The following is a 548,546-nucleotide window of genomic DNA, read 5'->3' as shown; positions in this document are numbered from 1 at the left end:
TAAAAGAGAGCAGCTTTCAACTTTAAAGGAACTTGCTGGTCCCTCCAGATCCAATGCCTCCGTCTCAGCCTTAGTTCTGCTCCAGAACACCCACGACAACCTTCCCTGGCCCCCATTTCCTGTGGATTTCATAGATCTTCCCCTTCTAACCTTCCTTCCCCAACATGTTGCTTTGCCCCTGACACCAACCCCAGCAGCCACCCCTGCTAACCCAAGGGCCACTCCTGCTCCTTCCAGGGCAACAAGTAGGCTGAAGATGGACCCACCTCTTTCCTCTTGCTCCAGAGATCCAATCCCTGCCAGGCTCATCCCCACCTCAGTAGCAGGAATCCTGCTGTGGTCTCCCTTTCCTCTCTGACCCCATGCCCAGTAGAGTACAAACACCCCTCCCCCGACTTCCTTCCCCTAGACCATCCCATTATCCCAGCCTCCAAACCAGCAGGCATTCACTGGGAACATACCAGCTAAACAGAACAGGCAAGCAGGCAACACACACTAGACACTCCTAAAATCCAGACAAGAAACAGAAACTAAGGAACAAAACATGCACTCACAGAGACAAGTCCAGAAATCAGCACCTAAACATTTAATCATCTCACACCCAGATGCCAAGAAACCAGTGCAAACACACAATCAACAACAGCCAGGGCAATGTGTCTCCACTAGAGCCCAGCTCCACAACAGGCCCTAAATATTCCAACATAGCTGGAACACAAGAAAAAGACCTTAAAACCAACTATATGGAGATGATGGAGATCCTCAAAGAGGAAATAATTAAATATTTTATAGAAATCCAGGAAAAGATAAACAAAAAATTGGAGGAAATTGATAAATCCCTTAAAGAAATCCAAGAAAACACAAGTAGTTGAAAGAGATGAATGAAATTGGTCAAGATCTAAAAATGAAAATAGAATCAACAACAACAAAACAGAAATTGATAGAATTCTGTAAATGAAAAATTTAAGAACTCAAACAGGAACCACAGAGGAAAGCTTTACCAACAGAATACAAGAGATGTAAGAAAGAATCCTGTGCATTAAAGATATAATAGAAGAAATGAATGCATTAGTTAAAGAAGATGTTAAATCTAAAAAAAACTCCTGACACAAAACATCCATGAAATATAGGACACTACAAAAAGTGTCAAACCTAAGTATTATTGGAGAAATTATTTTGGCCACTCCACGTAGTTAAAAGGATATTTATTTAATGGCGAAACTCACAAATTAAGTAATGGGTAGGTCGCAGGGTCTGGGGAAGGTGTAATGCAGTCCAACGGTGTTCTCCGGAGCTCTACACAGTCAATCTGCACTGGTCAGCGTCCCGGCACGAGAGAGCGCCCAGCGCGAGCGCTGGCCCATCCAGCTCTCGGGTCCCCAGGCGCCTCCCCTCGCCCCGCCTCGTAGGCGTGACAGTTGCCAGAGTCTCAATGGGGGTTGGAACTTCCAGAACCAAGTTGGAATGGCTACCCACTACATCTCCCCCTTTTTGTCTAAATAAGAAGGTTCTAAAGTAATACAAGACTACATACAAAGGAATGGTTATCAAATATTGTCCAGAAATAATGAGAGATAATGACCTAGATAAGATGTAACTACAACCAATGCAAACAATATCAAGCAAGAAACACATACTAAAATCCAGAGAAGTATAGAGCATAGGTAAACAGCATATTATAAAGATCATTCAAAGGTGTCCTATCCTAAAGAACCTGAACCTAATACTTAATAAGTTCTATCTATGATATTATATATACTAAGTTGTAACTATAACTGCTAGTCTTCAATCCCATCAAAGACCTGAGAAGGAATATAACGGTACCTGAGAAATGGAAGACGGATGCAAGCAACTTTCGGGAATCTTGCAAGAGTAGACCAAGACAGCTGGCAGCCTGGACAGTCACCTAATGTTTCTCAGCATTCCAATGTATCTAACTTTTTATCAGCTAATAGGATATCATCCATATAGTGATAAATTATGGATTGTGGAAACTTTACACGAATTATCTCTAATGGTTTCTGCACAAAGTATTGACACAAAGTAGGACTGTTTAACATTCCCTGTGGGAGGACCTTCCATTGATATCTCTTGACTGGCTGAGAATTATTATAATTAGGTACTGTGAAGGCAAATTTTTCTCTATCATTTTCCTGTAAGGGTATGGTAAAGAAACAGTCTTTTAAGTCAATAACTATTATAGGCCATTCTTTTGGTAGCATAGAGGGCAAGGGCATCCCAGTCTGTAGGGAGCCCATTGGCTGAATTACTTTATTAATAGCTCTCAGATCTGTCAGCATTCTCCAATTACCAGATTTTTTTTTTTATAACAAATACAGGAGAATTCCAAGGACTGGTAGATTCTTCAATGTGTTGAGCATTTAACTGCTCTTGAACCAGCTGTTCTAAAGCTTGTAGCTTCTCTTTTGTCAAAGGCCATTGTCCAACCCAGACAGGTTTATTAGTTAGCCATTTTAAAGGTAAGGCAGTTGGTACTTCTGAGAGTTCAACAACAGTCGTGCTCTGTTTGTGAACAGCCTGAATGGTTGGTGACTGATTTTTATAGCATGTTATGATATTATTCCTAGAAACATGCATTGGTCTGTATTCCTTTTCTGAAAGTGTAGGAATTTTAATCTGGGTATTCCACTGTTGTAACAGATCTCGGCCCCAAAGATTTACTGCTACATTTGCTACATAAGGCTTCAGCCTTCCCCTCTGTCCTTCTGGCCCTATGCATTCAACCCATCTCGAACTCTGTTTTATCTGAGATAGGGTGCCAATCCCTAACAGTTGGACATCTACCTCTTGAAGAGGCCAATTTGGATGCCATGATTTTGGTGTAATTATAGTCACATCTGCACCTGTGTCCACCAGGCCCTCCAGAACCAGGCCATTAATTCGAATTCTAAGCTTTGGTCTTTGTTCATTTATGGAAGTCTGCCAAAATATTTGTTTTATAGTGTTCTTTGTAAACTGTGATCCAGCTATCAAAGCTGTTTTATCATCCATTGCAGTATCAGTTTTTACATTAGGCATTGGTTTATTCAGTTGTCCTGGAGAGGAATTTCTTCCACAGTGGCAGGGAATGTTCGTACTACGTTTGGTTTGGGGGCCTGCAAGAGGCCCCCTGAGGAGTTTCCCGCCAGTAAAGGGTTGCCTTGTATATCTATTTTTGATCTGCACTCACTGGTCCAATGTCGGCCTTTGCCACATCTTCTACATAATCCAGGAGGTGGTTGGGGTCTCCTGTTTAGGCTATTCCTAGAAGGAGTATTGCTTCTAGGAGTACCCCATGTACAGTTTTTACTTATATGACCTGGTGTACCACACTTAAAACATTTGGTAACACGGGGCCTTCTTTCACCTCTGGGATTTGTCTCTCCTATCCAAGCCTCATTACTGTAGTTAAGAGACTGAACACCATTAGTATATTGAATCCATTCTTCCAAAGGAGCTGATCTGATCTTTAATGGTGTAAGTATTCTTCTGCATTCTGCATTAGCATTGTCGAATGCCAAGGACTCAGTTAATACTTTTCTTAATTCTTTGTCTGACACAGCTCTTGTTATAGCTCTGTTCAGTCTTTGTAAAAAATCAGTGAAGGGTTCCTGCGGTTCCTGAAATATCTTTGTGTATACCTCAGTTGGTTTTCCAGGTTCTGGAATTTTTTCCCAAGCATTTAGAGCTGCTGTACGGCATAGGGATATTGTATGCTCATCATAAGTGGCTTGTACATTCCTGTCAGCGAAACATCCCTCACCAAGTATTTGATCTTGGGAGATCACAAAACCTCTGATTTTACCTTGTTGTTCTAAATTTTTTGCCTCTTCTCTCAACCAGCTTTTCCACTGTAACTGCTGACTATATTCTAGAACAGCTGAAATTAACTGATGCCAGTCATCTGGAATGATTCTATGTGAGGTAGACCACGAATTTAACATCTGTTTTACATATGTGGATTGTATCCCATACGTAACTACTGCTTCCTTTATATTTTTAAAGTCCCTTGTTGAAATTGGTTGTAATGTATATGTCATATATGGCTCGGGGTGTGTGTCATCTGCTGGCTTCTCATGGACAATAACAGGATAAGCCATTGTATGAGAGCCATTTGGAGATGTTACAACCTCTATGGTCTTGACCTTCTGCTTATTAGTTCCCTTGTCATGTTTACTGAGAGTTTCTTCTAGGGCTTGCAAACGAGCACCTAGGGTCTGTTCTAGGGAGTGAACCTCCTCTCTTGTAAGGGACTCCATATTTCTCATGGAATCATAGAAGTTTTTATGTTCCTCAGAAACACATGATTCCATGGACCTTATCCTATCAATTAACGATAATCTTTCTTCCTTATATACTGTCTGAGTAGCCACAACTTCACTCTGGAGAGTTAGTGTTCTATCCATTAAATATTCATATTTATTATCAATAAAATCAATTTTGGGTACAAGTCTGTTTTGTACATCCTGATTAGCAGATTCTAGAGAAAGAATCTTTTTCTCTAAGCCTTCATTGCTATCTTTGAAAGCAGATTCCAGAGAGAGAATCTTTTTCTCTAAGCCTTCATTGCTATCTTTGAAAGCAGATTCCAGAGAGAGAATCTTTTTCTCTAAGCCTTCATTGCTATCTTTGAAAGCAGATTCCAGAGAGAGAATCTTTTTCTCTAAGCCTTCATTGCTATCTTTTAAAGCCTGTATCAGTCCCAATAATGACTCATCTTTGTTCTTAAACCAGTGTTTGAACACTGTGTGAATTATTATGATGAATGCCAAAATGGTATAGCCCAGATATGCCTTAGGAATGTCGTATATTTCCAGGAAGATGTCATTCATCATACAGGCAAAAAGGTTTTTAAATTCTTGTGAGGTAATGTTGTCGGCCATATTACACGAATTACTCAAAATTTGTTAGTCAATTTTAAGGTGTAAAATTATCAAGTACCTTTACTTGAAACAATATGCTTACCTTTCATGTAGTAGCCCTTTTCAGCCAGCAGGTGGCGTTGGTACAGCTCCGAAACAGGGCCTGCTGGCGATCTTGGCTGGGGTCGGAGGGAGATGGCGGAATGGCGGAGATGGCGGAAATCGGAGCTAGCACTCTCCTGCCTCTTTCGCTGGTCTGGGGCTAAGCTAGGGAATTGAGATAGGACTAGCTGCTCCCTTTTTCGGGAATGGAACCGTGTAGGTGTTCCCTGGTTATATGGAACTTTGCAGGCGGGTTTAGGTACCCGCCAGCTAGGGAGGAGACGGCTGGAGCCGCCCAGGCCTTTGGAGTTTGCCCCACGTGAGCGCCAGATATTGGAGAAATTATTTTGGCCACTCCACGTAGTTAAAAGGATATTTATTTAATGGCGAAACTCACAAATTAAGTAATGGGTAGGTCGCAGGGTCTGGGGAAGGTGTAATGCAGTCCAACGGTGTTCTCCGGAGCTCTACACAGTCAATCTGCACTGGTCAGCGTCCCGGCACGAGAGAGCGCCCAGCGCGAGCGCTGGCCCATCCAGCTCTCGGGTCCCCAGGCGCCTCCCCTCGCCCCGCCTCGTAGGCGTGACAGTTGCCAGAGTCTCAATGGGGGTTGGAACTTCCAGAACCAAGTTGGAATGGCTACCCACTACAAAGTATTGTCAGGATTAACAAGGCAATTCCATGTAGTTAAAAAGGAGGTTTATTTTGGGGTAACTTACAGCTAGTAAAGGGGTTGGTTATAGGATCCAAGGGAGATGAGGTACAGTCCAGCGGGATTCTCTGGAGAACTCTGCTTGGTCTACCATCCAGCATCCAGGATTTTGAGGAACCAAGAGGGCAAGCACATCCGCATCTTGGGTCTTAAGGGCTCCTATCTCAGCCCCACCCAGGGGCAGGTCATAGGGGTAGTACTTCCAGGTCAAAGCTGGAACAGCTATCCACTACACCTACAAATAATAGGAATAGATGAAGGAGAAGAATCTCAGCTCAAAGGCCCAGAAAATATTTTCAACAAAATCATAGAAGAAAAATTTCCTAACATAAAGAAGGAGATGCCTATCAAGGTACAAGAAGCATACAGAACACCAAATAGACAGGACCAAAAAAGAAAGTCCCCTTACCACATAACAATCCAAACACTAAACATACAGTGCAAAAAAAGAACATTTAAATCACAACAGAAAAAGACAAAGTGACATATAAAGGCAAACCTAATTGAATTACACCTGTCTTCTTAATGGAGATTCTAAAAGCCAGAAAGGCCTGGAGAGATGTGCTGTGCTACAGACTCTAAGAGACCACAAATGCTAGCTCAGACTACTATACTCAGCAAAACTTTCAATCACCATAAATGGAGAAAATAATATATTACATGATAAAGTCAAATTTAAACAATATCTGTCTATAAATACATCCCTACAGAAAGTGTTAAAAGGAAAATTCCAACCTAAGGAGGTTAACTACACCCATAAAAACACAAGAAAATAAACAATCTCATGCCAGCATAATCAGAAGAAGGGAAACACAGACACACACATACCCCATCATCACTACCACCACCATCATCACCAAAATAACTAGAATCAATAATCCTTTGTCATTGATAGCTCTCAATATCAATAGTCTCAATTCCCTAGTAGAAAAAGACACAGACTAACAGAATAGATCCAAAAATAGGATCCATTCTTCTACTGCATCCAAGAAACACACTCAACATCAGGGACAGACATGATCTCAGGGTAAAGGGTTGGAAAAGATATCCCAAGCAAATGGACCTAAGAAGCAAGCTGATGTAGCCACTGTAATATGTAACAAAAATAAACTTGAAACCAAAATTAATCAAAAGAGATAGGGAAGGACACTACATACTCATCAAAGGAAAAATCCACCAAGATGACATCTCAATTCTTAACATCTATGTCCCAAACACAAAGACACCCAAGTTAGTAAAAGAAACACTACTATAGTTTAACTCATATATTGACACTCACACATCAATAGTGGTGAACTTCAGTATACCCTCTCTCACCAATGGACAGGTCATCCAGAAAAAAACTGAACTGAGAAATACCTGAGCTAACAGACATTATAAGTCAAACAGAACTAACAGATATATACAGAACATTTAACCCAAACAAAAAAGAATACACCTTATTGTCTGCACCTCATGGACCTTTCTCCTAAACTGACCACATACTTGGACACAAATCAAGTCTCAACAGATACAAGACAATTGATATGACTCCCTGCCTCCTATCAGACCACTACAGAAACAAGAGAAAGCTTACAGATTCCTGGAAACTGAACAACACCTTACTGAATGAAAAATGGGTCAAGAAAGAATAAAAGAAAGAAGGTAAAGACTTTTTGAAATTCAATGAAAATGAATACACAGCATACACAAACTTATGAACCAGTACTAAGAGGAAAATTCATAGCACTAAGTTATGCCTATATTAAAAAATTGTAGAGATCTCATACATAGTAGTAACTTAACAGCACACCTGAAAGTTCTAGAACAAGAAGAAACAATCACACCTAACAGGAGTAGATGGTAAGACATAATCAAACTGAGGTTGAAATCAGTAAAATAGAAGCAAAGAGAACAATACAAAAAATCAGTGAAACAAAGTTCTAGAACAAGAAGAAACAATCACACCTAACAGAAGTAGATGGTAAGACATAATCGAACTGAGGCTGAAATCAGTAAAATAGAAACAAAGAGAACAATACAAAAAATCAGTGAAACAAAGAGTTAGTTCTTTGAGAAAAATCAATAAAATAGACAAACTTTTATCCAAGCTAACTAAAAGGCAGAGACAGAATATTTAGATTAACAAAATCAGAAATAAAAAGGTATACATAAGGACAGACACCAAGGAAATCTAGAGAATCGTGAGTACATACTTTAAAAACCCATGCCCCACCAAATTGGAAAACCTAAAAGAAATGGATAGATTTCTTGATATATACCACTTACCAAAGTTAAATCAAGATCAGATGAACAATTTAAATAGACCTACAATCCCTGCTGAAATAGAAGCAGTCATTAAAAGTCTCTCAACCACTGGTCCTGCAGAACGATAACCACAGTATCTCCATGACTGGGGATGCAGGGCAGGGAGGGGGATGGATGCCCAAGAGGAGTTTGGGTAAGGGTCTATGATGATGGTGTGCCAGCCACCTTGAACCAGAGCAGTGGCTCATTGCAATGAACATTTTGTAGGTGTGGCTGAACAGAAAAAGTTATGACACACCGTAGCACCCAATGCCTAGGATGAATACTAGGTGTTGGAAATATGTAGAAGCAAGGGGGTGTAGCAGGTCTTTCTTTAGACCACTGGCTCCTGAATAATTACCCAAAGACTTTTTATTAATTATGAAAGCTTGGTCTTAGCTTAGGCTTGCTCCCAGTTAGCTCTTAAAGCTAAATTTAACCCATTTATAATCATCTATGTTCTGCCATGTGGCTAGTTACCTCTCCTCAGCACTGTACATCTGACTTCCTCCATGTCTAGCTGGTGAGTCTCCCACCTCAGATTCTTTCCCAGAGTTCCTGTCTCTGCCTGGAAGTTCCACCTATCCTCTCCTGACTAGCTATTGGCTGTTCTGCTCCTTATTAAATCAATCAGAAACTATCTTGGGCAAGTGAGGTAAAACAGAGACCTGTTTTTACACAGTACACAAAAATTTATCCCAACAAGGTAGTTTTTTTATTGTTTTGTTTTTAATTGAAATTGGGTTTTTTGTAGGAAGGATGCTGCAGGGGTGAGAGGAGGATATGGAGGGACTGGGAGGTGAGCAGGATTGGGTATATAATGTGAAATTCCCAAAGAATTGATAAAGAATTATGTGATATAATATATATATATATATATATATATACATATATATATATATAATTATGTATATAGTCTCCCAACCAAAATAAGCCCAAGGTCAGATCTAGTTTTAGTGCAGAATTCCTCCAGACTTTCAAAGAAGAGTTTACACAAATACTTCTCAAATAATTCCACAAATAGAAACAGAAGAAATATTGCCCAATTTATTTTATGATGCCACAGTTGCCCTGATACCACATGAAGATTCAACAAAGAGTATTACAGACAAATTTCCCTTATGAACATAGGTGAAAAATACTCAATAAAATACTTGCAAACTGAATCCAAGAACTCATAAAAAAAAAAAAAAGATCATCCACCATGATCAAGTAGACTTCATCCTAGAGATGAAGGGATGGTTCTATATATGAAAATCAGTAAATGTAATCCACCATATAAACAAACTGAAAGAAAAAACCCACACGATCATCTCATTAGATGCAGAAAAGACCTTTGACAAAATCCATAACTCCTTTGTGATAAAATTCTGGAAAGAGTAGGGATACAAGGGACATAACCTAAACATAATGAAGGCAATCTACAGAAAGCTTATAGCCAACATCAATTACATTCCTGCATTGTTAGTGGGAGTGCAAACTTGTATAGCCACTATGGAAATCAATATGATGTTTCCTCAGAAAGTTAGGAATTGATTTACTTCAGGATCCGGTTATACCACTTGATCATATATCCAAATGTGGTAGGACTCCATTCTGCCACAAGGACACTTGCTCAGCCATGTTCAATGAGGCTTTATTCATGATAGCCAGAAACTAGAAAGAACCTAGATGTTCCTTAACATGAGAATGGATAAAGAAAATGTGCCACATTTACACAATGAATTATTACTCGGCTGTTAAAAAAAATGACATCATGAAATTTTCAGGCAAATGGACAGACTAAAAAAAAAATCATCCTGAATGAGGTAACCCAGACTCAGAAAGACGAACGTGGTTTGCACTCCCCTGTAAGTGGATATTAGTCATTAAGTAAATGATAACCAAGTTACAATCCATAGATCCCGAGACTTGGTAAAGAGGAGGGCTCAAGGGGGGATATGTGGATCTCCCTGGAAGGGAAAATAGAGTAGATTTTTGTGGGTGGACTTGGGGTGGGTGGGAATGGGAGTTGGGAGCTCAGAGGGTGGGGAGGCAGGGTGGAAGGAGAGAGTATGGGGAGACTTCTGGAATTTGCGGCCTTTTGGGGAGTGGTGTAGAAACCTAGTGCATTGTGAATTTCCTGGAATCTATGAAGGTGATCCTAAAGAGGACTCCTAGTAATGGAGAATATGGGATCTCAACAGGCCATCTCTTGTCACCAGACAAGGCTTCTAGTGGCAGGAATGGGTTGCATTCAATTGAGTAGTTGACCAAGGGTGCCCCATGGAAATCCCCACACAACCCAGGTTGTTGCTACAACAAAGAGTTGTTCTTCACAAATCAGTGGTGGGGCCCTATTTGGAGGGCAACACCCCCACAACTCATTGAACATAGAGAAGTCAAGCTGGTGTCTACATGGATTTGTCACCCCACGTCTCTTTGGTGAGGGAAGGTACTCTCTACAGGATAGTGAAAGAGAAACATGGGAACCACCCTAGCCACAAAAGCCTTTGACCTACAATTTACCTGCCTGCAAAATATGCTAGGGCAATGGTGGCCCAAAACTTATGGGACTGGCCAACCAATGTCTGATTTTAACTTAAGGTCCACTCCATGAGAAGGAACCTATACCCAACACTGCTTAGGTAATCAAGAACCAGAGACTAGATTAGCCCAAAGGCCTAAGGTAAAACCAAACATGACTGACTGGTCTAAAAGAAAATCTGTCATGTTCTGCTCTACTCCTAGATCAATGCCTTATCCAGTCATCATCAGAGAGGCTTCCTCCAGCTGCATATGAGAACAGATGCAGAGACCTACAGCCAGACATTACGGAGAGAGAAAGAGAGAGAGAGAGAGAGAGAGAGAGAGAGAGAGAGAGAGAGAGAGAGAGAGAGAGAGAGAGAGAGAGAGATGGGAGGTCTCCATCAAACCCCTTCCCTCTGAGCTCAGGGAATCCTGCAGAAGAGGGGGTAGAAAGACTGTAAGAACCAGAGGGTGTAGAAGACACCAGGAGAACATGCCCTCTGAATCAACTAAACAAGGTGCATATGAGTTCACAGAGCCTGAAGAGCAAGCACAAGGCCTGCAGAGGTCTGCATCAGGTCATACACACACACACACACACACACACACACACACACTACATCTAATAGCTTAGTATTTTTATTGGACTCTTGACTGTGAGAACGAGTGGGTTTCTGACGTTTGTGCCTGCTCTTGGGACTCATTTCCTCCTGTTGGGCTGCTATGTTCAAATTTGATATGATAGTTTTTGCTTCATCTTCTATTTTATTCTGTTATGTTTGGTTTTTGTCTCTCAGAAACCTGTTCTTATCTAATGAGAGACAGAAAGGGAGTGGGTCCTTCCTGATGGGGGAGGGGAGGTGAAAAGGAACCAGGAGGCATAGAGGGAAGGGAAACTATAACCAGGATATATTGTATGAGAAAGAATCTATTTCCAGTAAAAGGGGGAAAAGTTCTAAAAGAAAAAGAAAAGAAAAAAACTGCTGAGCAGGTCCCAAGGTAGGAGGATGTCAGCAGAGAAGCAGCAGGAACCAGTTTACGTCCTAGCAAGCCAGGTGCATGACCACCAAGAACACAGTGTCCCATGTCAGCAGCTGGAATACTAGGGCCTGTGACATCAAGCCAGCCCACAGGCTATTTTTTAATCCCCTGTGAATGAAAAGGATTTTTGTACTTTTCAAATATTATAAAGCAATAACTGGAAGATAAGTGTGCAGCCCAAACTATATGACTGCAAAACCTAAAACATTTACTCCCGCTCCCTTTACAGACCTTGTCTGTACAGTCAAGCCTTCTATTCTTCTGACATTCATAATCATGTACAGAAAAGGCCACACTAGGATGAAGATGCTCTTATGACAGGGTGATAGTTAACTTGGGCCTCTCCATGTTAAGGATCAAAAAAAGTAGACTTCATTGTCCTGGTTCTGAGATGGTGTTTGTAGAGAGTCTCTGCATCGCAGTGGGAGAAAAATGTAGTGTAAGGACTCAGAGGATCTGATTGCCTGGGGACAGTATCAGAATTGGCTGAGGATCTCAGGCTGTTTCCATGGACCCAGTGCATCCTAACGTCCTAATCTGCAGAGCAAGGCTAATACCTTCCTGTCCTTCATGGTTGTTGTGAGGATCTGGTGGGATGACTTCAGAGTCGAAAGTGAGATACAAATAGAGCTGTTATTATAGATGATGACATCATCAGTCCTTAATTACGGCTGCTTTGGGGGAAGATGAAAGACACGGATAAATTAAGTCATTAGTTATTAGTGGGGCTTCCTATGCATTTAAAAATATCTTTCCTTATTAAATCTTTAATGGTACTGTCAAGTGTCCAGATAGCCACAAGTCAAGGTTTTTAATCTCTTAATTCCATAAATTTACGTATTTGTTGATTATACAGTTTGTGCTTAGTCCCTTTGGGAGGGAGCGATCAGCAATGAGGTCAGGAGGAGCAGAGGCCAAGCTTGGAATCTTTACATGTGGACACGAAGCAAACCAAACTATCAACGCCACTAGGAAAACTTACTTCTCATTAAAAGTTTTCTTCATTTGTCTTTTTCATTTTATTTTTTTCAATTTTGACACAAGTTCTCACTGTTGACCGGGTTGAATTAGAATTCACTGGGCAGCCCAAGCAAGCCCTGAATTTCCTTCCAATCCGCCTGCTTCAGCTGCTGGACTTGAAGAGATCACAGACCTGTACCATCAGGCCTGCAAACCCGACTTCAGCTTTTCATTAGGACCGAAATTAAGAATGACCTCACTGGCTGTGCCGCAAACTCAAGCCCAGTCTGCACATTCTTTTCTAGGCAGAAACAATACCGTTTTGTTTTGTTGTGTTGGTACCTTGCGTCACAGCACAAAGAAAGACTACATTCCCCATCATCCTTGACCATTAGGTTGAAACACATGACATCATCCTGACGAATGAATTTAAGCAAACGTGCCTTGAGTCACTTCTGCACCCAAAGGGTAAGAACACAGAGGAAGTTTCCAGCCTCCTGTGCTGCACTTATGGAGGCTTCATGCCAAGATGGTAGAGTTAGAACCAGCAAGAGCAGGGAGCTCTGGGCTGTGTTGGAAAGGAGGTGCCTGGAGAAATACAGTGTCTCCGTTGTACGAAGAAGAATTTGTGCTGTTTTATTTTCTTTTCATGTCCAGCCACTGAGGTTTTCAGTTTATTTGGTAAGACAGCTTCTTCCCCATAGCTAAGTGATGGTTCTTCCAAGGTGGGCATCACAATCGGTATTATTCTCAGTTATTATGAGCAGAGTTATTCCTCCATACTTGTGTTCTTTCTACTTTGTTCCTCTGTCTCCACTGGAACCTTCAAACTAATGAATCACAGGTATTTGTGGCTCGTGCAGTGTTTACTGATCACATCTATGTTTCACATACCTTAGATCCTTAGTTTTCTTCTGCTAAATGCTCTTCCTCCCTATAGCTCTACATGGCTATCTTTCTTATCTTCTTGAACTCTGCTTAATCCTCATCATTTCAATGAGGACTACTCTGATTATCCTAGACACTGTAACCTACACCTAGACATACACTTCAAATCTCTCCTACCTGACTCTGTTTTTATGTTGCTTTTCTTGTAGCAAATTCTACCCTCTAATAAACTGCATAATAATTAAAAATCTGTTTCTGTTTAATATATTATACGGGTAGAAATGATCTCTGAGTACACAATATTACTGATTTTTAGAGCTGATTTGTCATGGAAAAGGTTTGGTCCCTAGCAGCAGGGGCTGTAAATGTAGAAACAATTGCTCAAAGATACCCAGAGGATGTCACTTTTGTGTCTCTAATTTCTCCAAGGCTGGTAAACCCCAGGAAGAAGCTTCAGTTTTAGAAGTACCTTGTCAGTTAGGGAAATTCAGTCTAATCTGGATGTCTTCAATGGCACCCACCCCTCCAGACTCTGCTGGATAAATTAAAAGATGCTGGCAACTGAGGCTAATGGCTGTGGATGAGTCGGTACAAGTGTTGGAGTATCTGCTGTGCTCTCTGTACTGGCTGGCACTGTTTTGGGCTGGCTCCTGGATGCCAGATGTAATTCACTGATGAATCCTCAGAAGAGAAACTCAGTGTCTACACCCTTGACTGGGGTCAAAGTCCCTTACTCATGTAGTTCCCACCTCAGCCCTAAATGACTGCTCACACTTCTGTGACTCTTACCTACAGTCCCCAAACAGCTGCTAATTGGTCTGACAACAATTTACTCTTGCCCCAGAGAAACAAAGTTGGGTTCCTCCTTACCAAGAAAGTCCAAAACATATGGAGTGTGAGTTCTAGAAGGTTCCTTGTTGATGTGGATGTAGCTGATCCAGTAATAATGCTTGAGGTAGGGAACTATAAAAAAATTGAGTATCCCAGGAGCATCACAGCCACATGCACTGAGGAGTGCATGGCACCTGGTATCAGCATGTATTCTTCCTCTGGTATGGCAATGCCAAACTCATCCTGGCCCAGGTTAGAAGGTGCTAATATTTCAGAAGAAGATAGGAGTTAGGTGTGACAATGAAGAGAAAAAGCCTTCATCTCTATAATATTTTTTATTTAACAAAATCATCATTTTGCAATCATTTGCTTTAGTAATCATTACTTTTCTGTTATCTTATTTCTGGTTAATTAAATGTCATCAGTTATAGTAGGCCATATTATGGTTGTGTTATGTGAGAATCAGAGTTTATTTTTGTATTTTTTGCCTTTGTGCCTGGACTCACTCCGAATTCTGAGCTACGGGGTGGTTGGTGGTTGAGACAAAACTGGACAGTATTTTCTGTGCTTCTGTAAGTTAACAATTCCTACAATGTCAAAAGACATCAGGGCAGTCTCATACCCTGCACAATTATCCCTTTCTACCTTTCCCAAGTGGGTGCTCATGAACTGTGTTCTAGCAGTAGATAGATATTCAGAGCTTCCTTTTTCTGCCCACATCTGATAAAATCTCATCTTTACTCTTTGGTCAGTTTTTGTTTTCACCACATGATTGTCAGGCAAATGGCTTAACAACTAGGATGGTTTTAACATTGACCAAGCAGAACAAATGCCTATCCAGTTGAAAATGTTTATGCAATTCCCTGACTGCTTTTGTATCAGTTTAAAGAGACTTTTGCTATGACACAAACCATGGCTCACAACATTATTAATCTGTAGTCTCAGTTTCTTCATTTTATATTTGAAAAAAGTCACTTAAAATACAAAATTTCCCTGTTCTAAAGTCTTCTCTTCTCAAGAATGAATCTTCTTTACCTTTGTTCTCATTCTTAGAGGGAACCGTGGCTATGGAGAGTGCTCTGTAAGCCTGCTGTGCAGGGGACCTCTGGTTAACAGTAGTAGGGGTGAAGTGAAGACTTCCTTTGAGGGGATCAGTGATACTATCTGGTCAGATAGTCAAGGCATACATCTCAAACACAAATCACTTTTTATATGGTATGAACTCTCATAATGCTAAATTTTAATGTAAAACATTGGTAGAGAGAACGGACAGTCAGCCAGCTTGCTCTAGCAAGGCTGTATAATTGCTTAGATTTGAGCACACTTTATTTTTTCTGTTTTTCATCAGTACAGGGGATGGAATCTAGGATCTCACTCATGCTAGCCATGTGCTCTGAGGCTGAGTATCCTTTTCAACTTGATAGGCATTTGTTCTGATTCATCAACATTAAAACCATCTCAGCCGTTAAACTATTTGGATATAATCCCTCTATTTTCATCAATATTTTGACAGAAGTCTAATGTTAGTTCTTTCAGAATAGTTCTTATAAGAGCAATTAAGAGTCTTTCATAAAGCACACCCATAACATAATTAATTTCTAGTCTCAATTTCGTATTTGAAAACTAATACTTATAAAATAAGGAATACAGAATTTCACATTTTTAAAGTTTCTTGTTCTCAATCTTTTAGAATAGTTCACCTAAACTCATCTAATTGCAGATTTTATATTCTACAATAATGAATCTGGATAAGCATTCAATCCAGTTTTCACAACAACAACTTTATTTTCACTCATTTATACCTTATGGGTTTATAAAGTAATGAATTAAGTTAAACTGTTATCAGGACCCAGTGGACACCTCCAGAGGCAGTTCTTTTATTCCTGTACAAAGTAGTTAGAGATACGTGATTAGTAACAAACAAAATAATTCATTAAGAAAGGCCATACTTCCACACTTCTAAGGGAGAAAGTGGGCTGTAGCAAAGAGAGAGTTTAGTAGTTCAAATATCCTCTCTGTAAAAAGAGTTGAGATTTGGAAGTCACATAACAAAGGCTTTGGGGGTTATTTGCATAGGACATATTTCTCACATGTGTGTTCTGTTATATGCAGTTCTGCATACAACTTTGTACTTCACCCACCACAATAGCCTCTTAAATCTCTATTCATATCGGGGACTATGGGGGTCCAGCCCCCCGATAGTCCCCTCCCAGGGTCCGAGAAGAATCTACAACCAGCTGATAATTAATCTTTGATGAAAAGAAATGAATCTATGTACACAAAACTCCTTAGTCCATATACTTTATTATTCTGTGACAGTTATAAGCTTATATTCTGCTCTCATATTTAGGTCATCTTTAGCCTGATTTCTCTCTACACTTGTCTGCGATCCCCTCTAAGTTCTATCTTAATTCCTTCATCTAGTTCTGCCCCTTCTAGGTTCTCATCCATCTTGTTCCTTCCCGTATCATCTCCTCTCCCGTCTCCTTCTCTCTCATCTGGCTCTTCCTCATCTTCCATCTCGTTCCTCTAGTACTCTGCTGTAGCCCTTCAATCTACTTCTTCCCCATCTCAGTTTGTTCCTCTCAAGTTCTTACCCATCTAGTTCTTCCATTCTCTTCTCTCTTCTCTCCCCTTTCCTGCCCTGGGAGTTCTGGTATATATACACTTACAAGCAGTATTTCCTTAGCAGTGTAAAGCCAGGCTTCCAGGGTCAAATGGAGGGGTGATAAGAATAGGCTTAATTGACACATCTGCCAGGCCTTCTCAAACAGGTAACCTGGATGCTTAAGTCTGTTCTTAGAGAGTACAGAGGTATCTCTGATAAGGTACTTTCCTCCATCCGGTGATGAACCTGGCCGGATGTTACCAATAATGATAATTACAGGGAGGCTTGAACTGGGAGTTTTGGCTGAGCATAGCTGTTAGCACAGAAGGTTACCTAAATATTCCTAGAAGTGGTTAGGTAAGTAGTTAGCGGTCTATAAAGTTGGTAAGGCTGTAAGAAAGGAGGGTCCAAGCTCATTTGTGTAAAGCTATTACTTAACGTCCACCTGACCTAGGTGGTGTCTCCTTGTGGAATTTATCTTAAATCAGGAGACTTGCATGTGGACTGTTATTACTGCTAGTCCTTGAAAGTGGCCAAGGGAGATATCTGATTCCAGGGAAAGCCTTTCCTGAGGCTGTTCTCCAAATACCTGGAATGTGTATGTCCAGAGAGTGATCAGTCCACACTGTTAGCCCTTCTCAGGGAAAAATCGATTGGGAAAACTATGAAGGCACACATGATTTTCATAACAGAAGACAGCTGATATATAACAAGCCAAGTAACACAAAAAACTCCTTGGGATTTGGCTTCCTCTGGAGGAATTCCCTGATTCCTCCAGGTAGTGACTTTGCCATAACCAGCTGAGTTCTTATGATATTCCTGCGGCCCGCAGCATATTCAGGGATGTGCCTTTTAATATTATAATGAGCATAAGTCACCTTCAGACACTGGAGTGCCTCTGTACCTGCCAGTGACCAGATTTAGTTGTATTAGAGAAGGGGCCAGCAGCCTTCCTCTTTGCCAACTGCTTTCTTCCACATGCCCACTTTGCAGGTTGCTCAAGCCTTTCCCTGGCCTCACAGCTTCTGCCTTGCTCTCCTGTCTCAATGTGATGATGAGGACCAGCTCAGCTACCATAAAACGTTTGCAAACAAAACAGCTCACCATGATGAACATGCTGCAGGTGATGGGGAGAGGTTTGCAGTTGTCCAAGCTCAATTGATTATTAGCCCCATGGATTTAATCTGTGAGGGACAGTGGTATAAAATTGAAATGTGAAAATATTGGCATGCAATGATTTTTTTGACCCACAACATCAGCAACTAAATATGGCTCTACAAGTATATTTCATAGAAATGAGAAGTTGATCTGGTAGTCAAGTATAGATCAGCTTTACTGGTTGAGGGTTTTGTTTTAGTTTTGTCAACTTAACATAAGATAGAGTGATCTGAGTAAATAAACCTCTATGGAGAGTAGTCTATGGAGAGACTACTACCCAGATCATCAAACAAGACTACAGGGCATTGTCCTGCTTAACAGTTGATGTAAGAGTGCCCAGCTCACTGTGGTTGGTGTTACCCCTGAGTAGATGGTCCTGGTATATAAGACCGAGGGTATACAAGCCAAGGGACCAAGCCAGTAAGCAAAGTTCCTCCAGGCTTCTGCTTTGGTCCTTGTGTCCAGGTTCTTGCCTTGAGTTCTTGCCCTAACTTCCTTGGGTGAGGGACTGTGATATGGAAGTATAAGTCAAATAAACTTGTTCTCCAAGTTGCTTTTGGTCATGGTGTTTTATTACAGCAGTAGAAACCCTAAGACATTAGCTAAGGCAGTTTCTACTATAATAGCCCCCAAATGGAAGCACTTTTCCAGCACTGTACTTTCTCTTTATGGTTTATGATCTGCATTTAGTAATATCACTATTTTTATGCTAAGCATTTCATATTTCTTGACTTGGCAGTGGTGGTACACACCTTGAATCCCAGCACTGGGGAGGAAGAGGCAGATGGATCTCTGTGAGTTTGAGGCCAGCCTGGACTACAGACTTCTAGGACAGCCAGTGTTGTTACATAAAGAAACTCTGTCTCGAAAAAGAAAAAAAAAAATGTTTTTCTTCTCATTCCAAAAGCAGGTCTAGCCCCTCCAAATGCTATGTGAGTAATTCGGAAAACACCATACATCATACCAATCAGGGGACTCACAATATTCATTAGCATATTAAAGGCTCTGAGAAGTCCCTTAGCAAAAGCCTTTGTTTAGCCTTGTTTACCTTCAGGTTTCATAAATTTATTTGACAAAAGTAACATCTAATCCCAAAGAGCTAATGTTTAACGAAACGAGAAGACCTTGGCAAACACTCCCCAACCAGCATTAAGGAAGGTCCATTCTGTCTTCTCAGTAGATTAAACAAACACTATTTTAATATCTGGTAGAAAGAGCACAATTTGTGCAGGTGTCCCAGAACACTATACAAATTTCATCTAGTGGTGAAATAACAAATAGGGAAGCCATAGTACAAAGAAGCATTCTGTTGCTTGCCAGAATACACACAAGCCTGAGACACACTGGAACCAAAGCCCACAAGTCCTGACAATGATTTCTAAGCTGTGTTTACAAACAGAACTGAACTGCAAATAGTTGTCAGGGGCCATTTCTAAGTGGAGCATCTGTTTCAGAACTAAGGGGAAAGGTATCCTCCTTGAACCAGAAATAAAGGACCAGGGTTTGGAGCTCATGGAGAAAGTAACATTGTGTGACATGGCAGGTTATTGCCATCAATAATTGAGAAGAACAACACTCTGAAAATCTCCACCAATGGCATCCATGCAAAGACCTGCAGTCTGTGCTCAAAATCTCATGAAAAGGAAGTAGCCATGCATGTACAGCATTGTGTGTGTGAGATTCTGACCTGAAACAATGACTCTCAGTGGTGTCTAAGGTTAAATAGATTTATGTATTCTGAAGCTCAGTAGGGTAATGGGTGTTTCCCAGCATTTTGGAGTTGCATTCTACATGACATACTAAGAACTTCAAGAGAATACCTGTGTACCCTCTGCCAGGGATGAGAGGCAGAAAGCGGTGATGTGAGCCTCAAGAATCAGATTTATGGACTTCCTTGCTCCATCAGCATTATCTTTGAATATGCCCCCCCCCCCCCCGCAGGGCCTTGATGCTTCTGTCACAAACAATATGTTATTTCAGAACACTGCAAAGCTCCCCTCAAGGCCAAGTGAGAGTTGTCAAATAAAGATGAAGAGCCTTTGGCAAAAAAAGTGCTCTTAAAATGTTTACCTTCTCATACCTAATGGTTTTAGATCATATCTTATTAGCCTAGGAGACCATTACATAAAGTACAATTAAGATCTCCTTGACATTTCTAGGCATTCCAATTCAGCTTCGCTAATGGCTATAACTTTATTGCTTTTTTTCTTTACTTTTCTTTATTTTTTTTCTTTTAAATTTAATGCCACACAATGTTGGAAATGCAGTTTACAATAATGGGGACTACCCAGGGTGCACTTCAGTAATTACACAGAATGTCAACTGGCTCTCAAGCTGAGTCCTGTGTTGATTGCTTTTTGGTGACACTCTCCTTTGGGCAGCGTGTGGGAATGACACCTCTCCCCGCAGGCTTTTGCTTGTCTCCAAGGCTGTCCCAAAAGTATCCTTTCAGTTTCTGATTTGATCTCTTCAACGGGTCTAATAGCTTCCACTACCGAAAGGAATTAAAGCTAAGTGCAAGGATAGGGTCACAGTTCCACGCACTCCACTGTACTGCCAACAATTTCTGGTTAAGAAATATCTACTATCTATTCATCTCTGTTCTAGGGAATAAAGATGCAAAGCTGAGCATGTCTGTTTGCTGTCTCTTTTATATGCTGAAATAGAATTAGGACATCTTTCTATCCAAAGGAGAATTTCTACACAGAAAAGAACTGAACCATAAGCATCTATCCCATACCCTGTTCCCTTTTAATTTTTCTTCTGTTCTCTGCTTTCCAGACTGCTCATCAATAGTCTTTATGTGGTTCACAATTTGATAAATGATTATTACCTAATATTTATACAATGTTGACTCTCTGTCAAGCTGTGTAATAGCCAACAATAATAATAATAGCTCTATAATAGTATATCCACATCAACTCACTGAATCCTCACAGTGAAACTACAAAGTAGATATTCTCACCTCCATGATTTATGTGAAGAAATGGAGGCATAGCAAGACTGACTCATTGTTAACAAGCTAAGATTATGAAGTTTGAACCTTAGTTACTTACAGTCATGAGCCTAATATTGCTCTGCCCTTGGAGGAGAAGTCTTCATAAAGGATGATGGTAAATGAAACAAAACACTATAGAACACAAAACAAAACAGGGAGGAAAAGAACATGGAAAAAATGGACATTTCTCTTAACCATTTTATCCAAGAAGCATATGGGTTAAAACAAGAATATCCTACATTTGACCTGTAATTGGCTTTAAAACATACAAGTCTCATGCTTTGGTTACCTGGCTATAGTGTACCTGGGTTGATGTCACAGGAGATGAACAGTCAGTTTAAATAACCAATTTTGTTCTGTCTCTAGGGACTTTCATTTATTATTAAACATTGAACAGGTAAGTTGCACTCATTGTCACCAGGGCCCTGGTGCAGGAAGTGAGCAGACTAGGAACCCATACTTGTCACCACATCTGGTTGAAACAGGCTCCTCCGTTTAGTACACATGATATATTATTTTGATAATTATCAGAAGTAGGAAGCTGAGAAAGAGCCTGCATTACATTATACCCTTGGCAGATTGAAGAAAGGACATACCATGGAAGCATCTGCCAGCAGTTTGCTAGGTACCCCATAGGGGATCTGGAAAGAAGCAGGTAGCAAGCAAGCAAGTTAACTGTTCTTGGTCACACTGGATCTCAGTAGGTTCAAACTAAACACTTGGGAGTGTTTAAATCATCACCCAGAGAGTGGCTTTCCTGTTGTCCAAGAAGCACAGCCATTCTCAAAGCAACACTACTGAGAATGGATTTCCTTTGTAGAGCACTGCCCAGGCTTTTTATTTGCTTGGGTGGTTAAAGGACAAGTTTGGTGCTGTCCCTGGATTTCTTCAGGGTTAAAACATGAAAGACTAGAAAAATGTTAGTGTTTATTTGAATGCATTCCGGTTCCATTCTCATTGTCTCTGAATAAAAGGAATTGCATGTCATTTATGTTCTTCTCAAATTATTTATTCCCCACCCCCCTTTTCTGAATTCAAATCCATCCGAGATTCACAAAACAATCTCCAAGGTCTTTCCTTCCTTCCTTCCTTCCTTCCTTCCTTCCTTCCTTCCTTCCTTCCTTCCTTTTCCTTTCTTTCTTTCTTTCTTTCTTTCTTTCTTTCTTTCTTTCTTTCTTTCTTTCTTTCTTTCCTTCTGTCTGTCTATCATCTATCTTGAAGCAGGGTTTCACTATTTATAGACAATGCTGGTCTGAAACTGGAGATCCTCCTGCTTCAATCTCTCATAGGCTGTTATTACAAGTGGTTCTCTTGGACCAGAAGTTAAGACCTTTTTGGGTCTCATTTAAACATTGTTGGGCTGCAAGTTATTGGATATACAAATTTCATACATTTCTGCAGTTTTGTTGGCTCAAAAAAGAGAATGTTCTATCACTGTCTTGGAAAGACTTACTAAAAACAGAGAGAGGACTTTGACAAAACCCAACACCTCTTCATGATAAAAGTTTTGGAGAGATCAGAGATACAAAGAACATATCTAAATACAATAAAAAGCAATATACAGCAAGCTGACAGCCAACATCAAATTAACTGGAGAGAAACTCAAAGCAATTTCACTAAAATTAGGAACAAGATTTAACACAACCCCCATCAAGATTCCAACACAATTCTTTACTGAACTTGAAAGAACAATACTCAACTTGATATGGAAAAATGAAAAACCCAGGATAGCTAGAACAATCCTGTATAATAAAAGAGGTGCTGTAGGTGTCACTGTTCTTGACATCAAACTCTACTACAGAGCTATAGTAATAAAAACAGCATGGTATTGGCATAAAAACAGACACACTGATCAATGGAATTGAATCAAAGACCCACGCATAAACCCACACACCTATGGACACTTGATTTTTGAAAAAGAAGCCAAAACTATAGAATGGAGAAAACAATGCATTTTCAAAAAATGGTGCTACCATAACTGGATGTCAGTATGTAGAAGAATGCATATAAATTCATATTTGCACAAAACTCAAGTCCAAGTGGATCAAAGACCTCAGTTACACTGAACCTGATAGAGGAGAAAGTGGGGAATAGCCTTGAACACATTGGCACAAGAGACCACTTCCTGAATAGAGCACCAGCAGCACAGACACTAAGATCAACAATTAATAAATGGGACCTCATGAAACTAAAAAGCTTCTGTAGGGCATAGGATACTTTCAATTGTACAAAATGGCAGCCAACAGAATGGGAAAAGATCTTTACCCAACACTACATCCTATAGAGGGCTTATCTCTAAAATATATGAAGAATTAAAAAACTAGACATCAAAACCCCAAATAATCCAATTAAAAATGGGGTGCAGATCTAAACAGAGAATTCTCAACAGAATAATCTCAAATGACAGAGAAACACTTAAAGTAATATTCACCATCCTTAGCCATCAGGGAAATGCAAATCAAAATGACTCTGAAATTCCATCTTATACTTGTCAGGATGGCTAAAATCAAAAACACAAATGACAGCTTATTCTGGAGAGGATGTGGGACAGGGGGAACACTTCTCAATTGCTGGTGGGGGTGTAAACTTGTCCAGCCACTTTGGACATCAGTGTGGCAGCTCCTCAGAAAACTGGGAACCAATCTACCTGAAGACCCAGCAATAGCACTCAGGTATATACCCAAAGGATACTCAATCATACCACAAGAACATTTGCTCAACTATGCTCGTAACAGCTTTATTTGTAGTAGGCAGATCCTGGAAACAACCTAGCTGCCCTTCAACTGAAGAATGAACAAAGAAAATGTGTTACACTTACACAATAGAGTATTACTTAGCCGTTAAAAACAATGACATCAGGAAATTTGAAGGCAAATGGATGGAACTAGAAAAAAATAATCATGCGGAGTGAGGTAACCCAGACCCAGAAAGACAAACACAGTAGGTATCACTCAGAGGTAGACATTAACTATAAAGTAAAGGATAGCCATGCTACGATCTACAGACCCAGAGAGGCTAGGTAACAAGGAGGGCCCAAGGGAGGATGCATGGATCTCCTTGGGAACTGAAAATAGAGGAGACCTCTCGGGTGGACTGGGGGCAGGTGGGCATGGAAACTTGAGGTATTAGGCTGGGGGATTGGCAGAGGGGGGCGAGTGCTGAGAGAGATGACTGGAAATGGGGAGTGCTTACAGGGTCAGGTAGAAGCCTGATGCAAGGGAAACTCCCACAAGTCTACAAGGATGGCCCCAGCTAAGACTCTGGCAGCAGTAGATGCATAGCCTGAACTGGCTGTCCCCTGTGATTAGTTTAGTGATTAACCCTGTTGTCATTGATAACCTTCATCCAGTGACTGATGGAAGCCAATTCAGAGATCCAGGGCCAAACACTGGGTGAGCTAGTGGAGCCCTGCTGAAGAGGGGGAAGAGGGATTGTAGGAGTCAGAGAGGTCAGAGACATTGCAGGAAAAACCACAGAAATGGCTAGCCTGGCTCATTGGAACTCACAAAGTCTGAATCAGTAACTAGGGAGCCTGCATGGGACTCACCTAGGCCCTCTGCATATATGTGACAGTTGTTTAGTTTAGTCTATTTGTGAGGCTCCTAACAAAGGAAACAAGGGCTGTCCCTGGTGCTTTGGCTGGCTCTTGGGAACTTATTCCTTATGCTGGATTGTGTAGGCGGCTTTTTCTGTCCCACCAACTAGCTCCCAAATAACCACATGGAGACTTCTTATTTATTATGAAAGTTGGTCTGTAGCTTAGGCTTGTTTATAACTCATTCTTATAACTTAAATTAAGCCATCTCTTCTAATCTACATTCTTTTATGTGACTCGATTACCTTTACTTTGTAAATCCCATGCTGCTTGCTCTGTATCCCTGACATTTCCTCATGACTCTGCCCTTTTTCTTCCCAGAATTCTCTTTGCCCCCCCCCCCAAATCTTGCCTAGCTATTGGGCATTCAGCTTTTTATTTAACCAATCCGAGTAACAAATTTTCACATTGTACAAAAAGGTTATTCCACAACAGGACTGCCTTGCCCAGCCTGAATACAGGGGAGGTGCTTGGTCTTGTGGCAGCGTCGTATGCCATGCTTTGCTGATGCCCATGGGAGACTTGTTCTTTTCTGAGAGAATACTGAGGAGGAGGGGTGGGTAAGGGACAAAGAGGGGGAAGGGAGTGCGAGGATAGGAGGGAGGGGAGGCTGCTGTGGGGATGTAAAACAAGTGAATAAAACCGAGAGAAGAAGCACACTTGAGAAGTTCATGTGGGGATGTATTTTTCAAAGGATAGGCCTGTGTCTGTTTCACTGTGCTTAGCAATGCCTGCCTGTAGAAGCTCAGACCTGTGCTGAGCACCTAGCTTAAAGAGTTTCAATGGAGCCTTTCAGGCCTTTTCTAACTTAGAAGAATGTGGACATATTTGTGGTATGCAGAAAAATGAGACTGTGAGATGAATAAAATCATCAAATGCTGCATTCTGGTATCCATTTAAGTCAGATGGGCAAACAGGCTAAGAAGTTCATTCTTACTTGACACAGAGTAGCAAAGAAACATCAGTAGCTAAAAAACAACCATGACACCCCTGAGATCAAACAATCTAAATTTTGTGATAGGCACCAAGCCCGTCTGTTCCTACTGTGCAGAATTCCTCTTGATCCTTTTAGACAATCCCAAAGAAATCATCTCTGTCATTCCACAGACAGCTCCAGAAGTATTGAATCTGAAGTGCAAATATCAGAATATATTTTTACAAGGTTAGCTAGTTATTTCTATTAGGGAAGTCAGTAATATTCCAAGTAATCTTGTTTCCTGTGTGTTTGGACAGTAACAGCAGCTAATGTTAAATTATGCCCTACTACATGCTAGACACTGTCTCAAGTACATAGCAGACATCATCTAATTCAACTCTCCATAGGCTTCGGTCAGAGTTTCCTTTGATGTTTCCCACCCAGGAACACACACTGAGTACCTAAGCTGGGTTATACACTCCAGCTGCTGGGTTCCAACACTTGCTATGTAACACAGCCTCTTTCCCACCATTAGAAAGATGGGCATCATTATGGCTGTCTGTGAAGTCTACAGGAGGATTGCTTACATTATTTACTTTTCATATAGCTTTAAGTTGACATCACTGTGCCTAAGTTCATTCTATTCTGGGCTCAGTTCAACCGGTTTCACATCCTCAACTTACCTTCTTCTACAGAACAAAATCTTGTCAGAGGAAAAAAATTTCATTAATGGGATGTAATGAGGCATGCCTGTTATCCTAGGATTGGGGAGGTAAAGGCAGAAGGACCTAAAGTTCAAGGCTAAGCATGGCTACAAAGTGAACTCGAAGCCAGCCTGGGCTACGTGAGACCATTTTTAAGAGAGAAAGAAAGAATAAGAGGGGGGAGGGGTAGGAGGATGAAGAGGAGAAGGAGGGAATGTTATGTACCAGGGAGTGGGTCCATGGACGAAGAAAGACTGACCCATGGGAAGGTAGGATGAAAAGGCACCAAACAAAAGTATCATAAGGCAACATCCACAGTAAAACTACGATGCCATCTTTCCGGGTTTTTATATCCACTGTCATGAAATATGCTGCTGGAAATGCTTTTGTAGCTAAAAGGAAATTGCCTTTTTTTTCCCTTTAAAAAAATCAGCCAAAATTTGAGTAACATTATTTTTTATGGTATTGGTATAAACTCCAGGCTAATCAGAAATAGCCCTGTGGGGGAAACTCCAAATTGTGGACTCAGAGTGGTCTGCTGCCTCCTCATCCGGAAGCAGAAGGGCAAGAGAAACCACACTTTCAGGTCCAAAAAGCTGGCTTTTTTTTGGGGGGGGGGTGCTCCCTGTGTGTTGATCATTCATCTCTAGGATTTCTTAAGAACTATTTATGCCCAAAATGGAGAGGTGGAAGTCAGCCTGTACTGCTGGGTAATGACTGCATCCCTGGTAACTTTCCCACACGGGTAAATCTGATCAATGGTACTGTTGTTGAACTCACACCAGTGACCAAACATAAAGTGGAATTTCCCCCCAGGCCCCTCCCTCTTCTTTTTATACACTTTGTAACCCGAGAGACATTCCCACAAGGAACCAAGCCTTTACTTGTAAGTTACAGAGTGATGTATGGAGAAGCTCAAACACAGAAGTGCCTTTAGAGCAGTGATTCTCAACCTGTGGGCTGTGACCCCTTTGCATATCAGACATTTACATTACGATCCATAACAGTAGCAAAATTAGAGTAATGAAGTAGCAACGAAATAATTTTATAGTAGGGGGGTGGTCACCGCAACATGAGGGAATTAATTGTATTTGAGAGGTGCAGCATTAGGAAGGTTGAGAATCACTTCTTTAGAAGTTAAGAAAGAGTAAAACTTGAGTCTGCCCTGGTACAGAGGAGGAAGCATGGCCCTGCTCAGCACCACTGTGAACTAAGCGGGACAAGGAGACTCACATACATGCCCAGGGTGCTCCTCCCCAGGCAACGAGGAGGAAATATGGCTTGCTACAATGGTAAGCAAATATATGTATGGAATGACGTTGGGGGGGGGGTGACAGACAGACAGACAGAGACTCTTTTCTGTTCAGTGAACAGAGGCATATATGAAGAGTAAAAGCAGTGAGGAGGTGGCTTGATTGCCACCCAGGACCATGGTGATGTCTGGGCCTGGGCTGCTGCTAGGGCTCATGTCTAGGTTCATGGCCCTGTTACAGTCAAGGTCTGTGTTGATGTCCCTGGTTCCTGATACCACTGAAAGCTGAGAGGATAGGGCTGCACAGAGTTGGCCCTGCCCCTCATTGGCTGCAAAACTAGGGAGAACTGGTCCTGCCCATCACTGACTGAAGCACTAGAGAGAACAAGCCCTACATCTCTCGTGGGAAGCGCAATAGAGCTGATCCTGTTTGCAGGGGCATGGGCGAGCTGGCACGCGGGGCATGAGAATGGGAGAGCGCGTCCCGCCTCCCTTGTCTGCCGTGAGGCTGTGTGGGTGAGGAAAAGATGCCCCTCTCACCCTCAACCCTTGATGCCTGCAGCAGGTGGGGGAGCAGACCCAACCCCTCACAAGCTACAGAATCAGGGAGAATGGGCCCTACACCTTGCTTGGACAGCACAGTAGAGCTGACCCTGCTGACAGGGCTGTAGGAGAGCAGACCCCGAGAACATTAGGGAGATACGGCCCTGTCCTTCATCTGGCATAGGGTGGCTTGGGTGGGGGAGAGACACCCTACCCCTGCCCTTTGCCGCCTGTGGTGGATGGGAAAGTAGGTCCTGCCCCTTACCGGCTACAGCACTCAGAAGAGCAGGCCCTGTACCTCTCACCTGGGCAGCACAGTAGAGCTGACCATGTTGATAGGGGCAAAGGTGAGCTGGATCTGAAGGTGTGAGCATGAGGGAGCTGGCTCCACTGCTTGTCTGTCACGTGGCTGTATGGACAAGGGAAAAAAGCCCCCTCCCTTGCCCCTCACTCCTCCCTGCCTGCAGCCGACAAGGGAGCTGGCCCTACCCCTTACCAGCTGCAGCACTCAGGAAAGTGAGCCTTGCACCTCACATGTGGTCAGCACAGTAAAGCTGACTCTGTTGTGGGGGGTGCAGGTGAGTTGGCCCTGAGGCCATGAGAGTGGGACAGCTGGCCATGCCCCCCTTGCCTGTCATGAAGTGGTAAGTACAAGGGAAAGATGCTCTCGCCTCCTTTCCCCTATCACCTGCTTCAGGCAAAGGAGCTGGCCCTCCCCCTTATTAGCTGCAGACTTGGGAAAACTGGCCCTGCACCTTGCCTAAAAAGCACAGTAGAGCTGACCCGCTTGACAGGGGTGTGGGTGAACTGCCTAAGAACAAGAGCTTGAAGATCTGGCCCCACCCTCATCTACCATATGGTGGTGTGAGCTAGGAAGAGATGTACCCTCCCCCCCAGCTGCAGCACTCCAAAGAGTGGCCCCTGAATCTTGTCTGGGCAATACAGTAGAGCTGGCTCTGATGATGTAGGTGTGGGTAAGCCAACCTGAGGGCATGAAAACAGGAAAAGCAGTCCTGAACCTTGCTCATTGCTGCATAGGGTGAACTAGCAGGGGCAATACTGGAGAGCTCACCCTGGTGGTGAGGACAGGGGAGAGCTGGCAGGCTGACAACCCTTCAATTCTCAGGTCCAGAACAAGGGTTATGAGTTGGTCCACCTCAAAACCCTCCCCACCTATGATCTGCTGGAGCACATGAAGGGGCCAGTCCTGCAGATCCAAAGCTGCAGAACCTCCACAATACAGGACAATAACACAATATCCAAGAGGAATCCCAGTGAGGGCCCAGTATTGATGGTGTAGCAGAAACCAGAGGCCTCGATCTGGATCAATGACTCTTTGCAATGAACACTTGCAAGTAAAGATATATGGATAAAAGGTTTACTGTGTGACTCACTGTATCACACTGCAACTTCCATGATGAGATTTTCTTATTTTTCTTCCCTTAATTTTTTTTTTCATTTTATTTTTTGGAGGGGAGGTTGCAAGGGCAGAGGGTAGATTTGAAGGGATGGGGAGATGAATGGGATAGATATGCATGATGTAAATGACACAAGGAATAAATAAATAAGTGAATGAAAGAAAGAATAAAACTCTTGCCTTCAAGGTTTACTCATGTGGTAGTTGCCTAATTGAGGGTTGCAGGGGCCAGAAAGGAGCAGAGGTGTTGGAGGTTCTTCTCCTGGCATGAGCATCTTACAAGATGCTCCACCCACTGCTCTGACATCCTCAGATAGAACCCCCAATAGTACATGGCTCCTGAGAGAGGTTCATCTTGCATCAGTGATGCTCTTGAATGGTTATGTGGATAGCAGAGTCCCCTGCACTTAGAGACTAACTTCCTGCTCAATTAGTGCCTACCAAAATAAGAGCTTTCCTTACCCTCAGGAAACAAAACGGAGAAACCGTACTGGTTATCTAATAGTTCTGGTTAATATTTCCATTTTGAAGCAAAGAGTCAATAAGCTCTCCAAACTTATTTCCCGATGGGGATTTTTTCAAAGTCTTCGACCTGCACTTGAAGTTATACCTGAGAGGATGAAAGCCCTGAGAACCTCTTTCCCCTGCTTCATCTTCATTCAAAATGGCTCGCATTTTTTTCCATTTCAATTTTATTATGGAAATCAGCGTAATCATGTGAATGTTGTGAGCACACGTCTCAGTTTGCACTTTGAGACACTTGGCAAGTGATGTTTACATTCATTCATTTTCTAGGGAAGCGGTCTGAAACCTAAGATGTGATTGTGATGGTCTAGTTTAGGGGACAGGTACTTAGATTCCCAGAGGGTATTGAATTCTATTTTCTCTTCATTTCTGTAGGCAATTGATTTCAAATTGAGGAAGAACCTCCATGTAAGCATAATCTACTTTTATAGAAATGAGGAAAGCCTCTATATCCTCCATATCATTACAACTGGGCATTTTTCTCCTTTGTGTATAAGACAAATTTGCATAAAGGGTATTTGGGTTTGATGAGGTGGGATATTGACTCTCTTGGTTATCTTGAACAAATATTCAAATGCCTGGGTTCAGTCCCTGATGTGAGAAAACAAAGGTCAGACATATGAATGAGTAATAAATAAAGTCATCTAGTGCAATAATCACTAAGTTAGTCTGTTAGATTTAGCCTGTTTTGTTTTTTTTCCATCATGGAGAGCTGTGTTAAGTGGTGTTTATTGTTTCCATTGGGATCTAACAATTCTAACAATTCTATGCCAATGCCAGGTTAGGACAGTACTAGCTATAGTGGGGGCCTCTCTAACATGTCAGCCAAGGGCTGTGTACCTTCCACACTCACCCTTCCCATGGATCTAACCATCACACAATGCTTTATGCTCCTTAGGGAACTAATTAGTCTTTATAGATGAGGGATTTTCAATATAAGGAGGCACTCATGTTCTATGTGCATGGTGAGTTTGGCCTGTGGAGAAGATTGAGCAGAGTGGAAACAGAACAAAGAAATATGCACTGAGATCTTGGCATGGACAGATCCTGGCTTGGTAGATTACTCACAATTTTCAAAACCAACAGAAGACTAAAAAAGAAATTATCATGTGAACATGGAGATAAAGCAATCAAGTCATTTCCCCAACTAGAGAAAGAGAGGGATAGGAGAGAGTCTAGGGTTTACTTAGGCTACCCCTTTACCACACATGAGGGGTCGAAACAACAGCCTGTGCCCAATGTCCTGTAATGGGTGTAGGGACCCAAGAGAGTTGTTCCTTATTTCCACAGAGACAGATGGTACAAATGATAATTTTCTCATCTGTTTGGAACCATGTTACTTTAAAGGGAACTTGTAGTTATTTAAATTATCTGTAATGAAGTAATGCAGGATAGCTCAAACAACTGCTACTTATGGCCTCACAAGTCTGGAGTCTGAAAGTCCAAACAGGAGCTGCCAAGGGTCAGTCCTGAGAGCTTTGAGGGACAGTCTCATATAGTCCCTCTCTTGGCCTGTACATGGCCGTCTTGATACTATTTCTTCATATTAGTTTCCTTTTAAGCATGTCTGCTTTTATGTCCATGTTTCCCCTTTGTATAAGGACACATTAGAATTTATCCTAACACCATCATTTTACCTCAGTTATTCCTTTGAGAACCCCAGCTCTAATGACATCTCATTCCGGGGTATTCACTTAGAATTCTAGTATTCCTCTTTTGGAGAAGGTACACTTTTGGAAATGGCTATATATTTGGTTGCAGGTGGATCCAAATTTCTGGATGTGTATGTAGCATCTTGCCTGCCATTTAACCACAATGTACAGGCTCTGTTGGTGTCCAAACACTACAAAAATGAACAAATATAACAGAAATTAAACACAGAGCACCTAACTTGTGATACCTAAGCTCTCTCCTTGCTGGGAGGCATGCTGCGATTTTCTTGTATGTCTTCCAGGGTCTTCACCTCCTGAGATTCTAGGCCCATTGATGCAGTGGTCAGTATCCTTCCACTCTGCATCAGTGCCAAGAGGGCGTCTGTTGCTGTTAGAGGAACACTAGACTGCTGCTTAAGCAGGGGGATTTGAATTAGACAGATGCCCAGGGTAACAAGTGCGTATCATAATATGCTTGGGCTTATCTTCGGAACAATGATAAGATAAGCTGTGGACTGCCTTTCATAGAATGCTTTCCCTTCATATTTCACCTCAATGGCTGGTGAAAGAAATAATTTTTATTACTATTTTGACCTATTAGGTAGAGGGAAAGAGACGGAATCTCAGAGGTACTTTTAGTGGAGAGATATTCAGGTACTGTTTTTCCTGGAATCATTTCCAATGGTCAAGGACACAGATTTTGTTTAATAAGACTCAAATACTTACAAGAAAAGAGATAAGAAAGATCTCTGAGGCCAAGCTGGTGGTTAACGTTGCTTCCTTATCTGTGCTGATAAAACTCCTGGTACTTATTGCTGAATTAGGCTACAATTCAAGGAGAAAAGCAGAGAGATAAAATAGATGGAGGACTGCTTTTTATTCACATACCATATACCTATGGGTACATGTAAAGAGGAGAGGGAGAAAGACAGAGGGGAGATAGATAGATAGATAGATAGATAGATAGATAGATAGATAGATAGAATCTGTTTAATTGAAAATAACCTGGTGCATGTATAAAGAGAACAACCAGGAAAGAGAGGAAAAAGAAACTCATAATGGACAACCGTATGAGTCAACAAAAATCTCTTAGAAATCTGTAACCTATCGGGACCTGTTTGGTTTTACTCTAAAATCTGAGGGACCATAATTATGAAGGGTAGAGGATTTCCCAATAGTGAGATCTCAGGCACAGACGCCCAAATCCTCCAAGTTCTCACCTCTTACTTGACATCCACTTGTATCGAGTGTCTAAACACCCTTCACTTCCTTGAGATGGACAGGAAGAGTAATATTTCTGCTCAGACTATATTCCTTTCTGATGTGGTGGTAAGACTTTTCCCTTGGGGAGGTTTTTCCCAAATCACAGCAGAACCCCACACTAGTGACCTCTATATTCCTAAGATCTATTTTGCATGTGCTTTAGCAGCCATGGCCTACAGCCCCTTCACTATGCCAGTGTTCTTTCCTACCCAACCATCATGTTGTTGCTGAAATGGGTCATGTTCATTTACTCCAAATATCTTGGGGAATAAGGCCTGCTAGCTACCATAAGAGGTAGAGAAAATGACTAAGATTTGGATGGTGTTCTTGTTTGATTTTTCTCTTCTTGGCTTAAAACACTGACCAAAAGCAACTTGGGGAGGAAGCAGTCTATTTTATCTTAAAGCTCCCTGGACACAAGTCATCAGTGAGAGAAGGCAGGTCAGGAACTCAAGGAAGGAAGGAACACGAAGGCAAGAACTGCACCAGAAGCCATGGAGGAGTCTTTGTTGCTTGCCGACTTGTTCCCCATGGTTTGCTCATTTTGCTCTCTGATGAGACTTAGGACCACCTTCCCAGGAGTGACAATGGCCCCAGTGGCCAGAGTCCTCCCACATCAATCATTAACAAGAAAAAAAAATGCCTACAGAGTTGCCTACATGGCAGCCTGATGGAGACAACTGAGGTTCTCTCTTCCCAGAAGAGTCCAGCTTGTGTGGAGTTGACACAAATGAACAAACACGAACGGGAATGTTGAAGACCCAGGCACTGGTGACCACAGGATTCAATAGACCAGGTGCAAATGTCTATATTACTTTTATTATCCATCTCCTAACTATTTGTAACTTGTCAAAAACGTTGAAAGGACACAATCCAGAGCACTCTTAATTGCTAAGAACCAGCCTCAACCTTTTTTTCTTACCAGGCATGCCCACTATTAAAGAAACACATTTGAATATGGTATCTTTATTTCAAAACTGCAGAAGTCCTAGATGCAGGTTTTATTCCATTAGTCTTTTTATTTAATTAAATATTAAATATTTCTGTTTCAGGTGATACATATCCAAATGTTTTCCTCTTCCAAAAATGAATGATTAACTCATATTCCTTTTTAAAAATATTTGAAATGTTCATGGAATACTACTTGAGAAAGAGATACATCATCCCAAATTTCTCACTGGCAGGGTAAAAGTATTTTTGCTGTCTAACTAATACTTTGGATGTCAATGATGTTTTCGGGTTTTGTTTGTTTTTTTTTTTTCTTGGTGAAATTTAAATTTCCACAGACTTGGTGATAAGATGGGAGACTATGAGAAAGCCATTAGGTCTGTCTCTATACATATGGTATAATCCACGAGACACAGTGAGGAACAGCTAACAGCAGGCTAGTCCATGCTTCATGGGGGTTAATAGAGTATTTCTCTGGTGTGGTGTGTTTTCCTAGCCCTCCTCCTTACCTGAATTCTGCACAGGGCTAGAACCGCACTTAGTCATGCATTAGGGAAGTGGCCACAATGGTGTCAAAAGAATGCACATGTATCTTCCTATGCGTATTTTATCTAATAGGGAAGAGCTTAATATTGAAAAGGCTAATATTATTCATAAAGAGATTGTATATTAGATTCCCCAAAGGAGTATTTTTGATAACAAATTGCACTCTAGATCTGGGCCCACAGCCTTGAAGATGGATCAAAGAAAGTAAGTCTGGCCATGAGCTTTGATGAATTATACATATTGGATAGGAGTAAAATTTCCAAGAATTCACTTTTCAACAACATGCAAAACACAGGAAAACTTCCTAACAGAAAAATGTGAGGGCTTACCAAAATAGTTAATGCCATTCTTTTAATGTCATTGGAACCAAAAATTTCTGTTTAGGTAGAATATAGACACTCTTTTCCTTACACAGTAAAGGCAGCGTTTTTTGGAAGATTTTTAAATTTACTTGAAATAGGGCCTCCCTGTATAGCCAAGACTGGCCCAGAAATCACTATGTAGATCAAGTTGGCCTTCAACTTGGAACAGTTCTCAAGGGTTGAGATCACAGCTGTACATGTACACCATCATGCCTTTCTGGCTATGGCTCCTTTTTAATTATTTATTTTTAAGATTTATATATTTATATTTTATGCATGTGAGTGTCTGGCCTGCATGTATGTGCATCTGCTCACCACATGCAATGCAGTGCCTGCAAAGACCAGAAGAGGGCATCAGGTCCCCTAGCGTTGGAGTTGTAGAAGGTTGTGAGCCACCATGTGGGTGCTGGGAATTGAACTTAGGTCTGATGCAAAAGCAGCAAGTACTCTTAATGGTTGAGTCTTATTTTTAGTCATTTGTTTATTTGCTTGTGTGCATATGTGCATATTTATGTTGGTATGGTCGTGTGTGTGTGTGTGTGTGTGTGTGTGTGTGTGTGTGTACACGCACTCGTGTGTGCACAGACACCAAAGAGGGCATTGGGCATCTGCCTCTTTCACTCTCCAGTTTCCCTTTTCTGAGGCAGCATCTTTCTGTGAGGCTGGAAGTCAGCAAGCCCCAGAAAGCTCTGAGGCCCTCAGAGCTGGAATTGCAGGTGTGTGTTGCATGCCCAGCTTGTTACACGAGTGTCAAGATCTGAACTCCCGTCCTCACGATTGCCCAGCAAATGCTCTTGACCACTGAGCCGTGTTTCCAGCCTCAGAAAAATTTTAATTTACAGATTTTCTTGTATTCACATCAAGTAATGCCCACATATTATATAACAAATGCCACTGCATCTTGTCCCTCAAGGGACCAGCACAAAAATTTGAAGAAGTCATAACAACTTTTTAAAAATATAAGTTTTCCCTCTACAAACTTTCCCCTTTTCCTCTGCACATTATTTCTAAACCATGTGGTCTCTGGGAACCATCATAACATGTCCCCAGGGAACCATCATAACAGAGGACTTAGAACTCAGAGTGATGCTGTGGGGACTGAGAACATTAGGAAGAGAAAGGCCCCAGTGAGAGGGTCTTTGGTCACTGGTTGCAGGAGAGGACTTACATATGACTCCTCAGCAGTGCAGGACAACCCTTGAAGATTGTCCTGGAACCAAGCCTAGTGTGTCCTTGCTTCTCTCCATTCCTGTTTGATCTATGACTCTTTGTTCCCACACACTCTCACAATGACAAGCCAGCGTCCCCCAACCTTCACCAGGAGCCAAATCACAGAGGCACTACTAATCTTTTGACATGCTGAACTCCACAAATTGCAAGCTCAAAAAAATTTTCTCTGTGTAAGTTAGCAGCCTCAGGCATTTCATTAAAGCAACGTGAAGGTAACTATTGAGCCAGCTTACAATAAAAGTGAAGTGTTTCTTTAAGTCACTCATGGCAAGCCTGACATCCCTAGCTTTTCAGTGCTCTTCTCAGAGGCATGTAACAACAAAACATCTCCATAGAACAAGAACCTTGAAGAAGAATCTTCTAAGCTAAGAAAAGAAAGAAAGAAAGTGATGGAGAATTATTGTCCCAGATAAGCCCATTTTTTCTCTTAGAACATAATTTAAAATACTGATTTTAAGCTCTGCTTAATCCATGGAGCTGTAGAGCATGTAAGACTTTCTAGGTCCCAGGAGCACCTCTGGAAACTCTAGTGCAGAGACGATACTCCCTGAACTTGAGCAGATCCTCACTGGGAGACCCAGTGCTGCCTAGAGCTGGGCTCTCTCTTGGAATGAAAAGAGACTCCATTCCTAAGCATGTACCATAAGGGTAAGGCAGAAACATGTTACAGGACAAAAGAAGTGGGCTTGTTTTTAGACTTTTGAGTTTCAAAAACTGACTTGTTTATTGGGTTCAAAGCATCCACTGGAGACTGGTGGGTCATTAGTGGGTGTACAACAGAAGAAAATGGTCCCTTTCTCCATAAGTCCATCAGCAGCAAATAGTTCAACAGTGAGGGGCTGGTGCCTTGAAGCCCTCCTCCACCCAGGCCTGGCTGTTAGCAGTCACTTCTTATGCAGTTACAACACAAGTGTCTATAGCTTTCCTGGGGGAGAAAGTCACCGGACTGTTATACACGGGTGTGAAATGATAAAATGATAAGATGAATCAATACCAGAACAAGAAGAAAGGACCTGACACAGGCATGGTAGTGCATTTCTGGAATCCCAGCACTTGGAAGGTAGAGACAGGCAGTTCAGGCTCATCCTCAGTTACACAGCAAGTGTGACACTCAGACAAGACTACCTGTGAAACTATCTCAAAAACAAGCTAAAACAAAAAAACCAACAACAACAACAACAAAACAAACAAACAGAAACCAGACATTCGGTAACAAATTAACTATGCTGAGTATTTTAATTCTCCTGGGAGCTATTTTAAATTAATTCCCACCGGAACATCCACAAGCCTTTCAAAGTTCTGTGGATGGCATTCAGTTGACAAGCCACAGTGGATCCCAAGAAGAGTAAAGATTAGAAAGAAAACACTTGTTTCTCAGGGGTGTTGTGTGCAGGGAGAGAAGCTACATTGTAGCAGGAATCTTAAAAGGTTCTTATTAATAAAATCAAACCTGAAGCCAAGTATTGGGGTGAATGCTGGAGGATCAGAGAAGCAGAACAAGCCACAGCTATCTCACCTCACCAGATCCTCAGCTGATCCTGTTTCCTCAGACTGGAGGCCTCTTGAGTCCTCTTCCAGAATGAATCTCAGCTGAACTGCTGCTGGAAAGCCTGAAAACTTAACCAGCCAAATGCTTAACCTGCCAAAATGCTTCTAGTTTCTGGTCCTCACGCCTTATATACCTTTCTGCTTTCTACCATCACTCCCTGGGATTAAAGGCTTGCTTTCTGGGATTAAAGGCATGAGTCACCATGCTTGGCTGTATCCTTGAACACATGGATTTCTGCCTCTGGAATGCTAAGATTAAAGGTGTGTGCTACCACTGCTGATCCTCTATATTTAATATTGTAGCTGTTCTGTACTCTGACCCCAGATAAGTTTATTAGGGTTCACAATATTTTGGGGAACACAATACCTTACCACCACACTATGTCTCATTGAGCAGAACTGCAGTAAAATGCTCTGTCCACTTTGAAACTCCCTCAGTGCGGAAACAGGTAGAACTTAGAAAAAGGCATAGGCAAACTGGGCAAATTGGTGCATGCCTGTAATCCCAGTACATTAGAGGCAGAGGCAGGAGAATGAGGTCTGAAGTCAGCCTGAGCTACACGGCGAAACCTTACCTCAGTCAAACGAAACAAATAAAATACATCCACAGTCAATTGACTTAAAAAAACAAAAGTCCCAGCAGACAGAAACTGACTTTGTAATTGTTGGGCAGTACTGAGTGTGGGACCTCCTGCATGGCAGGTAAGGGCTGTAACATTCACTTACATTCTTAGCCCTCCTCTTGATTTCTCAGAGACAGGGTCTTCCTAAACTCCCCAGCCAGGCCTTGAAATCACTATCCTCCAACCTCAGCCTCCCAAGTCACTGAGATTACAAGTCTGTCTCCCACCCCACCCCCTCCCCAGGTTCAGCTTCCTTTTGCTCATTCTCTATTCAGTGATGTGGAAGATAACTAACTCCGGGAAATTTGAATTGTAATGAGAAGAACCAAGAAATCCCACACAGCATGACTTTGGTAGCCACAAAACTTAAAGCATTGATTCAAGGAGCCGTGTTCTTCAGAGGCTTTTTAAAAACTATCTACTCAGCTGGTTTTGTGAACGTTCTTCGTACACTTATGATTTAAAGACGAGGTTAGACAGGACGACCCCTTGAATTATTACCAACCCTATATGACAAGGAAGGCAACCACAGTTAAGATTTAGAGCCCAAATACTGAAGAAGATAGGAACATAGGCAAATGTTCAGCTGGCCCTGGGAACACTCATTAGTATGTTAAGGTAAAACAAAATCCTGCTTTAATATTGCTGATTTATTCTAATAGGACCACTCACAGAAGATATATTACCAGGGAAGGGTAAAATGGCTCACTTTGTCTGTGCAATTTAATCATCTAGGGATACTCAGAACATCTCAGCTGATGTAGATGTTGATATTATCATTTGGATGGGTGTGCGGCAAATGCAGATTTAAAATCAAAAAGGACTGCCAAAAGAAATCAGTGGACAACTGAACACGTTATATATGAAAATTGAGAAGATGTTTGAGTGCAGTGTTTTTTTTTCAGAGGGCCTACCTCTTCTGGCTGGATCTTATCACTCCTATTCAGTCAACAAGAATTTATTGACATTTACTGTGTACGCTAAACTGTTGGCAGTGCTGGAGATTCAACGCTGAACCCATCCGACAAACACAAACAAACAAAAACCCCATTTTAGATTTGTATCTTAATTAGAAACCGTGCTAGTTTGCTTTCTGTTGCTATGATAAGCACCATGACAACACCACAAGCAATTTACGGACGGACGGGATTACCCAGTTTACATTTCAGGTCACAACCCATCATGGAAGGAAGTCCGGACAAGAGCGCAAGTAAATAACTGCAGGCAGGACGGAAGCCTGGAGGAACGCTGCTCATTGGCTTCCTACCAGTCTCACGCTTAGTTCCTGTTCTATTTTGTTTTGTTTTTCGAGACAGGGTTTCTCTGTGTAGCTTTGCGCCTTTCCTGGATCTCGCTCTGTAGCCCAGGCTGGCCTCGAACTCACAAAGATCCGCCTGCCTCTGCCTCCGGAGTGCTGGAATTAAAGGCGTGCACCACCACCGCCCAGCAGTTCCTGTTCTTATACAGCGCTGGCCCATCTGCCTAGGGATGGTACTGCCCTCTGTGGTCTGGATCCTCCGATATCAGTTAGCAGTCAAGAAAATTCCCCACAGATAAAGCCCTGAACCAATCTAATCCAGGCAGTTCTTCAGATGAGGCTCTCTTTTCTTATCACTCTAGGCTTGTGTACCATTGATAGCTAAAGCTATGACAGGGACATTATTTCATAGTCTCATAGCATTAATGAAGAAAATAAGTAAGAGATTTAATGGAGAGCATTTGGGTGGGGCTGAGGAGGTAGAGTCAGAAAGTTTCTAAACAATGTGATCATGGATGGTTGGAACCAAAAATTAAGAAGGCAAAACTCTTACTGAACTTCTGCCAGCAGCCAGCTGATTGTGCTTAGGCAACGCGGCCTGTGGGGACAGAAGATTTTTTTTTACTGTACATCAAGAAGGAATATTGTTCTAAATATGTCTATCCCTAATTCTTGAAGCCTGCCAGTATATGGCATCACATACCTCAAAGAACTTTCTAGTTGTGATATTGTGGGTAAGTAATACTATTTTGAAAGGATCAATCTAATGATATTGTGAGTCCTCTAAACACAGGAGGCCAAAGAGAGACATAGAAGAGAGATGAGGCAGAGAAGTACAGAAGAGAGATGAGGCAGAGCGCTCCAGAAGAAAGGCAAGGTCTGGCATGAAGGAATATAGTCCTCCAGTGCGGAAAAGGCCCATATGGAAAGAATGTAAAGGAGTGTGTGCTACTACCCCTGAGACCAAACCTCACCCTTAGTTAACACATAGGAACATACAAGACAGGGAGGAATTTCTCAGTTTGAATGAACTCATGAGCAAATTCATTCTCAGATTCTCCCCAAAGGGATGGAGCTCTGCCCACACTTGAGCTCAGCTTCCTAAGACTCTGATCAGGGAGTGCGGCTGAGAAGATTGGGAGGAATAGATTGGTGTGGTTTTAGGCTGCTCAGAGCATGGTAATTTCCTATGACAGCGGAAGACTAATGCATCGCCACTGACCCAAGCATGGGAAGCATCTGCTGGCCTTCCCTGTCTTCTGTCTCACACAGCCTCCCACTCTCACCACCAAACAATAGACAATCACTATCATTTTCCCCTCGAGAACATGTGTTACACTATTTTCTGGCTCTATAGAATTCAGCTTCATCTCTGGTCAAAGTGTTCCAAACCTCATTCCTCTACCCCTGTCTTATTCAGTCTCCTGGCCTTCCGGCTGTCTTCCAAAGAACAACTGACAATGTACTTTTTCTAGGAAAACTTCATGACATCTCTTCATTTAACACATTTCCAGGATTCCAAGTACCCAACAGATGAAAATCCAGCCCTTTTTAAAAATTGACCCAAGTTAAGAAAAATGTGGCATTGGCTCCTGCCCAGATCTCCAACATTATGTCCCACCCCCTCTGCCTCTTTGATAATTGTTGACATGATGGAGAAGTAGAATTTGCCTCCAGCACCGTTCCTCTGTCCAGGCATCTGAGATGCCCCCAACTCGGATCTTTAGAGAGGTTGCAGCTACTGCTTCTTGGTCTTTATCATAGAGGACGAGTCATGCAGGTAAGCAGGATTCTAAGCAGAATAACTTACTAAGCATCCAGGTTTTGTCTCCATGCTTCATGCTGCAGATGCCTGGCATCCCAGTCTCCTTGGGAAATGGCCCAAAGCCCTTTCAACATTCGCCTTGGTCACTTCCCTGAGTTTATGCTTTGTAGGATCAGCAATACCTCTGGGCAGGACTGAGGTGTATGGGCCAAAGGACAAATATTAACAGCGTTTCCACAGATGTGGTTGGGCTGTGGAGCCAGGTTTAGGAAAAGAGATGGTGGGTGTATTCTTTTGTTTGAGGTGCTATAGCAAATACCACAGACCACGTGACTTAAACCACAGGCATTTATTGCTCACAGTTCCGAAGGCTGGGGAGTCCAGATCAAGATGCTGGTAGATCTGTCTATAAGGACAGCAGTCAGTAGTTCCATTGCTGGAGCTCCACCCTCTGTCTGAAAGGCTCCATCTCTGAAGAGCATCACAGAGGGATCAAAGTTACAAACTACGAATGTTAGAGGGACACAAATAGTCAGCTCAGCAGTGGGTGGCGGCCTAACAGCTAGCTTACCCACCCCAGACCCTCACTGCATTTTGAGCCTGGAATTCCAGAAAGTTCTAGCATTCTAAATTATAGCCCAGCCTGCCAGAATACTATGAAGATGTATTTGTGTAGGCAGGAGGACAAGCCATATTTTATGGAACGGTTCATGAACTTGGTTCACAACTTGTATTTAGGTTCAAGTCCACAGTCACCGTTCCTCTTCTTTCTCGGATGTCTGCAAATGTTAGCGTGCTTCCCTCCCAACACATCATGGCTTCATGCTGCTTCTGTCTGTCCTCCAGGTCCTTCCTACCTTCTAGAAAGGCCTTATCACTATCCCTCACTTGGTTCGGGGTGCATTTCAGTGTTTCCACACACCAAGAAGCCTTCAGTGACTAGTCTCCCATGTGCCCCCCCAGTTCAACATGTGCAAATGTGAAAGTGTTAACTGGGTCTCCTCGACACTGTCAGGGGAAGAAAACAGAACACATTTCATTCTTTCTGCTGTCTTACTCCTGCGGTGGTGTCTGGTACATGTTATGGGTTTCATTAAAGTTTATAGAACTGAAAACAGCCGGCAAATGGTGAGAGCTTCATTGAGAACACATTCCGAATGATTTGAGGACCAACAGCAGAAAGGGAAGCAAAAGATGACCTGTGGATGGGAGAGGGATGACAGGTCCTTATTACAGGCCAAACAACAGTGATAGTTGGCGCCTCTCCATCAGAAGCTATTTGCCAGAAACCGCAATAATAATAGTAGATGTGTGACATTTACTTCTCCTGATTTTATAAGACAAGCACTATCATCTCCATGTCGTTATAAATGAGGAGAGTAGGGTATACAGAGGTTGAACAGTTTGCCTGAAGACCCAGAGCCAGTAGGTAACGGACACTAGAGAAGCCCAGAGCCTCCATGCCACTGCCCAACGTCCCCCACAGACAGCAGAGGAGCTGGACCCACAGTCCTTTGTTGAAAAAAGAGAAGCTACATTGGTTAGAAGCCTTAGTTAGTAGAAAGCGAATTACATGCACTCGGGAATAAATATAGAGACATCCAAAATGTGTAAACAATAAGACTGAAAACTGGGAAGAGCAATTTGGATTAAAATAAGAAAATGAGAATGTACTCAGTTGACAGCAGGGGCGTGTCCCAAAGGAAGCTGGGAGGTCTTCTCTGGAGGCCCCCACTGCAGCAAGAGTTTCTGGAAATTTCCTAGCACAGGATGTGAGAAGGGAATGTATGGGGGCTGATTTGGTATTCAAATCCAAAACACAATACCAACACAAGTTTTACATTAAAATATTTTAAGATATAAATTGTTCCTCACAACAGTTTTTCATTTGAAAGAGGAGTTACCATGTTTCCTAAAATGTTATTTAAAGCCATTTTACATGTCAACTAATTGGAGCACATTATTATTTTTTGAGTTGAATTTAGAAAAAAAGTGACTATTTTTCTATTTGGGGAAAAATATATCCATGCCAAATAAACAGTAATTTGTGTGCAGTAGGCAAAAAGAAAGTCTTTATACATGCTTGTACAGGGAATTTCTTTATTCTGACTGCACTTCGTATTTATTTTCATCCCCCATGTAACCAAATCTTGAAAACTGGATTTCAGCTCACACAGTGCATTCTCCCACTTTCATTCCTCGTGATTGGCTTTACATTTGGGGCACTTACACGGCACTGAGGCCTGGACCAGGAGGTCCGGAGGGAGGGATGACGTTCACAGGTCCCTCTGCATCTGCTGCCGCAGGCCTCTCATTGGCGTCATTGCTGTTTTGTTAGGCACATCCTCCGTGCGTGCATAGGATGAGGCTTTATTTTTCTGAGCAGGGGAGTGGGCTGGCGAACTCTGGGGCCTCTCTAGCCCAGCACGCTCCTTGCCATGCGGTCTGAGAATGATGGAGATTGCAAGGGCCAGGGACTCAGGTCCACTTTGATGTTGGGCCCTCCGACTGTGTCCTGGGTTCCGTGGCTCACACTTCCCCACGCATTGGCTTCAGAGAAGTATGTCACAGGCCCCCTTCCCGGAAGCCACAATGTCTAAATGCTGCTTCTGGTTTTTGGAAATTGTCCCTCCTAATCCCAGGTAATCTTTTGCCTAGGGCAGGAATTATTTTTTAAACAATTTTTAATTAAAATAGTTACATCATTCTCCCCACGAGCAATCGCTCTAGTCTTCTGTCTCATTCCATGATCTAGGCTTATAAAAGAGAAATGCCAGGAACAGAATTTTTTGACTTTGCAATTTCTCCTCTTTCTTAATACTATGTAAAAGAAAGTTTCCTGGACCAAAGTACTGTCTCTGAATAAAAAGGAGGCAATATAATAAAACATTGGAAACACCAAGTTCCACGCGTAGTTCAGAGACAAGCAGGAGAGCTGAATGCAGTTTTTCACGGTGGGAATCTCAATGCTTAGGAGGCTGAGACAGGAGGATTGCTTAAACCCAGAAGTTCAAAGAGAGCATAAACTGAGTCTGAAATAAAAAGTACTTAATAAGATTCTATACTTGGATAAATATGCACATTCTAATTAGTCATAATAATAATTCTTATTTATTTTTGAAGAATATTTTAGTTGCTTTGTTATTAAAACTTGATTTTCTTTTCTGTGATTTTCTTTTGGCATAGATTTTATAGATCTCTGGCTTTAAGAGTCATGACAAAGCCCAGGGTCATTTGTCTCTGACATTTGTGTTGCTGGTATACTTTATCCAGCTGCAAATGCTACTTCCTAACCTGTATAAGCAAGTTGAGAAAGCTGACCAGACTTCATTCTGGGATGGAAGAAGTTTCCCTTCCCTGGAAACTGGGCACATGGTACATAACAGGAAAGTCAATTTATCTTGAAGAATTGTCTCTGGACCCGTCCTCATACAAGAGTGAAATTGTTGACTGTTGTCTACATAAACCTCACTTAGTGCCACAATCTGTGATTATTTTCAGCTTGGCAGACTTCATACTAATCGGTTGTTTCTGGAAATATTTACACAACAGTATCCAGTGTTCCTTAAGATTTATTTTTTCCCTCAGAAGTGCCTTGTATCTGAAAATTCATTAGTTGAGGCTAAATAAAACAAAACAAAAACAACTCAACTCTGGTTTCAAATAAGAAAGGGAAGTTGATAGAATTTAGAGAATAAGTCCTGTAACAGAAAGAATACAGAGGTCTCCACGGCACCCCATAATTTCTCTATCAAACAGACTTATTTCTTTCAAAGATTTTTTTTTTCTATCATTATGAGTGTGTCACATCCACAGATGTTTGTGCACCATGACTGAGCAGTACTTGGTACACACAGAGGCCAGAAGAGGGTGTCAGGTTCCCTGGAACTGGAGTTACAGAAGATTGTTGCTGTAGATATCGCTCTATATAAATAAAACACTGATGGCCAGTGACCAGACAGGAAGTATAGGTGGGACAAGGAGAGAGGAGAATTGGGTAAACAGGAAGAAGGAGGGAGAGACACTGCAGCCACCGCCAGGACAAGCAGCATGTAAAGATGCCGGTAAGTCACCAGCCACATGGCAAGGTATAGATTTATAGAAATGGGACTTCCATTCCGTGCCCATTCATCCCCTCTGCTTGGATGAAGTCAGGGGGTTCCAGAAGCAGCACTTAATGTGGCTCTCAGGGTCATCAGAAATTACATGACCTTAAGGGCCTATCCACAGCAATGCAGGACTAGAGGAACATGTGATTTCCCTGGGGACGTAACCTTTGGCAACCAGTCAATGCTCTGTTTATTCCCTTTGCTCTTGGGCCGTCAGCACTGACCCTAACTGGCCAGTCCTTCATCTTGAAGCTCTCTTCACTCAATTTGTAGTCCTGCCACCTGCATCTCCTCCTATTTCCTTGGCTCAGTCTCGTCTCCATTCCCTGTCCTATCCACATATCTACAATTGTTCCTTCTATGCACTCTCCCATTCATGTGGCTCAGATGAAACAGTAACTCTTGAGATACCCTGTTTCCTTACACTCGGAGCTACTTTCTCCTGTGGTCCTTATTACCACTTAACAGCATGGATATATGTCTTTACATAGATGGAAATGCAAATATACCTGTGTGTTTCTGTGAAAGCACAGACTTTACCTTCATGAGTATATCCTGGAACCTGAAGCAGTGCCTGTCACATGACCAGTAATCAACACACATGTATTGAATGAGTAAATAAAGGAATGATGTCAGAATCCAAAGCCCTCTACCTCCACAGTTGCCCAAAAATGATGGTCTTTCATAGAATACAGAGTTTCCCACTATTCTTCATGAAGATTAATTTCTGTTAGAATGAAAACAAAGTCATTTGGAAAGTTTGAGAATATGGACTTACAATTACAAAGAAAAAGAACTTCATCTGAGGAGCATACAGTACTGAGTTGTTCCTAAATTTCCCTTGTTACTCCCAACAGGTGTAGCCTCCAAAGACATTTCATTTGAATTGTAAGCTAGTTCCAAGACAGAACTGGATAGGGCAGTAGACAGTCTATAGAAACACGCCCATTTATTGAGGAAGATAGGTAATTAAAAAGCTATGAGTTTCAGAAAACTTGCCACAACCCTTGAGGCTACATTCTTATGGTAGTATAATAATTAAAATACCAGATAAGAATAAAGACATAATATAGACATTCTGAAAAGTAAAGATGGGATAATTTTAAGAATTACAAACAAACTATAATGGCTCTTAACGATAATTTTCACAAGACAGAGAATTCATTCATGAAATGACTTTATGAAGGTAAATGATATAAAAAAATTAGGAATAAGATCAAATAAAATTTTTTATTTCTGTCTATAAGCCTATTAATGCTATTTACTTATTGATTTGTGAATCTGAACCAACCTTGAATCTTTGGATGAAACCAACTTGATGATAATGTATGGTCATCAATGTGATCATGGATTAAGTTTTCAAGTTTTTTATTTAATTTTATTTTTTTGTGTGTGTCTACATTCATCAGGGAGATTGGTCAGCTGGGCTTTTTATTTGGGCTTGTTGTATCATTATCCAGGTAAGTGTCAGGGTTTTACTGGGTGGGAAAACTTTTAATTACTGATTTGATCTTCTTGCTTGTTGTGGAACTGTTCATATTGTTTATATCTTCTGGTTTTGTTTTGGTAGATCATTTATGCTTAAATATTTATCCATATCTTCTGCGTTTCTCCAATGTTTGGAATATAAGTTTTCTAAGTATTCCTAGAGCACTGTTTATTCTCTCTTATTTCGGTGTTGCCTTTGGAGGAATTACCTTTTTTTTTAGTTTTTCCAAGACAGGGTTTCTCTGTGTAGCTTTGTGCCTTTTCTGGGACTCACTTGGTAGCCCAGGCTGGCCTTGAACTCACAGAGCTCCGCCTGGCTCTGCCTCCCGAGTGCTGGGATTAAAGGTGTGTGCCACCACCGCCCGGGTTGGAGGAATTATCTTGATTACTTGACTGATGTAGGAAGATGTATCTCAATGTAGGGCAGAACCATTCCCTGGGTAGAACATTCAGAAGTGTGTAAAATGGAGAGAGCAAGCTGAATATTAGCATACATTCATTCTGTCACACCATGTGACAGCTCTTCAAGTTCCTGCCATCATGGCATCTGTATCACAGTGGGGATGGACCGTATGCCCCCTGGAACTGTAAGCCAAAACAAGCCCTTTGGCCCTTAAGATGACTTGTCAAGGCATCTTTATCACAACAACAGAGAGGTAAGCAGGAGCACTTTCCCAGATCTCCTCTGTGGCTGTGGAAGAAATACTAGTTGTTAAGTAAGTCTGTCACAAGTACATCAGTAGGCAAAGTTCCAGAAATTGGAAACAAATTGTTATTTAAAGGCAAATTAGCATGGGTTCTAGATTAAGACTGTCATAATGCTGTTTTCAGTCATTTGCTTTATTAGTCAGGGTGAAAATGGGTGGACTTGGGAAGTGAACTGGAAACCTTCATTGGAGAGTACCACAAACCACATTCATCATGGGCCAAAATAGCTGAGAATTTTGACAGATTGTTTTCTCTATCATTTCTACTGCTCAGGAAGTCCATAGGATTATGGACGTGATCATTTCAAGTTGTTTGCTTTAAACAGGAACTTTCATGTTGAGATTGGCTCCACATACTCAGCAAATTCTAGACCACATAGAAAGTTCACATTTTGCTTCCAAGTCAAGAAGCCACACCAGCACTCAGTCAGTCTATCACTTTCCTTTTATCAAAATCCTTCAAAACCAGGATCTCAAAATAGAAAGGTTAGAGCTGGGCATGTAGCTCGGTGGTGTGCGGCCCTGGGCTCTCCATAGCCGGCACCACTGCCATTGCTACCACCACCTGAACAACCCAACTGTCAGCTCACAGGACAGAGGCTTGGCTGCAGGTTAACCAGGTCCTCTGCTCAGTCGGCACAGAGCCCGGTGTCCGCAGTGCACGCATCTCATCTCACTGTTCCCATCCGAGATGCTTGGCCTCCTCTCCTAAGCCTCACAGTTGCTGGCAGAGTTCAGCTCCTGGGAGCCCAGGTGAAAGCATTACAATGTGGCACTTGACCTCTTTAAGGCCACTAGGAATCTCTCTGAATTCTTTCACCATCCTCGCTAGGGTAATCTCTTTAACTTAAAGTGAAGCAAATAGGAACTCAATCATGTCTGAAAAGTTTCTTCAAAAAAGTAGCTAGGTTATTATTTGAATGAGTAACTTGGGTGACTCACACCTTATTCAGGCAGAGAATCATATCAGGGTAGAGAGTATTGGGATCATCTTAAAATTGCACTATCCATATTTTGGATGGAGGTACATCCATAAGTTCATATGCTACATTGTGTTGCTGCTGATCTTGAGAAGCCAAGAATTCCTTTTACGGTCTTAATTTGTTGGGGGGGAAATCATCTTCACGTAGCTGGTGCCAAGAGCAGCTACAATTCTTGTTGGCCACTTGGATGCACTTCAAATTGTAGGAAGTTGTTTTCTGCAGCAGGCTTTCTATCATAATCAAACTGTGGGAAGTTGTGTGGGAAAATACAACTGGTTAGTTGAAAGAAACAGAGATCAGGAAAGAGACTCCACAAGAAGAGGTCAAGGTACCACTAATTAAGAAAAGATTTTGTGGAATAGCCAGTCACCTGGATTAAATTAAGTCCATTTCCTTGGCTACAATGAGCCTAGTCTCCGACAACCAGTCTCTTCTAGAATCCCTCTGTGCCTTTTCAGTAACCCACAGAAAATTTGGTATTCAATACTTTGAGTCCATAAATCCATTATAAAAATAAGAACACACATCACTCTCTGGGAGGTCTGTTTGTTCTAATGAGCAAAGAACAAAACAATTATCTCACACAATGCTGCAGGTGTAGCATGTGAGCCCTTCTGCAACTGTATGTGCAGCTGATAATGGGCCTCCAGTGAGAGGATATTTTCAGATCTCCCATTTCACATAGTCCTTTTTTTTCTTATAAAGTGGCTGATGCCAAAATTAGCTCAGTTGCTCTTTTGAGCCCTTCACACACTGCAGTCACATTATTGAATCTTTTATTTAATGTATACTATTGTTTAATGTACACATATGCAGCTGGCCAGCCTATTCAAAGAGTTGAAACCTTTGTCTCCCCTTGGAATAAGACACATGGCCTCAGTTTGAAGTCAGTAAAAGTGGCTTCTTAACCCTCCTGCCTCTGACTCAAGATTCATCTGCACTGGTTCCGTTTTTTTAAAAAAAAAGTGCCAATGTGGTTCAAAGTGTCAGTATGTTCTCCAAACACATCTACTTTTGTTCACTGGTGATTGTAAAGTCTCTGTGTTAGGTGCTATGAAAGCTTGTGGAGTGGCATCATTCTAAGTCACATCTGTGTGTCACATGCTAGGGCATGTACAGAAAAGGATTCCTTTGCCAATGCTTGTTCTGTTCACAGTTTACAAAATGCTGGTTCCTGAATAAAATGCAATGGACAACAAACTTGACTCCGAGCTTGAAAGAAAATTTAAAAAGAATGCTAATTTTTAAGACTGGACGTGCTTTTTATCAAATTACCCGATGACTAAATTGGAAAACAATAAAATTAATTAAACATACTCTTGAGTTTTAGAAAAGCTGTTGCAAACTGCTTACCTCCTCTTTCCCATCCTTCATCAGATTGAACTCGATTCACTGGAAGACAGACTGCTCTGAGTAAAGGTCTCCTGGATGCACCTCCCAGACTTTTGCTGCAGACTCACCTGCGGGTGCCACAGAAACACTTGGGGGAAGGAGGGGCAGATGAACGACTGTGGATTTCTATCAATGGTTGCTTTGCTCTTTTCAAGTAGAAGACATGCTCCTCTTGAGTATGGAAAACTTCTGGAGACTGAGTCTTTTACCTGTGGTGGAGCCTCATGCTGCAGAACATGCTCCCACCACCTGGGCCTGGCTCCAACCATCAATCATACACTTACATCCCTCTGACATGATTCCATTTTCTATCATCAGGCAAGCATGCTTCAGCTATCTTTCTTTTCCTTTCTATGTGCATTAATTTCTGTGCACACATACATCATATATATGTACGTAAAAGACATTCCTATGTTGATAACTACCTGGTTTGCCTGCTTTTGTAAGAAAGCTTCTATCTTTTCTATCCCAAAAGATCATATGCCAAGCAATTAAAAAAGAGTGCCTAGGGCTACTTCTTTCTTTGGTTTCAAAAATTTATTTTATGTGCATGGGTATTTTGCCTGCATGTATGTCTGTGCACCATGTGAGCGTAGTACCTGCAGAGACCAGAGAGTGCATCAGATCCCCACAAGACTGGAGTTACAGATGTTTGCTGGCTGCCATGTGGGCGCTGAGAATGGAGCTCCCGACAGGTGGAAGAGCAGCAAATGCTCTTAACCACTGAGCCACCTCTCCAGCCATAGAGTATCATCTCTTAAGAGCCCCAGAGGTAATCCTAATGAGCCACTTAACTGACAACTATGGCTCTTGTAGGGCATGGGGGTATATGGGATATGTGCACCCCTGACCTTCAAACTATGCACCTTGATTTTCCACCTTATCTGCACCTATTGTCTATTCTATCAGTATAGAGAGAGAAATTCTGCTACTTGTTGACTTGATTGATAACTGTCAGACTTCTCACTTTCCCTCGTGCAGGTCCAAAAGTGTATTCCACATCATTTTGATTCTGATTTATTCCAATTACCAATGAGGGGAAGGATAATTTTATACGTTCTACTTTTTTCTTCTCCATACATCTTCTGTTCTGGTCATTCACATTCTGTTCATACGTCTTGCTTATTTTTCTATTATTTTTGTTATTGTTGGTGTTGTTGCTATTTGGTTTTATTTGTTTGGGGTTTTTTTGAGACCAAAACAAACCTCAAGCTCAAGGTCCTTCCTAGTACTAAAATACACAGGCATATTTGTCTTTTAAAACACTGACTTATAAGTCATATAGCTACATTATAGTCTATGTAATGATCTTTTTTTCTGGTGTGTAGAAAAGTATCTTACCCAATATATTGTCAGTCATTTTGTATTCATTATACTACTTAATATATGACTTAGTTATAAATTTGGTTATAAAAATTTAATAACAGCTTACAAAATGATGACAAATAATCACCCTCCAATTAAAGTTTTAAAAATTATTTTACATTGTTATGGACCTGTTCTGCTATCAGAACCATTATCAATAGCGCCAATTTGTGATGGAACATTAAATTATTTTTATTTGTTTTTCATTGTGTATTTTTCACACATGTATATATGTGTATGTGCACCATGTGCATGCGTGTGCATGCTGAAGCCAGAAGAAGATGTTGAATCCACTGGAACTGGAGATAGAGATGGTTGTGAATGGATCTGTGGTGAGAGAAACTGAACCTGGATCCCTGAAAAGGCAGCAACTGTTCTCACCACTGAACCACCTTCCCAGACCCATGAAAGTATTTTTCAATATACAAATCAGTTGTTAGTCTTTTAAATGTGTAGGCTTTTCAATGAAAAAGCCTGAGCTCAATCCCTGCAAAGACTTATAATGAGAGTTTCCTTCCTAGAGCTAGAAATGGATGTTTGTTAACATTTTGTTTTGTTTTGTTTCCTCTTCAAGATTTCAGCAGTGATTTGTGACGTCTGATGAAAACACCATGTTAGGATTCTAGTTTATAATTATATCAAACTTGTACACTAATTGACATCTTAGAGCTCCCAGTATCTTCTTTTTGAAAATGAGGTGCTGCCCCATTTATGTAGTTCTTCTTTTGTATTTTTTATAATGTTTTTCAAAATGTTTTCTAATGATCTAACTTCACAACATTTCAGTATAATCTTAAAATGTATTCCTTGATATCTATTTGAAGACTTTATTGTTATTGTAAATTGGATCTTTTCGTGACTTTATTTGGTTATTACTGCTGTTGGAGATGGCTGATGCTTTTTTTATGTTGCTACTTATCAAGTCATCTTGTAAACACTTATTGCCTCAGATGTCATGTGCTTCTATATATAATATGTTACTAACTATAAGCAACAGTTGTGCTTTTTAGTGACTTAATCCTTTTATCTCATGGCCATTTTTTGTTTGTATAACTGCTGGAGCTATTCAATATCAGCATTGTGGGAAATCCTCTCTGTTGCTCAGGTCCCCTGTAAGGATGAACTAGCTGCCCGGGCTGCTAGGACTGCCTTTCAAAGATTGCTTATGCTGCAAAATCACCAACATCAGGCCTTTCTCAGAGTGGCACACATTCATTGGTTCTAGATCTTGCCCCACCTTTCAGACAGCTCCAAGAACACTCCCATCTCTATAGTTGTCTTGGATTGACTGAGGCTCTTGTTGCCCCTACTTAAACATTCAACATCTCCTTTGTCAAATTCATCTTCCTCTGATCAGTATTGGCTAAAGGATGCTTCTTGATCAACATCCCATAGGCTATAAACTCCATCCTGCTGTTGCTTCTGTGTGTACTAGCTACGATGTGATAATTGTGGACACCCTTAAATTTTGCAGGAGAAATCTCACTCTGGCAATCAGAGCAGTGGTTACAAGTAGGAGAGGTTGTCTCTTGGTTGTTTGAGTAATTGTAAGCTCCATCAATGTTCAGTGTTCACAATCTGTTTAATCCATTAATATATTACATTCCTACATAAAGAAAAGATATTGAAGGCATTTAAGGTAGGTTGGAAATGAAGGGGGAAGACAGAGATAAAGACTTGGGAGGACAGAAAAAGAGAAACAGCAACAAGAAGATCTGGAAAACAAGCAAATCCAAATCTCTAAAGGGGACATTGCTGTGTCCGTGCGCATCCTCCTTGCCCCACTGCCTTGAAAACCATTGCTCCTCTGCTTAGAAGCCAAGGTTCTCCTCTTTTATTTGGCCTTATTTCTTTAAAATTAAAGTCTAGGAATCAGTCTTGGTTCCCCATCCTTGCTGCTAGAGGCTCATGTGTTTGGGCTTTGAAAGGAGGGAGGGGGTTCATCCCTCACTAGGACTTTTTTTTTTTTTTTTTGGTTTTTCGAGACAGGGTTTCTCTGTGTAGCTTTGCGCCTTTCCTGGGACTCACTTGGTAGCCCAGGCTGGCCTCGAACTCACAGAGATCCGCCTGGCTCTGCCTCCCGAGTGCTGGGATTAAAGGCGTGCGCCACCACCGCCCGGCTCTCACTAGGACTTTTGAAGACAGGCTCTTTCTGAGCATCGAGAAGAATTCAAGTGCTAGGCTGCCCAAACCATGAAAAATATCCAGTGTAGCTTCAAAATTTGTACATATAGATGGCAATGTGCTGATAAACAATGCTGGCACATTGGGGAAAGGAACAATGGTTTGTAGCTTTGGCCAGTTATGGACTGCTCCTGTGGCAGCCTGTTTTTAGTGTTAAGATGCTTGTCCCGGAGTGGGAAGGGATGGAGCTGAATCTTCTCTGAAGAGCTGGACTGAGGTCCTGGATACAACTGCAGCAATGTGAAGACCATTGTAAGCCAGCTATCTCCTTCACAAAAGTGACAGAGAAGTCTATATTTCCCTTTCAGACTAGCCTTCCCTCATTATGGAACGATTGTTTCTACTTGCTACTGCCCCGCCTTCCAATCACGCATTCCTCACTTCTCCTCAGACTCTATCCACCTGGGTACACGATATCTCTTTAGGACACAATAGATATATCCCCTGAACTTGTTCCTTCAATTATTGTGCCCCATGGCATTTTCAATGATGTTCTGTGTCCATCGTAAAACTCTCCTGTCAGAATCGGCAACATCTTGTTCTACTTTAAACTATAGATTCTCTTCTTGATCATCTCAACCTCTTCTATTTTTAATATTATTTATCTGTTTTTATTAATGTGTAGCATATTCATGTGTACATGATTGCTCATGTGTGTGTGGGGGGCACTGTATTTCTGCACACAAAATGCTCTCTCCCTCTGTTCACAACACACACACACACACACACACACACACACACAGACTTAAAATTAAAAATGAAATCCTAAAGACAAGCTCCATAAGATGACCTGAAAGAATAAAGGACAGAGGGCTGCTAGTGAATGACTGACCCCTGAACAACAAATAACTGATCCAAACTGAAAGTTCATTTGCAAGAGGAAAAGGATCACCCTTGCTCTTGGGGTTGACTTGTGTCTCACAGCTATAAAATCCGGGCCTTTGTGTGCCGAATTTTGAACCAGGACACATTAAGACAAGAAACGTTTATTTATGGGCATCAATAAAATGAAACCCTAAGCTTTAAGATCAGACTGGGCCGGTCAGGGGCAGCTAATTCCTGCAAATACCTTGTTACTCATTGAATGTAAATGATCTACTTCTTCATTTTATCATGTTTGCACAGTGATATTTTGTGGTGGCTGCGTCCAGGTTTATGTGGATTTTTAATCTGGGAAAGTCCAGAGTTTTGCGCTCATATGTTAAAAGGTCATCGGTAAAACCAGGAACCAACCTATATTCAAGTTTGATCAAGTGTGAGGTAACTGATTTCAGTAGTTTTTTTAGACATATATTGTCTTTAGACCAGAAAAGGCTTCTCGAATTGCAACTAAAACAACACGAGACATTGGTGAAGGAATCAGCAGCGACAACAGCAGACAGCGTCCTCTGCTTTCCTCAGAGCTGCCAAGGGAACACTTGGTAGACAGACAGGATAGAAATGAAAGAAATCAGCAGAATCCCAAACCCATGCACGGCATTTCCCTTGAATGTCCTGTCATCCATGGAAGAAGCCTCCAAGCGTTTCTCTTACTTTACAGATAAGAACGTGAAGACCAGGAGATCTGACCTATTTACCTGACACCAACTAAGCCAGAGAGCTACATGGTGGGTCTGTGGCCTGGCTTATCCTTGGCCTGGTAGAATACAGAACTTCCTTTCCACAGTATAAACTCATTTGTTTATTGATTCTACAAAAGCAAGTTTGGCTTCTACTTTTTTTGGGGGTGATGTTATATATATATATGTATATATAGATATGTACGTGTATATATAAAATCTTACAACTTAACACCTGTAATTGATGAGTTCATTTGCCTACATGGGTTAAAACATGAGCTTGAGTAGTAGGACTACATGCTAATCACATGATCTCCAAAAAACTTGCTAAACATGTGACATCATCCTTCTCACAGATGGAATGGGATGATAGTAGTATGATTGGTATTTTAAAGGTTTTATTTTATTCTATTTATGTGTATATGTGTGTCTCTCTGTGTGGGTGTATGCAGGCTTGTTTAGGTATCCATGAGGCCAGAAGGAAGTGTTCAATACCCTGGAGCTAGTTTACAGGTGGTTGTGAGCAAATAGATGCAGGTGCTGGGAACTGAACTTGGATTCTCCACCAGAACAGTGTGAGCTCTTAATTGCAGAAGCATCTTTCCAGCCCCAGTGGTGTGACGGTTAAGGAGATAAGCCCGACCACAGTGTGAAACAGAATTGCCATTCTAAGTAGGTGATAGATACCCAAAAACTCTTCTGCTAGCAAGTGCATGCTGTGGTTCCAGACTTAAAGGAAGGTGCTTCTAAAAGATAAAAATGGAAATGAATAGGTCTCCTGGAGGAAACTGGCCAAAAACTAGAGGAAATTTTCCTTTAGGTAAATGTTTTGTTTAATACAGGGAAAAGACATTTGGCAGAACTAGATTTTGTATGCCAAGAAAATGTATGCTTTGCATACCTGAAAAAAATATCATTATCATGCCTGGAATTTCTCCACCATAGAGAGTCATCCATCGGAATTCGAACACACTGGCATTACAGCTAGAGTCTAACTGAAGATCAGGAAGAAAAACATGTTCCCTCAAAGGACAGAACTACAAAAGACACCAGATGGCTTGTTCAGCTATATGAAGCCTACTTCATCACACAGAACACTCCATACGGATAGCCCAGCTAGGTGATAGTAATATTTTTTAAGTTTTTGTTTGTATATCTGTCAGCTTGATTGGTGCCTCACCAGCATCCCAGGGGCAATTTATATTCTCCTAGAGCAAAGAACAGAATTTCACAGAAAAATCAAATACACTACATTCTCCAACTCATGCCTCTGCATTTCCAGTCTTTTCTGTTTTTTAATTAAATGTTCACATTTGGTAGTGTTTTGCAGCCTAGCAGCAGACTTGCGTAGTCAAAATGAAGGAGGACTGAGGAACTCAGGAACCTCAAGTAAGATGGGGTACTTGAACAGCACACCTTAGAGCTAATTGATAAGCATGTTCCATCTGGCTAATAGACTGGTGCACTCTTGGGCACGAGAGTAAATTTCCTTACTGACTAGAGTACAGGTGTCCCTGGAAGCAAAGCCGTAAATGAGGCAAAGGTTGCTCCCCCTACCCTTATCTCCCCTTCAGGCCCTTTGCAAGTTCCCCTTTCTCTATCTTGACACTTCTATCACTGCCAAAGACCACAACCAGGGCAGAGCAGTCACAGAAGCCAATGTGTCAGCTGTCTACGTGCTTCCTTTGCATCCAAAGCTGCTTTCTACACCACGCTTCCAGACACATTCCTAGTAACCCATGACCTTTGCCCTTCACAGCTTCTGCTGGTAAGCGATAAGGAAGCTTAGGCAAGTAAATAAAATCGAACGTGGGATTTCAAACTCCAGGCGAACAAATAGAGAATATAGTTGCCAGGGCAGGGGTTCAAAACAAAACATCAACAACAAACATTTGTAGCTGTCACTCTATGTAGATTAAAGCCAGGTACCATCTCAGACTTAAAGAGACAAGATATTCTTCGTCCCCAAATCTTAAAGCCCATACACCAAGCAAAATGACGCCCTTTCCTTTCTAGGAGAGAAGAGGAGATGGCTTGGAGGCCTATGTAGGGTGACGGGGGTGAAGGAAGGGCCTTTGCCATGGATCTGACTGAAAACTGATATGCCTGTGCACGGGGTACACTAGGAGGATTGAGCAAGTACACATCCCTTTTCTACTGAGGTAAGCAGAAAAGTGCCTCGCACTCTGCTGAGAGCACTCCCAGGGTGGTGAGGGCAAAAGCCACTTTTCTGAACTCGCCCTCCTGTGGAGGGAAGTTCTCTGTCTCTAGGAACTTGAGGAAGGCTGACCTCATGTTCAGCACTTAGTGGGTATCCTTCGCCCACCTCCCACGTAGGGAGCATTATTACCTTCAGGGTTAGACACATCTCCTCAGGCAAGGGAGATTCTGGGATGGCTCTGTTGGCAAACCCAGTAACCAACCGATGACTTCCATTTGGTCTGTTTTTTTTTCCCCCAGATTTATTTCACTTTATGTGTATGGGTATTTTGCCTGCCATAAGTGTGCCTGGTGCCCATGGAGGTTGGAAGAAGGCATCAGATCCCCTGGAACTGGAGTTATGGATGGTTGCGAATGGTCATGTGGTGGTAGGTATCGAACCCTGGACCTCTGCAAGAACAAGTGCTCCTAACTGTGGAGTCATTTCTCCACCCTCTTCATTTGGTCTCAGGGTGAATGTTAACTTTAAATAGTAACTTTCTGCAGGCACAGTTACAACATCCTGCCTAGTGTTTCCGGCATCATGGGGAAGGATCAATTTCCAAGTGCAGGTATCCTTTTATCCTCCCTTAATAAGAAATTAAAAATGTTCCAATCACACTATCATCACCCAAGTGAGTCCACAGTTGATCTTCTTTACATTCGTTTTGAAAACACCATGTTGGTGAACCAATACCAACAGGACAGTGGCATTTTCTTGACTCTAAGGCCAAGGAAGCACTCAACAAACAATACATTCTAAACGAGTGGGGATATGCTAGCAGAGCCCCCTGACTGAATTGATAAGGAAGCTAAGAGAGGCAAAACCCGGGTACGTGGATAGGGCTTTATGGCCCAGTTAACCTTGAGACTCACCTGTGTGTACAGATAAAGCAGCAGCCCTGAACAGCATATTTATAGAGCTTTACAAATCCTTGGCTTTTTTTTTTTTTTCTCCATGTGTGCTTTTATCTCTTTCTGAACTTTATGCCCAGTTTCTGTCTGCTGATAGTTTTCTCGGGCACAGACTGCCACAAGATTAAATGGGGAGAAGTCTAAAGGTTTCCTTTGTCACCGCTGATGTCTGAAAGTCTTTAACAGAAGTGCACAGTTCCCACCCATCAGAGAGCTGCAGAAAGTGCCACCCTCCCTCCTGCAGGAGTGACGAACGCTTTACGAATCACAGTCTCCAGATAAGGGACAAGAAACTGTCAAAGGTTATGGTGGAAAATTACCAGCTCACGGTTAGATGTTCATTGCAGACTCAGAAAATCTCTCCACTTCATGTGATGCAGCCTGCAAAGTGGTGGCTGTATCTGAATAGTTACACGTCATAAAACACTATTGTTACAGCTTTAGACAGAAGCCGAAGAAGAAAACACAGGAAATGCAAACCTATTTTAGTCTCCATCTGGGCCGAGGGATTTTAATGCCACAGAATGCTTCACAAAAGGCAGGAAATGACGAAGCTACGGGTAAAATACATTCATATTGAAAGAAGAAAGCAAACAATACAGTCATAAGAGATGGCTTGCTCCCACTTGCCCTAGCTGTGAGGACGCACTTTGTGGACTCTGGTCTCTGCTCCTGGGGGTTCGGTGGCACAGGGGCCAGCTACCTCGGATTCTGGGTCTTAGAGAAGGCGTTTCTGGTTGGAACATTTACAGTCTTAGCTACTCAGCTGTGTCAGCCTAGGTTTATAATTTGTACTTGAAGCCTGTTTTCTGACTCCAGTCAATTCTGTATGCTAGCTGTGATCCTAGCTCTTACAGCTTTTTCATGTGATCAAATATGATCAGGTGAAAGCCATTTCTACACACTTCGTGTGGTATGGTGTCAATGTAGACCTTTTCAAATGTGAATTGCCGTAAAGACGCTTTTTAAAGAAAGATGTCAAAGTGTTAAAAATCAAAGAAATGAAAACAAATAGAGATTCTTGATTAGCACAATACTACGTTGAACTAGGAATGGGAAAGTAACTTGATGTTAACTAGAGCAGTAGTCACTTGTAGAAAAAGCAAACTTCCATATAAAATGGTACATTGGATTTCTGGGTGTTTGAAATTTTCATATAGAGTACTTTTCTATCTTGATAAAAAGCCTAGGTTCTAATATTTGATAAGGGAATTTTGAAGTTTATCATAAATTATATAGAGAAATTCCAGTGAGTAATTATGGGATGAATTTTAATCACCTTCTTCCTTTGATAGTAATTCAGTATTAATATTAGTAATTAGTATTAGTGTTAGTATCATTACTGAAGATCCAACCTATAACTTCTCATGCTAAACTCATGCTGTGGCCACTAGCTACATCCCCAGCTCTGAATAAATTTATAATGATCATTGTTTTATATACTCTTCTTTAAGAAAAGATTCTATTGGTTAAGTGTGGACATGCATTTAAAATTCAATCTGGCTTTTAAATTGCTAAAACTTTCTTTTTTAGCAATAACATCTTATTACTCTCCTCATTACCTAGATAACAAAGTCCAAACGCTGTGATCTGCTTCAGAAGTATGTTTGCAACTTTTCTTTTTCTCTCTTCCCTATTAAAATCCTATCTCTAAATTGGATCATTTGCATAGCTATCAACTTTCATAGGAAATGGATTCTCACCACGCATCAGGCTCTGTGGAATGAGAAATGAAGAAGGAGACAATCTTTGCTCTCAAACAGCTCACAATCTAGCAAAGGAGACAATAATGTAATGGCTCCTTAGCATCTTCCAGGTGTCAAGAGTTGAGGTGTGTTTTCAGCCTAAGAGCAGATAAGGCTCACCTCCTTGCAGGATGGGTAAACAGTTCAGGGCAGAACTCACGGGGGAGAGAGCAAACAAACTATAATTCTCCAAGCCAAAGACACACCAGACCAGGGAGCAGTATGTTCTTAGGCATGAAAACTCAAGAAAGAAATGTGGGTGTATCAGTCAAGGTTCTCTAGAAGAACAGAACTGCCAAAGTGAATACACACCAAAAAGGAATGCCTTTGATTGGGATACACAATATATGTCCGGCAGTCGAAAAGTGATTGTCCGCATTCTACAAAAAAGCACCCAGTAGCAGCCCAGCCCATGAGGCTGGACGTCTTAGCAGTTCTAACCTGTCCTGCTGCTGAAGGCAAGGAGGACTCTTGGAGAGCCATTAGTCTTGAGTCCATGCTGGAAGGCTAAGCTGGGTTCCTAAGTCAGTGAAGAACAGCAGTAGCAGAAGAAGGAGGAGGAGGAGGAGGCAGGGGGTGGGGGGACAAGAAGAGAAAGGGGAAGGAGGAGGAGGAGAAAAAGAAGAGGAGGAGGAAGAAGAAGAGGAAGAGGAAAAGAGATGTACTCACCAGAAAAGGGTAAAAGTGGAAGTGGGCAGGCAAAAAGCAACAGCTTTTCTCGTGAAGTTCTTTACATGTGAGCCACCACTGGGAGGTGTCACCCACACTGGGGGTGGGGATTCTCCTCTGATTTAGTCCTTCCAGGAAATACTCTTATAGACCACCCAGAGGCATATCTCTTAGTCGACTCTATATCCAGTAAAGTTGGCAACCATGATTAACCATCAGAGTGTGTCTGCTCAAACACAGATGTCTGACCACAGTTAGAAGAATGTACAATATTTGCCGTCTTCCAAATGTTCATCTATTACTTCCTTTGATCATGATTTATTTGGCCATTTCTGAAGCCCTGAGTAGTGGTTAGTGCTTGACTGTTGATGAGGCTTGATTGGGGACTTTCCTCAGCACTGTAGGAAATTTAATTACAGCATAGAATTCTATCTACTGGACTTCCCCCAAGTAACATCTTACTTATGAGAGAGAAAAAAACGAACTTCTTTCATTCTCAGCTATCCCATGGGAGAGAAAAGTAACTCAAGGTCAAAACCAGTGTCATAGGAATGTGTGGCCACCACCACTTTAACACTGACAAGGACTAGGACTCTACCAGGTCGGAAGGATCTTAAAGAAAACTTCCACTATATCCAAAAGCCTACGGAGATGGGGATCCAGTTTCATGTATTAACCAAATGAATACAAATCCAATCAAATGGAACTGCACTATGTGTACATAGAAGTAGAAATTCCCCCAAGGATGGGAGAACATTAGGTAAACAAATAACAATGGCAACAAGGGCAGCAATAGCATCCTCAAATCCAAAGGCAACAAAACAGTTTGTCTCAGGGTCCAGATAAATCATCTCTGTTGCTGGGTTGTACAGTTCCTGTTCTTCGTTCTAAACTGGGGCTTCTTGTTTCCAGCTTTTTGAGTTTCCCATCTGTTTTGCAAATGGTATATTAAGGTCTCACTTGAGAACTCCCGTCTTATACAACTGCAGCCATCTGTGAAGGTAAACTGCAACTTATATGAGATTTCATAATTACTTCCTTTGGATCCCAAGACCACTTTTAACTGAGTATAGATAGGAATATTTGAAAATCAAAACTGCAGGATTAGGATTTGAACATAAGAAATTAGCACGTATTTGGTACCTTATTAACTTGTAATAACTAGGGGAAGTTGGCCTGTGAGATGCTAATCTTGTGACTTAAATATGTATTTTCAGCAATTATGTGAGAACTGAAAACTGAGATTAAATCTTATGGTTCACATAAAAACTTGAGACACTCAGGAGGATTTAGGAATCTAGAGATTGACTTTGTTGTTAAAGAGAAAGGAGCTGGGAAAGGAAGTACCTACCACAAATACGTCACCTAGTTGAAGCTGCCTTTATAGTCACATGTCATGTCCTCCATGAAGCGGACCTTCTCTGATCCAAACTGGGACAAGAATTTTCATGATGAAGGAGATCTCTGTGCTGGGGAAACTATCTTGATTGGTCACGTAGGAAAGAATGTAAGACTCTGGGGTGAGGAAGACGGATAAGAGCTTGAGAAACTTAATATATGGGTGTGGTTAGAGTTTTCCAGGAGAGCAAAAGCAACAAAGTTAAATATAGAGACACTTATTTTAAATAATTGGTTTATAGGGCTAAGGAGATGGTTTAGTTAATAAAGTCCTGCTTTACATGAGAACCCGAGTTCGCTCCCTAGAACCTATGGAACAGAAGCTTTGTGTGGGGGCACATGCTTGTAATCCCCATGGTGGGGAGACAGGGACAAGAGGATTTCTAGGACTCACTGGCTAGTAAGAATCTGTCTCCAAGTAGGTGGGATAGTTTCTGTGAGGGTGGCACTTGAGTTTGCTCTCTAGTGCCGTGTATTTATCTGTCACTCCAATAGACTGTAGCCTACTTAGAAGTTCAAGAATTCTGAGTTTGTTGCCCTATTACAAAACTCCAAATCAGTCACTAAAGGTGGAGTTGGATCTGTAGACTACTTCAATGATAGACAGTACAGGCCATACTAGTGTGAGATTTCAGAGCTCCAAGAATGAGCAGTAATAGTTAACCTCTATGGCATCCACTGCTTGGCCTGGTCTATGCCCAAATCTAAAGGAACAGTCTAAGAGGGTAGTCAGGCTCCCGTGCAGATGCTGTGGTGACTTGTAACTTAGCAACAGACTGGGAGAGCTGAGACCTGCACAGCCGCTCATGGCACAGACTTTTTGTATCTTTCCATTCTTTATAGGACAATGGATGACAGTTTTATATATAAACCATAACTATGGTAAAACAAAGGAACAGTCATATCTATTTAAGAAGCTGTGGACCTTTCTTGAGTCAATCTGTTGTCAGTGTGCTTGTCTGATTTTGTTGATGTCATCATGGCTTTGTAGAACACACACACTTCCTCTCAAACACACATGCACAGACACATATACACACAAACACATATCACAGTGAAACTACAAAGAAGAAAAGGTCATGTAGAAGATGCCCATGTATAAGGAAAATGCAATTTTATTTCAGAAGTGCACAATCACTCAAGTGTATGTTGTGTAGGCGTTCGTTGGGGGAATTGAGACTAAACAAGAAGTGATGTAAATTATACTTACTACACTTCTGGGAGAGAAATATATTAAACCCAGACAGCACAGGGACAAAGCACAAATAATCCATTGTGTCGGAGAAAACCATGTCACTTTGGTGGGAAGACAAAGAACTATGCATTATTAAACCCCTCAGTAGCCATTGGAGACTCAAATACTTTTTCAGGGATATACATCTATATTCAGTACTGGGAAATATATAATATTCATATATATATGAATTGTATAATATCAAAATGTATATATTCAGTATGTGTACCATACATTACTATGTACACTTACGTGTGTGTGTATTAAAGCCCCAAGGCATTCTAATTTTTAGCACATTCTCTACATTTAATCATTCCATGCTGCTGTTTCCTAGACATCCAACCCAAAATGAACAATGAAGCCATCAACATTTAGATTAAAAATCACAGGTATGTCCAGATACCCTGACCCAGCTGAGACCAGAGGAAGTTACAGAATTTTCCACCTCCCATTTAGTCTCTCAGTCATTGAAATGTCCAGGAATTGCCTGCCTGAAGAAGTCTCAACACATAGATTACCTGGAGAGAAATATCTCCTGATGTGTTGTGGGAGACTTGTCTCGGTAGCCTACTGGATAATGCAGTGTCCAGTAGGGGGATTGAAGCACAAATAAAAACAAAGCTAGAGAGATGGTTTAGCTGCTGGTATAGCCTAAAGAGAATTTTCTCTGGTGAAAATTAAGCCAACGATATATAAATCTAATATTCAACTTCCTATTTTATTAACAGAGTGTATGAAGTAACTAGATGGATTAGGATCAGCCTTGCAAGCACTTCCATTCTACACAAAGAGCCCAAAAGATGGGTATGTTCATTACTGGTCTCTTAAGAGGGTCATTTATAAAATAACTACCACTAAAGGTATTGCCAAAACATTTAGCAAAATTGGATTGTTTGGATGGCTGGAAAGATGGCTCAGTGGTTAAGAGAACTGGCTCATCTTGCAGAAGACCCACACTTATGTTCCTGTATCCACATGGGAGCTCACAACCATCTGTAACTCCAGTTCCAGGAGATCTGATGCTCTCTTTTGACCTTGTTGGCATGCAGGTGGTACACATACATAAATGAAGACAAAATATTCATATACACAAAATAAAATAAATAATACTTTAAAAAAAGTCAGACTATTGGGACCCTCGTGATGGCTCAGCAGGTAAAAGAGATTGAAGCACATGCCTGGCAATAGAAGTTCAAATCACCGGAAGTCACATCAAGGTAGATGGGAAGAAGTGATGTCATACAGTTGTCCTCTTACCTTCATGTGGCCCCCCACAATACACATACACACACACACTCACACACACACACACACACACACACACACACACACACACACACTTACTTTTAAAAGGCAACTGGTTTACTGCATCGGATTTTTTTTTTCTTTGAGACAGAGTTTCTCTGTGTAGCTTTGGAGCCTTTCCTGGATCTTGCTCTGTAGCCCAGGCTGGCCTCGAACTCACAAAGATCCACCTGGCTCTGCCTCCCGAGTGCTGGGATTAAAGGCGTGTGCGGCTGCGCGCGGCCCCCCCCCCCCCCCCCCCCCGCCTCCGCGGCCTGGCTCTGCATCAGATTTTAAGAACCACATACTGTTAGTTGTCAGACTGGTGTGTAATTCCCAGAAAAGCACCTTAGAAGGCTTTTAGTGGTAGAGAAAGAGACTTTTCCAGGACCCCTCAGTAATGTTTCAATAGGGTGGACTTGAGGAAGTCAGGGGAGTGGTGACCCAGCTTCTGCACAGGGTGAAGGGGCTGGGCTTTGATGCTGAAGGACAGTGAGGTACAGCTTGCAGGCTCTGTCCCGTTCTCTGGTGTGTAACAGAACGATGACGCAGAACTCATTATCTTTTCAAAAAGGGACTCGAGGCGGCGGTAGAGTGATCCAAAATCTCTTCAGAGCTCTGATCTTCCTTTGCCAAGTATAAAGGATATTTTGATTGGCTTATGTGTTTTTGTAGGTGAATAATCAAAGGTATCTACTGAATGTTTCCTGATCACCGTGATTCCTAATTAGCTCATATCTTACTCCCTACCTCCCATTTTACCTTTCATGATGGCTAAGGAAACTGGTCCTACAACCAGACTGACTGGAAATGTCGCCTAAACTGAGTACCTCACCTTACCATTTCCATTTCCTATCCATTAGAATATAGCTAGCTAGATTACAATCCAAGATTTTTGGAATGAACACAAAAGATTGAGGATGCTGCTAGGTATAATTTATAGCCACTTCCTTTATAGAATATATTTTTCTAGATCTTCAGGGGAAGCACCTTAGGTAATAAGAACCAGATTTTTCACGAGTTTATTTTAGCAATTATTTAAAGATATTTTACTTATTAATGTTCTTATTTTCAAACCCCTCAATAATCCAGTTTTCTTAAAAAACATAAAGAGATAAGCTACCCTTGGCATGTTCCATGGATCATTTTATGACACACAAAGCCTGAAGAAACTGTAGCTCAAGGGATTCAATTTTGATCTCTGAGAGATGCATCTTTCATATCACACTGTATTTCTGGACCATCTTTGAGTTCGCTAATCATTAAAATATTAGGAATTTCTTTTTAGGTGATCATTGTTGCAAAATAAAAAATCTCATTCTTTTTAAAACACAGATTCTGTCTTATCTCGGGTTTCAATTTACTATATGTAAGCAGTAAAACTTTTCCCAACAAAGGCTTAATTAAAATGGTTAATAGCTGTGATTTTCAAAGTGCCTGAGTCAGCCTTAGTAATAATTAGGGAGTCTTGTTCCATACAAAATGCTTTATTTAACCTTCATGCCTTCATTCAGATAATTATACAAATGCATACAGATAAAGGTTTAAACTCTATTTCAGTTCACAGCTCAATTCATAGGAAAGTTGAATACAGAAAAGCAATGCACCAACAGAATATGTCTGAGACACCATTGAAAACGATAACACTTGTTCATTTAAATCTCTGAGAATAGACTGGAATACTCTTCTGAGAGAGCCTCATTAGGAGAGTCTCCCTTTTCATTATCATAGGGCAAAAAAAAAATCACCATTTTACAGTAAAAGAAAAAGCTCTGAGTATATTTACAATACATACACTATACATAAATACAGAACAACACTTACATAATATTAATAAACTTATGACAGGAGCTGTCTAGACACTACAGAGTATATAAATGCAGAGGAAACTATTAGGAAATTAGATCTTTAATCTGAAGAAATAAATTTATTTGCAATTAAAACTCAGAAAAGAAAAAGCAAACAAAGATCTAAGAACTCAACACATTTGCTTGCCAGCATCATTGGGGTTTTTCATCCTTTAATGCAGGTTCTCCTCTGGGCACTCTTAGCTCTCTGGGTCATAAGCCCAAGAGTCTTTTTGTCAGATTAGATCCATAAAAGGAATCAGAAGCAGCCCATCTATTCACTTTGCTGTGTAGAGGCTTCTAGCCTAGAATAACCACTTTGCGAACTAAAGGACATTTTCATATTTGTACACAGAAAGATCTTGTGATCCAATGACCATGTGTGATGAGCTAAGTGTTGAGGAAAAGCAAAGAGATGCCTGCTTGATTTGGCCAAAGATGATATTTTTCTTTATTCCCATGTTTTTCAGATAGGACTAGGAGATTTACTCAAAGGAATATGACGTCTGCACTGACCCTCCCCTACACCAAGAGCAATGTCTAGACTACTACTAATTATAACTAAGTCATTTTAAGTGGCAGGTGGGTATCTTAAAGGTGGTCTGTTCTCATCATTTCACAACACAGACAATTCCTAGTACATCCTTCTATGGACAAACATAAATTTGCTGGTTTCTCTTTGTAAAAAGTGATCATGATACATGTAATTGCATTATGAGGCAGGATGACATAATACATAAGACAATGTTTTCAAGCTGGTTTTGTTAAGTAGTTATCTCACATCCATCCATAGTTGGTTTTCCATGTGATGCAATGTGTCCCACATAGACATGAACAAAACAATACAACCGCCACACCATCCCATGAAGGGGAGACAGTGGTTTTCAAAAATGAACCTTCAAACACAACAAACTGTACACAGACAAGTTGATAGGAAAGAGCCTTGTATATAGGCACCAGTGCCCAGTTCAATAATACCCAATGAATGAATAATTCGAGGAATAAAATATATTGTATGATCTGGATACAACACAAAATTCTGTCATGGGAAAGCTAGAAATGTGAGTGAGGGGAAATAATTTTCTATAACATTTTATGTTTTATTTTTAGATAACAAAATGAGCGTAAAAGGAAGATGTCAAAATATCCCTATAGTTTTTGATTGAGTGGACATTTTAACTTGTAGAACTGGAGCTGAATTCTCGCCTATAAAACCTCATTTCTCAACAAAAAATTAATCTCTGTCAAGGACTCGGCTAACTTGCTTTTGAAAAAGAATAATTCACAACAGGAATCTGTTGAAACACTTCACATTTCTAGAGATGAAATGCAGAAAAAAAAAATGTTACTGATGTGCCTATTCCCACTATTCATTTCTTGTCAGTCCTCTTAGAGTGGTGGCATTGTCATTTGAGAAATAATTGGTGGTGAAACTCAATTAAGTGACAGCAGTCTAAGCCTACAGGAGGTTGAAGACATAGACACTTGCTTTCAGCATGGAAGAGAAGCGGTTTATACAGCTTTTATCTCATCCCCCAGCTAACTAACAGGGAGAAAGACCATAATTCAGAAGATTCATTTTCAGAAACTGAAACACTCTGAGAAATGGCATTCTTAATGTTTTCAAAGTCCATTAGAGCTTCCATGAATCAATACTGTCAGAGACTTTCTTCTATGCAGAAGGGGAAGGATTTCATTTCTCTGATGTTAGACAGCTCCTCACATAAAACTCAAACTAACAATACTATAAGCAAATTATTTATGAGACTATTTAAAACATTCCAAGACAGTGCTGTTAAGTGGGAGCCCTGGAAAGGAACTGTGTACTGATCATCTAAATGCTGACGTCACTACCCCATAAACACCTGTTATGAAGTACTTTGACAGAGGTGAGGGTTTCAGATGCTCTTTCACACACAGGTCATAGCATGTCTGTGTTAGGGGAAAAGTAATTACTATACAAAAAATATGTAAATTGAGAAAAACTAACTGAAGTATCATAGTAAGTAAGAAGGGGTTTTTAAGATCTTGCGGGCTCTGGGCAAACATTTGGAAGAAATTGACAAGTGTAGGGAGTGCTCTGGTTCAATGTGTTTCTAGAAATACCACTCATCAGTGAGTTTCCAGGAAGCGGCTGATTTCAAAGTCTCTGCACCATTGTCACATCATGTGCTAGACCATGTTCTGGTATTTTACCCCTACAGGGTGCTCATAACCAAACCAAGTTAGAGACTGGGAACATGGCAGCCAGAAGCAGACAATGGGGTGTGCACTATAGCACATAGAACACAGGCTGCAGAGCCAGGAAACGTTGTATTCCCACTCTACCTACTCGACTTATTCTGTGCCCATGGACATCTCGGCCATTCTCCTTGTGCCTCAGTTTCCCATCTACAAAGGGGAAAGTGGTTGTACAGACCGGAGGGACCATGTTCGAATTCTTAGTGAAGGCCTCAGCATGAGCTTTGGACCGTGCAGAAACTTCCGCACACGGGAAGAAGAAAGTCAGAAGGTTTGATATCGGTCAGACCAGGGAACATGGGAGCTGTGCTTTAAAACGATGCCTATTTGCTTTTATCCCTCTACCTACTGATGCATGTGTTTTCACCCTTCTCTTCTGAAACAGAGTAGGGTAAATAGTGGATGGTCTACTAGACCTGAGGTTGGGGTTATGCTGCAGAATGCTGTCCATTGCAGTACCACACTGTCTAAAGCCCGATGGCTTACTCACAGCCATACATTAAGAGCCATTCTTACTGAGTGTTTGCCTCTAGTAGAGCTTAGCTGGGAGCCCCAACAGCTTTTCGGGGTGAAGTCATGCTCTGAGACAAGAAGGCTGGAAAATACTCTGGGTTCCTGTCTATACACAGTGTCATCATTTATTTCTACCCATGACTCCACTTGTAGCCATAAAATGACTTTAGAAAACAAACAAACAAACACAAACTTGTGAACTTCTGAATGTACATCATGAGGTAACTGTCAGAATTAACTAAGTAACTGTCTGAAGGCCTTCACAAGTATCACAAGATTTTTTTTGGGGGGGAAAGGAAGGGGAATAATTTGTCAATGTTCACCTCCAAATGCTACCAGGATGTACTAGGCGAAAAGAGACACATGAAGACAGACTTGTGCACTGATCTAAGAGAGCAAAATTAAGCAGACAAGAGTCCCTCACAGTGTGGCTCTAAGTGCGTCAGTGTTTGTAACTGAGTAAGCCTTTCTGAGCTATACACATGCTCTGTTCTAAGTCTGAGGTACACTTTATCTGAACGCCATAACGGTTCTACACTGTCATGTACACTGAGGAGAACTTTAATTCCCATATTCACCCGACTGTATTCAAGTAAGACAAATAAAATTAAGAGACACTCATTGCAAATCAGGTTAGTTATACTTCAAAGTGATGAAAGCCCTTTTCTGTGGGTTCGTGGGAAGAAATTTAATCTACTATGTGCATATATTTACTCTGTGTGTGTGTGTGTGTGTGTGTGTGTGTGTGTGTGTGTGTATGTGTGTGTGCTCACACTGTGTAGGAAAAACCCAGTATGATGAAGAATTATTGCTCTGTGAAAGTATAGGATTATCTCATTGGTCATATTCATTGACAGGCACTTTCAGCATTTAATTTATTTCTGAAAAAAGGGGCATTAACTTTTTCCTATTGCTACTCCAGATTCTTTTAATATGTGGCCATATCCATACACTTAACCTCATCAACCTGTACCTACCCCAGAAAGCAACCCCTCTGGAAAGTAAACAGGAATAAATACCTGATTTTCTGTTTTGCAATTGAGAACCACTTTGTTGAGGAGGATAACTGAGAACAGAGAATGACTGCTAGATGATTTTTCTAGAACCAGCACGTCCCCATGTTTCCCTTTTGAAGAAGAGACATGACAAGTTTGAGAAAATGACTGCAGTTGACTTTTAAACCTAAGCTATGACAAGTGGCCACTCTGTTCGGACCAAGCACCAAGAAGATCAACAAGAGGGACCATTTCCCACGGCAACATCACCAATTGTGTGTACCATCCATACACAAGGCATATCTCAACAAGTGTTTTTTTTTTTTTTTATTGTGATGAAAACTAGAAGCTTTTCCCCAACATATGTCATCAAACTATTTACAACCTCTGTAAAATTTGCGTGTTTGAAAATACTTTTCCCACGGTCACATGTTACGAATACAGTAAAATAGCTTCGCTCTATTTTTAAAGATGCAGTATCCTTCCACTTTATTTTCTTATGAAAAAATCTGAATTTCTATTGCAATTGCTTAGTATTTAGATATTTAAAATACCAATGGGCATGGTTTGCTAAACAGACATTACTCTATAATGAAATTGTGAAAATATAGCATTTTAAATTTTTATATACATTTCTTAGCTATAAAATGCAGGCAAAGTTACATAGTATTATAAGCTGATTCTCTAGTCAGGTAATAACTTACATTTCTACATAGTATGGGTTATTACAAATTATTTCTTTTAAAAAAGTTCTTTGTTGATATTTACTTGCCTGTTGGCTGCCGCATATGCAGGTGTGTACACACAGGTGCATGTGTTGGGGTGTCTGTCCAGGTAAGTGAAAGGCAGTGTGGGAATAAGTAGAAATGTAAAATGGAAGACATGACTGGTCAAATCTCTTCCCTAAACTAAACCAAATCAAATTACTTCTGTGGGATACACAACCTTAGAAAAAGTCAAGGAAGAGATTTGGCCGATGGCATACATTTATGGGATAAACTTAATGAGAGTGGATTATGAACTATGATTATTAAGGCTTCCTGGGCCTATGGTGGTTCATCCACATTAGTTCACATTCGATCCTTTCTATGCAGACTGCGTGGGTGCTGGTATTGACGCTGCTTCAGTTCTGTGAATTCTCAATTCAAAAGTGATAAGACAGCCTGGTAACAACCTCTCAGCTACATTTCTAGGCAGTCAGAATAACAAAACAAAGGCATAGTAATACAACTGAAGGCCTCACCTCACCAGATTTATTCAATTGCAGCTTTGGTACATATAATAATCAAAGCACAGACTAAGGAATACTGCATCTTTATCCATATACATGTTATCATTCTAATGAGCTGATCTCAAAGTGCAGACTTACATTTCCATTTCAGACACCAATGGCAATTCGAAGTTAAACAAGTTGTATAAAAACGAACACACTCTTTGCACGAGCTATTCCAAATTTCACCCATGATGAACAGAGCTTTTCTAATCACCTAGAGCTTTCATTTGTAAACAGTGAAGCATCTTGAAAGCCCCCTTCCCTAACTTCTCTCCTTTCCCATTTAAACTTTAAAGTGATATTTAAAAGTGCTCATTTAGCTGACTCATGTAACTGACACTCAACTCGTTGAAAACAAAAACCGTATGTGATTTGTAAAGGCAGTAGTATAATCCATGGTTAAGCCATCAGGAACCTCTTTCCAAATGCCATAAAGGAACATAAAAATCAAGCAGTGTCCAAAGCAATCGACAGCAGGAGGCTGGAGCTGAATGCAAAATTTCTCTCCAAACAACTTAAGATTGGAATATAAGGGACTCTCTGAAACCCCTCCAATAGCCCAACTCCCTTGTCATCTGTCTTCACTGTGCAAGGAGACAACCAGCTCTCCCTGCTGTGTGTGCCAAGCTTGGCCTAGCTGCAAGCTGAACCACTTCAAATCTGAAACTCAAACGTGCTTTGCTTGGGAAATATCAAGAAATCCTTTAGGATCCCCCCCCCCTTTTTTTTGGAGAGTTTATCATATACTGTGCTTTTCAAGAAGCTAGATACGCACATGAAATGGGCGGAGGCCTTTTTTGTGCCTAAGGATATCCCATTTCCTTCAATCCTGAACTCCTTGCTTTTATACAGGAAACACATCTAGGAAATTCACCAAGGAGAACTGGTTACAGCCTCCCCCACCCCCATGAGTTCCAAATACATTTCAGTTCTTGGGCCAGATCAGGGACATGTTCACTTGTGCTTAGATCCTCTCTAAAAATATCGCTAAGTCAAAAGGAACGGAATGCTGTAACGATGGCAGATTTGATCAGTTCTCTCACCATCTCAGTATGCTTCCCACTTACAGGGAGTGAGGGGGGAAGCTCACTTCCCCCAAGTCTTCCCTAAGCTATTAGGTGCAACTCACTTAGTTCTGTGCTAAATTTAAATCAAGATGTCACTCAGGAAGCTTCCACTGCCTGTCAAGTCAATGAATTTTACCTGCAACACTTGCAAGATGTCTCTCAGTGGGAAAAGAAATGGCTCTGAGGAGAGCAGACAGAACCAAGTCAAATCTATACTTCACTTGAGTGACTCCCCTACTACCTGCCAATCAGACTCTTGGGCCAGCCCTTGGGGATCACGGTTGTTCGCTACTATCTGTGTTCTTCACACTGGCCAGTTACCAATGCTGGCACACATCAGGAAACCTGTTTTTATTCTGAGTGATAACAGGCAATGAGAAGTAGGAAGTGCATACAGTACAGATTAAAAAAAAAATGTTCCACTAGGTTAAAAAAAAAATTCCACTGGCTGGTGGGTACCAGCCTGTGTAGCTGAAGCTACTTATCAATAGAACTGCAGCCCTTGTTGGAGGGAAATTGCCTGATGAATTTTTCAGACCTGGCAGAAAATATAGAGCACATATTTTTGAAGCCGGGACTTGATCTGTAGATCATGATACTTTTGCCTGAACGTTTATTAAAATTCCTTTAAAAGCTCTCCAACACAAGCGGGTCTTCTTGTAGTGTTTATAGTTCTTGCTTTGTCAGAATACAATTACCCAAATTAGAAGCTGATACTATAAAGGATAACTCTGTCACCAGAAATCCTTTCAGAATCTGCAGACACTTAAAAATGAGCTAGGAATACTATGAGGTTAATTTGTGCAATTTCCCAAATCAAGCATCTGTCATTGAAATATATTGCAAAGGTCTTTGCTGGAGACCTTTTATAGTTAAGCTATAAAATCTTAACAACAAAAATCTCATCAAGCCTGACTGCCACACAAAGCTGGGAAAACAGCAGCTTTTAGTGGGGACAAAAACATGATCCCATATTGGAATGAGTACTTGTTGGGGTATATTGCTTTTCCTGTATGTTTTGCTAGATACAAAAAGGCTCTTCATTTGAGAGAGACAAAGGAACCTGACTTTCTTATCCTTCTCCCAGGATAAGCAGGTTGTCTGTCCCTGTGAATGCCAATGTGGGAGCACGGGGATTCTGGGACAGTTTAAAAAGTGAAATGTGTAGAGAAGAATCCATGGGAGAGTCAAACTCTTGGCCCTCCGAATTGAAGATGCAGCACCATGGTGGGCTTTCCATGGGACACTCTTTCCACGGACTCATGCCCAAGCAGAACAGCCCCACTGGCTGAAGAGTTAATCTTCAGCTCTGCCTATCTAGTCGCCAAATAACTGTTTTCAAACGAGAAAGAGGGAGCATCATCTTTAATTGTGGTACTCGAGCAAGTAGGACAACAAACAGCAGAAGGATTACCTCAGTGCTGTGGATGTAACTAAGACATTTGAAATGCTGGGGTGTTTTTTACAATTCCTTTAGTAAGTATGAAAATTGGTAACGTGAGTCCTCAGTGGAGTTATTGTAGGAAAGTCCTTCTATTCATTATTGCTTTTCTCCTCAAGAGGAGCATTATATCCATCTCTGTTTTGTCTCATTTTCATGTCCACTGACTTTGCATGGGCGGCCCCACCTCTTACCTTGGTGCCAGTGTGTCTAAGAAAGTCCCCCTCCCCCGGGCTCCTTGTAATCAAACACTCAGGGCAGGAAGAGAGGATGCCTAGGTGACAGAACACTGCAATTGCAAGTGGGGCAGTAGTTATTATTATTGTTGTTGCTATTATTTTTAGACAGGCTCTTCCTATTCAACCACAGAACACCTCTGCCAGTCCATGCCAGGGCAGAGCAGGACTAGCCTTGGAGAAACTGCTCTGCCCCTCTGCTGGAACAGATGAACAAAACAAAATCGAAACAGAACAAAAAACAAGCACCGACAAACAGATGAAAAGACTCAATGTTGGTTCTCTTCGGGGGATGGCGTGAGGACAAGATGTGAGTGCTATCTAGAGGGCCATGGCTGGCACAGAGGGCTCTTTCTGTGTACCTTTCTTTTCGGGCCATGGAGCATCTCCAACAGCCCCTTCCTTTCTGGTTCATGCTGCTTGCTGGTAACAGACTGGATGTGTGTTCTGGCTTACTGAGACAGGAACTGAAATTTTGGTCTAAAGGGTCTGGGGAGGGGGAGGTGCCACGGAAGAATCATCCAAACAGAGGTCTTCTCTAACCATCAATTGGCGGTAGATGACCTTTAAGGGATTGATAGCAGAGTGTCGGCCAGCTCGGAAAATGGACAAGCTACAAACCTCTTTTCAATGGCAGAGGACACAGCATGAAAAACAATGCCTGTCTCTTCCAGACCTGAGGCGCTCAACTCCCAGGCCAGCGTGCTCGCAGGCAGACGGCTCTCCCGCGGGCGCGTGGTCATGGTGGGGGGTTACCTTCAGGCTGCAAGGAGAAGGCTTCCTTCTTGTTCCTGCTCTGGTTTCAGGCACCGTGGGGATGGCGGTGACTTTGACGTTAACACTGTAGAGGGGGCTCAACCCTGCTGAGTTAGTCGCTCCTGAAGAGACCCAGCTCTTATGCGCAGCTGGACGGGAGCCTTCCTCACACCAGCATGTGCCTCCTGCGGTGCAGCGCCAGGTGGTCTGACCTGGAGAAGCTGCGGTCACAGTCTGCGCACTTGAATGGCTTCACTCCCGTGTGTTTGCGGTAATGCCTGGTCAGTTCATCCGAACGGGCAAACTTCCAGGTGCAGCCTTCCCACGTGCATTTGTAGGGCTTCTCTCCTGGAAGAAACAAAGACACACAAGCTTTGGGGCGCCATCCTTTTTTTCTGTAACAACCCCAGCCAGCAGCGCTGGCTGCTGGGAAAGTGTTGTCAATGGGTGTTCCTTTGGGAAGGTCTCTGTGAGTAAACCTTAGCATCCCACCAGGGGCTTTGGGGACTGAGAGAGGTGAGTTTCAGTTTCCTGCTGTGACGTCAGGGAAGTCAGTTAACATTCAAATGTGTAGCTGAGGAATGATGCCATAGGCACAAATGGAAAGGAGTGATTTGCTTGTCACACGGGTGGGCTAAAGGGAAGTACTAACACCCCACGGAGTCTGACTTGGCTCTGTGGCTCTAAGAACAGTAAATGGTACTTAGTTGCATTTTAATAGGGCCCCCTTCCTTCTGAATATGCATCACTTCAATGCTGTCGGGCTGTATAGGACATAATGTCCATTTAGCCATCATTTAAGGTATCCACATCACTTCATTACAAGGTAAAACAACCCAGATCTTAGACATATGTTATTCACAAACATCTACATTTTGTTTGTCCCTGGGGACGAAGTCTTAGCGTAGCAGTGCCCAAATCAGTATTGGATAAATCAAGACTGGAGAACCAAATTGAGCCCAAGGAATCCTAAAGTTGGACTGAATGCTGAAAAGTCCTTGTAAAAAGTCAGACGAAGTGTGTAACTTGACCAGGCTTTTCAGCCTACTTGTAAGGACAGTAAACTACCCAAAGCCGGAGCTGGGAAAAGATAGCCTATCCATTGTCCAAATGGGCTCCCTGGGGAGCAGGATGATAGCTGACCCAGGTGCACTGTTTTCCTTGCTCCCTTCCAAATGGAAGCCCTGTCCCCATGCAACCCCACGGAACTGATCTCCTCTGTCCCATCTTTCCAATGGACTACAATGGAGGGGACTCCAATGACGACAGGCGAGGCAGCTCACACTAATCCTGTGTATGGAGCTGCAAAGCATCCCCCATTTCACAGGAGAGATACTGTTGCTGCTCAATGTAGCACAGTAAACTACTCAAGGCTCCAAGGAAGAAGATGTTCTTGGCCTTGAGTCCAGCACCTTTCACTATGCTTGATTCGGAGGAACGGATAATCCTCAGTCTAACTAAACTTTAGTGCATCCTCAGACCCCGTTAGTTCTCCTTTGTTTAGTATATTCAACCAATAAATCCTATTTCAATTAAGTTACTAACACAGTACACCACAAAGATCTTACCTTGATGCCCGTCTCCCCTACACCAGAGCCTAGATTAGGTCCTAAGTAAATTCCTGGACAAATTAACAGAACTGTAAAGCATGTGTATATAACACACACATACACCCTCTTCCCCTCTCTCTTTCACACGCACAGACACACATACTCAAAGCACATGTATGTAACACACACACACACACACACACACACACACACACACACACACACACACACCATACCACCACCACCACCAGCAAACACACAGGAAACTTCTAGCTCCATTAAGTGAAATGCCTACACGGGAAAACTTGACTAAACTAGAATGGACATTTTTTTTTTTTTTAAATTCAACTGTTAAGTTAGTGTTGGGTCTTAGGATCAAGTGGCCCTTTCAGAAGAGAGTGAATAATTGGTTCAGACCAAGGGAATCTAGAAATGCTGAGGCACTAATGGTAGCCACAGGAAGCACCATGCTAGTCTGAAAGGACCCATTCAAGTAAAAGCATGCTGATTGTAATGACCCAAAACCTCAACTTCGAATTCATTCCAGTAGTTTCAAGGAGACAAAGTATGTCTTTGCATGTGCTCACTTATCAGAGTTCTAGAGACATGAGGCAAATACAAACCAGGTAAGTGTCTAACTTACAGTGACTGACAATCTTTCATAGGATGTATTCCCGACAATGAATAGTATGTATTGAATATTGCTGATTTTTTTTTATATCTTTGTGGTCTGTATGAGTTCTGACACTTAGCACAATATAAACAAATTTATTTTCCTCAATGTTCTTCTGCCTTTGCTACCATGAGTTGATTGGCTGTTACCAAGAGATATCTCCTAGCAGTGGTTTGTGTTCTGAAGAAATCAGCAGGACAGAAAATGTTACCGCTGAGGAAGGAAGGAGAAACGATCTTCTTTCCCTCCACTTTTACTGAAAATATGTTGAGTTTCCAACATAATATATCAGAATTATGGCTTCTTCTCCCTGTACTCCTTCCAATTCTTTCCCACCGCCCCTCCCATCCAGATCCACTTCTTATTAGAGAAAGAACAGGCTTCTATGGAATAGTAAAATAAATTAAGATAAAACAAAAACTAACATACTGGAATAGGACAAAACAAACAAACAGCAGGAAAGAGCCCAAGAAAAGACACACGGAACACAGAGACCCACAGCGACCCACTCATTACACTGCAGAATCCTAGATAAACACTAAAATGGAAGTCATAATATATACGCAAAGGGTTAACCCTATAGGGTTAAAAAAATGTAAATAAATTTAAAAATAAGATAAAATTTTTAAAAAAGAAAGAAAAGAAAGGAAAAAACTCTGACATGACATTATGAAACAAGGAACCTCCAAAGATGTTGTTGAGTTCACTCTCTGTTGGCCATCTACTGCTGGGCATTCCGATTCCCCCCCCCCCAGACTGCCTTGGAGAAAACCACTTACAAATGGAAACTCGGTTATCAACTGGAGCTAGCTTCTGTGTCAGGGGGCATTTGTCCATTTCTCCTTTCAGCTCTAGGACCCCATCTGGGACGGACCCTTTCTGGCCCTGTGCATTTTGCCTCAGTCTCTGTGACTTCATATGCATGCTGGTACTGCTGTGTACTTCTAAGACCTTGTTCCCTTGGTGTCCTCCACCCTCTCTGGCTTTCTACTCTTTCTGCCTCTTCTTCAGCAGGGTTCCCTGAGAACGGAGGAGAGAAGGGCTTTTTAGATGGAGACATCCCGTTCAGGGCTGAGTGTTCCAAGGTCTCTCTTTCTCTCCCTCTCCCTGTCTCTGTCTCTGGGCAATGTCTGGCTGTGGGTCTCTATATTTGTTCCCGTCTGCTGCAGGAGGAAGCTTCTCTGATGATGGCTGAGCAAAGCACTGATGTATGAGTAGAGCAGAATGTCATTCTGGTACTACCTGTTTTTTTTTTGTTTGTTTGTTTTTGTTTTTTTTTTTTGTTTTGTTTTAGAACATTGGTATTTGGTTTTGGGTTATCTAGTCTCAGGTTCTTGGTCACCCAAGCAGCATCAGGTATGGGGTCTATCTGGTGGAGCGTGCAGTCAAATCAAATATTGCCTGTTTACTATCATAAGGTTTGTGCCACCATTACAGTAGCATATTTTTCAGACAGTACACCATTGTCAATCAAAACATTTGATTTTCAATTTGGGTTGTTTTGTTGATATCCAGTTTTGTGAGTCCTTCACATATTGTTTGGGTATTAGGCCTCTATTGGATGGATAGTTGGTAAAAATCTTTTTTCATTCTGTAGGCTGTTGCTTTGTCCCAATGACTGGATCCTTTGCCATGCAGAGGCTTCTCACTTTCACGAGGTCCTGCTTAGTAATTGATGATTTTAGTGCCTGTGCTATCAGTGTTCTATTCTGAAAGTCAGTGAAAGGCTCTTCATAGTTGGAGAAAGTCATTGCTCAGCAGTGCAGTAAGATGATGTGTGCCTCTGTCTTGGTAAGGAAGTGGTAGATGAGATTAGAATGAGGCTGTGGACCCTGTCCTCATTGCAGGTGGAAAAAGGATGTGTAGCTGTAAAGCTCATGGTATAAGGTTAACAAGGGGCAAGAGGCTCCAGGCTCCCCTCACAGGCACTGGGAGAAGCTGGTGTGACCCAAAGTACAGACAGGTTTCATGCCAGGCATGTGCTGTGGATATCACTCTATATGAATAAAACACTGATGGCCAGTGACCAGGCAGGAAGTATAGGCGGGACAAAGAGAGAGGAGAATTGGGGAAACAGGAAGGAAGGAGAGACACTGCAGCTACCGCCAGGACAAGCAGCATGTAAAGACGCCGGTAAGCCACCAGCCATGTGGCAAGGTATAGATTTATAAAAATGGGTTAATTTAAGATATAAGAACAGTTAGCAAGAAGCCTGCCATGGCCATACAGTTTGTATGCAATATAAGTCTCTGTGTTTACTTGGTTGGGTCTGAGTGGCTGTGGGACTGGCGGGTGACAAAGATTTGTCCTGACTGTGGCCAAGGCAGGAAAACTCTAGCTACAGGCATGGGCTATATTTGCATGTCTAATTTAGATACATACAGTTTCCAATTTACTTCCCATAATGATTTTGTCAGTTTCACAATGGTGCTTATGTCTTTTCCACTTGATAAATACATAGGAGGCATTAGCCATCTATGGCTTCCCACTGTTGCATTTTTAAAGGTTGAAGGAAAGATGGAAAGCAGGATAATGTAGACTTGCAAACATCGAATGACAGTGAAACATTAGTGTCTGCAAATAAGTTTTTATTGGCACATGTGTACAGTGACTTGTTTATATATTGTTCTGGCTCTTTTCCAGTGAAGGCAATGTTGATCAGTTACAACACAAAACACATGGCCTTCTGTGTACTAAAACATGTACCATCTGGTCTTCTATAGAGAGCCCACTGAACCCAGATCTAAGAGATGGATACTTCTACTTAAGGCTGGCTTCTTGAATATATGCTAACTTATTCAACTGGAGTATATTACACATTGCTTATTTGTGGTGTAGGGAGGTTGGTGGAATACTTTAGTTATGGTATCCAAATTCTCAAATTAAGAGTCTCAACTCAAACACTAACTCTCAGTCGTGTATACATATGGTATTTCTGTTTTCTTTTATCACTCTCCAACATAACTATTATTTGCAAATATGTTCTCTTTTTTTCCTATATGCCACCAGGTTGTGTTATAATACATTATTTTAGTAATTATATTTTTCAATATAATTTTAAGATTATCTTATTCTATATAATGTATATAATCTCATTGTGTATATATGATGTGTATACATGTGTGCATCTGCCATGGAACTAATACATGAGTGGCAGTGATGACAACTTTGTGGAGTCGGTTGTATCCTTCCATCATTATGTGAAGTCTGTGAACTGAACGCAGACCTCTAAGCTTAAATGGCAAGGTACTTTTTCCACTATGCCATTTCATTTGAAATATACTCAATAATTTTTTGCATTTATTTACTTGTTTTCTGTGACTCTGGGTGTGTTGGGAGGTCCTGATGGTCAGAGGCAAACCATGGCATAGCAGCTTTCTCCAAGCTTGGCAACATAAAAGACTCCCTCCTCAGCAAGACTTCCTTCTCTCTAGGTCTGGATGCCTGATTTATCTCAAGATGACCCCTGATGTAATTCCCTGCAAACACGCTTCCCCTGCTGACCACATGACAATTAAGTAACACGTTCTAGTTATTTTCATAGGGTTGTGCTGCCATGAACCCTGCAAAGTAGGGCTTGTTCCCAGGCTTCCCAATATTGTATATTTCCCATACCCAAGAATAAAGTTGAGTTGTCTCGCTGAAGTCATCTCCTGGAGGCCTATCTCCATCGCATCCACAGCTGTATGAACCCTGTCCCCTGCCTTGATCCCTTCGCCCTCATTGACTAGTGGCCAGTGATCCCAAGGAAGAAGGAGACCCATGTGGGTGTATGTGGAGTGTGCATATGCGCGTTTGCACACATGTGGATGTTAAAGGCCAACTTGCCATATTTGGTTTTCTTCTTCCATGATAGGGGTTTCAGGGATCAATCTCAGGTTGTACAGCTTGGTAGCAAGCTCCTTTACCCAGTGAGCTGTCCCATTGGCCAAAAATATCATCCCAATCAATAACCATAAGTCATCAGTCTACATTGTACAGCACGTGATATTTATATGTGTGTATATACAGTGTAGTGTTTAGATCAGGCTAAATACATCTAACTACTCACTTATCATGAATTCAAAGGGAAACTCTTCAGAATTCTTTCTTCTGAGTATTTGAAATATCATTACTTCTAATAACTCAACTGTGCATTAGCACACTAGAACTTTCCATGCTCATCTAACTGTAACTTAGCCCCGTTTGATCATTGGTCTCTTCCTCTTCTGTTCCCACTCTGCTCATTTTCTGCTAGCCACTCCTGCTCTCATCTTTCACGGGGTCAACCTCTTTGTGTTCCATACACTAGCATGATCATACAGTCAGTGTTGTTTAGTGTCTGGACACATGCTACTTCATCACAAATAATTTAAGTTGATAGTTCTGCACAAGAGGAGATGAAGGCCTATCTTATAGGACTCACTCAACTTCATCAGACTTTGAAAGACATCTTTAAGATCACTTTTGATCATTAGGAAAGTATTGTTACCTCACTTCGGAAGGTCAGGAGCAGAATGGTGTATGGGTGGGGGATACCTCTCTGAATGTTAGCTGGTTACTAGAGCTAATGGTTCTGCACCAAGATGGGAGTCCTGTTTTATCTGTAGTTCCTTTACACACTGTGAAAAGTAGCCACTGTGAACAATGAAGAGTGGCTACTCTACTGAGTTTAGGAAGGGGTGACACAGGAAAGATCAGAGACTGAGAGTTTTGATGTCAAAAAGCTGGTTCAGGTTAGACTTTTTTCTTAAGGGAAGATGTCTTAGAAAGTGACAGCTGTCAGTAGTTGTCTGATCCCATCCATGTGGGAGAAACAAACAGCACATGGCTGAAAAGCAGTCTGTGAGGCACAGGAAGCAGTCATGAAAGATGAGGGAACGGGTGTCAGAAGTACTGGAGCAAACGCTCCCTAGTTCCTACTAAAAGCCAAATGAAGTGCCATAGAAGCACCGGTGACTGGGACTATACTTCGGGGAATTCAAAGCTGTTCCGGCAGGGGAAGGAAAGAAGAGCAAGAAAGAGTAGGTATAATTCACCGAGTGGCACATGGCCTGCCCTGGACATTTTTCTTAAGAAGGAATTGGTTTTTTTTTATTACACAAAAAACAAATAATCATACATGTAATATTCATCAACCCCTGTCCCATTGCCTCATTAGCCATTCTTTCCATCGTTTTTTTTTTTTTTTTTTTTTTTTTTTTTTGGTTTTTCAAGACAGGGTTTCTCTGTGTAGCTTTGCGCCTTTCCTGGGACTCACTTGGTAGCCCAGGCTGGCCTCGAACTCACAGAGATCCGCCTGGCTCTGCCTCTCGAGTGCTGGGATTAAAGGTGTCCACCACCAACCCCCAGCCCATTTTCCATCCATTTTTTAAAACTAGAAAAAAAAAAAAAAGCCAAGATCTCCAATCACTCTCTGAACTTAAAGGCTCAGCTCTTACACGTCGGGGAGAAATGGCACTCTGGCTGGGCAGGCTGCTCATTTCTGTCTTCAGACAATATTAAAATGAAAAAAGTGTAAGTCTGCTATGCCAAAATGGCTGTTCACTGTTTTGTGTTGCTTGACGAAGTAATGTTGCAAAGCAACATGCTCAAAAGTCTAACATAACGAGAAGTGGGCTAAGGTCATGTCTAGTTTTCAAAAGAAAAAAATCCAGGTCCTAGACACTTTCTCAGTGTATTAGATCCACAAAACATGTCGTTACTACAGGTCACTACTTTGAGTTTCCATTTGTTTTTTTTTTTTAACCACTTTTATTGTTCAAAGGGAGTATTAAATGAATCAATAAGAAAATGTAAAAGAGATTTAAAGATCTTTAAAAAGTTGAGATGCTAAAAATGTACATCTTCGTCAATAGGTCCATGCTATTAACATATTATTTATAATTTAAAAATCGTAATACTGGATCATCTGATATGCACTATGTTCCAGAACTTTAAAAACCCCATAAAACCGTCAATATTGAATCATGTTAATATTAGCCTTGTTTGCAATTGGGAGAGCTCCTAATGCTTTTGTAACTAGTTTGTTAATATAAAACGGGGATATATTTTTATTTATGCACATAATTCAAATGAGCATTTGGCTTTGAGAGACACTGAGCGGCAGGAACGGAATGATAAATGAATTTTACACGAAATTGTTTCTATGGAAGATTTGGCTAAGAGCTGGGCCTGGTGGTTCAAACCTGGAATGTTATCACTTGGGAGGCTGCGCCAAGAGGACTTGTCCCAAATTTGAGGCTATTATGGGACACAGAGAGAGTTCCAGGACAGCCCCTGCTACAGAGTAAGACTCTGTCTTAAAAAAAACCAAAAAACCAAACATGGGCTTGCACAATAAAAACAGACAACACCAACGGCTCTCTGCTTCATTCCTCACGCTCTGTTCCTCTTCAAGACGGACTCGGCTGACAGTCGGGGATTTCTCTTCACCTCTTTAGGGACTGCAGGCTCTCCTTGAAGCTTAGTTCATTTGCGTCAGCATTCCACACAAATGTCATCTCAAACTGTTTTCCTGGGAAGTACGCTATATATATATATCTCGTGCCTACCTTATTTCTTAAAAAGTTATTCACGTTTTGACTCTTTGTTTGTCCACCACATGTATGCCTGGTGCCAATGGAGACCAGAAGACGATGTTGGATTCCATATGACTGGAGCTACATATGATTGTGAGCCACCATGTGGGTGCTGGGGGTCAAACATGAGTCCTCTGGAAGAGCAGTCAGGGCTCGTAACCACTGAGCCACGTCTCCAGGCCCCATGCCTACCGTCTTCATTCCTTTTATATATAAATATAACCCTCTGCAGGCAACATCTTTAGAAGTATTTGTCATTTCACAAAATACCTGGAAGTTGTGATTTCAATATCAGACCTTTATTGATTCTGATTTCTTATGTTAATTCTATGAAAGAATGAAATTATTGGCCAAAGTTTAGAACAGTACTGTAGCAGGAAGTCTTGGCATGGGATGTTGCTTTTGCAACATAAAGTTAAAATGTAGAAGAGAAACAAAGAATATAAGGCGAGTGATGGGTGGCTAGCTGGGCGACATTATGTCACTCCTATGGACTATAGTTTAACTTCCTCTTAAGCCATTTCTTTATTATTATAGTTCTTATTTTAATAAAACACTTTCAGCATAATCTTTAGAAAGTAAACACACTAGAATGGTGTGAGGACATCGGCAGGCTGGTGAGATGGCTCAGTGGTTACCTCACTGTTACCCAGGCAAACGTGCAGAGAGAATCAACTCTGCAGGGTGTCCTCTTACCTCCTCATGGCATAAGCACCATCACCCCCACCCCTACCGCCACCTACACCCCATCATCAATAATAATAATAATTTTTAAAAAGTATCTTTTTGTTGTCGTTCTCAAAATTTCTTCACAGTACACTTGTAGTTCATGTTGGATACAACTTCCTGTGCATAGACAGCCAGCGTGAATGTGTACTCTCGGGTATTATTAATGAACTGTCTTGGGAAATTAAGGACTCATATTAGAATTTTTTTTTCTGGCTTGAAACAGTCAACACAAACTGATTTATTATGAATTGCTTGTCTTTTTCCATTCTGGTTAAAGAAAAGGATTAAGACCAGCTCAGTGCATTTCCATGGCATTTACCCAGCACAAGGCACAATAAAGTCTAAAGAAAACATCAGGCATTGAATGGATTCCCAAAACCTACCTAACAAAAATCACTTTTCAGGGCCTCCCATTTCACCACCTGAAATGCTGAAAGGTAAATGCGGACTGAGACAAAGGGCAGGTGCTTTTTCATATGAAAATGACGTGTGAGCAATCCACTTAGAGGAATGTGCAGTTTCAAAAGGCCTGTGTTAAACAAAACACCCGTGTTCTCAGCGGCTCCTCGGTTATTTTCTCAAGCAACTGAAAAGGAACACCTTTAGCAACAGGAAGTGCAGGCATTTTCTAGGTTCAGAAGTGCATTTTTGAAATATGTCCCTGTTTAACTTTTACAAAGTTACAGGGCCCAGACACTGACAAATGAGCGTCATTACATTCAGGGCTCAGCATATTTGCTGTGACAATCTGTTTCACTTGAGGAATGGTATTTGCATATGAGGAGAGAGAGGGGGAAAAAAGAGAATCAAGATTCCTATCTTGTCTTCTGGTTTCTGTTACATTGGTTCATGAAAGTTCACAGATTTCTAGATCTGGAAGGAAATTAGGTACTTTCAAGATGAGGAAATAGAAACCTGGTGACCAGGAAAGAGCTGGCACTACCAGCTGCTCTGAGTCACCCAAGGATGGACAAGGCCACATTCCCTCTTGGGGGCAAAAGCAGCCCACACTACCTGGAGGTCTAAAATCAGGCAAAATGGCCAAACCTGGGCTCTGTTATCAACCTGCAACAGTTCTAGGCAGCTTCTGGAAATAGTTTCCCCATCTCTAAAATTCTGGGTTGTCATCTAGTCTTACAAGCTATGAAACTCCAACCAGGACATTACAGAATATTTAATTTTATAGCTACGAAATTCAAGGTATTCCTGTTTATTGTGAAGAAAAAGAAATAAAATAATAAAGTTCAAAATACATATTTTTATTGTCGTGTGGAAGGTGAAGACATGTGTGTATATGTATGTGTTACATATATATTTTTCCACGTGTGCAGTTGTGTTCATCCACACAAGCACATGTACACACGCAGATCCCAGAGGCTGACATCAGGATGTCTTCATCAATTGATTCCCCACCTTGCTTTTTGAGATATGATCTCTCCTTAGATCTATAGCTCACTGATTTGACTAGACTGGCTCACCACTGAATTCCCAGGATCCTCCTGCTTCTGCTCTGTTCCAGTGCTGGGATCATGGAAGTGTGTCTTTGCGATTGGCTTTTTTTTTTAACATAGAGACTAGAGGATCCGAACTCAGGTCCCTCTGGACCATCTCTCCAATCCTCTTTGTTATTTTAAAGGAACAAATTAAAGTTTTCAGCTAACTGGATGTCAATCCTGAGTTTAGCTTTTAGAAACATTTACGTACAAAGCAGCCCGAGCCAAGCAGACCAGCCTATTGTAGAGCATGTGTAATCCATTTATTTGGTCTTGGTAATTCAATCAATTAGTCAGTGTGTTACTCTTCACTCCCCCGAACTGTCTGGACTCACTTCTTCATTGTGTGTGAATAGAACTAAGTGAGCCTGTGAGAATGAGGGGGGGGGGGGCGATGTGTACATGAGAAGAAAAAATCAATTTCTTGGCACTTCTTCCTATTCACTTCTTCATTGTGTGTGAATAGGACTAAGTGGGCCCCTTGTGTCTTCCCCATGCCATTCTGGAAAGGCATTCCTTGATAACAATAGTATTTGCTAGAACAGATGAACACATGCCACTTTCCACACACCATGGCTTTTTCCAGGCACTTTCACGATTTGAACACATTTGACCTTGACGGCTTTCTAACCCAGCAGTTGTAGCAGCTAACCCCGCTTCACTTGGGCATCCAGTTGCTCCTACCCACTTTTTAAGCTGCCACTCCAAACTTCAAGTTACCGCTTTAATAAACCAGGCTATCTAGTCAGAACCGGACTGGCAGACAAGGGCCTGGGTTACGACTCACTGGATATACAGTATTGTTCACACAAAGTCTAGCCTTCTCACCCAGAAAGCAAACATTAATGAACGAAAATATTCTCTAATAAAATGTACTTTACAGAAAGTAAAAAGTTCAAGGTCAAAGGACGTTGTTTTATTTGGCTGTTCTGAGCTTATATTTCGATGGGGTGACAACACTTATTTGCTATGTGTCTGGTTCCCTTTTCTTAAGTTTCTTTCGCAGGGAACTCTTCTTAACCTGTCACATAAATGTGTGCCAAGACCTTGAGTTTTTCTTCTCATTTATACACCTCCCCCCCCCCATTCTCACAGTCCCTGCTGTAACCTACCAGGGAAACCCTAAGTGTCTCCTTCCTAGTCTCACTTCTAAGTACCAGGGATGGTATAGGACGATTTCAACCGTGGGCCTCAAAGCTGTCTCAGATGACCGAAGCCTTATTCAGTACCTACCACTTCAATAACACGCCCCTCCTCCTGCATTGCTTCAGGAAAGGGGTAAGCTTATCTACACCCATCCCAAGTCCCAAATGTCTTTGGTAGAGAGATTTTGTTGAGACTTTTCTATGGAGAAGTGTGTGTGTTGGGGGGGTATTCTCTACCTGCCCCTCCACCATCATGACAGGTACCAGTTCTGTCTTCCAAATGCCTGTCCAGCAGTCCTCTCCATCCAGCCCCACAGGGGTGGTCTGTCTCTCCTTAGCTTTTGTCACCTTTTACCAGGATCGGTTTCAGTGGGTCCATGACTGTGCACTATGTCCCATCTCTTCTGTTTACTGTCTGCTCTGTATTGAACCATTATTCACAGCAGCCTCTGGCAACATGAAAGCTAGCCAGTAGAGGTAAAGTCTATAGGTAGGTACCAGCGTGATCTCTTCACGTTCTCTGACTCAAGCATGAGGCGTCTGCAGCCATAGGGCCTTAGCACCAAGTTTTGGAAGGTAACATAAACAATGACAGTAGCCTGTGATGTTTGAGGCAGAAGCCCTAGGAACCCACAGAACAACAATTCTAAAAGAGGCAGCCCATACATGGCACTGGGATTTTTATTTGGCAGCCTAAGGTGTCCCCTCCAGTTCAAACTCCTATGGTTTATGCATATGCACACATTTTAGGAAGCATCTGCAGTAGGTTTCCGCATTTGAAAGTAGGTGCTTTCAAAGATCTCCAAGATTGGCAGTTCCTCCCTGTTCTACCTCCTCCATCAGGTCCTCTTAGCCTTCACTCCATTTAACCGTTCCTGTTTCATTATTCTCCTCTCATCCTTCCCACCACCTGTATCTATCTCCACTCCCTTGAAATCTCCCATATGGTCCCTTATTATTTTCATGCTTTCTATGGGTACTCAAATTTAAACACACATATTAAAGATTCAGTCACATATGACAGAGAATATGTGGCATTCATCTTTATGGGTCTGGCTTGCCTAATTCAGTATAATGTGTTCCAGCTCCATTCATTAACCTAAGAATTCCATTTGTCTTTACAGCTGAATAATGTCATATTGTATACATGTACCTACCATATTTTCATCATTCATTCATCAGTTGCTGGACATCTAGGCTGTTTCCACTTCCTAGCTAGTATGAATAGAGGAGCAATAAATAAAGATGAGAAAGTATGTGTAACAGAATATAGTCTTTTGGGAATATGCCCAGGAGTGGTATAGGTGGATCATATTGCAGGTCTACTTCTAGCTCTTAGAGGAACAACCACACTAATTTACATAGTGGCTATACCAATGTGCACCCCCACCAACAGTGAATAAATGTTCCCCTCTACCTACACAGATGTCAGCATTTGCTGCCAGTTGCCTTTTTCAGTTGCCTTTTTGATCTTAGCCATTCTGACCTGTAAGGTGAAATCTTATGGTTAAGATGAAATTTCAAAGTCATTTTAACCAGCATTGTCTTGATGGCTAAGGATGTTGAACATTTAAAAAAAATATTTCTCAGCCATTTTTGTTTATTCTTTTGAGAATTCTCTGTTTGTTTGTTTTTTCACACCCTAGAGGTTAAATGGGTTGGTTGTTTTCTTGGCCCTTAGTTTTTTTGAGTTCTTTATATATTCTAGATACTAACTCTCTGTCAGATGTAAATATTTTTTCTTATTCTGTAGACTAACTTATTACTCAAATGATGGTGTCCTTTGCTGTGCAGAACTTTATAGTTTCATGAGATCCTACTTTTTAATTGTTTTCTTAATGCCTGCATTACCAGGTCCTGTTAAGAACATCCTTTTCCGTGCCTATAAATTGAAGTGTATTCCCTTCCTTTATGAGATTCAGGATACTAGGGCTTATGCTGAGGTCTGTATTAGTCAGGGTTCTCAAGAGTAACAAAACTTATAGAATGAATTTACACACACACACACACACACACACACACACACACACACACACACACACACACACACGGATTTATTAGAATGGCTTACAGGCTGCGATCCAACTAGTTCAGCAATGGCTGTCTACCAATGCAAGATCCAAGAATCCAGTAGTTGTTCAGTTCATGAGACTGGGTATCTCAGATGGTCTTTAGTATATACTAGAATCCCAAAGTAGACTCTAATGCTGGTAAAGGAATGTACTTACCAGCAAGATCAAGCAAAGAGCAAAAGCTTGTCTTTTGTGTCCTTTACAGAGGCTGTAACCGGAAGGTATGGCTTGAATTAAAGGGGGATCTTCCCACTTCAAAAGATCTGGATGAAAAGTGTGTCTTTTCAGCCCAAAAGATCTGGATGAAAAGTGGGTCTTTTCAGCCCAAAAGTGGGACATCTTACTTCGAATAATTTAATTAAGAAAAAAATCCCTCAAAGGCATACTGCTTCAATGGATTTTAGTTAATTCTGATGTAGTCAAGATGGCAGCCAAGAATAGCCATCACAAATTCACCCCTTGTCAACTTTAGGTCATAATTATGCCTAAAATGATATAACTATCTCACATACAATCACCAATGCCTTATACATTTAACCAGGTCATAATTATGCCTAACATGATATAACCATCCCTTGTACAACTGAAAAGACATTATAATTTTTAGAATTGGAGGCAATGTCCTCTAAGGTATCTCCAAACTTATATATGACAACTACTGATGTCATATATAAGTTATTTTAATTGATGTTACACTTCATGATAAGGAAATTGAGGAAAGAAAACACAAACATCCATCCATCCATATCCTTAGAAAATGTCAATTGTAATCCTTGATTCTGCACTGGTCACATCGCCTTAGCTGGTATTTATAACTGCCTTCCTCTACTACCCATTTGGCATTTCTTCTACCCTCGGCAAGTACCTCAGGAGGTCTTGGTTCTTTGTCCAGAGGAGTGACCTACACTTACATTCCTGAAGGGTCTGTGCCCTTTGTCACCTTGCCTGGATTAGGTTGTAGTTTCCCATTGACTTTAATCACAGAATATGGGTAGCCCCAAGAGACTCTCCAAAGGATCTCCTACACTTCAGATAATCTTTCGGAGAAGCAACCCTATTTCCCCATGGTAATCTGGATCAATCACCCCCCACCCCAACATTCTTATTCATGTCTTAGCCTCTTGGCCTAAGGGCATCAGAAGCCCAAAGTGACCAGGGGGAAATCCGAGCTTCCAGTTCAATGGAATGTTTGTTGTGCCTCCTGGTAGGAGTGCCCCCTCTCTGGAACCAAAACTTCTAGAACAGCAGAACTTAAGGTCACGGGAACAGGAAGCAAAATTTTTTTCTAGTGGGTCACTAGGAGTGATAGTGAGAGAACTATTCCCTTTCCATCCCTTGATTCCTGGACACATGGATCCTGGCTGTGGACACACACACACACACACACACACACACACACACACACACACACACACACACACTAATTCAAAGCATATACTACCTTCTGGAGAAGCTGACCCCAGCCCTCCAGGCTATGGCCACCCAATTAGTGCTGTAGCTGTTTCTTCAAAAGACCTTTCTATCCTTTCTATCTTTCTCTCAGGCCAGCGGGGAACATGGTAAGACCAGGGCATCCCATGACTGCGAACCCAATGTTGCACTGCTCTGGATGGGAAGTGAGTTCCTTGGTCAGAGGCAAGACTATGTGGAACGCCATGATGGTGAATAAGGCGTTCTGTAAATCCACAGATGGTGGTTATAGCAGATGCATCACATGCAGGAAAGGTGAATCCATTACCAGGATAACTATCTCTTCCAGTATGGTCCAATGTAGTCAACCTGCCACTATGTCACTGCATGGTCACCCCAGGGTATGGTACCATATTTGGGGTTTAGCGTTGGTCTCTCCTGCTGGAAGATCTGACACTCAGCAGCATCTGTAGCCAGGTCAGCCTTGGTGAGTGGTGGTGTGGGTTGGTTCATGGGTTCATTGGGCAATGGCAGGGATGGCTGGGGAGTGAGGCTGTCTGTCCACAAACTGGGTCATCCCATCCTATTTGTTTGATTATTGAACTCCTCAGGTGAAGTGACCTTTTGATGGTCAGTTCCATGGGACACAAGAATCTTCACCTTCTTCACTCATTTGGTGAGGTCTACCCACATACTACTTCCCCAGATGTCTTTGTCAGCCAGTCTCCAATCATGCTCTTTCCAAGTTCCTGACCAATCCGTTGGCTACAGTCCGTGAACCAGTGAACAATCACAGGTCTGGCTAGTTCTCCTCCCAAATAAAACATATGACCCCGTGTACTGCCTGAAGTTTTGCTCACTGTGAAGATTTCCCTTTGCTGGTGTCTTTCAGGGTTGTCTCAGAAAGGGGTTGTAATACTGTGGCTGTCCACTTTTGGGAGGTGCCTGCCTAATGTGCAGAACCATCAGTAAAACAGGCCCTCGTCTTCTCTTCCTCAGTCATCTGATCATAGGGCACACCCCATGGTCCTATAGGTGAATCCTTGGCAGAAGATGGCATTGTAACAGGAGTAGAACCCATTGACATATGGGCAGTTTCTTCCTATAACCTGCTTGTGCTTTCAGTACCTGATTGGGTCCTATCACATACATACCACTTCCATTTCGTAACAGATTGCTTCTGTAAACATCCTACTTTGTGGCTTGGTAGGTCAGATAATACTCAGCTCAGGATGAGCAGCTTAGGTTGGCCCATTGCAAAACCTTCTGTTTCCACTAAGGCATAAGAGTAGGCTAAGCGGAGTCTCTCAAAGGGAGAAGAGTTGTCTGCAGATGATTGCAGAGCCTTGCTCCAATATCCCAAAGGTCTCTTCTGTGATTCACCTATAGGGGCTGCCAAAGACCCCAAACAGCATCCCCATCTGCCACTGACACCTCAAGTTCAGTCAGGTCTGCTGGATCATATGTTCCAAGTTGTACAACAGCCTGCACAGCAGCCTGGACCTACGGATGAGCCTTTTCCTGTTCCATGTCTCATTCAAGGCTGGCAACTTTCTGAGTCACTTGGTATATGGGGCAGAGTAATACGCCCAAGTGAGAGATGTGCTATGTCCAGAATCCAAATAGACCCACTAACCATGTACTTCTTTCTTGGTGGTGGGAGGGGCCAGGTGCATTAACTCACCCTTCACCTTAGAAGGATTATCTCTGCATGTGCCACACCACAGGACTCCCAAGAATTTCACTGAGGCAGAAGATCCTTGAATTTTGGTTGGATTTATTTACCATGTGGACCTACAAGTTCAAGGCAGTAGCTACCACCTGCTCATTTGGTCCAATCAGCACAATGTCATCAACATAGTGGACTGATGTAATATTTTGTGGAAGAGACAGATGGTCAAGATCCTTTTAAACTATGTTATGACACAGGGCTGGAAAATGAATATATCCTTGAAGCAAAACTGTAAAGGAATACTGTTGGCCTTCCCAAACTTCCCAAACTGCTTTCAGTGGTTCTCATGGACAGGTACTGGAAATGAGGCATTTGCTAGATTACTAGCTACATGCTACGTACCAGGAGATGTGTTCATCTGCTCAAGTCAGTGCACCATATCTGGTACGGCAGTTGCAGTTGGGGTCAGTACTTGATGGAACTTTCAGTAGTAAAGGGTACCAGGTTTTATGCTGAGGTCCTTTACCATTGGAGGTAGGCTTTGTGCAGGGTGAGAGATAAGGATCTGGAATTACTTTTCTGTGTGTACCTATCCAGTTAATCAACACCACACTACTTGTTGAAGATGCTGTCTTCTCTCCAAGGTGTATTGGTGGTCTCTTTGTCGAAAACCAGGTAGCTGTAGGAACGTGGACTTATATCTGGGTTCTCAATTTTACTTTCTTGGTCAATGCATTTGTTTCTATGCCATCATGCTGTTTTATTACAGTGTTCTGCAGTATAACTTGAAGTCAGGATGGTGATGCCTCCAGAAATGTTTTTGTTATTCAGGATCATTTTTGGCTATCCCAGGTCTTCTGTATTTCCACATTAAGATTATTTTTTTCATTATTTTTATTTTTGAGTTAGAATCTTGCTGTGTAACCCAGGCTGACTTTGACCTGGTATTCCTCTTGCCTCCCACTCTTGGAGTGCTCATTATATGTATGCACTACAATGCTAGGATCCTTGAATGGAGTCTTTCTGAAAGATCATCACATCTTGGCACACCTTGATTATATTTTCTTCAGTTTCTGTTGCAGAAGCCTCCTTTTCATTTACCTGCCCCATCAATATTTCACAAGATTTTTGATGCTTTTATCTTCTCATCTGCACAGTTCCTCCCGCCCCTCAATATGTGAAGCACCCCTGCATTAAGACTTTCCTCACCCTGCACCATGATGGAAGGTTATCTCATCTGCCCATTGAACTCACTGTGATTCTGAACATGGTTTTGGAATCTCATCTCCACTGTATCCCCTGGGCCTAATAATTAACTGAATAATACAAATACAAAATAACAATACAAATATAAATTCTAGGACATGTAAGAGTTAACAAAAAACAATCTATATTGGTGTGTGATATGTTGCTTGAAGTATTTTCCTCAATTGTTCTCCACCTTTCTTTTAAGAATATGTTTATTTGTTATGCTTATATGTGTTTGTGTGTGCCTATGCGAGCTTATATGCACCACATGAACACAGGAGCATGCAGAGGCCAGAAGAAGGCATCAGACCCCAGGAACTGGAGTCAAGGGCAGTTGTGAGCTGCCTTGTGGGTGCTGAGAACTGAACCCAGCTCCTCTGCAAGAGCAGTAAGCACTCTTAACCACCAAGCCACCTCTCTCTTCAGCCTCTTCTCTACCTTAGTGTTCGAGACAGTCTCTCCTTGAACTTGGAGCTCACAGATTTAGCTAGACCAGCTGAGCAGGAGGCCACAGGGACCCTCCAGTTTCTGTCTGTCTAGCGCTGGATAACAGGCATGTGCCACTGCACTTGACTTTTACATGGCTTCTGAGGACAAAACTTGGGACCTCACGCATCAACGAGGACTTTATGGACCAAGCTATCATCCTAGCTGCTCATTCTTTTTTTCTTTTCTTTTTTAAACTTTTTTTTTCTTTTCTTTTTTTTTTTTTTGGTTTTTCGAGACGGGGTTTCTCTGTGTAGCTTTGCACCTTTCCTGGAACTCACTTTGGAGACCAGGCTGGCCTCAAACTCACAGAGATTTGCCTGCCTCTGCCTCCCGAGTGCTGGGATTAAAGGCGTGCGCCACCACCATCCGGCCAACTAAGATTCTTTTTTTTTTTTTTTTTTTTGTTTTTTTTGTTTTTTTTTGTTTTTCGAGACAGGGTTTCTCTGTGTTGCTTTGCGCCTTTCCTGGAACTCCCTCTGTAGACCAGGCTGGCCTCAAACTCACAGAGATCCGCCTGCCTCTGCCTCCTGAATGCTGGGATTAAAGGCGTGCGCCACCACCTTCTGGCCTAGCTGCTCATTCTTACTCAGATGAACGGTATTATAACCTTTATGGTAATGAGCTTATTCTTAACTATAAAGACTTAATTGAAATGAGTATCACAAATAAACTCTTTGCATATTCTTTCATGGTGAATATATATTCTTCCAAGCTACAGTTCTATATTACCTTTGTAATAAGTACTGTGTTTAACAATTCTATTAAAAACCACAAAAAAATCTATTTTAGTAACAAGTACTCCTACCATTCAGGATAAGGTGATTAATAATCAAAATGTTTGATTCTCAGGCAGAACATGAGAAAGTACAAAGGCTGGAGATGAGGCATTACCCCACATTCTTCTCTTCCCATGACTTTGATAAATGTAAAGATAAAACAGAGCTCCAAGTGAAAGGAGGGTCCATAAATATCTCAGCAATTTTAACTGATGATGTATGTGCTCACATAAATAAAATTCAGAAGCAAAATTCACTTTGTAGTAGTGTATTATTAAACAGAGACACTCATTGGCAGGTGGTTTTACAAGTCTTTTAAGTGTATGTAAAAGATCAACTTTAAAAACAGCAATTCAGTAAAATATGGATTTTAGAATAAAATTCAATCAAATATGTACAATACAGGTATGGGCATTTGGATCACTATGGATCTCAGGCACAGTTTGTTTCTAGACAGTAGTTTTCCGATGGGTCAAGAAAACTCCCTTCCCTTTGGTGAAAACGGTATAATATTTGTAGCAGTAGCACTTTCAAAGCATAATGAGATAAATCTCGATTGAAAATAGATGTAGAGGTGTCCTGCTTTGAGGTGGCAATGGGAAGTGCTTGTTTGCAAAGGCAGGTGCCCATCATGATGACCCCGGATCCTGCCTCTGCGCCACCAGGGCATCTTGCACAGACAAGGCCCTTCTCCCTCTGCTCTGCTCTTCCCCGTGGAAGGTATGTGTCGATGTGGCGGTCTCACTCGTCGGATTTAGAAGCTCTTGTCTTCGTTTTTATATCTCACTCATTAGTATGCAAAGAGTTGTGTGCTCAGCAAGCACTCCAGAGCAGCTTGTCTGGCTGTATTTAGTGGTTCATGCTCCCGGTCCATGTCTTCTCCCTGGTTTTCTAACAAGCACAATATTCATAGACCGGGGAGAAAGGCCAGTCATCAGTGAAAAGCCTCCAAGACACACCACCAGTCACCTCTCTGGCCATCTTGTCACTCCAAGGCACCCTAGTAGCTCATGTGAAGTAAGTAGGTACGTGCTGCCATACAGGCGAGCAAGGGATGGGGACTCCAGTGCAGAGACGGGCCTGGCAGGTTTGTGAACTTGTCCGAGACTGGGTGGAATGATAGTAACAGGGACCCAGGAGCAGCCAGGGCCTCACTGCACTGCGTTCTCAGCTTGACCCTGGGCTGGTGTTCTCACGTGACTCCGTTCCTGGGACTTACACAGCTGATGAAGAGTGTAACCCTTGCATAGCTTGTGCTTGATTTTTGGGGGGACAGAGAAATGTTGGTACCCTCCATGTGGCATCTCTCTGTGTACAAATAGCCTAAGCACACACAAACTGGATATCCTCAGCCTTCCTCTCCTTTATCCTCACATCTGGTCAGGCGTCATGAATGTTGTTCCGTTTGCCTCAGTTTTTCCCATAAGCCTTTCTACCCCCACATCTTAATATCAGGCAACACGTACTGGAGCTTGCTGGGGGATGGGGTAGGGGACAAAGAGCTTTATTGGCCTGGTGACACTGAGGCATTTGGGGAAATGAATGGAAGCTATTGACTGGAGAACTAGGAAGAAAAGAGTTAGGTAGGTAGATATTTCAGGCTGGAGGATAATATCAGAATGAGCTGCATATATCCAGGCTCATCGGGAGACCTAGGCAGTGCTCCAGCTAGGACCAGGAGCTGGGGCATGCTTGCTCTTTCGTGGCTACTTCATGAGCTATCTACTCTGCTTACGAGCAAACTCATCAGATAAGGTCCATGACTCTTTCTGCCCTTCTGAAAGTCAATCTATAGAGATGCAGGAAATGTTCAACCATGGGTTCAATCTATGAACATGGCCTTTCAAATAGAAAACTGAACTGTTTTAGTGAGGATGTAAAGTTTATCCCTTAAACAATTGTTTATTCACCATAGCAGCAACACACTAAGTTTACAAAATGATGATTAGCTTTACTCCCAAACAACTACAATCTATACATATTAAATCTATTAGAGTCCCAAGTAAAGGTATGTAATGATAGCCATATGCTCACAATGACATGTATCTATAGTTGATCCACCTCAGCACATGACTACTAAATGCCTATGATGTGTTATCATTGTATTTGCTTGGGTTATAAAACTGATGTCCTGAGTCATACATATGTAATGAGACTTACTACATCTGTGTATGAAGCTAAAAAAGAAAATCTGAGATTCCCACACCTTAGGGAGCTGCTCCAAGCTTACCAGTTATGGGCTAAAGATAGATGCAAACTTTGGTTTCTTGACTTCCCATTTCCTGTTTTGTTTTATTTTTTAATTTCCCAGCACACTTTGCTGTAGTTTGGGTATGATTTGCACCCCGACCTCCTCTGCAACAACCAAAAGACCCAAACACATTCTGTAGTTTAATTCTCACTATGAGACTTTAAGGGGCAGGAAGACTTAAGACCGTCAACAAGTGTAGTCTACACGTGGGAATCTGTCAACTGAGGAAGGTACCTAAAGCGGCTCTGCTATAAAAGCCAGTGTGGCCAAATCTCTCTTGCATATATTTCCATCTCCTGCCCTGTGCCAGCCACCTGAGGACTCTGACACCAAGAAGACCACCATCTGATGTAGCCCTTCAACCTTGGACCAGACCTATAATCATGATCAACCTCATTTCTTTAAAACTTGCCCAATCTATGATATTGTACTATCAGCAGCAGAAAACAGACTAAGACAATTATACAGCTCATACTCAGGAACTCTTTGATCAGGACTTACAAGCTACTTACTAAGAGAAGATCTACCCTGAAAAGAATCAGTTAGGATTTAGATGATACCTTAGCAATATCACTAGGTCCTGTGCTTTGACTAATAGTCAATAGATATGGGGGGGGGGCGCGGGTTCCTAAAAAATGGAGTTCGATGTACTATAAGATATGCTTCAATGACACAAATACTGGAACAGCAGCATCATACATATCTGAAGGGAGACCCAAAGGCCACAAGGACATACGGCTGTCACAGAATCTCCCCAAGCCACTTTAGAATCTCATTCAGTAAAAAACAGTTGTCAATTCAGAAGAAAAAAAAAATACACGAATAGCAGTCAGAACTGATGAGTCAAAGGAAAAGTGAGAATCCGTGGAATGTGCAGCCACTTAGGACCACTGTGTGTGGGAATGAGTGTGGAGGCGGAAGTGAATCTTCAGTGCATCACCACATGTAATTTATAAATAACAGATGATGCACTTACAGCACATGCTCCTTTCATCAAGGGGGGTGTTATTAATTAGTGTACAGTTTCTCCTTAAAGGTAAAGAAGAACAGATATTAGAGACTGTGAAATCAGTATTGATTAATAGTTTCAAGCATCTATAAGTAAACTTCGGATGAAGTCAGATAAATGAGAAACGTATCCACCCCAAGTTCAGCAACTTCCTTTTCATATAAATTTTAATGAATGTTAAACAAGATTGGCCTAGGTATCCCAGATTGATGACAATTTATAGTACGAAATATTTCAACTCGTTTGAAAGAGAAAAAAAAATTCTATGTTGAAGTTACTTTTAAAAACTCAGTTTGAAGTTTAACTCTGTCTTTCACTCATCACTAAATCTAAATGGTCTGTAGCACACGGATAGTCATGTTTGATTTTAGTGTGTCACAGACAAGTTTCCCACCTAGCCTGGCTGCAACATCTGAGTCTAGTGCCCCATCTAGTGGCTGTAAGAATTCCTGACACCTGTGTGTTAAAGACCAGCACTTCACTGTAGAAATCACTAGAGCTCGTAAGCTTTCAGTGGTTCTCAACTTTCCTAATGCCGCGGCCCTTTAACACAGTTCTCCAGGCTGTGGTGACCCCCCAACCATAAAATTATTTTTGTGGCTACGTCACATGTGCAATTTTGCTAGTGTTTTGAATCATAATGCAAATGTCTGTTTTCCTATGGTATTAGGCAACCTCTGTGAAAGGTTAATTCTACTTGCAAAGGGGTCTCGAGCCACAGGTTGAGAACCACTGCATTAGACAATGGTGAACATTCCGAACAATACCCATATCTTCTTTTAAAATACATACTTAGATAATTTAGTATAGCATGCACGATCATTAAGTGAAGAAAACCAACAGTAGTTATTCATAGCACAGATAGGACCCCATGAACTTAAATCTGCGTTTTCATCGAAACACACTGCACACCTCATTGGGTGGAAGATATAAATACAGAGGAGAAGATATGGACCACAGGGCTGCTGATGAATGTGTGATGTGGCTCGAGCTGCATGTTCTCCTCTGTAATGTTCCTTTAACAATGCAGCCTCCACAGGTGTGGCTTCAATGACAGCATTTGGAAATAACTGCTAACATATCCGTGTTTTCACCTACCCGGCACAATAACAAAATATAGTTGATTATTTTTGAATTGTAATGTCCACCTCCAAATACTTCTTTAACTGTGTGTTTATTGCTAATTATCTTGAAAGGGTTTTTTTTTTCTTCTGTATCCCTACAAGTGTTTACATCTTTAAGTCCTGAGGAAATTCACAACTGATCAGGCACTAATAAAGTGCAGAAAGTTTAAGTATTAACAGGAAAATTACTGTGACATTCTTCAAGTTTCTCATTGCAGCTTGCTCACTCCCTCCCATAGCGTGCTTGGATTTCATAAGTCATCTGTTATAATCCCAAACTCCACATTAAGTATTATTGGTCACACATAAGGATCTTACTCAACATGCCTGAAGCAAAGGTAAGGCTAAGAAGATGTTTATGAAAAGCATGCAAGCCAGCCTGAATTTCTATAGAACCAGTGTTGATGACATTTTACTCACCGAGTTATGAAATCCTGTGTATAATTATAAATTATAAGCTAGCCTAGGATCACTTGACACCAGTTCCAACAAGTCAACCAAATTTTCTTCTTTCTCTCTATTTGACAATTAAGACTATGACTGCAGACTAAAGTGGTCCCTTAGTACCAGGGAACTGGCTCGTGCCCCAGCCCCAGCCCCCTTAGATAACAAAACTCAAGATCAAGGTGTAAGATAGAAACCAGTGAAACATTTGCATTTCACCTCCACACATCTGCCTGTACACCTCTGATAAGATCTAACTCTTTATGATACCTGATACAATGCAAATACTTCCCACAGCTGCTATACATTCTTCCGAGAGAGTGCTGACAAGAGACAGCCCACAGAGGTTGAGGACAACCCAAGGCTAGCCGATTGTACAGAAGCAGACCTTTCCGATGCAGAGGGCTGGCTATCACCAGTTTTCTACTAAGTGGGTGAACGGATTTGATATGTTTTGGGCTTTAAGTGGGAATCGAGTAGAGATACTTTGATGCAGACTGGGAGCAGCATAGCTAGCTAATGAAAAGAGGTAACAGCCTGCCCTAGGGAGGGCTCTAGGATTACAGCTCAGGGCATTTGTCATGATCAGTCTACCTATCAATTCACTGGCAAAGATGGAGAAACTGAAGGAGAGATGGTTGGGGCGAGAGACCATTCAGACCCTTCCTGTAGTGGGTAGCCATTCCAGATTTGATCTGGAAATTCCAACCCCCATTGAGGCTTCTGGCAACTGTCACGCCTACAAGGCGGGGCTAAGGGAGGCGACGAGAGACCCGAGATCTGGATGGGCCAGCACACACTCTCTGTTCCTGGACCCTAGAGAGTGGAGGTTGACGGAGCAGAGCTCCAGAGAACACCGCTGGACTGTGATACACCTTCCCCAGACCCCAGGACCTACCCTTTCCCTTTTTCGTAAGTTACCCACTAAATAAATCTTAATAATTTCACCAATACCTTCCAGCTTATTGAGTTCAACACATAAAAATCAAGTCACTACAGTGGGCTTATAATACTTAGTTTCTAGATTGGAAAAAGTATATAGAAACTCCTCGACTAGCAAGTTTGTCCTTTGTCTCCAGATGTTGCCTCAACACCACTCCCAAGGCAGCCATTTCAGGGACAGCTCCAGCATTACAAGCCTAGCAGAAAGAAATCAGTGTCTACTACAATGGATGCACTAGGTCTAGCTGGCAGCATTTCTTGATTGAGATGGCCCTACAGAGTTAACTCCCAGAAGACTTAAATGTATATTGTACACGTTAAGAAAAGTTCATAAAGATCTTTTTCCTCAACATATAAGGACCACAAACCTTACGTCAGTGTGACAAGGCATGACTGACAAAATGGGAAGTGTCTGATTTGAGGATCAGAAGATGCTGTGGCTCATGGTGGAGTCGAGAAGACCATTAGAACCAGTCAGTGTCAGCAAATGTATGATCATTCGAGGGATTCCCATTCATCTGGATGCCCCAAACTGTACCACAAGGGACAGATGCAAGCTGCCAGAGAACAGGAGTCTGTCTTCAAACTGCACCCAATGTCTAGGTGACAAACAAGCTGTGACTGCACGTTTATAAGGAGAGGTGGGAGATGTGTTGGGGCAGCAGTGCTCACATGAAAAAGATCTCAACAGCTGCAGCTCCCAGGTCGCTATGCAGACCGAACAGGACAAAAGGTGTGCAAGTGTGCAGAGACCAGCAGAGCAGTGGCTTGCTCCTGTGAGAGGTGACAGGCAAGGGCTCCCTCTAATTAGAAAACATACTCTGTGCTGTTACGGCTAAGGCCACTGTGACCTTCCAAGTCTATGAGGTCATCTTTTTAAGAAGTCAAGCTCATTAATCCAGCTTCAGCATTCAAGGTTTATGCTGCTTTGAATTGTAGTGAATAAATGACAGCTCCTCTACTCGCTTAGTGTATGTTACAACCTGTAAGATGAAATCCAACAGTGCTGGGGAAGTAAGTCCTTTAATCATATGTGATTAAAAATCCTCCCCTCTTTCACTGCGTTCCGTTGAATAAGTAGTCTGTGTGAAAATGAGGCTAATATATATTCCAGAAAGCTCAAGGAGAATGGGAACAGCTCAACAGATGTGCTGATTCACTGAAGACAATTTATGTATGTGCATGTAGAAATTGCCTCATAACAATCAGTGATATGGCCCAATGATACTTTCTGCTATTATTTGTGTTTATTATCTGCTAATAGAAGATACTGGTGGACTTTCATGTCTTTATGCTCATTTCCTTGGCTTAATGATGAACCAGGTGATTTAAAAATTGTCCAGCGGGCTGAGGGTGGAACTCAGTGGTCCATCTCTCAGTAGCATGTGCAATGCCGTGGGTTCAATTCCCAGGACTGCAGGAACTAAATAAACAAACCACAAAACTAGAAGTAGTGCCTGAGAAACAGGTGAAAGCTTCTCACGAGGAAGTTCACAACCAAAGGACAGGGAAGAGCAGAGTTAAGAAGGAAGGGGGCAAGGGATTGGGAGCAGGGGGAAACACGGAAAGAGGCAACCAGAAACCAAAAACTAAGGGACCAGGCAATGGGTATTGGTCAGAAGCATCCAAAAGACCCATAAAGCAGGACAGGCAATTGCCATTTCCCTTAGTTGCCTCCTGTTTAATTGAACTTGCCTTCCACATGAGATGCTACTTCTCCCTGAAGTCACAGGCTGCCAAATATAGAGTCCAGTGCCAGGTATGGGAGGGATATTTCTCGAGTTGATCATGGGTGTCCCAGAGGCCACCAAAACAATACAAGGTTTTGCCATTGTTTTTGGTTGATAGTAAGACCCCATTGCCAAAGTCATCACATACTTTGGTCACACGGTATGGAGCAAACAAGTTGGTACTGACCAGGAAACTTACTTCCTGTTGGCTAGCTGTCACAGTACTGGAAGGTGCTATGCAGGGTGGGTCATCAACAGTTTTACTCATCTGTAAACTCAGTGAGCCTCAGTAACAACCAGCATGACAAGATGTGCTCATGGGCATAATACTGGGGTGACTCTGATTAAACTCATGAACTTAGAGCATGTTGCACCCATTTTCAGCCCCTGCCGATAGCAGGCCTGATTAGTGCTCCTGGTCCACGTCTTTGCAAACTGATGTAGTAACATGGGCTAAAGAAAAAGCAAAGAAGGACAGTTTAAATGATTTTATTACATAGTCTGGGGAGTGACTGCCTTGCGTGGTTATTTTGATAGGATGGAGAGTACTTTTACAAAGGCACACAGGAATCTATTATATTTGAAGTTTCCCATGAGAGAACGATGCTGGAGTCTGGTCTGTGTCAACGGTAGGCACTGGACAGGACTGGTTTGTTCGTGGCCTGTGTCAACAGCGAAGCCCATGGCTGTCTCCCTGGTTCATCTGCTTCTTTGTGTGTCAATGATTCTAGTCAGCAGTCACTTGTCTGGGGAAGGCAGAGTGATAGTGGCTGCTTCTCCTGTCCTCCATTCCTTGCCAATAGCTCCCATTAAGGGGATTCAGAAGGAACCCAAAAGATGCCAGCTAACCATTACACAGCACAGAAAAAGACACTGGACAGTGGCTAATAATGACAAGCAGGGCTTTCTAAATGGGTGGAGCAGAGGGGAACAGAAGGATGGATAGTTGAATTGTTGCAAACTTGTGAATTAACTTGTATCAATTTCTTTTCTCTACTATTGAAAATTCCCTCCTTATGCAACAACCACTAGGGAGAATCAAACTGGATCTTACGGAACTGGTTTTAAAAACCTTTCAGTGCTTTGTGCATACAAATTTTGAGTTTTAAGTTTATTTCTCTGATGCTTACGAGGAACAGTATTGAAAACAGAACACAGGGGACCTAACGATGGTGGTAGGTTAGGTGTTTACTTGAAGGAAGGGAAGAATTTTGTTCAGCTTACTGTTGGAGGTGCCCTGTGAATATTTTTAAACTCAATAAATTACATAATTATTAGGTAGCTAAGTTGATTACCAGAAAGATGATTAGCTCATTCTGTTCACAGCATTTAAAACATGTACGCAAGACAGAAGGAATGAACTAAATTCTAAACATGCCAGTCATAGACTAATGGCTGGGTGAGCTGCCATTGTTTCTCACTCCCCCTGACCCCCACTGAGAAGCCCATGGGAGCTGTACCTGTGTGTGTTCTCCGGTGTGCCTTCAGGTGGGAACTTTTTGTGTATACTTTGTTGCATCCTTCGAAGTCACATCTGTGGATGCGCCGCTTCCTGGAGTCCGGGGATTCTGATCGTCTCTGGCGTCTTGTGCTCTCAATACTAAATGGTGAGATTGAACTGAAAAAAAAAAGAGAGCCGTTACACGGTGAGAAGCACAGCCCTTCTTCAGCTGGGCCCTTAGCGGGCTGAGAACGTGGTCTTGGACTCTGCAGCCTCATGGTCTCCATGACCATACACCCTGCTCTCAGCTCCTGGATGTGTCTCAATAGCTAAAGAAAGCAGCAGGGCTCTTCTTGGGTAAAGAGCTCCAGGGAGAGAAAGGCAATGCTCACAGCAGCACACAAGGCACAGCGATGCAGGCGTGTGACCTCAGCATGTGAGAGGCTGAGGCAGGAGGTGTCAGAGCCGGAGGTCAGCCTCGGCCACGGAATAAAACCAGTTTCTGAAAATGAAAACCCACCAAGTCAATCAAATGCAACAAACCCAAACAAGGACGCAAGTCTCCCTTACGTTAACAGTGCAGCTTTGAATGTCTAGTCTTTCCTGAGAATGTTTTAGGAAGCTCTGCTCTAGACAACATCAATAGGAACATATTTAATAAGAGGGGCATCTGAACCGCATGCGGCGTTATACAACCCTGCAAAACCACAGTGCGCATTTCAAAACAACTGAGGTCAAGGGGGAAAAAAATAGCATCGGTGCATCAACATGGTGACTCACGACAAGCAGTTTCTGTGCAGAGAAAGGCACTTGATATTTAACTTTCGTATTACCTGGTGGTTTTTTTCTGAGGTGAGGAATAAAGCACATTGTCTTTAAAGATTAGCTGTACTACTATTATGAGAAAAAAAGACTTTAACTACGAAGTTTGGCCCAGACTTGCATGTTGTTTCGTTTTAATGCCCAGTAGAAAAACAGGATTAGTTTGTAATGTCAGGTAATTCATTTACATGTACCTTTTTCAAACCTTAATCTCTTTTGATTGAGACAGAAAGAACATGACTCATCTTTTTATTAGCAACCCATGAAGTTCTCTGAAATTATAATGAAATAGGGCTGAAGAAACAATCGTCTGTTTTTACAAGACACATTTACCATTACTGACATTCTGTCTCCCCGTCCCCCCCACCTTTCAGGTTTTCCTATTTTCATGTTTTTGTTTTGAGTTGCCTTAATGTGTTTATGACTAGTTATTCTACATGGATTTAAAACTCAAAATTAGAATTAGTTTTGGAGAGAAATGAAGGCAGTGAGGCGGCTTGGCCGGCAAAAGCGTTTCCTATCAGGCCTGAGAGCCCCAGTTAGAACCTTGGAATCCACACGGTGAAAGGAGAGAAACTGATCATGTATGTTTTCCCTCTGGCTTCATGATCATGCCATGGCGCAGGCATGCACACCCACACACAGACGTCACCCTCACAGAAGATAAACGCAAAAAAAGTTTTCATCAGCAAATCAGCTCTTTTAGGAGCTGAGCACTACAGATACACAGGGCCCCTTTGCTTGTATCATCGCCTTCATCCTTTGTCCTCTTCTCAGAGAAAAGCCACCGTCCGTTTTCCTTAGATCTTTCTGATTAAAACTTTTTGCTGTTTTGTATTCATCGTCCATGGCACTGGGCTACATTGGTCCCCTTGCACACAGCTATACACTGTGTGATGAGTTCGTCTCTCCTGTACCCACCTTCTCCGTTGTGTCTAAACCTCCTCCTGCCTCTAAGTCCCCTCTGTTCCCCTTCACAATTTCATACCTACTTTCATGTCAGATATACTTAAATACTTCACTGTCCGTATATATCTGCAACCATAGAAATTATGATATATGACTGTGGGCTTTTAAGACCTCATAAGTCAGGCCAATGATGACATTTTTCAAACTCTTCTATCTCTACCCTCAACCCCCCACCTTTTAAACATAAGCATCTGAGCCTAATCCATGTGGACACATGTACTGTTGATCGTTTAAGTGAGATGTTATCTACCATAGCTTTTCAATTCTCATATGCATTTTTCCACATTTGAAACTTCTAAACTGAAGCTGCTTCTTGAAACTGGTGGATAGTTATAGGTTAGCTGGCATTGTTTTCTTTATTAGAGGCACATAAAGTAATTGCAGTTTTTGTGATGCCTATTTCAATTTTGAGGAAGGATTGGTCGGCTTTTTCTGCAAAGGATTAGGTAGTAACTACTTTATTTCAAAGTTAAGGACCATAAAATCTTACGCTGTAATTAATAAACTCTAAAATTCTATCATGAAAGCAGCTAGAGACCATATGGTAACAAAGGAGCACAGTTTCAATAAAGTTTTCTTTATAAAAAATAGTGTAATTGCCCACATGTCATAGTCTGCTGACTTCTCAATTATGGATTATAGTAGTGGTTCAATAAGCATGCATCCCTGCATTTTAAAACCCCATCTCTTAAGTGACAAACAAGGACTGGATCTGATACCACAATATTCCATTACTCCAGACAACTGGTTTCCAACATTTCCTTCTAGTGTATTCCTGTTAATTTTTTTCAAAGTATCTTTTCTAGTCTACAAACAGTAGAGCAGGCAGCCGAAGGTTCAGAGTAGTTAAGATCAAATATAAGTGCTGTTTGTTGAGCCTCGACCAGTTTAATTTGAGATCTGCACGAGAGTTAAGGAACACAGGCTATGCTTGGGTAAGCCACATTTTAAAGCCTTCATTATCAATCAACGTGGATTTGTGGTTTTCCACGTCATTGATTCAGTTGCTGGGACAGAAGTCTATTGTGAAAAGAGTCAAAACAACATGAAAGAATAGCTTTAGTCAGTCCTCAGAGTGATTCCAGCACAGAGTATGATTCCTGTGCACAAGAAAGACTGTGTGTGCCCGGAGATGATAAACACAATTCATTTCTTGGATATGTAGCCATGAAAATAAATACAGATTTTGGCACTAGGAGCCTTATAAAAGAAAGTCTTTTACTGTGTTGTGTGATGTTTAACATCTTTCACAAATTGAGACAATGATAGTATTTGTTTCCATTAAGTTAAAATTTAAGGTCTATAACGAGTATACTGATTTGTACAGTATTTCCTACACATTAACATATAGAACATATAGAATATTAATGTCACCTCACACAAACTCAACCACACAGCTTTTGCCTGTGGTTGACTTTAGCCAGTTACCTTGCTAGGAATTTGTGTATACCACGAGAAATAAAAATAAAGCTGAAACCAAACCAGCTACCGAATGGTGAAATACTGTTGTGATCCAATCCATCTGCCAGGTAACTGTGTGGCAGGCACAGAACACAAGCAGAGACTGAGGAGGGGGAGCAAACGCCTTCACGGCGAGGAAGTAAGGGGACGGCCTCCACGCTCAGTGCTTAGTGTTTGGTTTTCCTCTTTCTGAAGTACAATTATTTTTTAAATGTTATGAAGAAGAGCCATGTCAAGGAATCGGTACAACAACAATAAACTGTGAAATGCTTTTTAAAGGTGCGTGAATGAGGCGTGCAATGCAGTCAAGCTGGTTCTGAGGGCACTCAGTGACCTCTCTTTGTCCCCACTTCCCTGTTTTCAAGAGCACAGGCTCTGTCAGCCGATTGAGACCAAGCGCCCTTTACGCTGACCTTTCGGGTGTTACTTGGTCTCTTTGCAGGAAGCTGGCAGGGCTGTGGTCAGAGAGGACCCAGCACGCAGAAGACCTTTAAGAATGCCGAAGGAGGCTAGGGCATCCCAGGGCTATGCAGGACTGCAGCTGTCTGGAAGCCAGGGTGTAATCCCCAGTTAGCAGGTACTGCAGGTGCACTACCATGTGGACAGGGTTTGGCTGAGTCAGTCCATGACCAAGTTCAGTACTGTGTTATCAAGGTACTGGTACTGAGTAATTTTACATTAATACAGCCTAGGATCTCGCGGACATTTAAGAAATGAATCACGCCGGGCGTTGGTGGCGCACGCCTTTAATCCCAGCACTCGGGAGGCAGAGCCAGGCGGATCTCTGGGAGTTCGAGGCCAGCCTGGGCTACCAAGTGAGCTCCAGGAAAGGCGCAAAGCTACACAGAGAAACCCTGTCTCGAAAAACAAAAAAACAAAAAAACAAAAAAAAAAAAAAAGAAATGAATCATAAGGAAGGTGTTCCTGCTTCATTTCACATATAATTTTGGGTTGACTAATTCATCCTCACTTGATTGTGTGATTGTTGTGTCTTCAGATAACAGGCACCCAGTCCTCACTCCTCTGCCTCCTTCCTGAAGCTTCATATTTTAAGTGGGACTGGATATCGGAGATTCAGGGATAACCATTGACAAACACATGTATAGAGACATCATTGTTCTCGCAGCAGTTCGGGAGCACGACATCCTAACTCACCACACGTTCACTGTGATATGTGTGTTGGAGGCTGCTGATGAAAAACAGATCCTCTCCTGCAGGCATCCAGGTAAATAGGAAGGGGTACAAGGGCGACCCTGATCCCATAACGCTGCCCCACAAGATCTCACTCTGGGGCTTCCCACCAACATGGGTGTCTGTAGCAGAAGGGCTCTCAGGAGCCTCTCAGTAGTTTCTGCTCTACCCTTCATGTCCCATGCTTTCGGAGCAATGCCCCCCCCCCCCTAGTTAGACGGCACTGAGGGGCCAAGCCGACTTGGTGCTTCAAGGTGCGCTTGTTCTAAGGAATGTAAATGTGCAAGCTATGACTGCATTGCAGATATAGGATTATTTCAATTATATCTAGTAATCCTCTTTGTATGTTCAAAATGGCTGAGACAAGGCTGTTGGGACTATATTTGCAAATTCAGTACTAAATACATCAAGAGCAGTGACTGCAGCTGGCCAGATGGCTCAGTGGGTAGGGACAGTTGTTGAGCAATCCTAGAGATCTGAGTTAAATACCTGAAGCACACTTAAAAATGGAGAGACAATTCCAAAAAGTGGTCCTCTGACCTCCCGTGTATGGTATGGCATATGCACACTCCTCCCTCATCATATACTTGTGCACATGCATATGCGTGTGCGTGCGCACACACACACACACATGCACACACACAACCTCCACTATCAACAACAACAATAAATAATTGTGTGTGTGTGTGTGTGTGTTCAAAAGCAGTAATTGCATTCCCCCTCCATTTCCCAAGGCTAGCCCACTTAGAGCAGTTGATGCAGGCCTGAGGGGACTTCCAAGTGCATTGTGGTAATTTTGGATCCTGAGAGAACAAATGAGCCTGTCATGGCTTCAGCAGCAGCACAATGCTGCTTGGAGTGGCAAGTTAAATTAGAATTAAATCCAGGGAGGCCGGGAAAGTCACATTCAGAAACAGCTCCATTTAAACCGAAAGTACTGCATGGCTGCCATGAAAAAAAAAAATCAGAGTTAACTGTAATCAGCAGGTAATAAAAGGCCATTTGTCATGAGTGACCTCAGTGTGATGAGATGCCCTCCACTGAAACTGGAGTTCCTAAAGGAGAAAAAAAGAAGAAAGGAAGGAAGGAAGGAAGGAAGGAAGGAAGGAAGGAAGGGAAGGAAGGGAAGGAAGAAAGAAAGAGAGGAAGGAAGGAAGGAAAAGAAAAGAAAAGAAAAGAAAAGAAAAGAAAGAAAGGTAGAGAGAAAGAGAAAAGGAATAAAAGGCCAGGACATCCTTTCCGGGCTAGAAGGAAGACACACACATTAAAATATAAAAAGTAGGAGGAGAAAACACTGTAACTGACAGTATTTCTGCAAACACACACACACACACACACACACACACACACACACACGCATGCATGCACATATGCGCACACACACTCAGTAGCATTGCTGAGAACACCGATAACAGTGTCTATTTATAGAAGGCTTAGTGTGTGTCAGGCTCTGCTCCGTAAGTCTCAGAGCCATGGGAAGTTCACACCAGTAGTATCCAATCTTTCACAGGAAGAAGCTGAGGCATCCAGAAGTGAAGCCAAACAAAGTCAGAGCGCATGTCAGCATGTGGACCTCAGAGGCTGGCTCTAGGGCTCCATGCTGGCTATTACTTTACACTTCAGGGAGGATGCAGTGGACGTCACAAACTAGCATGATAGATCACTAAAGCAACAGAATAATATTAACCACATTAATGTCTACTCAGATCCAGTTATGTGAAGCAACAGCACATAGAAGCATTTCTGAATGCTGCTTGCTCCAAAAGAATACACCGTTCAGTTGAGAATTAGAAGGCAGACTATTTTGTAAGCACTACTAGAGAGGTATATGGTTAAGTTGCTATTATTCTACCTAATTAAATATTTTTTTTATTGGTTGACTGTATATGGGGGTGCATCCTATGTCATACTTGTGGAGATCAGAGGACAATTTGAGGGAGGTGATTCTTTCCTTCCACTATGTGGGTTCTAGGAATCAAACGCAGGTCATTGGGCAGGGCAGCAAGAGCCTTTACCCACAGAGCCATTTCACTGACCCCAGAAAATCCTTTTTAAAAGTAGCTGTGAAGTGTCCATTCATTCCCAGGGACATGTTTTCTAAAGGCAGAGGTCCACAGTGGCATGAATCAAGAAGGACCGGTGATGAGCCAAGTCCCCCCCATGACTGCTCTTCATTTACAACGATAGCCAAAGGAAAGCTGAGTTGGACGGAAGCAAACAATAAAGGTGCCTTAAGGAAACTGGACATGTGTTTTCAAAAGTACATTTTCCCCCCAACTATATTGAATAAGACGTGGGGTACCACAGAAAGTCAAAATTACAGTACATAAGAGAACAAATTCCAAGTCAGTGAATTAAACCACCAACTTGGTAAAGCATTACTAAAGTCATAGCTGAACAAGACAAGGCTCTAAGTTAATCTAAGTTAACCAGAATTTACACAGTAGACAATACACACACACACACACACACACACACACACACACACACACACACACACACACACCTGGATCCCTGGCTTTCTCTTAGCCAGCAGGCCGCTACAGATGTTTCTTTCCTGGGCTGCTAACCAGGAGAAGGTGTGATTTAGCTCCAGCCCCTGCCCCCAGTACATCACATCCAGCAGCACAAAGCACCCTTCTTGCCATGTGTAGTTCCCTAACAGATCCAAACTTTCAGATTCCAAGTTGTCACTATTTCTAGTAGCTATGACTCAGCAATTACCCCACCTCATGTTAGAATCTGAATTCAATATTCTCCCAGGATGTATACATCGAGAATACTGCCTGGTTTAAATCATCAGAAAGCCCGGTCTCATGAATGCAAACTAAACTTGGCACTTTTTCAGATGAACAGAATATGCTTTAAATGTATTTCTAATTATCGTTTTAATTCAATAAACAGAGTCTCTTACAAAGCTGACAAGAAGATAACGGCTTTAGAAGTGAGTCCCTTGAGAGGCCGAGGAACTGGGAGAATATTCACAGGGTACCATTATTGACTTCCCTGTAACAGCTGCCACGAAGGGCTTTCCCACACTGTATTTCTAGACCATTCAGATACTAAAAGCTACCATAGGCTGAGCTCTCTGCTTTAGACACTTCTTGTTTTTGCAAAGTAAGATGGAGCTGTATTAAGAAACAAGGTGTAAAGATAACAAAAATGTTTTTAAAAACTGAATCAATGGTACCAGATATGGTTATTATATTTGTTCCTATTACCAAAGCTTTATGATACAATTAGACTAGCCATTGAAAGGATTGTTTCTGAACAACAAAAGGAAGGAAGGATCTATTCAACTATCAACTTCTGTGAAAACACTTCATGCATTGCAAAGCCTCTACCCACCAAATCACTTCATAATACTGGGTGAAACATCTGCTCTCTACTAATATGAACTTCTGAAGCATGCAGGACACACCCACAGCGTGGGAGACACATAATCTGCTTAAATATCCAGAACTTTCCTACAGAGATTCTTCAGAAAGCATAGAAGTTTTATGCCAGGAGTTGTAACTTGGTGGATCATGAGAACTTACAAGAAAAGAAAAGAAATGAAACAAAACAAACCTTCTAGGTCAAGGTAGGATTACAGGTAATTATTTTAATCCAAATACCTTTAAGGCAAGCCCTACCCTACTCACGGTGGCCTACATCCTACGGTCCCTGCTACCTTATTTATTCACTCTTATTTATTGTTGGGATTCACTCCAGGGCCTCGTGGGTACTAGACAAGGGTTCTACACCTAAGGTACAGACCAACAGAAGAGCAGGCCCTTACAGCTTTCTTATCCACATGGGTTTTGAACATACCTGGCTTTGAGATCCTCTAAAATCATGATGGTTTAGAGAATTAATTCTCTTGAGTTTATGGTGATGGTTCAGGGATTAAGAATGCGCATACTTGCTGAGGACTGGACTTTAGTTCCCAGCACCTACATCGGGCAGTTCCGAAACATCTGTTAACTCTAGCTATTTGATGCTTTCTTCTGGTCTCTGAGGGCACATGTCCTTATTCCCACCCCATCATTAAAAAATTAAATCAAAGAGAGAGAGAGAGAGAGAGAGAGAGAGAGAGAGAGAGAGAGAGAGAGAGAGAGAGTTATTTGACTAAAGATAACAGCTTAGTTTTAAGCTGTTCAAGCATGAAGATGTAATCTCATGCATATCTCTCTATTATCAACAGATATTTGAAAGATTGAAGAGGAAAAGGAGGCAGGAAGGAGGTCTGGGCTTCACCCTGAGACCTGTGACATCATCAGAACACTGCTTGCTCTCAGACAGAATTGTATGGTGAATGGCTCATATTTCCACATGAGAAGGGTTTTCTTAGAAGGCAGTTTCACTAGTAACGCAGGTCTGTGTATGTATCCCAGGCAAAGACAGGATAGAATGAGATTTCATGCTTTAAATAATGAAACAGACATAGGATCTTTCCAATAGGCAGTTCCAATGAGATACTTTAACACAATAATCAAATAAAACTTTTGACATGCCCACTAAAACAAGCTTCCATCTATTTTGTGCTGGTCGTTAACGGGGCCTGTGTCTCGCTGGAGATTTATTCTATTAACGAGCATTGACCCTGTGGCAGCAGCTAGCTAACTCCCTCATCTTTAGCTTACATATATTATTGAAAAGCTTCTATTGCCCATGTGGGGCTACATAAATAACAAGCTCAGGTAGGACTCCTCGGTACTTTTCCACAGCAGTTTTTTGTCACCGGGATAACGGTAGTGTGACACACGTACCTGTCTTTCCTACCCCAAAATTGTCAAATATTTGAATTTTGGAGAAAAACAAAACTTTTCAAATCAGACCCGGAAGGATTTTTTCCTGCTCTTTTTTTCCTTTCATGAAAACTTTGACCTTCAAATAATATGTCAAATTAATGGTGCTACTCTAGGATGATATAGTGTTATGACCCAATTTCATACTTGGAAGACATTTCGAAGATAAAAAAACTGAGGCTTTTCAAGATTGATCACTATTCCCAGGACATACTGCTAACTGGTGGCAGACTTGAAGTCAGAGACCCACCTTCTGGATCCATGCATAACTAAGACCCTACTTACTATCAAGAAAAAGCTGTTTGGTAACACTTTTATTCTTTTCTCATCAGATACAACTTTGAGTCTCACAATCTGCATTTTTTTTTCCTTTGGTTGCTGGAAAACTCAGGCAAAACAGACCAGGGATTTTGTTTATTTTTCATTCTGATTACCCTATTTTGAGGTTTTAATTCCTTATAGTTAGTTTCTATTAAGGATTTAGTTTATGTTTCGTGGTGTGTGTGTGTGTGTGTGTGTGTGTGTGTGTGTGTGTGTGCGCGCGCGCGCGCTTACATGCATGTGGCTGGGCATAGAGGCCAGAAGAAGGAAGTAGATTCTCTGGATCTAGAGTTGTGGCTGTTGTGAGTCTACTGATGGGGCTGGTGGGAATTGAACTCGGGTCATCTGCAAACTGGCTGAGCGATGTCGCCAGCCTTTTAGGTAACAATTTTTAACTGTTTACCTCATGAAATCCTACTCCAAATAGTTGATTTATTAACAGATAAGAAAGTAAAAAACAAAACAAAAAGGTTTTACTGTTTAAAATCGAGGGGAAAAAACATGTAGTGATGTGAAAAAAACCATGGGGATTCTGAAGTTTAACTTGTGGACCTCTAATATTTTATGACCAACAAGCTGCTTTTATTACCTTGAAAGAAAATAAGAATTTTTTGTGAAAGAAACTGCACAGGACATGTAGTCTGAACACAAAGGTATGACACAAGGCTCATAATGTATTAGCTATGCTGTCTTTAATACTTCATCTCTTGGGTTCAGGTCCCCACATTTCAAATTTGTATTCAATAGTGACTATTGCATAGGTCTTAATGAAGATTAACTAAGAGCAATGTAGCATTAACCCAATGTCCAGTATGTGATCTGAATTTCTAAAACTTGTGCTCTCCTCCCTGTTTTTATTAGGGGAACATTGAGAAGACAAAATTTACTAGCCATAAAAGGCCCTCTGAAGTATCACTAAGTACATTCACAACACTGTACTATCAATTTGGTTCCAACACATTGCCATCACCTCCAAGGAAAACCCCACACTCATTGGGGTCCTTATCCAGCAAACTCATTTTCTGTCTCTGGGTTTGTCTCTTCTTGACATTGAACACAAACAGAGTAACATTACATGGCCTTTTATGTTTCTTTCCTTTGGCATGGTTTTCTGAGTTCATCTGTATTTTAGTTTTCAGTGCGGGGGGATTTAACACAGAGCCTTGTATATACTAGGACAATAGAGAATTGCTCTACCACAGAGCCCCATCTCTAGTCCAGCTTCAGCAAGGACCAAAACTCCCTTTCTTTTGAAAGTCAGTATGTACACACACACACACACACACACACACACACACACACACACACACGCCTTAGCTGATGGGTGCTTCTGCTGTTTGACATGTGTGAACACTGTACATGTTTTTATATCAAAATGTTTTCAGATCTCTTGGTTGCATTCCTGTGAGCGGGACTTCTATGCCATCTGCTAAGGCTCCACTTAATATATAAGAAGTGACGCCTGTGTTTCCCAGGGGCTGCAGTGTGACATCTCCAGTGTTGTAAGAAAGTCCAACCCATTATTTCTGCAGTGGTGTATGTGTTGGGCATGGTATTTAAGATGGCTCTGACTAGCCCAGCATCTGAAAGATTCCTTCATGCTTTCTCTGAAAAGCCTTGCAGCTTCAGTTCTTGCATTTAAATATGTAATCCATTTTGAGTTTATAAATGACATAAGAAAGAAAGGAATCCAGGCTGGGGAGATAGCTCAGCTGTTAAAGGCTAGTCTCACAATCAAAGTGACAGGAAAGAAATCCACTACATTCTGTTGCATGTAGATATCCTGTCCCAGCTCTTCTGTGGACAATATTACTCTTTCCTCATTGATTGGACTCTTGTGGAAATCAACTGACCATAAATGCTAAGGTTTACTCTTATAATTTTCATGTATTACACTGATACCGTATATGTGTAACTATCCCCGTATCAAACTGTTTTAATTTTATAGTTTTGAGATAAATTTTGAAAGATGAGATATCAACTTCCTAAATTTATTCCCCTTTTCCATATAAAACATAGGAGTTTACTAATTTCTACAGAAGAGAAAATAGCTGCAATCTGGATGGTAAATGCCTTAAATCTGCAAACCAATCTGTTTTGTTACTTACTTTCTGTGTAAGGATGTTTTGTTTGTATGGATGTCTGTAAGTGACTAGTGTCCACAGAGGCCAGAAGAGGGCAACAGAGCCCCTGAAACCGGAGTTAGTGATGGTAGTGAGCCACCATGTGGGAGCTGGTGAGTGAACAAGAACCTTAAGCCTCTTCCCAGCAGCCAGTTCCCTTAGGCCTGGAGCCATCTCTCCCGCCCTGCCGACCAATTTCTAGAGTATTGCCATCTCACATTAAAATTTTCATTCATGCACATGGGGCTCTCTTTCTACAAGCTCATTTTTACATTTATTTGTTTGTTTGTGTGGGTATATACCTGTCATGGTAAGAGTAGAGGCCAGAGACCTGTTTCTCTTCTTCCACCATGTGGACTTCCGGCATCTAATGCAGGTTGTCAGGCTCATAACCAAGCATCCTTGCCAGCTGATCCATCCTCACCCCCACCCTCCATTAAAATAGACATTGTAAGTGATGTTTCGTGTTCTTAATGTTCAACTTACACTTGATTTGTTAAATTTACTGCTAGGTGCTTTCTTCTATTCCATGCTATTGTAGATGGAGCTATTTCCTTAATTTCATTTTCAGAGTGCCCATTTTTAGGGGATACATGATCTGGTGCATGATCTGGTGTGTTCTTCTACTTTATTGAACCTACTCATTAGCCCTAATAGTTTTCTGGAAAACCTTTAGGATTTTCTATGTATAATATCTCATGTCAGTTGTGAACAGAGGTAATCTGGATTTATTATTTATTTTTTAATTGCCCTTGGCTAGACTGTTGTGTGAAAGCTGTGAAAGGGACATCTTTGTCTTGATCTCTGAAGTTTTTCATCTATGTGATCTTTTATCCTGTCATTCTGGCTGTTAGATGTGAGTCTTTCATACCTGGTCCTCATGGGGATGGTGACATTCCCTCGGATTCTCACTGTGACAAGTGTTTTTTATCATGAAAGGATGTTAGATTTTATCAAATGCCTTCCTGCATACACAGATATAATCATGGGCTTTTGTTGTTCTTTCTACTAATGCGTGTCGTGCTGGTTTTCATCTTAAGAGAGCCTCACTTCTGGCTCTCACTTAATCCCACTCATTATGGTATACAATTCTCTACATGCTGTTGGATCAGTTTACTCAGGTTTTGTTGCAGGTTTTTGAGTTTGTAGCCATAACATATATTGGCATGGTTTATTGTGATGTCTTTCATTTTGGTACTGAGGCAATGTTGTCCTCATAGGATAAGTTGGGAAGTATTCTGGTCTTCTTTGAGCATGATTTCTACATTTTATTCATATCTTGACCCATTTCTTACTAGGTTGGTTGCATTCATTTGTGAATATTTATCTGTTGTTTTTAAATACATCTTGTAACTACCCATTTCTACAGAGTTGTTATTTCTGACATGTCTCTCCTCACCCAGAACATCTTTTATTCAAGTTTTGGTGTCATGCTGCCTACCAAACGCAGAGACCTGGCTACTCAGCTAAGAAGAAGGCAATGTAATCATTTTTTAAGTTTCAAATGACGTCTCTATTATTACCTTTCTTAATTTCATTCTCCCCCATTATTGCCCAAAGACCATCCATAGTTGTCAGGCTTAAAGTATTGCTAGATACTGTTTAACTTTTAACATGCACTCAGCTCCTTACACTGCACTCAGTGTACACTGTGAAACACTCGGGCAATGTAATAATGGCTTATATACATATACACTTAGAAGTCTATCATAAAAATTGTGTAAAGATTGGCAGGTTAGATAACTCTTATTGGCAGTCTCATAACTGAGAAATCAGTAGAATGAAATGCTTGGAATTGCTAAGTGCTTGGGCAATGAGTCTATTAGCTCTAGCCCACATCTCTTTTCCTACATCACATCTTTCCCACAGAAAGGATGCAAAATCTTCTCTATAGTAAGATGAAAACAATAAGTACCATGTTCACCAATTATTAATGTTTTATGCCCTGTTAATTTTTTAACTTGACCTTTTCATGCTAAGATAAGCAGTACGAGTGGAGTAAAATACTAGTTACTTATAAGTATTTTCCAGTTTAATGCCACTGACTCAATAAAACAGTTATTTCCTGTGAGTCCACCACAGGAAAGCAGGTGTCTATATCAAGCATCATCAGAGAGTTTGTAATCCAATGAGGTGTGACATTTGGTCATTCGTCTACGTTAAATATGTGAAATATGACTCAGATTTCTGTTGATATACGGCAGTCAGGCAGCGTGTACCTTTCTAAGAGGTTTATTTTCTCAGGCCTATCTCTGTAGCATTAATTCTGATGTTAAAACCATCACCTTCTTCAACTGGCATCTCCCAGACAATCATACAACAGACGTGTGAGTGGTTAGTGACCTCTTTTTCCCCATGAGGCACAGAACCTTGTGTGGCCTCCTCCTCTCTGCCTTGGGGCTCCCTCTATTTATGAAATGTTTTTTTGGCTCCTCTGTGCTTCTGATGGTCCAACCCAGCCTCTGGCTCTCTTCAGTTTCTTGAGTGCCTTGCTTTTCATCACTTCTCTGGTTTCTCCCGAATCCCATGCCAAGTATAAGCAAGAGGAAAACAACAAACTCCTTCCCTTGGCACAGACAGCAGCTTTCCCTACCCATAGCCTTGGAAGAAAGGTCTCATTCAAGGGATGCATAGCTTCTGCTCACAGTCCACTTTTAGGCATGTCAGAGACACACTTTCCACATCAAGAGTTTTCCTGTGGAAGAATCTGGTGCCAGCTGTGAAGATAATGCCATCTTCTCCGATTTATTGGGCATGCAAATCATAATTACAGAAGCCATAAAAATGATATGTGACAAAGAGAGGTGCAATCAAGTGCAATGGGTGTTGAGGGAAGGAAGGTCTAGTTCTGCATGGGAAGAGCAGGGCAAGCTTAATGGAGGACACCAAAGAATGAGTCTTGACTCTTGGTGAGAGGCTGTGTTTGTGGGAAGCAGTGGGCAGAAAAGAAGAGAGAAGTGATCATCATGAAGGAAAAATGACTTATTTATTTAACCTTGACCAAAACTGTCTCCTTTGCAGGGTTCATATGGGATGAATGGGTTGGGGAGGACCCAGCACATCTAGGATGATCAAGCCCAGCTAAAATGGACTCTGAATGGTTCCCTAATGAGCCCTCATTTTCCAGGCTCTGACAAAATGTCATGATTTTGTTTTTATCTTTACTTGATGAGGTTTGGGAGGGAACTTCTGGCTTGTAAAAGCAGGATTTGCTGGTGAAGGAGTGGTTTAAGTTAAGGTTTCCATCAGTGAGAGAGCTATCTACTGTTACCATGAAAGGAAAGGACTGAAGTCATGTCCTTAAATCTGAACCAGAGGGGACAGTTTCCCAGGCACTCCATAAGCCGGCTGTCAGTTGTTGGTGATTGACTGGATAATGGGGAATGAAAAGTGACTCAGGTAGGTTATCCTGGGTGACCAGGATAAAAGTAACGTCATTAACCTGAGCCACAGGGAATCAGACACCACAGGAGAAGCTAATGAGAAAAATTACCCTGTATGTAAACAGTAGATTTATGTCTCCAAGACAATAGGGCAGCACTTTCTTTTCATCTGCCAGACAAGTAATAATTTAAGAGAGTCATATAAACTAGGTAATAAAGAAGTATTTTCAGGGATAGCTTGAATGGGTTTTATCAAAGAAAGCTCATAAAATAAACCTAATGGTAATGGAATTTCATTAAACACTATCCAATGTATAATTCTAAAGGCCAGGTACTTTGTAAAGAAGATTAGAGTAAAAATGCATAGTTTTTGTTTATTTAGTCAATTAACGTTCATTAAATTCTTTCGGGGATATTGCTGAGTTTATGGTTGGCAGTTTACATACTTGATGAACTAGGTGATTGCTTTTCTGATTGGTTTTAATTATAGAAGTTTGTTTTTCGGCACCTCAGAGAGATGCGCTTATGTGTAGGGAAGAACATGGGGATGAAAAAAAGGCTCTAAAAGCCGATCATGGCCTGCGGCAGGTGGCTGAGGGTTCTCTATGCCACTCCACTTGAACTAGTGGACAGTCAGGACCATGGAAGCTAGGAACTACAAAACCAGGAATTCTGCTGACAAGTTCTCAGTCATGTCTTAAGAGACCATTAGCCCTTCTGTGCTTTGGTTTCTTTTCTTGTAGGACAACAATACCTAGGCTTTGCAGGCTCCTAGAAAGACTTAGTGATGGTTTAGGTGGGTGTGTGGGAAATGACTGATGTTCCTGTACCATTTCGTGCTAATTAGGTAACTCACTTAGACAAGGTCTGTAAGAACTGGAGCCAATCAAGCAACAAGCCCAAGCGTGCAGATATAAAGAGGTGGGTGCCGTCTTTCCAATATTTGTTTGCCCAAGCACCTAGACCAGTGGCTCACAGTTATCTGCTGATATCTTAGGAGATGCAGTCCATGTTGATGTCGCAGCCCCTCTCCTGACTTCTGTAGGCTGGTCAGTCCCCCAGCTCAGTCCTCAGGTAACTTTTCTTCTGTGTTTCATCTTCCTCCCTGAATGACCTTGTTCATCACTCCTCTGTCCCATACAGTAGGTGTCATAGTCCGTCTTTTCAAAACCACACTAGTGAATCTCAAGACCTTTCTCTCCCACATGAACGATGCAGTGTTTGATCTGCCATTTGTGTGTTAAGGAGGCAATTCTAATAGAAAATGCCCAGGGCCAGATGTGGTGGCACATGTCTACAGTCCCAGGACATAGGAGACTGAGGCAGGTAAATCTTAACTTTGAAGTCAGCCTGGGTTAATTATTAAGACCCATCTAAAATAAAACAGAAGTCCAATTCTGCTTCTTTGGTTTTCTCCATCTCAGGAAATAACTCTTGTTTTTCTGGTATAGTTTGAAACAAAACCAGGAATCCTCTGTGATTGGTATTCTTTCCTACCACTTCCAATCTGTCAAGAGTTGCTATCTGTTCAACTCTCAAAATGTATCTAAAATATGAGTACTTCTGATACATTCATTGTTTGTCTAGCTTCCTTTCACATTAACTAGAATCCAAGTTTCCACATGATGCTGGTCTTGGAGGCTTTTTTGGTGTGTTACTGTAAGATGTACATAGCATAAAATTAAATGTGTAACCACTCTTAAGGGTACAGTCCAGTAATACTGAGGATATTTATGTTGCTGCCTAACCATCACCAATGTGTCTGTCTAAGACATTTTATCCTCTCCCATAGACTTCCCTCTGGTGTACTATCCTTTGCCTTTACCTCTGGGGATTTCTACTGCCCTCCCCATCTCAAACCCCTCCGTTATCTCTTTGCCTTCCCCTTTCCTCTCTCCTTCAATCCTTCTTGCCATCTCTTTTCTCTTTTTGATGGTCTCCCTTGTAGCCAGGCTGGCCCCAGTCTCTCAGGTACTAGCCACCGTGCCCACCACTCTGCTGTACTTTCTGTCTCTATGAATTTACCTGCTCCAGGCCCTTCATTCATAGAATTGAATGCGATGTAGAATTGTGCAATATTTGTCATTTTGTTTATCGATTCATATGGTAGCACAAATCAGAATTTCACTTCTTTTCAAAGTCAATTAATGCCCCTATTGCATTTCAGTTTTACTTACATATCACATTTTACCCACCTGTTCACCCACTGATGGGCATGTGGATTGCATCCACTATTTAACTACTGTGAAAAACTCTGTCATTATCACTGAGTCCCTGATTCTAAATCTGTTGGGTAGCTACCCAACTTGCTTATAAGATGGCAACTGTCTAGCTTTGGGAGGAATCATCAGGATTTCCCACAGAAGCTGCAGAGTTTTACATTCCTGTAAGCAAAGCACAAGGTGTTCACTGCTTCGATATTCCATTTAATGTCTGTTATTGACCATTTTAAAAGGTCATTCTGATAGCTATGATATAGTTCCCTATGGAGCCCTCAAGGAGACAAGCAATGTCTATCAAAACAGTAGTGCTTTCCAACTCTACTTAGAAAGATCTCAGGCTTTACTATGATCTAAAAGACTGGAAGGAACCCAAGATGCCATCATGAGTCCTTCCGTTCCCTCTGCCCAGCGCCTTCACTCCTGTTCCGCTGTCTCCATCATCATATGGCTTCTGTGTCACTGAACGTCACCGTCTTTCTGACCAAACATCACTTCTTCAAGGGGAGCATCCTCAGGTCCCAACCTGAAGACGTTATCCTGACACCTTTTCATCATCATTGCTCCAGTTTCCCTCCTATCCTGTATCACTTCCAAGATGGTACAGGCATTTACTTATTGATCACCAGTCTCTCCCAGTAGGGGGAGGGGCTTATATTCACTCATTGTAATGCTATTGTTAAGAAAGCATGGTTTATATGGTTACAAATGCTTAATCATAGGGTCCTGTCTTACAAAAGACTTCATTATTTTTGTAATTTTCCACAATAGAAGTTTCATTGATGGCCAAATATAAAGTAACTCATTACCTTCCTTTGGGAGAAGGTAGAGTTTGCTATCATTCTTGACAGGTTAAGCAGAGCTCTGATGACAGGCTGAATAATAACAACAGTATCATGAAGGCTTCACATGAGCCCAGGAATGTGGTAGAAACTTAAAGCTTATTATAGCTACTTTTCACAAAATTCAAAATTTGCTTTTTTGTTTGTATTTGTATTATTATTATTTTTTTTTTTGGTGGTTGAAAAAGTCAGTTTCGGGACTCTTATTGCTTCTGTGGTGTGAGGCTTGGGAGCTCTGGATGGGGCGGGTCCATTTCTGCTCTAGCACCAAAGGCTTCTGGGTTTTCAGAATGGCAGTGGCCCTGCAGATGGCGGCCGCGCACAGATGAGAACGGTACTGGTTCTCTCTGGTGTGTTCACATTTTTAAGAGAAAAGAAAATCCAAGAACCCAGAAGAGCAAACTGGCTAAGATCACACAGCAAACGGTGAGATGCCCATCCTAACGGGGCCGTTCTGCAGCCATAGGTTTCCACTCAGTGCCCAGGCCACTCGACAGAGAAGTCACACTATTCCAGAGAGAAGTCATACTGAGTAATTTAGAGGCCACCGACAATAACTACCCCATAACCTCAACCTTAAAAATTATATTCTTTAATTAGTAGTATGACAAGGCACATTCCCACATGTGTCATTAAAAAGACATTAGTGAACATGAGGTATAAGAAGAGCTGGCATAACCCTGGCTGTTCAAGGTCATCAGAGAAATGCAGGAGGAGGAGCTACCTTTGGAAGTTTAAGGGGGACAGAAAGTCACCTGGAGGAGGCGAGAGGAGTGAGTCCTGACTACAGAGGAGAAGTTATATAAAGGGGGTGTTAGAGAAAGAGGTGTCATCCTGGACTATATGAGCCACTGGGGCAATGGTCTAAGGACCAATGGGGCTGAAAGGCACTTGATCACTACAGTAGAGCAGGACACTTGAAACTGACTGCATCGCTGGAGGAACGCATGGGCAGCATCAGTAGCTGATTTAGTGACTACGTGGCACATGAGGCCGAGCCCTGCATTATCTGCTTTATAAGGACCATCCCCTTAAATTGCAGAACAGCTCTCTGAGATATGAACTTTCCTCCACTGTTTATTTTTGTGGTATTGGGTGGAGACCGAGTGCTTTGCATGCTAGGCAAGAGCTCAACCACTGTGTATCCCCAGGCCTCATTTTGCTTTTTATTTCCAGACAGATTCTCACTAAGTTGCCCAGGCTGAACTCTATCTGTAGCCCAAGTGTACCATGAACTTGACATCTTCCTGCCTAAGCTGAGATTGAAGGCCTGTTCTAACAGGTCCAACTAAAGCTGAGGGAGATGGAGAGATGCATAGTGACAGATACCTTGGCTGACTGGGTAAAGATTTTGACTGCTGTGACAAATGCTTGTTTTTGTTCTGAACATACTTTTTTTTTTTTCCAACTGACTTGGAGTGTCACTGTATCTTTTTGTTATTGTTAGTTGAGACAGGATCTTTTTGTCATTGTTAGTTGAGACAGGATCAATCTATGTAGACCTGGCTGTTTTAGAACTTACTATGTAGCCCAGGCTAGCCTCAAACTCACAAAATCCACCTGCTTTTGTCTCCCGAGTGAGTGTTGTATTACTGTATCTTAATGAGAGTTGGTATCTCCCAGCTCAAGAAGGCATCCAACTTTACATTCTCTAATCTCATGCACATTACAGTGAGTCTACTGGCCATTAAACACTGCTCATAAGATTGCTATTGTTACATTTCTATTGACCTAAATGCCCAAGGTGTATCTCCTCACTCTTCCAGTGAAGGACTTACCTTCTAGCCATTAAAACTCCTACACTTTAACTCAAAGGGAAATTTGTGAAGGTTGAGAGCTTTCCGTAGACCAGTGACGTTAATTAAGGAGCCTGGAGCGTCTATAAATTACCCTCTCCCAACTCAGAGCTAATTATCAACATAATAAATACTTGATTCTTACAGATGCTACCATGAACTACAACACTTATGAGTATCAGACCCTGAGATGATCCATGTCCTAAGAATCTCATCGATTTAAAATACTCCCACCATTTTTCAAGTTTATATAGTATCAGATAGATATGCTAAAAGTCATATTTTTACGCATGAAACTTTTTATGTGAATAATTAATTTTCTGGGCTTATGCAAAAGGGAATGTACAAATTTTATAATGCATACAGCTCTCAGATATTATCGCAGGCACTGGCTGTCAGGTAGGTTGCTGTCAGGAAGGATTTTGGAGTATATTGTGGTTAAGTGTCTAAACACGTTTAACATCATTAATGTAAGGTCAGGTCTATTCACAGACTAGGTAAGAAGAGAAAATGAAGTATAAATGCTTATTGTGAAACAGTGACTAATAAAACAGTATTGCCAGTAGAAAATTACATACTAATAAATATACTCCGATATATAACAGAAACTTCCCAGATTTCACCATTTTTTTCTTTTAGTTTAGAGCTACAAATAAAACATTTCCTTGTTTGATTTGCAGATCTCTTCATTATATACTAACTAACAATTTATCAATGTTTGAACTAAAAAGAAAGGCTATGTGTTTGAGGATCCGTGACAATCCTTCCTTGTTTTTTTTCTGACCAACACAATGTATTTTTTTCTTCTGTCTTCTCTCCAGGGTACCTGGGGGAAACTTCTGTGGAGCTTCAAAAGCTGTGTGCTCATAAATCTACCAAGTCACAGGGTGATCAATGTAGTCCATGTATTATTGGCAACGTGAGGAATCCTACTAAGTTTCTGTCCTTGCATTCCTCTGGCCATTCCTCCCTTCCTCTCAGTCACATACTGAAGGGCATTTCACCCAGAGCCATATTTATTTCTTCTTCAAACTGACTTCATGAGCTACTGTGACAGCCTCTTTATAACGTTCTTTAAGAGTCCTTATCCATGAGTGTCAGCAACTGGGGTGGGGTGGTATTCTTATCCAACCTTGGAGAAAGCACATCAAGATTCTAGTTTCTTCAAGGGTAAAGTAAGAGAGTGAAATGAACTCGTCCTTCTTCCTTTCAAATCCTGTGTGTCTACAATGCTTTAGACTATCATCAGATGACGAAGAATGAATCACCTTGAGCTGACTGTGAAACACGTACAGCATTCAGACTAATTCCCAGTGTAAGATTCCTTGTTCATTGTACAATGAAAACACATTTTAATGGAGAAGAACAAGACTGGGATGCTTTCAAATTCAGTATAGGAATACTATTTTCATATATAAAGATATGAAAACATCTCATTTAGCTATATCTTAGGATGTTACAGATTTTTTTCCCATCTAGAAGATCAAAGAACATGGACGCTATCAAGAAAAGATCCTGTCAGAGCCCCTCAGAAGAGAATCACGCTGACCAAACACACCTTGGTGTTGATTCCCTTTTTGTTTTTTTTTTTTTTTTTTTTTTTTTGAGACAGGATTTCTCTATGTATCCCAGGCTGTTATGTAACTTACTCTGTAGACCAGGCTGGCTTTGAACTCAGAGATCTGCCTGCCTTTGTCTTCCTAATGGTGGGCATGTGCCTCCACTGGCCACCACTGTGATGTAGAAATGGGACTGTATCCCAGTGACACAGATAACTACAGATGCAAGGAGACTCCCATAAGTAAAATCAGGATTATTTAACTCTCCTAAATTGATGCTAACAATACATATTTGAGTTAAATTCTGTAGCTGTATTTTTTGTTGTTTTTGTTGAAAAGAGAGAAGTAAAACCCACAGTGTCTGATCTGTAGAATTTCAAATCAGTCTCAGGAGAACGTGACTTGTATGCAAAGCAGGATCAATAACAAAAGTAATACAGAAACCAAATGTAATGATCAGATATAGTCTGATCATGGGGAAGGGGGTAGATGAGGCCAGAGTGGTCAGTGATCCTAAAAAGGCTCTGTGATTGACACATTCTGATCATGGGAGTCCACATTAAACTCAGCCATGGCAACTTTCTATCACCTTCCACTCATGACTGTTTTACTTGTGACCTGTGGTCTGCTTGCCAGGAGGGAGGAAGTTTGTGGTCAAGTGTCTGGTGCAGCAGCCAGATAGCCTAGACCTACATATCTTGTCTCACTTTGGATAGATGATAACTATGGCCCTGATGCATCTGATAGCCTTCTATGAAATGGAATAAATAGATGGACTTACCTGAAAGGACTGTGGTAAGGATTAAGCTAGTTAATATGTGCAAAGCATTAACGGCCAGTGTGTGAAGTGCTTGGGAGGGGAAAATACATCAGGGCACTGTTCACCTCATGAGAAATTGCAACAAGTGCTCAAATACAATTTAGTTTTAAGAACCAACATCACATAGTCCATGTGGGATGTATTAACTGCAGCTACAAACTCAAGAATCTAAAGAGCTTTGTGTCTCTAAGAAGGTTGGAAATCACTGATATGGGAGAAAAGTTAGAGAAAGAAAACACTGCTTTGTCCCTGGTCTCATTCATAGCACTGAGGTCAACATCTGAGGGCATCAAAGGTCCATTACATAGATATAGTTTTCTGGTTTTTTTTTGTTGTTGTTGTTGTTTTTGTTTTTTGTTTTTTTTTGATGATCACACCACTGGAAACTACTAATTTGCCTTAAAAAACAATTTATTTAATGTGCATTGGTGTGAACTCCTGGAACTGGAGGTACAGATAGTTGTGAACTGCCATATGGGTGCTGGGACTTGAACCCAGGTCCTCTGGAAGAACAGCCAGTGTTCTTCACCACTAAGCCATCTCACCAGCCCCCTAAGTTGCTTTTCAAGATATAAGTGGATAAGCTTACTGCAGTGCTTTCATAAACTGGAATATTATTCAGCAATAAAAAAATGAAGTAAGCGTCAGGTGGCGGTGGCGCACACCTTAAATCCCAGCACTTGGGGGGCAGAGGCAGGCTGATCTCAGTGAGTTTGAGGGCAGCCTGGTCTACAGAGTGAATTCCAGGACAGCCAGGACTGTTATACAGAGAAACTTCATCTTGAGAAACCCTGTCTGGAAAAATAATAAACAAAAAACACACAAACAAACAAAAAGTAACTCCCCTCCCCTCGGCTCCCCTCTCCTCCCCACCAGGCCCCTGTTCCTTTGTCTCTCTCTTTCTAGGACAATCACACTATGTGGTCCAGATAGGCTATGAACTGGTACTCCTCCTGTCTTTGCCTCACAGATGCTGGGGTTACTGATGCAACCACATGTGGCCACACATGGCCGTCACATTTCTCCTTTTCCACTTTACTGTTAACCTGAAACTCCCTGGAGACATTTGCAACATCTCAGACTATTAATAGCTCCTGAATCATTCTGGCATTCACCCAGAGATGATGATAAATAGTCAGAGAGATAGTTTTGCTGGTGTCAAAAGCATAAATTTATCTGAGGTTAGCACATTCTTGGATAATTTTATTTTTTCCACAAATTGCCTTACTTCCAAGTCTAGGTTATAATTTTAGTAGACATGTGTTATGCTCTGAGGTGTATTACTTTAAAACTGGAGATGTGCACAAGGACACTGTCACCTGTCCCTCTAGAGCGGACCTGGTAGGTTCCACCAACACAGCAACTGGTGAAGTGCTGAGTTTGGTGGACTCTGACCAAGAGTGTGCAACCTATTCTTATGGTTTTAAAGGGCAACACAACCCTTTCAGTTACTAGACCACCCTGAGAATTGTGGGGTGCTATGGGGTGATGTCTGTGCACTCCAAATTCATAGGTAGATATCCCAGTGCTCAAGGTCAAAGACTATTGGTTGGATGTGTGGCGTTTGCAGGTGATTAAACCATGGGACCATATGAGTGACACCTGTGCCCATGTAAAAAGCTGCAGCGAGCTTCTTTGTCCTTAAACTGTGTGAGGACACCAACAGACGGTGAGGTCCAGAACTCCACAGCAAACCTTCCACTGAACCTTCCTGCTCTGTGATCTTGGACTTTCCACCCTGAAGAATATTGAGAAATGTCTAGGCTTTATAAGCCACAGATCTAGGATACTTTAGCAGACTGGACAGACCAAGCCACTGCTTACACATTGTCACAGAGGATGATTTAGGACTAGTCACACACACCATACAAACTTTACTTTTAGTAAATGAGCTCACAGTTTTACTTGTGGCTTCAAACACTGAACTTCCCCTGCTAAATGCTCCTTCATGTCAAGAAACAGGGATGGGGAAAGCATTGTAGAGATGCCCTCTGCGAATCCTTGAGAATGTGCCTGTGAGCTAACAAATGTCTGCATGTCCAAGTTTCAGCACACAGAGGACTCTCAGTGATAACAGCAGGGCAGCCCAAGTCACAGAATGGAACACACATGCATGAAATTCCTACCCAGTGAGGAAAAGAGGAAAAACAGGACTTACAGTCTAGGAACAACTATAAAATATAAGGCATAAAATGGGATGGGCATCTTCTCTAAGTTCCAAGGACATCTTAACATACTCATTTGCTGAAATTTATACTAATTTCTATGACATCTGTCCTCTGAAGAGTTAAATGTCTTCCAAAGACTTTTTATTCATTTTAAAATTCTAATTTACACTGCCAGTATTTCCAAGAGCAGAAGGCAAGTTGCCTGCTTCTTATAGGAAAAAAAACCCAAGGCCCGGAGAGTGGACAGGGGCTCACACTAGCTTGGCTGTGGCACCTCACAATGTGATCCAATGTACAGGGTACCTGTCTGTCAGGGTTGCTCCATGATCAAGAATGTCCCCAGACCTACAAAAGCTGCATTGATGAAATTCAGCCGTGATTCCTGTCTTACTGGGTAATCCACAGGATGGAAACCGTGCTTTGAGATTCATAAAAATTTTCAAAGACTTCTGCAATCCACAGGATCCACCTTTTTTCATGATCTTTAGGCTAACACACTCTTTCTTATGTACCTATGAACAGATTTTAGACTATATGCCATGGGATCCCCAAATCATCAAAGTCACAATTTTGAAGTACTTTACATGTAAGGATAGTACACAAAAATTCAACTGTCATTGGTCTCCTCCCAGTATACATCAGAACCTCCTCCCAGTGTGTATCAGAACCTCCGTGACTCTTTAACTCTTACTTTAAACAAACTAGACACTGCTCCTAAAAATATTCCAATGAAGACTAAAATAAAGCTTTCACTTCTCTCAAATCTTGTGATTGGTCATTCTTACAAGAACTCACAGACATTTATTGAACACTTATTGTGTACTGAGCACAGCCCCCAACTCCGGGGCTACAGTAGTGGGTAGGAATGCAGAAACCATCCCTGTTCCCATCAGCCATGAATCTCACACAAACCACTGAGTGAGAAAAATCGTCCCATTCTCGGAGTCCACGCCACTGTAACCAAGCCCGTTGATATGGTGAGTTTCAGTCTATGGCCCCATCTCATCTGACACAGTGAGTTTCCAGTTCAATCTGCTTCGAGTTGAGTTCTACTGTGCTGTTGTTGTGTAGCAGAGTCATCAAGCCAATTTAATAAAATGCGGAGCATCTTTTATTTCATTCATTATTTTTTCAACGCATGTTCATGCAAGTTTGCATGTGTGTGGGCAACACAGGTGGGGGGGATGCACATGCGTGTGGGTACACACGCACAGCACATGGAGGTCCAATGTTGATGATGTTGGGATTACCCTAGACCACTCTTCCACCTTAGTCAATAACGCAAGTCTTTCAAATGCAGAGCTGTTGTTTACAGCTAGCCTTACTAGCCTGCTTGCTTTGGGGATTCCCTGGCTCCACCCTCTGAGGCTGGAATAACAGGCAGGCTGCCACGCCCAGTGAGCATCTGCATAGATTCTGAGGATATAAATACTGGCTCTCACTTTTGCCCATCAAATTTTACCACTGAGCCATCTCCCCATCCCCCCCCCCCATTAAGGATATTTCAAAATCTAAGCAAAGACAGGAAAGAACCAAGGGGTAGGGAGAGGTAGGGCCTGCCTATACTTTACATCCACACATTAGATTTGGGGGGTTTCCTGGATATTTAAGGTACTGTTTGGAATATACGATTTTTTTTTTTTCTTGGAGGAGCAGAAAATGCTAAGAACAGAATTTCTTGCCAGCTTTACTTCGGTCAAACCTGAATGCAAAGATAAATACACTGGATTTCATTCTCGATTTAGAGCTTTATAAATGCTGTGCTTCTTTCATTTGAATGTTTTGGTATTCAAGTCATATGCGCTAACAAGGGCTAACGGTTACACACCAATTTAACATTTGCCAGCCACTATGTTAAATGTTCTACATGCTTCATTTTATTAGTCTCCCAATACTAAGAGGATGACATTATTATCTCTCTTTTACAGATGAGAGAAATAAAGCTTAGGCAGATTAAGTACCTTAAAGAGAATGAGGTCAGGCAGCAGATATTAGCAACATCAACCCTTACTGTGGGGAGAATATGAAATGAGAGAGCAGCTACTTTCAAATGAGATATAATTTTAAGAAAACACTGCAGTGGGGCCTGGTATAAGTCAGTGGCTCAGCGCTCGTCTTGCCCACACGCCTGGCGCTTGCTTTGAGTCCTAGTGCCAGGGCAGAAAAGAAGATATTCCAGCCAGAAGACATATTAATAAACTACCCGGGGAGAACTTGAATCAGGCTCCCACAGGCCCTTAGCTTTTTCCTAAGAGCAAAGTTGGGGGAAAACCATGACTTCTTGTTCTCCAAGGGGGTAAACACAGGCTATCGCCCATTCTTCTGGTTCTCTCAAAAAAAAAAAAAAAAAAAAAAAAAAAAAAAAAAAAAAAAAAAAAAAAAAAAAAATCCTGGATCTCCTGGGCCCAAGCGAGGAAATATAGGCTATCAGCCCATTCTTCTGGTACTCTTAAGAAAATTCTGGATCTTTCCAACAGCTTCTCAACTTTAGGGAACGTTGCGAGGGAGGAGGGAGGAAGCAGCCTCAGCCTGGGGACGTGGTTTCCGCACACCGAGTCTTTGCTCAGCTCTGGACTGGACTGGATTCCACAAATCTAAACAAAATGTCAAGGAACTGGGAGTGAAGAAGGGATTGGCAGACTCCTCTGTGAAGGCCAAGAGCTATGTGTTGTTCACCCCAAACATGACAGAACATTGTTTCAGGACAGACTATTTTGTTTTTAAAATTTATTTTTATGCGCGCACGTGTGTGTGTGTGTGTGTGTGTGTGTGTGTGTGTGTGTGTGTGTGTGTGTAGGTTATATGTGAATGTGCAGTGTGGGTGAGTGTGGAGGTCACAGGTTTGATACTGAAATGTTTTCTCCAATTGCTTCTCTACCTTGTTTTTTGAGACAGAGTCTCTCAGTGAACCCCCAAATTATTGTTTTTACTAAACCTGTTCACCAGCGAGAGGTTGGGATCCATCTATCCCCACATCCTGCAGCCTAGAGCAACAGATGTGTGTCATCAGGCCTGGCCTCTCTGTGGGTGTTGGGGATCAGGACCTAGGCCCTCATCCTTGTGTTAGCATTAGCCCTTTGAGCGATCTCAAGTTCAGTAGAGTCTTAAATTCTGCTGTTGGATCAGTGTAGTCTTATAGAAAACAGACTAAATTGTAAGATTCTGAAATCACAACAGATTGTAACTTTGCCTTATGGCTTATGTAATTATCCAGCAAATTGGGTGTATCTAGAAATTGGGTGTATCAGAGGGCCAGCACTAGAAAGAAGATTCTCTTATTCAGTTATAATGACACTCTAACTTCTTTCCCAATGGTTTCTACAAAGCTGGCCAGATTTCATGGGATTTATATTACACTACATTCCCAGCTCACAAGCTGTGATATTATTAAGTAGATCTGGTAAAAGCTGATACAAGAAGCAGATTTTAAAACTCTGTTTCGGTACCAGCATGGTTCAGGGTCACTCATAACTACATAATAATCATTTTGTTTTTAAAAGCCTTCCTATGTTAATGAGGAAAAGGACCAGGCTTTAAGAGAGCTATGGCTTTCAATGAAGGGAAAAAAATCTCAAGAGCAGAAGTACATTGAGGGCCTTTATAACTCACTAGTTCCCTGAGGCAGGGGTGCATTTTAAGCATTCTATGTAGAAGACATTAATTTGCAGCTTTAAGGTGGGTTTGAAATGACCTTTCAAGAACCTTAGTAATTTTTCACATTAGTCTGGAAACTTCTTTATGTATGTCAAGCCCTCCATATATATTTTTCTATACTTCACAGAAACCCAAATGCTGAAACCTGTTACATCATTGAACAGAAATAAAACAGCTGGTTTTGATTTTAAATTTCCCAGATACAGATAAGAATTTCACCATGACTTTGGGCAGCTTGGGTGGGGCTATGAGATCTAGTACTGCTCTTGACAGTGACGGACTGTCCAGGGCCTTTATGATAGACCTCAGATTATTACTGTATTTTGGACCTTCCCATCTATCACTGACAACATATGGGTCAATGATACCTAATGGGAATGCTCCCAAAATTCGCTCTGGAGTACTCATGAGAGAATGTTAGACTCCAGGTCTAGGGATGAGGGGCAGGAACATTCTGAAGCTTGGTCAGCTCTATGGGTCTCATGTGCTGTGGGGATGACAAGGCCTGCAGTTAGCAGAGCCAGATGGAAGGACACGAAGAATTGCCTGAGGTCCCAGGACAATGGGAGTGTGTAGGGAGGAACTAATGCATGCAAGGTAAGGACTTCAGTAATGCCCAGGTATGGAATATTCTGGTTTCAGTCAACTACATCTCTCAGACTAAGTCCAGCTGGATTGATCAGTAACTGTTGAGCATCTGAAATTATAGACATATTTCCGTGAATACTTAATAATTAGGAAAATTTTTGGTTAGTTCATTGGCATTTATTTATAGGACATCTTACTGCCATAAATGATTACAGCATGTGTTTGTGTGTGTGTGTGTGTTGTTTGTGTGTGCATGTGCATTCATGCTCTTTGACTTTTGGGGACATAAGAGGATGAATGCCACACACTGATATTCAGTAGAAACGTGTGTCTTAGGTAAGAAAAAAATGATACTTTTTACCCAGACCTGACTAAAACCATGAAAGACCTGGTAGCTAGGAGAGCACTCCGGATAAAGGATCTGTGTCTGTCACACTGACGCCACCTCTGGTTTCTCCCTATGCAAAAACTATATAACATTTAAGCAACTGGGCTAAAGGACATGCTCTAACATGTAAAACGGTAATTACATATTTATAGAAAGGTGTCATTATTATCATCTCTAATAAAAATTATGTTCTGCCCAGGTCACGACAGGGACAGGCTGCATTTTCTGTGAAAGTGTCGTGTACAAGATTTACTGTGTTTCGCCTGTCAGGCCAAAGTCCTTAATGCAAAAAGAGCAAAGGAAACGATTCTTTGTCTCCACCCAGGTGATCAAAACCAAGCTTCCAAAGGACCGCCAGGCTCAAGAGTTCTCATCAAAGCAACAATTCTGATTTCACCTAACACTGTTTCCTCTCATGAGTCCTTTGAATCTTTGGTCTTTATATTTATTCATCCCAAGTCAGTTTGAAAGCTTGACAGTCAAAGGCATGCACCTATACAACTGAATCAATAGTTGTGGAAGACATCAGTTAGGGGTTACATGGCATGACAAATGATGTATCTTGTTTACATTTCAAGGATGCTAATGTCCTGATAAGGAGGTAGTACAGGCTGTATGCTTACAGCACAGACTGTAAGTGATATGACGTCAGATATCTTCAACATGGACCTCTAGACCTATACAGACATCTGATTCAAAGGACACTTCATAGTTGAGTAGCATTGGTTAGAGACACACGGAAGAAAGCAACAAATGGAAATACGACGTCATCACAATTGAGAGTGTGTATACTAGGGCAAGCAATCATGGGACTATTAGTTCCTCCCCTATCTTGCTGTCATGCACGGTTAAGGTACACTGGGAGCAAAAATGAAGGGCAGAGGCGACTGACACAGACCAGCTCCTTAAAGCATAAATGAAATTTAAAAAATGTAGATGACGTTGGCCCCAACTCCATCATATTGAACAAGGCCAGCTCCCACAGCCACATGGAATGAATTGTTTGAAGACATCAAATATGTGTGGAACATAGAAAGCTCTGTCTCTGACAACAGGTGACATTTTCTCTCGGAATGTCAACACACAGATGTGTAAGTCTCTTGATTTACTCTTGAGAGTTTGGATTCTTCCCCTGACCGAAGACAGGAACTCCTGGAGGATTCTTTAGCATTCAAAGCACTAGCACACTGCCCATACACACTCGTAGCTCAAGACATGCTGAACTTTGAAATACCTAATTGTTTCAGCTGGGCAAATTTGGAAAGTCTTAAAACATTATGTTTTCTTTGCAATTGCCTTTCTAAAGTAAAGAGCAATTTAGTCATGGAGTTGCAAATTGGTTAAAGCCTTCTATTTTCAAGAAATGGGTTGTATGTTCTGTGTCCTTCAAGTATGTATGACTCACTGTGTGGCAGGTTTTCTGCTAAGTGCCGCAAACTGGACTGTTCAGGAAGAGTTCTCATCCACATCCATTTCTGTGCACACACTACAGAAAGATGTGGTGGGACTCGGAGGAAGTAATGACTCCAGGTTGTCTTCAGCAATGGGCTGTGTATTTTAGGTATGGAAAAGGGTTTTATGAGGGGAGATTATGCAAATGACCTATAACTCTGGCAAGTATGAATATTTAAATGGAGGAGGAGTGAATGAGAAAGAAGTTCAAAGCAATGTCAAGGCCACTTAGTTACATGAGGACTATATTAGCTATGTGTTGGTTACAGCATTGTAGTAAATAGTTTCGCATCTGTTTATAATAATCATGAAAATCAACTGTACTAAACACTGTCCCTGGAGCTTATACATAATACACACATTTAGTTTTCGTAAGAACCAGGAGACAGATACTAGGGAGCCCATTTTATACATTAGGAAGCTGAGGTACAGAGGCATTAAATAACTTGCCTGAGGTTATAATTAGGATGGAAAAACTGAAATACAGAAGTGAGCAGACTTATCCCATACTCTTTATTCTGCCTCTTTTCATTTTAAAGATTAAGGGAATGCCATGTTTCAGGCTATCTCTAGGGATGCATGTGAGCAGAAATGAAACTGAAAATTAAACAAACGTGAAAATATTGAAAAGTGGGCCTAACACTATCCGTTTCTGGTGAAACCGGATGTCATGGCTTCCGTTTGGTGAGACGTAGTGGAGATGAGGGGTGAGGACCTCGGGACTCACTTCCCCCTCCAGAGGATGGGTCACCCAGCAATGTAACCAGGCACACCTGGGGTGAATGATCAATCCGGAACCCTGCATTGGATTCTTTCGTCACAGAGAACGCAAAGTCAGGCACAAGTGACATTTTAAAACTTGTTTTTTAGCAAACTGATCATCAAGAATTGACATTTTATTAATAAGCAGAATGACGAACATGCATGATCCTGATCTGTTCACATCTTTAACCTGAATTCAAATGATTATGGGCTAAAATTCTGATTCTCTCTAGACACACAGAGAGAAGTCCTCTCCCTTAATGTGATGGTGTTTGATGATGGGACCTTCACGGGACTGATTTAGATGAGGTCATGATGGATGGATTAGCATCTTTACGAGTAAAGGAAGAAAGACTGGAGCTCCTCTGCCAGCCAGGAAGGGAACCCGTCAGTCATTGCCTCGATGTTGGAGTCCCCAGTCTCCAGACCTGGGAGATGCAAGGTCCTATGGCTGTAGGTGCCCGGTCTATAGAATTCAGCTCTAGCTAATGACAAACACTCATAAATTTTGATCTGCTCTTCTCTGGCAAACGGACATTTTTGTTATATTTTCCTGCAGTGAGGATGGTTTTAAAGAGGCTGAAGGTTTGCTTCAGGTCCACAGCAGATGGATCTGAACTAGCCAAGCTTGACTTCAAAGCCTGCTCTTCAACCGCTCAGTTGCTCAGTCTCCTGTTCTTTGTATGTATTCAAACCCAGGGCAGTTTTAAAGGTGTTCAAATAATTACTGGAGAATAAAAATCTTCCTCTACTACTTTCAGAAGTCATATCTCCCACAGTGGCCAATTATAACACTAGATTTTCTTGGATGGCCACTTCCTGTAGACTGTTCTCCATGCCTGGGCATTGCACAGGTCTCTTCAGTGTGCTCCACGTTCATGAGCACTAGGCTTGCTGGGATCTTGGGCCCTAGCTATTGGAAATATAAATGATTTAACTCTTCACATCAACATAGATCGATACTTACCTCAGTGCGGCTTAAAATTCAGCACCTGCTGAATAAGCTGATAGACTAAAGAATGAAGATATTTAGTCTTTATTCAAGTGGGAATGACATGTGCATTAATCCTGTTAAACCCTGGACCCAGCATTGAAATAATGTTCCAAATCCTATTTTCAGAGGTGCGATATCTGAGGGATTTGTGCTTTGGAAGCCATGACAATAAAAACTACAAGTTCAATGTTCAAATCCATTGATATACACCACAAACAAACCCATTAAATTAATAAACTCAAAGAACACAGAATTTTTTTTTAAGCCACACAGCACCCATCCAGTAGGAGAACTTTCTTTATCAGACTAATTACAAGGAGATAAAAAAAAGCAAGCTTTTATTAATCGAGCTTGTTTGATTCAGCCATGAAGAACTGCTGGGCAGAGAAAAAGCGAAGAGACAGAATTCTCATGCTAGCCCATTAATGAAACCCAGGGTCCAGAGGAGAAATGGCAGCCTCCAAATGTCAGGTGTTGTTAAGGAGTGAAGTCTGAATCTCTTGGAATTGTAGCTGGTTTGAAGAAACAAGGAAAGAAAAGAAACTTAAAGTTTGGCTTTATTAAAGCCTCCAAAAAGAAGGTTACGCTTAAGAGAACAGTGAAAAGAGACAAACCACACCCTAGAGGAATGCTGTACCATCCTGCCTTCAATGGCCTATAATGTACTTGGCTACATAGTCCCCATTATTTGCCCTCAGATTATTCCTATAAAATAAATAGGTAAGGGCAGTCACGATGATTCAATGTTGACCCACATCTCATAACTAGGGAGTAACGGAGCAGGTGTCACACCTGGGCTTCAGAGCCATACGTGTCTATTTCCCATCACAAACATTTTGTCAAGTGCAGTATTTACACACAGGGATGGGATGGAGATGACGCAATTGATGCTGAAAGGCTGTTAGCACAGGGGACCCCTCGCTGCTTTCTGAATTTGAGCCATACTCTTCCTGAAGTACTTCTTAGGAGATGGGAAATGGTCAGGGAAAAGTGGAAAGAAAAACCACCAAAGTTAGGAGACAGAAGCGCTAATCCTTATCTTGATTTGCTGTGCGAACTTGGACAAATCTTCTCAAGCTTTCTGGGCTTCAGTCTCCTTTTAACATGGCAAAGACATGGAAAGGAATGCATTGGCATCAGTTATCAATGGGACCTGAGCCCACTGTGGAATCGAGGAAGGACTCTTGGAATTCCACTTTGCTGGAATCGAGGAAGGACTCTCCTCATATGGGAGGGACTTAGTATTGGGGGGAAGGTGGGAAGAATGTCTCACTCAGACTCACAAATGCTATTCCCTGTGATAGGCATGGTGACATGGCTCATATAGTGGTGTAGAATCAGAAGAGGGAGAAACAGGGATGAATGGATTTCTGGGGAAGGCTTTCAGAGAAGCAAAAGTTAAGCTGATTTGTTCCAGTGTGAGTTTCATTGATGGTGAAGACTGCGGAACAATGATAAGAAGTTGAATGTGGCTGGAACTCAGGGTCCAGGAAGATGGGAAATTTTACAGGAAGAAAGATGGGCAAGGACAGAGTTGTGTGATGCCTAGGGCTTCACATTTCTGAGAAGGGACTCATATGTTGTGTTAAGGGCACTGGACTTCCAAATTATTGCAAACCACAACTAAGCTGGGAAGCAAAGAGTGGTTCCATTGGCCTTTGGCAGTGGTCACTTTGGGCCTGGTGAAAACCATTCTAGCGGAGAAGAAAGAAACTCAGTTGATGCCAGAGAGGAGCTTAAAGGAATACTTCCAGCTGGAGATGGTGAGGGCACACAGGGTGTAGAGGAGCCAAGAGAAACCGCCAAGAAACATGTAGCAGGATTGTTAGATTCAGGGTCAAATCCATGCAGGCTCTGATAGAATTGGTGTTTGAGGTTTCTAGTGTGGGAGATTTTCTAGACGTTAAGTAGGAATGCAGCTGAGCTTGAGGGATATAACAAACTTGTTCACCAGCTCTTTCAGGACTAAACTCTTCTCAGGTAATAAAGGGGGCAGGAGGCTTGGGTAGAGGCTCTCATGAATTAAGGGTCATTTTTAGTTGATGTTCGGGATCTGACCAAAGAGTCCAGGGCTGACCACATACTGCAGGCAGAGAGCATCATTAAGGTGGGTTGTGGACAGTTTGTTGAGGGACAAAGACACAGAAAGAAATTTCCCAGCCTTGGTTATCAAGCACGCACGCACGCACGCACGCACGCACGCACGCACGCACGCACGCAGGTTACCTCTGGTATACCACAGCAGCGTCAGTGAGATTTACCTGCGGGTGTTTGTGACTTGGTCTCTACATTTTTCCATCCATCAGTTGATTTAAGAAATGTCTCCATCCCTCATCCTCAAATTCAGACACTTAGATACACATACCTCAGAAAATGCCATTTCTATGCCAAGGGTGGTGGCATTTCTGCCCATAGCCTCTTGCCCTCCTCTAAAGCTTCTGACCACCACAGCAAGGTGCTCGCATAAAATACAAACCGGACGTCAGCCTCGGTTCTGCCTCTTCTCCTTAATTCTTGGCAGCGACAGTTACTGCCTTCCACACAAATCCTAACGTCACCCACTGCTCTTTCCACGGATCCTCCTGAGGACTTGGCAGGAACGACTCCCCCCTTTAGCCAGCCACAACCAAAGCCTTTCCGCTCATCTCTCTGTTTCCACTCCGTATTGTCCCTGTAACAGCTAAGCATGAACACAGCGATGCAGTCACCTCGTACGTGTTCAGAACCGACCCATGCCCCCACTACTTACACCCAGCCTCTCCAACTCTGTCCTGCTTGTTTTTGTGACTTGAAACCTCCAAGTGTGTGCCAGCTCCTCGGCCTCGTCTGGGGGAGATATTTCTAGCCCCTGGAGTCATGTCCCCAGACCCAAGTGCACCTGTCCCCTTTATGCCTCCAGCTACTGGGCACATCCACACTACATCCTTCAAGAAGCCTGTTTTAATTGACTCCACTGGGCTGTTTCCATGTCTCTAGTCACACCATTGTCACATTTTCATCACGATATTTATCCTCACCAGGCCTGCCAAACTATCGCTTACATGGTGAGCTCCTTAAGAACATGCGCCTGTCTGCTATTTCCTGGCAAATACAGTGCCATCAGAATACAGAAAAGCAAATGGCTCAGGCACACACCTTTTGATGAAGGGAAGAGTGAATGAATGGAAGTCGGCTGGAAATTGATGATGGGACTGAGTCAAACAACCACAGTGAAGCAAAGCAGAGCAAGGACTTTAAGGAGGTTTCCAAAGCGACCGGGTTTGTTAAGAGACTTAGAATCAAAGCTTAAATTGTAGGTTAGAATTAAACACAGGCAGGTGAAAATAAGAGAGGTCATCCAGTTAGAGCTTCCATGAAGCCACCAGGCAGAGAAGAGAGTCCATGAAGGCCCTCTGCAAAACAGAAGGGTCTAACAGAAACCCAGAACGAACAGTAGGGTTGCTATCCTCATTTGCTACAGGATATTGAGGGTGTCTTCTGGTCCTTTGGTACAGCTCTGTGTTCTGGAAACCATCACCGTGATCATTAACAATGTTCAGTCAAGTCTCTTGTTCAGGAGTGGAGAGAGATGTGTAAACTCACACATATTTTCTCGTCAGCATTTTTTTTTCTCTCACTCACTTTTCCATGCCAATGTGTTTGGCTGTAGTACTCAGGCAGGCACCTTCCCATGAACATGGTGAGAACTTGAGCATGGTGAGAAATGTGTCCCCTGGGGGTGAGCAATATGGCAGTCTCATAAAGAAGAGGACAACATGCACAATGTGGCAGCACAAAGGGTCTGGCCGACTGGGCGTCACCATCTAAAACATTTTCTATTTCAAATGTCCCAACATTTTTTTTTTTAATTGGAACCCGAATGACAATGGCCTAAATTGTGCTGCTTTAGAGAGTGGCACTGTATTTGATTGTAGGGCTCTTTGTCTGCATGGTGCGCTGCTGCATTTCTTTTTCTTTTTAGCTTTTGAGACAGCGTCTGGTATAGCACAGGCTGGCCTCAAACACCTGGATGCTCCTGCCTCTTCCTCCTCAATGCTAGGACTGTGGGCCAGCATCACCACATGCAGCTACTTTTTAGGTTTTTCACACATCTCAGGGGAGGTTCAGGGTCCCCTCCTCTGGCACGTGTTCCCAGGTGCTCTTACCACACAGGTGGACCCCGCCTCCTGCCTGTTTTGAGAGGAAGTCGACATGCATGAGCCACACAGTTTGATGAGAACTGAGAGCATCACTAGTGAAAATCCTGGGATAATATTTTAAAACGAGAGCTTAGCGTGTGGAAAAGACATCTTCCATTAGCTTCCAAATAGCTCAGTATGTACTGCGGAGGACGAATACTTTCAGCGACTTAGAACTGCATCAACAGAAACCAGGCTGCAGAGAGAAAAAACGGACAGAACAAAAACAAAATCCCAGCGCCAGTAGAATCTTATGAGGACTACTGGCCCAATTTTAATGGAGGCTAGAAGTGAAAATGAGTCCAGCCCTGTTTAGAGCTGGACACAAGTCCCTAGACTGCATTTCAGTTTTAAGGGTGTATGACATCAACGTCTTTATAGCACTCTCAGCAATACCCATTTGCACCTCTAGGTGGCAGCAACTCTCTTCCGTTCTTAACACGGCTGCCGGCAGCCTTTGTTTCCTCTCTCAAAGGTAATTCCAGACTTCCTTGTCTTTCACAAGTAAATACTATGCAGTTTGGGGAAGATTACTGTAAATCACTTTCATTGAAGGACACCAGTCCATTCTTTAGTCAAGCTACAGGGTTCTACAAACAACACAAAATAATTCAGGTCTAAAGTGACAAATAACAGTAGTGTGTTTTCTTTTCTCTCTCCCTTTCCAACAAAAAGTAGTATTTCTCTTTTTTAACAGACTTTTGAGGAATGATTAGAGGAGTGGGAAAATGGATGGAATTGAAAAGATTTCTATTTTGCAAAGTCATTGATGTTTTATAGGATGTAAGTTGACATGCCCATTTATAAATGCTCCCCATATTTTATAGCTCAGCAAATTAGCTCTAATGTTCACACAATGATGGGGACCCAGAGGGCTGCCATTCTTGGTAAACCGAAGTAAGCACTGTATTACTGCCTACAAGCTCACTTTCTGCTTAAATGTGACACATACCCTTGCCGAACACATATTTAATGACTGTATTGAACCATACTCGGTCCTCAACACACCTAAAGGTTCAGGATTCTAAAATGTTTGAGTTAAGAAAGGCCCAAGAGAACTGAAGTAAATTACAGCCCCATTGGGGCTGTAATAAATGCTAGGCATGTCAATGAATCAGCGGGGCGGTGGGTAGGGAAGAGATTGCTTTTGTATGAAGCTGAGAAGTGATGTGGCTAAAGATTCGAGTTTAGGAAGCACTTTCCTCCAAGGTGCTCCAGTGAAAAGCATGATCTCTTCAGCACACTGCTAAGACAGTATTGTAATAGTTTGCGCCAGACATTCATTGATTGGCATAAGGGAAAGACTGAAGGGTGGGAGCTTAAAGGCCAAGGTATATCAGAACCCACGCTTGTGGACACGTGCTTTATGCATCTCCCAGGAGGCTCTACTGTTGTCTGTCTATTTTACCATCAGCACAATGTGTGTTTTCCATTAAGAGAGAGCGTTTTTGAACAGGCGATTCAAAGTCAGATGGTAGTGAGGATTACGGTGACGAGGATGACACACGCTGAGCTCAGGGAGAAAGGTCTGCAGGTATTTGGACTGAGTATCCTTGTGTTCTGGCTATTGAATAACTGAGAGGAACACTTGAGAAAGCAATTTACTTTAGCTATTGATGATAGACTATCCCTGGTATCATCGGAAAGATGAGAAATTGCAGCCTCCAAGGGAAAGCATTCAAATTAAAATTCCTAACTCTGGGGGCTTCTCTTCATGGTCCCTTCTCGTTTTGAATAGAAGGAAAAACTGAAAGTGCTAGCCTGTGGTAGTCTTCTCTATGGCTTTCTGCTAAGGCCCTCTTTTCCTCCAGGAAACAACTCTTTCCCTTCCCTCTCTCTCCTCCTGGAGTAGTCTTAGCCCTGTGAACTCCCAGGCCCTTCCTGCCTAGGCCAAGGGTGGGACACAACCTAGTGTGAGATCCATCATCCATGCTCTGGCTTGCAGTCTGCTGAGTTTCAGGGCCAATGTGAAGGAGGTGCAGCTGAGGCCCTCTGGGTCCGAGTCGCCCTAGTGAGTCCTGTTACACCTGAACTGCGGCTCAGATTCCTGTGTTCCCGATCTGCTTTCCTTTTCACTCTGTTCTCTTCTTGTGCCCCGCCGCCCCCCAAATTCCCCTTTGCTTATGGCAGCCAGATTCACTTAGTTGTCTTTGCTTCTAACAGGAGATTCCCACCTGATAAGACAGGCTACAGACATGACAACTTAGAAAGAGATAATGGCTTCCCCAGAATGGGCAGTGGATTCCAGAAGAATGGGCAGTGGATTCCAGCAGAGTGGAGGGTAAATTCTGGCAGAATGGGCAGCTTATCAGCTGTGAATTTATATAACTGGAACCAATGATACTGAGTTGCTGTAAATATTTTGATAAACACATCATCTATTATCATTTTAAGATATTAAAAGATACATATTATTAGGATGCCAAAGATATGTAGTAATTAGTTTTAAGGAAATAATCAAGAAACGTTGTAAAGAAACTAGTGGTCAGATAAATCCACCATAATAATGTGAAAATGTTTTATTTTGAAATGATGGATAACTTTGTTGTCCTTGTGCCCACAAAGACTCCTCTGTATATAAAAAGATGGCATTACAAAAAGGTTTGGTAGATGCAGATCAAGACAGAATGTCTAGCATGCAGAACTCCCTTACTGGTAAGCCTATTGGAGTTATTATTGCAAGCACTGTTCTCAGCATATTCACAGACACATTAAGAGTTCTGATTGGCTACCCATTTTAATTGTTTTCTCTCAAATACTTACACAGAGAATAGCTCTAGTTTGTTAGAAATGGCCAATGTTTTGAGCAAATATATCTGTTGACTATTATGATGAAGAAATAAATTTCTCAGTGCGGTTTCATGGTGCACACCTATAATCCCTGGACTTTACAGGAGGAAGATCTCAATTTCAAGGCAGCTTTAGCCATATGAGATCTAGGTTAGCCTGGGCTACATGAGACCCTGCCTCACATCCCCACCCAAAATGTAGTAAATGTTGCTATTATTTAGAATACATACACATACATATTTTCATGTTGGAACACATTATTTTCTGCATTGCATATATTAATAACTCCACTTGTTCTGATTTTATTGTCCAGATACTCTTTACTGTAAGGTTTAACATCTGAGCAAGATTAAAAGGGAAAGGATTCTCACGGAGGACAACAATGTGATGTCATTTCAAATTCAGTACGCAGCAGCAGCAGCAGCAGGTAGCTTTTCCGGAGTGAGTTATGGTTATGTGAGGATTAAACACTCATTGCTATAAAAGACGTACCTCCCAAAGTAACAATTATATGAAAAGAGTCCACAAATATGAGAACTAAACAAGTTGCTTTAGAGCACACAAATTAATGCTTTTCAGCTGTGCTCTAGCTAGTGTGAGAGAGATGTATAATCTTGACAGTCTTGCACCCAGTCATCCTATACCTGGATAGTCCTATACCTGGTGGTGCTATACCCTGATAGTCCAATACTTACCCTGGCTACAGTGCTGACCAAATGACATGAATCAATAAGGATTGTGAGCAAACCCTGACGTGCCCTACACGTCCATACAGCAGGTCTACAGTGTAACGTTTATAATGGTTCTGAGCTGGAGGCTGATGAAAGCAAAACACACACTTGTTACAGAAAAAAAAAAAAAAAATCCCTCAGAATCGGTGACCTTCATGGCTCAGCATGATCTTAGAGCCCCAACTCTCATATAATTAAGGAAATAACTATAGAAAACAAGCTAGCTAATTTCTTTCCCGCATCGTCTTTACTATGGCTAAGGAGATATTAGAGACCAAATCAGCTGACACCAACAGGAATGAGAACCAATTTGCTACTTTTATCATCAAGGTCTCTTGCTGAAATTCTAGGTGATAAAGAATATAAGGAAATTAGACCAAAGTTGTTATTGTTGTTGTAATTTTCATTTTTAAAATAAAGTCAGTTCTGAAGATGAAACACAGAATTTAGTGACGTGTAATGGCCACCAAGCTCAATTTGAAGAGGTTGCCAAAGTTACCAAAGAATTAACTAAGCCTTGGTGCATGCCAGTAACTCCCCGAACTAGGAAAGCTGATGCAGGAGGATTGGTGGTTCAAGGCCAGAGAGTTTGAGGTCAGCTTGTGGTCAAAATAATTAAATAAGCATAAATAAATAGACAAATAGAGATATATGAGTCTGTATTGAAACTTTTTTTTTTTAAGAGGGCTGCATTTGGAAGGGTTTGAGATGTAGTTTTCCCTAAAGGCATTCCTTTTCTTGGAAATCGGCTTGCCAGTTACACCACTATGGCCCATTTACAGGAGAAAGCTTTCATCCAAGCCAACTTCAAGGCCACGGCCTGTGACTTATTTACCAACAACCTGTGGGTTGAATCACAAATGGCCAGGCATTTATGGGACTGGAATTGTCACATGGTGGCCTCTATACATAATATCCTTGCTTTTGTTCTGTAAGCCAAGAAATAACTAAAAGAACACAATCAATATTGCCTATAGGTATGGAATATGAAAAAGTCCCCAAGATGATGAGCCAGAGCTTTGGCAGGAGTATTTGCTACTTGTCTGTTGTGAGTAGCTATGGCTTTGTTGTCGGCCCTAGTTCTGCTAGCCGGACATTACACCAGCGGGAATTTCCTAGGCAAAGCCTTCTGTTTAGTTAGTAACGAGTGGATGTTACGTAACGCTGAGGATTTCTCTCACTTTCAGATTGGTAGGCAAATGACACATGGTAGAAAGACTCCAGGACAGGTGAGTGAGGACTAGGATCTCTGCCCAGGTTTGCAACATTCTTCTCCATGTTGGGGTCTCCCATTTCTTCACGTGCAATGTGACAGGGTTTTCCTGAGCTGCTGATGTGGACAATTCAGAAACCGCAATTTGCAAATAGCCTGCCTCTTCTTAAGTGGCTGGTTCTACTTCAGATTTCTGAGTGGTTTCTCATAGCAACAGCCTCAGTGCCTTCCTCTATTATGGGAAAATGTTTAAACAAGAAAGACTCATCTTATTTTTATGGTATAAAAGCACTGGAGTTTCATCCCTCTCGGAGAATCCATGAAGACAGTAGTAACATTTGCAACTGCATGTATATAAATATTTAAGCTTACTGTAGCACATCTCCAGCAGTAAGACATTCAAGTGAGAACAGGAACTTCTTGCCCTCTACAAAAACTTGTAACATACACTTGTAGACATTCAAATGTTAACCATGATTCAATGCAGAATGCATAATCTGGCTGGAGACTGTTAAAACTGGGACTTTCCCATGTCTTCACAATCTCAGGCATACTAGTAAGAGAGAGATCATAGTTGAGATGGTAACAGCGACGTCAATAGAGAAAATTACTTCTGCTTTACTGAGGACAATTTCCACTAATGGGGAGAAATGCTTTACTTTCTATGTCAGCCTAAAAATAACCATACAGTCTCGATTATGAGGCACCAAGTACCAATGCATGCGATGACTCTTGGCATGTGTTCCAGAGACACTGTCCAACCATTACCACTCCCAAATAATGACAAATGTCCAGGTCCTTTAAACCCTGAAGGGCAGGGCAGGGTGGAGGGGAAAGAGAGGGAGAGGAATGTGTGAAAAGCGAAGAACGAGCGTATATGGAGATGGTCATGTAGTTGAGCACTCACCTAATCCTAGAAGTATCTGCAGCTATAAACCAACTTTGGTGTCTATTTGACACAAATCCCCACAGAAACACCGCCCCCCCCCCGGTTCTGTCCTACCATACACATGCACCCAAACACACAGATTTCAGATTGGTATTGTACCTTTGAAAACATAATGATGGAAGCCAAACGTGGAAATGGCCACTCTCCTGTGAATTTTATAGGAGAACAGCTTCCAGCAAAAAAAAAAAAAAAAAAAAAAAAAAAAAAAAAAAAAAAAAAAAATCTACAGTGAGTTAAAAATCTAACTTCACATTCAGTGTTTTAATGCGGAAATACCCCACTTGCCTGAAAGATCACAAACTTTTTTTTTCTTGTATTACCATGTCCAAGAAAGGGAAGTAAATGTTCTAAAAGAAGATTTACACAGTGAAACGGAGCAGAACAGCATACCCTAAAATACAGCAGTTTGGCATGAGAATCTATGTGATACAAGGCAGATGAAAAAAAGCAGACGCATGAGAATCCACGTGACCCAAGGGAAATGAAAAGAAGCATCAGCAGGCTGGAGAGTCTGCTAGGTATGTTAAGAGCATTTGCTGTTCTTCCAGAAGACCTGAGTTTGGCTCCCAGTACCAATGCAAAGTAGCTCACAGTAGCCTGTAACTCCAGCTCCAAGGATCAGATGGTGTCTTCTATTCTCTACACACACACACACACACACACACACACACACACACACACACACACACACACATACCAAAGTAAATCTTAAAGAGCAGGTATGAAGACTGCACTCCCCATCTGCCCAGAAGGACAGGGTCATTTCTATCAGGAGAGACAACTTTTATTAATCCAGGTATGACACCAGTGGAAGCCACCTAAGCAGCTCTTCCCCTTGGGCTAGTGTCCCCTGCATACCTACCGTCCCATAACTTGCCGTCCCTAGAAGTCCAAAGTCTTCTCTCTTTGTCTCATCATCTCTCCAAAAATAAAATGCAAATAAACCAGCCAACCCTCTGGTAAGATGCAATAGATGCTACAGAAACCCAAGTTCCAACTTCCCCTCATTCTGAGCTCCTTGCGTGGGCACATTCCCCTATGAATGTGCAGTGAACGTGTTCATGAACCTGCCTTCACTTTTCCCATAGTAGCCTCTCTGCTGTCGGGCAAGATGACAGAGTCTCAGCTAATGAACCCCAGGGGTAGTACAAGGAAAATGGTTTACTCCCTTACCCCCTAACAGTTATGGACACCTCCTTGCAGGGGCAATAGTGAAACACAGAGGAGCAGTCCAATGCATGACACCAAGAAATTTATACTCCTGCAGCCCAAAGGGTTAACAATCCCCAAATCAGCAACCACCCCACAGTGTGGTGGCTCTGAGGGGGATGGAGCTTGTATCTGGACTGGCCCACTTTCCTCAACTGGTTTTTTATGAAGTGAATCTTTTAATAATCCAGTCTTCTTTATTGTTATGCTTCCATCCTTGTAAGAAGGTCTTCCTGCCATTCCTGAATCCCTGAGCGTTAACACATAGCTCAAACCTGGCTGCATCCTAGCATCTATCATGGACCCAGAGACCCTGGTGCTCCAGTTCTCTCTCTGGATGTGTTCACAGTGTTAATGCATTTTCTTTGGGCTTTGGCTGATGCTGTTTGCTTTGAAAAGACATCCTTGCCCACATATTTCTTCACCTCCAGAACACAGACAGCTACCATGAAAGTGGCCAGTGGTTGCGTCCTTGTGTCAACCTTATGAAGAGGAAAATGCTACTTTAAATGTTTTAAAGTCACCTTACTCAATAATAGACATTGGTTTAGAAGCTGTCAGCCACAACCATTGCCTTCCAGAACCTACTGAGTGAGCTATATCTCACTCCACAGAGGAAGTTCAAGCCTTTTCATTATTTATGGATTTTAATTGCTTATTTGAGGAACAGCTTTAACTGATTGGAGCATTTGCTAACCCAACTGTACGAATTCACAGTTCTTAACTCTTATGCATACTATTTGAGGCTCTAGCGGAAGCCAGAGCCAAGCTAGTGATGAACTTGACATAGAATTCTACAAATTATCCCCAACTTCTATTTTGAGGAGAGCAAATATCTCCTGCCTGTTCTCACCACTGCTAGATGAGTAGTTAAACTTCCTGACTTTTTCATAGTCAATATTTCACAACCAAGTATCAACCATTTATCACTTCACTAGGAATAGATGCTGGATGATTCATTGCTTCTTCCTTGCAGGTGATTTATCCACACACCAGAGTCACAGTATTTACCTAAGGAAGATTCAAGGCAGTATAGATCATAGACATTTTAGCTAGTGCCTGACCAAACAAGTTTATACAGTAGATCTATCACTATTCCTGTTAGAATCAATTTAGAAATGTCTTCATCTTCTTCTGGGTCTGATTTCATCTTTAAAGGACACAATAGCTCATCTCGCTATTTTCCCTACTAACAATATGTCCTTACTCCAGTGATTTCTTCTCTGGGATGGATTCTCTTCTTTTGTTTTTGCAGTACTAAGGATCAAATCCAGAACTTGTGAGCACGCTAGGCATGAGCTCTAGTCTTGGGTTTTAGAATTGATTTTTAGGTCTCTTCCTTCCTACATATTTACCCCTCAGAACTACACCTCTCCAGGTGGTCTTAAATAAAGGTGGTAAGTGACCCCTATGAACACATGTCCACAGAGTATCATCTACATTGCGTTAGAGAACCTAAGCTTATCATACATGTATGTGAGCATGCATGTGGTTCCCAGCATAGAGGCCGAGGAAGCAGTAGGAAGAGCATCAGGACTTAAGGGCGTTCACTCTCTCCCTGTGCCACAAAAACACACACACCCCTCCCCTAGAAGCCACTTAGCCTTCTGAGGATAGAAACCATGCTTTATTTATCTTTCTAATCTAGTGCTTGTAACAGTGCCTGGAACATAAATAAATGTAGTTAAATAAACATGAGCTGAATTTTCTCAGGGCTAGTAGTAAAATCCCTTTGGGTTATTTTCATGGATTACTAATTTAGAGATAAAAGTAGTTTAATCTTACCAACCAACTGACAGGCTACAAACTCTGGAGGAACAGGTTATCTTTACCTCTTGTATAGAATGAAAAGGGAGAGAAAGAAAATGTATTATCTACTCAGTGTTTCCCATTCAGCCCTTTAGAGCAAAGGGGCAGATGCCAGACCTCAGTGCTACCAGTGGTCCCTGGCATTTTTGGCTCATGTTGCTCACTTGAATATCTCATGTTCTCTCTGCACAGAGTAGTTTCTTTGGTATAATGTGCCTTCACCTAAGAAGGAATACAAGTTCTATGGAGTCCAAACTGGACCTGGCTTCTCCCTTACTTTCATTCTGTCTCCTGGCTTTGCCATTCTCTCATCATTCCAGGTCTGACAAGGGACAGCAGGCCTTAATGACAGAATGACCATCAATGATGCCCAGCCTTTGGGAAGCCAAAGAAAAGGCTTCATCCTCTGTGCTATGTCTCCCTCTCTGTGAAAAAGCAAAGCAAAATATTTCACAAGAGCACCAGGCTATTGTGAAGGCTAATTAGATTCAATGGGGGAATGGAGGGGGGCAAATTGATCAGGTACTATTCATAGTGCCATTTGTATCCCTAAAAAATATCCTGGTTTAGGAATTAAATTAATTTCGAAGTGGAATCTTTGGCACTCATCTTCCCACATTAAGAAAACATTGCTTTCTGATCAAAATCTTGTTCTAAGCATAATCTAAAACAGTAAGACAGAGATCTATGAATTCCTACCCATTTTTGAAGTAACACAGTGCATGTCTCAATTCTTTCATTTTTCTTTCTTTTATCTTCCTTTCCATGATACATTATGAAGGCTAATACATTGGAAGGCTAATTTTGTGCAGTAATATAAAGAAGCAGATTTTTGAACCAATATTAATCTATTTTCTTGGTTTCACATAAAACATTTTTGAAGTCCTTTAAGTTGGCTCTTCAAAGAATCATATATCAAACGTGGTTGAAATAACTTCATATCATTTCTGGGGAGGTCTACTTAGAGTTGTGTTCAAGAAGTTGTCAGTTAAAGAAAGACCTTGCAAGGCCGAAGGGAAGAGAGGTCATCTAAAGATTAATAATTTTATTTATGGATTTACTAATTTTATAATAACTGCAATTTATTAATAAGGTAATAAATAGATTAATTAACTAGATTTTTTTCACTAGAAGCTGAAGGTGACACCTAAGAAAAGTCTGGGCTAAATAAGTCACATTTTAAAAAGGAACCACTGTTTTCAAAGGTGAGTTGGGTGATCCTGGGAAGTTAGAGTACATGTTAGGGAAAAAATGCTACCTATAAAGTTTTTGGTGAATGAAGAGTTTTAACTAAAAGTAACTCTGCCGATGTTTGTTTGTTTCTTTGTTTATTCCAGGCTAGTCTGGGATCTATGAGACACTGCTTCAATAAAGAAAAGAAAACATCCACAGCAATACGAGACTAACAAATATTTATAACTTCACTTGTATACTCACCAAGCAAACTTCTGGTTATTCATTCGGTTTCCCCGAACCCTGGATACTGGGGATGGATGTACCCTGTCAACAGATAAAAGTCAGTCAGTGACTGAGAAAACATCATATTGACCACAGATGGGAAGGCAGAAAGTCTGCTTTATCAACGAACTCTTAGGTTTACTTGATTAGTTCTCTCCTGTGAACTTGACCATCTATTAGTAAACAGATGCAATTAAATTCCAGTGTCTGCAAACTTGCAGGCTTCTTCCTTTATCTCTCCCAAGGCAACAAGGTGTCCCATGTTAATTGTGAAGGTCCCAAATGCAGCACCACTGGTTTCAATGAACAGATGTACTCCTCTAGCAGAAGACACAGTAACTGAAGATGTAATCCTTGCCTGGGGGTAAGAGTGCATAAAGGAACACAGAGGCCATGATACCTGCCCTCACTGAGCCCTTATGTCTGTTCCCATAGAAACTGCACAAAGAGACAGAGAAGTGACCACACTTTCAGTCTGTTTCTAAATGTAAAAGCCAAGGAAACAGCAGGACTTCATCTAAGTGTCCAGGAATGGAGTGTGTGAGAACAGGGCAGGACAGAAGGGTGGACAGTTATTTCCAGGAGACAGGCTTTCTGGAATTTATGCTCCGTATCTGAGATGAGGAAGGAGCGAATTCAAAACTTTAGCCAGGTAGTAGAAAGAAATACATAGTTTCCCAAATTTCTTAGGTTAGAGTCACACGGGGTTGGAGTTTAAAGTTTCCCGGAGCTGCTGGTATCTTCCAACACGGGCGAGTGGCTGGATGTCCTCCTTGTGAGTTACCAACTGCCAAGGAAGCAGTATGGCTACTTCCAGCTTCCTAGTGGCTCACTTCTTGCTTTGGACTGCTTGCCCAGGAGTCCTGAGATCTAGCCATTCTTCTAGCTTGAGTCATCTCCCATCTTCACACTCCATACATTGTTTTTATTCACAGGGTGGCGGGGAAGGAAAAAGGGAAGGACTAAGGAAAGACACAAAATTATCTCAATTGGTTCTAAGGCCCTGTTAAACCAGCAGCCCGAGGTCCATCTGCACCCCAGCCCCTCCCTGCTACTCAGTGAAAATCATATCAAAACAGATATGGCCAGCCTTTCGGTGGTGGGGGGGAGGTGCCATCTTTCCCAAACCGGAGCTGGATTGCACTCTGTACTGGATGCTGATTTCCTCCAGCACCCCTTATTAACATTCTTTTTCTCACAGGCTTCTCAGTGGGGGCTGCAGCTGAGCTGCTCAGCACAGATTTTCTGCTCTGCATGGGGGAGGGGGGCGATAATTATGCAGAAAGATGGAGGGAGCCCAGAGAGCCCCTCTGCTGAACTGCCTCATTCAAGCTCGCTCCCTTCCTGCTGCTCTGCAGCTACAAGGGATCACCTGTTGGTCTTGGCGTCTGTCCAGACCGGGGCCTGGCGGAAATGACAGCGTCAGCTAGAAATGAAAGCCAGTTCATACTCCAGCACCTCAAGACACAGACTTACCTCTCTCATATATGCATGTACATATGAGAGAGAGAGAGAGACATGAGACGTACATAAAAGTAACAGAACTCATTTTCCCTGCCTTATTGAAATAGAATCCTCAAGATGAACATCCGAGTTAAAAAAATTCCTCCCTAGATAACACCAGATAAGACGGCCGACCAAAGGAAAGCTGTAGGAGACCGCCAGGAACTCCTCCCAGCCCCTCGCTGTGGCGCTGGTTCTTAAGTACATTTCCAGAAGTCATCTGCTCCAAGGACTCACTCCACGCTAAGTCCTTTAAACACTTAACCCCTTCACTGCGCCCTCCTTTAGCCTACATGTACATAGGAACTATGTCTTCCACATGGTCAGCTACATCAGCTACTGCAGCAGCTGAAGTTGAATGACCACAGTGTCTTGTCACCACCCATTTTACACCCCATGTCTACACAGGGAAGGCGGACTGGGCTTCATTATTCCATAATTACAAAGCATTTTAGACATTGGTGTCTTTGAGGAAAAAAAAAAATTCAGGAACCCTAGATGAAATACTCTAAATGCGTAACTCCCATCATGGTTTAGCAATCTTAGGGGAAAAAAAAACAAACAAACCAAAACCCCCAAAACTTTCTGATTATTTGTATGACCAAATAACTGTAACATTTCTTGAACTCAAAATAGGAATTGAGAAGTATTTTCTTCCTCTGAGGGTGCTTATTTCGTCTAAAAATGCGACAACTGTTACATGTCAGCTATCATTTAAAATTTCATTTCTTCAAAAGGACACGCCGAGTTCTGGGGGGTTCCATCTTGAAATTATAGCGCCTCGGCTATCAGCCTCTTTCCACACATAGCAGCCAGGCAGGTAGCAGACTCAAAAACCCAGTAGCATAAACTACCATCTAATCTGCATTTCATGCATTATTCATGAACGCCTGATTTCTGCACCTGCATCTAGGCAGGAAGCTTGCTGGGCACGTTCATTATTCTTCTCGGAGCCTCACACAGGCTCCATTACTCCTGAGCCACTTTGTCCTGTAACTGAGGGTTTCAGGGCTTAGTACTAACTGCTGGAGATGAAAAGAAAAGGACGCACGAGATTGAAGCAAAGGATGATCTTGGTGTTGTGTAACACCGTAGATCTGACAGCGTACTCCACAGAGACTGATTGCTATGTGGGACATTACTGCTCACACGGGGTGATTTACACCACACAGAAGTGGCACCACTGAGGCCCTGGACACCGATTTTTTCTATTTATACATACTGACTCATCTGGGACTGTTTAGCATGTTTATAATTTCGCTCAATTCTGAGCTTTTTTTTTTTTTTTAACTTTCTTCCTGTGTTGGAAACTTTTCGATACCTTAACAATAAAATGACTCCTCCTTCTTTGGGTACAGGTACTGACCTGCTTCCCAGATTGTGTCTCACAATGACTGTTGGAGTAAGGAGAATACAGTAGCTCTGCTTTTCATTGTCTCAAGGAAGCTACACAAATGGCCAGCGGGAAGAGGTGGGATGTGAAGTCTGGGTCCTTGACACAAATTGTGAACTGCTAATGAGTTTCTGGAGTGGGACACTGTTCCACCCACATGCTAGGCACTGAAGGAAAGCTGTGGCAACTTACGGCATCAAGCAGAACTGATACAAAGCAATGTGGGGTACAAACTGTATAACCAGCTCTCGTGGGGTTAAACCACAGTGCTGCCAGCTAACGACAGTTACCATCCTAGGCAAGTTACTGTATTGATCCATATCTCAGTATCCTCATCTATACAAGAGACATGGTACAGATTTGGAAACCACACGCAGGACCACAGTCTGGATAGTCTGTGAGGGGGCTGAAATAGTTCTACTGTCTGTCTAGTCACATCACAGCCACCATAATGTCACATGGCCCGATGACACTGGTGTAAGCACACATACTATGCTGCCAGTGGCATCAACATTTATCACATACAACCACGTACAGTGCATAATATCTGATAGCGATGCTCACTGACGATGTCACTGGGTTATGTAGTAATTATCCTGCTACAGTTACTTTAAAGTATACTACTCCTACTTGTGTTTTAAAACAAACAAAAAATTAGCACGTTCTTGTCAGTACTGGGGATTGAATCCAGGACCTTGTGCATGCTAGTCAAATACTCTACCACTAAGATAGAGACCCAGCTCCACTATGGAATATATCACCATGCATCTGACATCTCGTTTACCAACTCCTCTGGCCACATCCTGGCCACAGACATCCATACCATTCCTGTTTTCAAATCTGGTGGTTGATTTTCAATCTCCCAATCCTCCAGTGTCATCATTTGTCAGTCTGCACTGGGCAGCTTTCTTAACTCAGCAGTGCGAACCCTCTTCTTAGCTTTTCTCTTTCTCCTCTGCTCAGACTGTCAACCTTAACTACTGTCTGGGGCCTCTTTCCTATGTCCTTCTCTCTCCCCTGTTGATGCTTGTTCTGTTATTAGCTGAAAATGTTTCCAACATGGCTACCCTCACCACCTTACCCCTACAAAATAATCAGATCAGGTAGGCCTTGCAGGGTCACCCTCCATCAATTTGTTACTCTTTGGTCATTCCATTCTGCCCAAACACATTTCCAAAGAGGTGTCCATATGGCATGAAACCTAGGCATACAAGTGGGCAATTACCCTAGAGCCTATAAGCCCAGCTTTCTGAAGTCTCCCCTGGCATAGGAGTCTTAGATAAAATCAGTATGCCATGCTTTTTTCCTGCTAACTTATCTTTTGTTATATGAATCCCATCCAGTCCACAATTCCTCTTGATGGGTAAGTAAAGGGATACCTACCCCAACCACCCAGCCACCTTCAGGCCTCGATCAGACAGGGTTTCTCAGTCCTACTCTTTCCCTGGGGGGACAGAAGGAAGGAGTCATCTCAAGAAATGGCAGCATGATTGACAAAGCTGCCCTATGTAAGAGAACCTGCTTCCTACTGACAAAACAGGATAATGCTACACAGCAAGAAAATCTGAAAACAAAACAAAATAAAACAAAACCCCCCAACCAACCAAACAAACAAATAAACAAACAACCACACAAACAACCAAGCAAGCCCACTGGTTCTCTGGCTCTCAGGCCCTGTGTCAGAGATACTGCTTCCTATCGAGAATGTCACAATAAACTACTTCACAGACCAAGACAATTTTCTGATAGGGCACCACTCTTCCAGTGTGATTAGATATTTGATAACGCTTAGAAATTATTACACAATATGCTTGCTATTCCATTGATTTTTCTGTTATGTATCAACCCGTCATTTCATCTACAAACTATGCAAGTGGTACAAGAGTCCTTTTAATAATTCATTTTACTCCTTTTTGAGGACTCAGAAATAATTCCACAGTTATTATTAAATATCAGCAGGTTCTTATGCAAAACATATGAAAGAATGTAGAAATGATCATTGGTTTTGCTTTATTCTTACATTCACAGCATTGAAAACAAGTTCTCATGAGTATTCAGGCTAGTCCAGATCTTATTCTAATGGATATACTACGCCTGGGCAAATAAAAAGGATGCAATCATCAAATGAAGCAGGCCCTTTTTATTCTTAGTTTTTGAAAATTATATCTGTGGTTGGATGACAATTAGAAATACTGTACACTAAAGGGTATGAGTGATCTCAGAGGAAGAGCTTTCATGAGGAGGAATGAGCCCCTGGTTTATATTGTTACACCACTAAACAAAACCAAAAATTTTACACACACACACACACACACACACACACACACACACACAACACACAATGTTTTTCTAGTTACTATACAGAACAGTTTATTTCACTATGACACAGTCATCCATATATATGTTGTCATTGTACCAACATATATTTTTTAACATTCCTTTTAGGACCTTCCTTTATATCCTCTCCCACGCAAGCACACTGGCATTTTTAGAGGTGTGGGGTGGACTTAATCAGCATATGGAATTCATGTGGTCGTTGTTTTCCATGCTTACTTATTCAGATGCTACAGACACTTAGAAAGACTATGGTAAACTGTGTTAAAAAAGTATAGCCTTGGCTGGAGAGATGGCTAAGTCACTAACGGACCTGACACAAGAGCATGGGGGCCTGAATTCATATCCCTTGGACCCCAGTGTAACTTGGGTGTGGCAGCATGCTCATGGGACCTCAGTACTGAAGGGCAGAGAGGGATGGATCTCAGCCACGGCTAAGTCCATGGTCTTCAGGTTCAGTGAGAGAGTTTGTCTTAAGAATAAGGTGAAGAATGATAGAGGAACACATCTGATATCGAACTGTGACCTCTACATACACACTCAAACATGTGGTATGTGATACCACAAACATACAACATACCATACACACATAACACAACCAAAAGAATTACAGCATATTGAAAGGAAGGATGGCATTCATTTCTGCTGCCCATTTACAGAGGTTGCAAACATCACAAGAGAAGATTTGGTGTATCACTTCAAGGCATCAATTTCATCCTAACCCCATCCCTCACTACCTCTCTGGTCCTCACCAAGGCAGTTACACTGTATGTTCCTCTTCACATCTCCTTTGCTGTATGTAGATGATGCTGGCTTCTTAGAGGCTACCCACAACATGCTCCTAGTTCTCACACCATGGGGTATCCTGCATGAATGATGAATGGTTCTGCATGATGCTGAATGAAGGGTACAACTGGATTCACACTTAATTCATATTGTCTGTCTCTCTGACTCCACACTAATGCTTCAAGAAGGAATTTCTCTCTCTGTTCACAATCATCTCCACTACCTGGCACCAAGTAGACACCCAACAACAAGCCACTGTATGGAGAACCCTGCTTTCCTACTGAACTCTAACTTCTAGAATGAAATAACAAAGCCACCACTGCACCCTTGGGGACTTAGCACATGCCTTGTCCAAGCACACACTAACAAACGACGACACAGAGCTTTCAATTTTAAGTGTGATGTATTTCACAGACTTCCCGAACATCTATCTTCATATCTAGAACATCAGGCAAGAAGTGATGCGTTCTGTCCAGCAGACATTGCTTAATGGCTGCCATGAGAAGGTGCTGGCACTACAGAGCAGCAGCTGAGAATCTAGCTGCTTGTTAGACCAACAGGTGGCTACCACAGGAACAAAGGTACAGGAATTAGGAGGAGTTCCAAGTTCACAGGAGTAAGGTGAGAATTAATTCCAAGTGTAAACTGCCAAGGTTGCCTAGAGAAAAGGACACAATGGATGGAAAGGACAATTTCCAGAGACAGAATGGTACAGTGGTAGGAATACACTGAGAAGAGGTGCTAAGGGAGTTACCTCACCAACAAAGTGAACTGAAGTCCTGAGGTGAATAATCTGGTCTTCTCAAAGTGGGGGCTTAGAAACATTTGAGGGAGAAGAACCAGAAGGTGAAGATGGCATTAGAGTATAGATGCCCCAGTAAATGCCTAAAGAGTTAATGGCTAGGACAGGGAGCTGTGGGACAATATTAACATTTCCTCTACTGCTCAGAACTAGGCATGGATCCTTTACCTCTTTCATTGAGCCAACATGTGCTGGATGCCTCTTATTTATACTTAAATGCAAATGTTAACTGAGCATTTCCTGCACCGGGCAATGTCTTAGGCCTCTGAATGTGCTGTAGATGCCTACCTGCTGTGACCACGTGTAGGTGTAGGAGGTGCTTTTGATTTTGACAAGAATCCTGGCTTCAGGCTTCCCATCCTACAAAGTGAGTGCACAGAGACAAAGGCCCACACAATGCTCCATGCTGAGCAGCCACAGGGACAGTTAAAACACTATGGGGACATGTGAATAAAGCTATGGAGTAGACATAGAAATTTCCTGTTTTGACAGATGAGAGAAATTTTAAAGGACACATTTTGCAGCTAAGGCAAAGGAAAAAGGAATTTCTTCTAGACTCATGGAAATGCACTGAAGGTTGGAAACACAGACAAACAAAACTGTGAACTGGTGGAGAGAGCTAGGGTGAGGGGGCTGGCAGGCCCAGAGGGGCAGGAGATTAAGGGTCTCATGTAGAATGCTAACTACTGGACTTAAAAGAATTAAAGGACAGCCACCGAAGGATTTTGTGATTAGACACAGTACAATCAGGTTTATAAACTAGAAAAATCATCTTGGCAGTGGTGCAGAAGACGGCCTAGGGGAATGTGTGACTCACGAAGACCATTTGGAAGCTGTAGTAATAATGTCTCGATGGCACCGGGGAATGGTGGTGGGCAGAAGGAAGGGGGAGGAGGATGGGTCTGTAATAAATTAGAATTAGCACCAGGTGTGCTGGATCAGACCTGTGAACACAGTTCACGGCAGTGAAGGCTGAAGGATTGCAAGCTGGAGGTTAGGCTGGGCTACATAGTGAGTTGACGAATAACCTGAACTATGTAGGGAGATGTGTCTTGAACATGCAAAACATTGAGATGTGGTTGGCTAGCATATGCAAGACTCTGGGTTGGAGCCTCAACACAATACACATACACACTAAAAAAACAAGCAATTAAACATAACACACAAACACACACACACATACACCCTCACTCATAACCAACAAAACAAATGAAGAAACCCAGCTAACTAACTATGGGGTATATCCACAATAACTTGTGGGACAGGCTACTACGGTGTGATGCAGTTTAATCATAGAGTATGGCGTCAAGAATTGGGATTTGTGGTGCTTGTAAAACTTTGAGGCTAGAGGGCTAATGCAAAGCTAGTAGGTAGCTTGTGTAGACTGGCTGTAAGGAGCTCCTGCATGATTTCATAAGTATGATATAATCTAAAAGGAGATCCTGTCTTCCTCTCCCAGCAGAGAACTGGAAGGATTCAGTCAGATATTCCTGCTGTGCCCCAGCATCCCCTACAGCATCATATCCTCTCCTGGGCAGCTCCAGCTAGAGTTAGATGTTACTCCATAAAGGTATCCAATAAAACTTTGTGCAAATACACACACAGACACACTCAGCATTCTCTAAGATTTGGTGTAAGTACAAGTGACATGTGGTAAGGTATGGTGCAGTAAGAAAATTAAGGTAACAATATATAGTAATATCTAAGAATCTGAGGTAAGTGATGAAAGAAGCTGACACATACAATAAAGGAGAATTCCAGATTTAAAGATATTTTCCCAATGATGCCACAGAACACTTGCTGTGCCCACATGAAGAGCTAGGTTAGGATCCCCATTACCCATCTAGACCAACAACATTACGTGTTTCCGTCATTCCAGTACTTCTACTGAGAGGTGGAGGCAGAGAAAGGAGAATCCCCAGACGATCACTGCCAGCTAGCCTGGTGTATGCAGCAGCCATCAACTAAGAGAGACCCTGCCTCAAAGAGGCAGAATGTGAGGGGTGGAACTCAAGATTACCTTCCGACCTTCATATGCGTACTGTGCATGAGTGCGCATGCTCATGTGCCAGTGCACATGCACACACACTCACACACATTTTTAAGTAAAGAAATATTAATAACAAGTTTCTGTCAGAGACACATACAGGACAGGCTTAAGCAGAGAATGCTGAGAAAAAGAGTTGGAGATGTGAACCTTCTCGCCATATAAATGTGTCACACATTTCAGGAAGGTCCAATTAGGACAAAGGAACAATACAGCAGGCCCAGTGTGGTGGTTTGAATAAAAATGCCCCCTGCAGACTTATAGGGAGTGGCATTACTGCAAATGTGGCCTTGTTGGAGTAGGTGTGGCCTTGTTGGAGGAAGTGTATCACATGGGGTGGGCTTTGAGGTTTTATAAGCTGAAGCCAGGCCCAGTGGCTCACTCTTTCTTCCTGCTGCCTATGGATCCAGATATAGAACTCTCAGATACTCTCCAGCACCATGTCTGCCTGCATGCTACCATGCTTCCTGCCATACTGATAATGGACTAAACCTCTGAACTATAAGTCAGTCCCAATTAAATGCTTTCCTTTATAACAACTGCTGTGGTCATGGTGTCTTTTCAGAGCAATAAAAACCCTAAGACACTCAGTATCTCTGGATATGTGACATCCTAGAACACATGAGACTCTCACAAGGAGAAGTTGATGTTTCAGTATTCAACTTTGTCTTCTCATAGGATTTCAGGTCCAGTTCTAAGAGCAGTAAAAGATGATGGTCTTTTTTAGGTGCCATTCAAATCAAACCAAGAAAAAAAATGAAGCACTGAACTAATATTGATTCTGTCAATAAATCCAGAAACCCAGGAGAGGTCACAGAGGGAACACCTCTTACTATTCCCAGTCACCAGCAGGTGTATACGTCTCTGGTGCATCCTATGTTCTACTAACCCCCCCCCCTTCCATGGTTAACTCACTATTTTAACCCATCCTACTAGCAACACTTCCCACAAAATCACCGGGGCAATCCATTTCCTGAACTATGAGCACAGTGACTTAGAAAATATAAATATTTTGAGATTATAAATATTGCTTTCTTGCAAACTCGTGGTCTCTTTTAAAATTAATTGCTGTTATATACATATACAGCAGACATAAATTCTCAAATATATAAATACAATCTGCTCAGCATGTATAATGCCAATTGTATGCATATGTTTTCAGGGCTGACCATTTGGTGTTAGATAACCACTTGGTGTGTTCTTGCCTAGGCAAGAGCATAACTACTGCTTCCAGTATTCCTCGTTAGTCCTGTAGGGTTGAGGTCTTGTGGGCTTTTCTCCTTCCACGTTAACATATCTACTGACACCGTCCTTGTTCATCTTGTGTTTAGGCAGTCATGTTAAGACATTACGACATTACTAGGAGACAATCTCACAGGAAACTCCCAATTTTATGATCTTTCTGCCCTCTCTTCTATAACGATCCCTAAGTCTTAGGTACAAGAGTTGTATTTTAGAAGAATCAGTTGGAATGAGATCTATAACTCCGAGTTTTGATTGGCTGTGGTTTCCTGAAATGGTCTCTGTCTGTTGCAGAGAGAAGTTTCCTTGATGAGAGGTGGAGACTGCACTCACCTGTGGGTGTAAGGACAAATCTTTAGAATGTTGGGGTTTAGTAAAGTGTAGGTTCTCCTCCAAGATTCATGACTTCACTAACCCTGGGGAGCTGAAGAGGTTTCCAATACCAGACATATTTTTCCTTCTATTGAACAGGTCTTAAGTCCAATGAGAGAGCTGTTTGTTACCACCAAGGTAGGTATCCATGCCACTATGCACGCTTAGGATTATCATGTAATGCTGGTCATTGTTGTGGTTCATAGGCATCATAGCTGGGCAGGACTGTTAATTATTGCATTTTTTTTTTGGCAGCTTGCATGGCATCTTTAAGTACCATGAATACTACTCCTCAGGGAAGGGCCACAGTGACATTTTTTAAAGGGCAAAATAGTTTTTATTCTCTTGTTCCTTCAGTAACTTCTAGTGCTCTTGAAATATACCCAAGTCTCAACCTCGCCTAAATGTCTGTTCAGGCCCTTACCCACCTCCCCAGCTTCCTCTTCTATGTTACATCCCCTTCTTCTCAGATGCACTTGCTTGGGCCACTTTTCCGCTCATCATCACTCCAGTGCCTCCGCATACACTGTGCCTCTTCCTCAGCATCTCTCTTCACCCTTGCAAATTCACCCCTACCTCTCTGAGGGCATCACTGCTGCTCACCATTCAGCTCTTCTGCTCAACTACCCTTCTGTCTCGCCAGCTCCTCCCATGAGATCTTACCTATCACCACCAACCTCACCAGCCTCATCCTTCATAATGTCCGTGCTTGTAATCATCTTTACCTGCAATTACTTGATGGGAACGGTTTTTCCTTAGCTCATACTACAAATGTCGTACTACACCCTATTATCTAGCATGGAGTAGACTCATGTTCAAGTATTGCTCACCAAATGAAAATAAGCATGGTAACTCACAATGGTTGCCTTTTCATTTTTCTGACTATTAATTTCTTGTAATAATCTGTAAATATAAACCAATGTATAAGCATCTGTACACGCATAGGTAAATATATGGATATGCACATGCTATATAATAAACAGGGTGGAAGAGAAGGTGAATGAAAGTGATATGGGAAAAAGACGGGTGGTGATGGCACACACCTTTAATCCCAGCACTTGGGAGGCAGAGTCAGGCGAATCTCTGTGAGTTCAAGGCCAGCCTGGGCCTACAGAGTGAATTCCAGGACAGGCTCCAAAGCTACACAGAGAAACCTTGTCTCAAAAAAAAAAAAAAAAGAAAGAAAGAAAAGAAAAGAAAATAAAGAAAGAAAGTGATATGGCCCAAAGGAAAGGTTTGGATTCATGGGAGATGGTTTCCTTGAATCTGACTTAGCTCACACCTGGCACCAGGTCCAGGGACCACACTGAGCCTGAAAGCCAATGCACACACACACATACATTTCCTCAAATATGGATGAATTTATGGGCATTGTGGAAATGCTAGTGGAATTCAGATGAGGTCTGTTGTTAGTTAACTGCTGAGACAATAATAATTGCCTGCTTTGGATAACTAGGGTTATGTAACATATCAAGTTCACAGAAATTGATGATGGGTATATGCTAACTGTTGTATTTTTTGGTACTTTTAAGCTTTCTTTCTTTTTTTTTTAAGTTTTTTTTTATTTATTATATATACAGCATTCTGCCTGCATGTATGCCTGCTTACCAGAAGAGGGCATCAGACCTCATTATAGATGGTTGTGAGCCACCATGTGGTTGCTGGGAGTTGAACTCAGGACCTCTGGAAAAGCAGTCAATGCTCTTTAACCTCTGAGCCATCTCTCCAGCCCTACTTTTAAGTTCTAAAGTTATCACTGACTAAAGAGTTTTTAAATGTCATGCATTTGTTGGGATAAAGGATTAATATAAATCTTCTAGGAATGATTTCTTACATGTTTATCTCAGTGATGCATCTTTTTCATTTTTTTCAACAGTTTGGTATTCTAGATAATATCCATTCTATGTATGCTTATGAATACATAGGACACACACACACACACACACACACACACACACACACAGGAATACAAGAGTATAAATGCTCTCTTTGAAAATCATATTATACTACATTCATGGTTTTGTATGTAGTACAGAATAGCAAAAGACATGCTGTAAATTGGTAGAGAAAATAGAGTAAGAGCAAAAGAGATGAAGTCATTTTTAAAGGTTAATAAAAATAACGCTGAGGGTTGGGGGAGGGAATTTTAAATTATATCTACAGAGCAACACAAACTACATTATGGAACTGACCTTCATCCAGGTCACACAGTTCCCAAATTCTTGCCCTGACCTGAGACACACTGATAATTCCTTCAATTTTCCGCTTGGCTTTGCATGTGCATAACGTCTGACATTATTTTTCAGTGTTCTGTATATGGTGCATTAAGATTCCAGGCTTTTATTCTATGAGCTGAAATACTTTGATTTAGCCATTAGTGCAGATTGAGTTGGAGAAAGTTCATGAATTGGCAGACACCCTGGCTGGTAGTTATTCCATTACCCACTGGCACTGCCTTTTCTGGGGGGAGGGTGTTCTGTGGGTTAAGAGGAGCAGGTAGTGGAGAACTAACTACTCTAGATGTGTTTACTGTCTGTCTGTGTTAATTCTGAGAGGCCTCATTTGGGCCTAGAGAAGATCAAACGAAGTACATAATTCAGGTACTTTGTCAGTCCAAATTGCAACCTATTCAAATTCAGCATTCTTTCAAAAAGGTGTTAAAGTAATATTTTTTCCTCTAAGTAGGACATAATTTTATATCATTTGGTTCATAGATATAATAGAAATGGTATAAGCTACATTCAAAAGATAAATCATCTCCACAGGGGGAAAATACAGTTTACATTTTGCTTCCAATAAAATCTCAATGGCCAGAAACCCCCAACATGGCAATTAAATGTAATCATTCTCTTTATTTATGTGTTTACAAAATGGGTTTTGCCTGTATGTATGCTGTGTGTATTGAAGTGTATAGAAATCTGATTCCTGGCTTGTTTTTATTTAAGTGACTTTGAAACAAATCAAAGGGGGGAAGTATTGAGGAGCTGGCTTCAGTGCCGAGTCACAGAGAGCTCTGAGCCATAGGAGCTGCTGTGACAGTCTTGCTACTGTCAATACCGGCAGCCAGACTGCCTGGATTCACTTTATTTATTTATTTAATAAATATTTTTATTTTATAATTAATTTAATTTTACATATCAGCCATGGATTCCACTGTCCTCCCTGCTCCCACCCTCCAGCTTCCCCCCCCAATCCACCCCCCATTCCCACCTCCTCCAAGGCAAGGTCTCCCCTGGGGAGTCAGCCCAGCCTGGTAGATTCAGTTGAGACAGGTCCAGTCCCCTCCTCGCTGCACCAAGGCTGAGCAAAGTGTCTTAGCATAGGCACTAGGTTCCAGAAAGCCAGCTCATGTACTAAGGACAGGTCCTGGTCCCAGTGCCTGGGGACCTCCTAAACAGTTCAGGCTCATCAACTGTGTCACTTATCCAGAGGGCCTAGTCCAGTTCCACGGGGACTCCTGAGCTATTGGTTCACAGTTCATATGTTTCCACTAGTTTGGCTATTTGTCCCTGTGCTTTTTCCAATCATGGTCTCAATGTCTCTTGCTCATATAATCCCTCCTCTCTCATGCCGGTTGGACTCCTGGAGCTCCACCTGGGATTTGGCCATGGATCTCTGCATCTGCTTTCACCAGTCACTGGACCAGCGACGACAGAGAAATGGATGAGATCTATATGAGCAAACTGGGGCTGGGGTGGGGGTAATGGAGGGCAAGGGTCAGGGGAAAGCGAGCTTAGGGGAGCGGGAGGTCCCAGCTGGATCAAGAACAGAGAGGGAGAACAAGGAAAGAGACACCATGATAAATGAAGACCCCATGGGAATAGGAAGAAGCAGAGTGCTAGAGAGGTCCCCAGAAATCCACAAAGATACCTCCACTACAGACTACTGGCAATGGTGGAGAGAGTGCCTGAGCTGACCTATTGATTGGATGGTGATTGGATGGCTGAACACCCTGTCATGATTGAACTCTCATCCGGTGACTGGTGGATTTGCTTTAAAGTAGAGCTTCTAGCACTTTCAGAAGACACCAAACACACAGAGATACCTTAGTTTCAGAGCTTGGCATCTGAAGTTAGGAGCTGCTAAACACCTCAATCACCACTCGCCCCCAGGGTCTAAGGTATATGTGGAAACTGGCTAGGAAGATGTGGAGAAGCAGAGGTCGGTCCATGAACAGGATGGAACAAAGCTCAGTGAACTCCTCCACCCGTGCCTCCAGCATGGGCAGGACTTTAGCCACTAAGCCACATGACATCATGTTTATCACTTCCTGCCCTGCTGGACTTCCCAACCATAAGTAATTCTCCCCACCCTGGTGCAGCAGCTCAGTCCAAAGAGGATGCATCTACCTTCACAAAAAACATCCTGGATTTGATTTTACTAACCAAGTGACGATCACAGAGTTCTTAATGATTCATTCTTTGTATGGGTCACTTCATCCTTTTCTGGTTGCTGATGAAACACACTATCCCTGATATAATTAAAAGAAAGATAAACAGGAAGGAGCTGGGTAAAATAGATGAAACACACTGCTTTGTTCAATACACCCACCAATCAGATTATGTAATATTAATCTAATTAGTATGAGTCTTGACCTTAAAGATGACAGCAGTTCATCTGTGTGAATACATGGTAAGAGACAACAGTTTAAGAAAGGCTAAACAAAAATTAAGTTCAGAATATGGGGTCTTCTCAATAGGTATTTCCAGGTAGTAGATAACCGAACAGTCCAGAAATAGTGGAAGGATGGCTAGAAATAAGAGGATTTAATAACTAGACCAGTTTCTTAAAGGGTAGGTTGTGACCCCATCAGGGTCCAAGCAACTGAACAAGAGGGATTGAAAAACACACGAGCAACAGTGATCGTCAACTCTGATTACGTCAGAAGATCAGGAGAGACAAAAGTCCCTTTAAGCTGATGGCGTGAATTTAGAGCTGGGTATCATAGCATGCCGTTCTGAGTGGGCATGGGTAGATAGCTGGGCGTTCTGCTGAAGAATGAGTCAAGAACAAAAGAGAAGGAAGAGGGAGGAGGGACACGTGATCACCTTAGAAAGAAGTCTTTGGGAAGGTATAGCCCGGCAGTAGGGATGCTCTGATGGCAACAGAAGAAGATTTGGGGGTGTTCTCCCCAGGGAACGTGGGCCATTAGAAGATTCTGTAAAATGAGGGAAGAATTTAGTAGCAAACACTGGGCAGATGAAGAGGCAAATAAGCTGGAGTCATGACCCCACATAGGCTACCTAATAATGGAGGGGTCAAGGAAACTTTGGTTCCAATGAAAAGTCTCTCAATGCACAGTGGCCAAAGATTAGTTCAAACTCAAACATGTAATGAACACAAGATGTCTCTGGCAGCCCTCATTTGTGCCGCATCATGGGACTTCCCTGCAGCCTTGATTCTGGACACACAACAGGCAGTCTGCACATTGTATGCCATCATGCCACACTACACAAATGAGAAGTGCCCAGTGCACCCAGGCTCGGAGTCCACATAGACTACAGTTTTGTTCTCACTGCATACAAAGTATTTTTGTGCTATAGAAACAAAGATCTGATTATGAGATACAAATTGCTGAACTGTAGATGTATCCAACGTCTTATTAAATAAGAAACACAGAACCAATGTAAAAGAGAAAGCCAAGAGGTCAGAGCTCAGAGCTAAAATCTCACCCTTGCTCCTGCGGTGTCCCAGCTTCCTGAAAGAGTACTATTTCCTGTGTGTAAGTCGTTTCATAGTCATTCTGCCTTCTCATTGGTTGTAAACCCAAACATGTGACTGCCTCGTCACTGTCTGAATGTACAGCCCCCTAGGTCTTAAAGGCATATGTCTCTAATGCTGGCTGTATCCCTGAACACACAGAGATCTATGGGATTAAAGGCGTGTGCCACCACTGCCACACTCTGTCTCTGACCCCCGGGCAACTTTATTTATTAACATACAATCAAAATCACATTTCAGTACAATTAGAATATCACCACACTGAAGATTTTCCCACTGTCATTTATTGAATGTACATTGTAACTTGGTATTTTGGATTGTACTGTGTTAGAATTTTTCATTTAAAAAAATGCCATTTGCGTCACTGGTTTGAGTTTCACACACAGTCAAGTATATTTTGGTTTGACACTAGGACAGAATTTCTAGAATTTCTAAAATGGCCCCAAATATACTTCTGACATTTTGTGTTCCGTATTTATGTAAAGCAGTGTTCTCAGCATTGATGATAAAAATCAAAATATGGATCAACTATGAAAAATGTGAAAGATGCTCTACATTCTGTAGTGTCAAGTATTTGGCCAAGTTTTTTTTTTTTTTTAATGTAAAAATAAGCATGCACATCTCTCTTAGTTAGCTTCAGCTTTCAACTGGATACTTCCCAGGGTTACCAGAGAGATTCTCATTTCAGGGGTTGCATGGATCAGACTGGCTGGTGGCCATGTCTATGGGGACATTTTTTTCTTGGTTGTTGAGTGACGTGTGACATCAATCCCACTATGGACAAGGCAACCCTGTAAGTTAAGAAACTGTTCTGGCTGGAGAGATGGATCAGTGGTTAGGGGTGTTTGCTGCTCTTACAGATGATGGGAGTTCAGTTCTTAGCATTCACAGTGAGCTGTTTACTTCTTGTAACCCCAACTCCAGAGAATGTGATGTCTTCTTTTGGCCTCCACGAGTACCCCCACACACACTGGCACATACATACATTCACATACACACACACACATAAGTAAAAATAAAATGAATCTTCTCATTTAAAAAAAGCTCTGCTTGGACCCATGACCTACCTAGTATCAGCTTCTTAGTCTCATCAACTGTGTGCTCCATCTCACAAAGCAGTCCTTAAGTCCAATACAAAGGGGTTGGCTGCTCCAATAACATTTGTGCCACTATCGTACCAGTGTATCTTGCAGGCAAGTCACTGTCACAGTTAGCAGGGATTGTAGCTGGGTGAGACTTCTGATTACTTTTATCCTCTGGGAGCATAAACAGTAACTTTCAGTATCATGAATACTAGTCAGTAGGGGTGGAGCTTCTTGTGAAGCACTAGCTTGATTTTTCCACATTCAATGACATAAGTCAGTGGTGTCTTCAGCAATAGGGCCTTATGGTCAGGTTTTGCAGAGCAGCCAATAGCACCAACAATCTCTTGTAATGTTTAATGTGTCTTGGGGTAGTCTATGGGACCCTTTCAGCCAATAACTCAACAGGGTATATCCAGTCTCTGGTACTTGAGGTTTTTGCTGTGGATATCTGTATGCTGTGAATGTGTTGCTCTGATTGGTTAATAAATAAAGTGCTGACTGGCCAGTAGCCAGGTAGGAAGTATAGGCAGGACAAAGAGAGGGGAGAATTATGGGGACAGGAGGGCTGAGTCAGGAGATGCTGCCAGCCGCTGTTGCCATGAGAAGTAAGATGTAAAGATACCAGTAAGCCACGAGCCACATGGCAAGGTATAGATTTATAGAAATGGGTTAATTTAAGATATAAGAACTAGATAGCAAGAAGCTTGCCATGGCCATACAGTTTATAAGTAATATAAGTCTCTGTGTGTTTACCTGGGTCTGAGTGGCTGTGAGACTGGCAGGTGAGAGAGATTTGTCCCACCTGGGGTACCAGGCAGGACCAGGAAAACTTTAGCTACAGGTTTTATTTGGTAGCTTATGATGCATAGTTGGGGCATTGTCTCCCCAATTATATGGTAATTCCATTTGAATTTCTTTTATTATTTTAGGAAGCTTCTAGAGTAGTAGGATATGTTCGTTGTCCCTCCCTATGTTCCCTCCTTAATTAATCCTCCTAGTCTCTTATCCTATTTATACATTTATAACACTATATTATACTTTCCTTTCCTGGAAAGATGCCCTTCTCCCCCATGGTCCATATGATCTACCTAACCTATGTAGATATTCTAAGTGAAACACACATTTCTTAAGCTAACATTCACCTATAAAAGAAAACACACAATATTTTTTCTGGGTCTGAGTTACTTCATTCAGAATGATTGTTTCTAGCTCCATCTATTTACTTGCAAATTTCATTTTTATTAAAAGCTAAATAATATTCTATTATATAAATGTGCCATTGATTCATCTAGGCAGTTTTTAATTTCTGGCTGTTCTGAATAGAACAATAATGAACATGGATGAACAAGTATTTCTGTAGAAAGATGTAGAGACTTTTAGGCATATGCCCAAGAACAGTATAGCTAAATTTTGTGGTAGATTTATTTTCATCTTTTTGAGGAACTAAAATGATGACTAATGATTTATTGCTATATCCATAGATCAGGGCCTCACTCGACCCTCATTAGAGATGCTTTTAATGGAGTATTTGTTAATTAACATAGAGACTCACAACCTGTCAATGTGCAGACAGTGAGAGACCCAGGAGTGCTCAGCCCTGTCTTGAATGTCTTCATCAAACTCTTCTCAAGACTTAGGGATCTACATGGAAGATAAGGTAGGAAGATTGTAAAGAGCTAGAGGTGATGGGCGAATCCAAGGAAACAGCACCTTGCAGACACAACAGGGCTGATGCACGTATGAACTTGAAGAGACTGTACTGTGAAAATAATAAAAAGGTAATGATAACAACAAAAAAGAAGCTCTGGTCTATATGATGTCTTCCCTCCTTCCCATTTTTCCCTTGGCCTCTTATTTTTAAACACACACACACACACACACACACACACACACACACACACACACACACACACCAAATACCACAGAACCAGAAACACTGAAGGTTTTTGTTTTGTTTTGTTGTTTCTTGTTTGTTTGTTTTATTTGGGAGGTGAAGATAGTCCATGGAAATGGAGGATGAAAATACTCACAAGTGAGAATCTGAGTTCTAGAAGACAAAGAAGTGTGTGAGTGTAATTACAAGCAGGTAGACATTTTGATAAAAGGGGGAGCTTGCTATGTATGACCTTTGTGCTGTGTTGAGTTTGACCCGACAGTCTCAAGGATCCACACAGCAGCCAGTGATTTTGGTATCATCATTCCCACTTTGCAAATGAGAAGAGCATGCTTGGAGAGGTTACAGACCCAGCAGGAGGTCATACAGTGGGGCTGAAATTCAAGTCTAGGCTGACAGGGTTCTTATACTCTTAAATGACAACGTTCTTTGTTTATTTTATAAGCAACAATTCTACTTTCTAGAATGTTGTGTGGAGATAAGCTTCAACAGTATATAGTATATAGCAAAATTCAGTGATGCAGTTTCATCTTTACTAAAAAATAATGTTGTTTGGAAGTGGGAATAATGTTAGCAGTACTATGAACTCTTTAAATGATGGGGCAGTTACCATATCACAATATTGTTCATAGGAAAGCCTATACGTCTGTGGTAAAATAAAACATATATATTTACTCTTCTTCTGTGATTGAAGATCTCTTATGACTCTTACAGTTTTCTAAATGGTTTGATCATCCTTGTTATCACTACACTTTATACTAAAGTAATGACACAGGGTAGGGTCCCCAAATAGGTTTAGAAATAGGTACTGGTTGCCAGAAAGGGTTAGCATTTTCAGTCATAAGATCCAAGTTCTGGGAAGGGGTAGGTAGTAGAGAGTAAATTTCAATAGCAGCAGCCAACAATTTTAATGGAGCTCGACTATACAATGAAACTTCAGTTACCTTGCCCTTCACCTCCTAGAAAAGGTATGGAGAGCTGAGGGGTTGGTGAACACACTTGGAGTAATCTTTGCTGCCCAGGATCACCCTCCACGTTCTACTTTCACTCTATATGGGCTTCCTGAGTTTGGGGCTTTAAAATAAACCAGCTGCCAGAAGGAAACACTTCTCCAGATTCTGAGACTGTATCAGGCCATTGACTGGCTTCAGCGGGGATTAAGGACACCCCCCACCCCCGACACATACACCACCACCCCACACATCATAGTCGGGCAGGCAGATATTTGGGTCAGTTGATGATTTAAGCTATGTCTCACACTTGGATCTTCAGACATGGAACCCTTAGCCTGGGCAAACTCTAGGTGGTCAGCATCAAATGAATCAAATTGTTGGATACCCCACTTATGTCAATGCATTGGAAAATGGCTTTTTGTTGGGACAAACAATGACACAATTTATTATTCAAATTTCCATGGTTTTCTTATATCCAAATGTGAGGATTATTCATATGAAATCACTATCAACAGCTCAGATTATAATTCTAAAGCAAGGAAAATTAAACTATCTATTAAATTTCTAAAATGTTTTGTTGACACTATTCTCTCTAAAACACCAGTATTAGAAAATGTATATAGATGAATAGTCATAAAATACAATTAAGCACTATTTAGATCTACCAATCTTGATAGTCTTTTTTAAGTAATGGAGATAAAATGAATCTACAAAATATAATTAGCTTGTTTAAATGTGTTATCTTTGATTAAATACAGATGGCTTGCAAAATTGACTAGTCCTGGAAATTACCCATTAATGAATTCTTGTTGTTTAGTTTTTTTGCTTCAGACAAAAAGAAACAAGATCTTTCAGAGACTCGCTTAAATTACATACAGAAATGTAAAATAAGAACAACTCAGAATTGAACTGACTAAAAAGTATATATATAATAAAAAATTAACAATTTAAATCATAGGAATAAAACTGTACATTGGTAAATGCTGAACAGATATTTCATAATTAAAAACAATGTTAAAATTTTAAAAAATCAGTTGATGCTTTCTGTCTTGAGTTCCTATCCTGAAAAATTAAGAAAGTAAGCAATAAGTCTAAGTTAATTATACAAATGAAAGAATTATAACTCGATGTTCAAAAATAACAACTGAAGCATTTCTTAGTTTTTTCCAGGTCCAGAACTAGGTATTTGGGAATCATAGGTGCCTAGGATACTATCCCTGCCTGAAGAACTTGCAAGATAGAGAGTTCAAATATCAGAAAACTTCAGGGAAGAGCTAGAAGGTACTTCAGTTGGAGTAGACTCTGAGACAGATACAGCAGCTCACAGCTGGAACAGTACTTAGGAGGCAGGAGCAGGAGGATAAAAAAAAAAAATCAGCCTGGATTATACTTTGAGTTCTAGGGCCATCCAGTCACATAGAAGGACCTGTCTCAAAAAAATCAAACAAAGCAACAACAACAGAAAAAACAAAGTAGACCAGATAGCCTCAGTTCAAATCCAAGTTCTATTACTTCTGGACTTCATGGGCTCTAAAATCTACTCAATTATGTTTCAGCTTTTCTTCTTTACAATGGGGAATTACTCACTCATTCAGAACAAGGCTTGGAGTGCTGTGGTAGACAAGTCTTAGTCTGACAGTCCTCTTCACCTATTTGCATTTCCATGTTGTCGTGGTGCCTTCTGCTCATTGTTACCCCAAGACTCTGCACCTGCCTTTCCCATGAGCCAAGAACAATAATAGGCAAGACATCCTATATCTCTGCATCATGTCATTGACTGGGCTAAACACCAAGAGGCTGCAATGAAGACTGGTTCAATACAGCCAACTGCTAAAATATACATAACAGGGAGATTCACTGGGGAATGTTTTCATGCTTTATTTTAGAAAAGTAACCAAAGTATGCTGCAACATACTGCTAAATAGCTAGCAAACTTTAACCATGGCCCGAGATCCCTCTTAGCATTCTGCATGAACACGAGACTATAGGCATAACTGTCTGCTGATTGGAGGAAGGACCTTGAGGTGGCACAGTGACTCCAGTCTTAAGGCTGCACATTTTCCCATTTGATGTTGATTATGTATCCAGTGAGTAACTGGCAGTGGAGTCGAGGACGTTTATTAACTTTCTGTCAGAAGCTTTAATTTGCTATCTTCTAATCAGAGCTTGTGTTGACAAAAGCATCATCAAATTGTCCAGGAAAAAACAAGAGGGTCAGTCAGACTGATTTACTGTGTTCTGAATGCAGAGCTGAAGGGCAGAGGCCTTGAAATCCTCTGCTGTGCACACATGAATCATTACACAAGCTTCCTCCCTTGCTTGAAGCTTTACACCAAGCTGAGCACATCTCGGATGTATTACAGTCTAGTGTCTTTAAGTAATAGCATAATCATCTCAAGGGCTGAATGGCAGAATATTTCTCTTTTCCTAGTATTAATTACTGTGGAGTAGCAGCTTTGTTTCATGAAGGACTGTGTGACTATTTCTCTACTAAGTTGCAGCCATACAATCTGGAAAGAGAGTTTGAACACTATTATATTATATAATGTAATTGTGCCAACATCTTAATATCTTCATGAACTTGAGTGTGTTGCTTTGTCAGCTGGATGCAGGTCCACCACAGACATGCCCTCATGCCTACCTACCATGTTAAGTTTCTGTGGGAATACTTCTGCTAATTCTAATCCATCCCCGACATAATAGTTCGACAGAACATTGCTGACTTATTGAATGTCTCAATGGCAGTCTTTTTAGATGGCATCAACACTTTTATTTCTAACAAAAGTGTCTCATTTAAGTAATTTCTGTTATTAAGTTTCTCTTCTTGGTCTTTAGAAACATAAAGAATGGAAGATCTCATTTAAAAAAAGAAACCTGCCATAGCTGTAACTTGTAGTTGGAAAGTTTCTCCTCTGGTCCCGCCAAGCCCCTGCAGTCCTGGGACCTGCTTATAAAATAATCACTCAGAAGCTTATATTAATTATAACTGCTTGACCATTTGCTCAGGCTTATTACTGACTAGCTCTTACACTTAAATTAACCCATAATTTTTATCTATGTTTAGCCACGTGACTTGGTACCTTTTCTCAGTTCTGCCTTGTCATCTTGCCTCCTGTGTGTTTGGCTGGTGACTCCTGACTCAGCCTTCCTCTTCCCAGCATTTCTTTAGTCTGCTTGCCCCATCTCTACTTCCTGCCCAGCTACTGGCCAATTAGCATTTTATTAAACCAGTGCATAAAAGCATTATCCCACAGCAATAACTCAAGTTGCTTTCACCACTGAACTTCTGCAGTTGTCCACATGACTCCAGTTTATTTCCTCTCTATCTGTTTCTATCCCCTTATATTACTATTTCTCTCCCCTTTCCTTCCCACCCCTCTGTTAAATCTCATAATGCAGCATCTACTTTAGTACTGATCTTAATTCAATATAAACTTACCTCAATAAACCAGTTTTCTTGATTCACCACTCAGAGCTGAATCACACTTCTTGGGGTTCATGTCTCTGTTGTACTATTCTTTCATCCGCTGTCCAGCATCTAAGATACTCATGATCTCTTTCTTTAGCTCCTAATTTCCTTATGTTTATTCACCATAGGCACTCTCGAGGTACATCATGCTGGTCTCTCCCATAGTTATATCTTTGGCTCAGGTCTCTCACAAACTCTAGTTTTTCACTTCCAGCCCCTTACACGGTTGTATATCTCACTCTCTGTTCAAACTTAGCATATCCAATAACCAAACTTACCTTGCATCTGCTTTCAATCATCTGCCTGCATTTCTATTGGTAAAGTGAGTATTATTCAAGTTGCTACATTTCAGAGTCATATAACTACTGTTGATTTTTCTTATTTCTCTTATTGCTTTGAGTCAACAGCACTTGCTGAATCACTCTGAAATATCTCCACTCTCCCATAATTCCTCACTGCTATCACAATCCTGCTAAGTGACGTGGTTATTATCTCACTTAGACTACCATCTACTGGGAGCCACATGTCCAGCTCCTTCTACTCAGTCCATCAGACTGCTAAAAGGAGAGCCACCCACAGATAATTGAAAGTTGGCTAGCCCAGTATATCTATCCCATGCTAGCTCCATTGTTTTCTGGCTCCAAAGGTCCAGGAAAGAAAAACATTACATTCCCCAGAGACTGTTGTAACTAAAGTTGTCCCTGGGTATGAGCAAGCTGTCATCAAGCTAAACCATGTAAAGAAAGTGGCATGTGAGACAGAGGTGATGTGGAAAAAGGAGGTCTTCCAGCAAGAGTGATAGCAGAGGCTAGCCCTGCTGGGGCAGCTGGGAAGAAACAGTGGTCTCAAACTGTGTCTAGAATTTCAACCGCTGGGCAGGGAAAGGAAGAGGCATCTTGCCAGACTTCTGATCTGACTTCTCTGGTTGGCACAGTAATATTTCATAACTTGCTTTATCATAAATTTGAGAAGGTTCTATTATCTGTCAAGTGTAAACCCTAAAACATTTCACCAAGCTACTTCCCTCATTTAATTCCACACATTCTGTTTGTGACCCATTAGTGCCGTTAGAGCTTCAGTTTACATCATCTAGCCCAGGGAAATGCCTCCGACTGATTCTCTGACAAAAGCCCAAATGAGCTTCATCGCTGCCATCAACACATCCTTCATGGCCATAATCACATCCTTTGCTACCTCCGGAAAAATCTAGCCTTTCTCATTCATTCTTGTAAACATATAGGGTACAGTACACTGTCAGAGAATGTATTTTAACTTAGAGCTTTATGGTCTGTATCGATTATTCACACACACACACACACACACACACACACACACACACACACCCCAAATCTCTGTAATTGTCATTTTTGAAGATTCTAAACTTTAATTTCCACTTGTAACAACTTCCAGTATACACTAACTTATTGAGCATCTACTATTTACCCAGACACCAAACCAGGTATTCCTCCTATATCATTCCTGAAATAACCACACAGCTGCCTCAAAAACAACCAAATACATAGATGATGGCATAGATGTGAAAACTCATACAGCTTATCCAAGGTCATGTGGCTGGTAAGAGAAGCAAGGCTCCTTTGCAGATCAAATGTGGATACTTGTCTTAAGGCTATCATTGCTGTGATGAAACCCCATGACAAAAACAACTTCGGGAGGAAAGCATTTTGGCTCATGCTTCCACATTACAGTTCATCATCAAATGAAGTCAGGACAGGAACTCAAACAGAGCAGGGACCTGGAGGCAGGAGCTGATGCAGAGGCCATGGAGGGGTGCTGCTTACTGGCTTGCTCCTCAAGGCTTGCTCAGCCTCTTTTCTTATGGAACCCAGGACCACCAGCCCAGGGATGGCATCACCCACCATGGGCTGGGCCCTCCCCCACCAATCACTAATTAAGAAAGTGTTCCACAGGCTTTCCTACAGCCTGCTCTTATGGAGACACAGCCTCTCAGATGTGTCAAGTGGACATAACTCTAGTCAGCACAATACTCAACTGTATTCTTACTAGGGTAAATTACAGTCCTTTTACAAAATTGGTGACAGAGACAGACAGATCTGTTACCCACATACTGATTAAGCATTCAGCACATTAATTTTTAAACGGCTTCTTTCTGGAGATCTTATTAGTTACCATGTTCTCTCCTAAATACTTTATGTTTATTGTTGAGTTGATCTGCTCAAGCACTGCTGATTTAAATTCTTCTCATTTTAAAAATGGTAAGCAAGTAAAGAAACATCAGTTAAGAGGATTTGGGTAATTTGTCATGATCAGAGCTAGTTCATGGCAGTTTGGGGATTTGTTTACTTATGTTTGTGTGTATGTATTCATGTGTGTATGAAGTTTTAAGGACGAGGTCTCATGCTGTTACCTCAGCTAGTGTTGAATTCAACTATGTAGCCCAGGATTATTTTAAAGACACAGTAATCCTCTTGCCTCAAGAGGGCTGCAATGTCAAACATGAGCCACCATGCCCAGAAAGTTCTGGGATTTATACCTATGGACACAGCCCTAGAGCATGTGCACTGGGCACTTTCATTCTCAAATACACAGCAAATGATGAAGTTTGTCATGGGAGGTTTTGTTTTTTTTTTTTTTAAATTTTATTTTAGGGAAAAGTGAAGAAACAAAAAATTATTTTAAAAAATAACCATCACAGAACAGTTCATTATGGGACCAATAACCATACAGCTACTATGAACACTTAAAAATTCATAGCTTTCTGGAGGTAGAAACACATAGTAATTTTAAATCTAAAAGGAAATGTGGAGACAGGGTGAGAAGAAGACCTGCAAAACCATCTCAAAGAGAGAGAGATGGCAACTGACATCTCAGCCCTCCCCATACAGGTCCACATATATTTTATTTAATGAAATATCTCAGTAACTTTCTTATTTGGCTACATAGCTGGCCCAATCTCTCAGAACTTTCTTAGATCTCCTTCTATAAAACACTCCTGTTTAGTTCTTTCCCTATTTACCTTAGGTGTACGATGCAAAATTACAGTTTGCTGTGGATCTATTGGCTCCTCTAACACATTTTTTTCCTGCTGAAAATGATCACTACAGAGACTATCTGGCAGGTGCAGATGATTATTTGTCTTTTGGGGACCCATTCAACTGGACTGGTTTTGAATCTTGAATTTCAGAATAACTGACAGAGAAGCATGGTAAAGAACTAGCTCAGCATAAATGCACAGGACTTTTATGCGGGTGATTTTGTCCCTTTTCTATAGAAAGCAACAACTATCTCCACATTTCGAATGCACATGCAGGCAGATGTTGGTCATTATGGCCAGGTTCTGTAATGACCACTTTATACAGTTCTGTAGTGGAAGGGTTCACACTGCAGACAAAGAAACCCACTTTGTGCTCTTGGATCAAACAAACAGATTGCTTCATGCACATAACTTCTTTCTTATTTTTCTTAATTCAAGTTTTGTTTCTTCTGTTAAAGTGTGTTCATCTTATTTTGTGTTTGGTTTTTAGAACATTTCAAATAGTTCAACTACTTGTCTTGAATGGAGGTAGATTACTAGAACATAGTGACCCTTTGCATTTGTGAGGAAAAGACTTTTCATAGTTTGTTTGGTCTTTACAGTAGTCCCCAGGAGGATTAGAGGTCTTAATGACAACATTTGCATTATTAATGATCCCCTGATCCCTGAGGACCTGAAAGACTTCATGGGCAGAAATGAGAATTCTGAGACAATTCAGTGAGGGTAAGACTATACATCACTTATTGGGCTCTGAAAGGAGAATCTGGCCATGCAGACACTCATAGCTTCCATAGTCTTCTAGAGTTAAACGGAAAGAAGGTTCACAGTCAGATGGAGCTAGGTTTGGACCTTTGCTCAGTGTTCTAGCTCTGATCCTATGCACGATACCTAACCCTGTTCAACTTTGAGCCCCTCATCACAGAAGTAGGACATTAACATCTATTCTATGAGAATTCTGGGATCACAGGCAAGGTGGGATGCAGTGTACCTGGCAAAGAAGTATTGCATAGCATCACTTTCTCATTCAGTGCATGTGACAGAACTCCAGAGGTTCACATGTTAACGGCTTGTTCCCAGCATGGAACTATTGAGTAGCAGTGGAATTTTCACAAGTGGGAAAAAATGAGAGGCCTTTAGTACAGTGAGGTGTGCCCAGAGCCAGGAGGTAAGAGGTTTTGCTACAACACACGCTGGACCATAACGTGCTACCATGTGCCTCCAATACTGAGGCCAGTCCACCAAACCTTCAAAATGTGGGCCAAGAGAACCCTCTTCAGAAGCTGATTATATTGGGTGTTTGTTATGGTTATAAAAAGTCATTACAAGCACTTCCTCTTAAGTCTTATCACAGAACAATTCAGTAATCCATAATATCTTAGAGATGTTGGTTTTAAATGTCTTTGTTTATTCGGAAGTAATCTTTAATTTATTTTAAACTAAGAACTCCAAGTTTTCATTGCATCTAGTAATTTAAATTATAATACTAGGCCAAATAGTAAACCTTACTATTCCTTTTATAATTTAAGGTTTTAAAGTATAGGTTAAAACTACACTATAATAAGAGCTATAATTCATTACCTATGAAATTGAAGTATTTTAATAAAAATAATTGATACTATAGTGAATTTCAGTACAATTTGTAAAATATTTTTCTTGGAATTATAATTTTTCTGTCACATTGACTGTCATTTTAGATTCATTGTCAGAAGAGAAGGATTTGTTGTCTGTTTACAGGAGAATGTTGTGGGTATTCTCCTAGAGTCAAATCCTTAAAGATGTCTCATTCAGGTATCTGAGAATGAATGACACTCGCCTCTAGCCTCTATTTAGGATACAGGATTATATGCCTCTCTGATCTAAACCTAACATCTCTATATTTATTCAAATATTCTTGCATTATTTTCTCTGTACTTGCTTTGTTTGCTTCTGTCTCAGTTACTGTTCTATTACTGTGTTCAGTTACTGTGAAGAGACAATATGACCAAGGCAACTTACAAAATAAAAGCATTTAATTGGAGCTTGCTCATAGTTTTAGAGGGTAAGTATATGGCCATCATTTGGCAGCAGGCAGGCAGGCATGGTGGTAGAGCAGTAGCTGAGAGCTTATATCTGATTCACAAGCATCAGACAGACAGAAACAGAGAGACAGAGACAGAGACAGACAGAGACAGACAGACAGACAGACAGGGCCTTGCCTGGGCTTTGAACCATCAAAGCCTACCCCCAGTAACAAGCCTCCTCCAACAAGGCCATACCTCTTCCTAAGCAATCCACCCAATGAGAACCAAACATTCAAAAGAGCCTATGGGGGCCATTCTCAAGCAGGCCACCACAGCTTGGTTGTTATTTTTTCAGTTATGTTGTATTGCATACATCTTCGTAAACCATCCTAAATGTCTTTGACATAGCAAAGGGGAGAAGTAAAAAACGTACACTATTTCCTGTAGTCAGACCCAATGCCATGGCTACTGGTCTGGAATTATGAGCCTTGTGGGTATGACAATGGGGCAGCCACACAGAACTGGAGCTCATTAACAACATGCTGGAATAGTGTCAAAAACGATGCTCGACAGCATGCCTTCTGGTCTGGCAGAACGTACCAAACGTGGCCGAACAGACGACTGACTTCTGCCATATTTTCAACTGCTTCCCTCCATGTGCACAGCCACAGTCATGCATTTCTTCCATTCATACACACAACCTCCAGAAACCCATGTTCTGGAGGAAACCTGAAAGAGCTAGGATCTTTTTTAAGTAGCATGCTTCATGCAGAATTGCAGAATCCCAAAGTACTAAAAGATAGAAGCAATATCTAGTTACAGTAAATTTATTTTTGTAAATGAAAATGGGAGGGTGAATGAAAATGAATTTTATGACTATAATAACAAAAGATGTGTTTTAATCGACATTATCATCTTAACAGTTTCAAGGCAATATTCCACTTTTCTTGCACTTTGTTTTAATTAAAGATTATAAATGATTCAGAATCCACTGCAATTCACAGCTCAGTGGAAACATTATGGCACTCTGAGAAGCCTGTGCATATGGGAATAATACAGACTATTGCTAGGTGGGGAACTACTAAAAGAATCTAGATCATTACTGGGTACAACAGCTAAAGACACTTTAATCTCAAAATATTCTATATGTTAGTCCATATGAGTGTCAACTCTGTGGCATATGTGAAAATTAATCGAGCTGTTCACTTACAATCCATACTCCAAACATGGAATGTTGTACCTATATGCCACTAGGGTACAGAACAGATTTGAGGTTCAAAGTAAACAATTTCCAACAAAAGTACACATTGCTATTCGTTATTGTAAATGTTATAAAATGAGAACAAATGGTTTCTCATACAGTCTTTCAGTGGCACATGCCAGACCTTCACTTACTGTTCTACACGTGACCACAGGGCTCGCCTCTGGCACGTGTTGAACACGTGTGCCTCACTCTGCCTGATGGTTAATTCAGTCTGGCACATGGGTGCTCCAGTAAGGTAGTCAAGTGTGCAATTTTATGTGAGTGGACATCTGCACGCACAAATTTGAAAAGAGCTAGCGCAAAGTGACAACCTCCCTAACCAATGGCATGTAATAAAGAGCGGTACCAGAGAGCTGATGTTTGTCTGCGTTCCCGACACCATGCTGAATTCTTACATTCACTGCCTCAGGAATCTCATTTATCGGGATCTTAAATACGCGTGCTAAGATGAAGAGATCTGCTGTAATCCAGTCTCAAGAATGAAAACCTGAAAGTACAAATCAGTGTGCTTGGAGGCTGGAAATTTATAAAAATGTAGGAAACTTGGCTGTGTGCAGTTATGCTATACATGCCATTTTAAAGATAATTAAAATTCATCCCAATGAACTCTAAACACTTCTACAAAGCTTAGGTATCTTTAGGTATTAAAAAGCATTTTAGAAACTCCTTTGCTGACATCACACCAAGAACTTCCCATTCTGAGAGGTTATAGTTGGTGCTGACCTTTGTTTACCCATAGTAACAACAGCTTGGGGCTGCAAGCCGGCTTTTTGGAACAGAGTTCCCTCCCTGAACAATTGTGTCCATGTTTGGAAAAAGCACAGGGACAAATAGCCAAACTAGTGGAAACACATGAACTGTGAACTGTGAGGAGCCCCCATGGAACTGGACCAGGCTCTCTGGATAAGTGGAACAGTCGATTAGCTTGAACTGTTTGGGAGGCCCCCCAGGAGGGGAGCCAGGACCTGTCCTTGGTGCATGGGCTGGCTTTTTGGAGTCTGGGGCCTATGCTGGGACACTTTGCTCAGTCTTGGTGCATGGAGGAGGGGACTGGACCTGCCTCAACTGAATGTACCAGGCTGGGCTGACTCCCCAGAGGAGACCTTGCCTTGGAGGAGGTAGGAGTGGGGGGAGGGTTGAGGGGGAAGGCTAGGGGGTGGGAGAATGGAGGACAGGGGAATCCGTAGCTGATATGTGAAATTAAGTAATTATAAAATAAAAATATATAAAAACATTAAATATTATATATCATTATTTTATCACTAAATAAAATATTATTTAAATCAATAAAATATTATATATTATTTTAATATAATATAATTTAAACAAAGTAATAATTTTAGACACTAGCTTCTAAACTTCACTTAAATTTATGTATTTTTGATTATTAAGGAACACATGTATAAGTGTAAATCAAGTTGCTAAAAGGAAGCTATTATTTCAGAAAGCCATTGGACATCCTGTGAACAGAGCAGGACATACCTGGACCACAGGAGTAAACTGCAAAGGATGCAGGCAGTGACAAGAAGTTATATTTACCAAGGATGCTTCAGTTCTTTCGTATATGTTCACGTTATCTAACAGACTGCAATAGGATCTGAGAGATCAGTTAGTGTAATCTCCACATCTTATTATGTGAGAGGGATCAAAGAAGGAAGGTAACATTTCCGGTTGTATTAAGTATGACAGACCAGAATCTACTCCTCATGGAAATGACTCTCCACCTTATATTGGGAAAGCAGTTTCAAAAATACAAGCACACAATTATCTGTGCCTCAAATACATATATTCCAAACATTCAGTGGGTCTGGGGAGATGGCTCAGTGGTTAAAAGCACTTTTGGCTCTTCTAGAGGACCCAGGTTTGGCTCCCAGCACTCACATTACACAGCTTACAACTTTGTTCCAGGGACTTTGATTCCCTCTTTTGGATTCAGTGAATACTGCATACACATGGTGCACATACAGATAAACAGACCCAAATAAATAAAACTCAATTCAAATTTAAAAATTCAAAATTTAAATGTAGAATAGTTTCACCATGATTATCCTAGTTGAACATATCCTTTTATTAGCCCATTGTCTAATAAAAGTCAACATATGTCCTGAAGTTCCCCTTAAGAATTAATTTCAGAAACTGAAATTCTTCCCAGTGCTAGAGTGCCTTTCTGACCTTTTAAGTATTTACTTTTTATTTTCTTATTTGTTTATGTTTGTGAGTAGGTGGTACATGCACCAAACCTGTGTACCTGGCAAGCACAGACAGAAGAAGGATGTAGGATGTCTCACTCTTTCGTTCTTCTCACTATTCCCTTGAGACCGAGTCTCTCATTGAACCTCAGGCTAAATTGTGAGCGAGCATGTTCCAGCGATCTTGCTGTGTCCACAGGCTCTGGTGTGTAGGCTCTTAGGATGACTATGCTCAGCTTTATGTAAGTGCTTTGGGGCTTTGACCTCAGGTCTTCATGCTCCCTCACTGAGATCCACCTCTAGCCCTTCTCTCTGACTTCTGTTCTAGATTGAATTCCCTTTATACTTCTCTTTAAAAGGTATCTGGAGGATAGCACAAGTTACATTTCGATTAACCTATCCATGTTCAGAGTTCACTTAAGAGCCAGTAAAACTAAGGATCTATTAGAGAAATCACCCCATTAGACCGTAAGCATACTGCTCTGCCCCTGGACACGATGGCCCTAAGCTCACAATGATCAAAGGGGGCATTTGTATCTCCATATTATCCCTGCTTCTTGGGAAGAGCCAGATCTTACAATTCTGTTTAGAGCTCGTTTCAAAATTACCAATGTTTGTATCTTAGAATGAGCAGATCTTTTACAAACAAAAGGCAGTGGTGGAGCATGCCTTTAAGCTCAGCACTTGGGAGGCAGAGGCAGGAGGATCTGAGTTCAAGGCCAGACTTGTCTAGAGAGTGAGTTCTAGGATAGCCAGAGCTACACAGAGAAACACTGTCTCAAACAAAACAAAACAAACCCCCAAACCAACCAACCAAACAAACAAACAAAAAAGCAAAAACAAAACAAAGTCCCCAAAGCTCTGATGATCCCCTCTCTCCAAACTGGTTCATTGAAGATAATCCTGACTCATTTCCACACCCATGATGATGAAGGTCTATGCTGGCCTTCCACATTGATAATTTCTTCACATATTCTGGGTGATGGATAAATAGGTTTGCTTTGTGAAAGCAGAAATTTCTATAATGGTAAGAAAAAGTTTAGCTCACCAGAACTTTCCTTTAATTGTACCCACCAGAGATATCACAGTGAGCAACGGGGAAAGCATGTTAAATGATGTCCTCCATTTCTCTCCTTCACTACCTGGGCACAGGGTCTCATACAAGTCAGATGCGGATGAAGGGTAACAATGGGGTGATTTCTTTCTGCAGCTGGTCACATCTGTGCAGAACAAAGACTCTCTCAGAGCAATAGGAGTCTCTGAGCCCTTCAGCAATGTAGATGTGGAATTTTGATTTCTCATTGCTAATTCTGTGCAATACAAAATTACTTATGGACCTTGGAAGCACAAAACCCAAAAGTTGCTTAGGAGACTCATTTCTCCAAATGATAAAGACGGCCAGATTGGGGAGCTGTTGGTATGATGAAGGAAGCAAATGGAGGCTTGGGTAAAGAAAGGCTCCTTCTCTTCAGGATAAAGTATCATTCAATCAACATTTTGAGTTTACAGCTTGCAAATATTTACTCACATTATAAGTTAAAATATCAAAGGAAGGAAAGAGACTTTCAAAGTCTGTGTGGATAAGAAGACAAAGATGTTGTAGCTAGAATGAAAACCAAACAGAGAAGAGGAGGTAAAACGGCTCTGGAAAATGTCAGTTCTACAGTATCCTGATATTTGACATTTCGAATGGATAAACGTCATAATTTCCTTCTACAGTAACATATCAACTAAAGGACCAGACAAATATATTTATTCTGTATAGATCAAATAATTTTAAAAAAATGTTCTTTGAGACACAATTGTTTGAAGAATGTTTCACTTTGTCCCCTCTGTGGATGTTTCTGTCCTACACAAACTCCTGACACCACACTGGCTGCCATTTTTATTCCCTCCTCACCCCCACAGCCTTGTTCCTGCACATGCTCTCCGACAACGTCAGGCTCCTATGTGGTTACCACTCACAATCCCCCTTCTCAGCCTGTGGCAACCTGGTTTGTAAGTAAATAGTTTAAAAGTGAATCCATGCTACACCTAGTTACCCTTCCTTGCTACGTGGGACAGATCACTCCCTTTTTATTCTCTTTGAATCTCAGAGGGATAGGGTGTGTGTGTGTGTGTGTGTGTGTGTGTGTGTGTGTGTGTGTGTGTGTGTGTGTGTTTTATCTTTTCTAAGCCTCTTCTGTCCCCTGATTAAATATTCTTTCTTCTGTCTCTTCACTGCAGGGTTTCATTCAAAACAGACTGCTTGGCATCCATTCCTCTGAATTGAACCGAACCTTTGCTAGAAATACCTTAAATAAAGGATATCAATACCCAAAGTCATCAAAGATGCAGCACCGATGGAGCACATGCATGCTGCTGGAGGAGTGTAGAGGGATACAACACCTTTGGACCTGGATCTTGCCAAAATTATTCATGAATATACTCATAATCCAGTATTCCTCTATTTGGTATTGACCTAAGTGGAATGAGAGTATATGTCCACTGGATAGCTGCATATAAATGTCCATACAATCTTACATAGAGCCCAGATAGAAAGCAGACCAATCCAAGATCCATCCCTGGTGCATAAGCTGGCTTTTTGGAGCCCACTACCTATGGTGGGACACCTTGCACAGCCTTGATGCAGGGGGAGAGACTTGGACCTGCCTCTACTGAATGTACCAGGCTCTGCTGACTCCCCATGGGAGGCTTTACCCTTTTGGAGGAGTGGGTTCAGGGGGAAGACTGGAGGGGTGGGAGGAGGAAGAGGGGCATCTGTGATTGGTATGTAAAGTAAATAAAAATTTCCTTAATAAAAAACAGAAAGTGAATGGATCAGTAGGCTGAAGAAGGACCATGAGTCCCAGCCAGCCAGAGCTACATAGCAAATTTTGTCTCAAAACACAAAACTGGGTCACTGAGATGGCTAAGGGGGTTAAGGTGCTTGTTGCCAAGATTGATGTGAGTTTGATGCCTGGGACCAATAGACTGGAAGGAGACCATTTATATCAACAACTTGTCTTCTGACCTATCTCCTTCCTACATACACACACACACACACACACACACACACACACACACACACACACACAGAGAGAGAGAGAGAGAGAGAGAGAGAGAGAGAGAGAGAGAGAGAGAGAGAGAGAGAGAGAGAGAGAGATGTTTTCAAAAAACAACACAAAATAAAATCACACAAAAAATAAGTGAGTGGGTATGTAAATTATGCTACCCATACAGATAATAATACAGTAGTATGCTAACTACTCAGAAATAGACAACATGCAAGAATCACAGAAATGCTGAACTTAGTGAAAGAAGTTGAAACAAGAGATCACACATGATTTCACAAATGAAGACCCAGAACTAAACTAAGTGGGGACACACGAGAGTGGGAAAGGGATTTCCTGGAAAGGTCCACGATATAACTCAGGATGACAAAAACTGTCTAGCTATAGAAGGGCATATGATTGTGAAGCTTTGTGAAATGCACCATGAACATTGTTTTATTGCATACAAATAATGTCTTTTTAAAAATCTCATCTCTTGTTTTGTCACTGACCACCGTTCTGCATTTCTGGTCTTTCCTGCTTGGTTCTGGCTGTAGTTCTGGGCTCAGAGCAGCACATGGCTATTTCATGATCAGGTCTGACCCCATCACCCACCCCTCTCTACCATAATCACCCTCTGACATCCTATGGAATTGGTTTCAGAATCCTTGCCATGGATACCAAAATCCACAACAGCTCAACTTGACTATATACAATGGTGTAGCGTGTACACAGAACATGTTGCCCCCCCTTCTGGTACACTTACAAAGTATATTTTGTTATCATCAATGCAGCATAAAATGGACATACATCGTAAACATTTATCATACTGTATGGTTCTGAAAATAATCTCAAGAAAACAAAGCTGTTTATGCTCAGAGCAAAAAATGATTTATTTTCATATATATTTGACTCCCAGTTGGGTGATGTTCAAGAGTGGAAAAAACAGACATGGACACTTGACCACACAGTATTCAGGTCAAAGGTATGCCTAGTTCTTCTCTCTCACTGCATCTGCTGGAGTCCAGTTATCATAAAAAGGATCAATTCTTCCTCCAAATGGTAATCATAATCTTTCCCCTTCAAGAGGGTAGTCAAGAAATCATGGTTGTTTCACATGGCAAAAGGACATTTCACACTGACTGAAAAGTGTCCTTAGTGACAGCACACATTAAATAACTCCACTTCCATGGGTCTGTAAAATGGCATCACTCATTTGACAAACTATTAGGAAACCCCGTGGAATCCATAAATAAGAACAAACTGATAATTATAAAGTATTACAGTTTTAACCTAACATTTGTGGTTATTGCCACTGACACTGAGAAGCCACTGTGGGAGGCTAGGCCCAGGTCTGGGAGGCTCCTCTCTGATCTTTGACAACTTCAGCTACTCTCCCTGAGTTTTATGGCATGTGATCAAACTGTTACATCACTCTTACAAGAAACATGACTATAATTTTAGTCCTTTAAAGAGATAGTTGGCAAGATTTTGGAAACATCACATTTGTTTCAAAGAAGCTCCTGACTTTAAATTTGAGTAAAAATGAAGGTATAAAAGCCAAAGTTCAAGTCTTTCCCAAAGAAATACATTTTCAAAATTGAGGGTAGTTTTCAGGTTCAAAAGAAATTGCCTACTTTCAACTCAATAATGATTTTGTTTTCCCTTGAATGACTTCTAATTTTTCTGGGTACTCTTCCCCTTATAAAACCTACTGGCTTGATATTTTAACTACAAAATGAAATATATCCAGGGAAAAACCCAACAAGACATTTTGATATCCTGATTGAAAAACAAGTCACTTATTGTCCCTAATCAATTTTCTTTATTACACTGTATCACATACAAGCAAAAAATGATCTACATGTCAAATTTAAAATTAGTTTTAAGTCTGGCATAATGGCTCAGCTGATAATTTGAGTTCCATCCCCAGAAACTACATGGTATAAAGAGAGACAACCATGCTTCTATATAGCACACACACACACACACACACACACACACACACACACACACACACACACCCCACAAATAACTGAATGCAATTAAATGTGTTAAAATTAGTTCCATATTTGCAGTAGACAATGGATACTTTGGCTATAATAATGAATTTCAATTCTGTCCTTGTAGCTGTGTTCATACACACAAGGCAAAACAGAGGATGACTACATGACCCCCCTGAGAGGTCAGGGGATTTTGCCACAGAGATTTCTTCTTCAATGACTTGGATAACAGATTTAGTTTCATTTTCATTTACATTTTCTTACTGTTACAGCCCATAGCTCCGTAAATCTTGAAGTCAGTGGGGGAGGGGGAAGAAGGTACAGTAGCTGATGGCATTTTTTGTTGGTTTGTATATAAATAAAGATACCAGTTATTTCTGATCTTTAAAAGTATATGGAACTACAGAGTCTAGGAAAGGTTATGAGAGCCACTGGGACATTGATAAGGCAATGTTAACGATATTTCTAAAACTCAAGAAACTAAATTAGAAAACGGAGTAAGTCTGTTCTTTGGGGTTGCTGTTCCTGTCTTTCAATCATTTTAGTGTCTTTGCCACCCTCCTCCCAAGTGCCTTATCTACCTAGGAGGAAGATATTTCTGCTCTCACTGGCTTAGTCATGAGATCATTTGCAGTAGACAACTGATATTAAGAGGGACCAGAATTTTATACAGAACTATTTGACTTACTCTACTATTAAAAATTAGGTTAATAAAAACTATTTTAGTTTCAAAAACTGAATTATATTCAAACTAATTTAAAGCACACATGAGTTTTAATATATTACTGTGTCCTACCATAGTGGGAATAAAATAATACAAATGATATATTGGATACTTCTCAAACCAAACACTGGGAGCATTGTATCTCAGTTCAAGCCAAAGTTTGGAATTCTTTTCTTCATACTAGTAAATTTACATTACATCAGAAATATTTTTAAATTTTGCAGACTTTTTACTATGCTAACTGTATGTGATTTGCAATCTAATTTCTAGGATAAGTCACAATGTGTTAAGTTCAGGTAGCTGGTGGCCAGTGGCTACGTGACCTCAAAAAACAGACGGAGAAAAAACCCAACTGAAATAATGATCTGCTAAGACTCACTCTTGTTCAGCCTTCCTTTACACACACACACACACACACACACACACACACACACACACACACACACACACACAGTTTTGTAGAGTACTAGACCATTCATGAAACTGTATCTTTAGACCCTTTGCTTTCATTTGATGCATGGAAGTAAATGCATCCAACAGGTACAACAGCTGTACCTCATGGGCAGTAGAAAGAAGACACCAGGGCCAGAGCACTTAGAGACCGTGCACCGGTGAACTCTCAGTTTCAGCCATGTTATTGTTTGGATGTGGTTATGTGTTCTTTTACTGCACATACCAAGAACTAGTGATGAATGGTTCTGGGAACTTTTAATATGGCTTATTAATATTTAATCATAATTATTGAGTATTTGTGTCAAGATACATAAAATGCATGAAAGGTGATTACCTACACTCCCTGCAGCCACTAATTAAGAATATACATGTACAAATAAGGCACACAGTTTAAATATTTGAAGGAAAAATTTTTTGCATGACTTAGACTATTTACAACTGTTTACAGATTCCTTTAAAAAATAGACAGACCTGGGGGATGGGGGACAGGGGAACAGAGAAGGCGTAATGGCGTAGAAAGGAAAGCTAGCATGAACACAGACACTGTCATTCTGTCTTGATGCCTGTACAGGAGATGGAATGTTAGAACAGTCAACTGGCCTCTGTAGAACTGTAGAACCCTGCTGCTTCTGTGAAATCGAGGAAGTAGAAGTATGTTCTTCATTTGGCCACTGAGAATGACAGCTAGTCATTCCTGAATGCTTCTGCCTTAGGGGCTCTGCACTGACTCCTATCTCTGGGCACTCTTCTTTTAGTTATCTGTGGGTTTTGTCCTTACACCTTGTCCTCATTAATTTTTTTTTTTTTTGGTTCATTTTATACACATCAGAGTCATTTGGGAAGAAGAGAAATCAGTTGAGAAACTGCCCTTCAACATACTAGTCTGGTTGCAAGTCCACTGTGGGCAGTGCCACCCCAGGGAACTGGGTGGTTCTGGGTGTTACAAGAAAGCAAACTGATCAAGCCACGAGGAGCAAGCCAGTAAGCAGCATTCCTTCACAGGCTGTTTCGATCCGTGCTCCCAGTTCCTGCCATGAGATGCTACTCTGACTTCTCTCGATGACAAATTGTGACCACAGAATTTTAAGCTGGAATTTAATCTTCCCTTCTGTGTTGCTTTTGTGACTCAGGTATTTTGTCACAGCAATAGAAATCCTGAGACACACCTACTCCCGTAAACTAGGTGTGACATTATCAGAGACTTCCCTGTGTATCCTACAGGACACAACTACACTGCCTCCCACCTCCACACTGCCAGGCTGCTCCCTTTCCTCCATCTGTGTAAGCCACAACTTCTTCAGAACTGTCTCCTCCTACCTTCTCCACTCAAAAGCAAGTACCACAAAATCAGTGATTATCGTGTCTATTGTTTTTCTGCTGTTCAAAATAGGACCTGATCAGGTACTGTATTAATTTTGCATATGCCAAGAAAGCTAAGACATTATCTGTCCACTGAGTAGCTCCACATAGTGAAAATTGTGTGTATGTGCATGCACACACGTGTGCTTGTGTATATTTAATATATATATAGGATTGATACTATGAAACACTGTGTCCAGTTTGAGAGGTTGTAGAATCCTAGGTTGTATGGGACCTTTTCAGGAGCATAGTGCTCAATCTGTGCAATCACACCCAGCTTTCTTGAGATCGACACCTGTAAAGCACACTGATCATGCAACTGTTACAAAAACAATCCAGTGGTGTCTCCCCACTGTCAAGAGCATGAATTTGTCCTTCCTGTTCCAGACTCTATATCTCTCTCTCCAAGTAGCTCCACTGCCCATTTTGCCTCCTCACTCAGTTTTTCACCAGTCATGAAGAATTTCTCCATTAAGCACATGGAAAAGCTTTGCCATGCTTCAGTGTGACACAGGTGTACTTATCATTTCTCTCATAGCAATGCTTCCCCAGTCTATTACCTCACTAGACTTTTACCAATCTCACATGTTTTCACTAGGAGTTCTTCATAGTCGAGAGCTGAGTCATTCATTCTACGTCTCCTCTATGTTACACAAGGTTGGGTGAATGGATGAATGAATGAATGAATGAGTGGCTTGCCTAATGAATGCAAGAACTAATTTGGTAATCCACTACACTATTCAAATAGTAAGTGATTAGACAAACCTCGCTGCACTTTTTGTACTTAAGGAGAGACCAAAGGCTGTTTCAACAAAGCAAGGGCTTCAAGTGGACATCTGGTCTCCATCTTACTCCAAACACTCAGAGAATGGGTTATGAGGTCATCACTATTTTTTTTTTTCAGTCTCAGCAGACTGTTGAGTTGATGCTGGCCAAGCATGTACTTTAGACTTTAGTCTGAAACAATTCTCAATAAATCAGGGCTTTTTCTTTTTCTTTTTCTTTTTTTTTTTTTTTCCTTTTCCGGAGCTGAGGACTGAACCCAGGGCCTTGTGCTTGCTAGGCAAGCACTCTACCACTGAGCTAAATCCCCAACCCCTTCTTTTTCTTTTTTTAAACTTTCTTCAAGAAAAGGGCTGTCAGACAGCATCTCCTTCACGGGGGGAGAGAATGCTTCCCTTACTTACCCATCAGCCCTCGTACACTAGACAAGATGGTTGTTGGCTCATCACTGACAGCTAGCCTTTTCTCTAAATATCTCAGTCCAAATGTATCTCTTAGTAGGACCTAGAGTGGGACTTGGACGTATTCCAGATCTTGTTAGGACTATGAACTGATACATCCTGGGTCTGGGAGGATTCTGAGACCAGAACCTGAGTAATTCAACCCTTAGAAAGCAGAAAGCAAATGTGAGTTGGCTCTGGCTTTTCCTCAGTGCCCTGTCAATCCACTCTTAGTAGCTCAGAAAAGACATAAACCTCCTGAGACCTTTCGGTCAGAAAGAGAAGTGAAGGGTACCATCCTTTCATTCCTTACACGTTACCTATCACTGCTTGGCACAAAGCAATCCTAAAAAAAAAAAAACTTGATTTGGGGTCTTACGCATGTCAGCATATATGATATACTAAAACATACCTGAAATCACGTTTCTTCAAGAAGAAATAGCCAGCAGTGGCTTTTAAACTAAAATATAATAATGATAATGTTTATTTTAAAAACATTCTACTATTTTGCATTTTATTTCTTCATTCTTCAAAATAATGCATGGTGTTACAGACAAATAATCCTTTTATTATATATCTGATAATATACCTGGCAGAATTCTTTCTCCCATAATGATATCCTGCTTAGAATAAGAATGAGTTTGGAGAGCAGACATTGTACAATCAAGACTCCTTGTGCTGGTGTTTGCTGGGGTTCAGCTCAATAGCACAAGTACCATAAGATAGTCACAATTGAGAGTTGAAATCCACTACATAAAGCAGGGGCTGCAAATGGCCATTCCTCCAGGAGGGCAGGGTTGCAGATGTCTTGACAATGAACTCTGCAGCTGACTTACTGTAGGAGCATTAAGGAGAGCACAAACGTTTCCATGCCTCTGTTTTCTTTCTCCACATGGTAAAGGTGGTACCACAGGTCAGACGAAATGAAAACTGTAAGAGTTCTCGGAGAATCTGCCAACTGTAAATCCCTGCAATAGTTTAGGTTTCCTTTCCTTTCTCATCTCTAGTCCTGTTCTCTGGTGTGATTTAAAAGACCTTAACAGAACCATCAAGGGGAAATGAAGGAAAGCAAGAGGGTGTAAACTGTTCTACAAGCTTGGAATGACACAATGAAGATTAAAAAAAAAACAAAACAGAAAATACCACCTAACACTTCTGCCTTTCTGGAATCATTAAATGCAGTTTTCTAAGAGAGGTAGCATGGTATGTGGACTAGCTAAGGGACATTCGAAGTATGCATGGGATAGCTAACTGTCCACCATATTTTCTCCTTTGAAGAATACATACAAAAGAAACACCACACATAAGTTTCATCACTTTCTGAAATCTATGTTGCCTTCTCCATGAAGAGAGGCATTTCACATAAGCCACATAATAAAACGGGATGCAGGAGACATGGAAACAGTGGAAGGAGCTTGAACGTGATGGACAGCAAACCATTTAAAAGCTGTTTCATTTTAGTAGGAACAGATGTCAGGATGCTAGTAAAACATCTTCATCTCCTTCCTCCAAAGCGTCTCCTTCCCTTCTCATCTTCACCCGGACATAGACTTCTCCCACATTCTGCCCTATTAACTTGATCCTAGGTAGGACAGGAACTCCTCTGGGGAGGGGCCTCTCATTCCATGCCGCTCACTCACACTGCAGCTTATGGAACATGCTTATTCTGTGGACATCGAAAGGACCGAGAATGTTCAGAATTTAGAGAAAGAAGAGAAGAAATGAGAGGTTCTAGACAGTCAAACTTCAAACTTGAAAGTTCACTTATTTCAAAAACATCAGTATTTTGTCTAGAATTAGAGTTAATTATAATAATTTCCTCTAATCGTATGCTTTTCCCTTTCTTCCTCCAAACACTTATTTCATAATTATGTTTGCAAGTTGTCAAGGGGAATGACTCCATTTTACCATTGTGCAGGGGCCTGGGGGTTGAGACCTAGACAAAACAGATGTCGTACAAATGGTGAAATTTGTCTCTGTCAGAATCATGAAGACATGGCTGTTAACATGGCACAGTATCTACAAGATTAAAACAAGGAAGAGCCCAGCTGTGATTCGCTCCCTGCCTGGTGTTTGCAACTTAGTGAAACTTACTGACTGAGCTGTAAAGGGTGATGGTCAGATTAGTCCATGAGAATGGTTAGGTGCTCCTCTTAAGAATACTGATCAACTGTGGTGGTATGGTGTTCCCCAAAATATTGTGCACCCTAATAAACTTATCTGGGGTCAAAGAACAGAACAGCCACTAGATACAGAGGGTAGAAAATGGTGGCACTCACACCTTTAATCCTAGCATTCCAGAGGCAGAAATCCATCCGGATCTCTGTGAGTTCAAGGCCACATTGGAAACAGCCAGGCATGGTGACACATGCCTTTAATCCCAGAAAGTGAGCCTTTAATCCCAGGGAATGATGGTAGAAAGCAGAAATGTATATAAGGCATGAAGACCAGGAACTAGAAGCATTTGGCTGGTTAAGCATTTGGCTGGTTAAGCTTTTAGGCTTTAAGCAGCACAGTTCAGCTGAGATCCATTCTGGATGAGGACTCAGAGGCTTCCAGTGTGAGGAAACAGGACCAGCTGAGAAAATACATACTGGCCAACAACTTCTATATATAAAATCAAGAGAAATTATTTTGTAAACCCAAAATTTAATTTAAAAAATCCTCTTTAGAAATCAGTAAAGTGAATGCTGCTGGGGAGGGAGCACTGTTAGGATATTAAGGCTTATCTGACCTGTGAATAAAAATTCCTGGAAAGAACTGCTCCTCACAGTTAACTGACTGTGAGGCTGATTAACTCATTAGACCTCTAGTGATTGTGGAGAGTTTGGAATGCTGTAAGTCCAGCCAGAGCCAAATCACTTTGAGCCAAACTTTACTCTCTCACCCTTAATGGCCATTTATTGCTCTCTCCTGTATGTGAGCTAACGTTTTTGTGACCATTAGGTAAATCCCTTGGAATGTAGAAACAGAGCCCATGTTTCCATCAACCAAAATGCCATCCTATACCATCGGAGGGCAGTAGCTGAGGTCTCCCCATTTTGCTTTAACCCATCTATCTGATGTACCCACCAATGCCTTTTGAAAGTGTCTCAATTCATGACTTTGATCATTCTGTTACTAAAACAATTTAATCAAACTTTTATTAAGTAAAACTCAGAGTGACCTGACTCCATTCCTGGGCCAGGGTTTCTATATTTGGCTACAAAATAAACTATCTCTTATCTTTTTTGAGATGAGAAATTTTGTGTGTGTGTATGTGTGCGTGTGTGTGTGTGTGTGTGTGTGTGTGTGTGTGTGTGTGTACATGACAGCACACGAGGCAGCACTCTACCCAAATGAATACAGAAACTGTTTTGGCTTGCTTTCTATTTCTGTGACAAAGACAATTGCCAAATGTACCTGGAGAAGGATAGGGTTTATTTCACTTACAGCTTATAGTCCATCATCCAGAGGCGTGAGGGAAACTCAAGGCAGAGCCCTGGAGGCAGGAGCAGAAGCAGGGCCCATGGAAAATGCTGCTTACTGACTTGCTCTCCATGGCTTTCTCGGTCTCTCTTGCAGCACTGTGGACCACGGGTGGCAGTTCCCCCAGTGAGCCTGGTCCTTCCATTCAAGTCATCAATCAAGAAAATATCCCCACAGCCTGCCCACAGGCAACTGGATGGAGGCATCTTCTCATTTTTGCTTCTTCTTCTAAGATAACTCTAGCTTGTGTCAGGACAAACAGCTAAGCAGGACAGGGACAGAGAGCTCCAGGTGCAGGTATCTGCTCTGTGCTCTAGCCTCGTGTTAGGGCTCTTCAACAGATGTCTGACGTAGAACACGGCCATTGACATCCTAGAGTCAGTCTTCCAGAATTTCCTCCCCCTTACCAATCTTTCTGTTCTCATGGCCAACTCTATATTGCAGCCATCAAGAGAAGATATGGAAAAAACTATGGATGCACCTGAGACCAGGGCTCCACTGCCTTGTAACTAGAAAGACAAACCATAAAGTCTTTCCTCAGTGATTTAAAACTCATTCATCTGCTCTACAGAAAACTCTGATTTTACCGTCTTCCTCCCTGCGTGTGTCTCCTCCCAATAGTCTCAGGAAAGGTCTACAAGTACAGAAAATGGAGAGACCCTCAGGAATCCTTTGAAATCGTCTCATTATTCCCATGCTAAAGTGATAGTTTTAGTAGTTTGAATTAACACTGGGCATCAGAGGAAAAGCAAGAAGAAAGAGGTGAAAGAGAAGTTAATAGTGAAAGAATTCCATGTATCAGGCGCTCAAGAGGAAACGAGAGCAAGAAGACAGACTCACAACTGAATCAAAACATTGAAAGTTAATGCTAAGCAAACCAGTGTACAGAAATTTCTGTAACTTAACATGGATTATAGAATTCTTACGGTGAAATTTTTTCAATATATTACTAGAAGTTTGGAAATATCCCGATATTTAAGAGGCTGTTTGGGGGCATCCTGGTTGATTCACTGAAAAGCATCTCAGTACTTTTAAATGCTTGCATACAGACTCAGACTAAAGATGGTGTATTAATTATTGATGATCCAGGTATTCTGCAGCTTTCTAGGTGATGGAAGCTCAATGTATGCTTTAGTAACCTTTTTAATGAAAACACCAACATGAATAATAAATCCAGCTTCCCTTAATATGCATGCATGATTTTCAGAATATTTTCAAGGACAAGGACTTGCATTTTTATACAAAATATTGTAGCTTGGAGCTGTATCATCCAAGCATGTCAAAGAATTACCACTAATTTGTGGAGTTAAACAAGTTGAACACAAAAAAACAGGGCAGGATAGTAGGTTGCAAGAGCTTGGATGTGGGGAGGAAAGACTTTCAAGTTAAAAAAAAAAGAAAATTGATGATATCCCATGGTGATGACAGTTAACAACACTGCCCTGTACATTTGACATTTTCTAAGAAATAGCTCTGGGACTGGAAAGATAGCTCAGTAGTTAAGAGAACTTGCTGGTTTTGCAGAGGACCTGGGTCCAATTGCAAACACATATATGTTGCCTCACAACCATCTACAACTCCAGTTCCAAGGAATCCAAGGTTGATTCTGTCCTCTGCAGGTATCAGGCATGCTTATGGTGTATGGACATACATTAATATATGCATTCATACAGGCAAAGCACCCATGCACATAAAATAAAACAAATAATAGATCTTTAGGATTCTGAACAGAAACAACAAAAAGGTACCAAGTAAAATGATGGGCACATTAATTAATTTGACTATGGCAATCATTTCACAGTACTGAAGCGTATAACATCAAGAAATTTTACATTTTAAATATACACAATCTTGTCAGTTCTATCTCAACAATGTCAAAAGTAACATACAGAAAAATACACATGGACTAGCACAAGTTATGTTCTAGACAGAGTTGACAACTATACAAATGTAGCTGTTCTTGTTTTTGTTTTTTTACAAGCAAAAGTTGATTTCTAATTCTGTGGCCTGAGTGAAAGTAAGGAAATAGAGAAAAAAAAATCCCTTGGAAAGGTGTGTATGATTCTTATTTTCCAAAGTACTAACACAGTATCCTCCAAATTTAAATCTCCCATAAAGCTGTTCTGTAAGTGTCCTATCAAAGCACGAAAAAGAGGGGCTGGAGAGATGGCCGATGGGTTAAAAAGCACATACTGCTCCTAGAGAGTATCTGTACCTAGTACCCAGGGTAGGCTGTTCACACAGAATTGCCTCCAACTCCACCTCCCGGGGACCTGATGACCTCTTCTGGCCTCCTCAAGTACTGCTGTCATGAGCATACACACATACAATTAAAACTAAATTTTTTTTAAAAAATTACAAAAAAAAATTCATGATAAACATGAAGATAAGGATACTTGAAACATTCTGTTGCCCTTTGCTTTGTAGATGAGTATTGATGGTGATAACTGGATACCAATACTCAAAAAGAACAATTTTTGATTGGTGCAATGGGTGTTTGCAAGGAGGCATAGAGTTCTTACATCTAACAAAACAAAAACTCACACTCTTTTGAGACATTTCATTCTTTGCCATAACTTGCTCCCAAAGCATGCTGGCCAAATGGACGGAAACGGTCACATGTGCCAGTTCAGAGCTAGAATGACATGCCTAAGGAACCAGAGAGGCTTCAGTTCCCATTATCCCTCGATCATCTCACAATGCTCAGTTCATCCTGAGAATGTGGTACTTACTCTTGGACTGCTCTGGCTATGGAAAGGGCCGTGGATCCAGTTTCATTAACGCTATCTAAGGTCACATTTGGCAGGTCATCATCGTCACTGTCACTTTTACTTTGTCTGGGAGATAGGCCTCGGGGGTCCATTTGTGCTGGGAAGAAAAGGCATATATAATGAATTAAAATTAGTGTGCAGAATGGAACTTCATGTTGGACCGACATTGAGCATAGGCTAACTCTCCCGTGCATTTCCCACCAGCAGAATCCTAGACACAACAGGAATTAGTGTTTTATGCACTGAGCATTGACAGACAGCTTTTCCTTGTCCCTGTGAGGAACACCATACCTACATTAGATCCCAAGCGTTCCCTGTATGCCTTAGAACAAAAGCCATGACTATCAATAAACTGTAACACTGCCAACTCAGTGTGGTCAACGCTAATTACAGAGCTCATGAGCAACTGTAATGCTCCATCCCCTGGCTTCTCTTCCTGCTCTCTTCTGCTGCCAGACTTCCAGCCAGGCCATTTTTCATTAGCACTTTCCCTGGAGGCTACAGGGCAGGAGGTAGAGGAGGTATTATTTGCTTCATGCTTTCATATGAAGTTTAAAAAAGAAAATTGACATGATTTTTTTTTGGTCCTTTCTTCATTGAACAGTTGTCTTATAGTTTATCACTGCTGCAGGCGGAGCAGAGACGTCACTACATAAAAATGGCAGAGGTGGAAGTACCCAGCATTTCTAACATTTGTTTACATATGTTGGAAAGTATGCTCTCATCTCTATCACGACTACAGCCTCTAAAAAGATATTTCTACATCGGATTCTCTTCCAACCCTGAACTTTGTCAAAGTAAGATGCCGATCTTCTGCTCCTGTTGACCAAGGCCGTCTGAACATTTCAGTGAGAAATGTAGTGTAACACAACACCACATGGTTTGTAAAATTAGATTTTCTACCTTTTACTCCCTCTTTGAGTAGCTTTAGCAATCACTGACTAAAACTTCTTCAAGTCTCACCTCCCTTAGATAATAAGCACACCTCCTCAATTGAAAATGCCCTTACTCAATTGTTAAAAATACATAATTCCAATCCACTCAGCTCTCATCCAGGTCTTTACTCCTCACTGGAAAACAGGTTTGCAAAGCCACCATTGTTTGCAAAGGAAAGAAATGTACTTCAAAACAAGGTTACAATGACATTTGGGTACAATACATTTCAAATCAAGATTGTAATGGCAGTTAGGTTCAAGCATATTTAAAATCAGGGTTAGAATGACATTTGGATATAATTAAGCAAAAGATACCTTTTATTTTTCAAATAAATTTTTGTAGCTATACATCATGGACCTACAAGTAAATGCTGATATTTCATCACATTTCACCCAGGAACAGACAATTTGTGGTTGTATACAATATTTACAATATGGCTGGAGAAACTAACCCTAGGGGTCTCCACAGATTTCTAACTGAAGGGACTGGTACTCTGGTGGATGCTAATGTAACTGACACATTTTCTGTCTCTAAGTCCATTCAAATAAAACTGTGCTTTGTGAAATGGGAATACTTGGTTAAATATTATATGAATTGATTCAAATACTCTACAATACTTGTCTTTAAATATGGATAAATTCCTCATTGATTTGTCCCCAGAGATTCTGGCAGTATCTGGAAATACTTTGCCTGTCAAGACTTGAGAGATGGGGTGCTATTGGGGACAGAAGAATGTTATTGCCATATTGTAGATAAGTCAAGGACATTGCTAAATGTTCTATAATACTCTGGATACTCAGCCATCCATACTAAAGAATATATCACTCCTAAATGTCAACTGTGCAAAGATTGAAAATTTTACCCAGAGTTAAGAGTTTAGACAAATGGGGGTGTTCCATGATATGATGTTCAGTTGAATAAATGTGTCCTAGTTTCGAAGTCAAGGAAATATTGATACACATTGGATTACCTATATTCTTTAGCCTTATCCTCAAATAAAGCATTTCATTCTCTTTGAATCAGAGGGCAAAGTCAACATTCAGTGGGCCAGAATTAACCATAGAGTTTTTGGAGGACCCAGATTGGGATAGAAAGACACAGGAAAGAATGGAGAGGGGCTTAGAAGTATTCCTGGGCCTTTTTGATCTGGAAGTGTGGAGAGGCAGGGTCAGCCCATCATTCCTGTTTGGATCTATCAGGTTTTAACCCCAATATCTGACTCCTGAGTTTTATTTAATAATAGAACAATCTGAGTATTCAATTGATCTGTTTTCCACTGTGTGGCAAGATCACGTGGTGGCTTCTAAAGCTGCCACTTCTCAGAGCTGCCATGGGTCACCAGCTTTTCCCGCCAGGTGTGTTTTCAGTTGCAGTCTACCTGCAACAGCCGCACCTTGGGCTGCAGGCCATGGCCCCCACATCTGCAGTCACCCGAGTCAGCTCTGTCACTAGCTGACAAGAGCCCATCACTAGCTCTGTCATCCAGCTGGCTGGTGCCCTCCCACACTGTGTCCTAGCCTCACAGGCTTCTCCTACCCCATCTCCCCAAGTCCACTTTTCAGGTGGCTCACTCCCCTTCCCTGCATGGCACGTGAGCAGCGCAGTTACCCTCAGCCAGGGTGTGCAGCACAGTGACAAACAGCTGCAACATGCTACTCTGGTTCTGGGTACTCTGAAGCACCCTAGATCCCTGCCCATACAGGCAAGATTCAGGAATCATCACTGCAGCTGACTACCCATGCACAGCTCCGATGTTGAAGCTATTTAAAAACTGGAAAGTTGGCAGAGCTAGTGAGACACCTAGAAATTCTTAGGGGGGGGGTAATTAGGTTTTTTTGTTTTTGTTTTTGTTTTTGTTTGTTCTTTAAAGTCTTTCCCATATTAAGAATGCGAAACAATATCACAGCAGGTGCAGGGGGTTAGGACTTTATATGACACATCTCCAATGGATGGTGTGAAAATGAAATATTAAATGAAGGGATAATCAACTTATCTGGGATTGACATAATATTGGTTATAATTATTATCAGTTTGGTAATTCATGTTTTATGCTGAAAAAGTGATTTGATATCTGTTTCAAATATGAAATACTGACTGATAAAGATACAATCCTTAGAAAGACATACTAATGAAACTAAGAAAAATATTCCCACACAGCCAGAGGAATTTAGAGCAGAACCCACTGCATCATTGAATTATGAAACTGAAGAGGAATAGCCCAAGTTATTAGAAAACCAACTTAATTTATTCTGTTACCATACAAAATTACCACCAGATGATAGGCACCCAAAGGGTATGTAGAAGTTAACTGGCATCCTGTAGAAATGTTAGATTTGAAGAGATTTAAGAAAGCAGTCATTTCATACGGTATGCATTCACCCTTTGTGAAACTCATGGGCAACTGGAATAGAATTATTCTAAAAGACTTGAAAGATTTAGCTACAGCAATATTTGAAGCCAGTCCTTATTTATGACAGAAAATATGGTGGAGAGAGGAAGCTAGGGTAAAAAAAAAATGGAGTAGGGCTAGAGGTATTGAAATTTCCCAAGACCAGTTTCTCTGTGAAGTCCAGTATGTTGATTTGCAAAGACAATTTAGATTTGATTATCACACCTTGGCTTTATGCCATATAGCAGCTTTGAATGTGTGGGACAGAACTGAAGAATCAGTAAATAGGACTGAGTCATTTACTAAAATTATACAAGGCCCCAAAGAAGCGTTCACTGATTTTTAACAAAGATTGACTTTAGATGTAAATAGAATGCTATCAGAGCCTGACTTTAGACAAATATTAATTGAATCTTTGTCTTTTGAAAATGCTAATTCAGGATGAAAAAGGGTAATTAAGCCTTAAGATCAGCACCCACAGATGAATGGATCTGAAATACAGCTGATACTGGATCTCACACTTATGATGATACTTGGATAGGAGAAGTGATTTCTAAAAATTTTAAGAAAAATCAAAAGGTCATATGTTTTAATTAAGGTCATCTGAAGGGACTGTAGGCAAGACACTCCTAGGAATAATATTGTTTCTAGATGTAATCCAAACAGAAGGCCCCAGGTTTCTGGAATATGCAGAAGGTGTGGCAAAGGCCAGCATTGAACTAATGAATGCAGATCAACATGGGACAAGCAAGGGAACTCATTGCCAATGGAAAATGCCTTAGGGGACTTCTCTTACGCCCCAGTGTCAAATTTGGTTCAATCATTCCTTGTCATCATTGGGGAAACTCCTCCACAGAGCAATTAAAAGATTTAATGCCTGTTGTTAAAAAACCATAGTGCTCCTCTGGATGATAGATGAGCTTCAGTTGATAAAATTCTCAGGAGAGACCATAAAACAACTTCTATAAATGACCAAAGACCAAAGCTAAAAATATGAATAAATGGCATTGCAATAGAAGGTTTACTAGATACAGGTGCAGATGTAACAATAATTTCACCAAAATTTTGGCATCCAGATTGGCCTCTTTAGCTTCTCATGAATGGAACTTTATTTCAAGTAAAACAAAGTACAAGGTAGGTTGAAAGTATAGGGCCAGAAGGACAGGTAGAGAATGTGAAGCCACATGTGTCTAACATAGCAATGAATTTATGGGGACGTGATTTATTAACGTAATGGAAAACACAGATTAACATTCCTCCAATCTCAGAAATAAATCATAAAATAAAGAATGCTTCTGAGAGAAATACTAAAAGGTATATTCAAGAACAGTCACTGATCGTTCAGGTTGTACCTAAGTGGGGCACAATAGATGTTGATCTTTCAAAGGTACTAACAGCCCTCTCTTTAAAATGTTTAACTGACAAACCTGTCTGGATGGAACAATGGCCTTTAACATGAGAAAAATTATAGGCACTACAGCAGGTGGCACATGAGCAGCTAAACGCTCAACATATTGAAGAATTGACCAGACCTTGGAATTCTCCTATAGTTGTCATTAAAAAGAAATCTGAAAATAGAGAATGGTAACAGATAAGAGAGCAGTTAATAAGGTGATCCAGTCAATGGACATTTTACAGCCTGGAATTCTGTTGCCTTTTTTATTAGCTGAAGGATGTTCTATTATAGTGATTGATTTAAAAGACTGCTTTTTTTTTTTACTACACCTTTACAAGAATGGGATAAAGAAAAGCTTGCCTTCATTTTGCCTACTTATAATAATTCCCAGCCTGTTAAAAGGTATCAGTGGAAAGTTCTTCCACAAAGGATGTTAAACAGCTCTAACTTTTGTCAATATTTTGTACAACAGCCATTAGAAATAATTCATAAACAGTTTCCTTAATCTATATTTTATCATTATATGGATGATATCTTAAGTTGATTCAGATATAGATACCTTAGAAAAATTGTTTGATGAAGTAAAGAAAACTTTGTCTTATTGGAGATTACAAATTGCTCTTGAAAAATACAGACAGGAGATTCTCTTAATTACCTAGGATATAAAATAGGTTTGCAGAAAATTCAACCAAAGAAACTGCAAATCAGGAGATATCAATTATGAACTTGTAATGATTTTCAAAACTTGCTAGGAGATATTAACTGGCTATGAACCATAATCAGATTGACTACTCAAGAACTAGGTAATTTATTGCAAAACTTATACAGTGATAAGGACTTAAATAGTCAAAGAAAATTATCATCTGAGGCTGAGAGAGAACAGGCTTTGGTAAAAGAGAAATTACGGGTCATACATGAGAATTACTTAAATCCAGAGCTTGAGTATATCCAGATCATACTACCATCTTATAAATTTTCTGGAGGAATTCTTATGCAGAGTGAAGATAACATCTTAAAATGGATAGTTTTACACACAGACAGAGTAAAAAATTAAAGACCTATGTGGGAAAGGTTTCTGAATTGACTCTGAAAGGAAAATTGAGAATTTGTCAATTAACATTTATAGACCCAACAAAAATTTTGGTATCTTTAACTAATGCTGAAATATGCTCATTATGGGCAGAAAATAAACAATGACAAAGAGCTTGCAGCAATTTATTGGGAGAGATTAGCAACAAATATCCTGAAATCAAGAAACTTTAGTTTATAAAAAGAACTAATTGGCCCTTTCTCACATTGTATGAGGAACATCAATTTCTGGAGCCCCTACACTCTATACTCATAGAAATGAATTGTAAAAGGAAGGTTATAAGTCAGAAAAAAGAAGTAAAGTGGTTCAAAGCCATTATGATTTTGTTCAAAAATCAGAATTATATGTTATTCTGATGGTATTATTAGATTTTTCAGAACATCTTAACTTAGGTACTGACTCTCAAGATGCAGAAAGAGCCTTTTTACATATTGAAACTGCTTAACTTATTCCAGATGATTTATAATTAACTTTGTTATTTACTCAATTACAAGAACTCAGCAGAAATAGAAATAATCTCTTGTATATAACACATATCAGATCCTATATGGGTCTACTAGGCCCTCTAGCACAAGGTAATGATGAAATAGATCACCTATTGGTAGGAATTGTGCTACAAACATCAAAACTTCATATTTAACACCATGTTAAAGGCAAAATTGTGAAGATTTTTCTATCATTTGGCAAAAAGGAAATGTCCTACTTGTTCTTTGTATCACCAAACCCACTACCTGCAGAGGGTACTCAAAGAAATAAAATTTGGCAACTGGATATGTTTCATTTGGTGGTGTCTGGAAAATTAAAATATGTATACCATACCATAGATACATATTCAGGATTTCAATGGGCAAGTACTTTGAGTTCTAAAAAGGCTGAGTTTGTAATTATACATTTATTAGAAGTCATGGCCATTATGAAAATACCCATATAAAACTGGCAATGCTCCTGCATATCTCTTGTAAAATGAAACAGAGGTGGTTTTCTTTCATATTATAACATAAAGAACATTACAGGCTTACCACACAATCCTACAGGACAAGCAGTTATAGACAGATCTAATTGTACTTTAAGAAATATACTTAATAAACAGAAAGCAGCAGTAAAGACCCCCTAAAGATAGGTTACACAATGCTTTATTAACTTTAAATATTTTTAATGCTAACGAGAATGACAGCTGTGGAGAGACATTGGATAGTAGAAAAAACTGCGTAATTGCATCAGTCTGTATATTTCAAAGATGTGTTGACCTCAGACTGGAAACCAGGATATGTGTTACGATGGGGAAAATATTTTGCTTTTCTTTTCATGGGAGAAGAAAACCTATGGATACCATCAAGATTGACAAAAATTAGATTTCAACAGGAGAGACCTCTTGTTCATCAAACAGCATGGCCATTTAGTCTAAACTAACTTATGAGACTAACAAATGCCTTTTATTTGATCAGATATAACCTGTCAAAAAAGAGAACTCCCCAAAGTTAGGGTTTGGGCAGGGTTTTGTTTTTGTCTTTCCAGGAGAATAACAGCATCAAACTTGGATTCTGATGACCACTGGGCAAATGAGACATCAGAAGGAGGATGAATCATCAAAGAAAAAAATTCTCAAGAAAAAGAGTAAATTGGCCTAATGGTTTAGCACATTTCCAACAGGATAAAATTTTATAAATATTCCCAAATGTTTGTTTCTGCTCTTTTCTACAAACATATAAAGCAAATAGGTTTTTGTAGTCACAATTTAACTAAAAATTAAATCTGGCTTTGGAGTTGGATTGTGGATTTCTCTTTCTCTAAACACAAGTATGCTTGTTTAAGGAAAATCCAAAATCTCTGTCTCATGTCAGAACATCCACCTGGTATGAGACATAAGAACAACTAAAATTAAAGGACTATTTTATTGCCACTAGTCTCATAATCCTTTGGTTTTGATTCTTTAAAACTTTTCTTAAGGTATAAATATTATCTCAAAATTTATAGGATTATTATATATGTATTTAAACTTTCTGCAAAAATAGTAATGGCCATATAGAGTACTAACTAATTCTAGAAATAGGCTTTATCTAGCTTCCTGTACATGATTTTTGGCTTAAGTCTGAAGCAAGTAACTAGGAATTAAGCTGTGTACTCTGGATGTATTTAACAGATTGTGGTCCTTTAATCTCTCTGAGATCTGCTGCATGTGACATTTAAAATGTTTAAGTTCTCTGCAGTGAACCATGACCATTCCTAACAGCAACCTTTGAAGTCTCCAAGAAGATGATGGGGCCCTCTTATGACAAATTCACTTGGACTATGATAACACCATTAAGCTGACAAACACCACCCAAAAGTCAGCTTTGGACTACAAACTGTTCAGAACCACTTCAAAGCGGCCCAGCCTCATAGACTACTCCAGTCAGGATAAACCCTGCACTACTTCAGATAAACCCTGCACTTTCCCATCACACCAAGATTGTACAACAGCTAGCTCTCCCAGGGCTTGATCATTATCTCTATTTTCTCAGGGCCTCCTAAAAATACCATCACAACCAGACAACACGAAGTAATTTTAAGAACACAATGTCAATATTCCCAACAGGTGGGATGGGTGTTTTTTGGTCATTCAGTGGGGTTATGGATATTTATCATTATTTTGGGGGTTGGTTGCAAGTTATTATTGGTCATGGTCAGAAAGATAAAAAAGGGTTAGATTCAGGGATCTCATTCTGAAAAGAAAAAGGAGGAATATAGGAATGATAGGAAAAAAAGGGTAGATTATTGAATCAACTTTTAAACTAAGAAAAGCACCCACTTGTCTCAAATATTTTACATTGTTACAGATTTTCTATATTAATACTAGTTTAAGGTTATTTTTTGTTATACCTTATATATGTTTACTCTTGTTTAAGATATCATACCTACACAGCTCATTTAACATTGTAAAGTTCTATCTTTGAAAATTATTATTATAAACTACTTAGGATAATTAAGAAATGCAGGTTAGTAGTTAGCCATCTATAAAAATCAAATTTGTAGTAATAAATAGATAGATGGTCTTCAAATACTTAAGAGACCTACAGAATATGGCATTTAAGATATTTTAATAACACAAGGCTTTTCATGTCATTGAGACATGTCTGCTTCTGATAGCACCAATCTACTTCAAAAAAGGGTGATAGACACTGAAGAACCTCCATATGCAGTTTGCTTTCATTGCAGCAAAGTTAGCTACTGAGCAAGGAACTGTTCTTGCCTGGACTGCTGACAGTATGCTGTCCAAATTGGACAATCGGATACAAAAGAAAGAGACTATCAAGCTTTGCCAAGACAAGGTAGGTAGAACAGTTGCTTTAAAAGTACTGCTTTACAAAAAGTCTGTCAGATACTGTAGGCCTATAGGCTAAAGCTGGATCTTCAAAGGTTGCAGAGGAACCTTGGGTGACTGTCTAGGATGCCAGTCATTGTCCTCATTTCTATAGTTTAGGAAGTTGTTTGCTGTGCACTTCCTGTTTACTCAGGTAATATTTTATCTTTCTTGGGTCTTTGGTGGGGTTGAAGAATAGAAAGTTACAGTTTTCCTTTTTGCCCAATTTAAAAAAGAAAAGAAAAGAAAAGAAAAACTTCTAAAAGAAATGTAGAGTTTTTAAGGTTGAGAAACGAAAGCTTAAGTTGTTTATCTAAGAAAACGTTTTAAGGTCTAAAAAAATGGTTTTGGATGGTAATACAATTTATGATAGAAAGTTCTTTAGGTATAAAACTTTGGGCTCTCCAAGATAGGATAGATAATAGAGTAGTTACTCCAAATGAACTGGAATATAATTTTCACCAGATAATTATTTTTAGTGTATATATTTTTACTATAAAGTGAAATATTGTGAGATATTTTGATCAAACTTTGATACTTCCAAGACTGTCAATAGAGTTAAATAGAACTAAACCTGATGCACTGGGTGGAGTCAATATTCACCTGACCAGAATTAACCATAGAGTTTTTGGTGGACCCAGATTAGGACAGAGAGACACAGGAAGGAATAGGGAGGGGCTTAGAAAGATTCACAGCCCTTTTTGGTCCAGAAGTGTGGAGAGCAGAGTCAGCTGATCATTTCTCTGTCACTCTTAGTATCTATCAGATTTTTACCCCAATATTTGAGTTTTATTTAAGAATAGAGCAATGTAAGTAATCACTTCAGAGTTCACTTGCTCAGATGCCAAGGATTATACCAATAATCAAGTAGAACATACCACAAGATCAAAAACTAAAAATAAGCTTTTACATCTGATGAATGGAAAAGATGTCTCAGAAGTGAAATAATGGAGAATCTCTTATTGTGAAGCATGGGGCTCTATCTCCAACTGGTATCACAAAGCTTAACTGTCCAGTCACTCTAATGGGGCATTATTAAGATCCATTTGTCCCACCTGACCCCTCCTTTTCCCATTTCCACCTGCCCCAGTCCACCTACAAAATCTATTCTATGTCCTTTTGACAGGGAAATCCATGAGTCCCCCTTTGAGCCCTCTTTGTTACTTAGCCTCTCTGGATCTTTGGATGGTAGCATATCTGTCCCTTACTTTACGGCTAATACCCACTTATAAGTGAGTGCATGCTTGCCTTTCTGGGTCTGGGTTACCTCACCCAGAATGATTTTTTTTCTAGTTACATCCATTTGCCTGTAGATTTCATGATGTCATTGTTTTTAACAGCTGAGTAATACTCAATTGCATAAATGCACCATATTTCCTTTATTCATTCTCCAGTTGAGGGACGTCTATGTTGTTTCCAGGTTCTGGCTATTACGAATAAATCTGCTATGAACATAGTTGTGCAAGTGTCCTTGTGGTAGGATTGCATGTCCTTTGGGTATATATCTAAGAGTGATAGCTGGGTCTTGAGGTAGATTGAGTCCCAATTTTCTGAGGAACTGCCATATTGATTTCCATAGTGGCTATACTGGTTTGTGCCTAGTCTTATTATAGATTGTTATAACATGTTCATTTGAAATCCCTGGGAGGCCTGGCCTTTTTATTATTATTATTTTTAAGGAAGACAGAGGAGGAGTAGATCTGGGGAAGAGGGGCATGGGTGGAGGGATTAGGAGGAGTGGAGGGAGGGATATAATGTGAGAGAATAATAATAATAAAATAATAATAATAATAATAATAATAATAATAATAATAATAAATAGATCTATTTGCCTCTACTCAATAAACTTGTCCAACAAAACTTACATTACCAACAATATCAGTCTCATGTTATATAGTGACACAGATTCTGGTTAATGTGCTGTTAGGGGAGTCCATTCTTGTGCAAGCATTACAGAATGTAACTAAGATGGCTACAGACACACCAAGTGATCCAGTCTTGTGGTCCCACCATTGCACATGCTGCCTGTTGTTGACTGAAACATTGTTTTGCAGCACATGGCTATACTGGAAAGATATTGAGCAACTCACGGGATGGAAGGCTCAGGACTCAAGGAAGATTTAAGCATTTTAGTCAGGAATTTATAGATGGTTTCCTTCTGGGCAATTCTCTTCTAGAATGATTCATTTAATGACTGCTTATAACTATTCAAAGGAAGCCAAAAAAAGCTAGTAGTGGATCCATTTAGGCTTCGAGATGTCTTATTGTGTGCCTCTACATGTGCCCGTAAATGGCCACATCAGACCACTGGAAGTTGCCAAAACATTATGTACAATGACACCTTCGCCAAAGTATCAGATGATCAGCTGGCCAAAGAACAGAGTATTCTTGAGGTGTTGTTTTGTCAAATACAGCAGGAGTTCATCAACACAATACAACCAGAGGAGGACTCAGGCAGTTATGCAGGAGGGGAAACGCTGGGAGCTCGTGCATGATCATCTAAATCATGTGATGTTTACAGCTCAACTTAAGTATAAAATATGCTAAGGAAGTTATCTGTTTGGATGTACTTTTCAGGAGCATCCTACTTGAGGACTTCTTTCCAATATTTTCAATAAATATTATAAAATACATCTGCTGCCGCCATGCTGGGAAATTCTTCATATTCAAACTCTCAGCCAAGCTAAGAAAATAATCAGAAAGGCTTTTTAAAATTTGCATTGCTGATTAGGTCAGATGATTAGCTTATCTACATATTTGCATAATTTCACTCTGTTTTTATTAAATGTGGAATAGGGACATCTCATCCAGTTAACCTCCATTAGTCTTTGCACATCTGAGCCCATGCTAGGAAGGACCAACTCTCTTGGTACTCATTTAGGATAATGCAAATGTTTCCTGGGCAACCAGAATATAATACCCTCTCACGTTCAATCTCTCTCTCTCTCTCTCCCTCCCTCTCCCTCCCTCTCCCTCCCTCTCTCTCTCTCTCCCTCTCCCTCCCTCTCTCTCTCTCTCTCTCTCTCTCTCTCTCTCCCTCTCTCTCTGTCTCTCTCCTCTCTCTCTCTCTCCTCTCTCTCTCTCCTCTCTCCTCTCTCTCTCTCCATCACTCCCCCTCTCTTTCTCCTCCCTGTGTCTCTGTCGCTGTCTCATACACACACACACACACACACACACACACACACACACACACATTCACACATATACACACACAGAGTTTTATAAAGTGAAAGAGCAGGGATGATCTACTGTTGAAAAGACTTTATCTTGGAACTGGGCATGGCAATATATACCCTTGATCTACACTCAGGAGGCAGAACACTAAGGTATATCTGAGTTCAAAGCCAACCTAGTCTACCAAGTAACTTCTAAGCCAGCCAGTAAGAGTTACATGATAATATCTAGTTTCTCATTAAACACACACACACACACACACACACACACACACACACACACACACACACACTCATACACACACACATACCACATACACACAAACCCCTCATATTTAAGATTTTACACATTTGAAAAGTAGAAAAATGGATTGAGATGTTTGGATTTCAATGCCCAGTTCCTTGGAGTTGGAGGTGTTCTGGACAAAGCCAAGAAAGCAAACTGCAGAATCCCAACACCTGAAGTTGAGCAGACTGATTTTTCAACTATGATCTGTGACACTATGCAGACTGTCCTGTGCAACATCCTCGCATGGCCACATCTAACAGTGCCTCTGCTGGGCTTTATGGCTTGCTGTGGTTAGAGAGCATCAGTAAATGCAACACAAGAGAGGACTTGAACAGAACTTGCTCAATGGGGCTCCTGTTCTGAGATCAGGAGGTCACCATGGGAAAGAGCTTGGACAGAGTTAGTTGGAAGACATACTGCTTAGCTGCCACCAACCTGAGCTAGTAATGTTTTGTTAGCTGCTCATATTCCAGCCACCAGAAGATCACATCCATACCAGGGACTCCAGATGTGGCCAGTGTGAAAACTGTCTGTCTAATTCACTCCAAATCTTGACTCATAGTATTATGATCACATAAAACAGTTGTTTTAATCTACCTAATTTAGGAGCGATGTCTCAGCCGTGGTGTAGACACACAATAGCAAGCCAGTCTACCCTTATAGATGTCTGTATGTCAGTGGCAGTCTTGTGTTCAGTGACTAAAGTCTAAGTGGAACTCAGAACTCCAGGCAATCCTCTGTCCTTTCTGCTTTTCAGTGACAAACCTTCCAGGTGTATTTACAGCTGTTTCCTTGCAGGCAGTACCTTCTCTGAGCCTCAGCATCACTCAGGGGCATTCCCTCCCTTTATGGGGCAGAGGGTACAAGTTACTGCCAAAGCAAACCCTTGCAGCTTCTTGTTTCTGGTACATACTTGACAGGAAGTCCATTAGGTGCCTCTTCGGAGGCCTGTGGATACCCAGAGCTCTATGCCCTTTTCAACACACTTAAACTCCTTCTTCTGTGTAATAGTGGGCGGACACTGACACATTACACCAGAGTACATGCTGCCTCAACATCCTCTCTGCCCAGCCTAGGCACTATCAAAAAATTAAACCCTTCTGCTGAAGATAACCTGTCCATTCATGCCTTTGCTTAAGAAGTTTTCCATCAGTCATGTTATTAAATGTATATAATAAAATGATTTCTCAATATACCTTAAAACATAAGGACTAACGTGTCCTTTAAAAAAATGAGAGTTGGGAGGGTATGGTTCAGTGATAAAGCTCTTGCTAAGCATGCATATGAACCTGGGTTTCCATGTGTGCATCACATGAGAAGGAACGGATCTCAGAAAGAGGTACAGAATCCCCTTCCCGCCTAGCGGGGCCAAAGAGAGAAGGTACCCACAGCTGGCAGGGGTATGAGGCAGCTGGGTGGGGAGCGGCCACAGCTGGGCTGTTGTTTCCACTCTCAGCCCTTCACACCACCTGTCCTACAAACTCACTTGTTCATCCTGTCAAGGCCGAAACTTGTCCCAGTTAGGGAAAAGCTGGCTTCCAGGAGAGCTGGTGCTTATGCTAGAATGAAAGGCAATAAAGGGACATGAATGTCTGGGAAGGATTATGTTGGTGGAATGTCCAGTCTCTTGGGGTATGGGGTCCTCCCCCAACACAGGCTCGGCAGGAATTGTTCCAAAAGGGACTTGCAGAGCTGCAGCATGGAAATACAGCTCTTGCTTCAGAAAACATGAGGTGACCCTCTGGCCATGTGACTTGCAACCGGTTGACCTTAGGCAATTGATTTCACATGGCTCATCCTCACTTTGTCCCTTGGCTATTGCTTTGTGGAAGTTAAGGAGGTAAGTAGTATGTTCATCCTGGTTAGTAACCCCAGCCTGGTGCTCAGCAGCCAATCATCAGCCTGCTAACAAAGACGGTGCTCACACTGCTGCTCCAACCACAGTGTAAAACACTACTTCTGAAGCCTTCGCTATCTCCATTCACTCTCTTCATTATTAAACTGACAAAACTTAATGGAGGCAGAACAGACAGACAGTTTATCAATGATGCTGCGTCTCTTGATCCAAACACCCATTTACATATTGAGTCATCGTACTCACAAGACAGTTACAGGGTACCAGGTATCCTTTGGAGTGTTGGCAAAAAGTACAGTGACCCACGCAGATTAAAGCCCAACTTCACCCTGGCGGTGATGATGTTAGTCGTGGTGAGACAGATGGTAAAGAATACATATATAAGTGAGAAACTTAAGTAAACATACAAACAAACTCTACTAGACCGCTTAAGGGCCACAGAGGAAAAGGAAGCAGGTGAGGCGGTCAGGGGTTGCTGAGAGCTGGGAAGACATCCGCAGTGATTGTAGCTAGGCAAGCTAGCCTGGGAAAGATGGTATATGAGCAGGACCCTGGAGAAGTAGAAAGATGCTCGCACATGGGCTGGCTTGTTTTCCTGTCGGGGTAAGGGTCATGAGGAGGACAGCAAACAACAGATTTGCAAAGGCTCTGAGCTGGCTGTGTGATCTAGATGCCTGGGATTCCTGTGGAGGGGAGAATGCAGCTGGAGCTAAAGAGAAAGCAGTGGACCAAGGAAGAGGGAAGCATGTGTGTGTGTGTGTGTGTGTGTGTGTGTGTGTGTGTGTGTGTGTGTGTGTGTGTCTCGGGGTGCTGTTGTTATGCTAAGAGTCACTGGAGTGTCCTGAGTAGTAGAAGAAAGACAAGTCACGAATTAGGGTCTCTCCTAAGGATCCCAGCCTGCAGATCAAGGTGGAAACCCACACAGAGGAATCACTGGTGCCAACACTAATGTCTTGGAGAAAGTGCACTGGTCCTTCTTTTAGTCTTCTTTACTGCATGCTGGCTACACAGTGCACCCGGTTAAACTCCGGACATCTGTGTGTGCTCTGAAGTATGGTCTTCATGCTGCTTTTGCACAACGGACCTTTGCTTTCAAATGATGAGTTGTTCAAATACACGGCTTACTTTCCTAGTGCATCAAGACAGATGATGAGAGAAATACCTGAAAACGAACAAAGCTAGGCTCATGGTAACAGTGAGTTCCCAGATCAGAACTAGCCTTCCAGGGTCCTGGCCTATTTACCAGGATCCTATGGACCCTTGCCTCTCACGCCTTCACTTTTGCTGTTTTTACATCTCTGCGTTTGCAGAGCAGGAGATGTGAGTGTGCATGGAAGCCCACGTGAAGACTAAAAAATTCCACCGGTTCTGAAAATCTTGAAATGTTGCTACTATACAGAGAGAATGTGCAATTTTATTCATTTTCTCCCGATTCCTATCTTTATGTATACTTGACAGCATAATGGCTTCCGCTACCATTATATTAAAAAAAAAATAATCTCATAATGTTTGTATAGCTCCCTAGTGGAGGGTCCACTTCTCCATGACAACATTGCTGGTCCTCTGAATGACACCCTGCACTATCACTGGCTTCCTGAATTTAAAATCCCAATTTCTTCCTACAGCCCTCTCCCGCCTATGGCTCAAAGGATGGACAAATTAGGGTATGGGGGAGTTGCTACTTGTTTTATGAATAAACTTTTATTCTCTATTCTCTTTTATTTTTTATCTGGTCACTTTAGTACCATGATCTAAGCAGAAATTGCCACAAAGTTCATGTGGTTTCCCACAAAAAATGCCTCTTTTGAGACAGTTTCATTGTCTTTGTCATGCACTACTAAGCATTTGGGGGCTTTTTGTCCCTGTGATTATCTGTCCTACATTTTCTGGGCCATTTCTGCATAATCCTCACTGCAGGGATACATATGTATGTTATACTTTCTATTATTATGCTTGAGGGAGAAGGAACCACACAAATTATCCATCCTCGTGCCATAGAAAGCAATACTTGCTGAAGAAGACTGTGGGGTGAGTGCAAGTTCCACTTCAAATGGTCATAGCACTTGCAGATTGTCAGAAGTTTCTGCCACAGAATGATAGAAGTAGCTGCTAATTCATATTTCATTCTAAAAATTACATCTGGTTCACACGCTAAAGTTAACATTTACTTATGGAAAGTTATAATCATTACATCTCTCTGACTTTGTAAAGTCTCAGAATATTATATTTGTTGTTTGAATAAACCATAGCATGACACAAATGATGATAATCATAATTTTTGTTTACTTTTAAAGCTAAATTACATTACGAAGGGTTTTCTTTCTTTTCAGGAAATGATTTTCAATATCTCCCCATATGCCTCAGTTCTACCAAAGAAGTTACTGTCTAAAAATAGCAAAAAAAAAAAAAGATGTCAATCATTTAAAATTCAACTTAAAAACTGAATTTTGTTGAGATCATCAGAAATGTGACAAAGGTTTCCTTTCTCTTATGAGACATGACTAAGACAATTTCTTTGTGGATGGGGAAAAAGTGAATACAGAGACTCGACTGCTGTGTTCCTGGAAGTGTATCTCAGAGAAAAAAGGCTTTTGTGACTCTAAAACCATTCATAAAAATCCCCCTCAATAAGGAGGTTTTTCCCCTATGCATGACACCCCTAAAGTCCAAGGGCCTTCTCTACATCACTGTCCCAATCTTTCCGACATGCTTTGCACCTGACCAGCCATTACAGCTGCATCATAGCCTAGCCAATCAGTTCCAATCGATTTACGTCAGGCAGGGAAGAGTTACAATATGTAATAATAAAGGTGAGTACTTGTGGGGAATAATGGCCTCACCAAATTCATTTTCATCTACAACACACAGAGGAGACTTCAGTAGTCATCAACTCGTGGCCTTTTCATTCACTTTTCTTCTTTCATGTAGTTGCTCTTTCTCCTGATTTTTTTCTGGCTTATGGATGGGGTAAAATCAAATCTTAGACACTGACTGAGATCAAGAATCTTATCGAATGTGGAAGGCTTTCAGGTGTTTTGTATGCGAGAAATACTTAGGAAGTAGCTAAAAAAAAAAATCACCCTGATCTTTGGTTTGCTTCTCTCTAAGCAGCACAGTGTACATGTGGGCACATAAGTGTGAACTCACCATGAAAGAGAGAGCTGGAAGCTTTGTACGGTGCTGCTCATCTGTAATCCCAGTACTCAAGAGGCTGGAACAAGAGGACTGCCATAGGTTCAAGACCAGCCTGAAGCTCTGTAGGAAGCATCAGGTCAGCAAAACCTAACCTTAACAAACAAACAAATAAACAGACCTAGGCATGCATCTCAAATGTAGAGATCTTGTCTATCAAACCAACTTCAATCTCAAGGCCCAACATCACACACAGTTGAGAGGGCAATACCTACCTTACATCTGTGACCCACCTTCTAGTGGCAGCCTATATAAAGGACATGAAGGAAGGAAGATCTGGCTTTTTGTCTGCTTGCCCTTGTTCTTAGTGGCAAATCAGTCTTTCACTGGTACTAGAGTCCACTTCTTTAGGTTTCTGAAGATCCTCTCAGACATCTAGCCCCATGGACTTAACAAACAACTATTGGATTCTTGAGCTATCTGTCTGGAGACAGCCATTATTGGGCTAGCCAGACCGCAGCCTATAAGTCACTCTAATAAATCATACACACACACACACACACACACACACACACACACACACACACACACACACACTATCAGTTCTGTTTCTTTATGGAACCTTGGCCAATAAAAATTTTTGTGTGAGTGCCAGGTTGTATTATATTCAAGTAGAACTGACCATGTCAATCAACAAGAACTCCGAGACAGCTGTTTTATGTCATACACTAGGCTGGAGCAGAACACGGCAGAGGAGGTGCACACCGTTTTTCCCTATTCTCCTATGTCCTCTTTAGGTTTGTGTTAGTGTCTGTGTGAAGCTCATCTTGGTTTTGTGCGGGGAGTTTGTTTCTGAAGAAGGCAGGGTCATAAGAGGAAATGTGGCTTTGGACTCGCCCAGACAAATGTCCAGGACATCGTGTGCTGCTGTGTTTGGATGTAAACCAGCACGGAACTTTGATCCTGTTTTCTTTGGCTGCAGGAATGAAGAAAGATAGAATTTTCCTCGGTAAAGAGCGGTGACAACCCTGTGTGGCTAACCTTTGGGACTCATACAGCTCTATATTCTCAACATTATCCAGTTACTTTTTTCAAACAAGGCTGCCAAGTTACCTCAGCACTAAACCCTGGCTGTTCCTGAGGCCAAACAGAAAGGATCTGAGAGGGTAGATGTCTCATTATAATCCAAGTGGCTTCCCTTGTTGTCAGGAGCACAGACATGCTTCCTGTGTGCCCTGTGGAGTAAAACCATCAAATGCAAGGCCCTTGGGCTGCATTGCTTCTGTACTAGATGGATGTTCCTTTAATTCGGTGGAGTAGTGAATCCAAATTGTAAACAGCATTTATCCCCATGGTTCTCACATCTACTATCCTTGATATGAAAAAATAACACACAAAGAACAATTCAACACGGATACTAATACTTACATTCTGTTTCATATCTTTCATGTGTACAAATGAAGGGCATCTATGTCGTTTGTTTTAACAAAGCATAAACAACAATATCATATTATAATTTGCTTTATTTCACTCAGCATGGCATGTGAGATCTATTTGTACTTTTTCATTTCACTGTCTCACTCTACTGCAGTCTAATTGGGCTATTTTTTGAATGGGCACTATTATTTATCTATTCTCATAATGAAAATCAAGTTTTCAAAATATTCACAGTTAGCTATGCTGTCACAAGCTGCTTCATGGTATATATCTGAAAATTATGATATAGTTTAATTCACGCACATTGTCAAATTGTTCTCCAACGTGGCTGAACCAATTCATATTCCCACTGATGTGTGCACATGAGATAGCCACATAATAGATTGATGTTGCCAGATTTAAACATCACTCTAATGTGTAAAGCCATTCAGTATTATCTAATCTCCCAAGTACAAGATTTAGTCTGCTTGACATCTGGGGAAGCTGGGAAGAAAGATCTCAAATATGAGGCCACAAGAGGAAGAAAAGAAAGAATATTCTTTATTACTAGGTTTAACAAATTTGTATGAGTCGTAACTGTAGACTACATATTTCTGAAAATTTTAAAATTTATGGTTTGCTGAACTTTATTTGAAGAGGAAATATTACATTGTTCTCCTGGCTACATGTGGTGTGCTGACAGGCTCTGTCGTTCTTAAACTCCTGCTCAGAGCATCTCGGGAGCTTTCTTTATGCCTCCTGGTTGACAATTTCTCTGCTCTGTGGATTGTTGTTAGCGTGGCTAGTCTTGGACTCATCATCTCCCTTAACTTTCACCGATTTCTAGGTATCTCTGTGAGGACTGTAATATAATCTGTTCTTGTCTCATAGGTGGATATTGATGTTTTCGAATACTTCCACCACTTCTGTTTTTATTTCTTACTGTGACAACTTTTCTACTCAGTGTTGCTTCCTGGGTGATGTTCTCAATGCAGTCTTTCTACCCAAATAGCCTTTCACTCAACGTTCTAACACACTGCCATTTCCCAAAGAGAACCTAGGTGATATTCTACATTCACATCTTCTCTCACCATTGAAATCCATTCGGCCAATAAATTGTACTTCATTTCTACTGAAGTAACCGCTGACCAGGCCTTCAGACAGTCTTGGCTGGTTTCTAGAAACAGCCTTCTGCTGTTTCTGCTTCTTCTACATCTCATGGCATCCATCCCTTCACACACAGATTTCAATGCTATCCCATTAACCTCTGCACTTCCCTGGGACTTGCAGTAAATGTAGACTACCTAGCTTGTTTCAATTTGTAGTTTTATTAATACACAGTCCTGTCCTAACTACATATATGTGTACATACAGTATCCACAGCAAAGCCCACACTGAAATGGATAAATCACACTGAAGCAAACAAACAAATAAGCAAACAAACATGCACACACAGTGAGACAAGTGTCTGAGAAAGACGAGCATGGGCTTATGAAAACCATGGCGGTGAACAGGCCTCATGCATCAGTTCCACTTTAACAGGCCCTGCCTTTGATCATATCCACGTATCCATCCTCCTGTACAATCTACTTCCCCACCAGGATGCACATGCTCTTTTGCAGTTCAGGGAATTGCACCTTTAAAAGTGTTCTTGTCAATCTGCAACTAAAGCTTTCCTCAGGAGCAGCCCTTGCCTGACATCACCGTCACCCACTTCCACCTCCCGACATTGTGGCGACTTGCTCTGTGCACCACATCTGTGGGCCTGTGCTTGGCTGGATCGCCGACTTGTCTCACCCTGCTTGTTTGCTTGGCTGTGACTTATCCACTTCATTGTGGGTTTGCTGGGGGTACCATTCACTTCAGTTAGCAGTTTCACTAACACACATCCTTGTTTTAACTACTGATTGAAGTGAATGGAAAGGAATTTGAAAAATTTTTGGTTAAGGCAAAAAGTTTTAAAAAAAAATTAAATAAGTTCAAGCCATAGATGGAGGTGTATGCCTGAAATGTCAGCACTCAGAGGGTGCTGAGCCGGGCCAGCTAGGATTATATAGCGAGATCCTGTCTTTGTAGAAGAAAAGGAAGCTAAAGACTTCTGATTCTCAGTTTCTTAACTTGGTAGTTCAAATTATATTAGTTTTAAGAAATGAATCTGACAGCGACTAAAACCATAACCTGGCACTGTAGCCATCACATTTCATAAAGTAACAGACAAAGATCTTTTATTTTATTAAAAACCTCATGTACTAAAGAGAGATCTTGAGCTATGTATATCGTTGAGGGTAGCCTTGAACTCCACATTCTCTTGCCTCTGCAACCAACCCTGGCATTACAGGTATGAGCCAAGAACAGGCTCTTGTTTTCTCATTTAAATGGTAAAATATAAGGCAAAAATTTAAGAGCTTTATAATAAGTCAACTAACTCTTTAGTATATGGAATGTGATAGTTTCTTTAACATACTTTTGTATGAACATATATACATGTCAAATATGGCTTTATGTGTATGAGTATATTTACATTCATACATACGAGCCCAAAGAACAGACCGTGTGAAGTCCCATGATAAGTATATTTTAACATGTCCAGGTACTTGATGGGCATCGCATTATGGACTTTACAAACAGGAAAGGCCCCTCTAAGTAAATTGACTGGTTTGGTAGGTACAAAACTAACAGTTTGGATATGGACTGAGCAGCACAACAAGACTGACTTTCCCTCTGTCTCTTTAGGTGTAAGCTATGTCTGCTACCTTGAGTATATGATAGTGCTCTCTTGTCTTGCTCTTACTAAGAATCACTGCTTATAATACAGATCACAAAGCAGAAAAGTAGCAACAATTTAGTGGCTTGCATAGACTTATAAATAGAAAAAGTTACATCCTTCCATTAAAATCAGATCAGACAACATTATATAGCTAAAACTTGCTTCAAGTTATCATTGAAATGGTGTTTGCTTTGAAATACCAAGGGCTTATGGTGGCGATTAACATTAAAAATGATCACAATTGGCCAAGGAAAGGGAAAAAAATAGCCTGCTAATAGTTGTACTAGTTTCAAGGTAGCTAATGAGCTAATAAAACACATAATTGGAGGTTATACTACCTTGATTACTGCAGATTATACCAATGGGCACAATAATGCCACTAAAGAGGGCATCACCAACCACCACTCATTTGTTAGATGATAAGTGGATTATGTTCCATGAAAACAATGACCTAAGGAATTTATTAAAATGTGCCACTGTTCAGGTGTGATGCCCGAGCACCAGACAGCGGGCAGAGTCTTTGACTTTGTGAGAAGTTAAACAAATACTAAAAGAATGACAAAAAATGTAGAAACGACATTGAAATCAGAGCTGGAAAATGTCAGTCCCCATTACAAAACTAGCTAGTCTCCATATCCAAGCACATGTGTTTGAGAATTTATTTTCCAATTTGAAGAAAGCATTTCTAAACATCTGCTACATGAGCTTGGATGATTCTGAATGTGTAATGCTCTAATGATGATTAGCTATTGGCTAGTGTTCAGGATTTTATTGAACTCATTAATCTAAGAAAAATAAATATAATTGTAACAGTAACATAGTAACATTAAATGTTGGCTGTGCCTTTTTTTCCTTGTGGGTTTTTTTTTTTTCAAATAACCACTATCAGGATGAGGCAAGACACAACAGGCATGTCTGTGTAATGTGTGTGTCTTTGTATTCACTTTCCTCCTCAAAAGAGCTCCAGGCAGGGACCAGATATGTCTAAAAATGACACAGATGTCAGTCTCTGAAACTCAGTGAACCACACTGTGACAAAATTTCCCTGCACCTAGAAATGTTAACCTACAGCTTGGGGCTACTGTTCTTATGCTGCAAGATGTGGAGAAATTGAAGCACATAGTACCACAATCTAATGTCAATACTTAGCTATGTGGGATTACATCATGGGCTTCATATATGTGCATACACAGTTGCTGCTATGGATACACATTTCATACATCATAAATTTTAAACCTTAACCAAAAGCACAGATCATTTTAAAATGCAATATTTCACATTCAGTTAAACAGCATCTTATTTGGGGGAATACAGATTTGCAATATGAACACTGACAAATCCTTTCAGAATTTCAAGTTACTGGTTAAGCATCAAGCTGAAGAAAGGGGAAATTATTTTAAAATCTTATTTAATTCAAGGAGCTACCCCTTATAAACTGAACCTCTAAGGGGTAGAACCACAGAGGTGTCTAGTCTCTTACTTATGAAAAATGGACAGCAATGTCTATATAGTATTTAATGGGTGATTTAAAGATAAAATATATACCTCACAAAGAACATATAGTCAACAAAGTTTATTGTTTAATAATTTTAACAAATACATCTATAAGATTTATTACATACTTTTCAGACTTCCTCAAATAGATTGATAGCAATTTATCATTCCTTCGTTAGTAATGGTCATTATTTCAAAGGCAATTAGGATGCTCTTGTATATTATTATCTCCCAGGACAAAGGAGTGGGCTGTGTGACTATTTACTCTCATCCAGTCTTTGCTCGGTGAATCAAGTTCTCACTTTGATAATAATGTTGACATCTCATCTGCCTGCCACCTTTTGTGTCCCAAAAGATAAAAGTCGACTTCCTAATCTGTGTATCAGTTTCACATAAAATAATCAGAAGTGAACCTGAGTGGATTGATAATTCCAAATCTGTAGATATATTTTCTTACTGTAAGGACCTAGAGAAAGCAAAATGCTACAATTTCTTGTGGCTAACTTCTCCCTCACCATTTTTATTTACTTTGTTCAATTTAGGCACAGCTAGAAAATTATAATCACAAAGAGTACAAGAAGTAAATCGAATGTATGAGTTAAAAGCCTTTGGAGCTGTGATGAGCTCAGGTTATTCCTGGGGACACAGAACAGTACATATCACACATGCGTGCTTTCTGCCATACACAGCGCGTGCATGGGAAAATGCATCAGAACCGACACCACAACAAAATGCCACAGCCTCCCTTTTGTATCCCCCATCCAGTCTTTTCCTGGTCTGACATGTTCTCCTACTCTGATCCTGGAGTTTCATGCTTCTTCACCTTTCACCTCCAACATCACCTCTTCTGCCTTCATTAGCGGATTCTGACTTCCTCCAGGGTAACGCTCTTTGAGGATTTACGAGTGAGGGCTCCAGAAGGTTTCCTCTGTTTAGAAGGTCCCTGTGTTTATAGAGGATTGATTCAAAGTATTCACTTCTGACAAAGGCCATAGCAGAGATGATTAGGGAAGCCTTTAGATTTAGCCCAAAGAAGACAAAAAACGCAATCAAGAAATTGACAATGCCTTCTAAACAGAGAAAGGTTCAAGACAATTCCCACAAAGCTGTCTGAGATTTGAGCTTCTTTTTGCTTAATACACCTTTAAGGCCAGAGATCTGAAATGGGAAACCAAATCTCCCTTTTATGGCTGCAACAAACGGGCCAGCCATGGTAAATACATCATTGATTCTTTCTCACAAAGAGATACTTAAATGCAGGGTGCAAGGAAGAGGAGCAATTTCCTTCGACTTAAGGTTTGTTAAAGGAAATTTATGTTTTTAACATGCACTGCAAACACGGAAAAACTGATTGTGCCATCATCAGCTTTTAAATCAAAACAGCTTGCTATCTGGTAAAGACAGGCGTACCGGTCGATTTATTTCATAAAACTTTATGTACAAAGAGACAGTGTCTATGAACTTAATGGAGAGAATATTGAGTCTGGAAGGGTAATTTTTATTACAGTTTATGGTGGGATTATCCATACTCCACACTTTCCAGATTTTATGGTAGCACAATGCTGATGTGGTTAACTGTAGTATAGGAGAAGGCATAATTTCTTTCACCCTGACTGGGAAATAAAATTGGCATAACTATTATATATGTTACATAAGAAACATCACTGATTCTATTAATTATATGGGTCCAATTAAAACCTCTTTATCATATGTCCACAGGTAAAATATTTTACTCAGCAAAAGAATAGGCGAGGACTGACTATAATTTCCATAGAGCAGTCTTTTCGTTATGACTCTTATGAAATCTTTAGAGAATTTCTCACTCATAGAAGTCCAGCTCCAGAAACCATTAAAGCCTGCATTATATTAATTATCTACAATATAATACCAAATATTTTTTCTTAATACTAGGCACTATAGACTGAAACGAACTCAAGGAGAGTGCAGAAACAATATATTCTCAAGAACCCAGAGGACTCCAAATGGATCATGGGCATAAGCAGTAAAAGCCTTGAAGATGGCAGATATGTATTTAGCAAATAATTTAAAGTTTTTCCTGTGTCTCACACAATGTATAAGGTCTTGAGATACAGAGAAAAGAAGTTATGGAGAGAGAAAGAAAGAATTGAGGCGGCTTTGCAATTTTGTATGCACCCCCATGAAAAGGCATCACTGAACCAAGACTTTGGCACAAGACCCTTTCTTCACGGACAAAGGCAATGCAGCATTACAAAAAGCCATGGCACATGGTGGGAATATGAAGTATCTTTGGTGGAGGGCTAACAGACTGGGTTGGAAGAAGCTAGCTGGCATTTATGTTGAGACTCCTTCTACTTCATCATACAAAGGAAGATTTCTCTTTGGTTTGGAGTTTGAAGTTTGTAGGTCAGCGCTGGCCACAGAATTTTTTCATACTTTATCACCCCAAATACTCCAAGTTAGACTGATTCATTCTGATGTTCACATATCTCTTTTATAAGTGTCTACTGAGCTTCTACTGGTATCATCCACAGCGTTGGAGAAACAGGAAGAAGTACAGCTTAACTTGGATATTTCACAACCCTTACCTTTCTAGGAAGAACTTTGTTAGGTGACCCCTCCCCAATGTCTTATATTATAGGAATGAGGATTTATAGCAATCACAAATTATAACTCATCAACTATATAATTATCAATAGAAAAATGTATTGTTACCAGAGATGATACTACTAGATTTTTTTTTTCCTTAGAAAAGTTGGGAACACGTGTCCTTCATAGGGTTCCATTAAACTTCCATCCAGTTTCTAGTAAATTACAGTCCTGAGCTGTCAAAAAGTTTCTCTGATGCGTTTTGAGAGATAACCTTATTTTTCTTGGGTGTGTCAAGCTTACCCCCTGTCTTCCTAAAGATGTAATGCTTTGTTTTTCCTTATTTTCTCCATGATGATGACTTCCTAGGAGCCCAATGGGTTTAGATCTCTGTGAAACATGCTAATAGCATACAAGTTGGCATACCTGTGCTTTATTGTAGTGAAAAATAGAAGGTATAGGTTTCTAATGTACAGAGATAAAACAGAGTATTTTAACTTTACTAAGCAAAGAACAGTGTCTAAGATAGGAATATGGGGTGAGTGTGCAGAAGCCACACTTTTTCTTTCTGAACCAAATTAAATAAGGGCACTCATATACTAGAACTCTAAAAATAAGATATATGTATATGTATTCAAGTTCAAGTTTGAGTTTTTCTTTTCTTTTCATTTTTATTCAGGGAGGGGTGGATTGAGACAGGGTTTCATGCAGCTTAGATTGGTTTCTAACTTCTTATGTAACTAAAGATGACCTTTGACTCCTGCCTCTGCTGCCCTAAGTTTCATTTCTAGTATTACAGACAGGCGCCATCAAACTAAGAAGATTTACTTAGAAGGGACTTGTTGCACTTTCCTATGGCTCTGAAGTAGCTGGCAAAATCCAGGCACCATCCTGGGCAGGAAAAGTATCTTGAGTTATATAGTACCCTTGACTCTTTCTGCATACGTTTTTCTAAGATTTTACCACTAGATGGCAGCACAAAGACTCTGTTATTAAAGGTAAGTCTCAATTCAGTAAGACTTCTGGGGCAGATTTGGTGAGATATGCAAGGGAAAGAGAAATTGAACCACAGGGAGAAAAAAAAGTATGGTAGCCAGGAATAATGAGACAGGCTTGTAATCTCAGTACTCAGGAGGTGGAAACAGGGGGATTAGTTGTTCAGGGACTGCCTCTGTTACATGAAGAGTTTGTGGCCAGTCCTCAGTCTAGGTTACATGAGACCCTGTCCCAGTCCCAAATGGATAGAATGGTGAAGGATGGAGGAAGGTAAAGAGAGCTTAGAGAAAGAGAAAACAGAGAAAAATCCCCAAGGAGTCTCTTTCAAACACTGGTACTGGTAAGATACATATGTTCCAGCAAGGACAGGACACATCTACCGCCATCCTCACTTCAGCCAGACTCAGCACACAGATACACACACACACACACACACACACACACACACACACACACACACACACATACACACACATACACACACAAGTAAGTAGGTTAATTGACACATTTCATGAATTAATATTTATTCGGGAGATATCCTCAGATTGATTTTTTTTAATCCATTCCATTCTATTTTACTTTATAAACTTCTAGTTTTCAGTTTATTTCAAGTTTCCCCAACAGGAAATGCTAACAATGTGAACAACAGTGTTTCAGTAGAATATAAACTGCAACCGTCATTTTAGAAGTTTGTTTCTTTTTAAATGAACTTTCCTTGGTAGTAGTGAAGGACGCTGGTACCATACAAGTGGTACATAAAACATTTGTTGAATACATAAGTCAATATTTAGGTGAACAAAAGATGGTGAAGCCATCTAATTATAAAAATCGTAATTGGCCAATGATCAAAGCAACATTCATCCCTAACAATGGTGGCTGGGGAAAGAATGAAGGATGTGATCTTTGCTTAGTAAATGGCTAGCATGCCTTTCACTCATAGATAGACTGGTATCAACTATAGTTTCTCTAAAGAATACAATTAATATATCACTTCATCAATTCTCCTTTAAGAATAGGAAACATAATAAAAGAGCTTAGAAAATATTAACAGAATATTAAATAATAGCTTTGAATAGAAAGAGAATTACTAAGGGAACCAGAAAAGGCGAGGAGCACAAAGGACCACCAGCAAGCTGTAAATTATTAACAAGCCAATTTAAAGCATTGCTTGTGGTGATTCTCAGAGCAAGTTCACCTCTTGGGTAGTATAGTCTCCCTGCTCAGGTTTGTTCCTGCAAGGCATTAAATGTCATTGAGTCAACTGTTTGCTAAACATTTGTCTATTTGGCACATAACAAATACATATTTCTTGTAATGAGTGGAAATGTCCAAATATCAAAATAGTTCTATAAACAATGCCATCTGATGTAGAAATAGAATTCTTCTAGTATATAGCATTCACTGGACTATGCGAAATCAGAAGATTATATTTAGGAATATTATCTTATATAAATTGAGTGTCTAATATTCTGTATTCTAAATGTCAGGGAAAACTCAGGTGAGAGAGCAATGAGGATTCCGTTGGAATACTATATTAGTAGAATGTGACATTCTAGGCAGGAATCTATTGAAACATGAATTAGAACACTTTTTTCATGAGAGAAACTTGTTCTGGGCAAATGAATATAGCATGGGAGGCTATTTTATTCAATAGCTCTTAATAACACGCTATAACAGAATGAATCGAAAGCCTATTTTGTCAGCCTCCAGCATGAGCTACCCTACCTAACAAATACATTTGTCTCCATCCTCGGTCCTTTAGGTAACATCCACCTCTTCAAGCTGACCACCCAAGGAACTACTAGTTCCTCTCCATCCTGTCTTTGTTTTGTATTTGTATTGGTGGCTTCACTCAGAAAACTGGGAGGCCAGTTGCAGTCATTTGCGGGCACTATTCCATGTGTGCAGAGCTCACCCACAGGTTTATCTTTTCTGCTAATCTCTAGAAGTGATACAGACAGCGTATGTAGCCTTTCTGAGCCACATATCATCACTGACTCTGAGAACTAAGCCAGCCTGTGCAAGACGAAGCTGTGGGACTGACAGATTGGAGAGGATTCAGATAAACAGGAGCACAAGATGCCAAGCTTTTGGTGGAATCTATTCAACCTTATGTGCATACCCAGAAGTTAAAAAAATAGTTAAGTTTCAATTCAGCATTTAAACTCAGGTTTCAAAAGAGCAATAAATCACCAACTTATCCCAAGAGAATAAAGCATTCTGAACTCCTAGTTAAATTTTTCATGACCACAGACTCGCTGCTGTCCTCTCACTATTTTATAAGTTCTGGCCTTTGTTTGACACTGGTGACAGTGAAACACTCCAGTCTCATCAAAGTCTCTGTTTAAGAATAATAAACCCAAGGACAGCAAGACTCCGGTCACATTTCCCAAGAAAGAACATTAAAACATAAGTTAAGGGACAGGACGACTCTGTTTATTCACAAAAATCTAGTTCACCGTTCACATGTAAGGTCTAAGTCTGCATTTTGTAAGTCTATACCTATTAGCTACTGTATATAAATAGAGTAAGTAGAAGACATTTACCAGATGAGGAGGGAGCAGCAGTCACTCAGAAGCCAACTGTACACACAGGCACAAGTCAGCTGCCTGCGACTATTCTGGTCCTATGGACAGATGACACCAGGATGCCACTGAACGGTGAACTAAAAGATGACAGTCGTGTGCAAGGTGGAGAGCAGAAGCAAAGTGTAGGACAAGAACTATGACCTAAAACAAGGGATCCCTGTCAACAGGTGGCTGGCTGACAGCAGAGAAACGATGTGACGAAACCAGGAACTGTGAAATGGGGAGGACTCAGTGTGCTGGGAGCTAGGGTCAGCTCTTCCAACAAGCTTCACGGCCATCACTTGGGTGGCCAGATTTCCTTTCACACGTATAAATGGCAGAAGACTAAAAATAAATGTGTGGCTTCTTCCTGCAGGTTGCTGAGAAAAGCAACAGCCTGCAGGAAGAAAATGGGGGTGAGGGTAAGTATCACAAATTTGCCTGTGGCCACAACCCTCTGAAAGCGCTGAATGGATTCTATGAACATAAGTAGTGTTTTCGGGGGAGGGGGTTTCTTCAGTGTGTCAACATCTAAGTAGAATGACCAAAGAAAATGCACCTCCAAACTGGCATAGTTTCTTAATGGCAGAATCGACTTGCTCTAGTCATCTCTTTCAGAAAAATATATTTTATTCTCAAGCATCTGATCATGTGTTTTAAATCATACATAATGTACTTATGGGACACAGTAAGTTATGTGTCCAAATATCACACTATTTCAACAATAAATCTTAATGGAGTAAAAAATTTTGTGTAATCCCGGTAGATTCTGGTGCTGGTTTTGAATGGGCTACAGGAAAATAGAGCTGGGCTCCTTCCCTCTCTGTGACCGACTTCTCATTGTCACCCAGGCTTCTTCCCGCTGGGCGGGGCTGAGGAGAAGTTAATGGGAGGGACACACAGAAATATCTGGCAATCTACGTAAGATAATAAAGACGAGGAGAAAGCAATTAGGGAAGGAAATCATCTAACTGCCACACAGAAACATACCCAGTCCCGTCCCCTAGCTGCACTGGGCCTCTTCAGTCTGGTCACCTTCAAAGTCGTTGGCTGATCACACCCTTCTCTTATTCTTGAGCATTAAGGTCACCTGCTCCTCTCACAAGAAGGAGAAAGGACCGAATCAGATATTGGATATTGGAGAAAATCTGGATTTTCTGAAACTGGTCATGGCATTTTCCTTTAATTATCTTGAATTCTAAAATGTAGTTACCTATTAATATTAAAATATTGAAAATGCCTTTTGTAAATTAGAATAGGTTATTTGGCGTTTATTGCCTACTTTGAACTACTGTGTGTACTACAAAAAGGTAGTTGTGAAAGCATTTGATCTCTATATTAGTTTTAGTATCATTTTTATAATTATCAATAGAACCCAAATAAAAAGTTTATTTAACTTTCATTTGCTTTCATTAATAATCCCAGGTCATTGTTTTGGGTCTTTTTTACAATTATAATTATTAGTGGAATCTGTATTTTACTTAACTTTTATTGTTATGTTTTTCCTTGTCCATCATAGATCATTATTATCTGCTTTTACATTTCCTCTCATTTTTCATTATGCATCTTCGTCCTAACAGTTTTGTCAATACAACAAATCAATGCTAGGATATAAATTAATTACTATAAAATATGGGTTACTCCACAAAATAATACAAGCCCTCACATGCAACTAAAGATTTCGTTCTTACAATTCTCCCTTCCACAGAATTAACCACAATTATCTGTTTCAAACTCTCTACTGGATTATTCTTGAGAGCACGCAGATACACTATTCTGTGCCTGCCTTATAAGTCTCTTCATGGAGAGTAGGAATGCCTCCCCAAGTATCATTGCCCATCTCTACAGCTCTTCACAAAATCATTCCACTGATTGAATCTCACTTCCCTCACTTCTCTTCTGAACAAGAACCTATTTCAGTCCTTCGTCTTCTCACTTCATGGACATGCTGCTCATCATCAGGAAGGAACTCACCCCCTTCTAACCCACAGCTCTCAGCTTTCCTCTCAGGCCCTGGACAGTATTACTAGTGAGGGGAAAGTCCATCTGTGAAACACCCTCTTTTTCACATTGTCCTCGATGTCCTCACCTTTTCCCACAAAGCTCTCCAGCAGATTGGCATTGCTGGGTCTCTTTTCCCTTCTTGACTTCTCAGGTGTCTCTTCCTAACCTCTGAAGTGTGTCCAATTTGCAGCCCAGGGTAGTTATGTATGTGGTCCAACATATTTGTAGATTACAATGTCATATCTCAATGTGAAAAGGCTAGATAAGGACTGCAAGATGGCTCAGTTGAAAAGCACTTGTCATGGAAGTGTGAAGAGCAGAGGTTGGATCCCCAGAACCCATCCACATAAAAGCCAATTATAGTCTTGGCTGAGAGGCAGAGACAGGGGGCACCTGGTGCAACCTGGCAATTTAGACTAGCTAGAGTCTGTTAGCTCTGGGTTCAGTGAGAGACCCTACCTCAATAAATAGAGTGAAGAGTGATCAAGGAAGACATTTGATATCAACTTTGGGACTCTACGCTCACATGCATGCACACCACATGTAGGCACTCATAACACACACACACACACACACACACACACACACACACACACACACACACAAGCATATGCAAAAAGTAAAAGTTTGGATACATGCCTGTCCTGTTTTGGCTCTCATCCCAGACGATTCATGGCAGTCATTATTAAGCAACAGATATCTCCTGTACTCTAATGGATTCCAATGCATTTCCATTTCCAATGGTTCTGCCTCCTCCTTCAGAACCCCAGGCTCATTTGTCCAACTACCATTTCAAGTGTTCTAGTCAAAGGTAGAGCAGGCATGTTATGCTGAATAGAGCACACTCCAAAGGAATTTCTGTCACATTCATATTCCTCCTATCTTAGGAAAGATCAGCATCATTTACTCAATAGTTCAGCCACAAGCTTAGAGGATACCCCTACTTCCCATCTTTCTTCATATCCAATTCCAATCCATATGGCAGTAGTCCTGAGCCAGCACCCCATTTTCACTCCTGCCCCATTTTCTCTACTGTACGCAGAGTCTCCATGAGTCTTGCAAAACAGTGAAGATCACGACTTACTTCTGCACACATGTCCAATTCTAGTGGCTTTTCATTACATCTAGAACAAAAGCCACCTTGGGATTTAAGGTTCTAACTCCCCCTGTTCTGGCCCTGATGTGTCTTCAGTGCTTATCTCTAACATTTTCCACTGCTTGTGCACTCCAGGAAACAGTCTTCTCTGTCCCTCATCACACAGGTGGTACTCAGCTGAGACTTCAGATCTTTTGGGAATTGTCTTTTGCAGATATTATGTGAGCAGATGATTTCTCAATGGGCTTCCTCGATTACCCCTAATAGCGAGCCCTTCTCTTGCTAACTTCGTCACATCCTTTTGTGTCTCTGTAGCACCTACAATGCCTGGCACATGCTCATCACCCTTCCTATTGAAATGTAATGTTCATGGCAGCAGGGCCTTGCGCATCTTCGAACTGCAGTTCTCAGCACTGTGTTTGGCATATAGGAAATGCACATTATGTAGCAGAAGGGAGGAGAATTCTGCTTTCCCTCTCATTCATAACTTTTCCATCAAGCTACTAATTGAACCAAGCACAACCTTGCCTCTGATTTACTCTGATGCTATGTGGTGTTCTACTACTAAGTAGCTACAACAAAGCAAAACAGAATGATGAAAATTCCATGGTAAATATGTCACAACTTTTCATAGGCTCGACAGAAATTCCTAGAGTTATTTATTTAGAGATAAGACAACCACTTGAAGGTTGTAGCTTCCACAGTAACAAAACACTCTTCTACGTGGATTAGTTGTGGATCCTTCAGCCTCCCATGGGAGGGTACATACAGCTTGTCCTTAGTAGACCTCTCAATCCTTGCTCTCACAGCTCTATTCTGAAGTATGTCTATTTCCTGTACCTCTCAGAACATTTTCCCAGCTTGCTTCCTATTTCACATTCCATCCCTGTCCCACTCTGATGCCTACCTACCACCTTTCATTCCTCTAGGCCAATAGCCTTTCTTCTTTGATGCTCTACTTGAAGCTCTGGCTTCAACAGAAAACATTTTCATATCCCTTTGCTGTTATCCAGGCATTCTTGGTAGGAATTTTATCTCATCCTTTCCTCAAACCATAACTTCTATCCTTTTATGGAGAATCACAGTCAAGACATTTCTTCTTTCCGTAAAGAACTGTGCTCTGTGCCAATACTTGTTGTCAAATACAATTTTATTTATTTATAATTCTAATTATCTTCTTACTGGACAAGTCCTTGGCTTATGCAAATGTTTGTTCAGTTGTAACCAGAAGAATGAGTATTTATTTCTAAGATTTCTTTAACTTGATATTATCCATCAGACTTGCAGATATATCCAGCCTTTTGACACTGCAATGTGATGTTGTCTTCTACAAAATTCATGCTCAAGGATACACAATTCAGTTTCAAAGAAATTGTAAACAACATCTCAACATTTTGAGTATGCTTCCAATTTTGTACTGGGGTGCATCCCTAGCTACCCTCAGCTACATGTGGTCCATGAGCTTCAGGGTGGATAGAGCAAGAAGCAGTGTGAAAGAGAAACAGTACCAGCTCTGTTTATCATTGTATCCTCAGTGGCAATAAAGGCTACTGCTGAGCTGAGAGATGCTTAGTAAACACTCAGATGAACACATGGCTCAAGCCACATGATACATGAGTTTCGATATGGACATGTATATTCACAGTCCTTTGTGTCACATGATGTGTAGGCTCTACTTCTCTGTCACAGAGCATATATGTTATACCAATCTCAAAAGTAATTATCCAGTAAACTCACCTAATTTATATGAGTGAAATTTTATACCTTTCATATTAGCATTTTGGAAAATCAAGTTCCTTAGGGTATTTTTTTTTTGCATGTATATTTTGTATTTTTTTTTTTTTGCTTCTATACCAAGTATAGAAGCCCTAAGTGGGAAGGTAAACAGGAACTCCCTTTATTATTTAGCCATTTCAGTACCCAGCTGCATATGTATAAAATAAAGGTTTGAAGGATTACCCAAATGCCCTTTCCTCTCCTCATTCTGTGAGGTAGGCAAACCTTTCCACCAGACACTTTTACTGTCCTCTAGTTAATCAGTTAAACAATAAAAGGTTATAAAATGCTATAGCAATATTTGTAGAATATGGTGATTATAAAAACTTAATACGAAGTAATAAAATTTAAAAATGAGATGTTTCCAGACAATTTCTCATACTAATCTCTCATCCCTCATCCTTGCTGTGTCAGCAACTTTGAGAAGTGGTACCCAACCAACTTCTTGGGGTTCATTTCTAATTGAACAACTTCTGTCTTGGATACCACCATCATCATTAACTGTTTTATGAGAAGAAGAAAAGGAAGTGTTGATTGTTGCTTGTAATAATAAGGAGAAAAGTAATAATGATAAAATGCAAATGTTGACTGATACTTGGTCAATACTAGGACTCTGTACTATGTTCTTCTATGAAATCGTAACAAAGTTCATGCTACTAGCCCCATTTTTTCACTGATAAAAGTGAGAATTAAGGCAATAGTTTTGTACAGCTCTAATTGAGAAAAGCAGCATTTTTGCCTCGTATATCTGTTATCTTATAATCCATAGAATGGTTAACTGGGCTTATGATTAAGTACATTTTTATTCATGACATAAAAATTACCAAATAAGACATACCACATGAAACTAATAAAACACACAGAGAACAAATGAAAGCATGAGTCTTTACAGGCTCCTGCAATATACATTTTCCAGAAAATTAAATTTAAGCCATATATATACATTTTATATGTTATATCTCCTAATTACCAAAAGCCTATTCTATAAAATGATGATGACAAATAAAAGGTATCTCTTTTGCTCTTTATTGGTGAGTCCAAATTGTATAAAAAGCTCACAAAGAAAGTGATATTTGCATTAAGTGGCACTGCAGAATGACTGGACCCTAACATGGACAAATATAGGATTATAACACTTCAGAGACACTGGAGTCTACCATGAACACATAGACACATATAGAGGATTATACAACATACATAATGATGTGCTTCACTACCTGTTAAATGCTAATTCTTAAAAATTTAAAACTATATGTTTAGAGAATAAGTAAAACAAATATCTGATTTATCACCCAGTTAGGTTAATTATTATTCAGAGACTTGTTCATTTTACTCAGAGATATGAGCAATACCAAAAGGGTGCAGAAGAAAATAATCCATTCCAAAGCACCTTCATCCCTCTTTTCCTCCACTTTTTCAGTTCAGAGCATTGCTGAGACCCGTTTCCTGTCCCATGATAGCAGATGATACATCGTGTGTGGAACGGAGAAAGCCCCTGAGTGAGTGACTGTATACTTTAACATGGATGCATCCATGTTACAGACTCTGAGAGCAATCAACTCATGGGAAATTGGCTAAGCTGTTACCCGTATGGGCTTGGCTCAAGATGAATGGCAAAGCTTTCCTCGGGGAGTCTGAGTATGAGTGTTTATGAAAAATTGATCAGTGTGTACAGATTAGCAGCTGTGGCTTCCTCCTCCCGGATGTCCACAGACTGAGCCTACCCACTTACAGAGACTACGGAGTCTACTGAGCCCCTGGACTATACCTAATAAACATGCTGAGGTCCAGGTTGGCAGTGGTATGAAAGCCCGCCCTGATCCCAGCTTTGCTGTGTGTGCCTGTGTGTGTGTCTTTTCTTCATTCCTTCCACACCCCTGGGGGGGGGGTGGCTAGAACCCAAGCCACTCGGGCCTTGGCAGCTGAGATTGTTAGATAAAGCAGGAATGCCTACTTCTCAAACTTGCAAACTGAAATTCCTGAATCAGGAGATTTTTAACTTTGTTAAAACAGGACAAGTGAAACTTATTTGAGTGCTATGAAGAAATTTAATATTGATAAAATAATAACTTCCAGTGGTGAACACACAGCTCTGTATGGATGTTTATAAACATTCTGCCAAGTTTTCAATCATATATCATTTCTCAATATTGAGTCCTACCTTTTACCAGAAGCAAAACAACCATGTTTCCTAGCATTTTATGAGAAGACAGTGGTTTATGCATTCATCGATCATGTTTTAATCATGGGCCTCAGTAGTAACACAGTGTCAGAGCAAAAAGCAATATTGGGAAAGTCTGATCCTAGAACTGTGTTTGCCATCTGAATACACAAATATGCACTCTGTTTCATAGGGAGTGAGTCAATACTATGAGATTTCATATTTGCAGAGAAGGGGCTTAGTGCTTAGATTTGTATGTAGGAGAGAATAAAGATATGGGATTTACAATTCTTCTATTAAATCTCTGCATAAAGCAATAGCTTACAAGTAGAGTGTAACTCCATATATGGATGCACAGCTACCACAACTAATGAAGTAACTAAATATTATCACATGGGCATGTGACAAGGTATCTTCTCCCCCCCCCCCCTGAAAAATGAGACCTTAATAATGTATTTTGAAACATTTCCATTCTAACTCACCTTGTTATTTAAAAACCATAGTAACTGAATTAGCAGATGATTAAAAAAAAAACCAATCTATATGAAATTTTACAAATAAACGTATTTTTTACAGGTTGTGGCGGTCTGAAAGAGAATGGCCCCCATAGGCTCATATACTTGAATGCTTAGTCACCAGGGAATGGAGTCGTTTGAGCAGGATTAGAAGGATTAGGAGGTGTGGCCTTGTGGCAGGAGGTGTGCTCTTGCTGGAGAGGGTGTGTTGCTGGGAATGGACTTTGAGATTTCAAAAGTCCATGCTAGTCCCTGTCTCTCTCTCTCTGCTGCCTGTGGATAAGGATATAAAGCTCTCAGCTACTGCTCAAGTGCCATGCTGTTGCATGCTTCCTGCTGTTATGTTCATGGACTAACCCACTGTGAGCCAGTCTTCAATTAAATGTCTTCCTTTATAAATTGCCTTGGTCATGATGTGTCTTCACCATGAACAGAATAGTAAATAAAGACAGGCTCTCATTATATAACATTGGGTGACCTGGACATCTCTATATGTCAGGCTGGCCTTGAACTCTTAGAGGTCCACCTGCCTCTGCCTCCAAGTGCTGTGATTAAAGGGACGTTCCACCATGCCTGGCTTAATCATTCTGATATCAATCTAACTTAAAAGGAACTCAAAAATAAGTGTCTAGATCTCAGGCAATTCATCTTCATGGCATTTTATATTACTGTCATCTAAAAAGTTCAAGTCTGAACAACTACAAAAGAAATCCTTATTTACCAAGGTCCATAAAAGATTTCTGAACTTTCATTTCATACATAATTCTACTGTGCACAGGCTGCCCCTCCTATTTTACCATTTAAGGAAAGCATTATTTTGTAAATTTTAAGATATCAAAACTCTCACATGAAATGACTCGATAAATAAGTATATAGACTGAGTTCAGCTAAGGGAATTGCCCATACATATGTAACTGCTCCTAAGCAGGTTTCTACTCAGTGTGGCCAATCAGATGGTCTTTGTGGTTCTACACAGTTTCTACACACAATCCAGGTTCCAGTCAATGAAAAAAAAAAAGAAAGAAAGACAACAGAAAAACACATGGTTTTCTCTAGTATGAAAACCCAATGAGACTTTGTGTCTCTTACCTTTGCCATGGCTTCTCCCATCCTCCAGGAGCGGCACAACGATAGTGTTGTTCACATTTCCAGGTGACCGTACAGCTGTGTAGACAACCGGCACTGACTGTACCACCACAGGGATTCGATGAACATGACTGAGTTTGTTAGACTGTAAGTTCATGGGACTGGAAGGTGGGACAGGATGAATGATGTGCAAAAACTGCTGGCCGCCCACACCAGATGCAGAGGCAACAAGGGGTCCTGGAGATAACACTGTTGACGAAGACGATGCTGAAGATACTGATGTTATAACAGTGGGGGATGAGGCTGGACGACTAGAAGATGAGGAGGAGGTTGAAGTTGAAGAAGGTGAGGAGGCAGACGCTGTCATGGAGACTGGGGAGGATGAAACTGCGGTAGGGGAGGTCCTGGCTTTGTTGATTGACAAGTCCACTGGCTCAGTTTGTGTCTGGAAGTGATCTACAGGCAATGAGTCCTCTGGGGGCTCCCCTTTCACATTATTTAGCAACAGGGGAACAGCTTCCATATCGGGGTAGTTGTGGACGTTTGGAGACTGCAGGGAGAAAATGGAATAGATTTATCATTATTAATGATATATTTCAATAGATGCATGATTTCTTACTTGAAAGCATATTAAATTTTTCCCTATTTCAGTGGGGCCTTAGTTTATTCACCCAAATATTCAAAATTTTTTTTCTTTAAATCACAATGATGTGAAAAGCACCACAGAGACTAAGAAAGTCTTTCAGCATGAGGACATTTCCATTCCATTGGGAGGACAAACACACAACTCCTTAAGCTACACCCACTGTGTACACAAGAGGTCACAGGAATTTCAAAATGATCAGTAAACTCATGTGGAATTTTCTAAAGACAAGCTCGGGGTGTCAAGCTTCATCTCAGAATTGTGTAACCAAGACTGATCTAGTTAAAACATCCCTTTGCTCTTCTGAGTCCCGCTGCACTGGGAGTCTGGGTGAGTGTCTTCTGAAGAAGGAAGGAGCGTTTTCACGAGATGAACTGAAGCATTGTCCCCGGCTCTGGAGTTGCGCAATGTCATGAATGATTTGACCCTTGTGCAACATGATCCTGATTGAGAGACAAAATCCCATCCAGCAGCAATCTTGGGAAACTCGCTGTGACCTTTCTGTATTTGTGGTCAGCTACCCGGACATGCTCATTCAGAGAAGGCACACGGAGTTCTCTAGTCTCCCAGCATGGGTTGTCAAGTTACCAAAGTTGAATCATTTGAAATGGTTGAATTCTAACCCTCAGTGGCGTTTTTTCCCTCTTAAGATATTGCATACAATTATGACACTGAAACCTGAGGAAAGTTTTCAGAAAATCCTACACAAGAAATTTTTAAGTTGTTTACTCACATTTTGTTTGATTTAAAATGGTGATTTTTATTTAGGTTCATTTGTATTTTTATAAGTTTTAATGAGAAAAATTTAATTATAAACTCCCTACAGTTTAACACACTAATATTCTCAACACAGTATTAATGGGCACGAGTCCACATCTATTAATTCCTAAGTTGAGCAAGTATATATGAAATGCACACTCCCAGGGCCAAAGGGTCCATGTTCTATTGGAGTGTGTGAGTAGAGCCTTGACAGAGAGAAGCAGGCCACAGCAGATTATTTGGTTACGTCTAATGTAACCAAATCAACACTCACGTTAGTATTATTCTATTAGATGAAACCCCCAAATTGTTATTTTCAGCTATCTCATGGTATCAGAACAACAGTTATGTTACATCCGTCATTTACATCTTTTTTTTTTTTTTTTTTTTTTTTTTTTTGGTTTTTTTTCGAGACAGGGTTTCTCTGTGTAGCTTTGCGCCTTTCCTGGAGCTCACTTGGTAGCCCAGGCTGGCCTCGAACTCACAGAGATCCGCCTGGCTCTGCCTCCCGAGTGCTGGGATTAAAGGCGTGCGCCACCACCGCCCGGCTTTACATCTTTATTTCATGAAAGTTTTTCATTTTTATTCTCTTGAAAACATGAAAATGCATTTCAATGTTTTTTTAAATTGTTCTTAACAACTTTCATTATAGAATATAAATTATAGTTCTGTTCAAAGCACACAAAGGCAGGAGTGTGAGGGCGTTTTATTCAGTCACAATGCAAAAAGAAAGAAAAACATATCAACAGTGGTACCAGAACAAATGAAAGGAAAAATGGGTTGATGTTTTAATGCCTTTTACCTCTTCTTGGCTAAAAGGGTTGCCTGCAAAAGCATATGAACTAGAAATACAAAAGCTGAGTGATCTATAATGCTTCCTGTATGGAATTCTAACTGGGATTTGCACTCTAGGTACTAAAGCAGAGAAACAATTTTATAAACCATTCCAAATGCATTAAGAAACAAACAAATAAACAGTAAAACACTATAAATTGCAATACTTTTGTGCAAATTTGTAGACATTATCACACCTCCTATTAGAGCAGGATGTTGGTTTATTCTTTGCATCATCATTAAAGTTTTGTTTTTGTAGGATAATGTGAGTTATTTCTTATCAGTTTATTCATATACAGAAAGTCCTTGATATGCTTTCCTGACAGATAGTAACTGGTTCATAATCCAAAATTTAAATCATTCAATGTATTATTAAACAGTACCAATCTCTTTGAGTACATATACTCTTGATTGGTTATGCATTAGACAAACTAGAGACTCTTAATTTGGAAACAATGGTTATTTCTACCTTATGTAGGAACAGACCTTTACAAACAGAGGGTTGAAGAGTATTTCATCCCTGTAGAAGCAGTTCCAAACGGAAATGAAATAGTGCATGGGCAGATAATGACAAGGAAACTGGGGCATACAGAGTTTATGGAAAGAGGTGACTTCCAAGGCACCAGGTATCACTGTGCTTTGAGGTATCCCAACTGCTCTGTATTGTGACCAAGGATTCCACCATTTGCATGGCACTATCTAATCCCCAACTGAGGACAATACTTCTTTCATGACCACGGTATAGCATCAGATAATGGCTCCCTCTCTGTCCCACTGGATAGACTAGACTGTTATAGACAAAACATAGAGAACTCCTAACTCCTCCCAGATGCCTGAAAATCACAGCTTTCTTCTATGCTCTGAACCTCTGGATCAAGCACTAGAGGCGTTGGGAAATGATGCATAAATTTATAACCACAAATATCACAGAGATACATGGTACCTTTTTCTCTAATATACAGTTAAAATGAAGCCAGTATGTTAAATAATTATGCTCAATCAGTATCAAGACAATAAAATCTTTATTGTGCCCTTCATCTGCTTTCAGTGTCGACAGGGCATCCCCAAACCATTACTAATCCCTTGAGACACACAGTGTGGCAAGTAAGCTGTTCAAACCTCCAGCTTTGGGCAGTACACACCTGTTTGTAAAGTCAGTGATGTTACAAGACAAGGCCTCTAAATAGCTATGACATCTCACCCTCCTCGTTTTAAGAAATGGGGACGACCTCCAAGGCTCAACCCTGGAATCACCATTAGGAATTCATTTCTTTGCTTTCCGAAAGTGGGAAATCGAAACGCATTCATTCTGAGGTTTGGATCCCTAAGTGGGAAGCTGGAGTGAGATTCTGGGAACACAGCTGGCTGCCAAGAGGGGAAAAAGTGCTGAAGAAGCTGAGGATCCCATGAAGGATGGGAGCGGGGCAGGCCTGGAAGGGGAAGGCACACCCAGGAGGCAGCAGAAATAAACAAAGATCGGAAGCTCTGCAGGAGATGCTTCTGTGAAAAGAGCAAAGGAAGAATTGCATGGCACAATTTCACTTCTCCAGCAACTGCTCATTTCTTGACACACCCATGAACATCTATAGCAGTACCGACTAAGTTGTTTCGTGGTCTTCCAATACACAAAGATTTTGGCTTGGGACACTGTCATATAAGCTGAATTCCACTGTGGATTCCCTTGGTATGAAAGATGGAACTCTTACTACATTCTCACTGGCAAACAAAAACAACCAGCTTCCTAATGCCACTGGGAATGTATGGGAATAAAGCTGGATTTTTGTCAAAGAGGAATGTAATTTCAGTTTCTGGAAAGGTATATAATACCTCTTGGAAGGGTCCACCATAAAATTTCATCTTTTTAATAATGTTTTAGGAAATAATAGTGTAAATATATAAGAAGTCCAGCAAGATAAATCTAACAATATACTTCACATACCCTAGAAAATTTGCATGCAAGCCAAATTACAAGCAGGAGCACCTATTGCATTATTACTTTCTCCTCATGTCATAAAATTGGTTTTACACTTAAGGATCCACGTGATAAAATGTTACACACAGCATGATAGTGACATGCTCACTTAAGTGTCTGCAGGAGCAGTTGATCTTGCTAATCAATAGCCTTCTCCCTGAATAAATAGTTTAAAATGAAACTTCAGCTTTAGGCATTTTGTTGAAGGAGTGTACAGAGGAGCCCCCAGCCCCTCTATGTTTTTCCCCCTTGGAGGGTCCTAGAGATGCTTCACATAGCCAGATATTATCAACATCTGGATCTTATTCTGGTCTGCCATGGGACGAATGGTATCTTTGATTGAGATCAAGTATTTTGATCACCTGCCAATCTTAAAAGAAACAACTACGTGTGGACACCACCCTCTCTTTGGAAACCCCTGAGGAGTCTTCTGGTTGAGGATTTGAACAAAAGGCTATGATATGCTATTCAAGATGTATATGGTGCCTGTTGCTATACCTTTATTGGGACTGGAAAGTTTCAGGAATGTGTTACATATACATAGTACAATGACAGCTATCTAGCTATCACTAAAATAAATTATGTTTTACGTCACTTTTACAAAAATTTTGAGCAATAATTTCCAACCAACTTTTAGGAAATGTTACAAAATGATTTACCTAACATGTCTGCTACCTAGGAAACAAATCTTTTGTAGGTTGTTCTGAAATAGTACAAAAACAAAGTGAGACTTGGAAAAGAAGTCCAAAGATTTGAATTCATGGCGTAACCCAGTTTACTTTTTATCAGTAGTGTCATGTTGAATTCCCTAAATTTTAGGATTTCAGATAAGAAATTTGTAAAATTGCTATGAAGAAGGAACTGATGGCATCAAGCTCTTGTAACAGGAAAAAGAGACTCAACTGATCAATTTTTTTCTTCTTGGAGGTAAAAACTGCAAACGAAGCCAACATATTGTGACAAGTATCTCAGACCTGAGTGATTCAACCTATTCCAGTGCAAGATTACAAAAGGGCTCACTGAAAAGGTACAGGCCTTGCAAAGCAAGGAGAAACACACTACAAAACAGAATAAGCTGTCCTTGGGACGTCATATGGTCAAAAATATCCTGAATATTTCATCTTTTTTTGATTAGTCAGATTGATCCATAAGAAAGCTGTGTCATAGCTGCTAGAACACATTTTATCTGATTGATTCCTCAATGCTACAATATGAACAACTGCAAAGAGCATGGCTGCTTCTTCTCTCACAGCAGGAATTTAGTTTCTATGAAGTTCACGATGTGTCTCAACCCTTAGACATGTGGCTGGAGAGATGACTCAGTAGTTAAGGCTGTGTGCTACTTTGTAGTTCAGTTCCCAACACTCACAGCAGGTGGTCCATGGCCACCTGCAACTTCAGAGCCAGAGACTCCAGAGCCCTCTGTGGGCTCCCTGGGTACCTTCACTCATGTGTATGCGTGTGTTTACAATTTTTTACATCTTTTTTCAAGTGTTTAAAATTTATTTTGTTTTTCCTGCAAAAAGTAACTAAACTGAACCCATACCTGTGGTTATTTGATGTTTTATACTGCATTATTTAAAATACAACTATGTTTTAATTAAAGGGCTATTTTTAAAATAGAACATCCATAGAAGCTACATACCTCAGGTTTTTCCCCTTAATCATGCCTGATGTGAGCACCCTGTAACTCTGGCTGTCTATTTTGCTCCCAGTATAAAGGCCATTATTCTCCATCTGTGGCTATATCACATACTTCAATTTTCCCTGTGTTCTGTTATTTTACTGAAAATGAAGTCTATTTGTTATACTTTCTATTGCATATGTCCTGATGCTCATTAATTTGTCTTGTTTTCAGAGATTTATCATCTTCATGAGTTCAAGGGCAAAGTGGTAAACATAAATACCATAAAAATATAAGTTTATAAAATAAGAAGAAATAAAGTATACTTGTAGTGACATATTATATACCCTAAAAAAACTTGCCTGAGGATCCTAGGACAAAGCCAGCCACTAGATTAGACACAGAGGTCAGGCAGTGGTGGCACACAGCTTTAATCCTATCACTCAGGAGGCAGAGATCTGTCTGGATCTCTGTGAGTTCAAGGCCACACTGGAAGCAGAGCCAGGCAGTGGTGGCACACACCTTTAATCCCAGTACTGGGAAACACATACACCTTTAATCCCTGGAAGTGATGTCTGGAGAGAAAGATATTTAAGGCTCGAGGAAACAGGACCTCACTCTCTTGAGGCTGAGGATTTCATACAGGGAAGAACTAGTGGCTGGCTGCTCTGCTTCTCTGATCTTTCAGCTCTCATCCCAACATCTGGCTCTGTTTTTTTTTGTATTAAAAGACCACCTAATATTTCAACAACAATACTAAAGAAAGATCAACTGTCACTTCTCTAATGCCATTCATGAGAGTAAGAGGGAGTGATTCACACAGTCCTACTCTGATAACTGATACTCAAATTGTTGACAAAGTTATCTACTGTGTGGAATACTTGAATGAATATTTAAGTAAACTACTTCATATCAAAATCTCAGTTGACAATGCATGAAGTGATTCTTCAAAAAATACAGGGCAGGGCTGGCAAGATGGCTTAGCAGGTAAGGGCGTTCCTGGCCCTGTGCTTTTAGTCTGTCAAATCCACGTGGTGGAAAAAGAGAATTCACTCCCTCAGGTTGTCTTCTGATTTGTATATGTGCACAGTGACACACACACTTGTAAAAATGAAAATCCATAACATGAGAATAATACAATGATCCTTGTGCCTTTGTTTATTTTTAGTGGCTTTTACTCCTGAACTGAGAACGTGAGCCTTTGAAAATCTTTTAGTACAATCATTCCAACTGTTCCCAACTGTTTCCTTATTTTCTGGTTGTTACATTTCCCATGAATTTTATCTTGGAGCTTTTTTAAGTTACATCATTTACCCAAATCAATCAGAATCAACTGCACTCTTAAACTCTAGTGAGGCCGGTTGAATGAAGAGAAAGAGAGGGGATTTTGTTTATGCAGTTTTCAAATTAACAGCAGACATCCCGAAGTACCAAAAAGATGGACAAGCATGTTCAGACATAAATGTCAACATTATATGTAAATACAAATAGCAAAGAAAAGAGAGTGGTAGCCTAACTTAATTGATGAATATGCATTACATTTGTTACAAAAGAATATGGCTTTTAAGATATTCTGTGACTTAAACTACTTAAATTCTTTCCATCTGGTCAAGTTAGAGGAAGCACTTATCTACAGTCAGCCAGTGGTCAACTTGACATACCTGTGAAGAAGAACCTTAACTGAGGAATTGCCTGCATCTGACTGGCCTGTGAGCATGGCTGGGGGGCATCTTCTTGACTGTTAACCAATGTAGGAGGATCCAGACTACTGTGGGTAGTACCATTCCTAAGCAAGGAGGCCTGTGCCATATAAGAAAGGTAGCTTGGCAAGTCAAGGAGAATAAACCAGTAAACAGTGTTTCTCCATGGTCTCTGTTTCAATTCCTGCCTTGAGGTCTTGCTTTGGCTCCCTTCCATGATGGACTGTAACTTGTTAGTCAAATAAGTCTTTTCCTCTCCAAGTTGTCATCTTTAGGATTTTATCACAGTTAAAAAAAAAAAAAAAAAAAAAAGATAGAAGAGCACATCCAAAAACAAAGTACAAAAAAAAAACCCTAGAAAGTTCATTTTCTACTGCCTAACAATTGGTTTTTCAACTAAAGATTGTCTCACAAAGAGTGTTGAGAAAATGTTTTTCTCTCTTATCTAGTGAAACTTTAATATCTTAGTTCACCTGATGAAAAATAATATCCATTTAATAATAAGAACAAAAGAATTTCTAATTATTAGTGGAAAAAATAAAATTACCTCCTTTTAAATCTATAAAGGCTGTGGTAGTAGTTTTTGATATTAATTTTGCAAATGTCAGACAAAATAACATTAAGGTCTTCTAAGAAGTACGAATAATTGAATTTATTTTAAAAATGAGTTCATTGTATTTTCATATGTGAAGATTATACACCATGACCAAGTTGTCTTTCTCTCTGATACAAAGATGGTTCAACATATTCATGTCAATAAATGTAATAAAACACACAAATGGATTTAAAGACAAAAGTCAAATAAATATCTCAATAGACACAGAAAAAGCCTATGACAAAATTCAATGTAGCCTTCATGATAAAAGTCATAGAGAATGCAGGACCAAAAGAAACATATCTCAACACAATAAAAGGTATGTATGAGAAACCCACAGCCAACATCACCCTAAATGGAAACATGCTTGGAACAGTCCCACTGAAGTCAGGACCAACACAGAGATTTCCACTATTCACACTCCTTTTCACCATCATGCTCAAAGTCCTAGTTGGAGCAAAAAGGCAAGGGGAGGGAATTAAAGGGAAACAAACAGGGAAAGCGTCAGTACCTCTTTAGACTTAGAGAATAATTTGGCAGAGGACATGAGATGCACATGCTCCTTCTATGCATAATTTCTTCTGTTATCAACATCTTGCATTGATGTGGCCCACTGGGGATATGTAATGACAAAGAGTTCACGATACTTTTATTATAGATTATAATGAACTCCTACATTGTTAAGCCTAGTCTCTAGCTTGTGTTATGGCTCAGTTTGTATTGAAATGTCCTATGAGTTTTGACAGTGATGTGCATCTGTTATACAGTTTCATGCAGTAGTGACTCTGCATCAAAGTCCACTGTGTTCCACCTCTTTATTTCTGCCTAGCTGCCCTTCTCCAGAACCCTTACCAACGACCTGTTCTACCTCATCTAAAATATCATACCTCTGTCTTCGTGGAGGAAAGCAAGACAAACCAGTCGGGAGGTAGCTTGGTGAGTAAACGCTCCTGTTATGCCAGCATGGGGACCTGAGTTTGATTGCCCAGAACTCGCATAACGCTAGTCCCACAGCAGGAGGGTCTGTGACACCAGTGCTCCTGGGAAACAATCAAATGCAATGACAGAAGCATCTGTGAAAAGTCAAGGGCAGCAGCAAAGAGGCACCATCTTAAACCAAGTGGAAGGTGAGCACCAATACCTATGGTTATTCTGTAAACTCTACCTTTTGTCATGGCATAAATGTATACACACACACACACACACACACACACACACACACACACACACACTCTTCCTACAGTGGTAGGGGCAAGACCCTTCAAAACTAATGGGAAAGTTGAGGAAACTCAACGTTTCTCGCCTATTCCTGGAAAATGCCCCAAGTAACAGTGCCAGCCTTCTCAAAAGCTGCAGCAATGTTTCATAAGCAGTGGGTTTAATTCCATATCACATTACTACAAAAAAATCAGGAAAATTCTTTCATGTAAACAAACATTTTGAGGCTCCCTTTTTGGCTGCCAGGTAATAGAAGTTAGGACTTATGCAAGTTTAGGGATCAGAGAGGGTGATATTGTTTGAACCTTAAAAGATAATTTTTTTCTGCATTTATATTTATTTATTTATATTTATTCATTTGTTTGTGGTGTGTGTGTGTCTCTGTGTGTGTGTCTGTGTGTGTGTATGTGTGTGTGTATGTGTGTGTGTGTGTGTGTGTGTGTGTGTGTCTGTGTGTGTCTGTGTGTGTCTGTGTGTGTCTGTGTGCATGCTTGCAATGGTGCTGGGTATCAGATGACAACTTGAGGAAGTGAGAACTCCTTCTATTTGGGGACACACTCAGATTGTCAGGCTTGGTGGCAAGTGCTTTTATTTGCTGAGCCGTCTCACCAACACATCAGGTGTCTTGATGTCCTATTTTGGCTTACACTAGCCGCAGGGCACACAGTTGGGCATGATCAATACTTTCACTAGAATGATTTCTACAAAGGAATGGCCTGTTCACTGTGTCTGCTAAGACAGCCATGTAAGAACACAGTAGACCAGGCTGGAGTCCATGGAGGAAAGGAGCAACAGAAACCCAGTAAGAAAGTACTGCTGTACCCCAAAGGGAAGAGTTTCCCTAATCAGGTGTAACTTACAATGATAGAGGCAAGTGCATCTCAGTGATCCTCTTGGCTAAAACACTTTATAAAATAAAGACTTAAATGCCAACAGTCAGGTTGACAGCTGTCAATAAAGTACTTGATGATCAAGCGGGTATCAGATGTTCACTTATAATCTTACCACTGGAGGGAAACAGAAGCAGGGAGATCTCTGAGCCTTGCTGGGCAGCCAGCCTGACCACTCAGTGAGTCCCAGGCCAGTCAGAAAACCTGTCTCAAAAAGGGGGATGGGGTGGATAGTGCCTGGGGAACTGAGGTTGCACTTGGACTCAACATACACTAGCATATATATGTGCAAGCATACATGCACCTGTATACACACACACACACACACACACACACACACACGCACACACACACACACACACACACACAGACACACACAGTAAGAGCAATGCTACCAAGAATATAGTAGAGCTGAAACACTGGTGTGTTGCAGGATGGGAGTTTAAATGGAGACAGGCGTGCTGTGAAACTCGCTTGCAGAAGTCTTCAAACACCTGTGACTATTCTGAAGCATCTAGTCAGTGCCATTTTCCTCTCCATTCCATCTCCTACCCTCTAAGCACAGAGGAAATAACCTTATGTTCAGGGGGCATTCTAAATATATTCCTAAATACTGTGTTTTTAAAAATACAATAATGTTTAGAACTGATGCCCTCAAACAAATGCCATTGTGGACTTTGAAGGCTCACCAATGAGAGTATGCTTTTAAGACTAAATATAAAAACACAAAACGAAACAACAAAAGAGAAAAGCCAAGGTCAAGGGAAGGCTGCAGATTCAGCCAGGAAATTTGTGGAATGAGCCCGAGGGGTCAGGTGCCACGATGGTCAAGAAGCTTTTTAAAGATGCTTGTTGTGTTTGGAAGAAAACCCATGCAAGAGTCTTTTCAGTTTCACAGAAATAACTGTTTTAGGTTGCTTTGAGAGAAAATTTCAAAGCTATAATGCCTACTGACTTCAACAGAACCTGTATCTCAAGCAAAATAGAGAAGAATCGAGGTGGTATATTCCTGCAAAGTTAGTTGGATGGTTTACAAAGCAGCTCAGGGAAGAGGCAGACACCCATATTGAAGTTGTGCATTAATGCAGGTCAAGACAGGCTAGAGAGATGACTTAGCAGTTAAGAGTACACTGGCTGCCTTTTCAGAGGAGCCAGATTCAATTCCCGGCATCTGCACGGCTCCTATCAACTGCCTCTAACTCTAGTTCCAAGGGGATCCAATTCCCTCTTCTGGTCTCTGTGGTCACTGCATGCACATGGTACACAGACTTCTATGCAGGAAAACACTCATATGTACAAAATAAAAATAATTAAAAAAAATAAAAACTGACTAGAATATAGAAAAATATTAATTTAATATTTATGCACTATGCTACATAGAACATGATTTCTTAATTTGTTAAGTAACAAATACATCAAGAGACTATACATTATTGAATAATTTCTATATTTATTATGGTTAAAAATCTTTCTTCCTGGGAAAACAGGGGACAAGGCAAATTATTTCAAGGAATTACATTTGAACGTTTGTGTTGATTTGAGATTTTGACAAAGCTGGAATTGTGATTGCCTTATTTCTATAGTGGTGAAAAGTGCAGCAGCAGACTGGCCATAAAACCAGGAGGAAGCAAACAGTGCCAGCTTCAATGCAGCTAGGAGCTGGCTAACTGTCGGGGACCCATGACCGGCATTGTGACAGTCGGGGTGCAGCAGGAATCTCTGCTCTAGGTATGAAGAAATCATTTGCCATCCCAGTGACTGGGGAAGTCTGGGGTATAACTCTGAATGCCACAGGGAAGTATTTTAGGTAGTACCAAGTGAAGGAAACTGTTAGTGGATAAAATTAAATCTGAAGAATAAATTTTGTCCCCAGAAAACATTTTTGTTTACATGGGAAAACAAGAAAAAGGGCAGAAAAAATTCTAGCTTAATGGAGTCTCCATTAAGAGGATATGTGGGTGAGTTGTATTTCATCTTAAACTATTTTACTTTATTTATGTTTTCTGAAGTGAATCTGTCACTTTAAGATAAAAAGAAATAATGTTTTATTTTTCAGAAAGTATTGAAAAAAATTTCTATGAAATGCATTTTACATTGACTCCTAATGAACCTTCTTTTATCTAAATCTTTGTATCAATATTTTTTAATACAAAATATACTTTAAGGGAAAAATTTAAATTGATAGGTGAATCCTTCATACTTTTTACTTTAATTCTGTGTATGTGTGTGTGTTCTTAGGTTCTACAGCATCATCTGAGGGAAAAAAAAAAAACATTATATTATGATGAAAGAAATTACAAACCTCACCAAAGCTCAATTTGCCATGGAAGTTACCACCATTAGGTTTGATTAGTGACATGAATATTCTACAGAAATGAATGTGTGCATCCTTCTATCATTTGAAATTAAGCTAAAGAGTGAGCTGAGTATACTTTATCGTGATAGGCAGTGTAATTCTGTAACTAGGGTGGGTTAAAACCATCGTTCTCAATAAACATCATCTTTGTACTTGAGAAAGTAACATCACCACTCCACAACCAGGTATCAGTGTGACAAAGCCTTCCCTGTCTCAGTGGAAAGTATTCAAACTTAGTTGGTAAGTGTCTAGTGAACATGGAAAATGTATAGTATTAGCTATATGTAATATTCACCACAATACAAATAAGGATGCTTCAAAAGAAGCAAGCCTCTCCAATTCCCTGAGATTCTACATTTGTATCACAATTTTAGAGACCTGCATTCATAGACAAAAAAATTATATAAAAAATGAAGAGTGTTTCAGCACTATAGTCTATAAAAATAGGTGGTCTTCCCTTGCATGGTGCCTCACGTCTCCAATAAGCCAGAATTCTGGAAGCAGCATCAACAAAATGGTTGCATGTGCAAGGGCAGCCTGGTCCACGTGGTGAGCTCCAGGCCAGCCAGGGCTACATACTGTGAATCTCTCTAAAAATGAAACAAAACAAAAAGCAAAAGGAAGGCAGGACACTGAGATGGCTCAATGGGAAAAGTCATCCATTGCCAGGCCTGAAGACTGAGTTCACCCCTAGGACAGTGCACTGAATGTTTAAGCATGGGGTGGCAGTGTGCACATGTTATAAGAACAGGCATAAAAATCCCTTGAAACTATGACTTGTCTACACATATGTGTCTGTGTGTACCTATGACTTTATTTCTTGTGTAGTTTTCAGGCTTTGTTTTAAGTTCAGCTGTGTGTGTGTGTGTGTGTGTGTGTGTGTGTGTGTGTGTGTGTGTTATTCTGTGTTAATCAAGAAGCATGTTTGGGACTGAAGAGAGTCCACGTCACAAGTTCTCAAGGCATCCTTCAAAATCACTTAGAATCTGCCTATGCAGTAAAAATTCTAATCAAAAGCCCATGAAATGTCTAATGTCACATAACTCCAAGCCACATCCATGATCTTCTTTTATAGGGACAACACTATGCTTCCATAACATGCATAGCAATGTACTGCTTACACTTTACAGGACCTCAGTGCAGAACACTGGGGCAGTTGTATATTTTATGAATGTAAGCAGACCTGGGAAAGTCAAGAAGCATTTCAATGGTTCTATAGATGGATACTATTCAAACAACCGTCAATGAATTCAGCCCATGAGATCCATGACTTTAGGATAAATGCAATGCTGAGATGCCATGTCTGATTTAGAATGTATGCCTTTGTATCAGGATGAGAAGATGTCACTGTCATCACATCTACAAGGCATGTTTCAGTGGTTTCATGCAACTCAAAGACCATGGTGTCATTTAATAGAGAAGGAAGAGTCCAAAGGTTAAGTAAAAGCTCTCAGACTTCACAAACACATCTTAGTATGATTATTTTTCCATTAATAGTTTCCCTTCTATCTCTCAAACAACATCTGCATGGTATTTAATTGTTTATTAGTGAATAAACAGAAAAAGAAGAGGCAGATACATTAATCACGTCTCTCATCCAAATAAAAGGAGCCCAGTTCCCATGAGATAAAGTTATTCTGTGTTATGGCTTTAAATGATTCCTGTGATGAAATCTCAAATTAATTACTGAGTAAATAAGCAAACTCCTATTTACATGCTTCATTTTCTCCCTAACGTCAGAACTTCCAGTCGCAGTAAAATAGCCAACATTCAATTATCTACAGTCATAGAGGAGATCATGGCATAAGTAATCCCAAGTGACAGATAATCCAAAAAGCATTTATATAGGGTTTTTAATTCATGTTATGATTCCTGCAGATTTATCACCATAATTGTATTTTTTTCTCCCCACAGGCTCGTATTAAAATCCATTTGTAGTTCTTGAACGCAGGCCAGTCCACAGCGGGAAGGAGTGCTCCAGACACGTGCTGGATGCCACAGGGAAGCTGATTCGTCCGGAGCATTGCTTTTCTCACAGAGAATGAACATGGAGATGAGATTATCAGGAGTTGATAGTGATAAGTGGTTCATGTAAGAGATCTCACTAAAGTGACAGATGACTGCCATGTAGTGGAAGAATTACGGGCACACAATGTATAAAACTTCCATTTGTGGGATAGCTCAGCCTTCATTCTGTGAACACAGGACAATTTCTTAACTTTCTAAATGTTAAATCCTTGTGCATATGAAAATGGTGCTGATACCAGTAGCAGTTATGTGGCGAGGGTGTTCAGAATTCAACTGTTAAATGCACAGTGCTTATGTGATGTTGGAGGCTGGTTTTATTATAGTTATTATCTATTTCACTCTAGAACTAAAACGAGAAAGATTCCTAAATCTGATAATGTGTATCAACTTGGTTTCCACAAAATGAGAAGAGTCCTTACTATTGAATAAATTGTAATGGTTACAGTAAGGTTACAGTATTGGATTATGCTCAAAGTCTAGTCTTATCAACTGTTAACTGTCAAAATCAAATACTGGCAGACATGGTTCCTTCTTTTAAATTGATGGTGTCATTTGTTTCGGGATTTACACTTTTGAAGACACTGTTCAGCTGGAACCTCCAGCTCACTCCTGCTTGCTCTGGAAAGCCTCATTTCTCTCTCTCCAAACCCCACCCTCTCAGATAATCTCCAACAGAGAAAAGGTGCCCCAAAGCCCAGGTCTGCAATCCTGGCGGCTGTGGCAGCTCCTTCTCTGAAGTAGCCAGTAACCAAAACCCTACCTAAAGAGGACAGTTTTTTGGCCATACTTGGGCACAATCCAAGCTTATGGTGGACACATCATCAGCCCTCACCTACAGGGTAGATAAGTCCCCTGCTTTTCTTTAGGCATGTGACATCACCAGGTCTGACTTCTGAGGCTGGAGGACTCAGCTGGAGTTGCTTTGCTCAGATAAACCTGTTCTTTGCAATCTGGCTTGATCTGGCTTACTGTGTAGGTAGCAGAGAAACCTATTACTGTGATAGGGAAATCCTATGAAATACATTGCCTGGGGAGGGGGTGGGGCTCTAGGATAGAACTGAACGTGGAGAAACAGCCCTACACAAAGACAAGGAAGACTGACAAAGAATTGCCATTGTATTGTAGCTCATTGCATATAGTCAAGGCCAGCAACCTGTATATCAACTCAATCTAAGTGAGCTTTGGCCAAACTAACACTCTAGAATTCTAAGGATTTTAGAATTATTAGCATAATGTGGAAATGGATTAAATAGGATGATACCATTAATGCCAATTCCATAGCCTTCATCCGTACTGCGCAATACATCACACTATTTTAGAACAAGATTTTTAAGGGAGTAAAGGCCTTTTTTGTTCACAAAAAGAAGGATTTTTGTTTTTGGGTTTTTTTTTTTTTTTTGTTCTTTTTGTAAATGAAACTCTGAGCAGTAACTCAAGCTCAAGTGACTATTCTTCAGTCCTAAAAGAACTGGAGGTATCCCTATATACAAAATGGTGACACTATCCCTTTACTTATTACTTAGGAAACAATTTCTTTGATACCCTTGCTTTAATAGTGAGCTGGATTATAATGTTGTATGTTATCTGTGCTAACCTGTGAAATTCCTCAATGCCTTTACTAGTCAGTGTGATAAAAAGAAGAATTGATTCTTTGAAAAAAAAATCATTGCTTTATAATTTATTTTCTCACAAATGCACACAAATTACGTTATATTTTTGAAAATAGATCCTAATGAGGCCAGGCCTGGTGGCATACACCTTTAATCCCAGCACTTGGGTTGCAGAGGCAGGATGATCTCTGTGAGTTTAAGGCCAGTCTGGTGTACAGAGTGAGTTCCAGGACAGCCAGGCTACATAGAGAAATCCAGCCTCAAAATAAGTAAACAAATAGATAAATAAATAAATGAATGAAATAAATATATAAAGAAAGGAAGGAAGGAAGAAAAGAGAGCCCACAATGAAGTAGAGGGCAGAACACAGAAACATAGATATTTATTTGTTAAAGACAAAAATGTAGGATTTAGATACCCACTAAACACACACAAGTAAGGGAAACATTGGTGACAAACTATTATGTTCCATCTGAAGGGTTTTAAATCACAACAGAATCAGAAGGTAGTCTGGTGGCTAGACCAGGATGGCTGAAAATTCTATCAGAAGCCAACAATCAATAGTAAGTTTGTCAGGGCCAGTGCTGGGAAGATTGAGGCAAGTAGATTCCTAGGATTCCCCTGCTGGTCAGCCTGGCCCACTTAATGAACTCCATGTTAAAGAGAGAGCCTATCTCAAAAACAAAATGGATGGCTCCTGAGGAATGACCGTGGAGGTTGACCTCTGGATTCCACACACATGGACACCTACACAAGTATCCCTTACACATATACACACTCATGTACACAGATTCACACACACATACACACACACACATATGAGAGAGAGAGAGAGAGAGAGAGAGAGAGAGAGAGATACAGACAGACAGACAGACAGATTCAGAGACAGACATAGAGACACAGAGACATATCTACTTGTACACACATACATACAAAAATGTTCATCACTCAGGATATGTCAAAGTCAGGAATGTTTGTCATGATAATCACAGTAAAATGAAGGAAATGTGCAATGGACTACTGAATGAAACCATGAAAATCAAGATTTTAAAAATGGCTTAATGCTGTCCACTTGGAATAATAGTTTCTAATCCAATTTAAAATAAGCAATGATAGTTTTTGAAGCTGCAGTTTTACTAGCATAGGACTAAGGATAAACTCCATGGAAATATTTGATAAAAATGCATACAATCATGTAATTCAAAACCTGTAAAAAAAAAAAAAAAGTGAAGCGCTCCCTCCAAAAGGGGATGATTTACATAAAATGAGTTGATTATTATGGCTGCATTGATTGCCTATGCTGACTCCCTGAACTCATGGTAGTCATAGTGGAAAACTAACATCTGAAAAGCTCTATAGATAAGATTATCCCATTTGTGGGCCACACTTTTTTTTTTTTCACTCTTGTTTTAAAGCCTTCATTAAACTGGACATTTTTCTCATGATATGCTTCATGGAAGGGACTCTAAGTAATGAAATGGAAAATAATCTGAAATAACCTGGAAAAAACAGCAGATGAAATGCAGAAAAAGAAAAGACTAAGAGTTAATTGGACATTGCAATTTGGAGCTGGGTTGGGGGACGCTGTATAGTGTTTTTATAAGTGGCTACCATGATGATTGGGCCTCTAAGGAAAGTCACAGTGCAAGGTGAGGGCCCTGCTTGTGGTACTTGCTTTACATAACCTTGGGTGTTCAAGGCCTGGTTGTTCTACTTGATCTCCACCGTAAGTGTCGGGGGCGGAAGACAGACGGAAGCAACCTCAATGGTGTGGCGGTGGCGGCTGGAACACTAGCATTGCAAGGCTGAGTGAGAAAGCAGTGAGGGCAGCTGCATCCACAACAGTAAAGTGAGAGCAGGGGACTCCCCATCTCCGCTTCTTCACAGTGGCCCCCATACTAATGGAAGGGAGACCACTCCAACCTCCATCTCTGTCCCTTCAGTAGATACCTAAGAATTTAATTCTACATTACATTTCTGACTGCTCAGACTCCCTGGAGTGGTCAGTGTTTCCATATGCTTGCTGATTTATGTAATTGTAAGAAGAAAAAGTATGGCTATAGAAGCTTTGAAAAGAAATGTAAAGAAGGGAAGTGAAACTCAGTCAAGCGATCACCCAGCAACCACTGTGGGTTCCTGAGCAGAGTGCAGGTGGAGTTCTACCGTCCCAAAGGGCCCCTCACATTCCTCCATACTGCTTGCTCCCAGTGACATGTAGGTTCTCTCCTTACTTTCCCGACACCAGAGTTTTTCGCCTTGTTACCTCTGCACATAATTTCCTCTTGACCATTCCCCCCTCAATACTCAAAATTTCCCTAATGATGAACTGTGGTATGGAAATGTAAGTCAAATAAACCTTTTCTAGCAGAAGTAAATCAGGTAGATCAGAAGAAGCAGTCATGGTCATAATGGATCATAAGCCATCGATGGCCTCATCCCACTGTGGTTGGCTGGTTTACTCTGTATGCACATAAATACTTTCCTACCCCCACATTGCTAAAATATCCTCCTGAGTAGATATGGAGGTGCTAAGTTGTACAAATAATGGAGTGCTGCTGTGAAGGACTGTCTGACAATTAACAAAACAAAACAGTTCTGAAAAACAATAGCCACCATTGGAGAAGTGGAAGCCCGTTGCTCAGCTAGAGAAAGTGACTTGTCAGAGACAAGAGAAACTAGTGGATCTTCATGAGAACAGAAATTTGATTTTATTCCCTGCTACATTCCAAATACCAGAAATTTTTGTGAAAAAAAAAATGAATGGGTGAGACTATCTATTTTAGATGGTCCTTTTTTGTTTGTGCATATGTGCAGGCATGCCTATTTGCACCCATGTATGTACAGACTTGTATATATGTTTGTAATCACCAGAGCAAGATGGTAGCTTCATTTGTGGCTTTATCTTATTTTTCTGATCATTAGTTATGATGGATCTTGCAGCCTGGGTAGAGCCTGGCCAGCAAGCACTGGGGATCCTCCATCTCTTCATTCCCAGCACTGGGATTAAAGATACACCATGCACCCTATTTTTCACTTGGGTGCTGGGGAACAGAACCTGGGTCCTTATGCTTGTTCAGCAAGCCTTTATCTACTAAACCGTTTTCTCAGCTCTGGATGCTTCTCCTCTGTCGGCACATTCCTCTCTTAAACATTCTTTTGATCACTCCTGTTACCCTTTCATCTGCTATGCTGTTTCGGTTTTAAGCCTGGAGGAAGAATCTTTATTATGTCAAGTAAGTGTGTGTGATAATAAATGGTAAGTAGAATCACATCAAAAACTTACAGTGAAAACTAATTACATCATTTCATCCTAGAATGTTCTAATGGATTCAGCAACAGATCTAAATGACTATTTTTATTACCTTAGCCATTTGTTAATGGCCTGTTAAAACAAGCTAATCAATGATCAATTTACCAATTTCGTCCTCACCTCTGCCCCTCTTCTAAATGAGAATTCAGTAAGTAGTGAAAGAAATCACTTTAGCAGATGCAACTTCTAAAAATAAGCAGTACAGAGAAAAGTGGAAACAAATAAGCTTCTAGATTCACCTGTCACATCACTGAAAAAGAATTTCTTCTCAAAGTTTTGTTACATGTGGTAAAGACTGCTATCACTTCCTCATTGGTCTGATTTTACATATTCTCAAAACTCTGCTTTCTATTGTCAAGGCATAGTTATAGCATGACTTGTGTGATTCTAATGGTGAGAACTCACATGCTTCTCATATAAGTGCCTGGAATCAATTTAGGTAGCAGATCCTAGTTGGCCATAATTCTGTTGTATCATGAAGGCACTGGGAACAGGTTTCCAAGCCCCACTTTATTGTTTCATATGTCTATATTGTTATACATGTTCATATTTATTTTGTGAGTTTTTCTGAAAGCTACATAAAGCTTTGCTGAGTTGAAATGGTTATCAATTATTTTGTCTAAAAATGAAGCGAAATGGTGTTCCATTTTATTTCAGAACGAATAGATATGATATGAAAATATTCAGTACATTGTTTCTAGAGGAAAAGAAAATGTTGAGTTTGAACTATGAGTAAATTATATTGCCCTAAAATATCTGAAAACAATTGGTATTGGTGATGGATTCAAAGGCCCAACTCTGGTGTTTAAGAAGCCCAGGGCATTCCTCATCCAAACAGTAGACATATGGTGCCACTCAAAAAAAAGCACTGAAGCAAATAATTCACTAAATATGCAAATGCATACAAGTGAACTTGCTTGGAAGAAGCAAGTCGGGGAACCAAAGGGTAGCCTGGCAGTGAAGGGGTAAGGCTGAGGGCTGTTCACAGCAGAGCATAATGATGAGGTCAAGAGCAGCCTGCAGAGCCTTGGGCTCCTTATTATGGATGTGGCAGTTCTGAATTTTTATTACTGAGCTTGGGCTCACGCTATGATGATTTCAGATAAGGTATTTATGGAATGTCTGAATATTTGACCTTGGTACTTTATGGACACTAGATGTATTACTTTTTATGGAGAGAGTAAGAAATACTATATGGTTGTATTATTCATATTTTTAGCAAAGAAAGAAAACTGGAATGGGACTGGGGGAAGGGAATACGGACACTTCTGTGAAACATTTTGTGGATGCTCCATAAGTATAAACAATTATGCATCCAATAAACTAGAAAAGACTGTAAATCAATTAGTGAATCTTTCTAGAAAGCCATATACTCATATAAAATAAATCACATGATGCTCTTTTTACAATAAAGTTCAACTATGGTAAACCTAGTCATTTAGAAAAACATCATTGGACTGATATCAGTCTAATGTGAATTAAAATAAGTTCAAAATCAGAGTTTGATTATCTTCAACAAAATAGCAAAGTATTTAAAAAGAAAGAAAGAAGGAAGGAAGGAAGGAAAGAAAGAGAGAAAGAAAGAAAGAGAGACAGAAAGAAAGAGAGAGAGAGAAAGAAAGAAAGAAAAGAAAACACTGAAAAAAGTCAAAGACTGAGAATCAAACATGTCCTATTATATTATCCTGCCCAGCATCAGGCATATATATGACCCACCTCTATTTATAGCACCAAATGCTATTAGTTCATGTTACCAAAACTAAGACACATGAGAGTATGGACCATTACCTTTATGATTTATTCTTTATTAGTAATGTAATAGTTCTAAACTTTTCAGTGATTGGTTTAAAAACCTCAGTAAAATGTTTTTATCAGTTAAAGTGAAATAATGAAGATTCAAACTCTTTAAGCTTGGCCCAGCAACCTGGGAGGTTGGGTCAGGAAATAACCTGAAAGTAGGAGTCTGAGGTGAGATTGGAAAATACAGTGAGACTCAGAGAATGAATGAATTACTTTATTTAGCTCATAGTTTTTATAAAGTTGCAAGTATCTAGAACCATTGCTAAATATATATTTTCATTAAATATTTGAATGATTAAGTCAATAATAAAAACTTACAATAATTTGAATATTGTTTACTTCTTAGTTTCAGTCTTGGTCACTTAAAGAATACTTAAATAAGCAAGATCATTGTCCAAACTGGGAAGATTCCTGTAGTGGGTAGCCATTCCAGCTTTGGTCTGGAAGTTTTAACCCCCATTGAGGCTTCGGTAACTATCACGTCTACAAGGCGGGGTGAAGGGAGGGCCCTGAAGATCTGAGATCGGGATGTGCCACGTTCTCTTCCTCTTGGACCATGGACTCATGGACGCTAGAGGTAGACCGAAGAGAGTTCTCCAGAGAACACAGCCAGACTGCACTGCATCTTTCACAGAACCTGCAACCTACCTATTCCTTTATTAGTAAGTTACACCATTAAATAAATCTCTCTTTTAACTATGTGGAGTGGCCTTAATATCTGGCACTCAATGTGGGGCAAATTCCAAAGGCCTTAAGATAATTTGTATATTGATACAAATACAGAACTATATTTGTTATAATGTACATATTTTTTTACTCTTATTTAAAATATTTGTATATTGATACAAATGTAAATTTATATCTGTCATACTTTACATATGTTCTACTTCTGTTTAGGATATTCTGTATATTGATATATATTTAAGATTATTGTCATATTGCATATTGCACTATATATTCCTACCTCTGTTATAAATATCTTGTGTATTGTCACAATTTTGAAGTCATCATTCTTTACCATACATTTGCTTATAGACTGTTTACCTTGTTTACATGAAGCCTTAGTGCTTAGGTTATTTGGTAGATAAGACTTATAGATTTAGAGTCACCTATGCTTATCATCTTTATAGTTACATTAGTTAGGTTACCCAGATTTGTAGATACATAGGTCAGATGGACAAAACTTCATAGACCTAGAGAATATTATATTTAAATAACTGAGAATTCTGTTGACGTGAGAGACACAATTGCTCCTGGCAGCACCAAATTGATCCCGAGAGAATGTTGGGCTTCTAAGATATTTCCATTTGGAAGTTTGTCTTCTTGGTACAAAATGGCCTACTGGACAAAGAACTGCCCTTGCCTCGACTGCTGACAGTACGAATGCAATGCTGTCCTTTCTAGACAAGCAGGACACAAGGAAAGCAACCACTGTATTCTGCCAAGACAGGGTAAGATGGTCTTTCTGAATTCCTGCTTCTGAAAATGGTCTGTCAGATACTCTAGACCTGTAGCCAATTTGAATGCACCAACAATGCTGAGAAACATTAGGTGACTGTCCAGGCTGCCAGCTGTCTCTGTCTACTCTTGCAAGACTCCGGAAAGTTGCTTGCATCCATCTACCATTTCTCAGGTACCATTATATTCCTTCCCAGATCTTTGATGGGATTGAAGACTAGCAGTTATAGTTACAACTTAGTGTATATATATATATATATATATATATATATATATATATATATATACACATACTTCTCTGGATTTTAGTATGTGTTTCTTGCTTGATATTGTTTGCATTGATTGTAGTTCCATCTTATCTAGGTCATTATCCCTCATTACTCCTGGACAATATTTGATAACCATTCCTTTGTATATAGTCTTGTATTAAGTTAGAAGCTTCTTATTTAGACAAAAAGGGGGAGATGCAGTGGGTAGCCATTCCAGCTCTGGTCTGGAAGTTCCAACCCCCACTGAGGCTTTGGTAACTATCACGCCTACAAGGCAGGGCAAAGGGAGGGCCCTGAAGACCCGAGGTCAGGATGCGCCATGCTCTCTTCCTTCTTGGACTGTGGACACTAGAGGTAGACTGAGGAGAGTTCTCCAGAGAACATGCCAGACTACACTGTGTCTTTCACAGACCCTGCAACCTACCTATCCCTTCATTTGTAAGTTACACCATTAAATAAATCTCCCTTTTAACTACATGTAGTGGCCTTAATAATTTCACCAATATCTCCTGACCACTGGATGTTTTTAAGAGATGTGGATAGTTTTACACTTGTATTATTTGATATATACAAAAGAACATAAATAACATAGGTAAGTTTTGTAGCTTAATAAATGCCCACAGTTAGCATTTTTCTGATATCTAATGTTTCCCTTTTTTCAAAACTATTTTATGATACCCAACCAACTTTGATGTATATTTTATATTGTTCTGTATTTTCAAATTTTCCATTATAATTTTTATCTGTCTTAGAGGTAATTTCGAAAGTTGTTAAATTTCAGTGGAAGGTTTTTAATAACACTGTCTTCTTGTTAAAAGCAGTGAAGTGTGGTGTGTCAGGAATTGGCATATACTTTGGTCCAGGTTTATAACTATTACAAGTCTTTGAAAGGATACTTTTTCCTGTGTTCTTTGATGCAGGGTTCTGTCCATGTTTATTCTGGGTTTTTTGTTTGTTTGTTTGTTTTGTTTTTGGTCACTAAATTTTACTAGGCTTTCTTCCTGAACTCAGTAACTGAGAATATGAAACAAAATCTACTTCCATGTGGGAGAAGAAATTTTAATGTTTTATGTACATTCAATCTTGCCTTTTGTTTTGTTATCCTAATAAATGATGGTAAAATATCTCTCCCTCTGTAATGATGCTTTGTGTACTAAAGTATGATGCTCCACAACAAAATGGTATGACTATGTCAAGCCTAGTCATTGGTCTTCTGCTTTCAACTCTTGTTCTTCTGTTTGGATGTTTCACTTGAAAACTAATGTAATTAACCTTAAATTTCAAATCGCAGACCTATCTTTTGTGCTTAGTTTTCTATTACTGTGAGACAAATTATAACACTCCTGTTGACTTAAAAAAAAAAAAAAAAACACAAGTTCTATCTCGCAGGATTCAGATAAGAAGTCTTGGCCCACTGTTTCTGCCTGGCTGGTCTCTGTCTGCTCTTAAGGTTGTTCTGGACTCATTTCACTATAATGACCTAGGATTCTTCATTCTAAGATTTGACTTTTTACAACTCTTCCCTTTTAAGACATTTCCTGTGACTAGTCTGGGAAAACTTGTCTTTTAGAAGGCAGATTCAGGCTTTTCTTATAGCTAGCTGTGCTTTTGAACATAATGTACCCAGAGGTCTAACATCCAGCAGATTTACAGTTCCAGTGATTATTCCAGGCAAGTGCCCTGGGCTCAAGCAGACAGACTCTCAGGGGTCGCCCAGAACTGTTTGCTTAGCACATTCATTTACCTCCATTACCATCAGGAATATTTGAATTCATTTTTGCTACCCTTTTTTGTTTTATTTATGTTTCTGTTTATTTTTTCCATTTCAGAATTACAGAATGAAAAATAAAGAGAATCGCTTTTGTGGTTTTTTTTTTTTGTCATTTATACTGGTTTTGGCACTTGTGTGTTGTACCCTTTAGTGCTTAACACCCACTGTGAAGTCTTGCATTTTAGTGCCATTCCTCCAAAAAAAAAAAAAAAATGAGTAAAAGTTAGCCAAGCAGTAAAAGTATTTTTAGAAAGAAATTACGAGTGCAAATTAATGAAATATGTACCATTTGTCATCATTCTCTTTACTTTTCAGATTGTCCTTTTTGAATAATTCTTTTTTCTTGAAGCATTAATATAAGTGGTGTGTGTATGTGCATGTGTGCATGTGCGTGTGTGTGTGTGTGTGTGTGTGTGTGTGTGTGTGTGTGTACATGCCCTAGTTTATGTGCATATGTGGATACTGGTGCACTCATCCTTGCCTTTGGAAGTCAAAGTCCTATTTTTAATGTGGGGTCTCCCACTGAGCCTCGAGCTCACTGTTTATGTCAGAAAAGTGTGACAACACCATCTCAAAATCCACTTGTCTCCATGCCTACCTCTAAAACTGAAATTACAGATGTGATACAATGCTCAGCTCTCATCTGGTCACTGGGAATCTGAATTCAGGTCCTCATAGTTAGACAGAAAGCGCATACTTACACCACTCAGCCACCTCCCTAGTGTCCCAGAGTCTCAGAGTGAACTCCCTTTAAGTCTCAGTTTTTGTCTATTCTAAAAGGTCCTGTGCTGAGCCTGGTAAGGCAGACCTGATTTCCAGCTACCTGGGAGTCTGATTCAGGAAATCCACAAGACCAGCCCGAGAAACCCAGTAAGACCCCGTTTCATGATAAAAGTACAAGGCCAGAGATGTAGTTCAGTGATAGAGGGCCAACCTAACACATATAGGGCCTCGGTTGAGCCCCTAGTACTGTCCAAAGAAAGTGAATGTTCTTCCTTCTACTCCCATTCTTTGGAGACATTCCACAGGATTATAATAAATTATAATACAGCTGCATTTTTACCTTTCTCCTAACACTAGTATTATTTTCCTGCTCTTTCCCCACTGTTGATATTAAGATGATGGGTTTCACTTTGGTATTTCTTTTACAAACCGACCTACATCTTTGCTTTAACACTTTTGTTTATTTTGTTTGCTTTTGTGGCTCCAGTTGTGTAGTTTAAGTATTGAGCCAAAAACATTTTAGTTATAAAAGTTCAAGGTGACATTATTTTTTTTTTAAGATTATTTTTATTTTATGTTTATGGGTGTTGTGCCTGCAATGTTAGTCTGTGAACCACATGTATACAGTACCTGAGGAGGCCAGAAGAGGGCATCAGAACCCCTACAACTGGACTTATAAAGCTACCATGCAGGTGGTGAAACTGAACACTCATCCTTTGGAAGAGCAACAAGAACTCTTAGCCACTGAGTAATTTCTCCAGCTCATATATGACTCTTGATCTCAATCAACACAGTATCCTGGGGTAATTTGAATTTACGGCTTTATAATAAGCCAAGTGTGTATGTCTATGTGAGATTTTGTTATCAGGGGACGTAATAAGTAGGAAGTATGACAGCATCTAGAGGCCTCCATTGTTCTTCTGTTGTAAGGTAGCTTTATGGAGTACCTGGTCCCCCATGTGCTGAAGTAGCACTATCTATAAAGAACAATTGAGCAAAACATTGTGATTCACTACCAATAGTTTTTAAAGTTTTTACTGTGTCTTTTCAAAGGTCAACAAAATTGGCAAAAAGAAATTCCATTTGCTCCTCAGAGGGATGCTGTAATATTCACTCCCAAACAATTCACTGTCATATGACATCCATTGACAAATAGGTGAATATCTCAGTTTTCTGAGTGTTGGGATTTCAGGTATACACAACTGAAGATCAAAGCAATATCGCCAAGTGCTCGTGGAATAATGGGCACGAACACCCCTGTATTTGTGTAGTTTAGCTTCTCTTGAACTTCATCTAGTGACTCTCATACCTTACCCTGTGCCACAGTGGCAGCCATGGCACACAGAATAAATACCCAACACAAACGACTATTATATCTCCACTCCTGAATCAGATTTCTCTCTCACCAAAGAGATCCTTAGAGGGTTACTACAAGTGCATTAGTGATATAGTTGCTACTTTGCTTATTATTTCAGCTCCCACAAAGAACCTCATGATCCAGCAGTACTAACTGCATTGGAATTTCCCCTTGACCTTCAAACCTAGAACAGTTTTAATGGGTAGTTCTCATGAATCTTTGAGTCTGAATGGGTCATCAGAGTTATACTGACTTTATGCCTGGTTTTGGAAAAGCATGAACTTAAGTAAATTTAATTAAATTACCTATTCCACTGTCTCTACTCACAATAGAAAATTGCATTCTATATGGATGATCACATAAAATTATACAGAGGCTAATAAAAAAGGGGAAAAAATTTTCTCCTACAGGAGTCATATAGACATAAAATTTAACCTTAAAATTTTAGTATTTCTTCCATAAAAAAATACTTTTACATTTGGATATGACATGGAACTCTCTTAAGTAGGTAAAATGAAAAAGGAATAAAGAAAGAAGAGAGTAAATTATTTTAAAGTGTTTTTTTTTTTTTCAGGTCTGAATTATCCAGAAAGTGTTTGGTTTGTATGGTGTTGATAATTCCTTAGCCTTGGCTAATTATTCCATGAGTTGGCCTATGGATCTCAAGGACTTTGCACTCTTTACCTCTACAGATTTACCGTCGTGTGTGTGTGTGTGTGTGTGTGTGTGTGTGTGTGTGTGTGTGTGTTCATATGTGCAAGCATGTGTGGCGGCCAGAGGTCAATGTTAGCTGTTTTCCTTAACTGTTCTCCATTTTACTTCTTGCCAGAGAGTCTCTCACTGAACCTGAAGAGTGCCAGTTTGGCCGAAGTGGCTGCCCAGTGAGCCCTGGAGTTCCTCTTGTTTCCCCATTCCCAGGGCTAGGGTTACAGGTATGCACCCGAAGCCTGGCTTTGTTGGTCTTAACATGGGTGCTAGAGATCAAACTCAGAGCCTTTTTCTTGGACCTGCTTGCAAGGCAAGCACTGTTCTGACTGTGCCATCTTTCCCACGTCCAGATTCAGTTCTATAGGAGGGATGATATGAGGAGGCAAGGAGCCCCAGAGTGACAAGCCATGCACCTGTTTGGATGGGGTGTTCACGAAGATCGACCGATAAGGACCGACTTAGTCGGAACCCTAAAGAAAGGAAGGTTGGCATTCTTGGAAAGAGCAGAACTCTCAGCTCCCTGTGCAGCAGCCTGCTCATTCAGGAGCAATTCCAAAGAGACCCACACAGGTGGTAAGTTCTTTGTTCATTTACAGTGTAAGTACTTACAGCCAGTTAAATACCAGATTCCCAGGACCAGGAATGTTTTGTCGACTTAGCATTTATTTTCCAAATGTAAACACTAAATGTAAATACTAAATACATTTTCCAAATGTAAATACTAAACTTTCCAACATGTTCATTTAGACTTAGGCCCAGACTAAGACTGAGTTAAGAGTCTAAAAGGAATTTTTCTTTAGTTTATTGTTATTGAACAAGCATGGTGACATGATCAATGATCATGATCATTAGGTTTAAAGAAAAGATTTTTGTAAAAATGTTATTCCAATTGGAGAGTTGTTGGTTAACACCAATATGTGCATGCCAATAATCCTGTCCTGTGCCTATGCTGGGTCTTTATTCCTTGTGCAGACATGCCTCCAACCAGATGTACATTCCCACGACCGCCTGCAGCTTCCAGTCAGGTTGTGACTCGGACTCACCCATGAGCTGCTGAACTTGCTGTTTCAGGAAAGTGTAATGAGTGTATGGTGAAACAGGAATCTAAAGTTAGACGGGAGCAACTCTGAGGCCCATGGGCTTTTCTTTCACAGGTGCATGAGCAGGGCTGCTCTCCCAGTGGGAATCTTCTCAAGTTCCAGATTCTTGGCTCTGTTCCGAAGGGGTGAAGGCTTTTCCGGTTTTGGTTTCCTTGGCTTTGTTTATTTGTTTGCTGAATCAGAACTTAAGGGAAACTATTATGGGATGGAAAACTACTGTGACCTAATTAAAGGAAAAATTACATCGTTCTCCTGATTTTAGAATGAATAGACAATATAATTAACAGATACTCTAGTTTAACATTACCATAAAAACAAGACATGCATCTAATTTTAATTAAGCTTGGTATGTAAAAATTTTCATGTTCAAAATAGATTAGGGTTTTTTATTTATTTAGCATCTATTGACAGTCATTACATGCTCTCTGGGAATTTTTAAAAAGTCAAATTTTTGGTCATTGCAAAGTCAAAATTCAGCAAGAATTAAGCATGTTGCAGAAATGGAAGGGGAGACTATGCCATCTCGCTACCCAGATTTGTAAGTCATTATTTACAAAGACATAAAATCCACCTTTATTTTAAATCACAAGATCATAATTAGCATTTTTGTAGAATATTATTTAAAATGTTTTCTTTAAAATTTCTACAAACCTTAAAGCATCAAAATAATTATTTTATCTCTTTAGCACAACAATTAATGATAATTGCTAAAACCAATTTTAACCCATTTACTCCACGACAGAATGTAGCCAAAGATACCCTACCACAAAACCCATAAATATTGTAATTTATCAATATGTCTGCAAAGTTCCTGCCAACAAATGCAACAATGTTCCACAGTACCTCTGCATCTCAGTTCACTGCACTTTAGAAATCTGGTTTTGACACTAGGAAAAAATCATGAAGGACATGAATGCTTTTTCAGTCTTTACTTGGGAATGTTAATGAACAGTAGAAAAATAATCTATCAACACATTACTTTCTTTATATACCACTAAAGAAATAAACATGGAACAGGATTGGTTATGTTGTTGTTGTTTTGGCACAACCTGAAATAAACAGCTCGATTTGCTGGGAAAGTGATGGAAGCCTGCAGCTCAGTACTTGCTGGACTTTGGAGCAGCACACCTGTGATGCCAGTCGTGAGAGAGCTGAGGGCCATCAGGTCAGTTCAGACCCAGAATGGGCTACACAAAGATGCAGTGTCTCACAAAGCACAACTAGAAAGCCAAACGCGAAGACTTCGGTGGTTTGAAAGATGGCCTTCAAAGGGAGTGGCACTAGTAGGAGGTGTGGCCTTGTTGGAGGAAGCATGTCACTGTGGAGGCAGGCGTTGAGGTCTCCTATATATGCTCAAGATACCACCCACTTCCTGCTGCCTTTGGATCAGTAAGGACTTTCAGCTCCAGCACCAAGTTCTGGGTCTTTATTCCTTGTGCATGCCTCCAAAGCATTCTGCCGTGCTTCCCGCCATGACAATAATGGACTAAACCTCTGAAAAATGTAAGTGAGGCACCCAATTAAATGTTCTCCTTTATAAGGGTTGCTGTGGTCATGGCGTCTCTTCACAGCGACAGAAACCCTAACTAAGACAGACACTAAGGACTTGTTGGCATTTCAGTTTGCCTTCATGATACTTTAAAGGACAAGGTTCTGGGGTGTTGGGGTTTAGGTGATGCCCAACAGTAGCTCAGGCCCCTTTGCCTTACCTGGCTAGCTGGCTTCTCTGATTGATGCTGCTATTGGCCGACCACTGACACCTCAAATAAACTTCTGCACACAGACCCTTCACTTAAAAGTACTGTAATATTTTAAAGACACTATTTCCCCTTGAGTTTTCAGAACTCGATCTAAATCACTCATATTCTTGTTATATTTTACCTTCACATTTTCCACATTTCAGACAAACTATGGACACACAGAATATAATGACAAAGAGACTGGAATGGAATTCCAAATAAAGCAACTATGTGTACGTAGATCTCAGAAAAAAATTTTATAGTCACAAATGTACTTGGATGGAAAGAATTAAATCTGAATTTCCAAGCAAGTAAGTGAATTTAGTACGTGATACAGAAATATGTTTCAATCTACACTGTGATTTTTTTTTTGTTTTAAAAATGTCTGTTTGAAATAGACTGCATATAGCACTTGACTTTATAGTTCAGACTGTTTAATTGAAGAAAGGACATATAAGTAATTTTATATCATCTGTTAGGAGTGAAGTGAAATAGAACATTTCATCAAAATTCAGATTTTTGGAACCAGTAGGCCCTATGATAAAAATCTAAAAGTCAATGTTTTCCACATGTTGTTTTACCTTGTAAGGATATTTGCAAATTTCAAACTAGAAGCAAAGTTTCCACATTAACACAACTCATCGGTTACATATTACGAAGCGAATGCAGAAGGAGGCCAAGGCCACAGCCCATGCGCACTGGCTCCAGGGAGACCCCAGGTCTTTCTGCAGGAGTCACTCCGACTCCAGTTTTCTCTCCCCTGGACTGTAGACCCCTTCTCCAAAGAAGGACCAGGGGGAACTTTAGCACTATATCACACTCTCTCTTTAACTCATGCTAAAGTTTGTAGGTAGCTATTAAATAAAGAAGATTTTGCTTTATGGTGTATCATTTTTATTAACAAGCAACTTCAATAAGTATACCCATTAACTCATCAAACATTAAAAGTTATTTGCACCAGGAATAAAAATAAGTGAGTCTACCAAAGCCTTAAATGTGTGCATGTGTCTCTCTCTTTTAAGATGCTATTTTGTTTCATCTTTTAATTTTTAAGATGGTATGGTCATTAGTTTTCATATTGATTTCCTTTCTAATTATGTGTATGTATATGGGTCTGAGGATGGGAGTGCAGTTGACAGTGCAGGCCAGAAGAGGCTGGGAGATCTTGTGTGGAGGTAAGGTGACTGGGAGTTGGCTTGTGAGTGTTGGGAACTGAGCTCAGGTCCTTTGACAGGGCAGTATGTGCCCTTAACGGCTGAGCCATCTTCCCAGCTCCCAAAGCCTTCCTTTTGAAAGCACTGGTTCCTACTGTGAGAACCTTTGGAATGAGTGCACCAGCAATGTAAAAGTCAAAATAAACGACCTTGCCAAACTACTACCTCACCTAACTTACATAAACAGGATGACATTTAGTTGGCAAGACTGTAAAGGAGTATGGTTAAAACTTTATTAGCTTATATTTGTGCACTGAAGAAATATGACAGGGAAGGACACCGTAATATCAAATACAAAAAGAAAATAGACCCAGGAATGCTGCTGGCTTGGAGATGAGTCTGCGGCAGAGACATAGTTCTTAATTCAGCCCAACTGCATCTATTCGGTACCTAATAACTTGTAAAAACTGAGCAGGGCACTGCAGCATGGATAGACTCACCATTCCCTGATAACCCAGGGTGAAAACAACCAAGACTGTAATTCAATTGTAAGAAACAATGTGATCAAAGGAAGGTGTTTGCTTGCAGTTAATGAAATTATCAACTCATTGCAACGTGCTCTTTGGAAACCATTTCTTACTGACTGTGTTACATTGAGGCATGTGCTCTGTGGCCATAGCTGAGATAAACCCCTGGCTCACTCTACACAAAGCTGCTATTTTACTCTAGATGACAAAACCTGCTGCAGGAGTGGCAGCCCCAAACTGGAACACAGTTTGGGTGTAAGGAGTCTTTTATTGGCCATGATGATAAAACGTTAGCATCTATGCTTGGTTTCTAAAGATCGACCCAAGAGTTCAGCTGTCAGGCTCTAATCCCAACTGAACTCTTTTCTCAGATGATGAAAATGAAGACAGTAACTCCAAAGACCCGCTAATGGTATTCCGAGGATTAAACATGCTGTACCAAACCACGTTGCCTCACATTTATTCTCTGCCCAGCTGAAGGGTAGATCAGTAACTCCTTGTGGATCTGAGTCATGCTCACCGTCAGGATACAGACATAGTTCTGGCTAAGGAAAACTTTGCTAGACTACACAAGTCTTCATGACCCTGATCTTTGACTTTCCCCAGGAGTTCCTGAAGAAAACGACTAAACTAAATGCTCGATAATTAATAATAATAACAACAATAATTTGTGATAGTCACTCTCGGCTTGCAAAACCAGAGTTCTCCACAGCCGCTCTCCACTTCTCCCCTAGTGAATCACTCTTCACCTCCCCAGCTCCCGGAAAGGGTTGTTTCATATCAGCACACTGATTCACTGCCTGCAAAGCTCCTGGGGTCAACTTTTCTGACTATGCCCTTTGGTTGGAAAAAGGAGTCTGACATGGCAATGGAAGATGGATCCACACAGAGCCTGTGCCTGTCTTGTGCAGGTCCAGTAACCCACAGACCACCCTGCAACACAGAATGAAGTGTTCCACTTGAACTGTGGTTCAATATATTAGACATTCACCCATGTGGCTTACAGTACACTTGAACTAGGATGGGTGTGACTGGGAGTTTTTATAATTTGAATTAGCCTAAATTTAACTTGAACAGCCACATGTGGCTAGTGGTCACAAAACTGACCACAGAAAATTCTCTTGTTAACGCCAGGCAAGACCTCCTGGTTATCAATGTTCCATTTTTCCCGATGCTTCAGTAATGTCTAATACAACCACTTCTTCCGTAAACATCTTCTTTCTTTTAGTCGTGGAAGCACCACCAATTCTTGTGTCTCTGGTGAAAGCTCTGACTGTGGACTTCACATCTGTTGACTCTGCTTGTTGTGTTCATACTCCCTGACCTGAGATGCCCCAGGACCTTCACACTCCACTCTCTGATAATCTTTTGACATTGTGTCAATTACAATGAAATATCTCCAAACACAGATTGCCAGAGCCAAACAGGCAACCAAGTTCTTCACCCAGTACCTACTTCAGTACCCAACAAGCAACTTCTCAACTCTGCAAAAATCCACCTCTTCTTAGTCTTCCCATGGCAGCAGGGGCGTCTACATCCACCTAACCTCATCACAAAACTAGGCAGCTTTCCTTGAATCCTCCTACCTTCTCTCTCAACTTTGACTCTAGACAGATAAACAAGCAAGGGCCCTAACTGATGAATGAAATGTAATGTTTATTTTAAGGGACATAGAAAGGGGCTAAGAAGTTTCAGGTTTGGGAGAAAAAGCTGCTATGGAGAAAATAATTTGAAAGAGGTGCCGGTGGGATTTAGAGAGGCCAGTGGGAAGGGGCGGTGAAGACTGATTGAGTGATTCTGGAGGTGGAAGTCGGGGCAGAGTCATGTAGAGGGTGACAGGGAGTTGGGGATGGAAGATGGTACCTAGGATTTGACCTTTAGAAACTATTTGAGAGTTAGTACACCTACTGAGATGACTCAGGCGCTCAAAGAAGCAGTTTGGCTTCTGATGGAGGCTGCTGCTGTTGCTGGTTGTTAACCATCAACATGTCTGCTCTATATAAGCATCACGAAGGCAGGTCTGACAAAGGGACAAAATTCATTCGGTCCCGGTCTATTAAGGCACTACTGTGGTCTCTCAATACGCCTGGAGTATTCTGGAGACATTTTCCATTCTAAATAGATGGCTAAGTAAAGAAACCTAACAGCTACACACAGGGGCAGCGAGTAAAAGGAAGTTCCCAGACTCTTCCCCATTGCCTCACAGGACAGTGCTTGCTTCTGAAAGACACTGTGCTTGGTGGTAAGCAATCAGTGTTCGGGAAGCAACTACATGAGAAACGGATGTGGAGCAGTGTGATACAGAGCAAGGGCGCTTTCTGTAGAAGGTTAATACTCTGTCAGTCGCACACTGAAACACTCAGTCACAGAAAACATGTTTTGCCCTTTATTTCCGTATAAAATCTACTCCCTAGGGTGAGGGCTGTGTGGAGCTCAGGGTGTGAGGGTTTTAAGATCACTTGCCCGAGTTTGATTCCCTAGTAAGGCCTGGAAAACAAGCAAACTGCTCTCTTGATCCTTCGTCTTATGCACACTCACAGGATTAAATATACACATCTTAAAAAATAGTCTCGTCATCAACACGGGGGTGGCAGATGCACACCTGAGCTAGCACAAATGCCCAGTTTGACACTAGATGAAGTGTTTCAGGCTGGAGGCAGTGCTAAAAACAAGGCAAGAAATTAAAATTAGAAGCAAAAACAAAATTACCTTCACACTTTTAAAAAGGTTCATTTCCTCTGTGTTTCAAGGAAATTATTATTTATCTGTTCCTCTACAATGACTTTAACATCCTTGTTAATCTCTAGAAAAATATGTATCTCACGATATCTGAATTTTATTCCAATGCATAAGAATATGGTTTCTGACATAGCTCCCTCACAGCATGACAGGCAATGGCAGTATTTAACACTGACCTTTGTAAACTGATGTCATTTATATGTAAGAAACACTCACGACTGATCATGGGCTTTATGTGTTTCAAGAAAAATACTCTATAATTTTTAGAGACAAATATTTTAGATTAAAATGACTTTAGGATACGTTTGAGTCTTTCATGATTATAATAGTTTTGTTAAATCATTGACACTGTATTGTCATTACAAGAGCTTTGGGAGAAACTGCATTTTGCTGCCATTCAAAGCACTAAAGTAAGACATCTCTCACATTAAACATAATTCTTTCTTTCACTACTTTATACACAGTTTGATCAATAGAACAATACATTCTCTTCTTTCTTCTATATTTGTTAAAAAGATACAATTATACCTCAGTATCTTAGAAACAATGTGGTAGGCGATTAAAGAATAGAGTGAGAAAGGAAATGTGCATGTCTCATTTGTATGGTTATGAAAGAGCCACCTCGCAGAAAACAAGGTTTTTAGGCCTAATGAAACTTTCTTTCAGTCTCATTTGAGATGTAAGAAATCTCTCCAGATTTTGGGGAGCTTCTGGGGACTGAAAATTTGATTCTTTGTTGTGTCTTGTCAAGTTTTGTACTCTTCATTTATGTCCACAAAGCTTAACTATAAAGGCTCTGCATTTGAAAAAGTCACAAGAAAATATGATCAATGGTAAACTCCTACTAAACATTCTGTAACTGTGTACAAAAATCTCCAGCAGGACAGTAAAGCCATCAAAACGCGACTTTTCAGATTATTTTAGTGTCATGCCTGTATGTTTAGATTTGGCGTTGTCTTGACACGTTTAGTCTCTAGCAGAGCTGGTGTCAGCCTCATGATATCTAGCTAGCTATATGTTCTGTTAGTCTACTGCACAGTGACTCATTTGGCACTGAGCTATCGAAATTTCAAAATACATGAAGAAGCAATAATAGTACCGTCTTTGGATGCTTGGCTTGGTACTAGGATTATAATAATTATCGAGGTCCACAGATGAATAGTATTCTTAGTTCACATATTGAAAAATTGGAAATCTATAAGTCTAATTTCCCCTTAAGAATCATAACGCCTGAGAATCTGAGGGACAATTCTTGGTTCATCTTAATCACCAAGAATTGGGTCTTTAACCTTGGCATACTACAACATGTCTGGAAAGAATCAAATGATAAATGCATTGTGGAAATTAAAACATCCAAATTTGGAAGACTACCTTACAGTCAACAGGAGCTAAGGACAACATTAAATTTCTGAAGCATTTTGTACATTTTTAAAATATCAACAAAATATTTTAAAGCTTAATAAACTAAAAAAATGCAGAAGTCAGATCAAAAGCAAAGTGAACTTTTAAATATTTGATCATAATACCAATGCACTTCACATTTTATATAATAAAAGGCATTAAGTATAGTCAATTGTTGTTTTTAATAATAAGAGGCATTAAGCATAACTTTCCAAACAGCTTGTAAAGGAATCTTTTGCAAATAAGTATGGACATTTTTATTCACATTACAAAAAGCAATGAATTTCCAGATGACTTCTTTATGAGATATCTTCTAAGTAAATAAGTTCAAAGTCATTGCCATTTGATTTATGAGGCATATCTTAATGTTAAGTATATCTGTAGCCGAGAATACACAGGAACATGATCTTTGGCCATGACCATAGTTGGAGTGCGTTCCTTCTTATTTCTAGCTCATTACCATCAGATAAACAATGATTAATTCTCTGGGAATCACTCCCATGCACTAAACTGTTTTCCTTATCTTCTACCTCACTCCAAGGTCATGGATTTTACAAGCTTTGCTTTGGGCTGTATTTCAAAATATTCCTAGCAAAATATCTCTTTCTAACACCAAGCAATGAAAAGCCAATCTTACTAAGTTCCTTAAATACTTTCCATGAAAATGACAAAGGAATTCATTTATTAACTCAATTTTCACTTAAGCAAAGAACCCTTTTAGTCTTATCATTCTTTAAAATCACTTTAGATAGCCATAAGTGGAGTTGTTTTATATAATTTTAAACATGAAAATAGAAGAAATATAGATCTTAATTTTTTTATGGACAGTTTAAAATGATAACAGACAATTTAATGGCTTTTACAATGTTAACCAGTCTTTATGGAAAGTCATGGTGTTGGTCTTGCCTCCCAGAGACTCACAGCAGAACAGACCAAAGAGGAACAGAGCCATTGAGCTAAAGGTTGTCATCAACTTTGAATACAGCCACATTGCCAAAATGCAAGAAATCCCTGTCAGTGCAGACAGACAAGCAGGAGAGTCTCTCCATTTTAACCCCTTAAGGGAAGGAACTCTGCCGTGGCTCCTCTACTCCATGTTCTATTTTTGTGTCTGTCAGCCCCTTTCAGCCTAGAAAGCCAATGTTTACTGTTCACTTCCTAAGAATACAAACCCCATCTTGTGGGATGAGGTATTGATTAGCATTACATATAAGAGCCAATTCAATGTTTAAAAGTAAATTGGTAAAAGTTTTAACATTCCACTGTGAAAGAATTAAAAAACACTGGTAGTTTTTATTCTTTCTAATTCAATGTCCTTGTTAACACTTAAGAGTGTTAACACTTAAAAGTACTCAGACCCATCATAAATGTCTCAAAGAGTGTACTTTAGCATTTTAGCTGATGTATCAAAGTACAGAATGAGTTTTGCTAGACTGTCCCAATACCTCTTATGATAAAAATTAAAAGAAAATTAAAAAGCATTGAATTAAAAAGCCAAAAGCACAGGCATATTTCCAACAGGAAGCTGAAAGCAAATCTTCTGCCAGAGCATCCTTCTGTTTCAGAAGATATGACCACACACACAAGTGTAGTACGGGCAGGTGTGGTGAATCGTTTTAATGTCAGCTTGCCACAACCTAAAATCAACTTGGAAGAGAGAGTCAGCTGAGGAGCTGTCTAGAGCAGGCTGGCCTGTGGGCACATTTATGAGGACTGTAATAAATGTCAAGCAATGTGGGAAAACCAAGTCCATCAATGGGTGGCATCTCGATGGCCTGGCCCTGCACTCTATGTGAAAGCTGGTTGAGTCCCAAGCAGGAGCAAACAAGGAAGGATGCACTGTTCTCTCTGCTCTTGAGTGTGGCTCTGATGTCACTAGAGCCTTGGGTTCTGCCTTGACTTCCCTCAAGTGATGGGCTGCATTCTGGAATTGTAAGAGGAAATAAACTCATGTTCCCCTCAGCTACTTTCAGTGAAGGTGTCTTATCACAGCCACAGAAACAAAATGAGGGTGGCAGGTGGGAGACAACACAATTAAATAATAACCACGGATCAAAAGACATTTTGAAATTACACATTAATTGCTATTTAAAATATAGTTTCATGTATTTCAGAATGGAAGATTGCCTGTCAAAATATTTCTATGCAAAGGAAGTTGTCTCACTCATCTAGGATGACCTGGAGCAAGACCCCTCTGGACTTCTCTCCTCTGAACGCAAGGCTCCATCAGCAGTGGGGCAAAGGAGGGCCACTCCAGCTTTTCTAATATTCATACATTCAACAACCCAATTACTTTTGCCTCAAGAATGAAACACAAAACTGGACTGAAGAAATACAATTTTTTTTAAAAGAATTTGTGAAGTGATGAGTTCTGGACAAATGAACTTTCAAAATAATTATAATCAAAGATGATGTGAAAATAAAGTAATTTGCTGGCCATCTTAACCAATATGGAGGCTTATATAATGGTTCATATTCCTTAAATGTTAGAGTGTACAAGCAAACCACAATGGAGAAATTGATTGTTGTCTTATAACTTTTATTTCTATAGAAGATTCTGGCGGGGAGGGGGGGGGAGTCACCGTTTAAGAGCGTTTATTATTCTTGCAGAGGACCTCGGTTCAGTTACCAGTACCTACATGGAAGCTCCCAACCATCTGTAACTTAAGTTCTAAAGTACCTGCATTATCTTCTGACCTCCACGGGTAATGCATGCATATGGTACACAGACATAACATGCAGGCAAGAACATCCACATACATGAAAACTAAAAATCAATCTTAAAAACAACCCACAAAAATAACATGACCCCAACAGAAGGCAGATTGGGAAAATCCTTAGGAAATCTCACATTCTCAGATGAACTCTGAAGCCTTAGGGCAATGGATGGTATGTTTGTGCTCAAGCCAAAGAAGAAGTTTTACTAATGATCTTAAAATATAATAAATCAATATCCACATAAATATTCAGGTATCTTAATAAAACAAAAATATTCTGACCTTTGGGGCAAAAATTACCTCAAACCTTACTCAGTTTGTACAAGGTTGATTGATACCTTCTTTGACAGAAGCCAATATCAGCTCTCAAGTTACCATTGACAAGGAATCTAAGTAGATCTATTCCTATGATAGCTACCACAACCAAACAACAGTAACAAACAGGCTAGCACAGAGTTGGGGGTAGCTAGAGGAGGGGGTCTAAGTAACTCTTTTTAAGAAAAGGGACTGAAAACCAGTTTTAGTGGCAGCACACAATTTTCATATTCTTAATACAGTCTCAGACCAATTATCTCAGTTACAATGAGGCATCATCTTAGTTACATATGTGAAACAGAGAGAAACATATGTGTAACTATTTGTTAGCTACAACCTACTCTGAATTTTTCTCATCACAAGATCATATTGGTTTTTGCCAATATGTTTATACCAAACTAATAGAAATTCACACTTGTATAGGCAAAGCAAATTTGTTCAGACAATATACCTTCTGAGTTCTGAGCTCTGAAAGTCAACATTGTAAAAAAATTCTGCTTTTTCTCCCCTTTTGCTCATTGAGTATCAGCTTCTTAGGTTGAGTTTCTAAGGTCTTATTTTGAAAAGGCGGCCTTCCATCCATCCCTAACCCACACCTCTGTGTGCTTCTCCAATTAGCATGGGGTCAGAGAAAGGAGCACATCTGAGTCTCTTCTCTAATGACTAGGTAAACACAATCCATGGGCTGTAATTTAATTATGTATAGTGTGTGGATCTTCTCATTAGCTGTAGTTGACTGAATATCTGCAAGTCATTTGATCCATTCATCCTTTCTCCCAGTTTCCCAGTTTCAGAAAACATTCAGTCAATGGTATTGAGTGAGAATTTACTATGTGCCAGCTATTGTCCTGTATAGATTTTTTCAAATAAAGAAGAAGACAAAAATATGCTGTGCAAGTTCATGTTAAAAAGCAATGGCTTGCTAAGGATTTCAATACCAAAAAAATGTAATGAAGCTGGTAACAGAGCTGGAAAGACAAAAAGGAATGGGAGCCAGGCTGGAAAGAAGAAAAAGCAAAAACAAAACAAAACAATAATAATAATAAAAAAAAAAACCACCAAACAAACCTACTTCATGAGTTCTTCTTTTTGTTTGATATTTCATACATGTATATCATGGATTTTAGTTGTTTATACCACCATCCTCCTTTCTTATTCCCTCCCTCTCTTGCTGGAAGTCTTCTCAGCAAGACTCTCTCCTCCTTTCACATCTTGGTGTGTGGCCCCCAATTTAGAATTTCTTGTTTCAGTGAGAAGCAACCTTTCAGTGGCCATACCACTGAAGAAAATGACACCTCTTTCCCCAACAACTGTTATCTCCAAAAGTCCTTCAGGGAGGGGGGACTTCAGGGGTCCCTTTCCTTGTTCATGATGAAATGCTGAGTGTACAATCTTGTGTGGATATTGTGCAAATATATACAACTACAGTGAGATCACCAGGGCAACAGCCATGCTGTGCAGGAAGAAATCTTTTTATTGCACATCTTTTCAGCCTCTGGCTTTTCTCTTCTTTCTGCCTCCTCCCACAAAGTTCCTTGAGCCCTGGAGTGGGTGTTGATGTCCTATTCCAGGACAAGAACTCCATCATGACTTATTCTTAGCACGTAACAAAAAGCTACTCTCATCCCCAGAAGTAGAAGAAAAGAGAGAACGGTGTCAGAACACAATTCTTTTTTCTCTGGGCTTTTACAGAGCGCAGAGAAACAGGACTGCACCAAGAGATGTGTAATCAGATGCTGTCATGGCCAAGGAACACTGACCAAGTCAGCAAGACAGAAGGAGGAACGCTTTCCCGCTTTCCTGGTGCTATCTTTCTCTCATTTTTCTCCTTGAACTTAGGAAGTACATCGGCCTGGGAACTTGGCAAGCATTGTAGGAAAGTGGCAAAGAAAGCATAATTCAGAGACACCTAGAAAACAGTAATGCTTTACCATTTCAAGTTGTGAGTCTATAAAACCATTTTCAAAACGTCTCCAAACCAAGTGTGCATATGTGTGCACAAGACCACCACACACATGTGCATGCACACTTGGAAGCCATATTGGTAAGGCAACAATGTGCAGAAAGTAATATATAGAGAGCTCAATCTTGGGTTTTTTTGTTGTTGTTTTTTGTTTGTTTGTTTTTTGGTTTTTTGAGACAGGGTTTTTCTGTGTAGCTTTGTACCTGTCCTGGAACTCACTCTGTAGCCCAGGCTGGCCTTGAACTCACAGAGATCCACCTGGCTCTGCCTCCTGAGTGCTGGGATTAAAGGCATGCACCACCACCACCTGGCAGAGAGCTCAATTTTTAGAGCCTAGGATCCAAGAGTCACTCATGACTATGCAGTGTTATCAACTGTTTTATTCTTTGAAAATTCATCTTAAGTCACTTAAAATAGTTTGATAAATTTCTTTCAAACTAGGATATTTATTTAATTTTATCTAGTACTGTGTGTATGTGTGTGTGTGTGTGTGTGTGTGTGTGTGTGTGTGTGTGTGTGTTGTCCACATTGTGGAAGGGGTGTGTGCAGAGGTAGATGCCAGGCATTGGGCATCTTCCTGTATCACTGTTCATCTTATTTTCATTATATACATAATATATTGTTATATAATATATTATATATAATACATACACACACATATATATAATATTGTTTTCTGTTTGTTTGAGACAGTTTTCCAGTTATCCTCTCTGAACCTGGAGCTCTTCTAGAGAACTGCCTTTCTCTGCCTCAGCATAAGGATCGCAGACAGGTACTGTTGTGTTCAGCTTTTTATGTGAATGCGAGGATCTGAACTCAGGAACTCACACTTGGGCAGCAAGCACTTTATACAAACAGAACCATCCCCAGCCTCTCTAGTCCTTTTGGCTCATATCTCATCTGTCCACTAAGAAAGCCACTTAAAAATAAAATTATAATAAACTGTGCAAGTGTGTTGTTTAGTTTTTCTCTTTAATGTAAATTTATAGTTTTTTGCCTTTTACTTTTCATTATGTATACTGATTGGAAAAAAATACCCATTCTGATATTAGTATGTACTTTCTTTTTTATTTTTAAAGGAATGTTTATTAAGTGCTATCAAATTTATTGGCAGTATTAACAATAGATATTCTTTTTATTCTTTCTTTCATATCCTTTTCTTTTGATCCACTTGCATTTTTTAGTTTATATACATAATTCCTTGGACATATAAAACATACATTATGTATATATGTGATATAGAATACAGCCAGCCAACATAAGTCTTGCTCTGTGGTTATTGCCCTCCCCCACCTTTATGAACCACACAATTGCAGTCAGGGCTGAACCTGAGGTCTTCACACTTCCTGCATGGTTCCACCCCTGTGGGGTGCTGAACAGTGCTTCCTATGATGCCAAATCCTTGCTTTTACCCAGGTTCCAGATTCAGAGTTGTTCTAGATGGCTCCTGCAACTGAAAGTTTAACTTCTACATAAAAAAAAAACCAAGTGTCTTGCAGGTTCATGAGACCCTAGAATGCTGAAAGGATTAGGAAACATTTGCTCTTGTTACACTGAAAACAAATCACCTACAAACCAGAGAGCTGTGATTTTTCCAATGGGGTGCTGGAAGCGTCATGCAGCCAAAAGACAAGCCCTAACCCTAATCACCGGGTGATATTTTTCACATACCCAAACTCTCCTCTTATGCACTTGGTTTACATGATGGAAATTTTGACTTGTGACTGTATATTTAAGCCCTGAAACCTTAGAAAAGGAAAGTAGGTGCTGTGATCTCTGCCAGCTGTCCCAGTGACTTCAGTGTGGGTAGTCAGATATGCTGACATTGAAGAGAAGGTTGCAGCCCGAATTACGAGCCATGTGTCAAATCAGGGAAGGATGGCAGGAGATGTAGCACCAGGGTGTCGGGGACACACCAGGGAGGAGTGAGTGACAGGGAATGATGAAAGCCTGATCTAACTGGAATGGAGAGAGTGGAAAGGATGTAGGCTGACATTGGGTTACCAAAGTCTGAAGTCCTAGATGAGAGTGTCAATCCAGAAGAGACAGTGAAGGAGAATAGAACTATGTCCTTAGAGTTTACCAGTGGAGAGAAGGTGCCCACAGGCGTAATAGGCAGTACTTCTGTCTCACAAGCGGGAAGGACACAAAGCATACAGCAGAAGGTAAGTTTTTGAAGAACCAGGTCCTGGCACACTCCACAAGTAGGCTTCATAGTCACAGGAAGGCGAGAACATCATCCTTACTTGCTATAAGACAAGCCACCCCTCTAAGTTCACGATCACTCAAATTGCAAGTTATATTAACAAGCAGTTTCCAACTCAGTAATTGAAAGTCTTCCCGTGAGAAATGTAGTTCTGAGGAAATCACATTATCATTCTGAGAACCGTATTTTTTCTTTTATAAAAAGCAATGTAAACGCAAAGGGCGAAAACTGGTGTGTTCTAAAGGTCTAGCATGGGCCAAGCAACACACTAAGAATGACTGGTGACCCCTCACACCACATCAGGCGACCTCCAAATCTTCTGGAAACATCCTACAAGCTGGCTGTGAAACTGGGCCAATTTCAGCTTGCCTGTGCACCAGAGCTCAATGTAAAGGTCATCAGAATGTTGCAGGCTGAGACTGATAAGTGCCCTTATCTCCACCTAACTCATCTCCTCGCGGAGGCAGCTTTAATGTCTGGATGTCTAGGAGAATTAATCTGAATCTAAGCACTCATTTTCAGAGTGAGCAATTCTCTTCACATTTTTCACTTTCTCCTTAAAACCGATAGTCTTTTTTCTGTACATGTAGAGTCATTTAATCATACATGTGGGTCCTAAATGGTAGCCCCACCCCGACACTATGATATAATTACTCATTGTGGTTTTCCACCAAGAGGTTATCTTCCCTTCATTAGTTCTATGTTTTATCATGTTACATTTCAAAGCTCATAGAAATTATTCTAGGCAAAGGGTTTTTTTTTCCCCTCCCATATTTCATATCTGGTCCCAAAAGGCAATACTGTCAAAATACATTGAAATCTATGGTGGTTAGTTACATTTTCATGCATTCATAATTACACTCTCAATTTGTTTCTTCTGGCAAAAAAATAACTTTTTACTTTCTGAACGATGGTAAAAGATGGAATAACACACATCAAGAACATTCAAATGAAGACTATGGGTTAGTTGATCCAAAGACTGCAAATTATCAATGGGTCCAGCATCCCCTTATTCTTATTCAAATGAGCTAACCAATCATACCGCAATACATTCATCTTTCTGAGCACAGTGTGTTTTTGAAGATCATATATTTAAAATACATACTTAGCATCCCTGGGTTTACATCCCCACTCACATGAAACTGTCCATCATTTGAATCATCCGGAGAGGTTTCCAGTGCCTTAGCTATGGTCACTTCCTTAGTTATGGTTTCTGTTGCTGTGGTAAAACACCACAACCAAAAGAAACTCAGGGAAGAAAGTTTATTTCATCTTATACTCCCACATCACAGCCCATGATCAAAGGAAGTCGGGTCAGGAACACAAGGCAGGAACCTGGAGGCAGGAACTGAGATAGAAGCCACAGAGGAGCGGTTCTTAGTACCTTGTTCTTTATGTCTTAATCAGCCTGCTTTCTTTATACCATCCAGGACACTTGCCCCAAAGTAACCCCACCAACAGTGGGCTGGGCCCTCCAACATCAATCATTTATCAAGAATGTACTCTACAAACTTGCCCACAGGCTGATCTTAGAGGCATTTTCTCACTTGAGGTTCCCTCCTCTCAGATGACTCTAGCTTGTGTTAAGTTGGTATAAAAACTAGCCAGGACAGCCACTAACCCAAGGGGAAGACAGCAATATGCCACTTCTATATAAAGAACTCTGTAAATGTAGAGGGCCAGGCCAAATGTGAGAGAAAAAGCTTAGCTCCTCATAACAATTGTGTAGTCCTGGTTCTCATGTTCACCCATAAGGAAAAAAATCTTGGAGGAAAACAGCAATCCTAGTACCCTAAGTCACCTGCCTGGGTGAGAACAGAGCCAATCAAGTGTTTATTCTAAACAGGTAAACAAGATGGCTGTCATCAGACTCTATCACAGGCATGACGACACCCGGAAGAAGGAAACGTGCTATCTCGCAGTGCTGGGCCAATCATGCATTCAAACAGCACTTCCCATTGATTATCCTTCCGTCATCTGAAAGGTGAGAAGAGAAGTTGGAGACCCACAAATAAAAAGAGCGACTGGTATTAGGGTATAGCCACTGCCATCTGATTATGATGAGTTGATAAGGCTGCAGGATAGGGTTAATACAGAAGAAGATGGGCTTATCATTGACAAGGCAGAAGCTGTAGAAAGAGGACTCAGGGTGTGACTGGATGGTGGCGAAAGGGCACACTGGCAGCAACATCCAGCAGCTACACCGTGGGGCAGCCCAGACGTCCACTCCGTAGGGACACTGCCCAGATGGGGGTTGGGATGTGGAGACAGGGGCCATTGGCCGACTAAGAGGAAACACAACTGCCCAGCTCTGGCAGGTTCAGAAAGTAGAGTAAATGGTGACATCATCTATAGGAAGACTGTGACATCGCTAAGCCACACGGGCAAAGAATTAGTCCAGGACAATAAGTCCCGAAGGGACTTCCATTGCTGCCTTCTCTCCTGTCTCTCCATGTGCACCTTCTAAAAAGAGGGGAAGGGTGTGCCCCCAAGTCATTCTTCCTCAGCCACCTGCAGCGGACTCCACTGCATAGAACAGACACTCTAGGGCGCGGATCCCTTCTCAGAGCCATTTGGGCTGGAAACCAAAACGTGAAACCAAACCTAAATCTTCTTTTTTTTTTTTTTCTGTAAACAACCAGAAATCACTAATGAGCTACAGAAAACATTTGAAAAATGAAAGATGGGAAGGGGAGTTTAGAGAAGTCAGAAAATATGTGAAATCATAACTTACCGAAATTGCCCAATAAACTGATTAGAGATGGTTAGTAAAGGCATTCAGCCAACATGTGAATATCAAACTCCCCCAGCGTCGAAACAGCTTCCCAGATCACAGCTGGCATGCACTTAAACGGACCCTCACACGTGAAGAGAAACATTCACCCCTGCTATTGTGCGGTGACCGTGTTGTTCCCCAGTTTCACTGAAGTGGGGTTAATGGGGAGCTAAAGTAACTACCCGAACAAGTGTCTGCAAAGCATAAGAACACATCTCAAACCTTGATGGCTTTTCAATCTAATGGATGACAGCACAGCTCTAAGGTTTAGTGGAATTCATTCATTCTACTTTGCTTGTGTTAATGGAATGATTATATGGTTTCCAGATAAGGAGTTTTACATTACAGTATCGACTGTGAGAAATCACACTATGTGCACAGAACTCCGAGAGTGAAACATAGTTTTCAAGGACCTAGAAAAATTAATTATATAGCAAAAAAAAAAAAAAAAAATTAGGCTTAGTGCAGCATACCAAGTGATTCCTATTTTTTTAAAAATGGAAGAATTAATGATTTTACTTCCCAAGTCAGTCAAATGTCTTACATGTTCTTTCTTTAGTAACGAGACTCTATTTGGCTTACTAGATGAGTTGTTCATGACTGTTAATTCAAAGAGCCAAAACTCATACACATTTCAATCAGGCTGAGATTTCTGTTGGCCCATTCACCTTAAATTTGATGCCAAGAACCAGGAAAAAAAAAATCTTGGAAGTTCTAAGTTCTGGCTATAAACGAGGAAGATAAATGTGATTTATGGGCGCTGTGCTTGGGGAACACCCCAACAGTGACGGTCTGGTTATTTCAAAGCCTGCCTGGACTGGAGTGTTCTTTCCCCTAAAGAAAATCATAGAGGTCCCTAACAGAGTAAGTGAGCATACACTAAAATCAGACAGAAGAGTGTGTTGCTGTTTATATTGTGTGTTAAAGATGCCAGCCACATTCAGTAAACATCCTGCACTGGGCTAGAGCTTCACCCGTGGAGACAAGAAGAATGGGCTCCGGTTCTTAATATTCCTTGAACATTTGTTTCCAAGTTGTGCTAAAGAAATCAGTCAGAAAGCTCTAGCCCAGCAGTCCACCCACGTTCAACCACCTTTCCACACCTAATGATAATTACACTCTGTGGAACAGGCAGCCTCTAATAAATACCATCACCCTTACAAGACAAAGATCTGGAGGGGCCTCACTGTTGCCATGGAAATATCTTCAGGCCACCTTGTCCTCAATACTAAACATCACCCTCGTGTTAACCTGCTGAGAAAGACGGGGGGGCATATGTTAGCCCAAATTATAGGATAACTCACTCTGTCCTGATGGTTTATAAATGCCATGTTACCCATAGTTCTAGAACAGTCCCAACAATAGGGAACATGAATCTCAGTGTCAGCCGCCTCTGACTAATGTGCTCTTGCTCCCTTGGTTTTCATGTGACACCCCACCCACCTTACCCCCCGCCAATGTAGCAGAGCAACAAAGGGCAGCAAAGATATCGCCACAGTCACATTCCTTTTCTTCATTCTAAGTTCTGGGATCTGTGACTTCTAAAAGTACTGGCGTGGTTCACAAATGTAAGACAGGGAAATAAGTCTCCTCAGGTCTACTGACAGGAACAGAATCTTTCTTTTTCTTTTTTTTAATTAAGAAAAATTTTATTCATTTTACATACCAAATGTAAAATGATTAATCACAGATTCCCCTCTTACCTACTCCTGCCCCTCCAGTCTCCCCCCAACCCACCCCCATTCCCTCCTACAAGAAGGTAAGGACATGGGGAGTCAGCAGAGCCTGGTACATTCAGTAGAGGCAGGTCCAAGTCCCTCCCCCTGCCTCAAGGCTGTGCCAGGTGTCCCACCATAGGTAGTGGGCTCCAAAAAGCCTGCTCATGCACCAGACATGTATCCTGATCCTACTGCCAGGGGGCCCCTTAAGCAGATCAAGCTATGCAACTGTCTTGCTTATACAGAGGGCCTAGTCCAGTCCTGAGGAGGTTCTACAGCCTTTCTCCAGTAACTGATAGAAGCAGAGATCCATAGCCAAACACCAGGCCTGGCTTCAGGAGTCCAGTCGAAGAGAGAGAAGAGGGATTCTATGAGCAAGGGGCATCAAGATCATGATGAGGACACCTGCAGAGACAACCAAACCAAACTAGTGGGAACTCATAACATTTAGAAACAGAATCTTAATAATCATGTCGAGTGGCTGGTAAAGGGGTAACGACAGTGTTCTTTAAAGAGAGCTATGAAAGGAATCAAGGAGCTTTCTTGAGGCATTAACAGCTAAAAAATGCCAGTTCAGAACTCATAAAGACTGTGACAGCATGCACAAATTCCTGTAGAAGCTCAAGCTAGACAAAATTCTAGAATGGAGGATGGGGAGTGTGCAAGAGGTCCCACCCTCAACCAAGGAGCCACTGAAGCTTGCTTCTGGGAGAGCAAAAGGCAATTCTCTTCAATGGAGTGACACCTAATACAATTAACATAGCCTAGGGCAGGCCCCCAGCCAGGGAACAGAAGAGGAGAGAGACAAGAAGAAAATGAAGTTGAGTGAGTAGGGAAGTAGGGAGGATCTGGAAGGATCTGGGGGAGGAACATGAATATGTTCAAAATATATTGTATGGAATTCTTAAAGCATAAATAAAATCATTATTTTAAAAAACATACAAGTTCATTTAATATAGTTGCAAATACTTTCAGTGGACATCAAATACAGGTTGGGAATGCAGGTACCAAATACAACTTGGTCATATATAAACTACTGATAATTTATATGTAACTTATACTTTAAATATGCTTCTTTTAAAGGCCACTTAAACATAAAACCCCAACTAGTTATCAATGATAGTTTAAAAAGTAGAATAACGGAAGTATAGTTATTTGGACTTTCATTATCCCAAAATGCTTATGGTATGCAGAGAACACATAAAGCGGAGCAGAACAGAGAGGATGGGAAAAGGAAATTTTCAGACAGTGGCTAGGAGCCTGGACAGTGTCTAATCCTCTACTCTTTGAGGGTGGCCTGAGTTTCGGACCTACCTTATCTACCTACTGTGTTTCACTCAAACCGACAGTCATCCCAACTGGTACTTCATATAGAGTCTCCCAGTTAGGAAGAGGAAGCGACTTCATCAGCTTCACAGATGTGTTCCTTTCGGGAGTTCATGACAGCGGTACTTTACGTCTTCATTATAGCATTACTCTAGGTCATCATTTAGTATAATGGGCACATTTACAGAGAACACTCTGAAGTGTCCTCTGGACTAACAGTGAGTCAACTTCCCACCACAGAGGAATCCATCACTATTAAATCAGGAATCTAAAGCTTCTCTTCTTTCTAGTTGTTCAATGCTGCTCTTAAACACACTTCCTAACATACGTGTGCTGAAGATCCCACTTTGAATAAGGTAGTCATAAATACTGAGGTGGTGTTCATTGACGTGAGGTAGAATGTATTACTATCCATGGAATGAGAAATACACAGAGAAACCTAAAGACAGGCCCTGTCTTACAACATGATGCTTTGTGTTCAACAGCATTTCTTTGGAGGGCTGCATCCATCCGTACGCCCTCTTTTTTTCCTAACAGGATACAGCAGCTTTGCTCTGATCGGCTCCTTTACATGTATCACTAGCAGATAACAGAAAAATTGACCCACAAATCAAAACTTTCTACCTTTCCAGCTGTGTTAACACATTTTTTTAAAGTAGCAGAATCTAAAAGAAAATATGTTCTCACTTGGCTAATGACTGATTGACACAGAAATTTTAAAAAATAATACCATATTTTTAAGAGGCACTGTCTGGATATGGCATCAGTGTATGCCACAGCATGCGGAGATATGAAGGAGCCATACATCAAGAGATAGGTGATGAACCCCAAAACGAACCACATAGTCTAGTGTCTTATTATTTGTGGCAGTCCATAAATACATAAGTCAGTAAGTAAGTGGTACAATAAATAAATAAATAAATAAATAAATAAATAAATAAATAAATAAATAGAAGAGAAAAAACATCTGATACAGTATTTGAAAACAGCACAGCAATCTCGGCAGCCTTTGTAAACATGCATTAGCATTCAGTATGAGAAAGCAGCCTCCTGAAGCCAATTTCAAGATGGGATTATGCAATTATTTCTGAAACTTTCTTTGAATATCAAGTCATAAACTTCTCAAAGGGGTCGAGTTAAACCCTGGGGAAGAGTTAATGTCCTGGAAAGCTTCAAGTTCTCCCAACATTCTTGGGCTTAATCTGCAGGAGAAGTCAGGACACACTAGTGAATGTGGCAAAGAGGCCATAGTGAAACATTTTCAACATGGACAATTACAACATGGGCAATGCAAAAACAAGCAAAAGAGAACCAAACCAAATCAAACAACAAAACAAACCACGAGAAAAATAGATGATCTAGATAGGAAGCTGCAACCAGAATCCTCAACCACAGCCAACAGACCAAAATGTGACACATATTTAAAGGAGTGGAATGTCATTTATTGTTACCAAGGTTCACTGATAAAGTCTAGGACCTCATACTTCAATACATTGTTCTGAGATACTGTAAGTTGATTTCCATAAAATCATTTCCCCCAAATTGCTGAAATTCTGTTTTCTCAGGGAAAAAAAATCTATAGTGAATAGAATTTTCACTGTTGAAGACAGATAAAGCATTAATTTCTGGAAAGGGTAATTTGTTCTGTATTGTTTTGATTTTTAATCTGACTCAATTTATTCAACTTTGATGCTATGAGCTCCTGGTAAAACCAAAATTATTGTCAAAAGGCCAAAGAATATAGAATCAGAAATCCTAGCCCTCTCTAAGAAAGTATTGGCTATTCATTCCAGTGATACAAAAAAATAATATAATTATAATTTGGGTCATTTTATCACAGAGAATCAAATCAGCATGTGGTTTCACTCTGCATGTTACAGGATTTGTGACCAGGTGCAATGATTAACTGCTGTGACAAAATCTCTAAAACCACAGCTAAAGGTTAGAAGAAGTTGGATCTGTTCTCAAAGGTGTGCGAGGACTGCTGTCCATCCGGTAGAAAGGTATGATGCTAAGAACACAGGATGCTGAGCACACTGCATCCTCAAGCAGGAAGTGGAGTTGATCAACAGCACTCAGCTGCCTTTCTCTTTTTCTCTGTTTTTTCTTCAGTCCAGGACTCCAGAGCATGTGATGGGTGCTGCCCACATTCACAGGAGGTCTTCTTACCTCAGTCAGTTCTCTCTGCAAATGCCCTCGACACACCCTGACTAAGGCCACAGTTGTTTACTAATCCAATCAAGCTGATGGTGAAAATCAACCAATTGTTCTGACAACATTTTAAAATATACTTTAACATCTTGGACTCAGTTAGGAAGAAAAGGATGGAGATACACTCACAATGACACATGGGGCTCTGCACAGCCAACTGAGAATGAGGGGTGCCACGCTGTTATTATATATTATTATATAATTATATAATATTATATAAATTGTGCTATGTAGCACTAACACACAGAACTCAGTACCCAAGGATTGTCACTCAAAAAAGCCTATCCTTTGGCAACCACTTACCCTTGGTATTGACATCAGTTTATACTCAGCAAAAGTATGTCACCTGCCAAGCATGATGGACCATGACTCTCATCCCAGTACTTAGGAAGCCAAGATAGAAAGATAGCCATGACGTAGAGACCAACCTCTACTCTGAGTTCTAAGATAGCCTGAGCTACAGGGAGATTTGTCTCAAAAACCAAACCAAAAGAATCAATCAAACAAACAAACAAACAAGCAAAAAATTCCAAATTATTCTCCATTACCAATCTGATGGTAACTTGAATTTTACAGCTTTCTGAAATCTTCATACCATCTAATTGCCTATTTGTTTTGTTTTATGATTATACTAGCTCTACACCACATAAAAATTTAAAGGCTATTTTGAATGCTTGCTTGTTATATGCAGTATTATAAGCCAAAGATCTAAATATACCTTTAGAGGTTTGAACATTTTCTTCCTTGTAGTGATCTGTTCACTCCCCACTTCTACCCCCAGAGAGCCACTGCTCATCTGTCACTGCATTACCTCTCATTCCCAGAGGACTGTCTTACTTGTACAGGTGAAAGGCTTTTGTTCCTTTCTGCCTAGTCTTGGTCTGAGGGACTACCAACCTGTTTTTATTCATCTAAAGTTCTGTGATATGTGTCGTCATTATGGTTGACTGCTTCTCTCTTAAGATGGAGAATAACAGCGCAATAGCTTCACAAATACACAGTACAGAGCAGACGATCGAAACAACTTAAACCGACCCAGTATTCGCGAAAGATTTGTAACAAAGAGCTACTTCTGTACCTCATTGTTAATACCACATGAAATCCCAGCAGATTTAGTCCTAGACGAAGACGATGATTTCTGTATCAGTTGTTTGTACTGGAAAGGCTTTTATGCCAAGTTTGGCTTAGTTGTTCCGTTTTCATCTAGTACCACACCCCGTCGCCGCATGACAAGCCGTGTCCCGCTACCCGCCCAGGCGGAGGAGAGCGCGGGAGCTCACAGCGCGAAGACCCCACGGATTCCGTTAAGGCGCGCCGCGGGCCATAACGGGCCTCGTGACGCCGGCAGAAGGGAGTCCGCCGACGCGTATACTGTTCCCCGTGGCCGTCGGGCGCGGATACCACTGGCGGGCAATGCACGGCTCCCCGGGGGGTCCGCTCTGGCCGCTGTTTCAATCGCGCAGATCCGACGGGTGACAGGCCTTGAGGCATGTCCCTGTGAGATCGGTGGTGCACCAGCAGGCTAGATCGCACCGCTGGTTCGCAGAGGCCCGTATTGACTAGATGGCTTGGGGCTCGGGCTGGTTCGTCGGTTAGGCAAGATCCGCGAGGTTGGTGCTGATGCAGTATCGCGCAGAACATGCAACTTATATCGTGAATCGCCGTTAATATTGTCAATTCTGGATATGTTATAAAGATAGATGTTAAAATTAGATGCGTTACTCACAGAGAACTACCATCAGAAAAAATTAAATATTGCACAAGAATTGGTTTTCCCTTTGAAGAAGAAAGAAGAGAGAAATCTACAGAAAGAGGAGATGTTTGGGCTAAAGCTGATTACATCACCCAACATAATTTGTTCTATCATAAATAACCATGATACGAAGCCACCCCTCTTGTCCTGATGGACTCACTTCAATTCTCAAGATTCCCGTTTGGTCAGTGGAGTGGGCTCGACTCTATGGCCAATGAGTACCGCCAAAACTCATATTCCAGGTACTGCAAGAACCTGTTCGAGGTCTGGACGCGCTGGAAGGTACACCGAGATCCCCTCAGAAGCGCAGCTGGGAAGAGCCGACTCTCTCGATTCGTTCTAAAGTTGTAAGATATCTCAAGCTGCCCTGTGCCTAAGAGTATGAGCGCCGCAACGACGTCTTGCAGTACAACACGGCGGAGTTGCACAGTTCTCCGAGCCTCGGCGTATACACGAGAGAAAAGAGGGTGAGGTGAGCGCAATGCGGCGATCGAAGCGACCCGCATGATATACTGCCGGAGGAGGTGAAACGGGGTCGAAGTAGCATCTGGTACGCTCGCTGGGAGCTCTGCACCGCGAGAATGCCGCACCGATTATGCATAAAGCCTACAACAGGTAGGGCCTGGGGCGGAAGCGCAGAGCACCAGCAGACCCTGAGTTGTCATCCTGTGCGTCAGCCTTCCTCGTTTGAAAAGCAGATGGAAGGCTGCCTCTAGGAACACACTGGCGCAGGGCTCGGAGGTGGGTAGGAAAGGCTACGGAAGTGGCCACCTTTATTCCCCAAATGCGTAAGACAAAGCAACCCCACTAAGTCTCGGGAATGCCATGGAAGAAGCAACACACAGCAAAGATGCTAAGAAAACAGAAGATGGGATAACACGTCTAAAAAAACAAAATTGGAAGTATCATGGTAAAGCTTGTTTTTGAGGACCTTAAATGAAAGACCAATACTACAGTACGGTTCGTTCCGCCCCTCTCCCCTGATTCGACACATATCCACTTTGTAAAATTACTACGTATGGGATACACTTTATGTCTTCCTTAGATCTAATGTATTCCCCTGAGTTTTTTTTCTCGTTTTAAATTCATTGGTAACTTATTGCGTGTTGCATTGTCTGTTCATGATGCTATCTTTTGGCTGCTCTGTTATTTACATATCTTCAGCTTTCATAGTCTCTTTTCCCATGTTTCCCCTTCATTTTGTAGATTTGTTTTTTTTTTAGATTTTTTTTTTATTTATTTTATAAAAAAATTTTTTTTCTTATTCTCGTGTATGTGTAGTCACTGTGTCAGGTATATGGCCACATGTTGTGGGTGAGCCTTTAGTCCATCTCAGAAGAACAACATAGTGCTCTTTGTTCCTTGAGTCATTTCTTCTCTGGCCTCTTCTATTTTCCGTTCTTTCTTTTTTTTCAATTCTCTTTTCTTTTTTTTTTTTTTTTCCATCTGTTACCCTTCCAAGCAGGCTCACTAATGTTTGTTATGGAGCCGCAGACCGCCGTCTGGTTGGTATGTGCTGGTGCTAGCTGGAAGCAGATATATGGAGTTCATAGAGGGCATTTGTCCCACTCTGTTACGGCAGACACCCCACCCTAGAGACCCTCTAATAATCACAAATATAGTCTATGATGCCGACACAAGACCTAGAGTACAGGGCCGCCTTATGGAGGCTATTCTCAATTGTGGTTTGCTCTTCTTCTACATCAATAACTCTGGTCGTCAGGCTAATGGTACAGCCAAGTCGTCAGAGTTGAGACTCTGAAGTAAGCAGTAAGAACACAAGTACGAGAATATACGCCATCACATTAATAGTGCAGTGCCGTGCTATGGAACGCTAGTAACAGAACTGGTGGTTGAAGGGACAATCAAATAAATTTGAGTATGAGCGATAGTAGTGAAGTATATCTCAGAGCGGTCTGCAGGCCCTATAGTGGCTGTTGGAGAGGATCTGGTGGAGTAAGGGCGGTGCTAGTCCCTGAGCACTGTAAGTCCACTAGTCTGGATAATATCCTGACACAGTTGACAAGCCACAAGCAATAACCATCGAGAGATGCATATTACAATTTTTACAGGAATGGGAGGAGGGCAATCATAAAAAAGACTCAGTAGCCTAACGTCATAGTAGTATTCTGCATTATAGTCCACATGGCCGTGATTCCTATGGAGAGAGACTGTGACTGGCATGATGATATAAAAGACGTACACTATTCCTCGCCAAAGTTGCTTTCAACATCTTTGAAATTACGATTTGAAGCTGTAATAATTTTAAATCACGAAGCACGATAAGCGGAATATAACATTCCATATTGTACTCTCCAGGAATTCCCATATTTAACGCTACATCCTAGCATAGATATCATGGTTCTGTCTTATATAAAGTCGTGGCTATAATTTCCGCGTTGGTAAGTTACATTGTAATTAGTCGTATTTTGATCTCTCCATTGTAGTATGTTATTAATGGGACTGTTATGGGATATCAGTACAAGTATGATTTCAAGACCGCTTTTCCTCTAAGGACTGATACTTTCCACCACTTGTTGTTATAGAGTATTAGTTTGTTCATTGTTACCCGTGGTTTAATATATGCTCAGTTGTTAGCATCACTTTTCTCCATTGGGTTGTCTTCATATTTCTGAGTGGTCATTCCCCGAAACTAGATAATAGTGGTGGGGCTTGTTCTGTTTGCCCAGCACGATATATAGGCAATAAGCCATTCCTCGTGTAGTTGCCTTATTGATAAAAAAACTCCAAAACGACAAACAACTAGCAAGAAAAACAGCCTGTAACCTGATAACATTCCGGTATATCATTAGGAGCCTTCCAAGAGGTAAGCATGTCAATCTCTAGCGTAAGGAGTCTTCCTCATGTGTGAGGCTAGAACTAAAGATGGCCCACACTGGTAGCTGAGCGGACAAGACGAGAGTGCGAGAGTGTGGTTCCCATAGCATAATGCTTAGTGAGTAGTTAATCATTGATCTAATCAAACTTAATACTCGATAGAGAGAGTGAAAATGGTATCGACTGCCATAAGGGTCTAGTGATCCTCTCAGCTATCCTCTAATACAAGATTCTATTGGGTACCTATGAAGGATAAGTATATGGGGACACGTCATTTGTGAAGCGATTGTAGATTTGTAGCACCACTGACAAGCCTAGCGTTCACGCGGTTCTAAGTCGGTAGTATCGATCACTGGAAGAAATCTCAACTAAGGAATGAAAGCAGGGATGGTGAATGAGTTCACGTTAACTTACGTGAACACTTGCATTGTGTCTGAGGTAACTGAAGATGATAACATAAAAGCTAGCTGGACCTGAAAAGACATGTTCAGCCGATAAGAGACTAGTTTCGCTATAGATGTCCTTTGCCAAGTTAAAGAATGTGTGATATGATTCTATCTGATATGGAGTCATTGTTACTTTTGAGTACAGGACATCTCAATCCTTATGTAACATTCTCACATAGCTTCATTGTTAGTACTATTTACACTAGCACGTGTCGAGCGAGGATTTGTTGTAAGGTCGTTGTTTCAGTTCGGTTTGATAGATTGATTTAGGTTAATGTTTTGTTAATACTAGTCAGTTCGAGCACTACTATCAGAAACAAGGGATTCAGCATATCTAGCTTAAATCCGATCGTAACTTCAAACTCTTCAGGATCTGTAATCTATGCTATACTATTCACTAGAAGTTAGAATCAGATTACATGAGATAGGAAGTGAATGCTGAAATAGAAGAAGGGAGCAAGGAAAAGAAAGAGAAAAGAGACAGAGAACGACGTCGATCTGAGCTACAGGTAGCATACAGCTCACTTAGCTCCTCTCCAGTGCCATCAGTCAATGTGATTTGCTAAGAAGCTTGGTTTGAACTGTATGACGTATCTGACTAGAAGTAGAATGTCCATATCTTCGCCTAATCTGACGTTCAATTCTGCGAGTACTTTCGAGAATAGAAGCTAGTCTTGTGTGCTCGGAGCGGTGTAGGCACTCGTCCTAGTCCGTCGCATCTTCTCTTAAGAACCGTGCTAGATAACTTGCTATCAACCCCAATCTTGAATAAGCGTGTACGACGATCTGATAACAGACTGTAAACGTAGTCTATTCACGTATGAATTAACTACCTATACATCTGCGTATGCGTAAAGTGCCAATGCAGTACCCAAGACTAGGCAGAAGGATACAAAACGCGTCTTCAGTACGATATCCCTTTGTTGCACTTACAAGGATAATCATCTTTTTTTGGATTGCAAGTGTAATCTTGCACAGATTGAAATCGACAGATGAGCGGTGAGTCGGGACCTCCTGCACTGTCGCGGGCCTAGACAAAGCTCGTGGCTGTTGCATGTCTGAGACACGCAATCCATTAACAGTTATAGGTGAAAGAAGACTATTATATAAGAGCTTAGGTAACAATCACCTGTTCTCACATAGGTTGTGAGGTGTTATCATGTATCATCCTTTGAGTGTCTCTAGCATTCATCTTAGATAGTATCACAGCAAGCTCATATGAATAATGCCGCCCACATAATACAATTATCATTTTATTAAGTTCAGTTGACTGTTTGATCAAGCACGCACATAAGTAGATTCTATTAGCACAAATAAGGGGAAATATGAAGTGTAAATTATAGATGTTCGTATGAGAGTTGAAAGTTTCTAGAGACTAGCTTTGTGATTCATATGCGATTTACCATCGCAAGACTGGTATAGGAGAATAGATTATCGGAGAGAACTTTCATATAGACAATATGTTAAGGGTGTCTGGGGGTGTGATGTTGTTGATTCAATGGAGGCTTGTAAAGGAATATTGTTGAGAGAGAAGAAGGTGTTTGAGAGTGAATTTTGAAGGGTCATGTGACTACACCGTGGTATAGATCGAAAGAATGCTAGTGAACTAATTATGCATTTTGCCAAAGTAAGCTAAGAGCTAGTGAATAGTAAGCAGGTATGTTGCACTCTCTAACTAGTCAGAAAATGGCGCAATGTGTAGTCATATGGTCATAAGCTTGGAGTACATCACGGTAAGTAATGCTGTGTGATGAGTAGTGAATTGTTGGACATGTCTTACAGTCACAATTAAGGTATTATCAGCAGTTAGTTGCTATTTCACTGACATGTGTAGAGTCACTGGTATGATTAATTTACTAGTCATACAAGCATCTAATACGAAGGCAGATACCCATGTGTAAGCCTAGACTAGGATTTGAAAGATGAACATATATAAATTTGAGTGACATATAGGCAAGCATGCGTACTGAGTAGTCTGTGTTGGGTTGAAGGTGTAGAGATTTTATGGGATCTTCTTAGTCTAATATGATGGACTGGGAAATTTCTTTAATCTCGCTAGCGATAAATTACACTTAATAGGATAGTGTATTCTATTTGGAAATATTAGTTCTGGGAAAATGAATTTAAGATTAATATATAAATAAAATGGATTATCTACAGGCAAAAACATGGGTTGAGTTGGCACCACACAGCAGCTGAGTTACTACAGGTTGCTGGGGGTGCATAGCCCGCGGAGGGGCAGTGTGTGTAATTGCTGAGGTTCATCGGTGCACTCACAGTACTGATGGTCCTTCAGCCTGAACGAAGTCCGAAAGATTCTAAAGTATGAGGTAAATCGCGTCACATTGGTGATGTAAGCGCATGTTGTTCCACCACCCCCATAACGAGCTGCATAGTGCGATGGTAGGAATCAGCACAGAGCACATCGTAGCGGCAGACAGCAGCGTGCCGCTCTAAGATCAGCAGTGACGGGTTCGCGTCGTCGAAGGTGGTGTACTATTATATGCCAGAGCAGACAAAGGTGAATCTACTACAGAACGTATCACAGATGAATGACTACGAGTAGAGCTAAGCGGACACATGTAATGAGGTCATACAAGATTCATGACTCATGTACGAGCATCGTGTCGTTTGTGCTTTTAGTGTCAGCCCTGGCCATGAAAAGTACATAACAAACATGCAACAAAGGACGATGGGAAGGCTACAGCATGAAAGTGCTAGTGTAGAATAACAAGACACTGCACAACAAGTTACAACAAGTTAGAACTGCAGACAGGTTATAGCAAGTGTGCAATCAGCATCTCTGTGTTGTCTCTAGTGTTTCACACTACTACAGAAAGTAGCCCGTAGTGCTAACGTGATGTACAAATTGGAACGCTAGATTCGATAAATAGTCGTTTCATCCTACTCTGTGCTGAGTACATCTCTGGCTCTATGTTCTTAGGCAATTACCACCTTTAAATAAAGCTCTGCTTTGTAGGACTGCATTGCACTTGCAATACTTCCCACTGCTTCTCTTGCTCCTTTCTTGCTTCTGTATAGGCCATATTGAGTTTTAGCAGCACCTAGTAGTCGTGTGGTCCGCTTCTCTAAGCAGGATCGAGTTACGCCGCATCACAAGAGCTACTTACTCATACTCTATCTTGCATCTCACACTAAGGATCACTACAGAAGATGTCACCCTGTAACATGTATGCTAATGAAGCTTACTCTCAAGCATAGCCTAGATTTGACAGACAAATGCTGCTGTGAGTTCTAACAAGAGTATAGGATCCGTTCCACACAGAATTGAGAGGCTATGAGAGCGCGTATTACTATGCTTACTTGTAATCAGCCTATCGGATTACCCTGAGGCTTCCACTTTATGCTTATACCAACTCGGGCTCATCATATTAGAGAAGAAGTCACGCTATGTGAGGTTTTTGGCAGCCCGCATCACTGTTTGTTTATAGTTCCGAGACTATGGCTAATTCCTTCCGTGAAGCCATTATCTTGTGACGACACTAATAATAAGACATGTTCAAGTTCTAAGTGCTCCAGTTGAGATAGACTCACCTATGCTAGGTCAACAAGTTGACTTAGTGTGTTAGAATGTAGTCCCTAGGAGTGAGACCAGATTGGAAATCCCAAGCCACGTGCATTCCTCAGGAAGACCTTCTGTGGGGACTTGGTCATCTGCGCAGAAGTATTAGTAAATGAGTTCATGTGATTACAAAAAAGGGCACTTGACGTAACACTACAGTGACGCAAGAATGGACATGGTGCTCAATTTGAGCTAAGAAACGAGTAGAGACACAACGGCAGCAGTCCAGCCTGAGTGATTCATGAATGTCAAATTGCATTGAAATGCAAGTCAAGAGGCTAAGAACACTACAGTGGACATACCATTAGCTTGAGTAATACTAGATCTGAAAAATCATAGGAACTTTATTCTTCTCTCCTGAGAAAAAAGAGCCAGTTCTGCAACGGTAATTTCCGAGAGGGTATAATGGATGAATGGATAGCATAATTCAATCTGCTTGCTCTCTGAAGTACCACAAACACCTTCTAGAGAGCGCTAGTATGAGAGATGTTACGTGAAGTATATGGCATGTACCTACATCACTTATAGAAACGATTATCCTTCTTTGCGAGATACGAATCGGACCAATATTACAGAGCAATATAATCGCCGAACTTAACTCTATAAAATAGCGAGGAGTGTTCGCGAGAGACTCTTAGTTCGTGTGACTATAGGATACTGATGTCCATTGATGTGCTCCGAAATACGTCCGGTAGCAACTCTCGAAAGCTCATTAAAGACACTAGGAGGTTATTACTTACGAGTCGAGGTACGCTCATAAGAATGAGATCTGTGCAAGATATCGACATGCTAAGGAAGAGGACATCGTGTTTCTGTGGGCTGTTGTGTCTCTTGAATAGGTCAGTAGTCTACTAGCACTATGTTAATAGGTTTTCGATCTAGTATGCTGCTGCATTAAGCTTAAAGTACGGGTAAACAAGACCAATAGAGACACGTTAAATTTCCTTGTAGAGTCTGTAAGTGCAGCGATATAGTTGTACAGGAGCCTTCACTTCCCTGCACAATCGAGTAGATTCAAGCTGCTATAGGACAACTGAGATTCACTAGTGTGGGGAAGTTACTCGTAGTATCTCTCCTGCAGATTAATGTTAGCCCACAATAGAACTTGAAGTGGAATATGGTAGACAGTTGGAAGCTCTCTATGCATGAAAAATTAAACTTATCATTCATATCAGCGGGATATAATCATAGTACTCGTGCGACTGACGCACTTGTGAGTAGAGTATTTCTATATCTTAGAGGTGGAATTAGGAAAAGTAATTGATTATTATCAAGAGAGAAAATATATATTGCAATTCAATCGATTTTTCGATATAACTGGACATACTATATTAAACGAATGAGGAAGAGTCACGATGCTGTAGACTTTGTAACGTACATAGAAAGGCAGGGGGATACGGTTAATATGCATGGAGTGAAATAAGGTTAAACAGAAAGGGAGATGTGCTATATGTACATGATATAATTTAGGCTACCCCCAAGAATGGTCATGATAATAATCAATAAACTGTATCAGAAATGATTATTTATACTACTCAATATCAGTTATGTGGATCACATTAAGTTCTTATGTATCATATATTTAATTTTTAATTTATTATTAGTACACTTACTTACTGATCCCATGTGAATCTGCATGAGCAACACTCTAGATATATGACCAGTGAACTCTAGGCAACTCACCAGTTGTCTCCTTTGTTTGTATTCTTTTTAGTTTGTTTTCTTCTGTGTTATTGCTTATTGCGTGCGAGTAGATTGGACAATTGATATTGCCGTGGTAAGCCTTAGAGTGGTAAGATGGGGCTTAAGGACGTGCAAGACCGTAATTGGAATATGGGTTATAGGGAGATGGAGATTGGAGGAGTGGGGTGTGGGGGCGGAGCGGGGAGGGAGGAGTGGATGGGGTGGACAACCAAGCGGTGTGGGGTGTGGGAGAGGTTCTGGTGGGAGGCGAGGGGAGGAGGGAGAGGGTGGGCGGAGGGAGTAGATTGATCCACCAGCTAGTTTAACAATGTGTCATGTGAATTTCATTGCTAAGCACAAAAGAGTGCATATTAGCTGTGAGCTTCTTGTCAGTAATCTTCACTATAGTGCTTAAAAAGAGCATAGTGCGTCTAGTAGGTCTTAGTTCGCTGGTAGTTACCGATGCCACGTCCTCTCGCAATCTGTAGACGAAGTAGTGTATCTGGGTATGGGATGGACCACAAGTGCTAGACTCCATGGCATAGGACCTAAAAGAGGTGCACAAGTAGCAGTCTCGTGGGGATCCTGATGTGCTAGTATGGCTGTTCCTCTCTTAGCTTAGCATCGAGCATAATTGCATCATGTAATGCCAAAGCTTGACGACTCATATTGCTATCCCCCAGGCCCATACATCTAATAAGTACAGCGTATCTTCTCATCTTTCATCTGTTCATGGCGCTTTACGTCGCCATGCAACACGACTACCCTCAATATGCCTCACGGCTACTTGCTATGTCGTCATGTCTCACACTTAGTAGGCACAGATGTGGGAATCTTTGCACGCACTGAGCTATCCTGGCTGTAGGTGATTCTACACTTGTGAACTAGTGACATGAGTTTTATCAGCTGGGGATGGGCATTTAGCAATGATATCTGCAGCTCATAATGTAAGAAGTGAAGTACCTGCAGCGTGGTAGATCCCCGCCACGCAGCCTGGCTGCAGCCTATCAATCAGGAGTCTGAAGGTGACCATTGCAAGTTCCGTCTGTTGCCATGAGAAGTTTGCCGAGGGCATGCCTACTGGTGTCTTTGAACAATCTATGTCCTTCCCTGACCCTGCCCAGACTGGTGGTCATCAGTCGTACCTAGCAAGCATGAATCCTCCAGCCCAGATGTCCAATCCACCTGTGAACGATGGTAAGTCGAACAGATATATTTCTACACTGGTGTAGGATAAAAGCGGGCGTGCAGATGTGCACGACAACTTATGAACTGTAATATGCAAGTCCGCATACTGCTATGTAGTATTATCGATTATTTACCTTTCTTCAACAGTGCATAACGATTCGTAATTCATGTCAGCTATCTTCAACACTCATTTTTTTTTATTAGTCTATGTCATATGGAGGGATATGACGCATGTTTTTTCACTGTAACAGAATATTTCGAGATTGAAAGATTCGTAGAGACAATAGCCAGTGACTGAGCAAGCAGTCGCTATCCATGTAATCGAGCTTAACTGCGGATGACCTCACTGATATGGTGAAAGTAGCCATGTTCTCAGAGTCGAGGCTCGTCGGTTGCAGACATTCGAATACATCGGACAATTGGGAGGTTATGCTGATCATCGAGAGTGAATGGGATGAGTACACGTACGTAGACGCATATTCGCTTTTGCAGGTTTGCCGTAGGTTGCGTCAGAAACAGGCTCAAGCGAGCCAGCGGAGCAGCACTCTCGAGGCACCTAGCACTGATACGGAGTGTATCGCACGGAGGGAGGACATCACATTCGCTGTCTAGCACAAATGTGGTCAAGTGGCACAGGATTGATCGAGAGCACGCTCGCTCCTCCCACAGCAACTCTAGCGGGTAGCAGGCACATGTAGACACACTAGTAGCACAAGGAGAGACGAAGGTCACTCTCAGTCGTCTAGGCAGACGACCATGAATGAGTATCTCACCTATCGCTGCAATGCTGAGATGAATATGCCTGACTACCGCATAATAGCTAGATGATTGTCATAACATGCAGTTACTCTTCTCTATCATTATGTTTATAAATTATAGGATAATGAAGTCCGTATTTACGTAGTAGCACTTTCATTGCATAAATTCCTTACGTTCGAGTGGGTCTACTTAGCTATTAACCTTTTTAACTGAGGTACCATATTGAGATGGCAACGTGAGTACTCGCGCGGAATTTTGAGCATGTTCTACATGTGCCGCAGCATTGCCTGCCGAGGATTAAGCCAGGGCAGGACTTCTGTTAATAGCTACTAAAAGATGAACTTGACACATGATTGTAAAAATGCAGTGGCTAGTAGGATTTGAGTATTATGGACAGGTCTCGTAGTTGAATTATATGAGTACCAGCATTCCGCCTAACTCAGTACTAGTCTGAGCGATGAGTACGCGCGTTTAGTTGCTGACTATAATGTAACTGGTCCTGACGAACTTTAAATGTCAGTAAGATATGACTGGAAGCTAGTTCTGTATGATTTGGAGTTAATGACTAGGAGTAAATGGTATCTATAATGCATACTCATGAAACAGTATCGAGAATGTTCCATGACGGACATTGAGCTCCTATAGACGCCCAAATATAAAATGACATAACAAATAATTTCAAAGAACGAACGGATTCAGTGCAATCCCCAGCTTATTACGACATGATACACGAATCCAGGCCTACTTCATCAAGAAATAACTCAACATAATACAATTTTCACATTAGAACGTCTTCTCTCATTCTAGTATACACTGGCTGGGGCCAGCCCACTAGGACTAAGTATTAATTAGTAAGAATGTCATCCATTGGAAGAAAATGCTATTATGCAATCTCACAGGTAAGCAAACGACTTCAGTGGGCTCCATATATTCGAGGGTGGGACGGACTGCGTAAGCTCTGTCTGATCACTCTACTTGCCTGTGGCACTACTCTCAGGGCACTGGCTCGATATCAGGATTCAGTTTTACATGTATCTTACTATTTCAACTGTCTAGCCGTGGTAGAGTCGCTTCTAACAGCTGAGGATTCTTAGCAATAGCTAGACATAAGGGGGACGATCACAGCATGTGCTGTTCACCTCGACACGAATGGTACTGCGCTTGGCATATTCTCGTTACTCTATAGCCATGCTCTAATGGGCGATCTCATTAGGCCCACATAGTGCATCTAAGTGATGTCCTTTGCAATGGTAGCTCATGGCTAAAAATCTGATATGAAACTACCTGCCCGTTATTATGTATATTGTCATGCTAGTCTATCTACGCAAGATAGAAACTATCTTCCGAAAGGCTCATTAGAATCATGGTGGCTACTGTTACACAGCGACAAGGGTACTTGTACAAACTGCTCTGCTAGTGCGACTTCTACATTTAAAGGACATAGATCTGAATGTAGCGGAGTTTTAACTAATGTTGACTATGGTCTGTACTGCTGTGACTGCGCATCGTCATTAGAGTGGCAGAACTCCTGAGCTTAGGAATCATCCGAGCTGGTGTTATTGTTGTTGTTGGTTGGTTTTTGACAGCTTTGATACTCCATAAATAACCTGGCTGGTTATACTTTGTTTCTTAGAGGTCTGTATTGCAGCCTTCTCTGCAAGCTCCTTTTGAGATGCCCAATATCAGTCTAATTATCTTGACCTTACAAATGATCTCTTCTTGTTTTTTTTAAGGGATCTGCATATACTTTATTCTGAAGTTTCAGATAGCAAATACTTTTTTAGATATTATGTGCTACATATGTCCCCTGTCTCTTTGTTTTATAATTTTTTTTAAGTAAATAGAGACCAGAAGCTAAAGAAGTGGTTCAGAAGTTAAGATAACATCTTGTAGAGACCCTGGGCAAGTTTCCCAGCACCACAAGGCAGCTACTAACTGTCGGGTCCCGGTCTTTCAACCCCAATTCTAGGGATCCACTGCCCTCTTCTGGCCAAAACCGGTACTGCATCTACACCGTACATGAACTAATATGCAAGCAAAACACACACATAAAATACAAATAAACATCTTTTAAAGATATAGAAACCAATCTTTTAGTTGCACAGTATATAGGTTGACAGCCTTTGTTGCAAGCCATAGAATTTTTTAATCTTTAAATTTCTTTATTCCTGTTGGGATTTGTCTAGAAATATAATGTACACAAATTTTTTTTTTTTGAAGTTTATGAAGCCTACTAATCGGCTCCATGCAATATATGGTCATGATAATTTCAAAACACTCAGAAAAAAGTTGTACATTCTTTGTCCATCTTCCTAGGTATTTGGAAATATGCACACTGTGATCTTTAAATTCAACCAACATTTTCTCAGTATTAGTTGAAATATTGTTGCAATTGGTTTAATAAAGAGCTGAACGGCCAATAGCGAAGCAGGGGGTATAGGCGGGACTTCCAGGCAAAGGCAGAGGAAGCAGAAGATGAATCCAGGCACTGGAAAGATGCCAAGAGACCCAGAGAAACAAGATCGGCAGCGCATTGCTGTGGATATTGCTCTATATAAATAAAACACTGATGGCCAGTGACCAGGCAGGAAGTAGGTTGCCAGGCAGGAAGTAGGTGGGACAAGGAGAGAGGAGAATTCTGGGAAGCAGAAGGCTGAGGGGGGAGACACTGCAGCCACCGCCAGGAGAAGCAGCATGTAAAGATTCTGGTAAGCCACCAGCCAAATGGCAAGGTATAGATTTATAAAAATGGGTTAATTTAAGATAAAAGAACAGTTAGCAAGAAGCCTGCCACGGCCATACAGTTTATAAGTGATATAAGCGTCTGAGTGATTATTTCATAAGTGGATTGTGGGACTGCGGGGCTTGGGGAACCTGGAGAGAAGCCCTCCAGCAACAGCGCATGACAGATGTAGATTAACAGAGACGGGTTAATTTAAGTTCGAAGAGCTAGTTAAAAACAAGCCTGTGCTAAGGCCAAGCTTTCATAATTAATAACAAGTCTCCATGTCATTATTTGGGAGCTGACTGGGACAGAAAAAGACTCATTACAACACATTGATTGAATCCAAGAATTAGATCACAAGAAACAAGCACACCAACTTAACTTCTAGTGATTAAAATCTTATATAGTTATTCACAAAAATAATAGCTCATTAAAAGCAAACATTTATTGAGCAAAACTGGCTGGAAGTCAAGGTCCAATGATAAGAGGCATCCGAGAAGTCTGCGTTTTGCTACAGCAGAGGAAACCCACAGGTCACTTCCTTTGCCCACAGCTACTCTTCAGCTGCCGTAAGTCTGACAGTATAAAACCATGGGGGATGAATTAATGTCACTGTGTTGAATGCAATATTCAGGACACAGTGCCTTATAAAGCCAATGCAAATAAATGCTGCCAACACCTTTGCTTCCTATTCTCTATCTATAAAACTACAATCAAAATATTTAAGCAAGAGCCCTCTATTTCCTAAATGAAGGCTTAAGTAGTATCATTTAACGTTGATGGGTAGGGTGATGAAGAGAAGCTTTCGTGGCAAGCAGTGTTCATATAAATTAATATATTAATATTTAACAAAGAAATGGGAGATGAGGAATCAGAAGATTTGCATCTTGGCATTAGTATTCCAGGCTATAAGTGAAAGAATGTCTGTAAGTTCTTATGATAGCACTGTCATTTATATTGAACTGAACTTCATGGGTCTTCAATTAGACACAGAGCACATTTACAAAACAGTGAAATGTGGCCAGCAATTACAGTAAAGACAAGAACATGGACACAGGATTCCTTGGCTACTCCTTTAGCCAACTATGTCAAACAGTAGCCATCTCTTTGATTAAACTCTGTTCCTTTTGAAAAAGATTCAAAAAATTTATACTACTCAATGCAGGCAGGGTTTCTGTGCCTGGGATGTGATTGGCCCTAACCTAAGAGAAAACGCCATTTTCCTGGGTGTTCCAATTACTTATCTGCCTCAGAATGTATGTAAGTGATACTCTGATATTCAACATGGAACCTTTTACCATAAAATCTATACATACTGTACTATGAGTCTTCAAACTGTTCCTGGACCTGCACTCCATGTTGACAATGATCCATCCATAGCCTAGCTCTTTCAACATCAACATGAGCAGTCACTGCTCTGGCAGTTCCTAAATCATCTAAGCCAGACATAATGGTGCCATGCACAGAACCCTTTGAAAAGTCCATTTGGACTTGCCTCTGCTGCGTGTGATGTACATATTAGGACAACGTAAAGTCACTTGATTTAAGAGCCAGGATTTTGATTCATGCTTGGTGCCAAACTGTGCTGTGTCATTTATTTGTGGGTATCACCCTAGTGATTTCTTCCTATTGACTCAGTCTCTTTTCTTTGTTAAGGAGGAAGAGAACAGTTGCAGCTCATAAGAGGTGATTGAAAGAAAAGAAATGAGTCTGTTAATAGTGCTTAATCAACAAATAAGTCATAAACATTGAACAACGTGCATTTTTATTCTCTTGTGCTAACCCATTCAAGTTTTCTGAGTGTAAATTCTCTTTGTGTCAAGAGATGATTGTATTATTTGGTGTTGTAGCATCTAGCACCCAATGTCTTGCACATTAATATCCATGAGACATTATTATAAACAAAATTAGGATGTGAATAGAGCAGGTCAGAACACACCTGGTATATACATAGGGCTAGGAATGATCCTTGACCATATAATATATATTAATTAATAAAAGTAAAAGAATAAAAATACTAATCAAACAATAGCTATTGAACTCATCCTCCATGAAGGCATAGTAGGAAATGAAAACAGGATAATTTATAACCAATAGGCCGATAAAATAGTTTAGTTAGATAGGTTAGTTCACTAGCAAGGCAGCTAATTATTAAGTGTTTAATCCAGTTAAATTTATTATTGTTTTCTGTAGTTCATTCACAACATTGAGTGCAGAGGACTAACAGGGTAGTTTCCAAGTAAATGTTGACTTAGGGCACAAAATTAAAACTGATCAAAACTTAAAACTAACAGTCTCCCTTCCATCATTTTCCCCAATATAACTTCCATTTGCAAGTTTTCTTCTTACACAAATCCTTGTTTCCATGGTGATATTGCCACCTCTCTCCTCCCCTGTGTGTGTGTGTGTGTGTGTGTGTGTGTGTGTGTCTGTCTGTCTGTCTGTCTGTCTGAAAGCTGTTACTAGAATAATCCAAATCTCCAGCTGATGACGTAGAAAGTCATCATAATACTACATAATACTTCCATACTTAAGGCACATTCTCACCTTCTTCCAATACTGTACACAAGTTCCTACACAGATCTATTTTTAGGTACATTTAAAAATACTTCATAACTCACAAAGAAGTTCAGCGTCTGAGATGAGAATTAGACATAATTCCAGGTCAATGGGATACAAGCTCTTAATATAAAGCCAACTTTGAAAGAGCTGCCTACTCCAGAAAGGAATGAATGCCCAGCCACTCAGCAAGGATTTATGTCCTACCCCCTGGGTCTGTGTTTGGCTCCCTGCTCAGTTTCTCCTGTCGGATCTCTGGGATCGCTAAGAGAACCCTAACTGCCACTGAGGGTTTGTAGACCAAGGTGTCCCCAACACTGCTCCTACCTGGCTTTTTAATTTGGCTCGTTTGTTCCCCATTCCTGTTCTGAGTGGCGCTGCCAAACTCCTGAGGATTGAACACACAGTAAATGCCTCAGAACTGACAGTTTTCAAGACCAGGCTGATTTGGGAGAGAAGCGGAGGAATGTCACAAGCTTATCAGGTGCCAACATGGAAGCCCTATGCTCAGGAGGGGGGTACTCAGTATGGGGGGGTTCCTCCATTTTCCAATGGCTAGTCAAAACTAGTAAGCATATTTATACATTAAGTTATGGTGTTTCTCCAACAAATCCTGAGGACTCACCCAAGTACTGGCATGGACCTAGAATGTTGATTAACACATCAGATCAATATGGGGTGAGGGATAGATAATACAACAGCAGAGTGTTAACTTCCAGGAAATACTGGTATGCCTTTCTAGATCTTTCTAGATTACATACAAATACCCTGCATCTTCCCCACTGATTCATCTTGATATGACAAAGGAACTCATCTCTCTCTAAATTCCAAACAACAAAAATCCACTGGGGGGGGGGGGGGGGGCCCCGGGGACCAAGAAAAGATTAAATTAACTCCCTTTAGCAGTTGAGTCCAAGCTGACTAGCACTTCACAATTTGACCTTATAGATGAGATAGTGTTTAATTTTTGATGCAGCTTATCCACTCTTAATTTCAAACTATATTATTAATATGGTATAATATTCCAAAATACCATGCTGCCATAAATCAATTCTTAAAATTTCATTTGCATGTGTCTAGATATCTGGATATTATAATGAATATACTTGAAAAATAAAATACTTTCCAGTGCATTGGAATGCTGGAAAGCACTGTTTTCATTTTTTTAGTGCAGTGTATCTAGTAAATCGGGGTGCTGTCCAACAGTCTCTGCTAAATCCTTAGATCCTAAGTCATTGTAGAAGTGATAGGCAAGCAGGTCACTATTACCACTGACTTCTGTTTTTACCCCCTTAGTTTCCTCAGTTTATAGAAAGACAATCCACCCAGAACCAGTAGTGGTATCATTTTTACTGAAGGTCTACGCCATACATCAGCCACAGCTTCTTTCTGATGGTCCATTTTTTGCCCTGTTATTCCTTTCAAATTTAGAAAAAACATAAAGTTGTTTGGGAAACTCATTCTGGGTGATAAAGCATTGTGAGCACTGTAAGATATGTTTGCTCTTTGTGTATGCAGAATTTTTTATGTGCAAGTATCCAACATACATCTGAGTTATCTGATACATATGTATGTACATAAAATATGCACAAAGAACAAATATATTTATATGTGTAGATTTGTAATTACACCCAGATAAACAAATACATATGTATGTGCAGTCTGCATCTGTTTGTTCATTTATATCTATCTATCTTTCTATCTATCTATCTATCTATCTATCTATCTATCTATCTATCTATCTATCTAATTTATCCACAGCTACCTATCTATTATATATTATTATATAATATGTAATAATAATATTATATATTATATAATATGTAATATATACTACAAACTAAGTGTGGGCAGGCAGCCTTCTGGGTGAAACACCGCTGTACTTTGTTCAAAGAAAGGCCAGCATAGTCTTTAAAAAGCAATTTCGGTGTATAGTCAAATCCCTCGACAAAACAGTAAGAACTAAGGTGTAGCTGTGTTGAGTGTTTGAAAATCTCCTTTTCTCCATTTCCCAGTCCACAGCACTTGGCAGATTTGTCTGTCCCTGTCCACTCAGCCTTTTAACTCTCCATCCAAAGTGTCACAGTGCTTAATGATTTGTGTGATCGATTTCCCCATGGTCGTCTCCATACTTGCTCTCACAGTTAAAGGACACCCACCCCTTGGAAGAATTCTCCATCCATTCCAAAATTAATGCTAGCAAGAAAGCTTCCTTGATGGTTATGTCTAGCTGCTCACTCCATGTCCTCTTTCTCCCCTGGTCCACCCTGAGCACAACCAAGGCATACCACAAACAAGTTGATAGAACTTACAGGCAAAGAACACTCTCATATTAATATCACCAATGATATTATTTCCTATGCTTACGTCTAGCAGAAAATGGGCCCAAACTAGCGTTTTCCATTGTGTGTATGCACTGGAAAGGAATTTCCAAAGCTTTGGTTCAGACAGGCCCACATTCTGAGACTGAATTCTTCCGCTGGAAATAACAGCTGCAGTAAGACTCAAACGCAGTGGTCCACGGTAAAGAACCTCAGCAAATCCTAAACACTGGTCTCTATTGCCCTGCAACTTTCAAAAGCATTCCCAACACCATCTCAAATTTTTTAGCCTAAGTTTTGAAGCTACTCAAGCACTTTAAAAATGTCTCTGCTCGGACCAAATAATATCCCTACTGCAACCTACACTGTATGCCTCCTGGATGATGCTGATTTCTTTCTTTTCTTGTTATATCATCTGGGTTCTATCCCTTGTCCTCAGAAAGGAGGAATACACTCCTGAGTTGTTAAAGATCAAAAGAGATATCTCTATTACCAGAGGTTATCACTAGGCTTGCACCTAACGTTTATATAGGAAAAAGTAGCCTCAAAACTAGGGAAAACTCTATTTATGTATTGGGGTACCAAGAAATAGAGAATTTTAATTGTATATAATCCGTTCATCCCCCTCTGCCTTGTTTCTTTTTCGTGTGTGTGAACATTCTCAGGAAAACATGGCCATTAGGCAATGCAAAACCGGAGGATTTTGTATTGCTGACAGACTTGACTCCATGCTGTGCTCACTTGACTGAACTGATGTACAGTCTACTTTCAGCAGAATTGGTGTCTGTTTATACTGTTATCCTTCCCAAGGATAGCAATGTGACCGGAGCTTGTGTAAAGGATCCTATAATCTTTCTCATTGTTTTAGATTTGCTGGCAGTGGAGGAATGGGATCCATCTTTTCTTACAGCCATGGAAGAAGCCGACTCTGATCATTCTTGCCAGAGGGGACAGGAACAATGGAGTACAAGTTATACTGTAACCCACAGATCCTGTGTCATGGAAACACAGCTTTAGATTTCAAGGCAGGAAAAAAACAAACACTGGTTGAGAGCTCCGACATTTGTTATGAATACTGTGTAAGTCATCAAGTAACCTAAATGCCCTTTTTAAACTTCTTTAAAACTTAGAAATTAGGAATGATTAGAAAAAAATAGCTCAGGAAAATCTTGTGCTAGGGTTCTGATTGGCCTGGGGAGCACAGGCTGAATATGAATCCCCCAAACCTCCTCCTCAGTCAGCTTTGAGTCAAGCACCATAGACCTGTGGAGAGGCTCTGGGTGATGACTTCCATAACAGACCGGTCCCCTCCAATAGTCACTCTCCTGCTCTGCAAAAGATGTGGAGTCTTTGCAGACGTAATTTAAATGCCAATTTTCCTGCTTCCTCTTCCAAGTTATGGCACTTAGAACATCAATATTTTAAGCAGTTCAAGTATTTTTTAACTTCTAAATGAGTCATTCACTCTCTTAACAGAGAAGAGGTAAAATGAAATGTCAATGACAAAAAAAGGGAACTACTACTTCAAAGACAAGCACCGAGCTGCGGATCCACTGGTATTCGCCTTGGAAAGCAGCATCCAAGGCTGGTCTGGGCAATGGCGATTCCGTGGCTCTGGGGGAATTTAAAGGCTGCTGGAGAAAGTGGCACAGTCCTCACCCTGCCACACTTATTGCACCACTTAGGGTGCAATTTCTTCACAGCTCTCACAGACATCGGAAGGAATCATGTGTGACATTCAGGAATTTACATGCCTCTGTCAAATGATGTCAGATACAGGGAAATAGAAGGAAATAAAACTCCCTACAGCATCCGGGTACTGACAGCTGTGCTCACTGGCTGCTCTCCCTGGACCAAACCTTAAGCCAGGGCAGACTTCCCCAAGAGCTGCAGCCTTGATGCCAAACCTTACAGTGTTCCTTTACAAAAGAAGTTCTGTGACGTTTCCCAGCAGGGCCTCAGAAGTCACAGGCAGCGGAGAGCGAATGAGGCAGGGTCCACATTCCCTCCTTCTGCAATGAGACCTGCAAGAGTCCTCAAGCACAGGACTCACCTGGAAACTGAGTTTCCCCTCCCTTTTGGCCAAGTGCACATAGATGGCACCTCAAGGAGAATAAAGGTATTTTATTCTAAAGCCAAATGTGAGTGACCATGGCTCAGAAGCTCCAAATACCATGTTTCCATGCCATAACACATTTACAATAATTGTATACTGAATAAGAAACTCATAAGTAAGGGTGGTTTTAAAACGCACTGGTGGGAAAATCAAGGCAGGTAATGAGGAAGGCAGAGAAATCTCTGATGATATAGCTGGTGACAGCCTTGGCCTGTAGTGGGTAGCCATTTCAGCTTGGATCTGGAAGTTCCAACCCCCACTGAGACTCTGGCAACTGTCACGCCTACAAGGCGGGGCCAGGGGAGGCGCCTGGAGAGCTGGATGGGCCAGCGCTCTCTTTGTGCGCGCTCTCTGTGCCTGGACCCTGAACGGTGGAGGTTGACTGAGCAGAGCTCCGGAGAACACTGCTGGACTGCAATACACCTTCCCCAGACCCTGCGACCTACCTATTACTTAATTTGTGAGTTACGCCATTAAATAAATAGCCTTTTAACTATGTGGAGTGGCCAAAATAACTTCTCCAATATTGGCCTTTGGTTTCGTGGATGCCGGAAGTCTGTATATTTCACAATTATCTTACTTCATAGTCACAAGTATTTCGGTCAAATACAAAGGTGGTCGATAAAAGGCTCCTAAGGGGGGCAGCCTGAGGAACTTTGGCTCTGAACCTGTAACATGGCCCTCTCCACAGTCACTGAATCAGGCAATCAGCCTTAGAGAACCTTTAAAACAGGCCTTTGTCTTTGCTCAGAAATTTAGTTTATCCTTGTTTTCTCCCTCTTTTCATCCCTCCCTCCCTTCTTCCCTTACTCCCATAAGTCTTTTTATTAGATACTAGGCCAATGACAATATGCCAATAATGTAAGTTAAAAATGTGGAATGTCTCACAAATTGCCATGCCATTCTTGTGCCACACTGATCTGTCATTCAGACAGTACATATGCTGCCCTAGAGAGCACACACTTAGACATTTCTGAAACTCAGGTTATCTTCTATTCCCAGAGATTCTCCAGCAAGTCTAGGGTGGAACCTAGAACACAGGGCATCCACTTCCTGCCAATGGTGTCTTGATAAACACTGTACTTCATTCCCCAGGTTTCAGGTGCCCAGACTGCCATCTCTTCCCACCACCGTAACCGGGTAGTGTAGTAATCAACCCATACAGGAACACCAGCATGTGGACCATTCAGTGAAAATGATTACTGAACTGTATTCCATCTGAGTACAATGAAATTTCTGTTTTCTCTTGTGAAAGATGATCACAATGTTTGATAAGACTCCAGCCCTAGCTGCTCAATGAATAAATGTAAGCCTCCTTTGATGATATTCCAGGAAGTGTTCAGAAACATGCACTGGACATAGAAATGTGCAGAGGATTCTGAGGTATGGTTGTAGAAAACTCTTTCACGGCAGTTTGCTAGTTCTTAATACTGTTCATAATGGAGTTCACTGGGACATCCTCATATAATGTATTTCAGTCATGTTTTTCAGTGCCATTAACCTCTTATCTCCTCCCCCCTCCAGCTGGTCCCCTTTTTCTCCCACCGTCTTCCTTCTCCCTTTCTGTGTCTGTTAATGACCTAATACATTTCATTACAGTTTCATACATAAGCATGGAGAGGAGCCTGTTTACAGGAACACGGATTCCTTAACCATGGCTAAGCCACCGAAGAAAATGTCTCCCCCACTCATCAACTGTTAACTGGCTACAGACCCTCAGGGAGGTTGAGGTAACAGCCAACTCGAAACAAGGAAGTATATACTGAATTATAACCTCCCAAGGCTGAACTTAATTTCCAGGGCATTCAGGGTTCTCATCTGTATGTTGGCCTCAATGTTCCTTTCGTACATTTTAATAAATACTCAACAAGGAACCCAAGGCAGCATACGTAACAATAACTTACTGTGCAGACTGAGTCGGGCTCCACCCCTCCAACTCATAGTCCACAGTCACAAAGTTAACTGTGTGCGTTTAAGCCCATGTGGTTTCTTTGCTTGAATCAGTCAAACAACTGCAGTTATAGAGAATCAGATAAAATGCAGGGCACAGCCGTAGCCCTGAAGGATTTGAGTTAAACAGAGGGTCTGTAGAATTGCTCTCCCAGTTTGGGAAGTCAATTGAGAGCATCAAAGAGTAGCATTCGACTCTCTGGCTCCGTAAGGTCCACGGACCAGAGAAAGGCCCTGGCCTCTTCCCAAACCATCTACTCAGAATTGTAACGAAGTCGTAAGAGACAAATGGGATGGCATAAGGAGCCTGAAGGGGAATGAAGCATGAGGTCCAGATGTCTAACCACTGAACTATAGCACAGCTTTAATGTGAACGAATATCAATAATTCCAATTTCATCTAAATGAATCCTAAAATAGGTGAAAAGGCTTGAGAATTCAGAAGTAAAGAGCTGCACATGTAAGAATGTGGTGAAGAGATGGGAGAGGGGAGGATCAGCTTACCATCCTGGTGGAGGGGTTTCCTACAGATGTGGAAAATGACCACTCTCAGGTAATCACTCAAAATCAGTACTTGGCCAACATTATTCCTCTACACTAAAAACAATATAATTCTGTAGTCAAAACAAAAGAATAAAGGCTGAAGAAATAGCTCAGAGGTTAAGAGGTCTGGCTGTTCTTCCAGGACCCAGGTTCAATTCCCACCACCCACATGGCAGTTCACAATCATCAGTAACTCCAGTCCCAGGGAACACAATGCCCTCTTCTAGCTTTCATGATGACTGTATGCATTGGATGCATAGACATACATGCAGGCAAAACATCCAAGCACATAAAGTATAAAACAACAATAATAAGTGATTTAGAAAAACAAAAGGACAACTATCTTCTTTTAGTAAAATAAACCTGTTGTCAGATGGTAGCCTGGGTAAGGACAGGCCATGTGTCCACAAGTGAACATTCATTTGCACACCACTTCCACACCATCAAGAGTGTCCTTTCTTCCCTTCATTACATCTGACTAAACTTTTACCAGAAAGATGCCACAGCTCCATATCTACCTAAATCATTTGCCAGCACTAACTCATGCCAGGAGTATTCTATGGCATTATACAGTCGATTCATGTACTTATAGTCCCATGGAAAATCCTAATGTGTGTATGCACCAGCATTTAAAATATATAGGTGGCTAACCCCTTCAGATTGTGACTAAGGGTTCTAGGCCTGGGCTGCAGTCCCACAATGGCCACTGTGCATCCCTGGGCTTCCCAGGAGTGCTTTCATTATCTTCTCAATTTGTCCTGTGCAGCATCATGCTCCTAATAACCTGCTTATCTGCTCAATGAACTGATGAAAATGCTAGAGATTAACACACTAAGAAGCAGCCTAATTTCCACGAGGGACACTGAGTCAAAATGCAATCCCTGCTGCCATTTTTTTTCTTTAGACTCTATAGACTCAGAAGCCAGAAGTACTTTTCAGCACCAAAGAAACTAGACTAGCTTAAGCATTTTCAGTAAATTAATCAACAGATAACATGATTTCAACAGGCATTTTTCAGGAAATACAATCTTGAGCATGATTCTGCAAAGTCTAAAATAAAAAAAAATCATTCTGTGACTTTCACTTAGGGTCTTTCTAGCATTTGTTAAACAGTATTTTAGAATCACAGAAAAGTATCATTTTAAGACAGAACACAGCTGGTTTTGACACAGAGTACTATGTGACCCTGAACTTACATGACCATTGCTAAATGACAGATATCATTCTAATTTACAGCGATATTACAGCAAGAACACTAAGACGCATGAGATCTTATAAATGGTCAAGAAAACAGAAGCAAGTAACATGGGACCCTTTATGCACCTTCTAATATTCCTACTGAGGAGTTAATATGAAGACAGTCTCTGGATAAACCATAGACCTACTTCAAGTCAGACTCATGACTGACAGCACATTCCACTTCTGAGACTTGGTTAATAAATTCAACTGAAACCAAGCTAAAAAGAGTTAATGGACACAAGACAGAATTGAGTTCAATTAACTGCTAAATTACTGGGTAGTGACTAAACACTGAAAGTTCAGGAACAAGGAGATCAATGGAAATGCTTCGTGAAAGAAGGTGTTTGTGTTGGAACTTGCCATCTAAAAGACTGCAATAAAAGAACAGAGAATAGACAGGCCATCACAGGCCGAAAAAAGAGCCAGCATATGTTATAATTACGTATATAAACTCTTTACACAAACTCCTTTCTTTTCTATTATCATCCCCATTATACGGTAGAAAAAAATGAGGCAAAAGGATTAATCAGCTTGCTCATGACATAAATATGGCCTTACTTTCTCCACATTAGCAAACTTATATAATTATATAACCTGGTACAATTTTCTGAAAAGTGAAGATACATAGGTATAGATTATATTACACACGTATACACATATTAACTTTGTAAACAACAAAATCCACCCTTACCAGTTTAAGTGCAGAGAGAGAGAGATTGTATGGTGTGTGTGTGTGTGTGTGTGTGTGTGTGTGTGTGTGTGTGTGTGTGTGTGTGTGTATACTCAAAAATTCTCTTGGTATGTCAGACAATGAGACTTAAATACTACATATCCAGGAAAAACATGACTTGCTTCCCTGGAGTAGCTTTTTAAAATACTGTCCTGCACTAAGTATTATGCATCTGTTCCAGCTAGACTCTGCATCTCTTCTTATACCTGGGTTTAAATGTGTACTGTATTCAGTTCCCCCTCTCTACGTCGTTATCATCCATTCAGCCAGTCTAGTACACACCACAGTGCCTCATTACTGTACTCATTTAAAGAGGTCAAATAGAAAACTTGTTAAGTTCTTAATTTTGTGTATATTGTAGGGTTAGAGGTATGTATGTGCACAGTGCACACAGGGTCCAGATGAGGACTCCAGATCCCCTGGAAGTGCACGAGTTATGAGCTGACAAGAAGCTTACTGGGAACTTGGGACTTCTGGGAGAACAGTATGCACTCTTAACTGCCATACAATCTCCCTAGTCTCAAAAGCTTTTTAAATATCATTTTTAATTTACCCAGATTTATCATTTCAGGTGCACATTTCCTTGTTTAGATCCAAATTCCTTTTCCTTTAAAGTGTGTGTGTGTGTGTGTGTGTGTGTGTGTGTGTGTGTGTGTGTGTAGGTTTGCTCACATGAGTGCTGCTGTGCCCATGTGGGCCAGAAGAGGGAGTCAGATGCCAGAGATAGAGTTACATAGGTACTGGAAACTAAATTTTGGTTGTCTGCAAGAGTAGTATGCATTCTTAACCACTAAGCCACTTCCCTAGGCCCCTCAACTCCCATCTAACATCCTTTCCCTTCTGCTTCTATTCCAAGTGGTATTCAATAAGAAGCCTGATTTCTATTCCTTCATATAAATGTGGTATATTTCCCCACAGTGCTGGGGATGTTTTTCTGTATACTGTGAATGTATGTTACTCTGATTTGGTTGATAAATAAAACACTGATTGGCCAGGCAGGAAGTATAGCATAAGTGGAATAAGCAGAGAATTCTGGGAACAAGAAGGCTGAGTCAGGAGTTGCCAGCCAGATACAGAGGAAGCAAGATATGAAGGCAGAACTGAGAAAAGGTACCAAGCCACGTGGCTAAACATAAATAAGAATTATGGGTTAGTTTTAATGTACGAGCTAGTCAATGTTAGGCCTGAGCTAATGGCCGAGCAGTTTTAATAAATATAAGCCTCTGTGTGTTTACTTGGGTCCAAGCGGCTGCAGGACTGGCAGGTGAGAGATTTGTCCTGACCATGGGCCAGGTGGAAGACAGAAAAACTTCAGTTACACTACTCTGCATGCTTTTTGGTTCTTCTGTTTTGTTTCTTCATGGGTGTGAAATACTCACACTTCAAACCAGCTACGTAGCAGGGGACACCCTTGCACTCTGTATGCCCCCTCCCTTGCCTCCACTTACCCCATGACGGGGTCACAGGCATGTACTGCCACACTCACCCTTCCTCTTCCTGCTTTTAAGACTTTCCCTTACTTGTTCACAGTAACTGGATAGTGTGTTTGCTGTGACTTCTTCTGCTCAGCTTTCTCTTAACTTTTTGAGATTTATGGGTTTATAATTTCCACTGTATTTGAAGAGTGTTTTCGTTGTTGTTTGTTTTTTTTTGCAAACTCCCTGAAAGCCCAGCTGCACCTGTGTTAGACACCGTCATATTATTCCTTGACTGTGTTTTGTTTTTAAGCTTGAATCTTCTCTGTGCTTCGTCTTAGTGTCTTCTGCTGTGTATACAGAGTCAATATTCATTTTTTTTCGGCAGTATGTTATGTTTACAAATTCAGTTTTTTTTCATTTGGGGCAATTTAAATTAGTTTTTATTTTCTTTTTTAATCTTAAAATATTCATATTTTCCTTCAAATCTTTGAGCATATTTATGAGATGGTACAAATGTTTTAAGCTCCTGGACTATGAAGGTCACTACTGTCAATTTTAGGTAAGTCTTGATCCATGCTTTCCTATCTGGGTGTGTCTATCTGGGTTTCCTCCTTCTTTGTGTCTGTACCAATTTTGACTGGACACCAGACATTTTCAGTTTACTTAGTGCTACAGTTTAGTGACTTCCTCTTGAGTGGTTTTTGTTCTGGGACAGGGCTGAGCAATATGCAGACCAGTGCGATCATTCCGGGGCTGATTCCAGACTGATCATGACAGACACAAACTGGTGGTTCTAGGACCAGCTAGCCCCAAGCCCATCATTAAGCCTGGTGTCTCTGGGCTCTCCTAGGACCTATGTTTGCAGGAGAGCTCTCCACTGTGGTTTATATAGACACATGTGCTCCAAGCATCGTTTAGCTCTGGCCTTCTAGATGGTAGATGTGTGCCTTTCTTCTTTGGCATAAAACTAATAATCCAGCCAAAAGCTTTGATGACAGTTGTGAAGACACTCTGGAACAACTCCACCTCCTCCCGTATTCTTCCCTCAAAACAGCTCCTGAGCTCTCCAGGTTCGGTTCTCTGCTTAGCATGGGAACACTGCAGGCCTTGCGGGGTAAATTCCCGCCCCTGCTTTGCAGGGCTAATGCTACAACACAGCTCCCCTGGCTTTGCTGTCTCCAGAGGGTAATTGCCTCCTGCACAAGAGGTGAAAAACAGGATTCTCCTGTTTGGCTGTCCAGCTGTCTGTGTTGGGCAGTCGATTTCCACGGCAGCTAATCTTTCCAGTCAGAAGTACAATTCCTCCAAGGGTTAAGTAGGAGATTTCTGTGAGGCACTTCATAAACGGTATCAGCGGGCAAATGTCAGCCCGAGAAAACATATCTAGACAGAGACAAATACATGCTTTGCAGTATAAATATGTCTACAGCTCCTGCAAGGACAAGCAAACTGGACCGTGATCTTGCACAAGCTCAAAATTCTGGGAAGGTTAATTTGCCTCTCCTGAAAATCCTGAAATGTACTCAAAGCATGTGATTTCTTTAAGAAATATCCCCTTTTCTAATGCACTGACCCTATAAAAATGCAAATATCTCTCGGGAAGGATCACATTTTCTGTTCTCATTTAATGAGTCTTCAGAGACAACTGGTCATCTGTGGGAACCTTGAACCATTATAGCAGAATGGGAGGGTGGGGGCTTGGGACTGTGCAAGACAAAAGAATAAAGTTGAAGGAGAAAGACCCTAGCAAAAGGGAAGGAGGAAGGACAGAATCACCAACTTCATCCCATGCCCAGGGCAGGCCCTGTGGGAGAGGATTTGTGCTTCAGTTATATTTCCCTTGGGTACTATCTGTAATTACTATCACAGCTCATTGATTTTCAATTCTTTCTATTAATACATTTATTGGCCATTCTGACATTATTAAATTCAGACCAACTCTGCATCTTTAGTAGAGGATGTCTCTTCCCTAAAAACATGAATTTTGTGAGTGTAGATTCCCCCACCCCCCTCGGCTTCTCACACTAACAAGATCACAGCTTCCGTGTGTGTCCCACTTTGGAGCCGTGTTACTGACACATCCGTATTTCACTACAGATCAAAAGTTCTCTGCTGCGGGTCATCAGAGGATATGAAATGATAAGCAAATTCATATCTCTAAGATAAATCTACCAATTGACCAGCAACGCCTGCTCCTGTTCCACAGTGGGAGGGGAAATAGTGAGAGCCGGTTAAAGAGCAACAGAGGGGTATTTTTAATAAATGCCCCTGCCTCACATCCGACAAAGTCATTAAAGTAACTGTATCTAACTACGCCTCTACACACAGATGTACATTCAAGGTTTAATGTAAAATTAAACAAAGTCATTAACCAAGGGAAAAAGTGGGCCTTGTTGCTGGTCTTTTGTTCCCTACTGCCGCTGAATTGTAATATGATTGCCTGCCTTAAATAAGCATTCCATAGCTCCTCTCCAGGTTCAGCCACAGTCCTCGCATCTGGCTGTATTTCTTTAGGAAGCACAAGAATTGAGGTCTCTTTCAGAACAGCGCCATCTCAACATCCTCCCCCCTGTGCGGTGTGGCAAACAGGCTCTCGCCTGCAACAGTGTCTGAATGAATCACTGTTTATCGAGCTCTGCTTATTCATGAGCTCCTGGGCTGAGATGATGAGGAGTAATGAGTACCATAAAGGAAGAGGTCTCCTCCATTACAGCTGCTGTGCTGTGCTCATCGGGTCTTTGTGTGCAGAAATAGCCTCAGCCCTGGGCTATGAGCGTCCCGCAGAACGTTCTGTAAAAGTTCCTGCAAGCTGTCTTAAAGGAAATCATCAAGACTCGGTTGTCCTTTTCCCCGTGTCTAGAATACTCGTGCTCATAAGGACCTCTGCTCTGAGCAACCCTGGAGGTGCAGGCCTGTAATCCAAGCTACTCTGAAGTCTGAATGTTCAAGACCTCCCTGAGCTACACAGTGAGTTCAAGGCCAGTTTGGACCACTCAGTGTGACCTTGTCTCAAGAAATAGGAAGTAAAAAGAGGATTGAGGCTATCGCTACCTGGGAGAGCCGTTGCTTACCTTGAGCAACACACTAAGGTCAAGGGCAGGAGGGAGGCCTGCAGTTGGAGATTTACCTGAAATTTATTTGTTGAATTACAGAGTAACTTAGAAGTCGAAGTCTCTATTAAAAAGAAAACGTAACCTCAAGAAAACCGCAGCAACTGCACTGGAAGCTTGGGCCTTTTCCCAGAGGAGGGTGTTTATTAAGCACCTAGCACAATCAGGCAGGTGACTGTGAGGATGGGGGTACACCACTTCCCTGCTGAGGACAGCTGGGTTGAGGGAGACCCAGCATGACAGGACCGGCAGGTATCTGGTGGAATAAGCGCATGAACACACATAGGACTCACTTCAATGTCTCTGTGGCTGGCTTCTGTAGCTTCATTTAGAACGTGCCAGTTAAATCTCCCATCAGAAATGTTCTCCCTTACCCCTTGACCTTCTCAGATCATAGGATATCAGAGGAAGCCTGGGAAGCAGGCTCTCCCCCACAGCACCCCCCCTACACAGATGAGGACAGCGAAGTCCAGAGATGAGAAGGGACCGCTTAAAGTCACTCAAACTGGTAAACTGTGGGGCCAGGAATAAAGTCGTATTTTATGTCTTTGAGGCGGTCCCTCAGCTTCCTCTCTAGTATGATAGTTCTAGAACTCTCTTCCTGCTGTCCTCCTTTGCTTAATAACATGTTGGAACATCCAAAGGCTGACAGCATTTGGGAAGCTCTTATAACAGCGGGGTATGTACACCAGAAGTCACGGACAAAGTCATTCCCTCGTTCCTTGCTGTGCCCCCGAAGTATATCATCAGAGCGCATGCCCTTGCCACAGACTGCTCAGCAGCATGTCCTGAAGGAAACTGAAGTCACAGGACAATGAACTGATCTTCAACATCACTAAAAGGATGAGCCTTGGAACTCTGAACAGAGGGAGCTAGTGTCTATATGTGGCTATTCCAATTCAGTTCACATGGCTACCAGACAAAGATCTCTGCTACTTATGAGAATACGAGAGTCCCGATATTTGTGATGCCATGTTCGTGTCCACAGTGATCATATGAGGTAGACAAAACAGGCTAGCAAACAACTGACTGGAGATATATACACAACCTGCTGGTTAGAACAGATAGGCATTGGATAAATCACGTATTAACTGAGCACATGTCATGTCCTGGGAACCAATAAGAGACACAAAGAAGAAATAGCCCCTGCCTTCTAAGTGCCTGCATTCTGACCCAAAAACACAATCAAAATCCATATATATAATTCCTTAAGTGAATGGCAGACAGAATTTCCCAGGGGAGAGATTGAGCCATGGTCAATTTTGTTATTTGATATTCTGCGATCTGAAAAGGTCAAGGGGAGAGGAAAAGCATTTCTAACGTCAACCACCAGTGAAACTATTTGTGTGTGGAAGTAAAACACAAAGCCATTAAGGTGAGTCGGATGCTGGTCTCAGGTGTTTTTTCAGCCAGGTATCAGTCCTGTCGATTACACTCAGTCCTCCACAGCCCAGTTATCCACCACATCTTCCTTTAGGCCCTTGAAATGTTCTCACCAGGTCCTAGAAGGGATGGGAGACAGGCAGAGACCAGCGGATAGCAGGAGAACACCCGAGGGACTATTTATAGCAAGCAGGAGAGAAAGAAGACAGCCAGCCATGGTACATGAAACAGAAAGCGCATGTTACGTCTCTAACATGTTGCCTAGAAAAACAAAACAAAACCCACTCTCTTCCTCAGAGGACTTAAGGCTTATGAGTGTGTCTTAAAGGTGTCTTGAGACATGGCTGTTACAGATTCAATGAAGGTACCAAGTTTAGGCTTCCTTATACATTACTACCATCTAGAACTGTTTCCTCAATATTTGTTCTAGGTAACTAGCAAATGTTGACATTTTCAAGACCCCATAACTGCATGTTCAAGTATTCATTTAAATTTCTCTAACATGTTTACATTTTAAGACAAATTAAACTTCAGTCAGCTTCCAATCAGGAAAAGTTAGGAAATCTTCAAAATTCTTTCTCTAAAAATATGTCTGAGATTCAGAAATCATACAGTATACATATAACTCACCCCATGATTTCCAGTAAAGTGGCTTAAAATGAATATCACTAGAAGTTTAGATTTTATTTCTTTTTTTTTTCTTCTTTTTTGGTTATTTTGAGACAGCATTTCTCTGGTAGCTCTGGCTATTCTGGAACTCACTTTGTAGAACAGGCTGGCCTGGAACTCAGAAATATGCCTGCCTCTGAATCCCAAGTGCTGGGATTAAAGGCATGGGCTACCACCACCACCAGGCAGATTTTATCTGTTTTTAAGGAGATGTGAAGTACTACAGAGTATTGTATTCTCTGAAGAGGTGTAGTCAAAATCATGTTACTAAACACTCTAGGCCATTTCTCTTGAGGCTTTTCGCAAGAAGAAGAAAAGAGGATAATACCAACCATATACATACTAAGCAAAAGAAAAACGAAGGGTCTATTTCCCTCCACCACGTGAAATCTAAATTAGTGGTAGGGGAGAAACATCAGCTCCAGTCACAAAGAACAAAATTGATTTCAATGAACAGGAGTTAATTAATAATTGGGAACCCACAACTTTTTCCTGTCCACATTTAAGGACAAACAGAACTTTCTCTAAATCACATGATAGATATGCAATTCCTACTCACTGTAAAACTTTGTGGATACTGGCCTTAATTTCCCCCAAACCCTGAATCTTTCATGCAAAGCTTACCTTGAAAGTGAAAAATGACCAAAAAGTAGAAAGAATTCCCTGGATATTGTTAAAGACTCACACTGGTGACAACGACCTCTGGTTTTGACCCCTGGTCCACGCCATAGCTTATGAGTTTCTGTAGTTTCTGCCTTTCTCTAACAGGTATCATTTCAATAGACTTATTGTTTGTTGTTCATGTTGAAGAAAGTACTGTGAGATCAGAAAGGAATGCTGGGAATTATAGACCACCTTTTCCCCTTTTTCCGCTATCAGCAAGAAAAGTCTTTCCTACCTATATCATGATACAGAAAGATCACACAGAGATTCATTTCAGTAGATTCATGACAGGGGTTAAGGTTTTATGAAATGAGATGAGACCACAGAATGCTAACGAAACAATACAAACCCTTCCTGCTGTTCGGTTAATCAAGGTTAGAGCTAACTGCATGTTCTGGAGGATCAGGGAAGTTAACCCAATGAGCCTGATTGGAAACTACAGATGAACACATGACGTTTCCTGAAAGCTTGTCTATGAACAGATACCACTGGTCACTCACTGTGCATTCGTTTCCCATCATGATGCTCTGTCAGCATTGAGCAGTCCTGATTCCAGCATAGTGTTTGGGGATTGTTAAGTGTTGGACATTCTCTACACATTTCATCTCAGACTTACAAAAATCAACGCCAGATATAAAGACGAAGTGACATCTTTTGATTTTATTTATAAATCCTTTGGTATTTATTTATATCCTCTGCTGTAACCGAGACCTGTTTCAAACACAGGCTTGCACTGAGAAGGAGAAATGATGCTGAGATGCTGCACACAGCCAGGTAATGCATAGGGATGTGGAAGTAACTGAAAGGAACTACAGGTCCACAGCCTCAGCGGCCATTCCAAAGATGATGAAACATTAAGATGCCAGGCCCAAGGGAGGTTCCATAAGAACTTAACCACACTGATTTCTATCCTCTACTTTTGAGATTCTATTTATATTTAAAATTTCTTTGGATTCTCCCACTACACAATGACTAATGTGTAGCATTGATTTCTTTTTTAGGACACACATTAGTAAGGTGGCAATTGTGGATTTATTCATATCCTCTGGTTAGCTTGTCTGTGCTGCCTGAGTGGTGGCAATGTCATAAGGTCTGGAGCCAGTGTGCACACAGGTATACAGTGATTTCTTCCTTAAACACCGTGGTCAGACACCACTGTAATCTATTATAATGGCTTTATGTTTTTGATTAATGAAGATTTAAATGTCACCAATAATAAAATAGTCTATGTGCCCTCATATGAAATCTGTGTTCCTAGATAGTCTGTTTTCTGTATCCATAAACTCATTCATGAGTTTAGCTATGTATTGCTAAATCGTTTTCTTTTTGCTTTGGGGTACTTTTCACATTAACGGTCCCAACTTCATCAACCATTTCCTAGAACTGGTAAAATTTCCAAAGTGGGAAGGAGAGCTAGATACAAATAAAAAAAGAATCCATTTAACCAACATTAATATTCACATGCCTGTTCTCTGTCATTTCCTAATTTAGATCCTCACACTGAGGAGTTATATTCCCACCTTATTTTAAATACTTTCTCTTTACTTTGGTTTCAGTAGCATTCCAAGCAGCAATTTTAACTCAGCCAGTGGGGTCTCCTAAGGTCATCAAGAAGGCCTAGTTTCAGAACATTGTCCACTCCAAAGGGGACACAGATCTTTAAGGTTGCAAGTGAGTGAGAATCAAGCTTTGGTGATTCCTTAGGCCGGGAACAAAAGAGAGAACGCTGCTCTGGAAGTGAAGGGACCAGGCATGAGAAGGGGCATCTGCGGAGATTTCTGCTTACCCCTTGTTCAGATTCCAAAAGCTCTGTTTTGACTCTGACTGCCGGCATCCCATCAAGCATTAGCATTCTGTTCTCAAGGGTGTTGAGATTCTGAGAATAGAAGAGAGAGGAAGATTCAGTGCTGAAGTACCGGAAGAGGACATCCCCGGGTGGTCTTCCTTCATCCCCATCCCTTCAATACTGCTAACCTAATTCTGTAAGAACGGAGCATAATTAAATAAGAATAGCAGCATAACCAATTGTCCCCCTATCTGAACTTTCATTTGAAGTAATGACTGGGAAGTTGACTGAATCAATGTGACTCTCTGACCTCTGGGTTGGAGGTCAGGCTGTAATAAACTGCAGCGTGGAAACATTACATTAATTTATATGAGGCTGGAAAATGTATCGTACCTTCTCAATAGTGGAAGGAAATACATGGCAAGGTTCTTTCTCTCACCCTTAGTTCTCTAGACTGTATTGTGTACAGACATCCATAAGTGAAAAATTCAGATAAAAACAATCTTTAGACTCTTGAAGCCTAAATATTCTAAAGACAAAGTAATACAATCCTAGATTTGCTTAATTATTTTTGTATGGCGCCAATTCTGAGAAAATGAAAATTTCTATAGATCAGCCTCCACAGAATTATCTGAAAACAACCCACACAAGTTTGAATTTAAAAGTGAACAGCTAAAAGTCATCAATAAGGAGCATTTTGTGATCATTCTCATACATGTTTTGCAGTTTACTGCCTCTGAAAGGAAAGCCACATTGAAACTGTCTCAACAGATTTCAAGTGTTGTTGAGAAGATGAAATTAAGTTTAGATTTCACTAGCTCTCTCTACTTTAGACATTTTCTGAATCAGCCATCTACAAAGACAATCAGAAAGTCACACATGAGGGGCCCAAATTAGACTTCTTATAAATCACATTTCAAATATGTCAACTTCAACTTGCCATGCTGACTAATCTCAGGAGCTGACATGGCTGAACCTGAGATTTCAGCATAGTCAGTGTGCTCAATGGCCTTACAGAGAAGGCATGACAGACACTAAGGAGATCTTACAGAGTGGGTATATATAGATGTACGTGTGTGTGTAATAAAAGCATTATACTCACACATGTATACATGTTTCTTATACAAGTATAAGAACATATTCTCACATATGTGTATAACTTGTTTCTTATGGGTGAATTTTATCAATTAATGATAAATGTACCACAAAATTTGTTAGTCGGCTATTATACCAAATTTCTGTGTGTGCATATATATAATATATATAAAACAGTTGCTAAATATTTGCCTACAGGGTGACAAAGGTTAGTATAATTTCCAGAGTTTGATGTTTTCACTTTTCAGGCAGCTGTCTTTCATGAAAACAGTTCACTAAAACCTCCATCCCAACAAATCGCAGTTGGATATTTTATTAGCAAATTCTACTGGCAGAGCACAGTGAAGCGCTCCCAACTCCTGGTCCTTGCCTCTCTATGAGAACACTCTAAGAAGCACAACTTAGATCCTCTCATCACAAATATTTTCTCTCAGAAAACAAGAAGAAAAAACACTAATTCTTAGTCGTCAGAAGCTTTGAAAAAGTCCATATCCCTTAGACTATTCCAATTTCCTGTCATATTTCTACCTTGGAAATGCACAACATTGTCCCTATTTGTGGGGTCTTTCTCATCCTAGCAGATCCTGACAGAAGCAGCTACAATGTTGCCCATCATTGCTGGTGAACTCAATTAACTTCTTCCAGACTTAAAATCTTTCCTTCCAGGCCTGAGGTTATTGACACATGTGGCCTCATTCTCAGACATGTCCCTTGCTGCCCCGTTGGTTCTCAGTGCTGCCCGCTCCTCTGGGGGATGCTTTGCTGCAGCTAGGGAGCTAGCTCTCCATGCTCCCTCAGCTTCTCCCAGCAGCTCTGGGAATCTCCCTGTGCAAAGCCTCCCAAGGCCTCTTGGTTGGGAGGCAGATTAAAGGATGAGCTGACACTGCTTCCTACCCTGGAGCAGGTCTTGCCCAGAGGAGGAGGATAGAGGAAGCCTTATAAGGGAAGCCTAGCCCAAGCTGGAGAGAGGACAGGGAAGTGCCAGAAAGGGAGGTTTAAGGAACTGTTAGAATCTGAGTAGGGGCTTGTGTCCCTTTTAGGGCTCTGGACCAATATACAGCGCGTATACTCTAACCACTGCCCCCACTGTCCCCAGTCTCCCCACTAGCTGAGATAAACTCCTGAGTTTAGAAAATGCAAGCTAGCCAGTGTTTTGAAGTTATGAGCTAGTAAGTCATGAGAAACTGCCTAGGGCCTGGGTCCATGGTCCATTTAGCACATTTAAATCTCTATATTTTCACAATGCTTATTTATTCTTTTCATTGTTGGTCTTAAAATCCTACAAATATTCAAGTCAAAATGTACACCTTAGCTTCATGTAAGTGAAAAAGCCCCACAGTTGTTATTATTATTATTATTATTAATTTTTTTAATGAAGTTGTTTTCCTTGGGAATAACCCCACTTTGCTTTTCCAGGACCATGCGCAGCCACAACCCTGAGAGACACCATAAACAGCAGGGGCACAGCTGGGGAGCACAGCCTCCACGGCTAAGTTCTTTCAGTTAGCGCAATAACTGATGATTAGTGCAGATACATTGCAGCACACACACTTGAAGCATGGTAATCTCTGCACCCAGGATTCTAACCCCACTTAACAGACTCGGAAGCACTGAGGGCCCCAGCCTGTTGAACCATCAGGAAGGTGCTGGGGGCAGCGGGGGGGGGATGCAGCACAGAGTAACCAGAGAGCACTAGCAATACTGCCCTTCAAAAATATTGGTAGAGTTATATCAGAAACATGGGATGCCAGTTGACTGTAGATTTTAAAGAGGTAATCGGTTCGGACAGTTTGAAGTTGCTGTCAAACACGGATTGCTATGATATCAGTGAAAATATATTCGCTACGGAATCAACAGCTCCACTGATTCCCAGGAGGTAAATAAAATGGTACCCCCACCAATCATGGGGTCCTGGTGCTATCCATATACTTATGTTGTAATAAACATTTTGATATTATAAGTTCCTCAGAACAATACATACTATTCATATATTAAGATATAATCATACATAGGGCATATATATCTTGTTTCTTATGAGTACATTTTATCAATGAATGCAAAAAGTACCATAAAATTTGTTAGTTAACTATTATAGAAATCCAAGTGAACTTAATGAGAATGTTTCTTTGGATATTTCCACACTCCAAGTAAGACTGATTAGTACTCTAACACATGACAGTTTTCTTGGTCAGAAGTCATATGAGTACAGAGGTGACTGGTCTAAACACCTCAAAATACTCAAAATTGAGGTGCAGCAAGAAAGACTGATCTTCAATGACAGTGATTCATACATCCATGTAATAGAGGTGTCTCCCTGGGTCAGCTTCTACAACCTGCCCTCTTAACTCACAATGCAGGCTTTTCCCTCTCCTCCTGGCTGTGTGTCAACTGGACTAATAAAGGCCTGGCCAATCAGTACTGGACTATTTAATTTCTATATCAGATTGCACTTCTGAAACAGAGAGTTCCTAATGATACTTGTTTTGTTCTCTGATAATACAGGACATATTTGATTAAACATATATATCTTCCTCAAGATATGTATGGCTGTGGGTGAAGCGACCTCAGTCTTGTATCCATATCATGTTGGACAGTGATGTCAGGGACTGATGAGCAGTTCAGGATGCACTGCACCAGGCTGCTGTCATGCCTTTGTAGCAAATTCTTGCAGGTTTCCAGGGCAAGCATCCTAGATGGCTTGCAGTACCACCCACTGGGTACCTTAGCCATCAGTAAAAGTAATAGAATCAGATTACAAGGAACTTGAGCTTCTGCATAAGAGAAGACCTCAGAGGAGGTGACCTCTCCTTCCTTGTCTCACTTCTACTACATTACCAAAATAATAAAAATAAAGAAAAAATAATCAACAGAATTTGCTGTCCTAAATCTTACCCTAGACACACTGATTCAACTAATAGGTAGGCAATGATTCCAAAACCTTTGCACAAACTCAAGAGACTCTACCAGGTTCTCCCTCTCTTTCTGGGTAAAGGATTCTCACACCTACTGGGTTAGAATAGTGCTTGTGCATAGGTAACAATTTCCATCAGCTATTACTATATAACACATCACACAGTGGAATGAAACAAGCATTTTCTCATCACTCTGATAACACCTGAAATGCCTTCTACTTCATCTTTCCTGGAGACCAGATACTGTGCTAAGAGTTGTGCATAAGGATGCTCATGCAATGTCCACACTGATATGAGGGAACGATGCTACTGCTATCTAAGGCTGAGGTGTCAGAGAAGCAAGGAATTAGAAACTCCTGAGCTCCCACAGTTAGTCATTGGCACAGTACTATAAACCCAGTGAGTAACCCCAACTTAGGCCGTCTCGATGACACTCTATGTAACCACCCATTCTGCACTTCCCTGCCTGTATATCCCCCTTATCAATACATGCAATCTATTCCCAAATGTAAAAACAAAATATGAGCATCTTATTGAAGGTCCAATGAAAGGGGATGTAAAGTCCCCATCCCCATTTCTCCCAAGGCTCCGCTGACTTAGTCATGGCACTAGTGTGAAACTTTGTTGACTGGCAGCATCAGTATTTGGGGGAATATTAAGTTGAACCAGCTCCTTGTTGCAAAGCTGGTTCACACATTCTTCCTGTGAAATTGTTCAAATGTATTTTTAGCTCACTGAGATTATGTCTTGATCTGCAAATGCCTCAGACTTCATTTAGCCAGTTGGTCCCAACCTGGCTTCAGCATCTGGGAACACTGTGTAATCCCATCTGCAATGCTTTTTTAAATACATTCTTGGTGCCTTGCTCTCTATTTTCACGATATGGAATGCATTTAGGTGATAGGGTAATATCGTATTATGTACATTATACACAGGACATATGCTCACTGAAATTATATTTCAGTTATAATTGCTAAGATTAACAGTAAGTGTGTATTTGATGATGCTCCCATATCCTCATTGGTAACTCAGTTTTGTAGAGGACATACTGATACCCAACATACCTGAAGGTACACAGAAAAAACATTTTAAACAGACACTTTTCCCTTTGAGCTTCTAGCCCAGCTTTCCATATTTTATTTCTTTGCAGTATTGAGAAGGCTATCATATTAATGAACATAAACGTGTTTGTGTGTGTGTGTGTGTGTGTGTGTGTGTGTGTGTGTGTGTTGTTCTTTTTGTTTTGTTTGAGACAGAGCATTGCTATACAGCTAAGGCTGGCCTAGAACTTGCAATCCTTGTGCTTTAGCCCTCCCAAGTTTTGGAACTGCAAGTGTATGCCAACATGCCTGGCTTATGATTACATTTCATTTACACAACTATATTTCACTTACAGAACTATGAGCTCTGTATGGGAACCCTTAGCTTAAAACCTAATGGTGAGTTCTATGACCTATGAGCACATTACTCTGAAAAACCTGTCTTCCAACTCAAAAACAAAATGCCTCCACACAAATTACATACTGAAGCATGCAGAATGGTTTCTCTCCTAAAGACTACCTCAACTACATGTCTGCTGCACAACTACTGTGAGGACCTGTCTGCAGCCTGCATTAGTGAAGAGTTTAGCCCCACAATATACAGTTTACACAACTATTTAGAAGTGTTTCCTATAAGTAACAGTCGCTAAACCAGCTGTGAAAAACAGAAGTTCTTATTTGAGTTGCAAATGAATGCTTTTTTAAAAAGCAACCAATTCAACTTGAGCTGGAGTCTTAAATTTAATTGTCAAAGGTCTAATAATGTCACAGACCACACAGCATCTTGCAGACCACATGTGTAGCACAATTTAGGTCCTCACTTAGTGAGGCTGTAGCCATCTTTGTTTGGACAAGTGTACATACTATAATATTCACACATGATAAAACCATCTCACAACACACATCTCAGGATGTAAACCCATCATTAGGACACACATGGCTGTCCATACAGCAAGGATATGCCATTGGTTCATTATGCAGAAGGTGGTTAGAACAGTGTCCGAGCTTCCAAGAAGCACTGCCCATTTCTGCCTTAAAAAAGACATTTCTGTCCCTCACATGCTAAAGATATTGAGCAGACCTTATTGTAAGGATGCCGTGAGGGCATCCATTCTGCTTTAACCATCTCATCCCTTTTCTACTCTATTAATAAATCATAGAACACCTATGAGGGATAAAGGAATGAGTCAGAGACTAGAGACTAGGAAAATACAAGGCAAGAGAAAGATCAAGTCACCACCAGTCAGAGTCTATAAGGGGAAAACAATGCTCCTGCATGGGTATCAGTATTCCAGATAGATGTCTAGCATATGAGTCCAAGTGTCAAGGTGGTAGGAAGTACTAACAAATGGCCTTGGTATTAAGAAAAATGATAGAAAATGAGCTAGGTCCTGGAAAGTAGGTCAAAAGCAAGATTCATTCAAGAAACAGGACTGGGAAGGCTAATGCTCTGGGACTAGTCCCATAAGAGTTCAGATGTAGGAAACAGGAGGAGGTAAGAGTCACAAAGATACCAGCATAATGGGGCTCACGCTCTAAGTCTCTTTCTTGGGTTACAATGGGTATCATCCTAAGAATCAGAACTGGGAATCACAAGTGCAGGCAAAGAGGCCAATGTATAATCCATTCATGGATAATTAGAGAGGTCATTTTCAACACAACCACAATATAATGATAGTACTTCCTAATCAAAAGCAGAGCATTTATTCCTCAATATGTACCAGGTACTGTTTCATCTGTTTTACATTCACTACATCTTTCATGTATTCCTGTTGACTCACTCCAAACATAATGAGTGCCAGGCACAAGCTCAGTTACTTAAGATATACGAATAAGCAAAACAAAGGAAATTTTCTGTAGTGTTGTTGTAGTATTTTAATCCCCAAATAACTTCTTTTACTATATCCATTTTAGAAGAGAAAATTATTTTGAATTTTCAGAGAGGTTATATGACCTCCCCAAGACTCTGGAAATAACAGACAGTTTAACAGTGAAAGGATATCTGTTTTATCACTGTTAACATATATATATATATATATATATATATATATATATATATATATATATATGGAGAGAGAGAGAGATCCTCCTAATGTTGCCACATATAAGCACACACACTTCTCTGAAAGCCATCAACAGACTCCTGATCCACCTACATATGGAGCTGGGAGCATCAAGGCAAAGACAAAGACACCACACGCATACACAGAATGGAGATGGTGCCTATCTCACTCGGCAGAGTCGTCACCCTGTGCTGTAGCAGATGTTTGTAATAACTTGTCCTCCCCATTTCCTATCATTTTGCTCAGCTTAAATGTTAAAAATGCTTCTGTCTCCAGGTCTGAGACTATTATACACCACCACAGCATCCATACCTGACAGGTGCTTTCATTGATCATACATGAGATTCAGAATCGAAGTAATAGGAAAGCATGGGTTTGTGTTTGGGGTCACAACATATTTCCTTTAAAAGGAAATAGGCTTTAAAAGTATCAAACACTCAGTAAGTTCTCTGTCAATAATGACTGAAACAATGAAAAAAATGTGAATAAAAAGATAAGATCAATTAATTATTTCATCCTGTGGTTTGTTGTGGGATGGTCTGTATGTCAAATTTCTCTGATTGGTCAATAAATAAAACACTGATTGGCCAGTGGCCAGGCAAGAAGTAGGTGGGACAAGGAGAGTGGAGAATTCTGGGAAGCGGAAGGCTGAGAGAGAGACACTGCCAGCCGCTGCCATGACCAGCAGCATGTGAAGACGCCAGTAAGCCACCAGCCATGTGGCAAGGTATAGATTTATGGAAATGGATTAATTTAAGCTATAAGAACAGTTAGCAAGAAGCCTGCCACGGCCATACAGTTTGTATGCAATATAAGTCTCTGTGTTTACTTGGTTGGGTCTGAGCGGCTGTGGGATTGGCGGGTGACAAAGATTTGTCCTGACTATGGGCAAGGCAGGAAAACTCTAGCTACAGTGGTTCTCAACCTTCCTAAAGCTGTGACCCTTTAATATAGTTCCCCATGTTGTGGTGACCTCCCACCATAAAATTATTTCGTTGCTACTTCCTAACTGTAATTTTTCTACTACTATGAATCTTAATGTAAATATCTGTATGTGACGCAAAAAGGGTTGTGACCCACAGCTTGAGAAACACTGTCCTATATATCCAAGGTAATAAATTCATTGCTCTTGGGTGGGAAGAGCATAGTAAAAATCCTGCAGCTACAAAATTCTCTCTATTTGTGAAGAATAAAATTAATTTAGTAATAACAAAAGACTAGCAAGGATGTAAACAAAAAGAACCTATATTACGGATACAGCTGAGTTTCTATTTTCACCTTATCTCCTCGGTATCAACCTCAATAATGACACGTTTGTAACCTTTGGATGCTTTGAAAAAGAAAAGAGAGACTCTTTTGTGTGCATTCTTTTAAAACATTGCTTTTTTTTCAGTTATCTAGGTGTGCATACCTGTATGCATGTATCTCTTTGTGTGTGCCTGTGTCTGTGCACGTGTGTGTGGTTGCCTAGAGGCTAGAAGAGGTCATGGGATACCATGGAGCTGAAGTTACAGGCCGTTGTGAGCCACCAGGCATGGAGACTGGGAACTGAATTCAATCCTCTGCAAGAGTAATAAGTACTTTTAATGGTTGCACCTCTTCAGTACCAAATCTTAATTTTTATATTGGTTTATATTCTCCAATAAAAAGTACAAATGGTGCCTCAATATTAATAAACAATAATGCTTCATATGAAAAATATTTATAGCAAACTTCAAAATGCATCTGCTTTAGTTTATAGCATCTCCCTCTATCCTTACTGCATATCCAAGTATTCCCATGAAGCCAGTGCAAAGATTCCAGAATGGGGCTGTGAATGTGCTCATTAGTTCAAGGTGTGGGAAATGGAAGGATCCTTTAAGGATTCAGGACTAGTAAAGGTAACTAGGGGAGAGCTCTATTCCTAGCCTTAGACATGGCCAATGAGAATTCTTAAGTCAGCCTCAGAAAAAAAGCCAAACAAACAAGAATACTCCAAAGGAAGTAACTTCAGTTACCCAAACCAATGAAGCAATCACACTCACAACCCAGAACCAGCCAAGACGGTTCTCATCCTGGCCTCTCCCTCAGAACTGCACACAACACTTTCATACTTCATGTTTCTTCAAAACTAAGGCCAGCTTCTATATGAAAGATTTCACAGTATGAACTGAAATATAAGCCTGCTTATATTGGAATGATTCAATTAGAAACACCGTCTGTTGGTCAAAGCCCATGCATCCTTTGCAAGTGTTCTGTATGGCCTCTCTGAACGACAAGTTTGGAAGTTATATGGTTAAAGCAGAGGTGGAAATGGAACACAACCATGGATGACAGGAAATATACTTGTCAAACCAGAAGTATGTTTTATATGCAAAATGCACACTGGACTTTGACTAGCATAAGAACGAATTACAAATGCCTTTAATGCTAAATTAATTACATGCTGAAATATCTTGATTATTTTCTATTATTAATAACTTTTATGTCTACTAGGAAACATAAACATGATTTTTATTATGTATTTTAAAACTTTTAATTACATATATACACTGTATTTTATGTTTGGGAGGCAAAACTGCTGGTCCCTCACCGTGATCTTTTTCTAGACACCATCCATACAGTGCTTCTGAGAATTGCGAGGCAGAGAGGGTAGAGGGAAATGAAAAGTTCTAAGTGTCATAAAAGTGGAACGGTACCACTGATCCTAAGGGTCCAGGGATACTAACATCCTTAGCACACCAGTCAGTCACCCCTACATGACAGTTATCCACTGAAAAACACATAGGCCAGCTCAGTTGCTGGCTGGTGCCAGTCCAGCACTGAACTTGCTGTCTTCAGTTACAACTTCCTCCGCAACCTCCAACTGGACATCCCTTGGTGTGGCTCACATGACATTTACTGGTCCTGAACTCCATATCCCCTTCATTTTTTTAAATTAAAAATCGAAATAAAATAGGCAAAATCTTGCTCTGCTTCATGAACTTTCCTTTATGAAAGTGACGTCATCATGAAGCATGTCTCCAGACAACAACAGCCTTTCAATCCTTCTCTTGCTAACCCACCTGGCATTAGCAATGCTGACTCACGACAGCCGGTCCAAACACTGTAGTGATCAAGCTTTGATCTGTATGTGACAGATGGGTCCTGTTATCATTTTTTTTCTCCACCGCATGGCAAGAACTCCGGGTCAGAGAATTGTTCGATTGTGTGTACACCTTAACTAATTTAAGTGATAGAGATTGGACAAGAGCAGTCACCAATGCCAGGCAAAGTATAGGTCATAAAGAAGCCTTGTTAAGTCTTCATTTGATACAAGAAGATTTCACCATGTTCCCATAATTCCCACAGCAACGCTTCAGTGGAAGAGGAGGAAAGGAGAAACAGGGTGGACATGGTAAACGATGTGAGCAGCGGAGTAGACAGAATGTGGACTGATAGTTTTGTTTGGACATATTTTCTCACTTCATTTTTTGTTGTTTATGCAAATTATATTTATTATCTCAATAATTAAAAGAAATGTGTGATGGTTTAAAAGTTGATGTATAAAAAGAGTCAAGCAGCATTTTTTTTAAAGAAAGGAAAAATAAATTAAGAGATTAGAAATCCAATTTCCCATCTAGGTTGACACCTGGAAAGTGTAGGGGAGTCACTTCTCTTCCTTGGGCAGGAGAATGAGCAATGGCACAAACTCTCCCTGGCAGATACACAGGTTACTATTAAAATGTAAGGAGGACAAGCCCAAAACCCCTTCAGAGAAAGATCCAGGAGCTTATGGTCTGCATTATGCCTATACCCATTGCACTGAATCTGCTAGACTTCAAGTAGACTCTCAATGGATGCCTTCAGTTGTCATGGTGACACAGAAGTAAATGCAATGATGGCTAATCTGGGCATGACATAAGCTTTCCATGTTCTACAAGATTCTATAGATACTTACACTAAAGTATTTACCATTCTGCCAGACAAGAAAGCAAGGATCAAATACATTTCTCTCTACTGCACAGTAGTCAGCGACTGAATTTTATACATTTCATTATTATGGAAAATCAATCTTTGCCATTCTTCTCTGGAAAATTATATATATTGGCATATTATATATTTATATATGATTGACACCGGTCAGATTTTTTAAATGACACTTTCTGATAATGATCACAGAGTCTCTGCTTTTGTGTAAATTTTTCATTACCCTGGGCCTTCAATCATTAAGCTAAATTCTCAGATTATATATTGAAAACTCTATATGAGAAAATTCCTAGAGAGATACTGAAGAAAAAAAAAAAGGTTCTCACCAACGACCATTTTTGGAAGAACTAAAAATATCCTATGGGATTTCCAGTTTCCTGTCCAGAATGCATGAAGCTCAGAGGTCTCCATAGTTCCTAACAAAAAAACGAGGAGGAAATAAGACTGAAAAGTCAATTCCTCCTCTTGGATTCATCAGAACAGCAAGGTCACAAGGTAAAGCCCACCCCTGAATTAAAATGATGAGAAGCACAGAGTAGAGACATCTTTAGGAACCAGGGTCCTCTCCCTCTTCTACCCAGGAAGGAAAACCAAAATGTCATTGATCAATTTGCAGACATTACACAGTTAAAAGACCCACAGAGACCGGGGCACAGGAGATTCCACACACTTGTACATTGAGATTGGCATGCTTTATATGGTAAGTGCTCAGGTTTAATAAAAGGAAATTTTGTCAAGGGCAAAAAACCTGAACAGACACCTTACTCAAGATGACACAGATAGCATGTGAGCATGTGAAAAACACTTACCATCTCACATTGTTAGAGAAATAAAAATTAAAATAATAAGATATACTTAGGAGACTGGTCAAAATCTAGAGCCATCACACTGACAAACACCACGTCATGCAAACAAGTAGCAGAGTTATTTTGATTCATTACCGGTGTGAATGAATGCACTTTGAAAGATAGCTCGGCTGCTTCCTACAAACCTGAACAATATGGTCACTGGATTCTGCTATCACACTCCTTGTAACTACCTACATAATATTTGCAGTATGGTGTCCATAACTGCCAAAACCAGAACTGGACAGCAAGCAGGACTGCCTCCACTATGCACGTAGACAGACTATGACACTTCCAGCCAGAAGAATACCATTCTACATCACAAAGATATCAAGTAGGTTAGTGAGATGGCTGAAAGGATGATGGCATTTGTCACCAAACCTAACAATTTGAGTTCTATCCCCAGAATCCACATGGTGGAAGAAGAGAACTAACACCAGTGAGTTTTCTTCTGACACTGGCATGTGCACGTGTGCACACACACACACACACACACACACACACACACACACACACACACACATGATTGATAGGTATATAGATGATAGATTGATGATAGATAGATAGATAGATACATACATACATACATATAGACATGAATGGATAGATGATAGATATAGATAGATGGATGGATGGATGGATGGATGGATGGATGGATGGATGGATGGGGGTACTCTAAGAGGGCTGCAAAATGAGTGATGGTGATGGTATACTTGTTGCAAAAAACTAAACCATGGAGATGGTAAGGCCATCATTGGTCACCAGGGGTTAACAAGGAAGGAGTGGGCGATAGGCAGTACACAGGGGACTTGAGGGCAGCCTGTGTCAAAACTTAATAAATCCCTTGAAATGTACATGAAGAATGGCACCTGACCCAAACTAGTCTCAGTATGCTGAGGATGTGCTAATCCAGGGTCATCAGCTCTAACAAATGCAGCCTACGGTGCACATATGTTACCGAGGTGGACAGCAGGCAGGAGGAGCAGGTGAGTGTACGGGACACAGCAACTGTCCTCTCTGTTTCGCTGTGAATCTCAATCTCTGAAAGCAAAGCTCATTAACTTAAAAAGATCCTCTCTTACAAACTTAATTTGAAATTGCATTTAAGAGAATTTAAAAGAATATATTATACTCTGTACAGTGACTCCCCACAAAGTACAATTTAAAAGCTAGATAGGAACCTCAGTATTATGATTCTTACTGCACTCAAGCAGAAATAAAATCTGAGAGTACTACTTCCTAAAAGTAAGCACTACTGCCAAGTCTGTAAAACTAATCCAAAGCAGTAGGTACTGCCATAGAGTTCCAAGTAGACCTCTCTCATATTATTTCATATCACTTAAATGTTTTGTGCTATATTTATCCATAGCAGAAAAACAAATGAAACTGTACTACTCTACATTAATTTTAAACCTTTGGTCAAGACCAATAGAAAGCATTGGTTAATAATTTGACTATGAAACAACATGAGAAAATATTTCTCCATTCAATATATTGTCTCCTGAAAATAAAGGAAAAACAATTTGGTGCACTGTGTCATTAAATAAAAGACTAAATGCAAGTTAAAAAGCATGAAGAAGTCCTTTTTACACCATGTGACAGCAGAAGCATAGAAATACATAGGTGGAGTGGGTAACAGGGATGACTTGAATTTTGTATCCTGAGAAAATGTCTGGGGAATAAACAAAACAAAAGAAACAACAAGGAACAAAAATCCAGGTTCTGAGTTCCAGAAATCTCCCTTAGCTCATCTTACTTTTGTGTTTCTGGTTTTCAAATGGACGGTGTAAATATTTAAAAATGGTTTTTTTTTTTTTTTTTTTTTTTTTGGTTTTTCGAGACAGGGTTTCTCTGTGTAGCTTTTTGCGCCTTTCCTGGAGCTCACTTGGTAGCCCAGGCTGGCCTCGAACTCACAGAGATCCGCCTGGCTCTGCCTCCCGAGTGCTGGGATTAAAGGCGTGCGCCACCAACGCCCGGCCTTAAAAATGGTTTTAAGTATGAAATTTTACAACTTCTAGAGAACAAAACAAGCTTTCAATAATGCTTTGGGAATACCTGCCTATCAATCACTATCTTTGGAAAAATTTTTTTCTTTGTGTGTGTGCATTGAGATATGCATGTATCTTGGTGTGTGTGCATTGATATGTGTATGTTAGTGTGTGTGCATGTTCATGTTCACTGTGGCTATATTTGTGCCATGGTGTGTATGTGGAGGCCAGAGGAGAACCTCTGGCTTTTGTTCTTGGCTTCACCTTGTTTGAGAAGGTCTCCTTTTTGCTGATTTATATGCCAGGCAAGGTGACCCTCAAGCTTACTCAGATTTTCCCTGTCTCTGCCATCCACCATAGGAGAGCTGGGGTAATAAGTGCTCACACCCGTACCTAACTTTATGTGTGCTATGGGGAATGAAATTGGTCCTCCTATTTGCCCAGCCAGAGCTCTACCAATGGGTCTCTCCCCATCTCTGGTTATCAGTTATCTTTTAAGCTAACAAATGATGAGCATGAAATTCCTTGTTTCATGATGACAGAAGATCTAAATATGCAGCCAAACTGGCTTTGAACTTCCATCTGTCATCTGCACCCACACAAGTGCTAGGATTCTGAGATTACAAAAATCACAGGTGTACTATCACACGTGGCTCTAGTTTTGTTTTTTTTTTTTAATGGACCAAAAAAAAAAAGTTTCTGGTAGGTTAGAACTTGCATGTCACTGAGAATGCCAATCAACAACATTTTTTTTTTCATTTTAAGTGAATACTGATTAGCTGGATGGCCCTTAATAAACAGAAAATAAGCTGTCAAGAAACGGAAGTGTTAACATGCATCTACCCTCAGCCACTTGATGAGACATTCTATTTATACTTACACAAGCAATTTGTTCTAAAATAAGGAACAGTGGACAACTCAGAAGCTTACTTCTACTCGTGGGTTCAAAAATGTGAACAAACAAAATAATTGGGGGAAAAATCCTTGATGACAGATGGAAACAAACCATCACTTTGAGAGTATGAAGGACTACTTGATACAGATAGAGCTGAAAGGTCAACTCGAGTGCCTAGTTTGACCATGAAATCAGCAAACAGGGACAGCTCTGATAAATCCCTTCAAAGATAGTGTGATGAATGTCTAATATTTAATGCCATACAATTCAGGATCGTCTATCAAAATGGTAGATGATGACAAAGTGATGATGTGTACTATGCTAGAGGATGCAAATGAGACTTGGGTGCCTGGTTCTTTTCCCCATCTCTACAAACTACAACCAGTGACATAAATGATCTGACCCAGGGACAAGGAGATGGTTCAGAGACAAAGGCACCTTCCATCAAGTCTGAAAACCTGAGTTTAATCCCAGGGACAAAGATAGTAGAAAAGAAAACCGACTTCTAAAACTTATCCCTGACCTTACATGTGCTACAACATGTGTGCTCTTACACACAAATATATATATATATATATATATATATATATATATATATATATATATATATACAAATAAATAAACATAATATCTTTAAAAGATCCTGTCCCCAAACTTAAATATTAATACACAAGTTCATGGGAACACCTCAAAGACTTCTAGCCAAAGCAACGGGCAGTGAGTATACAAAAGGTGCCTTGCAATTTCAGAGTTGAAATTGAGCCTGAGAAACTTGAGCCATCCTAGTGTCCTTGAGAGCTCCCCCACTTTCTGAATATCACAGTGGGGTACCAGAATAAATTGTAAGAGGCAAACTAAGGCAAACTGATATTATGATGTTGACATGAATTTAGCAAATAATATGAAACAAGCCAAAATCCTGGATAGAATTACTAAGTGCTTCCCAGCTGTGATGCATAATATTGCTTGTCAAGTTGACAGGATCTAGAATGACAATCACAATGGAAACCAGCCTCTGGGCACATCCGTGAGGGGTTATCCAGACTGAGGAAGCTGCTGGCCATGCATGGGAGAGATTATCTTAATTAGACTAACTGAACTAAAGAGATCAGTTCTGGACAGAGGCAACATCATTTCTTGGGACTAGGTACCGGACCCCATCAGAATAAAAAAGATAGCTAGCTTAGCAATTCATCTCCCTCTGCTTCCTGGATCTGGATGCAGTGTCACCAGCTACCTCAAGGTCTTGCCACCAGGACTTTCCTGTTGAGATAGATTATACCCTTAAATTATAAACCAAAATTAGCCTTTCTCCTTTAAGTGGCCCTTGTCAGGCACTAGTAGATCATACTGAAAATGAAATGGTTTGTGTAATGGGGTAAAGATAAAACCAGGCAGTGGAAGGCAAGCCCACAGACTCAAAGCAAGCATTCCTCAGGTATATATGTAACCTTCTGGGGTCACCCAAGAGACTTGATATGCCATAGTAGTCAACCAGCTTTACTTTAGGACCCAAAATAGCCAAGTTAAGCACACACACACACACACACACACACACACACACACACACACTACTGTGAATCAAGATACCATATTGATACCATATTTTAAGTGTTATATGTTTTATAGATAAATACAGCCACCAGTAACAGTACATTTTCCTAAGACAGAAATTCTGTCAAATGTTTACATAAAATCAATGACTTCAGGAAAATATATTCATGTTTCAGTTAAGATGTTTTATTTTAAAAGTATTCCATATTTTTGGTGGCCTATTTCTTCATTTTTCCATAGAAAGTATACTAATCTCATCTCTCTATCTAAAATACACAAGGATTCTACCCTCTGATAACTTCACTACATGGATGTAACACAAATCTTAAAAGGTCTTATTAATAAAAACAAACCCGGAGCCAAGTATTGGGGTGAATTCTGAAAGATTGGAGAAACAGAACAAACCATAGCCAACCTCACCTTGCCAACTCCTCAGCTGATCTTGTTTCCTCAAACTGGAAGCCTCTGAATCCTCATCTGGATTGGATCTCAGCTGAACTGCTGCTAAAAGCCTAAAAGCTTAAAAAGCCTAAAAAACCTCTAGTTCCTCATCCTTACACTTTATATACCTTTCTGACATCACTTCCCGAGATTAAAGGTGTGGGCCACTATGCCTGGCTCAGTTTCCAGTGTGGCCTTGAAATCACAGAGATCTGGATGGATCTCTGCCTCTGGAATGCTATGATTAAAGGCGTGTGCTACCACTGCCTAACCTCTATGTTTAATATAGTGGCTGCTCTGTTCTCTGACCCCCAGACAGGTTTATTAGTGTGCACAATATATCAACCACATTGCTACTTTTTTGTTTAAAATAAAAGTTATAACCAATATAAGAAAAAGTATAACCAATAAGTATATACAATATATACAGTCAAGAATTACATTAACAATGTCTAGTCCATTAACATTTGACAGATTCAGACAAAAAACTCCATTATATACATTAATAATGTCCAGTCCATTAATACATGCCTAGGTAAAACAAGGGACTGAAATTGTCCCCTCTGCAGAGATCTTGTACTTTATCTCTATGGCCCTTGATGACCCTCATGTAGACAGTTCATGAAAGAACAATGTGGAGGCCTGCTACTCCCAAGACAGGAGATGCCGAAAATGCTCACACATTCGGTCGCCCATTGCTCTGGAACTCCTCTTTCCTTTTGCACTGTTTCTACCCTTTCAAAGGTAAACATCTTGAAATTTTCAAGTCTCATAAAAGGCCTAGGGTGAATGGGATATCATTCGAGGTTATTAACCCTCTGTTCCAGCAAGTTTTTAAGCTAGAAAATGATGGTCTTGTGCCAACGAGCTACCTTTCTGAGCCGTGCTGTGGCTACAATGTAGTTAGAGCAAGCCACTCTCCTGCTCTGCTGGGTGGAGCTGTTGACTGCAGGCAATTTGACAGAATCTACCAAAAGCCATGAAAATATATATGCCTTTTGTCCTAGAGAATTCAACTCTTGGAACTGATCCTAGATAATAAGCAAGGATGTGCAGAATTATATTTATTTTCCCACTGTTCATAATTAGTGAATATTGGAAGCAACCTAAATGTCCCCAAACAGAACAATGATTAATTAATTCATCATGAGCCCATGTAGTTAAAATATCACAAATGCTCACTTCAAATGATATAGAAATGTGCCCACTAACATATAACAATGCCTACTTCAGATAGGCATACATCAATTTCCAAAATACCACCTATTGTGTATAAGAATCTGTTATATACTATATATTCTTAAGTATAAAAATATAAATACAGATAGAAGATAAATAGTTAAAGATCATCCTGTGTGCAGTTACAGCAGTAGCCTTGTTTTTCTTGTCTCATATTTCTCTAACGAGTATATAATGAACATTTATTATTTCGACAAAACAAACCCACAAGTGAACAAAAAGTAATTTTTTTTCAAAGAAACTATCTGAAAGAAGAAGGATTAGAAATGGGATTGAGGAGGCACTCCTTCCAAGTGTCATAGTGAGGCTCTGAAATGCACAGTCCACAGAGGTCACAGAATCTGTTTGCTTGGGAGATTGTAAGAAAAGGGTAGCGACCTCTCCTTTGAGCACAGCTTGAATGCAATCTTGACCTCCATGACCTCCTGCAGCTCATGTGCAAAAAGACTGAGCCAAAATACAATTTTCTCTCACTAACACAAAAAGTAGTCAATTCCTTAGACTGTCCTGATCCTCTGCAATCCTTTACCCTGCACAAGGGAGAGTAACCCAGACATCTCCCACCCAGCTCTGCAGGCCAATGACCGTGACTACACGTGCCCAGCAACTTGCTTGAGCATTAACCACAGACACCACAGAATATTAGCTAATATTGGGCAATGCGCTCACTCCACTTTTATCTAACTGATTTTTCCATGTAAGACAAAACTCGCAGGGGCTGAAGAGATGGCCCTGTGGATACGTGCTTGCTGCACAAGTGTGGGGACAGGAGTTTAGAACCCCAGAACTCACATAAAAGTCAGGTTGGCATAGTGACCCATCCTTGCACTTGAGAAATACAGACAAGGGATGCCCATGGCAAACTGGCTAGGTAGACTAAGCAAATCTTGAATTCCAGGTTCATCAAGAGACCCCCCCCCACAGTAATTAAAGTCGAAAGTCATTGAGGAAAACATCAGACATCAACTTGTGGCCTTCACACACAGATGCACACACATACACATGTAGTAGTGGCATGTATGTATCCATATACATGTGCAAATACACGTGCAAGCATACATACACATATGCAACCACACATTCAAGCATACTTACACACATATACACATGAAGAGGGGAAAAGAAACAGTATAATTAATTTCAGCCGCTTAAATGTCCCATCATAAGACAAAGAAAATGGTGGCACCTATTAAAATTTTATGCATGTTTACCTGTAAATTTTACAAATAACAATGACAAAGTGATCAAAATTATTGCTGAAATATGTTAAGGCAAATGAAGATGTTCAGTTCCTTTGCTATGAAAAGGTCTCTAAAACTTGTTTTCTGGTCTCCCCTATAAGCACACTTGTAGTATTGTGCAAGAATATAATTAAAGCAACTTTTGGAATACTGTTCTTAGCCTTGACCAAAAGAAGAGATGATGAAGGGCTTGTGTGAGGGTAGAAGAAGTTGAATCAACAATGGTAAGTTACAGTAGCTTCCCGAATTACTCAAACTGAGAAACCGAGCTGAAGTCAGTGAAGAGAGCCATGGAAATGGCAAGGAGAAGGATTCCATCAGGGCCGCAGAATGTGGTCCAAGAGTAAAAGCAACGCATGGCAGTATTCAAAGCCAGAGGGACAGGGTGGGGGGTGGAATGAGCACTTTAGAGATCATGTTTCAAGAGGTAGTTTCTGCTTTGAGCATTTTGTTTTGTTTTTGGTGAGTGTGTTTTTGTAGGCAGAAGTGGACCTTGAAAATCCTCCTCAACTGTTCTCCATCCTGGCTTTTTTAGGACAGGTCTCTTTCACTGATTCCCCTGAGCTGGCTGGTCCTCCCATCTCCTCTCCACATCAATCGAACTGAAAATGCATTCCTCTGTGCTAGGTATGTGCTGGATGCTGCGATCAACTCAGGCCACCATGATTGCAGAGCAAACACTTAGCATTCTCCCCAGCCCCGACTAAAACAGAGTTTCAAAGCAACAAAAACTTTTCTTCTTGAGAGTCAGCTTTCTAATATGGAAAACCTTGGGCCATGAGCTTCATAAGCAAGGCATCGGACACAGAAAAGCAATTTTTAAGGTATATTATTCTCTGCACCAAACAGGTAAATCTTGTGACTTTGATGAACTGGTAATCAGGCCAGCAAGGACATCGTTCCCTTCATCAGAAGGTCACACTTAAATAGTATTCCTAGAGTATTTTATAGTTGGTTTTCCTGAGTGGTGAGCAGTGTGTTCTTTTCATTGCAAATTTAAAGTGGGATAAGAATAATTTGAATGAAAATACTCCTACTCCATTTTATCTAAGAGGTAAAGGACATAAGTTGACTTTTTCTTGATGATTCAGGCTACTAATTAGGAACATGGATGACCAAGCAATGCGGCACCTAGAGATAAGTGCAGGACGCACTGAGGTGTATCTACACTAAATGACCTGAAATTACGAAACTATGTGAAGCCAGCATATTAGAGTATGTCAGGCTGTGACTGCTCTATCAGCCCACATCCTTTTTATAGATGCTGCTCTGCCCTATGGTGGACTGGATGGCAGACTACGATGCGTGTGGATTTAGGAATTCACTCCCAGCTGAATGAGCTTGGATACTTCATTTAACATCTTTGGACCTAAGGTGAAGGACTTCAGTTAGGTGACTCTTGGGGGCTCTTTCTTCGTGCTTCTTCTCATCTAGTGTGTAACTTGGAAACCAGGCGAGCAACCTGCCTAGATTTGCATTGAAAGTAACATTAAAAAAATACACAAATGCAGCATATTTCCTCATAAGTGACAAGACAATGCCATTAGCATCTTTGTGTCTTTTACAGAGGACTTACTTGTATCATTCTTAGTTGTCTATAGGTTGGAGATAATAATAAGGTTTCCTGGATAACAAAGATCCTACTTGTGATATGCCAGCCTGTTTTCTTATGACTTGAGCTTACCTGAGTGTTCTGTTTTAGGTCCCCAGAGAATATATGCAAACTGATCAAACAGATGGCAAAATGAAGACTATAATGGGAAGCCTTTCTTCACTTGAGCCAATGTGTGTTTAGATGGTAAAATTTGTTAAAAGGTGTTCTACAAGTCAGGTAGAACAGGTCTTTAATCCAGTAGTGTGTGCCTTTAATTTAGCACTCAGGAGGTAGAGGTGATGGTTTTCTGTGTGTTCAAGGCCAGCCTGCTCTACATAATGAGTTCCAGGCTAAGCCAGGCCTACATAGAAAGACCCTGTTTCAAAAACAAGCAACAAAGTAAAAAGGAGTTCTACAACATGATGCTTTGGAAAACATGAGGCACAATGCAAATATACAGAATTATTATTATTATTATTATTATTATTATTATTATTATTGGATTTTTGAGACAGGGTTTCTCTGTGTAGTTTTGTGCATTTCCTTCAACTCACCCTGTAGCTCAGGCTGGCCTTGAACTCACCCAGATCTGCCTGGCTCTGTCTCCTGAGTGCTGAGATTAAAGGCGTGCACCACCACCACCACCACCACCACCACCACCACCACCACCACCCAGCCAGAATTATTTCTATAAATCCTAGGAGAAGGGCGTGCATTGAGTTTTTAATTTTCTGGAATTGTGAAGACATGATTTCCTACTGTTAGGTGATCAGTGCCATCACCAAAAGTCTGGAATCCAGACAGTAGAGATAGCTCAGGAGTTACGAGCTATCTGTCCTTGCAGAAGACTTGAGTTTGATTCTCTGGACCAACATTAGGCAGTTCACAACCACCCATAACCCCAATTCCCAGGGGATCTGATATGTCTGGTCTCAATGGGTACCTGTATTCACATGCATGTGCCCACATATATACATATAATTAAAAATAATAAACCCTATTTTTCAAAAAGGAGCTTGAAATCTGGGCTGATGGCTCAGTTGGTAAAGCCAATAAATGGCCATGAAACAGGCTGAGAGTTGGTGAATGCATAAGCTGGATGTGGTGATGTGCACTTGTAATCCTAGTTCCAGGGAGGATGGCACAGCTAGCCAGTCTAGCTTACTTGGGAAGCAACAAAGACAAATACTGCCTCAAAAATCGGGCAAGTAGCATTTGAGGAACAGTGCCTGAGGCTGACCTCTGACCTTCATACACTTGCATGTACATGCTCACCTGAACACAAATGTACACCGACAAGCACATGAACATGTACACTCACAGAAACATTAACAAAAAATGTCTTAAAACACACCTCTCTGCTGCCAGGATGCATCCCTTTCCCCTACTAGACGCTCACACCCAAGGAACCCAAGTCTTCCCATTGTAGTAACTTTATCTCCTCCCACATAGTCCAGTCCTAGGTCCCCCTGTCATCTGAGCTCTGGGTTTCTGGTTCATATTTTCACCTCTTCACTGACTTCTCATAAGTTAAAAAAATGTGAAGAAAGACAAAAGATAAAAAGAAAGTATAAATTAAAAAACACAAGAAACAAAAAGGAAAAACAGTAAGATTAAAAGTATTCAAGAATATTCACATGCCTTCTTCATGTCACATATTTCTCTTCCTGCGTATACCACAGTCTCAAAAACTCGTGGCACTAATTCTCAACGTGTTCTGTTCTGCGGTTTGGGAAGATGTTGATCTGCAGCAAGTATGGTACTGCTCCTGGGCCAGGGCTCCTAATGTGAACAAGGGAAGGGGTGTCCAGGAAATAAAGAGCCACATTGGTGAGGGCCCAGAATGTGAAACCACCTTCTGAGAGACTAAAAGACCTTTTAGACAATGACCATGAATAACCCAAATTTATAATGCCTGAAAGAAGTTGGATATATGAAGATACAGAAGGAGAAATCATTATCAGCAATGGACATAAATGTTGCATCTAAGTCTCTCCTACTTCTTCTATAGTTAAGAGAACTAGTGGCAGACGGGCCACAGAACTAGCTTTATCTCCATTGTCACCAATGACATGCCAGAACTAATCTCCACAGCTCAGGGCACTCCCATGCACGGAGGAATAATCTTCCTTCTCCATCTCAAGGTAGAACACCTACTCATCACTCAAGCCATCATTCAAGCCCAGTTCTGCAATGATTCCTCTGGCTGCATCATGCTGAAAAAGTCACTACCTGAGGAGAGAAAAGTAGTCTAGGGATAGGGAGCTTGACTCACGTCCTATCAAACCTGGAGGGGAGGTATGCCAGAAGTGTTTGGGGGCTCTGATTCCTGGTCTGTTTGTTAAATGATTTAGGGTAGACTCTTCAATGGGGGAAGCCCTTCCTTAAAGAAACAGTATCCCCTCCCAGTTCCCCAAATGAAGCCTGTCTCTGGGAAACATGCCACTGTCTTCATCCTAAAGAATATTCAGTTGGGCTGGGCCATCACCTGGCCAAGGGACTAGCCCCTCAGGAAGGTAGGCTGCCCTTGCCAAGTGAAAGACATAGGAGAAATAATTAGCTCTTTGATGAGATAATACACCTTTCCTTCTCAGAATTCCTATCCCCTACACAACTCCAAAGAGATTCTATTGGATCTGCCTACTTCTGTGTGTCAGTTAGAATGGTTCTTTTTTCTGTCTTCTGTCTTTTCCTTTCAGATGCTTTCTCTGGTAGCAGGGCATCTCTTCCTGCTTCTTTAAGGGTCCCCTCCAGACAGTGAGGCTGCTTGTCTGACATGTGGCTGACTTCCATGCTAGCCTAACTCAAATACCATAGCTTTTTCTCTTCCTCTTCTCTACCTTCCTCTTCTGGGCAGCTGCTGAGATTTAGAGCTTGCCTGTCCTGAATTTTTTTTAAATGCTAATAAAAGAAGAAGGAGGAGAAGGAGGAGAGGAAGAGGAAGAAGAAGAACAAGCAGAAGAAGAACAAGAAGAAGAAGAGGAGGAGGAGGAGGAGGAGGAAGAGGAGGAGGAGGAGAGGAAGAGGAAGAAGAAGAAGAAGCAGAAGAAGAAGAAGCAGAAGAAGAAGAGGAGGAGGAGGAGGAGGTGGTGGTGGAGGTGGAGGAGGAGGAGAAAGAGGAGGAGGAGGAGGATGCCATTTTTTTTGTCTGTGTTTAGCTCCTTCAGAAGATTAAACACTCTTCAGGATAGAGACCCATGTGTTGTTTTCATTTGTATCTTCCATGACAGCACAGTGACTGTCATTTAACAACATGTCATTCTCCTTGTCTTCCTCACTGGGCTCTCATCAACTCTTCCTTGAATGCACTACATGTAAAGGCATGAAAATGCATAATTTATGTCTGTGTGAAGATACATGCAAACATGTGCCTAAACTTCTCCACTTTTTATTCTTAACATCTAGGACTTTTACATAGTTTCAGATTCCCTTTAATAGAATCTTTACAAATCCTGGCATCACTGAATGTGTGTTGCTAATTGACCCCTAGAATAGTGGTACAGCCGGAGTTCTTGAGTCCTTCATTTAGTATATATTTGGTGTCATTTTGTATGACACTGGGATAGTCCATTTTTCCCTGCCGAACAAAGAAGGTAGCATCTGAGGAGGAGAATTTGTCACAGTAGAGATACTTCCTCCTGGTGTGACCAATTCCTTACCTGTGAATTGGAACTACCATTCGCTTCACAACTATTTTTGAAACTAATCAAGTGAGCAAATGTGGCAGTATGCTTTATACAACAAGAATCCTATAAATTGTTTTTTTTTTTTTTTTTTTTTTTGCTCTGTCTGAAAGCAGGAAGAAGCACCTGACTTGGGTGCTGGGAACCAAACTCGAGACAACGGGCAAGTGATCTTCACCAATGAGCCATCTCTCCAGCCCCAATCGTAATAGATCTTTGTACAACAACAACATATTAGTGATCCTGACAGCTTCATAATCAGCCTAAGTTCCGATTTTATTGGATCATGGCTGCAAGGGATCCTCACAGGCTTCCTTGAACCTTCCTCTAACCATTAGGGACAGACTGAGGGCACTCCTTGCTAACTCTATGTGTCCAAGTGGGTGGCCAACTTCTGCCAGTGCTAACATCTGTCAACTGACTATACACCGGAGCATTCCAACGCTCTTAACTCCTAGTGCACATGCCCACTTCCACCCCCACGAGGTACCAGACTGTTGGACAACTTGGCCGCTAGCCTATGAAAATGTGGAAACACTAAAGAAACATTAGCCAACAGAGCACATACTGGCAGCTGAATCAAATGTTTAGGCTCTGAGATGTACCCAAATAAACCGTTTGTGTATTCTAACAAATGTTTTCTTTGGAAGGCATTTCTCAGTGCAGATGCCGTCAAAAGTACCCAGTTTTTATGGGTTAAATCAAGACTTGGAAACAGCAAGAGGGTGAGAGGTACTTTTGAAACAAAACTGCATATGTTGCAAAAAAAAAAAGTCAATATTGACTGAAGGATGGTGTCCTTAAAAAAAAAAAAAAAACAGATAAGTTGTTGATGGCTTTGAAAGCTACATTTTTACAAAGAGCTTTTTTTTTAAAAAAAAAAAAAAAAAGCATAAATTATAGATTACAAGAAACTTATCTGAACTTAGAAAGATATAAAAATGTGGGCTAGTTTTACAGTATGTGTGGATCATATCAAACCAAAGGCAGATATGAAAAACTAGCAAAGAGGGAATGAAGGGCTAGGAGATCATAAATCAAACTGTTCAGCGGTCAGAGCTTTTAATAAGTCATCAATCACAAACATATCCTAAAGTTTTTTTTACAGAAGGTAATAATTTGAGGGAAGAATCAAAATGATATCCAAATACATGAATCTCCTCATCAAAAATAAACTCTGCAACCAAACTCTAGTCTGAGCATCTGACCCACCAGCAACCTCCAGTGGGTCCATAATGTTCTGTAAAATACCCGAAAATCTACTGATCCCAGTTTCAGTGCTGTGATGCGTGATCACCCTCCCTGTGTTGGTGACCTTCCAGGACAGTATTTTTCAAGACAGGAAAAGTTACTCATCTGTAAACCATAAGCCTAATTTGTCAGAGACCCCCAGTTAAGAATCATTTGATGAATATTTCTCCTGAGGCTTTAAATGAGGAAACTCTATCATAATAGCAGTTTTCGAACAACCAACACAGCTATGTATGACTATGGTTAACACTGAAAATACACACTGCATTCACGGGGTAATATGAACTATGAATAAAGAGAACTAATAGAATTTTTAGCTGAATGTACCAAATGACTTGAGCATTTGGGGAATAAGGAGGACTAGTTTTAAAATGATTTTGTTTGTTTGCCTTTTTCACTCACAGACTGAGTAGGAGTACAACTCAGTGGAATACACCAATTGCAAAGGTTTGCTAAATCAAACAAAAAGGACCAAATCAGAGGATGACTAAAAGAAAGAAAGACATCCCATTATAATAAAAGCCAAAGTAAACCATCAAATCCTGGAATGTTCTGAGAAAGGAGAAAAGTTAATATGCATGAACATAAAATCATATCACTCTGCTAACATAATTATTACATGAGAATGTGAAGATTATTTTATCATTATAGGATTTGATTCATCAGGGTTAAGGAATGGACAGGACACAAAGCTTCTCCACTCTGCAAATGTTGCTCCTGCCATAAATGTTTCATGGAAGACACCTGTAAGGTCTTTAAAAATGGGTTCAGAGTTAAATATTTAATAATTAATCCAATCAATGAAATTATTGACAGGGCTGAGTAATAATTTACAACAGGGTGGTGGGATTCACAGTCACGCTCAGTCAATCTGAATACACACCATGAACAAAATTATCTTCTAAGTCATCTCAGAGGTGCTGAGAACTATATCACCAGCATGAAAAGGTAAACACTGTAAGCCCACACCAAGGCCGATGTCAAGTCTCTCGTAAATTTATAAATTTCCGTTTAGTTTTCTCATCCCGTGTGTCTCCGACAGAGCTCACTGTAATCACAGCTGCGGTGGATCAACTTCAAATATAAATGAAACAAATAACTGGTAAATCGATAGGAGGTGACACACTCCCGGCTGAAATCTTACCCTAGCGTGACCCCCCTCCTGCCCTTCTGCCCTCTAAAGACTTAATGAATCACCAAGAGCACAGTACAGACCTGTATATTTGCCCAAGTGAGAGCCAGATTGATCTCCGTACCAAGATCATCCTGCCAGCTGGAGGGAACGGAGGGCGCATGGAAAGCCTGAGTGAGGCTCCACAAGGCACTGGCCAAGGGGCTTCTTGCAGCTGTGTACTTCAGGTATAAATATCCCATCATTCTGAACTGACAGCAAGTCAGAAAGCCTAAGGAGGGATAATTTAAGCCAGGGACCCTTGATGGTTATTTGTTTCTAGGTAGACTGTGTGATAGCCAATTCAAAACGGTGAATAGAAAGTTCCTTCGTTGTCTGAATGACTATGCCCTAGGAAATGTGTAAAATAATATGGAAGACATTCCTCTGGGGCACATGGCGATTTTAAGTACTTAATATCTCTCTGAGGAAAATTTCCGTCTGGATAAAAGTCTAAGCAACGGTGCTCATGGTGATAAAAAGAAAAGCCACAGAAGGAAACAAAAAAGGACGAAGCAAACATGAGCAACTTTAGGACACTCAGGTATTGTAAGCGGTATTTACACTCGAGAGCTCCTTACAGAAGCTGCTCTTGGCCAAAAACGGAGACGAGACAAGGAACATATGGGCATGGCTTGCACGGGACCCAGCCCAGCACATCCCCAAACCAAGCATCATGCCACTCTTCAGCCAGTAAACAGCTCAGAGTTTACCGGCCCCAAGGGGAAAGAGGTCTAAACCACCACATCAAAACGGGAAAGAAGGATTAAGCAATACTGTGTCAAAGCAAAGAGAGGAGCAGCCCACCCCAGCAGGTGAAGCTAAACCAGGCAGCAAATATGTCCGCCTCCCACAAGACCTAAGGGAAGGACGAGGAGCGGGGAAGAAACTGAGAACACTTGCTTCAGTGAGATGTGGACATAGAAAGTTTCATTTTATACAAGGATTAAAACATGAACAACAAAAAACCATGGAGCCAAGGACAGGACTCAACTAATGAACGTGCTTTGCCCAGTAAGCCTGAGTGGAGAGCAATCCCTAGGAAATACAGAAAATGACTTTGCTGTTTAACACTGAAGACAGGACCCAACACTTCTGAATGTCTCGTTGAAGAATCCTGTGAGGTTCCATTTAGAGTATTTCCTTTAATGTGTTTCTTGGTTTACTAGACTTCACTCTGAAGTAACTTTCAGAAAAAAAAAAAAAATCTCATAAATCTCAATAAAGGTGGACAGGGAGAACTGATAGCCAAAAGATATCCCCTTACCTTCACACACTAATAGTAATGATAAATAAAAGTTAAAAGTTAAAGAACAGATAGATGATCAGGGAACGTGGACTCAAAGAAGAGATAAAATAAGTAAAGACTTTGCAAAGTCAAAAAAAAATATGTTGAACACATTTGTCAATATAGTAGTTATAAATAAAATTAAAACAATAAGAATGAGAAAATATTATTAAAATACAGAGAAATGGTTAAAAACAGAAAGTTTTAAGTGTGTGTGTATGTGTGAGTGTGTGTTTGAGAGAGAGAGAGAGAGAGAGAGAGAGAGAGAGAGAGAGAGAGAGAGAGAGAGAGAAACAGACAGAAAGAAACAGAAAGACAGAAACAGAGACAGCGAATCAGAGAAGAAGGGGAGGAGGAGGGGAAAGGTCAGTACAACTTGAACGAGAGTTGAATTGTTTAGGTAGAATAAAAGCTTCATTCAATTCCAATGAATGCAAAGAAGAAAGACAAATACACTCTTTCCTATGGAGAAAAGTTTGAGAAGCATAAACAAAGGCAGGAACTTTTTGATATTGAAGAGAGAAGTCCAAGAACTGGACAGAAAGATATATTTGAAATAATAATAGCATGAACTTTTCCCCAACATGAAGAACAGATGGATATAATAATAGACAGCTCCAGGAAAAACCAGTGAGGAGTGATTCAAAGGGAGCCAGACACCCTTAGTTCCCCAACATTCAAGGCAAAGGGACAATTGTTCAGGTGTTCAGAGGAGCAGTTTCCTTCCTTGGGGAAAATTAGAATGGCTCACCCTTCTATTAGGAACAGTGTTGTAAATAGAGAAACACTACCTTGAGCATTCCAAGTAGGACCCAAGAACCTTAGAACAAGGCAAAATACCCTAGAAATAAATAGACATTTAAACACTCAAGGAGTCAGGGCAGATGGAAGATAAGACCTTTATAAGAGGAGCTATTTAATAGTGAAAAACCAAACAAATGAATCACTAACATAAAAACTATAACCAGAGGAATCCACAGGGACACTAAATTTCTGGAACGTTCTGAGGGAAGATGTAATCCAGTTCTTTTATCATTAAGTCAGTTTGACCTGAGAACATGAAAGTAGTTGAACATACACTGAAACACAAAATATCTCAGAGAATTAAGATTTATGTGATTTTTCTGGAAGGTCAATTCCTAGGGAAATCTAGTTGGCCAAGAAATACATTAAAAGAAATGATTTTAATGGGAAAAAAAACAGGAGTGTGTAATCAAACTAACTTAAATATAAATATCATTTGCTGTAAAACAATATGAAATAAATGAAGTTAGGGCTTTTCCCAAGATCAAGTTATATATTTTATGCTAGCAGTTAACTAATATATTTACTAATCTCTCAACAAATCATTAAAGGGGAACCTTAAAAGTTAAGATCTAAACTTCCATTAATTTTAATGTTTTATTGCTGTATGTTCCTATTTCAATAGAAAACATAAGGCTCCCATTTCTGAGAGAGGTTTATAAATCTAAAAATCTAAAGTTCCAACCAACTACATATTAAGTGTGCTGTAGTAACTTTATGCTCTTAGTATGGAGCTTAAGGGTGAGGCTCTTGCCTATGGTGCCTGAGGCTCTGGTTCAACTCCCTGACCTTCACAGAGAGTAGCAGCCCTTATAATTCTAGAAGCTTTGTTGTTCAGAACAAAGGTTTAAAATTTGCCTCATACTTTACAAACCTGACTGCCCAAATATCCATCTGTACCTCAAAATCCTTTTTATTATTTGTGTCTTCAATCCTACATATGCTAAATAACTAAATCTTCAGTTAGTTTCCTAAACATGCTCCACACTGATGCATTTCTCTGCATTTTGCATGTCAGTCTAGATCCATTGAAGATACCAACACCAGTCCCCATCAGGGAATCCTTACTTCACATTCTAATTATTTTTACCCATTCTTGACTCCAAATGCAATCACATCCTGTCAGTGTTTTTCTAGAAATTTCTTCAAAAGCTATTCAGTGTCAAAACAGTACATATCAAACTTCTCTTCTTAAATGTAAGCATTTTCTTCAGTCCCTCAACCAGGCTATGATTTCTTTCTCATCTATGTCCTTCTCCATACCACCTAACCCTTTCTCTGATTTATGTCTTCTGGCCTTTAGATCTCAGCTTAAGTTTCCTTTTCTTTGGAACATCTTCATGATATTTGAAGGTTAATTCTTCAAGTCTGGGTTGGGCATATCTATAATGTGTTGTCCCAGACCCAGGTACAGTCACATGTGACATAATGGGATGAATTCCGAGATAGGGGCTCTCAGGTGATTTCCCTGTTGTACAAACATCCTAGAATATCCTTACACATACCTACATGGTACTGTCTGTCGCACACACAAAGACTGTATTTCAGAAACAAATACTGCAGTCTCTTGCTTCTGGAGGGACAAGGAACAAAACAGCACAAGATTAAATTAAGGAAAAGAGACATGATGTAATCACGAGTCCTGTGGGCACCAGAGGGTGTGTGAGGTATAAGCCATACCGAAGTCATTACACTCCAAAGTCATGATCAAGTACAAAGTTCAGTAAGTACCGAAACAAGTACTGTGTCACTTCCCATCATCATCAAACACACACCCTCCGTAAGCTAACGGAGTGTTGTAAGTGACTGGCAGCACAGTGGGCTGATTTATATAGTTTCACCATAAGAACATGAGCAATATATTGGGATGTGACATAAGCCCAGCCTCCAAGTCTCTGGGCTACAAGGATGTTCTGCCCTATTATAATCTTGTCAGACAACATCTTGTACGTGGGGCGAGTTGTCATGTAGCACCTGACTGTACTTCTCTCACCAAAACTCTTCTTACACTGCAGCAATAAGTACCTTTGCTTTCACTTGTGATTACTACAAAGCTCAACTCAAAGACAGAAAAAATATCACCAGGACTGGAAGCCAAGCAATAGGTTCTTATGTAATTTTCTGAATTACGGGATGGGCTTGGTAAGTAGATCTTTCACAAATATGTATCACCACATCTGTCAAATTTCCTTCCTGGAAACATATAATGGTCTTCTCTTTATGTCTGTATCAGGTGCTAACTCACTGAGCCAAGCCAACCCCATCACATGGCAAATATTAATGGAATATAAAAATAAAGATGAAATAATATAAATAATGATAAAAAAAAACAGGATTCTAGCAAGCAAGATGGCTCAGTGAGTAAAGCTTTCTGCTCCCATAACCTATGTTTGCTCCCTAGAATGCACATATGTATATGGTGGAAGAAGAGAACTAATTATTGTATATACATATATGTGTATCTTACATATAGAATAAGTTACATATATATATAATTTTGGTGTAATATATATATAATTTTATCTTGATATGTGTGTGAGGATTAACTTTTATCCTCTCCAAAGCAACAAACATCAAAGCTATTTTTCAGCTAGTGACATACTTTTGAAATCCTATTACTGGGGAGACTGAGACAGGAGGATTAGCAGTTCAAAGTCAACCATCTATAGAGTAAAATCAAGAAGTATCTGCCTCAATTATACTGCAAAACACTGTCTCAAGAAAAACAAATAGCAAAATAAAATCAAGCTTCAGAGACATTCTGAAAAATAAATGCAATGGATACAAAATGAATCTGGGAGCATAGCTCCCTAGTACTTCAAACTTGATCAATGACCATTTCAAGAACACTCAAGGTAGAACTGAAAATTCATCATTTACACATTCCCTTTCATGCCACCCTTGACTTCTATCACAACATCTGTCAGTTCTCCCCTGGAAAAGTATAATGAGCTTCCTTTATGTCTGTGTCAGGTGCTAACACACTGAGCCAAGCCAGCTCAAGCTCACACTGAACATACTTACACAGAACATAAAAATAAAGACTAAATTTTGCCAATGATGGTAGGAAACAAAACAAAACATAGGATTCTGGCAGGCAAGATGGCCCATTGAATAAAGCTGTCCCCTTCCAAGTCTAATAAGCTATGTTTGATTCCCACAGTGGAAGGAGAGAATCAGTTTCTACACGCTGTCTTCTGATGGTCATACATATGCCATGTCATTCACATACCAACCCACCTTTATATAACAAAGTAAATAAATTTAATTAAAAATTAAATCACAGGATTTTATCAAATCATTTGGTAGACAGCATCAGGGTGTATATGGAAAGGAAAAGGACCAGAATAATTAAGACAATATTGAAAAGCAGCAAACTGTTAGAGGACTAACAACTTCACTTCATAAGCTACTTGTCATAAAGCTACAAACTGGGTGCTATTGACTAAATAGATAAACAGAACAAGGACTCATAACAGAGCATGCTGTGAATGTGGTGATATTTTATCTGTGTCCCCCAATATAGTTTATCTGAGGACCAGAGGAAAAAGCCAGCCACTATGTTAAACATAGAAGTCAGGCAATGTTAGCACAAGACTTTAATCCTATCACTCAGGAGGCAGGGATCTATCTGGATCTCTGTGAGTCCAAGGCCACTCTGCAAACAGAGCCAGGCATGGTGGCACACCCCTTAAATTCCAACACTAGTTAACCATAAAGGTCTGGAGCTCTATACAGACAGACAGGAAGTGACAGAGCTGGGCAGGAAGAGGAAGTGATACAGCTGGGCAGAGAGAGGAAATGAGATGGCAGAACAGAAAGGCAAATAGGCGTGGGGTCTCTTTGGAGGCTGTGGCTGCTTTTCTGATCTTTCAGTTTTAAGCCCAATATCTGGCTCCAGGTTTTTTTTTATTAATAAGACTGTTTAGCAATTCATTTTACATTTGGTACCCACTGACTACTATACTATAGGCAAATTAGCTTTAAGAAAAGGAAGGAAAGAACCAAGCTGGCACTGAGCCAGAAGTGTCCTCCTGGTTGGCTATCACAGTACAGGAAGATGCTATGAGGGAGAAAATTCATCACCATTAAACCCAAGCAAAGAGCCTACAATATTGACAACATAGGCTCACTGGTGCAACAGTGTTGTGAATGTTCTAGAAGTAACCAACCTTTTCCATATCAGATTTAAGGCTCACACACAGAATGGACTACATACCTGGCACTATAAAAATAACCAACAGCCTATAGCTATTCAAGTTACAGGCTCCATGGGAAAATCTACTACTGATGTTTTTCCAAATAAACATGTAATTAAACTTTTTTACTAAAAGTTATGTTTATACACATGGACTAGTATAGATCAATGTTGATCAGAGAAGCCTCTTTTCCATAGTAGGTGATGGTAAAATCAGAGACTCATAACTGGTCAAAGTGTTGAGAATAAGTGACAGCTGAGTGTAAGCCCCCTAATAGGATAGGGATGTGACCCCTTCTCAAGCCTGGGGAACATGGTAGAAGAAGAGATAAAAGGGCTGTGGGAGCTGGAGGGTGGGAGGAGTGTGCTGGGATAATTTCTTCTGGATATGACCAGGCTACCGCAACCATGAACACACAGCAGCTATGACTACATCCAAGGGGTTAGGAAGGGAGAGAGGGAGGAAGGCAGGGATGGAAGAGTGAAGGGAAAAGGGATGGGAGGAAGAGGGAAAGACGAAAGAGGGAAAAGGAAGGATAGGAGATAAGGGAGGAGACTAACTGGGAAGTAAGAATAGGAGGCAGGTGAGAGGGGGCAGAGAGGGATGAGTGAGATCACAGAATATTGTATGCACATATAATACTATCATGGATTTAAAGCTATTCAAAGAAAGACAATACGATGGAAAAAACTATCATTTCAACATATGATACTTAAAAACATGGACAGCCACATGTCAACAATTGAAAGGAGGAAGAGAGGGAGGGAAAGAGGGAGGGAGGGAGGGAGGGTTCAGATAGACAAGAAATGGAGGGGGAGAAAGGGAAAGGAAAAAAATCTAGACAGAATGTATGACTTTCACAAAAATTAACTCCAACTGGATCACAGATCCCAATGTAAATACAAACCCACATGATTCCAAGAAAAATAACTTGAGTTCTTTTTTAATTCTGGAAACAATAGTACTTCAATTGCTTTTCTCTTTGTTATTGTGCCTTATAACTCACTGGATACATGCATTCTTTCTGCGTCTATCAAATAACTTACACAAAACACTCCTGCTTTTTCAACAACAATGATTTATTCTTTTGATTGGTAAATGAAGGATTTTCAAAATTATTGATTTTGGAAAACGTATGACTTAGCTAGGATGAAGACTATATTCATCAAACAATACAGGCAATTGTTTTATTCTTAAGGCAAGGATCGAAAGTTAATTTACAATTTTCTAAGAAAATGTGTAGTGAGGGAAATCCAGGGAGTGGTCAATTTAGGAAACAAAGGTTCTATTTAAAATGAATGTCCTCTTAGCCAGACAAAAGATAATTGTCAATAAGCACATCCTGTACTTGAAACAAATGAACTCCTGGGTTCCAAAGATCCTCCTGGGCCTCCTAAACAGAGATTGCTAGTAAGTCATGTCTCCTAGTCTTGCTATCTACTCTCTTACACTGTACCCTCCACTCCATTCAGATACTCATTAAGAGGCTAAGCATCATGTACCTTCATTTGAGGAGAAACAGATTCCCAAGCAGGTAGGAGTTAAGCTTGCTTGCTCAAATGTAACCATTCCTCTTCTGTGCCTTTTTTTTTCTATCCAACCTATCAACCTACAATAGGGCAGATATATCTTTGAGCCATGAGTTTCATTATTATTTTTATTGATTGGTTCTCTCCTATATTTAACATCAAATTGAATGAGATCATTCTTATCTTACCATGCAACTTCAGTTTTCTACATTTTGAAGATACATGTTCAGAATTCCCATCAGTACTGAGAAGAACCTCTGGACAGCTGTTGTACTTCAGCCCCAATTTCATGCATGTAGCCAGTCTCTAAACTAGAATATGCTACACCTTCATAAAAAGGGCAGTCAGTAACCCTCTGTTTTCAATGAGTTCCCATCACCCCATATACAATGTGGGAAGAGTAAGAGCTCTGCCCACAGCTTTCTGCTGGGGCTTTCATAGTACTCAGTTCCATAGATGCAAAGCCATGTTGGAAGCCAGTTTCTCATCAAAAAGCATGAGGGATTTTTCTACTACAATTAACAAACACTGTCGTCATCAGAATGAGAAATAAGCAGTTCTTGAATAGTTATGCAGAACAAGCAAGAAAAGAGGAGAGATCAAGTCTGCGCTTAGCTCCAACACAGAAATCCTTAAGTCTTTTCTCTCTTTGCCTCTGACATTTAGACTCTGCTAGGCAGTGGAATGGTCCAGGTCAACCAGTGGATATCAGATACTTGAGCTGTCTTTAGATGCTATGACAGCTAAGAGGAAAGATGAGGCTGCAATCATCACCAAGGACAAGTTAGGACTTCACAGGCATTTAAGGCTTAGGCTAGAACCAACAGAGCCATAACTGTGAGCCTACCACCCAGTTCCTCTAAAAGAGTAAACTGTGCCCACCACTTCTCTACCTATTGTCTGTCACTCAATTCCTCCCCTCCACTTAACTTCTCCATTGGAGGTTGTCTCAGTCTCAGAAGAATTTTCAGAAATAATGTACAAATAATGTCATAAAGTAGAGATTAGATATTTGCCTTTTTGTTGTAACTTTTGTGCAACCTTGTGCAAGTCCAGAAGTACTCCAGAGACTGACAAAGCCAGTTACAGATGGAATAACAAATCTGGACAGCAGCCAGAGTCTCTTACCTTCTCCCTTTCAGAATGAATATATTATAACACAGAAAGGAACTCATTGGTATAAACACAGAAAACTCTACAACTACAACTACAGTAACTGTAACTGTAGCTTGGGTGTTCCCTACTTGAAGTTTATAGTAAGAATTATCATGTAAAAGTCGCTTAGTTATTGGGTTCCTAGTGTTAGAAAACTATGAATCATATGAATTCTGTTTAAAATTAACTTAGTAATTGTAGAAAATGGAAAGAGAAAGACCCAGGAAGAATGCATCCACAAACTAGGCATGTGCACACTCCCCTCCCCACTCACACACATATACACCCATTCAGTAAGTCACTAAATGCATAAATATATAAATGTAGTCTGATATTCTTAATTTACCCAAGTGACAGGTTAGAGTCAAATTCTTTCTAGGGAAAGTGGTGGAATTCCATGTTGTTATTGCTTCATTCTTTTCTTTTCTGCAAGGGAAATAGGTGTTGAGAAAAGGTTTGTAGGGTCTCTGTGTAACCCAGACCTGTCTCAAACTCATTAGGAAGCCAAAGATGGCCTTCAACTCTTGATCCTATTACATGCACCTCCTAGTACTAGGGTTGCAGGTACACCACTGTGCCTGCCTAGTCAATTTGTCTCCTACAGCCTTTCCTGCATGCCTGCTGAATCCAGAGCAAGAGTGCACTGTCCCTGTATACTGCCCTAGTCTTCACCAAATGCTTCCTGTATCTTTCTATCTGTACAACAGACATTCACACAGTATACTAGTCCTAGCCTACAGTGCAAGCCAAACTCCCAGGAAACCTCACCAAAATATAGTTGTCAGATGAGGTAAGAAGCTCTTGGTCACCCAAGCCCTCCTGTAGAGAGCTACTGCAGGTCATCATTCTTAAGTCAGGCACACTTCAGCTTCAAAAGTGTCGCTGGTGTGACCCTCTAATCTGCCCATTTGGCCCTTCCTCCAGCACTGGTGCCACTTTGTACAGGGACTTCCAGTCAGAATGCCACAGGCCTTTGTGTTAGATGCCTCCAGCAAGTGCATCATCCCAGCTAGTCCCTGACCACCTTGCGTCAATCCTACTCTTGACAATAAACTTCTAATATCATTGCTGCTCATAATCTGACCCTAAACTTTATCAGCCGGATAAACACACAATGTTGAGATTGCCAGTATATTTACGTTGTGTACAAACTCAATCTGCCTCTTCTCATTTTGCAGCATGTTGTCATATGCTCTCACACACAACTCCCTGCACCCACACTGCATCTGAATAGCCTACAGCATCATACGATATAGGAGTAAGACCCAAGGTCCAAGTTACAGTAGTCTCTGTGACTACAGATGGCAATGTCTGAGTCAAGCGCCAAATAGCTAAAAAGAAAAAGACACCTCTAAGATGTTTGTTCTTGTGATGAATCAGAAACATGAACCCTGCCTAGGAAGATAGTGTTCCAAAGCAGGGTCACTGTGATGAAAGGATGCTCATTTAGGTGGCAATGGAGTACTCTCTGCTGCAAGGTGGATCAAGGGCCGAGGGCTGCAAATCTTCAGGTGGGAATGCAAAGATCAGTGAAAAACAGCAAGTATAAAATGAGTCTAAGACCTGCAATCTTCAGGTAGGAAAGAGGGTAGAGAGAGAGAACACTCACCACCCGAGAGAAAGAAAGGAATGAGGAAATAGCATAGGGTATGCAAGCAAACACCAACCATTTCAACACAGCTAAGTTCTAGCCACACTCTCCAGAGTCCTTTCCCTACACAGTTCCATAGTTCCTGGGTTTGAAGAGCCTTTCTGCTGAGATCCAGCAGGCAGAACTGAAGCAGCAGCCTTGCTTGTTTCTTTTGGGAAGGTCAAGCCAAGGCCTTGGGTACAGCTCACACAGGCTGTCATTAAAAAGTTGCTCCCCAAGCTGAGGCAGGTAAGGATCAGTCCACAGTGCCTACCTACAGCCCCATGGAGTCTCTTTCATCAGTCATCTTTCATTATCTGGTCCCTTAGGCCAAGATGGGTTTCACTAACTGAAGGGCACTTGCTTATCTGGCAGTACCCAGTTACCACCAAAGTTATACGATGCCAAACAGAGAGCAGTCCGTGTAGGAGAATATTATTTTAATACCATAATATTATATTATGTTACTTTTGTTTATGCTACATTTGTTTAACTCTTAAAAGCTGTTACTGTGCTGTCTAAAACACCTGATGGTCTCATAAAGAACTGGTCGATATCAAGGCAGGAGAAAGGATAGGCAGGGCTGGCAGGCAGAGAGAATAAATAGGAGGAGGAATCTGGGAAGAGATGATCAGAGAACAAAAGAAGGAGAGGAGGACGCGAGGGGCCAGACACCCAGCTATACAGCAAGCCACAGAATAAGAAACAAAGAAAGATATATAGTATAGGTAAAGATAAAAATGCACAGGCAAAAGATAGGTGGAATAATTAAGAAAAACTATCTAGAAATAAGCCGAGCTAAGGCTGGGCATTCATAAGTATGACTACATCTCTGTGTATTTATTTGGGAGTCAACTGGTGAGCCCTTCAAAAGAGCAGAGTTAAAAAAAAACAACTACACCTTCATCTCCATGTTATGTGCTCATCCCTCCTTCCTAGCTGCCTATGCTGCAGACTTTAGTTGGCCCCAAACATATACACGTGACAGCCATTCATATTTAAGTAGCTGCCATTATAATATAAAGATAAATCTTACACAAAATCCCAAATTCTACTTATTCCCATGTTTGAGTCTCTCTTATAAATCCCCAAATAACAAGTATTTGGCACCAGAACTGGTTCCATAGAAAATGATCTTAAGGGTCTCCCCAGTTTAAAGAGGAAAGGGATGACAGTATTTTCTAGAAATCTTCTCAATAATATTCCCAGTTACAGGTACTATTCCAAACATCACCAAGTTCCCAAGACCACCTTTCCTCCCTCTGAAAATTAAAGGTTGTCTCTATATGACTGCTTAAATAATAGAGCAGGGAACAAACAAAGTAGCCTGACTCTTAAAGGTGACATGGCTTCGATTCAATGTTCTCTACCTTCTGGCTACTTTCAAAGCACATGGAGACTCAGGCCCCATGAAAGGATGTAGCAGCCCACAGACCCAGATGAGGCCACTGCAGATAACCAACATCTACTGTCACTGCATCCATGGATTGTCATACACACTTCCTACTGTTAGCCTTTGCGCCACCTCAGCAGCCACTTTTGAAAAGTCACCTCCGCCCTGGCCTGCCCAAGCAGTAACCTCAAGAACAAAAGGAGTAGTGGTCTTCAGATGCTAAGATAGTGGTGACTCGCAGAACCAGAGGACGGAATGATGGGTTCTTACAAGGTATCTGGATTCCAAATGGGTAAGTAAGAAAGGACTCCCAGCAGTCCCTGGGACTCTTCAACCTGAGTGCACAATGGCCAGTGGACCAAGAGACTGGTTCGCAGCAATACAACTCAGAGTAGCCACCAGCGGTTACCAGTGTATACAATGTGATGGAAATGCTGTCGACAAGGTTTGAGCCCCAAACTCTAGACTCTACCCTTGTAACTATTACCTTTTTATTTATTAGGATCCTAACTAACACTGTTATCTTTCTAGAAGTATTTTTTGATCATTCATCCTTTTTAATTTTCTGCCATAATGTCTTTTAAATAAGTTAATTTTGCAAAATAAAGGTCTGAATGTGACTCAAAGTCCCTTGCACAGACTTTTCTCCCATAGACAGAGCTGTCTGCTCTGTGGGGGATAGATTTTAAATGCTACATAGAACCTCCCCCTACTTTTGGATTGATTTCTTTATATGTCCCTTAGTGGAAACATCTTTGCAATTTGAAGACTCTCGATAATCTGGAAAAGGCTCTAGCCCCCAAATACCTGTTATCTCCTGTGGACAGTTGCTGAGCCAAGGGTTAATGGAACTTCACTCACAGCTCCTGGGTGATGTATAGGTTGTCTCAGTATGTATAACTGTTGTATCGCCAAGCAACTTGTAGCAGTAGTCATTCATGAAACTAGAATTTGAGCCTATCCTATATGCCACAACACACAGAAAGAAAAAAAGAACATTGCCAGGCTAAAAGGTCTGATGAATTCTACACAAAGCTCGTCTGCCATGAGAGGAAAGAAACAGGAACCAGAGCTATGGCTACAGAAGACTCTGGAAGACAATTTGGACATTAAGATCTTTTATTATTCTACTACATATTCCTTTAAATTTCATGAAAATACAAAATTAGGTATATTTTTATAGTATGAAATGTGAACAGCACCAATTACTTCATTTAGGTGAGTCAAAACGTTTTAAATGAATTTTCCCATCAGTTAATGGGGATTTTCCCATATATATATATATATATATATATATATATATATATATATATATATACTTTTTTTTTTTGAGACAGTGTTTCTCTGTGTAGTTTTGGTGCCTTTCCTGGATCTCACTCTGCAGATCTGCCTGGCTCTGCCTCCAGAGTGCTCAGATTAAAGACATGCATCACCACCGCCTGGCTCTCCAAATCTATTTAAATTGACATGAACCACTATAAATCTGTGAATATTAGTTCAAACAGTAAGTGAATTTTCTCCCAAAATTTCAGAGAGAGAGAGAGAGAGAGAGAGAGAGAGAGAGAGCTGTAAGCTAGATACAGTACTGGTCCATCCTGTTATAAAATAAGATCTTGTTTCAAAAATTAAAGTGCTTTGAATCTTCAGTCTCAATAAGGGATGGACTTCATAGCCTGATGCTGGAAGGACAACGGTCTCTAAGATGTCAAGCTCTGGATAGTTGAAAGTTCTCCCTGTGTTGGGGAACATGGCAGAGGGGCGGGGCTATGCCAGCAGAAACAGGCTACTAACATTCTGATTGTGAAGGTGACTGTGTATCACTTCCGGGCGTTCAGAGCCACCCCAGTGGTCATTTCTGTGGAGGTGACATAGAAGAACAAAGCCAGGGGGATGCCACGTGTGAGCCTGGGCCCAGGACAGCTGGCTGAGAAAACGGAGAATGGGGCCCAAGGAATGCGGGCTGTCTCAGACGCTGAACAAGAAATGAATTCAGGTATGGGGTTTCCAGAAAGGAACCTAGCTAGTGTCCCAGCAGAGCCCCATGAGACCATCTGGGGCCTCGGAGTGCCATAATCCTAAGATAATAAATCTGCGCTCTTTGTAACTCAGCACAGGGTGACACAATGCCACAGAAAACAACTCTCAGATCAAATTTGCTTCGGCGTGGATTTGACTGCACATGTAGGTGAGGCAGCATGGTGAAGACGAGTACTTCACTGGCTCATAGGGTGGCATATGTGTAAGCCTGATTTCCTCTAGGCTGGAAAGTACCCTGAAACACTGAATTAACACAGATGATGAAGGACAGTACCCAATGCTTCCGTTACTTGTTAAGCAGGTTTCTGTTAACAAGCTGCTCTTTAAGAGAATAATAAGATTCTCCACTGACATCAGCTGTGCAAAGAAAGCTATTTCAATCATCATCATCATCCTAGGGCTCAGGAGCCGGAGGGAGAAAGATCCCAAGTTCGAAGCCCGCCTGGGACATACAGTGAGATTCTATCTAAAACATAGTAATAAAAACAGAACAATAATAAAGTGCAGATGTGGACCACATCAAATAAATTAGACACACAAGCCAGGCAATGATCACTTAAGTCCAAGATCTGTCTAAGAGACACAAAGTCCCCATTTCAATGCCCACCTTCCCCCCCCCCGAAAAAAACCCACATCAGAAGGACATTAAGCTTCAATATACATCTCTAATAACACTTTGCTTTACCACTACGATGTTCTCATTAAACAAAAACTATTTACTTGAAATGCTTAGATGTTTAAAAAAAGTCCATATAATTTTTATAATTGCTCTTCATATACTCCAGGACTATGTATAGGTCATGAACTCTACACATGATGGCAGAAAGAGGAGCTTATGAATCTCTATTATCAGGTGCAAGGAAACAAACATTATATATGAGTGAGGCCGAGGGAGAAGAAAGGGAGAAAAAGGTCTTTAAAAGATGCTGGCTGGCATGGCATATTTCATGCCATCTCTAAACAAGACATGTGTCCTTGATTCTAACAGATAGCTCTGCAATTCAAGTGACACAGTGTCAAGATGCTTCCCAGACACAAGCACTACTCAGCCTTAATTATAAAAACCACTTTCCAGGGAGAGGTGGTTAATGCAGACTCATGCCCACACAGGGTGCTAAGAAGAAGGGATGAGTGAGTGCTTAGCTCTAAACAGGGGGTTCATACCACTCCTCTAAAGCCCAGGGACCATTGTAGAAGAATGTGCTGAAAAAGTATAAGAGCAGTACGATGAGGATTAGGGCTTCAAAATGTTACCTCCTGCACCAGACACAGCCGCTGCAATCATGAACTCACAGACCCTGCGGTGGTCTGAACGGACATGCCCCCCTTATGCTCGTAGGGAGTGGCACCATTAGGAGGTATAGCCTTGTTGGAGGAGGTGTGGCCTTGTTGGAGTAGGTGTGGCCTTGTTGGAGGAAATGTGTTACTGGGGGTGGACTTTGAGGTTTCAGATGCTCAAGTCAGACCCAGAGTCTCTCTCTTCCTGCTGCCTGACAATCCAGATGTAAAACTCTTAGCTCCTTCTCCAGCACCATGTCTGCCTGTGTGCCACCATGACGTCTACCATGAGGATAATGGACCGAATCTCTGAGCTACAAGCCAGCCCCAATTAAATGCCTTCCTTTATAAAAGTTGCTGTGGTCATGGCATCTCTTCACAGTAATAGAACACTGACTAAGACAGACACCAAGGGTGCATTCACTGGGTTGCACAAGATGGGCCCATCGACAATCAGGCATGGATGAAAGAGAGCTCAAAGGGCTCCAACCCTCACTGCTGAACTAGTTCTACCAAAGGATAGATTCAGAGAGAGAAGAAATTGTTGCTATTAAATGTGTACATACCTGGTCCCACCAGGGTCCACTGTATAGTCCTAATGCCGTGGTCACAAAGGTAGCCCTGGTTCAACAAAATGGGTCAGGAAAATGAAACCCAAAGCCATGAATGTGGGAAAGGGACTGTGGCAATGAAGGGGAACTGACGGAGATGGGAGGAAAATGAGAGAGAGCCATCAGAATACATTATATGGACATTATGTATATGTGCGCAACTGGCAAATAACCAACTCAATGAAACCGTTGTCCTTATTATGGGGGAAAAATGGATAGCATGTATGCTATCATTGTACCATCTCCAAGAGAAGCACAAACATATGTGTTCCTTTTCAACAGACCATACCACCTCTTTCTTGCCAAATCCTAAAAGCCACCATAAAAGCAGGACAACCAGCTCACCCTATCCCAGGATGTACATTAGTAACTCAGAAGACAAAATGCATATACAGGCATAAAAAGCAATTTTTTCTAAAGCCAAATTGACTATGAATAAATAATTAATTCAATAAATAAACACAATTTAGAGTAATGATTTTCTAATTTAAAAGTTTTTGAGAATTTCACACATGAGCACTGTATTTAAGATGACTATTTGCTTAAGGATTAGTAACTACCAGGAAGTATGCATGGCTTTCTTATTTCCATTGCTGTTGGTTGAATTTGTTTCATTATTTTTTTAACAGTGGAGGTCTCACTGGGTTCCCCAGGCTGGTCCTAAACTCCTGCTTTCAATGATCTACTGGATTTAGCTTCCCAATGGTTGGGATTCCCAACCTTTTTCTTCATTTAACTTTCAAGACAATTTTAACAATAGGCACTCTTCAAATCATTAGCCTCACCTCAGAGTACCAGCAACTAACTGAGAGAAAGAGACAAGGTTAGAAATGAGGATGTAGTCACACACGTCTTTTATCACAGGATTCAGGAGACATAGGTAGGTGGATCTCTATGAGTTCAAGGCCAGCCTGGTCTACACAGTGAGTAGAGCAAGGGTGTACAATGAGAGTCTGTAATTACAGCACTTTGAGGGCAGAGACAGGTGGATCCCTAGGGCTGGCTATTCAGCACAGGTAGCCTAATTAGAGAGCTCCAGGGTTGATAAGACCCTGTCCCAAAAAATATAAATCAATAAAGTGGAGCAAAATAAAAGAAGACATCTGCCACCAATACCTGCTTGGCTTCTACATGTATACACATACACACGCATACACACTCTCCCACAAAATATCTGAATGTGCGCACACAAAATAAAGAAAAATCCCCCTTTTACTGAAAGCACAAAAAGATACAAACTGTCAAGTTATAGCTGTCAAATTGTATGAAATCTGAAATGCCCTTGGGTGCTGATACACACTGCCTCAGACCCTGAGAAAAACACAAATTCCTAAAAGTACAAATCAGAGCTATGAAAGGGCTACTCACTGATTCTCCCATTAGAACACACATCGGTATCTCAGGAAACAGAGAAATCAGTGGGAAAGTGGTGAACACAAACGGACATTTCAGAGGGCCCTGCCAATCCACCAAGAGGATGTCTTGGGAGCTTCATTGGAAGTCCTTTTCTCAAGGGCATTGCTATCAAGAGAGACTTTGGAAATGACATCTTCACCTAGATTATACTTACGATAACAAACTGAAATCAAAGATTTGAATGATTCAGTTCCAGCCCCAAACATCACTGGCCCTTCTCACTCTGTCCTTTAACAAATATTGTCTTTTGTACAGATGTGTGATAATCAGGAGGTAGGCACAGGGGAACTGTCTATAAAAGCAGTAAATATCAAAACCAAGAGAGACAGAAACAAAAGATCAGTGAAGAATAAATATAGAAGGGGAACTGTCCAAGCTAACGTTGAAAAACTTAGACAAATAACTGTCTTCACACACACACTGCCATGCACACAAGACAAAAGGGTCTTTCTTAAAGAGTTCAAGGAATTGGTTGATGTGTAGACTCAGGAAGGAGTACATTTGCCTTCATACAAAAGAGAAGATAATTCAAAGATAAGAAAACAAGCTGACAAAGCCATGAACTGCTACAGAGATGAAAAGCCACTTGGGGAGTAAAACACACTAAGATCAGTACTTGACTGAAAACGGAGAAAAAGGTGCTCACTGGGCAAGCACATAATGGGAATAAAGGAGGGTAAGAAATAAAGCACAGTGTAAAATCAGGGAGAAATGCTAGGCATTCTCACGTGGCCAAGGAAAGAGGTGTGAGAGAGGGTCTACTTTAACTAAAACTATCTCTTGACTCTACTTCGAGAGGTCACAGGCAAGACCAAAGAAAAGCGAGGCAAAGCCACACAGCTAAGAAATAATCTATGAAGTTATTGAATACCTAGGATAGGAATAGTTCTTGGACATCCTGGTCAGGAATTTAAAGTAAATAACTAAAAAGACAGAAGTGGGGAGGCAAGCTTGCTCTGTATTTCAGCCTCCACACCGTGCACTGCTTGCGGGCCACAGGACTGATGAGGGTGTTTTCAGCCTTGAGAATGTTTGGTGCTGAGAAGTGAAACCACACACTGTCACGAGCCTCTGACTCACCATACAAAAGGTAACATCAGCCAATACCAGTCAGAGCTCCATAGGCTCATGTCTTTGTCAGGAATGGCTTCTTTTGTTTTTGTTTTTCTTTCTTTTTATTTTTAATAGGGTCATACGTGTTCCAGGCTGGTCTCAAACTTGCTGTGTTGCCCTGAATTTCTGATTCTTTTAACTCCACTTCCACAGTGCTGAGAGAATGGGCAGATGCCACCAGGTCAGTTTTATAAGGTACAGGAATTAAACCCAGAACTGGTACATGCTCTATTAACTGCGCAGAATATCCCCACACAGTAAAATAGATTTTGAAAAAAAAAAAAATCCACAGATCAACTGGTACTAGTTCTATTTTACAGAAGAGAAATTTTAAATTCACAAAGGAGAAATCCAAGATCATATGAAAGGATGGTAGAGCCACGGTTTGCCTTTTTCTGATTCACAGACCAGGTAGCTATCCTGAAGATGTTCAGCACAGGCCAGGCTCAGGGCCCTGGTTCATTCTCATCCCTCTCGGCTTTCTAAGCATCTAGAACTACCAAGTTCAAGATGAAAGAAACTTTGGACTCCACCATCATCCCTGTTCTGCTTGAAGATCAAGCCTGGGGACATGATGAAGAGGCTATTAGCCACACTGCACATTTTTATTGCTGTGAAACAGACTGGTTGGTATGTACTGAAAGGAGAAAGACTAGCTACTGTCCTCTTGATACCCACATGCAATAAATCCACATCACACACTGTTGATGCTGGACAGTGTGCACAGCGGTTGATCACATGCAGACCTTTTATCCTGGACTCCGATAAGCTGAAATAACGTATACACAAGTCTGTATTTTAAACATCTGCTCTAAGCTAGCTGCTGAGAAGCACCCAGCAAACCTGACATCCTGGAATATGCAAGAGGCCAGGAGCCACATCCACAGAAGTTACCAAGCTCACTGTGCAATCAAGTATGGAAGCACATTCATGTGTTAACACCGATCTGATAACAATTTGTGAGCATGACACAATGGCTGGCTGGTATCTTTGGAAAATCTATTTGATGTTTTCTAATGACCCATGGTAGAGGGAACAACTCAAGTGCAATGAAGTTGAATATGGAAAAGAATTTAATAGGAATGTATATTTTTTAATGAGAAGGCAGATGAAAACCAATCCTGAAATTGTGATTCCTGGACACAACAGACACTGTACAAATCCCAGGCAGGCCATTTGCATTTTAGAACTGAGGACAAGAGGCACAGCATGATATCTGTGGCTCTTGGCAGGACATTATCACCACTGGAAAGCTAGGACTGTACAAAAGTACTAGAGGAGCCGTATTCAAATCCCTTTTCAATTATGCAGATAGCGGAAATGTTGCTTCAAGTGATAGTTTTAAAAAGCTGCTCTTAATATTGACCTCGTCAATATATTTAAAATATAAAAAAGAAAACACCATAAAGTTCCCAACTCTGCAACTTTCTCCCTGAATCAAATGTTGTTAAAGTAGCCACAGCTTTCACACGGGACTAAAAATAAGTGTCAGTGTGTTCTCTATCCACAGGGAACTATGATTGAAACTATGGTTGGAAGTCATTATTAAAAACACACAGAAAAATGCAGCTGAGGATGACTTCAAGCTCACGTTCTTCCTGCCTCCCCATCCTGACTGGTGCATTACAGGGGTCATCACCCCCAGTTTACGGAGTACCGGATCAAACTCAGGGCCTTGTGCGGAGTAAGTAAACACTCTGCCAACAGAGCTTCATGCCCAGACCCCTCCCCACCACGTACACAAAAAAGGAAAGCAACAAGAAAAGCCATAATCCAACTGCTCCTTCCCCTGAGAAAGACTTTGGAACTCGTGAATAACGAGCAACGAGGTGTGGTCACTTGGAAAGAATCGCATACAGCACATTACAGTCAGGCTTATTTTCATTTCACCCTCAGGCCAAGTACTGACAGGACAATTGGCTCTGTCACCATCTTCAGTTGTCATCATAAAATCAGATCCAGAACAACGACATTGCCAAAATTATGAATTTACAAAGCTGACTCTGATCCATTCAAATACCAAATACATACATACATGCATATATATATATATATATATATATACATATATATGTATATATATGTAACACAATGGAAATTTACTATTTTTATCCCAGTAGTCTCAAGTAATAATTTTTAACTTTAGCCTAGAAATGGAATTATTAATGATGTGCTAGACTCAGCTCATCACCAGCTCATAAAAAATGCAACTGTTAAATTCTAAATTACCCAGCTGGTAAACTACTAAAGTCCACCACAGCAGAAGTAGTTACACTATGAAAATTGGTGGGGGGGGAAGCAAAAGATAAACCGAGGCCCTGCCTCTTCCTCTTTCACAGAAAGCCAGTTGGCTAGCATGTCACTGCCCTCCACACAAGAAGGCCATGGGTACTCTTACCACCACCCCCACAGCACGCAGATGCGCCCACAGATGTGCCCGCACCAGCAATAATGAGGATCTGGAGAAGAATGTTGTGAGTTCTCCCCGTCAATTTCCTGGCTAGCGTCTCTGAGTCCTTACCCCTTCTGTGAAAACTTCGCAGACACAAACAGAAGGGAAGAGCTAGCAGTGAGGGAGGAATATCTAATATGGAAAATCGTTTCTAAGAAGCTGTGAGAAAGGGCTGCCAGAGAAAGACACCCCACGGCACCAAAGCCTGTGAAAAGAGGAAGCACACTGGCAGAAGAGCAAGGAATCATGGGTGATGGACAGCCACACAACAAGCTAAAGGCACAACCCTCTGTGCTGGCTCTGCTGATTTTTTAACACACTATGAGATGAAGATTATTTAATATACTCTAATTTTCTTCTTATTGCCCTGAGTTTTTATAACAGAAAAGCTCATATAACTACCACAAACAAAATAATGCACACACTGGACTACCACTGAAACTCACAGATTTTTGGCTTTCTTCCAATTAGGCTAGATCTGTATTAGGGAACTCAAATATACTCCAAGGAGAAAGACAACAGTGTTTGACCATGGCCATGCACTGTGTTTACAGTATGCTTATGGGGACTTCTGCACATTCAGTAAACTCTGTCTCTGTCTCTGTCTCGGCCTCTCTCTCTCATCTCTGAGATCTGCCATTATCAATGTTTTTTTATTTTTGATGTTCATCTAATTTTTGATTCTTAAGATGGCTAGAGATTAGTTTAGTTGGTATGCGGCTGGCTTACCACACATGAAGCTTTGCATTCAAACCCTAGCACCAAGTGAACAGCACACTCCTGAAACCTCAGCACCGGAGAGACGAGAGATCCCAAGTTCAGGGTTACGCTCAGTGCACAGTGAGTGTGAAGCCAGCCTAGGATACATGAGGCATTGTCCAAAAAAGAAAAATATTAAATCTAGAAAATATTGATAGCACACTTGCACACAGAGTAAAAAGCGTTGCCTCTTTATAAATATCTTTCTGTTTAAAAGGACAGAATGGATACACTTTACATATGGTGGCTGTGTGTGCTGAGTGGCCTCTCTCTCATTCAGGCAAAGAAATGCTCTAATGACTGCCCGGAGCATCACTCAACAGAATAGTAATGCTTCCAGTCCAGTCCCATGGAGCCACCAACCTTGATGGTTTTCCTCTTCATATGGATATTCATTCATCCATTTGTTTCTAGAGTCACATTGATCCTGCAAGGAGAACATACCAAAAGCTACGGTGAGAGTAAATTCTATACGGTAATATTCTTGATTGGGAAAGGGGGAAATCCACTTGGAGGAATGAGACAACAACCAAGGAGGCGGCATCAATTGTGAGAATCAGATGATACCCTAGGCAGGAGGTAATAAAGTCCCAGAAGTAGATGAGAAGGGAATTAAAAAGGGAAGCAGCAGAGAGAAGGGGGCGAGCTGAGGAGAAAATGTCAAATACCTAGTTAGGTGTGAACTCACTGTATGTGAAGAATTCACAGATACTCAAGTCAAAGCCTCAAGTTCATTATTCAGAGGAACGTAAATATTTTCAAGAAATGGTATTTACTGAGCAAATGATCACTTTCCCTTTATAAGTGACACAAATGTACAGAATGATTAATAAGGCTAAATTTGAGGATACACAGCTTAGCCAATAACCAAATCACTTTTAAAAATATTAAGTTGAAGCACATCACTTTTCAAATTATATAAACAAAAATTTTCCTTTTTTTGTAAATTATAATTTACAAATTATATTAAAAAAGTTTATGTGGTTGGTAAAACATCTTAAACATCCAGGACACCAGGATTTCACCAAATACAGTAAACATTCCTGGACTGGAAATGCTGAACTCCACAGGCCACCTACCCCATTTGGCTCTGTCTTAGACCTCTTTCTATTTATTCACTCACAATTACATAACCTGCTTCATTATTTCTATTTCATGAGACAAATTTTCTTTGGCATTCAGTGGAGCCAGCTTATTAGGCACAGTTGTCTTTCCTTTTCTGGGGTTGGGAATTACACCCAAGAGGGGACATGCCTTGCGGTTAACAGCACCCAGTCTATGCCAATGCCTCCGAGCTGCGGCAATGGTCTGGCTTCTGTGTGTGTTTCTGTTCTTCTAGACAGAATGAGAACCCACTCAGTGCTAAAGCCCTCAGTGAAGCGCTATGCAACCTGCGTGTTGTGTGTCTTGGGATGTGACAGCATCTGGCTTTCATCTCCCCACTCCATCTCTTGTGTCTCAAGAGAGACCCCTAACGTGAACTGCAACTTACTATATTATCGGAAATGCTACTTTAAAAAGTAATGCCAATTTTCAATATTAGTGAAAGACTAGAAACATTTTCATGCAATTCAAAATAAAATGCTACTTTTCATTGCCGAAAAACATACTATATTATTGTATAAAATACACCAAAAGTCATCAATTAGGATGTGATGTCATCAAGCACATCTTGTCCCTTGTAGTGCTTGGAAAAGTGCATCAGTTCCGAAAGCTTCTTAGGAGAACGAGCAATATTCTTCACCACCAATCACAATCTTGAACATTTCAAGACATGGCTCTGTATCTTTTTCACATTTTAATATGCATTCATACCTATGCACTGCCAGCTCTACACCCATGGACACAATCAACTATTGATCAAAAATATTCCAGAAAAACACGTGTACCAGCACTGGGTGTGTACAGATGGTTTTTCCTGCCATTTCCCCCTCCCACGGAACACTGACATGGTATTAGCTGTTACAAGTGACCTATTAACTACTACAAATGACGTATGACTGACTGAAAGTACAGGAGGGGATCACACAGGTGATTTGTAAACAGTTTTTATAATGCGTACTGAGGCATCCTTGAATTCTAGCCTATAGTAAGAGATCTAGAAGCAAAACTCTGACTACCTTAACGCAGCTATATACCATTTTCCCAGTGATTTAAATCATATTAGCATATCATCTTAAATAGTTAACACTTCATTGGAGAAGTGCATCCATCATTTTTACAATTTGCACCCTAATTCTGGCTAATTGCTATTTTTTTTAATCACTAATAATGTTAAAACATCCTTACATGAAAGTCTTCTGTGAACCAAGACCTCTGTTAGCGTGAATATTACTTTTGTGTGATAGGTAAAAAGATGCCCCCACTACCCCAAGACAGACATGAGGAGACCCTAACAGTTCCCAGGAAGGGGAACTGTCCAGCAGACCTCAACCACCACCTTATCCTCATTCCGCACCACTGATCTCATCCCTGCCAATCTGTATTCTTGTGGGGACAAGAAGAAGAGCTACCATATTGCCACCATTGATTCCCAGTGTGACAAACAGAGGACCTGGAGAATGTTAGAGGATCAATGAAGGCTTATAATATGAGGGAAGGAAGGAAGGAAGCTAACACATGAAACCAAATGAAGAATCACATAAAGAAACTTTCCTTCTGTGTTTATTGTGTGGATCTGTACTCAAGTAATTTAGGTACTAATTACATAACCTAGATATCAGTCTGTAGACTTAAACAGTAAACTGTGTTAACTATGCATAGGAGAATACCATACATTCCTACAGAATTTGGTAATTCAATGCAGAATCCCAATGTTTTACTTGAGCACAAGAACTACTTTAAGATCCATTTGACCTGGATGGTGGCGCACACCTTCAATCCTAGCACGTAGTTCTCTGTGAGTTTGAGGTCAGCCTGGTCTACTGAGCTAGTTCCAAGACAGCCAAGGTTACACAGAGAAACCCTGTCTCAAAAACCCAAACAAACAAACAAAAAGATCCACTGGACCATGATGAAACTGATTGAACATATATTTTATGTCCAACTAAACAATTTAGATAATTCTAGGGCCACTGGGAATCTGACATGTTTGTCCCAAGTTGCAGTGTGAAATTATTTGTGGTTTACTCTTACCTCTACACTACAATTTAAATGTAAACTTTTATGTATTTTAAAGCTGCGGGCAATACAATCTGAATTTTACTTTTCCCCAGTTCAAACTCCTGAGACACTGTTCAAGATTCAGCTCTGCCTGTGCGCCTCCACGCCATACTTTAAAAGGCACTAGCGAATGTGAGAAATGAAGACTCGTATACTGCTATGTAGATGGCTCTCTAATCTCAGCACCATCATCCACTGGCAGCATGCCCTTCAAAAACTCATCCAGTATCTTGGAGGTCCAATTTTCTTTTCCATAGAGGCAGGGATGATGATAATAATTTTTGCTCTGCCTCCCATGCCTACCCTAACTGAAGACATGTTTACATAGGAATCTATAAAATCTTAAGTGCCATACACATAAGAATTGGCACTCTTTAATCACTGGCTGAAATATTTAACAGGAAAAATGAAAGAGATTCCGTTCAATGGAAGCCACGTGGCAGAACAGACGAGGCTCAGGTTTTATTCATGCTAAGGGACCTTTATGTTGTTTCTCAAATCCCTTTAAAACCCAAAGCACAATATGGAATACAAAAATGGCACATTTCCAGTAACATTAATCTCTCATCAATTTCTGAATCAAATTTACTTATCTCTGCCACATAGACTTCTGAAATTATCCAGTAAATCTTCCCAAAGCAGAGACATTTTGAGTACCAGTGGCCACATCAAAAAAGTTGAGCTAGGGATAGAATATCCCTAGTTGGATATGTCTACCATCCATATCCCCTTTGGTGAAGGTGTTCTACATCAAACTTTTTAAAATACAAATCTTGTGCCAGACAGTTGTCTAATGACAATTTACAATGTACCATTCACTGGTATTAGTATCAAGGACATAGACTTTTGATTTGTGTTTCTCTGGCAGTAATATAATTATGTACATTTATTGCTAGGCACCCTTAGCAGACTAATATGAGGTATGTTATAACAGGTGGAGCTCTGTGGCAGCTCACAGAAACTTCTGAGAATGTTCCCACGATGTGGTATTGACTATACTGTTCAGTAGAAAGACCACAGAACATGGCATGTATACTGTTTATTGGGGATCATGTAAGTTCTCCCAAGAATATTTTCTTTGCTTTTTCAGTAGATCACTGGGAACAGTAATATCACCAAGCTGAAAAGGAAGGACAATAGTAGTCATTTAGAATTCTTCAATTTAAACCAGCACTGTTTCAAGTGATTCTCTACTGGACAAAGTTGTGTTGGATGAGTGCATGTGTCCAATGTTCAATATCCATGTGTCTAATGTGTCACTACCACGCTTCTTTCTGGCTTCATTTTAAAAGTAAAAATAAATTTTATAAAAGAAAGAGAAAATAACTTTTTAAAAATCTGTGGGCTAAAGAGATAGATGGCTCAGTGATGAAAAGAGCTTGCTGTTCTTTACAGAAGATCCGAGTTCAATTCCCAACACACAAGCTGGAGAGCTCACAGCCATCCGTATCACTGGCTCCAGAGGGACCTAATGCCTCTGGCCTCCTTGGGGAACCTGTACACATGGGTGCATACTCCTCGTGTGTGTGTGTGTGTGTGTGTGTGTGTGTGTGTGTGTGTGTGTGTGTGTGCATACTTTGAAGTAGTACTACTAAATCTTTATAGAGTTATTTTTTGAAAATCTTATCACATACTGTTGTGATATTTCTCTGGTTTCAACGAGTTTTCTTTATTGTCATTAGACAAAGGACAGTAAAGTATGTTCTCAGAAATACAAACACGAGAAAGTGGAAAGAATGTGGAAAGAATAATACATTTGTTTTCAACCAAAATGGTGCTGCTGGGAACCATGAATGAAATGTGTGTTGGGGACAGAAGAAGAAGCAGAAAAAAGGACAGTTGCATCTGCTTCTCTTTAGTGAGTATAAGCACCAGAGAAGCCTCGGAGAACATCTATTTTCCTTCCTTTCTTTTTTTCTCTCTGTCTTAGCATTTCTACATGTGATCACCTACCATCCTGTAGAATTCAAACACTACACCAGGGACTACAGACAGAATCTTGGCTATAACAAAAGAGGATATCTTCCACAAATGTCAGTTTGGAATACCCTCAAGGGTCCAGACATGATGTTTCTCTATACTTCCAGGCTGTTCCCGCTACATCACATCTCAATCCTCTATTAGATTCTCAATCTTTAAAAGTTACAGTTTAACACATTTAAGCACTGCAGGACCAAATGTCCACTTGTTGTTATGTCTCCTGAAAGTCCTTTTATGTCTGTTCAGACGGAGACAGAGAAACACATTTTGGATGTGTTTATGGACATCTTACGAGTCCGGGTATTCCACTCTCTGCTCAAAGGCAATTTAGTTGTTCTGTTTCAAGTAAATTGAATTTGGTACTGCTACAGCAACCCAATTTGGAATTCAGTTTTCGAGACTGCAGTTTATAAATGACTGCTTCATTACTTGTGGTCTTGCATTTTAGAGTCCTGATGAAAAGAAATCAAGTAATAAAGGTTTATATACATATTCCATTCGGTTACCATAAGTTGAACAGCTGATGAGGGAGCTTGACAGGCAGCTTTTGTGCATGTAAATCCGATATACTGTATAATAGGTCCCAGTCTGTACTTCAAGTATTAAAGTTTCCACCATGTAAGCGGAGTTTTTATTATTTAAACTTATTTCTGTTTCATCTGTCACAATGAGAATCCTGGAAACTAAAAATATTAGAAGCTTAATCTAAATGTTTCTGGAGAGAAATGCAAATCTAAGTGGTATGTTTTAGAGCTATTTTGACTTAAAGGAATACTGGATACAAAATAGAATCCTTGTTGCTAAGTGACAGGTGACACCTACTGTATCTCCTCTGAACTCCTGTATATCAGAGCATAGTAGTACTTACTACAGAAAAAAAAAAAAAAAAAAGACAAGTAGATTTCCATGGGACACATGCCATTCTCTGGAGTGAAGAAATTAGTGTTTAGGTATTTTTAAGCACAAGTCACAGGTGATCAGCAAATCGTTTCCATGTGAAGAGAGATGTCTTCACCATAGGAAAGAAAAGGACTTTATCTTCCTGCTGAGTACAAATGTCAACATTCTAAAGCAAAATAAAAGTCACTGGGACATACTTTATAATTATTCGCCTACTTTATAATATTCTATCCTTTCCTTCACACACACACACACACACACACACACACGCACGCACGCACGCACGCACGCACGCGTGCGCACACACACACACATACACAACAAAGAAAAACTCCATGCACAAAGTTCCAACCCCTCTCCTGCCCATTGCACAATCCAATTACAATAAAGAAATTGCAATAACTCTATTAGATACAGAATTTCAGACTTTTGCAGGAATGAATGGCATGTTCAATGTGAGAAGAGCTGTGTGGCATCATGGGAAAGGTTCAGGTAAGAAAGCAAAACAGAAACCATCATCTTTAAACACTTTTGGAGAGTAGGACAAGTGTTTATCATTTATATGCCCCCTTTTCCTCACCCCGTGATCCCCAGAACACACACTTGATTTTGGTTTTGTTTTACCATAAACTAAAAAAGAGAATGTCTTTAATATGTACTCAAGACTGAGTGGTCCATATTACAAATTCTATAAATGCCAGTGCACTTTATTGCCAATATTCCTGGTCAAGTCCATGAAGTTCTGCCTCCACTTGAACTTTCCTGAGAACTAGAGCACCGAGGCACCTTATACAAAGTTCCTGGATGCAGCTTTCAACTGTGACTATGCATGTCCTTTAGACAACGCCTGGGATACTGAGGAATAAAGCACCTCACTACACTTTTTGAAGTGTTTGTAAGTCAATCACAAAGACAACTCAGAGATTCGATAACTACTAGCATTCAGAGAAATGGAACTCAAAGGTCATAGATAACCATATTCAGTAATAATCCTTGGAATTGTAAATATATATATATATATATATATATATGTGTGTGTGTGTGTGTGTGTGTGTATATACATACATATAGATAGATAGATAGATAGATAGATAGATGATAGATAGATAGATGACAGATAGATAGATAATTAGAATTCTCTGTTTGTAAACACCCTTTTGCTATTTCCTGTTTTTTCCTATAGTTATGTTTTTACATAAGAAGACACATATTTTCTTTAATGATGACAATAATACAGAAAGACAAACATGTTTTAAGAAGAGGGTTGCCAATGAGAAATAAGTCAGCTTGAGCAGTTGTTATAAACAAGGGTGACTTGCGAAAGCTCACTTTCAAAGGGCAGGGGTAGAGCCAGTGTGCAGGGACACAGAAATGCTTTTTCCTTTATTCTCAAGTTCCATTCTACTGCTCTTCATTGTTCCATGAGCCCAGAGAACAAACCAACCCCTAAAAGAAAGTAACCATAGCAAATGAATTAAGCACTTCTTTTTACATATATTGTGTTCAATATAACGGCCTGGAAAGTAATTTATGCCATGCTTATATTCCAGGCTAATTGCCATTTGATCGGTGGACTGCACAGTCAAAACGCTGATTTGTATTGCCAAGGACCGGCAGGATGATTACACTTGGCCCTTGTGTGTCTAATTCATGTGATTTAGGTTGTGACAAAATGAAAGCATGTGGCATTTGTCCTGGCCTATAAGAACATGAGTACTACCACATGTGTTACTAAATGTTGCCCCCATCCCCAAAGTGAACAAAACGTCGGTCACACACGAGCCTGCACTGAAGGGGGACCATACTGGCATCCCTCTCTCAATCCTCTCTGCCACGATGTGACTTAGGTATAACGAGAAAGGTATTAAGCCCTGTGGAGTCTTTAGGAGGCTAGTGGAGGTAGGGAAAGAATAGGGCTCCCAGCCACAACACAGTCTCTATGTTACCCTCTGACACGTGCACAATTAAAATATGGTTGTGAGATTTTGCTATCACAGAAAAGCAAACAACATCCTGAAAGCCAATTAAAATAGGTATAAGCACATAATTCATACCAATTATAGAATGTTTAGTTCTTTTTTTTTTTTTTTTTTTTTTTGGTTTTTCGAGACAGGGTTTCTCTGCGTAGCTTTGTGCCTTTCCTGGAGCTCACTCGGTAGCCCAGGCTGGCCTCGAACTCACAGAGATCCGCCTGGCTCTGCCTCCCGAGTGCTGGGATTAAAGGCGTGCGCCACCACTGCCCGGCTGAATGTTTAATTCTTAAGAAACATAATATAAGGTCTGTATACTAATTCACTTTAGTGGGTGGTGTTTGAACATAGCTGGGAACCGAAGGGGGTGAGCAGTTCAAACTTCTGTACACCGAACATCTACGCCATACCAAAGTGATGTAAGCCCCCTTGCTCAGTATGCAGCAGGCACAGTTGGCCTTCCCATTGATTGTTGCCTAGCACGCTTTATCTGCCCACACTAAACAAGATAAAATCCGTGCTAATGCATAGTAAACAGTTTGCTTACAGAATAAAATTTTTCGGGCCCATCAGAGTGGCTGACTAAAACACGTTGCTCTTATCCACTTTTGAATTAATTCATGAGAAATTTAACAAATATTTATCAAGTTGTGGGGAAACATTCCATCAAATTGAAAGACCTGAATAGGAAAACAAATGGCACATGCTTAATTACAGTTGACATTTAAATGAAATTGGCTTTCTTAACTTATTTAGCAATACTCAGAAATTATGAGATGCAGTATTTTTAAAATGTGTGTACATTTAACCTCTTCACACCTCTGAACCCAAGGCAGACTAAACAAAGCTGATTTTAGGAAATAATGTGGTAGATGGATGAAGAAACTGAATAATGTTTTCCAGGACCATTTGACTCAGTATACAGCATCGGGAAGGTTTGGTGTTCGTAGTGAATTTCTCTTGGGTGACTCGTGTCTTAGTGGCCGAACACATCATTCCAGTGTGTACAAAATAAACTTCATCACCTCTGTCCTATGTAGCTCAGAATCTTGTCCTCAATAGGAAGCTATCAGAGTGGAAACACAGCCAAGGGACATTTCTCAGTGATGAGCAAATTAATACACTGCCAAGTACATCGCTTAAATCTCCACTTCCCTCCACAGCTAACTACACTACAAAATCAAAATATGTTTGCTAGAATGTGAAATGTTTACTAAGGTTTATCCTTGTTGGTAATGGACCACAAAAAGACCCTCATACAAGCTGAGAAGTACTGAAATTACAGGATGGACTCACATACGTCCTAGCTGCTGACATGAAACGGGAGATAAAAGTCATCCTAACAATCATCTAAATTGGATGGTAAATGCATGGCTACTCATTCATCCTTATAGGCCAGGAATGGTTCGAGTTTTATTTCTGTTATTGTAACAAGATAACCTCACTAAAAGCAACTTAGGGTTGAAAGGGTTTAACAAAATTATCTAGTGCCAGATTACGGCCCATGAGGGTAGGGAGTCGAGGCAGAAGCTCCAAGCCAGCTAGCCATCTAACCTCCATAGTCAAGAGCAGAAAAAAATGAATGCAGTCATGCTGTTTGCTTGCTTGCTTCTCTTCAGTTCTGAAATCTCTGCCCATGGTATGGTGTCACCCATAGTGGACTTGGTACCCCATAATCAGTAAACAATCAAGGCCACTCCCCACAGATATGTCCACAGGTCAATCACAGATTTGTTCACAGGTCAACCTGATCTAGGCATTTCCTCAGTTAAGGTTTTCTTTCCAGATAATTCCAGTCTGAGTCAAGTTAATAGTTAAAATCTAGATATCACAGAAATCAAGGACATGAAGAATGATAAGCCAACACACTTGCCTTGAAGAAGCTTCTTGTCAATGAAGGTGAGCCAAATACAGATAAGTGAAACAGTTATAATAACCTTCCATCTTTTGAATGACTCATATATTTAATAGTGACTAAACTGATTCACATGTATCACTTAAATAGTTGACACATAAAACAATTATTCTGGTTAATTAAAGTGCATATCCATATTTTACAGAGGAAAAAACTGATTCTCTTAAACATTCAGCTCTATTAAAATGCCATACTTAGTGATGTTATGGGAACTCAAGAGAAATAACAGAATATGGGAAGAAAAAGAAACCAGAGGACTTCAAAGAGGAAGTCAATCAAAGACAAATGGTGAGTGACAGCACTTAAGGCCACGGGAACAATGTGGGGAGTAGGAGATTTGGTCTCATTTTGAGAACACATACACAAATGTAGATTAATTCACAAACAATATATTTGTAGACACACACTCACGCACACGTACAAATGAGTAACCTATAAGCTAATGTTTATAGTACTCATCCTATCCCACCAAAAGATGGAATCTAATATAGGAAAGATGTATTTCAAACAAATAAAAAAAAATTGGTCTGACCCCTAATATGACTGGATATTCCATTGCTTTATAGTGAACTTGTAAAACATGTGCTAAATATAATAAAAAAAAAACCTATGAACTTTTTTCATAGATTGTTATGTTCCATATAATTCTTAATATTTCTAACATCAGCAGATAAAAATCTTACAATTTAAGGTTCAATATAATTCAATGAAAAAAAGTTCATAGACAGTGCACAAGCTTTTGTACTCAAACAGCCACACAGTGGTGACAAACTCCAAGGAGATACAAAATCCAAAGAACTTATAAATTATAGATGTTTATCTTAAAGTTTTCAAGAATACAATAAAGTGATTTTGAAAATTAACAATGTCAGCCAGGGAACATCAACAGCACCTAAAAAAGTGATCTCAAGCATTGCACCGAGACTCCTGTAAGCCAAGAGTGGATAAATGTTTCAATTTCTCCACCATCTGCGGCAATGTATATGGAACTGAAAGACATGGGGGAAGGTGGGATAAGCCAGTCACAGAAAGACAAGTGTCACATATTCTCACTCATCTGTGTGAACTGAAAATGTTGATCTGAGGTAGAGAATGAGATAGGGATGAGTAGGTTTGGAAGCGGGGGGCACAGAAATCTCCATTGATTTTAGGATGCAAAAATATAGTTGTGAGTCATTAGTTCTAGTCTTCTGAAACACAACTGCATAAATAAAGCCTGCAACAACTTGTGTTTCAAATAACTGCAGAGATTCAGAGTTTCCTGCTGGGCTTTGGAATTGGTTTGAGTGTATACCCCTGTGCTTCAGTGTTAGAAGCGTGGTCCTTACTGTAGCAATGCTGGGAAGCAGAGGAGTCTTTAAGAGATGGGCTGTGGCCCGTGTAAGAAGACTGAGTCATGGAATGCTGCTGTTGGAAGAGATTAATGCAGTTTTCATAGCTCCTTCATTTCCTAGAGAGAAATTGTTACAAATGAGTAAGACTATCTATTCTGAAGTTTCCAGCTGTGCCGTGTGATCTCATCATGATTCCATCCGTTGTGATGTAACCAATGGGACCACACCACAAGTAAGTAGATGACAAAACCATTCTTTAACCGCCTAAATTGAGCTGCATGGGATTCTCTTTCTTATAAATTAGCTAACCTCAGATGTTCTTTTACAGCAACAGAAAACTAAGAGAAATTCTCACAGCTTAGAAATGACAAATTCTTAAAGAGATTTAAATGGTAATTCTCCCAAATTGATCGTTGTGCAAATGTCATCAAATTATCAGTATGTAACAAACATTGCATTGATTTGAAAGAAAAGAAGAAATGCAATTCCCAACTGTTGGCTTAAAAAAATCGATTGAATCTATTTAAAAAACTGAAACCCTAAAACTCAAGATTAGACTTACACATAGGCATTATGTAAGTTACTTTAGACCCTAATCTTTAAGAAATTATCACAACTGAAATAAGCTCCTGAGAACTGTTGGGAGCAAGCCTCTGCAGAATCCCTTTGTGTATCTCCATCAGCACAGAGAATATACACTTTCTCCTTTTAAGCATAGGATCATAGAAAAAACACACTGGGTTTTTCAAGAGTTCTTTAAATACAGCTAAATACAATCTCTGGAAACATTAGACAGAAGAGCCTTTAGCCACGAACTCAGCTCAGATTGTTCGCTGATTGGAAGACCATCAACCCTCAGTGGCAGAAGCAATAGCAATGTGTGTCCAACATCAGCACTTCACACAGATCCACCAGGTCCCAGAATATTCTACCAATTCAGCTGCATATCAACTTACATTATTACTTGTAATATGTGAGGAGGTGGAGTTAATATTCCCAGTTTATAGATGTAGAAGCACAGAAGTAACCTCTGTAATGAATGACAAGATCACCACAACTCCAAGTACTCTCCTGTGACAATTCTGATGGATGCATTTAGAATAACCTCTTCATGGGCTACACAATCGTAAGACTTTATTTATGGAAAATATAGATAAAGCAAGCCAACGTCTGCAATATTCCATGTGCTTTCCTTGGGATAAGCTGAAAGTAAGTATTTCTGAGCTAACCACTTAATCTCAGTAAAAACAACTTGCATTAAAAACAAAACCAGCCGGGCGGTGGTGGCACACGCCTTTAATCCCAGCACTCGGGAAGCAGAGCCAGGCGATCTCTGTGAGTTCGAGGCCAGCCTGGGCTACCAAGTGAGTTCCAGGAAAGGCGCAAAGCTACACAGAGAAACCCTGTCTCAAAAAAAAAAAAAAAAAAAAAAAACATATTGCAAATTTTAGATCAAACCCACTCAATAGTAGGTAAAGCTCATGCCTTGAAAGCCTCTTCTGCAATTAGAAACTGATTCTACCCTTAAATCATTGTGTGTGTGTGTGTCCAAAGGTCTTCCTGAGACTTTAGAATTTTCTCCATAAATTCCCACAAAAAAAACAAAAATTCATGAATTTAATGAAAGTCTCCTTCTCCCTGGCCTTGAAGCATGCACAGGCCCAAATGGCATTTAACTTTTCATATCACAAATAAATAGCCATCTTTATATAAGATGCTAAAAACATGCGTCAAAGAAGTATTTCTGTCCTGTGTTTGAGTCAGCTTCCACGGCAGCTAATTTAAGGACATCATTTCAAAAAGTAACTAGTCATAATTGTTGCAAAATGCTTCCCTGGGCTCAGAGTATATATAGACAACTAAACAACATTCAGTCCTTTCTTGATTCTTAAGGAAATCACATGAATATAATATTTAACTGTCTCAGTAAATTAATAAAATAATGAATGTGCATGTCATAAGAAAAGCTAAGCGGAAAAAGTTCATGCTTTTCAAGAGTCAACATTTGAAAAGGAATTACTAAATAAAGGAATTAGCAAACATTAGCTGATTTTCCCCAGTGCAAATGAGAAACACGTCTAAAGTTTAAAATAGATTACAGTGTTACATTCAGTCAAGGATTTATCGTTACCATTCATTTCCATTTTTCTCGGCATCCAGTGAAATTTTGAAATTCTCTCTCCTTCCTCTGGGAGAGGTTTTGTCTTTGCCTCCTGTCAAATTACCTGTCATTATCTCCTCACCAAGCCACAAAAAGAGCACAAAAAAGGAGGAGGGGGGATCCAAGCTGTGCATGGTGGCTCATGCCCTACAATCTCAGTTCTTAGGAAGCTAAAGCAGAAGACAGAAAAACTGAAGGCCAACCTGTATACACACACACTAGATAGATAGATAGATAGATAGATAGATAGATAGATAGATAGATAGATAGATAGATAGATAGAATTAGTGCGAGGCCATTCTGGGTTCTACATAGGGGAGAACCTCCCCAAAACCAACCAAATAAACAACAAAAAACAAACAAACAAAAAACTCTACCTTAAAAACCAAAGAGAATGGCTTTTAAGATTCATTACTAGAGGTGGTCTAGAGTGCAATGAATAACAAGCAGGCTGGCCTTCATGCAACAATTATTAGCATCGTGTTTGATGATGATATAATGAAAGATTTCCCTAAGGAAATTAAAAGAAACAAAGACAAGAATAATTATTGTCATTATCGCAACTCAGCTCATGCAGAAGGTCTATCCAGTGTTTTATACCATAAATAATAAAATAGATTATAGACAACTAAATTCACCATTCTCAGAAAACATGGTAAACATAACTATGCAGTCAAAAGCATGCTGACTCTGAAGTAATAGTATTATAGTTAGCATGTAAATTTAGCAGTCATTAAATAAAAATTAAAAATACAAAAAATCAATGTACCAGACAATAAACCAAATTTTACAAATTTAAAAGCCTAAAAAGTATAACTAAATAATTAAATACAAAAATTAAACCTAATAAAATATGCTCAAAACATCTATACCCAGAAACCTAAATGCTGTTGAGAGAAATTAAATACGTGTTCTAACATGTTGAAAAGTGGGAAAGCTCTGGATTAAAATGCAAGTTCTGAGGTTTATTTGCAAATTTTATATGAGCCCAAACAAAAATCCCAGAGGGGTGGGAAGAGGTGGAGGAACATGTTTTGGGGTAGAGGTGTTGGAAAAAATATTTCAAATTTAAAATAGAAACAAGGAAAACTAAGAATAGCCAAGCTGTCTTCAAGAAAAAAAAAATGAAGTTGGGGGACACTAGCTCTCCTATAGCCACATCTACCATAATATTCTCATGACTACAAATTGGGAATTGATACATAAATCGAGAAAAATCAATCAATACATCCATACGTAATCATGATTACAACCAACTGATTCTAATAAAGTGGACAGTGTCATACAACTAAGTAGCCTTTGGGAGGGAGGGTGAATTAATATTCTCTCACAGTATCATAACCCACAAAAGTGTAATCTATATGGAGATAGATATCATCTGAAGGGTAGATCAGTCAACTAGTAAAAAAATGCATAACACCCATTCATCACAAGTGTTGAAGTTCATAAAATGAGATGCGAAGAGAACTTCCCAAAAATCATGCTTGATAAAATCATCAACATCCCAATGGCGAGCGAGGGCTGGGGCTGTAGCTCAGTATTACAGCACATGCTCACATGGGCTGACATACAAGGTCCTGGGTTCCATTCCCAGAACTACAAGAGAGCAACTTCATTTTCTTTTAATTGTGCATGAGTTTGCATATTTACCAAGTCAGTGCATGCAGGAATATGGCAGTTAACATGATGTGAGTTAAAGAAATACTGCAGACAGCCCATGCCCAGGGGTAGGACAGTCAGCTGGCTTCTCACATGTAGAGCTCATGAAACGCTGTTCAGCAGTGAGAAGCGCTGAACACCACAGACCGGAAAAACACGAAAATCCACAACCACAATGGGGAAGGAAACAAAACCTGTTAGAGGGTGGGAGAGCCAGCTCGCTGGGTAAAACCTCAGTGTGTGCACGGGAGGACCTGGGTTTGAACCACATTCCGGCAACAAAACGGGAAGCAGAGATGGAGGCATCCCTGGAAGCTTGTGGATCAGCTAGCCTGTTGTGCAGAGTTGCCACACATGACAGGAAACTGTTTCAGAGAAGGTGGAAAGCGAAGACTGATTGCCTTCCACTCTCATGCCCTGGATATCTACATGCATACTCACATATGGACATACGCACATATACATATATACAAACTATACACATTACAACACAAAACTGCACACAATTCAGCTCTATGTATGCAGAATGAAACCCAGACAAAGCAAACAGAAGTCAAAGTAGTGATTTGTTACATTTAGTGTTACCTTTAGTGATAGTAATGATGGGAACAGGACTCTCAGGATGAGAATGTGTTGAGGTTTTCTTGTTTTTTAAATCTGGGTGGTTGGTATGTAGAAGTATCTAATTGTGAAACTTCACCAGAGTACACATTTTAGCTATTTTGTACATTTTTTTTATTTCAGACACTTGGACAAATTCATAATTTTAACACATTTCCAAAATTACAGGGTGGTCTCTCGAAGCAGGAGTCACTCCAAAGCTACACTGTCGCAGTACAATAAAGCTTAACATTCTGACAGGGACCCATTACCTAGGGACAAGTGGTTAACAAGTGGCTGAGAGCCACAATTAGTCACAAAGGGGCAATCGCCCTGAAAGCCATCTTGCCTTCCAGCTCTTTCCCCAAAAACCTTTTCACTCTATAACAGCCTTTAAAGCTGACAAGTTGGAGGTTGCTGTTTACACAATACTGTATAGCTACAAATAGTCTTATTCGATTAGTGAAACTGATGTTAAAGTAGATGTAGAAAAAACAAAGACAACAAAAACCAGCCATTCCTCCTTAGTTATCTATGAGCCAGTTGTCAGGTTAAACTTTCTGGGTCTCAGTTTCCTATGAAATTAAGGGGCCCAAACCCTTCTCGTCTCCTTGCATTTACAAAGTATGAACTCTGATGCTACATTCTTTTTTAATGCACACATCTGTAAGGAATATGCAATGAGCAGAAATAAGTTAATATTACTCAGCAGACTAAGTTCAATTCTGCATGTGTGAATTCATTAAATTAAACCCATGTCATTCCCAAAGCGGTTCCAAACCAGCCCAGGATAGGAATATCACGTGTAACTATTGTGTCAACAGCAAACTATCCCGTCTCCTAACTCCTGTTGATGCTGTGGGGACATAAAAATGGGGGCCATGGATGGAAACATTGTCCTTATTTCCCAGAAAAGCCTGAGAATCCAACAGTGATTGAACAATCCTCTAAAGCTGGGGAGGATGCACTGTGTCCTTGGAGACTTCAGATGGTGGGGATTCCTTCCCTACACAGTTCAATAAAGCACAGCATTATAACAGAGTTTATCTGGGACTATAAATAAGTCCATTCCCTACAGTTTTACCACAGCCACTTGAAGTAGCTCAGAAATGTATCTGTCACATTGTCTTGTGTGATTTAGAGGAGTTTTAGTTGTTTTACAGTTTCGTATCTCGCGCGTAGTTGATGTAAAACTCGTCTATTCATTGTATATCGAGTAAGTTTTCGCAGGCCTTGTAGGCCAAGTGGGTGGCGGGAGTTGCTTTTTTCGCCTCATATCAGTATTAGATTTACGTCATTCTGCTTCATTAAGTAAATAGTAAACTCATGTTGGAATAAGTGATATATTAACTCATAAACTCACATTAAATATTCTATACAGTAGGAGGGAAAGAAGATCGAGGCAATACATTAGATCAGCTTTCTCTCTAACCGTCCCTTATGTTCTATATTGTTTATACTTTTATTTGACATTCGCTGTTCTGTGAACTTTTCATCCATTTCTGTTTCAGCCAAAAGTTGCCCCAATTCCTCATTGCATCTCCCTGTTCCTCCATACTCACCCTTCACCCGCCTTGGGCAACCTCCCCACAAAGCAAAAAAAGATAAAATAAAAAAAAGTTTAAATTTCATTCTATTCCACTGTAAAAATCAAATATCAAATCCTGTGACATGGTGCTTTGGGAAGAGAGTAGGCCATTTTGTCTGAAGGTTCAGTTCTTGATATAGAGAAGTGTTTGGTTGTGCCTGGTCTGCGCTTACTATGTGTGTGTGGGTGGTGGGTGTGGTGTGTGGGCTGCCTCGCGTCCTGCGCAGTGAGGGACGAGAGGTACCTTTGATGTATATTATAAAAAAAAATAGGAACATTCCCAGGTGTGTATTGTATCTCTTCTCTACATCTGCGTACCAGGTGGATGTCGTTCTTGGTCTAATGCTATTCATTGATTGTCCAGATATAGACTTCGCTCGCACGTTGCGCCGAAGATTGGTCGTCCTAGGCTTATTGAAGCGTCACTGCAATGGGCCGGCTATCACCCGTATTTACAAACAATAGCGGCATTTCTATCATTTCTTCTAAGGCTCACACCTCTCTGTATCTGAACTCGTGTTGCTTACACAGCAGATCTCGCTCGGTGTTGCCTCTCAGGTTCTGAGGGAGCTTATTGTTTGCCTTTGTGCGCTTGACGCTCGTGGACGGCGCCAATGAGCGGTCAAATTCTATGAGGTCTCTTGCAGCCACATGTTGCAAGCTTGGGGCCAGATTACAATCCATATGTAGCTCTTTTTGTGTGCCTGACCCGATGATGGGTCGACTCAGTGGACACAGGAAAGACTGGGAGGGCTTTAGAATGGGCTCGGGCCTTCTTGTCTGTGTCAGGTGGAGTGGATGGTCGGGCTAGGTCAGGGTCAATGATTTACTTGCAGTCGACATGTAGATGGGATTTGTCAAGAGCTGCTCTCCAAGTCAGATGGGAGTACCCCAGATTCTGACGTCTGAGGTATCTTAAGTGTAGGAATCATGTATCAGATGTGAACAAGTAGATCTATTGCAGAGATGTGCAGCTTTGTATGGTTACGGTCTATCAGGATAAGCATTGACAATCTAATGTATATTGAGATGTGGTTACAGGTGGGTGGTGGCAGATTCCTGGGGTGCTATTCATGGCACTCATCATTGGCGATGTGTGTTTCTATTTCACTCCAGATGAACCAGACGTAGCACCTAGCCGCCTTTGGATATGGAAGCTCGTAATGCTAAAGTAGTTGTCCGCGTGGAGCCTCTGGGCTTCCTCACCGCATGAGTGTGGATATATCAGTTTCATTTGTTTATAGTTACTTGTGACATCAATGTCTTTGCCTATATAAAGGTATTCCAAATTATCTTTGCCAAAGGTATATTGTAGTCTAGTTGGAGCTCACTTAGACTGTATTCAGATGTTTTTGTTATGTTACTGACTTCTTTTCCTCTCTCGGATCTTGCTCTGTGTGTATATACCTCTTCAAGCATACTCGTGACCTCCTAAGATTGTGTATCTCACTGTCTCCCACAGCGACACAAGAGCTTCACATAGTACGGAAAACGATGCCTTGCTTTTGTAGAAAGCGAGTGACAGGCAGCAATTTGGGTAATTACACTCTTTTTTTCATTCATTGACTTTCTCCATTTCATTTCTGAATTCTGGGCGCTACATGGATCTTAGCTTCTCTTTGGATTAACAAATCTGTGAATTGAAATTTCTGTTCTGTCTTACTGCGAGTCTGATTGGCTACTTATTTTTGATCCAGTCGCCGTAGTAAATTTTAATTGTTCCCATCCACAGTTGGTAATTATTACCTGTGCTCTATGTGAGTTAACATGATGTGTGTTTATATATAGTTTCTGGAGAATGTTAGCAATGGAACTTTGCCAAAGAGCATCTATTTTGTGTTTAGATGGATAGCCTCTCATTCCAAATAATAAACTTATTTCTTAACTCTTTTGTGTACTCTTCATATCAATCAGCACTAGTAACTTTTTTAAAAGCTTCATATTTTAGCACGTTTATGTAGATCTTACTCTCTGATAGTTGTAGGATGCAAATTAATTAAGATCATGAACCCCAGTGATTTGTCACTGGGTCCTCTTCTTGTCTAATCGATGCTGAGTTCAAAGGCTCAATGATCATCTGAGTGGCGACAGAAATTTACTATTTTACTAGGATTCTATTGAGCAGATAGGGCAGTGGTGCTTGATTTTCCCCTGTCTTAGCTTAGAACGAAAGGCACTGAAGGATGCTCACATGGTTTGCACATGCGATGTATAGGATAGATCAGACTCTCAGACACCAGTGTAAAAGGGCACGCTGTGTAATAGCTCTGTTTTCGAAACAGGGCACGCCCTGGGCTCATACTCGCATATTCCTTGGAGTGCTTTTGTTTTTGCTATATGCTACTTGGTCGCTCAGGACTGAGTGTCTATGCATTTTCTCTTATCGTTCTTCATCACTTGGTTCTGCTTTACGCTCCTGGAGACTAACTACAGTGGCTCCTTACAATGAATCATTTCTAGTGTGATCGTATCGTGTCCCTTGGAAATCTACAATTCTTTTAGTTATCTGCATACCGAACAGCGATGTCAACTCCTTCTCCTCTTGCCTTTCCATTCTCATTTTCGTCTGGTGCTTTATCTCTCTCTCTCTCTCTTCATCTGGATTTTCTAGAATGCTGACATCGGCTTAATTATTTGTTTCCAATAGCTGGTGTGCCATCGTAGAGTTTTGGCATCAGGCACACGACAGCTCGACCGATAAACTGTAGGAAGGTGCAGGATTTTACTATGCCAATTGGCTCCTTCAGGAGGCCCTTTTTGGGTGGATCTGATCTGTCTCTATGGTACGTGCTTAGCATCAGAAGATCACGCGCTAGTAATCATGGTTTGTCTAGGTATGTGTCCAGGTGCGGGTGGACAGTTACTTGGTGTGGCAAGATTTCATTTCTGAGGTTCTATCTGTGGGTGTCAAAGCACCATCAGTTTTAATTGACTTTATTATATGGTCTATTGATACTGTTGCACTATTAGTCTTTGTACATTTGGAACAAGTGGTTATGCTATAAATGGAGTTTTCTGATTCTCTGTTTTTCAATAATTCCAGGTTTTCTCCGGCTCACACTCCCTTTACGTATATATTTTGGGTTGGAAATTTTTTAGCATTGGTGCGCGCTTTGCCAGCTTGGGGAGGCATCCACGGGTGCCTTTGCTGTAGGTGGACCCGTGCCTGGGGGCTAAATACTATGGGGTGGGGGGGGGACTTTTAAGAATTACTACTAAGGCGTGGTTGTTTAGGAGTATTTGCGTTTTCAGACAGTTTGACACAGGAACCCACATTTACTCACTGTACACACAGCTTTGGAAAGTGTTCTCTTTCACGCCCTCCTTATAGCGTGTTGTGCCTTATAATGGCATCAGGTCTTGGAATTTCGGTCCTGCGCGCAACTTTAGAAGCCGTCTCAGATTGCGCTTGTATGGCTTTTTCTTTGTTGTGTTTAAAAGGCCTCTTTTTCTTATGCATTTTATGTTCTGGGATGCAATAGCGTGTATCCTCCAATGTGTGTTCCGTTATATTTCGCGCAAGTCTTTCCTGGCTCTGCGCGCGCTCTTAATTACTACATGCACGTGTATTGAGTGCGTGCGCTGTGGTAGCCTGATTCTTCTGTATCTTCATCTTGTTTTATCATGTTCTAGTTCTTCGAATAAAACTCTTTTTGCATTCTTTTATTACAACAGTGATTCTCCTAGTGTGCATGTGTCCTCTTCAATTCAGGCTTGTGCTTCTATTTCTTAGTAGTGCACCGCCTCATGCATAGAAATAGAAGTAGTGCGAAGAGCTTGTCTTAGCATCTCATAGGCTTTTTAGCAAAAACGGAGTCCTCAGTTAGGGGATGACCTTTCGCGCAGGGATAGTGCAGTTGATCCACTTCCAGGGTTCACTGTTTAGTCCTGCGCACTTAGCGTGTTTCATAGTGGTAAGTGAAATCATAAAATAGGTTGAGAGTCGTTTTTGCTTATTATGCATGCCACCACACAGTCCTGACTTGCTAATTGGGAAATTGCTAGGGCTGATGTCGCTCTATGACGGCATAATGTTATATTCGACTGTACTTTGTGGCATCTACGCTAGCAGGATAACATAAATTATAAATGTACGCTCGTATTCTCGAACTGCAGCGCCCGCAACGTAGCAAGTCCCCCTAATTTCAAATGGTGTCAAAGGCTAAGTTGGGATAGATAACTTCATCCGCCTCTACATAGTTCCTTGGACTGATTACTCTTCTTTGATCGTCGTTGACATTGTCTTCTCAGAGGATGACGCAAATTGATTGCACAGTTAGGTAATGTTGCATGATGCAGAAGCTGGGGACAGGGAGAGAGGTACAAGGGTGTAGAGTTGAGTTGTGCTCGTTCTAGGCCGAGTTTGGCAACTTTTCGACACTCGTTCATATGGCTCTAGCGCAGTAGCGTTCAGAAGCTATCAAGCCTATGACAAACTTTCTTGCCATCTGGTGCTTTTCATATATCATTCGCCGCACTCGGATACAATGGTAAGGTTTGGAGATATAGTGCGGTGATGGCTACGCAGACTTCTTTCAAGTTATCTCCCTACCATTCTTGGGTAGGGCACGTTCGTTATAAGCAAAACAGCAGCGATTGGTCGAACACGCCGCCGCGCATACCGCATGCATCGCGCCATCGGCCGCACCTTGTATCCTGCTATCCTAACAGCATGTGTTATCCCAGAGTATCACCAGACAATGGTGCATGGGGCTGGTTTGCCCAGAGTGTTATGCGTCTCACTGAGGAACTTATAATCTCGGTATAGTCTAGCTCGCATGTGTGTATAGACAGTTGCAGAAGGTTTCAGGACTGACTTTCCACGTTCTGCATTGTGGCCTAGATGTTCACTGTTCTCACCCTGAGAGTAAGCTCAGTGAGTAAGAGCAGCTGGCTGTTCTTCGCGAGGACGAGGCCATGTTCAATCCTCTAGTTACCACGTGACAGCTCATGAGCTGGGCGTAGAAGTATCTCTCTGATTTTATTCATCTGCGCTGCCCTTTTTAGCCTACTTGGACATTGCGCCACGTGTGGCACTGCACATGAGTTGGTAACAGCAATAGGACAAGTCACCTTAATTTATCTTACAATAAAATAATCTAACCTCATCGCTGGAAAAAACCATTTTCATTGCATATTGAACTGTTCTCCGATGTACTTGGTGTTCTGAGATCCTGGCACTCAAGAGAGATCTGCGTTTTAAAACGATTCTTCGTGATCCTCAATTCTGGCGCTCTCTCGCGCGCGATACGCTTAAGTCATATGTGAGTTCATGCTGATTATTATTTCCCATTGCTCCACACTTTCATTGTCATTTCCAACTGCTTTAAGGAAATTCAGCGCCTGGCACCAACTCTGGAAAAACAAACCGAGAAAACTTCAGGTACACTGTAAGTGATGGCCCAGCACGAGTACCGATGGGTGGCTGTAGGGCTGAGCTGTCAGCCTGGAAGTTTCACGTAGCTGTGGTGTAGTTAAACAAATTGGGTGGAGCAGTCAGGAGGGTGGGGTGTTGTCGGAAGGGTGGAAAATGGTATCTGTCTCTCCGTGAGGATAGGAGGTGACATAGGCGCGTCCCTGTACATTTCTCCCGCTCTCATGGATTGTGGTCAGATAAATCCCAGTCCCTCTGAATCTTCATGCATCTCCAATTTGAGTTTACTATAAACAGTTCTGTAACACAAAACACCGCATAGGTATAACATCCAGCAAAGGATGTGTCTATTTATCATGGACTAGAATGGCTCTGACTTCAGTGTCTAATGGGTTTATAGAGGAGAGACAGAAGTGTGCAACACATGCGCTACTACTCTAGTATTTTTCCCAGGTCTGTAAAGCCGGATTGCATCTAAGTGTATGTACTCTCAGAACTCGTGTGCAGACACGATAACAACAACAACCCGTTGGTGATTTCTTCCCATTCACTCAAGTGTTCCGTTGTTATTTCTTTCTCGCAGAAAAATGTCTATTGATATAAGGCATTACATCCGACATGAACACGAACTTTGGTGCACGCATTCTAGAAGTGAGGACAGACGTAGGTTCTTCTGAATAAGGTCCCCCTTACGAGGTGTTTTTCACCACAATTGGATAATTTTCTTTTCTAAGAAAGTTTTAAGATAGTTTATTGCGGATATATTAGTAAAAATTAAACTCAGAGGGGTGACTATCAGATCTTTTTAACTTTGTGAGTTCTGAAAACACACACGGATGTTACAAAAGGCTTTTACGGCATTGTGAGGTTATTGTTTCAGCTCTCGGTCCATTTTAGTATGATATTCAAAGTGGTTACTGGTTTGTAATTTTCATATGTTTCTTAGTGGGAAAGGGGCAAGGATAATCGTGTCTCGCAGCTGCGGAGGGAGCTATCCCTAGTGCGCAAGGCAGGTACAGCACATACTCATCACCTCCAAGCATTCGCTCTCCGCATCTCTTGATGAGCAGTTTTCATGGGGTGCGGTGTGTTTGTTTACTGGCACTCGCATGCCAACCATGTCAACTTGCCATTTTGATATTAAAGTAGCTTGTTCTTCGCATACGGTAAGTTATAGTGCCTCCACTTTAAAGTAAGCTCCCAGTGTGGCTGTTATTTATAGAATTAGAATATCCTCAATTAATCTATGTACTCTTACAATATTTGTGACATGTAGTTTTGTGATTATTCAAATTAAATCACAGGGGTACTATTTTGAATACAGGAAATGTGGCTGTGATGAGAGTATTATCGGAATGATATTAACTCTCTTAAGTAGCTAATCATATCCGTAGAGTGGATGAGGTTAACAGATAACAGGGTACATGTTGAGCCATCGTGTGTTTAATATTCGAGCCAGCAGTTGCTGCAATTGTTAAAGTTATTATTTGCTGACTTTTCAATTTATAACCTTGCTTTTCAGTGCCTTTCACTGCAATCCAGACTTCTACAGGTCAATTAGTTGCGCTTACAAGGTCTCAAAGTGCACATGATTTTTTTGTTTTGTTTGTTAGTGTTCATCAGACTGAACTACAGAAAAGGTCAGAGGCAATGTTGTAATTAGTTCTCTCACGGACCACCAATTCTGAGGCAGAGAACTGTTGTTTACGTAACATCAGATGTTGAGGCGTCATTACTATAGGAACAGTCATGGTAAAGTAAAACATATTTTGCAGTCAAGTCATGACCATAAATTTGTGATGGTTAATTTTCTTTATATTTTTAATTGACTAGAAGCTCGTGCTTTTAGACAATAACAGAATATATATGTCGCCTTTATTTTAGTGCAAATTCCTATGGCGTTATTATGATGGTAATAATGTTATTGCTATGTTTGTAAAGATTCTTGTATAAGAGGACTAGGAGAAAAGATGGATCTTCTGTGGTTCATTTCCTATATAACTTCCAGATTTACAACATATAGAGTGTAACTGTGTAGATCAATAGATCGCTCTCACAGTACTATAAGCGACTCTACAAGAGCGCATTCTTTATGCTCATGTTGACAAGTGTTCACTTGTGGAGGAATTTATCACTGATAGAGTTCCCACATTCTAAATTTCAAGCACAAGCTTACTGGTAGACCTTATTAGATGATCAGAGACCTGGCCACTCTCGAAGCCAGCCTGACGGAAGCTGCTCTCCAGGAAGGCATACTACACTCAGTCCTCTTATCTTTTTTTCTGTACGCAATACTAGTCTCGATTGATTAAATTGACTATATAGAAAGAAAAAGGATTTCACTATGTGATCCCCAGATTGCCAGAAATTTGGAAAAGAAAAAGAGAAAGATAGAATATATAGAGGCTACCTCTTAATTATATATGATGCATCTGTCTCTCTGGTTTGGCTGATGTGTGGGAAGGTGACAGGTATGGCCGCCACACCCAAGTCTATGATGCAAATCTTTTCTAACTTGTGCTGATGACATTTGTCCTTGTGGAACTTTTTAAAATTCCTGATTAGGGGAATGGAGAGTGGACTTGAGAGGATTAATTGGACTTTTAGTAGTATTGCGTACATTCTGGAGGCATGTTCAGTTCTGGAGCAGTCTAAGACGCAGACCTTGACCAACTAAAGTCAGGAGGCGTCAAGTCTTACTCATAAGTGTCAGGCGGGCGTAGAGTCACAGTTAAATGACAGGGAGGAAAATCTGTTCGAGCCTTCTCTCAGGGTTTCGAGAGGAGGCATTGCTGTCCACGTTTTCATTAGGTGTTCTAAATACACTTGTTGGGCTATAGCATCCAACCTGCATGGCCTCATTCACATAATAATATTTTTTTCCTTTGAGTCGAGCAGAAGAATACATGCAAATATTGGAATTAAAAGCCCTGGATAAGTATTTGCCATTAATGGCCTTATTCTCAATCACTTTTTAGGGGAAAGAGAGAGGAACTAGGTAAACCATAGATTTCATGGAACCTGAGTACACATCAGAGAGAGATTCCAAAGAGAAGAAATGAGGTATATGCGCTGTTACACTAGATAGGACCAAGATGGGAAGCAAGCGGAAGTGGCGAATCATGACCGGATCAGGTTACAGTTAAGAGCAGCTGGTTGACTCTGAACAGGGGAGTACTGGGGAGACAGTTGTGCACAGCCCAAAGATGGAAAGGGGGAGTATGGTGGGAGAACGGATACGCAGAGAAGTGAAAGATAGAAAGAAAGAAAGAAAGGAAAGAAAGAAAGTCCCGATAGAATAGAGATCAGGATGAAGTATAAAGATACAAAGAAGATCGCACAATGATTAACAGACCGATGACAGATCGATGGGGAAGTAGCAGAGAAACGTAAGAGATCTAAGAGAAGACTTTTCAAGCTAATCAATGATTTGCTTTAGCTTTGGGGTAATTGTTCAGACCGTAGAAGAAATCCTCCCCTGCCCAGATCATATAGAAGTGTTATCCACTTTAATTATGTTCAGGAGAGTAGTGGCAGACATTCCGCTTTGCATCAATAGTAACCAAGTAGAGTCATTCTAGGAACTCAGCGAGCGTTTTATGCTATGCTTCGTGTCCCATGTTCCCACACATATTGTGGCTACTCGTTTTCCACTTTTGGCATTTTGTACAGAGAGATTGAATTCTGGGTCTAGCCATTAAGCTCACCAATATATTAGATAATGGCTATCTCCACACCACTAGCGAGTAATTAGTGAGAGCCTCTCGCTTAGAGGCTTACGGACCCTTGCATGTGTCCCCAGCAGTCGTATTTAGAAACAGCATAGCTCTGAGCCTCAATACACCGTAGTTCTGCACCTTGGATTCCGAATCCCAGGTTTAAGGTCTGCACAACGGTACACTGTAGGAAGTTAGTAAAGAAGCTTTTGGCTTCAGCAATTAAAAGAGAAATGATGTTTGGTCGCGATCAATGCACAATCCACTGGCGGGCTACTACTTGCGACTTTGTCACTTTTGCCTCTACATAATCATGGCAGCACATGGAGTCATCTTATGATACGAACAGACAAACTACCCTATATTAAGTACTGTGCGACGCCTGGCGTGCCACAAACATGAGACGCTTGAGGCATCAATGAAAAACTATTGATCGGTGGGTATCGGCAATATTCTTATTCGAGGACAATTGTTCTCTGCAAATCAGCCTAAGGGGCAAGCCATTATTGAGTTCATCGTGCTAGGTTTATCTCTTCTATATCTGGCCGTAAGGGAAGTGACCTAAAATAGCTTATAAGAATACTAACACAACTACTGTTATCATAAACAAATATTTTTTGGGGCGGGGAGGGGGGACAGGACATAGAGGTCTTGTGCATGCGCTTTTGGAGATTTAGGATCTTGGAGCACCGAGCCTAGGAAGGCGCCGCCTGCTTTTTGCAATGGCTCTCGTCAAAGTGGCCCTCAGTGAATAAATTATACAGAAGTGTGGGTGCATTAAAATTATAGAAAAAAACAATCTCTGCGCAGTGAAAATTCTCCCCTCGCCCAATTAATCGCCTCTCTAGTTTCTCTCTAGCTTCTACATTTCTATTGCTGTTTTCCACCACTTTGCTAATACCATAGTATCCAAAAGCACTATTGCAACTTATCTCTCTTGCATCATTTCTCAGGTAGTGGCTTAAACATCACTGTTGGTTTGCCTAGCATACTGTTTCTAACCTCTTTCTAGCACTAGATAAAAAGAAGCTTCTCCTTTATAGAGTATTCTCTTCGCCTCTCTCAAAATATTTCTCCTACCTTCCCATTTTACTAGGCTCAACACTTTGTGACTTACTGAGTACTCTCTGTAACACACCTCGTTCACAGCTTCCAATTTCTCTCTATCGCAGGTAAGAAGTGAGAGGTGAACACTGGAATCTCTTATGGGGGGTCACCGATATTTGAAGGCGCGTGGCGAGTAGTCATTCACCGACGAATGCCAAAATCCCTCGGGTGCGCGCTATCGAAGAAGGCGCGTGCTTCCTCTCTGCGCTCTCTGCGCTTGTTTGATTCACAGGGGCAATGTTTAGCCAGGGGAGAGGAATAAATATTCATTTGCTATTGATTGGAAAGGAAGCTTAAAGCGTTTTATAAAGGGTGGAAGAGCAACCAATATTACTAAATAAAGAAAGAAGAATTCCAGAGCATGCAAAGGAAGAGCTTTTATGCGCGAAAATCCTCATTTCTTTCCGCTCTCATCTAACTTTCTGTTTGTTCAGAGCCGGGCCTCTTCGCCGTAACTATCTGTCTGGATGAAGTGTACCAAGATTGTGTCGGATCCTGCTAATGCTGGTTTCGCTCCCGCTGCACACTTTTAGGTGATTTGGAAATATTACCTTCAATTGTGTGGTACCGAAGATTTTCCTATCTCAACGCACATTGCTCGCACTCCCAGTTCGGTTTCATTACTTTTGGTCACTAGTGAATGGCTTGAGCTGGATAGTTCTTCAGTTAGTATATTTCTCTGCATAAGTTGAATCTCGCATAACCACTTCCACTTTAGATGCCTATAGTCCTTCGTTGTCCTTTTTTGTCTGGTCACACATGGCAGGCTGCCTCAGGGGCCCTATTAGCTGTCATTGTGTATCTACCACAGAAGGCGTGACTAAGCGACTCACATGGAATTCTCACATAACGCATAGGTTATGGTTCCAGGCTGAGAGAGGGGGGATCGGTGGCGTAGGCGGATCTGTATTTACCATGGATGTATTGATTGTGGTATGCACAAACTCGACCAACTCACTACACTCTGTCTCTGAACATCTGACACACACCATCAGATCCAATCACACAACCAGCAATACACACACACTAAAATACTCTGATTACCTATACTATTTGAACCCTAAAACCTAGTTTACTAACTTGCTTATTTTTTGTGGTGAAGTCATATGTCAGAGCTAAATGTTTGTGTGTTTTTTATATTTAGTCCTCAGGCGGTGTACATCTGTATTTTGCTGCATCCATACTCTTCGTCGCACTAACCACAAGTAAATGCTCAGTTATGTGACTTCTATATCTAGGTTCATTAATCATAGGCAAATAAGATACGTACTACGTGGTACTAATTCATATCACCGTATGCATCCATAGTGTCCGCGCTCCAGTCTTCTAGTACGAGCTCGAAGTTAGTGACATCGGAACGCTTAATTAATAACAACGACAACATCTCCGTGGACAATTACGAACTATTCAATAACCAATCCTCTGTAGAGGCTCGTACATAAGTTTTGGTGTTGAATGAATATTATTAGGGTGAAGTGTGAGTGCTAGTTAAACCATTCTCCTTCGTTGCTTTCGATATGTATATTCTAGAGATATTTTCTAATAAAACCGGTTGCAGGTGCTTGTGACTGCTTTGTAAGTTCTCTCCAAAATGTTAGATGGGCATGCAGGTGTTGTTATGTTTTTTGTTTTTTGACAACCATAGTTCAGTCTGGACTATACCCACAATTATCAATTTCCTAACAGCTCATCAGGAATGACTGCACTTGGATTGCAAATTAATTATTTGAAGGAATATAAAATGTCTTTCCTTCATTACCTTGAGAGAGAAAAAAAGAAAAAGAAAGAAAGATCTGGGGGCTGGAGAGATGGCTCAATGGTTAGGAGCATTGACTGCTTGTCCAGAGGACCCAGGTTCAACTCTCAGCACCCACAGGGCAGCTCATAACTGCCTGTAATTCCTGTTCCAGGGGACCTAACACCATGTCAAAACCCCAATGTACATAAAATAAAAATAAATACATTTTTAAAAGAAAGAAAGAAGTGGGCATGGCAAAGGAAAACAATTTTTTTTAAATGTGGCATTATGCCAAGTACCAAAACATACACGTAACAAACAAAGAAGGGTTGAAGACGGGAGGGGGGGGGACCGGACGGGACAGGGGAGAAGGGGGCAGGGGGGCAGGGGGGCAGGGGAGCAGGGGGGGCAGGGGGGCATGCCCCATCATTTTCAGTCTTTAAGAGAGTGAAAACTCTGCAGCCAGCTTGTTCTCAGCTCCATGATTCTCCAAAAATCCCCTCAAGTCTTGAGTCGAATAAAGGAAAATTGTCTTCCACCGAACACGTAAAATGTTACAATGATAAATTTCACACCGTGTTCCACCATAATTAAAAAACAAAATACAGCGAGAGTCAGAGGGACCTCTCCCCGTAAGGCACAGTTTTCATCTTTATAATTTACACAAATGCGTGTATATTCTCACACTGGATACAGTTATGTGAAATATATAGACCACCACATTTTGCTTTTTGAATACCAAAATTAGGCCTTACTCATCTTGAACTTCCATAGATTTTCTTTCTACTCTGTGGAAAACAATACCTGCTAAATGATGATTTAAAAAGGGGGGGGGGAATCTTTGAAAATTTTACAGCAACTCAAAAAAAAAAAAAGAAAAAAAAAACAAACCCTAAGCTCCAACTGGAACTTCATTATTTATTAATGCCATTCACAATGGCCTGTATGGAGGGGAACCTGAGCTGGTCCTTCACTCTGTTGCTTCTGCTCCACAATGCGGTTACAGCAGTTCTTAATGTTCTCAACCATTCTTCCTCAGAACCACAGCTGGCCCAAAGGCACCAAGAGAGCACACGCTTCTACCTGCGTACGGAGCTGGTCAGCCATTCCCATAGTGCAGCCCTGTACCCCAGGCAGGTTGGCTGGTCTTCTCCTTTGTGGGAATTCCAGGGCTAGCTCAGCTCAGCATTTGTAAGAAAAAAAGGATGTTCCAGTGCTGTGGGATGTTCTGTATGTCCTGTGGGAGCCCTTCTTGGGTTCTTTGTGGCATTACCCAGCATGTCCGCATAGAGGATGATTAGGACCATGGGCCTGAGTGCAGGTGTCTGAGATGGTCTGCACTTGGCTGTGCTGGGGGATGGTCTGTATGTCAAGTTGTTCTGATTGATCAATAAATAAAACGTGATCGGCTGTAGCTAGGCAGGAAGGACAGGCGGGACTAACAGAGAGGAGAAATAAAAGGACAGGAAGGCAGAAGGACTGACTGCCAGATGCCGCCAGCACAAGAAGCATGTGAAGATGCTGGTAAGCCACGAGCCACGTGGCAAGGTATAGATTTCTAGAAATGGGTTACTTTAAGATATAAGAAAAGTTAGCAAGAAGCCTGCCACAGCCATACAGTTTGTATGCAATATAAGTCTCTGTGTTTGCTTGGTTGGGTCTGAGCGGCTGTGGGACTGGCGGGTGACAAGGATTTGTCCTGACTGTGGGCAAGGCAGGAAGACTCTGGCAACATTCCAGTGTGTATCTGCCCACTGTGGGGAGGGAAGCTTAGGGCTGAGGCTGCGGCACCAGTGGAGTAGAAAGAACCAAGAACAAAGAGGGCAATGTTCTCAAAGGTAAACTAGGAGAAAGAAGTGAAATACAAAAGGACCATGAGAAAGGATGCAGGGTTAATACTTAGTAAAAACAGGCAATCATACAATGAATAGCACATCAGTGGACCTCATGAGAACAACCTGCTCACATCTTACAAGAGACTGCCTGCAAAATGAAAAGGAGAACTCAGAATTCCCTCCCCCACACTTGGGCCTTCTTCCTTAATCTCTCATGGCACCCATTCCACTACACACACATCGCCTTCCCAACATCTAATGCTGCATCTTGAAGATATGCCCTCAGCTGCATGTGTGTTTTCTAAACAGCCCTACAGTTTGTCTTGGAGGGAAAAGTCAGGTATAGGTTGCAAATAAAATTGTTTTAAAACTATTAAGGCATGTGCTACAAATGAAGGAAGACCGTGTAGTTGGCTTTATGAAACTTAAGGTAGAGCTTGGCATGCGGCCCAGGGTGTAAAAATGTTCCAATCCCCAGCACCCATGTATAAAGCAGGGGGTGGCGGCATGCACCTGAAATCCTAGTGCTGGTGAGACGGAGACTAATGGACCAAAGAAGTTTCCTGGTCTTCCAGCCTAGACCAACCAGTGAGCTCCACGTTCAGTGAGAGACACTGTCTGGAGATATGAAGAGAAGTGCAAGAAAGAAAGATACTGGACACACTGACATCCAGCCTCTCTGTCTACCAGAATGTCCATGTGCACACACAGGTAAACATGTACACATGCACACAGCACACAAGCAAACAAACAAAAAACCTTGAGGAACAGATTTCCCTAAAGCTATTTGTAAGTGTTAATGAAAAATAAAACAGTGGCTTCTAATTCTACCTCAGAGAGTTGGGTTTCGAATAGTGTGAGATTGAAGTAAATATTAAGTCAAGTAATGGATGATTGAACCTAAAATGTAGAAATACAGTTTTAAAGGTTTTTGTCCTTTTCGTTTTTTAATTCAAAGGTTTCAGCAGCATTCGTGAAAGTACTTTCAAGAGTGAGCATATAACATGGGAACTAGGACTCAGCTTAGAGCCCTGGCAGAGTTCATGTTTAATATATGCAAAGCCCTGAACTCAATCCTCAATATCAAAAAAGTAAAAATCACTAAGTTGCACTAATGAGTTTTTCTCTAAGGCAATTCTAAACATGTAGCTATTACAACTCTATTAATAGCTCAAGATTATTCCAAGACATAACCATATACTTGCTTCAATTCTCTATTGATATACTGAGTATCTATCTCAAGGCCATTTCCCTCTCTTGTTTTCTATTTTAAGATTTACTTTAGAATTTATTTATGTGTGTGCATGTGTGCCTCTTTGTCTGTCTGTGTACCTGTCTTTGTCTGTGTGTGTGTGTGTGTGTGTGTGTGTGTGTGTGTGTGTGAGAGAGAGAGAGAGAGAGAGAGAGAGAGAGAGAGAGAGAGAGAGAGAGCGAGCCATATGTATACAGAGGTGCCCATGGAGACCAGAAGAGTGTCAGATCCTCTGAAGCAAGAGTGCAAGAGTTATGAGCCCTTTTGAAATGTTTGAGGTGCTGAGAATGGAATTTGGATCCTCTACAAGAATAGCAATCCCTCAACTGTTGAGCCATCTCTCCAGCCTCCATTTTTCTCTTTTAAAGAAAGATTCATACACAAAAAGATGAAACTTGGCAACATTAACTCAACTCACTATTTACAACTAATACTATTCTTGCCATGGCTACAAAAACGATAAAAGACCCATACTCATCTTGCCTTTAGCATTGTCAATGATCACGACTGTTTTGAAAAGACCAAGACAAAAAAAAAAAAAAAACTCAAAGAACATTGATAACCTTTGACTCCATAATCATATTCATGAATTAATTCTACAATAAACAGAAAAACTTAAGAGTAACATCTCACTGATGGACCATCTGTGACATAAAAACTGTAAGTAATCCATTTTGAGAAAAAGTGTGATTTGATTATGGTGTTTTAAAAAAGGTAATGCACTGTTATATAACTATGATAAACTACACTTAAGAAAAATGAGGAAAACTGCTTATTGGTTATCAGTAAAAATTCTGCTCTGCGCATCTAAGGAAGGAATAAAGCACACAAAAATCATCTCCTGCTTAATTATGGCATGGTAGCTTGAGTAAGTTTTTTCTTAATCTTCTTAATTGCATTGTTATAATCTCATAATCTTTTGAAAGACCTGTAGATACATTCTACATATATATAGTTTTCTATATATAACTACACTCATATATATAACTATATTCATATATATACATATATATGTATATATATATATATATTTCCTAATACTTTAAAACAATGTACATTTCAAGGATCCCTGCTGCTTGAAAAGCTCTAATGCGTAAGGTCAGAGCTAGAACTTCTCTGTGTTCCCACAGTTTCTCTGAGCAGCTTGCTAAGTGCTCTCGATTCCCACATAACATTAGTTTCTAAGCTTACATGAGGCAGAGAGAAAGAAAGAAGAAAAGAGCCTTTTCATTGTTTTAAAAAGGGAACATCACATTGCATGACTAATTACAAACCTCCAAAGAAAAAACCAGAGTAATGTAAGACATTTTAAAGAACTTGCCCTTATCACTAATATCTCTAACAGTTAACATTCACGGGGTACAAACTTTCAACACCCGGGCTCGTGCTTTCCATGGATCTCATTTCCATTGTTCTCTGTGCAACATAGCTACGTAGGTACTTTAGCTAAACGCAGATTATAAGCGAGGACATGGAAGACCAGGTAGGAATCATAGACATCCAAGGTTACACGGAGGATGTATGACTCACAGTCAATGGATCAGGTAACACCGGCACTTTAACCAAGCCCCGCTCCTATAGAGAAAAGCTTCTCCAAATACTACACTATCCTTAAAAGAAACATTTCTATCATGCAGAATTTTTAGTAGATCTCTTTATGGAACCACACATTTTCTTTCTCAATTATCTTTATCCATCCTCAAACATATACTTGAATGGATATATCATTTCTTTTTTATCTTTAGAGTCAAGGTCACTCACGACCTCAAGTGAATGTGTAGATTGGCTAATAATGGGGTGGGTCATTTCAGGAACTCATTATCACTCTTAAGCTTTGTTAGCATGCATCCTTATGCAGGCGTTTCCCCACCCCAGAATCAACCTGCAGGAGTCAGCCTGAGGCCCATAGCTCCTTAGCTCCTTCTCTCAGTCCTTCTAGGCAATAAGCTCCTTTTCAAGACAAAACAAAACACCCTTTGGTAACCTATGTTATTTCTGGTTTCATGTTCTTTTTATGTTTGTTTGTTTGTTTGCTTTTGTTGTTTGTTTGTTTGTTGAGACAGAATTTCTCCGTGTAGTCCTGACTGTACTAGACTCACTCTGCAGACCAGGCTGGCCTCAGACTCACAGAGATCAGCTTGCCCGTGCCTCCTGAGCGCTGAGTAAAGGCAGGAGCCACTGCCCAGCCTGCTCCCAGGCCTGGTTTCATGTTCTAAGACCACTGATTCTTCAGTTTTACTTCTGCACTGCGGTTAAGCATAGAATCAAGGTCAAGTTCAAAGGAGCTGAGAGAAGAAAGATGGAACGGAAGGGCAATTGCTACCACAGATGAAAGTGAAGGCAGGCTGCTCTTAGTTATTTGAAATTCTTATTGTAGTAATAATAAGAATAATAAAATCTTTATGAATATGTAATACTAAAACAATAATATATATCATCTTATATATAATAAAATATTAAATAATTAAAATAATTTCTGTGTTTTTCTATTCATGGCTTTTCACTTATTCCATAAACTCCACAATGAACTGACACAGAGCACATTTTAAAATGTGTGAGATGACCATTTGTCGTTCATTGTCTAAGTATGCTGATTGCATCACATATAAATCAAAATGCCCTGAAAAGATTTGAACACCCAGGCTAGAAAGAGACCGTCATAGCTAGGAGGGGAACAGGAAGCAAGCTGTTTTATCGGTACAGCGACAGTTCACCACAAGAAAGAGAAGATGACCAGAGAAGGACAGAAGGATCACCTCTTTGGGATAAGAAAAAGAATGTCAGAGAAAACGCTGAAAAGGAAAATTTCAGGGCAGTGTTAGATGGTTTTCCTCCTGGTTTTGCCTCTTCATCATGCAAGCAGCATTCACTGACAGGACCAATCTCTGATCTACTTAAATAACAATTTATTTTAGTAGAAGTATCTAAGACCCTTCCATAAAGGGAACTTAACTAAATTTTTAAATATGGAGGTGAGAAAAATGATATCTGCAGAGTTGTAACTGATAGTTAGAACGTAATTGGCTGTCCCTTGCTCCTCCCATCCCTGGGTGTTCCCCTTCTAATTACCTGCATTTCTAAAGACAGCCCATCCTAATCAACTGCTAAGATTCAGGTCACTCAGCATCACTTAGTCTAGAACAGCGGTTCTCAACATGGGAGTCACAACCCATGGGAGGTCAAATGACCCTTTCATGGGAGTCACCTAAGCCTATTGGAAGACACGGATATTTTCATTATGAGTCATAACAGTAGCAAAAATACTTTATGGGTTATGAAGTAGCAACAAAAATAATTTTATGGCTGGGGGTCAGCACAACATGAGGAACTGTATGAAGGGTCGCAGCACTGGGAAGGTTGAGAACCACTGCTCTAGACGCTCTCAAGAATAGCTTTGTAGGTTAAAGCCATCGAGACAGGTGTGCCATGCCTCAATGTCTTAAGGGTCACATTTAACCTAACATTACTAAAAGTTTCACAAGACTCACTAAAATCTCACATAGACACAGGCATTGTAAACATCACGTTCGAGTGAGAAATTTTCATTTAAGAGGTAATGATCTTGCCGGGCGGTGTTGGCGCACGCCTTTAATCCCAGCACTCGGGAGGCAGAGCCAGGCGGATCGCTGTGAGTTCGAGGCCAGCCTGGGCTACCAAGTGAGCTCCAGGAAAGGCGCAAAACTACGCAGAGAAACCCTGTCTTGAAAAAAACCAAAAAAAAAAAAAAAAAAAAAAAAAAAAAAAAGAGGTAATGATCTTGAATAATATCACAGGCGTGGAAGCAAACCTGAAACCAGAAGTCAAACTGGAATCTCACAAACAGCATCAAATACTCAAAGGCTTCTTTCCTTATATTCTATTTATCTGATTTTTCAATTAAACTTGTTTGTTGGAGGTGGGGCACACATGCCATGAGGCCTATGTGGACGACAGTGGACAGCCCTCACAAGTCAACTGCCTTACAACTTTTGGACCTTTAGAAATGAACTCAAGTTCTTATTCTTGGAAGACAGAGCCTTTACTCACCAATCCATTTCCTTAGTCCTAAAGTCTGATTTATACTTAGGTTAGCTAAGGTACACTGTACTTAAAAGGAGATCGTGTATCAACTATGTCCAAGGCACTGTGTATAGCCTGGGATTGTAAAGATTAATCACGTTAGACCAGGTGGGCAAATAAATGGTGTCCAAGGGTCTGTCACTTCTACACAGCAAACTGGTGTGGGTCTGCCACTCCCTACCTTTGTGTTATTTTAACATTCTTACACATTTTCTGAATAGTGTTTTCCTTAAATAATTTTCCTCTGTCAATAATATTGCTTTACTGTGATTTACAATTTATTACTGTGATTTATAAATTTATGTGTTTGGACTGCTCTGTACATTAGATTTTCACTTAACATATAGATTGTGTCTTCTGCTTCATTTGAAATCACTGGCTGTACTTAACAGTATGCTGTACACTGAATATTCCATAGATTATACAAATCAGTTAGACATGGGCAATCTCACATTCAAAGAACTGTATGGATTTTAATTCTAAATTTATAAAAAAGTATCATCATAAATCCCTCTTATTTTTTAGTGGTGTACAGTGCCAATAATAACAGCCTTGTTTTTATTTGGCTCCATGAGTGATTATCACTTTTCTAATAAAAATAATCAGTGTCATGTAGAGCATCACCACAAAGCAACTGTGATCTTCTGCCACACCAGAATTCATTATCTGTTGTATCCGTACGTAACATGCTGCCTGTGGTGTCTCAGGTACAACATTCTCCTAGCAAGGTATATATCATAAGAGTAACAAAAGAGTCTATATCTTGCTACATATTCTTTGGTGTTGCACAAAAATTAAAAGATTTATCAGAATGAATATTCTAGTATCCCATATGAGTCTTTTCTAAGAAGTACAAATCTTCAAAACAATGTGTGCTTTTTAATTTCCACCCAGTTATAAATATATATTTCAGCAGATGAAATATGCTTCTTTTAACATTAGGTTAAATAACTAGCTCAGTCTTCATTTTCCTGTGTCTAGTCACTATTTTAGGAAGGGAGGGGGAGTTGTGGGACACACCTTTAGTCACAGCACTTGGGAGGCAGGAGCAGGCAGATCTCTGTGAGTTCAAATTCGAGGCCAGCCTGGTCTACAGAGCTAGTTCCAGGACAGCCAGGACTACACAAATAAACCCTGTTTTAAACAAACAAACAAACAAACAAACAAATAAGATCCATCAATCAATCAATAAATACAATAAATCAATAAATAAAGTAGAGAGCAATTGAGGACAATAACCCATATAACCTCTGCTCTCCGAGAACATGGCCAATTACAAGCATACAAAAGTGTACATGCACTTGCATACATGTACATTTATTTTTCTTTCCTTAACTCTTCTACAGGCACTAAAGGGAAACTTTCAGTAAACCAATATAATTAAGCTGTTATAGAAGGCTTTTATTGCACATGAATGAATTTTTCTGCAAAGTTTTCAACAGCAATGCTTCGTGGTGGTTGTTCTCTCTGTAATCTGAACTCAACTTGCCCCTATGCTCCAGCACAAACAGACACCAACCCCTAAGACACTGATTTGGCCGCCTGCTCCCGCTCTCCTCCGACCCACCTCAGCTCAGGATACTGTAGGGCAGTTCTCTCCACCCCAAGCTACTACCTACGTCATCCATGACTGTCAGCGTCTCACTTCTCTCTTTCCCCAAGCGTTTACCCAGTTACACGTGTGTTTCCTTCAGCCTGTGTCCAATCCCACGCCTCATCACTCAGGCTTCTATTTCTACATTTCATCTAAGCTTCTCAATAATTCATGGTGACCGATCAGACACTGCCAAGTTCTGCTCTCACAACAGAACAGTTAATTCTATCTCCCATACCTCCTCGTCCTGGCAACACTTGAGATTAAGAAACTTTTGATGGCTGCTTAATAAAAATAAAATATAATTACATTGGTTTCTTTGATTTTTTTCCCAAAAGCACTTAAAATTTTAAACTATAATGTGTTCAATGTTTATTTGTTTTTATAATTTTTGTTTTTAAAGTGTAAAATCACCATAAATGATTTTATATCTTTCTAAGTAGCTTCCTTCCTGCCGTTATGAAGCTTCTTTATGAGAAAATATTAATGTTCATTCTCTCATTGTAAGTAGTTTCTCCAGTTCTTAGTTTTCCAAGTTTAACACACTTCTTTTTTAATTTTTAAAAGTATGTTTCATTTCTAACAAATCAAATACATCTATCTCCTTACAAGTTATGATTTCTGGATTTGTAGTCAACTCTTGAAGTTTCTTGTCCATTAAAGATATATAAAGCCAGTTCATCTCACTTCAGTAGCCCATGCACTTGTGAGTTTTGTGACCCTGGGAATGAAATCCTAGATATAGTGCATGCTGGGAAGCAGTCTACAACTGAGCTCCATGCCCAGCCTAGATCTGGGAGTCATAAAGCATAGTATTATCCAGAAGTGCTCAGCATCTTAAGAGTGAAAGTACCTCATACTTGACAAACTGTAAGACCTCGGCAGGTCAGCAGAACTAAAGACACGCGGAGAAGGCTTTCCTTTCCCAGTGTAGAACACCCTAAAAAGACTCCTCATGGAGGCCAATGGGATAGCCACAGCTTCTTCTCAGGATTCATATACTTCTCTTGACTTTCCAGGCTGCTTTATCCTATAGTTTTCTTCACATTTGCATTTGAATATTACTTCATTCTAGAAAGGCAGCCTCACCAGGTCCCTGTATAAATGCTCCTTATAGTTTCCCCCTTCTTGAGCAGCAAATCTCAGCTGAAAGTGATGCACACAGATACTCCTTGGTTGTGATGGTGTTAAAACCTGACAGAGAGGTAAGTAGACAATATTGCATGATGCAAATGTGCGCAGCTTATTTACGCCTGCAATTGTCTAGATGTGCAACAGTTCATACTCTGCCCAGGAGACACTGCTTCCCTTCATGGTGTGGCAGCTGCCTGGGAACTGAGGTCTACAGTCACCATATAACATCACATTGCGACATGACATCTGGCTAGGCCAGGAAAAGACCAAGCCTCAGAGTGTCATCTTCACACAACTGTCGAGTTGAAAAATTGTAAGTCCAGCTATCCTAGACTGGGGATATCTGAGCATTACTCCCCTGTAATCGTCTGAAGCATGGTGATCCTTTCAAATCCCCACTGTAGGAGGCACCACCTAAGAGATGCTCAATCAATACGTTAGGAAGGAAACAAAGGAGGAGGGGTGGCTGGTTCGAGGTACAGTGTTGTGGTTATTTGACTTAATTTGTTTTCTAAGTAAAACAGTCCACATAAAGCCAAACAAAAGCTGGAACATAGTTCTGTGAAAGCAATCAATCCATCCCTCACTAAGTTTTAGAACAGCTAAAAATTCATTCCCAACGTAACGAATGGAGAATGCATTTGTCATCCTAAATAATTCCCTACATTCATTTTAAGAATACTTAAAAGGCAGCTGGAGATATGGTTCAGTGGTAAATAGCACTGACTGCTCTTTCAGAAGACCAGGGTTAGAGTCCCAGCACTTACATGGCAGCTCACAACAGTATATAATTCCAGTTCCAGGGGATCTGATGCCTTCTTCTGGCCACCTCAGGTACCAGGCATGCACATGGTGCACAAATACACATGTAGGCAAAATATTCATGCACATAAACAATTTTTTTTTATTCATCACACTTATTTGAGTTTGTGTGCATATGGGGGGGGGGAGGTGCATGCATATACCATGGTGCTCCTGTGGAGATCAGAGAATAACTTGCAGTATTCTGTTATCAGTCGGTTCTCACCTGTGGGTCCCAGACACTGAACTCAGGGCACCAGACATAATATCAAGCACCCTTACCACCTATACCATCAAATCATCTTACCAACCTTGTTACCTTATCAACTCCTTTCTCCCCCTCCTCCTCCTTCCCTCTCTCCCTCTCCTTTTCTTCCCTCTCCCTCCCTTCTCCTCCTTTTCTCTTTCCCTCTCCTCTCCTGTGTGTGTGTGTGTGTGTGTGTGTGTGTGTGTGTATGCATATGTGTGTGTTAGACAAAAACCTAGGTGTTGATCCTCATTCACAGTACACCTCTGAAAAAAGAAAGGGAAGCCCTCTCGTTGGTCTGGAGCTTACCCATTAGGCTAGGCTTGATGGCTAGCTAGCAGGACCCCCCACACACACACCCGGGATCTTCCTGTCTGGACTTCTCCACTAGTAGGATTACAAATGCAAGCCACCATACCCAGCCAAGGTAAGGCAAACACTTTGTCAACTGAGCCACCCTCCCTGGCCCTATTTCACATTCTTTAAAATGCCTGAGATTTACATCTCTTCTGATGCCTTTCAGTTAAAAAAAAATGTATACAAAAGAAATTTTAAAATTCTAAATTTAAACTTCTAAGTCTGGTCATCAAAGAATAAATATTCTAATCCTTATGGAGCTTTGCAGTTTGGAAGCATTTTTACAATTATTACTTAAAAAAAAAAAATGAATGTCAGGTAGGACTTGGTACTTCAGGAAGGAACGGAACTTGAACTAGCCAGTCTAGGAAGAAGGAACTGACCCCTCCTGCCCGCCCCTCCCGAGCAGTTCCATCACAGCCCACTCCTCTGAATGTGCTTTTCTCCAACTCCTGTTACCATCTCTACGCCAGCCAACGAAGTCATTGCCTGTCCCTGCCGCAGCTCCAGTTCTGTGATTTGTACTAAGTGCTCTCTTGGGATTTATATACTGCACTTTACCCTGGCCTATTATTTGGCATGACTGAGAAAACTCCTTTTCAGCCACTAGATAAATCCTCTGTTAGTTCCAGAAAGGGAAGACTTTTCAAACACATCGCACAGCACCCAACAGAAGAGTTAAAAATTGATTGTTAACAAACTGGAACATGGAGGTAATGTTCCCAAAATGAAAAAAACAAGCTATTTTTAAAGGCCACGCCTGACACTTACCCAGACTCGTGGTCCCCACGCCCACCCGCAGACTCCCAGATCCACTCTCTGCATGCAGGAACAGGACCACGGAAGCAGAGGGCTCTCAAGAGGGGCTGAGTCTGAGGAGCTGGCAGACTTTTCCTATCCAGAGGATGGGTGAGTGTGTCTGGATGCTTTGCTAGGTAAAACAGGTTTTTCTTGTTCCTTTGCTTTTAAAAAAAAAAAAGCAGCTCCATGGTGGGAGTGGAGAAAGCCAGGTAGGGAAAGAGACCAGCTGAGTCAGCAGGAGAAGACAATCCTTTCACAACCCAAGCTAAAATTCCTGAGACCTTCCCCCAGCACCAGACAATGTCTGACAGTGACTCCTGTTCCTCACCAACTCAAGGCTCGCCTCCATGCATGTATCACCTGTGTAAACAGACATGTCTATTTTGACCTGGGTGACACGGACATTTCATTTTTAAAAACTTAACAACTTCCAGCAGGAAAAGCTAAAAGCACCTGCTTGTGCCGTCCACATCTTGCGGTGTGTATCTGCGTATCTGTGGCTCCGATGCTGCCTGCACCTCAAGGGATGCGTTTCCTTCTGTCACATAGTCACAGATTCAGACAGCCCCGGGCCTACAGCATGCTTATATCTAAACAACTTGATTATACACATGAAATCCCCAACCATACCAACTCAAACTCAGGAACACTCTAATCCAAGCTTTTACTCATACGGTCATTTTCCTAAAATGCACTTGTCAGTGTTTAGGTCAGTAATAACATGGGTCTTGATTTTTCTTCTTTTAACACTCTACAGATGTTTTGTAATGCCATGTTTCTCCTCCATAATAAATACAATGGAGGCTGCAAGTTGTGATTCCTGGGAAAGGGCTTTTCTTATGACAGAACCAGTAATCCTAACTCCAAGAAACAAACCTCTAGGAATCTTTTTGTCTTCTGTTATTTTAAAAATTTTCATTTTACATATTCATTGCACATGGCACTGTGCTACATAGGCATGACAGACAAGCAAACGTTGTACACTGAGCACATTCCAACCCCCATGCAGAAAACTAGCTTGGATCAGAGATAATCAGCAAAATAGAGAATGGTCAACAAATGCAATCGTTGTTGCTTTCTCTTTCTTAACATAAACATCTTTTGCATGTCACAGTTAAAATGCAAAGTGCAAAGTTAGAACTTTTATAAACTTGGTTTCAAGATAGGGGGAGAAGTTTGTAAAAGATGGTCCAAGAAAACCTTGAACAAATTGGAGCTTTATATATAAACCCTGTATGTTGATTCTGGCATTGGCACAAGTTTATACTTGGAATAAAATGGTAGTGAACTATATGCACCAGCACACAAATGTGGATAAATGTAAAACTAGTGAGATCTGAATAAACAGTGTAGATTGTACCAATACCAATTTCTTGGCTTTAATTCTATACTCTGTTCTAATAAGACATAAACAGTGGAGGTAACTAGTAAAGGAATGGATAAGAGATCTGGGTCTCCCTGAATTTGGAAAAGGCAGGCCCAGGGGGTTTCTGTGAACTTGGATTTCAAAATTACTTCTAAGAGAAAGAAAGTCTTCTGGTTGCTATCGCTGTTAGCTAAACATAGATGCACTTAGGTCTCTATGTATTCAGAATTTATTAAGCACACACTCTTGCCTGGCACCTATCTACACACTGATGACAGACACACAACAATGTAATCACAGTCCAGTCATCCAACACCTAAGTCAGCAGAGAGGAAAAGAAGGCATAGGCATACTCTACATGGAGAAAGATGGACTGAGCGTCTGCAGAAGACTCATGTGTCATAGTCAAACTCAGAAGCAAACACACTGGCCAATCACCACCCGGTTCACAGTTCACAAAACAAATGGTAACGCATGACTACTATAAAATAGTCATATTAACCTGAGGTTGACATCATTAAAATATCTGCTCTGGGGAGAAATTTCTTGCTCAAGTTGTTCTAGCATAAAGGCAAAGGAAGCAATAGACTCTTCATAGGAAAGGGAGATGCATTTGATTGCAAATACTTAGTGTTCCTTTCAAATTGTCTTTTGATATATATCTTTAGAAATGTTGAATTCTTAAAACTGAAATTACCACATACTTCCAAATACGCATGTATTAGGAGCAAAAACAGCCAAGGCGGGCAGGGAGCATTACTAGAAAACATTTTCACTAGTAGAAATATTAACCTGGAACAGGTATTATGTTTCAAATATCCAGGTATGGATTTACTTTGCACAATCTGTGCTTTCCTGGGAAGGTGTCCAATATGCAAAAAATTACTTAATTTCAAATTAGTATGTGATCCTACTCAAATGATACTTTCTCTTTATTTTTGATTAATTTACGGTTTACAATATCTTGATATATCAATTTTCTGCCAAGTTGTTCTAGTCAGTTTTGGGGAATTTTTATATTTTTAATATAATATATAAAAAGTATCATAGGAAAAATAATTTCTCAAAAGAAAATAATGGAGTTATTATGCTTTGAACTCATTAAAGACTTATTACTCAAATAATTATATTTTGAAATGGAGGGGGAGAGTGAAAATGCTAAATTTCAAAAGAAAACATTAAGATAAACATAATATTTCGGCATACATCCTTATCCTCAGCTCAGATGCTCATGGTACTGAAGATGCCTGAGATGAAGATGGAAGAATTGCATCCACCAAATGGTAGATGGACACACAAGACAACATTATAATGTCAATCAGATTCACTCATAAACTCTGGTCCAAATACTTCACATGAAACAGTGTCTTCCACTGGTAGATGTGTACAATGTGGCTTGTTCAAACAAGCTCATGAATGTTTAAGAGTGAGTACCCTATAAACAGACATTCTCACAGAAAGGATTCAACCACATGTATGGCTTGAATAATAAACAAGTTATATAGGCAGGACTTTTGGTCTCAGTATTCTCTAATAAACACATCATTAAACTATTCCTCAAAGTTGTATTTCCTAGGCCAAAAGTTAGCTGTCACAGGTGTCAATATGTAGGACAAATATAATAACCATTGTCTACAGGCATCACTCATCAGCAATTCACATTTTTTAAGTCAACCAAGCACCATCCTAATACTAAATACAAGGGAGGATATCATCCAAGGCAGACAAGATTTGTGCTATCTCATGAAGAGCATCTCTAAGAAAGAGGAAAAGTATGGTCCACACAATCTGTATATGGAAAATAGAACCATGCAATATGGTCACTTACTATTCCTGAAAAAGAATGAAGAAAGGTAGAGCAGCTGGGGTCCTGGCCCAGGCTCTTCAGCTCTGGGACCCAGTGAGAACCTCCATCGTGCCTAAAAATGCACTTCTAGACTGCAGGCTGGATGCCAGCATCAACACACACACATACACAAATACACTTTCTACTTCAAAGCATCTAAAGACTCACTAGTATAATGAATAAACAACAAACAGGAAAATTTGCCACATTCTTCAGGGAGTATTCACAATTCTTCAGTACATATCTATACACAATATTAAGTTGTAAAAGCCAGGTTTCCAATACCTGAAGTCATCAAAAATGCCTGTACCCAGTGTCACAGCAAAGGAGGCCAGAAGAAAAAACAGCTCTCTTCATGTCTATCCACCCTCTCAGTCTCCTCCATTCAAAAACTTTCCATTGACCTTGACCCCTTCTTCACTCAGATCGTTCCCATTCTATGAGTTGTTACCAGGTCCCATAAATTTTAGCTGAGAATGACTCTTGGAGTCATCTCTTTTCCATCTGCATCGCCTTAACTGTTGTCTGGAGTGGCATTAAATAAAACCCCCACTAAAACTTCACTCATGCCGCTAACATTATTTCCCCCAATCTGCTAGCATAGATCTTATTGAACAATCACAACAGACCACTATAGCAGGCTTTTCCTCCTCTGTACCCATGCTCACATCATTCCTTTGATTGCTTTGGACAGAGATCCATCTCCTTTATAACATGGCTCTAAAGCAGTTTCCCCAGAGAAATCCCATCCCATTTCTCTGCTGTCTCTCAGCACCCATGGTATTTTGCATCATTCACATGTTTTGTAGTGTAAGTACTCCCATAGTATAATTAATTATTGATGAAAGCATTTATCATAGTAGCATGTATGGAAAGGAAAGTGCATTTTATTTGCCTTTATGTAGTAACTGTGCATCAGACAGATATGGAACACAAGATATGGGTTAATAAGTATGTACTCAAAGGCACTGACATTCAATATCCTTAAAATACTGATTTATTATCACAGGAAAAACTGTATAAAATTTTATTCAATAGTTAACTTATTCACAGTAATCATTCTAATACTCATTATCAAAATTGCCAATACCTCAAACTAATAAAAAAGGAATCCTAAATCAAAGCTATGGTGATTCAACTCCCCTGTTCACCAACTTAAATACACACATGTACACTTGCAGATTCCCAAAGTAGAAAGCAATCTACAGAGCAGACTGGCAGAGGTTTTGGAGAGAGAGATTTTGAGTCAGAACGCTGTGGTCTAATTTTGCCTTCACCACTCACTGTGCGAAGGTATACAAGTACATATTTCTCTATGCCTCAATTTCATCATTTGGAAACTGCCAGAATTAATTTTACCCTCAGCATATAAAATATGTGTATGTTAAAGGTACGTAGTTTAAATGCTTGTCATTATTTTCTAACATTTGTGATTTTAACCACAACTTAAGTATTAACAATGATGTTCTCTACTGGTTTAATTCTTTTTTTTTTCTTCTTGGACACAGGGTTTCTCTGTGTAGCCCTGGCTGTCCTGGAACTCACTCTGCAGACCAACTGGCCTTGAATTCAGAGATTTCCCTGCCTCTGCTGGGATTACTGACTTAATTCTTAACAACTAAGGCTTCAAGTGCTATTGACATGAAACAATCCTGAAAACACATATCGGACTGGGTAGTCTCCCCTCTCCCCACTGGCAGGCAGTGCTTCCTGTTGCCCTAATAATGATGCCAAGTGGCCAGAGGATCCCAAATATTACCAAAAAGAAGGAAAGCAAGAAGAACACCTGTTAAATATCACTGCAAACACCTCCTCTGACTCTACTCTCTTGAACGTTTTATGGGTTTGGGCTCTGAGAATCAGAATAGTCTGAGTGGACTAAAAGATTTAACAGATTGTAGAGTATGAACATCAATTAAGTAAGACCTGATAAGTATGTCTAAAGGGTAATAAAGTAATTCAGAAGGTCCTTATAAATATGTAATGTTAAATATTTGCAATGTGTCATTCACTCAAACAGATAAGACCTATGCTTCATAGAACAGGAACTCATAAAGCAGTTAAATGAATATGAAGAAGGCATTAACTGAGGCACAAATTAAAACCGAGACAGCACAATGAATCTTGATGAGCACAAAACCTTTCTAGGGTATAGATATGCCTCAGAATAGAAAAGTGGCCAGTAAAGAAGAGATTCAAGGGTGGTCAAGAGCTTTCACATGATTATCCAAAACAAAATCAAAAAAGAAAGGAAGGAAAGAAGGGAGGGGGGAGAGGGAGATAGGGAGGGCAGGAACAAAAAGCAATCCAGGCTGAGCATGAAGGCACATGGCGGGGATCCTGACATGCAGAAGGTTGACAGAGAAATATCAGGTGTTTAACGCAGCCTGAACTAAAGGCTGAAGAGAGAGGGAAATAAGAGATTTGCTTTGTAAAGGCCCCACACATGATGAGTAAGGTCTGTCTAATTGACTGGAAAAGCTCTTCACAAGGTTGAACTGAGAATCCATTCATGAGATATTAGTTTTCATTAAGTCTGTAAACTTGAAAGACTGGATGAAATGAGGGTCTCGGCCTGCTGAAGCTTTTCTAATTACCCCACAAATGCCCAGAAGGAAAATAAAATTAAGACCTTCATCATTTGACAGATTGAATTGTTTTAAACATCAAAAATTCATGTGTTCAAATGCTTCAAAGGAGGAGAATGTAGGTATTGCTGACTAAAATCGTGGATAGGGGGAGAAAGGTAATTTCTCCTGGTTTGACATGACATCATTCTGTTGGTGACAACACAGAAGTAAAGAACTCGAAAACTGATTCCACAGTGGGCTGAATGAGAAATACTCCTTATAGTCTCGGGCATTTGAACACATGATCCCTGTTGGTGGTTCCATTTCAGGTTTTGGAAGTGTGACCTTGCTGGAGGAAATATATCACTGGCTTTGAGAATTGCCAGACTTGAGACACTTCAGGTTCACTTTTTCAGTTGTGCTTAGAGCTCAAGACATGAGCTCTCAGCATCCTACTCCAGACACCTACCTGTCCCGATGGAAAAATGGATGGAATATGCCTGCATGAGAGAGATAGAAACAGAGAGAGAGAGAGAGACAGAGACAGAGACACAGAGACAGACAGAGAGACAGAGACAGACACAGAAATAGAGAGACAGCTATAGAGACAGAGAGAAAGAGGGAGACAGAAAAGTAAAAGGAAAGAGAAGGAAAGTGGAGGTGAGGGAGGGGAACAGGAAGAGAAGAGGAGGGAAGATAAATTTATGTGCTCCATTAATTAGTTCTGAGGGATAAAAACAGTCTACTCCACATCTGAGTGTAAATCCCTCCCTTAGAAAGAGCTCCTTGAAGAAAGTGTGTATTTCTCTATTCAAGGTAATATTTATGCTTTCAAGAAAGATTTAATTGGTAAAACATTGGACAATGGGTCTAGTTTGAACACATTAGGCAGATCCTCACAGCAATTGCTGCGTGGGTTGGCAGACGTGTGGGAGAGCACTAACTGCGTTAAACAGGAAGCAGAAAGCATGCTACCTTTACTTAAAGGACGATTGTGCAGCAAAGTCTGCATTTATTCTTACTGCCAACAACAATATACAACACACTTTAACTCATCAAGTTTAACTGCTATGCCTCTTTGACAAAACAGAGAGAGAGAGAGAGAGAGAGAGAGAGAGAGAGAGAATCAGTAAATAACTTCTCCAGTCAGAATGTTAACCAATCTTCCCTCACATTTTGCCCTGAAGTGAGCAACTCTTCAGAGTGCCCAGAAAAATAAACCACCTTCCAAAACTCCCAGGAAAAGAAAGAAAAGGCTCCCACACTGCAGAGAAATGGGGGGTTAGACTATCAGGAAGCATTGGTGGCCCTGGACATACACCAATAATAACCACACCTCCTCTTCTTGGATTATAAATGTCACTAAGGATGCTTCATTCTGCATCTGTAAATCAGTAGGATAAAAACATGTGCCTTGCAACAACTAGCCACAGTAAGCACACTCCACACTCGGATCTTGGGTTCTAATACCATTCTCAAATAAGAGAAGCCACAGCTGCTTGGAAAAACTGCTGATTCCAGGGCTAGGGAAAAGATGCATGAGAGATGAGTATGTAGTATATTCAAGTGTCCCAAAGAACAACACTACTATCTTTTTAAAATGCTTTTTAAAAAGCACACGACAATGACAATAAGTCAGTATGTGAGGGTACTGGATAGCAGTCTACAAATAAAATAAATATACGAGCTCATATTGACACACAAAACGCAGGTGGAAAAACAACAAAGTGGAAAAAATCCAGTAAGTCCAGTTTTAGCAGGCAACAGAGCCGAGGCGTTCTGCCCTAAAATGTGGTCCTCCTTCCCGAAACCCACAGCACAGACTTAACCATGAGAAGAGCATCAAAGCCATTTCCCCTAAGAGGCGCTTTACAAAGCACCTGCCCAGACGCCCTCACACTGGCATGGTCATCAAACACAGGACAATCTAATGAACTGTTACAGCCAAAAGGCATCAAAGATACAGGACCACAGATTTTGTATGATACACCAAATGAGGTTGCCTAGCAGGACCAGGAACTTGGGCAAAACTTGAAGTGATCTGAATGAAGGATGAAGGACAGTTAAAAGATTTACTACCTAGAACAAATATACCATCCCAAATGAAGATGCCAGTGACAGGGAAAGCTGAGGGCAGAGTTCATGAGAACTTGCTTGAGTTCTATTGCATTTTCTTCTATTGCATTTTTTTTCTGGTGTTCTATGAGGAGGTGGGACTTATTTCTACATACAAGACCACCGTTAGTGTATTAAAAACAAATAGGTGTATTTTGTAAAAGAAACAATATATTCCATTTCAGTTTGGGAGGCTATTAGAGCTATATGTTGCCATTTAAAAAGAAGAAAAGAAAAGAAAACTGATAATAATTCTATCAGTAGGTTAGTCCCTTAGAGGAAAGGGGCTTTTTTGAAAGTGGTTACAAATTAGAAACATAAGTTAGGAGAAAGCTTACAGCTAATAGCACATAAGTAAGTGTGAAGTCCTGAGTTCAAATCTTGAGCACCCATGTAAAAAGATATGTATCAGCACATGTCCATATCCCTAGAATTGGAAGATGGAGACAGACATATCTTGGGAGTTACCTGGTGAGGTACCCTACCTGAAATAGTGTACTTCTGGTTCAGTGAAGGATTGTGTTATAAAGGAGTAAACTGGAGAGGAACAGAGGAAGAGGTTCTGTGTACACACACACACACACACACACACACACACACACACACACACACACACACACCAGTTAGAAATGGATGCTGTAAGGCTGTTCTCTCACTTGCGGTTGAGACCATTTTCTTAGGTACACTATACCTTTTAGAGCAGGGATGCTCACTTACCACTGATTGAAATCCTCTCTATTTAGAACACATGATTTTCTAACCAAGGGTAGTTTTATTTGATCATCTTACTACCCACCTTTAGAAGAAGATTTCACTTACAGTTATTATTTAACTTTGCTTACTGTATCAGTTTGTTATTCACCATTTATGTCTTGGTGATTGTTGATTTATACAAATTATTCATTCTAACATTAATTGCTTTGTATAGGAATAACTACTAAAACATGAAGAAATGCACAAAAACATATATATTGGCTTTTAAATAAGTAAGATGAAGTGCAATAAATACATCCTACACAGCTGGATAGAGATATGTCTTCCTATTTTTCTTTTCCAACACGATCATCTTCCACCCCCATAGAAACTCTGCTTAGCCAATGTTATGGCTTATGTCACCTCTTTCTATGCCAGCAGTGGGCTCAGCAGTCTGTCTATCCTCTCTGTCACCCTGATAGAACGAGAGGAAGGGGGAAGAAGCCAATTGAAAGTCATCAGCAAAGTCGCTGTTCATTCCTCGAGAAGAGCGTCTTCACTGTGGAAAGTGGAGGCAGCTGGCAGCTGCAGTCCTGCCACACTTTGATAGCTCAGAGCAAAGCAAAGAGGAACAGTGAGGCTGGAAGAAAAGTAGACCAAGAAACAGACTCGGGGTGACACCCAAAGTGCAGAATGCATGATATTTAAGAACATATCCACCTCCTGGATATCCCGTTTACACCAAACCATAAGCCACAAGCCCACTTCTGATTCATCAAGTCTGAACTGACTAAGAGGATGAGGGTGAGCTGCCTATATCAACAAACTGAAATGGACAGTGACTGAGGTGTGGCTGCAGGAGTTGTCCACCAGAGTGCATGGTGAGGTAGTCTAGTCGAGGACAGCCATGGAAGTGGACTCCCCCATCTTAAAGATAACAGATCGATGGTCCAGATCACAGCGTGAGCGTCCTTGGGCCTGGGCATGTTCTTCATGAATCAACACACTAGCTTGACCTCCAACAATTGTGTCTCCATCACATACAATGGAAATGAAGAAAGGATGAGATATGGAGTCAAAAGGAGTGCACCGGACTACTTTTTAAAATCTAATTCTTGTATTTATATGTAAAACAGTACACCATTCATGCCATATGAAACTCAGCAGATAAGAACTGCGTTATATCTACTTTCGGTACAAAATATTGCATTATATAAAGCAAGAGAGACTCAAAGAAACCAGAAAAAAAAAAAAACAACTAAAAATCTATGGATAGCAAAAGCCCAAGGGACACAATATGTTAGTGCATGGTTTTTATATGCACCAGATGACTTTAAAGATGAGTTCAAATGCACTCAATATCCAATTGTGATCTCACTGGTTAGAACTTACTTGTCTACATCTAAAGAAGAGAAGATGCCATCTTTACCATGACATCCTTGTCTCGTCTACATCCACATAGATTCTAACAAGTAGAAACCCTATAATAAATAAGAAAGGTCAGAACAGATATGAACCAAATGCTCCATAGTTACCATCATTTCAATGATGGCTTTCTAATACCGTAACTGCAAGGCATTAAATCACTAATGATATATATCTATGGTCTAGGAATGCCCTGTAGTAATGAGACTTATATAGAAGCCAGCCACAGTAATACCACCCAGCAGTGCTTGGAAAACATTGAGAGTAGAGCTTTTTCGTGTGGTCCAGTTTTGCAAGCATGATGACATAAACCTAAGAATGAATTAAAAATCTAGACTAGATCAGGAAACTCAATTGGGGGTGGAGGGGCAAACAAGAAATCCACCAGAAAAAAACATATGAATAAATAATTGACAGGAAAGCAAACTCAGAAAGCCAATAGCTGGCTTCTGAGCAAAGAGCAAGCTGAGCATAAACATTGACTTTCACCCTCTCCCCAGTTCAAATACAAGGGCAGGTAACAGATCTCTGTTCAAGTCGAGAATGAGCAATGAGTCAATAAAAATCAAAATTATTTTTGGGAAGGAAAAAGAAAGGCAGATGGAGGAAAGGTAAATAAATGATTTGGGGACCTTAGAAAGCTGAAGGAGGCTAAACTGATCTTGGGAGAAATTGAAAATAACGTAATTTACTCAACAAAATTCACCAGAACCTGGGCAACTACCAGTCACATCTGACTCTAGAAATGGAGAAAGGTTTAGCTAAAACCAGGGAGATTTGTTGATAAACCATCTAAAAAAGAATAAGGTCCCCATTCTAAAGAACTCACCACAAGGACTGCTTTCCCAGACCCAGAAGACCAGAAGCATATTTGTGCACAGAGTAAAACACAGACCTCCACTGAGAGATCACCTATCCAGAGTAGAGAATGAACTCAGACCTGTAATGGAGTGAAAGAGGTGGCAGGAACTTGGAATGCAGGCACTTCCAATCCAGTCTCCATACTGCCCTCTAGTCCCTCAAGGCCTAAGTTTAGAAGGTGGTTCTGCAGAGAAGGCAATCAGACACAGAATAAAACCTGCAGATGCCTCCTTCCTTAGCAAATAGCTGCCTTGCTCAGGGGCCCTCAGACAAGCTCAGAAAAGACAAGATGCTGACTGGTTGCCCGGCCAGTGACAGCAGATTTCCTTAACACATTCAACAAATGACAGAGGGTGTGCTCAGGACAAGGATTCTTATCAAAACAAGTGTTCCCCAAAATTAAAAATGGCAATGAGAAAATGAACGAGAAGGCAGCAATGAGGTCCGGTTTTGTTTTTGTTTTTTGGTGTTTGTTTGTTTGTTTGTTTTCAGAAAGGAAGGACAGATGCTAAAACGGGGGAAAATAATGAGAATGAAAACAGAAGTCTTGGACCAAAATATCCAACATGTGAGCATGAAAGTTAGAGGGAAAAGAGAATGAAGAGGCAAGCATGACTCAGTCAGGGCCCCCTGGTTCCCTGTGCTCTCATTACTCTAACTCAAGATGCTGTGGCGAATGTCTACAGTGGTACTCAAACTCAGGATGCTGTGATGAATGTCTATAGTGGCACTCAAACTCAGGATGCTGTGATAAATGTCTGCATTGGTACTCAAACTCAGGATGATCAATGTCTGCAGTGCTACTCTTTGAAGGAAATGTCATCCTAATCTTCCAGCACATCTCACCATCATCACTTGCTGTCCTAACTCTAGTGTAGCTTAAATTTGGCTAAGAAGAAGATTTCTACATTTGTAAATAAAAATCCTTAAATGGAAGGGCTTAAGATTACTGATGATAGAGGCCACTCAGTACATTAAAAACAAAGAAAGATGGATCATTGAGACAGACAGAATGCATGGAATAAGGCATCTCTACTAAGATTTTGAGAAAGACAAGCTGAAGAGAAGTTAATTAACAAAAGTATGGTGTTAACAACATCCAAATGGAGACTATAGTGAAAAAATGCTTCCAAAGGCCAAAAGCATTCCCTGTCCTGAGCAGAATATCCAGATACATGTGTGAAGACAGCTTGTTGAAGACATTAGATTCCAAGACATTTTTCTCTCATACATTATGTACTCTCTCCAGGAAGGAGAATATGGTTAGCAGAGAAGAGAATAACAAAGAAGGAATTAAACATAAACTAAGGAGACAGAGGACCTGGGAGAAGAAAGCTTGGTTAGGAGATCCCCGAGAGAGCTGGACATATGGCAGAGCTGACAGCACATCCTGAATAAGGGTGCATGTGACGGACTATCTCTTGCCTCTGAAAATGCTGGAAGAATTAGGTAATGATGGATCTGAGGCAGCTTGAAGAACACTGAAACCGAAAACAGGGAAGAGCTCCAAGATGTGGCTCTGTGGATATCATCCCCAAAGCACAAATAACAAAGGCGAAAATAGACAAATGGGGTACATGGAACTCAAGAGCTCCTGTACAGGCAAGGAAATCATCGAGAGAGTGAAGGGGTAACCTAGAAAATGGGGGAGCGTATTTGTATAACAAGTATCTGGAAAGTGCTAAAAATGGAAGGCAAGCCATGGGAGCAGAAGGCATCTGAGAGCTACACTTGACAATGAGGAAGATAAACACAGTGCCTGATGGTGATGTACTACCAGAGAGAATTATTCCCCTGAAGCACATTTCCATACCTTCTTCCTAAATTTTCAAGTCAATGCTCTAGGGCAACAACATTTCCATGCAATCATCCTGAGCAATCAGCAGAATCAAGGATTGCAGCTTCTAGACAAGGTCACCACTTCCCAACATCTGTCCTTCTCTCCCCTTACCACAGCGAGGCAAAAAGTGCAAGGACTTGCAGCTTCCTCCTTCGTTCCTAGGATTTCTTCACTTCTGCCCAGCTAGCCTCTCCACTGCACTTTTCTTCTTACCAGCTCCCGCTGGCCCCTGCTCTCTGTCAGTCAGTAACTTTGTTTCCTCCTAACACCTCCAGATGCTTCCCTGGCTGCTCCAGATGTGGAGCCACCACTCTCCATCCCAGAATCTATTACAAACGCACGTGGCAGATGTGACTTCCAGCAACCCTGGAGAACAGAAGTGTATCAAATCCGTGACGTTATTATCTAGGTTCTAGTGTCAAGTTGGCTGTATGTTGGCAATGACCATTTTCAGCTACTTGGTATAATAAACTGAATATACGAAAAAAATCAGGAATTACATCCAAAGTATACTTAAAATATCATGTAAGTAAAGCTGAATAAAATATTTCACAGCAAAAAATAAAACAAAGATTCACTTACTGTTTACAGTGAAAAAACTGGCTATATTCTAAATATGCTTTGTTTATATGCAGTAACACTGAAATACACAGATTTGTTCCTCTGTCATTAACCATAGAAATCTTAATAGAGAGAAATACCATCGATTTTCTTTGTCTTCCCTACTGTCACTATTAATGACAACCACAAGTGTTATAATATGCCATTTATTGTCTCTACTAAGTCCTTTCAGTGTATTAAATAATTGAATGTTCCCAACAACCTATGGACTCAAGCTTACAACATTATTTTATAGATGAAGGAATAAAGAATACAGAGAAGTTAAGACTATTGGAGCCAGACAATGAGGAAGCAGCGGGCCAGAAGGCCAAGCTAAGCCTTGAGTTAAGCATCAAACATGCTGCCTCCCCCCAATATGGTTCTCCTAATGTCCAGAAGAATGCTTGGTGAAGGGAGGAGACTGTGTAACATTGGACTTAGTGCCCGAAGATACTTTAATCAGTATAAGATAAACGCTTGCAAATCTCAATTATCACATAGCTATCTTTGGAGCAGAAAGTGTTTGGAAGGGCTGGAGACAGAACTCAGAATGCTCGCTCTACAAGGATCTAAGCTGAGATTCCAGCACCCATATTAAAAATTGGGTGTGGCAAAGTGTGGTGCAGCAGGAGAGCCCGTGACAGCAGCTCTGAGGAATGGGGAGGCAGAAGAACTCCTAGGGCTTGCTGGCTATCAGGCTAGCTCCAGGATCGAAAAGAGGCTCTGTCTCAAGGGAATAAAGCAAGTGATGGGGCAGGACACCCAAGCTCCTCCTTTAGCCTCCATTAGCCTTCCTACATATATGTGTGCATGTGCGTGTGCGTGTGTGCGTGCATCACATATGTATAATATACCACACTGATGAACACACTACAGTGCCCACTTTGGGATATGATACTTTTCCATTACTCCTGATTTGTACCTTTTCTGGGAGTCCCAGTCATAGCAAACACTTGCACACAGCTCATCAAGTCAAACAGGTTAAGGGCATGTCACATTTGAAATGGCTCTAGAATGCCTTCCACGGCTATTTCATGCTATTCACAGTTTCAAAATCTTTATTACAGAGAGACAGTAAGCAAAATACATTAAATCCATTGTTACCTCCAAAGACTGACAGCTAACAGGCTAGTCAGAATGGCCAAAGAACCACAGAAACTCAAATGCCCAGCTTCAGAGAGAGAGAGAGTGCAAAGCTAAGCAAGGGCTCTATTAGAAGATGTTCTTTCTCAACAGCATCAAAGGTCCCACAGAAAGCCCATTCAGCCAGGCCACCAGATCCCAACTAGAGGGCCTGGCTAGAAAGAGCAGGAAGCACACACTTGGCTTTAGAACAATGAAAACAATGATGGGGTGAGGTGATATTTTATTTGTGCTGAAATGTGGTGATATTTGATATGTATGTTAATAAGTAAAGTTTGCTTGGAGATCAGAGGTTATACCAAGCCATTAACACAAAAGTCAGGCAGTGGTAGCACATGCTCTTAATCCAATCACTTGGCAGACAGGGTCTTTGTGTGTTCAAGGACACACTAGGGAACAACCAAGCATGGTGACACACACCTTTAATCCCAATACCAACCATAGAGACCTGGAGGTCTGTACAGACAGGCAGTGACAAGGAAGTGAGGTGGCTGGGCTAAGAACCAATGAGAGGGCAGAACAGCAAGGCAATAAAAGCCTGGGTAGACAGGAAGTAGCTCTCTTGGGAAGCTATGGTGGTGTGGTGAGTTAAGGTTAACTGTTGTCTCTTACTCTTTCCGGGATATCTAAGGCTTTCACCCCTATATCTGGCTCCATGTTTCTTTATTTAATAAGACCGCTTAGAAATTTGGCTACAGTGGGGGACACTTTAGAATCAAATTAAAATTCCTCATTTTATAAACAAGAAAACTTTCAAAACTTCCACAAAAAAACACAACTTTGAAAACGAGGACTCAGCTGTCCCTTAGTGCTGGGTCCTCTACTGATACAGCTTCCATTCACTGGACAATGACTTCTTATTCTTAGTTTAGATTTCTATTGCTGTGAAGAGATACCATGACCACAGCAACTGTTATAAAGGAAAATATTTAGCTGAGACTAGCTTACAGTTTCTGAGGTTTAGTCCGTTATCATCATGGTGGGACATGGCAGTGTGTGGGCAGACATGGTGCTGGAGGAGATTCTACATCTTGATCCTCAGGCAACAGGAAGTGAATTGTGGCCGGGTGGTGGTGGGGCACGCCTTTAAAACCAGCACTCAGATTTTTGTGAATTTGAGGCCAGCCTGGGCTACCAAGTGAGTTCCAGGAAAATTGCAAAGCTGCACAAAGAAACCCTGTCTCGAAAAACCAAAAAAGAAAAAAAGAAAGTGAATTGTGTACCACACTGGGTATAGCTTGAGCAAAGGACACCTCAAAGCCCACCCCCACAGAGACACACTTCCTCCAACAAAGCCACACCTCCTTAGCATGGCACTCTCTATGGGGGCCATTTTCTTTCAAGTTACCACACTTTTTTGTTTGTTTGTTTTTACAAAACTACTTATATATCATCTTCTAATAAAATAAAGGACGTTCAAAAATTTAAAAAATAGCTGAGCGGTGGTGGCGCACGCCTTTAATCCCAGCACTCGGGAGGCAGAGCCAGGCGGATCTCTGTGAGTTCGAGGCCAGCCTGGGCTACCAAGTGAGCTCCAGGAAAGGCGCAAAGCTACACAGAGAAACCCTGTCTCGAAAAACCAAAAAAAAAAAAAAAATTTTAAAAATGTATACATGAGTTCCAGCCAGATGGCTTATCAGGTAAAAGCTCTTGGCACTCTACAATGCAAGCCTGAAGACTTGGATTAGATCCCAGGAACCCACAGGAAAGGTGGAAGGAGAGAATTGACTCTAAAGCCATCTTCTAACTTCCACACACTGTGGCACATGTGCACCCATACAAAAACATCACACACACACACACACACACACACACACACACACACACACACATACACACACACACACACATACACACGTCAAGATCTAGTTTAAAAACCATACATGAGCTCAATGGTCTTCAATGCACTGCTACCCCCACTTCAAATTACTGGCCACTTAATTATCAAAGAAACATTAAATTCATTAGCATTTTGCATTTTATGATGATAACACACTGGGCCCGAAACACCACTGCAGAGTGTCACATGCCAAAGCCTCTCCACAACAGAAAGGGGACAGAGCGGTAAGCACTCACACTCTACAGGATGCAAAATCAAAACCATCAAGGCACATGCCATATTCCATAGCATCGAGCATCCAACACAGGATACAACTCCTCAAGTCTCAAGACACCAGCCCTTGACAACACTGCTAAGTACCTTAGAAAGAATCAGAAGCAGAGCCACCCAAAGAAAGCCCATCTCAAGTTTTAATATGTCATGTTCCGCCCTTTACACTCTCACCGAAATGACTTACAGCCTCATCATCAAATCAATTAGCAATTTAGATTTCTGTTTCTCAAATCCACCCCACTGATTTACAGTCCCTTAAAGAAAAAGCAAGACTCTCACAGCAGATAATTCACCAGAAGAAAAAAAACAATGATGGGCTCTAGTAAGAAATCAATCCTGAAATGTAGTTAACCAGACACTGTGGAACACAGTTACAATCCCAGTACTCTGGGAAGACGGCTGAGAATCGGAGGCCAGGCTGGGGTACAGAATGATTCCTCAGCCCCAGCATGGGCTACACAGTGATGAGTTACACAGTGATGGGTTACACAGCGAGATCTTACAGAAAGCAGCCAAGCCCCTGCACCATGCCTGATTTCTCTGTCACTGCACATGTAACACCCATCATCCACGGAAAAAGGAAACCAACTATAGGTACAGTCCATGCCCTTTAACCTACTTTCTGCGGTGTCTTTACAAGGTGCTCTGACTTTGGGCTAGCCTGAGCCTCTCTGTAGCCTGAAATCACAGTGGCTCAGACCAGAAAGGACCAGCGTGTATTCCTATTTCCCCCTTGGGAGTAGGAAAGGAAGGGTAAGCAATAGTGGGAACCAGAGGGGGCTAATCAGAATCATTTTAGTGGAAACTCTGAGCTGTTCCAGAGGGCCTGTGGTTAGTAAGCAATGGGTATCAATTTCAGAACCCCAGAAGAAAGGTGTACAAAATACAGCTTAGGAAGGGTTCAGAGAAGGTGCAGATGATAATCAGAAGCCAGCAGCACTGGATGTGTGCAGGCGGGCAACAAACACGAACGGGGAGGAACATGAAGGGCCAAGCTTGAGATGGGGGTGCCAACACATTCCAAATAACCTGGGAGTATAGGGAAGAATGAGGCGGCTGAGACCCGGGTTATTGACAACTGCAGACACCCCCTAAGAGGGGAAGGAAGACAGAGCCAAGCAGCTCCTGACCACAGGTAACTTTATAAGGATGTAAGTGTACAGGAAGTTGAGGGGAGGGTTGAGTGTTGGAAAGCCAGGGAATGAAGGAGGGAGACAAGAGGAAGGAAAAGGACAGAACAACAGGCAGAGTGTATGAGAGGGAGATGTTAAGACTAACAAAGAAGGCCAGGCAGTGGTGGCTCACACCTTTAATCCCAGCACTCAGGAGGCAGAGCCAGGTAGATCTCTGTGAGTTCGAGGCCAGCCTGGTCTACAGAGCGAGATCCAGGACAGGCTCCAAAGCTACACAGAGAAACCCTGTCTCAAAAAATCAAAAATCAAAAAGAAAGAAAAAAGAAATACTGACAAAGAAGACGCCCCATGATTTGAAAGGAAAACCAAGGGCACAGACAGAAGCATGTTACAGACACATAACCCAAATTCCACTGACCTGTCCGTCACTTCTTTCTGAGGCATCTGTTAGGAGATTTGGTGCTGAGTGCTTGTGGGAGGCTTGTAAGGCCTGTCTTTTACTGCTCACTTATCATTCTACTTTCAGTGGAGACTAATAACACTGAATATGGTGTGTGCTGAATAAAGAACTGAACTTCACCGCACAAGCTGCCTTGAGTGTGTAAGAACTCGGCTCAACTCAGAGAGCGCCTGGCACAGAGGAGGGATGTGAAAACCCCCTATTTCCCAGACACTAGTCTATGACCAGGCTTAGAAAAATAAGGTGTGAAAATAAAAACTGTATTGCCAACACTACTGTCAAGCTCAAACAATGAAACTACAACCAACTCCAGCACACCTAAAATCCACTGGCCCGAAAAACTGCATCTACCATAACTGGCTTTGGCTTCAATTCTATGTGTAAAAGAGGAATGGAAAAATATTCAGAATCCATGTCTGCCTTCTTTGGGAGAAAGGGGGGTGACATTCATTTCAATGGAAAAAAGAAATCTGCATTCTTGCACCTCCCTGGTGAGGCCTAGAAAAGGAGGAGAAGGGAAGACCTGGAGAAAATATTAATAACGGGTCTTTAGATGAGCCAAAGAGGCCCAGAGCTGGGTCTGAGCACAGGGATAGGGAAAGCTGGAGTGTGGTGTAAAGCCAAGAGCAGTTGTTTTTTTTTAAGTTGCAGAAAGGGAGAGGGAGAAAACTGACTGATCACGGTGACCTGCCGGACACAAGCTGCTCGATCCTGAAGAGGCACACATCTTTTCAAAAACACGCTCTACCATTTGATTGCGGGCATTTTTGTTTCTGAACTTCTGAACTCTTTCCCTTATCATCAAGTTTACTCAACACCGTCTTAAATAAAAATGAAGAGGAGGGGGAGTAGGAGGAGAGAAGGAAAGGGGAGGCAGGAGAAGGGAGCTGTGTTGGTGTTGTGTTGGCAGGTAGGTACAAAGTGCAAGCCAGCCAGCCGGGTCGAGGTCAACGCGGGGCGGACGGACTCTAGCCGCCTGCAACCTACAACACATTCCTCACCCACGTTCCCCAAAAGAAACCTGCCCTGCATAGAATGCAGCTCAGTTGTGCATACCTAGCATTCACTAAGCTCTGGGTTCCCTCCCCTGTACTACATAAAACTGGGTGTGGTGGCACAACCTGAAATCCTGGAGAGCAAGAAGCTGAGGAGTTCAAAGGTCTGGAATACAGCAAGCTGAGGGCCGGGCTTAGCTATGTGAGACACTGTCTCAAAAAGAAAAGAAAAGGATGAGAAAAGAAAAGGGGCCTAGGGTCTAGTTCAGTGGGTAGTGATGTCCAGCACTGAATACACCAGAAGTGATCATGCCAGGATTAGAAGTCCAGTTGTCTTCAGCCACACAGCAAATTGGAGGCCAGCATAGGATAGATGAAGCCCTGGGTCCCCCCAAAAAGGAAACGAATGAGGTCTGTTTAACACTCTGAGAAGCAAATGTAAAAGCAAGTGAAAAGATGGCATCATCCCTGCTCTTCCTCTGCTGGGGTTGGACCTGGGCTAGCCATCACTGCCCCTGAGCTACGACCGTACCTTTGGTACCTCCTGACTCGAGAGCAGCAAGCTCACGGGGAAATGCTACACATGAGAAATCTGGCAGACGCCTACCAGTGAGTTACTTCATCTCCCAACATGGATCAAGTTACTTTTTTCTAGTTACTTTCCTTATTTATACCTAGTCCCTGGCACAGAGAAAAGATGAGTTAAATTCATAGGCCCAAGATGGGCAAAAGTATAAAGTGGTCAGGAAAATTATTGTCAAAATTATAAAGAAAAAAAATATTATCAACTTTTCATATCAAGTATAAAAAATCAAAAATTAACGTTAGGGACAATACATTTTGTTCATTTATTTTTGCCAGTGATTAAACCCAGGATGTCAGTGATGGTAGGCACGTGCTCTGTTACTGAGCTATATCACCAGCCCTTTTTATGTTGAGACAGGGTCTCATGAGGTTACCCAAGCTGGCCTTGAACTCACCCTGCAGAACAAGCTAGCCTTGAACTTTCGATCCTCCTGTCTTCAGCTCCCAAACAGATAGGATTACAAGCCACCCACTCCAACTGAGATGACAGCAACTTTTCAAAAGTTTCTTTTGCAATATATACACAGGGAAATAAACTAACTGGGAGGATGGTAACACTCAAGGGAGAAGGAGAGAAGGTGGAGTGGAGAGAAGAATCAAGAAAGACAGTCAGGGAGAGGGAAAAAAAAAAGGAAGTCCCAAATCAAGCCAACCACTAGTTTTTAACTTTGTAATCTTGGGTGATTCTCAGAACTTTACTTGTCCCAGCAGCAAAAAGGATGTAAAGGAAATTCCCTAATCATCTTATTTTTGGAATAATGCACAGAAAACATCCCACGCATAGAAACAGAGTAGAAGGCGTGGAAGAGACAGCCCAGGGCAACATGACCATGAACAAGCTGCCACTGAGTTGGGATCCCCGCTCTCACTTCTTGCTCTTTGAAATGTCCACTGTCCTCCAGTTCCAGCTTTTTACTTTGGACTTCACTGCTTACCGCCACTGCTTTCACCTCTGAGAAGGGAAATTGTTTCAGAGTACACAGAGTGAGGGAACAGTACTATCACAGAGCTGAATATATACCTTGGTCCCAGGTTTCCTGCCATGTTCCCACACTTTCAGAACAAAAGAAAATGCCTATTGTTGACGCAGGCCTCAGATACTGCCAATAGAGTAACACTCTTCCTGGCCCTGGAGAGCTGGCCCAGCAGTTAAGAGTAATTGCTGTTCCTGGATTCGGTTCCCAGCACTCACATGGCAGCTCATAACTGTCTGCAACTCCAGTTCCAACACCCTCTTCTGACGTCACAGGAACCAGGCATGCATGTGATACACACAAATATATGCACACAAAATACTGAATCACGTGAAATAAAAGAAATAACGCTCTTCCTCAGAGCAACAGTTCACGCTGAGTTGCTTCTTTGTAGGCACCTTGGACCACACCAGGCATTTCAGACCTACTCCTTCCAAACGTCTCAAGGATGCTTTTAGGTAAGTGCTATCATCAAGTGCATCTTATAAATAAGGGGACTGAGGACCTGATGTGTCAAGCAACTCATCTCATTGACAAAGCAACAAGAGTGGAGCTGGCTTTCCATGATAGATATGTGGTTCCAAATCCCAGTGTTTAACTATGTCAGCAAAATTCAGCATCTTCAAGAACCTTATAAACACTAGGAAAGGAAGAAATCCAGTTTAGGAAAGCTTAAACATAAGAACCTTAGACTTTTCCATATTTCTCTCCACAAAGTGGAACTGCCAGTCACTGAACAGCCTCAATTAGAACTTGCTGAATCAAATTCCCATGATGCTTGGACTCTGGAAAAAAAGATGAAAAGATGCCCTAGGGTCTCAGTTTCTTCATCTGTAGTTGTAAATGTCCCAAATTCTACCTTGAATTCAATCAAATGAAACATTACACCACAAGCCAAGCAAATCCCTAAACTCTTCCAATCTCTTTCTGTCCAGAACAAATTGGTGACCTCTGAATAAATGTCTTATGGGCTAGTTTGAAGGAAGTTATAAATAGAGATTACATTACTGTAAGAGTACTCTACTGTCATTGGTATATAACAACCAGGCTAGTTCAAAGGACAGAGAATAAAGATTACATCACTGTGAAGACACTGTACTGTATATCAGAACCGTAGCTACAACGCCATGTGCCCATTCATACCTGGATTTCAAATGATAGCTTTAAGATTATAACCATTTTTGAATAAGAGCTGGAAAGGTTGTGTCTTCCTAACTGGAGATTTTAATCAGCAAACAGAAGGCTGTACAAGTTCTCCCAGGGAACGACTGGGCTTCATTTGGGGGCTATGTTTTATTATGTCTGGAACTGGGGCTTGCTATTCAGAATGAAAGTGTCTTCAGAATCTCGCCCAGTTGTCTGAGACAGTGGTTGCCTTGCCCTATTCCTAACACACAAGGCAGCTTCCTGTCCTTGCCTGATCATTTCAAAGTCCGGGCTGAGTCCTGGCGCTCACTGTCCTGACTCCAGAGGGTACTGTGCTAAAGGACTACATGCTTCATTCCTTATTGTAAGAAGTGCCTTATCAGAGAGCACCCCCTGCTTCTGGAACAGAAATGTTTCCCTCAGTGGAGCTGAAAAAGAGTTAATTTCTTACACTCAGAACTCGATCTCATTATCTCTAAATTTATCTCTGTTTGGTTGACGTTTCTGGACTTTTTTTTTGAGTCTCTAAAGAAATGAAGCTGTGCATACCATTTTAGATCATGTCACCAATGGTTAAAACAGCATCCGACAGAGGAATTTATAATCCATCAAATATTTTTTATGTTTTTTTTCTTAAGGATTGTTGATGATAAAGCCCACAGGCATAGATCATAGAAAATTCAAATGCATCTGAAACGTTTTTGTTTTTGTTTTTGTTTTTTACAAGAGGTGTTTTATAAGGATTTAAAAATACAATTTTCCAATATTTCTTACTACTTTGGGGTTTTTGTGAAGTTATACACTGTCCATCATAGTATTCAATTTGGTTTGAATATGTGTATAAATTATATATGTACACATAATACATATGTATATGTATGTATATGTATGTATTTTTTTAATTTTTTTTCTCATTATCTCCTGTAGAGTTGGGTCAACAAAGTACAGACCTTGTACTTCTGACCTTGTGTAGTTAAAAAACAATATGACAAAGAAAAGGAAAAATTCAAAATAGTTCATGTCTAGGGGTATAGTTCATTTGGCAATGTACTTGTCTAGCCTGGACAAGGATATGGGTTTGATCATCAGTACTTCAAAAAAAACCAAGCATTGTGGTGATATTTTATTTGTGCTTTGATAAACAAAGCTTGCCTGGAGATCAGGGGGGAAAGGCCAGCCATTTTAAGTAAACAAAGTCAGGCAGCACATGCCCTTAATCCAATCATTTATCAGACAGGGTCTCTGTGTGTTCAAGGTCACACTAGGGAACACGCCTTTAATCCCAGTACCAACCATAGAGACCTGGAGGTCTGTACAGATAGACAGTGACAAGGAAGTGAGGTAGCTGGGCTAAGAGCCAATGAGAGGGCAAAAAAGCAAGGCATAAAAAAGCATGGGTAGACAGGAAATAACTCACATTTGGAAGCTGCAGAGTTGGTGAGGTAAGGTTGGCTGGTGGTTTTTCCTATTTCCCTGATTTCTAAAGCGTTTACCCATATATTTGGCTCCGTGTTTTTTATTTAATAAGACCATTTAGAAATGTATCTACAAAGCATGGTGGTACTTGTCTGTAATTCTTGCCCTTGGTGGTGGGGGCAGAAATCGGGGAATAAGAAGTTAAAGGAAATCCTCAGCTACCTAGCAAATTCAGGCCAGCCTAGGATAGCAGAGCAACCTGTCTCAAATAATAGCAACAATAGCAATTTGTATTCAACTTCTCACCATTGCCGTGTTTGTAACCCATGTTATCTTATCATGGTGTACAGGACTGGTCTCTCTTTGGGGAAGAAGCTGGCGGTCTCCTGAAAGAGCTGGATGGAGATCCAGTCCACACTGTCCCTGCCTGGGCCATTACAAAAGCCCTCCAGTTTCCCAGAGAGGTGCCAGAGGCCACTAGGTGTGAACCAGGAATGCTGTCAGTCAGCAGGGACATTTTCTGCCCCGGAAGATGTCTCTGTGCTTCCCCCTGCACCGCACCTCCAGCTGCCTCTGCGCATTGCCCTGTCAGGATTAAAATAGCTCTGGCTTGATGACTTCACTAGTTCTCACAAACGGGCCAATTGGCAGGAGGCGAACGCTGCTGCTCCTGAGGGGAGGATTTCTTTTTTGTTGTTTGTTTCTTTCCATATTACTCCCAATATGAAGACATGGTTTCATTTTGACTCTGAAAAACATTTCCTTTCTGAGGTTCAGTTCAGCACAAACTTCATACAAATCTCCTCAAATGCCTTTAAAAGGCTCAAGCTAAACGAGGTCACTGGAAGGCAACACGGAGCATCCAGACTGTATTATAATCTCTGAGGTGAAACTTCAAGGGCATCAAAACTACTGGGTAAGCTAACCTTACGTAACACATTAACATTTTGTTTAGGAGAGGGCCAAATACCTACATTAAAAATATTAGTGATACTTGACGATCAGCCACAATTTTTAATGTCTCATTTCTCATGTTTACTCTGGTACCTCAAGCGAAGATGTCAACACAAAGTACCAAGGCAAAAATCTACCGGTGCTGACCAGAGTAAAATGGCAGAAGGCTTTAAAAGACCATTCTTTTCACCATCCAAGCTCAGGTAAACTATGAAATTAAGAAGGAAAGTGGCATAAAATGTTCACGCAACAAAAACACTATACTGCTCAAATAACCAAATCTTATCTGAGCATTTAGAACATTCCCTTAGAGTTTTTCACTTTCACATATTAGTAAGAGTGTATTCTATGAAAAAGCGGGTCTTTCCTATGCTCCCGAATAATAACTCAGTGCTATGTCCGCACTGCACTCTGAGTCTGAGAGAGCAGTTAGATTAACTGCTTCAGTGCCCTGTGGACACGAGATTTATATTCAGAGAAGACTCCCATATGACTCTGGGGACATGGAGCTAATGAAATAATGTGCTTCACTGGTTAAAGATGGCTGATCTGAAAGGGCACAATCACTGTCCCTAAGAGTGGAAGGAAGTCACCATCATTGTCTTCCCACACACCCCCATTTCTCTTGACTATCCTGGGATCCTAAACATCCAAGTAGTGATGACCTCTCACAACCACCATGATGAGAAGTCACTCACCCCACCTTATGCCAATCAAAACATCACAAGAACTTGACAGTGAATATGAAAACATCTATATGACAGGGAATTTTAAAATGTCACAAGGATGCGTTCATTACACAAGCATAGGCTGAATATCTCATGCACAGCGAGAATGGTGGATGCACTGTCCACGGGGACAAAGTGGATACTTTAAGAACTTCACCCAGGACCTGAAAAGAGATGGCTGGGTCAGAAAAGAGTAGGCTGCGCAAGCATGAGAATCTGAGCTCAATGGCCAGAACGCATGTCAAAACTCCAGGCAAGGATTCCCAACCCTAAGAGATGGAGAGAGGCTTACTGGCCAGTCAGCACAGCCACAGGCCAATGAGAGACCCAGTGTCAAGAAACAAGAGGGATGGTGTGATGGCTTGAAAGAAAATGGCCCCCAAAAGGGAGTGGCAAATTAGGAGGTGTGGCCTTGTTGGAGGAAGTGTGCCACTGTGGGGGCGGGCTTTGAGATCTCTTTTGCTCAAGCTTTCCTCCACGAGATTGTCAGTGAACTTCCTGTTGCCTGCCTGCACGCCAAGATATAGCCAGCACCACATCTGCCTGCATGCCGCCATGCTTCCCAACATGATGATAATGAACTGAACCTCTGAAATATAAGTGAGTCATCTCAATTAAATGTTTTCTTCGTAAGAATTGCTGTAGTCATGGTGTTTCTTCGCAGCAGGAAAAACTCCAAGACAGATAGCTGCTAAGTATTTATTCCCAAGGTCCACCTCTGGCCTTCACACACTTGCACATACACGTGTATAACACGCAGACACACAAAGACACACAGACAATGGATTTCACTCAGTCCTTTCTTCAGCTAAGCATTGTACAGCTGCATATCTATAGCACTGTGACTGCTGTAATCATAGCATGTGTAAGTCAGAGGTCAATGCTGGGTCTCTTCCTCTATCCCTCTCCATCTAATTATTTGAAAAAGGCTATCGCTGAGACTAGAGCTTGCCAATAGGATACATTGCTGTCCTTCAAGCTCTGGAGATCTGTCTGTGCTGGCTGTCCTGCTCCCTGCCACCTGAGGGATACAGATGCGATGCACCACGCCCATCCTTTTCTGCTGGTGCTGGAAACCCAAACTGCATGGAACACGCTTGCAAGGCAAGCACTTCACTGACAGCCCCTGCAGTCTTTCCAGACTGACCTATTGTGATGCTTGGTTTTCATTATCAATTAAACTAGATTTCGAATCACCCTGGGGAAAAAAGTGTGTCTATGAGTTTCCAGACTGAGCATGGAAGGCCTGCCCTGAAAGTGGGTGGCACCATTCACAGGCTGGGTTTTCAGAATGAAAGGAAAAGGCAAGCTGAGCACCTGCAGTCATTTTTCACTGCTTCCTGACTTTGGGTCCACTGTGACCAAGCACCACATGCTCCTGCCTTCATGCCTTCCCTGCTGTGATGGACTACTTCCCTTTTTAAAATATAAACCAAAGTGCCCTTCTTTCCATATGTTGCTTCTTGTAAGGTATCCGACCACAGCAAAGAGAGCAGTGATCAGTACACCGATGGAAATAACCTTGGAAGAGTTTGGCTATAGTTTTGGAAGAAAGCTCATGAGATTAAGAGTTTTCATGCTTTGTTCAAGAAGCTAATGAAGATTTGAAGTAAATATGAGCACTGAAGGTCAACTATAAAATAATATTAAAAATAAATTCATTCACACAGTGCCAGAACAAACTGGGTGATCAGTCATGGTAACGTCAATAAGCATCACATTTGAGAACCATAAAAGACCTTCATTAGACTTAAAAAAAAATCACCTTTTGCTAATAAAGCCTACAGTAGTTGACAGATTCCTGCCAAATTACAAAGCTACGTAGGTATGAAATTATCATCTCAGATTCAACACTAAGCATTATTTGCCCTGCCTTTTCTCTGTTATTCTAAGTCAGATGCACACATACATATAAATGTGTTATTCTGTATCTGATTCATATTGTTTTTTGTTTTGTTTTGTTTTTGTTTTTCAAGACAGGGTTTCTCTGTATATTTTTGGTGCCTGTCCTAGAGCTCACTCTGTAGTGCAGGCTGGCCTCGAACTCATAAAGATCTGCCTAGCTCTGCCTCCTGAGTGCTGGTATTAAAGGCGTGCGCCAACACCACCTGGCTGCCTGATTCATATTCTAACACACTTATACAGACGTACATATGATACTTGACTGAATGACTCAGACACACCCAATATTACATTAGTGTCTGTTTCATTTACATGCCTTCATCAACCCACTCCCACATATTGTACACAGCCAATATTATATTAGTATTAGATCATATGCATACACCTGTAGGCATACCATGCTGCTGGATATGTCCACAATTCACATATATACTCCTTATTATTCTGTATTTGATTTGTCCACCCACAAATATATGTGTTTCTCATTTATTTGTATATTCCTATTGACATATACACACATAAAGAAGCTTAATTTGCTTATAAAATAATAAATGCAAATGTAAACAAATCATCCATGAAACTATAGGAGAATTATAGCATATTATCAGGTAACTTATTTGCATCTATGACTTCCCAGCGACCCGAGGAATATGAAACCAATGATAAATATGGACACTTGATAACAACATAGGGATCCAAGTGCATGAAAACTTCTTGTTCTAAGTTCATGCTGAGGATAACAGAGATGTTTGTATTATACTCTTTTCACACTGTGGGGCAGGTAAGGAATAGAAACAGAAACCATGGTTGGATTCTGTGTCCTTGTCCTCGGATGGATTTCCAGTTTCTGTGCCCATATGGTACAGGATGTGAATGAACAACAGTATTCTGGGATTCTGGCTACAAAGTATGACCTGAAGGACATGATTCCCCCAACACAGGAGCTGAGAATAGCTCTAGATGACTTCTTTTAACGTATAAAACTTGGATTCTTACAAGGTTTTATGTGGAACAGTGTGAAGAACCTCTGAATGTTCCCTGAAGGGCTGTGTATGAACAATTCAGAGGCAGAGACAGATGAAACTTTTTGTAACCAGTTAATGCAGTAGGTCACAGGCACCTAAGATGTCCCTGAAAAAATGATGTAGAAGAATTCAGGGAGACCTAAATGGGGACTGAAGGCCCTGAAGGAGCAGGAAGGGGCATTGACAGAGATTAATGTGTATGTTCAGTAAGGCCTGCTGTCCTGCAGACAAGATTAACATGTAAACACGTAAACACACACACACACACACACACACACACACACACACACACACACACACACACCAAAAAAAAAAAAGAGAGAGAGAGAGAGAGATGCAACACCCAATGGCTACAATTGCAAAGTAAGTTTCTAGAGTCTACCAAACCATATAGGGAGTACTGTGAATTTTGCTTTCTTCTTTAAGCTACATGTACTATGACATTAGTTTACTTTTACATAACCATAAATAATTTCACCTTATCATTAAGTATGGGCATTACCAACTCATATATGCATTATACTGAAAGGTCTTGTGTGTTGCCAAACTATGAAGCATCATTTTATGGTCCTCTGGGCAATATTCTCCCTGCTTTAATGAAGAGATGTAAACACAGAGAATATATTGAATATATATATAGTATTTCTTAGGTAAAACTTACTGATAGTTACTAACTGGAAAAGAGGCCTTTTGACTTGGAAGGTACTAATCTCTCCAGCCTTGGAAGACTGCTATAAAGGTCACAAGTGAACCCTTAAAAATGAGGCATTATTTCTCAAAGAGAAATGCTTTTGGCAAACAAACCAGGGGTACTTTGAAGTCCATTTTAAGATAAGATCTTAGTCCATCCTTGGCCCAAGATAAGGATCTAAAAGAGCAGATTCTGGGCAGATGGTTTAGGGGACAGAGTAGGCAAGAGAAGCAAACTGGTTCTCAAAAACTGCAATATGAGTCTAACATAGTGGCAGACTTGAGAGGTGGAAGCAGAAGGAACATGAATTCAAGGCCATCTTCAGCTGCACAGCAGCTAGACTGGGCTAAATCAGATCCTGTCTCATCAACAACATTAGCAAAATGGAAAGAGAGTCCTCTGTCAAGGAACACAAGAAAACCTTCAAAGTTTAGAGGACCAAGTACAAACTAATAATCAGGCTTGCCAAGAAAGAATTTGAGCAAAGTGCTCCAAAGTCAATTAAAAAAAATATGTTGCTTCATTAAATAAAGGCCAAAGAAAATAATGTTTTTGCAAGATGAAAAAGAGTATGTGTATAAAACAGAATGATGGTTCTCTTGATCTTTATTAAGGAAAGCACTGTAAATATGAAACAGGTTAGAGAAACTCAGTGACTAACATAAGGGTGAGACCAAACCTAATTACTAAACCAGATAGATCTATAGCAAAAACAAAACAAACAAACAAAAAACATAACTTGCATTGTCAGAGTTAAAGATTCATGGTAGAGTCAAGTGATGGTGAGGCAAACGTAAATGTGCATTGTAAGACATCAAGACATGGAACAGAAAGGAAAACAAGTAGCAGGTACCCATCCATTCAATTTTCAAAACAACAAAACAGTAGGCATTAACTGTGTAGTGTAGGTGAGCACTCACTCTGCCTGATGGTGGGCAAGACTGTAGACTACCTAACACATTTCCAGTATGCTGTAGTTGGGTGTGGAATGACCCTAAATACCCACGTTATAGACTTAATGGCCAGCCTCTTGGGCTACAGGTAGGCAATGGAAACTTTAGGAGGTGGGACCTGGCAAAGGGAAGTCAGGACATTGGGTTAAACCTTTGAAGGGTTGACTTTTGACCTAGTCCCTTCCTCTTCTTTTGCTTTCGACCTACCATGAGGTAGACAGCCTCCTGGTCAGGGCATTCTCCACCATAGTACTCTCTCACTCACATCTACTGGGCCAAGCACTCAGGGACTAAAACTTCTGAATTGATGAGCCGAAATAAACCTTTACCCTCACAACTTCATAGTCTTGGGTACTGTGTCCCAACAACAAAATGTCAGCTAACATGCTGTAGACTAAACCACAGATTAACTTTAAAAATTACACTTTGCTATGGTTACAGTATAAGAGAGATGACAGGGAATTGATAATGTCCAAGAGAACATCTTCATGAATGATATTCAGCAAAGATTGTACAGGAAGGTGAGGAAGCCTGTACTAAGCTCTCTGGTGACCATGATGCCAAGTCACAGAGATAAGCATCTGTGGTAGTTTGAATGTAATTGGCCTCCATCATCTCATAGGGAGTTGACAGATGTGGCTTTGTGCTGTGGGATGGTCTGTATGTCAAATTACTCTGATTGGTCAATAAAGAAAACACTGATTGGCCAGTGGCTTGGCAGGAAGTATAGGCGGGACTAACAGAGAGGAGAAAAGAAAGAACAGGAAGGCAGAAGGAGTCACTGCCAGCCGCTGCCATGACAAGCAGCATGTGAAGATGCCGGCGAGCCATGAGCAACGTGGCAAGGTATAGATTTATGGAAATGGATTAATTTAAGCTATAAGAACAGTTAGCAAGAAGCCTGCCACGGCCATAAAGTTTGTAAGCAATATAAGTCTCTGTGTTTACTTGGTTGGGTCTGAGCGGCTGTGGGAATGGCAGGTGACAAAGATTTGTCCTGACTGTGGACAAGGCAGGAAAACTCTAGTTACAATCTTTGTTGGAGTGGGTGTGGCCTTGTTAGAGGAAGTGTGTCAGTGTGTGTGTCAGGGGGAGGCTTTGAGACTTCCTATACGCAGGATACCACCCAGTGTCTCAGTCAACTTCCTGTTGCAAGACATAGGACTCTTAGCTACTATTTCAGCATCATGTCTGCCTGCATGCATGATGATAATGGACTGAACCCCTGAAACTGTAAATGAGCCACCCTAATTACCTATTTTCCTTTCTAAGAGTTACTGTGGTCATGGTGTCTCTGCACAGCAATAATAATACTAACGAAGACAGCATCCTTTGGCATCAGTCTGACAAATATGATAGGATTTGTTAGAGGCAACATCCACTTAGCCAGCTGTCTAGATGAACCAATGATCTCCGATCCCTTTGTAAATCATACTGATAAATGCACCTGGGATGTTTCCAAGCAGGTGGCTCTTTTGAGCAGACCGAAAACCTCTGCTCCCATCAGTGGAGGCTCACCATAATTAAAGTAGTTTTTGTCCTAAACTTGTTTATTTGATAATACCATAGTGTACTGATAAGATTTCATTGAAGGATTACTAAAAACTTCGAAATAAAAAATATGAAAAGTAGCAGAGTACCTATGAAAAGAAGTGTGTTGCTGTGAAAATGTTCCAAGATGAGCCTACTATAAAATAGTATTTTTCCTGTTATTAAACAGGGCGTGGATATTTGTAGAATAATAAAAAAATAGTAAATTACAAATAGCTTCATTTTTACTTCATTTTTAAGAAATGAACCAAGGGACAATCCAGAAGATACTGATTTTTGTGAAGAATGATAACACTTGATCTAATTTGCTTTTATGTTACTGTGACAAACACTGACCAAAATCAACCAAAAGAAGAAAAGATTCACCTCATGGGATAGAGTCCATCAATTAAGAAAACAAGGGAAGGAGCTCAAGGCAGGAACCTGGAGGCAGAAACTGAAGCATAGACCACAGACGAATACTGTTTCCTGGCTTGCTTAGTTTGATTTCTTCTACAACCCAGAACCACCTGCCCAGGGATGGGGTATCCACTATGACCAAGTCATCATACCCAGGTCTATAGATACAAAGAATAGCAAATTAGTCTATTCACTTTCCAGGTATAGCCAGTCAGCACTGTAAATAAGACGCAGTACCAACCACGGAGAAGAAAATACCTTGGTCTGGAGATGATAGGGTGCCAGGACAATAGTGAGATTGTAGTGCAAACCTAAAGAGAGAGCTCATGCAATTCTGAAAACTGTCTACAAAGAAGTAGACCATACAATAATAATATTAAGAAATGTAAAATAAACAGGATTTGGTGACTAAAAGGAGGTAAAAGGATATGGGATAAAAGTGACAAACAGATGATCACCAGTTGGGAACATGAGTTTGAAATGCTGTATATTATATCCAGAAGGAAATATGTAACTAACAGTTTCTACAAACAAGGCCCAAGAAAAATGAAGGTGACTATTTAATTCAGAATTTGAGCCTGATCACACAAATAGGCCTGCTTGTAGAAGCAAATACAGAAAGGACAGGATGGGGAGAAATCTTAAACACTTTCAAACACCAGTTTTAGAGGCAAGAAAGGAGAGCTCACTCCCTTAATACACAACATAGGTATGTGACAGATGGTAAAGAAGCAAGGGATTTCAGAAAAGAGCTCCACAGAAAGAGTTTTACAGACACTGTCATGGTGACCTAAGTCACTTGATGTCTATTTGGAGTGGCCCTTTTCCAAATTTCCTACAGCATGCCTAAGGCATTGATAATCATGATTTGGGTCTTTCTGCTCATATGTAGTAGATGAATGAATGTTCTCCCCCAAATTCCTAGGAGGTCTTGACCTCCAATGTAATGGCAGATGAGGCATCTGCAATGTGACTGTGTAGTGCAGGATTATGCCCTCATGAAGGAGAGCCCAAAGCCAGGGTTGTAGAGAACAAGCAAGGTCCTCAACCAACCCCAAATATGAGAAAGACACAGTGTGAGAGACACAGAGGAAGACAGAGATTGACAGACCCCCAAGAACCCCTTCATTCTCCTTCTGCCTTATGAGGAGACTTTGGTCATCTGCAGCCCAGGAGAGGCCTGTCACTAGGACCGGGGCACACAGGTGCTCCGTTCTTAAATTTCCTACAAGAAACCATGGGCAGAAAAGTTCTTATAGGACAATGGGCAGGAGGGAAGGAGAGAATGTGGGCAGGGCAGATGGAAGGAGAGAGGAAGCAGTCACAGGGAAAGGGTATGCCACCAGGAAGGAGACAGTGAAGACATCCACTGTAAGTTAGTCAAATGAAGAGCAAGGTCAAGGATGACATCATGAAGACACGGCATGCAGCAGTTTGGGATACCCAGAGCCAAGTGTCAGCTTCCCAACGGGTGTTCACACTCAGGTTCACACTCAGAGGGCAAATGGAGGTCAAGGAAGCTTTGAGGAGCTCTCCTTCAGCTGAGGAGAAGGGAGAGAGTAGGGGGTCTTGCCCAGAAAAAGAAACTGAGTAAAGGAGGGTTCTTTAAAATATATAAAATGAGCCAACAGCTTGCCTGGCCTACACAGCAAGATCCTATCTCAAAACTCACAACTAACAGACAGCAAGCAGGCAGATGCAGGCAGATGCAGGCAGATGCAGGCAGATGCAGGTGTTTTCATCTGGAGGAAGGACAGCAGATCGTAAGCAATGCTGTCAGCCCCAGCCTTGGGCCTGAAGAACTGGGCCTCTGCAGGGTGAGAAGGAAGGAGGGAGACACAACCTGCAAGGGGAGGAAAGACGAGCTGAGGAAGCAACCCAGGAAGCTCCGGGTTTCCAGAGAGATGCTTAAGTTTCGACACTATTCCTCCCTGTGTGGGGACCTTGTTCCTGCAGAAAGAATGTGGGGTGCTCAGGCAGGGCCCTTCCTGAGGCTTTACAGCAAATCTGTAACATTTCCTTCATGAGTAAAAGATGCTAGTTCTCGTTTATAGAATCATGCTATTGATAAACCCAGGAGAGGTTGAAGTGATGGCTCAGTGGGAAAGAGCACTTCGTTTTGCAAGCGTGAGCATTACCAGAGTTGAGATCCCAGGACTCACATAAAAAGCTGCCTGTGGCCACACCTGCTATGAACCCAAGAGCTTTGGGAAACAAGGGGCATGGCTGGGACCTGATGACTGTCAGCCTAGCTCCAATTTCAGCGAGACACCCCATCTCAAAGAAATAAGGTAGAAAATGACAGAGCAGCTGCCTAATGTCTTCCTCTGGCCTTCACAATATGCCACATATGTGCTTGTGTCCAAATTACACACATATGTACACCATACACAGACACTCTACACACAAACATACACACAAATCAGTAAATATAAACAAACAACAACAAAACAGCAGGAGCCCAACAATCACAATTCATACAAGCTTTCAATCTTAATATATTCTCACACACACATACCATGCACATATATACAGTAATGAAAGGCAGGCATCACCAAACAGAACTGAAAATAAAGCACACACCATTACCTTTCTGGAGCTATGATGCTGATGATAACATTAGCCATCACATCTTGCTGTGATAAAGATTACAATTACTAATTCTGGCAAGGTGAATTAGCCCATATAAAAATAACACTGTGGCTTTCAGTCTAAAACATGGCAAACAATGGGTGGACTCCTAGTTACAACCTGCCCATTATCCCAGGAGCATTCACTCAACCTGAGGAACATATACATTTAAAAAAGGGAATTAATCATTATTTTACAGGCTGCTGGGGAATGTTGTCAGCCACAGCCTCAGGCTGTAATATGTAAGGCTAAACTTTGTTACTGTTCATAAAGTTTTAACAAGGAGATGAATGATGAACTAAAGTAGATCTGACAACCAATAGTTAAAAGGAATTAAGATCCAAGTCCCATCACAGTAGTCCAAGACACAAGACTCTTTGATTGGCCATGGTGCAATCCTGGGTGGTAATTGTTATTATTTTAAAATGATGCTGATGGAAAAGAATGAGCAATTCTCTACATATTGAGAGAAAAGCATAAAACACCATGTAACAAATCAGCAGCATCTCTTAAATTTTCATTCCTCTAGGAACAATAAGATGCTCTGCCATAGGAACTTAATACAGAAGACAGAATGCAGGGGTAGGGTTTGGTCCTCATGATGAACCCTTCCCTCCTCCCATCAACTTTTCTCCGCAGAAGACACCTAAATAGAAATGCAAGTTCACCTGGAAACAAGACCAATGAGAGAAGTGCTCTGCCACTCACCTTTACCCCAAATTATATCCCACTTTAATGAGCCAAGCACATATTGCCATGTATATTTTTCTCTACTTTTGAAAGTTTCATACATATATAGAATGCACTGTGATCATACTCAAAGCCCCTCATTAACCTCCAGGATCATCCTTCTTTCCCCTCTGAACCCCTTTTCCTTCTCACTTTGTTCCCCAGTGGTTACATCACCAGAGAGAATGATCCTCCTCCAGCACCATCAATAGTCATTAGCACAATAAGAATCCCCCTCCCCTTTATCCACCATGGAAAGCCAGAGGTCCCAGTCTAATGCAGGTACCCACAGCTGTGTGTTTGTGGCTGCAACAGCAACGTCAGATCTGGACGGCAGTATTTCATGACACTCTTCCCCATCCTCTGGCTCTGAAATTCTTTCTGTCCCTCTCCTGTGATGTTCCCTGGGCCTTGGGGAGGTGGAGATGGGTTGATGTCGGGTTTAAGGCTGAGCACTCATCAGTCACTTATTCTCAGCACTTTGATCAGATGATTGGTCATCATGTGTCATTTGGGGGCTGGGGAGAGGGGTACCAACAGCCTTGATTGGTTGTAATGGTAAACAAATAGGGAGAACACACATCAACTAGCGTTTCTAAGGAAGTGTCCGCAGAATCAATTGCTGCATCTTGCTGGAGTCTTAGAGTGCTTGTACATAGATAACACATGCTAATTAAAAGAAATTAAAAAGAAAAATTAAGGAAAATATGAAGATCATAAAATGGGCACAAATGGATTTCTGCAAGCCCCTGTATCTTTAATACTTGTAACATCTATATAAAATTTATAAAAAATTATATTCAAGACTCTAAATACAAGAAATTAACACTCATCAGAAATAGCACATAAAAAGAGAAAAAGAAGCAACACAATCACTACAATATCCCTCACAAGTTTTGAAACTTAATTTTCTTAAATTAGCTGATTTCATTTGCCACATCTTGGTTCAAGATTATCTATGAGCAGGAGATGTGACCATATAATTTAATTCATTACTTCCTTCTGGAGTTTTGTCATTTGCTTGTTTTTGTTTGGTGTGTGTGTGTATGTGTGTGTGTGTGTGTGTGTGTGTGTGTGTGTAGGGGATAGAAACAATAAGTGAAGAGCTGTTACTTTTTAAATATAAGATTATCTCACCAAGCTGGTAGTGACTAGAAACTTCATCCCTCCTGGCCAGCTTTCATAGTGCTGGAAGGTGCTACCTATGGCACCAGAGGAGAAAAGTAGTCATCATTCTTATCCAGCTACAAACGCAGTGAGGTACAGTAACAACTGTTCTGACAAGATACACCCACAAATGCAATAATGGCACAAACGACATTGGAGAACTGCTTTCTGATTGGATTTAAGGCCTGTTCCATGAGATGGAACCCATACCTAGCAATCATCATCAGGGCCTCTGGCTACATAGGTCAGAGTTCCTGGGGGAGAACCCAATGCTACTCTTCTGCTAAATGGACATAGTATTAAACTGGTTCTTAATGACTTTCTGTTAAACCCATAAATTAGTGCATCTCTCAGTCCTCATCAGAGAAGCTTCTTCTTGAAGCAGACAGAAATTCACAGAGACAGACAACTGGTCAACCTTCAGAGAATAGAGGCTAGGGAGTGCCCAGCTTAAATGGGATGTCAATATCACACCCCTCTCCCCAAAGTTGAGAAATTACTGCAGAAAGGGGGGGTGGAAAGATTATGTGCCTGAGGCAGTAGAACACTACAAGGGAACAGTGTTTAGGGGGCACAAAGGGGCAGCTCCACATATGAGCTCCCAGCAATTGTGACAGCATGTACCAGGCCTGTACAAGCTCAAGGCAGATCAAAATCCCAGCATGGAGACAGGGAGAAGGGTACACATCCCCACCACTAGCTGAGAAGCTAAAGGCCATCAACAGCTGCTGAGGAAGGAAAGTCTGTTCTCCTTGAGAATGTGACCTCTGGTCTGGTAGACCACACTCCAGTGAGGTCCCCACACCCAAGAGTATATGGGCAACACAAGCTGAATTTGATGAGATTTTAAAAAGTAAGAGAACAGGAAGTTATGTGGGTAGGGAGGTACAGGATTTCTGGGAGGAGTTAGGTGGCAGGGACAATTATGATCAAAACATATTGTATAAAATTTTCAAAGGATTCAAAATATTTAAAAAAAAAATATTTCAGAGTCTGTTGCCATGGACTGGGGAGAGACATTGGACTCTCAGGCAGGCATGCTGACCTTTGCACTTCCTAAATCTCAGATTTATTTGAGACATGGGAAGTGCCAAATTCTGCTACCTCCTGCTCAAGGAAATGCTCTGTCAACAGTCACTAGGCTGTGCTGAGTCTTTGAATTCAGCTGGCCAAGCTGCTGAGCTGGGGACAGGGGACTTAGGAAGTAGTGTTTTAATAGTACCCACAGGGAAGCTCCCTTGGGCCACTTAAAAGGTTCCCAAGCAAACACAGCCTTAAAAGACACATGTACACATGTCCACAGAACAAATTTGTGAAACAGAATAACCAACTCCAAGGACCCCAGAACCAATGCAAATCTAAGACAGAAATACATCTGGAGAACTCCCATTGCTGTGCTTGGAACTCATGGAAATACTGTCCCACAATTGTGGGACTGGGACCCCAGTTAATTCTGTTTAACTCTACATATATAAATCCACTCATGGGGACTGTACAAGTTAAGGTCCAAAGAAAAGTAATTCCTAGTTAAAAAAAAAAAAAAAACTTTTAATCTTCCTATCTCATTTTACCTCCAATAAGGCCACCACAGCAACATCTATAACCCAGCAATATGACCTGTGTGCTGTTTCTTCCTATATAGAAGATATTTTCTGTGTGCTGAGAGCCTAGAAAAGCTGACGTAGCCATGGAAAAGAATCCCCATGCTTTGCTAATTTCTCATTCTTTAAAGTACACGTGCACATGAACACGGGACCAGGGCATTCCCGTTTCCCATGACATCTCTAACGGATGGAAGCAACTGAAGGGAAGCACAGAGAGCAGTGGCCACCCAGTGAGAGCTGGACCCCTGCAGAGCCACAGCATGCCTTCCTCTGACCAGCCTCCAGAGAAGAAAACGTTTCAAGACCAAAGACAGTAGATGCTGGGAGACAGCCTCCATTGACTTAAGATCCACTAGATCTCTTTTGTTGCCGTTCTTTATTATCTAACTTGACCCTACTTGTATTCAAAAATCTGGAGGTGATGGATCTCAAGTGGACTTTTTGTTTGTTTGTTTGTTTTCGAGACAGGGTTTCTCTGTTTAATTTTGGTTCCTGTCCTGGTGCTCACTCTGTAGACCAGGCTGGCCTCAAACTCACAGAGATCCACCTGGCTCTGCCTCCTGAGTGCTGGGATTAAAGGCGTGCCCCACCACCACTGCCCAGCTCAAGTGGGCTTTTGAGTTATGACCAAATTTACTACTTCTACCCAACTTGCCTGAGGGCTAAAGCCTGGTCCAATGTGGCATCTCCTTGAAAAGGAGGGCAAAGAGGCAAACAAGTGAGGAACAGGATGCTTGGAATGTTGCTGGCTACCCAAAGGCGGCATTTCCACAAAGGATCTCAGGAGCACAGCTCAGCAGTGTTTAAGAGGACTCAGCTGCAATGCTATTCACTTCAACAAATATTTACTGGGCATCTTTTGCCATTTCAAATGTAAGAAGCATTCCAAACTACATTTATATTTGTAGGATATAAAACAGGGCTGGAACAAAAAACAATAAGCACTTAATAAATGATAAAAAGAAGACAAGAAGGATGAGACCCCTGCAGGACAAGCAGTTAGCTTAAGTACCAAGGACAGAAAGATAAATTGAGCAACAAGGACTTAAAGTGGTGGCTGGCCAGTGATTTAATCAGGAACCATTCCCCATTTCTTAAGCTAGCTTTTGATTTAATCACTCACTTTTCTTGACAGATCAAATCACAAAAGGGATAAACCAGCTTAAAGAAAAGAAGCTTCCAGTTTCCATTACATTTTCTTAAGTCTTTTTTGAGACAAGGTTTTTTTGGTATGCCAACTGCCCTCAGACTTAGTATACACCTTACAGTGGCCTTGAATTTCTGATCGACCCTCCTCCAGCTCCAGAATGTTGGGATTACAGGCACTCACCACCATTCACCATTCATGTATGTAGGATTGGGGACTGAACTCAGGGTTTCGTGAATGCTAAGCAACCACTTTACTATCTGACTGACATCCTCAACCCAAACCTCAAAGCAAACTTTAAGTTAACATTTTCTGTTCATTATCTATTGTGGATTTGATAATATAAAGTATAAAGTTAACCTACATTTAAGAACTACGGGCACAGTTATCGTCTCAAAACATTGTATAAAACTCATACAGTATCAGCTTCTCCTTCCACACTAAACTCACAAGCACAAGAAGAGAAATAGTAAGACACTGATTCAGCAACATGAGAAGAGGCACGTGTCCACACAAGCACTCTATACAAGAAACTTGTCCAGCCTGGCAACAGAAACTGTCTCTAAAGGTCTGAGAAATAATCACAATGTAATGAAAGGTTTGCAAGCACAATTCTGACACTAATGGAGAAATTTTGTTATAATTGCCTATACTTTGAAACACTTCCTTTGTAGCCCCAAATTGAAAACAGGCCAAATGTGTCTGAATACCACATATACTTTGAAAAGGAAGCTTTTTTAATGTTTTCAAATTAATTGTGCTGTTGCCCAATTCTGTGACTATCCTAAAAATGACAAGATTGTGGGTTTGCACTAGGTGAACTGCATGGTATATGAATGATCTCTCAATTTTTTCACTATATGTTTTGAAGTTTAAAAGATGTATTGTTTAACTATATTTAAAATATATGTGTTCTACTTTGCTCCTCTATTGTGATAAAACATTGACTAAAAGCAACTTGGAGAGGAAAGGCTTTACTTGGGTGTACATTCAAGGTAAGTCAAGACAGAAACTCAAGGCAGGAATCTGAAGGCAAGGACTGAAGTAGAGACTGTGGAAGCAGATTGCTTACTGCTTTACTTTTCATGAGTTACTCAGTTTGGTACTTATGGAGCCCAAGACCACCTGCCCACAATATACTAGGGCCCCCACATCAGTCATTAATCAACAGACTGGCCCAAAGGCATGCTCACTGGCCAGTCTGATAGAAGCAATTCTTGAATGGAGGTCTCCTTGTCTTAGATGCCTCTGGTTTATCTCAAGTTGACAAAACTAACCAGCACAGCAAGTGTTTTCACAGTTGTATGTCCTAGTCTATGCTTCTATAACACACTACCTGATTCTGAGTAATTTATGATGAACAGAAATGTAGTAAGTTCCTTATAGAGGTTGCAAGTCCACATCAAGGCACTGGCAAGTTTAGTCATCTAATAGACAATGTTCTCTACTTGCAAGATGGCCCCTGGTGACTGTATCCTCAGAAGAGAGGAATGCTGTGTCTTCAGGGGGTGAGGGAATAGAGACCAAGTCAGCAGAATATAGAGAGAATACTCTGTAGTAGTCCTTAATTCTACCTCATAAGAGGCAGCCCTCAAAACCTAACCATCCCTTCAAGGCTCCACGTCTCAATACCACCAACACTATTTCAACACCAGAATTTTGGAGGAGACATATCCAAAGATGGACTAGAAGTATTCCACAACACAGTAATATAAATCAGTTTAAGATTCCTCACTTTCTAATTCGCCTATTGTCCAGAGTGCATTCCATACTGAGAGGATTTTGGCTTCTGCCCCTTTTAAGCACCACTATCTACATACAAAAATTTGAAAAGTATGAAGATAAGCATTAACATGCTGTCATTACTGATGCCATAATTGGTAAGCAGAGACCAATATATGATTTAGCCAACTAATCATGGAATGTGAATCACTATACACAGATAGGGGCCCGAGAGCCAGAAGTTCTGTATACCCGTTTGCACCACTTCATTTGTGAGATGAGCATGCCTTGGTAAATTACTCAAAAGAGCTATAAAAGTTGTATATCACAAGTTCAGTATGAAAATAAATCAAAGCAATGTGCAAGAAACCACATGATAACTGCGTGGTAGTTTAAAAAAAATAACAACAAAAAGAATGGGTTTCTGGAGATTTATTTCTCTATGAATCTCAAAAACTCAGTTAGTCACCCACTTTTGCTTATAGTATTAAACTGCTTAACATTTCCCGTGTGTTTTCTCTTTCACAAAGTGCCTGTTTGTCTTCTACCAATTATTAAACTCAGAAATACAGCCAGGTGGCCTCACCTCTTTCACCTGCCCTTTAGACTAAAGAAGAAACAAATTATTTCGTAACCTTACGATAAACAGTGTGGTTTGGGGAGCATTGCTTTCCTTATTTTTGAGACAATGTTTCATGTAGCTAAGTATGGTCTTGAACTCTTCATTTGGTTCAGGATAGTCTTAAATGTGTCATCCTCCCGCTCCCAAGCCCTGGGATTAAACGAGTCACCATGCCTAGCTCAGCATTATAACTGTGTTGATTTTGTGTTCTTCTGAGCAGGAGTCTTAGCCATCCAGGATAAAGGAGGAGGAAAAGAACAGTAAGAGAGAAGTAAATTCAGGGAGTCTGGACCCAGAAAAGCAATGTAGTGAGTGCTTCTTACTGGAAGCACCTCGAATTGTGGGAGTTTTCCTTCTTTTTCATTAGCATATCATTGCCCCAAGTTTCCATATATATACATAACATTCTTTGATTATATTCACACCACTTCTACACATTGCTGGGACCCTTCCACTGTCCCAACCTGTTCCCTTTCATGTCACCTGATTAGCTCCCTTTTATTTTCACACCTTTGCCCACTAAATGCCACATAGGAGAGAAGACACGCAAACTGTGTCTTTCTGAGGCCAACTTTTTTTCAAGTAATACAGTGATCTCTAGGTCAATTAATTCCTCTGCAATGACAATTTCATTCTTCTTTACATAAAACAACTTTGTGTATACATACCATGTGTTTTGTATTCATTCATCCACTGACAGGCACCTAGGTTGAGTCCATAATTTGGCTATTTTGAATAATGCTACAATGGACTTGGGTTTGGACTTTTCCCTTTAACTATGCTGACTTTGGAGTATATGCTCACCACAAGTTATATAGAGATGGAGCATATGGTAGTTCAAATTTTAATTTTTTGATTAACATCCATACTGACATCCATAGAAGCTATATTAATTTACATCCCTATCAAAACCACACATTCCCTCTCCTAATATCCTTGCCAACATTTGCAGTTTCTTATGTATTTCATGGTAGCCATTCTCACTGACACGAGATAGGTTCTCGGTGTATTTTTATTTGCATTTGTTTGCATTTCCCTAATAGTTAAAGATGTTGGACATTTTTTTCATGTATTTATTGGTCATTTGTGGGATTTTTTTCATTTGATAAGTGTCTAATGTTAATTTGGTCATGTATTTATTGGACTATTTGTTCATTTGGTGTTTACTTTTTAAATATTTTTTAACATGTATGACTGCTTTCAGAAAGCTGCTAGCCTACATTTGGGAACTGGAACCTGAACCCAGAACCTCTGTAAGAGCAGCCAGCACTCTTAGCTGTTGAGACATCTCTCTAAGCCCCTAATGTTTACTTTTTGAGATCTTTATGTATACAACATACTAATCCTCTACTGGATAAATAGTCTTCTCCCTTTCTCTAGACTGTCTCCTCACTTTCTTTTGCTGTGAAGTTTTTTCTTTTTAATCTGATTAAATCCTATTTGTCAATGTTTGCCACTATGTCCCAGGCTATTAAAGCCCTAATCTGAGAAATCTTGAGGTAAATCCTTGTATTTTCTTCTAAACAGTTTCAAAGTGTCAGGTCTTACATTAAGGCCTGATCCATTTAGAGTTAAATTGTGTGCAGAGTGAGAGGTGGGATCTAGCCCTTCACATGTTTTTACTGTTTTCCCAGCACCCCCTCTTAAAGAGTCTTCTCCCATGTATGTTTCTGGTCCTTTGTCAAGAATCAGGTGGCTGTGGCTGGATGGGCTTTTTTCTGGATAACATGTTTTCTTGGTGTACTCATCTGGTTTTGTCCAGAACCATGCTGTTTTGTTATAATGGCTTTATAGTAAAGACAGGTTGGGCTATCTAAGGCTGTTTTTGTGTTTCTATATAGATTTCACATATTTTTTTCTACTTATGTGAAAAATAGAAATTATGAAAGAGATATGTAGATCATTTTAGTTATTTAGCCATTTTTGACAACATAAATCCTACCAATCATGAAGATGGGGCTTTCTATCTTCCACTGTTCCACTGTTTTTTAAATTCATTTTGTCATTTGTTTACATTGCACTGGCCTTTAATATCTTTGGCTAACTTTAGGTGGACGTTGTTTGGAGCATTTGCAGGTCTTTGTTTTTTGTTAATGGATTATTTTCCTGAGTATCTTAGTTAGAGTTCCTATTGCTGTGAAGAGACATCATGACCACAGTACTCTTATAAAGGAAAAACATTTAAATGGGGTAGCTTACATTTTCAGAGGTTTAGTCCATTGACATCATGGTGTGACACAGTGGCATGCAGGAAGACATGGTCCTGGTGAAGGAGCCTAGTGTCCTACATCTTGACTTGCAGGAAACAGGAAGTGGTCTGACTCACTAGGTGTGGCTTGAGCATATGTGAGACCTCAAAGCCCTCTTTCAAAGTGACACACTTCTTCCAACCAGACTATGCCAACTTCAACAAGGCCACAACTCCTAATAGTGCTACTCCCTTGGGGGGCCATTTTCTTTCAAACTACCACACCAACTATTCCCAGCAAATTCATTATTTTCAAATAGAAAAGCTGTCAGTTTCTATGCACTGACTCTATCCTGATACTTCACCAAATGTGCTTATTAAATCTAAGAAGAAGGACCAAAACTAAACCTCCTTGATTCTTGTGTGAAATTCTCCCTCATCATACCAGTGCTGGTCCGCAAGGGAATGGACCCTATTTCAGAACCACATCACTCTTCTCTAAAACATGGCAACCATTAACCCAAAAGGCACAACCATATTACTAAAACATCTTTCCGTCTGAAGATAGAAAACATCGGCTGGGTCACAGTTTCAACAAATTTGCTTCAGCATTGCTTAAAACTGAAGATATGATTGTAAATCATAGTGAGTTTAATACAGACTTAATTACATCATCTCTTTTTATAAGGATTGTTATGTTAAATCCACTCATTGTCTGACAATGGAAACGCACATATACCCACAGGTGTGAGTCTCTCAACTGTAGTTAATGATGTACTTTTATTCTCTATTATTGTGTGGAAAACATTCTGACGCAAAATAAATGAAGCAGAATCATTCAGAATGATGATTCCAATGCACTGATTAATGACGCCAAATAGCTCTGCATTCCTCAGTTAAATTAAAACACTTACAGTCTGGAAATCATAAGGGCACCTCCAAATTGATGTTTTCCCACTAATCACTTCCCCTTCGCAAAAAAAATCACCCTATCTACCTTCACTGGAAATAAGTTTCCTGAGATTATAAGGCATACCATATTTTATGAATAAATGAAAACCAAAACCTATGCCATTTTTATTCTTCGAGGAAACATCTAGCTATGTAGCCTAGGCTAACCTCGAACTGGTCATCCTCCTTCTTCAGCCCCTTAGGTGCATGCCCAGCTGTCCCTGAATGTTAAAGTGTCAGATAATGCTAAATTCCCTTCAAAGGTAGAGAGGAAAGGCCAAGAAAACATCCTTTGTAAAGGAAAAGTTTTAGTGCTGGGGACATGGCCCAGCAGTTAAGTAGACTCACTGTTCTTGCAAAGGATCCATGTTTGTTTCCAAGCACCCAGAGGGCACTTCACAACTGGCTGTAACTTCAGTTCTGAGGCATCTAACGCCTCTTCTAGTCTTTGTATGGCTCTCCAACATGTGGTGCACATAAATTCACACAGGTTCACACACATATGAATAATAATAATAATAAAAATTTTTAAAGAAACATTTTAAAATCTAGCAAAAGGTATTTGCTATTGCAATTTAAATAAACCGAGCACAAAAATATTACATAGTTTTACTAATGGAAGATTCTAGAATGGTAACATTCATAGCAACCAAAAGTAGAAAGGTGATTGACAGGAGCCGGAGGGAATAAGGAGTTCCTGGTTAAACAGTTGCAGAGTTTCAGTTCTGCAAGATGAAAAAGAGTGGGGAGCTGAGCGATGGTAATGGTACAACGTGGGAACAAGGACATGAAAGGCCTCCCTGGTTCCCTTCACAGTAGCCAGTTCTTCTGCTCTGCTGCTGCCAAAGTGTCGGAAAGTGAGTCCTCTTAATTATTAAAATGACCAATTTCAACTGGATAGACTACAGTATCCCATTCCCAGCCCCCTCAGTGAGTCAGTCTGAAAATTAAAAGTGTCTAGACATACCTGAAAGCTTGTGAACGGCCAAGGCTGAGAAGGCAACAAGTTTTCACTAAACTATGAGATCTGTCAACCTGTTCCTTCAAAAATAAATTCACAGAGCCTTCTTGACACGTGTTGTTGTAACACACATTCATTCACATATTCATAGATTGTATTGTCTTTCCAAAGTAAAATGATTTCCAGCTTGGCCAAATGTGTAAGCGAGCTCAAAACTGAATCTTGAGGAAATTATGCTGCATTATCAGTATGTAGGAAATATTTTTACATACTAATTCAAGCAGCTTGCCAATAAAGAGAAAACTCAATGTTCTCCATTCATCTGGCACAATACTTCCTTCCTCCTGAAACCCTTCCCTTCCAATCCTAGGCAGTGCCTAACCTTGCACCCTGTGGCTCCCACACGGAGAGCTGAATTTCACTCCTGAAGAATGACCAAATACAAGATCTTTTGAGTGAGCATGAATGTGTACATGTTTTTGTGCAAGATGAGTATCTCGTTTGCTATTTCTGGCAAAGGGGCAGGGACCATCGAAGGTTGTCAGTATGACTTTTATCTCCTGTGATTTAACTGGCCCTTCTGCAAGCACAGAATCCAACTTCAAAAGAAGGAAAGGACTTTTCCTTTTCCATGATTAAGCAAACAAAGCCCGCGGGGGAGGGGTGGGACCATTCTAACAGACCTTGGGGCGACAGTCAGGCTGGTGTTTAAAGAAAGAAACAAATTAAGAACACAATAGAATTATTATTTTTAAATAAAGAAAAGCAAAATATGGCAAGTATCTACAAAGGATATAAAAATTATTTCAACAAAATAACCCAGTATAAAATTACACCATGACAATCAGTGACTTAAAGGGAAGAGGTTTACCACTGGTTACCTCATGATACTAAGATGTTTAGGCCAACTATCCAAGTATACGCAGAGCACTCAAAAGCTCCAACTTAAAAGGCCTGGCCTTCAGAGTGCACATGCCTTTCTGAGAGTCTCTTAGAGTCCCATTCCTAAAAGGATTAATAGTAATTTGCATAAACCTACTTGAACTCATTTCAACAAGAATGGACCGGATGTGTTTTTATGTGCAATAGTCTCTACATGCCCTAGCATAGGAAGAACCTTCCCCTAATGTCTCCTAGACGTACCACATACCTCCCCATCCTTTCCCAACCTTGACAGCTTCTTAGAGGTGGTGGCATCTGAACCAGGCATGACATTTGTAGAGCTGACGTCATTAAAAGAGAAAATGTCAGGTGGTGGTGATGACTAGTAAATGGAGGATTCAAAATAGAGAAAATTATGAACAGAAGCAGAAGATCCTAAAGTGTAGAACAACTGACATGGCAAAATCATCTTCTTCATATGAAACAAATATGTGAAGCTCGTTAGTAATTTAGACTCAACTCAGGAACTGATTATGTCTTAGAACCCAGCTAAATAGGATGCTCAGTGTTCTAGTTTTCTTTCTGTTGCTAATGTAAAAAAAAAAAATTCTTACAAAATACAGATTAGGAGAGGAGAGGGTTTATTTGGCATATGCTTCCAGGTCACAATCCATCATTAAGGGAAGTCCGTGTAGACACACAAACCAGAACATGATGCAAAAACCATAGTGGAAAGCTGTTCACAGGTCCGTGCTTACTTGGCTTTCTTCTGTAGTCCACAGGCACCTACCTGCCCAAGGAATGATACCACCCACAGTGGGCCACTTACTTCTACATCAATAGACAATCAGAACAATTCCCCACAGACATTCCAACAGGCCAGTCTAGTCTGAGAAATCACTCGATTGTGACCCTTCCTCAGATGACCCTAGGATACGTCACATTGGCAGTCAAAGGACATGAGAAAATATTAGACACTTTCTGATAAATTATAAAAGGAAAATGAAATAAGAGCATCAGATCTTCACTTCCTTTAAAAGGAATGTACTTTCTTAACTCTACGTTAGTCTCGATATATAACATTCCAAGTCCTCATTCTATCACAGAGCTAAGTGGACTCAATCACTCTGTTCTGTTCAGTGATGAGCTCTCCCACTGACTGCTGTTCTTAACGGCTACTTAGCCACCTTAGGCTTTAGAAAATTCCCCATTAAGGACAGGAGAGATGGTTGGTTCAGTGGCTAAGAGCATTCATTTTTCTTTCAAAGGACCCTGGTCAATTCCCAGTACCCACCTGGCAGGTCACAACCATCTGCAACTCCCGATCTAGAGGATCTAATGCTCTCTTCTGTATTCTGCAGGCAGTGCACGCACATGCTGCACAGACATACATGCAGCAAAACACCCCTACACATAGAATAAATAAATATATTTTAAAAAGAAAGGAGGAAAATCTTCTATTAAACTTTAAGGTTGGGCTTGGGGTGGTGATCAACTGATTTGGTGTTTGCCTGGCATGCACCAAGCCCTGGGTTCACTCACTAATACCATGGAAAATGGAGCAGATACCTATACCCTAACTAGAAAGGGGAGGCAGCAGGACTGGAAGATCATCTTTGGCTAAACACTGAGTTCAGAGTTTAAGACCAACTTTGGCTACATGAGATTCTGTCTCAACAATAATCCTTTTCAAAGTCCAGGTCTTCCCATCAATTTTTGAAACAGATGGTGAAAAGTCACCACTAAACATATACCAAGACTGAAGTCACTAGAACTTACCGAATGGCTTGTGGGAACACTGGTCTGTGCCTAGTTATAAAGATGGTAATGAAATACAATCTGCTGCTCTGCTACACACATTATTCTTAGATAGGATAACAGTGCTCCATGTAAGCTTTAGAACAGTATTTAAATAGTCGAGGAAACAATAAAGCCTCCAAAAATACTGTAGGTGTAGTCCAAACTTAGACTAAGTAGGAAATATCAGGGGAATTTTATCTTCTCTATCAAACAATAAACTCTCTGAGCCAGTAATACAAAGGTCCAGACAAACAGGGCATGGGAACTGTGTTCTCTTATTGGAGAGTTTATGTGCTAATAAAACATTCACCAAAGGGCTATCAAGTCTTTGCAGTATTGTCCCTTACAAGTCTTCTTCTTCTTTTTTTTTTTTTTTTTTTAGAGTAATGTTAAACAGTGCGGTAGTTATTAGCCCAAAGTAATAGACTATACTTAGATACCATGACCATTAAACCATTAAGACGGGCGAAAAGTAAAGCTAGAAGCCAAAGATCCAAACACCAAGGATGGTAAAACAATAATAATAATAATAATTGATGATGATGATAAACTAAACAATAGAAAGAGAGACAGAGACAAACCTGGAGGTGGGGGTGGGGCAACAGAGATTAACGATCTATCTGCTAGTTCTTTCAAAGCACTTTACTAAAGAATTCTATATACCTGGAGTTACCTCATGATTTTTCCCAAGGGTTGCATAAAATAATATTTGGAGCTAAACATAAGATGCACAGTCCAGAGATGGGAAGATGGCTTGATGGTAAGATGCTTGCTATGCTAGCATAAAGCTGAGTCTGCATCCCTAGCACCCATGTCAAAGGTGAGGCATGGCTCCCTTGCACCTGTAACCCCAGTGCTGCGGATGACAGAGAAAAGGGGACCCCTGGGGCTTGCTGGCCAGCCAGACTAGTTAGAAACATGCAGTGAGCTGGAGTTTCAGGGAAAAGACCTGTCTCAAGGGAATAAGACAGAGTGACAGGGCAGGACACCAACTGTCCTCCTCCGGCCTCCACAGCCACAGATGGGCATGAGCATGTGTAGGTATGCAAACACCATACACACACACACACACACACACACACACACACACACACACACACACACACCAAACAAACACTAACAAGCAACAAAACACAGCCTAGAATTTCTTGCCCAGTTAAGTCCCATGGCAGATCCAGCATGGCAAGGACTTCACTAGTACCACAAGACTGCCACAGTGCCCTGCTGCTGTCGGCCCATAAGCCCTTGCTACACACCACATGACCCTAACTGGCTCACAGAGCAGCCACTCCCTGAATTCCCACACCTCCATGATACTGTTACTGTTAGCATCCTTCCCATTTCCAGACATAAACATCTTCGCAGAGGCCTGAGAAATGTCCTTAAAGTGACAACAGGAACGCAGCCCAGACCTTCCGAGCGCCGGGGCTGAGCCACTCGCCGATGGCCGGTGCATTTCTGACACTGAAGTCTGCCAAAAGTCAAAGAAGAACTTGATAAAGTGCCAAACCCTGGCACGATCTTCAGCGATTCTGACTTAGTTCTCTGGGATTAGGACCAGGGTTCTGCATTTTAACACACATTTTAAGCATTTCTGGTGTATATTGTCAGCATAACACTGAGAAATCTATAACACAATGTGCCTTCTGAGCAAAAGTGTAATTATTGGATTAGAAATTTCTTAACCCTTAACTTAAGCATATGATTATCTCCAAAAAGTTAAAAAAAAAAAGTAGGAAATTATTAAAATATTACTTTTAGGCTGTTTTATATCTTTATATATAATTATACAGACTATTATGAAAGTATACTTTTAAATGTTTCATGTAAATATAAAATAGTGGCTTAACATCTTGGAAAACAATTTTCATTTGAAAGATTCTTCCCCAATCACTAACATTTTCTCTTTGAAGGAGGCTCTTGAGCACCAGCTAGCATTTTTCTTCTAAGTCTTGGCCTTTCCTCTGCACCTTCTAAACATGTATTGTCTAGAATCTTTTAATTCTATGTCACCAAGGATAAAGGGACATTGTAACAGGACTGTGAAGAATCCCAGAGTTAATTCTGACAATGCATCCTGCTGTACAGAGGAAAGACAGCAAAAACCTAAGGAGGTAGTTTTGGAGAAGCTTCAAGAGCTACATACATCAGAAGAGCATCAGAAGCACATGGATGAGAACCTCAGCCACCACTAAAAGCATGTGACTGAGTCAACTTGGGTCAGAGGTATAGGTAAGAACTAGAGAGGAGAATGGTTTTAAAGTAGACGATCTTCTCTTACCCGTGAAAGTAGCCGATGCCCACCAGGCCCAATGAGCCTGAGGTAGACTGCCAAAGCACAGTGTCTTCTGCTTAGGCAGATTCATGATACCAGAGGTGGCTTTAGCTGCATACTATGCACCAAAGACTAAACATCTGTTCAACATAATATCCGGGCTCCAATTATATGGTGAATTATGTGCCTGATACTGAGGTAACACAGACTGAGGTGTGCTCTCGATACCCAAGGAGTTTTCAATACTTCAGGACAGATGACTTGTGCCACCTTCTAACCAGGTGTTTCTTAAAGACACATCCAAGTTCCTGAAACTCTGGCGTGCTGGTGGTAAATTGTAAAGTAGAGAAAGTAACAAGTTCTTCAGCTGTGGTATCAAATGAGAGTATTCCCAAAGACTAAGACACTAATACATGATGAACTAGTATGCTTTGGTGTGTTTTGGAAAGATAACTAGAAGTGGGCTATCAATAAAGCCCAAACGATGTGCAAATAGTCGATGAGCAGAAAAAGATGGAGCCATGTGTGAGGGCACTCAAGTGCATGCTTAGAGAAGACAGTGCTCAGGAGGGGCATGGCTTAGGGTAAATTTTACTATAGTCTCTTATTCCCAGAAGTTTGACATGGGTAAGTGATTGGAGGAAGGAATGGTACTCAACAGACCACAGAACAAAAGCATGGCCCTGTACTCTCTCAGCATCATTGGTCTCCTATGAGATAAGTGTCGGATAAAATTCTATGAAAGGTACACGTTGAGCTGAGCCCAAATATCATCCAATTCTTACTACTTAGCAAGCATGCTAATGATAAAGACCATTCTTGAAGACATTTAATAAGCCATAGAAACAACTACATTTTTTTAAAAAAAAAAAAAAAGTTAGTGACTGGTGACTGCCTTCTTCCAACAAAGGAGAAAAAGAATCATTTGGAAACCATATGGGCTCAGATGGCACTTCAATGTACAAATATGTACTGATTTATAAAAGAGCACAGGGCTGCCTTTTTAAAGATGAAAGATATTTTCTGCCACTAGACAGATCTACAAGAGGTTTTTCAATACCCAGATTTAATTTCTGGCAAGTGAAGATGGCAATGTTAATTCTATGACTCTTGTTTTATAGAGATTTGAGGTTAACAAGAATGGATCATGAGTACAAGAACATACTGAAATGTTAAATCACTCATGGGAAATTATGGTTGTTCTCACTTGCTTTTCTATTGCTAGGCTACAACCTTGACCAAAAGCAACTTGCAGAGAAAATGGGTGAGTTCTTCTCTTATTTCCAAGTGACAATCCATCATTGAGGGAAGCCAAGAAAGAAACCTAGAGGCAGGAATTGAAGCACAGACCATTGAAGAGTGCTGCTTACTGGCTTGTTCCTAGGCTCACATTCATTTACTATTCTTATACATTCCAGGCACACCTCTAGCCCAAAGGTGGCACTGTGGCCCCTGCCCCACCTCCACCCCTGCCCCCACCCCAGCCCGCCATGTACTGAGCCCTCCTGCATCAATTAGCAATCAATAAAATGCCCCATAGACATGCTCACAGGCCAACTTCCTTTTTCCCAAGAGGCAAAATCAGGCAAATACATCACAAGAAAACCATTTCTCTTATGAATGTGGATAGAAAAATATTCTAAAATCATAAACAAACTGACTTATACACTAAGTCCAGCAGCATACAAAGATCATAATTGTATACTATGATCAGGTGAGATTTATCCTAACAATGCAAGGTTGATTTAACATCTGAAAAATAATCAGTTAACACCTTTCCATATCAATAGAGCCAGTAAAAACATTTGACAAGATTCAAATCTCTCTTGATAAAACTATTCTCTTCACATAAGAATGGGAAGGAAAAATTTCAACAGGATTTAAAAAATCTACGAACACACCTACCATCAAAATGAATGACAAAAGACTACATGCTCTCTTCTCCTCTGGGAATAGGGAAAACAAAGGGACATCTGTTTCTATCATTCAGTTTATCAGTTTACTGGAGACTCTATCGAGGTCATCGGTCATTGGATTGGACAGGAAAAATAAAACTACTGTTGATGATATGGTCCTGTAAACAAAAATATTGAGGAATCAAGCAGACATTTCAGTTCCATCTGATAGGTGCATTTGGCAAGGTTTCTGAATACAAGATCAATATACAAAAGGAAACTATATTTTCATATACCTACAATGAGTGCCCCAAAACAAAATTAAGAAAATAACTATTTACAATAGCCTCAAAAACAAATAGGTAAAAATACATCAAAGAAACTACAAATTCTGTTCCCTGGCAACTATAAAATATCATTCAAAGAAACTAAGATTTGTGTAAGTGAAAAAAAAAGTAGATGGTTGGATTAATACTATAATTAATACTTAATGCATTAATTAATACTTAATTTATTTGAGTATTAATAATATTTAATACTATAAACATGTCAATATTCCCCCTAAACTGACTACAGATTCAATGCACTTGTACCAAAATCCCAGTTGATTTCTCTTTAGAAATGCACACTGGAGAGGTGGTTGCTTGTGGTACCAGCTCCTAGGTAGATGTAGAGACAGAGGAAAGGAGGCGGGGTAAGAGAGAGGAGAGGAGCTGATCCTCAAATTCATATGAAGCTGTGGGGGGCCCAGAAAAGCCAAAACTATCTTCAAAAATAAGAACTAAAGAAGGCTCAAATGAACTAGTTTCAAACTTTGTAAGTGATCAGTGTAGTGGTGCAGCCCAGACAGCAAGCAGGAAGATGATGAGTTCAAGACCTGCCTGATATGGAAAGTCAGGCCAGTATGAGATATAAGACCCTATCTTAAAAACAAACAAAAAATAAAGAACTTACAAGAAAGAACAGGCAAATAAGAGCATGCCGGAAGATAAATGGAAGTGGACCCTAAATAAAAGTCTAGAAGTAGTATCAAGTGTTGACAGTCAACAGATTTCTGAACAAGTGTCAAGCTCATCAAACAGAAAAAGAATAGTTTGGGATTCCTTTAGCCTCATCTCATGTTTTAGTGTTGAAGATTGAATCCAGGGCCTCCATGCTGCACCCACAACCCAAGAGCAGTCTTTTTAATCAATGGTGATGGGGAAGATGGATATTCATATGCAAAAGTGTGATTACAGGTGCTTATCCTGAACTGTTTATACAGATTCTATCAAAATAGATCAAAGGCCTAAGTGTAAAAACTAAGACAAAATTCTTAGCCAAAAATATAGGGAATATATTTTCATGACCTCAGATCTGGCAATGGTTTTAAAGTCTGACATCCAATCCACAGCTAACAATAAAAAAAGCATGACGTGATAGTTCCACTGTGTCTGCAATGTTGTCTTTGGAGATGATCACACAGTGAGTCATAACTGCCTTTGCAGAACGGTCCATTTCCACCGAATAATATGGATGCAAGTTTCCTCCATGTCTCGTCAGGTTGACAGCCACTTTTTTGCACTGACACATCATTATCTATCAAAGTTTACTTATGCATTCATATAACACAGGAGGCTTGGGTTGTTTCCAAACTCTGGCAATGATGAATGCAGATATAAATAGATAAATGGCTCCCAAAATGCTGAGGAAGAGAAGAAAGAAATAGGCAGACAGAATGCAAAGTCTTCTTGAGGCACTGAAAAGGTTCTGTATGATACTAACAGTAGATGCCTCTCACTATAAATTTGTCCAAAGTCTTTTTTTTTATATTTTATTTTATTTTTTATTTTACAATAGTATTCAGTTCTACATAATATCCACAGATTCCCTTGTTCTCTCCCTTCCTGCCCCCCTCCCCTTCCCCCCAGGGCACCCCCCATTCCCACCTCCTCCAGATCAAGGTCTCCCCCGAGGACTGTGATCAACCTGATAGACTCAGTCCAGGCAGGTCCAGTCCCCTCCTCCCAGATTGAGCCAAGCGTCAAAAATATGGAACGCTTCATGAATTTGCATGTCATCCTTGCGCAGGGGCCATGCTAATCTTCTCTGTATTGTTCCAATTTTTAGTATATGTGCTGCCGAAGCGAGCACTTGTCCAAAGTCTTGAGAAGCACAATGCCAAGACTCTCATATTTACTTTGTGTGATAAGGATGTGCCAATACTGCAGCAACTGTACAGTTCTGGTGGAGGATACTGACAAGAAAGACTATGCATAAATGTGGACAGGGAATACAAACACTCTCTGCATATTTCCCATTACTTTCCAGTGATTAGAAACTACTCTAAAACAAATCAGGCTTATAGAAATAAAGATGAATTAGATTTCATCAATATTAACTTCTGCAAAGGATACCATATCATCAAGTGACCTACAGAATAAAAATCTCTGATAGGGCTTAGTACTGAAAATATATAAAGAACTTCTTAAACTCAGAAACAAAAGGCAAACAACCCGATAAGAAGCAAGGACTTATACAGAAACTTATCCCTGGAAGATACACAAATAGGTAACAAGCACATGAAAAAAGAATCAACATAACTGGTCACCAGGGAAATGCATATCAAAACCAGTGGGGTGTCACCTACAACCACTAGGATGGCTATAATAGAAAAAGAAGTGGGTAAAAATGAAACAAGCATTGACAAGAAAGTGGAAAAACTAGAACCTTCCACTAACTGCTGCTGGACATGAAAATAGCAGAACCTATCTGGAAATCAGAATGACAGCCTCTTAAGAACACAAACATAGATTTATCACACGACGCAGCAATTTTATTGCTCAATATAGACCCAAAATAATTGAAAAGAGGTGTTCACACAAAACTTGTATATACACATTCACAGCTGCATAATTCACAATTCACAAAAGATGGAAACAATCCAAATATCTATCAACACATGAATGGAAACAAAATATTAGTGGGTAAATGGAGCAGAAAAATAATCTTAGAGGCAGCAGTACTGAACTGGCTACTTTTGAAGAACGGAAAACCATATTGTCCCTATGTGGTGAATACATCTCAAAGCTTCATCCAGAAGATTATGCACAAGTGTTTTTTTTTTTCCAAGCTCCAATATTTTAGAACCCTAGTTCTATGAATCTGACAGTCTGAGCATACTACTCAAAATAAAATATAAAGAAATAAAATGTCAAATTCATGGATAGGCCAACAGTAGGGTTCTAGTTGATTTTAAAAAATGTTATAAATTATAAGCAACCACAATAGTTATGATTTGTGAAAAGCCTGAAATAATTAGTTTATATTAAACTATAAAAATATTTCAGTGCTGATTCTAGGGTTTAAGGAATATATAAAAAACATAAGTAGAGTTAAGAACTGGCCGAAAATTCGATAAGTATGCATTGTATATTTGTATGTGTGTGTACACATATGAAGAGAACATGCATAAGACCACAGTCAATATAACAAACTAATATAAATTGAGTGAACACTGTATTGATTTAAATATCAACCAGCCATTCTGATTTTAACCTGTTACTTATAGAACAATTAAAAAAATCACTCACTTCCGAGAAAATGACTGCTTTCCCCAAAGATCTCAGCACTTGCTTGGCACACTAGTACAACTAGAAGATATTGTAATTAAGTTATTCAAGTATGCATTTAAACATTTAAATTAATATGCATCAATTAAATGATTCTGAAAGTGTGATTTTAAGCACTGTATACACCTATCTTTATACTCATAAACACCTATCTCTCGCATGTATATACACACAGAGAAATAGAGAGAGAGACAGGATAAAAAGTTTATAACCTTATTCATGCATCCAAATTAGTTGTACTTTAATGTTATTTCTGGGAATGTGAAAAAGCAGGGGACAGTAGTTTTACTAAAAGGAGAAAGAAATGTTAAAATCTGGAGGTTTCTGGAGATGATGCTCTGTGATCTCAAAACTTGCATGTGCATGTGTACAAAAGAAAAGATGGACGGCATTATGGGCTTCCATGGTACTCTGCAGTTCCCCATACAAGTCATAGAATACGCACCCATTTGTCTGCTGTCCCCACACAGGGAAAGGGCGGGGCAGAGAACCCCAGAAACAATGTCTGACACACAAGAATTTCTCAGTCCGTGTTTGTTTCCCACAAGCACACACTCTAGACCCATCATTTACTGCTAACACACTTGTAAAGTTAGGTATTTTCCAAGGCAAACGTTCCCAGAAGCAGCCTGCTGCCTTCTGCTCATGCTGGCCATTCCTCTCCCTTTTGTAGACTGGCTTCCAGTCTCATAGACAAACTCAATTCCAGTAGCGATTCCTCAGATTCGATGACAAAATCTGCACATTGTGGACTCTAGTCACATATCCTCTCAACTGCAAAGTTCACAGTCTTCAAGTCTCTGAGTAGAACAAAATATCAGTTCATTTCCTTCTTTACAAACCCAGGTCTTTCTTGAGATATGATTTAAAACCCCACATGGGACTCTAAGGTAGAAACTTCAGCAGGTCTACAACAATAAATCTGTACCCAGTGAATCTTAGCGCTCTGTCATCTGAGATGAGTGAATTTTTGTTACTGGGAAAATCTCCAGTGCTGTATAATTTTAAAGGGGAATGTTGATAAGCCACATTACATCTTTCCAGTTGCTTACATGGGCTATACTATTCCCAGTCACTGCAGCTGCCATTTTTGACACTGGGTATTATGAGAAGCTATGTCTCCCCAGCCTCAGATCTGACTCCAGAAGGATCCTGGGAATGCTGGGCTGTATTCAGGAGGGTGTTGTTCTGATACTGTCAAAGGCATGCAGCTGCACACACTAGCACATGCCCGGGAACTCTTACACCTCAGTGGGATCTTCTCACCATCAGATTCCCCACCTCTTCTGTTATGTCATGCACTGATTTGATGTGATGAAATTCAGCTTTTATATACATCCTAGACAATACTTTTCTGTAGACAAATTTCTAAAGAGTCTTATTAAGTAAGAAAAACAGAGCCAAATACAGGGATAATAGCAGAAGAGATCACAGAAACAGCAAATAGCCACAACTAGCCTTAGCTTACCACCTCACTGTTGCTTCCCCAGAGAAACTTTCTTGCTATCTAACCTGCACTTTTATTGCCCTCCCGTTCTGCTTTCTCATTGGCTCTAAGCCCAGCCACATGACTTCCTTGTCACTTCCTGCCTATACAGACCTCCAGGTCTCTATGGTTGGTACTGGGATTAAAGGTTTGTGTCACCACACTTGGCTGTGTCCTTGACCACACAGAGACTCTGCCTGTCATGTGATCAGATTTAGGGCGTGCGCTGCCACCACCTGACTTCTGTTTATGGCTCCACTATGACCTCTGATCTCCAGGCAAACTTCATTTATTAACATGCAAATAAAATCACATGTCAGCACAAATGAAATATCACCACACTTTTCTCTTGTATTATTTTCTGCCTGATGATCAGAGCCTATTTGTGAAGGTTTTCTTTTCCCTCTTCTAGTTACAAAAGCTCAGCTTCTGTGTAAATTGATGATTGTGAAAGGTATTAAGTTCCAACAAGTCCAAAAGTTCTCTATAGAAGGAACAAAAAAAAGTTCATTACTAAAGTCTAAGCTATTGCCATTCTTTTGTTGGCACTGGGCACAGTTCTCACAAAATCATAGACTAGACAGTTACATTAAACATAGCTATATATAAAAAAATAAGGTACCTCTTTCTCCAATGCAAAAAACTAAAGACAAGGGCTAGGATGCAGTGATACAGTTGCTTACCTGAAATGTGCAAGGCCCTGAGGTCTATTCAGTGCAATATACAGAGGATGAGGAAGATGGGGGGGTGGTCAAGGAAGAAGAGGAAAAGGGCATGGGAGATGAGAAGGAAGCAGGGAGGGGAGAAGAAGTCGGAGATGCGTAGGAAAGATTACAGTCATGATGATCCTGCATCCAACCTTCGCAGAATCTCTTGTTATGCATGATTCTTCTAAATAAAAGGTACTCACTCAAGATCCAATTTTTAACATGATCCCTTCAGAGAAATTATTTTAGTGGCTGAAACAAGGGTTTAGAGTTTCCTTGAAGCTTTTAAAAATCACTATTTGTAAATCTCACTTCTGTTTCCGAGGAAACTAAGTTGGTAACACCTGAAGCAGGAAACTGCTCCCAGTTTCTTTTCCATCTTTGGCTCACACATGCGGTGGTCACTGCTTACTAGCAGAAAAAAAAAATACCTTCTAGTATCATTGAAAGTCACAACAGAATAAGAAAGAAGAGAGAATGCCAATGCCTCTGGCTGCCTCTTGTGCTAACAGTGACAGATTAACAAAATCAAAAACCTGCACAGGGCTCCAGGTGGAGAGCGGTCTATGCTCTGCTTCCTATGTGGCCAACACAGTGCATGGCCATTTTGAGGTAAAAAGAGTTCAACACTTAGATTTGTTATTCAGACATTTCTGCGTTCAAATTCCACATCTTTCCCCTTGGGTGAGTTAGTTAAGCTCGCTGAACCATAGCTCACAACTTTTAAAATTCATATTTTGGAGCCTCGTGCGTCCAAGGCTTTTGGGATTGATAGCCAGCCTTGGGGGAAATTGTGGAAATATAAACACAAATGAATGCAAAATATTGAGTTCAGAACTAATTTTATCCCTACAGAGAATCTAAAAAGCTATGCTCAAAGATGGGAAAACTGCCTTGGTAGATTTTAATGAGCTTTTGATGAGTATAAAGTAAGTAAGTTTTTATTTTGAGTAGTCGTCTGCAAGGGTTTGCATGGAGAAATGGTATTCTCAAAAGCTCAGTAGTGTCCCTTCCATAAACTCTGCATGTGACTGTTGGACACTGAGAGGGGACAGTCTCGGGTACTTCACCTGTGCTGAGACGCTGCCCGAAGAGTGCTGAGCTTCCAGCAGTGCCAAGTACAGAAGGACTACGGAGTCACTACTCACAGCACGTTTGAGTAACGTGTGTGCACAGAGCTTGTTTACAAAGCATCCACTCTTTTATAATCCATTATTATCAAACCATTGCAAGCTGTAGAGTACCTGAGTCAAGGACCACATGGTATGAAGATGTCAAACATGAGCTGCTGAGATTTGCCAATTGGCCTAATCCAGACACTATATCCCATCTCTCTGTCTCTGTATCTCTCTGTCTCTCTGTCTTTGTCTCTCTGTCTCTGTCTCTGTCTCTGTCTCTCTCTCTCTCTCTCTCTCTCTCTCTATATATATATATATATATATATATATATATATATATATATATTCTCTCTTCATAGGAGTATGTGTGTGTATGCACATGCATGGATAGATGTGTGTACTTATGTGTATGCATGGACATCAAAATTGACATGAGCGTCTTCCTTGGTCACTCTTGACCTTATATTTTGAGACACTGAACCTGGAACTCATCAATTCAGCTGTGCTGATTGGCCAATGAGCTGATGGATCTTCCTGCCTCAGCATCCCCAGCACTACATTATAAGCATGCTACTATACCTAGCTTTTACATGAACAATGGGCATCTGAGCTCAGGTCCCCATATTTGTGCACCAGATGCTTCACTGACTGAGTCATCTTCCCATAAATTTTTAGCACATTTTAAAGTTCAAGTATTTTCCCAAACATATAAAACTCCACGGTATGCTTTAAAATATAAAAACCTCATACACCTATTTATGCACTTTTATGATTTAAAGTCTTCTATTGCACAGCAGTTTTGTTTTATTTTTTTAAGCAGCAACTCATTAGTTTTCATACTACAGATCTTCAACTCAGCAAATGGAGTTTCTTTTGACTTACAGGTACATCTAATGTCCTGGCACACAGATAGTAAGAATTCAACTTGCTACTCTTTCCAAATAACACATAAATTTTTTTTTAAAAAGGAGAGTTAAAAAAAAAAAAAGAAAACAACAACAAAAAACTGACAACAACCAAGCAGAGAAATGTTTTCTTACAGACTCCAGGTAGCTTCTACCACCAGGTAGACACTGAGGCATGGAAGCCATCATTACTCTAAGGGGACGCTTCCATAGCTTTCACTGCTTCCAACAAAACAAAACAAAACAGAAATATTGATGCCAGGAATCAGCATTGCAGCCAGAATACTGAAGATAATTGGGTTGCTATTTATCATGCATTAGTGTTGAACTCAAATCTCAGAATCATAAATTATGGGGAGGGGGACAGTGTATGTTTTTATTAAAGACTGAGAAAGGTCCACACAATTATCAAGCAGCACTACTGCTTCAGGGAACAATCTTGTGCTGTAACCTGCTAGACCAATTAGAATAACAGCAATAATAGGGGTCATCAAGATCACTAAAGCCAGAGCACTAAGATGCTGGGTCTGCACTTAGAGTGAGAATTCAACTTCTAGCCAGGTTCCATAGCTACTAGATCCAAGCTTGAAGACCTTGTCCAAGTTACTCATTCCAAGTGTGTCCAAGATCACACTCTTTCATAAAAGAAAAAAAAGTCTAAACCACCCTCAAATTTCCATGAGTCTTTTTTTCTAATGCCCTAGAGATCTGCATATGAATTAATAAATGGCTTCACCAAATCTCATGCGTCTATTTTAATCCAGGGCAAGAATGTACTTCTCAGATATTTGGCCAACACTCCAAGAAAGAAGTGTTCTCTATAAAAGAAGACACTAGTCGCCTTTGCTTTCAAGTTTTTTTGTTTGTTTGTTTGAGTTGGGGGTTTGAGACAGGGTTTCTCTGTGTAGCTGTGGCGCCTTTCCTGGAACTTACTCTGTAGACCAGGCTGGCCTCGAACTCACAGAGATCCTCCTGCCTCTGCCTCCCAAGTGCTGGGATTAAAGGCGTGTGCCACCACACTTTCAAGTAGACTTTTCACATAGACTCTTCACAATCCACTTAGCAGGTGTTAGAAAGTATTTGGGTAGCTAGTTTATGCTGTATTAAATAATTACACAGCAATCACATATTAAATGGAAATAATTCTAAGCAAACAGGTAAACATGTTCACATACAACACTTAATGCATTTTGAGTCTTAAAGTTTGCTATGCTAGATGCCATAGGTCTTTTTAAAAAGTTCATGTTTTTGTACTATATTATTTATATGAATATTAGGGCAGTGTTTATGACACATTTTTGCTAATGGACTTAGTGCGTACTTATTGTTTCAGTTTTTTTAAGTTTATTTCCTTATTTTTGATTTTTTCATACATGTATATTCTAAATTTTTGGTTATTTTCACCTCCACCTCCACCACTTTCTCTCCTTCCTGGCACCCCTGAAGTTGTCCTTCCCGACAATCCCTCCACCAGTTTAATGTTTTTTCTTTTTTGACTCGTGAGTTTAATTATGGCTCTCAGCATGAGTTAGGGGTTATTTATCAGTAACTATACCACCAAAGGAAATGTTTCAATAATTTTAAAACTCACTTTGTCCTGCTATCGATTCCCCTAAGTTTATGAAGCCTTTACAATACAAAATCTTTCAACTGACAAACACAACCTGTTACTCCCCAACCAAGACTATTAACATCTCGTGGAACTGCGAGACATACATGCAGAATCCTCGACTCTCCAGGCATTCCTTTCAGCTAGTCTTACACCTAGACACATTCATGAAGACAGTTGATAGTATCTCAGGGCCTGTCAGCCGAATGGTTGGACTCGGATTGGAATCCTGTGTTGCTCTTCTTTGAGCAAAGACCCACTGACACACTCAGGGAAGACTGACGTAATGTCTAAAGGTTGCTCATCGAGGTTCCAATGAAAGTCACAGTAAAACAGGAGGCAATGGGACAGCACAAACACGCTGAAATGCTAATGACTGAGGCACTCTTGCAATTAATTTCTTATCAGTTTAAAATTACTTCTCAGTAAGAGATTCGAAAAATTATTTCACAGTTTTTATGTCAAGACTACGGGACATGGTATAATTTCATCCAGCTGTTAAAAAGCAATCCAAAACTTCTTTTTTTTTTAAATTAATTAAATGGTTGTGCCATTTGAGCAGATCACTAAGGCTTTTTTCCCACAGTGGCCACTGAAAACAATGAAACGTTCTAAAAAGCTCTGTGGTCAAGGATGTTAGCTGGGTGCTGAGAAGTATCATCAATGATGCAGTTGGAAAAAACATTCCAGGGTGCCGCACTTCTACACAGAAATAAAAGGGGGGGTGGTCCCAGGAAAAAGTGAGCACTAGCTAAACTAGCTAGTAATAGACAGCATTCTAAGTAGCCCAGGGATTTGGCTCAGTGGTAGAGCACTTGCCTAGCAAGCACAAGGCTCTGGGTTCGGTCCTCAGCTCCGGAAGAAAAAAAAAAAAGACAAAGAAACCAAAAAGAAACCAAGTAGCCCAGGGACAGCCCAAAGGGGACTCTGAAGAACAAAATACACACCTTTGGGCAAAACTGTCCCCACATAATAATAAGCTATTTTGATAACTTTGTAGATTTTTTTTCTTGAGAAAAAGTTAAATAAATTGAATGATTTCAAACTAAACAGACAACCTCAGTCTTTGATTCCAGCTCTCAGGAGGTGGGAAAAGAAGAGTCTGGAATATGAGGCTAGCCTGGGCTACACAGCAGTTCAAAGACCAGTTGATCTTAGCAACACAGTGAAACTGTCTCTCTCAAAAAACAAACAAAAAAAACACAAAACAACAACAAAATCAGCAAGAAAAGCAGGCATAATGGTAATCCACACTTGTAATACCAGCAGCTATTGGAGGGGAAAGAGCATGAGAAGGTCAAGGCTATCCTCGGCTACACAGTACTATAGGCAAGCCTGAGCAACCAGAATCCTTATCTCAAAAAGAGAAAGACAGCTCCAAAATATCTAATAATACATAGTGATGAGCCACAGTACAATGGTGCCTAATTTCAAAAGCTTGGTCTACTATTTCTATTATGGGCTAATGCCATAAATGAAAGTTCAGAAATTGCATATAACTCACGAACACAGTACACACAGCGTCACCTTACATAATGACTCAGAAACAAATGGTAGCTCATTAGAAGCACATGAGGTTAGGTGAAATCCAATAATGTAAGAGATTCTAAGAAGCAAGTTTAATATAGAAAGGTGAGAACAGTCTTCCAAGTGCTTACAATTATCTCTCCAAAATGAATTGTAACGTTTATTTTGTCCTTATTAAACTAAAAACATCCCATTCAGAAAAAAACAAAATAGGGATGCACATGGAAATTTACCAGATGAGATCTGAGGGCCTGTGAGTCATGGCATTCGAACACATTTTTAGTGCACCATTTCAGTGATTTGTACATTTTGTTTCTAGACGGTGTCAAGTAGGCTATCATTATTTCTCTGTGGAAAGGTAGACTATTTGGTGAGTGATTAAATTCCTATTTTGAAATGGCCAATGTTTAGTCAACCATAACTTTACAGTCGGATATTTCTGAACATTCACATCAATTGAGATGCATGAAGATGCATCAGATGCTCATTTCCGCATCCAAGTCCTCTGATCCAGTCTGATGCCAGCGGCATTTAATGGACAACACAAGTTAGGGAGCCCCCCCTGAGTTTTCAGTGATAAGGACCCCACTTTCTCGTGTGGGTGTGATGGCATGCTTCCTGGGCGTATCACTAGTGCCCCCAAACTTCTCTGCTTTCTTGTGAACAGTACCACCACTTTGCCTGTCTTCCACACCGAAAATATGTCAGTAAATTTCTACAAGAAACCCGTTTCCAATCTGGGTGTCATGATGCACACCCATAATGCCAACAGCTCACTTGGGAAGTGGAAACATGAAGATCAGAACTCTAAAGCCAGTCTCAGTTACACAGCAACTTTGAAGACATCCTCAGCACCATGAGCCTTATCTTAAAAAAATTGTTTCCTTACTATTAGAATGTAAGTTTATGAATATGTGTATATCCACATCCACATATCGGCTTCTAAGTTGCAAACTTCTAAGATTGCAACAGAGCAACAACAACAACAACAACAAAAACAACTTATTTTTTTTTAAACCAACAACTTTTTATTTAATTTTTAAAACCAGGAGACAATAAGAAGACAAAACACATAGTGTGCAGTCTCTCCTACTTTGGAATCATCTAGAAATGGGCTAGGTCCCTCTCCCTTTTTCATTGCCTGCACATTTGCTCAATGGCAGTATGCGCTTTTTCATCTAACTCTCCACCCATTCACATTAACTCTTGTTTTTGCTTCTTAGATCCTGTATTTGTTAAGGCTGTAAGCTGCACAGCGAGTCCACAGTGGATTGGGTCACTGTTATGCTCCGGCCGCCCTCCAGGGCCAAGCATGGCAAAAGCTAATGGTTGTTCCACTGCTAATAAGAGAGATCTGCTCTTTCTCTAAATAAAACAAGGGTAGGTCAGGTGATAATGGTTTGTCCCAGCACTCAGCATGTGCGAGTAGGAAGATTCCCTAATTCAGGGTTAGCCTGGGCAGAGCATAGTGACATTCAGGCCAGGCTGAGCTGTGTAGGGAAAAGCTACCTAAAATAAGTAAGTATATAAGTAGTAAATAAAAATAATACAAAGTTTCTAGAGTGACTATAGTCATGCACCTTTTAAGTAAGTTGTAAATAACTATACAACTGTGATGGAAATTGGAGATATACCACCTATGAAAATACTAAGCTATTTAGCAGTTTTCAGAATTCTGAAAGTAGGAATATTTTCTAGGAATGTAACCATGAGTTTTATATATCCAAAACAGAGGACAGCTTTGCTCTGAACTGGCTCTAACTAGACTGTAGGTTGTTTATTTTTTAAATACAAAACTGATTAATGAAGAAAGATTAAAAGCAAGGATTAAACAAACTTAACTATATTGTTATATGTGAGACAGCGTAATCAACAAAATCACACAAAACATGAACTAGTTTGACAAACTACGTCCCTTTATCCAAGGGTACGTGTTCAAAGTCTCTGTTACATGACTGAAACTGTGGGAAGGATACAGCCTTGTGTATAACTATGTTTTATTTTGTTTTGTTTCCCCCCAAATACATTTCTATGGCATTTAATTTATAAACTGTTAAAGTAAAAGATAACAATAGTAACTAATAAAAATAGAACTGTAGCAATATTCTCAGTATATTAAAATTGCCAGTATGTATCTCTATTTTCATACTGTGTACCAAAAATTAAAACAAGGTTGTATGACCACAGTGATAGCAATTCTAAGCCAATGTGACAAGAGCTGATACTCCAGAGGGATACACTAACTGACTAAGAGGCAGGTAGACTATATGGCAGGAATACACTGGGAGACATCCCAGGAAGGATGGAGTTGGGCAGCATGAGATTTCATCATACTATTTAAAACAGTACACACTACTTGAAACATTACTTCTGGAATTTTCCACTTATATTTGACTTTTGACTACAGTTTTAGTTAAAACTACATTCCAGAAAGGGGAGAGGAGATGGCTAGAGAGGAAGAAAAAGAGGAAAAGGGAGGAAAGGGGAAGAAAGAAACATAGACAGAGGGATTAACAGAGAGAGAGTCAATGCATATCACAAATTTGATCCAGTCCTACCCTACAGCTCTTAGCAAAGTATTTGAGGCTTCGAGGCTATTTCTAAAACACTGTCCTGGTAGGAACAATTTTATCTCACAGTTGATTTAACCTCATCATCCCATCTGATGCATGATAGCCATAAAAGCCTTCATCTATACTTTACCTGTACTTATGAAACACTTGCAAAGCCTCAGACAGTCCTATTCACAATCAATTACAATATGGTCATTTCAGCATCAGTTCATACTTGTTTTAAACTGGACATGAGAGAGTAAAAAGGAATTAAAATATCTAAATTTTAGAGTATTTAGAATTATTCTAAATACATATAAAATATGTTCATACTTTTAGAAAAATGAATATTGTCTAACAAGATAAAATCATGATCCACTCGGCATTCTTTGTAGCTAAAATCCCACTTCATTATAGTGAACACTATGCTTTGAGTTTTAAATTTTTAAATATTATTTAAAGCCAAGCACAGTGGAGGATGCATGTAATTTCAGAACTTAGAAGCAGAGGCAGGAGGATCAGGAGTTCAAGGCCAGTGTTGCCTAAGATCCTGTCTACACAAACAAACAAAAACAAAAATAAACTGATTAGTTAATATCTTTAAATTTTCTATTTTTCTTAACAAGCAATAATGACATTTTCTGCATGCCTAAAGCAAACACAATCTGTATGCACCAAAATTCTGCACTTCAGTGGTTATGAAGACCATGCATTAGCCATGCACTGAAGCCATCTGTCATTCTTATACTTTCAAGTCTAAGGCAAGAGGATCACAGGTTCGAGGCCAGCCTGGGAGACAAGGCAGAAGCATGTTTAAAACAACAGGACACATTGTAACAAAACAAAACAAAACAAAAGATCATGAATAATATTCAACAACAATATTATTAGTCTAAACATTAGACACCTGATTCAACACAAGCACAGTAACGCTATTTTCTTCTTGAAATCGTACATAGCATCTCAAATCTATTTCTCTAATGGCCACAGAATACATTTAAACCAAATAATTCAGGAAGTATCTCCTTACTCTTCCTCTGTATTACGACAGTAAAGTCTTCCCAAAGAAGTTAGTTCCAAGTCAAAAAAGCTTGGTGGATGCGGGGGGGGGGGGGGGGGGGGGGGGGGGGGTTTCAGATGTTCAAGTTTGTGTGCGCTGTTATTATGAAATCCACTGGGCTTGACAAACTTTTCAATAACAGAAACTCGTTTCTCACAGTCTGAAGGCTAGGACGTCCAAGTTTCCAACAGATCTGGTGTCTGAGAACCCAACATATGGTAGTTCATATGGCACTTGGCATGTCTTCATATACTAGAAGAAGGTACACTGACAAGGGCAGAGCCTTCAGCCTCTTTTAGGATGGCCTTAATCACTATCAAGGGTGGCGCGCTTATGACTTCATTGCCACCCAGAGGATCCACATCTTAATGGCACTACAGAGAGAACTCAGTTTCAACATGTGACATGGGAGGCTGGGAGACACCAGTGGGCACCACAGCAGGTGCTTCTAAGCTTGGGTCAGGATTCCATTTCTAAATATTATATGCAGGGACCCAGGGTTATCAAGGTTTCCTTCCAGACCTCCAACTAGAACTTACAAAGGCAGGGCCATTACACTAACAGACATGAACAAGGTGCATTTCAAGGAGGGATTTCCAAAGGAGTTAACAGGAAAATAATGTCAGGTCATCAGTCTCAGGTCATCTGAAACTCCTAGACTCACCGTTGGCTTCTCTCTCCCTGCCCCTCCCTCTCCCTCCCACTTCCCCTCTCTCTATATATGTACATGCACATGCACATGCACATGCACACGCACGCGCGCGCACACACACACACACACACACACACACACACACACTCATGCACACACGATCTTGCACACTATATCAAGCTAAAGAGCAAACAGCAGTCTAGAGAAATAAATCACACATGAAAAACTAGAAATCAAAGACACTATGCCTGGCCATTATGGTTTGCTCTGTGCTGTAAGGATGGTCTACATACGGTGGGCCAGAGACAGAGATGATAAAGAGGAAAAAGTTGAGACAAGAAGGGGGAGATGACCTTCAAAGCCCAGTACCAACAAGAGGTCAGGCCAGAAGCTCTGTAAGTGGTTTCCAGAAAATGTAAGTCACTTAGGACACATGCTCAGTCATGAGGTAATATAATTGTCTTAGTAACATACATTCTAGGAAAATGTGAGTTTCATCTCGGTTGCACTGTTAGGTCCCTTCTTTTAAATCCTTCATGTTTTCACCTGGAGCACTGTTCATCTTCCTTGTGAAAAACTAAATGTACTAGAGACACTTAACAGACACTTTTGATCATGGAATACCACCCTCTGAATTATTTGAATGTATAGTACTCACCTTACAGACAATTCTGTCTTCTGTAACAGCAATAATAGTGACCCCCCCTAATCTTGATATCACTCTGGTCTTCTCAGCCTCTCTGAACCAGATTTTTAACACTACCATAAGGCTGGAGAGCTGCTACAATATGACTTACTTCCCTGATTCTGTAACTCTTGCTGAAACTCTACATTGTGTTAATTCTACTACTTTTCAGTAGCTAAATCAAACTTATGGAAAGCAAAAGACAACAGTTAACACATTCCTGTTAAATTTTAAAACTCAAAAAATATGCTGCTTTCAAAAATGTATAGAAATGTATCTAAATTTAATAAACAGTGTAAACTAAAAATAATAGAATGCAAATGACAGAAATGAGGTGCCATAATTTCAAACTGAAAATTTATCACCAAAGGAAAATCCAGTCAATTGCTTCAAAATAAACAGAGCATGCAACAGAAAACATATTAGGCGAACTGTCAAATAATCAGAAAAAAATCATAAACCAACTTACTTTTAAAGATAGAAGAATATGAAAATTGTAATTTATTATGCTGTGTTCGGTTGATCCCTGGGAGGCCTGATCTTTTCTGAAGAGGAATGGAGGAGGAGTGGATGTGGGGGGCGGGGATGGAAGGAGTGGAGGGAGGGGAACCTGTGTTTGGGATATAATATATGTGAGAAGAATAAATAAAAACTAACAACAACAACAAAAAAAAGAATACAAAAATTCGGGAGGCCAGAGAAGCCTCATGCGAGCTCCTGAGCCACATTCTTGTCCCTTGGGCCCCCCCTGCTTTTGTGTAGGGAACAATTTTATTTCCTAGGAAAAGAAGCTTGTCATCATAGAGTGAAAGGTCAGTTAGAATCCTCAGTGGGAAGAGGGAGCTCTGAAAATTGAAGATGAACACAGTTCCACTAAGGTGGGAGGCAGAGGAAGCATACAGAGTCAGGAATCCGAGTGCTGACTTCTAGAAAAATGGGGATCGTGATATGAGGTGTGGTGATATATTGTGTATCCCAATAAAGCTTGCTTGGGGATGAGAGGACAAAGCCAGCCACTATATTAAACACAGAGGTCAGGCAGTGGTAGCACACGCCTTTAATCCTAGCATTTGGGAGGCAGAGATCCATCCATCCGGATCTCTGTGAGTTCAAGGCCACACCAAGAACAGAGCCAGGCATGGTGGCATACGCCTTTAATCCCAGCACTAGGAAGGAAGGAAGATGGCAGGGCACAGAAAGGTATATAAGGCATGAGTAAACAGGAAGTATCTCTCTTGAGGCTGAGGATTTCATAGAGGTAAGAATGTGGCTGGCTTGTTCTATTTCTCTGATCTTTCAGCTTTCACCCCATTATCTGATTCTGGGTTTGTTTGGTTTTTTTTTATTAATAAGAACTTTTAAGATTCATGTTATAATGAGGCTTATGAAGGAGGGGTCCCTACAAGCATAAATTATTAGGAAATGTCAATAACATGGTCAATATAGCAAGGACCATTTGGTTACAATCTATAGTACTGAAATAAGTGTGATGTGGCCGGGTGAAAAATGGGAAGTTTAATGAAGAGAAGGCCAATTCTGCATCAACTCCAGATGAGGGCTGTGAAAACACATCAAATATATTTGAAATCAAGGAGATAAAGCCATGCTACCCAAAGGGAAGCAGTTCACAGCTGGTATACAGGAATATACCAAGCAAGGGCTGCTTTTATGGGAAATTTATACCAGTTCAGAGAAGGAGAAAATGCTAAGTCAGGTGCCAGAGGAGAGGAAACAGTGTCCTCTAGGTGGAGACTAGCTGGGGGCAAACCACTTCCACTAACGGAAAGAGAAGGTGAGTGTGCTGAACGAAACTCCATCCAGTGAAAAACTCATTTTTAAACAGGAATTGTTGGACACTGGTTGAAACAGCAATCCTTCAGATTTGAACAGCAGTAGCAATGACAGGAAGTGGTCCTGAAGCTTATGGAATGAGTTGTTACGATTGTGTTTGTTATCTTTGTAAGGGAAGAATCAAATGTCTTCATTGGGTGCCGTCTTATGAGAACTACACTCTCTTAGAAGTCCCTAAAGGCTAAAATATTGCTCTATTGCTGTGTAAAATACTGACTAAGATAACTGTTTTTTATTCCTCTTCATGCTATACACTAGAAAGCTGAACAAAAATGTATCAACTACCTGTACGAAATAAAACTAGGCCAATGAGCTCCCTCGGTAGGGAAGGGCAGTTACCACCAAACCTGATGACCTGAGTTCAGTCCCCAGAACCCTCAGGGGAGAATGAGAGAAGCAGCTCCCAAAAGCTGCCCTCTGACCTCCACACGTGTGCCATGACATGTTCAGTCACACAAACATATATCAATGTCATAAAAATTTAAGTTAAAGCCATGGCATCAAAGATAAGAATTTCTTACAAACACTAGATACATTATCTTAAAACTTACGCCATGGAATCTGAAAACAGCAAAAGGATTATGAAAGTAGCTATAAAGGCCAATATTGATTTAAATGGAACAAGAAAACTGATAAAGTCATATCACTGAAAATATATATGTACAAAATCCAACAGGACACAGCAAGAAATTATTTTTTTTCCAACACTTAAAGAATGGGTAGCATACATTGCAATAATTTTCCAAAGAACAGATGGCCAAAAAATGACAAAAGACTTCCTGGATCTGGAGAGAAGGATCAGTAGTCAAAAGCACTTTTTTTTTTTTTTTCAGACAACCCAGATTCAGTTTCCAGCACCCATAAAGAGGCTCAAATCCATCTGCAACTCCAGTTCCAGGGGAAACCACACCCTCTTCTGGCCTTTAAGAGCACCAGGCACATATGAAATACACAAATGTACAGGACATTCATCACATAAGATAAAATAAATGCATCTTTTTCCACACAGGAGACTTCCTAACTCATTACTTAAAAGTAAATCACTATACTGTCAAAGTATGAATATTTCAGAGGAAAATTATAACATAATATAATATAATATGTTCAAAAACATTTGACAAAACTCCAAATCTATTCTTGCTGTTTACTGTTATTTTTTTAAAAAAGTAATGAACTTTCTTAGCACAGCAAATGAATCAGTCAAACTCAATGGACAGCTGCTTCAGAAATATCCCCCAATGAGCAGGCAAGGAGCACACAAAAAGCCTTTTGGACACTGATAGTCATAATTGCAAATATAAAAATATTGAGAGTTTTAAATCATGGAAAATGGCAACTTTTGCTAACATTAATATAAAGTTGAGAGTAAAATGGAAGTACACAGGCTGTTTCTAGAGAAACAGTATATTTCCAAATGGCATATACAAGAATTAATGACAATAGCTGAGGCAGTTTTTCAAAGAGACTTGGGGTGAAAGCAGGAGGATTGAGTATACAAGGTCATCTTCAGCTACACATCAAGTTTAGTCTGGGCAAGATGAGACTCAATCTCTAAAATAATAAACAAACAAGTAAATAAATGAAAAACAAAAGGGGCCTAACAATATTTCAAAAGCTTTAGACCGTGGTAACTAAAGTCACTAAGGACTACGTTAGAATAGAAAGCTGCAATCTATCATTATAATAAGATCCATAACATTTTCAAGAAAAAATGGAAATCGAGGGTTTTAAAGGTAAATAGCCTTTGACTCTCCGGAGGCTTAAATCTTTGAAAGCACTGCATGTTCCCAAAGCACTTCTGTGGGTTCAAGTGGCCAGAATGAACCTCCGCCTGGCTCACACCCAGCACTTCCTGCCTCACCCTCAGCTCAAGTTGCTTCCTGTGTCTAGACAGCCCTTCCTCTCCTCCACCCATGCAAGTGGAACCCACCCTTCAAAGGGCAGCTGGTTGGCCATCCCTCTACAGAGCATCCATGGGACCTCTGGTAGGGATTTTCAGAGCTGTTCTGCTTCCAGGGTTACAGTTCTCCCCACAGCCTGACTTCAGAAGGATACATGTGCTGTAGCCCTGGCTCTGGAATGGAGAAAAAGAAACTGGAGTCCACTAATAACACCAGCTCCTACCTCTTGGCCTTGCAGTGTGCCAAGCACTGATGTGGTCCTTTGTACCTGCCTCTGTGAGGGCTCAGAAAACACAAAATCTGTGTCATCTCCACTTTACAGATGATGAGGTACCCAAAGAATTAAATAGCCAACTAAATAGATTCTGGAAAAGCAAGATTCTAAATTCTTTTTCCCCAGCCTCACCAACAATGCTGCAGTCTGTTGGTCTCAATTTAATTGAATGAACTGGGATCTTGCTGGGGAGGCCAGGGAGGTGAGAGACATGGCTAAAATAAGAATGAGCCTCAGGGTATGGGGGCAAGGATCTGTAAACCACAAATAGAACATGAGAGAACCACAGGAAGACACTGGCTGCTGAGGATTCCAACTCTGCATCTCAGATAGATTTCAATGACCTAACTCCCCTCCAAAATTACTTTTTGCTTTAGCAAATTTTACAGATTTTTCTCTACCTCAGTGGACAATGGGGACAGGGCACAAGTGGGATTTTAAATAATCCCAATAGAACTTGCTGGCACCATCTATTTTCAAATGAAATAGTCCATGATCCTCTGGACGCTTTCCGAGGTTTCAAGGAGCAGGATCCAAAGAGAGACAAGAAAATCTATTCTAGTGAGGTTTCTATTGCAATGATAAAATGCCATGACCAAAAGCAACACGGAGAAGAAAGGGTTTCTTTCATCTTACAACTCTCAGGTCACACTCCATCACTGAAGGAAGTTAGGACAGGAATCTGGAGGCAGGAACTGAAGCAGAAGCCATGTGCTGCCACCCAGTTCTCTTGCATGGCTTACTTGGCCACTTGTCCAGGGGTGGCACCACCCACAGTAAGCTCTGCCCTCCCGCATCAATAATTAATCAAGACAACACCCCTCAGATTCGCCAGTAGGCCAGTCTTATGAAGGCATTTTCTCAATGGAGATTCCCTCTCCCCAGATATGTGTCACGTTGACAAAAACCAGCCAGCACACAATCTAATATCAAAGCTCTCTGATGATGATCTGGAAATGCCCAATTAACCACTCACCCCAATGAACACAATTTTGTTGAAGTGTTTCTAAATACTCAATGAAATGCGACTCATGGAGAAACATCTATGGCAGTGAAAGAGATTCTTTCCAAAGTGCTCCAAGTTACCAAACTAGCAACAAATCCTCTGGAAAAGGCTTTAGAAATCATGTGCCCTGTTTCCTCTTTCTTACTAGGACTCTGAGATATATGCCTTCTAAAGACCATCTGATTCAGAAGACAAAGATTTTTTTTTTTCTGAAAAACCTAAGTGTTTTTCTAGTTCTAATTTGTTCAATACTTAAGACTAGAAAGCTGTGAGCAAACATATCTGAGGTGAGATTTTTAAATTATTTATGAGTAATACTTGCTCTTTTCAGCAGCAACACATGCTTTCTATAAAAGAGAAAAGCAATCCCTAATTAAAAATGTGATCGTAGGACAGGGCAGTAGACTTCAGCCCATAAACCATATAGACCCCACAAGCCATTCTATAAAGCCTGAACCCTAGGGATAGTTTTTTACATTTTAAGGATTCTAAAAAACATGAGTGAGAGAGAGAGAGGGAGAGAGAGAGAGAGAGAGAGAGAGAGAGAGAGAGCGCACAAACATTTGGTCCTCTCCATCTGCAGTCTCTGTATCCTATAATCCTATCAACCTTGGATTTAAACTAACATGGATTGATGCTAATCCTATATAGACAGTTTTTATTGTAATTTTCCCATGAATGTGCATCATTGTGTTATGGGGCTGTAAGAAATTGTAGATGATGTAACGAATACAGACAGATGTATATAGATGTTACCAGGATGTGAGATCCAGCTCCTTAACGATTCCAAGAGACAAGTGTACTTATCCCATGTCTGTGGAATCTTTATGTGGCAAACCCTAAGGCATCACTGTGTGGCACATCTGCAACAGTCTGTTGACTCCATCACAGGAAATGGAGCTGTTTGTCTAACACTGTGGCCTCTGAGGTCATATTGTACTCAAAGTGGCCAGAAGGACCCAAAGTGACCAAGGAGTGAGTGGATAAATTTAAGTTTCTTAAATGGTATTCACTGACAAGCCAGAAGAGTTGTTTGAGATGTTTGCATCCAGTCAACTGCCTTCAAGAAACTGATCTGCTCTCAGGAGGCGACATCAGGAGGGTTCAGGTCGACTGTGGCTCATGTCAACACAGCGGGGAAGGAGAAGGACTTGTAATTTTCCCAGCTTGACGCCCTTTGTTCAGGACACTCATCCCTACTCAGCCCTATACATTAAGTGCTTCATCCTCCATGCCTCCTTTAGTCCTCCATATAAACCAGGCTGACCCAACCCATCAACGCTTTCAAAATATTCTACACAAAACTTTGCTACCCAGATTACTGTATGGGTTTATAATGTTTTTGATTACTTTACGAAAACTAGAATTTCTAGTAAATGTTGTACCCTGGATAGGGATCATCTAGAAGAATGCTTTCCTCTTCCCTGTGGTGGATTTATGAGTCCTTTGGCTGCCCAAGCAAATTCCCACAATCTTGGTGGCTAATAACAAGAACTATCCTATCTCTAGAGAACATGAGCAAGGCCATATTTCTTCTGGAAGCTCCACGGAAAAATCTCCTCCTATCTCTGTTAGCTTCTGCTGGCCATAGGCACTCTTTGGCCTGTGGCTGCATCACTCCAAACTGTGCTCAGTGGACCCATGGCTTTTGCTTTCTGACTCTTAAAAGACGCTTTAATATTGAACTTTTCCTGTATAGAAAAATCCAGAACATTCTCAACCCAAGATTCTTAATTATATACAGAAATCCCCGCCCCTCCTAAAATAAGGCAACACTTACATGTTCCATGAATTTAGGCATGGACATATCTTTGTAAAGATCTTGTAAGAATTCAGTGAGCATTTCTAATTTTGAATCTAAATTAAATAAACTTACCTCACAGAAAAACCAAAAAGTAAGGAAAATTGGAAATTGAAGAAGAAAACCCCACTTTATTTTCTTCGGCTATCCTGTTTCAAAAGGAACTACTGAGACATAGAGAGAGTGCTTCCACAGCGTCTTCCTGCCCAGGGCTAGGAATACTTTAACAATGCCCTCCAACAGACCAGTGGAGACTTTCCTCTTGATCCTAGAAGGGAAAGACTAGGTTCTAGCTCCCAAAGGTACTCTCTCGTCCACACAGTTATTTTGTAAAGATTTGTTCTGAGTGAGTTGTTGATTCCTTTCAATTCTTTATACATGGTCAGGAATGTTCTGCCATATGTGTGCTTCTGCCTGAGTAGTAAAAAGTCAAACTATAAAGAACTCACTCTTACAGAAAAGCTACCCAAATGTTAAAGCTATATTTCTCAAGGTTTTAGGCTTTAAGTGGAACACAATCCTTTGGATACTGTAAGCATTCAAAGGAAATTAGCTGGTTCCCATGCCTGTGATTGTTCCTCCTACAGAGATGAAAAAAAAAAAATGTCATCACAGGACTTTCACAAAGTACTTTACATCAGATAGCCATTATTGGAGAGTGTTAGAAACTAAGACACAATTAGAAAACCTGGTAAAACTATCATTAGAGCTGAAATATTTTCTTCTGCTCAAAGTTTACAGTAACTATGAAACCAAAGAACTCTTAATATGGAAATATTCATCAAATTACAAAATAGTGCTAGCAATACAATGTATCTAGAGATTGAACTTGGCATAAAACAGCCCTCATTCCAAACCATACCAGGCCACCATAATAACAACCAACAAAGGCTGGGACAAGGAAAACAGCAGCTATCTACCAGGCAGAGTAAAACTCTCCATTTCCTACTTTCATTATAGCATGCTAACTTGAACTAACTTCTAGGTAACGAATCAAAGTGGGGTTTTCTTGCAAAGAGAATTCTTGGTATTGCCTTTATTCATCAGTCTACTAAAAACAGACAAATAAATAAACAAACTGACTAACTGTGAGCAACTGCATTCAACAATAAAAACAGTACCCAACGTACTAAGAAGGCAGAACATTGGCACCCAGGTCCTGGGTTCTAAACATCATTATCAAATGAATGAACCAGAGACCAGTAAGACAACCACAGCTGATTTGCTGGCAGGAAAATACACAATCTGCTTGGAGAATCATGTAATGCAAGTAGGAATGTGCTCATTAGAAAAAGGGAAAGATGATTATAAGGAAATAAATCTGAAAAGGCTCTACAGCCCTAACTAGAAAAATCAGAGTAATAAAATAAATTATACATTAAATGACAAATCCATTTACAGCTAAGCATAAGCATGTCTATTCTAACGCAGATTTTAAAGCGGATGATTGGAAGAGAAATGCCTATAGAACTGCAAATGTTACATGTAGTTACTACTTAATCTCAACCAGTGGCTATCAAGTGGGTTAGACTGAGAGTATGACAAGTTGACAGTGAAGACACTATCGAGTTCGACTCAACACGGTCATCAAGGTTACAATCACAAAGGTACCTTGAGGATACCATGTTAGGAAGCCGGTGTGTTGACACCTCTGATAGGATTCCCCGAGAAGGGCATTCCCTTTACATGATTTCTGAAAACCCCATGATCCAGGCTAATCATGAGGAAGGACATCAGAGAAACTAAAATCAAACAGCAAATATCCTATAAAAAGGACCATTAAGCAAGCTCTTCAGAATGGTTAAGGTCTTGGAAGTCAAAAAAACATGAAACAATTACACACACACACACACACACACACACACACACACACACACCACACACGCACACATGCACATGGACATGGACACATACGGGGGTGGGGTGTGGGGGTGTGGGGGGGGAGACACAAACATGATAGTTGATGCAATATAGAGTTTCATTTGTATCCTGACTAAGAAATGAAAGAACCGTTGAAAGCTGCATCATGGATGGTTATCAGTGTTGGATTCTTAGTTTGACACACATCCCTGGTAGTTCCATAAGGTGGGTTTCTCCTTGATGGCTTTTTAAAAGTCCTGATCTGCAAAAGTGGTATAGTGAGATGTCTGTACATAAAATTAGGTGATGACTGAGATTTGTCTTATCAGGAAAATTACAAGATGCCTGAAAATGGTGAAGAATTCAACATGATAAGGGTGACTAATATAGCTGCTGCACAAGTAAACATTTACACACACACACACACACACACACACACACACACACACGCACATTCACATCCATATGCATGATCACGCACACACCCCTCCTAAAGAACAAAGTGCAACTACACAGACATGTTTAGAAGAAAAGAGAGGGAAGAAAGGGGAGAGGGAAGAGGAGAGCAAAGGAAAGGGGGGTACAGTACCTGGAGAAGAAAACCAGAAGGTCAAACGGGCTACGATGAAAGAGAAGGAAGAAATGGAGACGAAAGAGACAGAGACGATGTTTTTAGATTGCCTGCTCTGCCGGAGATGCAGCTCGGTGGTGGAGCCATGAACAAGACCCTGGTACCAACACAAGACAAAAGTTCTATCTGACAACAAGTTTCTGAAGATTTCAAGAGTCACCAAGGAGTTAAGAGGATTAATGAGAAACATACACAAATTTATACCCCAGCAAAACTCCTAAATTCTCAAGGTAATTAAAAACAAACAAACTCCGGGCGTTGGTGGTGCATGCCTTTAATCCCAGCACTCGGGAGGCAGAGCCAGGCGGATCTCTGTGAGTTCGAGGCCAGCCTGGGTTACCAAGTGAGCTCCAGGAAAGGCGCAAAGCTACACAGAGAAACCCTGTCTCGAAAAACCAAAAATAAATAAATAAATTAAATTAAATAAATAAATAAATAAATAAAAACAAACAAACAAAAGAAGCTTTCCAAATAGAAGCTATCATTACAGCCATTAGAGATGCATCAAATACAATGAAAGGCAGCTTAACCCCAAGGCTTTAAATCGGCATTTATTTTTCTTGAGGTCAGTTAGCCCAATGGCTCAGCTGTTCAAGGCCACCACTGAACCATTTCTTTTTCCTTTCTTTGATGTACTTACTAGGACAGTTTCCTTCTGTTGTTCCTGAGCTCACTGATGCAGGGAACAATGTCAAATATTACATCTATTATTTTCAAGAGTGTCTCACATTTTCTTTTCTTTTCTTTTTTTTTTCAAGACAAGGTTTCTCTGTGTAGCTTTATGCCTTTTCCTGGAACTCACTCTTTAGCCCAGGCTGGCCTCAAACTCACAGAGATCCGCCTGCCTCTGCCTCCTGAGTGCTGGGATTAAAGGTGTGCGCCACCACTGCCTGGCTGTGTCTCACATTTTCAAGAAACAAAATGAAAAATTTCCCATAGCTCTCTGCATTTCCTTGGGTGTAAAAAGGTTGGACAGGTCACACAGGGTGTCATAGGCAACCAAAGCAAAGGTTGATGGAAGGCGATAAAGAAGAAACAAAGGAAAAGGTGTGCCTCTATAATTCAAAGAAAACAAATGGAGTATTATCAAACTTATCATTACAAGTAAGAAGCCCAGGAAGATGCTGAAATACTCTACAGCACTGGTTCTCAACCTATGGGTCATGACCCCTTGGGGGTTGAGCAACCCATCACAGGGGTCACATACCAGATATCCTGCATATCAGATATTTACATTACAATCCATAACAGTAGCAAGGTTACTGTTATGAAGTAGCAACAAAAATAATTTTATTGGGGGGGGGGGCGGCACGCTCACCACAACATGGGGAACTATATTAAAGGGTTTCAGAGTTAGGAAGATTGAAAAACACTGCTCTAGAGTGATGTGTGTAAAAGAGGAAATCGAACCAAAGTACAAGTCACTGATGTGAGAAATATTTGAGACCACTTGAGGATACGCAAGGATTCAGTGATGATTATACTAGCCAAGTCTTCCTAATATAAATACTGAATCATTCTAACCAAATAACAAGTGAATCAGAGTAGCAGTGGCACCTCGGAGAAGGACCCACGAGGAAAGGAAGCAAGAGGAAATAAGCCATTATGTAAATAGTCACGTCAAAAATAGATTACTTAGGTATGTGCAGAATAAGCTCTGAAGACTTACAAAAAGAGATAAAAATGTCATCCAAAATGAATCAACACAAATAAAGAGAACGAAGAGGAGCCAAAAGTGCTCCAAAGGATCTAACAGTTAAAAGAGAAGAAAGAAGAAACGGAAACGCCCCCAGAGTTCTCCTGGTTAACCTTTTAAGAGTTAGACTGAAATGTGTGTCCAAACAGAAGCAGACAGGTGTAAATTGGGCCATGTAAGACGACACTTAAGATCAAGGAGGTCTGCGATAGTTAACCATGCTTGTCAACTTGATGGGATTTAAAATTATATGGGGGACCAACCTCTGGGTGTGTCTATGAGGGTGTGAGCAGAGAGGTTCAGTAAGGAGGGAAAATGCACACTGTTGGAGTCAACACTTGTGGTCCTGGATCAAATGAAATATGAACACGGGATGCCTCCCGACATGGTCGTACATCACAGTCTGGTTTGCCTTCCAGGGGGATGAGAATCAGGTAGGAAATATTTGTCCAATCACTTTAGGATAACTAAGAAAAATTAGAGAAATAAATGACTCACTAGAAAATTCATAATTAGAAAAGCAAAGAGACAAGCTTATGCTCCAAACCTTCACGGCTCTGATGCTGACTCTCTTAAAGGTGATTTGCTGTTGAAAGCAAAGCAGCACTTTATGTAATTTATTCATTGGTGTGTATGTGTACATGTGTCCATGTGTACATGTCCATATGCAGGTGCATGTGCACTTGGGGCCAGAGGTTCACACCAGGGGTTTTCCTCCACTTTCCATCTTCTTTTTGATATGCAGTGTGTCACCAAAGATGGATGGAATTCAGCCATTCAGCTGAATGTGTGTGTATATATATATATATATATATATATATATATATATATATATGTGTGTGTGTGTGTGTGTATACACCTATATATGTGTATATATGTGGGTATGTATGTATGTATGTGTGTATATATATATATGTATATATATATATATATATATATATAGTGAGAGAGAGAGTATGTATATTCATCACCCAAACAAGGATTTGATTATATGTGTAATATTTACCAAAACAGACCACACTGTGACCCACAACAAATCTTGGAAAGAGTCTTAAAGGACTACAGCTATATAAAGTATGTTTTCTTTTAAAAAAAAATTAAGAGAATCAGTGAAAAATGAAATAAACAACATAAAGATATCATTTAAAAAATCCTCAAATATCTGAATATTGACAACATGATCCATGATCTAAGATGAAATAAGAATGTAAAATAGCAGGTATACTGAATGAAATTTTAAATTAGCCATGCTCAAAGTATCATTTTTCACATTATATGATCACACAAGTTCTCAAATCATCATTCTTATCCATTTTAAAGAACTATAGAAATAGTGAATTCAATCTGTAAGGACAGACAGAATAAAATAAGAAAAGAAAGCACCAATGTAATGGGAATAGAAAAATATTTTTTTTAAATCAATAAGCCAAAGGCTGGTCATTTCACAATTCCAATAAAGCTCACAAACTTTAGCCAGATTAATCAAAGTGGAGGGAAATAAGAAAACTTACTGGACATGACTATAAGTGACAGAGAGGGATAGAGACAAAGAAAGTGGGGCAGAGACAGACAGCTAGGGAATCATTGCTAGCCCTACAGACATTAACAGAAAAATAAGAGGTGTGGACATGTATCAATGCCTTCTGTAATGCAAATGGAAAAGTCATTACCTTCTAAGCCACAAGCTAAGAAAAGTTCATCCAAGAAACAATGTCTATCAACTGTACAGATTAAATTTACAGTTTTTAAGTATTCTGTTGCTTTTCCAAACTGAATTTATGGTTTAAAATTGCCGGTATATCGATCCTATATGCTCATATGTGTGTGGGTATGTGCATGTGAATGCAGGTGCCCACAGGAGCCAGCAGAGGGAGCTGGATCCCAAGGATCCGGAGTTAGAGATGGTTGAGGGCTACAGTTGTGGGTTCTGGGAAGTGAACTCAGGTCCTCTACAAGAGCAGCTGCTGAATCATCTCTCAGTACTAACTACATAATTTTACATTAAAAAAATCCAACCTCAGATGGATTCGTTGATGAATTTTCTCATATTTTTAATGGAAAAATCTATCAATTTTATAAAAAGTATATTCCAAAAACTAGTAGATAGAAACCTAGAAGTAATTCAGCAAATGAACCAACTATAAAGGAAAACTACATCATAACATGTACACAATAGTAAAAAAAAAAAAAAAAAAAAAAAAAACTGTAATGGTTTTAGAAATAAATTTAATTAAAAGAGAAATGACCATCACAAGGAAAATATTAAAATATTTCTGAAGTCTAAAAAAATAAAGCATGAGCAAACAGAAATTTGAGCATTTGTAAATCAGGATAGTACAATGCACTATAAACACATTAAAATGTTTACTATCTCGGTTATATACAATTAAATGTAATTTATTTTTAATCATAATGGGTAGGTTTGGTTGTTTGCTTTGGATGATTTCTTGTCACAGGGAGGTAAGAAGAAGAGTTAAATATTCTTTGTACTTTAAGTACATCTCTGAGAACCGCTAAGGAAATAATTTATGGAAGATTGCCAGCAAAAGAGAATATATGAGAACATACGATATGACAGATGTGGAATTTATCTGCTCTAGGTAAAGGACACCAAATTTCAAAAATGATGACACAACAGTACAGCTTTGCATCTAGAAGTAAAACCAGACCCCTGCCTTTATATCACATACAAGTTCAAAGAGCACAAACAAGTTGGCAGCTGTAAATCTAGATGTGGAGGACATGTGTATTTCACCACTGGAGAAGACCCTGAGATAAATAGCATACCAGACAAAGACAGAAATGATTCACATAAAAATACTAAATGTTTTTATTAACAAGACAAAAGAGAAATGATTAATTTTTGAAAATTTATTTGCAATGCAAATATCAGACAGATATATAACAAATTTCCACAAAAAGGAAACTTACTGAGGAGAAAAAAAAAATGGACAAAGCACACGAAAGGCAATTCTTAGGATAATCCCAAATTCCCTACAATGCAAAGATGTTCAGCATCACTAGGCATTGGGAAATGGTAACTGAATTCCAAAGCACATGCCGCCATGCAACTACCAGAATGGAAAAATGTCTACTTCCGCTAAAGAGGTTTCCAGGTAGGGGTACTTGCCTGTACTGCTGGGAAGATGGGGACTCTTAAATCCTTTTCCAAGCCATGTCATAACTCTCAAGAGAACCAAAGTCACGTGCAGATTTTGAGTGGATAATACCTCTATGATGGTCAATCTTAACTGTCAGCTTGAAGAGTTCTACAGTCATTTGGGGAGTGACCTCTGTTTGTCCACAGAGGGTTGGGGATTATCTTGATTAGGTTACTTGAGGTAGGAAGTCTCACCACCCTGTGAGTGGCACCATTCCCTAAGCTGTGATGCTGCACTGTGTACAAGAAGGAAGTTAGCCGAACTCCTCTCCCTCCCCTTTCTAACTGTGGGTAGGATGTGACCAGCTGCCCCCATTTTTTGCTGATGTAACCTACAACTGTGAGCCCAAAGAAACCGTTTTTCGCTCAAGCTGCTTTTGTTGGAGTACTCTATCCCAGCACCAGACAAAGGAAGCTAAGACGCTTTCCCTGGGAATCCATCACACAGGGCTATGAGGGCACAGCTCTAAAGACATTTCAGCACTGGCTTTCAGGGCAAGCTCTAGACACAAAATGCTGCCAATTAGTAAATGAACAACAGAAGAAACAGTGGAGGAACCATATATTTAGACACCACACCACAGTGCTTTTAATGGGTTCGTTTTGTAGCAGCTGCATTAAAAGGTTTCCCTTTGGCAGTACTGAATGAAAAAAAAAATGTGGAAGAGCTAAAAAAAGATCTCATTGTTGTAAGCAGTGACCAAAACCACCTTGCATCTGTCCATGTTATCAACACCTACAGACAGAAAGGAAACGATGGAGAGACACATAATGTTCTTGGGGCCTGACTTAGAGACAAAAGAAATACTGCTGCTGGGTAGAGAGGGGAGGAAAGCTAAGCGAAAGAGAAAGAAACTCAAAGAAACAATTGTACGTTAACGGCTCCATACATGCACACACATTTATAAATGTGTAAGTACGTGTGTCTGTGTGTGTATGCCATAGGTGATTGAAGAGGCCAGAAGAGGGCACTGCATCCCCTGAAGCTAAAGTTACTAGCCGCCCTGAGTCACACGACATGGGTGCTGTGATCCTCTGCACGAGCGTCAACCATTCTTAATCACTGAGACATCTCTCCAGCCCTAAAAACACTCACTTCTTTTCGGAAAGACCTATTTGTGAGTTTGAATATCCCCATGATGATGAGTTTCTACAAAATAAAGCTTACTTCCTGTGGATCTTGAGTTGTATTCCTTTGAAGTACTCAGCCTTGAACAATAAAGTCTCATTTAAAGACCTGCAGAACTATCAGCGTGTGGGTTAGAAACAGGCCATTTAAATTGTACATATGTAGCATGCATACTGACAAAAAATATATAAAGATAAGATGAAAAGTACTTTTAAAAGGCTGAAACACTAAACTTAAAATATCTGGGATGCATTTTAGGCACATTGATGATCTAAAGAAGGAAAGCAATCTGCCTCAGAATGTGCTAACTTGGCCTTTTCTGTGGACTGAGTTACACAGCTGTTTTCCAGATCATCGTCCTTTAGGTTGAAGCTCATGTTCTAGGGCTTTCCTAGAGTCAGCACCCAGTAGTAACCCTGGTAAGGGGCAGTGATAAACTGCCTCCCTCCCCACCTCCGGAGGACAGATGATTCTACCTGGACACTCTTCCAAATCACCTCAGGTTGCTCTCTCACTTTCCTATATGGAGTTTGCTTAGGATGCAAATCAGAAGGGGATAAGACTGTTGTGGAATATTCCTCCTTTACATGGTGTGAAGATGTGTCACTGTGACTGGTTTAATAAAAAGCTAAATAGCCAATAGGATGAATGGCAGGGACTTCTGGACAGAGAGAGCTGGGAAGAAGAAAGGTAGAGTCACCAGCCAGATGAAGAGGAGGCAGGATGGGCAAAACAGAGTAAAGGTAACCAAGCCACATAAAAGAATGTTGATTTAAAAATACGGGTTAATTTAAGTTATAAGAGTAAGCCTAAGTTAAGGCCAAGCTTTTATGATTACTAATAAATCTTCATGTCATTTTTTCTACATGTGGTGCCCAACGTATATTCACACAAGCCTAAGAAAGCTTTAAAAAAATGTGAAACACAGTGTCAAACGCTACTTCCTGGTGACCATGGTCTCTGGTAGGCTCAGAGGCATACAGAGACGTGGCTACTTCCTGCTGTCTGGGAGATGGAGTCAGCTGCTGGTGCCATGCACCAGCATGATGCTCTAAGCTGAGCTACACCATCGGCTGACATAGCAGCTTAAGATTTGTCTCACATGATCAGAGAATTCTGCAGATGTTTAGTAAAGCTAGGTCCAGACACACAAAACCTCTAAAAAGGTACAATATGTTTTAAAAGTGTATATAGGCTTAAAAAAGAAAAGAAAATGGGTATAGACAGTCATAGGAAAAATAGTTTCTAAATAATAAAGTCTTTAAAGAGAGAATAAAATAATATAAAATGAATAATCCATGCAAAGATGGAAAATACAGAGTCTGGATCCTATATGGAGTCTTGTTGACTTTGAATTTTTTGAATGCTAATGAACAGCTGCTGAGAGACAGTGGATTGTAGAAGGGACTACTGAATCAAACCAATCTAGATACTTTAGGAATGCCTTAATTTTAAAATGGATGCCAAAAATGTATTGCTTTGGGGAAGAGGTTACGTTTTTGTTTCCACAGGAAATGAAAGGCTGTGGATTCATTCAAGATTAAAGACTACCAGGTTGGATGAGGGGAGACTCCCTGAAAAAGCTGACTACCGACATAAAGAAACAAACCTAGAAAAATTACAAGACAGGTGACATATATTTTATCTAGTCAAACATAAAACCCAAAACAACCTTTGCCTAGCTTGTATACAGCACGCAGCCCATTCTTGTTAATGTAGATATGCATGTTACCTTTGAAAATTGGTGTGTTTTCAGAGCAAGGGATCAGACAAAAGTGAAAACGGGGGGCTCGGGGGACCCAGCCTCTCAGATGCCTCTGCTGCAGTTCCCTCAGAGTTCTATATCCAGAACAGCTTCAAGACTGCTGGCTGAGATGGTCCAGCCTCACAGACTATTCTAGCCTGACTTCAGGTAAGTCCTATATTTTTCCATCCCACCAGGACTAGACGACAGCTAGCTCTCCTGAGATTTGACCACTATCTTTTTCTCAGGGTCTTCTGAAGATCCTAGCATCCCCAGACAACAGGAAGCGGTCTAGAAAACACAATGCTCACATTCCCAAGAGGTGGAGTGGGAAGTTTTTGGTCATTCGGTGGGTTATGGATATTTGACATCCTTTAGGGTGGTTGGTTACAAGTTATTATTGGTCATGGCCAGGAAAAAATGCTAAACAAAGGACATTAGATTCAGGGATCTCTTTCTGAAGGGAAAAAGGGGAAATACCACATAGAAATGATGAGATAAAAGGGTAGATTGCTGCATCTACTTTTAAGCAACCACTAGTGTCGAATATTTTAAATTGGTATGGATTTCTGTTTATTGATAAAAATTGATGTTATTTTTGTTACAATATACTGTATATATATATTTCTTTTTGTTTAAGGTATTGTACCTATGTAGCTCATTTAAAAACGTAATGTAAATCTCTAGTCCTTGAAAGTTACTATTACAACTATTCAGGGCAATAAAGAAATGCAGTTTAGTAGTTAGTCACCTATAACAATCAAACTTGTAGTCATGTTAAGTATGATTTCCAGGTCATACAGAGATTTATTTTAGATAGATAGGTAAACTTCAAAGATCTGCAGAATATGGCATTTAAAACGTTTTAATAACATAAGGCTTTTCATGAGAGTGAGACCAGTCAGTACCAATAGGCATTGAAGAACCTCCATATGGAGTTTGCTTTCTTTATGGCAAAAGCTAGCCATTTGGACAAGAAACTGCCCTTGCCTCGACTGCTGACAATATGTTGTCAAAACTGGATAAGCAGGACACAAAAGAAAGTAACTGCTGAACTTTGTCAAGATAGTCCTTCAAAATCCCTGCTTCACAGAAAAGTCTGTCAGATATTCTAGGCCTGTAGGTCAAAGATGGGTGCTCCAATGTTACAGAGGAACCCTGGGGTGACTGTTCAGGAAGCCAGATGTCTCTATCATTTCATAGTTTTGGAAGTACTTGCTCTATATTTCCTGTTTACTCAAGTAATATTATATCCTTTTTCAGTCTCTAATGAAGTTGAGGACTAGATAGCTATAGTCAGTTTCCCTTTAGTCATGATAGAAAGTAAATTAGGTACAAAATTTTGAACTCATCAGGAGAAGACAAATAATGGCTTATTTTCTCTAAATTTGCCAAATACTAATGGACTGGACATTGTAAATGTATGTCTGACACAGTAATTGTCCTTACTGTATACAGTTTTGCAGTGTTAGAATTAAAACCTTTCCATCTTATTTAGACAAAAAGGGGGAAATGCTTTAGCATATTCCTTTACACTCTTTGAAGCTATGTCACAGTGATTGGATTAGTAAAAAGGTAAACGGCCAATAGCTATGCAGGATATATAGCAGGGACTTCTGGACATAGAGAGCACTGGGAAGAAGAAAGGTGGAGTTACCAGCCAGATGTAGAGGAAGCAGGATGGGCAATACAGAGTAAAGGTCACCAAGCCACATAAAAGAACACAGATGAAAATATACGGATTAATTTAAGTTATAAGAGCTAGTTAGAAACAAACCTAAGCTATCAACCTAGCTTCATAATTAATAATAAGTCTCCATGTCATTTTCTGTGAGCTGGTGGGCCAAAGAAAAATCTGTCTACATAAGACTGCATCTCAAGCAGATGGTACATCTCCCATGCACCACACAGTAGGTGGTGGGACTTCTTTTGTGTAAGGTGGTCTTTCAAAATTCTGGCTTCTTGAGGCCAAAGAAATGTAAAGAAGATTGTGTTGGAATGAAATAAAAAACAGAAAAAGGAAAACTTGCACTAAAACCCACTCTTACTGGTGTTGGTAATCACAATTCCAGTTCTGGCTTTGTCGCCTTCTGGCTTATTTTCCCCTCTCTTCTCTTAACAGCTGCATCAATAAAATGGATATCATGTGTCCCTTCCACCTGAAAGGACTATCAAGACCAAACTCAAACTGGTAAGCCACCAGGCACTCAGCACTTTGTAGTAGCCCATACTTCTCAAACATTCTCAACCCTCTTAATATCCAGGCTGCCTAAATACAATATGGTTGAGTCTTCAGCTTAGAGGTTTACCATAATGTAGTATGTCACACTAACGAGCCCATACTCTAAAGAGCTCAGTGTACAATATAAAGCCCACTGAGGCTCTGCAAAGGCTCATTAAAAGTTTATCTCATGGTGTACTGTCTCAAGATGAAGATGATTATGTGGGCTTTCTGTATTTACACTTAAGCAGAAGAAGCGATGGATATCCACAGAATGTGACCTCTGGACTATCCACTCACCTGAAGCTTTCTTCCCAGACACTCTTTCCAGCAAGACTTGACCCATTGCAATGCATTGTGACTCCCTGTAACTTTTGTCAGTAAGTCTTTCCTTCTATTGTCCCTGCCCTTAAAAAGAATTCTTTTTCCTACATTTACAACATATTTGTCAAGGATAAAAGTCCTATTATACTCCGGATGCCCTAGTTAGTATAGTAGAATTTCACAGAAGAGATAGGTTTGGATAAAGTGTGGGTTTTTTTTTTAATTTTATCGGTCATCATTCATTTTGGTTTCTTTTCACAGCTCAAATAAGACTTTCCTAAACTCATTAGGACAGTGTATGTCTTAATGGCCCTGCTCGTGCTAGGAGATTCCAGTTTTGGAAAAGAGAAATTTCTGGTGAGATTGCCAAACAAAGACATTTGCCCAAACACACAAAAGCCATCAGTCCTAGCAGACCGGGGAGAAAGCACCACAGCCACCAAATATATTTTGGGTTGCATTCATCATGCACATATTTACTTTTCTATTGAAAAATAAGCTTGGGTTGGTGAGTCGGCTCACTGTGTAAAGGCACTGGCTGCCCAGGCTGATGACCTGAGTTTGATCCTCAGGACCCACATAGCAGAAGGAGAGAGATGATGCCCCCAAGTTGTCCTCTGACTGCCAAGTGTATGGAGGTGTCTATGGTATGTGCCTCCCAACACACAAACACCCAAAATGCACACATTAATAAACACTATTTTTAATCTAAAAATAAATAAATAAATAAACTATCCCTATCTATAGATGAGTTTCAGGACACACCCACTAAAACCCTGAAATCTTTTATGTTATCCAGCAAGAAACGATTTTCTTCCTGTGTACTTTGCTCAAGCAACTTCCAACACCTCACAAATTTTCTTCTGTAATTTTCTACACAAGCTTTACTTTCCTGGTCAGATTTCCACCTCATAAATGATCATTTCAAACTCATTATGCAGCATGCTTACATATACAAGGGAGCTATAAAAAAAGTGGAGGTCAAACGAGGATTGCAACATTCCTTCTAAAAATAATGTTTTGTTACTTTTACTATCCCCCTGCTTTAATAGTCTTGTCTACTAGCAGAATGGACATTAGCCAGAATTTATTGCTCTACTATTATCACAACCGTGGAGCTTCCTGCAGAAGCCTCCTTCTAAAGTCACTGTTCGGGCGTTAGGCCTTGTGATTTGTTTTTGTATGTGTAGCAGCCAACCACTGGCTTCTCTACTGGAGAAAACGCTGTGGCAAAGGTGGTAAACCAAAATGATCTATAGCCAATAAAATAGCACAGTCTGCAAACAGTATTTATTTGTATAATATTACCATGATTGCCCTATTCTTTGAGACTAGCTCTGGAATGTCACGTTAAGTGCTTATGGGAGCCAAGAGTACCTAAAGTTCAGGGGCCTTCTCAGGTTCCAATCTCCACTCTACAGCTAACCGGCTATTGGCTATCAATACATCGCTTAACTCTGATCATAATTTGCTAACAACTCCAGAAAACAAAATCATAGTGTAGTACTCAGTTCCAGCTCCTTGGGGGGCTGAAACGGGAGGATTGCTTGAGGCCAGGAGCTCTGGGTTGTAGCAGGCTATGCTGATCTGAGAAGAACATCAATTTCGGCATCAATATGGTGAGTGCCCAGGAGTAGGGGACCGCTGGGTTTGTAATAGGGGTGAAACGAGTCCAGGTTGGAAATAGAGCAACTCGTGTTATCAAATACATAGTAAGATAGAAATCATTGACCAGCATCCATAGCAAAATAGAAATAACATAATACAAATAGCTCATACCTACGTCATGCCATTTGATATAAGATACACATATTATATGGCAAAAACACAGATGAAACATCAATGAATACTTGTTCACTAAAGGAAGAAATTTCTGTTTTAGAATCAAAACTTAAAAAAAAAAAAAACCTCAAATATGTGAAAGTCCAGGGAACAAATTTAAATTTTAATGACCCACTAGTCTGCAAAAAAGGAAAATTACAAAACCCATAATTTACACATTCTGTTAAGTACAATAATTAAAATGCAAAATTTTTTATGTTCTGTAACTTTAGTCTTTTTCACATTCATCAGTTACTTCCATTATTCTCATTCAATAAAGATGCATCACTCTCTGCATTTAATGACTGTTGTCCACGCTACGCATCAAAGTAACAAGCCCTGCTGCTCATAACTAGAGGCAGCACTTTTACTTTCCATTCATTTTGTTAAAATACAAGTTTCAAAGTCATTTTTTAATCTATTGTCTAAAGTGGCAAAGTCGTTGGGAGAAGGGCTGTTATTTGGCAGAAGAACACCATCCACAACAGCCCGAAAGATTCATCCATTAAATATTAGTAAGTCAAATGCAGTGTGCTGAAGATAACTGAACGGCAGCACCACACAACCAGTCATGGGCTGATTACTTGAGAATCAACCTTTTATAAAGCTGAGCGTAACTGGTATCTGTTTGCCAAGAGAATAATTACATAAGCTGACGTATCTGTCTAACCTGTGCATCATAGAGGATGAACCGCGACAATGAGTCCCTTTCATTTTGTTAGTGTGTTAGTCAGGGTTTCTGTTGTTGTGATGAAACACCATGACCCAAAGCAAGTTGGGGGAGGAAAGGGTTTATTTGACTTACATTTCCACATTGTAGTCCATCATGGAAGGAAACCAGGACAGGAACTCAAGCAGGACAGGAATCTGGAGGCAGGAGCTGATGGAGAGGCCATGGAGGACTGCTGCTTACTGACTTGCTCCTCATGGCCCACACAGCTCGTTTTCCTGTAGAATCTAGGACCACCAGCCCAGGAATAGACCCACAAAATAGTCTGAGTCCTCCCTATCAATCACTAATTAAGAAAATGCCTTACAGTTGGATCTTACGGAGGCATTTTCTCAATTGAGGTTCCCTCCTTTCCAAGTGTGTCAAGTTGACATAAAACCAGCCAGCACAGTTCATATTCACCCATAAAGGAGGCATCAACACACTGGAGCACAAGCATTTACTGACTATTAAGCATATGCAAAATTTTCCACTGGATGCTCTCTGTATACGTTGATCCTCAAACCCACTCTGTTGAGATAAGTTGTTTTGGGTTTTTAATAGGTGAGTAAACTGAAAGAATTAACTTTCCTGATTCAACAGCTAAGAACTAGGTAGTCTGATGTTTTACATCCTATCTTGCTTGATCCTAGCACACTACAGGGCTTCTTTGAACAATAAGAATTTTTTGTAAGTTCTGGAAAAGGCGTGAACAGAGGACTGTCCAACTGATGGAGCTGAATGTGTGCAACTGGAGAGCACCAAGTGGGTTAGGAGGGAAGAGACTACAGACAGGATGTTTGTCTACTGAATGGGCTGTGGGATGGAGGGCGTGGGGACTGCCCTCAAATCAGTTCTCTCAATGAGTGTTTCAGTATTTACATGGTAGCCATCATGTTAGGCTCTCTGTGAGAAGAAAGTAAAAGATCCACGAGGAGTGTACTCTTTCTCCTCTCAAGGTGTTTGTTACTGGAAGAAAACAAAGCAAACAGGCAACAGAAGTCCCATATGCAGGACCAGAGAACACAGACTGGAATCCGGTGAATTACAAAAGAGCAGGTTGTAACTACAACAGAACCCCACAGAACATGATAGTGATGCTCACAGTTCTAGTTTTCACCCAAACAGGAAAGAGCCGAAATGCATTAGATAGATGGTGAGGTCCTTAGAGCGTGCTTCTCTGGGCTCTTAAGATGCTAGTGTTTATGCAGAGTATAAGTTGAGTTTGTTGTTGCTTCCTTAAATTGATAAAATATTGCTGGGGAGAAATGACAATTAGTGGTCTTCATACTCTCAAATTTGTGTATGTTATGAAGCACACATGGTTGGAAAACGTGACTATAAGTAAAACGTGCAATAAATTTTCACCAACCGCTCCACTGCTACCCATAACTTTTCACTGCGCTCTCTAAGCCATGCATGAGACACAGCTTAATTACTAGGATAGGTGGAGATGTGCAGTTCTGTTCTCCATTCTACAATGAGTCACAAACAAGAATTAGGTTTTTCTCTAAACAGGTTGACCAGCTAATAGAAACTCCAGGAAACTCCTTAAAAAATTCTAAAGATTTTATTTTTTTAATTTTATTTTTAAAATTTGTGTATATGTGAATGTGTTTATTTGGTGTTCTTTGTTGTTTTGTTTTGTTTTGTATTGTGAGACAGCGTCTTTCACTGAACCAAGAGCTCAGACTGGCTAGACTGGGCTGGCCAGGAAGTCCCAAAGATCCACCCGCTTCTCCCCTATATCTCTGGTGTGACAGATATGTTGGTGCTGGGGATCCGAACTCAGGTCCTCACGCTTGTACAGCAGACACTCTACAAACGGAGCCACCTCCTCAGCTGCAAGTTATTCATTCTACAAATAATCCTTGTTGATTACCACTCTCAGTTTTCCCTACATGTCATTCGAACGTGTTTCGCATATTTCTGTTTTGAAAAGCTCAGATGGGTCACCTACATTACACACATGATAACAAGTTGGTTACTTTCACACCAGTTCCACAGAAATTTCTTTGTAAGACTTGGCTTCTTCAAGGTCACACCGCAAGTCTCTGGAAGGGGTGGGAAGGGATGGAATCCATGACCTTGGACAGTCAGTAGTTGTCTACTCACCCTTGGAAACTCCTTCTCCTTGTGTGTCACTTATGAGTGTCACTTTGAGAAGCTGAAATGCCCATCTCTTTTCTTTAGTGGGGAGGGATGAGTGGAGGTCCAGAATAGTCATCAGTCAAATTGGTCACAACCCCAGTGCCTTATAGTTCTCCAGAGTGACTTTTATTCACATTACCTCATGTAACCCTCACCATGGTTCAAAAAATTGACCAAGGTCATCTTGAATCAGTAAGCAAGAAAAACAGATTCAAATTGAGACATGTCTGCTACCAAAATGTGCTTGCTCTTAGAGGGCACCTGACACAAAAATGAGTGCTTTGCTTTTTATTTTCAGTGTTTTACAATGATCTATCCAGATTGTCTTCAGGCAAAAGCACACATATAAATTTACAGTAATTATCTTGATTGTTCTCTTTAAGAAAGGGTGGGTTTTATGTTTTCTTATGAATTACTTTATATTCTTGTATAAATTAGCTTGTTAATCTTATTGTGAGAGTAGCTTTTTACTCAATGCAGAATCTGGTTAAACAGACCTGCTGAATATTTCCTGTGTGTGGTCACATTTTACTATAATTATTGGTCATAATGGCCATGGTGTGAGGGGATAAGATACCAGTGCAGACAAAGAATATGAAAACACATGCCTAAATACAAATACTAAATATATGCATAGCAAACTGACAGACATATGTAATATATACATATGTATCATCACAAAAAATTGTGAGAAGCTACATACTCTGAAAGTCATAGTAACTGTTGTATCTTGGCCATAATTTCTGTCAAAGCCAGTAGGCAATAATCATGCATTCAATGGACAAGAAAAGCGTCTCTGAACACTCCAAATGCTTGTTCTCTCATTTTCCATAGGTAGCAGGACCACCATAAAGGCTCTTTACTACTCTCTCAGGATCTAGACATCTAGACAGCACTGCTGTTTGGACCAGCTCAATAAGTACACAAATGTATACGCACAAATATGTACTACCAGCGAGTGTTTAGCACTAACTGGAATATCTACATCACAACCTGTCCACCCATGCCACCCATGGCATGGAACATTAAGGAAGAGAGGGTGGAAAGAAGGTAAGAATGCTATTAAATGTAGTCATCTGCACATGACTCGCAAACTCATTGCAGCTCATTGCAGCTACGCTTACTCGCACAAGACTTGTACAAGGTCAAGCCAACAAGATCAATCAGGAGAGGACATGAACTTAGAAAGGAGTGTGTTGGGGTGTCCATAGGCAGAAGGAAGAAAGAGCTGCTATGGATGGAAATAATGGAGATACATTGTATACATGCATGAAATTGTGAAAAAGATACATTGTATACATGTATGAAATTGTGAAAATAGAAACTCTTCTAAAATAACAAAATAAATAAACTGTGCATGTCTGCAAATCTGTAATGAATGTTTCCAAAGAGGCTTTAAGGTGAGTAAAAAGAAGAAAGACAGTATCAGAGCCCCTCTTTCACTGAATAGCCTATAATCTGCTGGTAGACCAAAGCAAATTTTATAGGGCCGTATAATTACTCAAGTGCCACTTTGTGACAATAAACATCCAACCAAGAAATCCTTTTGTAACCTAATTACTGAGAATATATAGAGAAAGCAACCATTTAACCCAGAGCATGTGTCTACCACAAGAACTCAGTAGCTGACGCCGGATTGGGTGTGGTTTGTGTGGGCCCTCAAGAAGGAATTCTGGTGGACTGAAGTCACTGGGAGTTAGAACCCAAGAAGGTCTGACAGAGCCACAGGCAGCTGACCTTCCAGGCACAGGGCAAGGCCCATCTGTCAGCTCCCATTCTGCATCTGGGAGTGGAGAGGGTGTGGTAGATGAGTTAAGGCTGTGTGGTTAGAGGGTGTTGTCAGGGACTTAACTTCAATGTTTTTACCCTTACATTTTTATGCACATTTAAAACTAAAGGCTGTGTGAAACTCACAAGCTGAAAAATGAAAGTTTTCAGGGTTTTTGTTTTTTCTTCCTTTTTCTTTTCCTTTCCCTTTTTTTTCTTTTTCTTTTTCTTTCTTTCTTTTCTTTTCTTTCTTTTTTCTTTTTTTGGAAAATAAGCTGGGTGTGGGGGTACATGCCTGTTCTGCACCCAGAAGGTGGAGCCAGGAGGAGCAGGAGTTCAAGGGCACTTACAGAGTGAGTGAAAGGCCTGCCAGGGTTACATTAAAAAGAGGAAAATGAAGTTAAAAATACAGGTACTTCCAGTCTGCCAGGGTACTGTTTTTTAAAATGTAAATGGCCCAGACAGACGCTGTAGTCCATTTCAGAACTTACAAAAATCAAAGTTGTTTCCTAAACAAAAAGACAGCAGTGGTATTGATTTGGAGATTCCTAGCTCTTGTTCATTAATCCACCAGCAAGCACAACAGGTAGAACATCCATACTACTACTAACAGTAATAATTATGATGTTTGTGCCATTACTAATTTTGTGCAATTACTTCGTATTAATACACACACTTCAACAACATTTATGAACCCAAAACACTTAAGAATGCCTCTCCTAAATATAAGCAAACAAATCATCTGACACCCCAATTTTATAGAACTGTTTTAATGTTATTTAACTTACACAAATATGAAATTTGGTACTTTTTATTTTGTATTTATTGGAAAAAATGCCCAGGACAATTGTATGTTGTCAGCTATTTTAAAGTATCACATCCCTGGATAAGGCTTCTCACAACTCCAAATTAACCAACACTTCCCAGTTGAAATGCCCTCAGTACAGGCCTGGAGAACTCAGGACTTAAATCACGTTTGCCAAGATAAAACACACACAGATTTAAAAAAAAAAAATTCATTGTGTTGATAACAGACTGCTTCATGCCATACCATCTGACACTCAGAGGCTTTGAAAACCTGTTTCCCCTTCACAAGCAGTCAAAAGAAAATTTCTGTATGACCAGAACACTATAGACTCTGGGTTGTGTGCATGCTCTGAGGACTGAGCATCAAGCACCCTAGGAGAAAGGGTGCTCCCACTGCCTCACTTTTGGAACACACAGAAGCAGCAGCTGGAGTAAACAACCAGCCAAGAGTTGCTAAGGTCAAGGTCTCAACAGCTAGACCAGGACCATTTCCTCCCAGATAACCTGGTTTCTTGAAAAGGCCTTTCTAGTAGGAGACAATTTTCCTTCAAAAACAGTCATAAAAAGCATTCCCCAATAAAGTTGAACTGACCAAAGTTTCTTTGAAATAAGTATAAGTAGTAGATAAATAACTGAAAGCCTTCAGTAATCAAGAGAAATCCTTAAGAATGTGTCGTAGACCCCGACACAGCTGCATTAGCTAAATAGATGCAGCTCATAAATTATTGAGTTTTCATGTGAAAATATTTTAATTGTGCTGGTTTAAGTATATTTCACATTAACTATGAGTTAGCATAACAAACCTTTTTTTCTAAATGCATGATATGTTCTTGCCAATTTTTAAATGCTCAAATTGCTCTCTCCCAGACTCAAATGGGCATACTCTGTTCAGTCGAGTATCAAGATTGACCAGGCAGCATCGATAGAGACGTGACTTAGGCAATTGAAATGTCTGTCTTCAAACATCCTATTTCTAACAAGAGTCTACAGTTAAAATTTTTCAAGCCTAAAAATATACTCTTTACGTAACCAATCTCTACCTGTTTCCCTTTTCTCTCTCTTTTTCAAATGAAACCAATATCCAACGAGGACCTACTAGAAGACCAAGCTTTTTTCTAAGGGAGGAAGGGTCCCCCTGTGGTAATTAAATGCCAGTCTTAAAAGCATGTCTTGTTTGACAGTTTATTTTCTCATCAAAGTGACCATTCCTATTCACATCAGAAGCTGCTGCGTGCTGAAAGCCACCAAATGTCTTTCACAGCATTTACTTATCCAAACAACTCTCTCCTCCACTAAGAAAGGGGCATGAAGGCTTCGAGGTGGATTTGCGGAATGACGTGTATTTGATTGGCAGATGTCTAAGAAGCAACTAGATGCACACGCACTAAATGTAAATAGATCCTCTGCCGGTCTCTCCGGTGTTACAGGGAAACAGAATATTAACGCCAAGTTAAAATATCTTAGTGCTCGGTGGAGAATTCTATTAGCCAGCAGAATTATTTAAAACAATCCATACAGAACAGAGACTTAAGCCATCTGTACAGTTAAATTAGAGAGCTGACAATACTAAACACAGAAACTGTTTATCCAGATTACACATTCCGTTGTACTAATACTCTTTAACTCAACAAAGTCAGCTTTTATCAGCCGAATTAGGGCAATTACTAGTAAAGTATGTAAAACTAGAAGAGCAGGGGAAGGGGGCAGGGAAGCTACAGGACATCTAACAAAGGAATTGGTACTTTTTCCAAGCATTTTCCTCAAACGCACGGAGAAACAAAACTGTTGACTGCACCCCACCCTTTCCCCCAAAGATAAAAGTTTGCAAAGTTCTGAGAGGCAGTTCTCCACCCAACAAAAGCAGGATTGATTCTCCCGGTAGGAGAGCATCTAACATGAACACCAACTAATGTCCCGGAGGTCAAGTCCTAGCCCTCTGAGCTGAGCGTCTTAAGGCCAGAAGTGGCTCCTAGGCCAGCTTCCCTGGCTTCTTGGCCCAGGTGGCCTTACAAAGTTGTCCCTTGTCAACTCCAGCCAGGTCCTTCAGAATTGAAAATAACAGCCACAGGCCATCCCCTGGCTACTCCCATGGACCAGGCACGGTAGCAAGTGACAGTTCCACATCATTACGACCAGAGACAATAATGAATGTAGCGCCAGGACCACGATTCATGCCAGCAATGTAATCTCCTCCTTAACCCCTTCCCCTCCACTCCCCAGTGCTCACACACTGCCCGCACAGCCCTGGTGCGGCTATTCATCCAGCCCATCCATTGCTGAGGACCAACTACTTCCACGACACCCCCCCCACCCCCCACCACCACCACCAATTCAGCCCTGGGGATTTATTTCTCATCCTTGGCAACTGTCAGGAAAACACTGCAACCAACAATTCCAGTCGGGGGAGCAAAGCATTTGCTTAATTCACGTTACTTGCTAAGTTCTTTTTTAAATGTTTAGGGAGTGGGACAAGTAACCTCCCTCTTTCTTCTCCGCGAATCCGACCGCCGCTCCTGGCTCGGCAATAGCATCGCCCTTCCCCGGCCCCCTCCCGCTTCCCAACACTTTCCCCCCATTTAAGAACACAGACCAACCAAAATGATTTAACTTGAGCAGATGACAGAAGGAAAATAAAACACGTTAAGAGAATACGATCTGATTTGGGATGGCAAAAAAAAAATAGGAGGGGGTTGTTTATTTTGATAAAAAACGGAATCGGCACAGACCTGAACAGAAGCTGCAGAGCAGGAGAAATTGTTTTCTTTCCCTCACACAGAGTCCCCCTCTCTCTCGCCCTTTCTCTCTCACACGCGCGCGCGCACACACACACTCGCACACACACACACACACACACACACACACACATACACACACGGCGTCACCCGCGCACACTCACACGCACACGCACAAGCAGAGCCTCTCAGCTGCTCTCTGCAGTTCTCAGGAAATGAATGGGGGGCAACCCAGGGAACTGTTGTACTTGCAAATGACTTACCCAGATCACATGATGCGCTAAATGTAGGGTGGGCCGGTGGGTGGAGGCTGCCGAGACGCTAGCCCAGGTCTAACGTGGGGAGCCTCGCCAGGCCCGCATCGAATTACCCCGGGGCCCAGCCGAGGGGGTTGCAAGAAGCCGCTTCTCCTCCCTTTGCAGCCCGCAGCTCAGGAAATCGGAGAGGCGCGGGGGTTGGGGCGGGGTGGGGTGAGGTTGGGGTGTGTGTAGGGTGGGGTAGGGGGTGAAAACAGAAAACCCCAACAAAAGAGCTCCAGGTCCTCCTCCCCAGAAACAAAGCCCCGCCGCTGCGGGCGAGCCCCGGGGTGGGCCGAGGGCGGGGGCGGCGGCGGGGAGGGGCTCGCTCAGCAGGCGCTAAGTCGCTTTATTGCCATAAAATGGGGCCCCGAGCCGCTCCGCCGGAGGATTAGGAGGCGGGCTCTGAGTGTGATGGTTGAAATCCCCTGTGGGAAACTAACCCCTCCCCGATCGCAGAGGTAGAACGCAACACCCACTGCCCAGCCCTCGCCTTGCCAGCCTGGCCAGCGGCAGGGGGTGGGTCCGCGGAGCCACCACCCCGCCCCGCCCCACCCCGCCCCACCCCTACCCCCGCCCCTGGGCCTTTGCCGCGCCACCCTGTCACCTGCACCACCTCTCTGCGGCACCCTAAATAACCCACACATGGCCCCTGCCACTCCTGTAGCCGCAGGCTGGGGGGAATTCTAGGGGTCGCGGAGAGAGGAACCCCTTGATGGCAACTCTCCGGGGCAAGACTCTTGCCGAGCTGCCACCAAGTCCCCCTCTTTTGTGTCACCACGCGCCTAGGCAGTCTTGGGCAGAGAATTAGGAGACGATTAAAGCGGCCAGCCTGCGTGGCCCTCGCCCACTCCCCACCGCAGCCAGGGTGGGTGGGGGCGAGCGAGGAGGGGGCCCCGCGCCCAAGCTGTCCCCGCGGCTCACCCGCGGCTAACTTGGGAAAGGTGTGGGCGGAGCCGGCCGAGTCTGCGGGGTCCGCCCCCGGGCGCCCGGCGGCTTGGGCAACAATGGGGTCCCGGCGGGGGCTGCCCCGCGGGTGGCGCGGGCCAGGAGACTCGACTAACAACGAGGGGGAAATCATTGTTTGGGTTCGAGTGTGTGGCACGTTGCGGGAAAGGCAGGGGCGCCCCGCTGGCCGCGATTCACCTTGGCGGGATGAATGGGGGCGAGGTGCGGGTGTGTGTGTGCCTCTCTCGGCAGCGCTGGCACACCGGGGCGCCTGACCGCGCGGGTTATTTAGGAAAGCAGTGAAGTCGATGTCGCAGGGTGGAAAGGAGGCTCGAGCTGAGCTGGGACCCCAGCCAGGGCGCCGGGGACACGAGCAGGGACAGATCGGTGCTCGGTCCTCAGAGGGGAGCCAGGCGCTGGACGCCATCCCGGGCGGCCCCGCCTGCGCGCACCGGGCAGAGGATCCGCGAGATTCTGGGCGGGGAGAGGGAGGAGGCGGCTCCGCTGTTCCCGCCGCGGCTGCGAGGACTCCGGGTCAAGCCGCCCGGGAGGGTCAGCGGGGGCGGGGAGCGGAGGAAGCGGAAAGGGCCCGGCGGGGTGCAGGAGTAAGGCTGGCCCCGGGCGGTCGCTGACGGTCAGGGGACTGTGGGTACCACTTTCTTGAAACCTAGGTGAGCTCCTGGGGCATGACACCCCTACCCAGTGCCTCTGAGCCGGCCGTGCGTGGGAAACCGTCCTGGAGGTGGGAGGCTGGAAGGGGAAGTTTGTGTTAGAGAAAAAAAAAAAAAAAAAAAAAAAAAAAAAGAATTACAGCTCTGTGGAGTGGAATGGGTTGGGAAAAGAAACCGTGGGGAGGCCGAGAAACAGGAAATGAGAGCGAAGGAGCAAATTCGAGCCAGGAAAAGCCAGTTTCTGCATCAGTGTGTCACCGTGGCATTTGCCGAGCACTTAAGGCCCAGGTGCGCTATTAATGAAAACAAAGGCGGGGCACCGGCTGGTTGGGCTTTGCCCTTGCCACGTTTGCTGCAGGAGGCGAAAGGGAAAGGTGGTCGATCCAGAAGAGGACTGGAGCAGCAGTCCTTTCCTAGTCAGGACAGGATGTATCAGCGGGCCCAGAGTCCTCTTAGCAGTAAAACAGGATTGAGAGAGACAGTGTGTCCCAGTGTTACGGTTTCTAAGAAGAACAAATGAGATAAGTGTGAAAGTATCTGAAATTTGTGTAGCACACTCTTCCAGAGACATAGCTCTAAATGAGAAAACAGCGGGAGCAGGGAGATGTGGGACTCAGGCCCCCAGAGAGGAAATGGGTCCTAGAGGCTGAAGGGTTCACTGCTGCAATGGGGGTCTCTGTTCCAAAAATTGGCAGCTGCAAAACCGCGACCTGATCTGATCTTGGTCCGAGGGAAAAAGCCCCTCTCCACTTTCTTGCAGAAAGAACGCTGCAAACCCAAGTTTGAACAATTGCAGAATATCAACAAATGTGCATTATTTAAAGGAAGATCTCTCCTCTCCTGGAATCACTGTAAAATTTCCCTGCAGGTGGGGCCGGGATAGGCAAGGAGTGAATTTAACTAAGGATGGAAGGACGATCTGAGAAATTATGTCATCTTGGCAGTTCTTGTGCTAAGAGCTTTCGCAGAGAGCTGAGTGCCGAAGCATATCATCAATATATTCTATAGTGAACACTTCTATGCGCGGGAAAACAAAATGCCTCCTCCCTGTGGCAACAGCCTTAGGCGGGTTAGTCAAATGATGACGTTTGAAACTTAATCTGCAAGAATTCATTCCAGAAGGAGAAGGAAATTAAGGGCAGGTCAAGGTTAATGTCTAGAGTCTGAATAGGGCATATGGTTGGAAGGAAATAGATCAACTATTAGGAAAAATGCTAGCAGCATTTTGAAAAAATAATTTTAAGTAGGGATTGGAGATGTTAAAATATGGCGACTCCCCAGCTTTGGGGCGGGGGTATGAAAAGGAAAATACAGGCTTGGAAGGGAGGCTTATCCTGCGAACAGGGATGGGTGTGGAAAAGCAAACACGGAGAACTGCAAAGGGATGAAGGGATCTCTATAGTGTGTGTGTGTGTGTGTGTGTGTGTGTGTGTGTGTGTGTGTGTGCAAGCCTTTGTTTCTAATGGAGTGTCTATCACTTCCTCGGTACAGAACTGAAAACTTGAAGTGTGAACAGGAGGAAGGGAGGCAAGGAAAAAAGTCCTACCAGAGAAGGACGGGTATAATTTTTGTTGTTTAGACCTTTCTACTTTACTGTGAGTATTCAGAGATGTAGAAAATCAGAACAAGTAAAAAATAGCAAAGTTCTTTTTGTCAAGAGTGCACAATTCTGATATTGTAGAGAAAAATTTCTGAATCTTAAGACTTCGGGGCTGAAACTATTTATGAAATCTAATCTCACAGGAAACTTCAATACTATTTAAAAGCAAAAGCTTTGGGTCAAGGATAATGGCCCATTCCCCTACTTACTTCTTACATGGTCTTTAACCTGAAGAAAAATGAATTACCAAAGGGGTAAAACGTATTATTTTGAGCTACACACGATATACACATTGTATTTTATTTACCCAACACAATGTCCAGAAAAGAAGAGAAAGTGACAAAATCCTGCTAGGCACATAATGTAAGTGACCGGACATCAGTTATATAGTAAATCTAACAACTGGAGGTTTTTAAATAATAGGAAAGCAGACAGTTCTACCCACAACCCCCTCTCCCCCCCCCTTTTTTTTTTACCTCATACTTAACTAGTAGTAATTCACTGAAAAATCAGTACCCTGGGAAAGAAACTATTTACAGTATAAAGAAGTTTAAACCTGTACCACACCCCAAGTGCTGCCTGGCAAAAATTCTCTTCAATGTATGAAAAGTAGTTAATCCTTTGTATTAAAGAGGGCATAAATTTGCAGGGATGATTTAACACTATCTCTGGGTAGAGCTAGGGTCCATTTCAGAAATCAGGACATTGCTGAAAGATTAAAATCAACTGGAAGAGAAAATAAAAGTGATTCCCACAGTTCTCAATGAAGTTTAGAAAGCAGCCCCACTCTTTCCCAGGGCTAAACATGCATATGACAGATTTTTCACATGTCGCATTTTGGCAATAATGTGCAGCAAAGGGGAATTCTCTTCAAGTATGAGAAAGGCACGTTTAGAGTCTTCTGTACAAATGCAAACAGCTGGTGATATTATGTGATGATGTAGTAAACAGCATGTTTTGATTTGGATGGTGAGCTGTCTGAAAATTAGGAGAGAAAAATTCCATTTTATAATTTTGTCACAATCATCACAGCTTTGGTTTTTTTCTGGTTTAAATATCACATATTAGATATCCACTTTTCCAAGTTCTTCTCACAGTTTCCTCAGACCTCTCAGCCTTGGTGCCATTAATATCAGAGCCTCTTCAGATCCCCCAGCTCTACATTTCCGGACTTCCTATTTGGTCTGCGCCACACTTCCCTAGACAAAGCCTGAATTCTGTTACACATACATACATACGACTTGGAGCTGGCACGACTGTGCATCATCCATGGCATGTAAGAATTTTGTTTTGACTTTCTTATCTCATGTTCTCTCTTGCAGCGGTGCGTCACGGCCCAGCCACCCCCGGACGCCTTTATCAAGCGGTTCTTCTCTCTCTTCCCATTGACTCTTCCAAATATGGTTCCATGGCACCCCACATACGTATAGGCATGGCCTATCCAGTCATCGAAAACATTCTCTCTCCCTTCTTAGAGCTTTTTTAAAAATATAATACAAAGACTGTCTCAATCACTAACTAGTATGTAAGCCCTTCCGCGCCGCGTGCGTGCGTGTGTGCGTGCGTGCGTGCGTGCGTGCGTGCGTGTTTAGGGGAGTCACAGTTTTCCCACCTACTTAAATATTTTCCTTGTACTGAAAGTCGCCCCCCATGAGATGTTTATGTGGACTAATGTGAGACAGACTAAGCCAAATAGACATCAACAGATGTTGATTTCCTGTTGTATCCTTCTGTTATATAAACACTGATGCTTCCACTAACTATACTTAGCTCACCTATTACAAATGATACATTGAGAATCAGAGTTGTGTCTTAACCCTTAACCACTTATTTAATTTTTTTTACTCCACAATTTTTACTTAATTTTACTGTCCCTTTCACATTTAGTTCTTTGAAAAGTACTTAATCCTTTCTACTTTTCATTTTTTTATTAGAATTGTATCACATCATACTGTATTAGAAAAAGTTCAATTTTTCAGTTTGAAAGAGAAATCAATTGTAGCATATACTATTGGAAAGATCACCTAAAAACTTAAGTGTAAACAGTACCCTCATGGAAAGACTGTAGTTGAGTTACAATACAGAACACCACTTTAATTTCAGATCATAGAAAAAGAACTACCTAGATATAGCAGATACCTATTTATGAAGAGATGGTGCGTAACTACAGAGAGAGCCATGAATGTTGCCAGTGGTAAGAGTGCTCACTTAGCATTCAGAATCCTCAGTAACACACACACACACACACTAGAAAATTTAAGGATAACTATAATATGACATACATTAAAATACTACTCTGGGCAAAGTTGCATATACTTAGAAACATTAACAAGTATCAACAGCCGGGCAGTGGTGGCGCACACCCCTAATCCCAGCACTCAGGAGGCAGAGCCAGGCAGATCTCTGTGAGTTTGAGGCCAGCCTGGTCTACAGAGTGAGATCCAGGACAGGCACCAAAACTACACAGAGAAAACCTGTCTCAAAAAAAAAAAAAAAAAAGAAAAGAAAAAGAAAAAGAAAGAAAGAGTCAACAGAGAAACATCACACTGAAATGGAATGTCAGAATATAGGTAATTTTCGTAACAAGAAGTTTGTCATATATGGAAAATAACATACATCATGTTTTCTTTTTTAATTTTTTTTATGTGAATGAGTGTTTTGAGCAATTTCTGTGCATCGTATGTACACCTGACATCATGTTGTCTTAAGGCCTGTCTTTCTAGGTACTATTTAACTTGAGATACAGAATTGCTTCCAATGTTCTCTAAGCAACTGGGTGGTTGTTTGTTGTATCCCTCTCCTGTCCATGGAGTAATTACTTTCTGAACTAAGGTTTATCTTTTTTTGCAACTTTTATTAATTTTTGAATCTTGCCTTCAAGCCTTTGCCATCCTTCCTAATAGTAGATTGCCACTATTCACCTAATGTATCCCACCACATTAAAGTGTTTTCCCAACATGTTGCAGTCATGCTTACTTACGTGTTTGGTTGTAAGTGTGGCCTTTAATGGCTGAGCCATCCCTCCAGCCCAGTCATGCTTATTTTATAGGAAGGATTTGAACTTCTCTAGTAAAAGAGGTGTAAACAAATCTAGCCAGTGGTTTTTCCCCTATTGTATTCCTGAGGTAGTTTTCAGTTTTATTTTTATTAATTAAATTTCCTGCTTGATAATTTCACATATTAGCATAATGCAGACTGTCCACCCTCCCCCCACCTCCCCCCGCCATACACACCTACCTGTCTTGCTCCTTCCTCCTTGCAAATCTCTTTCTCACCGTCATGTCTGTTTGTTATGTTTCACGGCCCTCCGAATTTAACCAGAGCCATCTCTGTGACCGTGGGTTTGGAGCTGGTGGACTCAGCAGTGGCTGCAAAACTGGAGATAATACCTAGCCCCCAGGAAAGAGCCAAAATTTTAGCAGCAAACTGCCCCTCCCTCACTTCAGTGACTAATAAGACAGAAATGTTGTTTTATTCTGGTGGAAACATACTACAAATTATTTTTCAGAAGTATCTTACTATTTGCATCGACACCATCATACTTAGAGTGTCATTTTTCTTTTATTCTTGCTAACAGTGAGATAAAAAAAAAAAAAAAGACACTAAACAAGAATGGCTTGAGGTTTGAGTCTTTGAACTCCAGGAATATAGATGAGACATTGTTGAGCTTGGGCTCTGTGGAACTGCTACTGCCATAGCCAGGTGAATAGATCATAAAGCTTTGAAGAAGAATGGTTCTGACAGAAAAATGAAGGTTGCCACGGCCTAAAAGATCTTACAAATCCATACCTAATACTCAGCAACTTGTTCTGGGGAAGGAGTTCGTGGAAAAGAGAGAAGGGTCTGACGCTCATATGTCAAGCCTTAATTCAGGAGCTTTCAGTTGGTTTTAGTTTTGATACACTCAGACAGATCTAAATAGATCTACCATAGTTGAAGCTAACATTAATTAGATAACTGGTAGGGAAGAATGAGGGGTGGAACAAAGATGTGAAACCTCGCTTTAAAACTTGAGAATAAAGTAGCATGAAATAAAAACAGGAAATAAGGAAAAGAGGACGGGACAGGAGGAAGCATGTGGTATTCACAAAGTCCCTTCTACCTGCAGAAAGCAGCCAACCTGACGAATGCCACTTGGGAGACAGATTGTCTCCCTCCCCTTGCAACGATAAAATCCACAGCTCGGCTCCTACAGCTCAAGACTAAGACTGCTGTTCTTCCGGTTCTTGAGCACGGTCTACTCGTCTTCATTATTTTGCTACCCATCTCAAAGTATGGCTCTCTGTATGGCCAGAAGAAAAGGAATCAAAGTCAAGGACAGACTCATACATAGTTTTGCAGAAGTCTCACCCCTGTCAACTACTTCTATTTCATTATCCAGATCTAGAATAATGAAATAGTAAATAAGCAACAGAACTGGAATCACTTGGCTTCTCCAGGCAGACCAATCACAAGGAAGTGGGCATGGTGAAGGCCCTCTTGGGTGGAATTGGAGATTCCCAACTGTGTCTGCATTTTCCTCTATAACTTACATAATGCTTTGTGTCTTAAACTGGAAAGCATTCTATTATTACAATATAGTTACAGTCCTCTACTGAATTCTTGATAGCAGGCAACAAAAAGAAAAATTACAAGTTATTTCTGTCATCTTTTTATGGACATTAATTCGTACCTATATTTTAAAATATTTTGTGGTGTTTATTAGTATACATCTTTCACACAGTATGTTTAATAAATTATTAAAGTCTACAAAACCATAATGTAGTCAATTTTGAATTAATTCACGTATGATTTACTGAAGACAAACTATGAATAGTGCTTTTGCTTCATCAATTTTCACAGTCTGGTTTGGTTCATCTTTCCACACCACTGATTAACATGCCTTTGAAAGAACAAATACTATTTTTTTAAAAGGTGAATAAGCAAGTCTTAATTAGAAAGGTAAATCTGTGTCTTCTAAAATATTAACTACATTTTCATTTCAGATTCAGATATTCGTAAGGCAACAGTGTATGAACTAGTGCCTGGGAGCCAGAAGGTGTCAAACCAAGTCCAGATGTCGCTGCTTGATTGTGACACCTTTGACACAGTTCATGTCGGTGTCACTTGACTTCCAGGTACAACTGGGTCACACTTCTGCAAGGATGGGAAAACCTATTGAACTCTTACATATCTTCATCTACAAGACTAAGCCGTAAGCATCCAACATGCCAGTCTTCAAAACTGCCATTTTGAGAGGCAAATGAAAATCATCTTTCAAAGACCCACCATGTTGTACATGCCCCGGAAACTATTTTCCTTTCTTTCTTTCTTTTCCTTTCTTTCTCTCTTTCTCTCTTTCTTTCTTTCTTTCTTTCTTTCTTTCTTTCTTTCTTTCTTTCTTTCTTTCTTTCTTTCTTTCTTTCTTTCTTTTTTGTTTGTTTCTTTGGTGTAGACCTCCCTTTATTCCACAGGATAAGCTATGATACCCAGACTTGCAGTGTTCCTGCCTCCAAGTGCTGAGGTGACAGGCATCCACCTCCACGCCCAGCTACTATTCCCTTTCGGTATTGGAATCATTAGTGTTTTTCAGCAGGAAGAACTGTTGTTCACTATTAAAATATATCTCTGTACAACCCCCTACTAAATTACTGAAACCTTTTGTAGTGAGAAATAATCCAAAGAAATTCATGTGTCTATACTTCAGTTCTGAAAACTATTTAGAGCCAGCTAGTTAAATTTACAAAGATTTGGCACACATCTGGCTTTAATTGACCCAACCTCCAATTAGAGTACACAGAGTTAACATCGATGGCGTAAGACAACTTTAGGCTTACATAGACTTCTTTCTTTCCTTCTCTTTTTCTTCTAATTCTACTTTTTCTTCGTCTTCCTCTGCTTTCTGCCCTTGCTCCACTCCTGTCCCTAACCCTTCTTCCTCAAGACAGGGGCAGATTATGGATAATTCGCCCATGACAGTTTTGATCTGCCAGTTCCTCACTCAGTTCATAAATAATCTTTGTTTAAGCACAGAATTAACTTCAAGTCCAGAGGGAAATGGTCAGGGCAAATAGAGGAAAATCACTGTAGAAAAAAATAATTAAACAAACAAATAAATAAAGAGATATTGAAAAGCTTCCTCAAAACAGCTTTTGATGCCACTCGCTTCCTCCGTTTTAAACTAATGTTTATTAGTGTTTACCATGTGCCGCACGCCATGCAGAGCATTCGGCAGCTCACTCACCTTCACAAGATGAGTCTCACCAAGCTACAGTAACCCACAGAACCTCCAAGCTTCCCTGTTCTTTAGTCCCTTTACCTTCCTCCACTCAGCATGTATCCCCACCTAACATACCACGCCATTCTTGCTGCACACAGTCTTCCTGCCTCTCTGCTGTTCACCGCCAGGATGAGGAGCCCCAGAAGGACCATTTTTTTTTTTATCAGGTTCTCTACCGAGCCCGCTGTGCAGGAATCAACCTAGCGTGAAGTAGACACGCAATAAAGACTTGTGAATAAACAAGTTGAGAATGCGTATGTACAGAAACTGGAGTCCTTGGCGTTTTCATGTCACTTTGTCTTCAAAGCAACAATTATAAAAGTCAGTCCTAGTGCTGAGCTGCTGTAAACCCTGGGCTAGAGGGCCAGAGACAGAAGGGTCCTTGGAACTCATGGGCCACTGGGCAAGATGAATCAGTCAGTGAGTTTCAAGCCAGAGAAAGACCTTGTTTCAAAAACAAGCTGGTAGTTCCTAAGGTACAACATCTGAGATTGACCCCTGACCTTACATGTACACACATGCATATGCACACACCCCTGTGCAGGCAAACACGTATGCATGCAGGCATGTGCTAGTATCTGCACGTTTTACACTCTTGTTATTTTCTGGTTATAAATTATATCATATATTGCATGTTGGTATGAGCTTAAAACCTTGACCATCTTAGCAGTTGACTACACATCTCAGGAACTTAACTGGCAAGGACAAGATGGCGACAGTGAAGAAAGCTTCGCCCAAGATGATAATGAAACCAAGACCTGAACAATCAAGCACAGGGCCATCAATCACCACTATTACATCTACACATCTGTATATTGTTTGTATTGAAGTGAGCTACTAAGTCATTTTCAAGTTCAAATGTAGTGTCACTCCTTCCTGCTTCATACATAATGGTTGTTGTGTGTTTGCAGTCCATAAGGCATTTTAAGTCCTTGAAACAGAGAAATGTATATACAGCTCTCACTGAGAGACAAATTAGAGAGAATCATAATATTTTCATTCTCATACTATGCCCGGTGTTTTTATGCCTCAATATGAAGATGATAGGTGCTAAAGGAAGTATAAATAAATACAACAGAGGGAGTCTACTCAGTGACTTTAAAGCTGTTTTATTGAAATACTGTCTTGTTTACAATTCTCAACTCCAGAAATCCTCATCAATTATTCAATATTTTTTTTCTTGTTGAATTAAACAGGGTAACTATTTTCTTAGGAGAAAATGTCTGGTGAAATGTAAAGCTTGCTTTTAACATATATAAATTTTTCTATATGAACATAGTTCTCCAGCTTCTTAATACTTACTCCAAGCTCACACTAGGGGAAGGTATTCATTCTATTTATTACATAACAAAAAGGTGAATTCAAACCCTGTTTCTTATTGTTTTGGATTCTACAAGTAGCTCTTTATTGTTGGAATTAAAAAAAAAAGCCAACAGACTATTTCACAGAATTTTAGCCACTGTTAAGATGTTAGTCAGTGTTAGGCTTGAGCCTGTCCTGTCATCTACAAAGAGGCTCTAACAAATGCAGGTAGAAAGAATCAAAAGATGGAGGTGGCTATCACACCCTACAATATGAATGCATACTGTCTTAAACAATTGATGACTATATTAGCGTATGGGATTCACTACATTACTCCTTAAAGAAGTCTAAAATTCTTCATTATAGTGACCTAGCTTGCTGCTAGTTTACCTCTTTCTTTCATTATGAGTTACGTTCATTGCTTCCATGACTTCTTGTCTGCTAGAACTCTCATGCACATGCGTGAGTTCATTGGGCAGCCACTGAGACAAGAAACATATGGCCAGGTCTGCTGTGAAAATCTAGACACATGCACCAAGAGGAACCCTGTCTCTTTGTGTGAGTGTGTGTGGACTTGTGCCCGTTCATGTCCCTTTACACTGAGGATCTCTTACTATCATCGGCTGATATAGATATTTGTATTACTTAGCCCCAACATTGCTTACAAATATCATTTTTTTAAATTTAATAGCATGTAATTAACCAGCCAAAATATATTTGACTATTTTACCTAGCAGCCTCAAAGTTAAAAAGGAAATTCATAATTCTCTACAGATTTGGCAATCAAACCTGAACCTTATTTTCCTCCAATTTCTGAACTTAGTCTTGAACCAAGGTCCAAGGTTAATAACAGACATTCCCAAACACATTTGAGACATATGTGAAAATGTAATTCCGCTCTTTTCCTTAGCACACACAAATATATGAATTGTGTCTTACAGCAAGCAAGCAAAGAAAATTCCTTGAAATTTCAAATCTAAAGGAAGGTTTTATTTTTAACACGAACATGTTTTTTTTCCCCATTTTTAAAAAGCAATTGCTATAATTATCTTGGAATTTTGTCAAAGTAGGACTCTTTGAAAATTGTTAGGTCCAGATTGTAACATGAGTATAAAGAAAGTACTTAAAGGGCTTTTATAGTCTGCAAAGCATGTCTAAGTTAAAAGGGGAGAGGTTTAAGTGGTCAGAGACCTTTAAATAAAAAAGAGCATTAAGCAAACATCTTAACCACGGAGTTATAAATATGTCAGATGGACAGACTTTCCCACTGGTCGACAGGCAGAATGATTGGGCCATGATGTGGACCTCCACTAAAGTCAGTTAACCTATGTGTAACCCTGCAGTTCCTGTCAGGAGTCATACCTGCTCACAAAGGAAATGCTAGCTCTCAGATTTAAAACAGGATGTCGTCAGTATTATTATCCCCAGCAGAGAAGTCATTCTTTTCTGCAGCGACGCAACACAAGCTTGATAAACCTGTAATGGGGATGCCTGTCAAAATACCAGGAGAAGAGAAACAGATTAGTAATACTGGGTTTTAAAGACTTAAGGAGCAGTGGGTTAGAATCAAATTTAATTTTCATTTCTGTGCTATTAATGAAGAGCCCATGCTGGTTTTTTTTTTTTTTATAATTTCATGTAGGTTTTCATTTAAAAATACCATTTCCTACTAGTTACCTCATTCTTTGGTTGCAAGGTATGTGTAAAACTCAATGCACTAAACTTTTGTTGTGTGTTTTCTCATTTGATCCCTGACAACAGCCAGGAAACTGGGTGTTACTTCCTTCCCTAGTTTCTAAGGAAGAACGCTGAGGCCTGCAGAGGTTGACTTGTTTCCAAGGTGACTAGGACAGTTCATCTTCACTGTCAACTTGACTAGATTTCAGTCACCATGGGAACGCACATCTGGGTGCATCTATGAGGATGTTTCTAGACTGGTTTAACCTAGCCCGCACAGGTGTAGCATCATTCCACAGGCTGAGGTAGCTGGCTGAAGAAAGAGGAGATTCAGGTTGCTGGTCAGCATTCACGGTGCTCTTCTTTCTCACTGGAATGCAGTTGGACCACCCACCTTACCCAGTGCCACCATGCCTCCTCCATCCCGCCTTGGTCGCCATGATGAATGGTTTCCTCTAATCAGAAGCCAACATAAACTCTATACGCTGTTTCTGTCATTCTTTAATTGTAGCAAAGAACAGAGTAGCAGTGTACTGATCAGTGTTGTTGTTTTGTGTTGACAACTTGACACAGACTAGAGATACCCGGGAAGAGGGACCTTCCATAGAGAAAACAGTCTATCAGATTGGCCTGTACATGAGACTGTGGGTACATTTTCTTGTAAAATGGTTGATGTGGAGGGGCCTAGCCTCCTCTTGGAAGTATTGCTTTTGGGCAGGTGGTCCTGGGTATTATAAGAAAGCAAACTGAGCAAGCCCTGGGAGCAAGCCAGTAAGCAGGGTTCCTCTGGGGCTCTGCTTTAGTTTCTGCCTTCAGGTTCCTGCCCAGCTTGTGTTCCTGCCTTGCCTTGCACTGTGAGTCAAATAAGCCCTTTCCTCCCCTAGTTGCTTTTGGTCATGCTCTTTATCATCATAATAGAAAGCTAACTAGGACACATAGTCGGTAAGAAATGGAACTCCAATTCGCCTTCAGTGACTAACTCCAAGAAGTATTCTTGTCACTGTGGGTTGTCTATTTATAATCAGTGTGGCTAATTTGCTCTTAGTGTTAGAGACTTAGCAAGGCCACCTACTCTGTGGGTTCTGAGCTTGTGTTCCTAGATCTCGATACATTCTTTCCATCAGACTAACTTGCCATCAAGGCTCTCTATATATTTCTGTGATGGTTTCCTGAGTAAGGAGCTTCAGGGAAAAAATAATTAATGAGTTTTCTTCTTTAATCTTTACCTAGAATCCTAACTTATTACGTTTTCATTTATTTTAGACACTGTGCCTTATAAATGGAATGGCAAGGATATTAATTCGTTACTTGACATTATGACTGTGCAAGGCAGGGCCACATGGTATATAACTCATTCTCCAAAATTCAAAACCAGCCCCTACTTCAAGTGTGCTTTTAAATATTCTTCCAATCTTTATCCTGGGACATTAAGATGTAAAATATTCCTTGGGAGACTAAACAGTGCCCAGAAAGCCTGAGACTTTCTTCTGCCCTACTGAGTCATCCCCCGTACTACCTCAACCCCTTGTCTCTCCTCAAACTTCCAATAGCTCTCTCCCATCCGCATGCCCTACTAACTGCCTTGCCTCTTGTGTCCTGAGAAGACAGGAGTCCTCCGAGGCCAATTGCTATGACTCTTACAGCTCGGCCTTCTCCGTGCTCCCAGGACAACACATTGGTGCTCCTCTCTGAGATCGACTCCTCCACTCTCAGCATTAGATTCATGGATTTTAGTCCAATAATTTTTTTCCTGGATTCTGCACCAGCAGGTTTTCGTTCTCCACTGAATCACACGCTTCAGCATGCAACATCATTTACCCAGCCCTAGATGCTAAATGAAAACGCCATTCTCCTGACCACAGGGCCTCTCTCAGCTCCCACATATCTCTGTTATTCGTAATAATGAAACTGTGCCCCAAATATGACTTTCGTACCTGTACTACTCAAACTCTCTTGAAACCAATTCAGTATGACTTTGATCCCTGCCTGCGTCCTAACTTGGCACTGATTAGGATCACGAGGAAACCTAGAGCACAGTTCAACCTAAAGGGAATGTTCACTCTTCATTATCTTGTCCCATCTGTAGCACTTATATCTGATAGGTCAAGAAGATAAGACTAACACTGACTGGTAATTAAACAGAGTTAAACAGCTTCTTTCTTGCTTCTCAGAACACTCTCTTTACCTCCCCCTCTTCTTTTCTTCCTCTGTCTTTTCTGGGTTTGCTGACCAGGCTGTCCCTAAACACCTTAACTTCCACAAGCCCCTGTCTTGGCTTCCAGGAAACTGAGAAGTAAGGTGTACCACAGTGTCTGTCTGTCTGGATTTTTCAATGTAAGTGTGAGCATGGTCATTACTTGATCTCTTAATTATCTCTGCCATCCTCTCAGTGAGCTTATACAGCCCTGGTGGCCTTAGGTGTTTTTATAGTCTTTTTTATTTATCTTATAGAAATTCTTTCTCTTGGTCCATGGTTAGGGCAAAAAGCTTTAGTATCATCCTTGCCTCATTCTCCTGTGGCCACTTAACAGGTCCTGTTGACGTCCACCTTCAGATTATATTCAGAATCTGACATTCTCTCACCTCCATCATTACAGCCCTGCTTTCACTTGGGTCACTTTGATTTCCTTTCCTTTCCAGAACACTACCCAGAGGCAACCTCTTGTAATGGATGTCAGGGCTTATCTTGCCACCCCTCTGTTCATGCCTTCACAATGGGGACTCTTCTCACTTTATGGGCAAAGTCCATCCAGTTGTCAGGTCATAACCAAACAGGGGTACCTGGAGCATCTCCAGTTCTATTTTCTATATCCTGCCCTCTGTGTTTCTATCCCAATTTGTCTCCATGTATTTCTGGAACAGCAGGCCTCTTGCCTTGTTCTTTCTGCTTGCTGTGTTCTGCCATGACATAAGTACCTATTACATTAATTTCCCCCCTTGGTATCAATGAGGCTTTTCTGGATAATTATGAGAGAAGAACTTCTTCCTTTATCCTGTGCCAGTGTTGGTGTTCTGTTGCTGCAACAGAACACCTGAGACTTGTGGATGTATAAAAGAGAGAGGTATATTTGGGCTTATACTTCTGGAGCATGATACCATCCACTGTTTGGCTTCCAATGAGGGCCTCATGCTGCTTCAACTCATAGAGAAAAATGGGAGGAAAAGCAGGAGACCAAAAACAGCGGATATCCTCACTTTCTGACAACTTGCTCTCTAGGTAATCAATCTGACCCCATGAAAATCAACCCCACCCCTCAAAAAAGACGTTGACTTTTAATAGGTTGTTGGATTATTAAAAGTTCATCCTTGTGCTAATGTCAATAAAATTTCAGGCTGAGTTTCTGAAGGAACAAATTCATAGAGTGGTCTCTTCCTTCCTTCCTTCCTCCCTCCCTCCCTCCCTCCCTCCCTCCCTCCCTCCCTCCCTCTCTCTCTCTCTCTCTCTTTCTTTCTTTCTTTCTTTCTTTCTTTCTTTCTTTCTCAGTTCACCAACACGGTCAATAAACATAATTTGTTTACATTTTGCTAGGCTGTGATCTTGTGAAGACAAATATTTTACTTTTTTTTTGCTCAGTGACACATTTACATAATCCAGAAGAGTGCCTGGTATATCTACTGAACAAATTCATTCTTTCTTTTTGTATTTCTCTCTGTTCATGTATGTGCATGTATATGCTCATACACATGTGTGTTTTCCCCAGTGTTAGTATTCAAGAGCCACCCACTTTAGTTTTTGAGATGAGGTTTCCATCACTGGACGAGGGCTGGACAAGTAAGCGAGGGTGTGTGGCCAGTGAGCCCCAAGAGTCTGCCTAGCTCTGCCCCCCAGCACTGGGATTGCAAGCACATCTCACGCTGGGCCTTTTGTCGTGGACTCCGATAGTCATGCTTAGGTCCTCTTGTTTATGTGACAAGTGCCTTACTAACTGAACTGTCTCCCCAACCTCCCCCAACCCCACTCACAGGCTAGACTCTGACTTGTATTCCTTCTGATTCAGCTTCCTCACCGCTAGGATAACAGGCTTGTGCCATCACCCCTGAGTTAATTCTGGAATGAATGGACACCTACTATATAATTGAACAAATACTTACAGTCCATAAAGTTTCACGCTTATCCACAGAACATTAGTGTTTTCGGTATAAGAAATCTCTTTCCACAAATTGAAAACAAACTCCTCCTGGAAATGATAACATGCACCTGCAATCCCAGCACTTGGACTGAAATAGGAAGGTTGTGAGTTCTGGGCCAGCCTGTGCTAGATAGGTCCAGGCTGTTCTCGACTACATAGTATGATCTTGTTTCACACACAAAAATTTTTAAAAAAGTCTGCAACCATTATTAGTCATGATGAAATATTTTAGGATTTACGATTTATAATATAGGTAGTGAATTTGTTTGTAGTTGGTTAAATGATTATAAACTAATTAAAATAAGTGTGGACTAAGAATTGGCTTTCAAATACTGAGAGAAAACCGAGAACAATCATTGTGCAGGATGGGTCTTAAGATAGCATAAAAAAAAAGTATAGTTTATAAAGGACTCTATTCTTTTACATTTTCATTTTGTTTTCAAGCACTGGGAATGGAACCCAGGGTCTTGTACATGGTAGGCAAACTTCTGTTACTGAACTGAACTACTGAGCTTCATCCCAGGCCTTGAAAGAGACATTCTGTATTACTTTACACTCCCATTAACCAAGCAGCCAAAAATAAAATATGATTAGATATCTAACATGGAGACAAAATGCTGTAAGGCCCAAACGAAGAAGAATCTCTACAACTAGAGAGAGTCAAAGGAAACAGGAAGAAATTTCAGGTATGAAATGGAAGCTGGGAGTACTTAAAGCAGAAAACGTATTGGGTAGTAGTTCCCAACCTCCAGTGTGAGTAGAGCAGAATACAGTAATGACCTGAAGTAAAAGCTATATCCTTATATGGTGGTGTAATATTATTAAGGGTAAAAATGGCTCTCACTAGACAATGACACATTAAAAATATCCGTTGAAAAGAATGATAAGGTGGATTATCGTGAAGTAAAGACCAGTGCATTCTAGGAGAATGAAAAGGGCTAATTAATAATGTAAGATGATTCATGTTTGGCAGTATGTTTTGAGCAAGAGGTTGGCCTGGCTTTGGAATAAAAATTGATGCCCTTGATGGCAGGTCCATTAATGGAGAAAAGTAACACAACCAGGCTGCTGCTGAAATGAAAATAATGTTCAATTGACTCTGGTCCTTGCTTTACTGAACTGTGTGGAGAAATCTGATTTCTTAAAACAGTGTGTTCAGCATGAATATTAAGCAATAGTCCTCATTATTTATTTGTCAATTTGGCACAAATAATTTATGTACATTTTAGGGCCCAAATGAAATTGTTTTTCATTTAAGCCAAATAATAACCCAAGTATATTTTTCTAGAAAATTCCCTACCAAGACATTAGTCTAGACCTTCAGAATTTTACCCACCCACACTCCCACAGTTCTAATGCTAAGAACCAAAGATATTTTCACTGGTGCTTTTTGTGTGACCTGATTAACTGGCAACACATTAGAAAATGTCTGCTTTTAAAGGAATTCTTAAGACCTAAAGCCTAAGCTCAAATACAAGAAGAAAGGTATATCATAGTATTAATAATAATGGACAGCTATCATTTATTAAATGCTTGTTTCATGCCTGCCAGCCTTTCCATAGCATTATCGTCTCTATCTCTGTCTGTCCATCCCTCTCCTGCCCTCTGCCCTCTTTCCTTGTCTCTTTCTTTGAACATTTCAGTCAGATCTCATGAGACGTAACTTTCTCTGACACTTCCTTTTTTTCTATGCTGTCTGCTAATATCTGTTCAATGCTCTTAACAGCGTGGCTTAGGGTCCCAAACATCCCTCTCAGGAGAGCATGGTTCTGACTTGCTCCGAGTCCTGTCTATGCTGTGAATTAGTTCATGGTGCAAGCATGCTTTGCATGAAGGTCCTCTGGAATCCCATGCATGCTTCCACATGCTGCAGTTTAAAATTGATAGTCCCTAACCCAGGTGCTCAAAATTCGAACGCTGCTTATTTGTGTACATGAGAAATTAAGTCATCTATAGGGTTCACATGTCTAAGATGCCAGAGGGACAGCTTCTCAGGGCGACTCATCAGCGATGTTCAGCTGGCAGGCTAGTCCTGGATTCATTACCTTTCTGTGGCAAGGCACCCAACACAAGTAATTTATGAAAAGGAGAGGGTTTGATTTTTCAGTTTTCATTTATTTTATGTGTGTGTACATGCATATGTGTAGGAGCATGCCTATGCACATACACAGGCCAGAGAAAGATGCCAGGAGGCCCGTTCGAACACTCTCTTATTCCTCTGGGATAAGGCTTCTCCCTGTACCTGGAGCTTCTGTCTTTGTTTTTGTTTGGCCAGGTTGTCAGACAGCAAGACTTTTGTCTCTGAGCCCCCAAAGTGTCAGGGTTACAAGGCCTGTGTTTCCACATCGAGATTTTCATGACACCCAGGTTCACGTCCTCATGCTGTACCTCCTACCCACTGAGAAACTTCTCAAGCCTCAGGAAGCATTTGTTATGGCTCATGGTTTGAGAGCACATTCAGTCATGGTGGGGAAGACATGGCTGCCAGAAAGTTAGGGAGCTTGTCAATCACGTGGCATCCACAATCAGGAAGCAGAGGAGTGCATGCCAGGTGCTTTATCAGCTTTCTCCTTTTCTTGCAGCCCGAGACTCCAGCCCACGACGACGAGTGGTGCTACTCACATTTAGAGTTGTTATCTCAGTTATCGCTATCTAAATAATTCCTTCCTGATATGTCCAGGAGCTTATCTCTTCAGTAATTTCAGATCCTCTCAAATTGACAGTATTAGCATAACCATCCCCATCCCTCTTTCTCTGCTAGAATAACCTGTGTTGAAATGGATACTGTGTTGTCCTGGCACTGGCAAGGGATTTTGGCCTGAAGACTTTCTCCTGCAATTGCTGGTCTCCAGTAAGGCAAAACTCACCTTTGGTAGCCCCTATAGGAGGGCCGTGAGTTCTGTTGCTGGTTTCACAGCCTCCATGGCATCTTCTCTTGGGAACGTACCCTTTTCTGTGCCATTACTATGCTCATGGAAGTAGTTTGCCTATCACTGTTTTGATGGACACTTTCCCCAGCCCTTCTTTTCTACTCTTTCGTTGCTGCATTGAAACCTATTCTAAATACAGGTCCCCAAATATCTATCTTGGGAAACAATATCATAGAGTATTTACTTTAAGAGGCTCCCCCAAATGAAGGGTCTGTGTTGGTTTTAATCCTCATCAGAATATTCATTACAAATTAGTGCAAAAATCTGGGCATCTGCATGATCTAGTCATGTTTTCTCTAAATCAGTTCATTCTTGTAGAATATTATTTTAAGATGTGTTACATTCGTTTATGCTGTGGAATATTTGCTTAATGATACAAAGATATGTTGCATTTATTTACGCTGTATTTGTTTAACTCTGTGAAGCTGTGTTACTTTGCCTGTCTAAAACACCTGATTGGTCTAATAAAGACCCTAATGTCCAATAGCCAGGCAGGAATGAGGGATAGGCAGGGCTGCCAGGCAGACAGAATAAATAGGAGGAGAAATCTAGGCTCAAAAGAGGTGCTGGGAGAGAAAAGGAGAAGGAAGGCAAGGGGCCAGCCACCCAGCCACACAGCTAGCCACCGAGTAAGAAGGGAAGGAAGTTACATAGAATAAAGAAAGATAAAAATCCTAGAGGCAAAGTGAACTTAAAGAGAAACAGGATAATTTAAGTTAGAAAAGCTGGCTCGAAACGAGCCAAGCTAAGCCTGGGCATCTATAAATAAGAAGAAGTCTCCACGGACTTATTTGGGAGCTGTGTGGCAGGACCCCCAAAGGCATAAAAACACCAACTACATTTTGGTGCCCAGTGTGGGGCTCAAATATCCACCTAGGGCATGAGAAATCTGGGGAAGAAAAGGTAGTCTCTTTTAAGAGTCTCTGCCATACAACAGAGCACTTAAACAACCCTTTTCAGGATAAGTAGAAACATAAAACTAAATAAAAAATTCCTGCCACAGTGTAGGGCACTGGCATTCCAGAGCTGGGGACGGGGAAGGGGGGGGGGTTGAATGCAGTTCTAGGCCACCTACCTCCAACCACGCAATTGAGGTTTAGACTTGGCTGTCAGAGATGCTAGAAGCAGGCAGAGCCAGCCACCAACCCTGGGGCCAGGGTCCCAGCTGTACTGCTGTAAACTGCTAAGTTTCCAGGATCATGCAGTAAAAGAGGTCAAGATGGAAAAACTCTCAAAACTGGTTCCAGTGTGTTAAAAATGTGCATAGGCTAAAAAAAAAGTAAGACTACAGACAGTTATAGAGAGAAAGAAATAACTTAAAAATAATAAAGTCTTTAAAGAGAGAGTAAAAGTAATATAAAAGAAAAAGCCACATAATGACAGAAAATACACAGGGAGACTGTATCCTATATAGTAGTATTGTGTTGATTTGAAATTTTTTGCTTGCCGATAAGCAAAGAACAGCTGCTGAGAGACATGAGATTGAAAGAGGGACTGCTGAAGTAAACCAGCCTATACACTTTAGGAATGCTTTAACTTTAAAATGGAAGTCAAAAATATACTTGTCAAATGGAAGTCAAAAATGCTTTGGGGAGGAGGTTATGTTTTCATTTCCACAGGAAACAAGAGGCTGTGGATTCCTTCAGGATTAATATGGACCAGGTTTGACTGGGGGAGACCTGAATATTGACAGGTGATATATATCAACAAAGCATACAGCTGGTTTTCCAAGAACTTGGTCATGATCTCAATATTCTCAGGGGCCCCCTAAAGATGCCTTCACCCACAGACAACAGGAAGCAGTCTAGAGAACACAACACCCACATTCCCAAGAGGTGAGAAGAGTAGTCGTTGGTTATTTGGTGGATTATGGATGTTTGCTATCATTTAGGGGAATATAGGAACATAAGATAAAGAGACAACTATTAATCTCAGATATTTTGCATTGACATTGATTTTGGTATATTGATACAAACTTAAAGTTATGTTTGTTACACTGTATATATGTTTCTATTCTTGTTTAAAGGAATTTTATATATTGATACAAGTTTAAGGATATTTTGTTATAAGATATTGTATAAATGGTTCTATCCTTGTTTAAAGGATTTTTGTATATTGGTATAAATTTTAAAGTTTTTTTGTTGCAACATACTGTATATATGTTTCTACTCTTGTTTGAGGTATTGTACCTATGCAGTTCATTTAAAAATGTAAGGTAAAGTTCTAGTTTTGAAAGCTATTGTTATAAATTATTTAGAATAATCAATAAACACAGGTTAGTAGTTAGTCACCTACAACTATCAAATTTGTAGATATGTTAGGGAAGTTTTCAAGATTATACAGAGATATATTTTAGATAGAAAGATGGTCTTCAAACACTTCAAAGACCTATAGAAGATGGCATTTAAAATGTTTTGTTAACATACGACTTTTCATGACAGTAAGGCATGTCTGCTCCTGGCAGCACCAATCTACTTCATAAAAGGTTGATGGGCATTGAAGAAACTCCACATAGAGTTTGCTTTTAATGTGGCAAGGCTAGTCAATAGGGCAAGAAACTGTTCTTGCTTTGACTGCTGACAGTATGCTGTGCAGACTGTACAAGTAAGACACAGGAAAAAGACTGTTGAACTTTGCCAAAACCAGGCAGGACAGCCCTTCGAGAGTCTTGCTTCACAGAAAAGTCTTCCAGATATTCTGCAGGGCATTGAGTTTTAAAGCAACTGACAAGTTTTGTCAATATAAGGCAGAACAGTCCTTCACATTTCCTGCTTCACTGAAAAGCCTGCCAGATATTCTAGGCCTTTAGGTCAAAGATGGATGCTCCAATGTTGCAAAGGATCTTTGGGTTACTGTCCAGGCAGCCAGATGTCTCTGTTGTTAGATAATATTATATCCTTCTGGGATCTTTGATGGAGTTAAAGACTAAATAGTTAGAGTTATAGTTTTCCTTAGTTTGATAGAAAGTAAGTTAGGGATAAAACTTTGGAATCACTAAGATAAGATAGATAGTGGAGTATTTTCTCTGAAATTGCTAAACACAAATAGACTGAATATAGTAAATGTAATTCTTACTTGATAACTGTTTTGTTATATATAGTTTTACTTAGACATTTTTATTTAAACAAAGGGGGAAATGTTATAGAATATTAGCTTAAGATGTGTTACATTTGTTTATGCTGTGGAATATTTGTTTGATGATGCATTCTTTTATATTGCATTTGTTTAACACTGTAAAGCTGTGTTACTTTGCCTGTCTAAAACACTTGATTGGTTTAATAAAGAGCTGAATGTCCAATAGCTAGGCAGGAGAAAGGGACAGGCTGGGCTGCCAGGCAGAGAGAATAAATAGGAGGATAAATCTAGACTCAAGAGAGGATTGAGGAGAGAAAAGGAGAAGGAGAGGAGGATGAGGGTTCAGCTACCTAGCCACACAGCCAGCCATGGAGTAAGAAGGAAAGAAATATATATAGAATAGAGAAAGTAAAAAGTTCAGAGGCAAAACATAGTTGAAGATAAATGGGATAATTTAAGTTATAAAACCTGGCTAGAAACAAGCCAAGCTAAGGCCAGGAATTCCTAAGTAAGAATAAATCCCCATGTATTTATTTGGGAGCTGGGTCACAGGCACCCAAAAAGAATTAAAAAAAAAAAACCATTACAGTTCATTCTGGCATATAATTCTTCCCTTATCTCCGGGATAGTGAACCCAGCCTGTAGTCATATAGAGGTGTCTATAATACAATTTATTGTATAAAACTGTTATCTGCAACAGACATACTCTGGATCTCTGTAACCTGAACATTTCTTTTTTTCTCATTAGATCTACCAATTCTTATGAAGCAAATAAACTTTACAATATTTAACATGAAAAGCTTTGTATAAGTCTTTTTACCCATTTTTGTTTTAGGAAAAAGGCAAAAACCACAGAACCAAAAAAAAAGTCCTTACAACCTTATTTTTTATACTACCTTATTTTTTAAGAAATTAGTATTCATATATAATTAGTTACTATCTAAACCATGTAAAAGTGGCCAAGAAACAGGAAGGAAATAGAAAGAAGTCTAAAGGACCATCCATTTGAGATTTACCTACCTCATTAGAGGGTCAACACTGTATCACTTGTAAGAAGCACAGTTTAGGGATGCTGGCAAGCATCCAGAACACCTCTAGCTTCACTTGGCTCAGCTATGAAAAGGAAGTATACCGATTAATTTTTTGGTTTATTTGTTTTGTTTTTGTTGGCTTGATACAACGTGGTATCATCTGAGAAGAGGGAACTCCAATTGAAGAATTATTCAGATTAGATTGCCCTGTGTTATGTCTATATAGTATTGTCTTAAATCATAATTGATACAGAGGTGCCTGACCCACTGTGGGGAATAGAACTCCTGGGCAGGTGGTCCTGGGCTGTTTAAGAAAGCTAGATAAGCATGAGCTGGTGAAATAATAAGTGGCATTCTTCTATGACTTCTGATTCAGTTCTTCCTTGAGTTCTTGTCTTAACTTCCCTTTATCAGAGACTGTAACTGGGAAGTGTAAGCCAAGTAAATCCTTTCTTTCCCAAGTCATATTTCGTCAGTGTTTTATCAGAATAACAGACAAACTAACTAGAGTAGGAAACATGGCTAAATTAAAACTGTATGGACTGCCACTGGTGTAGGAAGACTCTACTTCTTGCCAACTTGGAAAGGGGGGGCTTCTGCTTTGTGGACTTCCAGACTTTATGACCTTTAGTAACATCACCACTGAGGAATTGTCACACTCTTAATAAAAGAGCAGAAAAGTAAAAATATGTAATAGAATAGTAAAATTCTACCAACTGATAAAGAACAGATGTCGACTGTTACATGGTATTCATAGAAGGAAACATGAACCAAAGATTAAATATCCAGTCAAACTGTCTTTCAGTTTTAATGGAGAAAGTCCCCAGTTCAGGCATGTAGTGGTTTGAGCAAGAATGTCCCCTATTAGGTCAGATATGTGAGCACCTGGTCCTTAGTTGGTGTTGTTGTTCAGGGAGGTATAGGAGGTACAACCTTGTTAGAGGAAGTACATCACTCAGAACAGGCTTTGAGTGTTGTGGAATGATCCTTTTTTGTACACTGTGAATATGTATTACTCTCATTGGTTCAATAAAGAGAGCTGACTGGCCAATAGCTAGGTGAGAAGAGTTTAGGTGGGAGAGCCAAACTGAGAGGATACTGGGAAGAAAAAGGGTGGGGTCATGAGGAGTCACCAGACAGATGCAGAGGAAGTAAGAGATAATAATACTATGTTGAATAAAGGTACCTCCATGTGATAGAGTGTAGATAAAAAAATATGGGTTAATTTAAGTTGTAAGAATTAGTTAGTAACAAGCCTAAGCTATCAGCTGAGCATTTGTAGTTAATATTATATCTCTCTGTGGTTATTTTGCGAGCCAGTGGTCCCAACAAAAAGCTCTGCCTACATCTGAGAGTGGAAAGACTTCCTGTCACTTCCAGTTTCACTCTTCCTGATTTTTGTGGTTACAAGTTATAATCTCCCATCTCTGTTTCCTGCCACTATATAGGCCACTTTATTGCTGAACCTCCCTGCTGAGATGAGTCTTACTCCTCTTAAGCTGTAAGCCCCAGTAAACTCTTCTGTAAGTTGTCTTGATCATGCTATTTTATTACAGATACAGAAAATTGACTAAATGAGGCACTTCTTTCTTTTTTCAGTTTCTATCTGGTTCTTGCAATGTAGTTCAGCCTGGTTTGAACTTCCATCCTCTCAGCTAAGCCTCCTGAATGCTGAGACCACAGACATGTCCCACCACTTGTAGATTGAGTTGAGGAACGTTCGAGTCATGAAGACACTGGGAATATTGTTTCAATGAATAAATCTTGATGAAATACCTAGAGATGCTTTAGGAATCTTTGTCTGAGATATTCTCCAGGAACACTACATCTCTTCAAGAGTAAGGAAAAATTAACTCAAATGTGAGAGTGTAAAGAGACAGAACAGAAATACATGGTGTGTCTCCACATGAGGAAAGTATTAGCTAATGAGAATTTAGACAGAAAAGGGACAGGAAAGTGGGTTTGTTGATAACGTCCTCTGTGATAGTTGAGTCAAGAGATATCATTGAAAGATGAAGGGTCAAGTGACAGGAAGAATAGCACATATAACATACTATTAAACAATAGAAAAGGTAATAAAGAAGGGGGAGCAAAGGAAGGGAGGCAATAAAAAGCACACTTTTTATCATTGTTCATAATAGAAAGTTAATAGACACTGCCTAAATAAATATTATGTTGCTACAATTATAAAGGTTCCTCTGCTGCTATACAGCAATGCAAAATTCTTAACAAGAGAACTGAACAAACAAACAGACACAAATAAAACAGGCCATAGAGCTAAAGACTTAAGTTAGCAATGCAAAGGAAAACACAGTCCTATATTAGTGTCTCTCTTCCCTCATTAGGTTACAAGCTACAGAGAAATAAAAATAGAAGAAGGCTTATCTATGAAAATACATTCTATGTACCAAAGGGGTGATGTAGAAGTGATTAACCATAGATACAATAAGCAGTAACTGAGTAACTGACAGAACTAAGCTAGCTCTCATTTGACAAAGACCAACTGTGTTTACTCTGTATGAAAAGACAAAGATTTAAGACGAATTTTTGTTGTTATTACTTTGTTTTTGTTTTTTCTCTCTTCTTCTTCTTCTTCTTCTTCTTCTTCTTCTTCTTCTTCTTCTTCTTCTTCTTCTTCTTCTTCTTCTTCTTCTTCTTCTTCTTTTTGCTGAGACAGGGTTTTGCTGTGTAGCCCTGTTTGTCTGTCCTGGAACTCACTCTGTAGACCAGGCTGGTCTCCAACTCAGAGATCTGTATGTCTCTGCCTCCCGAGTGCTGGGATTAAAGGTGTGCACCACCATGCCTGACTAGACTGATCTTAAAGAAATACCAGAGCTATACTACATGCAAGATAAATAAAAATTATTACTCAAAGGTAAATAAAAGTTTGGGTTCAAGTGTTCATATGCAAGAGCCTATGGGCAACAGTTCCCATTCAAACTGCCATAGCAAATAAAAATTACAAAACCTGGGGTCATAGCATTACATAGAATGGGTTTCAAGCCAAACAATATAAAATAAAATAAAGATGGTTTATAATTGACAGCAGAGATAACAAGTATGAATGTTTATGTACCTTATCCCACCCCCAAAAGAGCAAAATACAATTGAAGGATAAATGAAGATGCAAAAAGCCATAGTCAGCAGTGTATTTAGGAACATCAGACCTTCATTTTCCTGTATAGGTTAAGCTTACCTGTTAGTGGAGTAGGCAGTGGGTACCTACATTAAGCATTGCTTTCAAATGTGTCTGTAATGATGATTCTGGGCTAGAGTGACTTTTCAGGGTATACTGCCCAGGCCTTCTGGTGATGGGCATTAGCCCATCTTTGAAGGGCTGTATTGAACTACAGACTATGGGAGGAAGACTACCTGCTTCCCAGGGCTTCCCAGCTGGAGCTAATACACCTATAACCCTTCTTCTCCTGCCCCGGGACAAGGACTTTCATCAAAGGCTCCTCTGTTCCTCAGGCTATTGGACTTACTCCCCTGGCCTCCCTGAGTTTTCCAGCTTGCAGATGGCAGATGGTATTTTCTTTCCCCACATTGTATAATGTTGAATCAGATGTATGTCTTATATTAGTTTTGTTTCTCTGGAGAACTCTGATTAATAATATAGTCACCTTTCTGGCAGACCACAGCTACTTCAAAGACTCAAATATTATAATTAGTATGATAGATTTCATATGTTCACATATTCATATATCAAAGATTGGGTCTTAATATGGCAAATATACATTTGAGTGGCTCAAGTCTCATTCACCAAAATGAATTACTTAGTATGTTGAAAAGAAAATGAATTTTGACAAACAGAAATGAAAGAATTATTCTCTGATTCCAACACAGTAACATCAGGGACTAACCAAAAATCTAGATGTAGTTTTTTTCCTCTGTCATTTATTGGAGACAGGGTAGTTGACACCAGAGACTTACACACACTACCACTGAGCAACACCCCCAGCTTTCTTCAATTATTGTTTTTGTTCTTAATTATTTTCTTATTTTTGAAATTCTCATGCATGTATACAATGTAGTATTACCCCATTTAAGCCTACCACCTTCCTACATGCCTTTTTAGAGTAAAATTTAGTTTTTCTGCTTTCCATATTTTAGCACCATAAGATTATTTCAATACAGATAAAAATTTATTTCAGTACAGATAAAAATTCCCTTGAATGTGCTTATTTTTACTTGGTATCAGCTTTTATTACCCATTGCTCTGATACACATGATTCTTAAACTTGATATTTCAATACAACCACCATCATTTATGATGGACTGACATACATAGACATATCATCTCACTGTCAAGAAGCCAGAGAAGCCTGGTTTGGCATTTATGGCTTGAGGACTCTGATGTATGTGGGCCCTGATGATTGATGGACTGTAGTCCCCTCTAGATGTCTTCATTCATACTATGATGGAACACCAGTAACAGAACTGTCTGGAACTGGTTCAAGTAGAGTCCCTTAGTAGCCCAGGATCAGTTACTTTTTCTGTTCTTGTGACAAAATACCATGACTAAAAGTAACTTAATGAAAAAAGGGTCATTTTAGATGATATTCCAAAGTCTATGATGGTGAGGAAGGCATAGAATGGTCATAGGAGCAGGAAGCAGAATGATCACACTTCATCCACACACAGGAAATGGAAAGACAGAAGGATATGGGTCCAAGCTATAACCTCTCATATCCTGTTCTCAATGATGTACTTCCTCTGCAAGGCTACATTTCCTAAAGGTCCTACAGCAACCTTAAACAGTGTCACCAAGTGAGGATGAAGTGTTCAAATACAGGAGCCTTTGGGTTGCATTTCCCATTCAAGCTACCATAGCACCTCCCTCCTAGATTTTTGTTTTCTCTCTGTTGCATGTTTCCAGTTTGTCAGCTTTGGGGAAATGGGCTCTGTACAAGACAAATAAGGACTCCAAAGTCTAGGTGGAAATCAGCTCATTTGTGTCATCTAATCTCAGAAGCAACATATCATCTGTCCTAGGAGCCAATCAGCTGTAAAGCCCTAGCTAAAGCCAAAGGTAAGGATCACTGAGTGCACATTTTAATGAGGGAAGTGGAGAGAAGTTAGAAGTATAGCTCTGGGAAAGCATTGAGATTAGAAATATCATTGTGCCCACTTTTGGAAAGCATTCCCAGTCATCAAATATTTCCCAATGCTCCATGCAGCTGAGTTCCTTTTTTCACCACTATGGGAAAAGTCTTAAATTTTTAATCCATCCTTTTGTTCATGCTATTAATGTTGTGACAGATCGTCTTGTTTAAACATCTGTATATATATATATGGAAAAGTTTTGTCTCAGGAATAGACACAGGAACTCCTGCGTCCCCAGGTGCTCACCACCGTGCCACAGTACCAAGCTGTCTTCCACTGGTGTTAAATCAGTTGTAACTTACCAGCTAACTACATATTAGTGTTACTTGACAATAAACCTGCTATCTATGACTGTCTTGTAAAACAGATTTCCTAGTGAAAGCAGCTGCCTTTAGAAACTAGACAAGAATTTCTTTCTCCCTTGTGCTACATTCATAGTGTCCAGAGGAATGGGAATGGGGTGGAGAATCATTTGTTGACTAAATAACATTTTGTCATGTAACAGATAGTTGAACTCATTTGTAGACCTGTTTGAAACCTGAGATCAACCATTCTTCTCAAAAATCAAATGCCTTTTATTTTAAGGTTAATTGCTTGCATTATGAAAACATATAATAAACAGAAAGTGAAAGTTTGAAAGTGGCACTTAGTTTTTCAAATCTGTTGTCTCAAACCATTATTTCAGAATGAAAATAAATGTGAGTGTCCATCCCTGTATATTTTCTTCCTGATAGTCCTTGATTTCATCTCTTTCCTGAGGTTTGCATCTTAGCTACCCTGCTGCAGTTTTATCATTGGAAGAGCTCCGGCCTACAGAAGGAACAGAAAGAAGGAAGGAGACAACAGCTGACAGTTCAGAAGAGTTCACCACTGCTCTCCAGTGGTGTCCTGAAGGCACTTTTGTGTTGGTTGGGGCTATTACGTGGATGCTGTTTGTAGGCCTAGGATAGTTACATGAACTTCTCAGAAAATAAGAATTTGAATGGACACCCATCTTATTATAATACTCCTATGGTTTTCTTATCTTAACTAAGGACAACTAAGTGTTTCCCTTAATTCCTAAAAACTGTTCACATGCCTTAGAAAATTCAAAAATAGAGAATGAAATCCCTTGATGGGATGTTCAACATTTTTATTAATGTTGTTATCTGCATGTGTGTATAGGTCAGTGTGTCACATAAACTTATTTTTAATGAGGCCAACTATGCATTTTTTCATTTTAACATGAATCACAGTGAACACTTTCTAAATCAATAAATAAAGACATACACCTTTAAAGATGCCTAGTATTTATTATGTAAATTTATCAGTCAATGGATATTTTGTTTATTTAGGAAATTTTATAGATGCAATGGTGTAATCAATATTTTTGTACCTGTCTGTTTATTTTCTCCTTAACTATTGTTCAGTGACAGATTCCTGAAATGAAACTTCTTGGGCTTACATGCTCAAACACTGACTTGCTTACAGCCTAAAGATTCCTATAGCAAAGTTGAAGTCACTTGCACAATCAAATCTGTGGATCAGAAGATGATTGTGTAGCAAAGCAAGTGTTATATTTAAATGATGTATTTCCTGCTGTGACTTAACTTGGAGAGAATGGGCAGAGATGAGGATCTGCAGTCCAACACATTGGCCACATAAGGTTCACAGGAAACATACAGGGGCAGAACTTGGCTATGATCTAAGCAGGAGCTCACGACGTGGTAGACACAGATCCTAGGGCATGGCACAGAAGGCAACACTCCAAGTGGTGGCAGAACATGATCAATTTATGGTACCGTTTAGCATAACAACAACAACACAAACAAACAAACAAACAAACAAACCCCTAAGCTGTGGCTCATCCCTGTCATTAGCCCTCAGGCTGCTGTCAGAGGGGCTCAGGATGTAGTTCAGTATTTGCTTAACATGCACACTAGCATGGGTTGGAGACCAGTATGCAGACAGTTGGCATGGTGGCACACACCTATACGATCAGCACTGGGGAGGCTGGGGCAGGAGGATCAGAAGTTCAAGTTTATTCTCACCTATGTAGTAAATATGAACTCTGCATGGGCCATTTGAGACTTTAGGAAAATATGAAGAGAGAATTCCAATCTGCTTGGAGAGGTCAACTCTTTATCTTCAAAAGAGTTTGTAGCATGAAATTTGAGTTGTCTCGGGTTGTAGTGGTGGCCTCCTAAGCCAGGGATTGTGGTTTCGATTCCCATCTGGGGTGCCAGATATTGGTGAGATTATTAAGGACACTCCACATAGTTAAAAGGGAGATTATTAGTGGTGTAATTTACAAATAAAGGGATAGGTAGGTCGCAAGGTCTGGGGAAGATGTGTCGCAGTCCGATGGTGTTCTCTGGAAAACTCTGCTCAGTCAATCTCCACCGTCCAGGGTCCAGGAACAGAGAGAGGGCGGCACATCCAGATCTATGGTCTTCAGGGCCCTCTCTTGGCCCCGCCTTGTAGGCGTGATAGTTACCGAAGCCTCAACGAGGGTTGGAACTTCCAGACCAAAGCTGGAATGGCTACATCAGGTCTTGTCATTTGTATGAGAGGAAATGTTTACAGAGTCTGCAGATATTCTGTGTTCGTCCCTGTGTGGGATGCTGTCTCTCCTGCTGCACTTTTTCGGCTTGTTCTTATTCAGCTTCAAATATTACCCCATTTAGAACCATGTTTTTCTTTCTTCATGACTTTGGTGGAATAAGCAAGGTACAGCTTGAGCATGAATGGAAGAGAGCAAGGGAGGCACGCTGAAGACTTCAGGGGGTGCCCTGTGGGTGGTCTGAGAGGTTGGCATCCAGAGGTCAGTGTGATAGCAGTGATCTGTGAAGGCTGAAGGCTGTGGTTGCCGTGTGAACGAGGACATGTGTAGCGGAAGGACGTTTGGCTGGATTCCTTCCCAGCCACCCTGTGGGGGATTCTCACGGGGTGTAGAGTGGAGGTCTAGGTTCTTGGGATGAACGGACTCACAGACAGCTCAGAGAATACAGAAGAAGCGCGTGCCGCAGATGTGGCAGCTGGAGTTCAGGTGAGCAGTGGCTCATGGGATCCCTTACTCATCCCCTGGCCTCCCTGGTAGGATCTGCTCCTCCTGAACTCGTGAATTCGGAGTGCAGAAGCAGTGGGCAGATTACTTTCAGAGGAGAAAAAACGAGCGAAATAAGTGCGAGTCCCACACAAATAAAATTTGGGGCAATCAAATCATAAGCAGAGGAAATGTGAAAAAGATTTAAAGAGACGATTAGAGGCTAATGAGAAAAGGCTTGTAGTAGGGCTTTGGGAGGGGACAGAATAAATGATATAAGAATATACAGAGGCCGGGCGGTGGTGGCGCACGCCTTTAATCCCAGCACTTGGGAGGCAGAGCCAGGCGGATCTCTGTGAGTTCGAGGCCAGCCTGGGCTACCAAGTGAGCTCCAGGAAAGGCGCAAAGCTACACAGAGAAACCCTGTCTCAAAAAACCAAAAAAAAAAAAAAAAAAAAAAAAAAAAAAAAAAAAAGAATATACAGAGAACAAGCTCAGCAGGGGTGAGTAAGCTGTCCGGCACAGGCTGTTTGCAGCGAATGTTCTCTGAACGATTACATAGGAAACCATCAGAGAGGTTTCTGGTTTGTTGGTTTTCTAAACTGGTTTATTGAGTATATTGCAAAAAGCAAAATGAAAAAGCCCCAAAAGAAAAAAAAAATAAATCCTCAGTGAATCATTTACTAGTTTGGTGTTTCGTTTGTCCCTTTCTGTTTTTGTGACACTGGATACGGAACTCGGGGTCTCACCCATGCTAGGCAAGTGTTCTGCTGCTGGGATATGTCCCTAGCCGATCAAGTCCAGTTTTCAATCCATGAAGATTTTGTTTAAAAACCAGAATTTTAACAAGCTCCCAGAGTTGATTGACAAGAGCCTCTTGCGTCCTGCTGGGGAGGATTAGCAAGTAAATCCACCCCAGTTTCTGGTTACCTGAATATGAAAAACCCGACATGAGCTTCCCACCCTTCAGTTTCCCAGAATAGAGCTAAGACCTGAGCCCACTCCCCACAGAGAACAGTGACAGCGAGAGCTGGGGAGATTCCACGATCTGCTCAGCACATTCGAGGGTAACATGGGAAGTGTTTTCTTCTGCACGGTGATAGAAATCCTAAGATAGTTAAGTTGCTTTAACTATTTTATGATGTTAAAAAGGTTTATTTACCTGTGTGGGTATTTTGTCTACATGTATGTCTGTGCATCTCCTGTAGGCTTGGTGCCTGTGGGGGCCAGAAGACGTTTGGGCTGGGCTGGGAGGAGGTTAACAACTGTGAACCACCATGTGTGTACCGAGAACTGAACTCAACTTGGATTCTCTGAAAGAGCGACCAGTGCTCTTAACTGCTGAGCCATCTCTCCAGCCTATCTGAGTTTCCGTGTACCACATAGGTGCAGGAAGGCGATAGGGAATCAGATCTCCTGGAGTTGAAGTTACAAGTGGTTGTGAACTTCCATGTGGGTGCTGGGACATAAACCTGGGTTCCCTACCAGAGCAGCAAGCACTCTTCACATCTGAGCCATCTCCCAACCCCAACTTTGGTTAGTATAGTCTCCTTAAGGTAGCTCCTGTTATTTATTAAGTGGAGCAATGGAACCCGCTTTTTATAGGTTCTCCCCCCTTCCCACATACATGCACATATGGGCTTACATAGCAATGCCACGCATGCGCATAGATTGCATGATCATGCTCCTCACAGATTATGTGATCATGCAGCACACAGATTATGTAAGGTCCTGCGATGACTAAGCGTCTTGCCAGGGCATGCGTGGTCATGGGGGAGTGGCTAGGGATTCTAGCAACTCCTACTTAAATTTTATTTCTAAGTTTAGGTAAAGATCTCCACTGAGAAGGAAAATTTTAAGGCTTTAAAATAAACCATCTTAGACTGAGGGTAGGCTCTAAATAAAAGTCTTTATAAAGATAAATGAGTAATGTTTATTTATCATCCTTATCATTTATTATCAGTATTTTTGTAGAAGAGCATTTAAGCACACAGTGGCGTTCAGAGGAAGAAGTCTATGTTGAGATGGAGCCAGATCGGCATGTTGGTGGTACAAATAAAGGAATGTCAGCAGTCACCAGGAACCCCCACAAGCTGGGAAAGGGTGGAACATGTTCCCCTACCTAGATCCAGAGGGGGCACAGCTTCTGACACTATCCTAGTCAGGGTCACTAGTGCTGAGATGACACACCATGACCAAAACAGCTTGGAGATGAAAGGGCTTCTTTGGCTTACACATCTACATCACAGTTCATCACAGAAAGAAATCAGGACAGGAACCCACATACGAAGGAACCTGGAGGCAGGAGCTGATGCAGAGGCCAGGGAAGAATGCTATTTACTGGCTTGCTCCTCATGAGTTTCTCAGTCTGCTTTCTTAGAGAATCCAGGACCACCAACCCAGGGATGGCCCATCCACAATGGGCTGGGCCCTCCCACATCAATTGCTAACTAAGAATGTGCCCTACAGACTTGCCTACAGCCCAGTCTTAGGAAGGCATTTTCTTAATTGAGACTTTCTTCTCTCTGGTAACTCTAGCTTGTGTCAAATTGACATTAAACTAGCCAGCATAGACACCTTCATTTTGGACTTCTGACCTGAGCACTGAGAAAAAAAAAATTGTCGCTTTAACTTACCAAGGTTGCAGTAACAAATTATTATATAGTATAGAGGAAATAGATATATAACTCATTTTTCTCAATTTTTGGTCTAGCCCAGGGTGGTCTGTATGAAAATGACTGCATATTTATTATTAATCTATTGAACTGAAATTTTTGTTTACTTACTTATTTTAACATAGTTCTTTTTGTATGCATGTCACAGTGTGTGTGTGTGTGTGTGTGTGTGTGTGTGTGTGTGTGTGTGTGTGTGTGAATCCTTTCTTGTTGAGGAAAGAGAACTACTCAGATTGACAGAATTGGCAGCAAGCACTTTATCTGCTGAGTCCTATTGCAGGCAGGCCCTGTTTTGTTGAGAGAGGAAGAGTGCCGCAGTGAAGTTGGTGCTGGCCTCGGTCTGGTCTCTCAGTCCTCCTGCCTCCAGCTCCTGGGTGCTGGCACTGGATGTGTGCGGAGCTCAGGAACTCTTGAGCTAAGGGTGCTTTACCCTCTGCCTCACCTTTTTCCTCTCCACTCCATACACACAAGCAGGCCATGTGTCTATAAACGTTTACAGTACAAGAGTTAAAAGTTAGGGAAGTCATAAGAAACATTCGATATACTTATTTTCTTTCTCTGATTAACCCAGAGATGGTGTGCTTTGATCATTCTATTTAAAGCATATATGTATATACGATTATAATACACTCATATATAATTTCTATCATCTCAACTGTTAAAAATCTATATTTATTTTTACTGCATGTGCACTTTGTGAGTGTGTATGTATACACACACATGCCCATGTGAGCTTGATGTGTCTATAGGGGCACATGTACCACAGTGTGCATGTTGTGGTCAGGGAACTGCTTACTGTTTTTTTTTCTTTCTCTTCACCTTTACATAAGCTCAGGGGTTCAAGCTCAGACAGCCAGGCTTGTATACCAAGCCTGAGTCATCTTGACCCACTGAGCCTTCTCAATGCTCTCCTTCCTGTTTTTAGACAGTGGCACATGTAGCCTATGCTGGCTTTGAACTCCTGATCTTCTGCTTGTGTGTCCTCAGTTGCTGAGATGACAGCCATGTGCCACCATGCCCAGGTTTTAACAACTACTTATAAAGAAAATATTCTAACTCTTAGAGTTCATAGTCCATAAATGCTCTGAAGGGGTGGAACACTGGAAAGGGGTCAGTCAGCAACAGAGAATCCCATCTCTCTTCTTTAGAAATCAATCTGGAGAGGTCACTTTTGTTTCTAAATGAAATTAGTTTTGACTACAGACTCATTAGCCAAGACTATGACTGCAACACAAAACCAAGACACCTTTTTGTAAACACAGCTATCAATTCCACAAAAACAGTATTGCCCTACTCCTGGTTTCTAGGCTTGGCCTTCTCCTCATCAGCCATCCTGGGTGAATAGTACCACAAGAAGACCCTCTTGTTTGGCAACAGCGATTTGCTCAGCCCTGGAGATACCTTGACCAACACCACTGTGTCTTTCATTTCTAGCCCAGGTTCTTTCTGTCCTCTCAATGACCTCCTCAGGTTTGATCCCTGAATGGAGAGAGGTGGGATTCCCTGCGCAACCCTGCAACATTCCATCCTATGAGTCAGCAAAGCTGTATATTCTCTCTGTGTGGAATAACATAATTTTAATGATGTGTTTCCCCCTCTGTTTCCATTCTTCCCTTCACCTCTCCTTTGCCTCTTGAGACTCTGCTTGCCTGTTCTCATCCACGTACTCAGCATGTGCAGAGCCTTTCTTCTCCTCCCCTGGCAAGGGTCTGCAGGGCTCACTATGGAATGTAGAGGTATTGATGGGAGAGCCAGATTCAGGTCCTTCATGATCTTTCTTACTCTGCTAACTTCAGAAAACAGCAGAAGGCAAAGCAGGCATTGGATAAAAGGGACTGTCAGAAAAGATATTAAAGAAGAACGTGGGCTAAATAGTTTTAAAAGACACAAATAACAATTAAGAAAAGAAACGGTGAGTACATGAACTGGTAAAGTCTTCTGAGCTCAATGGACAGGGATAAGAGAGACTGGAGATAAGAGACATGAGATTAATAAATGAAAATGAAGTAGTCAGAAGAGGAAAAAAAGGAGTAGTGACCACAGAAAGAGATAAAGATAAGAAAAGAAAATGTATTGCAAATATAGTAAGAGTATTGCAAATATAGTAAGAATAAGAAATAAAAGAATTTGTGCCTATAAATTAAGGGAATTAAATTTTAGAAAAAGTCACAACTGTCCATTGTTTTCTCGTTAAAAAATTCCAAGAACTATGATCATTTTCCTGTCTCCAGTTGGAAGTGAATGTAATATGGAGAGAAAAGCTTTGATCTAAAAGGACTGTGTCCTAGCTTGCCTATCAACATCTAAGAGAAAGATTACCAACAGATCCATGAACTCTTATGTTACTTTTGCAAGTGGTAATGCAAACATATTTATAGTTTTTCTTTTTTTAACTCTAAAAGAAGCCATGGCTTTATGGATTTCTTAAATATATTTCAGTTAGAATTATTACTAAAGAGCCAGTATAGAAATATCACTTACATTTTTAAAATATTTATTTACCTAGTTGTTGAGTGTGGATGGTCTGCGCTACACGCATATGTGGAGATCTGAGGACAAGCTTGGATACTGGGCTCTCTCCCTCCACCTTATTGCTGCTGCACGTCACCATGGAGAATAGCTGATGGGTCTCCTGTCTCTGCCTTCCACCCCTATGTAGGACTGCTGGTATTACAGATGTGGGCCCTCCATCTGGCTTTTTATGCTCTGTCCCGGTTTGAATATGAAAGCCCTTCCATAGCCTCACATGTTTGAACATGTGTTGCCCCATTGATGGTACTATTTAGGGACACTGTAGAACCTTTAGGAAGTGAAGCTTTGCTGGAGGAAGTGCATCCCTAGAGTCAGGCTTTGATAACTCCTGTAGGCTCCCTGCTTTGTGTTTGTTGTTGAAGATGTGATTTCTCAACTCCCAGTGTATTATATGGACTCTATCTCTGAAAGCATAAGCTCAAATAAACCCTTTCTTCCTCACATTGCCCTCTGGCATAGTGTTTTATCACAGTAGTAGATGAGTAACTAGTACATATCTGTTCAGGGGATAGAACTTGGATCATTAGGCCAGAGCAACTATGGTTTTTATTCACTTAGACATCTCCCTGGTCTGGAAATGATATTTCTAAATATCATGTTTATTCCTATTTTAATTTACTTATGTATTCTTTTCTTTTATTATTCTAGTAGAACATGTTAATATCTGAAAAGAGAACAACGTTGTTGTGCTTAAGCTATCTGGATCTATGATGATAAGATAATGCACCTAAGCTACTTTTAACAATGTTAGTTTGAAATTGTTTATTTAAGTAGTTTCTTGGACTACTGAAGATGCAATTTATTTGGAAGCCCTCAAAAACACAGTGAAGGTTACACATTCATTGCCAAGTCCAGATATGATCCAGACACTAAATGCTTTCGAGTTTAAGTAAGAGACAATCTTTCTTAATAGTGGTCCTCACGAGTTACATGTCTAAATGTTTCTAGCAGCAGAAATGACCTCAACTCTAAAGAACTTGACTTCCCAACTCTTAACCCTTGTCATACTCAGTGAGCTTTCCATATTTTCATGTTTTTACCTAGTGTCTCCCGTGTGCAAGACAGCTGCTGCCTCTCCAGGCATCATGTCTTCATATGAGTTTCACAAACAGGAAGGGAATAGCTCTTGCATTTTGCTTTTGAGCCTGGAAGGGAATGCCAGGTTTCTCTTTGATGTTTCCCAGAGCAGAACTGGTTCTCAGGACAACTCTTCTCTAGTGACTTGCAAAAATAGAATGAAATTATTTTTATACAAATTCCTCTCCCACACACATTTGTTTCAATCTGTACATTGCTTTTTAGTTTTGTTTCATTATTTATATTTTTTGATTTGCTATAATATTTACTGCACATCACAATTTTATTATAAAGAAGAATGAAACTGTCATTTTTCCTTTCAGGAAATGGATAAAAATGGAGATTATTATGTTAAGTGAAATAAACCAAATTCAAAGAAACAAATACCACCATATGATTTATCTCACACATAGAATCTATGTAAAATATATACATATACATCCATACACAAAATTACACATACATACATGACATTAAAATCAAAGGGGATTACTTGGGGAGAGGAGGGAGATTAAAAGAAAAAGACAAGG

At 40.7% G+C, this 548,546-nt stretch overlaps 1 protein-coding gene, 1 long non-coding RNA gene and 1 other non-coding gene across 9 annotated transcripts; 1 reads left to right on the top strand and 2 right to left on the bottom strand.

Annotated features, from left to right (window-relative positions):
* Nucleotides 1–65,800: 65,800 nt before the first annotated feature.
* Klf12 (Kruppel like factor 12) lies at nucleotides 65,801–510,481 on the bottom strand. Of its 5 annotated transcripts, none has more exons than XM_028877155.2 (8): nucleotides 509,677–510,481; nucleotides 371,207–371,270; nucleotides 322,220–322,309; nucleotides 235,245–235,791; nucleotides 197,157–197,292; nucleotides 150,075–150,137; nucleotides 103,476–103,633; nucleotides 65,801–75,046 (listed from the first exon to the last, which is right to left on the bottom strand). In XM_028877155.2, exons 2-8 carry the CDS (start codon nucleotides 371,237–371,239, stop codon nucleotides 74,865–74,867), a joined length of 1,209 nt encoding a protein of 402 aa, XP_028732988.1. In that variant the 5' UTR covers nucleotides 371,240–371,270; nucleotides 509,677–510,481; the 3' UTR covers nucleotides 65,801–74,864. The 5 variants fall into 5 exon arrangements, with proteins under 5 accessions (XP_028732988.1, XP_028732989.1, XP_037064249.1 ...); XM_028877156.2 differs by having other exon boundaries at nucleotides 509,946–510,481; XM_037208354.1 differs by lacking the exon at nucleotides 371,207–371,270 and having other exon boundaries at nucleotides 509,946–510,481.
* On the top strand, nucleotides 111,033–150,293 carry LOC119088496. Of its 3 annotated transcripts, XR_005092140.1 has the most exons (4): nucleotides 111,033–111,494; nucleotides 145,950–146,137; nucleotides 149,769–149,842; nucleotides 149,975–150,293. It is a non-coding gene; the product is annotated as an uncharacterized LOC119088496 (long non-coding RNA). The 3 variants fall into 3 exon arrangements; XR_005092139.1 differs by having other exon boundaries at nucleotides 149,769–150,293; XR_005092141.1 differs by lacking the exon at nucleotides 145,950–146,137 and having other exon boundaries at nucleotides 149,769–150,293.
* On the bottom strand, nucleotides 466,211–466,318 carry LOC114698479. Its single transcript, XR_003735357.1, has one exon. It is a non-coding gene; the product is annotated as a U6 spliceosomal RNA (small nuclear RNA).
* Nucleotides 510,482–548,546: the final 38,065 nt, after the last annotated feature.

The sequence above is a fragment of the Peromyscus leucopus genome, chromosome 9 (assembly GCF_004664715.2).
Source record: "Peromyscus leucopus breed LL Stock chromosome 9, UCI_PerLeu_2.1, whole genome shotgun sequence".
NCBI lineage: Eukaryota > Metazoa > Chordata > Mammalia > Rodentia > Cricetidae > Peromyscus > Peromyscus leucopus.
This window is presented reverse-complemented; position numbering and strand designations above follow the sequence as displayed.

Coding starts and splice junctions, on each gene's coding strand:
- Klf12 (XM_028877155.2), bottom strand. CDS start 371,239: ATGAATATCCATATGAAGAGGAAAACCATCAAG. Junction 322,310..371,206: donor TGAAGAGGAAAACCATCAAG/GTTGGTGGCTCC, acceptor TTCTATTCTCAG/AATCTCAACACCCTTGAGAA. Junction 103,634..150,074: donor AATAACCAGAAGTTTGCTTG/GTGAGTATACAA, acceptor TTTTTTTTTCAG/TTCAATCTCACCATTTAGTA.